Below are 531,683 nucleotides of genomic sequence, written 5' to 3' on the forward strand. Positions count from 1 at the left end.
TGGGCTGCTGTACCTGTACATGCCATCCAAGCTCTGTTTGACTCAATTCCCAGGCGTATCAAGTCCGTTATTACGGCCAGAGGTGGTTGTTCTGGGTGCTGATTTCTCAGGATCTTTGCACCCAAATTGCGTGAAAATGTAATCACATGTCAGTTCTAGTATAATATATTTATCCAATGAATACCTGTTTATCAGCTGCATTTCTTCTTGGTGTAACAATTTTAATAGCCAGAAGTGTATCATGGTCTTCGGTGTGCTTTTTGGTCCTGTTATAGTAATATTTTGTTTCTTTGCGTTACCAAATGTCCCCTCCTACAAATATGTGTACATTCAGACGTCTCTCGTGTTAAGAAATACATTTTCGCATGGGGATGGCTTACACTACTGTTTTGAGGATGAGCTATCTATATTCTGAGAACATTTTCGTGCGTGACTTGTTCAAAATTTTTCCAATAAAACCGTCAAGCATCTTGCCCTGTCGAAGTTGTGCAGCGTATTCAATAAATTCCAAGGTTTCACACTTCGACGCTTTCTTCATTTGACTTCAGTAATTGCAATGCCTTTAAAGAAAGAAATACTTCTGCTTTGTGCTGACGCAGGTAATCACGTTTGTTCTCGTGATCCTCACTGATACAAACAAAAAATGGTGATAAGTCGGTTAAGGTCGCTTGCCGTAGAGACACAAATGGGAAGAGCTGTAATCATACAGATGCTTACAAAAAGCTCTCAGTCCTGTCCTTCTGTAAAACTGCGAAAAGGAAAGTAACAGTCGTAACACATAATATTTCAGAAGGATGTGACTGGTGATCACCTACAAAAAAAGACAAACCAGGAGCCCCTCTAATGTATTTCCTCCCTAAAAATTTGAAAACGGGTTCGGGTACAAGCAAAACTTTGAACTAGTCTCTACGCGAGTCTTACTGTTTTTGAAGCAGAGGGTAGGTTATTATAATTATCAGGCAATCTGCAACTCCGTTTTCCGCGTATAAACGGAATTAAAGAAAAAATATGGCGCACTGAAAACGTATCTCAAGTCATCATAAAGCTGATGCGCACATTGCTTACTCATCCGATCACGGGATGTTGGATGTATGCCGTACCGTTATTTTTCGTCACTGTTTCCCAGTGCCTGGAATGGTTAATCCTTGCAATACTAAAGAACGTTTACTAACGAGTATAACCAAGAGCGGGATAATTTGTGTGCACCCTCTATAAATTTAAAAGAAACAAAATTTGTTAATAGTTGTTAATTTATATTAAGAACATGCTTGTTAAAGCGGTACTGATGTGCGGATAAGGTACAGAACGTGAAATATCTTTCAGCACACTCTCAGCAATACCAATGCATTTTCTATAACGTGTACTACCAAGGAGGAAGCGGAGGGAGGGAACTTTATGACCACCACAGAAAATTTTGATACAAATTTCGTTAGCAGGTCTAATTGTTGTTGAATTTTAGTCACAACATAGTGTTTAAAGACATATTGATGTGTACGTAGGGTCCTCAATCTGAAAACATTGAATCTGACATTCATTGATGTAAGACACGCCTACTACTAAGACTTACATTTTGGGTTAAGTTTAACTGAAAATTTAAAGCATTTGTAGGACTCATTCATTAGAAACAAAAAAAATTTTTTTTCAAAATTTTGAAATATAAAGTAACTGACTAGGTAATAATGTTTTCAGAAGGTGAGCATAAATTATTTTTTCTTTTTCCGTAGCTGTGAAGTAATGGTGTGCACAGCGCAATGACAGATTACATCACAATGTATTCCTTACCCTGCTCAGTCATCCTTCCCATTACCGTGAATTACCCCTGCCCACGTGCTTTCAGGATGGAGTAAAGTTATGCATCGAATGTCGCCAACTTCTTTGTAAGGTGATCTTTAGTACAGTAACAGTAAATAGGCTGAGATATCGGTTGTATCTACTTGATTCCACCCAACGAGGATACACTTAAAAATTCGGAGAAAACGGTTGCATACATAGTCCTAAGTACAAGATTTCTTGTAGAGCAGATGGGGGTCAATTCTCGCGAGGGGTAAAATCCTGCACCTGGGGGATAAACCTGCTGCCTGGTGATCAGCAGCTGATCACCAGGCGGCAGGTCTATCTTGTAACTTATTGTTCCACGAAAGTTCGCTCGAGAGGTGAAAAGATAATGAAGTTTGTTTTTTACTACTTAAATGTAACTGTTGTTATGTTTTACTTGAACATTGTGTAATGTAGGGCTTGAAAAGAACAATCAACGTATTATTCATTAGCACTACTGCATTTAAATCTGACTTTCGCTTAATTGTTCCAATTGGCCACCCAGATTCTATAACGTCGGATTTGTCGGAAAAAGGAGAAATGGGGCAAATACCCGCGGGTGTATCTGGGTAAATCGCCACAGCAACAACAATCGGCGTCGTGGTAATGTGTACGATGTTCGACTACAAACCAGAGGGTCCGTGTTCAAATCTCCCTCGTGGGCCCCTACCTCACCCCCACACCACTTTTTTTCACATAGCTATGAACTGTCTGTCCATTCAGTGATATGTTTATTCTCTTTTTGTATTGTTGGCAGTTGTCGTTATGTAGATTGGTTATAGAATATGAGTCCTATGTTAAGAATGTATTACCATTTCAAGTAAACGTGATGTATAGTGAGAGTAGTACAAGTTTATATGCCAACCGGCTCTAAGATGACGAAGAAATTGATGAGATGTATGATGAGATAAAAGAAATTATTCAGATAGTGAAGGGAGACGAAAATTTAATAGTCATGGGTGACTGGAATTCAAGAATAGGAAAAGGGAAAGAAGGAAACATAGTAGGTGAATATGGATTGGGGCTAAGAAATGAAAGAGGAAGCCGACTGGTAGAATTTTGCGCAGAGCATAACTTAATCATAGCTAACACTTGGTTTAACAATCATGAAAGAAGGTTGTATACATGGAAGAACCCTGGAGATACTAAAAGGTACCAGATAGATTATATAATGGTAAGACAGAGATTTAGGAAACAGGTTTTAAATTGTAAGACATTTCCAGGGGCAGATGTGGACTCTGACCACAATCTATTGGTTATGAACTGTAGATTAAAACTGAAGAAACTGCAAAAACGTGGGAATTTAAGGAGATGGGACCTGGATAAACTAAAAGAACCAGAGGTTGTACGGAGTTTCAGGGAGAGCATAAGGAAACAATTGACAGGAATGGGGGAAAGGAATACAGTAGAAGGAGAATGGGTAGCTTTGAGGGATGAAATAGTGAAGGCAGAAGAGGATCAAGTAGGTAAAACGACGAGGGCTAGTAGAAACTCTTGGGTAACAGAAGAAATATTGAATTTAATTGATGAAAGGAGAAAATGTAAAAATGCAGTAAATGGAGCAGGCAAAAAGGAATACAAACGTCTCACAAACGAGTTCGACAGGAAGTGCAAAATTGCTAAGCAGGGATGGCTAGAGGGCAAATGTAAGAATGTAGAGGCTTATCTCACTAGGGGTAAGATAGATACTGCCTACAGGAAAATTAAGGAGACCTTTGGAGAAAGGAGAACCACTTGCATGAATATCAAGAGCTTTCATGGAAACCCAGGTCTAAGCAAAGAAGCGAAAGCAGAAAGGTGGAAGGAGTATATAGAGGGTCTATACAAGGGTGGTGTACTTGAGGACAATATTATGGAAATGGAAGAGGATGTAGATGAAGATGAAATGGGAGATATCATACTGCGTGAAGAGTTTGACAGAGCACTGAAAGACCTGAGTCGAAACAAGGCCCCAGGAGTAGACAACATTCCATTAGAACTACTGACAGCCTTGGGAGAGCCAGTCCTGACAAAACTCTACCATTTGGTGAGCAAGATGTATGAGACAGGCGAAATACCCTCAGACTTCAAGAAGAATATAATAATTCCAATCCCAAAGAAAGCAGGTGTTGACATATGTGAAAATTACCGAACTATCAGTTTAATAAGTCACAGCTGCAAAATACTTACGCGAATTCTTTACAGACGAATGGAAAAACTGGTAGAAGCCAACCTCGGGGAAGATCAGTTTCAGTTCCATAGAAATGTTGGAACACGTGAGGCAATACTGACCCTACGACATATTTTAGAAGAAAACTTAAGGAAAGACAAACCTATGTTTCTAGCATTTGTAGACTTAGAGAAAGCTTTTGACAATGTCGACTGGAATACTCTCTTTCAAATTCTGAAGGTGGCAGGTGTAAAATACATGGAGCGAAAGGCTGTTTACAATTTGTACAGAAAGCAGATGGGTGTTATAAGAGTCGAGGGACATCAATGGGAAGCAGTGGTTGGGAAAGGAGTGAGATAAGGTTTTAGCCTCTCTGTGATGCTATTCAATCTGTATATTGAGCAAGCAATAAAGCAAACAAAAGAAAAGTTCAGAGTAGGTATTAAAATCCATGGAGAAGAAATAAAAATGTTGAGGTTCGCTGATGACATTGTAATTCTCTCAGAGACAGCAAAGGACTTGGAAGAGCAGTTGAACGGAATGGACAGTGTCTTGAAAGGAGGCTATAAGATGAACATCAACAAAAGCAAAACGAGGATAATGGAATGTAGTCAAATTACGTCAGGTGATGCTGCGGGAATTTGATTAGGAAATGAGACACTTAAAGTAGTAAAGGAGTTATGCTATTTGGGGAGCAAAATAACTGATGATGGCCGAAGTAGAGAGGATATAAAATGTAGACTGGCAATGGGAAGAAAAGCGTTTCTGAAGGAGAAAAATTTGTTAACATCGAGTATAGATTTAAATGTCAGGAAGTCGTTTCTGAAAGTATTTGTACGGAGTGTAGCCATGTATGGAAGTGAAACGTGGACGATAAATAGTTTAGACAAGAAGAGAATAGAAGCTTTCAAAATGTGGTGCTGCAGAAGCATGTTGAAGATTAGATGGATAGATCACATAACCAATCAGGAGGTCTTGAATAGAATTGGGGAGAAGAGGAGCTTGTGGCACAACTTGACTAGAAGAAGGGATCGGTTGGTAGGACATGTTCTGAGACATCGAGGGATCACCAATTTAGTATTGGAGGGCAGCGTGGAGGGTAAAAATCAGAGAGGGAGACCAAGAGATGAATACACTAAGCAGATTCAGAAGGATGTAGGCTGCAGTAGGTACTGGGAGGTGAAGAAGCTTGCACAGGATAGAGTAGCATGGAGAGCTGCATCAAACCAGTCTCAGGACTGAAGACCACAACAACAACAACAACAACAACATAGTGAGAGCAGGTGAGATGCCGCATAGACCTATCACAGACATGAAAACAACAAATGAATGGATGTGGATTATGTTACAACAAAGGAATCCAAGAGTCAAAAATTCAAAAACACTAAAAACGTATGTTTTTTCGTTATAGCACAAGGGAAACTGTGTGACTGAAATTGTTGTGTTCATTTATTGCAGCTTATGTACCAAACTATTATATTGTTACAATTTCTTTAGGAGTTATCATTTTGACATTCATAGGAACATCTAAATCGGGAAGGGAGGCATACCTCACTCACTCAGCAGGCATACAAGTTAGATGCGTCGATAAGAGATTCCTATCATATGACACACGTACCATCACTAACGTCGTTTATAACACATCAGATGCGTTTTCCGGTGAAGGATTCCATTGACGTGTTGCCTTGTCATCACGTGTTTGCGGTTCCCATTCGAGGGCTAGTTCCTTTTGGGTGCTAATAGAGTAGTTGCGGGGAATCAGCTATCTTTACAGCTACCTTCCTTACACCATGACACCGACACAAATTTGACCTGCACGTCAGTGACTGGACAGACAGTTCATAATTTTATAAAATAAAATAAAATAAAACGGCACGAGGGAGATCTGAACATGGATCACTCGCTCTGCAGTCCAACACTGTGACTACATAACTACAAACTATGCCTCTTCCAGTTTGCTCAATGTTGCACATCTTGAGCTTGGACTGTTCACTGTTCCTATTTTGCTTCTTTTTTCACAGTTTATTCACACCTTATTCGGGACCTTTGCCTTTCTTTCAGGAGTGCTAGTTCTGCATGGTTCGCAGAAGAGCTTCTGCAAAGTTTGGAAGGTAGGAGACAGGATACTGGCAGAAGTAAAGCTGTGAGTACCGGGCGTGAGTCGTGCTTCAGTAGCTCAGATGGTAGAGCACTTGCCCGCGAAAGGCAAAGGTCCCGAGTTCGAGTCTCGGTCGGGCACACAGTTTTAATCTGCCAGGAAGTTTCATATCAGCGCACACTCCGCTGCAGAGTGAAAATCTCATTCTGGAAACATCCCCCAGGCTGTGGCTAAGCCATGTCCCCGCAATATCCTTTCTTTCAGGAGTGCTAGTTCTGCATGGTTCGCAGAAGAGCTTCTGTAAAGTTTGGAAGGTAGGAGACAGGATACTGGCAGAAGTAAAGCTGTGAGTACCGGGCGTGAGTCGTGCTTCGGTAGCTCAGATGGTAGAGCACTTGCCCGCGAGAGGCAAAGGTCCCGAGTTCGAGTCTCGGTCGGGCACACAGTTTTAATCTGCCAGGAAGTTTCATATCAGCGCACACTCCGCTGCAGAGTGAAAATCTCATTCTGGAAACATCCCCCAGGCTGTGGCTAAGCCATGTCCCCGCAATATCCTTTCTTTCAGGAGTGCTAGTTCTGCATGGTTCGCAGAAGAGCTTCTGTAAAGTTTGGAAGGTAGGAGACAGGATACTGGCAGAAGTAAAGCTGTGAGTACCGGGCGTGAGTCGTGCTTCGGTAGCTCAGATGGTAGAGCACTTGCCCGCGAAAGGCAAAGGTCCCGAGTTCGAGTCTCGGTCGGGCACACAGTTTTAATCTGCCAGGAAGTTTCATATCAGCGCACCCTCCGCTGCAGAGTGAAAATCTCATTCTGGAAACATCCCCCAGGCTGTGGCTAAGCCATGTCCCCGCAATATCCTTTCTTTCAGGAGTGCTAGTTCTGCATGGTTCGCAGAAGAGCTTCTGTAAAGTTTGGAAGGTAGGAGACAGGATACTGGCAGAAGTAAAGCTGTGAGTACCGGGCGTGAGTCGTGCTTCGGTAGCTCAGATGGTAGAGCACTTGCCCGCGAAAGGCAAAGGTCCCGAGTTCGAGGCTCGGTCGGGCACACAGTTTTAATCTGCCAGGAAGTTTCATATTGTTTGCTTGTTCATGCAGGATTGGGCAGCCATGTCATGTAGTTTGAGTCAGGAAATGGGCTGGTTTGTGGTGAGACAAGTATTCACACGGACTGAGCAACAACATCTGGAGCATTATGGAATGGCAGCATGGCAATAATTGTTGTGGATTCCCTTGATGTGGTAACAGAGATAGGTGCACCTATAGTGGAGCACCCAATAACACTCGGCACAGGCTTGGTACCACGCCGTTTTTTCACATGTGTAGCCATTTTGACCGTACAAGTGAGGATAACAGGGGCAGACTTGTCAGAGCAATTGGTACAACCCTCTGATCCCAGGCTCACTAGTGGAAGCCAAAAAATATGTGAGCCACCCTCAGATTAAAATTGATTTGTTTGTTAGGCTCAGCATATATCAAATTTCCAAGGCTCGCATGCAGCAGGTGGGGGATTGATGTCGAATCCACTGTCACTGTTGGTGACGCGTTTCCATATTCTCATCTACAGCTCGCTTGGCTCGGCTCACTTCAAGACTTGTATGACCTTGTGAGGGAGACATACGTGATAGGTAGCAGAGCTGGGTCAGTTTCTGGCATTGCAGACTGGCGCAACTATACTGCGTTCAGGGTGTGTCGGTGGCGTTCTGCAACAGTAACCTGTAATAGGAGCAACGGCAGCTTGTGAACCAACCATGGGTCTTGGCAGCTGCCCGGCTGCACCTGGAAACAGTAGCCACTAAAAAAGTTGTTAGCTGGAAGTGTACTAAGTTGACCTTCAGGCCATTGGAGCTAGCTGATGCTAGTCTGCATGGTGGGTGGTCCTGTAGAATGATGGACAATGATTACTGCACCAGTGGACAGTGGTGATGCTTCTCTGGGCCACACAGTGGCAGCCCACTGTGTGACAGTCGCCGGCTCAATGCCTTTTTCTGGCTCAGCAGCGAGTACTGGTTGCCAACTGATTCTTCATATCAACATATTGAGGCCAGCCACGGTGATGAAATGCTGTGCAAGCTGATTATTGCAATCAATGAGCTTATGGCAGTGGTGCTTTTGCTGGCCAGTGCCACTTCAATGAGTCCCATTTGTGTATACAGCATCGTGTTGGACATATTCATGCATGGAAATGCAAAGAGGGTGACTGTTGCCAGATGGCATTCATTATCATTATACAGGCATGATGCTATAGGGTGCTGTTGGATGCACAACACAGTCACCTCTGGTTTGTGTAGCCAGTAATTTGGATGGCAGCTGTTGGATTTCTGATGCGTTAAGGCCTCTAGGTGTGTCCTATTTTCAAACTTTTCATAACATCTTTCAACAGATTGTTACAAGACTGCGTACTAGTCATGCTGTCCTTACCTACCTTGTTAGAGGGTGTTGATCTGTCCAGCACAATCTTCAGATCTCTCACCCATTTAAACATTGGTAATGGGCTGTTGAGAGTTTAGTCATTCCACCCCTCACCAGCTACACTAATGATGAGTTGGGATTAGAGGCGAAGTAACCTGGAATGACATATCTGTATCTGTCATCCAAGCTCAGTTTCACTCAATTCCAAGCCAGCTTAGAGCCATTGTTGCTGCAAGAGGTGGCAGATTTAGGTATAAATTTCGCATCTTGTATACAGAAAAATCACCTACAAATTTAATAATGTTTTGGTCTTACATTACTGCAAATGCATGGTAAGTAGTTTTTGTCAGACCAGTAAACATGAAAATTTGTGATTTGACACTAATACAGTTGTTTTCAATTTTTTTTACACATTGCCCCTTCACATCCACACTTCTCTCATAAGGATGCTATGGGTGTTTCACCTCAACAGTGTATTTTTCCAGGTAGCTAATTTTCTTTTTATCCATATCAAAAGCATCAATTACAAGGCAGGTAACAAAAAACTTAACAGTTATAAATATGTGTGCCTTGACCATAGACATTAACACATTTAAGCATGGAAACAGATAAAAACATGACAGTAATTAAATCACTTTCACCCATTAAATCACTTTTACACATTACAGTTAGCATACAGTTGTAAGTATTTGTGCATGAGTAGACAGTCATAAATACATTTAAGGGTACACCTACCAACAAATATTCAATTAACTTGTTTTTTGCCCCAAAAATAGGCTACTTCCAAGGCATTAGTTGGCCAGCATTACATCTTCTTCAGTGCAAGATGATGGGCACAAATGGCAGTTGCACAGGTAAGACATTGTCTGCTCCTCCCCACACCCACAGATTGAGGATCCACTAACATATCTCCATTTCTCAAGATTTACTTCACACTGCCAGTTCACAATCTGTTGAGGTACTTTCAAGTACACCATTTCTCATTGTGACCAGGAGGTAGTTCCTCTTTAGGTTTTCTCCAGCCTAGAGGAGTATTCTTTTTCCAATTGCACAGCCTTTGGGTTGTTTGTTGTTGTTGACATAGACTCTTACAAAACTTTTTATGGTCTCCAAACTTGACTGTGTTGGTGAGAGGCCAAACAATGGGTGAACATTAGAGGTCAAAGCTCTATGTCTTTCTGCTTGGACAGCTGCTTCACACCTGATGTCAGGCAGTTTTTCCACAGTTATGCCCTCATGTCACCCCATTCCCATCCCACCTTCCACAAATAGGGTTACTATGGGTGTTGTAACCCCATTGTAATTAAGTCATATGTGTACTAAGTTTGGTTGAAATTTCTTGTGGGATTTCAGAGTTATGCTGGAACACATACACATGACATTTGGTACTGGAAATAAGTTCACATTTAGGCCCAGAATACACATGAGAGTTTCCTAGTTCCAGAGAGTGAATGCTAGCCATAATATAAACAACATCAAGAGTTAGCTCTCCTGCACTATGTGAGAGTTAATGACTTCTTTCTGATAGCCACACCTTCTGAGTTTGAACTTGTATAAACAGAAACATCCACCCGCAGAGAGCAACTCATCACTGCTCTCAAATAAAAATAACTATATCATGAAAGTCAGAACAGATGCAAGTACTCTCATCATAAAACAGTGTCAATATCTAAGAGTACAAAGTTCTCACTTTCTGAATTATATTGTACTTTCTCCCTTCGTCCCTTCCTTCCTAGGTTCTTGTTCTTGTTTCTCATGTAACAATCAACAGACAAAGGACACATGGACCAATACTTGATTTGTCCTTAGTATCTGCTGCACACTACATTACAAGTTTTCAGTTGGATTAAATAAGCAATTTATAATTTTAATTTATAGAAACATACTAACTATATTTTGTTACACACTCACGCACTAGTATATGATCAGTATGGATATGAATTCAAAACAGACAGAAAATCTCCATAGAATTTCCTCAAGTTGTAAGGGTATTTTTGTTCAGAAATGTGTCTGAAATTCTAATATACCAAAAACTATGTGCATGATCGGTACTGAAAACAGTCACAAATTCTCAAAACTGATGGAGCCTGATAAGAACACATAGCATTGTGGCAACACAGTACTAGGTGTCTGTGCCCACTATCTGTCTGCTCTAGCAGCCAATCTCATGCTGTAGCAGATGACACATCAACCGGCAAGAAACTCCATCATGAACTGTGCACATCTGAGGCCAAGAGTTTTTGTTCACAGAATTTTTGGAGTAACTCACCCTGTAAATGTGTTCTGCAATTAACTGTGGTAGTTAACGTTCCAACAAAGGAACTTTTTTGTAATCAAACTGTTTTTGTTACATTTCTCCCATACCTTACCTATTTGTTTAGCCCTCCATGCCTAGCAAACCCACAGTATCCACCTGTTGTGTACAGTGAGGAACATGATTCCCACACTGGCACACCCTGTCGGCCAGTGCCTGCACCCTGGACTTTGTACAGCAGTTGCATGACTGCGTGGTGCAATTGCAGCTGGTGCTGCCACAATGCCATGTCGAGCACAATTCCTTCATGCATAGAGACCTACACAATTGCATGCATGACATGCTCCAGCTGGATGCGAGTCAGCGCTACACCCACAGTACTCAGTCTCGCACCCTGTGCTCCAGTGTGGGGAGAAGGCTTTTTCTGTGAGTCTCCACAGTGCTTCCACCACAGTATGCACTGATTGATTGAAGCTTGCGTATGTGCTCAATTTCACATCCCTTATGTGCCACCAGTCATCAAAACCAGTGTGGCACTAAGTGACAAAAATGGTATCCCGGCCAATGCCGCCAATCCAGCAGCCAGCACTTGGGACCCAAGAGCAGACACTGCCCTGCCATTCACATGAGTATCTGCCCCGGCAGAGCCCCCTATGACACCCGCCACTTCACCCCTGTCACTGGACCTGTTCTCTGGTACCCTGCCTGAGACGTGAGATGCCAGTGTTATGCGTTCAACACCAAGGCACATGTCACCACCCCTACAATGCTGGCAAAATACCTCCACTGCAATGTGTGATTCAGTCTAGCAGCAAGAGGTGGCAGCGGAGGGTGCCTACAGTGCCAGCACATGATTGCCTGCTTTATATCACCTGGGAAGGGTGCACTGTGCACAGCCAGCTGTACGTGACTTGTCTGAGCACCAGCATCCATGCTGTGCCCTCCGGCAGGAACAGCTCCTGCACCACAGCACACCCAACTTCACCCACCGACCATGGTGCATCGCTGCCCTCCACCTGAGCTGGGGGCGCGGCAGTCTGTTACCCATGCACTGAGCTCGTGACATGGTGGCCCAGAGGCTGCTGCCACATCTACCCTCACCAGCATCCCCGGCTCTGCTGACACCACACTACTCCCTGGAGCAGTCCCCCAATCAATGTCAGGGGCAGGCACTGCATCCTACAACCTGCTCTCTCCTTCTTGCAGTGGGGGTACTATGTGGGATGCACTACTATGCTTCTGTGCCTGCCACCTGACCACTCTAGCAGATGATCTTACACTGTAGCAGAAGATGCACCACCCAGCAAAAAACACATGAAGAAGTGTATGCATCATAAAACCAGAGTTTTCTCTGCCATGGAGCTCTTTGCTGCAGCATGAGAGGTTTTTCCCTAAAGAATGCTACAGGAAGTGCCCCATCTCTCAGCACTTCTCAGGTCAACATTGAGCTGTGCACATGATGAGTGCAGCAATTTAATGTTCCTTTGATGTTAATTTTATATTAAAGTTATTTCTTTATTATAAATTAATGTAGTGCTACAAGATAGATGCACAACAAATTAAGACAGCAATGGTGAATCAGTTTTGTGTGTGTAAAGGGAACAGCATAACAGGCTCTTGTGATGCCTATGGAGAACTAGTAGGCTATATTGTTACCATACTACAGGGCAACATTATTCAGCACCTGCTTCATGGTCTCATGTCCTGAGTACTGAATATCTGCTTCAAGGAGCCCATAAAATTATAGTGAATGTGGCATGATCCAACCATATGAAACTTCCTGGCAGATTAAAACTGTGTGCCCGACTGAGACTCGAACTCGGGACCTTTGCCTTTCGCAGGCAAGTGCTCTACCATCTGAGCTACCGAAGCACGACTCACGCCCGGTACTCACAGCTTTACTTCTGTCAGTATCTCGTCTCCTACCTTCCAAACTTTACAGAAGGTCTCTTGCGAACCACATGAGCGCACTCCGCTGCAGAGTGAAAATCTCATTCTGGATGATCCAACCACTTTTTGCGAACCGCTGCAGCACCATGTGTGCGACTGTTAGAGACTGAAATCCCCAACTGTGTTAGAGTAGCTTCACACACAGCACCTCATGTTCATTTAATTGTCTTTTGCATTTTGCTTTGATCACTGTATTAGATTAGATACACTCATGGTATCTCCAAATTAATTTATTTGCATTTGCATATTTCCTTGACCACTGTGTTAGATAAGCACCATTTACCATACTTCAAGAACATAATGATGTTTCTCATGTTGCTTAAAAGACTGTGTAAACTGAGTCCACCACACACAGATGGTGGGCAGCCCCCGTTGTATTCGTAATGCCTTCGTGACTGCTGGGGATTACTGAACTGATTCGGCTGAGAGCTTTTGTTCACAGATATTTTCATAGCAGCTTAAGTTTGTAATATGGTTATGTATTTGGATTACATTGCTCCCATGTTTTAGTCATTCATTTTACCCTCCACACCTAGCAAACTCACAGTACCCAGCTGTCATGCTCAGTACATCACCACATATAAGATTTTGTATTCACATGCTTAGGTTACGCCAACTCCAACACAACAATCACCTTCCAACATAACCTAGACTTTGGACCATGCTACAGATCAGTCTGTCTCCACAACATACAATCCAAAAATTGATACAGATGCAATCTACCTAGCTACTGTCATTGAAATGAAGATGGTTCCCTCCGGCCCCACCAAGTTCATTCTTGTGACCAAATGTATGTTTCAGCAACACACCATGCAATGGGCTTACATAACTTTTTAGGCGCTATGGGTTCCTTTTGGTTGTTTAATTTTGAAGCAAGACAATCAGTGGCACTTGTTGGTAGTTATTTGTGGTAATTTCAGTTTGCTCAGCTTATTGAGTGAGCAGCTAGTCCTTAATTTGTTTATCTATATGCATAAGTTAGGTTGTGATAGCACTGAATTAAAAATGGAACTATTTGTGCATGATTAATTTTTATCATCTTAAAACTGTGCTAAATTTATACACATGTTTGGAATTTTTGCAGCAGACGTTGGTGACCCTTCAGATATGAGATAAATCTTTTGGTAATGGAACTTGGCTCGAAAAATTGGTAACAGCTGCTACTGGAGATATCAAGCTTCAAGTTAGTCTGGCTGAAGAGGATCTCCATTGCAAATAACAACAAAATGAGTGTAATGTTGAGATCAACTTGGCAGTGGTTTATAATGAACCTGCAAAAGAATAATTGGATTCAGTAGGTCTGAGGCTATTGGATACTGGAGCTTACAAACATGGAGCAAAAACTCTGCATATTGAATCCTGTGAACAACTGTGAGGTAGTCAGAATCAGTGTTTAATACTGTAACCAATATGAGGAAAGGCTGTACAAGAAAGATCTTCAACAAAGTGCTAGTCATGCAGTTAAGTCTTTCGAAGAAAGCACTCCCCCCCCAACAAAAATAATGGGAGCAGAAAGTACAAAGAAAAGAATGGCACGCATATGTTTTCTGATAAATGACCACACTGCTACCATTGTTCTAGATGAAAATGAGGCAGTGATTTCAGGTTGGTAGTCCTGAGTTTACCTTGCTAGACTTTTAAAGTGTGAGAAGAAATGCACACAATCAGGCCTACATGGAATCCTGTTTCAATATAATTCCCATCAAAGAACTCTTGAATGCTGTAAGAAAAGATTGCCTAATAGATAGGTGTACAACTTTATGGTAAAACCTTTAAATGACACAGACAGCAGAGAGTGATATTTAATTGATCATTCCAATTACATTCATTCAATAAGAATTTATAGAACTTGCTCATGTGTGCCTTACTATATCCAAATTTGACTTACGTCAGGTGCTATGTTGCTGATCTTCATCCCTGACAAGACATACTATTTTCAGCATGGATTAACTGAACACAGATGCATGGATTTGTGATTACAAGTATTGGGAGCATCATAAGTAGAGGATATGATTTATTCTTACAAATTATATTAACTTTGTGCAAAACAAGGGAAACTGTGTGCAATAAAAAGAAACTATTTCTCTTGGTATATTAGTGCATAACTGCTCTTTTACCTTTACTTGATTCCCTATGCCAGGACAAGTTTCATCAAAATCGATCAACACAGTGACAATGGGGAAGGGGTCACTACAGACATGTTATTGCACTCACTGGCAGGTAAAACCAGCAGACATACTGTGCATCCTCAATAGAAACACATGGTTAAATATTTGCATAGTGGACAGAATAAGTGCAGAAGTATATGGAATCAAAAAGTCCTACTTCAATGAACAAATCTGTCAGTATAGTTACTTGCAGCATCAGTATTGTTCCTTTTGTGTCAGCCTTCATATGAGGAATTTCCTGACGGAATGTGAAAATGTATGTAGTAAATTGCTTGTCCATTGTCATTAAGGTAAATAACTTTGATAAAATTTATCATATAGTGTAAGGAGGCAGTTAAAATAACAAAACCTATCACTGTAAACTATTTTTGCATTGCCCTCAGCTGTGATAAGCTTCTTGGAAGAAATAAGTTTCCTGTGACAGCTATCATTTATTTTTATTTTGCATATTATTACAGTTTGGCTATATAGTAGCAATTCTCAAGTAATTAGAGTACAGACTACAAAGAAGTCATATTATGTAAGTGCAAGTGAAACAGTCTTTACTTGTGCTTAAACAGTATTTAAGTAACAGAGCTTTTACTTGTACTTACACAGTGTTTACTTTTTGTTACTTTATTGTATATCAGGCCAACCATTGTCTGCCCAAGAAAATGACCTGTAACCCAAAATGTGTATAGTTAACAGGTTAAACATTGTAAGTGCCCTTTTTATTCTGTTTTCATTCTGGTGAGTACAAGCAAAGGTTGCTCCATAATTTGTATTCTGTTTCCCTAATATGTATGTGGTTCGTTGAGAATGTCAACACAACCAAAAGCACAAAAAATAAAAATAAAATGGGAACAAGTAACAGCTGATGCAGGAAACTTACTTCTTTCAAGGAATCAGTACCTCAAAGAGTTTGTGGCGTAACATATCACTCTGGCACAATGATGTATAGCCCTACTTCTGCCTAAATGATGAATTATGGTCACAATTGTTAAGCTGTATAATAGTTTTGTGATTGTTATCTGTTCTGCTTGTACCATGTTTATGGGTTGATGCCACATATTTACTAGATAGGACAGTGATCACGCTGTTACCACAAGTTGCAGTATCTGCAAGGGCTTTGTATCACCTCCATGCGTTGGCATTCTGGTTTGGAGTAGCGCAATGGGCCATCAAGTAAAACGTGCACTGTGATAAATTACACAGTTGTTATCATCTCTGAGGTGGCTAAGATGCCTCAGAGTTATTCGTACAAAAATAATAATTTTGACTACTTTCTTACCTTGTCAAGAATGAACTGAATGTTTTTATATTCATTTCTGAAATAATAATTAATATTTTAATTTCAAGGGCATGATTAATTTGTGGCTTGTATCCCATAGTTAATTATGTCAGCTGGGCTAAATATTTTGATCAGATTGAAAGTGTATTTCAACCAAAACTGTAATTTAGGTACGAGCCTTTTTGGTGTTTGTGAGCTAAATATCATGGATAAATCATCACAGCGGTCCTAATTTAAAACTGTTAATCCAATGCACTACCTGTTAGTTAGTGTATTTTGAAATGTAAAGCTCAATTACTATTCTGCGAGCTTGATTTCTCACTTCCGACTGTTTTATATTCCTGAGATAACACAACATCAAACTGACTCAACTACTGGCTATACTTTATGACACCTATTGATGACCTTTCAGAGCTAACTGAAACTTATTTTGCACCTGGAGCAGATAAAATTCTCTGATAATTTCCACCTTAATGGTACAGCTTGTTATGGTGTGAACTGAATTTTTCTTCACCTCTACTTTCTCTGCCACTGCGGAAAAGATCCTTAATAGTTTCTATTGAAAATCAGTAAAATTTGAGAAAGAAGAGATTATATAAAATGTTGAGTTCCAGGCAGGTGTAATGAAAAGACTGTTACGCATTAAGCTTTTGGACAAAATCTTTATAGAAAAGAAAGGAAAACCCACACACATTCACACAAGCAGGCTCCTGCCTGACTGCTATCTGTGACACTCTTGCTAGACTACACCTGATGCGTTGAACAAAAGCAGCAATTCGGAGTGGGGAAGGGAAGGAGGAGGGCCAGCAGATCACATGTGGGGGGAGAGAAGAGTGCTGTCTGTGGTGGAGCATGCAGGAAATAGAAGGCAGCAGGACAAGGCTGCCAGGGGACAAGCCTGCCAGGGGCAGTGTTGGGAGGCTATAGTAGTGGTGGGGGAATGGGAACCAGAGGAGGAATGGAGGAGAGGGGAAAAAAGACTGGTGGGTGTATTGACAGAGACTGAGCACAATGAGGGTGATGGGATATAAACTGGAAGGAGGTTATAGGACAGACGGGACAGAAACTGCTGGGTGTGTGTTTTGTGGACAGTAAGTTATTGTAGATCCAGGATAATTTTTGTAAAGGAGAATGCATTGTAAGGATAACCCCAATCTGCATAGTTCTGAAAAGATGTTGAAGGAGGGGAAGATCCAGATGGCCTGGGTTGTGAAGTAGCCATTAAATTCAAATATCTTATTTTCAGCTGCATGTTGTGCCACCTGGACTTTCTATTGTTAGATTACATAGAGTGAAATATAAGAAGAAATTGATATTTTAACCAAAGATTTATTGAAGATTATCACTGTTAACATTAGCAACCAAAACAACACTCGAAAGTTGCAATGAAATAAGAGTAATTACATCCAAGACAGATAAAGAGATTTGACAAGAAGTAATCTGTCAATAAGTAATAACCAAATTAATCAACAGAAGTTATGCCTACGAAGAATTCAATAGGACTATGAGTCAGGAGATCAGTGGCCATGAGTATGTGGAAGTAGGTACGATGGCTTAAATGAATATGCTAAGATTCCACATGTAGAGATAAGCACTTTAATGACCAGCTTGATATCGCTATACATAAATACACAGTCACTCCAATTCAAAAGTTCACAACGAACTAAAGGTCCGTGCAGTTCACAACGAACTAAATGTCTGCGTGCTATCCGTCGCAAACCTCAAGGCATCATGGACACTGCACACAAGCGAAGATCCAGGAGTCGGGGTTACCAGTGTGGAAGTAGGTACGATGGCTTCAATGAATACACTAAGGTTCCACATGTAAAGGTAAGCACTTTGATGATCAGCATTATATCAATGTACATAAATAAACAGTCACTCCAATTCAAAAGTTCGTAACAAACTGAAGGTCTACGCGCTATCTGTAACAAACCTCAAAGATGGCAGTCCAAAGATAGGTCACTAGACCAATCGCATGCCGCCACATGTACAAACAGCTGCTATTGATTTCATCAGGCCCAGAGCTTTGCTAAAGCAATTTAAGTATGTCTAAGACATCTGCTCATCACACAATGGCAGTTCTGGTTCACTGAGTGCAGCAGTTCAGTTCCATATTAATTATATGATGCTGCAAGATAGGAAAAAATTCTGGTCAGCTGATTTGAAGTGAAATTATCGTGTTTTTTTTTTTTTTTTTTTTTTTTTTTTTTTTTTTTTTTTTTTTTTTTTTTTTGGGGGGGGGGGGGGGTTGTTGGTAGCTACAGTGCATTTTGTAGTCAGAAGATTTTTTTAAAATGGAATTATCCGCCCACTGTCACAGTCACTTGCAGGAAAGATATACTGTTTCAACTTTATGCCTGTATTGATTAGACGTATGACGTAGCATTTAGAAGATATATTCAGAACCTTTACTAAATGATTATTTGTGATCTATACTAAGTTAGATGCAAGTAACACTGAATTAGAAGAACAGTTAGATGCTCAAGGTATCAAGATTTGAAAAAGCTCTTGCAAAAACTAACACTCAGGCAATTGTTGAATTACATAATGAATTAAAGATCACTAGTACTGATTTAAAGGAGAAAATAATAAGCAAGGCTGAAACTGGGACGAGCACATTATGGACTCTCGGATGGAAAAATTAGGCCTACTACAGTGCTGTAAATTGTTTTATTATTATTATTAGAGTGGGTGGACACAAAGCATTAACAGCCTGAAGTCGTCCAAATTCTGCCAGTTCAGAAGTAATGAGTGCAGCAATGAAGTGATTCACCAATAGTAAGTATAGTGCACACATCTGAACTTGTTCCATTTTAAATAATGTTGCAGTGTACAGGTCAAGCAAATCCTGTAGTAGAGAGGAGTAATGCATGGGAAACATGTTTTGTAACAAGTGCCTATCCTCACTGTAGATAGTTAGCTTTGTTTCCTGAGAAGGAGTTGTGGGTAGTACTTGTGATGCACCACAGATTCCTTCGTCATTCATACACACACACACACACACACACACACACACACACACACACACACACACACACAAACTAAATGTTATTCATCTTTCATCATATCAAACATAAAAGTGTTCCGAGAAAAGTCTTTCATTCTACGGTTTAGTTAGGAGATAAAGTTCGGTATAATACGGGGAGCGGGGAGCAACAGATGGCAGAGGGGTGAGAGAGTGGAGGAACTAGTTAATGTCTGATTGCACTCAGGGCTAATGGTCTAGTATGTGACACTGGAACAGTGGAGCCTCATATAGAGAAGGTTGTAGACTTCACAAACCCAATATCTGTTCACAAATGGTTACTGGATGGAAGTCAGGTACAAATAAAGCCAATAATAGTGGGTCATGTTTTGAGGATTAAAGTATATATTAATTTAGATTTTGGAAGTGAAGTGTCTTTAATATCACAAGAATTACTTAAAATTTTGTATTTGTGGGAGTCCACAGTTACTACATGCTTAATAAATGTAAGCATGAGCCATAGTAGGCTGTAACATGATTTTTATTTAATCGTGTGATTAGCTAATTTTGACTATTTGTCATTGTCAAGCACTCATAAAACCAACATGGAAAAGCACTACAGTGTCTGCATGCATTGCACATACTAACACTTTACACGCCTCTCATTAAGATAAAACATAACAACAAAACAATGTTTTATCTTAATGTGAGGTGTGGAAAGTGTTAAGTTATATATGCGATGCATGCAGACAATGTAGTGCTTTTCCATGTTGGTTTTATAAGTGCTTGACAATGACAAGTAGTTGAAATCAGCTAATCGCATGATTAAATAAAAATCACATCACAGCCTGCTACGGACCATGTTTACATTTATGAAACAAGAATTACTATTGATTATGAGAAAAAAAATATGTGTGCAATTTATTACCCATAACTGGTGTATATGTGGTGAGTATAACAGGCTGTAAGGGTAAACAAATAAAGGAAGAAATGAGGGTACCTGTCACCATTACATTTTATCAAACTTTGTTGGAGGTATCTGATTTAAATTTAGATGAAATATTGTGATTGGACTGGTTATTGGATAAAGTATCATACGATTTTAAAGGGAACCAAGTTATCTTGGAAGGAAAGAGTAATACCTAGAGCATATCTTTTAAAAATAATTGAGTAAATTTTATAACAACAATTGGTAAAATATGTACACCTTGTAGCTATGATAAATGTTGAATAGAGCAACACAACCAAGCAGGATAAGAAAAACACTGCCAGAAAAAGAACGCAACACCCACAAGGATAACATCATTTTACTGACAACAACCGTGACAGATAGTTCATCATCGTAAGCGCATACAGTAACAAATTCCACCCATACGAAACACATATGCCACAGTGAAGAGTGTTGCTCTATTGCAACAACATTTATCATAGCTACAAGGTGTACATATTTTACCAATTGTTGTTATAAAATTTACTCAATTACTTATAAAAGATATGCTCTAGGTATTACTCTTTCCTTCTGAGATAGCTTGGTTGCTTTTAAAATTCAATGATGCTTTATTATCCAATAACAAGTACAATCATAGTATTACCTCTAAATTTAAATTAGATACGTCCAACAATGTTTGATAAAATGTAATGGTGACAGGTAGCCTCATTTCTTCCTTTATTTGCTTACCCTTACAGCCTGTTATACCCATCACATCCCCCTCTTGTGGCAATATGGAAGTGTATTCTCACATGCAAATGATCATAAATGTACTGAATGGTATTTGTGATAGGCTGTCCCAAGCATCTTGGATGTGTTGCAGTTTGGCAATGATTCTTACAGGTCCTGGAAAATGAGTACAGACCCACTTCATCATGTGCCATAAGTGTTTTTTTGACGAGAGATCTGGTGATTTTGGTGGTCCGGGTAGCTGGTCTTCAAGACAAAGAGCACCTCGCATTGCATCAGTCATATACAAGTGTGCATTGCCATGCTGAAAAAGCACAACACCTTCTTGTTAAAGAAATGGCAGTAGCATGGGGATAACAGCCTGTGCAGTGTCGCAGGCACTGGTAACTTTACCCTGCAGGAACTCATACAACAGCGAGTTTTAACTGATGGCCCCTCACACCATGAAGCCTGCAATGGGACTTTGTGCCATTGATGAAAGTACTATGGAACAAGCAGCTCACTTGGTCGATGCCATGTATGCATATGTCCATCATTTGCATACAAACAGAACCTACTTTCATCACTGAAGAAACAGAGTGCCATTCCATTCTCCAGTCAACTATTTCACAATATCAGATAAGCTGGGCTCGGTGGTGCCGTAGTGTCAGTGGGTGGACTGGTCAAAGGCACCTGTGATCTTAATCAAGCAAATGGTTTCCAGTAGTCCCTGCTGACATGGCAGGTGCTGTACGTGCCCAGATTTAATCCCTCGATGATGGTCGATTGGGCTCAGCTGATCGCAAATGTGTCAATCTTGATTTGTGTCTGTACTATATAGACACCCAGAGCCTAGTCTACAAGTGTTGGAATGTTCTATAGACCAGTGTTGAAAGCAATGACACATCACCATTACATTGGGCCCAACATGAGCAGCAAACCAATGGTAGGTCCATCCAGTTTCTCTGAGGCCCACAGTGTGATCTCATTCAAATGAATGAAATTGTTCAATGTGAGTCTGTACTCATTGATAGGGCATGATTGTACACTAGGATGAATGCTGCAAACACTTTTCATGTCTAAACTCAACAGAGTTACCACTCGCACAGTCAAAACAGAGGGTGCACAGACAGGCCTTCTGAGTGCACTCTGATCAACAATGACTGTGACCAATGAATCACTAACACTACTACATTCCCCCCACACGCAGTATGCACCTTCCGTGGTGCCACTAAACACAGTCCTTGGGAGTGTTGCATTTTTCCTGGCATGTGCATACTAATCCATTATTAGTGGTTAAAAATCCCACAGGAGGCGTTTGGTTAGTTTTAGATATACAACCTATATGTATTGAAACTGAACGGGACAGGCCTGTAGTTACAGAAGATTTATTATCGAAATCTGAGGAAGCAGAATTCTTTAGTTCAGTAGATCTAAAAGTTCAATACTGGCAAGTACCAACACAAGAAGAGTCTAGGCCTTACACACCATTTCTATTCAAAAGTAAATCATAACCAGTTTAAGAATAGTGATGGCCTTTTATACAAGCACTGGACAAATTTTTGGGCAAAGATTTAATACAAGAACTGCTCATGCATGCAGAGGACTTACTACTAGTTTTAAGACTTGGGAATACCATTGTATACTGTTGCCTTGAACTTTAAGAAAGGTACAAGAAAAAGGAGAAACAATCAAGTCATCCACATCACATTTTGGGAGACAAGAACTAAAATTTATGTGTCATACCATACAGATAAAGCAGATTCTACCTAACTCAGAGAGAATAAGAGCTATAAAAGAGTGTCCTGAACCATGAAATATAAAACAATTATGTTCATTCTTAGGGGTGGCTGTGTTTTATAGGCAATTCAAAAAGGGCAAGTGATGAACGACCCAAAATTGTCAACTTTGTTGGAACAACAAGCTAATTGGATGTGGGATGGCGGTAGTTCTGACGCATTTAATATTAAACACGTATTATAAGATGGAAAGTTTTTGTCACCCTAAATTGAATCCGGTCTTCCAGTTAGCCACACATGCATTGGAATAGAGCCTGGGTTGCGAACTTTTACAAGGAGATTGGGATCCTGAGAAGGGAGAACACTGGACTATAGCTTTCGCTAGCAGAAGTATGAGTAAACATGAGTTAAATTACTCACCTACTGGAAATGAACTGCTATCTACATCTACATGACTACTCAGAGTTAAGTGACTGTTAGTGGATTCTTCAAACCACCTTCAGAGTATTTGTCTATTATTCCATCTACCTGTTGTTTGGGGTTTAATTTTCAGACTCTAATACTAGGCTCAGTCGCCAACCTTTGGCATTCTTAATGGAGAGTAGACTATTACACAGTCAATTAATAAGGTGGGTTCTGTTCTTACTAGAATCTAAATTGGAAATAAATTACATTAAAGGTTCATTTGACCTAGTGCTTGATGCACTTTCTCAGTTGGCTTTAGGTATCAGTAGTGAGAGTAGAACAGAAGATTATTGAGTAGTCTTTAGAGAGTATATTAGTTATACTAACAATGGGGTATGAGTATTGGTGGGGAAGAAAAAAAAAAGCTTAAAGTCTGATGAGCAATTTTGTCAGACTGGCACATCCTGGTACCAAGGAAAATTGTTCAAAAATGATAAGGACAAGTGGTTATTACATAAAGTCATTTTATTTTGGTGAATAAATGACAGATCAAACCAGTGGGAGGTCTTCTTTCTTTGGGTACCAATAGTGGATCTAACCTGGTTACGGACGTTTTGTACATGAAAAGTGCATTAGACATATCAGAATCATTAAAAGCTACTGACTGAGTTATACTTTTACCTACATGTAAAGGGGGAGTATTTTATATATTTGTTGGAATCAAATGCTAGTTGAAGTATGTTGGGTTATATCCTGTAAAATTAGCAAAACATGTCCACTATAATTAATGGTTTAAGGGATTTTTTGTAGGTGTGGACAAAACCTAAGAGGTTGCTTACTGATAGTGGCCTACAATTTATAAGTAATAGCGTTAACAAACAGCATAATGAGCGCATTATTGCGGCCAAGATAGACATGAAACCCATGCCTACTACAGTAGTACAAGTTTATATGCCAACTAGCTCTGCAGATGATAAAGAAATTGATGAAATGTATGATGAGATAAAAGAAATTATTCAGGTAGTGAAGGGAGATGAAAATTTAATAGTCATGGGTGACTGGAATTCAAAAGTAGGAAAAGGAAGAGAAGGAAACGTAGTAGGTGAATATGGATTGGGGCTAAGAAATGAAAGAGGAAGCCGACTGGTAGAATTTTGCACAGAGCGTAACTTAATCATAGCTAACACTTGGTTCAAGAATCATGAAAGAAGGTTGTGTGCATGGAAGAACCCTGGAGATACTAAAAGGATTCAGACAGATTATATAATGGTAAGACAGAGATTTAGGAACCAGATTTTAAATTGTAAGACACTTCCAGGTGCAGATGTGGACTCTGGCCACAATCTATTGGTTATGAAATGTAGATTAAAACTGAAGAAACTGCAAAAAGGTGGGAATTTAAGGAGATGGGACCTGGATAAACTGAAAGAACCAGAGGTTGTACAGAGTTTCAGGGAGAGCATAAGGAACAATAGACAGGAATGGGGGAAAGAAATACAGTAGAAGAAGAATGGGTAACTTTGAGGGATGAAATAGTGAAGGCAGAAGAGGATCAAGTAGGTAAAAAGACGAGGGATAGTAGAAATCCTTGGGTAACAGAAGAGATACTGAATTTAATTGATGAAAGGAGAAAATACAAAAATGCGGCAAGTGAAGCAGGCAAAAAGGAATACAAACCTCTCAAAAATGAGATCGACAGTAAGTGCAAAATGGCTAAGCAAGGATGGCTAGAGAACAAATGTAAGGATGTAGAGGCTTATCTCATGAGGGGTAAGATAGATACTGCCTACAGGAAAATTAAAGAGACCTTTGGAGAAAGAAGAACCACTTGCATGAATATCAAGAGCTCAGACGGAAACCCAGTTCTAAGCAAAGAAGCGAAAGCAGAAAGGTGGAAGGAGTATATAGAGGGTCTATACAGGGGCGATGTTCTTGAGGACAATATTATGGAAATGGAAGAGGAGGTAGATGAAGATGAAATGGGAGATATGATACTGCGTGAAGAGTTTGACAGAGCACTGAAAGACCTAACTCGAAACAAGGCCCCAGGAGTAGACAACATTCCATTAGAACTACTGACAGCCTTGGGAGAGCCAGTCCTGACAAAACTCTACCATCTGGTGAGCAAAATGTATGAGACAGGCGAAATTCCCTCGGATTTCAAGAAGAATATAATAATTCCAATCCCAAAGAAAGCAGGTGTTGAGAGATGTGAAAATTACCGAACTATCAGTTTAATAAGTCACAGTTGCAAAGTACTAACACGAATTCTTTACAGACGAATGGAAAAACTGGTAGAAGCCGACCTCGGGGAAGATCAGTTAAGATTCTGTAGAAATGTTGGAACACGTGAGGCAATACTGACCCTATGACTTATCTTAGAAGAAAGATTAAGGAAAGGCAAACCTACGTTTCTAGCATTTGTAGACTTAGAGAAAGCTTTTGACAATGTTGACTGGAACACTCTCTTTCAAATTCTAAAGGTGGCAGGGGTAAAATACAGGGAGCGAAAGGCTATTTACAATTTGTACAGAAAGCAGATGGCTGTTATAAGAGTCGAGGGACATCAATGGGAAGCAGTGGTTGGGAAAGGAGTGAGACAGGGTTGTAGCCTCTCCGCGATGCTATTCAATCTGTATATTGAGCAAGCAGTAAAGAAAAGAAAAGAAAAGTTCGGAGTAGGTATTAAAATCCATGGAGAAGAAATAAAAACTTTGCGGTTCGCCAATGACATTGTAATTCTGTCGGAGACAGCAAAGGACTTGGAAGAGCAGTTGAATGGAATGGACAGTGTCTTGAAAGGAGGGTATAAGACGAACATCAACAAAAGCAAGACGAGGATAATGGAATGTAGTCGAATTAAGTCAGGTGATGTTGAGGGAATTAGATTAGGTTTTGCTACTTGAAGTGATTGTGACAAACATTACAATTTACTCATAGGTTCTTCTAACTTACAGAGTGTTTAACATCATCCTTAAAATGAAGTTCACCAGTGTGCAGCTGTGAGAGTACTTTTGTCTGTATTTTCGTGTAAAGGTTTTTGTTATTTAAGACAAATATAACACAGTTCAGAGTTAATTCACAATTTCTTGTAACATATTGTGAATTATGGTAATGCTGTTTTTAATGTTTGCCATCAACAGCTTTGACATTTTGGAAATTATGAATGAGCCATTTTCTGCAGAGTTAGTCATTGATTTTACTGACTTACCTATGACTTTGCTTAGCTATATAAAAAACTTTTATTTTGTTTTATACTTAATAGGACATGTACTGAGTGATTTGACACAATTACTTAAAAATCTTTAATAATAATTTTGAACTGAAATACTTAGGTGATAGAGGAGTTAACATCATAGTAATGTAATTAGTTGTATGCTACAAACTTATAGATCGTTGATGTGGATGGCATACATTTTCCTCATCTCCTTCACAAACTACTAATGGCTGAATTGAATCAGAATAAAAACAGTAGGTGATACTACTTCAGATGCAGATAAAATGTGCTTTACTTACATTTTTTGCCACCTAAGACATATCACACTTCTTATTTCGTGACTTGTTCTAGATATTGAAAATGAGGTTTTCCGCAATTGATAGTATGCTGAGAAGAATGTAATGTTTTGTATAGACAATGCTCTGAACACTGATAGCAACCAAGATATTCAAAAAGTATGTTTTTTAATGGAACATTATACTTTTCATAACTGAATCCAAAATCTCTTGGAAAGACAACTGCGGTAATGCAGCACTTGTTATTACTGACATTGAAACCTTTCATAGAAGAATCCCAGAACTGTACTAAAATGGAAAGCAATGTGGCCAGAGTCAGATATTTCTGCGTAAACACTGCCAAGCAGAATTCTCATGCCAGGCTCCATTGTTACGTCCAGCAAGACAGGACTACACTACTAATAATAAAACCTAACCTTATTTCCTATAACATGGATACATGTGGAACTTTGGCATATGATAGCTTCTGGTAATCAGATGTATGTATGTATGTATGTATGTATGCATGTATGTTTCCAGATATTTGTGGAAACAACTAGAGATACATCAGGAAGTTTCCCATTTAAGTTCTTCCCTTTTACTCTTTAAAGCCTTCATAACGATAAACAGTTCTATTAAGAGAGAAAAAGAAACTTAGTTATTAATGGAAAAAAACTTAATTTTAATCATTTTTAGTAGTATGTAGAGATACAGTTGTCTAACAGCAGGTGTGTTACCTTTAAGATGCATCCAGGCATCCCCAAACAAAGACAGGTAAAGTATTTTCTTTTCTTTTTTTCCAAATGTAGAAAAATTAAGTTACTTTTTTCCCTTAGTAGTTAAATTTATTTTTCCTTCATAATGATAAACAGTCCTATTAAGAGAGAAAAAGAAACTTAAGTTATTAATGGAAAAAAGAAATTTAATTTTAATAATTAAGTTGCCTGTGTCTGTATATGTGCAGATGGATGTGTGTTGTGCGAGTGTATACTTTTGCCCCTAAGGTAAGCCTTTCCACTCCCGGGATTGGAACGACTCCTTACCCTCTCCCTTAAAACCCACATCCTTTCGTCTTTCAGTCTCCTTCCCTCTTTCCTGATGAAGCAACCATGGGTTGCGAAAGCTTGAATATTTGTGTGTATGTTTTTTATTTTATAGTGTCTATCAACACACCAGCACTTTCTCATTTGGTAAGTTAAAGCATCTTTCTTTTTTATATATATTTTCCCACATGGAATGTTTCTCTCTATTATGTATATATAAGTACAATATAACTTCTGCACAATTTCAGTGCAGTAATGTGTTCATTGTAAATGTGTGTGTGTGTGTGTGTGTGTGTGTGTGTGTGTGTGTGTGTGTGTGTGTGTGTGTGTGTGTGTGTGTGTGTGTGTGTGTGTGTGTGTGTGTGTAAGTACAATCTAACTTCTGCACCATTTCAATGCAGTAATGTTTTCTTGGTAAATAAGTATTATAGTAGTTGTATTACACGCTTATTACCTTATAAATTAATAAAAAAAACTTTTTTATTTTAAATTCAGTGCATTAGTATTTGTAAAATGACTCTTTCATATAGTGTTCATTAAAAAATGATGATCATTCCACTTGGGACCTGTGGAATGGTACATCAGCTTATTTGTTTTAGTTGTAAATATTTGTCATGTATTATTTTTTTCCTGACATGTTCCACATCCTGGAGGACCTCCTCACTATGGATCAAATGGAATGAAAGTAAATCTAATCTAATAAAGTTCCAGATGCATAAAAAGCTGAGGTAGAACTAGCATGTGCATGACTTAAAAAAAGGCAGTTCTTCATGACTTGCTTTGATCTCAAGACAGGATTCCTACTTACTTTCTCTCAGTTCTGTCCTGCAGCATAATTTTTTGGGACCATGCAGCTAACGTCTAAGAAATATTTATTCTACAAAAGTATACAATAAGAATATTGTGTAAATCTGATAACCAAACACCTTGCAGAATCCTGAAGGGGATACATATAGTCCCCAATAGTATTTTGGGTTAATGACAAAAGCAAATTTAGCAGGAATAGTGGAGTTTCATATACAGAGTGGACCCCTAACCAGGAATCAGATTGCTGCAAAAGTTTATTATAGGTTGCAATTAGACATTCAACAGGATTTTAAAAAATTCCTAGAAATTCAAGGTCAAAGTAAAAGAATGCTTTGCTGGCCACCTATGTCTACAATTCTCCACAACATTTGGATTCAGGACTGTAAATTCTGCATAACTATCTGCTTAGCTAAGTAGTAATATGTTTGCCTACCATGCAGCAGACCCAGTTTTGATTCCCGGCAAGGTTGGAAATTTTCTCTGCTCTTTGACTGGGTGTCGTGTTGTCCTCATTGGGATTTCATCATTACCGACATGCAAGACACTCAATGTGGCATTGCCTGAAATAAGACTTGCAACTTGGAGGCAGAGCTTCCCTGGTTGGGGCCTCCTGGCCATCAACACTACATGATCATTTCATTTCTGCATAATTCTAATGTCCGTATTAAACTGATATTGACTTTGCCCGTATACCAGCAGCTGATAGTGGTTTGTTTACAGATATGCAAATAGTTTGTTTGAAGTACTAGACAAAAATGGCTGCTGAATAGAGTAAAAGAAGGAGTAGTGGTTTTCCTGAAAGCAGCTATTTTCACTTAATATATGACACATACAACAACAATATGGAAAGGATAAACTGCTGCTCACAATACAGAGGAGAGGGCACTAATTGTCCCTGTATTCAAGAAAGCAAGTAGGAAGGATTGCAGAAGCTACTGGGGAGTCACACTGATACCACACTGTGCCAGGGTATATGAAAAGATCCTGGACAGCAGAATCTGAACAAGGCAAAGAGAGAAACAGTATGGCTTCACATCTGAGAGGTCAACTGTTGACCTCATATTTGTAGTGAGACAGTTTCAGGATCACCACTATCAATCTGGGGAAGACCACATGATTGCCTTTCTTGATGTAGAAAAGGCATTTGATAATGTCTGTAGAAGAAAGGTCTGGGAAGCCCTAGAAAAGAAGAGTGTCGAAAAAGAGACAATAAACAGAGTGGAGGAGATGTACTGCAGAAGTCTGAGCTGTGTGGAAGAGGGAAATGAAAGGACGGATTGGTTCCAGCAAACAAATGGTGTGACAAAGGGCAATGCATTGTTACATCTCCTCTTCATTGTGGCCTTGAATGAGATATTGACTAAGGTGGCAGAAAAAACTGGAGAACACAAAATTAAAGCAATGGTGTTTGCTGGCGAGTACCAAAAGTAATCCACTAAACATCAGTTACCCAGCGAGTCACACAAATCTAAAGGCTGTAAATCCAACTAAATATTTAGGGATTACAATTGCAAATAACTTAAGTTGGAATGATCATGCAGGTAATGTTGTGAGTAGAGCAAACCAAAGACTACAGTTTATCGGCAGAACACTGAGATAATGCCACAGGTCTACTAAAGAGACTGCCTACACTATGCTTATACACCCTCTTCTGGAATACTGTTGCACAGTGTGGGATCTACATTAGATAGGATCGATGGAGGACACTGAAAAAGCTCAGAGTAGGGTAGCTCGTTTTGTACTATTGCAAAACAGGAGAGAAAGCACCATGGATATGACTGAATTGCGGTGGCACTCATTTTCATTGTGGCAGGATCTTCTCATGAAATTTCAGTCACCAATTTCCTCCTCAGAGGGTGAAAATATTTTGTTCACGTCCACCTACATAGGGAGAAACGACCAGCAAATACAATAAGAGAATGAAAGATTAAAGAGCTTGTTTTTCCGCATGCTGCTCAAGAGTGAAACAGTAGAGAAGTAACTTGAAGGTGGTTTCATGGACCCTCTGCTAGGCACTTAATTGTAATTGCAAAGTAATCATGTAGATCTAAGTATAGATGTAGATGATCTGGGGAAAACAGGGAGGAGGAGACTCAGGAACAGCTGGACACTTTTAAAGAAACTGTGAGAGAGTGTGGGAGAAAATTTAATGCAAACAAATGTGAGATCCTGATTACAACTAGAAATAAACATGGACTAACTAGTGGAATAAAGATTGGAGGTGAACAACTGAAGATAGTGGAAAGTCTTAAGTACTCTGAAAGCATGACAGATAAAATGGAAGAAATGAGACAGAGATCAGTGAACATGACAGACAGTCAGAAGCATTCCTGAAAAACTAACTAGGAGCCTGGTTTGAAACAAAGACATGCTATACAGAAGTTACTACATCCCAATATTGACCTATGCATACGAGACAGGGCACTGAAGAAAAAAGTGTATGCAGATTACAGGGATGTGAAATGGAGTTCCTCAGAAGTAGGATAGAAGCAACAAGTTGAGAAAGGATGAGTGGTGGAAGGATAAGGGAAACAGTGAAAGAGGAACCCTTGCAAAGCAGGACGGAAACTTCAAGGCTAAGATGATACGGACACTTAGAAAATGGAAAACACGGGGATTCCCAAGAAGATACACAAAATGAAGATGCAAAGGAAATGACCAAGAGGAAAACCAAAGTATAAATGGCTGAAAGGTGTGGTTCACTGTGTTGAAAAAAAGAGGCAAGGCCTGGACCAGAGTAAATGCACAAAGACAGGAAGAAAGCAGGCTTATGTTCATAATGACTCAGCCTGGGGCTGGCAACTGTTCATGATGATGATAAATGCGGGTGCTGAGTTGTAGACAGGTACAATGAAAAAGAATGCTAAAATATTTGAGGTTTTTGGCAGAGTCCTTCTGGAGTACAAAAAGGCATGTATGTGTTAGAAGTAATTCCACATGTAAAAAGTATCTAGAATTAATTCCCACAGTTGTCAGTGTAGATTTAGTGAGCAATGACTACTTCTGTCTGTTCATTTATAACCTGACTAATTTTACAGCCCCGTAGGCTCTCATTCAAGATGTGATTTTTTTCAGTATGATATGTGAGTGAATTAGAACAGGTGTAGATTTGAGAAAAATATTTGGGAATAATATGGTGTAGATCTATTTCATGCAATATTGTTCATTTTTTATCACAGTACTCACCATTAGAAAGTTTATGCTAAATAAAACTGCTTAATTGAGGAGGAAAATTAGGTAACAAACAAGGACTAACCTAGCTTAAATCTGAGACAAGAAAAATGATCATGTAGAAATGCATATGTACATAATCTATATTCCTTATATTATCTGCTTTCAATAAATTTGAAGACAGAGCAATTGTTTTAAATAATACAATCATACAAAACACTCACAAATTATTAAGGTTAAAATAAATCAAATAATGAGTATAAAAATGTTCAGAGTAGGAGAATTTATGCTCCTATAATCTTGGGATAGTCCATAAAAGTCATCACTTTTCATTTGATGACTGCAGCCACAATAAAAAGGCATTAAAGTCTTATCAACTTTGCACCCAAAGCAAGTCAATATCAAATTAAAGTCGTGCAGCTGAACAAAATATGTAGCATCAGATGCAAGCTGGTCCCATTGTCCAGGTTTCTCAGGAATGTCAGATTCAGATCTTTATTTGTAGCATTATGAGGTGTCACCATAACTGGTACCTAATCACATTATGTTTTTGCAGGACTGGCTGCTATTTCTCCTTCTTCTGGACTGACAACTTCCAGCAACTTCTGCACACCAATTGCAAAATTTTCTGCAAAAGAAAGAAAGTAACATTTTTAAAATGTGATACAGAAATAAGAGGCAAGTAACCAAATTTACTATTGTCTCACATGTTGAAACCAGTATTGTTGTCAACACTATCCTGTATCACCTTCTCGGGAAGATAAAATTAATTTTCATTCCTTTTTTTAAAATGTACTCATAATATTTACGGTGACTAAATGAATTCAGTCTTTGCAGTAAAAATCACTGAACGCCTGGCAAATTTCGTAAATGTACTGACTATCATTAATATGTCGTAGCAGCTCTAGCATGGAATTTATAGAAATGAAAATAATATGGTAGATGGAAACTGACTCCGTCACAACAAAATATCACTCTGCAAAGCTACCTGAGAAAATATATTTTGAACCAGTGGAACCAAGAACTGTTGTGTGCACTCTGTGCAAGGAATACCTTGTTTAATACACTCATCCAGGCAGGATTATTTTTTTCTGATGATCCACCTGCTTCACAGTATCCTATATTTCTATGGATGTTTTACTGCCTCACAGTAATTATGAGATTCACCTGATTATGCTTCAATAGCTTGATTACTATGTAATGAATAGCAGTGATAGAAACATGTGGATAAGTTAACTAAAAAGCTCAGTTCTTTACATGTAGGAATCTTTCTCACTATGTAGACCTAGAGATGGGATTGCTACCTTACACTGCATATTTTCACTTATACCTCCCCTTGTATTTTCCAGGGCAATGTAGTGTGGGCCAAAAAAGTATTTGTTCTAGAGAAACATCTAGTAAGAATATCACAAAAAGCCAATAACAGAACATTTAACTGATGCTTCTTCAGAGATCTAGTGATTCTTAGCAGTTGGTGTAAGAATTAAGGCGAACTGTGAAATTAACAGCCATAATACTAGAGGAAAATAAATTTCTATATAGACTTTGCATACCTGTGTAGACCTCAGAACGGAATTTTATATAGTTTAACAGAATGCTGGCAGATGTTGGGCAGATTATAAATCCCCAGATGTTAAAAATAAATAAATAAATAAATAAAAAGAAAAGAAAATAAATAAAAAAATCCTGATCAGCCACTCCTCACAATGAGTTGGAGATGTAAACTGCAGTTAAAGTCCTAATGTTCATATTAAACGGTTTCTAACTATACTGATATCTAGACAAGTGATGCCATTCTCTTAAACCATTAAAGTTACATACCTGTGAAGGAAACTTTTGGCAGAATGTAATTTTTAGTAGTAAAGGAGACCACTCACTGAATAGCGGAGGCATTGAGAGGCACATACACAACATCTCTGCTATTCAGTGAGTGGTCTCCTTTACTCCTAAATATTTACTTAATTATGTAAATGATGTGTATGAAGTAGTAGGTAAAAGCAGCAGATGAGTAGTGGAGGAGGAGCATCAAAAGTTTTTTTTTTTTTTTTTTTTTTTTTTCAATGTAGCTACTTTTCTATATAATTACCAATACCTATATTTAACAATGTGAATAGACTAGCACTAGTTCTAACTCACTGTTACTGTACTAGCATACTTAACGTAAGTAGCCTGAAATGGCAGCTACCGTCTGTTAATATTTAACTTATAACTTTCATATTCCTGAAGGCTCTTGCCGATGAAGGGATTTACAGAATAGTGTGTGTGAATGAAAATAACCAAATTAAATTCGATAAAACTGGCATTCATTAACATTGGTATATATTTATGAGATTTAGAAAATTATTTATAGTCTTCTGTACTTTCTATGTCACTGATCAATTATTTTCACCTACTTCAGCAATCCACTTGCAAATAAGACGAAACCTTCAAACCAATAGTTGAGTAAATTGATACATAAAATGTGGCTGAATGGCTTATTATAACTTTGGACTTACCTGTTACAACAGACATAACAACCAAACATGAATTTTAATAATTTTTGGTCGGAAAAATAATTGAAGCATGCATAGTAATGGCGAGAAATATCTCACTATCCACTTACCACTCATAGTGTTTATGATCTTTGGTTTCCTTTCCCATGCTACAAATATGTAGTACACAGGTATGCCAGAAAGTGAGATTCCCAAACCTATAACTGAATTAAAAGTATGTAATTAATTAAATGTGGCACAAAAATCAACACTTAAAATATGGACAAATGATCAAATGAGTTTCTGGGATTTGGACCTCATTTCTCTTAGTTTTGTGTATTGGGTATGAGTGCCAATTTTATGGTGTACAAAAGAGTTATGAGAGGGTATGTCACTTATTAGGGCATGACTGAAGGTCTAATAAAATGTTCCAATTTGCTGGTTTTCATTGTACACGGTAGTCAAGCTGCCAATATGCCTTATGTTTAAGTAAAACATTTACAAATGACAAGTTTCCTCCTCTCTCTCCATTTCAGCTGTAAACTTGATATTAGAATGAAGACTAACAGGCTCATTGCAGAAATTTAATCAGTGGCTCAGAAGAGAGTGATTTTAAATGTGTTGATAGTATACCTACAATTATATTCTACAAGGACCACCTGAAGAATGTAGTCTCAAAGAAGGGCTATTGTAAATGAGACGCTACTGTATTGTCCTACAAGAACAAAACCAAATACATGTTTAACCGTCACATAATTATCCGTCTATTGCATTTGTTCATTTTTAATGCATTGCACACAGTGAAATAGGCATGTTTCTGAACTGCCAAAGTAGTCAACCTATTATCCAGGCACCAAACTGAAAAGCCAGTCTCAGTCTCTGCGAATTATAACATTCTTTATGTGTGTGTGTGTGTGTGTGTGTGTGTATGAGAGAGAGAGAGAGAGAGAGAGAGAGAGAGAGAGAGAGAGAGAGAGAGAGAGAGAGAACCTGTTATTTTGGTTAGACTACATTTACATTGTCATAGAACTGTGTAGCACACTGACGTCACATTAAAATACTGTGATTTGGCCAAGTAAGCAGTTGGCAAGCATTACCTTGAAATCAAGCATTTAATTATGGTTGAAGAGACAAAAATATTGTCCTATACATCAAACTACTGGAATCCTATCACCTAAAAAGCCACTGAATTCAACTAGTGCAACAAAAATTTTAACTAGGACAGCAGATATACTCTTACTGGTGCATGGATTGTTTTGATGCTGAGAAAGATATTGTGTTTTTGTTTTGCAATAACAAAGGTTATTTATTATTATTATTATTATTATTTGTTGAATACAATGAAACAAAGTAAATGACATGTAGTTCCTATGAGTCACTGATATTGTGAAATATGCATGACTACAATGACAACAACTTAAATTATTAGATTTGGTAGCATGCTGTTAATATGTATGTTTGTCCTGCCAATGGTCACTTAAAACTTGACTTAGACACAAGTATGTACAATATTAACATGGTTTGTGTGCTGTCACAGAATACACCACTTTTTTAATAAAAAGAACTGAATTTCACAACTTCGGCTGTTTTCTACATAAAACCTGAATTATGGTAATGGAAAACACTCATAGGTAAAGCTAAAGTCAGTCACTTGGCAGGATGTTACCACAGTCTGCCAAAGTAGAACTTAACAGTGGTAAAACTTCACTTTACTCATATCCCAAGCAGGTCCTGTTGTAACACAAGTATTCCAACAAATAAATGGTGTAATGCACAGTTCTCATTAACACTTCAGTTGACTGTGGAGAAGAAAACATTAGCTTTTAAACAGAAATGAGAGAAGCCTCTAGCCACTTAGCTTTAAATCAGCAAGGCATGTTGGCTTGTGTGCCACTCGAAGATGCTCTCTCCTCACTACCAGACTTAGGTGTGAAGAGGCATATCGATAGTATGGCAGCATCCAACAATATATCTGGTGGGATACAAAAGGTGTGGATTGCATCATGTATGACACAAATATCCATACCAGAGGTGCAACCATATAAGAGAGGTATGTATGGAGGACACACTAAAATCTGGCTCCTGTGGAAGGGTAGCACCATTTTCAATAATTGCAGAGGCAACAGCCCAAATGAAAAATTGATGGGGCTATATATTAGCCAACATGGCCTTGTTATGTTGGCACTGTGAACAGCTCAAAGCTAGGAGAAATGTAAGCCAATAATTTCTTGATGACATGTAGTTCTACTGTATGGCTTAATACTCATACTATTATCTTGGATAAAATATTCCAAATTTCAAATAATCCCCAATTTGGATCTCCATGTGGGGACAACTCAGGAAGCTGTAGTCATCAGAAGAAATAAAACAGAGTGAAATGTGGATTCCTTTATTGAGTAGGCGGATTAGAGAATTTAAAAAGAGAGGCTGAGAGGTTGAAATCAGATATACAATAAGGTGACACAAACTCATGGGATACCTCCTAATACTGTACCAGACCTCCTTTTGCTGGGTGCAGTGCAGCAACTCAATGTGACATGAACTCAACAAATCACTGGACATCCCCTGCAGAAATATTAGCCACACACAAACATTTTCAGTCAGTGATTGGTTCATTTGAACCAGAGGACCCAGTCCACTGCATGTTAACACAGCCTGCACCTTTATGGAGTCACCACCAGCTTACACAGTGCCTTGTTGATAACTTGGTCCCTTGGCTTTGTGGGGTATCCACTACACACAAATCCTACCATCAGCTCTTACCAGCTGCAATCAGGACTCATATGACTTGGCCACACTTTTCCAGTAATCTAGAGACCAACCGATATGGTCATGAGCCAAGGAGAGGTGCTGTAGGTGATGTCATGCTGTTAGCAAAAGCACTTATGTTGGTCTGCAGCTGCCATAGCCCATTAACAAAGGATTTTGCCACACTCTCCTAATGGATACATTCATCATATATTCCACATTGATTTCTGTACTTATTTCAAACAGTGTTGATTGTCTGTTAGTACTGACAACTCTCTGAAAATGCCACTGCTCTTGGATGTTGAGTGAAGGCCATTGGGCACTGAGATATTTGTGGTGAGAGGCAATGACTGAAATTTGGTATTATTGGCACATTCTTGACATGGGTCTCAGAATATTGAATTCCCCAACAATTTCTGACACGGAATTCCCCATGCATCTAGCTCCAATTACCATTCCAGATTCAAAGTCTGTTCATTCCCATTGTGCAGCCATAATCACATTAGACACCTTTTGACATGGATCATCTGAGTACAAATGACAGGTCTGCCAATGCACTGCCCTTTTACTCCTTGTGTACATGATACTACCCCCATCTGTATAAGTGCCTATTGCTATTCCATGACTTTTGTCACCTCAGTATAGTTGGAAGTAGTGAAGTTTGGCTTCAGGAAGATAGGACTGCTGATCAGATTAATATAAGATTATCAACACAAAATCAGATAGGAGTAATGCAGGAGTAGTTCTGATATTGAATAAATTAATATGAATCCAGGTAAGCTACTATGAACAGCATAGTAAATACATTATCATAGACATTATAGTTTCAAAGCCAAAATGTACCACACTAGTGCAAATTTATATGCTTGCTAGCTCTGTAGAGACTGAAATAATATGTTATGAGATAAAAGAAATAATTCAGATATTTGAAGGAGATGAAAATTTAATTGTGAGAGGGGACTGGAATTTGGTCATAGGAAAAAGAAAAAAAAGAGAAAAGTAGTAGAACATGGACTGGGCGAAAGGAATGAATGGGGAAGCTGCCTGCTGCAGGTCCACACAGTGCATAATTTGAACACTGCTAGCACTTTATTTAAGAATCATGAAATACGTTTGTGTATATATTTTATTATAAATCCAATCACAGACAACAAAATATTTTTATCAATCAGGTTATTAATTTCAGTCAGCAACATCCGTCTTCAGACCTGAGTAACTGCAGTATGCTACACAATTCATGCCATTGCATATTTGTATACATGAAAGAGATCTGGAGACACCAGAACATTTGGCATAGAAGACAGAGATTTTGAAATTACATTTCAAACTGCAAAACATATCCAGGTGCAAATGTGAACTCTGACTATGATTTATTGGTTATGAACTGCAGATCAAAACTGAAGAAATAGCAAAAGGGGAGGGAACTAAGACGGGATCTGGGTATGTGGGAGAACCAGATGTTGTTGACAGTTTGGATGATTGTATGTGATTATTTCTTGTGGGGGTTTGTAAGAGACTTTGTTTATGTGGCTCAATTACCAACAGCAATGAATGAACTGAGACTTCACCACATAACAGCAGTTGTGTCACTCAAGACATGCTTGCTGCAGTGTGGGAACAATTTGAATACTGTATCGACATATGCTGTGCATCTCATGAGGAGCATATTGAACACATATGAAAAGGAATGAAAAAAAAAAAACTTTTTGAGTTTTCTGTTCATCAAAACACAAAATTTGTTGTATATGTTTACTAGTTTCAGAAATATAGACACACTAAATTGGATGATTCTTTTTGATACACTCTGTATATCTTCTCCCTGAAGATGTGTGTGATGATGGCTGAAGGTTATCAGCCAAGGTACTGAACAAAGAAATAATGTTATCCCAGATACATGCTCAAAAGATGATGGAATATTCCATCCATCTTGAAAACTTTAGAAAACACTTTCAATCACCGAGCGAGGTGGCGCAGTGGTTAGACACTGGACTCGCATTCGGAAGGACAACAGTTCAATCCCGTGTCCGGCCATCCTGATTTAGGTTTTCCGTGATTTCCCTAAATCACTCCAGGCAAATGCCGGGATGGTTCCTCTGAAAGGGCATGGCCGACTTCCTTCTCCATCCTTCCCTATTCCGATGAGACCGATGACCACGCTGTCTGCTCTCCTTCCCCAAACCAACCAACCAACACTTTCAGTCAGGTTAACTGGTTGTAGATTTTAAACCTGCTCCTCCTGAATATGCCAACTTATTTTATCTTATACTGTACATGAATGGTTACATAAGACAGTAAATGTAGAATACTACAGAATGAATATTTTATTGTGCAGCAGAAAGTGTGGTATTATGAAACACCTTCACAGATTAAAAGAGTGATGGTTAGGAGTTCAGTTCAAACATTGGCTTCTCCATAGGCAATGGCCTTATTTGTTGAACATATAATTTGATCAATAAACATGGTCATAAATCACATCTGCAGAGTTGAGGTAAAAATATGGACCATGAAACACAGGAGTCCAGATTCAAGTCCCAATCCAGCACACAGTTTTAATCTACCAGGAGCTTCATAACAGCTCACATTCTGCTGCAGAGTAAAAGATTCCTTGTGGAAACAAATATTATTTTATAGTTAAGCTAGTTATTCAGTTGTGCTGGTCCAGCAAAATATGCAGGATAGCTTGTGTGAAGTTTGGAAATCACGAGCAGTGATATGACTGCTTTTACTGTGTATGCACATTACTGAGGATAACCAATAGACAATAACACAAAACTGCTTCCTGTTAACAATAACTATCACCTACATCACTATAATATTCTGAATAGGTCTAAATTTATGACATTATAGCTCACTTCAGAGTCTTATTCACAACAGCTTATTCAGGTATATAGGACACACAAAATGCAAAAACTCAGTGGCCTCGATGTTGACGTTTCTTTTATTATAAGCTATGATAAAAAAAATTGTCCTCATAATATTGATTCCAGTCAGTGGTGACCATTGTCAGATCTGCAGAAAAAGTGGGAGGGGGAACAAATACAAATAATGGACAATACACATATTGTAAACAGCAAATTATGGCATAATGAAAAGTAATACTTTCATACATGTATGTGAGCTTAACAAAATTATGAAACATATTTGTTTAAAACATATCCTGATAACAAATTCAGAGTGGTGTATTCAAAGAATAGCAACAAGATCAGCTAGGCACTGTTGAACACAGCTAAAAATAGGGTGCAAACTAGGGCACAGTGCAGGCAGAATTGTCATGTGAAATGCACTACTCTTCACAACAAACTGGAGTACAGATGCCACAAAAAATATGCTTGTGTTGAATTGGACAGATGTCACTACTGCACAAACATTTGACCGATTATTTTATCACTGTTCTCCCATTCCCTCTCCCAGATACCCACCTGTTGTCCTCTCAGCTGGCTGTGTTCCTTCCTGTTATGGCCAATGCCTTGTCGATTTTTCCCCATCTTCAGCCAACAGGCTGCAAACCTTGTATTTAACAGGGATACAATGCATGTTCAGAACGTAAGTGTACTAGATTTTTATACTTTTAGAAAAAGTTTATTTGAAAAAAATACAGGATATTGTTGTTACGCTTGTTGACTGTTTTTCCACATACTTGCCATCCCATTCAGTGCATGTGGTGAGCCGTCTCACAAGCTTCTTTATACCCTCCTCAAAGAAGTTTCTCGACAGCTGCTTCCCCGATTGCAGAACCTTTTTCTGCAGCTGCTTATTGGTTGAAAATTTAATAGCGCTCAGGGAGGTGAAAAGGTTGATAATTTGAAAACGTCGAGTCAGGAGAGAATATGGTGAGCGATTCAAAACATTTGAGTTCTAAAGTGTCTTGGTGGCTAAGGCTGTGTGAGGTCGGGTGTTGTCACAAAACAAACACACTACTTTCGACAGCACTCCTCTCCTTTTGCTTTGAGTGCACCTTTTGAGCTGTTTTAAGGCTCTTTCAATACTGTTGTGCTTTGATGAACTCCCCTGAGGCAGAAATTCCACCAAAAGGATGTCTTTTCGCTCCAAAACACTGAGGACTTTTTTTTTTTTTTTTGCCCGAAATTGTGGTTTTGAATTTATTGGCAGATGGGGAATTGGGGAACTGGTGTGATGACATGTCATGATTGTGTCTTTGTCCCAGGCGTGTAATGAGCCAACTATGTTTCATCTCAAGTCACAATAGAGCTCAGAAAATCCTAACATTCTAGTTCAAGTTGCTACAGAAAGATGTGGGCATTATTGGTCCGACTTTTCTTGTACACAGGCTCTGTTATCCCAGAGCTTCTGTGAGTGTCTCATATAAGGGAATTCAGGCGAGTTGTGGAAACAGCAGAAATTTTATCCACTGTCTATCGGTGGTCTTCACGGCCAGTTTCCTCTATTTTTTTTGCACCTACTCATCAGTCAAGTTTGGGCCTTCCACTCTTCAGTTCGTCAGGAACACACTTTCCCCCTCGACTGAACTCCCTACATCACTTAAACACACTTGTTGTGTTTGTAATACTTTCGTCATTTTGATTGTCGGAAAAATTTCGATAGATGTTATTCGTTCCGCGAGTAGGAAGCAGATCACAACATGTGGCTCACACTTGGTGGGATTTCTTACCAACATCTTTCACGCATCTCGAAATTACACTGTGAGTTTATGTACTAACGCGATCCTGCAATGCTCGCTCAAGTCAGTGGGTGCCCCTCTACCGCTCAGTGTTACCAACCCTCCACAAAAAAACAAAACAAAAAAAGTACAACCTGTAATCGTCACAGTACACCTACTTTCTGAACATGCCTCGTATCTACAGGGTAGATTCCCAACACCACATCGACAGTATCACAAGAACTCCACCTTGTCTTTTACTTACCGCAGTGACGTTGGTTGGGTGGCTTTAATTTGTGAGCTCTTATACTTGCCACGAAGCAAACTATGGATTCAAAAAGTGAGCCATGGTGTATTCTCTTAGAGGCCAGGGGTTGGTTGGTTGCTTTGGGGGAGGGGACCAAACACTAGGTCATAGTTCCCATCGGCTTAGGGAAGGATGGAGAAGGCAGTTGGCCGTGCCCTTTCACAGGAACCATCCCGGCATTTACCTGAAGCGATTTAGGGAAATCACGGAAAACCTAAATCAGGACGGAAGGCAGTCTGTAATCTGCTGAGGTGCAGAGGAGAGCTTACGCGTATTCGTAGTCTCGACGACGATCGGCACGAAGACGAGGAAGCAGCAACACAGCAGGAAGAGCAGGGGCAGTGCCAGGCTGACCCGGATGGGCCGCGCCAGCTGCGGCTGGGAGCGCCGCAGGTACAACAGGGCCGCGATGCATGCCGCCACCGACAGCCACAGCACCAGGCTGAAGAAGTTGATCAGCACGAACACGTCGCTCGTCGTCAGCATCATCAATGATGTCAGGCACTGCAAACAGTGAGTCATCTCGTCAGAACATTGTTTCCACACGACCGACAGTTTTTGTCTACAAAAGTTACAGGAGCGTCTATTCAAAGAAACGGAAGATCAGGATTTGAGCTCCCGTCAATGACGTAATTGCAGATGGAACACAAGATGGGACCGTGGAAATTTGGAGAAGACATTAAAAAGATGTCCTGAAAATCACCGACAGGTTCCTTATACCAAAACAAGGAAACGTGTCTAGTAAACATGGGCTCTGAAACGCCTATCTTAAGAGCTATGAGTACTTATTCATCTTTGATACTATGATTAGATTAGATTAGATTAGATTAATACTAGTTCCATGGATCATGAATACGATATTTCGTAATGATGTGGAACGAGTCGAATTTTCCAATACATGACATAATTAGGTTAATTTAACAACATACTTAAGTTAATATAACAACTTTATTTTTTGTGTTTTTTTGTTTTTCTTTATTTTATATTTTTATTTTTTTTATTTTTTTTTATATTTTTTTTTTCTTAATTTATATCTAAAAATTCCTCTATGGAGTAGAAGGAGTTGTCATTCAGAAATTCTTTTAATTTCTTCTTAAATACTTGTTGGTTATCTGTCAGACTTTTGATACTATTTGGTAAGTGACCAAAGACTTTAGTGCCAGTATAATTCACCCCTTTCTGTGCCAAAGTTAGATTTAATCTTGAATAGTGAAGATCGTCCTTTCTCCTAGTATTGTAGTTATGCACACTGCTATTACTTTTGAATTGGGTTTGGTTGTTAATAACAAATTTCATAAGAGAGTATATATACTGAGAAGCTACTGTGAATATCCCTAGATCCTTAAATAAATGTCTGCAGGATGATCTTGGGTGGACTCCAGCTATTATTCTGATTACACGCTTTTGTGCAATAAATACTTTATTCCTCAGTGATGAATTACCCCAACATATGATGCCATATGAAAGCAATGAGTGAAAATAGGCGTAGTAAGCTGATTTACTAAGATGTTTATCACCAAAATTTGCAATGACCCTTATTGCATAAGTAGCTGAACTCAAACGTTTCAGCAGATCATCAATGTGTTTCTTCCAATTTAATCTCTCATCAAACGACATACCTAAAAATTTGGAATATTCTACCTTAGCTATATGCTTCTGATTAAGGTCTATATTTATTAATGGCGTCATACCATTCACTGTACGGGACTGTATGTACTGTGTCTTATCAAAATTCAGTGAGAGTCCGTTTACAAGGAACCACTTAGTAATTTTCTGAAAGACAGTATTGACAATTTCATCAGTTAATTCTTGTTTCTCAGGTGTGATTACTATACTTGTATCATCAGCAAAGAGAACTAACTTTGCCTCTTCATGAATATAGAATGGTAAGTCATTAATATATAATAAGAACAACAAAGGACCCAAGACTGACCCTTGTGGAACCCCATTCTTGATAGTTCCCCAGTTTGAGGAATGTGCTGATCTTTGTATGTTATGAGAACTACTTATTTCAACTTTCTGCACTCTTCCAGTTAGGTACGAATTAAACCATTTGTGCACTGTCCCACTCATGCCACAATACTTGAGCTTGTCTAGCAGAATTGCATGATTTACACAATCAAAAGCCTTTGAGAGATCACAAGAAATCCCAATGGGTGGTGTTCGGTTATTCAGATCATTCAAAATTTGACTGGTGAAAGCATATATAGCATTTTCTGTTGAAAAACCTTTCTGGAAACCAAATTGACATTTTGTTAGTACTTCATTTTTACAGATATGTGAAGCTACTCTTGAATACATTACTTTCTCAAAAATTTTGGATAAAGCTGTTAGAAGGGAGATTGGACGGTAATTGTTGACATCAGATCTATCCCCCTTTTTATGCAAAGGTATAACAATAGCATATTTCAGTCTATCAGGGAAAATGCCCTGGTCCAGAGAGCTATTACACAGGTGGCTGAGAATCTTACTTATCTGTTGAGAACAAGCTTTTAGTATTTTGCTGGAAATGCCATCAATTCCATGTGAGTTTTTGCTTTTAAGCAAGTTTATTATTTTCCTAATTTCAGAGGGAGAAGTGGGTGAGATTTCAATTGTATCAAATTGCATAGGTATGGCCTCTTCCATTAACAGCCTAGCATCTTCTAATGGACATCTGGATCCTACTATATCCACAATATTTAGAAAATGATTATTAAAAATATTTTCAACTTCTGACTTTTTGTTCGTAAAGTTTTCATTCAATTTGATGGTAATACTGTCTTCCTCTGCTCTTGGTTGACCTGTTTCTCTTTTAATAATATTCCAAATTGTTTTAATTTTATTATCAGAGTTGCTGATTTCAGACATGATACACATACTCCTGGATTTTTTAATAAATTTTCTTAATATAACACAGTAGTTTTTATAATTTTTGATAGTTTCTGGGTCACTACTCTTTCTTGCTGTCAGATACATTTCCCTTTTCCGGTTACAAGATATTTTTATACCCTTAGTAAGCCATGGTTTGTTACAAGGTTTCTTACGAGTATATTTAACTATTTTCTTGGGGAAGCAGTTTTCAAATGCATTTACAAAAATGTCATGAAATAAATTATATTTTAAATTGGCATCAGGTTCACGGTACACCTCATCCCAGTCTAACTGCTGTAGGCTTTCCCTGAAATTTGCAATTGTTAAATCGTTGACTGAACGTACTACTTTGGAGGACTGTTTAGTAATGCTGAATGGAGCTATGTCATATATTGTAACTAGCTGTGCACCATGATCAGAAAGACCATTCTCAACAGGCTGAGCATTTATCTGGTTAAACTTATCTTGGTCTATAAAGAAGTTATCTATCAGTGAGCTGCTATCCTTATCACCCGAGTAGGAAAATCAATAACGGGTGTCAAATTGAAAGAACCGAGTAATACTTCAAGGTCATTTTTCCTATTACCCTCTTTCAGAGAATCTACATTGAAGTCCCCACAAATAATAATTTGCTTCCCCCTGTCTGACAGATAGCACAACAAGGAGTCCAAATTTTTCAGAAATAGATGCAAATTTCCTGATGGGGACCTTTATACAGTTACAATTATAAATGTGCCTTTATTTAATTTAAGCTCACAGGCACATGCTTCTATATGTTTCTCTACACAAAACTTTTTTGTTTCTATACTTTTTGCACAATGATAACTTTTGACATATATGGCAACTCCTCCTTTCTCCATATTTTCTCTCATTACATGTGCAGAGAGCTTATAACCACTTACACTTACCTTATCCATAACAAATCTCTTCTGCTGCAAGGACTTCGCTTTCCATATTTTGGGACGAGGTAGTATGGACCAATTTGGGACAAGGTAGTATGGACCAAACCAAGGAAAAAATGTCTAGTAAACATGGGGTATAAAATGTATACTTTAAGAGCTATGAGTATTTGTTCATTTTCGTTAGTGTGAAACACATCTCTTCTGCCAAATAAGTGCTCATAACCCGTTCGCTCATGACGAGAGTTTCTGCTGCTTATCTTCGTGTTTGTCAAACCCCACATTGGCAGCAAGGCCACCGGCACTCTCCCCCGTTGAGAACCTTTGGTGTTAGGGACAGGTCCCTCCAACCAGGTCGAGATTTTGATGTTCTAAAGTGCCAATTGGACAGATTTTGGCACGATACTGCTCAGGAGGACATCAACAACCCTGTCAATCAATGCTTCGACGAATAACTGCTTGCATATGGGCCAGACGTGGACCAACGCGTTACTGACTCACTCAATTCGTGAAGCTCTTTCTCTTGAGTAAATCGTCTATTTTATCTGAAACTGTAATCTTTTGTTTTTCTGCACATGTCCATCACATTTACGATTGCCGTCCCATTCGTGTAATTGCTTCGTCGAGGGTCCTCTTTTTTGTTTCTTTCTTTTGTTGTTTTCTTCCCTTAGAGTGTATAACGTCATGGAGGCCTTGAAGACGAACACGCCAGAAAAAAAAACATAGATATGGGAACCAGATGTGATCGTACTGTGTACTCAGTGGCAACCCATACCATCATTACCAGGTGATGTGCCAGTGTGGCAATGACGGATGGAATCTGACGATGTTCGTTTTCCTTGGAGCCTCCATACACGAATATTTCCATCGTCATACTCTTCGTACAATTGGGAAACGTCTGCCGGCCGGGGTGGCCGAGCGGTTCTAGGCGTAACAGTCTGGAACCGCGCGACCGCTACCGTCGCAGGTTCGAATCCTGCATCGGGCATGGATGTGTGTGATGTCCTTAGGTTAGTTACGTTTAAGTAGTGCTAAGTTCTAGGGGTCTGATGACCTCATATGTTGAGTCCCATAGTGCTCGGAGCCATTTGGACCATTTTTTGGGAAACGTCTGACAAGGCGACGTGGTGTCTTTCCTGTGTCAAGCGTTGTCTATGGGCGCAACATACAATCGAGGCAAATTGGTAATATATATAGCGAGGCGAATAATTTACAAAGGTTTTGAAACTTCAAGAAAATACTCTTGTGTGGTGTAAACTGAAAAGTCCCCCTCCGCGGTTGGAAAGCGCAGCCCCGTTTTTCTCCCACCAAAAGTCAATTTCTTCCATTTTTTAATTTTTTGCACGAAATGGTTCGTTTTTAAAACTGTAATTACAGAAAAGTTTCTCGTAACATTCGACACAAAAAGGATCTTGTGCATATTATAAGCCGTAGAAATAGTTTTAGAGACATAAGAGTTGGTATAAGATGCTCTTAATGCACAATTTTTGCAGCTTTTATTGCTTAGTCAGCTTGTAAATGAAAGGAGTAATTGAGTATATGGAAGTATACTTTCGACTTGATGATATATGTTGTTTGTCCAGTGTTGTTGAAATCAGGATTAGGCGCTGGACAATGAAAACGGCAGGTTCCCATTCCTATTAATTCACTATTCTGCTACCACTGTCGCTGCCGTTTTGTCCCTACACGTGTACAGTGTAACTGACTTTATGTCGTGAACTTGTTAAATTTGCGTGGGACAGTTCAGTCTGTTGTGTTCTGTAGTGTTCCTTATTACCCACATTTCTTTCCTGTGGTCTGAGAGAAGAGTAATGCTAGACCCAACCACCTGTTTTATTAGCCGTAAATCTATTTCGGAACGAGAGACATCAAAAGTGACAGATGGTTTGGGAACTTCTGATACATATGAGCAATAGACGGAGGATCAGGTTAATACTCTTCTACAGAACTCTGGAATGATTGAAGTGCATTAGGTATGATGACGTGAATATATTAAGCAACTTAATGGAATGAAACTAACAGCCAGAAAGCTGCACAAGTAGATGATAGAAGTTTAAGATCGTCTTCGTCTTATTCATCCAATTTCAATGATCCAGCTGCGTCTTCTGAGGCCATTACGAAATAAGGGGGAAAATTCATCCTCTCTTACACAAATACAGGAAAGAGACCTAGCCATGAGACCTTAAATAATATCAGATTTCAATGTTTTAATGTGCAGTACTTGCCGCGTCAGGCAAGCAATGCCGTCATTCTCCCTCGTATGCCACCTACTATTGACGCAGCATGCCTTCACCCGTACCGAGTTTATGGGGAACAAACTGGAGCACAGAAACTGAGAAACTGGGGTTAGAGGGAAACAAACTGATCCCTCTCTTCAGCTCACATGAAACGGCTACCAGCTCCAGACACTGTATTACTGCTGATTTTATGTGGCTGCATTCACGGTTGTGAAATTAAAATCAAGTATGTGAAGGATGGCTTAAGGTGCACAACAATGCGTAAAAGCTGTCGAGGACAAAGCTGCACTAACGTCACTCGCAGTAATTTGACAGAAGTTTTGTAGGTTGGTTTTCTGTAAATAATAATGTACAACAGATTTGTTCAACAGATATTGTCGCATTTTAGTCGTGTAGTTGCTACAGACGAATGTTGAAAATTAGGTGGACTGATAAGGAATGAGAGGTTCTGTGCAGAATTGGAGGGTAAGGAATATGTGGAAAACACTGATAAGGAGAAGGGACAGGATGACAGGATATCTTAAGACATGAGTGAATGACTTCCCTGGTATTAGAGGGAGCTGTAGAGGGCGAAAACTGTGGAGGAAGACGGAGGTTGGACTACATCCAGCAAATAATTTGAGGAGGTAGGTTGCAAGTGCTACTCTGAAATGAAGGGGTTGGCGCAGGAGATGAATTCGTGGCGAACCGCATCAAATGAGTCGGAAGACTGACGGGAAAAAAAGGTGCTATGCATATGATAAATGCATTATAAGGACAATAACTAGTAATCTTTGATCAATTCTGCAATAGTTCTTAATTCTCATGACAAATTATTTTGATTCCAATATAAATATTAAAGTGCATAATAGTGAATAAAAACGCGTATAGCAGAATTGTTCTGAATCAATAAATGTCCGTTTTGAAAGGAATTTCACTGTCTTTTTTTACCTTCAGAGTTTAGCACTAACGTTTATGTGCTACATTTATGTTTCTATATGCATAAAAAAGGCAATTAGTTGTGGAGAAACAAAAGAAAGATTTAAAAAATCGAAGTTGGTACGCCAATCTCATGAGGCAAATGGATTTTTAATCCTCCAGATACAATGTCTCGAAAACTGGTTATCTTACTCAGACATACAAATGATCGTCTTTGAGTAGAATTTCACTAGAAACATTTTTTTGTCATAACAGATGTTTTAGAAAAAATAAAGGTTCTTTCAAAAATTGAAAACAGATAAAAAAATTTAATTAAGGGATGGTGAAGGGAATGCTCACCCACTAGAGGAGGGAACTTCTCTGTTTCTTACTATTACATACCCCACGAGTGTCTTTCCGAAGTTTCAAAACTATGCATTATTTCTCCCATTTTTCCTAATTTATCTGGAGTATTAGTAGCTGGCGCGGCACAACTGCCGTCGCGTCAAGGAAGCCGCAACAATGGTTGCCGTGCAGACAGTCCGTGGTGGTACAGACGCCGTCGCACTGGACGCGTGGACACTTCTATGGCTTCTATAGCCCATTTCCTGTCTCAAGATACGTGACGTGGCTGTACGATACTGCACCGCCGAGCGAAAAATGTGCCTGTCTTCTCGGGTTCTAGGCGTGAATGATCATTTGGATCCTAAATGATGTTGAGGGTGGCTATCCTGGACCATCGATTTCATATTCGAACGACACTTGTGGCATTTCTACCAGCGCTGGGAATAATATCGCGGAACCCCAACACGCCGCCACTCAGCGGCTGACTTAATTCCGACACGTGCTGTTAGAGGCGTTTATCATTCTCACAAGAGGCGTAAAGCAAAGTTCTCAGAAACAATTCAACATTCGAACGCGATTTCGGAATGTAGGCGGTGTTACCCTTACCTACTTTGCGTGGTTGCGCTGAGGTGCTATTCATTTGCACATATATACTTCGGGATATGTCCAATGGATATCTAGGTAAGATACAGTGCATTGTTGAATCAGTTAGGGTGTGAACGGTGTGATCGTGTTCCACAAAATTTGGGGCACGCAGTCGCATAAATTTCACTTCTGCTGATATTTCGGCTGTACATCGTCCAACCATCTATGGAGTGAGCCGGGTAACTGACGCTTCTGCACTTGCTCTGTCCTTTTAAACCCGAGGACAGCGCCACTGCGCATGCCGCCACGCAAAGACAGCAGCACTTCTGGGTTCCGCTAAAGATGGTTTGGTGCTTCGGAAGCCTGTGGTTTACAAGATCCTCTGTGAGTGCGGCCGTTCATACATCGTACAGACGACACGTACAGTCCTTGAGAGATCCACAGTGAACCGCAGGTATACCCGGCTCTTATAACCATTATAAATCGGCGGTGGCAGAGCACTGTATTGACACTGGGACACTATGGTGTACGATAACGACGAAATTTTGGCCTCGACTTCATCTTTTTGGGACTCAGTAGTGAAAGAAGCAGTTGAAATTCGGCTGGCGACGAATTTATTTAACAGAGATGGCGGCTTCATCTTGGACAAATCATGGAATCCAGCACGTTCTGTAATAAACTCACAAAAATGTCGCAACGGTGCAGTTCGCAGTGACACATCTGTATCACCGTGTGGATCGACTGCGCAACCACAGACCTACTTTCATGCATATATTGTACCTCTTTGCCTCCGATCAACATCTCTGGAGCCTTGTGTATCCTCGGGTTTAAAAGAACGGAGGAAGTCCTGGAGCGTGAGTCTCTGGCTCTCTCTACAGGTGGCTGGACGGTATACAGCCGAAATATCGGCAGAAGAAGCGAAATTTTATGAAACAAATCATTGCACCGCAAAAATATGAATATGCACGATATGGTCGTGTGTACGAGATCACACGTGAGCATATCAATACTAACAATATAACTATAAATCCGTTGTGTCTGTCTTATTTAGGTTTGAACACACGAATCTCCAAAACTTGTGCTTTCACTGGTAACTTGGGCGTACTACCTTGGGGCAAAGGATAGGCTTTATTTCATCAAAATCGGAAGAGGGAAAAGAAATGATATCGTAAGTAAAGATTTTATCAAAAATCTTCTGCTCACTTTAGTTCTTCTGCTCACTTTAGTAGAGACAGGTCATCGGAGAGTCATGGGGTTACGTCTCTCGGCGGACACTTTTTTTTTCCTTTTCAATTTTTACTTTACTTAAGCTGCAAGTACAGCGAAATAATGTTCAACATATCGTATTTATTAACATTTTCGTGAAAGGCATGTAAAGGAAAGGCAAATGAAAATTGGGGCTTGTAAACAAATTCCAAGGAATGGATTGTAATTAAGGTGTCCACGAGAACTTCGTATATAAAATTAAACACTTTTATTATTTTGCAGCTGATGATTTACACATGCTGGGATGATATACATCGTAAAAACGGGAGAAGCAGTAATTTTATCGACATCTTGCACACGTTATAAACGCCGCATTTTTAAAATTACGTCATTGTTATAAGTTTCTGTAGAAAAATAAACCTGGCTTATATCCATAAAAAGTTCTCTCCCATCGCACAGTTGCGCAGCAAACTAGCGTAATGCATCATTACGCCAAAGATTGGCAAGGAAAGCTGATGGTTTTATCAGCACAGGAAGGCTATCGTTTGCATGCACCTGCAGGGCGTGTTCGAAAATGAAAATAATGATGGCGTGTGACGAGGGCCTCCCGTCGGGTAGACCGCTCGCCTGGTGCAAGTCTTTCGATTTGACGCCACTTCGGTGACTTGCGAGTCGATGGGGATGAAATGATGATGATTAGGACAACACAACACCCAGTCCGTGAGCGGAGAAAATCTCCGACCCAACCGGGAATCGAACCCGGGCCCTTAGGATTGACAGTCTGTCGCGCTGACCACCCCCCTTTTTTTTATCGTCGTCACGTGACACGTGACATCCACTCAAGTTCGTTTTGTTGATCCTTCCAACCAGTTTTTTTATTACAGAGGCCAACCAGCTCTCTGGCCGAACACGCTGAGCTACTGTGCCGGCTACCATTCAGCTACCGGGGGCGGACGAAAATGAAAATACAACTAAGGCAATATAAGTCCTGTACGCTTTAAGTATAGTCCCTTTTTGGAATGTTATACGCAGAGTCCTCGGAAATTCATTTGCTATCCTACATTTTCTTTTGCCTTTCCTTTTCATGTATTTTAAGAAAATATTAATAAATACTATATACTGAGCATTATTTCGCTTCACTTACAGCGAAAGTAATGTAAATGGTTGATGTCTCGTCCGATCAGCGCCAAAAACGCTATTTTTTTCTAAACGCTCGTCCATCTGGCTCTCCTACTCCTGTTACTTTCATTTCTGGCCAAGCCCTGGATATGTCATAAATTTGGACGAAATTGGTGGTGACGAGTTGTCGCGTCCCTTTGTCACCTACTTGCACCTATTCGAGGTATGGAGCACCTATTAACTAGTCATGATCCGTATTCCAAACATGTATATCGAGTGGGATGTAGGAACACACTAATCTGTGAACGCGGGGAGGAAGTTCGGCTGATCTTCTGATTTTCAGTTGCCCTCGTTTCCGGGTAGAGAGAGGAAGCAATTATTAGACTGTGATCTACAAACAGTTGTAAATAACTAAAACTTATGGACTACACACCGAATATCTACAAAGCATCTACTCGAGTTTCATTCTGTAAGACTATGTAGAGGCTCTGAACATCAAAATAATGTCAACAGATCGGAATAGTAGGCATGAATACGACTGAGAGGAACTATAAAAAATAAAAATGAAGGAAAGGGCAATTGCCAGACACACGTGTATGCGTAGACTCGAGGATTGTCGGAGGCACGCGTCTACCGGTGGGGCAATCTACAACAGTGTAGCAACAATAGGCCTAGGTGTATACATACTTGCGCTTAGCCGACATACCTCCAGTTCTTCCGACGCTGCCAGTGACACATCTAGTAATATAAACTGGAGGCTGTTCACTTGAAACGTAGATTAAATGGTTCTATTTAGTTTTTATTTGATATGTTTCTAATATCCTGTTTTATTTTTACATTAATATTAACAATAGTTCTATTAACATAATTTATAACTAGACAGCCATACAAATTATAAAAGTAGATGTACGTACGTACGTATGTATGTTTGTATGTTCCACATCTCATTCTAAACAACTGGACAGGTCTCAACCAAAATTGGGATATGTGTTATTTACTGTCAGGAATGAATCACTGTGGGGTGAGAATCACCCACCTATCAAAGGAGTGGGGTGGAGGTGAAAAAGCAATGTAGCCCAAAACGCGAGAATATCTATACATTAGTTATCCAGTATTTGAGAATAAAACCAGTTAGGGACTTGCAACAAACTTTACACATAATTTCAAACCTTTAAAAAACTTTATCTCGCTGACGACACCCACACAAAAAAGGGAAAATTTTTTCGCTTACTAAATATTCGTTGTTCATGCAGTGCAACTGCCACATGAGACATGGCGTTTTAATTTATTACTTCTTCACTACTAACTGTATTCGTGACAAATTTTGCAGATAGCACACACATATACTACTGAATGTACCAGAAAAATTATATCACTGTACGACATTTAGTACAGGAGGTACGACGTTGTAAACACCAATTGTGTGAAAAACTACCGCACATGCAGGACGTTCGAATTAATTACTTCGTTGCAACTAACTCTATTCGCAACACTTTTCCAGATAGAATCCACATTTGCCGCTGAATGTAGCCAGAAAAATATATCATTCTACGACACATGGTTCAGGAGATATGATGTCAAATATTGAGATGCGTGAAAAAATTGCCACATCATGCACGACGTTTTAATTTATTACTTCCTTACTAATCGTACTAACTCGATTCACACCTTTCGCAGACAGCGCTGGATTTACCTGCAAAATTACACTGATGCGCCAAAGAAGCCGGTATAGGCAAGCGTGTTCAATTACAGTAAGCACCCTGTCTGAGCGCCTGCATCCATTCATGTCCATTGTGCAGTCCGACGGACTTGGGCAGTTCCAGCAGGACAATGCTACACCCCACACGTCCGTAATTGCTAGTGTGGCTCCAGGAACACTCTTGTGAGTTTAAACACTTCCGCTGGGTGCCAAACTCCCCAGACATGGACGTTATTGAGCATATCTGGGATAACTTGCAACGTGCTGTTCAGAAGAGATCTCCACCTATCGTAGTCTTACGGATTTATGGACAGCCCTGCAGGATTCATTGTACAGAAGACACGACAGAATAAACATTAAGCTGCATGAAATAACAGCTACGTGGTTTGGACTCGGTGGAAGTAGTGCTGGAGGGAACTGACGTCATGAATCATGCAGGGCTGTCCATAAATCCCTAAGAATACGAGAGGTGGAGATCTCTTCTGAACAGCACGTTGCAAAGCATCCCAGATATTACCCAATAACGTCTGGGGAGTTTGGTACCCACTCGGCCACAGCTACAGGGTTGAAAATGGCTAGAAGTGCAGGTGAAATATGTGTACAAATACGCATTGAATGTGTTAAATATGTGTAAATATACACTCCTGGAAATGGAAAAAAGAACACATTGACACCGGTGTGTCAGATCCACCATACTTGCTCCGGACACTGCGAGAGGGCTGTACAAGCAATGATCACACGCACGGCACAGCGGACACACCAGGAACCGCGGTGTTGGCCGTCGAATGGCGCTAGCTGCGCAGCATTTGTGCACCGCCGCCGTCAGTGTCAGCCAGTTTGCCGTGGCATACGGAGCTCCATCGCAGTCTTTAACACTGGTAGCATGCCGCGACAGCGTGGACGTGAACCGTATGTGCAGTTGACGGACTTTGAGCGAGGGCGTATAGTGGGCATGCGGGAGGCCGGGTGGACGTACCGCCGAATTGCTCAACACGTGGGGCGTGAGGTCTCCACAGTACATCGATGTTGTCGCCAGTGGTCGGCGGAAGGTGCACGTGCCCGTCGACCTGGGACCGGACCGCAGCGACGCACGGATGCACGCCAAGACCGTAGGATCCTACGCAGTGCCGTAGGGGACCGCACCGCCACTTCCCAGCAAATTAGGGACACTGTTGCTCCTGGGGTATCGGCGAGGACCATTCGCAACCGTCTCCATGAAGCTGGGCTACGGTCCCGCACACCGTTAGGCCGTCTTCCGCTCACGCCCCAACATCGTGCAGCCCGCCTCCAGTGGTGTCGCGACAGGCGTGAATGGAGGGACGAATGGAGACGTGTCGTCTTCAGCGATGAGAGTCGCTTCTGCCTTGGTGCCAATGATGGTCGTATGCGTGTTTGGTGCGGTGCAGGTGAGCGCCACAATCAGGACTGCATACGACCGAGGCACACAGGGCCAACACCCGGCATCATGGTGTGGGGAGCGATCTCATACACTGGCCGTACACCACTGGTGATCGTCGAGGGGACACTGAATAGTGCACGGTACACCCAAACCGTCATCGAACCCATCGTTCTACCATTCCGAGACCGGCAAGGGAACTTGCTGTTCCAACAGGACAATGCACGTCCGCATGTATCCCGTGCCACCCAACGTGCTCTAGAAGGTGTAAGTCAACTACACTGGCCAGCAAGATCTCCGGATCTGTCCCCCATTGAGCATGTTTGGGACTGGATGAAGCGTCGTCTCACGCGGTCTGCACGTCCAGCACGAACGCTGGTCCAACTGAGGCGCCAGGTGGAAATGGCATGGCAAGCCGTTCCACAGGACTACATCCAGCATCTCTACAACCGTCTCCATGGGAGAATAGCAGCCTGCATTGCTGCGAAAGGTGGATATACACTGTACTAGTGCCGACATTGTGCATGCTCTGTTGCCTGTGTCTATGTGCCTGTGGTTCTGTCAGTGTGATCATGTGATGTATCTGACCCCCAGGAATGTGTCAATAAAGTTTCCCCTTCCTGGGACAATGAATTCACGGTGTTCTTATTTCAATTTCCAGGAGTGTATAACATGTGCGTATGCAAGTAAAGCCACAGTTGAAACACTCATACTAAACCCCTGGAACGATTTCAGTCAAATTCGGCCTATATATTAATTACAATCTGGCAAGAAATACTGTAGGGATAAGAACTACCAGCCCTCCTATTGGGGTGAGTGTGGTAACGAGAAGAGAGAAGGGAGGAGGAGGAGATGGACAGACAGCAAGGGGAAAGGAGGAGATAGGCATGCAGAAGAGAAGGACAGAGATAGAGGAGGGGGGATGGACGGAGGGGAGAGGAGGAGATGGACAGAAAACAAATGGACAGAGACAGGGGAGGGAAGAGACGAGCAGAGAGATGGGGGAAGAGGAGGTGAAAAGACAGAGGGAAGGAGGAAATGGACAGAGAAATGGAAGAGGATGACAGGGAGAGAGGGGGGGGGGGGAGAAAAGGAGATGGACATAGAAAGGGGAGAGAAGGAGATGGACACAGATAGAAAAGGTGTCGAGACGAACAGGGAGAGAAGAAGAAGATGGACAGAGAGAGGGGCAGGAGAAGATGTCCATAGAGTGGGGGTTGGAGTTGGTAGACAGAGAGAAGGGGTGGTGGAGATGGACAGAGAGGGGGGAGGAGGACTAACTAAGAAGTTTGGAATAAATTCATACCAGGGCAACGCCGGGTACTAAGCCAGTGTAATATAAAGCATTGTATGTCATGAGTATCGAACACGCATGACCTGTTTATAGTTTCACAGTACTCACGGTGAAGAGGAGCGCTGGCACGGGCGTGCAGGTGCGCAAGTGGATGAATGCGAAGGCGACGGGCAGGTGTCCCTCGGCTGCGCCTGCGCGGAACAGCCGTCCCGACGTGAACAGGATGCCGTTGACGCCGCCGAACGTCGACAGCGCCACGAACACCGGCACCGTCCAGCGCGCCGCGCCGAACATGCGGTTGCCGAACGACTGAGGACACAGCCGAGAGTGTGGTCACCGTATCGAGCGGAAGGTATCGATACTTTACTCACGAACAGTATCGTAAGACAGATATCGTACTTATAAAAGTATCCAAATAAGTATTATCGACAGCTTGAGGTATCGACACTAATCTTTTATAAAAAATATTAAATACTTTTACTAGCACCTATCATTACGGCTCTCCACCAAAGCAATTGGGGACTGTGGGCGAACAACTCGCATCCCTTAAACCACATTGTTAAAGAAACTTCAAGAAGAAAAATGACTTTTTAACACCAACTGACAAAAAACGTGAAGCATCCGGAAGACATGGGCGGTTGTCTCAATGTAGCTTCGTAAACGCGCACATCGTCGGGGGATATGCGTGTAATGAGAGTAGCAATTCTCTGTGGCAGGTAGAACTGCCGGCAGAGTACATTAGTGTTCTTCATGTTTACTGTTGTTACGAGGGCTGGTAGTGTTTATAATGGGTGTGAACAGCGTCAGATATTGAATGATCACTGTGAAGGACATGCAGATCCGTACTCGTGTGAGACAGTGTTACCTGGGCCTAGCAGAGTTCGAAAAGGATCACACTGTGGGTCTACCTTTGAACGGCTGGTCGAATCGTGCAATATCCATATTTGTGGGGCATTCGAATGCGACAGTGGCCCGATGCTGGACTGCTTGGGAATGTGAGAGCAGGCATACTCGCCGCCAAGGTCCCGGTCGACGGTGTCTGAACACCACAAGGGAGGATCGCGGTCTTGTGCATCCGAGAACAAGTACTGGACTCCCAGCAACACTTTGCGTCATCCTGCACCAGCAGCTGCTGGACTAAGCTGTTACCATCCCATGCGTAGGCTGCCGTTAACACCGCAACACAAGCGGCTGTGTTTGTAATGGTGCCATCACCGAGAAGAATGGATTGCTGCTGAATGTCTTCGCATTGGGTTCAACAATGAATCGCGATTCTGCACTAAAGGCCTGGCCAGACAGAATCCGGCCTTCCGCTGAGACGGACGGCGCAGCGGGAGGCCGGGCCAGTCAGCGGCCAGAGACGCCACACAGGCAACGGCCGTCCGGCCGGCCGCAGCGACTCTTCATGGGTCAGCTGTTACAGTGGGGAAAGGGCCGAACCCCATTATTAAGCTTGCATGCGTAGCGCGATTGTCTTGGCGTTAGACGATTTGGAAGCTTCACGCGGGACACGTTATCTTTGTGCGAGGAAATGAGTGGCTCGCACAAGCGATACGAAATGGCACCAAGAAGAAGAGATGTTGGGTGCACGACATTAACAGCAAGAGAGAAAGCTTAGGAGAATACCATCGTCTGTGTATTGATCTAGAGTCTGACGAAGATAGGTTCTTCAAATATTTTCGTATGTCGCGAGAATGCTTCGAGGAACTGCATCGCCTGATAAAAAGGTAGCACCAAGAAGTGCACAACGAACTGGAGAAATCCAATTGATACAAGGCACACACTAGCCATTTGTTTGAGATAAGTTTTACCATTTGTGGCCTCTTTGTGCTTCAAACAGAAGTCATATAATTTATTCCATCTCAGTTTTGCTGTATCATATGAAAGATTCGGTGGAAGAAAGTGCTATCCCACAACGTAGTTACGAGTGGAGTGATAAATTTATCTGCACAGTTTACGAATACAGCAAACGATAGTAACATCTAGTTCCGTATGTCCCGCTTGAGGGAACTTTCTACTTAATAGATTGTTTGTTTCATTGTATTCATAACATAGCCATTGAATTTAAATAAACATATCTTTGGTCGTTAACTTATCTATTCGTTCTATCGGGATAATTTATTTTAATCTTTTCCAGATACTTGACTACTGGCGACAGTCACCAAACCATAGCTTTTTCTTTTCGGTTACGACGTTCAACAGTCTCAGAAATTGTGAAACAAGTGTGCCAGGCAATATGGACTGTTCTACAACCCAAGTATTTACCTACTCCTACAACAGAGATGTGGAAGAAACCTGAAGAAGGATTTCTAGGACTTTGGGGGTTTCCGAACTGCCTTGGAAGCATAGACGGAAAGCATATCAGGTTAAAATGCCCGAAGGATAGTGGATCCCAGTTCTTCTGTTACAAACAATTCTTTTCGCTGGTTCTCCTGGCAATCGTTGATCCATACTACCCACAGCAGGTGACATTGGAAATTATGGATGTCACTGTGACAACGCTATTTTTGAGAATTCAGCTTTCTATCAAGAGTATATCGAGGGCAAAAGTATCGTACCTCCAAATCAGGATCGCGTGTATCATACAAAAAGTTGTATTGTCTCACCTCCTCTATAAGTATTTCTGTGTCCATGATGCGTGCACTACGAGCTGCAAGAACAAAAACCGCCTCACGCCGCTGCTTCCAGTGTGACCACAGAGCAGTTGAGTGCGCCAACCGAGGCAAGCAGCCGCTCCGGCTTGCGGCGAATCTGTGATCTGTGACAACCCGGCGGCGGCCGGTGCGGCAGGCCGCATGCCGGTGCGTCAGAGCCGCACTCTGTGTGACGGTCGCCGTACAATAACGAGCGATTCAACAGTGCGGCCTGCCGGCTGCGGTTCAAGGCCACAGGCCGGACGGCCAGGCCGCATTCTGTCTGGCCAAGCCTTAACCTGGATGACCGTGACCGGTCAGTATGGCGGCAACCGAGGGAGAGGTCCCATTCCTCTAATGCATTGGAGAGGAACAGCGGTTTTACTCCTGGCGTCATAGTGTGGAGGGTCATCGAGTATGATTTCAGATCATGGCCAGTATTGATTGAGGGAACGTGGCCAGTATTGATTGAGGGAACGGCACAACGGCACGCCACGGACATACTATGGCCTCAAGTATTACCTCTCGGCTATTGTATCTTGGTGCCATTTTCAACAGGACAATGTTCGTCCTCACATGGCACGTGCGTCGAAGAACTGTCTTCGTAGTGCTGCTGCTCCCATGGTCAGTAAGACCCTCAGATATGTCCCAGATAGAACATGTGTGGGTCCATCTCGGACCTCAACTCCGCCCTGGTACCACTATCCAGGATATTAAGGACCAGTTGCAAGAGTTGTGGGTCAACTTGCCTCAGGAGACTATAAAACAGCTTTATGAAATCCTCCCCAACTGAATCAGTGCATACATCCATGCCAGAGGGTGTGCAACGTATTGTAATAACTAAACTACCGTGACATATCCTCTCAGCCCATTAACTTTCATTTAGTTTCCTCGTCGCCTTCTGTGTGCTTCACTCTTTTTGTGAGACAGTGTATAATAGATAGACGATCAATTTTAACAAGTTTCGAATAGAATAACACAAGCATTAAGTCAAGTAAAGTTTTTATTTTCATTTTAAAAAATCTGTACTTGAAATTATGTAACATAATCAGAAGAAACAACTGAATAGTACCCAAAAGTAAATAAATGAAATGTAACATAAAAGTACTCATTTATTCAACGATGTTTTATCTAGTCGTTTCGATGATAATTTGATAGGTGGCTCTGACAATATATCTTTGGAAATAAACGCTTTTAGGGAACTGATGTCACTGGAATTGTCATGCACTCGTTGGCTAGTTTATTCAGCTGAGGGAATATAAAGTTTCGTGTCTTCCCATTGCTCTATAGCATTAGCCCACAGTGGCGACACAAGTGTTGGCAAATGAAGTCTAATTTCACATTTTTGACCAACCAGAGTAGGTTCGAAAGGGGCGAGTGCTCCAGGTTTCCTATTTTGTTTGCTGTGGGGTAATATGTCTTATGATGACTCGAAAAGACATGCATCGATTCAAGGGAAGAGTCGCTGTATGGTTCGCTGCTACTGCTACCAGAGGTAGCAGAAGGTTCTCGATAAACGCCTTGTACATACTGCCGTAGCACAAGGTCTGGAATCCAGGAAGTGTATATTTATTAATCTTTTGTCGAAGAAGCAGAATAATGCAGCCAAATTGATGACCTTAAGTTTGTTAAAATCTGCGCTCTATTTTCGTGTTTACCTTCTCTTTTACTACCTCTATTACACTGCTGTCATCAAGCTTACTTAAATAATTTATCTGTGCTTTCAAGCAGTTGACCACTGGTATACTTTTGCTTATAGTCATATATTGCTCACCCGATAGCTCTTTGATGACAAGTGGTTCTACATATTAACACTCAGTTATTCTACACTTCTACTGCTTTGTTTTAAACATAAAAAAACCTGGTTTCCGTATGGGTCAGTCCAGTGTACCTCTGAAGCATGTAATAAATAGAATTCCAATGAGTATTTTCATCTAAAATCAACTTAAGGGATGTAAAAGTTTGTTTTGTCCCGGTAACGTCGATGCTGCAGTAACTTTCTGAATGACACTTGACTCGAAATATTTAACATTATTCTTACCTTGTTGACCAATAAATAAAAATCTTTGGTTGTTATTGCCAGTTCAGCAATAAGATTTACTGAGTGCGCAGAACAAAATAAGTACTTGTAATTTTGTTACACCTGCTTCCATATTGGTACCAACACTAATCATGCGACCAAAATTTTAGGTACACTCTTTGACATAAAACTTGACCGGCGGCCGGCCACTTCAGAGGCTAAGTCCGCGCCGATCGCGACATGGGACAAAAAAACTGGCCAACTCGCTAATTCTCTAAGTCCGGTTATCTGCACAATCTGGCAACACTGTAGACTGCGGCACTTCCTGGAGGAAAACTTGTCCCATGATAGAGAAACGCTAGGCTGATTACGCCTGTGGTCTAGCGGTAGCGTGCGTTGTTTCTGTTCATAATGTCAGTGGACCGAGAGCAGGTGGTATAAAATATTTTTATAGCCTCTTCTGTCTGAATGCTGAAGACGTGAATGTAATGGTAGCGCAGATTCAATCTATTTCGCTTTGTGACACACCGATATCAAAATTTTATCCAGTAACGATTTTGCGGCAGATTTCCTGCAGACTGTCCTCCTCTGGACGCCGTATGCGGCAAAGCTCCGGGATCCACTTGCTGGCTACTGGCAGCGGCCGTGGCGACAGCAGCGGCGCTGCACTCCCCCGTTCTTTATCGAAAGCGCCTGCTACCGCTCATCGCTTTTGATGATTTAAAACGCTTTATTATTAAATGTTGCTCCACAGAAAATTTCTACAATTTCCATTCACGCTCAAAAGCAACGGAGACAGACGCCCTGATTAGTAGGCGGGTATTATATTACATTAATCGGCAAGAGCTGAGTATGGCCCGAAATTAATTTTATAGACTGGGACGAAATTAAACCACCTCACTACATTCGATGAATTTATAAATGCTTCATATCTCGTTTCTTTTCCTTTCAAACTCAATTATTTGTGCAACTTTTGGTCAATGTTTGGATGTTTTCGTCAAGCCAGAGTGAGCGTCTGTGGTGTAAAGTGTATTACAGTTCTTGTTTCATTCCTTATGGTAAGTCTATGCGATAAACTGTGTGAATACCTTGCAATGCATGCTCTGTAGCAGTGCAGGAACACTGCACATTTGGAGTTCCATGTATGGGTTCATGAAGTATTTATTGTTGATCGGAAGTGATAGTTAAGGTCATCAGATTTAAACCAGAAAAATTTGTCGTTTTGAAGGTTTCAGAGAACGGAAAGGAATTGCTAACGCCGGTGTTAGAAAACGTCTACAGTTAAATGCTATTGCAAAAATTTAGAAGAAGGGAACTACATTAATGAACATGTGCACTTCATAAACAACCTTCTGACATGTTAGACCTATATGACGAACAAAGCTCAAATTTATATCGTTGACAGTCGGTTTGAATCTTTTCAGGGTCTATTTTACAGTGAAGCACCTTGGAATTCGCAAAGCAGAAATCCATGATATTAACTTAATTTACTAAGTCGAAATCGGACGAAGATTGATGTTTAAAGGCATTCTTCAGATTTCGCATAAGAAATTTTTACTAGCAGTTTGCAACTCCATTAATTAAAATGGAAAATAAAGGGTTGTACTCAGCGGCTTCTACCGTGATTCGAACTGCTATGTCTTATAGTACAAGCACTGCAACGCACAAGGGAACCTCTGAGCTAACGACACACTGGCAGCCAGAGGCGGAATATAGTCACTGCGATGTTGCCTGAGCCTCAAAACGCAACCTTAAACACACGAACAGAGGAGGTGGAGATTACTGTTTTAACGTCCCGTCGACAACGATGTCATTAGAGACGGAGCACAAGCTCGGATTAGGGAAGGATGGGGAAGGAAATCGGCCGTGCCCTTCCTAAGGAACCATCCCGGCATTTGCCTGAAGCGATTTAGGGAAATCATTGAAAACCTAAATCAGGATGGCCGGGCGCGGGATTGCACCGTCGTCCTCCCGAATGCACACACAAACAGGTGTTACTTATGTGAAGAACGCCATTCTTGGAGTCCAGAAATTAAATATACTTTCTAATTGTGTCATCTTGCAGTGGATTATATCGTACGAGTCTTCGATGTGGAAAACGAATGTCAAGTGAATTTAGCGAGGTAACGCCGACCTACACCCGGAAGTAGATGCACTATCAGAGTGTTGACAAATACTTGCTACGACGCTGCCATTTCTAGGCTCTCTGACGAGGCAGCTCTTCAGCGAAATGCTTGCCGTGATTCTCCGATACGGTTCTTCAGAGTGGAGACGCGCGCGCACGTTTGGTTTTTATGCGGCGTTCTCCCCTGATGGTTTCTGACGTCGCCTTCTGGGCTATGTATACATATGAGACATTCAATTATCATTAATCCAGAATGATACAAGTTTCAGCTTCCGGCGTGGAAGAAGGCTGTTGACGCCGACATTATATCATTTCAACGTAGGGAAAGCAAAACGGATCATTCAATGTTTCTCATTCAACATAAAGCATGTGAGATAATTTTCCGTAACGTTCATAATCATCTAAAAATACAAACGAAGTAAAAATACACCGGAAGCTTATTCGAATTGAATATAACGCTTTGCACCTCGATGTCGAATTTGTCCACTTGCAATCTTTTGCAGCATACACATAGAATGTCATGATTACCACGAGAATGAAGAAATATGTTGGTAAGGATGGAAGCAAGAAGAGACAAATATTCTATTCCTCATGGCATTCATTTCATTTGACACGTAAGAAGAGGTAAAGCGGGAATTTACTTTCGTTAACACGAAAGATATGCCGCACATATTGATAACGAGGAAGTCTGCGTCTTCATACGTTTCCTCCTTGAAATCTGTATGCTCTATTATATACTAAGTAGCCCGATCATTGTTTCAGTAATGTTACCCTCTTGTTTGACCCCGTAACGATGAACAGATTCCAAATGCATGTCTCCCTTCCTGGGTTGTTTTTTGTGTTTTATTGCTTGGAATTCCTGAAGCAGACCACTGTGCCTTCCCCCCTCGTGGGTTAGGTCTCAAAACTAAACCGCTTTGTATCCAATGGCATAATTTATTCAGACAGCATCAGCATAAGACTATCAAACAAAGCCTTCCATTTACAGTTGCAGCACTCTGACCAGCACTGACCAAAGTGTAATCCACGGTCATGGTCCTAAATTACCAGCTGTCTGCTACTGTGGCAAAGTCCGTACTACACTGTCGATTCCGCAGCACCATTTTATCTGGTAACACTGTGTAGTTGCACAGTTGTGCTACCAGGTCTGTCCTCACACTGTCAACTTTATGTATCTCTCTTCTCCTGTAGCGTAGATCACGAGGAGCCGAAGTAAATGAGTGTATTCTGCATGACGTAACATTCAGTATTCCCTTCTTTCATAGCCACTCTTCATGTGCATCGATACCAAATAGGAATGCGAAAACTCTTGCGAGTGAGAGAATGACAATAACAATCGTAACAAGAACAAGCAAATAATGAATGATGTTTATTCCAACGCAGAACGAGAATGGCTTTAAATATAAAAATCTGTATCTATATCTATTGATCTTTGAGTTGGCACAATGCAAATATATTCTTAGCATTTAGTTACTGAATTTAGTTCTGGATGTTTGCAGAGAAAAGGAAAAGTCGGTACTTCTCGCTAGTGTAATATAATGTGAACCAGCAACTACCCTTTCCTTAGAACACGACTCAAGCAGGTCGTCAAGTAGGTAGCAAGGCACTGCTGCATTCTGTTCCCTGACATTGCTCTGATGACGGTTAATGCAGATAGTTCCGATTATGAAATACAAAACGTATTGCAGGTTAGTTCCTAGGATAGTAACATTAAATTTGCGTTGTAGACGGCACATGAACGTGACGACTATCCATATTACTCATCAATATAAAAAGACAATATTTAGGGAATTTAGCAGGATTACTCAAAATGAATTCTGAAATTGGGTGACTGACTGCACAGGTGCTAAACGTCGTCAAGAGTATACGATGTCCTAATCGCATTAGGAATATGAAGATCGTCTTCGACAGCTCTCAACTTTCACATTGCTATCTCCACCCTACTCCAGACAGCCCTCGGTGGAGTTGTACTACGTTGCCGATGTTATGGAAGGCCTTCAAACCGACAACAGACCACATATTGAAAAATACAAGCGAATTCTCTTGCAGCGTAAGCTTATTGTAACTAAACTAAAAATTATTGGAGAGGAACATTGTCCTATTCAAAAAAAGTAAAATGTTACACACTGTTGACGTCAAACGGACATTATCTATGTCCTGTCTTGTGTCCTACTCATCTATAATATCAAGTGTACTATGAAAATGATTATATATAATGGATGATAGGGTAATGCATTGATACCAGATGGTGGGGGCCGGCCGGTGTGGCCGTGCGGTTCTAGGCGCTTCAGTCTGGAACCGCGTGACCGCTACGGTCGCAGGTTCGAATCCTGCCTCGGGCATGGATGTGAGTGATGTCCTTAGGTTAGTTTGGTTTAAGTAGTTCTAAGTTCTAGGGGACTGATGACCTTAGAAGTTAAGTCCCATAGTGCTCAGAGCCATTTGAACCATTTGAACTATTTAACACAAAATGACATTAAAAATTAAAGTTATTCACGAGCAGCTAGTTGAGAATATGTATGAACATTAAATGACACGACGAACTGAAATAATATGACGAAGAGTTCAGCGCTCACTGGGAATAGAGCCCCACACATATCGTTGTTGACTACACACAAAGAGACGTCAGCTACCGAATTTTTCTCCACCAGCTGCTCAGAATAGCATCTTGAACTTACAGTCATCTCGCAAATAGTTCTGTGTCTCACTGGGAGTTAAAAACGTCAGATATCGTTAGTGTTGACAACGAATGAAAATACATTAAAAATCAAAGTTATTATCCACCAGCAGATAGGTGTTCTCATGATAGAGCTTGATAATACATAATTAAATCTTTAGTGCCGGGCCAGGATTCGATCCCATTCACGCGTAATATGTGAAGGTGTTGAGGAATCTGCAGTTTTGAACAAACAACAAATTGTAGCCGAGCTGTATTGCCACGAAGGGATCAAATTCCGCGTTAAGGGCGGTCTGAGTTGCATTCCCAGTTTAGAACCAATTTTATCGACATACAGAAGCTCAAATAAAAGATGGAATAAGTGTCCTGTGACCATACATAGCGTTTGTGTCGTCACTTGAAATAAATAACTAGTATAAGAAAGGTTACTGGTGATAGAGTTTCTACATGTCGCCACTCCAGACTTTATTGTGGTTCAACCTACCGCCTACTTGGTAAAGAAGGAATATCATCTTTAATGTGAATTTTCAGACCACGCAGCCATTATATCTCCTCACTTGGTGTAGCCAGGAGAGAATGGAATCTGTCTCTCCCTATCTAAAATCATTGACGGAAGTGGGAATCGAACCCAGACCATAGGTATAACAACCTACCATCCGTCCAACAGACCACGAAATCCTCTTCTCTGCGAGTCATTTTTCTATCGTAACGCAGTTGCGCCACACTGGATGAGAATTCTGACACACAGGCTCCCTGTAGTAATTTGCAGCATGCTTAATAAATTCATTTACTTGTTTGACCGAAACACCATGAACTAGCTGCCTCGGGTACCCAGTGCATACATTCGACTATTTTGTAATCACAGAAATAAAATCACGTAACTGCCACCTACACACAACTGCCAACAGTGTAGGATGCAGAAGTTTAAATAGGAAGTGTTCCTTTCCACTTGAGCTATTCTATTGCGCTATCTGTTACTAGAAAACGTCGTTCAGTCCAAAAGAAAAGCTGTAACTGTTTGTCTCTCAGAAGTCAAGACCTGGCCATATGCATAATCTCACAGTGCTGTGGAATCCAAAAGTTCTGGAGGAATAGTTACCGAGCTCTGGAGCTGCTGTAGCTACGTGTCAGCTTGTAGCATAGATAAGATGTCGCGAGTTCGAATACATTCAGTGCTACATTTTTTAAAACGCAATTCTGCTCTCTGCTGAAGGTATCAATCTAATGGAACTTTGAACATAATTCCCTTCACTTCTCAACCCAAAGTAGTCGCATGTGGAAAAAGGGCTAACTACTGTGACATTTTGTTCTATTCAGGTTTAATAGACAGCAGGCAGCAGATGCATCTCGAAGATGTGCAGGGAGAGCGCATCGTGCCATAATATGTCAGAAAAGTATTTTCTATATTAGCCGTCGTGTGGTAGTGATATTTTATTCTTCTTCAAACTTTGTTTGACAGCTTTAACTCAGAACAAGTTTTCTACATGCATGTAATCAATAAACTGCATGTGCATTGTCAGACTGTCATAGGTAACATCTGAGAATTCGCATATATCGTTGATGATTAATTTCTCTCTCATGTTTACTATTGTTTTAACAACACTAAAGGAAACCTTACGAAAATTGTGCACTGTATTATAAGAAATGAAATAAAACTAACCATGGTAACCTTACGACGAAAGTATCTGTAAACAAGCATGCCTCTATCGACACGAATTAGTAAAATACTACTCACTTAGATTTTGATTGGGTCTGTGTTTAATTGGTATGCTGTGTCATACTCAAGAGGTATACAAATGTGGCATTTCATAAATATAGTTACGTGTTCCTAGAAACCCAAAATTCGCGTGGTTAGACACTGGACTCGCATTCGGGTGGACGACGGTTCAATCCCGCGTCCGGCCATCCTGATTTAGGTTTTCCGTGATTTCCCTAAATCGCTCCAGGCAAATGCCGGGATGGTTCCTTTCAAAGGGCACGGCCGACTTCCTTCCCCGTCCTTCCCCAATCCGATGAGACCGATGACCTCGCTGTCTTGTCTCCTTCCCCAAACCAACCAACCAACCCAAAATTCGCTTGTCAGCAGCGGAAAGAGGCCTTACCTGTTGTGCAGCATTGTAAGTTTTTCAACATTGCAGTATGAGCTGAAAGCATTTTCTTGCGATTTCCTTATTGATGTTTGATCTGACTGCTTGTAGCTCTTTCACAGAAGGGATAAAAACGTTACAGTCAGTGAGACTGGAACTGCGAACCGTAACAGACGCTTTTTCACAGCTCAGCACGTTACCACAGAGCTATCATTTTATTCAAACCGCTGCTGGAACACGACCGTAGTCTTCAGGTAAAACGCGAGACCAGCTAATATGACGTCTGGCGACCGAAAGCACATATCGACAAAATATTTATCGCCCCTTTCCTCTCGGTCCTGAAGCTATGTGTGTAATTCAAGCGAATCTACAATATCATATTAGCTGGTCTCGCGTTTTACCTCAAGACTACGGTCGTAGTCAAGAGTAATGTACTAAGACTGGAGTCAAGACTTCCTCTGGGAAGTGCCGCAGTCTACATGTTGCTAGATCGAGCATATTGCCAGACATAGAATTCTGAGAGGAGCACGACTGTATTGTCCACCTTACGTGAACGACTCGGCGGTCAATTTTTTGGTCTGAGACTGTATCTACAACACATATTGCACGCTGAAGACCCAGAAGAATTAAAAAAAAGTAGTTTATGAGAGCAACGTTAACCATAGCGTTCGAAGTATTCATAGTATTGTATACGTGTGTGTAAACGCCTTCCAATGACCACTCAAGAAAGACAAGGATACACAGTCTAGCTCCAATATTATAAATATGCCTCAGTTTGTGGATGAACTCAGACTTAGGTTGATAATAATTGTGAAAATTTAGCAGCACTGTACCCATTGGTGTTAAACTCGTTTTCAACCAATGATTCCCACAGCTACAAGGATACTACTTGTGATACCTCTTAGACAAAATACTTAAGCAGTGTTATCAGACGAAAAGATCAACCTGACACAAACTGTGGGAAGTTTGTTTTACAACCTTCGTACCTGGATATTCAGCTTTTTCCTATTTGAGATATCTGTGATTGTTGCTGCTTAAGACGATTTAAGCAGAAACTAAATTCCCTCAGCTTCGACAATGTTTAAAGAAATCGTCTTATTGGCACTAAATCGTGGTTTGTGAATTGTTTACCGGCCGTACTCTGCCGTATTTTGCCGGTTGGAAGGCAAAAGCTTACTGACAAATTTCACACAGAAATTACTGTTACAGTGTACTTATGGAGCCAAATGAGTGACTTGCGTATTTTCCGGTGAGAAAGAGCACTGGCAAACAGTCTTCACTACATTAGGTTATTTAAACTGGTGTCACTCTGAGCTAGAATTTATGGTCAGCGACTAAGTGTAAGGTCAACGTTTCGGATGCGAGTTTTGCGACTGTGAAATACTTTCCTACATTATAGAAGCGAATATTAAATTTGAACTAATATTGCGAAAATTTTGTACTTGGGCAGCTTAGAATGAAAATACTTCTGTTTATTTCAAAGGGAAACAATAGATTTTCTAAAACACTGTCTGTCATACACAACTTGAAACAGGTCATGTCGACCAAATCATGTGGAAGAACTAACAGCAACGTATATCGGAAGACAGTAAGATCTCTTGCCTTTTGGTTTGTCAGTACTCGATAGCCATTTCTAGGCGAAAGTAAGTGAAGAAAGGCAGTGCGTTTTTGTTACCAAGTAACGTCTTCGTCAATTACTTTAGTTTTAAAGTAATCTACGAGTAATTGCTGGTGTTTGATATTAACATGAAAAGGATTCCGTAGACAGGGAAAGAACCTGTTCATGAGAAACTACATCTATAGTGACCAAAAGGCATTAAATGATGTTCAAGCACTTGTGTTACAGCAGCAGTATGAATAAAATGATATTAATAATAACATTAATAATCGAATTATCCGGCAACTTCACACTTCACAGTGGATTTTCTCGAACTAAGAAATTTGCTGAATTTGTGAAAAATCAAAATGGCTTCACATCCAGCCGATGATGCCTAGAAGAGTCTTTACATCCTGATGACATGAGAATAGCATAATCTCTGCGTCAGAAGCTTGCTTCTACTCGACCATTTAATAGACTCGCATTTTTTCCACCGTGACTAATTTTGTAAGCTAAGCACATCATCCGTTACAGCACACTCTTGGGGCTGGGTAATGTGGCCACAATGGTATGGTGGAACGAGCTATCACAGGTGCAATGCGTGGGTTCAGGCATTTACTTTTAGAGGCACAAACAGATTTACTTTACCTCTGGTAACCTCAAGAGAAAGACGTTATAATCCAGAATCCGCATTAAACATCACGTTCCTTCATTACCAACTGGGCAGAGCCGGTTTACGTTGGGAAATGACACAGCGGAAGTCATGGTAAACAGAAATACAGTCGCCAGTAAGCTTACTTACATTAGAAAATTTTATTTTATTTGATGAACCGATAGCCATTTAAAGGGACAGGGCTCTTATTTTACCTGTACTTGATTGAACTAGAGACGTTTAAAAATTTGGTGCTGGACTGTGATTCGAATTCGTATCTCCTCTTTCGAGGATCTGAATCTCTCGGAACAGTATAGTTCAGTCATTTCGTTCCTTTTCCCAAGACTGCAATCTTCTCTAGGTCTCCTCCAAAGGTAAGTATGTGGGTCTGAAACCTGATCCAGTACAAAAATATTCATAATTTCATTTCTAGCTTTATCAAGTTCACAACCACCTGCTAGTGAAAATTAACGCGCAATTTCAATGTCTGTTCATGTGTTTCCAACAATGGCAACAGGTGTCGTTATTTCTGGTCAAACACGCACACATCTTACTGTTCATGAGTAAGCAACTGAAACTTAAGCTATATTCGTGGATGCACGGTAGGTGTGCAGTTCGATTGTCGCTTAGGCACAAAAGTTTGTATCCTTATTTTAGATTCAGACACCTAGCGGCTCGTAAGAAAAACCGATACGTAACATTTGATTTTTCTTAGTTAACAATCGGATTACGTGTTGGGTTCGTATCTCCGTCACAGAACTTCACATCATGCACTTCATCTTTAAATGCATGCACACTTTGTTACTTCAGAATGGAGGTATATCAGACATCTTTCGTGGTTCGATAACAGGGACGAAAGGGTCTTGATAGGAGTCACGGTTTATTACAAAAACTGTCGTCTTTTATTTTCAAGTTTAGATTTGATTACTGGTATTGGCCAAAATTTCGGTAATTCATGACTCTTCATGGCTAATCATCAATATGATGTGATTAGATTAGATTAGATTACATTAGATTAACTCTTGTTCCATAGATCATGAATACGACATTTCGTAATGATATGGAACGTGTCATTTTAATGAAAGATTTCTTTAAATACCTTGATTCAATTTCTTTACAACAATTTTTTACACTCTCTCTCATTGCTTTTTATCTCTCTCTCTCTCTCTCTCTCTCTCTCACAAACATACATACACACACACACACACACACACACACACACACACACACACACACACACACATTCTTTTTTATTTTTATTTGTATGTTGTGCTCGACTATCGGCGAGGCACGAAAACGCCTGTGAATGACTTTCTTAGTTTTGAGTACACTTACGAAAGACATATAAAAACAACCATGAGAGTTACTGATTTATGATGCTCAGTTTGCAGTCAGTTCTGAGTATTATTAGTAACTACGCTCCAGTCCCTAAACCTAGTTACAGAAAGCGAATCAGACGCATTACGTATTCCAGGCCGTAGCAGCCGTGACTTGGAGACACCAGCTATGGTCACTTCCCAGACCGCTGTAGGATCACATCGGTTCGTCTTCTTCCTGCTGGTACTGTAACTGAGATTTGGCAACAAGGCAACGTATGTTTGGCAACTCTGTGATCGACGAGTTACTTCCTGGTGTGCACGGAATTAAGCCTCAAAGTTCACTTGATTTTACCTGTCATTTCCATTGAATAATCCGAGTTATTATCGCTTGCAGGGTAACAAAAGATTGAAAATTTACGGTTTCCAGCCCAGGAAAGTCGTTGCAGGTGGAAACCGCAACTAATCTCGACATTCAAATAGCGGTTTACGAGTTCTAGTTACTATTGCCGTCGTAATAGGAAGCTAAGACCCATACCTCCTCGCCAGCTCGGTGGTAACGTGCTGAGCTGTGAAAAAGCGTCTGTTACGGTTCGCAGTTCCAGTCTCACTGACTGTAACGTTTTTATCCCTTCTGTGAAAGAGCTACAAGCAGTCAGATCAAACATCAATAAGGAAATCGCAAGAAAATGCTTTCAGCTCATAGTGCAATGTTGAAAAACTTACAATGCTGCACAACAGGTAAGGCCTCTTTCCGCTGCTGACAAGCGAATTTTGGGTTTCTAGGAATACGTAACTATATTTATGAAATGCCACATTTGCATACCTCTTGAGTATGACACAGCATACCAATTAAACACAGACCCAATCAAAATCTAAGTGAGTAGTATTTTACTAATTCGTGTCGATAGAGGCATGCTTGTTTACAGATACTTTCGTCGTAAGGTTACCATGGTTAGTTTTATTTCATTTCTTATAATACAGTGCACAATTTTCGTAAGGTTTCCTTTAGTGTTGTTAAAACAATAGTAAACATGAGAGAGAAATTAATCATCAACGATATATGCGAATTCTCAGATGTTACCTATGACAGTCTGACAATGCACATGCAGTTTATTGATTACATGCATGTAGAAAACTTGTTCTGAGTTAAAGCTGTCAAACAAAGTTTGAAGAAGAATAAAATATCACTACCACACGACGGCTAATATAGAAAATACTTTTCTGACATATTATGGCACGATGCGCTCTCCCTGCACATCTTCGAGATGCATCTGCTGCCTGCTGTCTATTAAACCTGAATAGAACAAAATGTCACAGTAGTTAGCCCTTTTTCCACATGCGACTACTTTGGGTTGAGAAGTGAAGGGAATTATGTTCAAAGTTCCATTAGATTGATACCTTCAGCAGAGAGCAGAATTGCGTTTTAAAAAATGTAGCACTGAATGTATTCGAACTCGCGACATCTTATCTATGCTACAAGCTGACACGTAGCTACAGCAGCTCCAGAGCTCGGTAACTATTCCTCCAGAACTTTTGGATTCCACAGCACTGTGAGATTATGCATATGGCCAGGTCTTGACTTCTGAGAGACAAACAGTTACAGCTTTTCTTTTGGACTGAACGACGTTTTCTAGTAACAGATAGCGCAATAGAATAGCTCAAGTGGAAAGGAACACTTCCTATTTAAACTTCTGCATCCTACACTGTTGGCAGTTGTGTGTAGGTGGCAGTTACGTGATTTTATTTCTGTGATTACAAAATAGTCGAATGTATGCACTGGGTAGCCGAGGCAGCTAGTTCATGGTGATTCGGTCAACCAAGTAAATGAATTTATTGAGCATGCTGCAAATTACTACAGGGAGCCTGTGTGTCAGAATTCTCATCCAGTGTGGCGCAACTGCGTTACGATAGAAAAATGACTCGGAGAGAAGAGGATTTCGTGGTCTGTTGGACGGATGGTAGGTTGTTATACCTATGGTCTGGGTTCGATTCCCACTTCCGTCAATGATTTTAGATAGGGAGAGACAGATTCCATTCTCTCCTGGCTACACCAAGTGAGGAGATATAATGGCTGCGTGGTCTGAAAATTCACATTAAAGATGATATTCCTTCTTTACCAAGTAGGCGGTAGGTTGAACCACAATAAAGTCTGGAGTGGCGACATGTAGAAACTCTATCACCAGTAACCTTTCTTATACTAGTTATTTATTTCAAGTGACGACACAGACGCTATGTATGGTCACAGGACACTTATTCCATCTTTTATTTGAGCTTCTGTATGTCGATAAAATTGGTTCTAAACTGGGAATGCAACTCAGACCGCCCTTAACGCGGAATTTGATCCCTTCGTGGCAATACAGCTCGGCTACAATTTGTTGTTTGTTCAAAACTGCAGATTCCTCAACACCTTCACATATTACGCGTGAATGGGATCGAATCCTGGCCCGGCACTAAAGATTTAATTATGTATTATCAAGCTCTATCATGAGAACACCTATCTGCTGGTGGATAATAACTTTGATTTTTAATGTATTTTCATTCGTTGTCAACACTAACGATATCTGACGTTTTTAACTCCCAGTGAGACACAGAACTATTTGCGAGATGACTGTAAGTTCAAGATGCTATTCTGAGCAGCTGGTGGAGAAATATTCGGTAGCTGACGTCTCTTTGTGTGTAGTCAACAACGATATGTGTGGGGCTCCATTCCCAGTGAGCGCTGAACTCTTCGTCATATTATTTCAGTTCGTCGTGTCATTTAATGTTCATACATATTCTCAACTAGCTGCTCGTGAATAACTTTAATTTTTAATGTCATTTTGTGTTAAATAGTTCAAATGGTTCAAATGGCTCTGAGCACTATGGGACTTAACTTCTAAGGTCATCAGTCCCCTAGAACTTAGAACTACTTAAACCAAACTAACCTAAGGACATCACTCACATCCATGCCCGAGGCAGGATTCGAACCTGCGACCGTAGCGGTCACGCGGTTCCAGACTGAAGCGCCTAGAACCGCACGGCCACACCGGCCGGCCCCCACCATCTGGTATCAATGCATTACCCTATCATCCATTATATATAATCATTTTCATAGTACACTTGATATTATAGATGAGTAGGACACAAGACAGGACATAGATAATGTCCGTTTGACGTCAACAGTGTGTAACATTTTACTTTTTTTGAATAGGACAATGTTCCTCTCCAATAATTTTTAGTTTAGTTACAATAAGCTTACGCTGCAAGAGAATTCGCTTGTATTTTTCAATATGTGGTCTGTTGTCGGTTTGAAGGCCTTCCATAACATCGGCAACGTAGTACAACTCCACCGAGGGCTGTCTGGAGTAGGGTGGAGATAGCAATGTGAAAGTTGAGAGCTGTCGAAGACGATCTTCATATTCCTAATGCGATTAGGACATCGTATACTCTTGACGACGTTTAGCACCTGTGCAGTCAGTCACCCAATTTCAGAATTCATTTTGAGTAATCCTGCTAAATTCCCTAAATATTGTCTTTTTATATTGATGAGTAATATGGATAGTCGTCACGTTCATGTGCCGTCTACAACGCAAATTTAATGTTACTATCCTAGGAACTAACCTGCAATACGTTTTGTATTTCATAATCGGAACTATCTGCATTAACCGTCATCAGAGCAATGTCAGGGAACAGAATGCAGCAGTGCCTTGCTACCTACTTGACGACCTGCTTGAGTCGTGTTCTAAGGAAAGGGTAGTTGCTGGTTCACATTATATTACACTAGCGAGAAGTACCGACTTTTCCTTTTCTCTGCAAACATCCAGAACTAAATTCAGTAACTAAATGCTAAGAATATATTTGCATTGTGCCAACTCAAAGATCAATAGATATAGATACAGATTTTTATATTTAAAGCCATTCTCGTTCTGCGTTGGAATAAACATCATTCATTATTTGCTTGTTCTTGTTACGATTGTTATTGTCATTCTCTCACTCGCAAGAGTTTTCGCATTCCTATTTGGTATCGATGCACATGAAGAGTGGCTATGAAAGAAGGGAATACTGAATGTTACGTCATGCAGAATACACTCATTTACTTCGGCTCCTCGTGATCTACGCTACAGGAGAAGAGAGATACATAAAGTTGACAGTGTGAGGACAGACCTGGTAGCACAACTGTGCAACTACACAGTGTTACCAGATAAAATGGTGCTGCGGAATCGACAGTGTAGTACGGACTTTGCCACAGTAGCAGACAGCTGGTAATTTAGGACCATGACCGTGGATTACACTTTGGTCAGTGCTGGTCAGAGTGCTGCAACTGTAAATGGAAGGCTTTGTTTGATAGTCTTATGCTGATGCTGTCTGAATAAATTATGCCATTGGATACAAAGCGGTTTAGTTTTGAGACCTAACCCACGAGGGGGGAAGGCACAGTGGTCTGCTTCAGGAATTCCAAGCAATAAAACACAAAAAACAACCCAGGAAGGGAGACATGCATTTGGAATCTGTTCATCGTTACGGGGTCAAACAAGAGGGTAACATTACTGAAACAATGATCGGGCTACTTAGTATATAATAGAGCATACAGATTTCAAGGAGGAAACGTATGAAGACGCAGACTTCCTCGTTATCAATATGTGCGGCATATCTTTCGTGTTAACGAAAGTAAATTCCCGCTTTACCTCTTCTTACGTGTCAAATGAAATGAATGCCATGAGGAATAGAATATTTGTCTCTTCTTGCTTCCATCCTTACCAACATATTTCTTCATTCTCGTGGTAATCATGACATTCTATGTGTATGCTGCAAAAGATTGCAAGTGGACAAATTCGACATCGAGGTGCAAAGCGTTATATTCAATTCGAATAAGCTTCCGGTGTATTTTTACTTCGTTTGTATTTTTAGATGATTATGAACGTTACGGAAAATTATCTCACATGCTTTATGTTGAATGAGAAACATTGAATGATCCGTTTTGCTTTCCCTACGTTGAAATGATATAATGTCGGCGTCAACAGCCTTCTTCCACGCCGGAAGCTGAAACTTGTATCATTCTGGATTAATGATAACTGAATGTCTCATATGTATACATAGCCCAGAAGGCGACGTCAGAAACCATCAGGGGAGAACGCCGCATAAAAACCAAACGTGCGCGCGCGTCTCCACTCTGAAGAACCGTATCGGAGAATCACGGCAAGCATTTCGCTGAAGAGCTGCCTCGTCAGAGAGCCTAGAAATGGCAGCGTCGTAGCAAGTATTTGTCAACACTCTGATAGTGCATCTACTTCCGGGTGTAGGTCGGCGTTACCTCGCTAAATTCACTTGACATTCGTTTTCCACATCGAAGACTCGTACGATATAATCCACTGCAAGATGACACAATTAGAAAGTATATTTAATTTCTGGACTCCAAGAATGGCGTTCTTCACATAAGTAACACCTGTTTGTGTGTGCATTCGGGAGGACGACGGTGCAATCCCGCGCCCGGCCATCCTGATTTAGGTTTTCAATGATTTCCCTAAATCGCTTCAGGCAAATGCCGGGATGGTTCCTTAGGAAGGGCACGGCCGATTTCCTTCCCCATCCTTCCCTAATCCGAGCTTGTGCTCCGTCTCTAATGACATCGTTGTCGACGGGACGTTAAAACAGTAATCTCCACCTCCTCTGTTCGTGTGTTTAAGGTTGCGTTTTGAGGCTCAGGCAACATCGCAGTGACTATATTCCGCCTCTGGCTGCCAGTGTGTCGTTAGCTCAGAGGTTCCCTTGTGCGTTGCAGTGCTTGTACTATAAGACATAGCAGTTCGAATCACGGTAGAAGCCGCTGAGTACAACCTTTTATTTTCCATTTTAATTAATGGAGTTGCAAACTGCTAGTAAAAATTTCTTATGCGAAATCTGAAGAATGCCTTTAAACATCAATCTTCGTCCGATTTCGACTTAGTAAATTAAGTTAATATCATGGATTTCTGCTTTGCGAATTCCAAGGTGCTTCACTGTAAAATAGACCCTGAAAAGATTCAAACCGACTGTCAACGATATAAATTTGAGCTTTGTTCGTCATATAGGTCTAACATGTCAGAAGGTTGTTTATGAAGTGCACATGTTCATTAATGTAGTTCCCTTCTTCTAAATTTTTGCAATAGCATTTAACTGTAGACGTTTTCTAACACCGGCGTTAGCAATTCCTTTCCGTTCTCTGAAACCTTCAAAACGACAAATTTTTCTGGTTTAAATCTGATGACCTTAACTATCACTTCCGATCAACAATAAATACTTCATGAACCCATACATGGAACTCCAAATGTGCAGTGTTCCTGCACTGCTACAGAGCATGCATTGCAAGGTATTCACACAGTTTATCGCATAGACTTACCATAAGGAATGAAACAAGAACTGTAATACACTTTACACCACAGACGCTCACTCTGGCTTGACGAAAACATCCAAACATTGACCAAAAGTTGCACAAATAATTAAGTTTGAAAGGAAAAGAAACGAGGTATGAAGCATTTATAAATTCATCGAATGTAGTGAGGTGGTTTAATTTCGTCCCAGTCTATAAAATTAATTTCGGGCCATACTCAGCTCTTGCCGATTAATGTAATATAATACCCGCCTACTAATCAGGGCGTCTGTCTCCGTTGCTTTTGAGCGTGAATGGAAATTGTAGAAATTTTCTGTGGAGCAACATTTAATAATAAAGCGTTTTAAATCATCAAAAGCGATGAGCGGTAGCAGGCGCTTTCGATAAAGAACGGGGGAGTGCAGCGCCGCTGCTGTCGCCACGGCCGCTGCCAGTAGCCAGCAAATGGATCCCGGAGCTTTGCCGCATACGGCGTCCAGAGGAGGACAGTCTGCAGGAAATCTGCCGCAAAATCGTTACTGGATAAAATTTTGATATCGGTGTGTCACAAAGCGAAATAGATTGAATCTGCGCTACCATTACATTCACGTCTTCAGCATTCAGACAGAAGAGGCTATAAAAATATTTTATACCACCTGCTCTCGGTCCACTGACATTATGAACAGAAACAACGCACGCTACCGCTAGACCACAGGCGTAATCAGCCTAGAGTTTCTCTATCATGGGACAAGTTTTCCTCCAGGAAGTGCCGCAGTCTACAGTGTTGCCAGATTGTGCAGATAGCCGGACTTAGAGAATTAGCGAGTTGGCCAGTTTTTTTGTCCCATGTCGTGATCGGCGCGGACTTAGCCTCTGAAGCGGCCGGCCGCCGGTCAAGTTTTATGTCAAAGAGTGTACATAATAAAAATGTAACGAAAGGAACTTTTAGTACGGTACCTGCTGAAAGTATTGACATGAATAAAAGTATAAACTAAAAAATATTGTCTGGAAAGTAAAGGTATCGAAAAGAAAGCTTTCGATATCAACAGATATCCATATATATTCTGTGTTGCTAGCCGAAAGAGAGTAAACCAGCTGCCGAAACTGGCAGCTGTTATATACAACTCGTTAGGGCTACATTGTGGAACCACGGCAAAAGCTTCTTAGGAAAGTGGCATCAAAAGTTCTCAGCCTCGCCCATAGATTGCAGAGCTGGATGCGTGATTTTTTTCCCACAGAGGTTGGTAGAACTTCCAACAAACTGAGTGTGTAATTGCAAGTCATTCCATACAGTATTTGGCTGCAGTGGAGTGGAAATGGAAAACGTCCTAAGTGCCAGGTCTGGCGTCTGTCAGGAAAATGAAAACAAAAACGATATATCATTGTTTGTATGTAACTAATTGGTTTCCAGAAAATCGAGAAAGTATTCTTTTACCGTAGACGTATGCTGCTCATCGCACCACTGCAAAAAACAATGAGGCAAATCAGAAAATAAATACTTTATTAAGAACTTTCTAAGCGCCATAAGAGTAAAATGAGTGATTCTATGGGCCAAAAAAGAAATTTTGGTTCTTGCAAAGAAGAAAACAGCAGCCAGCCACTGTTAATAATGCTATTTATTTAAATAAATAAACCGTTACCGATTTAAAACCAACAGCTTCTTCTTCAGACGGTGTTCATCTTTCTGTTATATTTGTCGTTGCTTACATTAGGTATTGGCTGTTTAGTTCCGACAACAAATCTAACAACAACAAATACAATGTAAACGTGAACAGTCGTTTTATGATGAATCTGTCGAATCGAAACTGAAACGGCGCGATTTGTGTAAATAAACAGCATAATACTGGCTGTGTTGCTACTTTCCTCTCTGCAAAAACCAGCTTGTATTTTGTACACAGCTACGGTCTCAAAAATGTTAGTTTTCTGCAAAAAAAGCAGAAAGAACGGTTATGTTCCAAGTGTCATTAATACTGAGGTGCTACGTTTTAAGTGCCCTGGGGTGCTACGTTTTATTTCCTCCCCCCATGAACCATGGACCTTGCCGTTGGTGGGGAGGCTTGCGTGCTTCAGCGATACAGATGGCTTTACCGTAGGTGCAACCACAACGGAGGGGTATCTGTTGAGAGGCCAGACAAACGTGTGGTTCCTGAAGAGGGGCAGCAGCCTTTTCAGTAGTTGCAGAGGCAACAATCTGGATGATTGACTGATCTGGCCTTGTAACACTAACCAAAACGGCCTTGCTGTGCTGGTACTGCGAACGGCTGAAAGCGAGGGGAAACTACGGCCGTAATTTTTCCCGAGGGCATGCAGCTTTACTGTATGGTTAAATGATGATGGCGTCCTCTTGGGTAAAATATTCCGGAGGTAAAATAGTCCCCCATTCGGATCTCCGGGCGGGGACTACTCAAGAGGACGTCGTTATCAGAAGAAAGAAAACTGGCGTTCTACAGATCGGAGGGTGGAATGTCAGATCCCTTAGTCGGGCAGGTAGGTTAGAAAATTTAAAAAGGGAAATGGATAAGTTAAAGTTAGATATAGTGGGAATTAGTGAAGTTCGGTGGCAGGAGGAACAAGACTTTCGGTCAGGTGAATACAGGGTTATAAATACAAAATCAAATAGGGGTAATGCAGGAGTAGGTTTAATAATGAATAAAAAAATAGGAGTGCGGGTAAGCTACTACAAACAGCATAGTGAACGCATTATTGTGGCCAAAATAGACACGAAGCCCACGCCTACTACAGTAGTACAAGTTTATATGCCAACTAGCTCTGCAGATGATGAAGAAATTGATGAAATGTATGATGAGATAAAAGAAATTATTCAGGTAGTGAAGGGAGACGAAAATTTAATAGTCATGGGTGACTGGAATTCGAGAGTAGGAAAAGGGAGAGAAGGAAACATTGTGGGTGAATGTGGATTGGGGGAGAGAGATGAAAGAGGGAGCCGTCTGGTAGAATTTTGCACAGAGCATAACTTAATCACAGCTAACACTTGGTTTAAGAATCATGATAGAAGGTTGTATACATGGAAGAATCCTGGAGATACTAGAAGGTATCAGATAGATTACATAACGGTAAGACAGAGATTTAGGAAACAGGTTTTAAATTGTAAGACATTTCCAGGGGCAGATGTGGACTCTGACCACAATCTATTGGTTATGGACTGTAGATTACAACTGAATAAACTGCAAAAAGGTGGGAATTGAAGGAGATGGGACCTGGATAAACTGAGTAAACCAGAGGTTGTACAGAGTTTCAGGGAGAGGATAAGGGAACAATTGACAAAATGGGGGAAAGAAATACAGTAGAAGAAGAATGGATAGCTCTGAGGAATGAAGTAGTGAAGGCAGCAGAGGATCAAGTAGGTAAAAAGACGAGGGCTAGTAGAAATCCATGGGTAACAGAAGAGATATTGAATTTAATTGATGAAAGGAGAAAATGTAAAAATGCAGTAAATGAAGCAGGCAAAAAGGAATACAAACGTCTCAAAAACGAGTTCGACAGGAAGAGCAAAATTGCTAAGTAGGGATGGCTAGAGGACAAATAAAAGGATGTAGAGGCGTACATCACTAGGGGTAAGATAGATACTGCCTACAGAAAAAATTAAAGAGACCTTTGGAGAAAAGAGAGCCACTTGTATGAGTATCAAGAGCTCAGATGGAAACCCAGTTCTAAGCAAAGAAGGGAAAGCAGAAAGATGGAAGGAGTATATAGAGGGTCTATACAAGGGCGATGTACATGAGGACAATATTATGGAAATGGAAGAGGATGTAGATGAAGATGAAATGGGAGATAGGATACTGCGTGAAGAGTTTGACAGAGCACTGAAAGACCTAAGTCGAAACAAGGCCTCGGGAGTAGGCCACATTCCATTGGAACTACTGACGGCCTTGGGAGAGCCAGTCCTGACAAAATTCTACCATCTGGTGAGCAAGTTGTATAAGACAGGCGAAATACCCTCAGACTTCAAGAAGAATATAATAATTCCAATCCCAAAGAAACCAGGTGTTGAGAGATGTGAAAATTACCGAACTATCAGTTTAATAAGTCACAGCTGCAAAATACTAACGCGAATTCTTACAGACGAATGGAAAAACTGGTAGAAGCCGTCCTCGGGGAAGATCAGTTTGGATTCCGCAGAAATGTTGGAACACGTGAGGCAATACTCGCCCTACGACTTATCTTAGAAAATAGATTAAGGAAAGGCGAACCTACTTTTCTAGCATTTGTAGACTTATAGAAAGCTTTTGACAATGTTGACTGGAATACTCTCTTTCATATTTTAAAGGTGGCAGGGGTAAAACACAGGGAGCTAAAGGCTATTTACAATTTGTACAGAAACTAGATGGCAGTTATAAGAGTCGAGGGGCATGAAAGGGAAGCAGCGGTTGGGAAGGGAGTGAGACAGGGTTGTAGCCTGTCCCCGATGCTATTCAATCTGTATGTTGAGCAAGCAGTAAAGCAAACAATAGAAAAATTCGGAGTAGGTATTAAAATCCACGGAGAAGAAATAAAAACGTTGAGGTTCGCCGATGACATTGTAATTCTGTCAGAGACAGCAAAGGACTTGGAAGAGCATTTGATCGGAATGGACAGTGTCTTGAAAGGAGGGTATAAGATGAACATCAACAAAAGCAAGACGAAGACAATGGAATGTAGTCGAATTAAATCGGGTGATGCTGAGGGAATTAGATTAGGAAATGAGACACTTAAAGTAGTAAAGGAGTTTTGCTAGTTGGGGAGCAAAATAACTGATGATGGTCGAAGTAGAGAGGATATAAAATGTAGACTGGCAATGGCAAGGAAAGCGTTTCTGAAGAAGAGAAATTTGTTAATATCGAGTATAGATTTAAGTGTCAGGAAGTCGTTTCTGAAAGTATTTGTATGGAGTGTAGCCATGTATGGAAGTGAAACATGGACGATAAATAGGTTGGACAAGAAGAGAATAGAAGCTTTCGAAATGTGGTGCTACAGAAGAATGCTGAAGATTAGATGGGTAGATCACATAACTAATGAGGAGGTATTGAATAGAATTGGGGAGGAGTTTGCGGCACAACTTGACAAGAAGAAGGGACCGGTTGGTAGGACATGTTCTGAGGCATCAAGGGATCACAAATTTAGCATTGGAGGGCAGCGTGGAGGGTAAAAATCGTAGAGGGAGACCAAGAGATGAATACACTAAGCATATTCAGAAGGATGTAGGTTGCAGTAAGTACTGGGAAATGAAGAAGCTTGCACAGGATAGAGTAGCATGGAGAGCTGCATCAAACCAGTCTCAGGACTGAAGACAACAACAACGTTTTATTTATGTTGGTAACGAAATAAAGCACTGAGTTTTTAACTAGTACAGCCTTGGAGCTCCAGAGGGAAGCACAGCTTTCCAGAAAGACTATGCGTCATGTACTAATGCACGTTTTGCATGGTTTTTAACACCTGCATCAAGCCTAGAAACATGGAACAGAGTACAAGAATATAACAGCACTGAAGACGTGGTTCTCTTTTTTTTTTTTTTTTTTGTCACATAGAACGCTTTCCATTTTCGCTGTTCAACTGGCTGAAAAAGACGTGGTACGTGAATCCACGGAAGTGGAAAAAATCGAATAACTTGACACAGCTTTTCTTATTTTTGTTATTTTAAGAAAGTTTGATGCCAATAACGAAATTCATTCGAGGGGTATAGTGTGTAAGTATGGTGACCACTCCCCTTCGGTTTCCACCGTGAAGACATGGGTTACCTCAGAAGCATCCACGATGGTGCACATGCAGGACATCCGAAACGTTGAAATACACCACAAATGCACAGGAAAGTCCACGATATTATCTTGGTAGATTAGCAATTTAAGTTGTGTAAAATTGCTTCATCTGTAAGGGTTTTTGAATAACGTGTCATCTACACTTTGCATTAAGAATTTGCACGTGAGAAATCTTTGTGCAAGATGGAGGGCGCTCCTACTACTATCACAAATGAATTCACACACAGATTTCCATTAAGGGTTTTGTGTGTGTTCGTAAAAATAAAAGTTATTTTCTGCGTCAGTAAGTGACAATGTACGAAACAAGGATTCACCACTGCCCACCAGAATCAAAACAACAATTGAAACAATGAAGAGAGAGCCCCAAAGAGGGCGAAGACGATGACATCCGCGGTGTTTCTGGGTGTGAAATTAATTCATGTTATTTGAGTATCTTCAAAATGATGAAACGATAGCGTATTCTAACTTTCTACGAGGTTTGACTGAAAAGTAATACCTCCACCTTTGTAACTCTTCAACAGTTGGCAGCACTGGTATGCGGCAGGTACTGGCTTGTTCCATAGCCTCTTCTCTACAGCTCCAGTCAGCGGGAAGCCTTAGCATTGAACGGTTGTGTTGTTACTGTGTAAAGTATGGAACACTGAGCAGACGGTCGGTCAGTGCAAGTTAAGCAATGTGCAGTCATTGAATTCTTGACAGCAGAAGGTGTCACCCCAAAGGAGATTCATCAGAGAATGAAAGCAGTTTATGGTGATTGTGTTGATATGAGTACTGTGCGTCGTTGGGCGAGTAAGCTTGAAGATGTTCAGGCGGAAATTCTGACCTGCGTGACAAAGAGTTGGACGATCTGTGACAGCAACCACCGAGTTTCACAAGCAAAATGTTGACAGATTGATTCAGGACGATCGTCGTAATCACTCAGAGAGAAACAGCAAGCACAATCGGCATGTCGCAAAGAACGTGTGGGTCACATTATTGCTTTGCTCGGCTATCGGAAAATTTGTGCACGGCGGGTACTCTGGATTCTGACTCCTGAAATGAAAGCACACAGATCTGAAATTTGCCAGTAACTCCTACCGCGTTACGAGAATGAAGGTGATGCCTTTCTCCATTCAATTGTGACAGGACACGAAACGTGGGTACACCGTTACGACCCGGAGACGAAACGTCAGTCTATGGAATATCGACATAAAGACTCCCCCAGAAAATGAAATTCAAGAAGCAGCCCTCAGCTGGAAAAACATGGCCACAGTGTTCTGGGACGCAGATGGTGTTATCCATGTTGATTGCCTTGATCGTGGAACAACAATAAATTCAGAGCGCATTATCACAACGCTGCGAACTCTGAAACGACGGCTGACAAGGGTCCGAAAGGAAAAGGGAAATGTTTTCCTACAGCATGACAATGCCAAACCACACACTTCACGTGCCACCATAGCAGAACTTCAGAGACTGAATATCACCACCGTATGGCATCCTCCGTACAGTCCAGATTTAGCACCGTCTGACTTCCATCTGTTCCCTATAATGAAAGATGATCTGCGCGGACATCATTATGCTTCTGATGAAGACGTTGAGAGAACTGTGAGACTGTGGTTAGGGAAACAGAACGTCGACTTCTTCGGTGACGGCTTCTGAAAACTTGCTCATCGTTGGCAGAAATGTATCCAATTGGCTGGTGATTATGTGGATAAGTGAAAATTGGTAATTAAAGATCACTTTCTAAGGATTATTTCTGCGTTTGATTTATTAAAATATTCCCACCCAAAACCAATTAACGAATTCATTCAACCCTCGTAACAGATCTACATGTAAAAATTAGAGAAATAGAGACGTGGGTTTCAGAAGTAAAAATCATGTTTCATCGAGGCATGTACTTGCCCATTAAAGAGTCTTGGCAATGGGAAAACAAAGATATCTTCGGTTTGAAGTGTTGGAATATATACATCAGATTTTGATCCATCGGGCTCACAAGGTCTTCCTCTTTCAGCGTTTTCCGTTCGACTAAGAAACGATTACAACTGTGCACGAGAATTTTACAGCACTTCCCGAGGAACACTACAGAAGTGGAATAACTTCACTGCAGTACACACTTTCTGGTTACACTCAATTTTTAAAACTTTAGACATATTAAGGATTCCATTTATTCGTGTAACTATCCACGTACACATATTGGTCAAAGTAATGACTGCAGTCGGCCAACCAAGTATAAGTCTATCGTAAGGCAATCAGCAGTTTTCAAGAGTTTTCTTGGAAATGTCTTATTTCTAACGGATTTCCAGTGATCAAAACTGCAAATTTTCGTACCGATATAAAATATTTTAAGCTACATCAAAAGCATTAACATTGCGTCTTTTGAACTGATGCCAATTAAGAGTGCATGAATCATGGTGGTAAAAGACCAGGCACAACAGAAGAAATAATGCAAATGATCGACTAAGTCGGCCGGGGTGGCCGAGCGGTTCTAGGCGCTACAGTCTGGAACCGCGCGACCGCTACGGTCGCAGGTTCGAATCCTACCTCGGGCATGGATGTGTGTGATGTCCTTAGGTTAGTTAGGTTTAAGTAGTTCTAAGTTCTAGGGGACTGATGACCTTGAAGTTAAGTCCCATAGTGCTCAGAGCCATTTGAAACACAGATTGGATAATTTTAGACTTCGTAATCGGAAAAGAAGGGCAGATAACAGCGGGAAGCAACACAACTACAGCTGTATTTTAAAGAACTACATGTATCACAAGTAATGTAATGTGATTACGTAGTCTTCTCTTAGCTATTACGTTATAATCATACAGAGAATATATGCAGTTGAAATAAAACCACAGCATAGTAGTATCACCAGTAAGTAACTGACGGTGCTTGGCCTTTGCAGTGAACTTTTGCGATCTTTTTCCCATTTTTCAAACATTCAGCAAGCTGTACGAAAGAGACCAGCAATCACAAACTGTCACTATTAAGCTCTAAAAGCGCAAGTTTCATTACGGAACAGCTGTGATGGATCCGAACACTGTTTGTCACGCCCTAGCATTCCAATAGGCAACCGATAAAGCTGTGTTCTCCTACAGGTTGCATACCACGCAGGCAAAAGTGAACGCTTCAACCGTAATGAGCAAGACTGCTTTAATCCTGTTGGTTTTCTGCAGAATCTGTCAGCGTCAATTTATACTTTCTTTCCGATTTAAGGACGTGACAACAAATTATTTTTACTTTTGACGTCCTGTACGGTATGCATCGCAGTAACATGGATAACACACACGTTACCTGTAAAGTATTAAACCCGAGAACTATAAAAATAGATTTCATAACGTTGTGGGTTTTATATTTTCTACACAAAAATGGACAGAAAACAAAGTACACTACTATCATTACCAACGTAGGAGATTTTCGACATTTTAGGAGAACATAATGAAATCCTGATGTTCTTTTCAGTGAGATGAACGAACTGGGAAAATGTTGCAGCCTCCAACGTGGCTATCTATAACCAGCAAAGCACGCTGAAGTCTAACCAAAACATTTTCGAAGTAATCTTTCGATGAGCCTATTGGACTTCGTAATGTGTCAAAAGAATATTTCGCCGTGTGCGAGTGAGGTTAGTTGTTGGGTAGGCAGTAGCAGAGGAGCGTTTGCGGGCGTATTGTCATTGCTGCCGCACTTAAAACTGTTTCGCAATTTCTTACACAAAATCTGAGTTGATATAGTATGACTCTGGTCTGTTCTCGTGAAGGAGAAAGATGTATTTCGCAAACTATACTTTATTGGCCACTTTATGTATTATAGTTCAATGCATCAGCGCAATTGCAACTGCAGTTCCATTTTCACTGTCTGGAGAATATTTGTTGCAATAGACCTCTGGTTAGAGTTATTTTGAATTAAGTATTTAATTCTTAAATATTAATCTAATCTCATATCAACGTTTTATGTTTCATTTTTACACATAGACGAGTGGGATGGTGTCAGTGTGTAAGAACATTTCGAATTGGAAGATTTCGTCCACACATGGTGCACCCTTTCCTTCAGCATGACAATGCTAGAACACACACGAGCGCTGCTACATCCGCAGCAATCCGAAACCTTGTGCTCACTACCATACATCACCCTCCACAGAATCCCTGCTTGGTCCCATCTGATTTTCATATGCTTCCAGAACTTAAACAACACTTTCGAGGACTTCATTTAATAGTGATCAATTCCTCGAAAGTGTTGTTTAAGTTTTGGAAGCAGATGAAAATCAGAAGTGACCAAGTCGAGATTCTATGGAAGATTTTCTTTGTTTGTATTGCACTTTTTGTAAATAAACTACACGGATCCCACTTCTTTTCCCTAGCATTTATCCCGTATAGTATGGCGATCGCTTTTCGGGATTTGGAAATTCTATTTCTAGTATTTAGCTTTGTGGGCGGATGACCTTCCCTACCACAGTCGTTCAAGTACCTTAAGGGAGCGAAGCCGTGTCCTTCATTTGTGAATCTCGTAAACATTGTTCTGTGTGATATGGTCATTTTAACTGTTTGTATATCGTATTCTCTGAGGCGGAATGTGAGGACGAGCCCAGCGTTAGCCTAAACAAGCGTGGGAAACCGTCTAAAAACAACACTCGGGCCGGCAGGTGTACCAGACAACGGGCGAACATGGTTTGGCTCATCTCCCCGTCTCGGAAGCTAGCGCGCTGCACTTTGCGATATACACTGATAAGCCAAAACATTACGAGCACTCCTACCGTGACGTTGAATGCCGCCTGGTGGCGTTGCGGACACCTGTCACTTTAACAGAAGTACGTAAGCGGAGCAGACACGGACGGGGGTCACTATAGCGAAGATATGGGCTGCAAATGGGGAAATCCGTCGAGATAAGCGACTTCGACAGAAGGTAGATTATTATTACGCAGAACCTGTGAACGGATATCTCGAAAATAGCGAAGCTGGTCGAATGTTCACGTGCTACTGTCGTGAGCATCTACAGAAAGAGGCAGGAGGACAGTAAAACTACCACTAAGCGCTAAATGGTTGGATGTCCACGATTCTCCACAGAATGTGGGGTTTGGAGACTTGTCTGCCCTGTAAAGTAGGATAGATGGTGATCTGTGGCATCTCTGCCGAAAGGGCACAACGCTGGTGCATGCACAAGTGTTGCGGCGCATACAGTTCAGCCGGCCGGTGTGGCCGAGCGGTTCCCGGCGCTTCAGTATGGAACCGCGCGACCGCTACGGTCGCAGGTTCGAACCCTGCCTCGGACATTGATGTGTTTGATGTCTTTAGGTTAGTCAGGTTTAAGTAGTTCTAAGTTCTAGGAGACTGATGACCTCAGATGATAAGTCCCGTAGTGCTCAGAGCCATTTAAACCATTTGAACCACACAGTTCATCGTACGTTGTTGAACATGGAGCTACGCAGCAGACTACCCCTACTTAGTTCAGTGTTGACCCAAGGACATCGTCAACTACGATTGTAGTGGGCACGGGACCATTGGGACTACGTTGTCGATCAATGGGTACTTGTCGGCTCTTCTGGTGTATCACATTTTTACTACAGATCGCTGATCGTCTCCACAAAAACCGCCATCGATGTGATCGGCGGCTCTAAACGTGCAGCGTGCCACGGACGCTGGCTGGTTGGAGCAGTTATGCTGTAGGAGACATTCTTCTGCACTTGCGAGGGACCTATGATAGAAATTGAAGCCACGCCGACAGCTGCGAACCACTTGCGTCCATTCATGCTTGATATCTTCCCTGATGGTGATGTCATCATAACTGTCCCTCTCTCGGAGCCAGAACCGTGCTACTGTGGTTTGAGGAGCGTTATAACGAAATCACGTTCTGTGGTACTACGTATTGATCCATGTGAAACGCCCTCATTAGTACGTGGCTGCAACACAGCCGCTGGCATCCAGTCAATCGCAGATATGGTGAATACTGTCCTAGGTTACGTTATTCCATGCCTGCTCGACCAGGTCACATAGTGCTGTAAGAGTCGTTATTGACATGTAGCTTCTGGTCCAATCATATCCTACACGTGCTCAGTTGGGGACAAGTCCAGAGACCATGTAGCCAGCGAAGTTGCTGCACGTCTTGCAGAACCCGTTGGGTTCACGGGCTGTATGTGTGCTGTTGGAATAACCTTCCTATTGCAAGAACTGCAAAAGAACCTGTCTAACATCAGTCTGCACGTACCGAGCGCTACCTAGAGGGGACTCGAGAAACACCAAATGCGAACGAGGGTTGCAGCTTATCGCACCCCACACAGTAAGGCATGGGGTGGAGCCAGGGTGTCTCGTACGAAAGCACTCTACGACAGCGCTTACCAGGAAGGTTTCGCACGCGCAAACGACCATCCAGGCACAATCTGCTTTTATCGCTGAAGACCACGGCGCGCCATTCCATCTTCAAACTGATCCTCTGACGACACCAGTCGAGGGTGCGCGTCGATGATGTGGTGTGAGTGGAAGACGGACTAGAACTGTGCGTGTCCATCGTCGCACTGCTAATAACCGGTTCGCAACAGTTCGTCTTGACACGTCTGGGCACACGAGCTCTCTTATTTCTGTTGTTGTAGCTGTACGATCCGCCAAAGCTGCCCTTACATTACGACGATCCTGGTAGGCGTCTGTGCTCTGTGGACGTACAGAATCTCGTCTACGGGTGTGAAAATGTTCACGTGACCAGTGATACCAGCAACGTTGCTCAACTGACGCAGCACGTCTAACTTGTGTGGCATGTCTCCGAAAGAACCATCCCTGCACTCGGAAGGCCACAATATAATCCATTTCAAAGTCGCTCAGTTGGCTGTAGGAAGCACGAATGCGTCTCCGTGGTTTGGTTGCCTGCGTGCTTCACACGCGTGCACCACACCTAAACCATTATCAGTATATCTACTATGGAAATGATCGTTTGGCGTCATTGGCCGGGAGGCCCCTTACGGGACAGGTCCGGCCGGCTTGGTGCAGGTCTCATTACATTCGACGCCACATTGAGCGACCTGCGCGCCGGATAGGGATGAAATGATGAGCAACACAACACAACACCCAGTCCCTGGGCGGAGAAAATCCCTGACCCAGCCGGAAATCGAACCCGGGCCCCTTAGGACGGCAGTCCGTCACGCTGACCATTCAGCCATCGGGGCGAATACTACATCTACTATGCCCCAGGTGGAATACACCGTCATCGTATCAAAATCGATAAGGTCTTTCCATATGTACAATTTTTTTCTAGTAGTGTAGAAAACATCCACTTTAACAATTTTAAACAGCCGCATGTGGTAAACTGGTTTTCATTTTCCAAAATTTTGCTGCAGCTATGAACACATTCGCAAGCTCTCGAACTGGGAACTCACCACGGCGACGGCGGCTGAGGACAGCATCTCTTCCGGCGACACGACGGCAAAGTAGGCCAGGTTGGCCAGCACGTACGTCAGCGTCACTATGGGCATCGCTATCCAGATGGCGCGCGGCAGGTTCCTGCAACAACAATAATATCAGCGCTGCGTCGTCAGCTTATTACACGATGTGTGCGCATATATTTAAACGTATTTTGTAACTTTTATTCCAGTACACAATGCATTTCAGGCCTCTGGGGCTCATCTCCAGGTGCTTGATCAAATTTACGTTTCTACTAGCTCTGTTAAAGAGTACATAGGTATATTACAAGGTGGCACATTGTGACTACAATTTTTACGAAACTATCATAAAACCGAAAAATAACTTACTGTTTCCAGTAGATGTTATATAGTTTTTAAGCACCGTATGAGCGGACATATTCATACACATACACATGCTTTCCTCTCACATCACATATTATGTAAACAAAATTCAAACAAGTCAGAGAATATCCAAACTTAAAGCTGTTACATTTCCACATAAACACAGGGGTTGCTATTTCAAATATCATTGAAAGATGTTACTTTATCATTCATACATAGATGTCATTTACAAAACAAAAATTATTTATGCAGATATCAGATGTGACCTTATGTTATGAAATGGTTATAGCTATTAGATACTTGTTTGTTTAGGGGAAAACGGCTTTTGAAAATGCTGAAAAGACTGTGGCTGCTTAGCTCAGTTTATTTAATATGTCCGCAGAAAAAAATTCTCTGTGTAGAATGTAGTTAGGCTGCTGTGGATATCAGTGTGTGTCTGTTCAGGTAAACATATTTGGTAACTGAGGATTTATCAAAGGGGTTGAGCCCAAGAACACCAGTGTGCTCTTTGTAGCGTGTGTTTGCCTATATGGAAAGCAGGGCAACTATTACACAGTAGTTCATTTATTCCATTTGTTCTATTATTAGGATGTTTATGTTCATTTTACTGAGCAAGTGGTGTCCACGTTTGTTGTTTGTCCACAAAGATATTTTTATATTGGTATTTCTTATTAAGTTAGCAATGTTTTGCGATGCTGGACTTAAATAGTGAATGGTTCTGAAGATTTATGTTGCGTCAGTTGTTTTTTTTTTTTAGTGCTTCTGTTACTGATATTGGCCTGCGTGTTGTCAGACAGTCTATCAGCCGATTTTACTGACTACTCAGTGTTCATTGCAGTTGCTTTGAAGGTATCTACGAGGGCGAGCTGAAAAGTAACGCCTCCGAATACTTTATGTGAAAATTTTTAGAGCTTTTTAAATAAAACAAACTTTATTAACATTCTGCATCTTTATTCTCCGTGTCTACATATTTATTTCTCAACATAGTCACCCTAGTGACAAACACATTTCTCCCATCGAGAAACCAGTCTACTAATATCGCCACTTAGAATGTTTGACTTTGATGGAGCCACAACCTCAAGTCGTCGCAGGTGTTCGTTAAGTTATGGAAACTGATGAAAATCGGATGAGAGCAAGTCGGTACTGTGTGGAGGATGACTGATGACAGTGAACCCATGATTGTTGCAGATGTCTCAGTGCTCGTATGTGGTCTGGCATTATCATGATAAAGGACGTGGTTTCCGATATGTGGCCGATCTATTCGAATACGAAACTCGATTACAGTATGTTCCGGTGTATCGATAAGCGCCGGCACGAAGATGAAGAACGCAAGAGCAGAGAGAGCTTCAGACAACGCCACCCTACAGCACGCTGACCCATGACGTCACTACGACAGGAGCGGCCTCTATCCGAAGAGAATATAAGCGCTGCTCCTTTGGCAGCCTCGGCCGGACAGAAGACCGGCACTAGCAAAGGGACAGTAGAAGGCGGACACTAATAGACCAGGACAGAAGAGACGTGAATTGTGATCCATATCATTTACTTGAATGGATATTGTATTAAGTGAAGGACACTGGTTGTTTACATGTCGCCAATCGCTTGTGACACGTTCTTGTAAACCACAGTTACGTATTGTCAATCTACTTTATTGTAATAAAAACCATTAATGTGAGCCGGCTGGGGTGGCCGAGCGGTTCTAGGCGCTACAGTCTGGAACCGCGCGACCGCTACGATCGCAGGTTCGAATCCTGCCTCGGGCATGGGTGTGTGTGATGTCCTTAGGTTAGTTAGGTTTAAGTAGTTCTACGTTCTAGGGGACTGATGACCTCAGAAGTTAAGTCCCATAGTGCTCAGAGCCATTTGAACCATTAATGTGATTTGCTTGAACTGTTGTACAGCTATCCGAGAAAGCAGCATCGTTTAGACAGCCTATAAGAGACGATTGGGCAGGACCCCACACAGTACTCTATTTCTCATCACCGACATACTTACTTTATACATCAGTGCGTTACACGCTACAATTCGGAGACCTCTAGCGGCAGACGACTACAAATATGTAGACATGAAGAATAAGCGTGTCAATGTTAACAAGATTTGTTTTTTTTTTTTTTTTTAAAAAAACTTTATAACAGTTTTCACATAAATTAATTTTCAGCAGGCCATCGTATTTCTTGTCCTGGTGCTTTTTGTCTTAAAGGTAATGTGTGTGCCCTGTCAACATGGATCTAAATGCATGTATAATTTTGTGTGTTTGGATGGTGTGATGATTTTGTGTTGTTATATCATAGTGGGTTGATTTAGTGCAGGTTTCCTCCTTCTCCCAGAGCGGATTTTCCTCCGTCCCCCCCCCCCCCCCCCCTGAGACCCCTCACCCCATACTTGCCTCTCTCCTTCCCACATCCCACCCTACCTGGCCCTCTTCCGCGCGCCCCCCGCTCCCCTCCCCCATCTCTTCCCCTCCCTCCCTTCTTCAGGTCTCTCTCATCTCCTAGCGCCTGGCAGATCCTCTGTACTGATCATCATCAGTGTGCCACATCAGTGTTGTGTTTAGTGCTGTTTCTCGTGTGCGTCAAGAGGTGTGATTTTAATTGTGTACTGCCTTGAGGTTCGCCATCAGTGTTACGTTATGTGCTATGCCATCCGTCGCTACCTTTATGCTCCTGTCGTACTGTGCCTTGTGTTCTTTTAACCGTCGCAGTGTGTGGCTTTTTGTGTGTGCTACTTTTAAACAGTTTTTTATCTCCATTTTACAGTCACCCCGTTTTTTGTCTATTGCCTTCCATGATGTTCCCCCTTCTTTATATCTATGTTCACCTTATTCTCTCCTTTGCTGTTTTTAAATGTCTTCTATTGTTTTGTTCTATGCCTTTCGGCTGAAGAGCAGCGCCTATGCTGCTGCCAGCCCGCCCCGATGGGGACTTGAAATACAATAAAGAAAAAAAAAATAGTGCAGGTGTAAAAGTTTTGTTCCTGTTGTTCGTCAACTATTGTAAGGTCTAATAAATTTATGGTCGGTTTTGTTTCACGTACTGTTGTGAAATTTACGCTACTGCGGAATGAACTGAATAATGCAGGATTTTCATCAAATTAATTTTTTGTGTCATCATAAAGAAGCAGAGTGCCATCAACACATCTCCTGTGATAAACAATTTTTTTAGAAAGTTTATTTTTCCCTTCTCATCAGATAGGAGAAATTTTACATTGGTTAAGAATTTTCTTTACTTTTTTTCTTGAATTTAAGAGGCTGGATCATGGTTGAGTTCAACGATGTTGTTTTCTGATGAAAAGTTAAGAGGTCTAGCAAAGTAATCCTTTTTGTAAAGGACAACAGTGGAGCTTCGTTTATCAACCTTAACAACAGCATCATGTTCACTGAGTATATGTTTCAACTTTTTTAAAACTTTGTTTTCATCTATGATTGTATTGCAGCGTTGTTATACCTTTTGTATAATTTCGTTAACAGACAATCTGTTCAGTATGGACCAGGCTGACCATAACTGCAGCTTTCTCAGTGTTTACTATTCAGTTTTTAAGTTATGATGATTAAACCTTGTCTGATGTCGTGCGTTAGACCTTCGTTTCATTAAGGTTTGTTCTATGTTTGTAAAAGTAATGTTGGTTTCGTTTTTAGCTGTTTCCTAATAGTCACATTATTATGGGCACAGTAGTACATCTTTTGAAGGGATTCAAGTTTTTTTTGTATGTTCCTCAACTATACCAGGTCTAAATTTTGTAGAGAAGACTGTAGCATATCCGTCAACGTAATACATTTCTAATGGGCGCTGCATGTCGGTTAACTCAGTATGTAGGTAGTAAGGTAAATATTAAGTAGTTCTTTCTTTCTGTGCTGTAGCTTCAGTTCTGTATATAACTAGACCTCCTCAAATTTATTTCATGTCTTCTCAAATTTTCTTCTAGCTATTTTGGCTGTTTTTGAATGATATTTTTTCGTGATGTGAACATAATCTGGGATTATACCATGTGTACACAAATTCTTCGTTAAATCTGGTGTTGCAGGTTAGTTTAGTTGGGTTAAGTTTAGTATTTTTAGGTGAGTGCACTATATTCTGTGCCTAGCTTGGCAAATATAACTTAATTTTGTCCGCTTCTGTAAGTATTGCTTGCGAGACTGTATTACGAAAAGTATTACAATGGATTAATTTCATATCCGTATCTCGAACTATGGATGAAATGAAAGACATGAAACTTTCAGATGTTTATCCTGTACACAGGTAGGTCGCCGGCGTACTTGAGAAAGTAGCTTTACAACTAAAAAGGCGTTTTGACAAAATGATTGTCGGTAACAGCTCTTACTTCTTTGTGTCGTATTGTTACTTGGTTGAACTACAGTCTTGTGCTGTTATAAACTGTCAAATCCAGTAGTAACATTGTTTAATTTCGAGAAAAATTTCACCGTTTGCAACTGTGTATTCATATTTTAACTACTTCCTACCTCATAATTTACAGTCTGGTTAAGGCTCATCACCTTCGACACGCACCCAAAAAGGCAAACCTTTGAAAATCGAAGACAATCTCGAAATGTTGCACAAAATTGGAAAAGTGTAAAAGACTGGATATTATCAAAGAAATGGAAATCTGAGCAATATAAACAAGATGTGATATTCTTAATGAAATAACTGAATTCAAAATCTCAAATTTTTCTGTAGCCTTGAATCAGTTCTTATGCAGTAGGTTCAAAAAGTAGTGCCTGCGTGAAACAAATGATAACCAAATAGTCAGTATCGTGAATATCGTTGTAAAGAAACAATAGTCAATATTCATCTGCACACAATGCAAAGCCGCCCTCTTGTATCAATTTTATACTATTTACGGCTATAGAAAAACGTGTTGTAGAGCGAAGTAAGTCCATGTCAGTTTGGAAAAAGCAGTGCAGTACTGTAATATTACACAACAGCCCCGACAGTGTACCAACGATGCGTATGAAGCTTTTGGATGCCAAAATAATAAGTGAACACCTGACATATTAAAAGTGTATCATACGCTTATCGCACCATTAACAACTGATGCAAAACTATTCGCAGCCCACACAGGCTACGGTGTCAGTCACAACAAACCACGAGGTACGGCTCCAAGCTAGCAGAAGACCCCACTGGACATCGATTTCTGGCCACACACCGCCTATCTGCTCCCTCCAATTACCACAACAGCCAGCATCAGGTCAGTGTACGAAACAGTGGTCGATGTTAATTTAAATTAAAACATTTATATGTATGCGTTAACGCCTTATAGTGAGCAAAATATGCTTGAAACGCGATGCAATATGTTGGATTAAACATAAAATTAAAGTGTGACTCGTAGCGGAAAAATACAAATAATTATCGTTAGTTTTATATTTTGTTCCTTCCTTCGGGGGAAGTAGTCGCAGATAAATGAAGGTAACAGTAACATTGACGGATAGCGTTTCACATTAATCGATATTTTTTCATTAGCGGTGTTTTAGTATGACAAGTCACGAACATCCTTGCATCAAGTTCCCGCCGGAGGAAGACGGTCCGTATGCGCCCCCGGGAAGGGAGCCTTGAGCCGAAGAGCAAACAACGGAGCGCCGGCAGGGGTCCTCTTCCACGAACTGAGGGCGAGCTGCCACCAGAGATTCCGATCACGCGTCCCCCTTTAAGGAAGCCGACTCCGACGCCAGGTGGCCACTCTGCACTGTACAATGTCTCCGAGATGTACTCGTGTGGAGATAGGGGTCAAGGACGCCCATAATCGGGGACAAGCGCGGTCCCCTCCCCGGCCCTCAGGGAAAGGAAAATATATGATGTTATGAGGTGTTTTTCTTTCAAGAAAATGATTTAGAAGTCGGAATTACGCAGGTTCTTAACAGGTCGGAACCGGGACTTTTTTATGACTACTTACAAGTCGCCAAGCGTCTTCCGAGGTATTAAAAGTACAGTGCTCCCTCGATAGGGAGTCATTAAAACAAAACGTTGTTACAGACTTCCACACCAAAGGAAGGTCGTAGACTAAAAAGAGGCATCCCAATATAAAGGTACTGTGTTGTTTTACGCGAGATGGTTTGCACGTCTGCTAGCAGTGAATACAACTCTTTTAAAAGACTGCATCCTTTCACGGGGCTCTTGTGGACTAGGAAAAAGTAAAACGCAGTTGCAAGCAAACCACAGTTACGTAGCAGCTACACATTACTGGAAGCTCTCTTTGTAGCCCAAAACCTGTGCATTCCGTCTCTCGCAAAACTGCCTTGTTTCCTCTGCCCATCCCAAGCTTCTATTCATCATGGTAGCCTTTGCTGTCGATAACTGATCTTTACCTTGTCAGGACAAACTTGTCTCCTCGATTTATCTACATCTACGTCAAAGCTGACGTACACCGGTGGTCTTGCAGTAGCGTCTTTGATTCATTATCAAAATGTCTTCGGTCCCGGGTTCGAATCCCGCCGCTGCTTAAACTTTGATTCATAATCAGCATTGGCGGCCAAAGAGTTCTAGCATAAGAAGTCACCCTCATTCTGCCAACGGCCTTCTCAAAAAGGGCGGAACAGCGGACAGACGTTCAGGGCACTCTCTTGTCGCAGGGGTAGGAAACTGCCCCTGAAGGCGGAACAATCAACGAAGATCAACGGCATGACTATGCAGAAGGCAATGGAAACCAGTGCATTAAAGATACATAACGTGTATCCACAGGACAAGTGGTCTGTAATCAAAGAAGTGTCATGATGATCTCTCCTTTGGCAAAAGATTCCGGAATATTCGCCCACTCGGATATCTGGGACGGGACTGTCAGGGGCGGGGAAAGGGGGGGGGGGGGTGACCACGAGAAAAAGACTGAATAGAAATAATAGCCTTCTACGAGTCGGGGCGTGGAATGTCAGAAGCTTGAACGTGGTAGGGAAACTAGAAAATCTGAAAAGGGAAATGCAAACGCTCAATCTAGATACAGTAAGGGTCAGTGACGTGAAATTGAAAGAAGACAAGGATTTCTGGTCGGATGAGTATAGGGTAATAGCAAGAGCAGCAGAAAATGTTATAACAGGAATGGGATTCATTATGAATAGGAAGGCAGCCCAGAGTGTGTGTTACTCGAACAGTTTAGTAATACGGTTGTTCTGATCAGAATCGACAGCAAACGAAAATTTATAACGATAGTACAGGTATAAATGCCGACGTCGCAAGCTGAAGATGAAGAGATAGAGAAAATATATGAGGATATTGAAAAGGTAATACAGTATGTAAAAGGAGATGAATAGTCATGGGGGACTGGAACGCAGTTGTAGGGGAAGGACTAGAAGAAAAGGTTACAGGAGAATATGGGCTTGGGGCAGTGAATGAGAGAGGAGAAAGATTAATTGAGTTCTGTAATAAATTTCAGTTAGTGACAGCTAATGCTCTGTTCAAGAATCACAAGAGGAGGAGACATACTTGAAAAAGGCCGGGTGATAAGGGAAGATTTCAGTTAGATTACATCATGTTCAGGTACAGGTTCCGCAATCAGACACTGAATTGTAAGGTGTACTCAGAAGCAGATATAGACTGAGATCACAGTTTAGTAATGATTAAGAGTACGCTGATGTTCAAGAGACTAGTCGGGAAGAATCATACGCAAAGGAATAGGATACGGAAGTACTAAAAAATACTGAGGAATGAAGACATTCGCTTGGAGTTCTCCAAGGCTATAGATACAGCAATAAGGAATAGCTCAGTAGACAGTTCAGTTGAAGAGGAAGGGATATCCCTAAAATGGGCTATCACAGAAGTTGGAAAGAAACACATAGATACAAGGAAGGTAACTGCGAAGAAACCATGGGTAACATAAGAAATACTTCAGTTGATCGATGAAAGAAGGAAGTACAAAAATTTTCAGGGAAATTCAGGAGTACAGAAATACAAGTCGCTGAGGAGTGAAATAAATAGGAAGTGCAGGGAAGCTAAGACGAAATAGCTGCATCAAAAATGTGAAGAAATTGAAAATGAAATGATTGTCAAAACGACTGACTCAGCATATAGGAAAGTCTAAATGACCTTCGGTGAAAATAAAAGCAAGGGTGGTAACATTAGTGTATAACGGGAATTCCACTGTTAAATGCAGAGGAGAGAGTAGATAGGTGGAAAGAGTAGATTAAAGGCCTCTAAGAGGGGGAAGATTTGTCTGATGTGATAGAAGAACAAACAGCAGTCGATTTCGAAGAGATAGGGGATCCAGTTTAAGAATCAGACTTTAAGAGAGCTTTTAAGGATCAAATAAGGCATAAGGGATAGATAACATTCCATCAGAATTTCTAAAATCGTTGGGGGAAGTGACAACGAATCGACTATTCACGTTGGTGTGTAGAATGTACGAGTCTGGCGACATTGCATCTGACTTTCGGAAAAACATCATTCACACAATTCCGAGGACGGCAAGAGCTGACAAGTGCGAGAATTATCGCACAATCAGCTTAATAACTCATGCACCCAAGTTGCTGACAAGAGTAAATTACAGAAGAATGGAAAAGAAAATTGAAGATGTGGCAGATGACGATCAGTTTGGCTTTAGGAAAGGCAATTCTGACGTTGCGGTTAATAATGGAAGCAAGACTGAAGAAAAATCAAGACATGTTCATAGGATTTGTCGACCTGGAAAAAGCGTTCGACAATGTAAAATGGTGCAAGATCTTCGAAATTCTGATAAAAATAGGCGTAAGCTATAGGGAGAGACAGGTGGTATACAATATGTACAACAGCCAAGAGGGAATAATAAGACTGGACGACCAAGAAACAAGTGCTCGTATTAAAAAGAGTGTAAGACAAGGATGTAGTCTTTCGCCCCTAGTGTTCAATCTGTACATCGAGGAAGCAGTGATGGAAATGAAAGAAAGGTTGAGGAATGGAATTAAAATTCAAGGTGAAAAGATATCAATGATACGATTCGCTGATGACATTGCTATCCTGAGTGAAAGTCAAGAAGAATTACATGATCTGCTGAATGGAATGAACAGTCTAATGAGTACAGAGTATGGATTGAGAGTAAATCGAAGGTAATGAGAAGTAGTAGAAATGAGAACAGTGAGAAACTTGTCAGTATCGATGTTCACGAAGTAGATGAAGTTCATGAGTTATGCTACCTAGGCAGTAAAATAACCAGTGACGGACGGGGCAAGGAAGACATCAAAAGCAGACTAGCAATGGCAAAAGAAGAAATTTCTGAGAATGTACGTCTGGAGTACAGCATTGTATAATAGTGAAACATGGACTGTGGGAAAACCGGAAGAGAAGAGAATCGAAGCATTTGATATGTGGTGCTACAGACGAATGTTGAAAATTAGGTGGACTGATAAGGAAAGGAATGAGGAGGTTCTGTGCAGAATCGGAGAGGAGAAGAATATACGGAAGACACTGACAAGGAGAAGGGACAGGATGATAGGACATCTGTTAAAACATGACGGAATGACTTCCGTGGTATTAGAGGAAGCTGTAGAAGGCAAAAACTGTAGAGGAAGACAGAGTTGGAATACATCCAGCAAATAATAGAAGACGTGGGTTGCAAGTGCTACTCTGAGATGAAGAGGTTGGCACAGGAGAGGAATTCGTGGGGGGCCGCATCAAACCAGTCAGAAGACTGATGACAAAAAAAGGTCTAAACTTCTCAAGTCACTTTATGGTGTGTAGCGGAGGGTACTTTATGAACCGCTGACACTTCCCACTCGTTTTTTCCTGTTCCAGTCGCGAATAGTCTACGGGAAGGCCTCCTTCGGGTGTGGACTACAGTCCCTGAGGATTTTTTCAATGAATTAGTCTAGAATCTACCTTTTCTATGATTAGTTTTATGTGGTCGTTCAGCTTTACGCTTTCGGACGCATACTCTCCCATATTTAATGGCTGAACCTGCTTTCAGTGATTGTTCGGAAGTCGTGTACTCCTTTAATAAAGGGGATTTCCGACTATTTATGCGCAGTATGTTACACCTGTTTATGTTATCAGTCCCTGCACCAAAAATCAGTACATTGCAGAACTTCTTGCATTTCGCTACAATTTTCTAGAGTTGGGTTGCAGCTTCTCTGTATACAACATCAACCGCGAGCAGCCTACGTTATCTTCCCTGTTTAAGACAGTTTCTCACCTCGATGAAGCATTTATCGGAAACTTTAAGTCTGCTGTCAAGAATATCAAAAATATATTTTGTCAGCCTCAACGGAAACCACGAAAGTGAACTTTCCACTGAAAGGAACATTAGGGGGTATAAAATAATAGGATCACACAAAGACCGGAATCAGTGTGTTGCGGGTAGCAGTTACAAATAGATAAAAATATTGGAAACTACGGAGTTCGCATCAAACCGGCCGAAAAAACGGTTGAATGAAAAATAAAAAAAATAAAATAAAAAGCTTCGCATTGGCCACAGCACGGAACGCTTTCACTTGAAGCGCTCTCGCAAGTGCGCACCTGTTTCGTGTACGTTTTATGTTACTCAGCTCTCTGGATTTCAGACCAATGTTATGAACGTTTTATCTTCATCCATCCGTAGCACTGCTTCAACAAATTACATACGCTTCCCTTCGTTAGAGCGGTTTAGAGCGTGAAGAAATCTGTATGGTTTCATGAACAGGCACCTTCTGAAAACACACCAAACAGTGTACCGGAGGTTGTAAAGGGTACGCCTGGCTTGACGATTAGACTTCTATGGGTTCCACTGAAAGCCTCCCGGTTCCTCCCAACGCTTTTCTCGGAAATTCGCGGCCGTCCGACATTGCTTCGCAAAATACCATCCGCTTCGCTTCGTTATTATTACGGTGTAGTGCCTGAAGAAGTCTATGTAGTTTCGTAAATAGTCATCTTCTCAGAACACAGCAGGCACAGGACGCCTACAGGGTGCTCCCATCACTTTTCTTGGAAAGTAGCGGTAGTCTAGCACATATTCCCCGACACGAACACCTCCTCCCTGAAACTGTCGAATGCTCTTGGGAGCAGGCGTGTTCGCTTTATGCTGCCTTCGAAAATCGAGCTCTACCTCGACAATAGAGATGGTTTTCGAAAATTCGAGAACGCAGAAAGCATCTGGCTTTCACAACAATAAGAGTTAAACGACGTTGTGTTGGCACGCAACAGTTGTGGAAAGAACTGCAGTAGTGGTCGTCTGGAGAGATAACTTGCAGTATGTGTCACCCTGAAGAGTAGTAGATCACGAAATAGTATCAGTATGATACATGTTATCCGCTGGGTACTGTCTAGTACGTTTTCGTAATAGGTTACAGCTTCATGAAATCAGTTCATTATTTATGAATATCACGACAATTACTGGTTTCAAGAATATAATGCCTGTTTTGGTAAAAAAAACTTGCGTTAGTTGCAGAATGTTGTTCTCTAGGAGTAGCTGTCGCATTTGGACCAAGATTCCAATTGGGAACCTCTGCCTTTTACGGAGAAGTGCTCTACCAACTGAGCTGAGCTACCCAAGCACGACTGACCGCCCTCACAATTTTACTTTCGCCAGTGCCTCATCGCCTACTTTCCAAACTCCACAGAAGATCTCCTGCGAAGCTTGCGGGACTAGATCAGTTGGTAGAGCACTTCATTACACACATCCATGCCCGAGGCAGGATTCTGAAGCGCCTAGAACCGCTCGGCCACAACGGCCGGCGGCACATCGCTCACTCTTCCGTCAAGATAGTACGGAGTTGCTTCCTGGGATGATGTGTCGTTCTGAAATTGATGAGTATTGTAAAAGAATCACGGCGAGTGGTTTAACGCCGTAATTAACGCTGAGACGGCTAACGCACTCTTGCGGTCTTGCCCGAAGGTAGTCGACTGGAATTCTGGTAAAAGAGGAAATACTATTACTTATATCTGGCTTGCAGAAAGGAGATGAGGAGAGGGGGCACACGAGAAGAAAATGGGGATTAGTGTTTAACATTCCATCAACGCGCAGACTGGGTATGATAGGGAAGGAAAATGGTCGTTTTCTTTTGAAGAAATCGTCCTACATTCGTCTTAAGCGATTTAGGGAAATAATGTAAAACCTAAATCTGGGTGGGCGAACGAGGATTTGAACCATCGTCCTTCCGAATGCGAGTCCAGAGTCTTAGAACTGCCCCACCTAGCTCAGTAGGGGGGGGGGAGAAGGGGGGGAGGAGGAGGAGGAGGAGGAGGAGGAGGAGGAGAAGAGGGAGTCTGATCTTTTCAATCCACTACACATTATAACTTTAAGCTGACAAAGAACGATAAGTGTGACGTGATCCACATGAGTTCCAAAAGAAATCCGTTGGAATTCGATTACTCGATAAACAGTACAATTCTCAAGGCTGTCAATTCAACTAAGTACCTGGGTGTAAAAATTACAAACAACTTCAGTTGGAAAGACCACATAGATAATATTGTGGGGAAGGCGAGCCAAAGGTTGCGTTTCATTGGCAGGACACTTAGAAAATGCAACAAGTCCACTAAAGAGACAGCTTACACTACATTCGTTCGTCCTCTGTTAAAATATTGCTGCGCGGTGTGGGATCCTTACCAGGTGGGATTGACGGAGGACATCGAAAGGGTGCAAAAAACGGCAGCTCGTTTTGTATTATCGCATAATAGGAGAGAGAATGTGGCAGATGTGATACGCGAGTTGGGATGGAAGTCATTAAAGCAAAGACGTTTCTCGTCGTGGCGAGATCTATTTACGAAATTTCAGTCACCAACTTTCTCTTCCGAATGCGAAAATACACTCCTGGAAATGGAAAAAAGAACACATTGACACCGGTGTGTCAGACCCACCATACTTGCTCCGGACACTGCGAGAGGGCTGTACAAGCAATGATCACACGCACGGCACAGCGGACACACCAGGAACCGCGGTGTTGGCCGTCGAATGGCGTTAGCTGCGCAGCATTTGTGCACTGCCGCCGTCAGTGTCAGCCAGTTTGCCGTGGCATACGGAGCTCCATCGCAGTCTTTAACACTGGTAGCATGCCGCGACAGCGTGGACGTGACCGTATGTGCAGTTGACGGACTTTGAGCGAGGGTGTATAGTGGGCATGCGGGAGGCCGGGTGGACGTACCGCTGAATTGCTCAACACGTGGGGCGTGAGGTCTCCACAGTACATCGATGTTGTCGCCAGTGATCGGCGGAAGGTGCACGTGCCCGTCGACCTGGGACCGGACCGCAGCGACGCACGGATGCACGCCAAGACCGTAGGATCCTACGCAGTGCCGTAGGGGACCGCACCGCCACTTCCCAGCAAATTAGGGACACTGTTGCTCCTGGGGTATCGGCGAGGACCATTCGCAACCGTCTCCATGAAGCTGGGCTACGGTCCCGCACACCGTTAGGCCGTCTTCCGCTCACGCCCCAACATCGTGCAGCCCGCCTCCAGTGGTGTCGCGACAGGCGTGAATGGAGGGACGAATGGAGACGTGTCGTCTTCAGCGATGAGAGTCGCTTCTGCCTTGGTGCCAATGATGGTCATATGCGTGTTTGGCGCCGTGCAGGTGAGCGCCACAATCAGGACTGCATACGACCGAAGCACACAGGGCCAACACCCGGCATCATGGTGTGGGGAGCGATCTCCTACACTGGCCGTACACCACTGGTGATCGTCGAGGGGACACTGAATAGTGCACGGTACATCCAAACCGTCATCGAACCCATCGTTCTACCATTCCTAGACCGGCAAGGGAACTTGCTGTTCCAACAGGACAATGCACGTCCGCATGTATCCCGTGCCACCCAACGTGCTCTAGAAGGTGTAAGTCAACTACCCTGGCTAGCAAGATCTCCGGATCTGTCCCCCATTGAGCATGTTTGGGACTGGATGAAGCGTCGTCTCACGCGGTCTGCACGTCCAGCACGAACGCTGGTCCAACTGAGGCGCCAGGTGGAAATGGCATGGCAAGCCGTTCCACAGGACTACATCCAGCATCTCTACGATCGTCTCCACGGGAGAATAGCAGCCTGCATTGCTGCGAAAGGTGGATATACACTGTACTAGTGCCGACATTGTGCATGCTCTGTTGCCTGTGTCTATGTGCCTGTGGTTCTGTCAGTGTGATCATGTGATGTATCTGACCCCAGGAATGTGTCAATAAAGTTTCCCCTTCCTGGGACAATGAATTCACGGTGTTCTTATTTCAATTTCCAGGAGTGTATTTTGTCGAGCCCAACCTACATAGGTAGGAATGATCATCAAAATAAAATAAGAGAAATCAGAGCTCGAACAGAAAGGTTTAGGTGTTCGTTTCTCACGCACGCTGTTCGGGAGTGGAATGATAGGGAGATAGTATGATTGTGGTTCGATGAACCCTCTGCCAAGCACTTAAATGCGAATTGCAGAGTAATCATGTAGATGTAGAAGAAGCAGTCAACAACACAGCGACTTACGAACGAAAGAAGACTTTGGCAATGCCTTTGTCTTCATATTCACCGATAAACATTGATCACAGCGACAGTGCTGTAAAAAACGGGAGGGGACCAATAATCATCTCCGCACAGCGACTGCATGTCTAATCGATACTTGCGCATAGCTTCATAAATGAAAGACGCTGTTTTACTTTCACGAAACTAAACTAATAGATTTCTGTTCTCGTTGCAGTCGATGTGACTTTACCCACCCGTATCCACAGAAGAAAGATGGACAGCTTCCTTCGCAGTGGAGGGGAACTATCCAATCTCTTCTCATGAGCATTAAAACCGCGAACAGAAAATTTGTGCCAGCACCAAGACCTTGATTTCCTGAATTTACGAGAAGAGTCGACTAACCATGACGCTATCCAAGTACGCCTCTTGCCCCGGCCCAAATACCGTACTCAACGTCACTCGATGTGACCCTCTTGAAAACAGACAATACTGTAAAATTGTGGTACAGTTTAATTTTCTGAATCTTTTTATGAACGAGAATGTACAAAACGCAACGTTTAATGTATTAGCGATCGATATTCTTCTAGTTATTCTTTCATCTTTTTTTCGTATATTTTTCATTTACAGGCTCCTATATGGAGTGTTTCGGAAATCATATTTATCGCTTGAATACTTTTCTTGAATACTTTCAGCGATCTGGAACTCTTAACTGATTTTACTATCGGAAGAGGGAAAAAAGGAACCAAAGAACAGACGCACGATTCGTCATTGGCTTGTTCTGTCAATGCGAGTGACACAGAAGTCCTGATCAAAATCTAGTGAATGCTCTACAAGAAAGACGCTGTGCGTATCAGCGAGATTTACTTTCAAAATTCAGAGTTCTTACGTTTCACAATGAAACGAAAACCGCATTACTTTCTCCTACATACGTGCCATGCAATGACCACGGCATTAAATTTAGAGAAAATTCGGAATCCGGCTGGTGGTATCGAAATTCATTTTTTCCCGCACAACGTCCGCAAATGTGAAAGGAAAGGAGGAAAAGATTTTAGCACACTACCCCATGAGTCCAAAAAGTTTCGAGAGTGGACTGATTAAAAAAAAACACACACACACAGAGAGAGAGAGAGAGAGAGAGAGAGAGAGAGAGAGAGAGAGAAGTTAAGATGGTGGTTTCAGTGCTTCACATGACCGCATCCTGGATTTCAATCAAGTGGCGGCGGGCGTCCACGCATTGTTATTTTTGTTCATGAATCAATGTATGCGAGATAAACTTTGCATACACTTTGCTCTTCTTCAAAACGTTTCAGAGAATATCTTGAACACTCAATTTAGAGATGTTGCTCCATTGCGATTTGTGACACAATAGCGTTGACACACTAGGTCGCACGTCCCCCCTACTTACCTCTGCCTGCTCACAATTGACTGGCTTAATGCGCATCTGTTGTTTACAGTTGTTAGTTCAGCTGCCACCGTAGTTGATATGCCATGAATAAAATCAGTCTCGGAACTTTATAGACGGACGATGTATGTGCGGTGCGTAGCGAAGCATAAAGATACAAGTAGAAGAATTTCATATAAATGCGAGAGATTTTTTTCTGCGTTGGTAATCCTAACATCAATGTTATTTATTATATTCATAGGCTAAGTATGGCTAAACACGATGCCGTAACCAGAATCAGGTCCAAATTCGAAAGCCGGCCCGACAATGAAGTACATACCGAAATGCCACACTATTTGATGCGGTTTAAAAGTAGTAAATCTTTCTTTGTTTCAGGTATGATTTGTCTGTTGGGTGCAGAAGGCCCTAAAGTTGCTGCCTAATTTTTGTCGATGCTTGGTGCATTTTCGTTCTTTCACTGTTGCCCACCCAATAGAAAATGGCGTCGTTTCGGGAGACAGCACAAACTGTGCTTTCGTACGCAGGGTTTTAATTCATTGTTGTGATGCAAAGGCACTTTCGTTCTGTTTACAAGATAGTGACTCCAGGCGCTACGAGGATAAAAGAGTGATATAGGCAGTTTCTGGACATTGGTAGCATTCTGAAGCGGCATGTAGGGTGGTCGGCGTGTTGTGAGAGTACGAGATTTTCCAGATATTTTGTATCCAAAATTTGTAAATAAATAATTTCGTTGAGTGGAAGTGAAATCTCATAGTAATTTTAAATCTAAATGAACATGCGTATTTGTCATCCGCAATAAACATTCAGAATAAGTTTCAATTATTATGTGATGATGATGAGGTCCCATACTCCGAGGAGCGTAGGGGACGATGCGGGAGAGGTCCTAGCGGAGGTGGTTTGCCATTGCCTTCTTCCGACCGTAATGGGGATGAATAATGATGATGATGATGATGACAACGACACAACAAGACCTGCACCGCCGTGCTAGGCAAGGTCCTAGCGGAGGTGGTTTGCCATTGCCTCCTTCCGACCGTAATGGGGATGAATGACGATGATGATGATGACAACGACACAACAAAACCCAGTCATCTCGAGTCAGGGAAAAATCCCTGACCCGCTGGAAATCGAACCCGGAACCCCGGCGAGGGAAGCGAGAACGCTACCGCAAGGCCACGAACTGCGGACTAATTGTTGTGTAAGAAGATTTATTAGGTGACAAGTCGTGTTTTGTATATATTTTTATTTTTTTTATTTTTTTACACGAGGTATTCTGCCTGGTCTCCGTGCCGTTCTAAGAGAGTTGAAATCTTGACTGGCAAAATAGTCAAAGACGGCAAAGAGCCTTCTGCGCCAGCCACGCTGTCAAGGGATACCAATGACCAGGAGTTTATATTAATAATAGACATATATGTATGTATTTAAAAAAGCTTGTTATTCGTTACCCAGATGGACTCCTGTAACAAGATACTTATCACCTAAAATGTGTTGTAATTTAAAATATAAACGAACTCTCGTAGTGACTCTATATCTGCCAAGAATTCCAAAGAAGTCCATGCAAATCAATGCGTCAGACTTCACAAGAAGTCTGTATTCATACAGGAAGCAGATTTAGCAGGCCATAAAGCCCGACGACAAGTAACGGCGATGCGGATGTGCTTGTGAAACGCTTAACCGAATCGACTCCAATTCTGCTTTTTTGTCAAATGTTATGTTTTATGATGAAGCCACATTCCAGATCTCTGCAACTGTGAATAAACATAATGGTCGCATTTGGTGGTCACAGAACCCACACAGCATCAAGGAAGCGGTGCGAGCCCGAAAGTGAGCGTTTAGTGTGGCCACATGAGTGACAAGTTAGTTTGACTTCTCTTCTACGCTGAGGAGACCTTCGTAGACATGTCAGAGATTTTGGTTTCAACAACACAGTTCTCCACCTCACTGGTCGTTGGATGTTCGGGCCACTCTGAATTGAAAATTTCCAGGACACTGGATTGGATGAGATGGCCCTTTGAATTGGTCTCCATGTTCTCCTCACATCTCCCAATTGAATTTTTTTCTCTAGGGCCCCGTGAAAGACAAGACGTTCGCCACTACAGCGCCGGACATTCAAGAAGTCCGTACGCGGATTGTGAAGTCATCGGCACCATCCCTCCGGATTTGTTGCAGCGGACCTGGATGGAAGCTGAATACAAATTATACTGAAGTGACATAAGTCATGAGGTACCTCCTAATATCGTGTCGGACCTCCTTTTACCCGGCACAGTGCAGCAACTCAACGTGGCATGGACTCAACAACTTGTTGTAAGTCCCCTGCAGAAATACTGAACCATGCTGCCTCTATAGCCGTCCATAATAACGAAAGTGTTGCCGGTGCAAGATATTTTGCATGAAGTGATCTCTCGATTATGTCCCATAGTTGATGAGATTCATGTCGGGCTATCTGGGTGGCCAAATCATTCGCTCGAATTCTCCAGAACGTTCTTCAAACCGATCGCGAACAATTGTAGTCCGGTGACACGCCGCATTGCCATCCACAAAAATTCCATTGTTCAATGGCTACACATAGTCTCCAAATAGCCGGACATTACTATTCCCAGTCAATGATCGGTTCAATTGAACCAGAGGACACGATTCAATCCATGTAAACACCGCCCACACCTTTATGGAGCCACCACCATCTTGCACAGTGTCTTAGTGACAACTTGGATCCACCGCTTTGTGGGATCTGCGCCACACTCATCAGCTCTTACCAACTGAAATCGGAACTCATCTGAGCAGGCCACGGATTTCCAGTCGTCTAGGGTCCAACCGATATGGTCATAAGTCCAGGAGAGGCACTGCTGGCGATGTCGTGCTGTTAGCAAAGACACTCGCACTGGTCACCCGCTGCCATAGCTCGTTAAAGCCAAATTTCGCCTCGTTGTCGTAACCGATACGTTCGTCGTACGTCACACATGCAAACGCCGCTGCTCTCAGTCGTTAAGTGAAGGCCCATCAGCCACTGCGTTGTCTATGGTGAGAGGAAATGCCTCAGATTTGGTATTCTCGGCACACTCTCGACACTTTTCATCTGGGAATATTGAATTCCCTAACGATTTTCTAAATGGAATGTCCTATGCGTCTAGCTCCAACTACCATTCGGCGATCAAGCCCGATAGTTCCTATCGTGCGGCTATAATCATGTCGGAAACATTTTTACATGAATCACCTTAGTACAAATAACACATGAAAATACTTCCACGTGAGTCCCTGGTGTGCCGCGAGAAATGTCTACACTGAGGTGACAAAGGTCATGGGGTATCATGAGATAGCGACATGCACATATGTAGAAAGTTGTAGCATCGCGTACACAAGGCTCGACAGTGCATTGGCGGATTTGTCATCTGTGCTCAGGTGATTCATGTGAAAAGATATCCGACGTGATTATGACCGCATGTGCTGTGGACAATTGTTAACGTAGTTTCTTCGGCGTTTTCAGTCAGTCTTAGAGCTGCAAATAAACGCAGTGCGCTCCAGTGGACACTCCCTGGTTGACTGCGTGTATCTGCAGCCTTAAGACTGAAAACGTCAAAGAAGTGACCATTAACAACTGTCCACTGCAGTGGTCATGTGCACCACAGGGTCAGAAGCACAATGAGGGAACCACACTCCAACCACGAAAAACACTCCCATATCGTAACAGCACCTTCTATATACATCACTGTAGGCGCTACACATGATAGCAAGTGGCATTCTCCAGGCAGGTGTGATTCACCATTAGAAGCCCTCGTTTCCAGTCATCCAATGTGCAGTGGTGTCGGTAATTGCACCACGTTCAGCGTCGGTTAGCACTGACTACACAAATGTGTTGCTTTATGAGGAGCTGCTCGACCGCTGTGTCCTGTTCTTTAGTCTATGAACAGTCACTGTGCTAACTGGATTGCTGGCAGCAGTTTGGAACTCGTGAGAATTCCTTCTGTTTATTTCACGCTTATTTTTCTTTTTATAACCACCCTCCGGAATGTTGGACGGTCCCTGTCCATCAATGCAAGACGTCTGCCTGGTCTTGTGTCAGTTCTCGACCCACTCTGCTGTTACTGTTTCTCTTCTAACAACGGAATACTCCCCACTTCCCTTATACTGGAGGGTGTTGTGTCTCACCATTGGAGGCAACAGGAGCTGGAGGGCTGACACAGTTTCTCATTTGCGCCACGGGCGGCGCTTTGAAGTTCACTATCAGTCACAAGCGCGGAACAATCAGCAATCTCTGCACCGCTGCCAATGCGATGGACTTCTGTGTTGTGATAAGCGGCCGCCACAGGCAGCAACGTGGTTCACGTTCGGTGTTGGGTACGAAAGTTCTAGTATGGTGTTCCGGGGCTGCAGTTAGTAGTGGAGATTAGCCTGCGAGACTTAGTCTACAAGTGGAATCGCCTATAGCCTTCGCATATGGACAACTGTTTGTTACATTGATTGACAGTGTGGAGCCCGGGACGGAAATAATCTTGTTGACATTTTATGCAGTCATGCAGGGCTTGAAAGTCTACTACTTAGTTGTTTCTGTCCGCAAGTACATCCAACGAGTTAGTGTACAACTTTAGTTAAGTATTATAGTGCAATAAAGTGCATACATGTGTCACAAATTTGCTTGCACTCTCACAGTTTCTCCATCCACCTTAGAGTACCTAGACCTACGAGGGGCGTTTGAAAAGTCCGTGCAAAAATAAAAACTACTTACGTGTTTGGGGTAAACCTTTTTTATTTTTCGACGTAGTCTCCTTTTAGACTTATATACTTCGTCCAACGCTGTTCTAATTTGTTGTCCCTTCCGAATAATAGGAATTGTACAAGTCTACAAAATAGCTATTAGTTGCTACAGTCACATCCTCGTTTTAATAAAACCTTTGTCCCGCCAGCTGTTTCTTCAAATTGGGGAACAAATAGTAGTCCGAAGGAGCCAACCAAGTATGGAGAATAGGAGGAATGTGGAACGAGTTGGAATCTTATTTACAATAATTTTGCGACTACAACTGTTGAGGTGTGTGCTGGTGCATTGTCGTGATGGAAAATGACTTTTTTGCGATCCAACCGCCGGCGTTTTTCTTGCAGCTCGGTTTTCAAACGGTCCAATAACGATGAATAATATGCACCTGTAATAGTTTTAGCCTTTTCCAGATATTCGATGAGGATTATCCCTTGCGAATCCCAAAAGACAGTCGCCATAACCTTTTCAGCTGAAGGAATGGTCTTCACCTGTTTTAGTGCAGATTCTCCCTTGGTAACCCATTGTTTAGATTTTCTTTTGTCTCAGCAGTATAGTAATGTATCCATGTTTCATCCACAGTGACGAAACGACGCTTAAAGTCCTGCGGATTCTTCCTGAACTGCTGCAAATCATCCTTGCAACACTTCACACGATTCCATTTTTGGTCAAGCGTGAGCAATCGCGGAACCCATCTTGCGGATAACTTTCTCATGTGCAAATGTTTATGCAAAATATTATGTACCCGTTCTTTCGAGATGCCCACAGCAGTATCAATCTCACGCAACTTAACTCTTCTGTCATTCAACACCATATCATGGATTTTATCAATGATTTCTGGAGTCGTAACCTCCACAGGGCGTCCAGAACGTTCAGCACACTTGTGCCCACATGGCCACTCCAAAAATTTTGAAACCACTTATAAACTATTCTAATCGAAAGTGCGGAGTCACCGTAATGTTTATCAAGCTTCTCTTTAGTCTCCCGAGGCGTTTTGCCTTTCATAAAGTAATGTTTAATCACCACACGAAATTCTTTATCGTCAGTTTTTTTTTGACAATCACTCGATTTCCTTGATTCACACGAATGCCAGACACAAAGAAATAGGACCAATATGGCTGACACTTGGTGTGCGTTCTTTCCAAAGATGCTACTAGAAGATTAGATTAGATTAGTTTTTCGTTCCATAGATCCGTGTTGAGGAGATCCTCGTGGATGTGGAACATGTCACCTTTCCTTTTTTTTTATTAAAAAAAAAAAAAAAAAAAAAAAAGATGCTGAAATAACAATACTAATAGTATGAATATATACAACACATCATTTGTTTCTATTAAAAAATTCGTCAATGGAGAAGAAGGAGTTGGCCACTAGTAAGTCTTTCAGGCTCCTTTTAAACTGATCTTTATTTGTAGCTAAATTTTTTATGTTTGCTGGCAAATTATTGAAGATGAGTGTTCCTGAGTAGTGGACCCCTTCTTGAACTAAAGTAAGTGCTTTGAAGTCCTTGTGCAGATCATTTTTGTTCCTGGTAATGTATGTATGAACTGAGCTGCTTGTTGGAAAGAGAGATATATTATTTAGGACAAATTTCATTAAGGAGTAAATATACTGAGAGGCAGTAGTTAGTATACCCAGTTCCTAGAAGAGGTTTCTGCAAGACGTCCGTGAATTTACTCCACAAATAATACGTATTACACGCTTTTGGACTCTGAAAACTAACTAAACATGACGTCGATACGCGCCGGTGGAGCGATCTCTCGGACTTTGCACGGACTTTTCAAACGGCCCACATAATACGACGTGTGTGAGCCGTTCTAGCCATACACATCAGAGGGTCCACCTATCGTGACATCTAGTGAACGCCCGTCTCGATAGGTGAGTGGTGCCGGCACGGTAGTTCAGCGTGCTCGGTGATCGAACGGATCAACGAAGAACCTGATCGGGTGTCATCGGACATCCGCCCCGAGCAAATTCAACGACGGAATGTCATGAAAAGGGGCCCTGGTTCGCTTCCAGGCTGGGTTGGAGACTTCCTCCTCGCAGGGACTGGGTGTTGTGTTGTCTTCATCCCCAGCGACACGCAAGTCGCCGAAGTGGCGTCAATTCAAAAAACTAGCACCAGGCGACAGATCTACCCACCTGGAGGCCTTTGCCACACGACATTTCGTTTCATGTAATGATCAATTCCGCATTACACAGAGATGAGCGGGTAGTTTTGATCAGATAGTGTACTAGAAAATAAAAAAGAAATATTAAATGTATAACTTTAAATTTTTCGAGGTGACAACTTCGCTGAACCAGGACGAACGTAGTTCTGTTCGGAGACAAACGACAGAATTTCGTCGCACGAATAGCCACGCCCGTCACGAGAGGAACTGGTTTGCTTCGGACGTGTCTGATAGCGGCGGGGCACCCGAGCGGAGCAGACTGCGGGCGGTGCCGTGTCCCGGCCAGACGTTCGGCTGCGGCACAAAGGCCGGCGCACGCCTCTCCTCTCTCCTGCCGCAAGGGCTACCCCACTCCACGTGCTCGGGGTCACCATCATTCCCTCCAGATCCCAATTGCTATGAAAATTCCTCTGTGTTTGTAACCGCGTCAGGTCCTCAGCGAAACAATGTTTCGATCACACGAACAACAAGGACAGACTTTATTCGTAAATGATTTGATCGAAACTGTGAATTTTTGACAAGTACCCGGTGAGCCACCATTAGAACCAGTAGCTTACGAAAGTGACGCAAGTCGCTATCTAACGTACATAGTGCTCACTTTCTACTTCTCTACGCACACTCTCTCTATTAGGCTGGTGCATAAGGCCGGCCGGTGTGACCGAGCGGTTCTAGGCGCTTCAGTCTGGAACCGCGCGACCGCTACGGTCGCAGGTTCGAATCCTGCCTCGGGCATGGATGTGTGTGATGTCATTAGGTTAGTTAGATTTAAGTAGTTCTGATTTCTAGGGGACTGATGACCTCAGATGTTAAGTCCCATATTGCTCAGAGCCATTTTATAACCCGCGAAGCCGCGCGGGATTAGCCGAGCGGTCTAGGGCGCTGCAGTCACGGACTGTGCGGCTGGTCCCGGCGGAGGTTCGAGTCCTCCCTCGGGCATGGGTGTGTGTGTTTGTCCTTAGGATAATTTAGGTTAAGTAGTGTGTAAGCTTGGGGACTGATGACCTTAGCAGTTAAGTCCCATAAGATTACACACACATTTTTATAACCCGCAAAGCACGCTGAAGTCCAATCAAAACATTTTCGAAGTAACCTTTCGATGAGCCTATTGGACTTCGTAATGTGTCAAAAGAATATTTCGTAGTGTGCGAGTCAGGATAGTTGTCGGGTACGCAGTAGCAGAGGAGCGTTTGCGGACGTACTGTCATTGCTTCCGCACTTTAAAACGGTTTCGCAATTTCTTACACAGAAGATGAGTTGATGTAGTATGACTCTGGTCTGTTCTCGTGAAGGAGAAAGATGTATTTCGCAGCTGTATTGTATCGACCACTTTATGTATTATAGTTCAGTGCATCAGTGCAATTACAACTGCAATTCCATTTTCATTGTCTGGAGAATATTTTTTGTAATAAACCTCTGGTTAGAGTTATTTTCAATTAAGTATTTAACTCTCAGATGTTAAGTCCCATAGTGCTCAGAGCCATTTGAACCATTTTTTTTTTAGTGCATTAGTTTGTACCGTTTTTGCTTTGCTTGCAGGAATTCCGCTTGCTATGATTTTATTTATCGATTGTAATTTTTTATTTGTAGTTCACTGTTGTTATTTGAGTTTACGTATTGTCATTTTGAAATAGTGAGCGGAGCTGTGGACGCTAGAAAATGGAGTGCCAAGTCGCGGAATCGGAACGTTTCCGACATATTCTTCTGTTTGAGTTCAATAGAGGGGTGACTGCAGCAGAAGCAGCCAGAAACATTTGCGCCATGTATGGCGACAATGCCACTGGACAGAGTACGGCAACAAAATGGTTTTCTCGTTTTAAGGAGGATTGTTTTGACATTAGTGATTCTCCACGTTCAGGAAGAGCTTCGGGGCTTGATGAAGATCGTTTGAACTAATCCACAATGATCCACGTCAGTTTACAACAGAACTGGCAGATGTGATGAACTGTGATCATTCCACCATCCTGCGACATTTGCTTGCAATGGGGAAGGTTCAGAAATCGAGTGTCTCGGTACTGCATGCTCTAAGCCAAAACCACAAAAATCAGCGGGTCGCCATTTGTGCTTCTCTTCTTGCTCGTCTATTGGCTCGTGAACAACACCGAGCATTGCTATCGTGTATCGTTACTGCTGACGAGAAATGGTGTCTTTCTGCTCACATAGGGAAAAGAAAGAAAGGAATGGTTGAGCCCAAACAAAGCAGCAATCTCGCATGCAAAGACCTGCGCGCATCCACAAAATATAATGCCATGCATCTGGCGAAACAGCGAAGGTGTGGTGTCTTTCCCGAGGTGTAATCATCACTGCGGACATTTATTGTCAACAACTGAAATGCCTTATAGACGCAGTCCAGGAACAACGCCCAGGAAGACTGCGTGAAGTGATGCCACTGGACGACAATGCCCGCCCGTATTCTACTAGTCTGGAGGGGAAAAAAAAAACCACCGTACAGGAGTTCGGCTGGGAAATGATTCCGCACCCACCTCATTCACCTGATCTTGCACCCTCAGATCTTCACCTTTTCCACTCTCGATCGAACAGTCTTCAAGGTACTTCTTTTCCGGACGAAAATATACTCGGAACATAGCTCGACGAATTCTTCGCCTCAAAACAACTTGATTTCTACAGGCGCGGACTCGAAAAGTTACACCAGCGTTGGCAGACTGATGCAAATAGTAAACGAAACTGTATTATTGATGACTGAAGTCTCTGTTAAGCGTTTCTGTTGCGTTTATTAAACTGATGAAAACACTACGAACTTATGCACTAACTCCATGCTTCTGTAGGTGAGAGTCAACAAAATATTGCCGCAAGAAAGCTGGCATTTGGTTTGATGATTGCCATTCTAACTCGCTTATCACATCAGTGACTCTCTGTTCTCTGGTCCCAGGTAATGGAAAATGAGATCTTAACGAGTAGTACCTATTTTCTTTTTATGAAGTGTAAAACTTAACATTTCCGGATATTTGAAGTAAATTAACAATGTCTGCACCACTTTGAAATCTTATCGAGATCTGGCTGAATACTTCTGCTGCTTTTTCTCAGGCAGTACTTCATTATATATAACTGCATCATTTGCATGAAGTCTGAGGTTACTATTAATATTGTGTTTAGGTCATCACTATAGAGGGTAGGTTTGATTCCATGTTCGCCAAACCAAGAGATGTTCTCGAGAACATATGTCTGGAGCTAACTACTGTTGTAACTCGTTTAGCATTACCTAGGGTGCACGTGCGGAGTTCTTCCACGGACACAGGCTGGACCTTATTCTTCAAAAGACACCTTGAAAATGTATCCCACGAAATAATTTCACGCAATAATCTTTCAGAGGCTTTGCACCACTAAGCAGAACTCTACGTTCGAATGTGGTTAACCAGCAAGCATGTAAAGGAGGTGGGCACCCAGTTCTATGAGTTCTATGAAGACTGTAACTGGATGTATAAAGGCTATTCCACTATGGTGACATCTAACACTTAGCCTAACAGTCCCACCTTCCCGAGGAGACGGGAGGCTTTGCGCTGAAGAAATGCACAAAAGTAATGAACAGTCGTCCTCCACTTTCCATCCACAAAGACGCCCCAGTGTTGGAAACAACTCGAAGTCGCACTGGAAACACTTATTTAAGAGTGGCCCAAGAACTGGTAGCTACTACTTCATCAGCGATACTAAATGGCATGAGAGCTTGAGTGGTAGAGCCTCCCCCAAAAACAATGACCTTATCAATCCAGTAGAGAACGTAACGGCTTTGAACTTCCATGACAGGTATGGAAAAGCTTAAGCAGACTCCGAAAGGGGCATGGAATAGATGCGCGCCACCTCCACAAGTGGGGAAAGCTACCCAGCCCCAGCTGTGACTGCGATGCTCGAAATCAAACTGTCGAACATATCGCCCAGGTCTGTAAAATAATACCTTATCAGAGAGCCTGGTTGACTTCTTCAACATCACACCGTCTTGCCTCGAATGGGTCGTCAATCTGGACGTCAGAAAATGAAGATAAAAATTCCGCCTTTTATCTGCTGTTATGTTTTGTTTATTGTCTTATTGTATTCAATATTTCATCTATTTTTTATCATATTTTATTCTGTATCCTTCATCGAAGTATTTTGTGGTACGCATAGTGTCCAGGCTAGAGATATACACAAACAAATTCATATAACGAAAGAACTCGACATTTTATGTTGTTAGATAACTACACAACCAATGGAGACACTCTCCAAGATGTGATCGTCAACTGCGCTGAGTCGCATGGTGCATGAGCGCCAGTGAAATTTTGGAAACTTTTGGTAAGTTCCTGTGGAACCAAACTGCTGAGGTCAACGGTCCGTAGGCTGACACACTACTTGATCTAACTTAAACTAACTTACGCTAAGAACAACACACAGAGGGAGGACTCGAACGGCTGACGGGAGGAGCCGCGCGAATCGTAAAAGGCGCTCCAGACTGCGCGGCTATCCCGCGTGGATAGCGCCAATAACAGAGCACACCTTCTTCGTTATGTTTTGCGAACTATGCAGTTCCACATATGCCTCTCCACACCATTTGCCAGGAGGATAACGCTATCATCCCATTTCTCCAAGAGACGGTTCCCGAGCATTGGATCGGAAGGGGGCTCCCGTTGCATGACCCTCTCGGATTCCCGATATGACTCCGTTGGACTGCAGTGCATGGTGGCTTATCAAGGAAATTGTTTACAGGACAAAGGTTAGAGATCTGACAGATTTGAGACAACGGATCTACGCCGCAGTAGAGACCCTAACAGCTGTCATGCTCATGAACGTGAGGCAGGAAGTGGAGTACCGTTTCCATATCTGTCGAGCTACGTAGAGTGACAACATTGCACTGCAAAAGAATGCTTAAAAATGTTTGACCTCATGTGTGCAATGTTGGGCAAATTAATTTATAACCCTTGATAGTTACTGAAATAAAAACAAATGCTTTTCTATACCTCTAGTGCGGGTACCCTGTATTTTATCACTGATCGTATAACAAATGTAAACCACGTAGATAGTGCCATACGTTAAATGAATGTCGCGTATTGTATCTTGGCAACCCTGACCTAATGGACGTTGTGTACATCAATGAATAGTAGAGCGTCAGGCAAATAGTATGTCACTGACCGGTGGTCTGTGCAGATGCGAACTGCGGCGGTGGAAGCCTTTATAGGATTGTATTATGACGGAGGCTCGACGGGCAGTACAGTAATGACCGACATTCCGTTGTACCCAACACCCACAATATTCTCAGGTATGTTTGAGACGGTGGAGGGCCACTGACAGTTTTTTGAACTGGAAGTGACGAGGACGGGGTAGAAGTGTTCGAAGTGTGAGAATCTGAACACAGTCCCAGGCGTTCAGCCCGGCGAAATGCACAAACATTACAATTGACGTGACGTTCACTGGCCCACTTGCTGGATTGTTTGAAGTTTCATATGCACAGCCTGCAGGTGGTTCAAGAGTCTAGAGACACTGATACGCAAAAAGGAAGACTGCACCTACATTCTTGCAATGATAAAACGTGACCCACTGTTACACCAACGACTGTTGAAGTGCGATGAAGTGCCGTGTGAAGTGGCCGCGCGGCTGGAGGCGCCATGTCACTGATTGCGCGGCCCCTCCCGTCGGAGGTTCGAGTCCTCCCTCGGGCATGGGTGTGTCTGTTGTTCTTAGCATAAGTTAGTTTAAGTAGTGTGTAAGTCTAGAGACCGATGACCTAAGCACTTTGGTCCCTTAGGAATACACACTCATTTGAAGTCATTTGAACATCTGTCCGATGAAGTTAAAGTTTTCATGACTGGGTAAGTTAGTCAGAAGAACTTCCGGTTCTGGTCTCAGGAAAATACACGACGTTTACGTGAGTCCAGAAGCTGTGTTATAGTGTACAGATGGCATGTGTAGGACTACTGATCTCTATTACTTTGAGGATGACGCCCGACGTGTCGCAACAGTGAAAGCTGCAGTGAAATGTTACAGTATTTCCCCACTCCGCAATTGCAAAAAATGGTTCAAATGGCTCTGAGCACTATGGGACTTAACATCTATGGTCATCAGTCCCCTAGAACTTAGAACTACTTAAACCTAACTAACCTAAGGACATCACACAACACCCAGTCATCACGAGGCAGAGAAAATCCCTGACCCCGCCGGGAATCGAACCCGGGAACCCGGGCGCGGGAAGCGAGGACGCTACCGCACGACCACGAGCTGCGGACTCGCAATTGCAGTCAAGAGCGTTGTTGAATAACATTTGTTTTCAGCAGGATGGTGGAATGGCTCGCTCAGCACGCCGAAATATGACTGTACTCCAACAAACGTTTCCAAACCGTATGACATAACGCTGTGGTGATGTGACATGTCCACCCCGTTACACAGGTTTAACGACTCCGGAATACCTCCTCTGGGGCTAGGTAAAGGAAAGGGTTTCTGCCAACCGTTTTCAGACAACTTCATACTTAAGACTGCCCGAGGCAGGATTCGAACCTACGACCGTAGCAGTAGCGAGGTTCCAGACTGAAGCGCCTAGAACTTCTCGGCCACAGCTGCCGGCACAAAATATGTTAAGGGGTCTTAGGAAGCCTTCCCGCGACGCCTTCAGCATTGCATCCAGGCATACGGGGGATATTTGATGGAAATTGTTTTCAAGGTGCAGTGAGTTATGTGCTACAAGTGTAGTAACTGCTAATTTATTAAATAGTATTTCGTAAAAAAAGCACTCCGTCTTCATGCCACGAGTGGCCTACCGGGACCATCCGACCGCCGTGTCATACTCGGTGGAGGATGCGGATAGGAGGGGCGTGGGGTCAGCACACCGTTCTCCCGGTCGTTATTACGGTTTTCTTGAACGAAGCCGCTACTATTCGGTCGAGTAGCTCCTCAATTGGCATCACGAGGCTGAGTGCACCCCGAAAAATGGCAACAGCGTATGGCGGCCTGGATGGTCACCCATCCAAGTATCGACCACGCCCGACAGCGCTTAACTTCGGTGATCTCACTGGAACCGGTGTATCCACTGCGGCAAGGCCGTTGCCAATCGTATTTCGTAACTATATTAAATTATTACTTGCATTCACCATGTTTCTGTTATCATTTGAAGTTGGTAGATTACGCGCCACCCTGCGCAATATGAACAGCAACGGTCTCAACACACTTCCCTGGGGCACATCTGAGGCTACTTCCACATCTGTCGACGACTGTACATCGTGTGTAACACACTGCGTCCTCTCTACCAAGAAACCTTCAATCCAGTCCTAAACTCCGCTCGATCCTCTTTCGAACGTACTTCCGATAATGGGCGTGCGTGTGGGAAGCGTGTGGTATTGTCCACAGCACTGCCAGCTAGATAGAGTCTGTAGACGTTGAGTTCACGGCCATCACACGCCCCATCCAGCGACCCCTCGGCCTCATGAGAGGAGCAAGTGTTTGTCCAATTACCGCAGCACCGCGCCGCGACAAAAGCTGACTTAATGGGGACGCCTGTCTGGGGTTGTGGCTCCACTGCCGCACTCCGCCGCCTGTTGCGCACACGGCCCGCCCGACGTTCTGCCTGCCTAGTCCTAGTGTCAACAACCACTGATTGTGAGGGCAGCGGCTGTGTCTTTTACGACAAGAAGCATTCTTTAGTACCAGTCAAAGCTCACTGTGGTCCTTACAAGGTGGAAACACAGCAAGGGAACGATTGTTGTTGTGTCTTCAGTCCGAAGGCTGGCTTGATGCAGCTCTCCATGCTACTCTATCCTGTGCAGGCATCTTCGTCTCTGAACAACTACTGAAACATACAACCGAACATGCTTATTGTATTCGTCTCTTGGCCCCTCTCTTTAATTTTACCCCCCCCCCCCTGCCCCCCCCCCCCCCCCCCCCACACACACACATGCACACGCACGTCTTTCCAAAAGTAATGTCCAGGGCTAGGCGCAAATTGAGACGCGTATAGCACATGTGACGTGACACGACACAACAGCGCGACACGCACGTGCCGCACGAGTCGCGCGGTTCCAGCGCATATTGCGACGCCTACACCACACTTCGCACGCTCCGACTGGCGACGCTCTGCGCTGGCAGAACCGAAGCGCGCGCAACCTCTTATCTTCCTCAAACTATTCACTGAAAATATATGATTTTTGCCTTACTTGTAGCGTTATATGTCAGCTTCGTGGCGAAGTGCCCATCATCTCGCTAACGACGATTCTTATTGTGATGTACACATTTTAGTAAGACACTACGCAAAAGTCAAAAAGTTTGCAACAAAAATTAGGGGTCGCTATGATATTTCGTTTGGTGCTTATTACACCATATGTTGTTGCGTATGCAATTTAGCTAACATGTTGAATTTTTGTTTAGACTTGGGAGGAGGTCTCTATCTGCCTCCGACCTCGAGAAAATGGATCCCATGTAGTGCGCTCACTTCCGATCTCACGCCCGCGAGAATGAAATGGTTCAAATGGCTCTGAGCACTATGGGACTTAACATCGGAGGTCATCAGTCCCCTAGTCTTAGAACTACTTAAACCTAACTAACCTAAGGACATCACACACATCCATGTCCGAGGCAGGATTCGAACCTGCGACCGTAGCAGCAGCGCGGTTCCGAACTGAAGCGCCTAGAACCGCTTGGCCACAACGGCTGGCCGAGAATGAAATACTCGCAATCTCTCTCATATCTCCTAAACCGCTCTAGACAGCGAAACGAAAGTTTGGCGAATGATAGCACACAAGGAGGAGAGTGTTTTGCCAATTCTTAAACACACGGAACTTTCTTATCTATGGCGATATACATATTAGTACTTTTACTTCCCTTTTTATTTATTTCACTCCAGTGACTGTAATTTTTTAAGAGTTATCGATAGCTAGCGAAACAAGAGCTTACTAGTATGAAAATAAACATGAAATTTCTTCTTTTATGTTACTGCAAACCGACACTATGAGGTATTTCGTAAGCTATTGAGCTCTGTGTTTGCCAATTACTTGTTTAATGAGTCACTCCGTTTCGAAGTTCTGTCTCACTAGCTGCTGTGAAATGAGTTTGGGAAAGTACACTGTGACAAAGGAAGTACAATCACACCAGTCACCAAGAGAAATGTGGCCGTTACTCACAAACGGTGATGCTTTTTCGAATGAGAAAAGTTTAACAACTCACACAAAAATAGATTGCCAATTCTGTTGGAATTTTGGTGGAATCCCCGTAATCCATCGTATTTTCAACACTGAGCGACTGGAATGGAAACTTACCAAAGGATTTTATTCCTTCTCTTGATCTGACCAGTATTAAAATAATGACGAGCGTACCTTCAGACGGAATGATAGGCACATACAAGATACTGGTTACTCACCTACGGCTTGCCAAACTGACAATGTGTGATCGCCAATAAAATAGCTGTTACTGAGAAAAATAAACAATTGATCAGTCGCACAACACAATGGTCAGTGTATTGTCAGCAGCGGAGGATAATGGGCACGACAGAAATGCACAAGCTAGCCATGTGTGTCTTGTGAGTTGGAAATCGAAAAACATTGTCATGAAAGTAGATCTGCTTTCGTCAGCAGTACATTTCAACAAATTAAATATATCTAATCATAACACTCTTTTAAGATATTCCTACTTTCTTAATAAAACCGACCATTTTCTACATTTGTGTAGTCTGTTGTATAATTAGTTTATTAATGCTGATAATGTGCATGCAACAATTGAAATCCTTTTTCTCATCACGGAGAACCAATTAAAACATTGCTATTTGTGAGTGCTTTTCGAGTGTTTCTAACTTGCAGTGGAAATGTGATGTTCACATGCATGTAGTACAGTGTGTCGTATTACATTATTACATCCATAACCATGTAATCAAAGTGAGACTTCTATACATCAGATATAGGTCATTTTTTACAAGGAGCACAAAGGGATCACACCTGTGGGGATTATCCCTTTCTAAATTTTTGTAACAGATCGTACAGTTACGCCAGTATACTAGGCAGCGAGAAGATAACCGTGTTTTACTTTCCTGCCTTGCTTCTTAATCACACGATTTTATAATATTCCTTGCTTCCTTATTCACTACCCTCTGTCCCTTTTTGCGATCGCGGAGGCATATGATACAATTCCAGCGGCCAATGGCTCATCAGTTACTGAAGTACGCATTTTTCTTGACAGAAGATAAACAAAACAAAACAAAACTATACAGATATAAATAACAGAAAAGTATAATGTACTAACGAAGAAAGCTGGAGCGTTTAAAAGGCGAAAAACGAAACACTACCCAAAGACAATAAAATTTAGTACACAGTAACACGTGAGGCAATACTAGCCCTACGACTTATCTTAGAAGCTAGATTAAGGAAAGGCAAACCTACGTTTCTAGCATTTGTAGACTTCGAGAAAGCGTTTGACAATGTTGACTGGAATACTCTCTTTCAAATTCTGAAGGTGGCAGGGGTAAAATACAGGGAGCGAAAGGCTATTTACAATTTGTGCAGAAACCAGATGGCAGTTATAAGAGTAGAGGGGCATGAAAGGGAAGCGGTGGTCGGGAAGGGAGTGAGACAGGGTTGTAGTCTATCCCCGATGTTATTCAATCTGTATATTGAGCAAGCAGTGAAGGAAACAAAAGAAAAATTCGGAGTAGGTATTAAAATCCACGGAGAAGAAATAAAAACTTTGAGGTTCGCCGATGACACTGTAATTCTGTCAGAGACAGCAAAGCACTTGGAAGAGCAGTTGAACGGAATGGACAATGTCTTGAAAGGAGGGTATAAGATGAACAAAACAAAAGCAAAACGAGGATAATGGAGTGTAGTCGAATTAAGTCGGGTGATGCTGAGCGAATGAGACACTTAAAGTAGTAAAGGAGTTTTGCTATTTGGTGAGCAAAATAACTGATGATGGTCGAAGTAGAGAGGATATAAAATGTAGACTGGCAATGGCAAGGAAAGCGTTTCTGAAGAAGAGAAATTTGTTAACATCAAGTATAGATTTAAGTGTCAGGAAGTCGTTTCTGAAAGTATTTGTATGGAGCGTAGCCATGTATGGAAGTGAAACATGGACGATAACTAGTTTGGGCAATAGGAGAATAGAAGCTTTCGAAATGTGGTGCTACAGTCAGAATGGTGAAGATCAGATGGGTAGATCATATAACTAATGAAGAGGTATTGAATAGGCTTGGGGAGAAGAGACGTTTGTGGCACAACTTGACTAGAAGAAAGGATCGGTTGGCAGGACATGTCCTGAGGCATCAAGGGATCACCAATTTAGTATTGGAGGGCAGTGTGGAGGGTAAAAATCGTAGAGGGAGACCAAGAGATGAATACACTAAACAGATTCAGAAGGGTGTAGGCTGCAGTAGGTACTGGGAGATGAAGAAGCTTGCACAGGATAGAGTAGCATGGAGAGCTGCATCAAACCAGTCTCAGGACTGAAGACCACAACAACAACAACAAGGCACCATTTATCGTATGGGCAATACTACCACTGCACTAGTCCGATGTGAGCATATGGCCAGGCTACTTTTCAGCTCCCCGTCTCAAATTTCCCACGGTGCTAGCGAGGCAAGAGCGACGCGCAGCGCGAGAAACTGTGCCTCAACCATAACGCCGCGCGACCTGGCGCAGGCGCGTGTCGCGTCCCAGTCGCGTCGCGTCGCAATTTGCGCGGTCCCATTTGAACCCGTGATGTTACAAAAACGCGCGCTGCGCTGCGTCGCGCCACACGCACTATACGCGTCTCAATTTGCGCCTAGCCTCACAATGCGTCCCTTCAGCCATTTCCTTCTTATAGTTAAATTTCTTTTCTCCCCAATTCTGTTCACTAATTCCTCATTAGTTACGCGATCTACCCATCTAATCTTTTGCATTCTTCTATAAGGCGCGTGAGAATAATGTTATGGAGAACACTGCGAGCGGTAGGGCAACGCTGTGGCGTTCTGATTGTTTAGACCGGTGTGTTCATATCTGCCAGAGGCTCAGACCGACTTCCAGCTCCATACAGCCATCCTGTGATCTTTCGAGAGTGCCATCAGTGAAATTGTGTTTTTCTGACTTGTTACGAAAATGGAACAGCGGAATTTAGAGCAACGTTGTGCCATCAATTTTTGAGTTAAACTTGGAGAATCCGCGAGTGTGACCACTGAAAAGTTCAAACAGGCCTATAGGGAATATTCCTTATCAAGAGCACAAGTTTTTCGCTGGCACAAATCATTTTTGTAAGACCGAGAACACGATTAAGACGAACCTCGTGCAGAGAGACCTTCAACTTCTTGAGCAGGTGGATGCTCTGATGAGATCAGACTGACGTTTAACAATAATGATGATGGGTGACCCGTTAATCGCTTTCAAATTTTTACCGAAGTTTTGCACATGCGAAAGGTTTGTGCCAAAATAGTGCCGAAAAACCTCACAATTGAGTTGGAGGACAATCGAAGAAACGTGTGCATCGATCTTCTTGAGAGGACTGTCAATGACCACGACTGGCTCAGTCGCCTGAACACAGGTGATGAATCCTGGATTTTTGACTACGCTCCTGAGACAAAGCGGCAAAATGAATAGTGGGCACACTGAGACATCTCCTCGACCGAAAAAAACTTGAATGAGCATATAAAAATTCGAAACGATGCTGATTTGCTTTCTTGACAGTAGCGATATTGTGCATTAAGATTTTGTTCTTCCAGGACAAGATGTCAACCAAATGCTTTACTAAGATATCCCTGAAAGGAACTGGGAAAGGGTGAATCGAGCGAGACCGGACATTGCAGACAAGTGGATGTTGCAGCAAGACAACGCCCCATGTCACACGGTCACTTCCATCACGGAAATTTTGACCTCAAAAGGCGTTTCTGTTGTCCCGCAGCCCCCCTGTTCACATGATCTGAGTGCTTGTGATTTTTTCTTTTCCCACAGTTGAAAAATATCTTAAAAGTACGTCATTTTGGGACTCTGGAGAACATTCAAAAAAATGTTAAGGCCCTACAAGTCGAAGCCTTTCAGTGCTGCTACCAAGTCCGTCGGTGTATAGCTGCCGAAGGAAGCTACTTTGAAGGGGCCAAAATTGTTGTTTGGAAAAAATAAAAACTTTGGTAAACAAAAAATCAGTCTCATTACTTTCGTCTCGCACTTCGTATAGCATCACATTTCAGAGGCTTCTGTTTAAACTACTTATCGTCGACGTTTCACTTCCGCACAAGGCTACCCTCCAAAGAAATGCCTTCAGAAAAGACTTCCTAACACTTACTGTTATATACGATGTTAACAAATTTATATTTTTCGGGGACACTTTTCTTGTCATTGCCTCTCTGCATTTTATCACCACTCTACTTTGGCCCTAGGCAGTTTGACTGCCAAAATAGCAAAACTCATCTACTACTTTTAGTGTCTCATTAACTGTCTATTCCGTTATCGTTGTCTTGCTTTCTTGATGTTTCTCTTATATCCTTCTTTCAAGACACCGTCCATTTCTTTCAACTGTTTATTTAACTCCTTTGCTGTCTCTAATAGAATTACATTTGCCGGCCGCGGTGGTCTCGCGGTTCTGGGCGCTCAGTCCGGAACCGCGCGACTGCTACGGTCGCAGGTTCGAATCCTGCCTCGGGCATGGATGTGTGTAATGTCCTTAGGTTAGTTAGGTTTAAGTAGTTCTAAGTTCTAGGGGACTGATGACCACAGATGTTAAGTCCCATAGTGCTCAGAGCCATTTTTTAATTACATTGTCATTGGCAAACGTCAGTGTTTTTATTTTTTCTGCATGAACTTTTTCCTTCTGCAAATTTTTCTATGGTTTCCATTACTGCTTGCTCAGTGTACAGACTGAATAACATCGGCGATAGGCTACAACACTGTCTCATTCCGTTCTCAACCAGTGCTTCCCTTTCTGGCCCCTCGACTCTTATGACAGCCGTCTCATTTCTGTACAAGTTGTAAGTAACTCTTCGTTCCCTGTATTATACCCCTGGTACCATTAGAGTGGTCATCGCGGCTGGCTACCATGCTGAGGACCCGGGTTCGATTCCTGGCATTGCCAAGGGTTTTTCGTTGGTGAGAAGACTGGTACGGGTGCACTCAGTCTCGTGATGCCAATTGAGGAGATAGCTGACCAAGCAGTACCGGCTCCAGGTCACCAAAACTGACAACGGCCGAGAGAGTGGTGCGCTAACCTCATGCCCCTCTATCCATTGACGCCACTCGCAGAGGACGATACGGCGGTCAGTCGGTCCCCATGAACCGGCCCATATCTTTAACTATCTTTTCAGACAAGTCGTAAGACAAGTGTTGCCTCGCGTGCTCCAACATTTCTCGGGAGATAGGAGCTATGAAAAATCCGGATTTCGTACTAAAGGGACGTAGTCACTTGCTTTACGTTTATAGATGTCCAGTGAATGGGGGGGGGGGATGATAGAAGGGGAGGGGAGTTAACGGGATGAGGCTGGAACGGCATCTGGCCATCTTACATTAACCATGCCGACCCTGTGCCGACGCGGGACAAAGTCACAATAAAAAGAAGAAAGACATTAGAAGGTCAGAACAAACATTAAATGATTTAGACAAGTTGTCTGTATAGTGCGAAAAAAATAATGAAACCTGTGAGATCATTCACACGCATACTAGAAGGAATCGGTTAAATTTTAATTACGTGATAAATCACATAAATCTGAAGCCTATCAATTCAACTAAATACTTAGATATTGTAATTACGAACAACTGAAATTGGAACGATTGCATAGAAAATGTTGTGGAGGAAAACAAACCAAAGACTGTATTTAACTGAGAGAGAGAAGAAAGAGCCAACAGCTGTACTAAAGAGACTGCCTACACTACGCTTTTCCGTCCTTTTCTGGAGTACTTGTAACCTCCCCACAAAATTTATAATAAAATAAATAATATGAATATGATGACTCTAATTTTAGTGTAACCTCAGAACAAAATTGGTTGCCATTTATAATCTCCGTACAGAAATGCATTCACATTTAATGTACCCGCAAAATTCTGTTCTCATTTAAAGTAAGCTCGAAACAGAAAAATTCTTAAAACTCGTAATAAAAAATAAATTCAGTAACCTGGCAAATTTTGGACGACAGCAGTGCTGCGTCACGGCCCTGTAGGATCATTCTGAATAAAAAAAGCAAAAAAAATTCTTACGTCAATAAATTCGCCAAAAATCTGCTCTTACAATAAAATTTTTCCGGCACAGCTCTGTGCAATGCTGGCCGATAGATTTGTCATTTATGAAAAGAAGCAACTGATTTTTCTTTTGCAACAATCGGAATGATCATGGATTGGAGAAATTAGTAAATTCTTTAAATTGAAATGAATGCTTGTTAGAAATTATTTTATATGACAAAGATTATTATTAGGACATTTTTAAAAGATTTACATGGGAGTTCACATAACATTACTAGATATGCGCGAGGCTGCTTTTTACCCTATACAATAATACTCAGGCTCCGGCACCGCTGCACCGCGACCGGGCCAGCCAACACGATACACTATACCAGACCAGAGCAGACTCCAGACAAGCGCCGACTAGCCACTCGCAACAACTTACTGCTACAGCTACACAGTTCCTACTCAGTCAACACTGCTCTCTGGTCAGCGACTCTCTTATACCTTGCATATCGCAGGCAGCGCATGAGCAATACATCGAAATTACATCTGCTCGGACCTCTTACATACTGTTGCGCCAAATGGGCTTCGTACCAGATAGGATTGACGGAGGAGATCGAAAAAAGTTCAAAGAAGGACAGCTAGTTTTCTACTATCGCGAAATAGGTGAGACTGTGTCACAGATATGATGCGCGTGATTAGGTGGCAATCAATAAAAAAAAAGGCGTTTTTCGTTGGTGTAAGCTCTCTTCACGAAATTTCAGACAGCAAGTTTTTTCTCCGAATGTGAAAATATTTTGTTGACGTCCACCTAAATACGACAAATGGTGCTCGCAATACTCGGAAAATAAGAGAAATTAGAGCTCACACGGAAAAACTCAAGTTTCCGTTTCTCCTGCTCGCCGTTTTGGAATGGAACGGTAGAGAAAGTCTGAACGTGGTGCGATGAACCATCTTCCAGGCAGTTAAGTGTGAGTTGCAGAGTAATCGTGTCTAGATTTCGTGTGTGACAGCGCTCCATTCGTAAGAATACAGAATGGTACGCTGCTACTGTCTCTCCACGTTGTTTCTCGGGTGTAGACGCGACGGTACTGTCATGCTGACTAGGTCTTCAAGTTCATTTTGGTAGGTAACGAATCTATCTTCCGCGACGATATGATGTTGCACCTCAGATGCGGCTGTGAATGTAACCATGTCATGGCCTGCATGTGCAGAAACTAAACGTACGCCGGCACCGTTGCTAGATAATACACTTTGCTAACTTTGGCACCCGTTACTCAGAGTGTAATGTGTATAAATGCATTAACGTCTATACAAATCACTTGATTTTTCTGAGATTTTATTTGCTAACCTTGACGTCTAATTTTGTGCCACTATACGCTGTAAAATTTTGGCGGACACGGTATTTTGTGAAGCTGCTCACAATATGGCAATACGATGTCTAATGACACATCTGCCCATATCCCCATCTTCGTCTCCGCCATTGCCTTGCCTCATTAAATACACGGGTTCTCGTCAGACCACTCACGTGAAACCATGTTGGGCCTGGCTAACACTTGGATGGTTGACCACTGGCTAAGCACTGTGCTGTTGGTTGGATTCACTTTACCTCACGGCAAAGGGGAGGAAGAGTCGTGGCATAGAGTTCCTATCACCAAAACTTCCGTCAATGCTTTTCATTAAATTCAAAACCTCTCCGCTATGTCCCATGAAGTGAGGGCATGTGACACTATTGATGGTGACCCGTCCGTCGGATGGGGACTTCGACCTCGGCGGCTCCGTTGTTTCTAACAATTCGCTAAGAAAAGGTACCGTTGTGTGTGAAGGACAGAAAGAAAACCTTTCCAATTAGGCGGCTGACACTACCCTTAAGGGTATTCCAGCCAGGAATGCCACACGACCTTACTTCCTACCATCGTCTCCCTCTTTCCGTCACCAACAAAACATCAACTTACTTTAACTGTAGTATTTGGCAAGCGTTACAGTTTCCGTCGGTAATCTCTCTCCTAAATTTAAGAACGCTAATCCAAGCAGTCGCTTCTGTACGAGAAACAATCTTCCGCCGTTACTATCCACATCTGCAGTGCGAGATCATAACGCTCACATCTCTGAAGTGGAACGTGACTACACAGTCACGTGATCAACTAAGTTCCTTGTGTCTTCGTCAAGTAACATTTAATGAAGCGGTGTCGAGTTACAAAGGTCAAATGAGCAATATTTTCTTTTGAGTGGGTGTAGAGCACAGATAGAAGAAAATAATATACAGACAACACTCGCTCTACTTACTCAGCCATGTACTGTACAAGTGAGATCGTATTATCAAAAATAAAAGTGACCGATACTTTATTTTATATGTAATTCTGTACCAAAATCTATTGCTCCGTCGGTCTTAGAGGCTTCAGTTGCCAGAATATGTCTTCAGGTAGTGCGTCTCCTGACAAGGTATCGATTGGACAGCGCGCAACTTGGGTGGTAATGTTTTATTGTTTCCGGCAAACTTTTGACGTGGCCGCAATTTGATTACTAGCAAGTCGATTGGCACAGACGTGACATATATCATACTGAAAACGTGGATTCACTGCAGGTCGATTCTATTTCACAGTAGCACAGAACTCGAACTGACAAACTTCGGAGCTTAAGCACGAAATATACACTCAGATGATACACGTCACGGGATAGCGATATGCACAAATACAAATGGCGGTTATGTCACGTACACAAGCTACAAAAGGGAAATGCATTTCCGGAGTTGTCATTTGTACTCAGTTGATACATGTGATAAGATTTTCTGCGTTATTATGGCCCCACGACGGGAATTAACAAACTATGAACACAGAATTGAAGTTAGAGCTAGACGCAGTGGACATTTCATTTGAGTAATCGTTAGGTAATTCAATACTCCGAGCTCCGTAGTATCAAGAGAGTGCTGAGAATACCACATTTCAGGCATTAACTCTCACCACTGACAACGCAGTGGCCGATGGCCTTCAGTTAATGACCGATAGCAGCGGTGTTTACGTAGAATTGTCAGAGCAAACAGACGAACAACACTGCGTGAAACAACCGCAGAAATAAATGTGGGACATACGACTAACGTATCCTATACGACAGTGCGGCGAAATTTGGTGTTGATGGGATGTGGCAGCAGACAACCGAAGCGAGTGCCTTTGCTAACAGCGTGACATCGCCTGCAGCGCCTTTCCTGGGCTCGTGACCCTAGGTGACTGGAAATACGCGGCCTGAACGGATGAGTCCCGATTTCAGTTGGTAAGAGCTGCTGGTAGGGTTCGAGCGTAGCACAGGAGCCACAAAGCCATGGACCCAAGTTGTAACGAAGGATCTGTGCAAGCTGATGGTGGCTCCATAATGGTGTGGGCTGTGTTTACGTGGAATGGACTGGGGTCCTCTGGTAACAGTGAATCGATCATTGCCTGGAAATGTTTATGTTCGTCTACTTGGAGACTATTTGCAGCCATTCAACGATGGAATTTTTATGGATTAGAAGGCACCATGTCAATTGTTCGCGATCGGTTTGAAGAACATTCTGGAGAATTCAAGTGAATAATTTGGCCACCCATATCGAACATTTATGGGACATAATCGAGAGGTCAGTTCGTGAACAAACCCCTACACCGGCAACACTTTCGTAATTATACACGGCTACAGAGGCAGCATGGCTCAGTATCTTCGCAAAGGACTTCCAACGACTTTGCTGAGTCCGTGCTACGCAGAGCTGCTGCACTATGCTGGGCAAGAGGACGTCCGGCACGATATTAGGAGGTATCCCATGATATCCCATGACTTTTATCCCCTCAGTTTATAGCATTTGTGAACTTGAAGAAAGCTTTTAACAATGTTGACTGAAATACACTCTTTGAAATTCTGAAGATGGCAGGGGTATAATACAGGGAGCAGAAGGTTCAGAAATCAGACGGCAGTTATGAGTCGAGTGGCCTGAAAGCGAATCGGCGATTAGAACGCAGTGAGACCGGGTTTAAGCCCATCCCCGATGTTATTCGATCTGTACACTGTCCAGGCTGTAAAGGAAACCACAGAAAAATTTGGAAAAGGAATTACAACTCAGGGGGAAGAAATAAAAACTTCGAGATTTAGCGATGACATTGTAATTCTGTCAGAGATAGCAATGGACTTGGAAGAGCAGCTGAACGGAGTGGACAGTGTCTTGAAAGGAAACAAGGGTAATGGAAGTAGTCAAATAAGGAGATGCTGAGGGAATTAGATTAGGTAACGAGAAAATCAAAGTAGAGGTGTTTTTCTCTTTGGGCAGTAAAATAACTGATGATGGCCGAAGTATAGAGGGTATAAAATGGAGAATGAAAATGGAAAGAAATACGTTTCTGAAGAAGTGAAATTTGTTAACACTGAATATATAAGGTACAGTCAAATGAAAACGAGACAGATGAGAAAATACAAGTAAACTGTTTATTATTTCAAAAGTAATCTCCATAACTGTTACTACATTTTTTTCGCTATAAGACAAGACGGTCAATGCCTCCAAGGAAAAATGTTCGCGGTTTTCTACGGAATCATGATTATACCTCTTCGTCCGAAGACATATTCTACACTCACGCTCATACATTAAGTATAATGCTGATACATGACGAAACAACGCTCTGGAGGGCGGTTTGCGGGTTTAAATCACCTCGGGGTATGACCATGCGGTGCATTGGACCTGGGGTCGTCGCACGGGGGCGCTGCCAGCAGTCCACATACGCAGAGGTGTGTTGGTGCATGTCAGAGTACAGTGCAGCTAGTAAGTGTGCAGACGTATTCAGACGTGCTAATGGTGACTGTGTGTGGAAAATGGCTCAAAGAACACATATTGATGACGTTATGATGGGTAGAATACTAGGGCGACTGGAAGTTGGTCAAAAACAGCAGGTCGTAACACGGGCCCTCTGTGGGCCACAAAATGTGATCTCAAGATTATGGCAACGATTCCAGCAGACAGGGAACGTGTCCAGAAGCTACAGTACGGGACGTCTACAGTGTACAACACCACAAGTAGACCGATTCTCAACATCAGTGTCCGCAGACAGCCACTGACTACTGCACGTAGCCTTGTTCGGGACCTTACCGCGGCCACTGGAACAGTTGTCTCCAGACCCACAGTCTACAGTCAACTGAAAAGACATGGTTTATTCGCCCGGAGACCTGCAAGGTGCATTCCACTGGCCCCTGGTCGCAGGAGTCCCCTTAAATCCTGGTGTCAAGAACACAGTACATAGTCATTGGAACAGTGGTCCCGCGTTACGTTCACGGACGAGTCCAGGTGTAGTCTGAACAGTGATTCTCGCCGGGTTTTCATCTGGCGTGAACCAGGAACCAGATACCAACCCCATAATGTCCTTGAAAGGGACTTGTATGGAGGTCGTGGTTTGATAGTGTGGGGTGGGATTATGATTCGACAGAGGAACTATAACAGGTCAGGTGTATCGGGACGTCATTTTGCACCAATATGTCCGCCTTTTCAGGGCTGCAGTGGGTACCATCTTCCTCCTGATGGATGATAACGCACGGCCCTACCGAGCTGCCATCGTGGAGGAGTACCTTGAAACAGAAGATATCAGGTGAATGGAGTGGCCTGCCTGTTCTCCAGACCTAAACCCCATCGAACACATTTGGGATGCTCTCGGTCGACGTATTGCTGTACGTCTCCACACCCCTAGGACACTTCAGGAGCTCCGACAGGCACTGGTGCAAGAATGGGAGGCTATACCCCAGCAGCTGCTCGACCACCTGATCCAGAGTATGCCAACCCGTTGTGCGGCCTGTGTACGTGTGCATGGTGATCATATCCCATATTGATGTCGGGGTACATGCGCAGGAAACAGTGGCGTTTTGTAGTACATGTGCTTCGGGACGGTTTACTCAACTTATCATCAATACCGTGGGCTTACAGATCTGTGTCGTGTGTGTTTCCTATGTGCCTATGCTATTAGCGCCAGTTTTGTGTAATGCCACGTTGTGTGGCACCACATTCTGCAAGTATCCTGAATTTATGAGCATGAGTGTACATCAGTCACGATCTCTCCCAACGCAATATTTTTGGAGCCACGAAGAAAGATATTCTTGGCTGTCGATTTGCTTAGGACGAAGAGATGGATGTCTGGATACAATCATGGTTGCTTAGGCAACCTCAGACATATTTCCATGAGAGCACTTAGCGTTCTGTCTCACAGTGGGACAAATGTATTAACAGTTGCGGCGATTACTTTTGAAATAATAAGTGTTCGCTTACTTTTCTTTCATCCGTTTCACTTTCATTTGACTGCCCCTTACAGATATAACAGTTAGGAGCCTTTTTCTGAAGGTATTTGCCTTGTATGGAAGTGAAACTTGGGCAATAAGCAGTTCACACAAGAAGACAATAGAAGCCTTTGAAACGTGATGCTACAGAAGGACGATGATGATTAGATGGGTAGATTATGTATTTCTTGTAATTTGTGAGGAGGTGATGAACAGAATTGAGGAGAAAAGAAATTTTTGATATATTTTGACTAAAAGAAGGGATCGGTTGCTAGGACATCAAAGGATCACCAATTTAGTACTAGAGGGAAGTGTGGGGCTTAAAAATCGTAGAGGGAGACCAAGACGTGAATAGAGCTAGCGGATTCAGAAGGTCGCAGGTTGGAGTAGTTATTTTGAATTGAAGACGCTTGCGGGGCATAGATTAGCATGGACAGGTGCTCCAAACCAGTCTACGGCGTGGAGACCACAACAACAAAGTAACCGAGTAGTAGTTGAACCTTCTCATATTTATGGGCAATCCGTAACATTTGAGAGCTAACTACAAGTCCTTGAACCGATCGTCGATTTTCTTCCACAAGTCTTCCTGCAATTCGCTACAGTCTTCTTAGGGGGATTCGACAGCTGTTTTCGTTGTTGCCTCTGCCGTCAGAAAGAGGGAACTTGCTTGATCCTCTTTGGACCGATTTTAAATAGCAGAGGAGGTAAGATTAACAGATTAATCTTACCAGTTAACATGGTAAATCTGTATGGTGCGAAAAGTGGCAGTTGACTCCAAATAATGAAAAGTGTGAAGTCATCCAAAGTAGTACTAGAAAGAAATCCGCTAAGTTTTGGTCACACGATAAATCACACAAATCTAAAGGCTGTAAATTCAGCTAAATACTCAGGTATTACAGTTACGACTAAGTTAAACTGGGACGACCACACAGATAATGTTGTGGGGAAAGTAAACCAAAGACTGCGATTTATTGACAGAACACTCAGAAATTGCAACAGGTCTGTTGAAGAGACTGCTTACACCACGCTTGTCCGCCCTTTTCTGGAGTACTGCTGTGCACTGTGGGATCCACATCGTATGGCACTGATTGATATAGCATAGCCTCCGGTAAAAAAAGAGTATAAATAAATTATTGACACTCAACAATGGAAGCGTGATCTGCGCTCTCAGAATAGCAATTTGTATTATGATCTTTGTCCTTTTTTAGAAGAAGAATGAGTGTATTTTTTTGTTTCATCGTATTATCTATTCTGATGTTCCAGCTGACGGACGCTTATTGCTCACGGTCTGTAAACGATACAATTATCTGTAGTAATAATACCATTTTTTTCAATATATATGAAATGATTTATGAGAATATGTGTTTTTGTCAGTAGCGAGCACCTATCCTGCATACGATTCAGTTACGTAATAATTAAATGTTGCCCTGGCCATTTTGTGTAATCTCATTATTGTGGCGACGCCATTGATGATAAAAATCATATAAATTCTTTTAACGGTCACTTTATGCTAAAAGTATTAAAAAGAATATTTTCAATAAACTAGAAACGGCGCCTTGTAGTATTTTCCAGTTCATATTAGGCCAGAGGTACAGTTTTTTTTATTAATAGTAATATCTATAATTGCATATGCTGCCATTGCACAGAGGCAGCTATCCTGGAGCATCAAGCCCCACAGAAAAAATAATTAAGCTTAGTGTTTAATGGATTACCGCGTAATATTAAAGAGAGATTTTTAATCCATCTTGAGTAAGGCGGATGTCTTCACGTTGGGATACGTATGATATTTCTGGCGATAGAGCCCTGAGAAAAATTAACCGTGGCTTTTAACAAACATTTCATACAATAGGAATAACGGCACAGTTATCGTTGTACGAAGCAGTATTCAATTTAAATTCATTTTAAAAATTACGCGGTACGGAGCCCATCGAAAATGTTCAAAGAAAGCAGCTAGTTTTGTACTGTCGTGAAATAGGGGAAAGAGTGCCACATGAATTGGGGCGGCAGTCATTAAAACAAAAGCGTTTTTCGGTATGGCAGGATCTTCTCTAGAAACTTCAGTCACCAACTTCCTTCTCCGGTTGCGAAAATATTCTGTTGGCACCCGCCTACATAGGGAGAAATGATTATAATGATAAAATCAAAAACATCAGAGCTCGCAAAGAAAGATTGAAGTGTTGTTTTGAAGGGCGGGCAACCACAGCCAAACTTTGACATTTTTCCAAAGAAAATTCCGCACTGGCTGCAACAATGATTTTTATTAAATCTGCAGCCGGTTTCGCACCACTTATCGGTGCATCCTCAGGCTATCTGTACAGAAAATAATATAATAAGAGCTCATATAAACTATTCGATCCCCTAATTCTGAGGTATAAACTGAACTTTTAAACAACCAGTTTTTTGAATGAGACAAGAAAGTACTGACATACGCTATTTATAACATGGTAACGTAGAACATTGCCCTGTAGCCACTTCCCACCATTCACGTCCAATATACCGTCATCTGGTGAAAGCGGTAGTTAAAATTTTAAAAACTTTTTAAAATTTTAAAAAACTGGTTGTTTAAAAGTTCAGTTTATACCTCAGAATTGGGGGATCGAATAGTTTATATGAGCTCTTATTATATAATTTTTTGTACAGATTGCCTGAGGAGGCACCGATAAGTGGTGCGAAACCGGTTGCAGATTTAATAAAAATCAATGATGCAGCCAGTGCGGAATTTTCTTTGGAAAAAAGATTTAAGTCGTCGGTTTCCACACGCGCCGTTCTATAGTGGAACGGTAGAGAAATAGCTTGAAGGTGGTTCGATGAACACTCTCCACAGGCACTTAATTGTGTACTGCAGAGTAATACGTAGATGCAGATACTACAATGACAAATACATATTTCTCATCCGAATCCGAAACTGACTTACTGTTGGCTCATAATAAGTAAACAGCTTCGCAAAAACCGGCATTACATATGGCTACAATAAACAAAAAGTGCGAACCACATCTTACACTCAGAAAAATAACACACAATGATTTGTTCCTTGAAAAGCAATAGTTTTATTTGTTCCTAGTTTACAAAAGGTAGGAAAAAGACAGGTAATTTTCTACCTCCTACTTAATATCACAGGTTATGTTTGGAATTCACACGATTATTTAACAGTTATACACATTGCAGCAGGGTCAGTATTGAATAGTGATTGAGGATCGAAGAATAGCTATGTACGCTGGGCAGTTGAGACAAGTGTCAGGAAAAATTCTGACTAGACTTTAGGATAAGCTTTGCCTAAAGCTTGCACAGGTAGAATTGTGAGGGAACGGGAACTATTACCTGGCAATCATGTAACCCTCTGAAGATTCGGACACAGTGGCCAGAGCCAAGGGAGCACTCTCTGGAACAGAGTACGAGCATGCTGAAGCGTTAGGAACATACTGTGATCACATGAAATCACGTCCGGAGAGCGAACGTGCCCCAAGAATGAGCTAACTCAGCTTGAATGAACTCAAAGAATGAGAGAAATGAGCCGAAATCAAATTCGTCCTTTTGACAGCGCGGTTCTGGAGGCGTGAAGGGGGAAAAAAAAAGCTCGAGGCGTGACACGAGTAGCTCTCCCCTTCACCGTGTCCCGATGCCAACACAACTGGCGAGTAGCAGGATGTGGGACACTTGTATCGTTCTATAAGGGCAGCGGAGGTGTATCTGCTTTCTAAAGTTGGTGGAAATAAATAAGACACTGAGCGGCCTCGGGCGCCTCACGCTGTTTGTTTTCAAAGGAAATATGCTAGGACCCCCCCCCCCCCCCCCCACACAAGGGTTGTTGTGGGGTGTTCTTGCTCGCCCCAAGAAGAAAAGGCCTTTGAAATGAATCCCGCTTCTTTAGATAAACTCTTAAACACTTGAAAGTGAGATGACAAATGTTTATAAACCTGTAAGATGATTCGCCGTTCCTCTGGGGCCGCGGAATTAACCTATAATTTCTAATTATCACTTAACCAAAATTTAGACAATATTTAAATTTTCCATTCATAGTATGTTCTTCACATTTCTCTGAGAAATGAACCTTCACATTCTGCTGTTCCTGACTTTTTACAACCAACTGCATCATCTACAAAAAGTCTCAGGCAGTTTCCGACATGTCGACCACTGATATACGAGGGTTATTCGTTTACTGAGGACTGATCGATTGCGAAATGGAAACCACAGTGGAAATCCGATGCATTTATGTTGGGCAGTCTCTCTTAGAGTGCCTGTTGATCGCTTCACGTCGTTCTTTTCAGTTCTGCTCAATGAGTACATAAAGACGCCTAGAAAGTAGTGACTCCCGCCAAGTTACTGCTGAGAAATTTCTCCTGATTCACGCAGCCCGCATAACGCTACTGTCATGCATTTCCTTCTTAATGACAATTTTCGGTCGCTTCCACAGCAGGGGCTATGAAGACGCTACTGCTGCGTTTTTGATGAGAAGTACTGACCCGGACTTGGCCCCCTCTACGAGAAATAGTGGGAAGGTATAGCTAACTTTTGCAAATAAAACATAATTTATTTTCATTATAATTTCCACTTCGTGAGCAATCGAAACTTGATAATCGAATCACCCTCGTATACATCTTTTTTTCTTCTCAATTTAATGGCTATCGAGAAGTGCCCATACAACCATTTCAACAGTGGAATGTCAGTTAAGACGATACGAACGTAAGGACAACACAACACCCAATCCCTAAGCAGAGAAAGTCTCCTATCCGGTCGGGAATCGAACCTGGGCCCCTTCAGTCGGCAATCCGTCGCGCTGACATCCTAATATATTGTAAACAGTAACAGCAATATCACTTTTCCTTCACCGTCTAGAGACTAGTGTTAGTCAGATTTTGATCTGATACGATTTAATCCGCTAGCGAAAACTAAGTTTATTGTGCGGTTCCTCTCCGTTTCGAAATTGTAAATAGCCTTTCGCTCCCTTTAATTCCTACTTCGAACTTTTCTTTTGTTTCCTTTACTGTTTGCTCAATATACAGATTGAATAACATCGGGGATAGGCTATAACCCTGTCTCACTCCCTTCCCAACCACTGCTTCCCTTTCATGCCCCTCGACTCTTTGCAATCTGGTTTCTGTACAAATTGTAAATAGCCTTTCGCTCCCTGTATTTTACCCATGCCACCTTCAGAATTTGAAAGAGAGTATTCCGGTCAACATTGTCAAAAGCTTTCTCTAAGTCTACAAATGCTAGAAACGTAGGTTTGCCTTTCCTTAATCTTTCTTCTAAGATAAGTCGTAGGGTCAGTATTGCCTCACGTGTTCCAACATTTCTACGGAATCCAAATGATCTTCCCCGAGGTCGGCTTCTATCAGTTTTTCCATTGGTCTGTAAAGAATTCGTGTTAGTATTTTGCAGCCGTGGCTTCTTAAGCCGATAGTTCGGTAATTTTCACATCTGTCAACCCCTGCTTTCTTTGGGATTAATATATTCTTCTTAAAGTCTCAGGGTATTTCGACTGTCTCATACATCTTGCTCACCAGATGGCAGAGTATTGACAGGACTGGCTCTCCCAAGGCAATCAGTAGTTCTAATAGAATATTGTCTGCTCCCGGGGCCTTGTTTCGACTTAGGTCTCTGTCAAACTCTTCACGCAGTATTGTATCTCCCATTTCATCTTCATCTACATCCTCTTCCATTTCCATAATATTGTCCTCAAGAATATCGCCCATGTATAGACCCACTATGTATTCGTTCCACCTTTCTGCTTTCCCTTCTTTGCTTAGAACTGGGTTTCCATCTGAGCTCTTGATATTTATACAAGTGGTTCTCTTTTCTCCAAAGGTCTCTTTCATTTTCCTGTAGGCAGCATCTATCTTACCCCTAGCGATATACGCCTCTACATCATTACATTTGTCCTCTAGCCATGCCTGCTTAGCCATTTTGCACTTACTGTCGATCTCATTTTTGAGACGTTTGTATTCCTTTTTGCCTGATTCATTTACTGCATTTTTGTATTTTCTCCTTTCATCAATTAAATTCAGTATCTCTTTTGTTACTCAAGGATTTCTATTAGCCCTCATCTTTTTACCTTCTTGATCCTCTGCTGCCTTCACTATTTCATCTCTCAAAGTTACCCATTCTTCTTCTACTGCATTTCTTTTCCCCATTCTTGTCAATTGTTCCCTAAAGCTCTCCCTGAAAGTCTCTACAACCTCTGGTTCTGTCAGTTTATCCAGGTCCCATCTCCTTAAATTCCCACCTTTTTGCAGTTTCTTCAGTTTTAATCTACAGTTCAGAACCAATAGATTGTGATCAGAGTCCACATCTGCCCCTGGAAATGTCTTACAATTTACAACCTGGTTCCTAAATGTCTGTCTTACCATTACATAGTCTATCTGAAACCTGTCAGTATCTCCAGGCTTCTTCATGTATACAACCTTCTTTTATGTTTCTTGAACCAAGTGTTAGCTATGATTAAGTAATGCTCTGTGCAAAATTCTACTTGGCGGCTTCCTCTTTCATTTCTTACCCCCATTCCATATTCACCTACTACGTTTCCTTCTCCTTCTTTTTCTACTAACGAATTCCAGTCACCCATGATATTAAATTTTCGTCTCCCTTCACTATCTGAATAATTTATCTCATCATACATTTCATCAATCACTTCGTAATCTACGGAGCTAGTCGGCATATAAACTTGTGTACTGCTGTGGTAGGCGTGGGATTCGTATCTACCTTGGCCACAATAATGCGTTCACTATGCTGTTTGTATTAGCTTACCCGCATTCCTATTTTTTATTCATTATTAAACGTACTCCTGCATTACCCCTGTTTAATTTGGTGTTTATAACCCTGTATTCACCTGACCAGAAGTCATGTTCCTCCTGCCACCGAACTTCACTAATTCCAACTATATCTAACTTTAACCTATCCATTTCCCTTTTTAAATTTTCTAACCTACCTGCCCGATTAAGGGATCTGACATTCCACGCTCCGATCCGTAGAACGCCAGTTTTCTTTCTCCTGATAACAACGTCCTCCTGAGTAGTCCCCGCCCGGAGATCCGAATGGGGGACTATTTTACCTCCGGAATATTTTACCCAAGAGGACACCATCATCCTTTGACCAAACAGTAAAGCTGCATTCCCTCGGAAAGAATTACGGCTGTAGTTTCCCCTTGCTTTCAGCCGTTCGCAGTACCAGCACAGTAAGGCCATTTTGGTTAGTGTTACAAGGCCAGATCAGTCAATCATCAGGACTGTTGCCCCTGCAACTACTGAAAAGGCTGCTGCCCCTCTTCAAGAACCACACGTTTGTCTGGCCTCTCAACAGATACCCCTTCGTTGTGGTTGCACCTACGGTACGGCTATCTGTATCGTTGAGGCACGCAAGCCTCCCAACAGCGGCAAGGTCCATGGTTCATGGAGGGGAGTTGATAAATAAAGAAATTTTTTATATAAAAAAAGTCAGCCTGTACCCTTGAAGAGTAATAGGAGACTTTTTACACAGTCTTTGTTACAAACAGTCTCTTCAGAAATTAGTGACCCAAATATTCTGTAAAATCATATTATTGTGGGGGGTCCACGGCCTAGTTGCGTTTAGAGAATGAGAATATGTGCAAGTAGGCTGTAATCTGTTTATTATTTATGAAATTGAGGAATTTCAACTGTGTGTCATTTTCAAGCCCATATTTTAAGCTTCACGCCTCAGCGGCTAATTGAACCATGTTTTCATTCTCAAATACTTTGTGTTTTGCATTCAATGCTTCGCTTCCGTTGATTAAATGTGGTGCAGATTCCAGTCAGATCTTACTGACACGGTTCTCTTTCTTCGTGTGCGGTGAATGAGTAGAGATAACTTAAGATTAATATGAGTAGTAATGGGACTACGTGAAGCCCATACTTATACATAAAAGTTATTACAACCGACACGAGAGTGTCAACAACAGCAGCTCCGCTTTCGTTCCAGCAGAAAGCTTGGCGCCAATGAGGCGGTAACAGGATGAGACGGACGGAGCCACTTCCTCTGAACAATGCACTGCGAATCTGAGACGCAGCGGTTGCTCGCTCGATTTGTGCCACTTGCCTTAGCCAGAGTGAGGAACGCCGAGTAACGAAAAGAAAAGCGCCGAGAGTAAGAAGAGGCGGAAAGAGAAGTGGAAGACGGAGAGAAGCTCCTTTCAGGACTGATTAAAGAGGCGGGGTGGCGGTAACAGAGGAAGGCTCTCAGTCTTCAGCGCGGCCCACCCCGCAGAGCAAACAGAGGCGCTCGCCCATCAATAAAACATGCCGCGCCGAGCTCCCATTACGCCTCGGCGCCAACTGTTGTCCCACCCCGAGGGCCTCCGTTACGTCACGCGCACCAACAAGTGTCCTGGAGGCAAAAGGGCAGCTGACCGCGAGATGTGCTGGCGTGCTCACACGCTGGGCTCTGCCCACTTTAGTAGCTGTCCACGGTACTTTGACCATCCATCCTCCTCAAAAGTTCAGGGTACATTCTACAATACATCGTAAAGTTATCATATCGGCCTGGTTGCTAAGTTATTTAGCAGAAGGACTTTCTCGGGGCACTGTCGTAACAATTCTCAGCGGAACAATATACATCGAGAAACTAAAGATAAACACAATGAAGCCAACTGCGACCCGCCGAAGGAGATATGCTGTTCAATGTTACTGCGTAACTTATGAAAAGCATATACTGTATGAGCAAACCATAATGTGTACTAATAACTTGATAAGCGTTCGGTATGGAATGTATATACATTATCTAGTCAAAAGTATCCGAACGTCCCCAAAAACATACGTTTTTCATATAAAGTGCATTGTGCTGCCACCTACTGCCGGGTACTCCATATCAGCGACCTCAGTAGTCGTTAGACATCGTGAGAGAGCAGAATGGGGCGCTCCGCGGAACTCACGGACTTCGAACGTGGTCAAGTGATTGCGTGTCACTTGTGTCATATGTCTGAACCGCGAAATTTCTACACTCCTAAACATCCCTAGGTCCACTGTTTCCGATGTAATAATGAAGTGGAAACGTGAAGGGACACGTGCAGCACAAAAGCGTACAGGCCGATCTCGTCTGTTGACTGACAGAGACCGCCGACAGTTGAAGAGGGTCGTAATGTGTAGCAGGCAGGCATCTATCCAGGCCATCACACAGTAATTCCACACTGCAAGTACTATGACAGTTGGGCGGGAGGTGAGAAACCTTGGGTTTCATGGTCGAGCGGCTGCTCATAAGCCACACATCACACCGGCAAATGCCAAACGACGCCTCGCTTGGTGTAAGGACCGTAAGGACTGGACGATTGACAATTGAACAGTGGAAAAACGTTGTGTGGAGTGACGAATCACGGTACATAATGTGGCGATCTGATGGCAGCGTGTGGGTATGGTGAATGCCCGGTGAACGTCATCTGCCAGCGTGTGTAGTGCCAACAGTAAAATTCGGAGTCGGTGGTGTTATGTGTGGTCGTGTTTTTCATGGAGGGGGTTTGCACCCTTTGTCACAGTACAGGCCTACATTGCTTCCCCCTGCTGAAGAGCAATTCGGGGATGGCGACTGCGTCGTTCAACACGATCGAGCACCTGTTCATAATGCACGGCCTGTGGCGGAGTGGTTGCACGACAGTAACATCCCTGTAATGGAGGGCCAGCACAGAATCCTGACGTCAGTCCTATAGAACACCTTTGGGATATTTTGGAACGCTGACTTCGTGCCAGGCCTCACCGACCTACATCGGTCGGTACCTGTCTTCAGTGCAGCACTCCGTGAAGAATGGGCTGCCATTCCCCAAGAAACATTCCAGCACCTGATTGAACGTATGCCTGCGAGAGTGGAAGCAGTCGTCAAGGCTAAGGGTTGGCCAACACCATAGTGAATTCCTGCATTGCCGATGGAGGGCGCCACGAACTTTTAAGTTATTTTCAGCCAGGTGTCCGGATACTTCTGATCACATAGTTTACTTGTATTTCAGATAATACCTCAAACATAAGGGAATGACATCTCGTGACAGAAATTTAGGGTAAGACTGTTGTAATAGATGAAGCTATACGAGGAATTACATCTTATCCCAAACCGTTCTGCATTCAAGAAGAGATTAAAGCTTTATCTTTTGTCATTGGCATAGCTTCCCTGTCGGCACATACCAACTGATTTCCTTGTGCCCAGCTGGGCCACACGTTACAGTTTCTATTTGTTTCTCACCCCCTTCCATATCTGTTTCCTTGCTTCCATCTAATCTGGCAAACTTACCGTATTATAACTCGCTTTTCCTCCGATCAGTCAACTTCTTCTCGACATTGATTCCGTCTGTACCGTTGCCGTACGTTTCTGTTCGATGTCACTACTCACACCCGACAGGAACGTAATAAGAAAATTGCTTAACGTTAACAAGTGACATTCGTTGGTTCCAGATATTCATTATACAGATATTGTCATTACAACAACAATAATAATAATAATTAGTATTATATCCCTTAAACGCTTCCCGAGTGTCTAGGACAGCTTGAGACCAATCGGTGAAGAACTTTCAGAGATATACGATTTTGAACAAACGAACATCTACATTTTTATTTTTATACATTACTTTGAAATTTGCGTTGCATGCGAATACGCGCGTGTTTTATATATCTGCTGGAGTGACGTACAGTGTATAAATATAGACATTGTCAGTAGAAATCTGATGTTCGTTTCTTAAAAATTTTAATTCTCCGAAATTTCTTCTCGGATTTTCTCTGAAATTTTGACTCAACGTTGCGTTCGAATACGGGTGTGTTTCTGTAACTAAATGACACACACATTAGAAAAGTACTGCATCGCCTCGGTTCCGAGAGTTCCGGAACCTGTACAGAAAATTGGAATAGAGATCAACACAAACATCATTTCTACCCTTTTTATTGCTCATGAAAACCACACATTGCATGTTGTACCATCATGCAGCGAGACCTTCAGAGGCGGTGGTTCAGACTGCTGTACACACAGATACGTCTAATACCCAGCAGTACGTCCTCTTGCATTGATGCATACCTGCATTCGTCGTGGCATACTATGCACAAGGCACTGTTGGCCCAAATAGTTCAAATGGCTCTGAGCACTATGAGACTTAACATCTGAGGTCATCAGTCCCCTAGAACTTAGAACTACTTAAACCTAACTAATCTAAGGACATCACATACATCCATAATCGAGGCAGGATTCGAACCTGCGACCGTAGCAGTTGCGCGGCACTGTTGGTCCAGATTGTCCTACTCCTCAACTGCGATTCGGCGTAGATCCCTCACAGTGGTTTGTGGGTCACGTCGTCCATAAACAGCCATTTTCAATCTATCTCTGGCATGTTCGATAGGATTCATGTCTGGAGAACATGCTGGCCATTCTAGTCGAGCGATGTCGTTATTCTGAAGGAAGTCATTCACAAGATGTGCACGATGGGGGCGTGAATTGTCGTCCATGAAGACGAATGCCTCGCCAATATGCTGCCGTTATGGTTCCACTATCGGTCGGAGGATGGCATTCACGTATCGTAAAGCCGTTACGTCGCCTTCCATGACCACCAGTGGCGCACGTCGGCCCCGCATAATGCCACCCCAAAACAGCAGTGAACCTCCACCATGATGGACTCGCTGGACAGTGTGTCTAAGGCGTTCAGCCCGACCGGGTTGCCTCCAAACACGTCTCCGACGATTGTCTGGTTGAAGGCCTATGCGACACTCATCGGTGAAGAGAGTGTGATGCCAATCCTGAGCGGTCCATTTGGCATGTTGTTGGGCCCATCTGTACCGCGCTGCATGGTGTCGAGGTTGCAAAGAGTGGACCTCGCCATGGACGTCGGGAGTGAAGTTGTGCATCATGCAGCCTTTTGCGCACAGTTTGAGTCGTACCACGACGTCCTATGGCTGCACGAATAGCGTTATTCAACATGGTGGCGCTGTTGTCAGGGTTCCTCCGAGCCATAATCCGCAGGTAGCTGTCATCCACTGCAGTAGAACCCCTTGGGCGGCCTGAGCGAGGCATGTCATCGACAGTTCATGTCTGTATCTCCTACATGACCAAACAACATCGTTTTAGTTCACTCCGGACGCCTGGACACTTCGCTTGTTGACGGCCCTTCCTGTCACAAAGTAACAATGCGGACGCGGTCGAACCGTGGTATTGACCGTCTACGCATGATTGAACTACAGACAACACGAGCCATGTACCTGCTTCCTGGTGGAATGACTGGAACTGATCGGCTGTCGGACCCCTCCGTCTAATAGGCGCTGCTCATGCATGGTTGTTTACATCTTTGGGCCGGTTTAGTGACATCTCTGAACAGTCAGATCAAAAGAAAAAGAAAAGAAAACATCTGAGGTCATCAGTCCCCTAGACTTCGAACTATTTAAATCTAACTAACCTAAGGACATCACACACATCCATGCCCGAGGCAGGATATGAACCTGCGACCGTAACAGCAGCGCAGTTCCGGACTGAAGCGCCTAGAACCTCTCGGCCAAGCGGCCGGCCTGAACAGTCAAAGGGACTGTGTCTGTGATACAATATCCACAGTCAATGTCTATCTTCAGGAATTCAGGGGAAATGGGGTGATGAAAAACTTTTTTTTTATGTGTGTATATAGTGTGTCCACGTTTCGTTAGGACTGTGTCTATGAAAAATAAAAGTCATGGAATATGTACACAAAATCAGTGTGTTTATTCGAAACCGTCTCCCCGTGAATCCAAATACAGCTGCAACCGTTTTAAAAGTGGTTTGAAAGAGTCACTGTAATCCCTTTTGAGGGTTGCAATTAGTAGTGCAGTACAATTTTCTAGGATGTCGTTAGCTGCATCATATCGGTGCCCTTTTATTGCCAGCTTCAATTTGGAGAACAACCAGAAGTCGGCTGGAGCCAAATCCGGTGAATACAGTGGATGATCCAGCACTGTGATCCATTTGCTAACCAAAAACTCGAATACAGTCTTCGCTTTGTGGGCTGGTGTGTCGTCATAGAGGAGTAACCAGGAAGCTGCCTCTCGATATTCGGCTCAAATTCGACGGATTCTCGCCCACAAACGTTGGAGGTGCCTCACTGCACCACTGCCTTTTTCCGATGTGTGTCAGACATCTACTGTTACATTCGCGGCCAGGGTGCCTGGTGCAGCTTTGATTTTCTACACAACAGTTTTTTAAACTTCAAGGATCACAATGCCGTAAGTCGCCACGAGAGAGTGTTACAGTTTGGAATTTCACACAAGCAATGCTAACGAAACTGGGACACATTTTGTATATACTTATTTACCATATGGCGCTTCAGTAAGTATACAGAAGCCACTTGCGTATCCGAAAGCAACGTTGGATCAAAATTTTAAAGGAATTGGTGAAGAACTTTCGGAGATATAAGATTTTGAAGAAATATACAAGGCAAATCAACTAAAACTTGCTCCGCAAATATTTCGTAAATGGGAGGTGCTACTGATGTGCAGAATTGATTGGTAGTCAGGAGCTTGTATCGTTAGCCAATAAACAGATTGTAATAATTTGAACAGTTCTCGGGTATCCGACCGGGTAGCGTCGGAATTTCTCCACAATATTTCGGCAGGCGTCCACGTTGCCATCTTCAGGTGGTTCCTGGCGAATGCTGTGCTGTTCCTCTCGGCGCCGAGAGGAATAGTACAGCATTCGTCCGGAACCACCTAAGATGACGACGTGTACGTCTGCCGAAATATTGTGGAGAAATTACGACGCTACCCGGACGGATATCCGAGAACTTTTCAAATTGGAAATACGCCGGGAAAACTTCAGATCGCATAGATTGTAATAATGTTTAAAAAGCGTATTTTGTGCAAGTATATACTTTTTTAAATGGAACAACGCCTATTGATGTTGACAAGCTAAAAGCAGATTAAATTAGAATGTCAGTGGTGTTTGTCACAGGATTCTAGTGCAACTCGTTTACCAGATATCGAATAGCTCCCCCACTGCAACTTGTACAACACCTATGGTAGTAGACACTAAAGAACAACACAAGTGCGCACACTAGTTATGTGGATTCTGACCAGCAACGAGACAATTGACCATTACTGGTTGTGTTCAAAATGACCACCAGCAGCGGCAGTACACACTTCCAGTCTGGTATGGAACGACTGCTCCATACTTGGTAGAATTCCAGAGGAGATGCCCGAGCAGGCTGCAGTAATGCATCGTTGCATAGCATTGGGTGCAGTTGGCGTGTTCTAATAGACAATGTCTCTCAGCTTCCCCACAGAAAAAAGTCCACAAGCGTCAAATCCGGGGAACGGGCCAACCAAAGTACAGGATCTCTGCGTCCAATACAACTATTTGCAAACAATTCGTGAAGACATACTGTAGTACTTCGTGCACTATGCGGTGGACAGCCATCACGTTCGTACCACAGGTTCCTATTAGTCTGCAGAAGAACGTCTTCTAGCATCCGTGGAAGATGGTCTGTTTGGAGGCTGTGATATTTTATGCGCGTTTAGTGTTCCGTCTGTGAAAAACGGGTTTGTGAGTTGATGGTTCAATGTTCCACGTACACGTTTACACTCCATGGAAGCTGTCGTTACAGCTGGCGAAGCCAAAGGGGATTGTCAATAGACCAATAGTGCATGTTCCGGCGGTTTACCGGCCATGATTGGTAAATTTGGCTTCATCACTAAACAGGGTGGACTGTACATCTGGAGTACCCTGTCTTAATGCCTATGTACAGAACTTAACAGGATTCTTATAATCGTTTCCATGTAGCTCTTGATGGATAGGGATGGAATCTACGTCGATGGAGGATGCGTAGAATACTTACCTGACTCATGCCACTTAATCGCGCGGGAGCTAACATTCGGGATCAACTGCACCAGCAGCAAGAGCATTAATTTCCACTTCTTCTGTCGTCACTTGCTTCCTTCTGTCACGCTGTCTGATTGTTACACTACCACTTTCACATAACTGATTCAAGAGACTGATAAATACACTACTGGCCATTAAAATTGCTACACCACGAAGATGACGTGCTACAGACGCGAAATTTAACCGACAGGAAGAAGATGCTGTGATATGCAAATTATTAGCTTTTCAGAGCATTCACACACCTACAACGTGCTGACATGAGGAAAGTTTCCAACCGATTTCTCATACACAAACAGCAGTTGACCGGCGTCGCCTGGTGAAACGTTGTTGTGATGCCTCGTGTTAGGAGCAGAAATGCGTACCATCACGTTTCCGACTTTGATAAAGGTCGGATTGTAGCCTATCGCGATTGCGGTTTATCGTATCGCGACATTGCTGCTCGCCGTTGATCGAGATCCAATGACTGTTAGCAGAATATGGAATCGGTGGGTTCAGGAGGGTAATACGGATCGCCGTGCTGGATCCCTACGGCCTCATTTCACTAGCAGTCGAGATAACAGCCATCTTATCCGCACGGCTGTAATGGATCGTGCAGCAGCGTCTCGATTACTGAGTCAACAGATGGGGACGTTTGCAAGACAACAACCATCTGTACGAACAGTTCGACGACGTTTGCAGCACCATGGACTATCAGCTCGCAGACCATGGCTGCGGTTACCCTTGACGCTGCATCACAGACAGGAGCGCCTGCGATGGTGTACTCAACTACGAACCTGGGTGCACGAATGGCAAAACGTCATTTTTTCGGATGAATCCAGGTTCTGTTTACAGCATCATGATGGTCGCATCCGTGTTTGGCGACATCGCGGTGAACGCACATTGGAAGCGTGGATTCATCGCCCGGCGTGATGGTGTGGGGTGCCATTGGTTACACGTCTCGGTCACCTCTTGTTCGCACTGACGGCGCTTTGAACAGTGGACGTTACATTTCAGATGTGTTACGATCCGTGGCTCTACCCTTCATTCGATCCCTGCGAAACCCTACATTTCAGCAGAATAATGCACGACCGCATGTTTCAGGTCCTGTACGGGCCTTTCTGGATACAGAAAATGTTCGACTGCTGCCCTGGCCAGCACATTCTCCAGATCACTCACCAATTGTAGACGTCTGGTCAATGGTGGACGAGCAACTGGGTCGTCACAATACGCCAGTCACTACTCTTGATGAGCTGTGGTATCGTGTTGAAGCTGCATGGGGAGCTGTACCTGTACACACCATCCAAGCTCTGTTTGACTCAATGCCCAGGCGTATCAAGGCCATTATCACGGCCAGAGGTGGTTGTTCTGGGTACTGATTTCTCAGGATCTATGCACCCAAATTGCGTGAAAATGTAATCACATGTCAGTTCTAGTATAATATATTTGTATAATGAATACCCGTGTATCATCTGCATTTCTTCTTGATGTAGCAATTTTAATGGCCACTAGTGTAATTGCCGACAGGTTTGACGTCTATTGGGACATATTGCCGCATACACCATACAAGACCGAACTGCATCCTTCCTACACTCTTCATACACATAGAGTAGAAACATATCTGGAGTGAGCATTCCGATGCGCAGAAGAGATTTTTTTCTGAACATACATAGCCACCATGATCACGTGATTTCATAGGTTTGCCCGCAAAGCACCTTGAATGTTTAGAATGTCATTACATAGCTAGTACAAACAGATTCTCTTCGTAGGTTCCGCGGATATGCTATAGACACTTCGTAAACACCATAATAATTGCATTTGATACGTGGAATAAACCGGACTCTTATCTTTGAAGGTAAAAATGAAGAGACATTTTTGCTTGTTTGCGACAAGTGTCACAGCCAGAATGCACTCATTTTTTGATATCTGGAACAGCTGACACTATCTTTGGATTTTGTATGGAACTTTATTGTATTGCCGAGCCTGTTGTGGTAAATTTTTGCTGAGATAGCATTGCAAAACTGCTTATCAGCAAGCCAGTGCCTTTGATAGTCCCAAAAAGTACGGTACTGACTTTGACGCACATTAGCGATTACACCACCTGCTACTTCGTCCTTTTTTCTTCAGTTTTCGTACATTTGTTTTCCTCTTTCCTGTAGGCTAGAGCACAATTTTGCTTAGTGGTAACTCTTGGACGTATTTACTTTGTGCCATTTAACATACACACTCTCACTACTTTACAGACTAAGTAAAACTGAAACAAAAACAAAAAGAATTCCGATAGCTGGTTAAGTATACTACGAAGCCAAATGTATCCTAATTATTAAAAATATATATGACACATTTCAATCTACTCTCGACACTCCTCCCACCTCCCACAACACACTGAAAATTGTATGAACTTACAATACAGTTGCCTCCGTAACACTTATTTTAGCTCCTCAATGCCATCTGTTTATGTGTAGTCCTTGTAACAGTATGAAGGGAAGTGGACAATGACACTCAAAGGAGTCTGATGGCATCTTATGCTAATATTATGTGTCTGTCAAACAAATAGTAAAGACAATAACTTGAAGGTAATTCCAAAAAGGCAGCTGAATTTTTTCTTTAATTACAGTGTGCGTGTGTGTGGGTATGTGTGTCTCATTTTTATTCCCCATAATTATGGTTCTCATTCAGTCTCTTGAGTTCTTACTGACTTATTTGCAAAGCAGAATACACAACCGGCGATGCCAGTGTTGTGATAAAAAGAAATAAAGGAAGTGTTCTGTACCAGATCTGTGCAGAATACGTATTAAAGATAAATGCTGAAATTTCTCTCAGTACAGAGTATCATATTTTCCAGCTTTCATACACAGGGTTCTACGATTTAAAAAAATCATAACTATTATGTTATTTGAAATATGTGCGTGAGCAACATACTGTTGGAAAGAGCAAACGCTCGGGTTTTACATGCTACATCAAAAAGAATCATCCGATTTTAAAAAAATCATGTTATTTGAAATAAGGTGTATGGTCCATTTTTCTTTGCCGAGAACACTGTTACTGGAAGCACATATCTCGATATTCTTGAGAGCATTCGTTTCCTTCAGTTGGAGACTGATTCGAACGACTTCATTCACCAGCAGGATAGGGCACCGCCACACTGGCATCTGGAAGTGCGGGAATTTTTAAATCAAAGGATTACTGGATACTGGATCGATTGCACTGGACCAAATGGCCTCCAAGGTCACTGGACCTGAGTGTATGTGATCATTTCTTGAGGAAGTTATAAAAGACTGTTTATGTGCCTCCGTTATCAACAACAATGAATAAACAGCGAAATCTCATAACAGCAGCTGACCGCATTGACATACGCCGTGCATCTCAATGGGGATATATTGAACCCCTATGAGAAGGTATGAAAAAAACGGTTTGAGCTTCCCGTTAATCAGAAACCAAAATTCACTGTGTATGTTTATTAGTTTCAGAAATATAGACGTGCCAATCGCATAATTCTTTTTGAACATCCTGTACTTCCAAGATCTTCATTTCACTTTGCTATTAGTATATATTTAACTTCCTGTTTATTTTCAACTCTCTCTCTCTCTGTGCATATATATACAGTTTTTCTTCTCTATTCTGCAAAACGTCGTATCCAACCAAGAGTGGAATATTTCACGAACATTCTGATTTTGAGTAAAACACGAAATTTTTTCTTCATGTTACATACTACTCTAACAAAATGGCCATACATCACGTATGTGCGAGCTACCGGAAATATGTAAAACAGGAAAAAAGTCTAAATTTTACCAGTCTTTTTTAGAGATTCACCACCGTCAAAAAAAGGTCTTCTTTGGACTGGGGGTTTCTTGCCATTAATGTGTACGGATGACTGCTGCAGATGAGCAAAGGCTTTGTTAAACAATCGAACACATTTTGAACACATAATAGATTTAAAACATTTATTCAAAATGAAACCAAAATAGCACAGTGCGGTATCGCTAAGTTAAAGTACTTTACAACACCAACTGTTTCTCCTTTCGTGTGTTTCTCTTTGTATCTGTAGCAAGTGCGGTAATTCTCCATTGCTGTTACCAATAAACAAATGGTGAAAACGCATCAAATACGCGTAATATTATATGTTTCGAACGCAGGGTACAAACAAACAGCGTCGTCCTGAAATCAGGTGACACTCGCCGTTTAACGTTGACAACATGCGCAGAACGCATTGATCTGTCCCACACTGACTAACAAGTCGCAGTGCTCTCAAGGAACACACAAACATAACATCAACCTAGAAACTACGCAAGTTGAATGGCACAAACAAGTGTCGGTGTGGAAACTTTTCAAAATACGATATCTCGTAAACGACTCGCACTAGAATCCTGTAAAAAACACCTCTGGCATTCTAATTTACCCTACTTTCAGTTTGGTAGTGTCAACAGGCACTGTTCCCTTTAAAAGAATGGACGTTTGGACAAAAAAGACACCTTCTAAATATTGTTAAAATTTGTTTATTGGCTAACAGTACGAGCCCTTGATTACCAATCCATTATATGACAAACGCACCATCAATAACACTTCCCGTTACGCCTGCTTGTATACCATATAAATTGTAATGTTTAGTCACCGACGAAGATGATTTTCAAGACAAGAACAGAGGGGTCGAATTGATGTTATCACTGAAATTGTAAACCCGTTTTAGAAAATATTATATCTTTACAACACTGAATGTATTTCCGTGATTACTACACTACTACGTAATAAAAAGAGCGGATTTATCCTCTGGATCCCCAGAACTGTGGTGCGGCAATGAAACAGAGACAGAACTGTCCGTGCCCTGAGTAGCTTCGTAGCACCAGCCGACTTCTTTCTCCCCCACCTCTCCAGAAACCTGCGTCTTCGAACTGAATCTGCAGTGGTAAGAGAAAGGAGAAAAAAAGAAACAGAAGACGAAAAATAACTGTAGCTGTCAACTTATTGCGTTCCAAGTTCCTTTAACTGTCGAAGTTTTGGCGTTGTTCAATGGAATATCGACAACCGATAAAACAAAACACCACAGGCAAAAAGGCACACTTGATATCGGTCACGAATGTTTCAGAAGATGCACTAGCCAAGTTATACAAGGATGGACGTGGCTGGTAGAATCGGATTGAGGGTGGAAATGCCCTATCATTAATAGAAATGGTTTGGACAAACAGTGAAAGCTAACTCGAGATCGCTCGGAAATGATTTCACTCCTGCCCCTGGATATGACTCTAGCACCTTAAACGCTGTGCCATTTCGCGAGGGAATTTTACTTAACAGGACTTACCAGTGGACTGTGCAACAGACCACCGGGATTCAAGGCTTTCTGTCGTCAATACGTTTTACTGAATAGAGTGTACATTTCGGTAGGCACGACCAGCATTCTGGGTTGCAGCAAATCGTCACGAAATGGTAGAATAGTTGCATCAGAAATGATTAAGCTTCAGTGTTTGGCCAGCTGGGTATCCTTGCTACATCGGGTGGTACACCTACCAATCTGTTATGCATATCAGGGAAAGAAGTACTAAGTAATTCAGTAACAGTTCTGTACATAATCATGGAACAAGAGCCAGTCTGGAGATACATTTAACGAGGAAAAAGAAACAAACAACCCCAAACAGCATAAAGGATGACAAAGATTATCAAAATAAATGTTTAAAAAGGAAGTGTAAACATGCTTATCATGGAGGAACGCTCTTTCAGTTTTTTCAGACAGACAGAAGGGAGGAGTGAAGATTTAGATACGGCGTAATTGCATGTTTACGGCCTTGAAGTTAGTTTTCCGACCAGACTGGAGTCAGTGAAAGATGATCATGGGCCAGGAGTCACCAGTGTGTGTGTGTGTGTGTGTGTGTGTGTGTGTGTGTGTGTGTGTGTGTTGGTGCAAACTGCGTGGTCAGAAGAACATGCACCGTACGGTTGCTTGCGGAGTATCGAGCATTGAACAAAGGGACCAGCTAAATGTGGCAGTGCAGTTGACCTCATATTCGGCGGGATGGAGATTGCACTGCCCGGTCATCCTGATTTAGGTTTTGTGTGATTTTTCCAGATCATTTCTGGCAAATTACGGATGGTTCCTTCAGCAAAGCCCGACCGACTACCTGTCCTATCCTCGCAAAAATATGTTGTATGTGTGTAATTATTTTGAGCTACCCATTTTACGTTGTCAAATCCTGTATCACTGGGAGATGAGCCTTGGATGAATAATGAAATAAACACATAAATAGCCTATTCATCGGACATGTTAAGAGTTACCGTAGTTTAACTTGCGACTATTATACAATTAAATTATTGCGTCCATAACACTGCTCCACGTCGCAAAACAATAAGAATCTACTTGGTATAATACTTTATTAAATTGCTTCATGCCTGGTTCATCATCAGAATATCAGAAACAGTTTTGATACAAAGTACCAGTCTCTTAGGTTGTGGGACGATTTCACTGTTAATGTTTCTTCCCATTATTTTGTAAACACTTTTGAGGAAAATTTACTTTTGTAGTGGGTTCATGTCAAAATAAAAAAAATCACTCCGTTGATGTTTTTCAGTTTGTTTATAATACCCAGCAGCAGTTACCAGCCTCCTCTATTACCTAACATAAGCTCTTCTTCGTTATGTAATAATATTAGACCAGGATAGGCACTGCCCGTACCACTGGGATGTGGAGCCCACTGTATGAGTGCAGCAGCAATGCGATACCAATACCTCAGGAGACCTATAAAAAGGACGGACTTCCCAATATTCGCAGTATGGCAAATGGTATACTCGTTCATTTAGTCTCACCGAATTTGTAGCAATTTTCATTACCGAAAACAAATAAAATCGCAGTTTGCAAGGAATTTGTTGGCGCAGCCCTTCTTGCTCTCCTGAAGTTTGGGTTATGTGCATGATCTTTTCATTTTTCTATTTATTCTGCTTTTGTCATTCTGAGAGTATTGCAAATTCCTGATTTATGAGCTATTGGTAGACTGTATTGGAGTCGACTGCAGTGAAGCTGGTTATAGATTGGTGGCTCAGAGATACGGTGCCAGGACGCAGATCCAAAAGACTCGGGTTAGATCACCAGTCAGATATAGTATATTATCTGTCACTTTTCACCTCAGGCATGTTTGTTAAAGTGAAAAATGTCGAGTTGCACCGTGGTTCAGAATCCCCCTCTAACTGCCTGGATCAGTCAGTTCTGAGGTCAGTGGAAAACAATGTCATACCACCCCCAATAGGACAATGCCTAGTGTAGCGCTGTCGTGTTCAACCTTCAGCTTGATGACAGCATTCCCTATTGGATTCGGCGCCCTAATAGCTACTTTTCTACGGTTGTTACTAGCAGATACATAGAAACTTTCAAGCAGAACTCAAGATGTTGAGTTATTGTATTTGATCTCCGTTTCAATGCTTTTCCTGTCCTGGCCATTAAAATTGCTACACCACGAAAGATGACGTGCTACAGACGCGAAATTTAACCGAAAGGAAGAAGATGCTGTGATATGCAAATGATTAGCTTTTTAGAGCATTCACACAAGGTTGGCGCCCGGTGGCGACACCTACAACGTGCTGATATGAAGAACGTTTCCAACCGATTTCTCATACACAAACAGCAGTTGACCGGCGTTGCCTGGTGAAACGTTGTTGTGATGCCTCCTGTAAGCAGGAGAAATGCGTACCATCACGTTTCCGGCTTTGATAAAGGTCGGATTGTAGCCTATCGCGATCGCGGTTTATCGTATCGCGACATTGCTGCTCGCGTTGGTCGACATCCAATGACTGTTAGCAGACTATGGAATCGGTGGGTTCAGGAGGGTAATACGGAACGCCATGCTGGATCCTAGGGCACCCTCTCTCCCTTCTCTCCTCCCTCTCTACACAGGCTTCCCCTACCCCGCCTACCTTCTTTCCTCCCCCTCCCCTCTCCTCTGCCACTGGCATCTACACCCTCCCCCTCTCCCTCCTACCCCCACATTTTCCCCTTTGGCATGTCCCCGGATTTGTATATGAACAGTGAATATTCGTGCGCTGGAGATCGTCGCCAGTGTTTGTGTGTACCTTCGTATTAGTGCTTAAGTGTCTCACCGTTTGTGGTCCATCGTTCACGTGTGTCATTTCTGTCTTCTCTGTTTCGTGTACCAGTGCTGCACGTTTGTGTTATTCGGACACTGCGCCTGTGAACGGCCACATGTATTTTAATACGTCAGTCTAGCGTTTTTTTTTCACCGTGTTTGTTTTGTTTCTTCTATGCCTCTTTATGTACTGTTTGTACTACCTGTGGCCGAAGAGCGGCGTAGTTTCGCCGCTGCCGGCCTACCTTTCCTGTAAAGGTTTGAAAATGACAATAAACAAACAAAAAAAAGACATCAGTCGGCGTGGACAGTTTCCCTGGTGAATTTGTTCCGCAGGGGACGTGGAATGGTCAGTCCACGCTCGGAGCCACTGAGCTCACCTGACAGAGACATCCTGCTGTCGCTGCTTCTCTGTTGAGAACACAGTATTCCCTGTTACCTTTTATACTAGCGTTTCCACCTCTCGGGACATCTGGTGGATGATTCCGCATTACACCAGGAGTCCGGATACCAGTTGACACGATATTTTGCATCAGGTTTATTTAGGATTTTATGACGATGGACCATGCCCAATCGCGTCAATAAAGTTTCTATGACAAGTGGATTTTTATTATTTAGCGGCGTCAGTTAAAAAAAACTACCTTGTTGTACTCCTACAATGTTTGTCACGCTAAACAACGTTCGAGGCTTCACTAAAGATGACAATGCTGGCTTTGATGTCACTTGCGTTTTCTAGCATTATTATGTGAGTAATATACGATGTCTGTTTAGAGGAAAAATACTTCTCCGATAAGATCACGAACTCTTACTAGGCCAAAAATGCAAATCGCAATTTAAACCGGTGCCATCCTTCGCACTTTTATTCGCTAGTCCTCGAGCAGATCGTAGGTGAAAACGATTACCAGTTGTTCTTTTATATCGAGTCATTCAGACGTAAAGATATGTCTTGATGGAGAGAGAAAAAAAAAAAGTAATGCGATTAATACGGAAAAAATTTCAAAGGTGAGGGTTACTAAAAAGAGGCTAATTTGTTATTTCCAAAATAGACTGCTAGCAACATATACTATTAATTTATCTGAGCTCTGATATTCCATAACGATTAATATCTGTCAATAGCTGTGTTGTCCCTTTTCTACAAATAAATCGTTATCATCAGAAACATTATCATTATTGGCAATTAAGATTCATAATTTTATCAGTAAATATTTATTTGTCTAATGAAACTTGCATTCCTCCCGATGTATATAATGTCGAAACGACTTTCGGGGTTGCAGCAGAGTGACGTCTTCGACGACCACCGACATTTCGACAGGTGAACACTTCGTCATTATCAAGGCTCAGAGAGTTATACACGAGGAAATTTAAACCCTCGGAATGTGCCGCTGCGCCGACCAACAGTCATAGAACGGCTTAAGAGTTATCTTATTTTCCGTAAGGCTGGTGTCTATCGTATCCCATGCAGTTGTGGCGTGGTCACATGGAACACCGGTGAGTTGAGCATAAGAGTCACACGCGTTCACAACACCCCGAGCAAACCTGCTATTGCAGGACATTGCGTGGGTATCAGTCGTTCAGTGGAGTATAATAACATAGAAATTTCGGCATGCATTTCCCTTTACTAAGATTGTGTTATTAAGGAATCAGCCGAGATTAAATTACCGAGTGATTTTATAAGAACATAGTGAATGTCCCTTGCTCACCTGTTGGTAATAAACATCAATTGTTATATAACTTCTGACGTTGGCCATCTTTGGTTCTCCGGTGACACTAGGTGTGTCTTATTTTTTGGCGTAAGCCGTGTAATGGGTATTGATCGGCGTAGCCCCTCCTACCGAGAGTTTAAATCTCCTTGTACGCTCACTCTCTCGTTACATTTGTGCCTTGAAACTGACGGGTATTCACCTGTCGAAATATCGACTACTGTCGGAAACGGCACCCGGTTGTATTCCCGTAAGAAGTGTGAATATTAGTCTTGAGTTTCTCGATATTCATGACCTTCTAATTTAAGTACTTACGCTTTGATTCATGGAGAAATGAGACAATGGAGTTTCAACATACAGAGTCTATCAAAAAGAATCATCCGATTTGGCACGTCTGTATTTCTGAAACTAGTAAACATATAGAATGAATTTTGTTTTTTAATGAACGGGAATCTCAAAACTTTTTTTTTTTTTTCATACCTTTTCATATACCCCCTTGAGATGCACGGCATGTGCCAATGCAGTATTCAAATTGCTCCCATACTGCAGCGAGCGTGTCTTGAGTTACAGCTTCCACAGCTACTGTTATGCAATGTCTCAATTCATTCAGTGACGGTAACGGAGGCACATAAACATAGTCATTTACAAACCCCCACACAGAATAATCACATATAGTCAGGTCTGGTGGCCTTGGAAGTCAGTAATATAAGGCTGAATCATTTGGTCCAGTGCGACCGATCCATCGTTCAGTAATCCATTGATTTACAAATTACTGCACTTCTAGATGCCAGTGTGGCTGTGTTCCATCCTGTTGGTAAATGAAGCCGTTCGAATCAGTCACCAACTGTGGGAAAAGAAAGTTCTCAGGCATATCGAGATATGTGCTTCCTGTAACAGTGCTCTCGGCAAAGAAGCGTGGTCCACACCTATTCCCGTGAAACTGCACAAAACACATTAACTTTTGGAGAGTCCGTCTCATGTTGTACAACTTCATGTGGTTGTTCCGAACCCAATATTCTCACATTATGACGGTTCTCCTTTCCATTTAAAAGGAATGTTGCCTCGTCACTAAACACGAAGCGTGGAAGAAAACTGTCATCCTCCATCTTGACAAGAACGAAATTACAGAACTCCACACGTTGTTGTTTGTCGCCTTCACGAAGAGCTTTCGGCAGCCGAATTTTGTATGGTTTCATGTGTAAACGTCGACTCAACACACGCCAGACGTACATCGGGGGCATGTTGAGCTGCCGAACTGCAGGGCGATCGGCTTTCTGCGGACTCCTTATGAAACTATGGTGGATGCGTTCGACGTCTGTGTCAGACACTCGGGGACGGTCCGGCGATTTGCCTTTACACAAGCAACATCTTTCTCGGTTTTATGCCATCGTCTAGTGTTCTGTGCTGTAGGAAGATTCCCACCATACCCAGTACGAAAGTCACGCTGAACAGTTATTACTGACTCGCACTGCGCAAAACGTAGAACACAAAACGCTTTCAATTGTCCCAACACCATTTTTACTAGAACTGAAGTGTGCACACACTGCAGCTACCTGGCGAGAAACTTGTAAAACTCTTGTAAAGTTTGCTCTTTCCAACAGTACGTTGTTCACGTACGTATGTCAAATAACATAATACGAGGGCTGTCCAGAAAGTAAGTTACGATTGATCGCGAAATGGAAACGACTATGAAAATTCGATAAAACTTTGCAAAGATGTGTTGGGCAGTGTCTAGTATGACTCTAGGTAGAATTATGTCGCTCTTTTAATTCCTGAGTTCTTAGTGAGCGCGTAAAGATGTTATAGAAAATAGTGTCTCCCGTCAAGTACGAGGGCCTGGTGAGAATTTTCCCCTCAAGCTATGCAACCAACATTACATAACTGTCGTGCGGTTTCTTCTTCAAGACAATTCTCAGCCTCATTCTGCAGGGGCAATGAAGATGTTCCTGCATCGTTTCAATTGGAAATGTTTGGTTACCCACAATACAGCCCGTAATTGTCTCCCACTGAGTTTCATCTCTGCTCAAACGAACCGCTGGCTATGAAGACAACATTCTGGCACAGACAACGAGCTTTAGGCCAGCGTAGAGAATTGGCGGAAAGCACTGGCGGCTGCCTTCTATGATGAGGATATTGGAAAGTTGGTACAACGCTACGACGAATGTCTGAGTCAGAACGGCGACTACGTAGAGACGTAGCTGAAAGGTGTAGCTAACTGTTACAAGTGAAACATTTCTGATTTTCACTGTGATTTTCATTTCGCGATCAATCGTAACTTACTTTCTGGACAGCCCTCGTAGTTATGTTTTTCTAAATCGGATGATTATGTTTGATACACCCTGTATTTTGTCGTATGTCATGAACTGCCGTTCCACGAAATACTCGGAGGGCGCCATCGGAGGCGTCGAGTGTAAGCTCCCGCTTCGCGAAACCCACAGGCGACACGACACCCCATCCGCCGCGGAATATCTGGTTACGCACTGTGGGCGGGCGTCGCGTTACCAAGTCCTGTGGCTTGTCGAGCAAGCACGCGATATGCCAAAAAGAAGAGCCCAGTCCAGCGAAACTGAGACAAAGTTGTATGCCTCCTGTCCGATGTATCCTGTTTTGTGCTCACGGCTCACGGCTCACGTTTGCTTCCGCGTGAGGACGCGGACCTGCGAGAACATGTGCAGGGTTTTAAAAATGTCGATCGTCGTCGTTAAGAGTAGATTAAGAGAATTAGGAGTGACCAAGTGTGCGTGTAGTTGATGCAGGGGGAATCCAGAAGCACTTTTAGTCCTTTGGCTAGCAAAATGCGGCAGGTTTAGGGAGAAAGAGAACGGAACATAAGATCACCGGACCAATATTAACCACATCTCAAGGGCACACTATTAATAGGCACACACGCGACACACACCGGTGACGTGTCACGGCAGTGAAATGGCTCCGTATTGTGGCAGTCGGTCGTAACGAATCGCCACAGTACAATGGGTCGACGTCGAAGCATGACAGAGTGGCAGGAAGGAACGGTGATTGAAGGTATCTTATTTGTTGATGTGGACTCTCCAGTGTGTCTACAAGGAATGATGTACCACTGGAAGTCATGTAACTCGGCATAAGAGCAGCAGAATTGCTGCTCCAGGTCCATCCTAACCGATTCACAAGCGGACACTGTCCGAGGAACTGTCTGCAATGGCCATCTGTAGTTGGGTCACTGCTCGCAGCGGCACGTAAAGCTGCAAGTCTTGGACGGGCCAAACGAAGACACTGGACAGCAGATGACTGGAGGTGTGCAGTGTTTTTCGATAAGTCGCCATATTCCCTCTTTTCAAATGATGCAAGCCGTCGAGAACATCAATGGCTACTGAATCGTTTAATACATTGAAGTGTTCCGTTCAGGCTAGAGGTGTTTCCGTGGTGTTTAGGGGGTGTCTTCGTACCGTGAGATGGGCCCACTCATTCAGATTACTATGATAATGAACGAGGGTGCTAATTTCGGTGACCGTGTGCTGACCCTTCTTACACATCATCATGATGAGTGTCGTGTGGATAGTTCCGCCTTCCAGGTTCTGTTCACAGGGCTGCGTAGGCACGTTCCTGGTTTGACGAACACTCAGGCATCCTATCACATCTCGGACCGCTGTGGAAACGTCTGAGACTGTTTAGAACAGCGGCCGAAACGTAGCAGTCGACATTCCTGTAATTTTGTAGCTCTACAGAATGTGAATCATCAGTGACTTCTGCATGTGGCGTATCTGAAGATACTTGCGGACTCAGTACTTCGTCGAACTGAGGTCGTTACAAGGCTGGAGGCGTTGTTACTTGGTATTATCGTGAGATTTACTTGAGGGGGTGATTATATTTTTGTGCAGTGGGCGTACACTGCATTCGTAGACTTGGAGACGACTTTCGACAATTTAGAATGCATAAAAACGTTTTTCATTCTTAGTCTGTTTCGTATCAACTGCAATGGTAGAAGGGTAATTCATTCTCTTTATGTGACGTAGATGGAGTAATTATCACGGAGTGGTGGAAGAAGGTAAAATCAGAAAACGTGTACGCAAGTTGTAAACGCGGACAAGAAAACAATCCCGGATTTTCCTGGACCTCTTGGTTAAAAATACACCTTTTCCAATGTGAAAATACGTTATACCCCGGGTGAAAGTACATTTTTCCGTGTTAGTGACAGTATAGTTTCCATAGGAGCCGTAAAACGTATCAATAATTGAATGGTAAACATTTTATATACTGGCGTAGAACTTCTCGGCACTTTAGGAAATGAAACCCAGCAAAAAGCAGCACATTTTGAAAAGATTTTTGATGCGCTACAACATGTACATTGCGTGTTTCCGATTACGAAAGTATAAATACGGATTCCACCAAATACATCACTTAGCTTCCGAAGCACTGAAATCGGGATTGCGCTGCGCGATGCGCTTTTGTCTGCCAATCAGAACTCATGTCACATGATATCAACAGCCAATTATAGCAGATATTCAGAGCATAGGACACGTGATGTAGTCAGTAAATAGAAACATCACTGTTAATGGTTTAAATCATTTTACATACAATATAGCTACAAGAAAGGGTAAGCTCTACATATAATTTTGCTCGCAAATATATTTTACCGTTTTTTCCGAGGATTTGGTTAGGCACGATCTTAGGAGCACAGCTAAAACTGCAGTAGCTATTTCTGACAAGCACGATTAAGGGCTGTATACACGCACCAACCTACCAACTGACAAGTTGGGCGCGTGTAGCCGTTCTGACCGACCAGCCGACGAACTTTCCTTGTCGGGCGGGTAGGACCACCCGACATCTGACCGTCCCCCACAATTCTACCCAACAAATTGTGCCGTGTGTAGCACTGCCGTGCAAACCGGCCGACAACAGTTCGTCTTATGTTCTACTAATATACACGACAGTGTGTGAGACGGACGAAACTTTAATGACATAGTTTCTGGAGAAATTTAAAGACTGCAGATGTTTGTGGACACGTTGCGCGAGGATTATAGCAATGTAGGTGCAAGAAATGATGCACTTTTTTCATGTTTTTAACGAATCGATAATGGTTTCGCGGAGCACGGAGAGAGAATAAAAGTCCATCGACCTTCCGTATTTCTGTTCTTATATTTTACTTCCGATATTTATCCAAAACGATTTCTAAAACCTGAGATATCGACATTCAGTAGACGTTAATCCATAAAGTATACTTGCTTCATTGTTATGGGTTAAAAATGTCCAGTCTATATCCAAGCCCTCTGGTATTAAGAGCAAAGTGTGGAATTTCTTTTACGCTTCTCATAGTTACTATACGTTTCATTTCTTATGTATCTGTTGTATTTATTAGATGACGAGTTTTTTCTTCGAATTTGAAATCAGTTTAAAACAGATCATCTTTTATGCTATATAAATAAATAAATTAAGTAATAACATTTACAGGAAAGTCCTTTGTTTTATTTACTTCACTTTACCCTGATGCATCTCCTCAGTCAACTACAAACGACGTTGCAGTTTTTAGGAATCATTTTAGTTAATAATTGTGGGGATACAATAGCACTGACGTTGATGTCATCTCAACTTCTGCTTCTGTCTAGAAATTGTAATGTAGCAGCATCTCCTCACATTCTATAGCTTATCTCATGACTGCATTATTTTTCATTAAGAAAGATTTTATGGTGTTCAGCAGCTCCGAAATGTATGATTCATCCATTCTTAGATAATTACGAAAATCATCGGCTCCCAACTACTTATGTACAGAACATGCGCAAATTTCTTTCCTGGCATTACCCACTTCCTTGTCCACAGTTTTCTCTTGAAAATTTGAAATTTGTGGTAAGGTCTTATGGGACCAAACTGCTGAGGTCATCGGTCCCTAAACTTACGCACTACTTCTTGTTGTTGTTGTGGTCTTCAGTCCTAAGACTGGTTTGATGCAGCTCTACATGCTACTCTATCCTGTGCAAGCTTCTTCATCTCCCAGTACCTATAGCAGCCTACATCTTTCTGAATCTGCTTAGTGTATTCATCTCTTGGTCTCCCTCTACGATTTTTACCCTCCACGCTGCCCTCCAATACTAAATTGGCGATCCCTTGATGCCTCAGAACATGTCCTACCAACCGATCCCTTCTTCTAGTCAAGTTGTGACACAAACTTCTCTTCTCCCCAATCCTATTCAATACCTCCTCATTAGTTATGTGATCTACCCATCTAATCTTCAGCATTCTTCTGTAGCACCACATTTCGAAAGCTTCTATTCTCTTCTTGTCTAAACTATTTATCATCCATCTTTCACTTCCATACATGGCTACACTCCATACAAATACTTTCAGAAACGACTTCCTGACACTTAAGTCTATACTCGATGCTAACAAATTTCTCTTCTTCAGAAACGCTTTCCTTGCCATTGCCAGTCTACATTTTATATCCTCTCTACTTCGACCATCATCAGTTATTTTGCTCCCCAAATAGCAAAACTCATTTACTGCTTTACGTGTCTCATTTCCTTAATCAACTTAAACTAACTTACGCTAAGAACAACACACATACCCATGCCCGAGGGAGGACTCGAATCTCCGACGGAGGGAGCCGCGCGGACCGTGACAATGCGCCTAGACCGAGCGGTTTTCTCTTGCTTTTTTTCGGTTTTGTTAGCTCTAAAATAGCCAAGGCAAACCCCCGTTTTTGCTTCTGTGTAAATCTAAGTGGAGTTTCGTGGAACATGAGCTCTGTGAACCTATGATAAACAAATCACAACAACAGGGAGACGCTGAAATCACTGAGTACAGCTGGTCGGGACATGTGTAGGTTGCCACGAAATTGGTCGGTCGGTCGGACGGCCGAAAAAACTGTTGCGTGTACCTTTATAAATTTCAATGCTGTGCACCTAACATTTCGTTGGTTATCTGGCTGAATACATCTTCTGTCGAGCATTTCGACTTTCCCATAGAAAAGCCAATTACGCGTGAACTTGCTCAAGTATTCCCCTCGCACTTGTTTTTTAAAGCCTAATTATACTTTTTGCCATCGTTATTGTATAATTTTAGTTAACGAACGATCTAAAATAAGAATGAAAAACTAACCTTGAAGCTTGGTGCGAGTGTTACCCTTCAAGATACATCAAGCACGAATGTAACAGCAGAATTTTAAATAATGGTTTAAATAACTGGTCTTCTGGACCTGAAAGTTTACTAGGTAGCTGGTCCCAAAGCGTTAAATTTCGAATGCGAGTCAAACGCTCGGAAATTTAAGATATTCATCCCACGTTCTCTCACGTAACGTAATTTATCTTGCGTAAAAGGAAATTTACTTTGAAAATAACGCTTCTCAAACCACCATTTGCAATATTTTCCCACAATCTGTTAGATATGTAAGTAGTTGTGCTCATCGAAAGCAGTCTGGTGGACAAATTTTGCTGTTGGCAGACACTTGTGTGTACATTGTGTTTAGTGTAGTAAGCGGCGCATTTTCTTTGCAACTGAAATTTTATTTTGGCGTTATTACTTCGTTTATGTATTATTGTTGCAGTATTATTCTGCAGTAACGTGCTAAGATAAAATTCTTGGGTAGAGTATCAATTCTTACCCATAAAAATTAAAAACATCTAACCTGAAACTAAAACAACAAAAAATACCTGGGTTTTCCCAGATTTCCCGGTTGTCCCGGGGCGTACACATCGTCCGTTCTTTATTATCACCATTGATATCTACTTTATTTATCGAAGAAGCTAGGAGGGAAGTTCGTAACTATCTCTGTGTAGGAGTCGTTTGTCACAGTCACTGATGACATACCGGTGGTCGCTCAAACTGAACAGGAATTGAGTCGGATACTTTGGGAAATAGTATGTGTGCCAGCTGATGGCTATAAACCGTACATTACAAAAATGGATGTGTGTATGTATGTTCCACATCCGCTCCTAAACTACTGGACAGATTTCAACCAACTTATTTACTGTCTGGAAAGAGCCATTGTAGGGGTAGAGGGAAGAGCCAGCTGCTTCTCAAAGGGATGGGGGGTAGTTGTGAGAAGCTCACGAAGTGCAAATTGCCACAGTATATTAATGAAGTATTTTGAGAATGAGGGCACTAAGTGACTTGCAACTAAATTTCCACGTAATTTAAAACCTTTACGAGTCTTTTTCTTGCTCATACCTCCCATAAATTGATGAAAGGAAAGAAATTATCAGTTACTTTCGCTGTTCATGCAGTCAAATTCATGACCTTTTACTTTTTACTTCTTTACTAATAACTCTGTTCACAACAAAATTTGCAGACGAGTTCACATGTACCTGCAAAATTATATCATTGTACGATACATAGTTTAGGAGATACGACGCCATAAGCACTGAGATTCGTGAAAAACTGACGCATCACGTTTTAATTAATTGTTTCTTTACTACCAACTCTATTCACAAAGTATTTCACAGATACTGTCCATATATAACACTGGGTGCATCTGCAAAAGTATATCTTTATGCGACACATAGTTAAGGAAATATGCCTTCATAAACATTGGGGTGTGTGAAAACGAAATTGCAGGGCAATATTCACTTGAGATACGGGTAAAATATGTGTGAAACATGTTAAATATATGTGAAATAAATGTGACATGTGCGTATGGGGGCAAAGCCACTGGTAAAAAGCTCCTCTAAACTGCAGGATCGATTTCACCCAGATTTGATATGCAGATTACTATCTGAAAAGAACCGCTGTGGGGTAATAACTACCAGCCTGCTAATAGGAAGGGAGTGATAACGTGGAGAGAGAAGGCGGGGGTGGGGGTGTGGCATGATGAAAGTGACACACAGAGAGGAGGAAGGATGCGATGGACAGAGATATGGGGGAGAAGGGGATGATTTGAGGGGAGGGGGGATTGGTCACAGGAAAGGAAGTGCAGGAATGGCTAGAGGACAAATGTAAGGATTTAGAAGCTTATTTCACTAGGGAAACGATAAAACTGCCTACTGGAAAATTAAAGGGACCTTGGAGGAAAGAGAAACAGGCGTCTAAATACCAAGAAATAAGATTGAAAACCAGTCCTAAGCAAAGAAAGGAAAGCTGAAAGGTGGAAGGAGTATATTGAGGGTCTATACAAAAGTGACGAACTTGAAGGCAACATTAGATAAATGGAAGAGGATGTAGATGAATATGAGATGGGAGATATGATACTGAAAAAAGAATTTGACACAGCATTGAAAGGCGTAAGTCCAAACACGGCCCCGGCGGTAGATGACATTCCGTTAGAACTACTGATAGCCTTGGGAGAACCAGCCATGACAAAACTCTTCCGTCTGGCTCGCAAGACGTACGAGAAAGGCGAAATACCTTCAGACTTATAAAAAAAAATGTAATATGTGCAATTCCAAAGAAAGCCGGTGTTGACGGGTGAGAATATTACCGAACTACCAGTTTAGTATGTCATGGTTGCAAAACACTAGTAGGAGTGCTTTACAGAAGAATGTAAAAACTGGTACAAGCCGACATCGGGGAAGATCAATTTGAGTTCCGGAGAAATGTTGGATCATGCGAGACAGTTCTGGCCTTACGACGTAGTACGCACATAAACAAGAAACTGAGGTAAGCAGCAGATGGACATGCCGTATGGTTAAATGTTGCACTTGTTCAAGAGATAGTGACGATATACATGAATTGTGTTGTCTCCTAATCTGAGTAGATACAGAAGGAAGATGGAAGAAAGACACAGCAGCAGATAGGTTTCTATGAACAGTCGCTAACATCGCAAATATAAAGCAGGAAAAGATTTACGAAAAGCTATATTTGCGGTACAAGTCTGTACCAGTATGAAAAGCAGACAGTGTGGAAAAGAGAACTGAAACCATTAGGAACTTCTGAAGTTCGATGTCACAGGAGACAGCTGAAAATCCGATCAACTTATCGATTAAGGAATCGAGACGTCCTGCAGCCATTCGATGAAAAAACTGCATATTACAATGTACAAGAAGTTTTTTGTGGGAAAACGTGAGGTAGGTAATGTTGGTGAAAAATAGAAGAAAAGTTCCTATAATGGTATATCCGAAAACCAATACTTGATGAGATGAGGGTCAATCTGTCCTCTCATTCCCATGTGTCTGTTACGTAGAAATAGACTCTTTGGTAGTACTGCGTGTGATTACCACGTATCACGATACATCCTTCATCCCTTCTTCACAGTGAACCGCGCACTGATTCAAATACACTTGGCTCCATTCGCATTGCGCCACAAGCATTGCTCAACAGCAATGGTCCTGTAACAGCTGCACACTGTCGATGGGTTGGGCATATACCAATGCCTCTAAATAGCTCCACAGCCGGAAATCTTAACGCATTCAGATCATGTTCACGGACAGGTTATGCTACCGGACCTCCTCGGCCATCCCATCGTCCATGAAACATCATATTGAAGCACTGCCGCAAGATCCGTAGAAAATGTGATGGTGCCCCGTCGTTCACAAGAAATGGGACAGTAAATTACCACAATATGCAGTGTGGGCAGATGCTAATGCACGAGTAATAACGGAGGTGAAGCACAAGGATAGCTTCAGTATCAATGTATGGGGAGGAATTATCGGTGGCAGATTTAAAAGGCCATACACTTTACCAAACACATTAAAAGGTGCTGTGTACAGCAGATTTCTGTGTGATGAATCACTGCTTCTAGAGAACGTTACGCTTACAGAAAGACAACGAATGTGGCTTCTACACGACGGGACTAACCAATTTTCTACGGATCGTACGACACTACCTCACCACAACGTTTCACGGGAGCCTGCGTTGTCCCTGGTGCGAGGTAATACCTGAAATTTGATATTCTCGGCATACTCTTGACACCGTGGGTCTCGGAATACTGAATTCCATAACGATTTCCGAAATGGAATGTCAGATGTGCCTATCCCTAACTAACATTCCGCGTTCAAAGTCTGTTAACTCCCGTCATGCGGCCATAATAAAGTCGGAAACCTTTTCACATGAATCACCTGAGTACAAATGACAACTCCGCCAATGCACTGTCCTTTTATACCTTGTGGACGCGATACTACCGCCATCCGTATATGTGCACATCGCTATCTCCTGACTTTTGTCACGTCGGTGTATAACATTGCATCATGTTTCAACGGTTGTCCATGTGGCAAGTTGTCGACGGGAAACATATTCTGCATGTTGTGTGAGCTTATGCACAAGGTATTCCTTTTGCAGTACAACACGACGGTACAGGGAACTCATCTGTACGACATTCATCTTTATCTACAAGATTACTCTGCGATTCATTCTTTAAAGTGTCTGGCAGAGTGTTTATAGAAACGATTTCAAACTATTTCTGTACCGTTCCACTTGTAGAATAGCATATGGGAAAAACGAACACCTACAGCTTTCCGTGCGTTCCATGATTTCTCTAATTTTATTCCTCTCCATGCAGACGGTAGTCAACAAAATGTTTCAGCGTCAGGAAGAAAATTTTAGTGATTTTAATTACGTCGAAAAATTTCGGTACAACGAAGAACGCCTTTGTTTTAAAGACCGCCACCCTAACTTGCTTATCATATCCGTGACGCTCTCTCTCCTATTTCCTAATAATACAAAACAAGCTACCTTTCTTTGAATTTTTTCGATGTCCTCCGTAAATCCTATCTGGTAAAGATCCCCTACCGCGCAGCAGTACTTCAAAGAGGGGGGACAAGCGTAGTATAAGCGGTCTCTTCACTAGATTCCTTACACTTTACAAGTGTTGTGTCAATAAAACGCAGTCTTTGTTTCGTATTCGCCATACAATTATAGAATGGTTCCAATTACATTTCTGTAATGGTTCCGGTTTAATTTGTTGCAAATTGTAATCCTTACGTATTTGCTTCAACTTCTGTGATTTATCGTACAATCGTAATTTAAAGTTTTTTTCCTTTAGTGCTTTTATTGTCCAGGGTCAATTGCCACCTTTCGCACCCTCTACATATCTTATCTAAACCATTCTGTAATTCATTTTGATCTAATGATGACTTTATTATATAGTAGACGACAGCATCACCTGCAAAAACAATCTAAGAGGGTTACTCAGATTGTCTCCTAAATAATTAATACAGCTTTAGTACAGAAGATGGCCTACAACGATACATGGTGGTGACCGAGATAAATCTTCTGTTTCACTAGATGGCTTCCTGTCAACTACTATTAACCATGACCTCTCTGACAGAACATCACGAATCCAATCGCCCAGTTGAAAGAATATTTCACAGGTAAGCCGTGCTAAGAAGCCAGCTTTGAAAAAGTATGTCAAAACGCTTTAGGAAGTCCAGAAACGTGGAATCAACTTGCGATCCCTGTTGACAGTACTCATTACCATCGTATGAATAAAAAGCTTGTAGTGTTTCGTAAGAACGGTATTTTCTGATTCCCCGCTGGTTGTGTATCAAAAGATCGTATTATTCTAGGTATTTCATAATGTTTGAATAATGTATATAATACAAAATCCTGTCGCTGTCATTGATAAGGGTCTATAATATAACAGGTTGCTCCTATATCCTTTCTTGTGCGACCAGATCTTTGGCACATTGTAGGGCACCCGCAGCCAGCCAAAGGTGTACTAGGAGTTAAATGTCCTCCATAGCTTATTTCTCTGCTAGTGAGAATGATCCGGGAGGGAGCAACTATGTCTGCAGCTCGTGGTCGTGCGGTAGCGTTCTCTCTTCCCGCGCCCGGGTTTGATTCCCGGCGGGGTCAGGGATTTTCTCTGCCTCGTGATGACTGGGTGTTGTGTGCTGTCCTTAGGTTAGTTAGGTTTAAGTAGTTCTAAATTCTAGGGGACTGATGACCATAGATGTTAAGTCCCATAGTGCTCAGAGCCATTTGAACCAGCCATTTTTGGAGCAACTATTGCACTGTTGAGTGAACCAGTTCGATCACGAACTGTAGCCCTGCCCCTGGATCTGTGTGGCCTTATCTACCACCAGAAAGGCGCTTGTATAGAGTCGTTGCTGTGTCCTCTATATCACATGTCTCTCTGCAGATCCACTACGAGAATTTTCTTTGTATCCTCGGCTCTCCGTGAGTAGGATTACCGCCACAATTATGTAAAGCGTAGCTTGGCTAATGGGTTGTCTTTCCAATGGTAAGATCTGCACAACAGAGGGTTAGTGCCTCATTCATGGATGATTCGTTTAGGCTGGAGAGTGATTCGGTCTGCTCATCTGGCGCTCCCCTGGGATGTACATGAATGCATGGTGTCTGTAAATTGAAGGTGGAGGGGGATTAAAGGAAAGGGAAGGGAATAACGATGTCATTTGCATCGGGACTTTACACGAAATCAAAGACGACGTCTACATCTACCATCTACATGACTACTCTGCAATTCACATTTAAGTGCTTGGCAGAGGGTTCATCGAACCACAATCATACTATCTCTCTACCATACCACTCCCGAACAGCGCGCGGGAAAAACGAACACCTAAACCTTTCTGTTCGAGCTCTGATTTTTCTTATTTTATTTTGATGATCATTCCTACCTATGTAGGTTGGGCTCTACAAACTATTTTCGCATTCGGAAGAGAAAGTTGGCGACTGAAATTTCGTAAATAGATCTCGCCGCGACGAAAAACGTCTTTGCTTTAATGACTTCCATCCCAATTCGCGTATCATATCTGCCACACTCTCTCCCCTATTACGTGATAATACAAAACTCTCTCCCCTATTACGTGATAATACAAAACGAGCTGCCCTTTTTTGCACCCTTTCGATGTCCTCCGTCAATCCCACCTGGTAAGGACCACACACCGCGCAGCAATATTCTAACAGAGGACAAACGAGTGTAGTGTAAGCTGTCTCTTTAGTGGACTTGTTGCATCTTCTAAGTGTCCTGCCAATGAAACGCAACCTTTGGCTCGCCTTCCCCACAATATTATCTATGTGGTCTTTCCAACTGAAGTTGTTCGTAATTTTAACACCCAGGTACTTAGTTGAATTGACAGCCTTGAGAATTGTACTATTTGTCGAGTAATCGAATTCTAACGGATTTCTTTTGGAACTCATGTGGATCACCTCAGACATTTCGTTATTTAGCGTCAACTGCCACCTGCCACACCATACAGCAATCTTTTCTAAATCGCTTTGCAACTGATACTGGTCTTCGGATGACCTTACTAGACGGTAAATTACAGCATCATCTGCGAACAACCTAAGAGAACTGCTCAGATTGTCACCCAGGTCATTTATATACACTCCTGGAAATGGAAAAAAGAACACATTGACACCGGTGTGTCAGACCCACCATACTTGCTCCAGACACTGCGAGAGGGCTGTACAAGCAATGATCACACGCACGGCACAGCGGACACACCAGGAACCGCGGTGTTGGCCGTCGAATGGCGCTAGCTGCGCAGCATTTGTGCACCGCCGCCGTCAGTGTCAGCCAGTTTGCCGTGGCATACGGAGCTCCATCGCAGTCTTTAACACTGGTAGCATGCCGCGACAGTGTGGACGTGAACCGTATGTGCAGTTGACGGACTTTGAGCGAGGGCGTATAGTGGGCATGCGGGAGGCCGGGTGGACGTACCGCCGAATTGCTCAACACGTGGGGCGTGAGGTCTCCACAGTACATCGATGTTGTCGCCAGTGGTCGGCGGAAGGTGCACGTGCCCGTCGACCTGGGACCGGACCGAAGCGACGCACGGATGCACGCCAAGACCGTAGGATCCTACGCAGTGCCGTAGGGGACCGCACCGCCACTTCCCAGCAAATTAGGGACACTGTTGCTCCTGGGGTATCGGCGAGGACCATTCGCAACCGTCTCCATGAAGCTGGGCTACGGTCCCGCACACCGTTAGGCCGTCTTCCGCTCACGCCCCAACATCGTGCAGCCCGCCTCCAGTGGTGTCGCGACAGGCGTGAATGGAGGGACGAATGCAGACGTGTCGTCTTCAGCGATGAGAGTCGCTTGTGCCTTGGTGCCAATGATGGTCGTATGCGTGTTTGGCGCCGTGCAGGTGAGCGCCACAATCAGGACTGCATACGACCGAGGCACACAGGCCCAACACCCGGGATCATGGTGTGGGGAGCGATCTCCTACACTGTCCGTACACCACTGGTGATTGTCGAGGGGACACTGAATAGTGCACGGTACATCCAAACCGTCATCGAACCCATCGTTCTACCATTCCTAAACCGGCAAGGGAACTTGCTGTTCCAACAGGACAATGCACGTCCGCATGTATCCCGTGCCACCCAACGTGCTCTAGAAGGTGTAAGTCAACTACCCTGGCCAGCAAGATCTCCGGATCTGTCCCCCATTGAGCATGTTTGGGACTGGATGAAGCGGCGTCTCACGCGGTCTGCACGTCCAGCACGAACGCTGGTCCAACTGAGGCGCCAGGTGGAAATGGCATGGCAAGCCCTTCCACAGGACTACATCCAGCATCTCTACGATCGTCTCCATGGGAGAATAGCAGCCTGCATTGCTGCGAAAGGTGGATATACACTGTACTAGTGCCGACATTGTGCATGCTCTGTTGCCTGTGTCTATGTGCCTGTGGTTCTGTCAGTGTGTTCATGTGATATATCTGACCCCAGGAATGTGTCAATAAAGTTTCCCCTTCCTGGGACAATGAATTCACGGTGTTCTTATTTCAATTTCCAGGAGTGTCGATCAGGAACAGCAGAGGTCCCAGGACGCTTCCCTGGGGAACACCTGATATCACTTCAGTTCAGTTTACGACGTCAGAAAATGTGTGCCATACCGGGTCTCGAATTCGGGATCTGCTGCTTATTAGGCATTTGCATTAACCACTTAGGCACCCAGACACAGGTATATCGCAAGTGCACTGACTATAGCACTGCCCCGCACTCCCAACCAGCGTTACCTATCCGCAGTCCCTGTCCATGTTCTCTATGCTCGCCACTGTGAGATTCCCGCAGGAGGTCAGACGCAAATGTGCATCCGCACTGAAGAAGGTGGATTTGTTGCCCATCATGGCGAATCAGTTATACGAGTGCGTGGTGTCTTTTCTGTCGGACATGTCCTGGGCCATCTAGCTGCCCAGCCCTGCTGTCGCTGTCCACTACAACGTGCGGGCCCACATGTCTGCAGTCCATCAGCCAGGGCGCATAGCAGTCAGCTACGACGGAGGCCGTGTTTGACTCTGCTTGCTCTGGTGGGCTTCACGCCACCTCTACGGAAGAAGGCCAGCAGTCACGGCTGCCTTCCTTCTTTGTCGCCAGTAGTCGCCACTGTTTTGTATCTGTGTTGTCAGTTCTCTTCTGCTGTGCTGACTGCAGCATGACACAACCACCCGCCATAGCTATGCGCCGCTCTCCTGGCGGCCATCTGCTGACACCAGCACACTTCAGCGATCATGGCCCACCACGCCAAGAGAGGTCTCTGACAGCCGTCCACCTCCGATTCTGTCCTGTGACTATTATGAATAAAAGAACCCGCCAGGGTAGCTGAGAGCGCTAATGCGCTGCTTTGTGGATTTTGGTAGGCTCACTGGCCCCGGATCGAATCCGCTCGGCGAATTAACGACGAGGGTCGGTATGCCAGTCAGCCTGGATGTGGTTTTTAGGCGGTTTTCCATATGCCAATAGGTGAAAAACGGGTTGGTCCCCACGTTCCGCCTCTGTTACACGACTCGCAGACTTTCGCACTATTTCATGGTTTACACTAGATGCAAAACAGCTGGGGTGCACTAATTCCATCCTGGGGCGTTCGGGGTGGCGGCAGGAAGGCATCCGGCCACTCTGTAACACTAACGCCGCCATATCCATGGTAACAAGGCCGACCCCGCGTCGAAGCAAGACAAAAGCAAGAAGAAAAAAAATGACCACTATGAATAAAAGACCTTCTCAACCAAGTATGTTATCCTGACGGACCACCGTTCGGCTCCTGCCCCTGCCACCATTGCAGACGACGCCCCAGCATCGGGAACTGCACTTCATTCTGACCTGCCAGTAGCCTGCTTCACACTTCACCGTGGGGGTCACGATCCATCCTTCATCAAGGGTACTGCGACGACTGTGGTGTGCAGAGATGGCAGCCAGCAATAATACGCGAACATATTTCGTTGTGTACTCGGTGAATGACAACACCTAGAACACGACCAACATTCTATTGGATCTTCAATTCGACATAAAATGCATAGGACATTCTAGGATAAAGAACTGGAGTCCTAACACTGTTACCTTGAACCATTACTGACCGCCGGAAAGGCGTTGACCAACTTTGAGAAGCGTTACTCCAAACCTTACTAAACTCCTTGATTCACGATACAGGAGGCCATTGTATATCGTCTATTGCCATGCGACGATATGACATTCTGTGAAGACATTCTGTATGCTATCGACAGCCGACAACAGGTGTTTCGACCAATCTGGTAACCGTAACAGTAACTGCTACCAGAGCACATCACTGCCGAGCCTCACGCTGTGTCGTGGACCATAACAATTCCATAAATGTACATACACGAGAATAGTACAATCAATGTTTGAAACATATTCTCGATTACAAAGATTTTTTGCTTACAACAGTTTATAAAATGGAAATGTAGTTGGTAAATCAGAAAACCTATTCCAGAGAAAAGATAATATGTTTCTTCTAGGACGAACTCTCAAAAACGACAATTTTGTATTTCCAGAAACGTTTCCATCTTTAGCATGCGTTTATTGTGTGAGTTCTTGGAGGGAGGCGGGGCGAATACAGCCAACTGTTTGACCCTCAAAGGTTAACTGTGCAATCTTTGACATCGGTTACAGGATTCCGGACAGTTATTTTCACTGTGTCACTCTGTGCTTAGTCGACTGATTCCCGATATTGCCGTTTGGTTTATCACTCGAAGTACATTTGAATATATTTACATACTTTATTGAGAGCGAGATGGGCAATGCATTGCGAAACGATGATTCGAAATAGAGACTATCAGTATCCAAACCCTCCATCGACATCCGACTTTACGTTTCACGTGTTTTCGCTGAGTTGCGCGACGTATTTTGTGTACGTTAAATACAACTTTTTTCTTCTACCCTGGCAACTTTGCTACCCACTAAATGAAATACTGTATTCCTTTTCATGCTCTATAAATTCCAAACTCGTCTTTTAGACGAGCTCTTCACTCACTTAACGGTCGATGGCTATTTCTGGAGGAAACAACATTATCGCCAGATAGTCACAATACCCATGAACAGTGATCTGTCCATTACCAACATAAACTGCTGGTATAACACACTACATACAAGGAAATTATAAATAACTGAAGCCATTTCACAGATTTACTGTAGTTCCGCTGCAAAGTGAAAATTTCATTCTGGAAACCTGCCCAGGCTGTGGCTAAGCCATGTCTGCGCAATATCCTTTCTTCCAGAAGTGCTAGCCTTGCAAGTTTCGCAGAAGAGGTTCTGTGAAGTTGGGAAGGTAGGAGGCGAGGTACTGGCAGAAGTACAGCTGTGAGGACGGGGCGTGAGTCGTGCTTGGGTAGCTCAGCCGGTAGAGCAAAAATGGTTCAAATGGCTCTGAGCACTATGGGACTCAACTTCTGAGGTCATTAGTCCCCTAGAACTTAGAACTAGTTATACCTAACTAACCTAAGGACATCACACACAACCATGCCCGAAGCAGGATTCGAACCTGCGACCGTAGCGGTCTCGCAGTTCCAGACTGCAGCGCCTAGAACCGCACGGCCACTTCGGCCGGCCCGGTAGAGCACTTGCCCGCGAAAGGCAAAGGTCCCGAGTTTGAGTCTCGGCCCAGCACACAGTTTTAATCTTCCAGGAAGTTTCATATCGACGTACACTCCACTGCAGGGTGAAAATTTCATTCTTTAGCTATATTGTTTGACATACTGTCACACGGCTTTGCACACACATTGAAAAAGTCAAAAAGGTTTCTTTTTAACACATTACAAGCGCTCCATGTGTGTACCCTACTAATTCTGCAGGTATCATGTCGAAAATTATGTTCTTCCCGCGTCTGACGCAGCATAGCCCTGTCCGTTTGCTCAAAAGCGCTGCTGCTGCGATTTCACATTTCTCGTAGATTTTTTGGTACAAGAGGCGTAAACCCACACAAAAGAAATCCGGGTTAGGTCAGTACAGCACGGACACCATGACATGAATTGCATATTATCAACCCCACCACAACCGATGAATCGGTTTCTCAATTTCCTGTTTAAGAATTCACGAACATAATGATGGAAGTGGAGTGGAGCACCGCACTGGTGGCAGGTGGCAGATGAAATCCGCAATGTCGGTCTCTAGTTGCAGCATGAGCAAATTTTCCGGCATGTCCTGTAACACTCCTTGGCAGAAGAAATGGGACCATACATTTTAAACTATGGGAGTGAACAGAACACAATAACTTTAAGCGAATCTCAAATGTGTGAGAATTCTCTGTCCCCCACATTCGCACACCGTGCCTGTTCGCTGTCCCGTTGACAAAAAAATGTTCCTTCATCACTGAAGATGACTTTCTCATAAAATCCATCCTTTTCCATAAGCTGTTGCAAGGGTGCCGAAAATTCAGAGTATCTGACTTAGCTTGTAGTAATTGCATTTGGTAAGGCTTCGGCTTCAGTCGTTTCCTTAAGATCTTCCAAACGGTCAAGTGTGTTATGTTCAGCCCTCTGTTTGCTCTGTTCGTCGACTTCTGTTGGGTACGTGCAGTCACCCTTCCTTCTCTCACTGCAGATCGACTCGTTGATATCCCCTTCAGAGGCATCCTGAAGCTTTAAACCGCGCATAGCATTTCCAAATGGAGTTGGCAGTTGGTGGATCTTTGCTGAAGCGTCGTTGCTCTCTTACAGCAGACTGATGTGAATGTATTTCACGTACAACATACCCTTTCTAGGCGCGTGTCACCACCTTGGCTAACTGGTCACTGCTGTGCTCTTGTGGCAGAAACCTGAAGTACGGCTGTAGCTTTTGTGTTTTTCCATATGAGTGCTAAGTTTTGTGATAATCAATTAATGTAGCTACACTGAATTCATGAAATCGCTTCGATCAATTATAGGTAGTAACTTTTTATATCCTTCTTGGACGATGAATGCGTTTCCGATCTCCCGCGCCTTCGTTTCGTTTCTGTATGGTTGTGGAAATCCGAGAACTAGGGAGAACTGATTGACAGTTTTGACATGTTCAGTGTATCACGTAGGATTGTCTACGCTATTTCTGGACTAATGTCAGTCCTTCTGGCAATTTTGTGTCTGGATATGCATCCACAAGACAACACCAAAATTTATATTTCCTTGTAGATTGTTGTTTCCTACGTCTATAAACATACGTCGGAGGGCACTTTACGGTGAATGCAAACTTTGTACCAGTATTAGTCACATACCGACCCATTCCATTTGTATAAATGTCTATATGCTCCGGAATGCACCTAAGATCTGGCTTTATTCCGCCGGCCGTTGTGGCCGAGTGGTTCTAGGCGCTTCAGCCTGGAACCGCACTGCTGCAACGGTCGCATGTTCGAATCCTGCCTCGGGCATGGATGTGTGTGATGTCCTTAGGTTAGTTAGGTTTAAGCAGTTCTAAGTCTAGGGGACTGATGACCTCAGATGTTAAGTCCCATAGTGCTCAGTTTCAGAGCAGGGTATGTATTAAAGATGCACTGCTTTCATAGCCTATGGGAAAGTGTAAAAGGACTTATTGGGAAAATTGTTTGAGAAGCCTTAGAAAGACGACATAGTTTTCGCGAAATTGAGAGAACCTATATTTGAGGAAGACTATGTGATCATTCCGCTGCCACCATCATATATGTCAATAAGTATCATGAGCCCCCCCATGAACCATGGACCTTGCCGTTGGTGGGGAGGCTTGCGTGCCTCAGCGATACAGATAGCCGTACCGTAGGTGCAACCACAACGGAGGGGTATCTGTTGAGAGGCCAGACAAACGTGTGGTTCCTGAAGAGGGGCAGCAGCCTTTTCAGTAGTTGCAAGGGCAACAGTCTGGATGATTGACTGATCTGGCCTTGTAACAATAACCAAAACGGCCTTGCTGTGCTGGTACTGCGAACGGCTGAAAGCAAGGGGAAACTACAGCCGTAATTTTTCCCGAGGGCATGCAGCTTTACTGTATGATTACATGATGATGGCGTCCTCTTGGGTAAAATATTCCGGAGGTAAAATAGTCCCCCATTCGGATCTCCGGGCGGGGACTACTCAAGAGGATGTCGTTATCAGGAGAAAGAAAACTGGCGTTCTACGGATCGGAGCGTGGAATGTCAGATCCCTTAATCGGGCAGGTAGGTTAGAAAATTTAAAAAGGGAAATGGATAGGTTGAAATTAGATATAGTGGGAATTAGTGAAGTTCGGTGGCAGGAGGAACAAGACTTCTGGTCAGGTGACTACAGGGTTATAAACACAAAATCAAATAGGGGTAATGCAGGAGTAGGTTTAATAATGAATAGGAAAATAGGAATGCGGGTAAGCTACTACAAACAGCATAGTGAACGCATTATTGTGGCCAAGATAGATACGAAGCCCACGCCTACTACAGTAGTACAAGTTTATATGCCAACTAGCTCTGCAGATGACGAAGAAATTGAAGAAATGTATGATGAAATAAAAGAAATTATTCAGATTGTGAAGGGAGACGAAAATTTAATAGTCATGGGTGACTGGAATTCGAGTGTAGGAAAAGGGAGAGAAGGAAACATAGTAGGTGAATATGGATTGGGGGACAGAAATGAAAGAGGAAGACGCCTGGTCGAATTTTGCACAGAGCATAACCTCATCATAGCTAACACTTGGTTTAAGAATCATGAAAGAAGGTTGTATACGTGGAAGAACCCTGGAGATACTAAAAGGTATCAGATAGATTATATAATGGTAAGACAGAGATTTAGGAACCAGGTTTTAAATTGTAAGACATTTCCAGGGGCAGATGTGGACTCTGACCACAATCTATTGGTTATGACCTGTAGATTAAAACTGAAGAAACTGCAAAAAGGTGGGAATTTAAGGAGATGGGACCTGGATAAACTAAAAGAACCAGAGGTTGTACAGAGATTCAGGGAGAGCATAAGGGAGCAATTGACAGGAATGGGGGAAATAAATACAGTAGAAGGAGAATGGGTAGCTTTGAGGGATGAAGTAGTGAAGGCAGCAGAGGATCAAGTAGGTAAAAAGACGAGGGCTAGTAGAAACCCTTGGGTAACAGAAGAAATATTGAATTTAATTGATGAAAGGAGAAAATATAAAAATGCAGTAAGTGAAACAGGCAAAAAGGAATACAAACGTCTCAAAAATGAGATCGACAGGAAGTGCAAAATGGCTAAGCAGGGATGGCTAGAGGACAAATGTAAGGATGTAGAGGCCTATCTCACTAGGGGTAAGATAGATACCGCCTACAGGAAAATTAAAGAGACCTTTGGAGATAAGAGAACAACTTGTATGAATATCAAGAGCTCAGATGGAAGCCCAGTTCTAAGCAAAGAAGGGAAAGCAGAAAGGTGGAAGGAGTATATAGAGGGTCTATACAAGGGCGATGTACTTGAGGACAATATTATGGAAATGGAAGAGGATGTAGATGAAGATGCAATGGGAGATATGATACTGCGTGAAGAGTTTGACAGAGCACTGAAAGACCTGAGTCGAAACAAGGCCCCCGGAGTAGACAATATTCCATTGGAACTACTGACAGCCGTGGGAGAGCCAGTCCTGACAAAACTCTACCATCTGGTGAGCAAGATGTATGAAACAGGCGAAATACCCTCAGACTTCAAGAAGAATATAATAATTCCAATCCCAAAGAAAGCAGGTGTTGACAGATGTGAAAATTACCGAACTATCAGCTTAATAAGTCACAGCTGCAAAATACTAACACGAATTATTTACAGACGAATGGAAAAACTAGTAGAAGCCAACCTCGGGGAAGATCAGTTTGGATTCCGTAGAAACACTGGAACACGTGAGGCAATACTGACCTTACGACTTATCTTAGAAGAAAGATTAAGGAAAGGCAAACCTACGTTTCTAGCATTTGTAGACTTAGAGAAAGCTTTTGACAGTGTTGACTGGAATACTCTCTTTCAAATTCTGAAGGTGGCAGGGGTAAAATACAGGGAGCGAAAGGCTATTTACAATTTGTACAGAAACCAGATGGCAGTTATAAGAGTCGAGGGACATGAAAGGGAAGCAGTGGTTGGGAAGGGAGTAAGACAGGGGTGTAGCCTCTCCCCGATGTTGTTCAATCTGTATATTGAGCAAGCAGTAAAGGAAACAAAAGAAAAATTCGGAGTAGGTATTAAAATTCATGGAGAAGAAATAAAAACTTTGAGGTTCGCCGATGACATTGTAATTCTGTCAGAGACAGCAAAGGACTTGCAAGAGCAGTTGAATGGAATGGACAGTGTCTTGAAAGGAGGATATAAGATGAACATCAACAAAAGCAAAACAAGGGTAATGGAATGTAGTCTAATTAAGTCGGGTGATGCTGAGGGAATTAGATTAGGAAATGAGGCACTTAAAGTAGTAAAGGAGTTTTGCTATTTGGGGAGCAAAATAACTGATGATGGTCGAAGTAGAGAGGATATAAAATGTAGGCTGGCAATGGCAAGGAAAGCGTTTCTGAAGAAGAGAAATTTGTTAACATCCAGTATTGATTTAAGTGTCAGGAAGTCATTTCTGAAAGTATTCGTATGGAGTGTAGCCATGTATGGAAGTGAAACATGGACGATAAATAGTTTGGACAAGAAGAGAATAGAAGCTTTTGAAATGTGGTGCTACAGAAGAATGCTGAAGATTAGATGGGTAGATCACATAACTAATGAGGAAGTATTGAATAGGATCGGGGAGAAGAGATGTTTGTGGCACAACTTGACCAGAAGAAGGGATCGGTTGGTAGGACATGTTCTGAGGCATCAAGGGATCACCAATTTAGTATTGGAGGGCAGCGTGGAGGGTAAAAATCGTAGAGGGAGACCAAGAGATGAATACACTAAGCAGATTCAGAAGGATGTAGGTTGCAGTAGGTACTGGGAGATGAAAAAGCTTGCACAGGATAGAGTAGCATGGAGAGCTGCATCAAACCAGTCTCAGGACTGAAGACCACAACAACAACAACAAGTATCATGAAAACAGAAATTAAGGCGCGCATAGAAGCATATACACTGAAGTGCCAAAGAAACTGGTATAGGCACTCATATTCAAACACAGAGATATGTAAACAAGCAGAAGAGAGGGCTGCGGTCGGCACAGCTCTATAAGACAACTGTGTCTGGCGTAGTTGGTACTGCTGCTACAATACCAGGAAATCACGATTTAAGTGAGTTTGAACTTGGTGTTATAGTCGGCGCACGAGCGATTGGACACAGCATCTCCGAGGTAGTGATGAAGTGCGGATTTTCGGTACGACCATTTCACAAGTGTATCGTGAATATCAGGAATCCGGCAAAACATCAAATCTCCGACATGCCTGCAGCCTGAAAAGCAGCCTGCAAGAACGGGACCAATGACGACTGAAGAGAATAGTTCAGCGTGACAGGACAGAAGTGCAACCCTTCCGGAAATCGTTCCAGATTTCAATACTGGGCCATTAACAAGTGTCAGTGTGCGAACCATTCAACGAAACATAATCGATATGGGCTTTCGGAGCCGAGAGCCCACTCGTGTACCCTTGACGACTGCACGATACAAAGCTTTATGCCTCGCCTGGGCCCGTCAACGCCGACATTGGACTGTTGATGACAGTAAACATGTTGCCTGATCGGAAGAGTCTCGTTTCACATTGTATCGAGCGGATAGACATGTACGGGTATGAAGACAACTTCATGAATCCATAGACCTTACCTGTCAGCAGGGGAATGTTCAGGCTGGTGGAGGCTCTGTAATGGTGGGATGCATTTGAAGAGATATTGGACCCCTGATACTTCTAGATACGACTCTGACAGGTGACACGTACGTAAGCTGCCTGTGTGGTCACCTGCATCCGTTCATGTCCGTTGTGCATTCCGACAGACTTGGGTAATTCCAGCAGGACAATGCGTCACCCCGCACGTCCAGAATTGCTACAGAGGTGCTCCAGGCACATTCTTCTGAGTTTAAGCACTTCCGCTGGCCACCAAACTCTCCAGACTGAATATTACTGAGCATATCTGGGATGCCTTGCAACTTGCTGTTCAGCAAATGTTGCACCCCCTCATACTCTTGCGGATTTATGGACAGTTCTGCAGGATTCATGGTATCAATTCGCTCCAGCACTACTTCAGACATTAGTCGAGTCCATGCCATGTCGTGTTGCGACACTTCTGCGTGCTCTTGGGGGTCCTACACGATATTAGGCAGGTGTACCAGTTTCTTTGGCTCTTCAGTGTGGGACTGATGACCTAGAAGTTTGGTACCTTCCTCCCCCCCCCTCCCCTCTTTAAACCAACCAACCAATCAGTGTATATAGCCATTTTTTTCTCTCTCAGTGCGTGACTCGAATGGGATAGAAAGTTGCTATAATGGAACCAAGTACCATCCATCATTCACTGTAAAGAGGTATGTGGATTTTATGTCTAGATCTGAATGTGCTGCAGAATGGTTTGCATTACCGTATAATATGTAATCCCTTAAAAGCAGTACTAACCATCTACAAAATACACTTACAATCAATAGTAATGCTCATGTATTAGCAACCTTCCGGTTTCTAGGGACGAGCTGTATCACTAGGCCACCAGGCCCGACGTAGTGCTGGTTGAAAACTTATGCTGACACCAGCGAAATTTTAAAATACGATTGAACTGTGCGCCGCGGAGATAGACCGGGAGCGGTGGTGGAGGGCTGTTTCTATCTGCAAATCATATTGTATATATATTGAAGTTAGCACAGATTTCGAGTGAGAATTAGTTTATGAAAGTGTTACAGGTGATCGAACTTGGTAATCGGGTGCTTTTGTAGAACCCCTGCATCAGGGGTATTAGTGGCAAAGATTTCACAGAAAATTTAAAAGTTAGTCATAAAGAGGTGTACATAGTCTGCAACCAGGGTACGATACTCCTTGGCCATCATGGTGCCTTGCACGATCTCCATGGACTCATGGGTGCCTACGTGAATGTTGCTCAGAGCATTATGGAGGCGCCACCAGCTTCTCTTCGTCCCTAAGTAGAGGTGTCAAAGTGCTGTTCACCCTCTCTGCCACTGCGCCAACGTCCAGTGCCGATGGTCACGAGCCCATTTCAGTCGTAGTTGCCAATGTTGTTAACAATGACACATTCATGGGTCGTCGGCTGCGGAGGCCCATCGTTAAGAGTATTCGGTGCAACGTGTGTTCAGACACACTTGTACTCAGCCCAGCATTAAAGTCTGAGGTTAGTTCCGCAGCAGTTAGCTGCCTGTGCTGTTTTACCAGCCTGCCCAGCCTACGTCGTCCGACATCTGTAATGACGGGTGGCCGCGCAACCCCACAACGTCTGAACGTTTCCCCTTACGATACCTTGGTTTCGTCACGTGTTGAAGACATTCACCACAGCACTCCTCGTACACCTTGCGAGTCGTGCAGTTTCCGAAATGCTCGTGCCTAGTCTTTGAACCAAAACATTCTCTCCTCAGTCAAACTCAGATACATTGTGCGCCTTCCCTATTCTACAGAGAGACAGGACGCTCACTGATACTACATGCGCCGTTTGTGTGTCTCATTAGCAGTCACTCCCCGCCAGGTGACGTTGCTATCGTTTGGACGGGTTTATATCGATTGTAGGTCGGTGGTAATAAAGTTGTAGTTGATCACTGTAAATATTTTAAAGTGAAGTCTCACAACCTTTTTCTGTCTGTATGTGAAGGCTCATCTAATGCACTATTGTTGAGATAGTGATACGGTTTTAGCTAATAGATGACTGATTCACAAGAATGATTTGTGTATTTAATTAATTACCGCTGAGGCAGGCAAGTCGTCCTGTCGTAGATAATCAGTGCTCACTGTTGTATAACGGGGAAATTTCAACCTACTTGCCATAGTCCCGGAGACTGAAGAGATTAAGGCAGATAGTAGGGCAGAGACTCTTGTGGAATTGTTGTAACTGTCTTATCAAAAAATTAACTTGAGGAATTAATCAAAAACCGATGCGTTAGGGCCGGCCGAAGAGGCCGAGCGGTTCTAGGCGCTACATTCTGGAACCGCGCGACCGCTACGGTCGCAGGTTCGAATCCTGCCTCGGGCATGGATGTGGGTGATGTCCTTAGGTTAGTTAGGTTTAATTAGTCCTAAGTTCTAGGGGACTGATGACATCAGCAGTTAAGTCCATTAGTGCTCAGAGCCATTTGAACCATTTTTGATGCGTTAGGGCAACGCCTTAGATCAGAGTCGGCCACAGTGTGCCAAACTGCACACAAGCACAGTGTGCTGCACGCATGCCAGCCAAGGCTCGGCCTGTCTCAGCTTTGTTCGGCCCTTCTCAGAAGTACTCGGTACAGCGCGACATTTCATTTAGCATTGCGGCGCTGAAATTTTCGGTCGTCACAACATTCTTCAGTTCGGCAGATTCGTGATATCAGCACTTCCTTTCGCCATTTGTTCGTGATCTAAAGGAAGCTGACAGGTCCAATGGCTGTTTGCACAAAAGGAGGCAGTCTGATGATTCATAGTCACCAACCTTTAAGAATGAATGGGGATGGTAAAAGAGAAGGACGAGAATTCTCAAAATCTGTTTTCAGTCACAAATCGACATCTACCGCAAATTTGCTACGGAACAACATTACAACAACATGCAGAAAGTATTTAAAGATTTAGTTGATGATGAAAGAGCAAAAAATTAAAAGGAGCTGCAGATGGGATTCATTGTTCTGTAAATTAAAAAGGGCTTTGTGCTAAATTTGAAGGCATGCTGCGTATGATGACACCGGCGGTGCGAGTAGTAAATTTTCTGAAGTCGTATGCATTATTAAATCATTACTTGCAACAGTTTTGATGGAACTGACTGACACTATGGAGATACATCACTGCAAGTACGTCGGTCACGTCATGGGGGATACCTAGAACGATTTTTCGATTTATAATCCACTATTGTCGAATTTATGAAGGAAGAAGGAAGGCAGTAACGAAAATCAGAACATCCGGAGTGGATTACAGAGCTCGTATTTCGAGTAGACTTGACTGCACATTGCCCACAGTAAGAGATTTTTCAAGGTGAGAAACGACTTGATTTTGGTATGATGCAGATGAATTTTAAAAAGAAAACCGCATTGTAGACAGAACGAAAAAAAAACCTGTGGTTTCAAGAACACATTGTGGCCTTGAAAGAATTATAAGGACAGTTTTCTAAACGTTTGAGGACACTGCCACTCTATCTGTTTTCGAGACCGTTTGCTGTTTCAGCTGAAAAGGCCCCTGTGCATGTATAGCTAGAACTGATAGATCGCCGCGCAGTTAGAGGCACCATGTCATGTATTTTGCGGCCCCTCCCGCCGGTGGTCCGAGTCTCCCTTGGGCATGGGTGTGTGTGTTGCTCTTAGCATAATATAGTTTCAGTAGTGCGTAAGTCTAGGTGCCGATGATCTCAGCAGTTTGGTCTCTTAGGAATTCATACACACACACAAAGATCTGCAGTGTAACCTGACAATGTAAGACAAATTCTGTTCCTTTAAAACTGTGTGTGTGTGTGTGTGTGTGTGTGTGTGTGTGTGTGTTTGTGTTTGGAGCTTAGGGAGCTCAATGGCAAGGGTATAAGCACCCTACGTTAAAATTGTCCATGAGGTTTACACGGTTTTCCTCAGGTAGAGTTTCCACTTCTCCTTCTCAGGAAGAGTTTACATGTCTCCCTAAGTAGATTGCAAAGGTAATGAAATATTTAGATGAGCACGAAAGGCGTTTTTGAATCGTGAAACTAAATAAGTACAATTATGTGGCAATGTTAGTGTGAAAATATGTGAGATTGTCTGTCTGTACGTATGCTGACAGTTCGTACCAGAGCCAGTCGGACAATAGTCTTCCACCTGGGGGCCATGATGTATGAGAACCGCGAAATACCCTCAGACTTCATGAGGAATATAACAGTTCCCTTTTTCGAAGAAGGCGGGTGTTGACAGGTGTGAAAATTACCGAACTATCACTTTAATAAGCCACGGCTGCAAAATACTGACATGAATTCTTAACAGAAGAACTGGTAGAAGCCGACTTGGGGAAGATCAGTTTGGATTCTGGAGAAAGGTTGGAACACATGAGGTAATACTGACCCTACGACTTCTCACAGAAGATAGGTTTGTAGACTTAGAGAAAGCTTTTGACAATGTTGACTGGAATACTGTTTCAAACTGTAAAGGTGACAGGGGTAAAATACAGGGAGCGTAAGGCTATTTACGACTTTTACAGAAAGCAGAGGGCAGTTATAAGAGTCGAGAGGCATGACAAGGAAGCAGTGGCTGACAACCGAGTGAGACACGGTAGTAGCCTGTCGCCGACGTTATTCAATCTGTATATTGAGCAAGCAATAAAGGAAACATTTGAGTAGGAATTAAAGTTCAGGGAGAAGAAATAAGAACTTTGAGGTTTGCCGATGACATTGTAATTCTTTCAAAGACAGCAAAGAACTTGGACGAGCAGTTAAACGGAATGGACAATGTCTTGAAAGGAACATCAGCAAAATCAAAACGGGGATAATGCAATGTTGTCGAATTAAATCGGGTGATGCTGCGGAAATTAGATTAGGAAACGAGACACTTAAAGTAGTGGATGAGTTTTGCTATTTGGGGAGCAAAATAACCGATGATGGTCGAAGTAAAGAGGATTAAACATGTAGACTGGCAATGACAAGGAAAGAGTTTCTAAAGAAGATAAATTTGTTAACACCGAGTATAGATTTACGTGTCAGGTAGTCTTTTCACAAAGTATTTGAATGGAGTTTAACAACGTCTGGAAATGGAATGTGGACGATAAACAGTTTAGTCAAAAGAGAATAGAAGCTTTTGAAATGTGGCGCTACAGAGGAATGCTGAAGAGTAGATCACGTAATTAGTGAGGCTGTATTGAATAGAATTAGGGAAAAATGAAAACTGTGACACAACCTGACTGGAAGAAGGGATCCATTGGTAGGACACAATCTGAGACATCAAGGGATGACCAATTAAGTACTGGATGGAAGTATGGGGGAGGGGGGGGGGGGCGGGTAAAAATCGTAAAGGGAGGCCAAGAGATGTATACAGTAAGCAGATTCAGAAGGATGTAGATTGCAGTAGTTGTTACTCGGAGATGAAAAGGCTTGCATATGATAGAATAGCATTGAGAGCTGCATCAGATCAGTCTTCGGACTGAAGACAACAAGAACAAGGCCCTTACAACATCAGTGACAATAGGTGTCAACAGGCAAGTAAAGAAAGCTAGAGAGATATTCCTGTTTGGTAAATGTGGCAGGAAGTAAATTTCAGATTACGTGAGCAATCAAAATCGAACATTCCATATTCATTTGTTAACAGAACATACCGAATATAAACAAGCTGTGCAGCCATATTCATACAACCACAAGTCTAGCAACGTCATTCGCGGTGTGGTCATCGGCACATCCAAACACAATAGCTCCGTTTTGCCATTATCGTGTCTGCATGCTAACACAACTTACAGCGCAGATTCTGTAAAACCGACTGCAGATGCATGTAGGGGATGATGGGTCACATGATCGTTGCTACCAGTTCTACACCTCCTAGAGCGCTCGAAATTACACTACTGGCCATTAAAATTGCTACACCATGAAGATGACGTGCTACAAACGCGAAATTTAACCGACAGGAAGGAGATTCTGTGATATGCAAATGATTTGCTTTTCAGAGCATTCACACAACGTTGGCGACGGTGGCGGCACCTACAACGTGCTGACATGAGGGAAGTTTCCAACCGATTTATCATACACAAACAGCAGTTGACCGGCGTTGCCTGGTGAAACGTTGTTGTGATGTCTCGTGTGACGAGAAGAAATGCATACCATCACGTTTCCGACTTTGATAAAGGTCGGATTGTAGCCGATTGCGGTTTATCGTTTCGCGACATTGCTGCTCGCATTGGTCGAGATCGAATGACTGTTAGCAGAACATGGAATCGGTGGTTTCAGGAGGGTAATACGGAACCCCGTGCTGGATCCCAACGGCCTCGTATCACTAGCAGTCGAGATGACAGGCATCTTATCCGCATGGCTGCAACGGATCGTGCAACCACGTCTCGATCCCTGAGTCAACAGATGGGGACGTTCGCAAGACAACAACCATCTGCACGAACAGTTCGACGACGTTTGCAGCAGCATGGACTATCAGCTCGGCGACCATGGCTGCGGTTACCCTTGACGCTGCATCACAGACAGGAGCGCCTGCGATGGTGTACTCAACAACGAACCTGGGTGCACGAATGGCAAAACGTGATTTTTTCGGATGAATCCAGGTTCTGTTTACAGCATCATGATGGTCGCATCCATGTTTGGCGACATCGCGGTGAACTCACATTCGAAGCGTCTATTCGTCATCGCCATACTGGCGTTGGTTACACGTCTCGGTCACCTCTTGTTCGCACTGACGTCACTTTGAACAGTGGACGTTACATTTCAGATGTGTTACGACCCGTGGCTCTACCCTTCATTCGATCCCTGCCAAACTCTACATTTCAGCAGGATAATGCACGACTGCATGTTGCAGGTCCTATACGGGCCTTTCTGGATACAGAAAATATTCGATTCCTGCCCTGCCCGGCACATTCTCCAGATATCTCAACAATTGAAAACGTCTGGTCAAGGGTGGCCGAGCAACCAGCTCGTCACAATACGCCAGTCACTACTCTTGATGAACTGTGGTATCGTCTTGAAGCCGCATGGGCAGCTGTACCTGTACACGCCATCCAAGCTCTGTTTGACTCAATGCCCAGGCGTATCAAGGCCGTTATTATGGCCAGAGGTGGTTATTCTGGGTACTGATTTCTCAGGATCTATGCACCCAAAATGTGTGAAAATGTAATCACATGTCAGTTCTAGTATAATATATTTGTCCAATGAATATCCGTTTATCATCTGCATTTCTTCTTGGTGTAGCAATTTCAATGGCCAGTAGTGTACTCGTGTGCTCTTTTAAGGCGGTAACCATTATTTTGCCGAAAGAGCTTAATAAATGAATGTCTTTTCTAGGACTGAACGTTCTCCTGGTGCGAGGGCGGCTCGTGTCTCTCTTTCGGCTATAGGCGGCGGTTTAGCCAGGGCGGTGCGCTCGCAGCTCGGCGCAGTGATGCGATTAAGGCGGCACGGGACGGCGCGGACCCCGTAATCGAGTTCCCGTCCCAGTCGCGACGGAAGGTCTGAGACTGAATCACGGGCGCTCCCCTTATCAGCCGTGCGCGCGTCAGCAACGGAGTTGGAGGGACGCAGCTTTCCCACAAGTCAGCAGCGGCTCCTTCTCAAGTTGGTGGGTCTCAAGTGGTACAAGTCACTAGGTTTCTAGGAAGTGACGACTGCTGTAATACCGAGGGGAGCTGATCCATTCTACGTAGTCCTTCCCGATGGGTAAAGGGGTCGATACAGAAAGGAAGTTTCTCTTGGACTGTAGAAAAAAAAGGTAAAGTATATTAGTCTTCAGACATTCATTGGTGAAGATTGTTGAGCTATTTATCGGATGAGACACGTTTCAGACCGTGAGAATAACGTTTGTATTACTGCATCATAGAAGCCTGAAGCTTTTGTGTGGCAAGCATATGTGTGGCATTTTGTCATTGTAAATATGTTGATCAACCACGACTTTCTCCTGAGGATTCTCCCAATGAATCTCAAGTCTGACAGCTGACTTTCCTGTGATTAGTTTTATCTGATCATACCACTTTAAATCACTCCAGATATTTAATAGGTATGAGTGCTTCTAGTGCTTGTTAGGCTATCATGCAATCACATAACAAAGGGGATGCCCACCTGTTTGTGCAAAATACATTACATTCTTTTACGTTGAGGGTCACTGCACCAACCATCGATACTCTGCAGTTCTTCTTGCCTTTCACTACAATTTTACAGCATTGCGACTTCTCAGCAGACAACTGCATCATCTACCAAGTCTTTTGGAGATCTGCACGTATCTACTAAGTGATAATGTGAGTGAGCAAAAACATTACACTGGGAATAAAAGTTTTCAATAAAATTCTCCGTCTTGATCACCATAAATTGGAGAGTGGAGGTTTGATCTCTGAGGTGACTTAGGAAATGGCTGTCAACTATGCGAAGGTCGAATAGTAACACTGCCTCCTTCGCAAATGGGATGGCGGTGGTGTTGGTGTCTGGAAGTGAGTGCCGGAGCGCCAGTAAGACATCCCTAGTTAAATGAGTCTTTTATTCGTGTTGGGTCCAGAGGTGTCGTTGCCACTGGAGCAGAGACCACTCCAGGACGATTTAGTGAGTTACAGAGCTCAGCGAGCCATAGTCAGCTGGTATGCCTAGGAAGCAGCGTGCATAAGCAGCATCACCTGCTGAAGTCAGCAGTCGGCAGGAGTGCCGTAGCTGTCAGAGACCGTGCACCAATGAATGACAGCCATGTCCATGCTGATGGCCCACCTCGGGCTGCATAATACAGCACAGGGTAGGACGGTACTCAAACCACAGCCTCCAGCATGACTGACTTCGAAAGGGTGTGATTGTCCTCAGTGACCAGAAGTGTTGATGGAAGCCTCCAGGAACAGACACACAGCAACAGAGATATCGAAGCATCCCCACCCAGGTCCCAACAGTATTGCCGCAGCACAGGCGATTGCCTGCTGCTAATGGAGATGAAGTCGTTGGTGGATGACTGGCTACTTCATCTGGCTCTAGCAGCTGGTGCGGAAGGCAGTGGTTGGCATAACGTATATTCTACTGTTTCTCATGTAAAGAGAACACTGGCGAGCTTCTGAGAGTGAGAGTCTGATTTCGGTTGAGAGTCTGCTGGCCAGTATTTCTCCAACATCAGTGTCACACCACAGAAGAGACACATGCTTTAGCAGCCGAGTGTTGCCATTGGGTGGTGATGATTCCATTCGTTCTGCTCTGCTTGTTTAGTCAGCTCTTGTAGGACCCTAGAGGAGCTGTGCTATTGCTCAAATTGGTTCAAATGGCTCTGAGCACTATGGGACTCAACTGCTGTGGTCATTAGTCCCCTAGAACTTAGAACTACTTCAACCTAACTAACCTAAGGACATCACACACATCCATGCCCGAGGCAGGATTCGAACCTGCGACCGTAGCAGTCCCACGGTTCCGGACTGCGCGCCTAGAACCGCGAGACCACCGCGGCCGGCTGCTATTGCTCAACTTCACCCTTCAGAGGTAGCTTTTTGCACTTCTTCAGCTTCCTGCAAGAATACTCCTGCATTCTGAATATGTCTTTGTACATCACAGTGTGTGGTCGCTACAATATCGTCATCTCTCTCCCTATGACGTAGGTTTGCTGCATTGGCCTCAGAAAGTTCAATGCTCCTAACTAGAACATGGTGCAACAGTGTGCTTTTATTTATTTATTTATTTTTAAAGACACCTTAATACGTTTTGGCCACAGATATCATTCGTATCTGTTAGATAAAAGAAACAAATCTCTGTTCCCAAGCAGTAATCCCGACTTGCGTGGTCTGCTGTTATAGTTAACTGGATTTGGCGTGTTAATTTGAAGGAGTGGCCAGATGCCCTTCCTGTCGCCACCCCATACCCATCTGGGACAGAATGTGTGTACCCCAACTGTCTACGTCTAGTGTAATCCATGGAATAGTGTGAATGTGTTTCAAATGTCTGTGAGTCGTGTAAATGAGGTGTAACATAAGGACCAGCCCGGTATTCACCTAGTGGGATGTGGAAAACCTCCTAAAAACCATATCCAGGCCGGCCGGCACACTGGCCCTCGTTAGTCCACTGGGCGGATACGATCTGGGGCTGGCGCACCTGCCCGAGTCTAGGAAGCAGCATGTTAGTGCTCTCGGCTACCCTGGTGGGTAGATAAAAAGAACAAATGATAAGTAATATTCTCTACAAGAATTACACTAATACGTTTATAGAATCAAACACAGACATATCACGTTTAAAATCTCTAAACTCTGTGTCTTATCATTTCAAATGTACACTTGTACCATAGGATAGTCCTGTTTAGTGAGGCAGCCTAACTTAAATAATAATCTGTGACCGTTAGGTGACGTTAAATACAACTGAACTTGTCACTTTAGTAAAAGATCTATAAAAAATAATAAAATGGACAATTGTGTTGATAAAAATAATTTAACATATGGTTTAAAATTATAGAAGACAATGCTTAACGTAACTTTTGTCTCTACTGTCAATGCGAGATGCCTTTAATAGGTTCCACAACGAAACATTGTCTCGAAATTTGGTAGAAAATCCGAAAAAATTCTGATCGTATGTAAAGTACACAAGCGGCAAGACGAAGTCAATACCTTCGCTGCGCAGTGCCGATGGTACTGTTACCGACGACTGTGCCGCTAAAGCGGAGTTATTGAACCCAGCTTTCAAAAATTCCTTCACCAGGGAAGATGAATGGAATATTCCAGAATCTGAAACACGAACAGCTGCTAGCATGAGTTTCTTAGAAGAAGATACCTTAGGGGTTGCGAAGCAACTCAAATCGCTTGATACGGGCAAGTCTTCAGGTCCAGATTGTATACCGATTAGGTTCCTTTCAGATTACGCTGATACAATAGCTCCCTACTTAGCACTCATATACAACCGCTCGCTCACCGATAGATCTGTACCTACAGATTGGAAAATTGCGCAGGTCGCACCAGTGTTTAAGAAGGGTAGTAGGAGTAATCAATCTAACTACAGACCTATATCATTGACGTCGGTTTGCAGTAGGGTTTTGGAGCATATACTGTATTCAAACATTATGAATCACCTCGAAGGGAACGATCTATTGATACGTAATCAGCATGGTTTCAGAAAACATCGTTCTTGTGCAACGCAGCTAGCTCTTTATTTGCACGAAGTAATGGCCGCTATCGACAGGAGATCTCAAGTTGATTCCGTATTTCTAGATTTCCGGAAAGCTTTTGACACCGTTCCTCACAAACGACTTCTAATCAAGCTGCGGGCCTATGGGGTATCGTCTCAGTTGTGCGACTGGATTCGTGATTTCCTGTCAGGAAGGTCGCAGTTCGTAGTAATAGACGGCAAATCATCGAGTAAAACTGAAGTGATATCAGGTGTTCCCCAGGGAAGCGTCCTGGGACCTCTGCTGTTCCTGATCTATATAAATGACCTGGGTGACAATCTGAGCAGTTCTCTTAGGTTGTTCGCAGATGATGCTGTAATTTACCGTCTAGTAAGGTCATCCGAAGACCAGTATCAGTTGCAAAGCGATTTAGAAAAGATTGCTGTATGGTGTGGCAGGTGGCAGTTGACGCTAAATAACGAAAAGTGTGAGGTGATCCACATGAGTTCCAAAAGAAATCCGTTGGAATTCGATTACTCGATAAATACTACAATTCTCAAGGCTGTCAATTCAACGAAGTACCTGGGTGTTAAAATTACGAACAACTTCAGTTGGGAAGACCACATAGATCATATTGTGGGGAAGGCGAGCCAAAGGTTGCGTTTCATTGGCAGGACACTTAGAAGATGCAACAAGTCCACTAAAGAGACAGCTTACACTACACTCGTTCGTCCTCTGTTAGAATATTGCTGCGCGGTGTGGGATCCTTACCAGGTGGGATTGACGGAGGACATCGAAAGGGTGCAAAAAAGGGCAGCTCGTTTTGTATTATCACGTAATAGGGGAGAGAGTGTGGCAGATATGATACGCGAATTGGGATGGAAGTCATTACAGCAAAGACGTTTTTCGTCGCGGCGAGATCTACACTCCTGGAAATTGAAATAGGAACACCGTGAATTCATTGTCCCAGGAAGGGGAAACTTTATTGACACATTCCTGGGGTCAGATACATCACATGATCACACTGACAGAACCACAGGCACATAGACACAGGCAACAGAGCATGCACAATGTCGGCACTAGTACAGCGTATATCCACCTTTCGCAGCAATGCAGGCTGCTATTCTCCCATGGAAACGATCGTAGAGATGCTGGATGTAGTCCTGTGGAACGGCTTGCCATGCCATTTCCACCTGGCGCCTCAGTTGGACCAGCGTTCGTGCTGGACGTGCAGACCGCGTGAGACGACGCTTCATCCAGTCCCAAACATGCTCAATGGGGGACAGATCCGGAGATCTTGCTGGCCAGGGTAGTTGACTTACACCTTCTAGAGCACGTTGGGTGGCACGGGATACATGCGGACGTGCATTGTCCTGTTGGAACAGCAAGTTCCCTTGCCGGTCTAGGAATGGTAGAACGATGGGTTCGATGACGGTTTGGATGTACCGTGCACTATTCAGTGTCCCCTCGACGATCACCAGTGGTGTACGGCCAGTGTAGGAGATCGCTCCCCACACCATGATGCCGGGTGTTGGCCCTGTGTGCCTCGGTCGTATGCAGTCCTGATTGTGGCGCTCACCTGCACGGCGCCAAACACGCATACGACCATCATTGGCACCAAGGCAGAAGCGACTCTCATCGCTGAAGACGACACGTCTCCATTCGTCCCTCCATTCACGCCTGTCGCGACACCACTGGAAGCGGGCTGCACGATGTTGGGGCGTGAGCGGAAGACGGCCTAACGGTGTGCGGGACCGCAGCCCAGCTTCATGGAGACGGTTGCGAATGGTCCTCGCCGATACCCCAGGAGCAACAGTCTCCCTAATTTGCTGGGAAGTGGCGGTGCGGTCCCCTACGGCACTGCGTAGGATCCTACGGTCTTTGCGTGCATCCGTGCGTCGCTGCGGTCCTGTCCCAGGTCGACGGGCACGTGCACCTTCCGCCGACCACTGGCGACAACATCGATGTACTGTGGAGACCTCACATCCCACGTGTTGAGCAAGTCGGCGGTACGTCCACCCGGCCTCCCGCATGCCCACTATACGCCCTCGCTCAAAGTCCGTCAACTGCACATACGGTTCACGTCCACGCTGTCGTGGTATGCTACCAGTGTTAAAGACTGCGATGGAGCTCCGTATGCCACGGCAAACAGGCTGACACCGACGGCGGCGGTGCACAAATGCTGCGCGGCTAGCGCCATTCGACGGCCAACACCGCGGTTCCTGGTGTGTCCGCTGTGCCGTGCGTGTGATCATTGCTTGTACAGCCCTCTCGCAGTGTCCGGAGCAAGTATGGTGGGTCTGACACACCGGTGTCAATGTGTTCTTTTTTCCATTTCCAGGAGTGTATTTACGAAACTTCAGTCACCAACTTTCTCTTCCGAATGCGAAAATATTTTGTTGAGCCCAACCTACATAGTTAGGAATGATCATCAAAATAAAATAAGAGAAATCAGAGCTCGAACAGAAAGGTTTAAGTGTTCGTTTTTCCCGCGCGCTGTTCGGGAGTGCTATGGTAGAGAGATAGTATGATTGTGGTTCGACGAACCCTCTGCCAAGCACTTAAATGTGAATTGCAGAGTAGTCATGTAGATGTAGATATGTAAAACTTTATTGCAACCTCTTCCTCATTTTGTAAAAATGAGGATATAAAACATAATGACTTTATTACTCATATAAATAGTGTTTTGGGATTTTATTCTAAAGATGTATTATTTTAATTCTTGTAAAACCATTACTTCTCATTTTCGTGGGTTATCTAAGAGATTTTGATGATGGCTGTGGCCGAAACGCGCTAAGATATATATCGATCAAGACGGAAGATTTGATTGATTATTGATAATGTCATTTATAGACAATAAAACTTTTGTTAAATCACTACCAACAATTACTCTATACTAATTTTGATGTGCTCACTCCGGATTTCTAGAAGCTGTAGTTCTCTTGCAAAGCAACATATCAGGTTTCCCCCACACTGGTAATGTTTCAGATGACAATGCCACTAATCACCTTCCCAAATACACTTTTATCTTACAACAGCAGCTTGTTGCACTTTCGAAAATCGGCCAGAACTTCATTCCATATCTAACAGGTTTTGATGGGATGTACTGTAGAAATCGACAGCGACCTCGAAACGTGACCAACTGTTCATCCACGGTCATGCACCATCCTGGAATGTAGGCACGCGTAAGAGTAACTTCCTGTATCTCAAAAATGTCTCTGATTGGCTCCAATTTGTCACTTGACCTATGTTCACGTCGGGCTGCTGCACTGTCAAAGCGATGCACCCTCACAATAGCAGGGAAGCGGTTGCGAGACATAATTTCATTGAATAGTGGACGGCCATTCTCAGCACTCTAAAGCTGCCTGATATCTTCATTACTTGACTTATAAATTCCATTCAGGATCAGAACACCAATAAACTTTTTCACTTCATGCGAATCTATATCCAGCCTGTCCTCGTAAACGATTCGACCTTCCTTTTCGTCCACATACACACTTTGTCAATGAGGGGTACACGAAAGGACAACATAAAACAAGATTTCCAGAATGAGATTTTCACTCTGCAGTGGAGTGTGCGCTGATATGAAACTTCCTGGCGGATTAAAACTGTGTGCCCGACCGAGACTCGAACTCGGGACCTTTGCCTTTCGCGGGCAAAGGTCCCGAGTTCGAGTCTCGGTCGGGCACACAGTTTTAATCCGCCAGGAAGTTTCATATCAGCGCACACTTCGCTGCAGAGTGAAAATCTCATTCTGGAAACATCCCCCAGGCTGTGGCTAAGCCATGTCTCCGCAATATCCTTTCTTTCAGGAGTGCTAGTTCTGCAAGGTTCGCAGGAGAGCTTCTGTAAAGTTTAGAAGGTAGGAGACGAGATACTGGCAGAAGTAAAGCTGAGAGACCGGGCGTGAGTCGTGTTTCGGTAGCTCAGATGGTAGAGCACTTCCCCGCAAAAGGCAAAGGTCCCGAGTTCGAGTCTCGGTCGGGCACACAGTTTTAATCTTCCAGGAAGTTTCATATCAGCGCACACTCCGCTGCAGAGTGAAAAATCTCATTCTGGAAACATCCCCCAGGCTGTGGCTAAGCAATGTCTCCGCAATATCCTTTCTTTCAGGAGTGCTAGTTCTGCACTCGGTATTTGTCTGGTGTCGGTTGTGACAGCTTTCTTTCATTTTTACTAATAACTGGGTAAAAAAACGGCATATCGATTCGCCACAGCGGTAGTGCTAAAATTTTTGGTTTTTTAATAAAACTTTTTTTTAAAACGAGAAATTTTTGTTCCTATGGGGTGCACTCAGCCTCGTGATGCCAATTGAGGAGCTACTCGACCGAATAGTAGCGACTTCGGTCAAGAATACCATCATAACGGCCGGGAGAGCATTGTGCTGACCCCACGCCCCTCTTATCCGCATCCTCCACCGGGAATGACACGGTGGTCGGATGGTCCCGGTAGGCCACTCGTGGCCTGAAGACGGAGTGCTTTTTTGTTCCTAACATTTCCACTGCTGAAGTATTGGGTTATTATATCAATTGGGAAAAGCGATCAGCACTATTTTAATTATCACGTCTACAGTTATAAATTAGCAACAAACACGACATAAGAACCGACACAGCATTGCAGAAACTCTAATGTACCTATTGCCGCGTGGCGTGGTCTGTTAGACGGTATGCGTGTAGTTGGAGTGAACAACACTTGCTCCCACCAGGTCTCACTGTCGTCCACTGACATCAATAGCATTGCAGAATGTTGCCATCCCTAGTTCGGAAGTATTTTACGAAGTGCGGTAGCAATGAAATACAATGCTCCACTTGCTGTAAAACATTAAAAACGGGAGAAGGCATAACAAGCTTACGACATCATATAAGGAGAAGACATCCACAACGTTCCCTGGAAGCGAAGGTAAATTCGACTTATATACCTATAATTTCATTGACGTGCTACAAACTTGGTATAGTAACTGACCTTTCATTTTGTGGTTGCTTCAGTGTGAATAATTGACACCATCCAAAAGTGACGATGCGGGGAAGTCATCAACTTGTGAACTTTTGCTCTTTCCATCGCCGTGCCCTCTGCTTCAACTTTGCCATGTTTCTTGGAGACAATGAGATTTATGCCACAGCCTCAATCCCATATCGATCGTTATCTCCTACTCTTTCACCTTCATTAGAATTTTTCAGTCTTTGTTCGAAGTGGAAGTAATAGCAATAAAAAACCGAAAATTATTTCAGAAACCGATTATTTTGAGCGGTTTTAACAGTCAGGTTAAACTGGAGACGAAAAGAACCAGTGTAACCGAAAACCGGGTGTTTTAGAGATAACCGCCATCCAAAGTCCGACTTCAGAGAGTGCCTACCTTGATCACTGCATGAGTCGACTACACAGCATCGTACAGGTCTCCAATGCGACCTACAGGTATTTCAGACCTCCACAAAAACTGGCGTGTTGTACAACGTGTCAATGAAGTCTTCGGTGTGTTAGCAATACTATCAGACTCCATCACATCAACTTCCGTTAGCAACACCTGACATCTCCGGTAAAAGTTTTCAGTTGTGCGTCAAGTGAATTACTACAGTATTGCAACATTGGACAGCAAGTAAGGACTACATAACAAGTCAAGTACAAGTTCTCTTCACACTATCCACTGTTGCATCTTCTGCCTAGACTCCCTAAGCCGTCATCGGTTCTGGGAGGCATGTGCTCTGTGCACCTCTCCCGCAAATGTTAAAAGCAGCTTTAGAAACAGATGGTATTACATTTTCATGAAGCATGTTCCCAGTTCTTCTTTCTCGTGAAACTGGGTGGAATAGTTTCAATGGGTGGTAAATCCGCTGAATGTGATAATCAGGGTAACAGTTGAACTCCCTGAGCATCGAGGTAGATAAGGGAATCAGAGGCTACAAGCAAGTCTTGCTATATCTTATTGAAACATACACTACTTGCCATTAAAATTTTTACACCAAGAAGAAATGCAGATGATAAACGGGTATTCATTGGACAAATATATTATACTAGAACTGACATGTGATTACCTTTTCACGCAATTTGGTTGCATAGATCCTGAGAAATAGGTACCCAGAACAACCACCTCTGGCCGTAATAACGGCCTTTATACTACTGGGCATTAAATCAAACAGAGCTTGGATGGCGTGTACGGGTACAGCTGCCCATGCAGCTTCAACAAGATACCACAGTTCATCAAGAGTAGTGACTGGCGTATTGTGACGAGTCAGTTGCTCGGCCACCATTACCAGACGTTTTCAGTTGTTGAGAGATCTGGAGAATGTGCTGGCCAAGGCAGCAGTCGAACATTTTCTGTATCCAGTAAGGCCCGTACGGGACCTGCAACATGCGGTCGTGCATTATCCTGCTGAAATGTAGTGTTTCGCAGGGATGGAATGAAGGGTATAGGCACGGGTCGCAACACATTTGAAATGTAACGTCCACTGTTCAAAGTGCCGTCAATGAGAACAAGAGGTGACCGAGGCGTGTAACCAATGGCACCCCATACCATCACACCGGGTGATACGCCAGTATGGTGATGACGAATACACGCTTCCAATGTGCGTTCACCGCGATGTCGCCAAACACGGATGCGACCATCATGATGCCGTAAACAGAACCTTGATTCATCCGGAGACATGAGGTTTTGCCATTCGTGCACCCAGGTTCGTCGTGGAGTACACCATCGCAGGCGCTCCTGTCTGTGATGCAGCATCAAGGGTAACCGCAGCCATGGTCGCCGAGCTGATAGTCCATGCTGCTGCAAACGTCGTCGAACTGTTCGTGCAGATGGTTGTTGTCTTGCAAACGTCCCCATCTGTTGATTGAGGGATCGAGACGTGGCTGCACGATCCGTTACAGCCATTGGGATAACATGCCTCTCATCTCGACTGCTAGTTATACGAGGCAGTTGTGATCCAGCACGGCGTTCCGTATTACCCTCCTGAACCCACCGATTCCATGTTCTGCTAACAGTCAACGAGAGCAGCAATGTCGCGATACGATGAACCGCAATCGCGATAGGCTACAATCCGACCTTTATCAAAGTCGGAAACGCGATGGTACGCATTTCTCCTCCTTACACGAGGCATCACAACAACGTTTCACCAGGCAACGCCAGTCAACTGCTGCTTGTGTATGAGAAATCGGTTGGAAACTTTCCTCGTGTCAGCAGGTTGTAGGTGTCGCCACCGGCGCCAACGTCGTGTGAATGCTCTGAAAAGCTAATCATTTGCATATCGCAGCATCTTCTTCCTGTCGGTTAAATTTCACGTCTGTAGCATATCATCTTCGTGGTGTAGCAATTTTAATGGCCAGTAGTGTAATTTTACGGAGACCTCAAAGAAGGTGCACATTGACAAGCCTTAACACGTCGGAAGTGTAACGGTCGCTGTTCAAATCACTGGTTATGCGAACCAGGGGTGATCGAGGAGTTCAGTTTCAGGAACTTTATTTGCATATTGCGGCTAAAAACAGACGGATAGTCTCACAACAGTCTGAGGGAACTGTCGGTGTGACGGGAGTACTCACTTGTAGGGGTCCTGCAGCTCCTCGGTGACGAAGTTGAGGAAGTTCCAGCCGCCGAAGGCGAAGAGCCCCGAGTACAGGGCCAGCACCAGGCTGCCCATGCTGTAGTCGCCCGCCATGGGGTTGTCGAAGTACTCAGTGTGGCCTGCGAACACAACAACAAACGGCTCGCTTAAGTACTGATTCCTCACGTGCCTCCCAGTGACACAAAGGACTGTATGCGTTCATAAATATACGGAGTCCACGTTATACGCCTACTGAAAATCAGACTTCGGCTAGCGATCGGCATATGTGGTACTCACTGATGTAACGTAATTTTGAGACAGTCTTTGACTAGTGACTATTGTTAAGGGATGACAGTTATAAGCAATCTCGTGCCGTGACTGCTTAAAGCGCTCCTATATTGGAGGTACTAAGGGTAGCTTACACTTTGCTTCCATGAGAACTGAATTCAGTGTCTGTCAATGACAACATTCTAATTGTCCTGCTCTCGACAGCGGTTGGTACAATAGGGCAGTTTACGTTCGCATGCAGGGAGCCTACCTTTTGGCATGCTCTGCTCTGAATATTTGGACTCAGGATGGCCGAGAAGATCCTGTACCCCCTAGTATCGAATGCTAATGATTTGATTCGTTTTAGCAGAGGTACTTACTTGTGTGTTAAGTGTCCAGTATATCAGTAAGTTTCCCCATCACGCTGTAAAAACATTTCGATACGCCTCCATGTCCTTCTTGACATATTTATGAGCATGTCCAGTGCTATAGTGCGAAATGCGTCCTCAACAGCATTGCGTAGTTCTTCGTTTGTAGCACAACGACGTGCGCTTTAATGCCTCCGCACAACGTGCTGTCAAGCGTGGTGAGGTCAGGTCTCCTTGGTGTCCACTTCAAGGGAGCTGGTGTTGCTGATGAATCACGACCTGTCCATCGTCCTCCAAAGTGTTCATTGAGGAGTTCCCGCAATGCAAGAGCGTAGTGAGGAGGAGCTCCGTCTTGTTGCAACCACATGCGTTCTGTGAGGCCTCTTTCCTCAAGAAGAGGTATTAACCATGTTTGTAACACGTGTAAATAATCTGCGCCATTCGCAATTCCTTCAAAAAAGTACGGTCCAAGAAAATACGGTGATGTCATCGCTGCCTATATCATTACGTGAGGATTCTCTTTGGCTCAAACGACAATATTTCTAGCGCGTGATCTGTAATAAATGGCACGTTCATCTGAAAACATGACATTAGACGGTTCACTGTATTTGGAAATTAAGTTAACATAGCACGGCATGCTAAAACTCGTTCATTTCCGTCTGTATCCGATAACTCATTTACGAACGTCGGTCTAAAAGGTCTGATCTTAAGGTCTTTTTCATTCGATCTAGCATTGTTGTCGTCAATACGCCGAGTTCCAAAGTACGTTTACGTGTCGGCTTGATGGGAGATTTTTAAATCGAAGCAGAAACTCCAGACATGGTTCTTCTCGTGTCTTCTTCCTACCACTCCGCGGCCTGTCTTTAACACTGCCGAAATCAAAAGCACTTCTTTTCCAATACAGAGTTGTTGCCTTTCACGGTGGAGCCTTAGTAAATCTTTCCTGGACTGCTCCCGTAATGTGTCTCAGTGCCCGTCCCGTGTGCTCACACTCACTTATCACTAAGCGCTCCCCATTAGTGTAACTATGACTGGTCACATCTGTCATGGCTACAGACTGCGGTTGCCAAAACATGTAAACATGAATTCCAACAAATGATAAGAAGTAACATAGCTACCAACCTATTCAATAGCATTTGATACTAAACAAGAGTCACAGGCCTACGGGGACTTCCCGCCCATCCTGTATAAATTCTGCCTAACTCTAAGACTTGTTTCAGATACGTCCGGATTTTGTCAACATATAGACATATCAACAGTGGTCCGTTTAAAGTTAAAAGGCTTTTTGAAGTATTAGGTAATAACAGCAGCTGAGCAGTACAGAAAAAGGAGGAGTGTCTTTTTCAAAGTACCTGTTTTTCCCCTTACGTACGTATATCAAGTAATATAGAAGTAATTACCATTAATTATCAGTTCGAGTAGATTAGCCCAGTCATAATTTGTTGTTAGTATAGCCTAGAGACATAGCCAGGAATGTTTGCTTCTGCCCATTATAATGTATAGCATGACTCGGTCCATATTCCTTCATGATGGGATTGACAGAACATGATACGCGAATGAATCAATAGAACATGAAACGTTGCTATGTTGTATAGTTCTCGCCACCTACCGTACGGCATCTGTTTCACACTTCCGCAATCTGTTCTTTTCCTCAAATAAAAAGAACGTAGGACTTTGGTAGGTGGATGGATACGCTACAGTACGAAAGGGGTTAACCATTATACAGAACACATTTTTAATTCTGTTTCGCCTACTGTGCTGGTGAGAGATTAACCTCCTTGATCAATACACTACCTTTCTCAAATTACTGTACTGTAGCAGCAAAACACCAATCGAGACTCTTAGCCTGACACTGCATATACACTTCGTGATCCAATATATCAGGTCACCTCTAAGTAATGCGGAATTGACTACTAGATGTCACGCGAGCCGTACCGCCTGTATAACACGAGGCGGAAGGTATTATGTTGTTAGTGGAGAAGCGGTAACAGCAGACTTGGTCAGTCAGCAGAGTTCAGTGACTTCAAACATGGACTTGACATCCATCAGAGACATTTATGTCCTCCTAAAGCTGCTCAAGTCTACTGTTGGTGATGTGACTGTGAAGTGGAAATGCGAATGAATAACCACAGCCAAGCCTAGGCTGATCCGTTCCTCCCAGGTTCTATAAAGCCCTCCAAACCCTCGAACACCATACACTCCGCCTCGCCTTCTGCATCCGCCTTCTGTCCCCCACGCGCATCCTCTACGACCTCATCCCCTTCCCCCACCTTCTCCTTTTCCCTGAACACATATCCGTATCCTGTAATATTGTCCGCCGCCTCGATCCCCCTCACCCCCTGGTGTCTTCCTTCCTCTCTACCCACAGCCTGTTGCCGCGCCTTTACCATTGTGTCCCAGCCTCTCTCCATCTCCACACCCTCCACCTCCTTTCCCAATACAACTTCCAGCATCTACCCCTCCCGGATGATGAGCTTCGCCCTGACGTTTACTCTTCCTACCAACTGTAACCCCACCTTCCTCCTGTCTCCTCCTTAGGGCTCCCTCTCCTCCCCCTCCCTTCTCCCAAGCAGCTTTCCTCTCCTACGCCCCCTCACCCCTCTCCTGTGCTTCCTCCTGCCTTGTCTTCCCTCTTCATCTCCCGCCCCACCTGTCTCCTGCCTCTTGGTTCACACCCTGTCACCCCTACTCTTTTCATCCCGCCTCCTCCCCTGCTGCACCTTGTTCTCCCCTCCTTTTACATCCTCTCAGACCTCTCCCTCGGCAGGTCCCTCCTGACAGTTTTATTCTTCATTGTGTGTGCTTCATCTCTCCAAGTGGTTTTAAAGTGTCTTGTTCTGGAGTGTTTTTAACACTGTGGCCAACTTTTAACCTGTGTGTGCGACTTCAATGTCTTTTTTGTGCTCTACAAATCGCCAACTGTGTTTTTTCACTTTATGTCGACTTTTTTAATTGTCCCCCCACAAACGTCTCCATGTCAGTCTATTTTTACCTCCATTATCTCCACTTACTGCGTTTTTATGCCCCCCCCCCCCCCCATTTTTATCGCCTTTCTATGTATCATTTTCTTCTTGTATTAGCTGTCACGTCACTCGGCCGAAGAGCGGCGGATTGTGCCGCTGACAGCCCTCCCCTGCCCCATATGGGGCAATGGAATGAAATCACATTCAAGAAAGAAAGAAAAAGAAACTAGTAGTCATGTAGGCTACTGACAGACAGTGACTTAGAGCACTGCAGAGGGTGGTTGTAAAAATCGCGTGAAATCAGCAGAAGGAATCACTCACGATTTCCAACGTGCTACAGGAAGCACAGCTAATACAGTGACTTTGCGTAGGGGTTTATAAAGAATGGGGAATAATACTGTCGTAGAGGAGCTCCCCATAAGCTACTCCTTTCAGCAGTCACTGCTAAGCGACACTTGCATTAGTGTGAAGAGCAAAGCCTCTGGACAATGGATGGCGAAACGAGTGATTTGGATTGACACATCATGCTCTAAACTGTGCACTGTTTTGGAACGGATTGAGTCTGAACAATGGAGAACGTTACCTGTCACTATGGGTAGTGCCAACAGTGAAGTATACAGGAGGTAGTGTTATGGGATACAGGTGTCTCTAGTGGTTAGGGAGTGGAGCCATTATCGCTCTTAAGAAAACTGTAAACGCACAAGGATATGAACACAGTTTACAACACTGTGTACAGCACACAGTAGTGGAACAGTTCAGAGATGGTGATTGTATCAGCATGACAATATGCCATGTCATATAACATCTTTGTGCACAATACATTCTTGAAATCGACTGACCTGCCCCGAGTCCCGAATTGGAACCAATGGATCAGCTTTGGAATGAGTTAGAACTTCGACTCCGCTCTACGCTCCATACTGATGTCTGCTACTAAGTATCAGGAGACTTTTGACCAGATAGTGTAGTTCCACAGTAACGAGAGCAGTACTATTTCGATTTGCGGCGAAGTAGTTAGCATATTCGTCAATTGCCGACTTTTGGGCTTCCTGATGACTGTTGAGAGGTATATCGATTAAAGAGGGATAAATATCATGAGGACTATCTCTTGTATTCTAATTTCAAGAGAGGCTAGAAGGTATTTTCGACTTCAGTTTTTTCGTTTGCTTCGAAGCGCATCCATCCAGTATTCATAAAATGGTATTAATGTTGTCTAGGTCTTAAGAAGAAATTATTGCTATAATACTGTATCCAACGTACTGTTGCATGTCTTCCTTTTATAAGACAGTAAAACCGGTAAAATTTTCGAAGTCCCAGAGCAAAGATATCTCGCTATATTACGGCAATGTCGACACCAGGTGGCCGCAATGAAAACATTTCGCCACTGAGACTGGGTCAGGGCAAAACACAACATCGGCGTTTCTGGTGAACCGGGCAGGAGACTTCAGCAGAATGTAGTGGGCCAGAGCAGCTAAACAGGTCACGTCATCTTCGTTATGTGACGAAAGAAAGGCTAAGACGAATGCACCCCAAACGGTACCAACAGGTTTTACGAATCAGTTCTATACTATAACGAACTGGTTAAGCATGCACGGCAGAAGGGGAACAGCTGATACCTTCGTAACAGCAAGCCTTTTACAGTCATGACGAATGACTTTGGGTAAACATTAGCTACATAAGCAAATGTCCATAAATAAAAATACCCCAGCAGCTTAGCTCGTGAGGCAGTCGATCTGACGGATCGATGGCGTACATGAGGTTCGCACTCGATCCCTTGATTGCAACGAAGTGACGTTTGGCACAAGTCTGTTGTCGATTTCCTGCACGCTACGGACAACAGCCGCTCCTTGGATAGATGACTACCTCGCCATAATCACCAGTCGCAGAATTCAACATCACACCCTGTGTCGCAGATGGGAGGACCTGGAGGTCTTTCCTTCAAAAAAATCAAATGGCTCGAAGCACTATGGGACTTATCTGAGGTCATCAGTCCCCTAGATTTACAACTACTTAAACCTAACCTAAAGACATCACACAAATCCATGCCCGAGGCAGGATTCGAACCTGCGACCGCAGCAGCAGCGCGGTTCCAGACTGAAGCTCCTAGAACCGCTCGTCCACAGCGACAGGCGTCTTTCCTCTCCCCCCCCTCCCCCCGCCCCTCCCCCCCCCCCCCCCCCCCCAGGATCAGGACACTAGCGTTCCTGACATTCCGGCGGACTGAATAGGGCCTGCCTGGACGGCAGGCCAATATCGTCGAACTTCATGGCTACACGGCAACCGTCATCGCGGTATGGCGTATGATGAAGAAGGATGGTGAGCGGGCGGGGGTAGCGCACCTCCCAAGTCGCCGCGGCGTCACTCACTGCCGCGGCGTCGTGGCTCGTGGTACAGCCCGTACTGGGGCCACCGTAAGCGGCGAACTGCCAGTGCAGCGGCCGGCTGGAACGGAGTGTGCGGTAATCTGTTGCCTTGAGTGGGCTGAAGGCAGCTTACGACGCGACTCCTCAGCGACCATTGACAGACGATGTTAACAACGAGTCAGGGCGCTATCTGTATTATTATGGAAATAAATAATAATTCTGAATCTTCTTTCACTATATCTACAGGCGACCACTGGTCACGACCATCCTTCCGAGGAAACGAACTCTACTTACGCCCTCCCAATAGCTGCCTCTTGCAGTATAACAGAAAAAATATTAGAATGGTGCGATACAATTACGCGACATTCTCAAGAAGAGTCTTTACACGGATTTGGGAATCCACGAAGAAACGCTGTGTGTGTGTCTCATACAAGCTGACACGATCCTATTTGCTGGATTTGTGTACTTTATTATATATGTATATTTTATTACAGTTCGATTTACCGTTCGTCTCAGCCCAGAACTACTGGCGGCATAAACTGTAGCATTGATGTCTAAAAAACTAGAGTTCTTTGCATCTCTGCGTGATCTCGACACGTAATGCTGTGCCACGTACAGGGGATAGGCAAAAGAATGAGAACACCGGTACTTACATGGGAATCGTTTATTAATAAGGGGTTGGACCCCCATTTGCCCGTAATACAGCTGCGATTCTTCTTGGTAAACTGTCATATAATCATTGTACAGTCTCCAGTGGAATGTTATGTCACTCTTCCATCAGAACCTCTTTTAACTCCTGTAGTGCCGAGGTAGGCGAAAATCTGCTCCGGAATCTGCGCTGCAATATCGCCAACAGGGATTCGATAGTGTTCAAGTGCAGGGACTGTGCTGGCCAAGGAAGATACTGCAGTTCAGTTGCAAGCTCCTCATACTACGATTGTACTGTCCTGGCTGTATGAATGGGTGCATTATCGTCCTGAAATATGGCATCATAGTTGGGGAACAACATATGAATCATGGGGTGCACCTGATCACCTAATATGTTCACATAATCGTTGGCTGCAACACGGCCTTTGAGAGTAATGATGGGACCAGCAGAATACCATGATATGCCTGTACACACCATCAGGCTTCCATGCTTAACCGTTGGAATCAAGCAATGAGGATTGTAGGCTTCTTTTGGCGTTCTCCAGGCGTAAACCCGCCCTGATGTTGGAAAAAATGTAAACATTGACTCGCCGGACATATAACGTGTTTCCACTGATCACCCGTCCAGAATTTATGGTTCAAATGGCTCTGAGTACTACGGGACTTAACATGTGAGGTCATCAGTCCCCTAGAACTTAGAACTACTTAAACCTAACTAACCTAAGAACATCACACACATCCATGCCCGAGGCAGGATTCGAACCTGCGACCGTAGCAGAAGCGCGGTTCCAGACTGAAGCGCCTAGAACCGCTCGTCCACAACGGCCGGCCAGGATTTATGATCCTGACACCATGTTTTACGCTTTTTTGCGTTGGCTGTCGTCACTAATGGTTTCGATATAGCAGCTCGTACATGAATATTCGCTTTATGGAGTTCTCAGCGGACAATCTCGATAGATACGGGGTCTCGAAGATGGCGTTGTTTTGACACAATACGTGTTAGCGTACGACTATCTCTGTCATTTAGTTTTGAATATCGCCCACTATTACGTTTATACGATGATATAGTTCAATGTTTTGCGTAGGTTGTCATGACTGTTGAAACAATAGGTCTTGAAACATTGCCGGCCGGGGTTGCCGAGAGGTTCTAGGCGCTACAGTCTGGAACCGTGCGACCGCTACGGTCGCAGGTTCGAATCCTGCCTCGGCCATGGATGTATGTGATGTCCTTAGGTTAGTTAGGTTTAAGTAGTTCTAAGTTCTAGGGGGCTGATGGCCTCAGCAGTTAAGTCCCATAGTGCTCAGAGCCATTTTCTTGAAACATTCAATAAGCTGGCTGTCTTGGTTAATTGGGCCTCCACAATCTGCCCTCTTTGGATCTCTGTTAGGTCTTTCATTGCACGTGGACCTCAATCTCTGAATACAAATACGAAGTGTGCACTACTCGTAAACAACCTACACGGATCCATAGTTCGTACTGAACACGCACAGTCCAGCGCGACACGTGTCCTACCTACGTTGTTGACCGTCAAACACTACCATCCCATTACTACCAATGTTCACATTATGTTGTCTATCCCTGTATATCAAAATGAAGCAAGTAAGGGAAATGTAGCTACTCATAATTTTTCGAAGTTAATTCGTTGACTGGAAAATCCTTGACATCAGCTCATGCTTATCATAATTGATCGCCTTAACCACTTTGGCTATCCGTGTCCCGCTTCACGGACCTACCCAATCTTCCAAATGTGTTATAAGGATGTAGACAGCGTGACGTACGGAAGCTTGGGTCAGTCCTGGGAGCGTAGATATATAGCCGAAGTGATTAAAACTAAGCCGGGCGTTGTCACCGAGCGGTTCTAGGCGCTTTAGTCCGGAACAGCGCTGCTGCTACGGTCGCAGGTTCGAATCCTGCCTCGAGCATTGATGTGTGTGATGTCCTTAGGTTAGGTTTAAGTAGTTCTGAATCGAAGGGACTGATGACCTCAGATATTAAGTCCCACAGTGCTTAGAGCCATTTGAACCGTTTGATTAAAACGACAGCTCGCAATAAGCGAGAAATCCAAGTTCGAGTCCCTGTCCAGCATTAATTTTCAGGTGTCATTTTTGGGTAGTGGATCCATACCTTATCCTGCTGATGTCATGTGTGACGTAAGTAAGATGGTGTGCCAAGTGACACAAACGAAAGCCATATGAATCCACACCCGTTTCAACGATGGAAGGAGTGTCATTGGAGGAGAATTGATGCATGCACAGTGCGCCGAACAAGGGAGAGTAGCAGCAGACCAGCGTGCCCGAGGTTATTCGAGTACACATCACGATGGCAGGCGGATGTGTACTGACAATGTAGTCGGCAACGGAATGCGTGCCATTGTCTGGTATGAAAGGGCATGTGGAACTAGTTTGTCCGTCATCCGTGAACGCCTACAGACCGTGTATGGTGAAGAGGTCACGGCTCATCAAATTGTTGGTCCCTGGTGTTGCGTGTTCACAAAAGGAAGGAAGAGTGTGGAGGATGAAGCTCAAAGAGGCTGTTCTTCCACATCCACGAATGAATGCTGAGGTGGAGCAGGTTTTTGCAACAATTCCTTGAATCGTAGGACACCGAATTTTACCAGAATGGTTTCTTCAAACTGCTTGCACGCCACGAAAAATGTCTCAGTGTTAGTGACGACTATGTTGATCAACAGGGCAAGATGTATAGTTCACGACGCCTTGTTGTATGATTCTGGCAACAAAGTTTCCGTGTGAAAAACAAGAAAATTACTTTCGGAACGTCTCTCAAGTTCCATGCCTAGGCAGGCACACGACTATAACAACAGTAGTCTCGACTCTCTTCTGTCAATTCTTCATGCTGCTGGAATCCAACCAATGTTGCGAACGTTATGTATTGAATTCAATGGACTACGATATATAAGGGCGAAGACAGTGTGACAAAGGGAAGGTTGGGGTGGTCTGGTGAGCGTGCACATACAGCCGAAGTCGTTAAATAGGTGACCGCTCGCGGTAGGCGGGAAATCCGGGTTCGAGTATCGATCCGGCACAAATTTTCATGTGACACTATTGGATACTAGATCTATGCCTAATACAGCTGATGTCAAGGAATTCTCAGTCAGCACATTTAATTTCATATTTCCTAAAGCTACGAATTGTCAACTGTTCTTTCAGACATGCAGGGAGGTACACCGATCAGCCAGAACTTTATGACCACTACCTGTTAGGCACGGATAACAGCGTCGACGCGTCTTGGTATTGAAGTAATGAGGCCTTGGTAGGTCGCAGAGGGAGGTGGGACCACATCTGCACACTTAAGTCACCTAATTCCCGTATATTCCGGGAACGGGTGCGATGAGCTCTGACGCCACGTTCAATCATATCCCTGGTGTGTCCGATAGGATTCAGATCTGGCGAGATGGGGCGTCCAACACATCAATTGGAACTCGCCTCGAACCACTCCATCACACTCCTGGTCTTGCGACAGAGCGTATTATCTTGTTGAAAATCGACACTGCCGTCGGGAACTACGACCGTCATGAAGGGTGAACGTGGTCTGCAACCAGTGTACGATACTGGCTCTTAGCACTATGGGACTTAACATCTGAGGTCATCAGTCCCATAGAACTTAGAACTACTTAAGCCTAACTAACCTAAGGACATCACACACATCCATTCCCGAGGCAGGATTCAAACCTGCAACCGTAGCAGTCGCGCGGTTCCGGACTGAAGCGCCTAGAACCGATCGGCCACCGCGGCTGGCTAGTGTACGATACTCCTTGGCCGTCATGGTGCCTTGCACCATCTCTTCTGCACTCCTGGATGCCCACGTAAATGTTCCCCAGAGCATAATGGAGCCACCGCCTGCTTGTCTCCATTCCTAAGTACAGGTGTCAAAGAGCTGTTCCTCCGGAAGACGACGGATTCGCGCCCTCCCATCGGCATGATGAAGAAGGTACCAAGATTTATGAGACCATGCAAAGCTCTGTCACTGCGCCAACGTCCAGTGTCTATGCCCATATGCCCACTTCAGTCGTAGTTGCCGATGTCGTGGTGTTATCATTGGCACTTGCATGGGTCGCCGGCTGCGGAGGTCCATCCTTAGGAGTGTTCGGTGCAGTGTGTGTTGACACATACTGGTACTGTGCCCAGTATGGAAGTCTGATATTAGTGCCCCCCACAGTTCGCCGTCTGTCCTGTTTTACAAGTCTGCTCAGCCGACGACGTCCGACATCTGTAATGACGGATGGTCGCCCAACCCCACGTCAGGACGTGGTTTCACCTCGGTTTCGCCATGTGTTGAAAAAACTCACCACAGCTGTCCTCGAACACCCGACAAGTCTTGCAGTTTCCGAAATGCTCGTGTCGAGCCTCCGGATCATAACAATACGTCCTCGGTCAAACTCAGATTGCGCTTCTTCGCCGTTCTACACACGGACAGGACAGTAACTAATACTACAAGCAATTTTCGTGTGTCTGAATAGCAGTCATTCCTCGCCAGGTGACGCTGCTATCGCCTGAACGGGTTTATAGCGATAGATCGGTGGTCATAATGTTCTGGCTGATCAGTGTACAGCACTCATAATTTTGTTTACTTTTTGGTAGTGTCCCAACAGCGTACATCTTTATCGTATTTTTTGCAATCAGTTGTATGATTTGACTTGATAGTGTTATTCTAATTCATGAGGTGTCTATAATTTACAAAACAAAAACCATTTCACAGTCAGAAGTGTATCATTACATTATTAATTGATATCAAAACTTGACCCTTAAATGATGCGGCTGATTCCATATCATTCTGTGCAAATTCTCAGAACAAAACCTCTTACACACTGAAGAGCCAAAGACACTGATACACCTGCCTAATATCATTAGGGTCCCAGCGAGCACGCAGAGGTACCGCAACACTAGATGGCATGGACTCGAATAATGTCTGAAGTAGTCCTGGAAGAAACTGACACCCTGAATCCTGCAGGGCTGTCCATAAATCCGTAAGAGTACAGAGCCTCCACCAGTTTGAACAGTCCTCTGCCGACACGCAGGGTCCATGGATTCATGAGGTTGTCTCCATATCCGTACACGTCCATCCGCTCGATACAATCTGAAACGAGACTCGTCCGACCAGGCAACTTGTTTCCAGTCTCAACAGTCCAATGTCGGTGTTGACAGGCCCAGGCGAGGCGTAAAGCTTTGTGTCGTGCAGTTATCAAGGGTTCACGAGTGGGCCTTCGGCTCCGAAAGCCAATATTGAGAATGTTTCGTCGAATGGTTCACATGCTGACACTTGTTCATGGCCCAACACGGAAATATGCAGCTATTTGCGGAAGGGTTGTACTCCTGTCGACTTCAACAATTCTCTTCAGCCGTCGTTGGTCTCGTTCTTGCAAGATCTTTTTCTGGCCGTAGTGATGTCGGAGATTTGACGTTTTACCGGTTCCCTGATATTCACGGTACACTCGTGAAATGTTCGTTCGGAAAAATCCCCACTTCATCGCTACCTCGGAGATGCTGTGTCCCGTCGCTCGTGCGCCGACTATCACACCATATTGAAACTCACTTACATCTTGGTAACCTGCCATTGTAGCAACAGTAGCCAATCTAACAACTGTGCCAGACTCTTGGTGTCATATATAGGCGTTGCCGACCGCAGCGCCGTATTCTATCTGTTTGCACATCTCTGTATTTGAATATGCATGCTGACACCAGTTTCTTTGGCGCTTCAGTGTAAATCCATTTGTCAAAAAAATAAAATGACAATTCTTTTTAGAAATTCCATGATATATTATTACCTTGCATACAAGGCGGATTTGACAGTCCAAATAAGTGAAGGAGAATATTTCTTATTAAATCACATTAGACACGATGATTCTGGATTGGACGTGATCTCTGCTCCACAAAATCAATACTATGCTCTTGGTTTTAGAAATCTCAGCATCGTACACAATATACATTCTCTACCTAGCAATACAAAGTCATCAGGTAAAATACATAGTGTGGAAATGAAATTTGTCAGAAGAACAAAATTCTACTCAAGAACATACCACGTAACGAAACAGAGCGACAAGAAGTAGAAGTAGAGTCAGTTCAAAGGAGAAAAATCAAATATCGCAGCTATGGTACGAGCACACATAAAGGACGATCAGCACATGACATCCCGTACTAGCCTTAGATTATAAACTGAGAGGCAGATGATATGCTGGAAGACCTAAAAAGAGAAGGACAAACAGTTTGTGAAAGGAACAAATTCAGTGCCTAATACATGAAGTGTACAAGATGAAGATTTCGCATACTTTTTCGATTTTTTGAGCATTTATAAAGTAACCCTACAAGTTGGGATTAAATGCTATACTTAAACACGTACAAGGTAAAGCAGAGCTACACAATCATTTACTGTCAACAAATAATTGCTAAAGAAAAATCTAAGGACATGTGTAATTTTAACGAAGCTTTTTCATCAGGGTGTCGCACAATTAAAACTTAAAAATGTAAAGAACTCTATGTAACGTAATAATATATTGTACTATAGCAGAAAAGCAAACGTTTTAATTCCTCTTTCAAATTTTTTTATTGAGCACGATGGGAAAATACTACTAATTCAAAGGAAAGTTAACGAAAGAATCTGACATCTTAAAAGGTGTCTGAAACAGTTGGAACATTACGTCAAGACTTTTACTGAGAAACTTTTTTCCTCGGCGACAATTCAGACAGTGTGTATTATACAAATACATGCAGTTCTGTTGCAACACAGCAACGTTTCAGATGTGCGGGTGCAAAATAGTTTGTATCACACATAGTCGTTGATGCAAGGCTCTGCAAACTGTGGTAATCGGCTATATCGAAAGGCTCTGGTTTCCGGAATATTATAACGACACTAGTTGACGTCGAGAGTCAGCCACAGTTCTCCAGTTGTAAGTTCTCTTTATATAAGATGGCTGCGAGACCTGGACTGTTCAATATAAAATGTCCAATCAAAAACACCTTCAGCCGTCTATACACACAATTTTATTTTACTTTTGCTACCTGTTTCGACGTTACACTACGCCACGTTTGCACCGACATGTAGGAAGAATGCCATCTTCTGTGCACTCGAATTAGGCGCCAACATGTTTCGATCGCACACGGCGGTACAGTTAAAAATAGCTCCTTTCTCCTTTGAATGCGAATGCAATATTCCGAGTTCTGAAATAATAATCGATTGTTAGCATTCTTCTGGCAGCATTTCAGTTTATTTCATCAGGGAAGTTAACATTTCTCTTTGCGGTCTCTGAAACGACTTTCTCGACAGAAGAAAGGATTGAAATTGTGGAATCATATGTGAAAACAGGCTCGATTAAGGAAACTCGGGTAATTTTCTGGGTCAAGTATCCGAATACAGGACTACCAGTAAAGAGAACAATACAGAGTCTGTATAAAAACTGGCGCACGTAAGGATCTGTGCAAAATGTAAAACAACAAAGAATTCCTTCAGTTCGCACACCGTAATTTATTGCAGACATTCGCCAAGGAATTATTCAGGGCTCAGAGAAGTCTACACATAAACTGACCCAATAAGCGCGTGTTAGTGTGAGGAGTTGCTGGCGGATACTGAAAAGTCTTAATTTGAAGCCATATCATGTGATGGTTGTGCAGCAGTTACGGGAAGATGACAGGAACGTGTAGATTGCGTGGCTTTTGAATAACATCAACGATGGTTTGTTAGACCAATTCCATTACATCATGAGTGATGAAGCATGGTTTGATCTTTCCGGTCATGTGAATTAACAGAACACGAGGTACTGGTCAACGGAGAATATTGTGTGTCAGCAACCACTCAGAGATGAAAAAATCGGCGTTTGGAGCGGTTAACGGGAACGCACGTCACTGGAACGATGTTTTTAGACAGTACTCTCAATACGGTTGCAAATGTGGAAATTTTTGATACATTTTGTGCTCAACTCACTGAATACGAAAGATAATACTGCTTCTTCCAGCAAGATGGAGCAACGTACCAAACGTCTAAGGTATTCCTGGAACAAGTCAATGATGTCTTCACTGAGGAACGAACTGGCAGAAAACATTTATGGCCACCACGTTCGCCGGATCTAACAACACGTCATTATTTCCTGTGGGGACCTGTAGAGCGAGTGTCTGTGAAACAAATTCACACGCAGTACAGGAACAGAAAGACAACATCAGTTGTGAAGTCGCCGCCATCGATATCCGAACTTTATGTCGAATGTATCTGAATATGCTTAGAAATGCACAGCTGTCTAATGATGTTGCAGGGATCCTTTCAACATCTTCTAGAAATGCATTTTTCATAGTAAATGAACAGTACGTCCATTTTAACTCTTCGTTTCTGCAATTCCACTGCATTTCCTTTATGTGGGCTAGTTTAATCTGCACCACTCTGCACAAGAGGTGGGGTTCTTCCTACACATCGGTGACGGGACCTGAAGATGGCATAGTATAAAGCCGAAACTGGTAGACAAAATAAAATTGGAAATACAGACAGCTGAAGGTGTTTTTGATTTGACGTTTTAAGTCACCTTTTCATTCAGTTCATGGCTTCTGACATTGTGTTCAGGTGACTCGCCAGTGAAACTTAATCTTTTATGGTTTCCAGATCAAGTAGCTCGGACAACCAGTTACGTTGTAAAAGGGCTGTAACCATCGTCTCAGTTACCATGCTGGTGACAACATCGAGAAACGTTGACAGTGAGAAAACTAACATAATAAATAATCGAAAGAAATCATCTGCAAAGTTTATGATAAATGTTGGCTTGACATGTTGAATTAATACATAGAGGAAAGTACCCAAAAGTGGACCCCCATTTCGTTTTAATTTTCTTTAAAGTATTTAAAACCTGGCATTTACGCTTTATGAGCATTCTATATATATTTCATTTAGTTGTCAACTTGTTTACATGAAACTTTTAACAGTTGAAAATAATTTTCTTACTCTAAAAAAATTACAAAAAAGGCTTACATTTTTTCCTTTTGGAAAATTGGTGCCTAATTCGGACCCCCTTTTAAAATATTTTAAATAGCAATGAAAATGACTCACAGAGATGTCACAGTGAAATAAACACAATTAAGGTTAGAAGTATTGCTTTAATGAAAACAAAGACGTATTTTGAAGCAGAAAAAATTACAAAATGAAATAAAAATCGAACAATTTATGAATACATTGCCTTTAGCGGCGGAAGTCACAAATGTAATGTCTTTTTCAACCCCTGAACACTCTGTATGTGCTGACAAGCTACACATCAGGCACGTGACCAAGAACTCTCCTTATGTGTCCTCTGAGAACTTCCCGGAACAGAAGATGCACTCGGCATCTTCATCATTTTGGGAAGGCGTAACTCCTGGAATGACTTCTAATTCAGATGTTCCACTAGAGGTGCTGGCATGTTCATCTTCATTGCTGTATTTATCGTCTTCTTTCTTGAAATGAAGTAGCTTTTTTACTGGTGCTTTTCCTTTTCCTGAAGACCTGACTGATACGGAACCGTGACCATGACCACGTCTGCCCTTTTGTCCTTGACCATATCTCTGTTGCTTTATATCTTCTTTTTCTTCTTTAGCTTTCTGAGTTTCAACCAGTTGTGTTTTGTAGGGCGAGGAAGTGATCACAGTAGAACTACAACCTTTTCGTCCCCTAGTAGAGGTCCGCTTTTTGATATGCGGGACTGGAAATATGTCGAATGGACTTTTTTCGTAGACGAGCTAAATTTTGGTGACACACCACATGGTGGTGGAGTCAACCACTGATCTGCCAAAGATGTTGATGTCTTGTTTGGATTGAATGGCTCTGGCTAAGCTGCTGAAGATGACGATGACTTGCTTAGATCGAATGGTTCTGCCTGGTTTGCCAAACAAATTGATGGATTGTCTGATATCAACAGCTGTCTCTTAGCGGTTTCATAAAAAGAGGTTGTTTGCTTCGTCAATGTATTCTGCATATGCGAAAAGCGTCTTGTTCAAGTGGTATATCCCTGTAACTTTAAAACCATTGATAGCAATTCGAGTTGTTTGACATTTGACATAAGATCTGCAAATAGCTCCATGATGTCATAAGCACAGAGAGCCCATTGATTTTGTCTCAGCCACTGCCTGACTTTTTCGCTGTAGTAGAATTTCAAAGCACTCAGAAACGTCCTATTCAACAGCTGCAATTTATGCGAGCTATGAGGAGGCAATGACACTATGGTAACATGATTTACTCTCGCCGGATCAATGAAGTCAATGTTCTGTGTATGGCTAAAGTGCCCATCCAAGATCAGCAGCACAGGCTTTTCCTTTGTAGGATTGGTGTTTTCAATGAAATGTTGGAACCATTGAGTGAGTAGATTGGTTTGGATCCAACCAGAAGGATGCACTGCAAATATTGTGCCTGTCAGTGCCCCTTTCTTCAATTTGTCACTCATATTTTTGTGCGGAAAAATTACTAGAGGAGGTACAAATGAACCAGCAGCATTCATACAGCAGACTGTAATTATAAGAGCTCTTCTTTCTGCTGATGTTAAACCAGCTATTTGTTTTTTCCCCTTCAGGCCGATTACTTTCGCAACTTTGGATTGTACGACACAGTGATTCCGCTTTCGTCCACATTATAGATTTTGTCTGGGGTGAACTTTCCTTTATCGTCAATGTCCCCTAGAGCAGAGGTTCCCAAACTGGGGGGCGCGCCCCCCTGGGGGGGGGGGGGGCAATGATGTTGCAAGGGGGGCGCGGGTGGAGTTAGTGGTATAAACCTAATATTTCTTTTTAATTTCGATATTTTAATAAAAATGAATATAGATTATGGTGCTAAATGCAATCGTTTGGCGTCCCACTTCCCGCAATCCTATCTCAATAAGCTATCCTAGAACATACAGTTTTTGAAGATCACGTTTAGAATGTCACACACAGAAACTCTCAAAATTACGAAGGCGATATGCGTTAATTCTAATATATCAGATTTGTAAACAACTTACTTCTGACAACTGCAAAACAGAAAAGTCAGGTATTAATTATTCCGTACATTTGTACACATGAATTGAACGTAATCATGTCATAACTTTTAGCCGTAGTAGGCTGTGTTCATCAGAGTAATAATCACTTATACTGCGTAACTGCAAAAATGCCGTTTTATTACCCTTTCAACCGGCGAATCCCCATGTGATGCGATTACAGTGACTTTAATAGACTGTATACGCTTCAAATGAACTGGCGGGTTCGTAATTTGGACGTCAGGGTTATGCCCTTTGTCGCCAGAAAAATGTGCAAAACGTGAATGCGAAACTAGTACAAGTGTTCGTTCTGAGCAGAGTACTTCATACAGAAGTACGCTGGCTCTCAAAAGGAAATATGCTAGGAAGATTATTTTAACTTCGAGACGAAGTGATGCAGTTTTTGGAAAATAACAAACAAACTGAATTGTATGTGGAATTTAGAAAGCCAGGTGTTCGTTTTGCATTGGCTTATCTGTCAGATATTTTCGAATCTTTAAACACATTGAATTTGAAATTACAAGGTGGAGAGTCAAACATAATTTTTCATCGGGATACCATCAAAGCGTTTACTGATAAGTTGCAACTATGGAAACGTAAAATTTTAGCCTGCAATTATTCCTGCTTTACCAGATTGTTTGAAATCCTGGAAGAAGCCCGATTTCAAAACGATTTTAAGGATACTGATACTAAGAGTAAAATATCAAACCATTTGCAGCACCTCACTGATGAATTCGAACGATACTTCCCTAACAGTTGTGATGATAAAATTTATTATAGGTTAGCGACGGATCCATTTCACGTTGATGTGGATGCGTTGCCAGACAGACTACAAGAGGAAGTCTTAGAAATTGAAAATGATTCTGCAGCGAAGTATGACTTTGAGAAGATGGATAAGCCTTTATTTTGGGTGAAATATCTCACGGTGTATCCCAGCACAGCAGAACAAGTACTGAAACTGTATTTACCATTTTCAAGCACTTATTTGTGCGAAAGAGCATTTTCAGCGGTAGTGGCCATAAAAAATAAGCTTAGAAGCAAACTCTGTATTGCCAATGATTTACGTTGCGCAGTGTCTACTATTCAGCCAAGAATTCAAAATCTTGTAAAAAATATGCAAGCTCATCCTTCACATTGATTTATTTGTTTGTTTCTTGCCATATGTGTGTGGAAATAATATTTTATAATAAATACGTCACATTATAACAGAACTTGTTATTTTCCTGCTAACTATCCTTACATGTAGGTAATACTGTAAAATCATAAAAAAACTATTTCGAAGAAACAATATAAAATAAACATAGTGAATCTGATTTAAATATAAATACTGCGTGTGATCCTTATGGATTCTGATGTTACGTATGGTATGTTATTTCAACTAATAATAGTATTTGTTCTGGATGAAGACACAGCGAAAGTTTATCCTAGATATGGCAAGCGAAGAGTAGTCCTAAAATCGTATACGGGTGAAGAAATGGTGTGCAGCAAGGGAATGTAATCAAGGTAATGAAGTTGTTTTATTCATATTTTTTAAAGTTCTGTGTAGTCTGCACGATTATTGGGTAAAACTAATTTTTTTATTTTTTGTCTGGTTCTGGGAACTGGGCCTTTGTCGCCGTTCGGTAACTGTCGTCGTTGACATAAATGCCAACCTATGCGCAATGACAATGGGGAGCGCTATAGGCGTACAAATCAGTGATGTTCGTTAACACCGTGACTGAGTGACTATTTTTTATAATGAGTGAAAGTAATAAGCTACACTCAACTTAAAATAATAGCCCTTATCCACTAATCTGCAAAGGTCGCAAATATTCTTCCTTGTTTACCAAGGACTTTCTTTACTTTCGGAGTGGCTTATAATCACAAGACTGGACTGATGACGTAATAACTGCGACTCGATACATTAACAGCCCACCATGTTACATGACGTCACCATCACAAATTTTTCAATAGTTTCTTGATAATTAATAAAAATCTCTATATCTTTTTTGGGGGGGGGGGGCGGGGGGGGGGGGCACGGAAGTTTTCTTTACGGCAGAAGGGGGGCGTGACAAACAAAAGTTTGGGAACCTCTGCTCTAGAGGTTTGTAGAACATCTGCGTATTTTCTTTGGTGAAACCAAAGGCCCTGCTGTAAGATGTACCAGTAGGTTTCCTTTCTTATAATTTAGCATGATGATGTTTTAAAAAAAGTCTAACCCACTATCTTCCAGCGATGTCATCATTAAAAGGATGTTCAAGGCCATTGTTTTCTGCCAACTGAACAGCCATTCTCCTCAGGTCACTATGAGTACGCCCGAAAAACGAAGCCTTCATTGCAAGACAACAATTGACAAGCTCATCTTCAGGGGTACTGCCTAAAACGGTACGTCTTCCCCTTTTAACATTCGCTGCTTCCTCTGGAGTGCCATATTTCATGTTAGATAATCTCATTAGCGTAGTTTTCGGGACATTACACTGCTTACTTGCTTTTTTCCAGCCCATCTTTTTACTTCTAATAGCATCTATACCTTCTTTCATTTTGGTGGGACTCCACCCCTTCTGCTTCGTTTTCATCATTTGATTCCCTTGGATTATGGAATAGAAAAAAAAAATACACTAAAAAAATAAGGGGTCCGATTTGGGAACCAGAAGGGGGTCCTATTTGAGGCACCCATACGATCATATTTAGAATTAAAATAACTTATTAGATAAATGTCAAAATAACGTAACTTGGATATAAACATGATCGCCAATCCTTACCATTAAAGAATGTGTATAGATATTATTACCCACCTTCCAGTATCCTAACGAAAAGTAGCAATATGTAGTACTGACTCAAAACTTTGATTTCACGAAAAACACGTGTTGTTATCTGAGCAAGCGGCAGCTCGAGCGGATGAGGCGAGCGCTCTACTACATAGTGGCACAAGCCTAAACTAATGTTTAGAGAGATTTTAACCTGAGTTCAGCACAACGCAGAGTCTGGAGCCCAGGGAGTCTGCTTTGGGGCCGGGGTTCGGATTAAGATACTTTCCTCTACGTGTTCCGTGCGGCAGCAGACAACCACTAATTACACAATCAGCCTGAATTAAGATCTCAGCCAACCATGCAAAGCTTTTTACTGACGTGAGTTTTACAGGGGACCGAGTAAACGCCTTTGGAATGATTCACTACTGTCAGCGCTTCTACTTAACTAACAAGCAGCAGCACCACTGTGGAGTATACGACTACCAATGAAATGCGTGCCTGAGGACAAGGCCATCACTATGCACTGAAATGTACACAGTAAGAAGTACTGTCTAGCTTTATTGCCTTTTGTAGATGTTTCCTCCGTCTTCTTTGCACTTCAAGCCTTGCAATAGTAACATAATCAGGAGGCTAGATCTCAACTAAGAAATAGAGTTATGTCCATCTGAACCTTGATGACACGAAGAAGAGCTACAAACTTCTACAGTTTAAGGAAACAGTCATGTTTTTGGGCTGTTGTATGTGTTTCTAATCTTACCTGGTTTCCATGCGTTATGGGTTTGATACCACTCCTCTAAAAGCTTTAAGTATTTAGAACAGTATTAGTTTTACACTGAGGGGACAAAAGTCATGGGATACCTCTTAATACCGTGTCGGGTCACTTTTCGCCCGGCGTAATGTAGCAACTCGACGTGGTATGGACTAAAGAAGTCGTTGGAAGTCCCCTGCATAAATACTGAGCCATGCTGCCTCTTAAGCGTCCATAACTGCAGAAGTGTTACGGGTGCAGAATTTTGTGCACGAACCGACATCTCGATCAAGTCCCGTAAATGTTCGACTTAATTCAAGTCGGGCGATAAATTAGTCAAATCAATCGCTCGAATTGTCCAGAATGTTCATCAAACCAATCGCGAGCGACTGTGACCCAGTGACATTGCGCATTGTCATCCATAAAAACTGCATTGTTGTTTGGAAACATGAAATCCATGAATAGCTGCAAATAGTCTTCAAGTAGTCCAACATAACCATTCCCAGTCAATGATCGGTTCAGTTGGACAAGAGAATCCAGTCCATTCCATACAAACACAGCCTAAACCATTACGAAGCCACCACCAGTTTGCACAGTGCCTTGGTGACAACGTGGGTCCCGCACCACACTCGAACCCCACCATCAGCAGTTACCAATTGAAATCGGGACTCATCTGACTAGTCCACGATTTTCTAGCCGTGCAGGGTCGAACCGATATGGTCAAGAGTCCAGGAGAGGCGCTACAGGCGATGTCGTGCCTTTAGCGAAGGCACTCGCGTCGGTCGTCTGCTGTCGTAGCTCATTAACGCCAAATTTCGCAGCACTGTCCAATGAATACGTTTGTCGAACGTCCTACGTTCATTTCTGAGGTTATTTCACGCAGCGTTGCTTGTTTGTTAGCACTGACACTCTACGCAAACGGCGCTGCTCTCGCTGTCTTGTCCATAGCGAGACGTAATGCCTGATATTCGCTATTCTGGGCACACTCTTGACACTGCAGAAATATTCGATTCCCTAACGATATCCGGAATGGAAGGCTCTGTGGGTCTAGCCCAACTAATTCCGCGTCCAAAGTCTGCTAATTCCCGTCGTACGGCCATAATCATGTGGGAAACCTTTTAGATGGATCACCTGAGTGCAAATGGCAGCTCTGCCAATGCACTGCCCTTTTACACTGTGTGTACGCGATGCTACCGGCAAGTGTATATGTGCACATCATTATCCCACTACTTTTGTCACCTTAGTGTAGTTAGTGGTTAGTAAGCCAATCTGCTCCTATTTTACAGACTCTATGTATGTTCCCTGCGTGAATATGAAACACGTGGCTTATTGGACCATCACGTCATCATATTTAATAACACTTGGTGCGCCATTAAAGAGTTACACCTGCTACAGTTACCTTCCGGCCCACGACTATTCCCAGCCTTTGTGCTAAGGCTGTGAGCAAATGAGTTTATTGCCGGCTACAGAAAGTTTTAACAGTTACATACTGACAGGTACTGGGCAGTTAGATGTTTCCTGATGCGGATAGTTACACCATTAGGCGTAATTTAGTTCAGCAAGCCGCTTGCATGGACATTGCGTCCGCAGCGACTGTTTCTTATCACAGGGAAAGATGTTACAGTATCCTAGACGGCGAATTACATATGCATTCACGAGTAACTGAATCAGAGTTAGCCTTTGTAGTGGAGAGGGGGAAGAAGAGGGGAGGGGAGGGGAGAAGAAGAAAGCTCTTGTCGAATGGAGTAGTTGACACAGTACCACAGAGCAGATTGTTAACGGAGGTTCGAGCGTACGAAATAAGTTCTCAGACAAGCAAATGGCTGAAATATTTCTTAAGAAATACCACTCGGAGTACATCTGGAGACAGTGTGGGCTCGTTGGACACAGAGGTTTGATTAGGAGTGCCTCATGAAAGAGTGATAGGACCGCTCTTGTTGTCTAGGAACATACACGATCAGACTGATTCCGCGAACAGCAGTCTGCGATAGTTCGGCAATAACGCAGAATAGTACCGAAAAGTGTCCTTGTTCAATGACTGTACGAGGATATCGGATAAATAGTAAAATTTCTATTTGGTGTGATGAATGGCAGCTTGCTCCAAATGTGTAAAAATATGGCTTACATAGAAATGATATGCAACTACACACATCAAAACAGTTTTGCATCACCCCGGTTCCGAGGGTTCCGGAATCTGTAAACAAAATTGGCATAGAGACCAACATAAACATCATTTCTGACCATTTTATTGCTCACGGAAACCACACATTGCATGTTGTACCATCATACAGTGAGATCTTCAGAGGTGGTGGTCCAGATTACTGTACACGCCAGTACCCCTAATAGCCAGTAGCACGTCCTCTTGCATTGATGCATGCCTGTATTCGTCGTAGCATACTATCCACAAGTTCATCAAGGCACTGTTGGTCCAGATTGTCCCACTCCTTAACGGCGATTCGGTGTAGATCCCTCAGAGTGGTTGGTGGGCCGGCCGCGGTGGTCTAGCGGTTCTAGGCGCTCAGTCCGGAGCCGCGCGACTGCTACGGTCGCAGGTTCGAATCCTGCCTCGGGCATGGATGTGTGTGATGTCCTTAGGTTAGTTAGGTTTAAGTAGTTCTAAGTTCTAGGGGACTGATGACCACAGATGTTAAGTCCCATAGTGCTCAGAGCCATTTTTTTTGGTTGGTGGGTCACTTCATCAACAAATAGCCCTTTTCAATCTATACCATGCATGTTCGATAGGGTTTACGTCTGGAGAACATGCTGGCCACTCTAGTCGAGCGACGTCGTTATCCTGAAGGAAGTCATTCACAAGATGTGCACGATGGGGACGCGAGTTGTCGTCCATGAAGACGAATGCCTCGCCAATATGTTGCCGATATGGTTGCACTATCGGCCGGAGAATCGCATTCACGTATCGTTACGGCGTCTTCCATGACCTCCAGCGGCGTACGTTGGCCCCATATAATGCCGCCCCAAAGCAGCAGGGAACCTCCACCTTGCTGCACTCGCTGAATAGTGTGTCAGGCGTTCAGCCTGACCGCGTTGCCTTCAAACACGTCTCCGACGATTGTCTGGTTGAAGGAATATGCGGCACTCATCGGTGAAGTGAAATGATACCAATCCTGAGCGGTCTATTCGGCATGTTGTTGGGCCCATCTATACCGCGCTGCGTGGTGTCGTGGTTGCAAAGATGGAGCTCGCCATGGACGTCGAGAGTGAAGTTGCGCATCATGCAGCCTATTGCGCACAGTTTGAGTCGTAATACTACGTCCTGTGGCTGCACGAAAAGCATTATGCAACATGGTGGCGTTGCTGTCAGGGTTCCTGCGAGCCATAATCCGTAGGTAGCGGTCGTCCACTGCAGTAGTAGCCCTTAGGCGGCCTGAACGATGCACGTCTTCGACAGTTCCTGTCTCTCTGTATCTCCTCCATGTCCGAACAACATCGCTTTGGTTCACTCCGAGACGCCTGGACACTTCCCTTGTTGAGAGACCTTACTGGCACAAAGTAACAATGCGGAAGCGATTCAACTGCGATACTGACCCTCTAGGCATTGTTGAACTACAGACACCAAGGGCCGTGTACCTCCTTCCTGATGGAATGACTGGAACTGATCGGCTGTCGGACCCCCTCCGTCTAATAGGCGTTACTCATGCATGGTTGTTTACATCTTTGGGCGGGTTTAGTGACATCTCTGAACAGTGAAAGGGACTTTGTCTGTGATACAATATCCACAGTCAAAGTCTATCTTCATGAGTTCTGGAAAACGGAGTGACGCAAAACTTTTTTTGATGTATGTAGTTGCTTTTATAATTTGATTCAGTTTATTGTACCGTTAACGAGTTTCCGACCCACTGCAGGCTCATTATTAGATGGAGATGTTACAGGCATACTGAACCATGTGAAGCTAGACTTCAGGGTCATTCTGACTGCACTGCTTCTTATTATCCACGAGTAATTCATTCCGGCAATGTAAAATTTAGGTAACCCCGCTCCACACACACACACACACACACACACACACAGAGAGAGAGAGAGAGAGAGAGAAGCGGAATTATGTAATGGGCGTACGTCGTCACTTCCAAACTGTTTTCACGAGCTTTGTTTCCAAAACGAAAATTTTCACCTAGGAAATTCAGCACGCTGGAATCTGCACGCCGTGCGGAACAATTCATTCGTCGTGTGAATTGACAGCAAGTACGTTAATGCCTGTCGCACTGTGACAAACGGCTGGAGTGCCGCACAGGCGAGGGAACAACAAAAGCGCTGATTGGAAAGGGTGGCAGGATAATCTTCCCTCACGCTGACTCGGCCCCTGTCTCATTCCAAGCTGTTTATTGCTCTTTTGTTCCAGAAAACACAGTGATATCGTGTGGGAATTAACGCCACAGTTTTCCGTAAATGGTTTTCTAGTTTGCTGCTACGAAATATCCCTCCTCCCCCTCCCGAATTTGACGATGGCAACGGAAAATGAGCCACCACTCTGTCTCGTTAGACAAAGCTCCGTCAGCGCAGTGGAGGAAGGCGGATATTTTTTTCTAGGGACAGAGAAGTAATCCGTCGTAGGAAACGAAATGTAGTATGAATAAGCCGGAGTAGTGTAAAAGTGAATGATGAACAGAATAACAATTTAAACCGTCGGAGGTGGCGTATTAATTTCACCTTTAAAAATGTTTAAAGCGGCTATGGATCCAGACACAAGAAAAACAGCCACATGAGCCTCTGGTGTGTTCGACTTCGCACATCTTCCATGTGCACCCTGAACCATTCGCATGCTTGTGGGATATAGAAACCGTTCTATATGTGACGTTTTCATTCTTTCTTTCCCTGTTGTCTCTGTCGATGTGGTGATTCTCTAGGGACTGTGTTGATAGGCTATAAAAATGGTCGTCAAACTTTATTGCCCAAGAGCCAGTACTGAAATTGTAGGGTAGCACCTTGTGCCGCATATGTACCGATACTATTATTAATCGGTAACGTACATAAATTAGTATTTTATGAACCCCACTATAGAGCAGCTACAGTAAAGACGATACGTTGCCTGACAGCCAACTGATCGTTAAAAGCTAGCTCCATTCGGAACATTTCATATCAACTGTTCTCTGTTTCAGATTGCTGCCATCCTCAGCGACCCCAAAGCTGTGACTCAGTAGGTGCCTGACGAAGTGTTGTTGCTTTGTCTATGTGAGCAAGTGACTAATTGATTAATAACAGTAACCGCATTATGCAATAGGAGACATGATCACAAATGTTTACTACACGTTTTGAATGTCATCTTTCTTCTTCTTGTTGCCTAATTTAATTTCGTATTCCTTTCCACGAATATGAACCGAATTTGGAGGTTACCATCTGTGTAATGCACATTCATGAATGCAAGTTATTTCCGTTTCAAAATTTACAAAACGGCAGCTCATCGTTACGAGTCGTGCACGCCCGTGAGTTGTCAGTACTGGACGACAAACAATAAAACATACTCCCTCGCACATCCTGTAACTCCGCAGTGACCGTCGCACCTACCACTCTACCCTTGCGCTAAGCGGTCAACTTTACTTAACTCATGGCCGAGTACACCAACGTCAAATAAAATTAAGCACTTCTTAAAATATTACTGCCTCTGTATTTTTGTTTGTTAATAAGCAGGAAAGCTACACTCGTAAGAAGCTCTTAACGTTAATTGACGTTTTTGGCCTCGGCTTTTAGTTGCTACAAGCATGTTATTATAAAATAGGCTGAGAATCGTGGACTGACGGAATACCTAACTTGGGTTCCAAACGGTCAGCGAGCCGCAGATTGAAGACCCCTGGGCTAGAAATTCGTCGAAGCTTTCTGACAACGGCACTGGATGCATTTCGTTCGTTCTTTTTTTACTAATACCTTTCGTCCGCTGCGGTTAGGACGAAAATGATAGGCTTGGGAGTTCCTTGACTGCTGTAATTTCTTCTTCACGTATCGCTGTCCATTGCAACTTCCTGCCGTGTACGTAATTACACGGTATGTGGATGACCGCAGGCTTTGTATAATTTGTTTCCTGACATGATGATTTGAAAGCGCTAATGGTCACGCTGTTTCCCTTTCCCAGCGTCCTAGTATCTGTATCCAGAGCAAGTTTTTTTCTTACCTCTTCCGCGGCTGGTGCGAACTACATCGTAAATACTGCAAGCTGTACGACGTTATGCCTTCCTTATCTTTGCTTCTACCCTCTCCGGAATTATTCATTTTTTGCGAAGGAGAACCGGGCAGTCGCTGGCACAAAGAGAGTGGTTCCATGAGCAATTTATGCATACTTCTGGAACCCAAACGTTCTCCACGTCTCTCACGAGCAACCGATGCCTTGTTACCACATATCGCTTGTCGTAAACATGCCATGCGGTTATGGCCGCCTTTCTGCCATTTGAAATAACACTGACGCGCCAAACAAACTGGTATAGGCATACGTGTCAAATACAGAAATGTGTGAACAGGCAGAATACGGCGCTGCTGTCGGCAGTGCCTATAAAAGACATCAAGTGTCTGACGCAGTTGTTAGATCTGTAGTCTGCTACGACGGCAGATTATCAAGATTTAAGTGAGTCTCAACGTAGTGCTATAGTCGGCGCACGAGCGATGTTTCAAAAATGGCTCTGAGCACTATGGGACTTAACATCATCAGTCCCCTAGACTTAGAACTACTTAAATGTAACTAACCTAAGGACATCACACACATCCATGCCCGACGCAGGATTAGAACCTACGACCGTAGCAGTAGTGCGGGTCCGGACTGAAGCGCCTAGAACCGCTCGGCCACAACGGTCGGCTGCGAGCGATGGGACACAGTACCTCTGAGGTAGCGACGAAGTGGGGATTTTCCGTACGACCATTCCCTTGGTGTACCGTGAATACCTTGAATCCGGTAAAACATCAAATCTCCGACATCGCTGCGGCTGGAAAAAGAACGGGATCAAAGACGACTAAAGAAAATCGCTCAACGTGACAGAAGTGCGGCCTTTCCGCAAATTCCTGTAGATGGGCCATCATCAACAAGTGTCAGCGTGGGAACCATTCAATGAAACATGAACGATATGGCCTTTAGAAGCCTACGGCCCACTCGTGTACCCTTGATGACTCTACGACACAAAGCTTTACGCATCTCGTGGGCCCGTCAACATTGGACTGTTGATGACTGGAAACATGTTACCTGGTTGGACGAGTCTCGTTTCAAATTGTATCGAGTGGATGGACGTGTACGGTTATGGAGACAACATCACGAATCCATGGACCCTACATGTCAGAAGCGGTCTGTTCAAGCTGTTGGAAGTTCTGTAATGGTGTGAGACGTGTGCGGTTGGAGTGATATGGAACCCCTGATACGCCTAGATACGACGCTGACAGGTGACACGTATGTGAGCATCCTGTCTGATCACCTACACCCATTCATGTCCATTGTGCATTCCTACGGACTCGGGCAATTCCATGAGGACAATGCGATACCACAAACGTCCAGAATTGCTACAGAGTGGCTCCAGGAACGCTCTTCTGTGTTTAACACTTCCGCTGGCCACCAAACTACCCAGACATGAACATTATTGAACATATCTGGGATACCCTGCAACATGCTGTTCAGAAAAGATCTCAACCCCCTCGTACTCTAACAGTGTTATGGACAGCCCTGTAGGATTCATAGAGTCAGTTCCCTCCAACACTACTTCAGACATTAGGCGAGTCCATGCCACGTCGTGTTGCGGCACCTCTGCGTGCTCGCGGGGGGCCTAACGATATTAGGCAGGTGTACCAATTTCTTTGGCTCTTCAGTGCATATATCGGTCGAAGAAAGAAGGAAAGCACTTTGTAGGCAAATGATGCCAACCTGCATACAGCGGTGAGGAAATGTCTTCTTAAACCTTAACAGAAAGACTGTCGTATCCTCGAATTCTCCGTTGGCTGCTTTATAATACTACGGTAGTGGCAAACTCTCTCATTTAGCCATTTGTTCCTGCTCGTTCGCTGCCACAAGGCCATGGGTTCCTTTCACATACATCTTGCAAAATGACCACGACGAGAAAATTCGAGAAATTAGAGCCAATGCAGAGGCTTATCGACAATCATTCTTCCCATATGCCGTTTGCGAGTGAAACATGGAAAGGCGAATCAATAAATGATCTGCCACTCATCGACAGACGGCTTACGGAGTACTGGTGTAGACGTAAATGTAGGACACCATTATTGTAGTTTAGGGTGTTCTACAATCTCACACAATCGGTTCTTCCCGCGGTTTCACATTCTTAAGAATGTTGTTTGTCGGAGCGAATATGACCGTTCGATTCCATGAGGAGTGCCCTGTTCTGTAATCGTTTACAAGTTTTGGGATTCCCCGCCAATCTTCTGATCCTTTGTGTAAGTAGTAGGTTAGCAAACGCCGTTGTACCGCATCAAAAACATATTGAAATATATGTCGTCCTACATTTGTCTGTTGGTTACCATACCTTAAGAAGTTTATTCACTAACTTTTTATTTCACTGAATGTGGGCATCATCGACCTTGCCACATCGCTGGATGCTATAATTAACACCGAGAGAGGGGACGCAGTGGGTAGCACACTGGACTCGCATTCTGGAGAACGACGGTTCAAACCCGCGACTGGCCATCCAGAGTTAGGTTTTTCGTGATCTCCCTAGATCTCTCCAGGCAATGGCCGGCATCGTTCCTTTCAAAGCGGACGGCCGGTTTCGTTCCCAATACTTGACACAATCCGATCTTGTGCTCCATCTCTAATGATCTCGATGTCGGCGGGACGTTAAACCTAGTCTTCCTTCCTTTCTTTCTATAAGAGACAAAGGAAGCTGGAATCATCTCAGAGATCCATATCGTCTGAGCAAACATATAGCAATAATAGAGCGGATCGCGCCGCAAGGCGTTGCTTTCTAAGAAGTGTTTAATTTTAACATCAGTTCCCCACTTCAGCAAGTGTCACACCTTCAGTTATGGTAAATTTTTTTTCGTAATTCGTTGTGCCTTCTTAAAACAGATAAGATCCTCTCGGCCTGAAAACGCATGACGTTCCATCATGCCTCTCGGTCTTAATGGGGAATCATTATAAGAAGCGATGATAGCGTGTGGCGTACCTCGAAGTTGTGTGACACGGCCGCTGATGTTCACTATGTACAGGAACGAGCTGATGATAATCTCCGTAACCGTACGGGGCTGCTCACGGACGATGCAGTTGTCTAAAAGGAGGTGACGTGGTCAGAAACTTGTAACGAAATCCAGAGACTCTTGCAGATGTTCTGTACTTGCTGGAAGATTGGCAGCTGAACAATCGTGTAAACAGCCTAAAATGTACTGCTCAGGCTAACTAAGCGACAGGTGACAGATCTCTGGAACAAACATCTGGAAGAGCCATTTTAGATGGAACCACAGTATAAGTCTGGCGGATAAGTCAGATGCCAGACTCAGATGTACTGGAACAGTGCTAAGAAAGTGTGACTTCAAGCAAAGACGTCGCTTCTAAAACCCTCCATTCACCAATTCTGAAGCACTGTTAGTCGACCTGGGACCCATCCCACATAGAATTAACGGAACAGAGAGAAAACATTCGAAGAACACCATCACGATCTGTAACAGGTTTGTTTTAAGTAGCGTGAGAGTGCTACAGAAATGGTGAAGAACCTACAACGGGAGCCATTTCAACGAAGGTGTTATACAAAGCGGCGAGCCGTCCTCACACTGAACGTGCTTCTCACAGTTAAGGACGCCAAACGAGGTTAACTTTGTAGTTGGTGAAGAAACGAGCTGCTGCATCACACAAAAAGCGTTCCTCGTCATGTACGTGCAACTGATATGCTCTCCCGCTGCAGTTGTCGTCTGTATATGGTTCGCAGATCACAGTTTGTTTACTAAAATGGAGTGGCATAAAATTCCTACGTTAGCTTTCTCCTACGTAAACTTTCTCGCTTGTGCATATACTAGCAACAATGTTGTGTCTGTAGCATACACAAATAAAAACTTTGCTATTAACAAGCATGTTATATGGCAAAAAGGAAAGTCAGTAAGAACATCAGCTTATAGAAGTTCCATTACAAGTAGTGCGACACAAATTTACAATAGTCTTCCTCATAAGAAAAACTAGTTTCGTCATATTTTAGTAAATGATAATACCATTCATTAAGTAACAGAATATTTAGAGCACGTGAAATGCAAGTCTTGAAGCAAGAAAGTGCACAATACTCTCCTGCAATGTAACCCAAAATTTAGGGCGTCTTTCGACGAACAGGTAAATACTCAATTACAATCGAGACAGGCAGTGACATATAAAGTATTCTCGCAATTCGTCGTCCACGTTTCCTAGCACGTTCACAACATCGAACGAATTCACTTGTGAGATAGAGAGAACCCTTATATTTATAAAAAATTCAGTATTAGAGAATTTACGTCTGTTAAATTAATAAGAAAACTCCAGAGACCTTTAGAAAAGGAGTGAATACGAATACATCTGCATACAGCAGGACGCGAACCACCTATACTTGACTTCGTAAGTCCACCCACTATCCACTGCTCCTACGCTAAACTTGTGGAGCAGACGAGTATATCCTTTACGTTACCTGCTCCTGAAGCTTTAATCGCTGGTATATAATTAACTGACGTTTAACTGTAACAAATTCTACCAACAACAACGCGTTTTTTTAAAATATATCTTCTATATGCCGCTGTTTTGGAACGCTGAAGACCTAAGTTATAATACGTTAACAACCAAATACGAAAGTTCTTTAAAGACAAATACGACGTTTCACGTCATTTTATTCCAACAAATCTTACCAGTAATGTCGCGTTTTCCAGAGATCCTAGGATAAATACAGGGTGATTAAAAAAAACTGATATCAGTTGCTTATTAAAAACACATTGCGCATGTCACTGGATGGAGGGAGGTTCACAGTTTAATGTTCGCGCAGACACTATACCATAGACTCAACATCAGCAACATGCGTTGCTCGAGAAACACCGAAACTGTAATCCACTTCACTCCACAGACGAATCGACAGCTTCAACAATTCAGCTTCTCACCTCTTGAAGAGTAGCTATCGTAGGTGGGAAAACACTCTTTTATGTATTCCCACAAAAAATTAAAAAAATCGCAAGGTGTGACATCTGGTGACCTGGGAGGTCAAAAGCAATGAAACAGATGTCGGGGTCCAGTTTTTCGAATCCAACATTGTGGTCAGGTCAAAGTGAGGCGGAGCGTCATCATGCATAAAAATTAAATCGTTGGAATCTTTGAGAAGTTGAGGAAACAACCAATCTTTCAGCATGTCCAGGTGTGATATTCCTGTCACAGTTTCTCCCGCAAAAAAGAAGATTCATAAAGTTTGTGAACAGAAGCGGCACAGAACACATTCAGTTTCTATGAGCCTTTCATGTTCGACGACGACCCCCAAAATTGTTATATAATCGCAGTTTATTTTACACAATAGATGAAACGTCGACTCGTCCGAAAAGAAGTGCTTTTCGTAATTACACTTGTACATTATGAAAACATACAGTTAAAGATATACGTCGCATTAGAGATCTCTCGAAAATGCGTCATTTTTGTGGACGGTTTGTTGTGCTATAGTATATAGTCAGGTGATTCATGTAAAAATGGGTCCGACATGCTTATGGCCGCTCGATGGGAATTAACAGACTTTGAACGAGGAATGATAATCGGAGCTACATGCATGAGACATTCCATTACGGAAATCGTTGGGGAATTCAATATTCCGCTATCCACGATGTCAAGAGTGTGCCGAGAACACCACATCTCGGGCGTTACCTCTCACCACGGACAATGCAGTGGCTGATTGTCATCACTTAACGGCCGAGAGCAGCGGCGTTTGCGCAGAGTTGTCAGTACTAACAGACAGGCAACACTGCGTGAAATACCAAAGAAGTCAATGTTGGACGTAAAACGAATTCATCCGTTAGGACAGCCTATGAAATTTGTTATTAATGGGCTATGGATGCAGACGACCGACGCGACTGACTTTGCTAACAGCACGACATCGCCTGCTGCCCCTCTCCTGGGTTCGTGTCCATATCGGTTGGATCCTAGACGACTGGGAAACATGGTTTGGTCATATGAGTCCCGATTTCATTTGGTAAGAGCTGATGGTAGGGTCCGAGTGTGGCGCAGACCCCTCGAAGCCATGGACCCAATTTGTCAACAAGGCGCTGTGCAAGCTGGTGGTGGCTCCATAATGGTGTGAGCCGTGTTTACGTGGAATGGACTGGGTCCTCTAGTCCAGGTGAACCGACCATTGACTGGAAATGGTTATGTTCGGCTAGTTGGAGACCATTTGGGGCCATTTATGTACTTAATTTTTATGGATGACAATGCGCCATGTCACTGAGCCACAACTGTTTGGTTTGAAGAACATTCTTTACAGTTCAGTAGAATGATTTGGACACCCAGATCACCCGACACGAATCCCATCGAAGATTTATGGGACATTATCCTGAACCGGTAACACTTTCCAATTATGGATGACTAGAGAGGCAGTTTGGCTCAATTTCTACGGCGTACTTCCACTCACTTGTTGAGTCCATGCCACATCGAATTGCCTGCACTACGCCGGGGAAAAGGAGCTCTGAAACGATATTAGGAGGCATCCCACGACTTTTGTAACCTCAGTGTATGCTGCCAATCAGAGCTGGTCTCTAGATACAGAACTAAATATTTAGATAAGGAATTGAAGATCCTTCAATAACTCAGCTTATTGCCACATAATAACATTTAATGCGTAAGTATTATGTCAGACATACTTTCCATGGGAAAATAATTACTTTAACCGCCATAACTACATCAAAAATTGTTGGTTGAGCAAACAGTGGGAACACTGAACAACTTTATTTGTTAAAATTTTATGACCTGTGATGCTTTCGGTATGTCAATAACTGTTCGCAATTTGAAAGAAAATGAAACAAGGCTTTTCGAGTTTCACTGAGGTAATTTTGGCGGATGTACATCCTGCGCTGGCTTATTAAATAACGTCTGATCTAAACATCCAGATTTACCAGGGCGTCATATGGAATGTGTGGTATGTACAGGGGGTGAGCAAAAATACTGGAACACAATAAACACAACACATTACCATGGCTAATACGGTGCAGGAAAAAGTTAGCATTTTGAAACAACTTCCAGGCGTCTCGGGCTGGAAAAATACAGGTCCTGTATGGTTTTCAGGGAATCTGACACTATTCTTTCTACAAAACAGAAGCAAGTTTAGGTAACGAAGACTATGTAAAGATTACGAAAGGGATAGAAATCATGCACCCTTCTCTCCAAAAGCTCAATAATACTGAGATCTCGTGACTACGTTGCTTACAAAATCAGTCTTGGGCAATGCGATCTATGTGAACAGGGACCGTGTAGTTTCCGAACTTAACCTCACCGTTGGAGAACAAATGCTGTATCCTGGAATCAGCCCGATCAGCCAAAATGGTCAAACAATCCTTGGCCTTGCAGAATAGCAATGAGACCCGTGGAATACCACGACACGGCTGCCGAAAGAATCACCGGTCCCCTGCCATGTTTCATTCCTGGCACGCAAATTCGGCCGGAAGTTAGAATCAGTGTGGAACAACACTCATTCGTGCAAACGACATTCTTGCAAGGCTCTACAGTGAAGATGTTATCGCTTCGGCACCTAAGTTCTTTTTGTTATGGGCATTTGAATCAGTGATGAGTGATTTTGGAATTTCAGCTCGCCCTGCAATTATCTTCTTATAGAGCTCCCTTCGGCCGGCCGGTGGGGCCGAGCGGTTCTAGGCGCTACGGTCGCAGGTTCGAATCCTGCCTCTGGCATGGATGTGTGTGATGTCCTTAGGTTAGTTAGGTTTAAGTAATTCTAAGTTCTAGGGGACTGTTGACCTCAGATGTTAAGTCCCATAGTGCTCAGAGCCATTTCAACCCATTTTTAGCTCCCTTCGTGTTGTTCTGGTGCTGACAGGCTCCGAGAGTGCGAAGTTCACTTCTCAAGCGACTCTTGCGGCTGTTTTCCTCTTATTTTTCGTCACAATCCTCCTCAATGACCGTCCATCACGATCGCTCAACACACTACTCTGTCGGTGTTGTGACTTAGTGGATGACGTTTTTCCGCTTTGTCTGTAGGCGATGTAAACCATCGATACGGTGACTTTTGAAATACCAAACATCTTCGGCTACCATGGTTACAGAAGCATCTACCATACGAGCACCAACAGTTTGTCCACGATCGAATTCACTTAGCTCCGACATAACGCACTTACAACTACTTAGAACACTGTTCTGACCACTGCTGGGAACTTGCAACATACTGCGGATGTTGCACAGATACCGTTCGTCGTCAAATACAACAGCACAATCTGCTGGCTTGGCTAGCCTCGGCATTCATATTAAAGCATACATTTCTCGCTGAGTTTCCGTATTTTTGTTCGGCCCCTCTATGTGTCGGTAATGTGGGTTTCTACGGTTTAACACATGAGGATGACATGATTCAAAATAGGTTATTCTCTCAAGATGTGGCAGAAAGCTTCGTTTTATCATGACTTATAAACAATAAAGTTTTTAAAAAGGAAAGGAAAGAATTAAACTGTCTGCCAACAACGAGATCATAAAGGCCATCTCGAATATGAGGATAGTCACTTTAATCGATTTATAGAAACCACACAAAATCTAAATCTGGATAGTCGGAAACTCCTCACGAATGCGAGTAGAGCGCTTTCGTCACTGCGGCACTTTGCCTGGTATTTAGTTTGTAAGTTATCGGCACAGACATCAGGGCTGTCGCGTATAAGTAATACCAGCGACGATATATTATTACCACAAATGCTAGTGGAGTGAAACGATACCCACCTCAAGTGCACTTTCGGATCGCTGACACGTTATTGATTTGTCACGTTTTGTTGGGGCTTAGTGAGCGGAGACCGTATCACACGCAGAGTGGGACTGGCAGAGATAAAAAATCATGTCCGGGAGAGGTGGAGGGAGATAGCCGAAACTGGGAACTTATTTCTCGGAAAGTAGGCATTTTACGCAAATTGTGATTACCTTCTATCTTTACAAACATACTGAGTAGGCATTTCTTGCTATGCACAGTGCTGAAGATCTCAGAGAACAACACAACATAGTGCAATATGAAACATGTGGTACGTTATGTTAATTTATAAGGGGCAATCATAAGAAGACAGACGGAGAAAAGTATGTCAACTGTTTATTATTTCAAAAGTAATCCTCATACCCGTTTATAAATTTATCCCACTGTGAGGCAAGACGGTCAAAGTCTTCAGGGGAAAATGTTTGTGGTTGGGTACAGAACCATGCCCGTGACCGAGTGTGCACCTCTTCGCCCGAAGTAAAGCGACGACCACGAATGCCTTTCCTCGGGGTTTCAAAATATGGCAGTCGTATGGGAAGAGATCAAGACTGTATGGAGGATGTGTAAGGGCTACCCAGCGAAACTTCTGTAGCGTAGTCGAAAAAATCTTGGCAACATGTGGGCCCGACCGTCGCGAAAATTTTTCCATGAACGCACTGACCGTCTTATCCCTCAGTGGGGTAGATGTATTAACAGTTATGGCGATTACTTTTGAAATAATAAACGCTTTACTTATATTTTCCCAACTTTCTTGTCTTCGTTTGAGTGCCTCTTGTAGATAAATAACATCTCCTCTTCGTATGCTAGGAACTAAGTTTTCCCAGAAATGTGTGCTGTGTTCTGAAGATGGACCTAGACACCAAACTAGTAATGGATAAACTAATCATTCAGTCGAAGAAGCTATGACAAGTATTTCTTGAGGAAAAATTTTTAGTTTGTTTCCTCTGTAGTGTCAAAATTCTTACTTCTACATTCACAACAGCTTCACAATTATACAGAGTATTTCGAAGTGTTTGCACCAGACGTCTAGCGGTGATAGATCCATGGGGAACAACTTTTTTACAGACAAAATGTTCCCTGGCTCTAGGACGACGAGAATTCATGGAACTGCCATAGTCTACTAACCAGGTGTGCTGCATCTGAATACTACCAATCCGCGTAAATTGATAAGGTGATTTTCGACATGGAAACCTTAACAATGGGTGTCTTTAGAAGCCGAGAAAGATATTGTAGAAGCTCACGTGGAGCAGATGGACTTCTTACAGGGAACACACGTTGCGTACGATCGCCGCAAAGTACCGTCTCCCTCTTGTCTCTCGAGGGCACCAAGTATTGACGTCACCAGGAATCGTCGGCAAGTATGTTGTCTCTAACAAAAGTTGTTTCCCATGACGCGATCTATCACCACTAGACTTTGAAACACTCTGTACATTTCATACGCCACTGTGCAGTGCATAGCAAAGGGCACATCGTTCCAAATTAACGATTTTCTTACCCACTCCCATCGCGTATTGGGCTATTGAAAAAAATGACTGTCTAGAAGCCTCTTATTCTCATGGTCCCTGCGCTACCGTGAGGGTAGCGTAATTGTCGCACACTTTTTCATATATAGCTTCCCTAAATGTGCCCATGAGATATTCTCGAGAACTGCGTCGTCTTCTCTTTCATTTAAGGAGATGAGAGACAATTGTAAGTAGCTAATTAATGTCATTTAGCAAATCTGAAAAAATCATGCACTGCAATCCAAAAGATACGACGTGACATTTCCGGCTACATAAAAAAACTGTTTCTCTTCCCCTCTAGGAACAAGCAACATTCACATGTCAGGTCCTGTGCTCGAATGGAATGTATTAGAACAGACTGGCGCGCGTCAGGGTTCAGCAGAAGGCACCTGTCGAGGACCGTACCTCGGCGTTGATTCAGAAAGGATTGGTAGAAGAATACTATCTTCACTGTCAATGCATATACTGGTGAGCTTTTCCGCGATCATACTACAGGGACGGTATAAAACCGTATCTCGTCAAATTACAGCTAATTATTATCTACACGATTTTCATTCAAACAAACGTGTTATAGTTAGGGATGTCTTAAAAGTCTTGGAAGTATTATATATACTGCCCGCCCAGCTAGCTGCGCGGTCTACCACTGCTTCCCGAGCGGGAAGGCGTATCGAAAAAATGGCTCTGAGCACTATGGGACTTAACATCTGAGGTCATCAGTCCCCTAGAACTTAGAACTACGCAAACCTAACTAACCTAAGGACATCACACACATCCATGCCCGAGGCAGGGTTCGAACCTGCGACCGTAGCGGTCGCGCGGTTCCAGACTAGCGCCCAGAACCGCTCGGCCACTCCGGCCGGCTAAGGCGTGTCGGTCCCCGGCACGAATCAGCCCCGCGAATTAGTGTCGAGGTCTGGCGTGCCGGCCAGCCTGTGGATGGTTTTCAAGGCGGTTTTCCATCTGCCTCGGCGAATGTGGGCTGGTTCTCCTCATTCAGCCTCGGTTTCACTATGTCGGCGATTGCTGCGCAAACACTGTCTCACGTATGCGTGCACCATAATTACTCTACCACGCAAATATTTGGGGTTACACTCGTCAGGGGCCGAATTGCACGATAACACTAGGTGCGATGTGGGGCGGTGGTGGGGTGGGTGGTCTGCTGTGGCCTACTGTGTACCACCGAGAGCTAGGGCGGGACGAAGCCTCTCCGTCGTTTCTAGGTCCCTGGTTCAATACACAATACAATACACACACGTTATGTATTCTAAGTTATTCAGCAACGAAAACAATTTGCACGGAAGGGAGGAAAAATTGTGCTTCCCAAGTCACGAAGCAGGGCATAATACGCAACAGCGCCTTATTGGAGCGAGGTACTTACTCTGTGTTCGGAATTCATCCTCGACGCACTCTCAGTATGAGCCAATGGACAAGGTAGACACTTTAACGCATATACGACGAACTATGATTTTGACAACATTTATCAAAAGATGATTCTGAATCGTATATGGTGGCTATGAGTGTCACTAAACATTTAGTATTAAACGGAACCCTTTTTAAATAACGTGCCACTGCCCATTTCCTATTTCCATCCGGAGACTGCAGATCCGCTGCCTACGGCGGACACGCCAGCAGGATGTGCTTGGTGTGATCGACATGTGGATGTAATTGATTAATTACGCATGCGTTCTCTAGACATGCATGGAGTACGCAAAGCGAGGTTACACAGTGAGGGATCAACACTCTGCTCTCGCATCTAGTAGAAGAGGAAAAAAATTTCTACCCGACCTTACAGATTCTTTTAGTTTTTCTTAATCACTTGATGCTAAAACCGGAACGGTTCCTTTGAGCGTGCTATGTTCGCTTTCCCGTCCCATTCGAGCTGGTACTTTGCCACCAATGCCCTCATCTTCGATGAGTTGCTGGATCATAACATTCTTTTCTTCCTTCATTATTCATTTAAAAACTAATTTCGGCATCTCTGATGTAACTTTGGTAACTCATGCTATGATACTGCAAGGCACAATCTGACAATAGGCCACATTTTGTGCGGAAATGGAAGCAATAACACTGTAGAAAACGCGAAAGAGCACTGTTTCGCCACATATATTTTAAACTCCAAAACGGTTCTGCATATCATATGTACCTCATGACAAACGCTCTGAACTACCTCAAGAATGCATGTGGTCAACATTTTCTTCCATCCGATGTAAGCTTTTCTAAAGTTGGTTTGAATCTGTCATCCTCGTCGGCACTACGTCAAGCGAGTTGAGGCAACATTTACCGCAGTATACTCGCATTTTGAAGGCCGGCAGTTCAAATACTCGTCCGGACGTCCAGACGTAAGATTTCTGTCGTTTTCTTAAATCGCTCAGCACAAGTGCTGGGACTCTTAGGTTCCGTAATGAAGAAGACACACTCTGGGTCATTTGCTGTGTCTCATTATGATATCTGGTTACCCAAATGAAACTCATCAAATGACCCAGACGACGGGATTACTGATTATACACTGAAGAGCCAAAGAAACTGGTACACCTTCCTAATATCGTCTGGTACACCTGCCTAATATCGTGTAGGGACCCCGCGAGCACCCAGAAGTGTCGCAACACGACATGGCATGGGCTCGACTGATGTCTGAACTGGTGCTGGAGATAATTGGCACCATGGATCTTGCAGGGCTGTCCATAAATCCGTTAAAGTACGAGGGGGTGGAGATGTCTTCTGAACAGCATGTTGCAAGGTATCTCAGATATGCTGAATAATGTTTAAATTGCCCCAGTCCGTCGGAATGCACAATGGACATAAATGGATGCTAGTGATCAGACAGGATACTTACGTACGTCTCACTTGTCAGAGTAGTATATAGACGTATCAGGAGTTCCATATCACTCCAACTGCACACGCCCCACCCCATTACAGGGCCTCCACCAGCTTGACAGTCTCCTGTTAACATGCAGGATCCATGGATCTGTGAGGTTGTATCCATGCCCATTCACGTGCATCCTCTCGATACAATTTGAAACGAGACTCGTCCGGCCAGGCAACATGTTTCCAGTCTCAACAGTCCAATGTCGGTGTTGACAAGACCAGGCGAGGCGTAAAGCTTTGTGTCTTCCAGTTATCAAGGGTACACGAGTGGGCCTTCGGCTCCGAAAGTCAATCAATAATGTTTCGTAGAATGGTTCGCACGCTGAACGTTTTGATGGTCCAGCACTGAAATCTGCAGCAATATGCGGAAAGGTTGCACTTCTGTCACGTTGATCGATTTTCTTCAGTCGCCGTTGGTCCCGTTTTTGCAGGATCTTTTTCCGCCTGCAGCGATGCCGGAGATTTGATGTTTTACCGGCTTCCTGATATTCATGGTACACTCGTGAAATGTTCGTACAGGAAAATCCCCACTTCATCGCTACCTCGGAGATGCTGTGTCCCATCGCTCGTGCACCGGCTATAAAACCACATTTAAACTCACTTGAATCCTGATTATCTGCCATTGTAGTAGCAGTAATCGATCTATTTACTACGCCAGACACTTGTTGTCTTATATAGGCGTTGCTGACTGCAGAGCGCGTTCTGCCTGTTTACATACACTCCTGGAAATGGAAAAAAGAACACATTGACACCGGTGTGTCAGACCCACCATACTTGCTCCGGACACTGCGAGAGGGCTGTACAAGCAATGATCACACGCACGGCACAGCGGACACACCAGGAACCGCGGTGTTGGCCGTCGAATGGCGCTAGCCGCGCAGCATTTGTGCACCGCCGCCGTCGGTGTCAGCCTGTTTGCCGTGGCATACGGAGCTCCATCGCAGTCTTTAACACTGGTAGCATACCACGACAGCGTGGACGTGAACCGTATGTGCAGTTGACGGACTTTGAGCGAGGGCGTATAGTGGGCATGCGGGAGGCCGGGTGGACGTACCGCCGACTTGCTCAACACGTGGGATGTGAGGTCTCCACAGTACATCGATGTTGTCGCCAGTGGTCGGCGGAAGGTGCACGTGCCCGTCGACCTGGGACAGGACCGCAGCGACGCACGGATGCACGCAAAGACCGTAGGATCCTACGCAGTGCCGTAGGGGACCGCACCGCCACTTCCCAGCAAATTAGGGAGACTGTTGCTCCTGGGGTATCGGCGAGGACCATTCGCAACCGTCTCCATGAAGCTGGGCTGCGGTCCCGCACACCGTTAGGCCGTCTTCCGCTCACGCCCCAACATCGTGCAGCCCGCTTCCAGTGGTGTCGCGACAGGCGTGAATGGAGGGACGAATGGAGACGTGTCGTCTTCAGCGATGAGAGTCGCTTCTGCCTTGGTGCCAATGATGGTCGTATGCGTGTTTGGCGCCGTGCAGGTGAGCGCCACAATCAGGACTGCATACGACCGAGGCACACAGGGCCAACACCCGGCATCATGGTGTGGGGAGCGATCTCCTACACTGGCCGTACACCACTGGTGATCGTCGAGGGGACACTGAATAGTGCACGGTACATCCAAACCGTCATCGAACCCATCGTTCTACCATTCCTAGACCGGCAAGGGAACTTGCTGTTCCAACAGGACAATGCACGTCCGCATGTATCCCGTGCCACCCAACGTGCTCTAGAAGGTGTAAGTCAACTACCCTGGCCAGCAAGATCTCCGGATCTGTCCCCCATTGAGCATGTTTGGGACTGGATGAAGCGTCGTCTCACGCGGTCTGCACGTCCAGCACGAACGCTGGTCCAACTGAGGCGCCAGGTGGAAATGGCATGGCAAGCCGTTCCACAGGACTACATCCAGCATCTCTACGATCGTCTCCATGGGAGAATAGCAGCCTGCATTGCTGCGAAAGGTGGATATACGCTGTACTAGTGCCGACATTGTGCATGCTCTGTTGCCTGTGTCTATGTGCCTGTGGTTCTGTCAGTGTGATCATGTGATGTATCTGACCCCAGGAATGTGTCAATAAAGTTTCCCCTTCCTGGGACAATGAATTCACGGTGTTCCTATTTCAATTTCCAGGAGTGTATCTGTGTATTTGAAAATGCGCGCCTATACCGGTTTCTTTGGTGCATCAGTGTAGTTACAGTGGGCAAGGTTCACAGAGACGTCACGTCTTCAAATTAGGAAGTACAGGGAGACCTGGGAGAAACGTACGTTTTTAGATTGGCTAGTACACTGCTGTCAGCCAACGGTCTTGGCGCAGTGGTGACATCGGTTCCCGTGAGAGCACCGAAGTTAAGTGTTATCGTGCTTGTGTAGCACTTGGATGTGTTACTGCTCGGGTCTGCTGAGTGGCCGCGCGGGGTAGCCGCGCGGTCTTAGGCGTCTTGTCACGGTTCGCGCGGCTCCCCCCGTCGGAGGTTCGAGTCCTCCCTCCGGCATGTGTGTGTGTGTGTGTGTTTTGTCCTTAGCGTTAGTTAGTTTAAGTTAGATTAAGTAGTGGGTAAGCCTAGGGACTGATGATCTCAGAAGATTGGTCCCATAGTCCTTACCAACATTTCCAATTTTCTGCTGAGGGCTGTTGGCAAGCGGGGGTACACTCAGCCTTTGTGACGCCAATTGAGGAGCTACTTGATTGACGAACAGCAGCACCAATCACGAAAACAGACAACAGCTGGGGGAGCGGTGTGCCGACCACATGCCCTTCTGTACCCGCATCCGGTGTCGCCCAAGGGCTGAGGATGAAACGGCGGCCGGTCAGTTGCGTTGAGCCTTCAATGCCTGTTCTGACGGTGTTTGTTTGTTTTTAATGTCTGCTGCCACTGGTGCGGGAGAGATACTGCACATTTCGGAACTTCAGCCATTTCGGTAACAATAGAACAGTCGACGAAAGAGCATCGCGCGTTCGCGACCAACGATACCTTTATCCTAAATGTTGAGTCTGTCGTAACAACATGGCGGATATTCCGTCCTCATTTTATTTGCAAAGTTGAAATATGACTGGTAGATGCGTTACAGGTTTCAGGACAATAGGCAATAGTCTTAAGGAGAGGCCGCCCGACCCTGATAAGAAAAAGTGAGGACACCCGAAAGCAATGCAATTGTGAGAGTGGCAATCATCAGGAGTCAGTAACAATCCGCACGTCTACAGATGAGCCATGAGTCTGTGAGAAAATTTTGTGATTGGATTCAGAATTCCAGCCGTATAAAATGCTGCTGGTCCATCAGACCGAAGATAAAGGCTTCCGGCAACAAGAAGATTGTGTTGTGCGTATCCAAGTAATCTCTGAAGACGACCAGGATGCAATGAAGTTTATGAGTGATGAGGTGCATTTACACTGAAATGATTAAGTTAACAAATAGAAGATCATATTAAAAAAAATAGTTGCAGATTGAATGTAGAGTGCTAAAAGCTCATATAATTTGAGTTGCTGGAGACTGTGTCGGGTAGACCACCTCTAATAAGTGGCTTAAAATAAAAATCCCCAGGAGAAAATAATTTACCTGTGTAAAAATCGTAACTGGGATACAAGAGTTCCCATCAGATTTGCTAGTAATGTTACGCGCTCCCACTGTCGTACGTAAGTACGCACTCAGCAAAACAAACGATTGATCACAGAACCAAAAAGCTGAATATATTCTGCAAATAACGATACGGGCACTGCGCATCCGTAATGGTAATGACAACTTCCTATCAGTCTTCGTAAAATAATGAAAGATAACTGCAATAGCTTTGGCGTAAACATATGCCGGTCAGCCCAGTTTCTATTGTTACAACACGGCAACACTGTGTTGTGGTCCGTGCCTTTTGGCACGTTGTTCTGGCTGCAAGTACGGTAGTCTTCTGGGTAGTGCATTCCCCGGAATTCGAAACTGGGTCGCGGTTCAGAAGTTTTCGGTCGATTACATGCATCTGTTTCCCCAACAATCATTAGGAACGGATTTTTTCGAAGTATCGCCCTTCTATGATCACTCAGCTACAATCTGAAATTAATATCTTCCTAGACTGTATATGAAAGTAGTATGCTAACACGGATAACATAAAAACTATGTAACTGGACCTTTACAGCATGGAATACAAATTCGAAATGGTAAAGGATGTGCGAAGAATTCGACTGTGCCCCTTTCCAAAGGAACCAAACGACAGGATGACTTACGAGAAACGAAATGGTTTGCATATGACTTTAAAAAATACCGAGTTACAAAAAGTGAGATGTTGACGTTCTTGATTTACATGTTCACTTACGAAAAGGGTAAGTTACAAGCGACATGCTGATGATCTTGGAGGCCAATACACCTAACCAAAACATGACATGTCGAGCGAAAATGTTACTCATCGATATCACAGTTGCATTCGCAACGGGCGTTACTGCACCATCCTGTTAAAAATAAACATTCCCCGTGTAGATCTGGCATATTCTTCGCGTGCACGTAAAAAATAAGACCCGATTATAGCAACAGCAGCTACAGCACGCCGCACAGTCACACATAGGGAGTTTTCATTAACTACGTAAGGCTGTTCTGGGGCTCAAATATGTATGATTCTTCCGTTTATTAACTGACCCGTTACAGTGCGCTGTGGCCTAGGCGACACACCTCGCTGCCGTAAGCCGACATCTATGTCTGACGAGAGGTACGAAATGGCCACGCCCACAACGCGGGGGGGGGGGGGGGAGGGGGGGGGGCGATGGGGAGTGGGACGGGCTAGCCTCTCCCCGTTCTATTTGCGCCTTGCTGCGCCGGCACGACGCCAGCAGCCAGCGCGAGGTAAAGCAGACGCTCCTGCCGCCGCCACCCGCTGCCCACGTGGGTCCGCGCTGGTCGAACGTGCCAGCAGTAGGTTAGGCGAGCAAGTTCTGCCCTGCGATCAGGTCCCTCTAAGAGTTTGAGGCGCTGTTTGAGTTGGAATATCTAGGGAGTGACCGTTCAGAGGCGCAGAACGGAATTTTTGTCGCTAACATACACTAGTTGATCACACGAATTCGGACAACCGTAAGTAATGCACAACTGGCTACTAGATGTCACCAGAGGCGGACCCACCAGTATAAAAGGAGCCGGGGAGTCCTGTGTTGTCACGACCGTGACCTGGTGTCGTTCAAATAAGATTGCCCTAAATGCCGCCTACTACGCCAGTCTGCTTCAGCAAACGGCGCCCAATCCTCCGCCACAACATCACTATTGCAGTCGTCAGGGTCCCATGGCCCCTGATACCAAATACCTAGTTGTCCAGATGGATTAAAAACTGCTCTTCCATCAGCATGCAGAATACGTCCCCATGTAGGGCAGAAGCTGATAAAAGCGTTGTACCCGGCATTCAACAGCAGGGAACTGAACCTAGAAACACAGCTCCGACTGTACCGGATGGTTGTCCACCCTTTCCCTCACCTACGGTTCCACTGCGTGGCCACGATTTGTGCCACCTGGATGCAGACCCTTCAGCGCCTGCAGAATAAGGTACTTCGGTGGAGCCTACATGCCACTTCCCTCACGAGGGTAGTTATCCTCCACGAGGACACAAACATGGTAAATCTGAAGACGCCCATTTGAGAGAAGGCGAGGCGTCTTTGTGACAGCGACACTGTTACTGGCTTACAAAACATTGGAACCACGACTCTCCGGCACTTGCACCGCCACCCTGTTCCTCTTACCATCCTTGAGGAGTCACATTCAGAACATGGCCAATGATAGCCCTGTTACGGCCACTAATGGGTGTCAGTCTTGATACGACCTCTCGATATGTGTCGACCATCATACGACCACCAATATCAGCACAAATGTAGTGTTTACCTATTCCCTGCTTCCTTGAACCTCCACCGGCGGAGGGTAGTAAGAGACCACCGCCACACCTTCAACGTGCACTCCAATGATGTCATTGGGGTGCCATTATTGTAGGATATTAATGACAACCATCAGCCGTAGAATGGAATGATGACAGTGAAAAAATTTGCCGGACCGCGACTCGAACCCGGATTTCCCGTTTATCGCGAGCGGTCGCCTTATCCTCCCGCTATCTGTGCACAACTCAGACCCAGAACCAAACTTCCATATGTCATCAACCACGCGTCCACGACCTGGACTCGTACATCCATTATGTGTACTCCCGTACTTAGCATGGAAATCAGAGTAACACAGGCACTGCAATGTCGTATTCCTCTGCCGATACTGGGCAAGCGACTTTCAAGTACAACGTCTGACTAGTACGGTAACATACATAATCTTAGACACATGGTTGATGACATATGGAAGGTTGGGTCTGGCCGTGGGTTGTGCCCGGATAGCGGAATGGTAGCCGGCACGGTGTGCCCGGATAGGCGGATGGTAGCCGGCACGGTAGCTCAGCGTGTTTGGTCAGAGGGTTAGCCGCTCTCTGTCATAAGAAACTGAGTTAATGGAATGACGAAGATCTTGAACAAGCGTCATGGGACGCCCTCCCCGAACAAATAGAACGAACAATCACGAACAAAATAAGATATTAAAAAAAAGTTGTATGGCGACTGAAATCCGGGTTCGAGACCCGATTCGGCAAAAATTTTCACTGTCGTCATTCCTTTCTGCAGCTGACGGCTGTCATTATTCGCAAGAGCGAATACATTTAGTGTAAAAAACAGACACTTCTCAATGCAACTTATGACGAAGCTTCAAACATTTATTTCAGAAAGTTAAGACAGTGGCTTTACGATTCAGGTGTTCTACGTAGTCTCCACCCCCACTTACGTACAATGCATTCGACAATGTGAAACCGTCAGAAAAGTCCGCCTCATAGGACGATGCGCAAATCGCGCGCCCCACTGGCTTCAACGTTTATTACGTCGTCAAAGTATTGATCCTTCACGTGAATTTCTGGGGTGTGTCGTCTTCTGGTAGGTTGTTATTGATAACACGATTTTCATCACCTGCGATGATATTTTTCCAGGAAAGCAGTGTCCCAGATTTGCATTTCAATCAAGTCGCCGCAGTTCCCATTCGTCGTTGTTTTCGTTCGGGAGTCCAGGTGTGCGGGTCATATTTTACACACACTTTTATCTTCTATACAAAATATTCTGGAGAACGTCTTGAACACTTGATTTACGGATCTTGCACCATTATGATTTGTGACACAACAGCACTGACATTACGTTAGCGCTTCCGCACTTACGGGACGGCTCAAAAAATGGAAATTTTGTTTTTTATTTAATTAAATTCTGTGATTCTTCCTCATTCTAAAATTATATAATTTATTTAGGGCCATATTACCTCTTCATTTTTGCGTATAAATGCCGTTTTAAAGAATATTCAGTGCGTGTTTTTTAAATACCTAGCTGTCACACTGCTGTGAAACACTAAACCTTGGCTAAAATGTCTCGTTTTTTTTTTCTTTTTCTCTAACTTTGACACCGATGTTTCTACAGAAGCTAATACTTGTAATATCTTTGAAGGAAACATCGACTGTACTGTGAGCAGGAACAAACGTTTACACGGCAAAATACAGATTCCAAATGAAAGACCGAGCGAGGTGGCGCAGTGGTTAGCACACTGGACTCGCATTCGGGAGGACGACGGTTTAATCCCGTCTCCGGCCATCCTGATTTAGGTTTTCCGTGATTTCCCTAAATCGCTTCAGGCAAATGCCGGGATGGTTCCTTTGAAAGGGCACGGCCGATTTCCTTCCCCATCCTTCCCTCACCCGAGCTTGCGCTCCGTCTCTAATGACCTCGTTGTCGACGGGACGTTAAACACTAATCTCCTCCTCCTCCAAATGAAAGTTTCAATATTTGCATTTGGGAGCGCTTGCCTAAAATTGTTTCTCTTGAAACCTCATCTTTTCAGACTGGTGTGACGGATGCCATAATATGTTTAAATGATGGAATAACAAGGAAAAGTAGGCATCAAAACTGGGGACAACATGAAGAATAGCCCTCAGCGAGTGGACAGGCAACGTGTTCAAAAATGGTTCAAATGGCTCTGAGCACTATGGGACTCAACTGCTGTGGTCATAAGTCCCCTAGAACTTAGAACTACTTAAACCTAACTAACCTAAGGACAGCACACAACACCCAGCCATCACGAGGCAGAGAAAATCCCTGACCCCGCCGGGAATCGAACCCGGGAACCCGGGCGTGGGAAGCGAGAACGCTACCGCACGACCACGAGATGCGGGCGACAGGCAACGTGTCACTGAAGCTGTAATGTTGCTGAAATCGTGATAAAGGAGGCCATAATAATAAAAGAGAAGAAAGAAAACTACAGAAGATGAAAAGGACACGCGAAATTAACATGGAGCTGGAATGTTTTGACACATTATCATTGACAAGAAAACGACATGCAAATCTTTATTCTCAGTTTCACTTAATTAACATCTTTGCGTAATTAGGTGTCATTATACCATACAATATTAAAGCTACAAAAACAAAATTTTGCATGAATAATAACACAGTGCTTGCCTACACAGTGAACCAGGTTATTCAACATTGTATTAAATATTTTAGGCTGGAGCATGCCCTATGTTTTTAGATTATTAGGATTATTGACTTAAAAAAAAACATTTTTTCAAATAAACGAAATAAGAAATTGGTAAATATTCCTGCTTTATTCTTTTAACAAGATAATAATTAAAAGAAAAAGAAATTGTTCTGACCTTTTAGTTTGAATAGTGTGGAAGTACAGTGTGCCTAAAATAAAAATTAGAGCAGTTCAGTGTGTACGATCAAAATCGATTTTCATTCCCTTATTGAATTCCACAGTACCCAATTTTTGTCATGTAGATGTTACAATAAACTAATTATTTGGTTAAAGTTTCGGTTAAATATCTATTAAATTATTTGTATCATTATATTTTAAAATACGGGGTGTCTCACGAAAGACGCTTGGGAGGGGTCCGCTGGTCGCGAAGCAGGACCGCCGGCCGCCGCCACCGCATGTAGTCGGCTGAGAGTGCGCTTTGGTAATAGCAGCCTGACATCTGAAGGCATTGGCGAACACTCGACGATTTTCGGCTGCCGAAATCTGGGAAATGACTAGCCGAACCGTCTCTCACAACGCTTCGAGCGTGTGGGGATTGGTTGCATACAACTTTTGTTTTAACATTCCCCACAGATAAAAACCACGCGGACTTAGATCTGGAGAAGAAGGAAGCCAGTCAACTACCGCATCATCAAACACATTTCGTATTGCTGTCATAGAAGCATTAGCGATGTGGGATCTTGCACTGTCCTGCATGATATAGCCGTACACCTTTTCATTAGGTGTTGGGTCTTGAAAAAAAGGACGCAGTATATTGTTCACATACCTGTCAGAACGAATTGTTCCGCGGAAAAAGATTGGTCCCATAATTCGTCTTGCACCAGTTCCACACCACTTTCTTGTTTTCACATCGTGCAGACGTTGTTCATGTAATTCATGAGGATTTTCGGAGCTCCGACATCGATTGTTCTGAGAATTTACGTACACTGACAAGTGCAGCCATTCTTCATCAGAAAAAAAAGCATCTCAGGATCAACTTCCCCATCGTGCACAGACTGTAACAGCCAGTTGCAATAACGACGTCGTGCAACATTATCTGAGTTCCTTAGTCGTTGCACTACCGTTATTGTGTATGGTTTCAATTTCAGTTTATGCACAGCTCTGTGAGCAGATGCCCTTGACACACTAGTCTGAAGTGCCAAACGTCACAGACATTTTCTCGGACTTCCTTCCAAGGCCTCCCCTACCTCGTCTAATTTATTTTCGGTAATCTCGTCTAATTTATTTTCGCTAATACACTATGTTCTCTAGGCCTTCGTTTGTGTAACACAGATCCAGTCTCTTGAAATTTCTTCACCAATCTGCGTATCGTCAAATCATTGGGAAAATTTCGTATGAATTCAAGCCGACATTCCACATGCGATACTGTTTTTGCATAGTTCAACGCCGCGCGGGATTAGCCGAGCGATCTGAGGCGCTGCAGTCATGGACTGTGCGGCCGGTCCTCACGGAGGTTCGAGTCCTCCCTCGGGCATGGGTGTGTGTGTTTGTCCTTAGGATAATTTAGGTTAAGTAGTGTGTAAGCTTAAGGACTGATGACCTTAGCAGTTAAGTCCCATAAGATTTCACACACATTTAAACATTTGAACATAGTTCAACACAAGAAACACTTGTTGATTCTTCGTGTATACCAAACCGAATGGAAACGACAGGAAACTTAAAAACACCCGAACACTTAGTCCCGTAGTATAGCAGACAAGCGTACGTTGTGTCTGTCTAAGTCCGGGACAGCAACATACGGGGGAAGGTAAGCTCCAGACTCGGCACACTTGCTTTAACGACGCCTAGCAACAACATTTCAAGCGATTAAAATTGACAAAAAAACTCCAGAAGAAAACACCAGTACACTGAGTCGCGTAGTGTAGGGGGCAAGCGCAAAGTATTGGTGTCCGAGAACTACGCATAGCAACAACCGGCAGACGCAGCGACAACAGCCGGCAAGTGTGCAGCGCGACCCGCGGTCAACTCCCGCGAGTCTTTAGTGAGACGCTCTGTACCAGCACAAATACAGGTCATGAAGTCTAGGTCCCCTTAACACTGCCTGCTCATCTGTTGTTTACAGGTGTTAGCGCAATATACATTGAAGCCCCAAAGAAACTAGTATAGGCATCCGTATTCAAATAAAGAGATGTGTAAACAGGCAGATTACGCTCTGTGGTCAGCAACGCCTATATAAAACAAGTGTCGGCGCATTTGTTAGATTGGTTAATGCGGCAGGTTTTCAAGATTTAAGTGACTTTGAACGTGGTGTTATAGTCGGCGCACGAGCGATGGGACACTGCATCTCCGAGGTAGCGATGAAGTGGTGATTTTCCCCTATGACCATATCGCGAGTGTACCGTGAATACCAGGAATTCGGTAAAAAATCAAATCTCCAACATCACTGCGGCCTGAAAAAGATTCTGCAAGAACGGGTCCCGATCCGACTGAAGCCAATCGTTCAACGTGACAGAAGTGCAACCACCCCGCAAATTGCTGCAGATATTAACGCTGGGCCATCAACAAGTCTCAGCGAGCGAACCATTCAACGACACATCATCGATAGGAGCTTTCGGGGCCGAAGGCCCACTCCTGCACCCTTGACGACCGCACGACACAAAGCCTGGGCCCGTCAACACCGATGTTGGACTGTTGATGACTGGAAATATGTTGCCTGTCCGGACGGGTCTCGTTTCAAATTGTATCGAGCGGATGGACGTGTACGAGTATGGAGAGAACCTCATGAATCCATGGACCCTGTATGTCAGCAGGGAACTGTTCAAACTGGTGGAGTCTCTGTAATGGTGGGGGGCGTGTGCAGTAGGAGTTATATGGGACCCCTGATACGTCTAGATACGGTTCTGACAGGTTAAACATACGTAAGCGTCCTGTCTGATCACCTGCGTCCATTCATGTCCATTGTGCATTCGGATGGACTTGGGCAATCCCAGCAGGACAATGCTACACCTCAAACTTCCAGAATTGCTACAGAGTGGCTCCAGGAACGCTCTTCTGAGTTTAAACACTTACGCTGGCCACCAGATTCCCCAGATATAAACATTATTGAGTATATCTGAGATACCGTGCAACGTGCTGTTCAGAAGTGATCTCCAACCCCTCGAACTCATACGGATTTGTGGACAGCCCTGCAGGTTTCATGGTGTGAGTTCCTTCCAGCACTACTTCAGACATTACTCGAGTCCATGCCACGTCGTGTTGCTGCACTTCTGGGTGCTCGCTTGGGCTATACACGATATTAGGCAGGTGTACCAGTTTCTTAGTTCTTCAATGTAAATTAAAATTTCGTTAAATGCAACCTAAGCTGACATGGAGAAGAAATAGCTAGAATCGGCGTAAGTTGGGAAGAAAATTTAATTTTTAGTGTGTGGTTTACATCAAAATAATTCGATGCTTGAAATCTGCAAATAATGTTTTTTATATAAAACCAGAAATCCAGTCAACCTCATAACATCCCTATTGAAGATGCTATCACAACAAAAAGGGATCCTGATCAAAGAGAGCATGAGATTTCCGAACTGTGGCGTAAGCTCTTCGAACAGCTCGTGTTCAAGCACAGCCCTTTCTCCCGCGCAGGAATGCCCTGGGTGGATCTAGTAAGCAAGTACAATGATGAATAAGACAAACGCACCGCACTGTTAAAGGTCAGTTGTGCGTATATTAGCAATCCCGATTACGCGCTGACTCACAATAAGTTGACCGAAACGTCCTCACTCCCAGGCGCAATTAAGCTGTGGTCGACTAACTGTGAGTAAATTTTCCCCCGGTACGGATGTTCACAATATGATTCAGCGACATGTGTCATGAGTCTGGTTTGCTTTAATATCAGTGCCCTGTCATTAGTGGCAATCTAGACAGCGCACGATATTGTCCAGACCCCAGGAAATCCCGTCAACCTCGCGAATGCGCCGTGGGTGGGCGCAAGTGACTCACTTTTGTCCGACTGAGTAATAAGGGTGATACAACAACTAACCACCTGTGATTAAAAAGAAACAGAAATGTAACGAAGATGATTATTATTTTGAGTTGAAGGATGGAAATTTCACAAGTGCCTTGCTACGTACCGAGTAGCAATCGAAATATTAAGAACCTGAAGATTATCTCACGATCGAAACCGATTATAAATTTTAAAAAATGTCAACAGCTTTTGGCGCCTGAAATACGACGTGCGTTTAGTAAGTAATGCAACACTTTTTTTCTAGCCCATTTTCGGTTAAAAAATGCAGAATTTGTCGTGGGACATCATGGAATATCCTCGCTTCAGCCCATATGGTTTCATGAAGCTCCAATAGGTGGTAGTACTATATGTAGCCTTCAAAATGGCATCTGTGACGGAGGTGCGTTCCAAGCAGAGAGCTGTCATTGGGTTTCTTCTGACGGAAAGCCAGAGCACAGCAGATATTCATAGACGCTTGCAGAATGTCTACGGGGACCTGGCAGTCAAGAAAAGCACGGTGCGACGTTGGACGAGGCGTCTGCCATCATCGCAACAAGGTCGCACAAACCTGTCCGATCACCGGCATGTCGGTCGGAAGCACACAGCTGTGACTCCTGCAGAGTTGGACGTGAGGGCACTCTTATTCGAGGTGATCGATGCATCACAATCATACACCTCGCTGCTCAACTGGCCATCTCTATTGGTAGTCCTGACACGCTCGTCCACCAGTTGGAGTACTCAAAGGCATGTTTCACAAGCTGCGACATGGTCGCGAATTGAACAGTGATCCGAAAATGTAGAATAAATTTCTATTATTCCACGTCTATGATCACAGACTTGTAGGTCCGCAGACTACCGGTTTCGATCAACAATGACCATCTTCAGATAAATTTTTAGACATATCTTCATAAGGAAATGTCTTTATAAAACAGGTCTGAAGATGGTCATTGCTGACCGAAACCGGTAGTGTGAGGACCTACAAGTTTGCGACCATAGACGTGAAATAAAAGAAATTCATTCAAAGGTATGTGGCCGCTAGGTCACTCGACGCCTAACAGAACACCATAAAGGGCAACGGAGGACCTCTGTGCGGAATTTCTTGCGCGTCACGACACTGATCGTGGCAATTTTTTGTCGAACATCGTCACACGCCATGAATTTTGGTTCGATCACTTCGAACCGGAAACGAAACGACAATTCACAGAGTGATGCCATATGACGTCTCCTCCGAGAAACAGTTCAAAGCCACACCTTCAGCCGGTAAGCCATGGCGACGGTCTCCAGGGACTCTGATGTGGTTATTCTGTTTAATGTCTCCCCTCATGGTGTAACGATCAACTCTAAAGTGTACTGTGATATCCTCAGGAAACTGAAGAAACGATTTCAGCGCGTTCGTCGCCACAAAAATGCAAACAAACTTCTGCTTCTCGATGAAAAATGGTTCAAATGGCTCTGTGCGCCATGGGACTTAAATTCTAAGGTCATCAGTCCCCTAGAACTTAGAACCATTTAAACCTAACTAACCTAAGGACATCACACACATCCATGCCCGAGGCAGGATTCGAACCTGCGACCGTAGTGGTCGCGCGGTTCCAGACTGTAGCGCCTAGAAGCGCTCGGCCACCACGGCCAGCCTCAATGAAAACGCAAGGGCTCACACAAGTCTGTGCATCCGAGAGGAGCTCACAGAACTTCACTGGACTGTTCTTCGTCATCCACCCCACAGCCCGTATCTCGCACTTTCCATCTGTTTGGCCCAATGAAAGATGAGCACCGCAGGATGTTATTGATGCATGAAGACGTTGGCTCCGGCGTCGACCAGTAGAGTTGTAACATGAAGGTATACAGGTCCTGCCAGTAAGTTGGCGTAATGTCGTCGCATTGAAAGGAGATTACGTTAAAAAATAGGAATTTGTAGCGAAAACAGTACATCCACCATTAAATTCACTCTCTTGGGTTCACCGCGTTCGTCCACCTTCGTGAATTTCAATTTTGTTCGGTGGTTATTTATGCGTGAATTAATAAAAGCCACGCACGTCAGTACACAAAAACCAAACAAGCGTCTTCAAAAGATAGGAAAACCAACAATTGGATCCAGAATCAGAATGGAATGGAAGACGTGATTACGACTGTAATGAATATGAAATATGGGTGGGAGTGCATGTAGCCTGGCGAATGGATAATATGTGGGTCAACAGCGGATTTACTGGTTTCCAGGACTTACGAATGCACGACGATCCAATCATGAGACTACAGGACACCAATAAACATGTAGGATCAACGTTGATACGTATCGCCTAAGACAGTGATTCACGCAACATTAAAGGTCTTCAGCCTGCAGTGAATGTAAAATGACTGATAATAATGATGAATGTTCCTGGACTCTTAGAGCAAAGTAGGGAACGTCGAAAAAAATAACCACAGCTTTGGAACGTTCTACTGTGGACCGACGGCCATGAAGAGGCAGTCATTCAGCTACGAGTTTGCGGCATTTATCCTGAACATCAAAAGCTTAGAAAACTTAAAAGGTGTATACAAATGTTTCGCTGATATTTACTGAGTAAATCATCACAACAATAGTAACGTAAACATATAAATTACAATACAACTTCAGCTTTTATAACACTTCAGTGTCGCAGATACACGTACTATTACGTTATAGTTATTTGTCTTCAATTAGGACCAGGGTATAATGGGAGTAGTATTCCTCATGAATAGAAACGTACGACACAGAGTGAGTTACCGTGAATAGTTCAGTGATAGTATTATTCTCACAAGGATCGGCAGCGAACCAATGCCAACAACAGCTCTGGTACACAAGCCGATGTCACAAGCAGAAGACGTAGAAACGGATAAGTATATTAAAAAAACTGAAACGGATATGTAAAGGGAGGTGAAAATTAAATAATAATGAGGATTTGGAACGCTCTAGTACGAGAAGACAGAGTTACTGGAGAATATGGGCTCGGTAGTATGAGTGGGAGATGAGAAAGATTTACTGAGTTCTGCAGTTTCAGTTAGCAAAAGCAAATATACTATTCAAAAAAATCACAAAACAGTGCAGGTGGAGAAGAATGGACATCCTTCGAAAGCGTAATAGTTGGGCACAGAAATCTCGCACCAAGGAAAGGAACTGCAAAGAAAATAATAATAATAATAATAATAATTCTAAATAACAGAAGAAAGTCTTCCGTTGATTGATGAAAGAAAGAAGTACAAAAATGTTCCAGACCATACTGGAATGAAGTAATTAGGAAGTGCAAAGAAGCTAAAGCGGGACACCTGCAGTAAAAATACGAAAAATCGAAAAACAAATGGTGGTTGGAAGGACGCATTCAACATGCAGGAAAAGGCAAATCAACCTTCGATTAAATTAAAAGCAAAGGCATCGACATCAACAGATCAACAGGTATTCCAGTGTTAAATGCAGAGGAGAGAGTGGATAGGATAGATCAATGACGACCTGTTTGAGAAGAACAAACTGCCTAATGACATGACAGAAGAAGAAACGGCAGTCCATTTCAAAGACATAGGGAATACAGTATTAAGAGTCAGAGTGTGACACAGTTACGGAAGACTTGACATCAATTAAGACACAAAGCATAGATAATATTCCTCTGCAATTCCTACATTTATTTGGGGGGGGGGGGGGGAGAGGGGCAAACAAGTGACTATTCAAATTGATGAGTAGAAACTACGATACTTAGGGAAGAACATCATCCACACAGTCCAAAAGATATACAGGGAAGATAAGTGCGAGAACTATCGCACAATCAGCTTAACAGCTCATGTATCCAAGTTGCTGACAAGAGTAATATACAAAGAACGGGAATGAAAAATGAAGAGATGTTAGATATCAGAGAGGCAGCCCTAACTTTATGATTGATATTGGAAGTTAGCCTATAGAAAACTCTATACACTTTCTTGAGATTTGTCGACTTACAAAATGCGTTCGACAATGTAAAAGCTGCAAGGGATGGCCGTGCTGTCTGAGGCGTCTTGTCACGGCCCACGCGGCTCCCCCCGTCGGAGGTTCGAGTCCTCCCTTGGGCATCGATGTGTGAGTTGTCCTTAGCGTAAGCTAGTTTAAGTTAGATTAAGTAGTGTGTAAGCTTAGGGGCCGATGACCTCAGCAGTTTCGTCCCATAAGACCTTACCACAAATTCCAAAATTTTACAATGCAAAATGGTGCAAGACGTTCGAAAATCTTATAAAAATAGGTTCAAGCTATATTGGAAGACGATTAATATACAACATGTATCTGAACCAAGGGGGAAGATCAAGAACGAAGTGGTCGAGTTTAATTAACTGAAGCAGTCTTTCGCCTCTACTATTCCATCCGTAAGTCGAAAAAGTACTGCCGGAAGTAAAATAAAGGTTGAGAGTTGGATTAAAATTCGGGGCGAATTAACACCAATGACAAGATTTACTGATGATCCAGTGAAAGTGGGAAAGGATCGTAGGACGTGTTCGGCGGAATTAACTGTCTAGTGACCACAGAATATGGATTCAAAGTAAACCAAAGAAAGACGAAATTAATGAAGAATAACAGAAAAGGGATGAGCGATTGACTTAACATCAAAATTGAAGATCACGAAGTAGATGAAGTGAAGGAATTCTGGTATCTTGGTAGTAAAATAAAACTCGACGGATGAAGACAGGAAGATACAACAAGCAGGCTAACTCAGACAGAGATTGCACTCCTGGCCAAAAGAAGTCCACTGCTACTTAACATCGGCCTTAATTTGAGGAACAAATTTCTGAGGGTGCACGTCTGCATGCTAATTGTATGAAAATGACCTATGGGCTATGGGGAAAGTGGAAAAGAAGAGAATCGAAGCGTTTGAGATTTGTTACTGTAGAAGAATGTTGAATTAAAAGGAAGGTCAGCGTTGGCCGTAATATTGATGGTTTATTGATAGCAAAATCGATTTTCCATCACATAGTCATCATCTTCAGTGTCTATGAGTTTAATTTGTACACCACAACACTGAAGATGATCACTATGTGATTGAACTATCAATAAACCATCAATGTTACGGCCAACGCTGACCTTTCTTTAAATTTAACATATATGGTCGTTCTGCACACAGCTCTCCATGGAGTCGCCATTCAATAGAGTGTTGAATATTAGGTAGATAAGAAATGGGGTGGCTCTCCGGAGAACCCTAGAGGAACGGAGTATGAACTCCTTGATAACAAAGGGACGTGTAGTGAAAGGTGGCTACACTGAGCCACTGCGCCAGAGATTGCGCCAAAGAGTATTATTAAGCCGCCTCCACGGTGCCTGTTAAGAACTCGTAGAAGAGTGCTTGGAGAGAGCTCGTGGTAGTCAGTGCCTGTCGAGGTCTTGTGGTAGTCTGTGCTGAGATGTTGTAGCAGAGAGTGTTTGTTGAGATGTGCTATTAGGCAGTGCTTGCTGAGATGTGTGTTTTGTGTGTTTTCCTTTCCTAATCCTACCCACCTATCTCGTAAATATTATTTTATTTGTTTGTAGTGGCTTGCACTGACACTCATAAATATTATAGGTTTACTGACATTTGAGTATTTGTAATAGTTAATATGACAGTTATCTGACATCATTTGTGTGTCTGTTATGATTTGTATGTTTAGTGTAAAAGCATTTGTATGTGCATTCAAACTATTGTTCATGCCTGAACTGTCTGATTAGTGATGGTAAATATTATGAACTGTTACCTGCACTTTTCAACATAATCTGTGACACTTAGGAATGATTAATTTCTGCTGATGAACTGTGTGATCAGTGATAGTGAATATTATGGACTGTTACTTGTACTTTTTCTACATGATTGGTGTCACTAGAACATGTTTAATTTGTGCTTATATACTCTGATGAACAGTGTGATCGGTGATAGTGAATATCATGGACTGCTCTCTGGACCTGCTCATCATTGCTAGGTGTAACTGATGGACTACTTGTATGGAAATGAAGTCACTTGTTGCTGTCTGCACCTACTCAACATTGCTGGGTGCCACTGATGGACTGCTTCTACTGAACTTATGTGACTTGTTGCTGTGTGTACCTCTTCAACTTTACTGGGTGCCACAGATGGAACTGCTTCTACTGAAATGATGTCACTTGTTGGTGTCTGCACCTACTCAATATTGCTGGGTGCCACTGTTAGAACTGTTTCTACTGAAATGATGTTACTTCTTGCTGTCTGCACCTACTCAACATTGCTGGGTGCCACTGTTAGAACTGTTTATACTGAAATGATGTTACTTCTTGCTGTCTGCACCTACTCAACATTGCTGGGTGCCACTGTTAGAACTGTTTCTACTGAAATGATGTTACTTCTTACTGTCTGCACCTACTCAACATTGCTGGGTGTCACTAATGGAACTGCTTCTACTGAAATGAAGTCACTTGTTGCTGTCTGCACCTACTCAGCATTGCTGGGTGCCACTAATGGAACTGCTTCTAATGAAATGATGTCACTTGTTGGTGTCTGCACCTGCTCAACATTACTGGGTGCCACAGATGGAACTGCTTCTACTGAAATGATGTCACTTGTTGGTGTCTGCACCTGCTCAACATTGATGGGTGCAACTGATGGACTGCTTCTACTGAAATGATGTCACTTGTTGGTGTCTGCACCTGCTCAACATTGCTGGGTGCAACTGATGGACTGCTTCTGCTGAAACGATGTCACTTGTTGGTGTTTGCACCTGTTGACCATTGCTGGGCTGGAATTATCAACTATTTTTTTTAATAATTAAAAGTATTTTATGTGAACATTTGTATAAACTGAATTTTTGTGTATTGTGTAAACTATTATGTAAAGCCACATGTATGAAAAAATTTGTATTGCCTACTGTATTTTATATATTAGGTTATTGAAAGGTCAGTGCAAAGCCAAAATTTTAACTAATTATGTGATATTTAGGTATTAATATTATCTTTTATTTTTGTCTGTATTTTTTCTGGACGAATTTGGTGGTATTTTCACCACCAGTGCTGGCAAAAATACCATCAAATTCTGGCCTGTGGAGGAGGGGCATATGAAAGGTGGCTACACTGAGCCACTGCGCCAGAGATTGCGCCAAAGAGTATTATTAAGCCGCCTCCACGGTGCCTGTTAAGAACTCGTAGAAGAGTGCTTGGAGAGAGCTCGTGGTAGTCAGTGCCTGTCGAGGTCTCGTGGTAGTCTGTGCTGAGATGTTGTAGCAGAGAGTGTTTGTTGAGATGTGCTATTAGGCAGTGCTTGCTGAGATGTGATATTGGAGAGTTCTGGTTGAGATATAATGTAAGGATTAGAGTGATTTTCATCAATATAAATGAGGTAACTAACTAGGTTTGTTTTTAATTTCAGTATCCTAAATAATGCGTCATTACAGGTTCAGTCAACAAAGCATCTGGCGTGTGTTCTTGTATTAGAGTGTAATTCTGCTTTCCTTACGCAATTATCGTATTTCTAATTTTCTTTTATCACGTCAGTATAATTGGTATTTAAAAATTCTTGTCTTGTTGAAGAAGAACCGTGCCAGATGTGTACGTTGAGTCACACTCCCACACACAGAACAATTACATTTGTGCTTGGGTTTTGTAGGTTTTATAGTTGCTGGGGACTTAATTAATTAATTGTGTTAACGAGAAATTTCATTTCATTCTTGTTGTTGTTCTTTGCAGTCAGATAGCGTAATAATACTAGTCAGAGCCAACCGATTACGAGACACAGCGTAATCGGACTTACAGCTACGAAAAATTTAAAAAGTATTTTCAATCATATTTAATTAAGCCCCCATGCAGTAGCTTATTTACGAATAATTATTGTTTTTAAACTGTATGAATAAAAGGGATGCAAGATGGCCATGTGGAATTAATAAAGGACCGCTGTTGGAGGATACTACGGAGTTCAATATTCTCAACTTAATAGCGCCAGATCAGATTTCGGTTTTCCTCTTCTTATTGTTGACTTAGACAAATGTCGTAATCAAAAGCAAATTTGTCCTCGGCTCTCTGTGACTGAAGTAGGCAATCTCATACACCTCCACCATTCGTCTCCCACCACGCACACATCACAGCCGGTTCTACTATTGACGGCCACTCATTTGTAGTAGTTCAGTAATGCGCATGTCAACAGCACGAAACGTGCGCGGCTGACTGCGTCATCGTTCAGGACGCAGAAGGAACAGCGTCGCAATGCTAGAGAAAATGGCAGCCTTAATTCCCATCATCTGATGAATGGACGTTTTGTCTTTAGAAAAACAGACGACAATGAATTAATTATGTATAAGTGCCGTGCCACTGGCACTGTGCCATCTAAATATCTCAATACAGGTAACAGCAAGTTGGAGGAAAACAACCGAACATGTAGTTAGCTCCTTAGATATCTAGAGTGTATCTATGTGGCCTTCTCGGATCTGAAAGTAGTTGAGCATTCGCACTATCACGAAAACTAAATATTTATGAATTAGTAAAAAAAAATGAAAAGTCTTGTACCCACGCCATTGTCAAAATACGAGGCTGTTTTGTATTTTGTTCTGAAGAGGACTCCTTACATGCCATGGAAAACGGCCTGAGCACCCACAAACACAACTCCGCCTATTTGCTTGTGGTTGATTCCATCCCAACTCTCCTATGGGTCTGCATGTGGGTTTCAGTAATGATCTTTACGGAGGTTCTACTTATCTCCAAAGCTTTAATAATTAGCGAGCAGGTAGACAAGGATCATAACGACATGGTCTGGAGAAAATCAGGTCGATATTCTGAGCAGGGCTGTTCGAATCCCATACAATATCGTTGGGATGAACGAAAACGATGAATGAGTGCAAAACGAAGCAACTACACATGAATCATTACATGAAATGGTAATAAATTGTATCCCCAAGGATTAAATACTTTAGCTGAACACTATTAACTAAATGACTGGGGCCAGCAGTGGGTGTGTAGTGGCTCCCGACAGCATTCTACAAATCGAGAAATAAGAAAACTTTTCTCCTACTACTTTGACATTCACTGCAGTATAAGTGCACGGCGACAAAAATGAAGTACACCAACAAAGAAGTACCTGGAAGGTAGTTTGTGGCAGCATGTTAAAAAACTATGTGTTGGAAAATATATGTAGATATTATGAAAATCTTTCCAGATGAAGTTACAGGTTGCTCAAATCTGTGTCACGATATCCGAGACTAGGAAGGACGGAAGAGTGGACGCAAAATTGGAACCGGAAGACAAAGCTGCTAAGAACATGAAGAGCATTTTACTGAAGACGCAGAATTCAAGAAAGGGAAGGAAAGTGGACTAGCACGATACTTGTAGAAAAACATATCGATATGGAAGTAATCTTTACTGCAAAATTGTTATCACTTTTGAACAGAAACAATAACACAACTAAACTGTTCCCCAGGCACAATGAGTTTACATTTTATTACTGTAATATTTAATGTCTAGTGTTTTCAGTGATATGGGTTCTTTTCCTGCGAAGTATGTGGTTCAGCTACATGACTACCTCTGGACACTCCCACATTTCTTTTTAACACCTATCGACCGAGTGTCCCAAAAGGTACTTTATAACTTCGATTTCATTTCACTCAAATTGTAATTAACCTAGAGGAAAAAACAGGTTTACTGATCCGCCAACTCAAAAAGTTTTTATGTAAGGTAATGAATAATTGTTTTAGTTCGATTGAGCCCGCAGCTTAGTAACGCTATAATACGACATTTTGAAAAGAAAAGGTCCAGACGAGCTGCAATAAGTATAAAATTCTTTGCCACAGCTGTTTCGGCATTATTGCCATTCTCAAGTGACATGTGGATACAACACTGGTGAGCTGAGCTACGCATATGGTGGTTGTCCATGTGAATAATTATACACTGGGATTATACTTTCGTACTTGCGTCCAGTTTGATCTGGCGTCCATATTGCATCTACAGTGAACTGTCGTTGCCTAGTTCGTAGTGATTACGTGAAATGTAGTAATTACTGGAATGTGTCAAATGAAAACCTTAAATTTGTAATAAAAAATCGAAATTTCGCGCCGTTATCCTGTATGTTGGTAAGCGTGCTACAAACAGCGTGCAGAATGGCCTGTAGGTGGCAGCATAGTGCAGATGCACACATACCGTCGCAGTAACAGTACAAAGATGGCCGCCCCACTTGTGACTTGCACCAGCGTTCTGTTATTCGGTTTCTGCGTAGTGAAGGTGTGAAACCCATTGAAGTTCATCGACGAATGAAGGTTCAGTACGGTGATGCATGTTTGTCACAGAAGCAAGTCTACGAATGGAGTAAGAAGTTCGCAAATGGTGTGACTTCAGTGGAAGATGCTCCTCGTCCAGGCAGCAGTTGAGCCATAGTGAAGGAAAACCGCCGAGTGACACTGAATGACACTGCAGCATGTTTGGGTCATTCCACATCAAATCAACAAATGAAACCATCATTTTCAACCTTACCCTCCTGGATTTAAATGAAATTAAGTATGCCTGTAGTACTCATAAATAGTACCACAAATTAATTTTTTCACATTTTTCTGATAAAAAGTTACTGAGTAATGGACTTTCAAAAATTGAAAAAATGACAAATTTTTGACTTGCGGAACAATGTTATTTTCTTTGTAACTCGTGTTCTAATTAAGCTAGAACAATAAAATTTACTTCATTGGAAAGCTCTTTTAAAGAGCTTTTACGTGATACCAAATATCATTAGTTTAATATATATATACACATTGTTTATAAAAACATTGTTGAATTTATCGAATTTTGAAAAACCGTACTTTTAAAATTCTCAAAATAAATATATGTGATAGATACACTTTACATCTACATATTCTGAAAGTTTGAACTTGGGATGACCATGGGATCACTATCAAAAGCAATTTTATGTTTACCACGATTCTCCAAAACCACAGTCACATAGGTGAATTTCTATTATTTTGCTACACATGAATATGTTACAGTGTTAGATTTTGCTACATGGTCCACAAATTGTACTTTTGAAATGAATAACTGCTTATTAAACTTTAGTGCTAACTATTTATTAATAGCTGTAAAACCACAGGGGAAAAAAAGGAAGCTCTCTCTCTCTTTTTAAAGATTATATATAAAATGATTCTTTGGTGTTACTATCTGCAATCTATTCAGTATTTTATCTCTTGTTAATATTGTCAGCAATTTTCACCTATTGTTGAAAGTGACCCACACATTCTTTTGTTGTGAGGCAGCTGTAGTGAAATTATGTGATTACCTCTGAAATGTGTTTTGAATCTAGCTTGAAGGTACTTTTGTACAAACCTCACAAGAGTCTAAGTTTGTATGCCTACAACCAGTTAATGTTTGCATACTATTAACATAATGAAATTTTTTTACAGGAAGTGAAAGAACAGAGAAGTAATCTACATCTACATCTACATTGATACTCCGCAAGCCACCCAACGGTGTGTGGCGGAGGGCACTTTACGTGCCACTGTCATTACCTCCCTTTCCTGTTCCAGTCGCGTATGGTTCGCGGGAAGAACGACTGTCTGAAAGCCTCCGTGCGCGCTCTAATCTCTCTAATTTTACATTCGTGATCTCCTCGGGAGGTATAAGTAGGGGGAAGCAATATATTCGATACCTCATCCAGAAACGCACCCTCTCGAAACCTGGCGAGCAAGCTACACCGCGATGCAGAGCGCCTCTCTTGCAGAGTCTGCCACTTGAGTTTATTAAACATCTCCGTAACGCTATCACGGTTACCAAATAACCCAGTGACGAAACGCGCCGCTCTTCTTTGGATCTTCTCTATCTCCTCCGTCAACCCGACCTGGTACGGATCCCACACTGATGAGCAATACTCAAGTATAGGTCGAACGAGTGTTTTGTAAGCCACCTCCTTTGTTGATGGACTACATTTTCTAAGCACTCTCCCAATGAATCTCAACCTGGTACCCGCCTTACCAACAACTAGTTTTATATGATCATTCCACTTCAAATCGTTCCGTACGCATACTCCCAGATATTTTACAGAAGTAACTGCTACCAGTGTTTGTTCCGCTATCATATAATCATACAATAAAGGATCCTTCTTTCTATGTATTCGCAATACATTACATTTGTCTATGTTAAGGGCCAGTTGCCACTCCCTGCACCAAGTGCCTATCCGCTGCAGATCTTCCTGTATTTCGCTACAATTTTCTAATGCAGCAACTTCTCTGTATACTACAGCATCATCCGCGAAAAGCCGCATGGAACTTCCGACACTATCTACTAAGTCATTTATATATATTGTGAAAAGCAATGGTCCCATAACACTCCCCTGTGGCACGCCAGAGGTTACTTTAACGTCTGTAGACGTCTCTCCATTGATAACAACATGCTGTGTTCTGTTTGCTAAAAACTCTTCAATCCAGCCACACAGCTGGTCTGATATTCCGTAGGCTCTTACTTTGTTTATCAGGCGACAGTGCGGAACTGTATCGAACGCCTTCCGGAAGTCAAGAAAAATAGCATCTACCTGGGAGCCTGTATCTAATATTTTCTGGGTCTCATGAACAAATAAGGCGAGTTGGGTCTCACACGATCGCTGTTTCCGGAATCCATGTTGATTCCTACATAGTAGATTCTGGGTTTCCAGAAATGACATGATACGCGAGCAAAAAACATGTTCTAAAATTCTACAAGAGATCGACGTAAGAGATATAGGTCTATAGTTTTGCGCATCTGCTCGACGACCCTTCTTAAAGACTGGGACTATCTGTGCTCTTTTCCAATCATTTGGAACCCTCCGTTCCTCTAGAGACTTGCGGTACACGGCTGTTAGAAGGGGGGCAAGTTCTTTCGCGTACTCTGTGTAGAATCGAATTGGTATCCCGTCAGGTCCAGTGGACTTTCCTCTATTGAGTGATTCCAGTTGCTTTTCTATTCCTTGGACACTTATTTCGATGTCAGCCATTTTTCCGATTGTGCGGGGATTTAGAGAAGGAACTGCAGTGCGGTCTTCCTCTGTGAAACAGCTTTGGAAAAAGGTGTTTAGTATTTCAGCTTTACGCGTGTCATCCTCTGTTTCAATGCCATCATCATCCCGTAGTGTCTGGATATGCTGTTTCGAGCCACTTACTGATTTAACGTAAGACCAGAACTTCCTAGGATTTTCTGTCAAGTCGGTACATAGAATTTTACTTTCGAATTCAATGAACGCTTCACGCATAGCCCTCCTTACGCTAACTTTGACATCGTTTAGCTTCTGTTTGTCTGAGAGGTTTTGGCTGCGTTTAAACTTGAAGTGGAGCTCTCTTTGCTTTCGCAGTAGTTTCCTAACTTTGTTGTTGTACCACGGTGGGTTTGTCCCGTCCCTCCCAGTTTTACTCGGCACGTACCTGTCTAAAACGCATTTTACGATTGCCTTGAACTTTTTCCATAAACACTCAACATTGTCAGTGTCGGAACAGAAATTTTCGTTTTGATCTGTTAGGTAGTCTGAAATCTGCCTTCTATTACTCTTGCTAAACAGATAAACCTTCCTCCCTTTTTTTATATTCCTATTAACTTCCATATTCAGGGATGCTGCAACGGCCTTATGATCACTGATTCCCTGTTCTGTACATACAGATTCGAAAAGTTCGGGTCTGTTTGTTATCAGTAGGTCCAATATGTTATCTCCACGAGTCGGTTCTCTGTTTAATTGCTCGAGGTAATTTTCGGATAGTGCACTCAGTATAATGTCACTCGATGCTCTGTCCCTACCACCCGTCCTAAACATCTGAGTGTCCCAGTCTATATCTGGTAAATTGAAATCTCCACCTAAGACTATAACATGCTGAGAAAATTTATGTGAAATGTATTCCAAATTTTCTCTCAGTTGTTCTGCCACTAAGAAGTAATATTATGTAATATTCAATATAGAAAACTGGGGCATCCAACTTCAAAAACTTTTTTTAAAAATTAGTTTGTTCACTTGAGAAATATAAAATGCCTAGAATTTCAGCTTTGTGCGGTAATCCATTTAATGAAAAGGGCCACAACAACCACAAGAAAAACTTACGGCCTGTTTCACAATGGATGATAGCAAGAAAACCTTTCTTAACACAAAAAGTGTGTGACAACTGCCATAAAAAAATTGCACGAGTAGAAATTTGTGATACGTCTAGCACAGTAAATGATGATGATCTACTGTATTCTGTGGTGAAACAAGAAAGTGAAAAGGTTTTTTGTGATAGTGACGTACAAGACATTGCAGCAAGTGAGGCCTTAGAAAGGTTGAATGCTTCTTTGCAGTCCGTTGGTGAATCGCCAATTAAGAAGAAACGACTGTTTGAAGCAAAATATCCTAAGGAAAAACTAATTAAATTAACTTCAACAATTCAAACTAAGGTATTATTGCTTCCTTCTGAAAAAGAAGAAGAGGTACATGATCATGCAGAATCTGAGATGATCAGTAAGCTGAAAGACAAATTTCCTACATGTACATCTCGAAGTAAACAGATGGAAATTCTTACCATTTTACCTAAAAGCTGGAGTGTTAAGAAGCTTCAAGATGAATTTAACGTAATAAATTACATGGCTGGAAGAGTAAAAGATTTGGTAAAGGGCAATGGAATTTTGTCTTCACCAAACCCAAAACCTGGCAAAACTCTTGATCAAACAACTGCTGATTTTGTTAGAAACTTTTATTGTTCTGATGAGATAAGCAGGGCAATGCCAGGGAAAAAAGATTTTGTGCTTGTGAGAGATAACGGAAAAAAACTGCAAGTACAAAAACGGCTAGTTTTAAGCAATTTGAAAGAAATTTATGCAAACTTTAAAGACAACCATCCCACGCTCCACATTGATTTTCAAAGTTTGCAGACCTATGTCCCAAAAATTGTGTTTTAGCTGGAAGTAGTGGTACACATTGTGTGTGTGTGTGTGTGTGTGTGTGTGTGTGTGTGTACTACCCATCAAAACTTCAAACTGATGCTGACTGGATGTAACATTCCGCAGCTGACAAAGGATGAAGGTAATCCAATAAAAACTTACAAAGACTGCATTGCAAGAGTTGTATGTAATCCATCATTACCTGATTGTCATTTTGGTGAATGTAAATTCTGCCCTGGCCCAGAAACATTTAAGACATATTTACAAGATTTGTTGAATACTAATGATATTGATAATATAACTTATCAGCAATGGGTTTCCATTGATCACACACCTCTAGAAACAATAATGAAATCATCTGACAACTTTATTGGTTGTTTTTTTGATAAATTAAAATTGCTTACACGACATTCATTTGTTGCTAGTCAACAATCAACCTTCCAAAAGAGATTGAGAAATGAACTTAAAGAAGGTGAGGTCTTACTGATCTGTGACTTTTCTGAGAATTACTCCTTTGTCATCCAGGACGAAGATCAAGGCTATCACTGGACAAACATGCAAGGAACGATTCATCCCATTGTTGCTTATTAAACGGATGGGAACAAACCCGAGCACACAAGTCTTACCGAGCGAGGTGGCGCGGTGGTTAGACACTGGACTCGCATTCGGGAGGACGACGGTTCAATCCCGCGTCCGGCCATCCTGATTTAGGTTTTCCGTGATTTCCCTAAATCGCTCTAGGCAAATGCCGGGATGATTCCTTTCAAAGGGCACGGCCGACTTCCTTCCCCGTCCTTCCCTAATCCGATGAGACCGATGACCTCGCTGTCTGGTCTCCTTCCCAAAACAACCAGCCACACAAGTCTTGTAATCATATCAGAATGCCTAACACATGACACTGTTGCTGTGCATTTGTTCCAATCGTACTTGATGGACTTCCTGACTGTTAAATTCAGTAGAAAACCAAGAAAAATATATTATTTCTCTGATGGAGCAGCAGCTCATTATAAAAATAAGTAGAACTTTATCAACCTGTGCCATCATGAAGAAGATTTCCAAACTGAAGCTGAATGGCATTTTTCAGCCACCTCGCATGGGAAGGGAGCTAGTGATGGAGTTGGTGGAACAGTTAAACGACTTGCAGCTCGAACAAGTCTGCAAAGACCATACAGTGATCAAATAATGACACCAAAACAACTTTAAATGTTTGCCAAGGATAACATACAAGGAATGAACTTCAAGTATGCTACTAAAGAAGATCACAAAAAAGAAGAAATGAAACTTATGGAGAGATTTGAGAAATGCTGCATAAATTGTAGGGACACAAAAACTTCACTCTTGTATTCCTTTTAGCAAGGACAAAATAATAAAAAAAGTGTATTCAAACTCTGATGATAGTAAAATTGAAGTGGTGACAGTTTCTGACGGTGATACAATACTGTTCAAAGACATAAAAGGATATGTTGCTTAAGATTATAATGGACACTGGTGGTTAACCTGTGTACTTGGAAAAAATCAGGAGAAGGATGAAATCACAGTTAGTTTCTTACATCCACATGGACCATCACCATCTTTTACATTTCCGAGTCATCCAGACATTCTTTCCATAAGCAGTAGGGAAGTAGTGGCAATCGTGAACCCTGAAACTGCTACAGGGCGAACATAAAAGTTATGCAGTGCAGAAATGTTGATGTGCACCAGACTGATTAGTTCGAAGTATGAAGAAATGCACTAATAGGACGCCTATTTGTAAATAATAGTAATTACTAACTGAATTTAGGTCTGATCTCAGGTATTCATTTTTCTGTGTTTTTTAAGTTTTCATTTTGTATTGATTAATTACAGAAGAATAAAAGATATATTATTTTGTCAATTATAAGTTATTTTTAATTTCCACATTTTACAACAACATACAGCTGGTGAGAAGTAGGCCTAATATCTAAAATAATTTAGTTTTTAGGAATTTTTAAAGCACCACCCTTAACGTAAAATTGCTTTTGATAGTGATCCTATGCTCATCCCAAGTTGAAACTTTCAGAATATGTAGATGTAAAGTGTATCTTTCACATATATTTTTTTGAGAATTTTAAAAATAGATTTTTTCAAAATTCGATAAATTCAACAATGTTGTTTTTATAAATAATGTGTATCTATATATTAAACTAATGATGTTTGGTATCATACAAAAGCTCTTTAAAAGAGCTTTCCAATGAAGCAAATTTTATTGTTCTACCTCAATTAGAACACGAGTTGTAAAGAAAACAACATTGTTCCGTGAGTCAAAAATTTGTAATCTTTTCAATTTTTGAAGGTCTATTACTCGGTAACTTTTCGTCAGAAAAATGTGAAAAAATTAATTTGTGTCATGATTTATGAGTAGTATATGCATACTTAATTTCAAAAAAATCTGAGAGGGTCAGGTTGTAGCACTTGTTGATTTGACATGGAATTGCCCGTTTACAGATTAGTCATGGGTCAGCACACCACATTGTGCACGATGTGCTCCAGTTTCACAAAAATCTGCAAGATGGGTGCCACGGCAGCTGACTCCTGAAATGAGAGAACGACGTGTTGATGCTTGTGAAGAACTACTTCGGCGCTTTGAACGAGAAGGTGATGGCTTCCTTGCATGAATCGTTACTGGGGACGAAACCTGGGTTCACTTCCACCAACCAGGAACGAAGAGATCGAGCAAGGAATGGCGCCATTCCTCATCACCAAATCCAGAGAAGTTTCGAACAGAACCATCAGCAGGTAAGGCTATGCTGACTCTCTTTTGGGACGAAAAAGGCGTCATTTTGGAGCATTACATGCCTAGAGGGACCACTGTCACCAGTGCATCAGACACAGATGTTCTAAAAAATCATCTGCTGCCTGCAATGAAATCAAAGCGACGTGGATTGCTGTCAGCAGGTGTCCTTTTGCAACATGACAATGCAAGGCCCCACACTGCCCATACAACAGTTGCAACAATCACATACCTGCATTTTGAGTGTCTTCCTAATCCACCATACTCACCAGATCTTGCCCCAAGTGATTTCCATACGGTTGGACCACTTAAAGACGCAGGGGGAGGAAAGAAGTTCCGTTCTGATGAAGAGGTACGCCACACGGTGCATGAGTGGTTGTGCAGACTACCAAAGGAATTTTTTTCTAAAGGAAGTTATGCACTTTGTAAACGCTGGAGGACTTGCACTGAGCGTGAGGGAGATTATTTTGAAAAGTGATACAGCTTTGTACCACTTCTGCACAATAAATAACATTTTAAAAAAATATTTAAGTTTTTCATTTGTCTCACTCTCGTATAAACGTATAGAATAAGTTTGGACACTTATTTGATAATTCGTTTACTTTAAAGTACGATTTTAGATTTATTGGACAGTTCTTTACATGTTTACGAAGTATAGTTATTTAAGTAACGATAATGTTTTACTTTAGATCTGAGTACGTTTTGTTATTTGCAGTGTTCCAGTATGTCAATAAAGTTTTCCAGCTAATATTTATGTTTAAAAACTGTGTGCTCGTTTATTCATAATGAATAAATGTTTTGCCTTTAGAGGTGACATCAGCGACATAAGGAAAAAAAGTTTTCTTTGTTTTTGAAGGGTGGTAGATGCACCAGAAATGAATCGAAGAATGGAGTCTGCACAGGAAAAGACACAAGGCACAGTGTGTGACTTGTTTTACTGGAACGAGGTCAGACAACCAAATTCAGAGAAATTTCAGAATGCGATGCGAGGAACCATAACCCTCTCGGCAATCCATAAGAAAATGGCACATGCAAACAGGGAACACGAATTTGTAGCGCCGTGTAGGGAGGCCAAGGAGAGACCCGCCAGGTTAGCCGAGAGCGCTAACGCGCTGCTTCCTGGACTCGGGTAGGCGCGCTGGCCTCGGATCGAATCCGCCCGGTGGACTAACGACGACGGCTGGTGTGCCGGCCTGCCTTGATGTGGTTTTTAGGCGGTTTTCCACATCCTACTAGGTGAATACCGGGCTGGTCCCCAAGTCCCGCCTCAGTTACACGACTCTCAGACATTTGAAACACATTCACACTATTTCACAATTTATACTCGACGCAGACGGCTGGGGTACACTAATTCTGTCCTGGGGGGTACGGGGTGGCGGTAGGAAGGGCATCTGGCCACCCCTTCAACTTAACATGCAAAATCCGGTAACCATGACTGAACCTGCGTCACCAGGAGACAAGGTGCAGGCGATAGATAGATAGACAGTAGGGAGGCCAAGGAGAAATGACGAATATGCAGGGAGGAATCGACAGTTTTCCAGCGTTCATCACTGAAGTCTGTTCGTAAGGCGTTAAAAGAACTGCGAATCCCTCGAGCGTTGTGCAGGGGGTACTCTGAAAACGTGTTCATCGAATAGATGTTGCGGGTCTCACAAGGAGTGAGCATGTACAACCTGATTAAAGAATCAGAAAGAAACTTTTCGAGTTGGTGTATCAGACAAATTTTACTTTTTTTTTCTCTAAGTTAATTACGAGTCGAGATACATGATATTTAAGTTTTTTAAGTTTCTGTGAAACCCTGTATATGTGTGACTCTTCGAATGTTACTGGAACTACTATTATCGTCACATTCACAACATTTAGACACATTTGCTCTCTACGATGTGATGAGTAGCCAGGAATGACGTGTGGTTACGATTCCACATGAATCTGTATGTCCCCTCTCCCCAGTTCGGTAATTAGGGGTAGATTACAGACACGGAAGTCGCCGGAGTGGCGTCCAACTGAATGACTTGCACCTGGCCACTGAGCCACATGAAATTATTATTATTCAGATGTTCAAATATGTGTCAAATCTTATGGGACTCAACTGCTAAGGTCATCAATCCCTAAGCTGACACACTACTTAACCTAAATTGTCCTAAGGTGAAACACACACGCCCATGCCCGAAGGAGGACTCGAACCTCCGCCGGGACCAGCCGCACAGTCCACGACTGCAGCGCCTTAGACCGCTCGGCTAGTCCCGCGTGGCTATTATTATTATTATTATTATTATTATTATTATTATTATTATTATTATTATTATTATTATTATTATTATTATCAGCTCTTCCTTCGCCTTTGTCATGGTAGGCGTCTTGTCAGTAACAAGGGAGTGATTGAGAGATTATCATTCCCCTGGCCAAGAGAATGATGCCGAACTTTTCCACTGAATAACATTTCACGAGAATGCTTCGGACATTGTTTAGTGTGAGACAATAAACAACAGTAAAAACTGATAAAATATTAACTCTGTAACTTGAGAAATGAAAATAAAGTCTCAGCTCGCAACGAACGATGCCACAAGATAGTAAGTTGTCTGAATCACTGTGCAAGCGGCAGGTGACGGTGCAGTGGCAGTGAAGGTTTGGCAACAAAAGGTAGTTGCTTCACCTACAACTCTCGCAACAGGCACTTAAGTGTGAACTGCAGGGTAGTTATGTAGAAGTAGATTGGCTGAAAGCGTCTGTGCCGCATATGTGCGTGTCACCCCACAATTTCCCTAGTATCTCGTAGGTACCTAATTCGGAAGCTGTGACCATTTAAGCTGAAAAAAAAATGGAGAAAACAGAAATGTCACTTCTATATTACCAAACAGCTAACCTGGGGCACGCACCCACTTGCAGGTTACCTGTTTAAAGGCTTCCTGGAGCAACAAAAATTTATTTTCAATATTTCAGATAGTTATTGACACAATTTAAAATGCTGTCATAATCCACTCATTAAGAGTTATAATCTTACGTTGATGGTTTAACTTAGTAAGTCACGTATTGCAGATACACTCCTGGAAATGGAAAAAAGAACACATTGACACCGGTATGTCAGACCCACCATACTTGCTCCGGACACTGCGAGAGGGCTGTACAAGCAATGATCACACGCACGGCACAGCGGACACACCAGAAACCGCGGTGTTGGCCGTCGAATGGCGCTAGCTGCGCAGCATTTGTGCACCGCCGCCGTCAGTGTCAGCCAGTTTGCCGTGGCATACGGAGCTCCATCGCAGTCTTTAACACTGGTAGCATGCCGCGACAGCGTGGACGTGAACCGTATGTGCAGCTGACGGACTTTGAGCGAGGGCGTATAGTGGGCATGCGGGAGGCCGGGTGGACGTACCGCCGAATTGCTCAACACGTGGGGCGTGAGGTCTCCACAGTACATCGATGTTGTCGCCAGTGGTCGGCGGAAGGTGCACGTGCCCGTCGACCTGGGACCGGACCGCAGCGACGCACGGATGCACGCCAAGACCGTAGGATCCTACGCAGTGCCGTAGGGGACCGCACCGCCACTTCCCAGCAAATTAGGGACACTGTTGCTCCTGGGGTATCGGCGAGGACCATTCGCAACCGTCTCCATGAAGCTGGGCTACGGTCCCGCACACCGTTAGGCCGTCTTCCGCTCACGCCCCAACATCGTGCAGCCCGCCTCCAGTGGTGTCGCGACAGGCGTGAATGGAGGGACGAATGGAGACGTGTCGTCTTCAGCGATGAGAGTCGCTTCTGCCTTGGTGCCAATGATGGTCGTATGCGTGTTTGGCGCCGTGCAGGTGAGCGCCACAATCAGGACTGCATACGACCGAGGCACACAGGGCCAACACCCGGCATCATGGTGTGGGGAGCGATCTCCTACACTGGCCATACACCACTGGTGATCGTCGAGGGGACACTGAATAGTGCACGGTACATCCAAACCGTCATCGAACCCATCGTTCTACCATTCCTAGACCGGCAAGGGAACTTGCTGTTCCAACAGGACAATGCACGTCCGCATGTATCCCGTGCCACCCAACGTGCTCTAGAAGGTGTAAGTCAACTACCCTGGCCAGCAAGATCTCCGGATCTGTCCCCCATTGAGCATGTTTGGGACTGGATGAAGCGTCGTCTCACGCGGTCTGCACGTCCAGCACGAACGCTGGTCCAACTGAGGCGCCAGGCGGAAATGGCATGGCAAGCCGTTCCACAGGACTACATCCAGCATCTCTACGATCGTCTCCATGGGAGAATAGCAGCCTGCATTGCTGCGAAAGGTGGATATACACTGTACTAGTGCCGACATTGTGCATGCTCTGTTGCCTGTGTCTATGTGCCTGTGGTTCTGTCAGTGTGATCATGTGATGTATCTGACCCCAGGAATGTGTCAATAAAGTTTCCCCTTCCTGGGACAATGAATTCACGGTGTTCTTATTTCAATTTCCAGGAGTGTAGAAACTGTGTGTTTGTCTTGAAGCAGTGTAGCCCGCGGCGTGAAAATTACCCATACAATATTCATCCAGTATTTTAGAATGAGGGCACTTAGCGACTTCCGATTAACTTTACACATAATTTCAAACCTTAATGAAACTTTCTCTCGCTCCCCCCCCCCCCTCCCCCACTCACGCACAAAGCGACGAAAGAAAAAACCTTTATCGGTTACTACATTTTCAAAGTTTATGGAGTATGACGTTTTGATTTACTACTTCTTTACTACTAACACTATTAGCAACACATTTTGCAGACAGTATCGAAACATAGCACTGAATGTACCTGCAAAACTATATCACTGGCACACAGTTCGTGAAATCCGTTTTATACATGGGAGTGGGACTCATTAAAGGATCTGAGGTATGGGTTTACTGGTAGCGCACTTGGGCAGCGGGCATGAGACAGACACTCACCTGAGCCGATGTGGACGATGCCCGCGACGATGATGGCGGCCAGCGCCGCCAGCTTGGCCACGGTGAAGATGTCCTGGATGCGCATCGCCCAGCGCACGCTCATGCAGTTCACCGCCGTCAGCAGACCTGCCCGAACACCAAACACGTTTCTTTCAGTCGTTTATTCACCCAGGTTCCACGGGAACAATTCGATCTAAGGTAATCTATTAAAAGGGGCGTTTGAGAAGTCCGTACAAATTCCGAGAGATGGCACCCCTGGCGCATATCGAGGTCATGTTTAGTTAGTAGCATCTTTGGAAAGAACGCACACCGAATTTCAGCCAAAATGATCTATTTCTATGTGTTTGGCATTCGTGTCAACCAAGGAAGTCGAGTGACTGTCAAAAAATGGACGAAGAAGAATTTCGTGTGGTGGTTAAGAATTACTTTATGAAAGGTAAAACGCCTCAGGAGACTAAAGAGAAGCTTGATAAACATCAAGGCGACTCTGCACCTTCGATTAGAACAGTTTATAAGTGGTTTCAAAATTTTCGGAGTGGTCATATGGGCACAAGTGATGCTGAACGTTCTGGACGCCCTGTGGAGGTTACGACTCCAGAAATCATTGATAAAATCCATGATATGGTGATGGATGACAGAAGAGTTAAGGTGCGTGAGATTGCTAGTACTGTGGGCATCTCGAATGAACGGGTACATAAAACTTCCTGGCAGATTAATGCTCTGTGCCCGACCGAGACTCGAACTCGGGACCTTTGCCTTTCGCGGGCAAGTGGTCTACCATCTGAGCTACCGAAGCACGATTCACGCCCGGTCCTCACAGCTTTACTTCTGCCAGTATCTCGTCTCCTACCCTCCAAACTTTACAGAAGCTCTCCTGCGAACCTTGCAGAACTAGCGCTCCTGAAAGAAAGGATACTGCGGAGACATGGCTTAGACACAGCCTGGGGGATGTTTCCAGAATGAGATTTTCACTCTGCAGCGGAGTGTGTGCTGATATGAAACTTCCTGGCAGATTAAAACTGTGTTTATGATGACTGTCTTTTGGGATTCGCAAGGGATAATCCTGATCGACTATCTGGAAAAGGGTAAAACTATTACAGGTGCATATAAGTCATCGTTATTGGACCGTTTGAAAACCGAGCTGCAAGAAAAACACCGGCAGTTAGACCGCAAGAAAGTCCTTTTCTATCATGCCAATGCACCGGCACACAGTTTTAATCTGCCAGGAAGTTTCATATCAGCGCACACTCCGCTGCAGTGTGAAAATCTCATTCTGGATACATAATATTTAGCATAAACTTTTGGACATGAGAAAGCTATCCGCAAGATGGGTTCCGCGACTGCTCACGCTTGACCAAAAACGGAATCGTGTGAAGTGTTGCAAGGATGGTTTGCAGCTGTTCAGGAAGAATCTGCAGGATTCTAAGCGTCGTTTCGTCACTGTGGATGAAACATGGATACATTACTATATTCCTGAGACCAATCAACAATCTAAACGATGCGATACCAAGGGAGAATCTGCACCAAAAAAGGCGAAGACGATTCCTTCGGCCGGAAAGTTTATGACGACTGTCTTTTGGTATTCGCAAGGGATAATCCTGATCGACAATCTGGAAAAAGGTAAAACTATTACAGGTGCATATAAGTCATCGTTATTCGACAGTTTGAAAACCGAGCTGCAAGAAAAACACCGGCAGTTAGACCGCAAGAAAGTCCTTTTCCATCATGACAATGCACCAGCACACACCTCAGCAGTTTTGGTCGCAAAATTCATGAAAATTGGATTCCAACTAGAAAACATCACCCCTGTTCTCCAGACTTGGCTCCCACGGACTACTATTTGTTCCTCAATTTGAAGAAATGGCTGGCGGGACAAAGATTTTACTCAAATGAGGCGGTGATTGCAGCAACTAATAGCTATTTTGCAGACTTGGACAGTTCCTATTATTCGGAAGGGATCAACAAATTAGAACAGCGTTGGACGAGGTGTATAAGTCTAAAAGGAGACTACGTCGAAAAATAAAAAAGAGGTTTACCCCAAACACGTAAGTAGGTTTTACTTTTGCACAGACTTTTCCAACCCCCCTCGTAGGAAACGCGTCACTATATTAACAATCGCGGATACTATAGAAAAACAAAAAATATGAACATGAAATTTACTATCAGTTGAATCACTCAAGTTGAAAGTGGGTGACAAAGGGTACTTTTTATTGTGTCACATTTTGGGATTTCTTAACGCAAGAATGGCGCCTCTGATTGAGCTGTTATTGACCAACATTATGTTCACTATGTCAATGGGACAACAAGTTAGGAAGCCAAGAAATATTCGTAGTTTCTGCTGTGAAATGCGGTTCTCGATGTTGACTGAAGAGATTAATGAGACGAACTTATTTCAAAAGGTCGTTAAAAAGTACCTGTCAAGCAGTACATTCTATACAGTGAGGATTACTTAGACAACGCAAAGTATGAGTTTGGTAAAATTGTACCAAAAGTAAATAATAATAATAAATAGTAAACTAAATAGTATATTAAGTCCCCTCCCCCTCCCCTGCAATTTCTATCTTCACGTCCGGACTAATCTCAGGAACTGCTGTAGGGAGTTTGCTACGGTTTTCACAATAGCTGGGAGTCACGAATGATAGCGGTCGAGTGTAAGCTCGTTCTGCGCGTTTACGTCACACATTCTCAAACAACCAATGAGAGTTCAGTAGTATTCTCAACGTTCTGGTCTGAACATAATGGCCACTGCAAGCAACTGTTGCGAGTTGTCACGGCTGATGGTGGTGGTAAGCGACAAATTCAGAATAAGCAAGCGAGAGACATACTTTGTAGTACGCACACTTTCTTCAAGAAAGACGTGTATGCTCTTACCACGACCGTCGCTTGTAACCGGCAACAATGCAATCCCCGTCCGTCTTGAGCTGCGCGATCCGCCATCGTTCGTGGCTTGGTTTCTAGTAGACACACTGATACCCGAGGAAGGTTTCTGTACTTCACTACATTTAACAAAGAAGTCGACCTACTGTAGATACTTAGTGCTACCCGTGTGGAGCCAGTGTCGGGGGGGGGGGGGGGGGGGGGCGGCGGTCGCAAATTGCCCAGATGCGATTAACACCCACGCTCAGTGGGTTGCGTACAAACTCAGTTATGTATATGGATAGTTCATCCATCCCGTGTATCGACAATATCGACGATTTTGTCAGTTATCGACATTGATACTGGCACGAAATCGGTCCTGCGAAAGTTTGAAGTCGGATAACAAATGATGAAATATTTGTTTTCCTGCAATATAATTACAAATTAACAATATTCGTAATTTTTTCCTTTACTTGTACTGTGAAACCTTGCTTCTTCTCAAATTTCAAAACCATAGGTCAAGGCGAAGTACCCTACAGGTTTTAAAAGGTCAGCTTGCGAGCATCAGTGCGACATCAATTGTTGTATCTTTTGATTGCAATGACCTAGACTCGTACATTTATTACATCACCAAGGGGCTACACGAGGGTCACTCCAAAAGAAATGCGCACTATTTTTTTTAATCCATCTTTTATTCTACATGGTTAAAAGTTTTACGTGTGTAGATACATCCTTTAGGAACAATATTTTCATTTCTCCACATAATTTCCATCCCTCTCAACTGCCTTACGCCATCTTGGAACCAGCCCCTGTATACCCGCACCGTAAAATTCAGGACCAACCTCTTGGAGCCACTATTTGGCAGCGTGCACAAGGAAGTCATCATCTTCAAACCTTGTTCAACGAAGAGAGTCTTTCAGTTTCCCAAAGAGATGATAGTCACATGGAGCCAGATCAGGACTGTAAGGCGGGCCTTTAAGTGTTGTCCATCCGAGTTTTGTGATCGCTTCCATGGTTTTTTGACCGACATGTGGCCGTGCACTGTCGTGCAACAGCAAAACATCCTGCATTTGCCGATGTTGTCGAACACGACTCAGTCGAGCTTGAAGTTTCTTCAGTGTTGTCACATATGCATCAGAACTTATGGTGGTTCCACTTGGCATGATGTCTACAAGGCAATGTCCTTCGGAATCGAAAAACACCGTAGCCATAACTTTTCCAGCAGAAGGTGTGGTTTTGAATTTTTTTCTTGAGTGAATTTGTGTCATGACATTCCACTGATTGCCTCTTCGTGCTGTTCCAAAAGTTCGGTGCATACCGTTTTTATTGTTTCTTTGTGAGTCACTGTCAACATCCTGGGAGCCCACCTGGCACGAACCTTTTTTAACGCCAACACTTTCAGTATTCTGCAAACACTTCCTTCCCCTATCCCAACGTAGCGTGACAATTCGTTCACTGTGATGCGTCTGTCAGCAGTCACCAATTCATTAACTCTCTGCACATTGTCTGGAGTGTGTGCAGTACGAGGCCTGCCGCTGCGAGGACAATCCTCAATATTGCCGTGACCGCTATCATCACGTAACCTGCTTGCCCACCGACTAACTGTACTGCGATAGACAGCAGCATCTCCATACATCTTTTTCAACCTCTTGTGATTGTTTCCCACTGTCTCGATTTCGCAGCACATGAATTCTATGACAGCACGTTGCTTTTGACGAACGTCAAGTGTAGCAGCCATCTTGAAGACATGCTATGACGTCGCCACTCACGGGAACAGGTTGAACTAATTTTGAGAACAAGCGGTTGGGATGAATCCACGCACTGTAAAACTTTCACACATGCAGAATGAAAACTGTATTTTTACAAAAATAGTGTGCATTTCTTTTGGAGTGACCCTCGTATAGTCCGCTGCATAAATTTCTACTCGATACCTCTACACACTCAGGCAGACAGACAACAAAGTAATTCTATTAGGGTTCTGTTTTTACCGATATCCATTAAGGTAGGGAACGTACGGAACCCTAAACATGTACCTGTCATTTCACACTCATTATGGAGGGATGCTGGCTCAATTCCTCTCGCAAACGAATGGGAAGTGTGAGTGTACAAAATTTAAACCAAACGTCGAAACTAATGTCCTCAGGTCAGCTGATAGTGTGTGTAGTGTTAACATTACGAAATAATGTTTGTACTGTATGTACTGGTCGGGTTTGAGAAATGAACATTGCAGCATAGCTTTTAACTCATTAAATAACTCATTTATAAATAGGTACTGTACATTAGGCATAAATCAAATGAGATTTTGCTGTTTTAAATAGAGTGGCCTTGCATCCGGGAAGATGCACGTTCCAATCTCCTTACAGACAACCCGATTTTGGTTTTCGTAGTCTCCCGAAGGACGCTCGGGTGAGGTCCGCGGATCGCTCGGTGTGTTTGTCGGTCGTTGCACCTGAGTCTGCCGGTTGTCCCTATGCGTAGTTCTCGGACACCAATACTTTACGCGTGTCGCCTACAATGTGCGACTGAGTGTATTGGTCTTTTTAGTTTTTTTGTAACGTTTAATCGCTTCAAATATTGGTGTTAGACATCATTATTGCAAATGCGCCGAGTTCGGGGCTTTCCATACCCGGTTATCGGACAGAAACATAGTGCGCATGTCTTCTATACTGTGCGACTGAGTGTTCGGGTGTTTTGAGTTTTCTGTTGAGTTCCTATTCGGTATGGTATATACGACGGATCAAAGAGCGTTTCTTGTGCTGAACTATGCAAAAACGGAATCATATGTGGAATGTCAGCTTGAAATGATACAAAAATTTGCCGTTGTGCATGTTCCCAAAGTTTCGGCGATACGCAGATTACTGAAGAGATTTTGAGAGACTAGATCTGTGTTACACAAAGGAAGGCCTAGAGAACCTAGTGGTTTAACCGAACATAAATTGGACCTGACAGAGGAGGCCTTGGAAAGTAGTCCGAGAAAATCTCTGTGACATTCGGAAAAACTGGTGTGTCAAGGGCATCTGCATACAAAACAACGGTAGCGTATCAATTGAGGAACTCAGATACTGTGGCTCAAGCAAGGCTCCGTTTGTCAGGGTACGTATATTCTCAGAACAATCGACGTTGGAGCTCCGAAAATCCTCATGAATTACATCAACAATCTCTGCATTAAGGGGAAACAGGAATATGGTGTGCAATTAGTGCAACAAAACAGTACGTTCTGACAGGTGTGTGAACAATGTGAGTTAATGAGCATTGTGCTCTCATTTAAATATATGGCCGAAAGAGTCAGCCTAGAGGAATTGTGAAACTAACCCTGTCGTCGAGGACCGTGTGCCACAAAGGGCGCAGATTCACCACGAGGTGGGGAAACTCACAGGCGTCTATTGTCTATTGAGGCCTAAGCGCTGTAGTGTGCGGGTGAGACAGACGAGAACCTGTGTCATAGGGAAACCCAGTAGAATCCGTTTGTGGCCGAGGAGACGTAGCAGTGTTAAATATGGCGGACCTAAGATCGGCTGTAAAGGGAAACATTTATGGAAACTATTTAATACTGTAGTAATGCAGGGAATGAAGCCACAGTAATTTTAATCTGCCATCCTTCATAAATTTTCATGGTGATCCCAATAAAACGTGAATATTGATCATATCTATAATAGTTTAGGACTTACTGTCAAAGTGAAATGAACAAGTTTTGTAACAAAGACCTGAATGCTAAAATCTGAACGCTTCGGTCGATCTTAACGATCGACATTTCATATAGAAGCGCATCATTAAAAGGACAAATGTTGTAAATATCAACTCTGTAACTTTATTTGTTTAAAAGATATAGTAAATTTAAATTATCATTATTTTCAGTTAAGCATCACATCATCATTTCCTCCACACAAGCCAGCCGCTGTGACCGAGCGGTTCTAGGCACTTCAGTATGGAACCGCGCAGCTGCTACGGTCGCAGGTTCGAATCCTGCCTCGGGCATGGATGTGTGTGATGCCCTTAGGTTAGTTAGGTTTGAATAGTTCTAAGTCTAGGGGACCGATGACCTCAGATGTTAAGACCCATAATGCCTATAGCCATTTGAATCATTTGAACCTCCACACAAAACACATTGAACAATGGCGGCAAAACACCTTATTGAATCATTAGGTAATAGAATATTTGTTGTAAAGTTTAGTGCATAATAGTTACTTTTATCCTTTATTTATTTATCAGAAAGCATATTGGGGCAAGGCTACTGGTCGTGACATTCAAAGTTAAGAAGGAAATTGTAATGGTTTTATATAAGAGTATTTAACGTTTATTATGTAATGGACATTATCGTTACTTTATTTAGGATGTGTAAGTGGTCAAGCTTTGATTATTTAAATATGTTAAAATATAAAATAATGCAGAATAGGCTGTAGCCAATCAGATGGACGGCTTCAGAAAAGGGAACTGCCCAAGTCAGTTGAGCTATATTCTGCGCGCGCTTTTCGCGTAGATAACTTGTGTTTCGCGATGAGATTGTGAATGATCGAACTGTGTCAAATGGATATATGCTCGAGTGTAACAGTAACTCTAAATACGACCACTTTCGCTATTAGTTTGCTTTCTGAATAAACATTATTCCATCCAAATGGCAACTGTGTGGCCTGCATCATTTATGGGTCGATAATTTAGTTCCCGATATTATTATTACTGTTATTATATGTTAAGTTAACTTTGTAGTTCGCAAACTTGCCATCAGCCAGACAATTTAACCAAAGGGTCACAAGTGTCTAATTTAGGGCGTGTAATGCGACACGTACTGTTCAACCCCTAGACGAGTTTGAGCCACGACATTCCGACGAAGAGAAACCGCATGTGAGCCCGAACAACTTTGGGATGTTAGCTCGCAACAGTATGCTGCAATACAAAGTGTTTTTAATGACAGGATGGTTGACTGGCCTCCTCGTTCTCCAGATCTAAATCCGAGTGATTCCTATCTTTGGGGAACGTTAAAAGACAAGGTGTATGCAACTAATCCCCACACGATCGAAGAGTTGGAAGACAGGGTTCGGCTCCTCTTTTCCCAGATTTCGGCAGCCGAAATTAGTCGAGTGTTAGGTAATAAGTTCAGGAGGTGTTAGGCTGCTCTTACCACAGAGGGGCATCATTTTGGACACTTACCGTAAATAAAGGTAAGCTTAAATTAATCAGATGGCAACGTTCTTTATGCTTAACTCACGGAACGCTTGTGCTCAACTGACTACCGGCGTATCAGAGTCCGAGAGTCGGGCGCGGCGGCGGCGGGCGGATGCGTTGGCGGCAGCCGGTGAGCGTGCCGCGCGAACAGCGGACCCCTCCCGGGCGTCTTTCGTGAGACGGCGCGATTCCTACTGTAAGGACATGGCTAGCTACCTGTCTCATGCTCGTCAAACTAGGCCTGTACGTCCGTAACGCCAGTATACATGATTTTTTTTCTTAAGCTGTAATACCGTGATAGTCCGCAGCTCGTGGTCTCGCGGTAGCGTTCTCGCTTCCCGAGCACGGGGTCCCGAGTTCGATTGCCGCCGGGTCATGGATTTTCACCTGCCTCGAGATGACTGGGTGTTGTTGTGTCGTCTTCATCATCATTGATCCCCATTATGGTCGGAGGAAGGCAATGGCAAACCACCTCCATTAGGACCTTGCCTAGTACGACGGTGCGGGTCTCCCACATCGTTCGCCTACGTTCTTTCAAGGAGTATGGAACTTCATCATCATCATACCATGATATGTCAAATATGCAGGTAAACGTTATCCACGTCTGAATATAATCGTCATCATCGCCGGCCGGTGTGGTCGTGCGGTTCTAGGCGCTTCAGTTTGCAACCGCTACGGTTGCAGGTTCGAATCTTGCCTCGGGCATGGATGTGTGTGATGTCCTTAGGTTAGTTAGGTTTAAGTAGTTCTAAGTTCTAGGGGACTGATGACCACAGATGTTAAATCCCATAGTGCTCAGAGCCATTTGAACCATTTCATCATCATCACTACTAGTCCTACTACTACTACAACAACTACTAACACTATGACTGTTTGAGACTTCCTGGCAGATTAAAACTGCCTGCTGGACCGAGGCTCGAACTCGGGACCTTTGCCTTTCGCGGGCAAGTGCTCTACCAACTGAGCTACCCAAGCACGACTCGCGCCCCGTCCTCACGGCTTCTGTAAGGTTTGAAAGGAGGAGGCGAGGTACTGGCGGAAGTAAAGCTGTGAGGACGGGGCGTGAGTCGTGCTTGGGTAGCTCAGTTGGTAGAACACTTGCCCGTAATGGTAAAGGTCCCGAGTTCGAGTCTCAGTCCGGCACACAGTTTTAATCTGCCAGGAAGTTTCATATCAGTGCACACTCCACTGCAGAGTGAAAATCTCATTCTGGAAACTATTACTGTTTATTAACAGGTACTCGCGGAATTTCTGGTCTTTCTTAGAGCTATTACAAGATCTTTGAACATTTCTGTTACTGTTACTCTTTCACCAATCAAACAAACGTAAGACCCGGAGAGAATTTTCACTGTGGAGCAGAGTCTACGCTGATTTCAAACTTCCTGGTTGTTTAAAACAGTGTGTTGGACAGTGACTCGTGCCTTGTACCTTTGCTTTTTTCGGGTAAGTGCTCTACCACGGCAGGAGGTAATGGCGGAAGTAGAGTTGTGGCGACGAGTCACGTGTTGTCAACAGTCTGGCTTGAAGCCTCATCGCGTGCAGAGTGGCCCACTGTGCTCTGCACTGCAGGAAGAAACCCAAAGTCGTCAGTGTTTGGCTAAAGCACTGCTGTCTATTGTCTATTGTGGCCTAAGCGCTGTAGTGTGCGAGTGACACAGACGAGAACCTGTGTGATAGGGAAATCCAGTAGAATCCGTTTGTAGCCCAGGAGACGTACCAGTGTTAAATATGGCGGACCTAAGATCGGCTGTAAAGGGAAACATTTATATTTGTTGAAATGGTTCAAATGGCTCTGAGCACTATGTGACTTAACTTCTGAGGTCATCAGTCCCCTAGAACTTAGAACTACTTAAACCTAACTAACCTAAGGACATCACACACATCCATGCCCGAGGCAGGATTCGAACCTGCGACCGTAGCGGTCGCGCGGTTCCAGACAGTAGCGCCTAGAACCGCTCGGCCACCCCGGCCGGCGCGTCTGTTTTCTCTCACCTTATTGTCCACTTCCTGCACCAAACTCTCATTAACGACCGAAGGACACCCACTCTGTTGTTCATCATGCGCATTTGTGCGGCAGTCTTTAAACGTTCTCACCCACTTTCTTACCATTCGATCACTCAATGTTTTCTCCGTAAACTGCACAGATCTCACGATGAATATCGATCGCTTTTAGGCCCTTAGAACTTAGAAATCTTATAAAAGCCCGTACTTCACAGTCGGCTGGACTCAAGATTATCGGAGGCATCTTAAACACTCAGTACACACCGTAAACAAGGAAGAATCAGACTGTAATGGCGTCAGTGCGTAGATTAAGGTACAGGCTTTCATGTAAAAATAAAATTATTGAGGTATCTTAGCACGACTTTTTTTTAATTTCAAAACGGTACTTACTTAAAAAACACGCCTCGTAGTTGAAAAGTTTAGAAATTTAAAGACGAAGATACTGGTGTGCACCTTTCGCATTTCGCTACTGTGAAACGTAAATATTTACGAATTTGCAGTCATGTAACTGAAGAGAGAGAAGGCACTATGAAATTTACGCATGCTAACGGAAGTACAAGTGAGCTTCAGATAAAATAATCTCGCCTAGGGTTGCGCACCGTAAGATATTCTGACTCCCCTTTGAAATCCTTTGTGATCATGCAAGTAAAGTTTCAAGAGAATCTGGACGAATAATGGGATACTGTATCCCCCTTGCCTATTCTCAGTGGAGTTAGGCAAGTTAGCCGGCCGGGGTGGCCGAGTGGTTCTAGGCGCTACTGTCTGGAACGGCGCGACTGCTACGGTCGCAGTTTAGAATCCTGCCTCGGGCATGGATGTGTGTGACGTCCTTAGGTTAGTTAGGTTTAAGTAGTTCTAAGTTCTAAGGGACTGATGACCTCAGATGTTAAGTCCCATAGCGCTCAGAGCCATTTGAACCATGTAGGCAAGTTAATTTATTATTCCGTCATTCATAAATGTATCTGGTTACAGTGCTCTATTTATCTACGGCGGACAGCCTAGGGCATGTGCGATCTGCAACTCCATTAATCATGTGCGTGCTGAGTGCTCGCGGCGCGGCGGTGCGTGGCCCAGGCAACGCCCAAGAGGCGGTCGAGTGCACCGCCTGCACTGTTAACATGCCGCTGACGCATGCGGCCGTGGCCGGCGGTGCCGTGCAACTCCCGCCACTCACGGCGAACAATATCCCGGAACGAAAAGCGAGCCTGTCTTACACACTGAAAGCAGAAATGTACGCTTACTTGACCTACAGAGAACACTGAAAACTGTACAATTTTAACGAAATCCATACCAGGTGTCATCAATAAAGTGGAAACCAGTAGTTGAACGAACCTCTGGCCTTAGGGTCCGGCACGGTAGCTCAGCGTATAGGGTCAGATGACCTTTGCAATAAAAATAAATAAATAAAAAACTGAGGGAATGGATCGACGATGAACCTGAACGGGTGTCATGGGACGTCCACCCCGAACAAATACAACAAACATAACGAACAACATAAGATTTAAAAAAATGTAGCGACTTTGACTAGTGTTCAAAATGTCCTGCGTCCCGGGTACGAACCTAGTTACTGTTTCATTTTTGAACAAAAAATATCAGCAACAGAACAATAAGCCACTCTCGTTCTGCCAACGACCTTGTCAAAGGGAGCGGTGGAACTAACAGAGTTTCAAGGCACTTTCTTGCCTTTCGGGTGAGAAGTGCCCTTAAAGACGGAAGAATCAGCAATAATCAGTTGTCTTGAGCATGCAGAAGGCAATGGAAACCACCGCATTAAAGACACATAAGGAGTTTCTATATGACATGGTATCTCTAATTGAAAAAGTCTTATGATGACCTCTCCAGTGGAAAAGATTCCGTATTAGCTTCCCATTCGGATCTCCGTGAGGGGTCTGTAATATTAGAGGTGAACATCAGAAAAAGATGGAATAACCAACGGATGGGTAACATTCTACGAGTCGGAGAATGGAATCTCAGAAGTTTGAACGTGCTAGGGAAGCAAGAAAATCTGAAAAAGAATTGGAAAGGTCAGTGAAGTGAAGTGGAAAGAAGAAAAGGATCACTGGTTAGATGAATAAAGGGTAATGTCAACAGCAGCAGAAACTGGAGTATATCGGGAATCGGATTCGTTATGAAAAGGCAAATAGGACAGAGAGGTAATTACTGCGAACAGTTCAGTGATAGTGTAGTTCTTACCAGAGTTAATACGAATCCAACATCGACAACAATAGTTAGGTATAAACGCCGACGTCTCAAGCAGAATGTGAAGAAGAAACAGTATGTGAGGATACTGAATGTGTAATTCAGTATGTAAAGTGAGATCAAAATCTAATAGTCACGGGAAATTGGAATACAGTTGCAGGGAAACGAAGTATACGGGTTTAGTAGTAGGAATAAGAGAGGAGAAAGACTAATTGATTTCTGCAATAAATGTCAGCTAATAATAGTGAATTCTCGTTTAAAGAATCATAAGAGGAGGAGGTATGCTTGCAAAAGGCACGGAGAGATGGGAAGATTCCAGTTGGATTACATCACGGTAATCATGTACTGGAATGTAAGGCACACTCAGGAGCAGATATAGACTCAGATCACAATTTAGTAAAGATGAAGAGTAGGCTGCAGTTTAAGAGGCTCGTCGGAAGAACCATTACGTAAAGAAGTGGGACACGGAAGTATCCAAGACATACACTTTAAGTTGTCTGAAGCCATAGCTATTGCGATCATGAACAGCTCAGAAGGCGGTTCAGTCGAAGGGCGGTGGACGTCTTTAAAATAAGCAATCACTGGTGTTGGACAGATAAAACATCGCTACAAGAAAAGTAACTGCGAAGAGACATTGCGGAACAGAAGAAATACTTCAGTTGATAGATGAGACAAGGAAGTATGTAAACATTCAGCGGAAGACATAAAAAAAGCAATATAAATAATCTTGGGATGAAATAAACAGTAAGTGCGGGGTAGCCACGGCGAAATGGCTGCAAGAAAAATGTGAAGAAATCGAAAATGAAATTATCGTCGGAACGGCTGACTCAGCATACAGAGAAGTCAAAACAAATTTTGGTGATATTAAAAGCAACATTAAGAACGGATAAGTGAAAAGAGTGCAAGGAAGGGCTCTATGAGGCGCAGGACTTGTCTTGTGTCTTGACAGATGAAGAAATTAGAATCGATATAGTACAGATAAGGGATCAAATATTAGAGTTGGAAGTCTTGAGATCAAATAAGGTAAAAGAGAAAGATAAAATTCGATCGGAATTTCTAAAACCATTGCAGGAAGTGCCAAACGGCTATCAAGTTGGTGTAAAGACCCTATGGGACTTGCAACACACCATCTGATTTGCGGGGGCAGGAAAGTGCAAGAACTATCGTACAATCAGCTTAACAGCACATGCATTCAAGTTGCTAACAAGAATAATCCTCGTATAAAGATGAATGGAAAAGAAAACTGAGAATCTAGCTTTATGGAGGATAAGGGCCGTTTTGACGTTGTGCTTAACTATGGAAGCAAGACTGAAGAAAAATCAAGACAGGATTTGTCGAACTAGAAAACGCTTTCTACAATGTAAGTTGGCGCAAGTTTTCGAAACTCTGAGAAAAATTGGAGCAAGCTACAGGAAATGTCGGGTGTACAATATGCACAAGAATCAGGAGGGAGCAGTAAGACTGGAGATCAAGAACGAAATGCTCGGAATACAGAGGACCTTGTGAGGCAAGGCTGCTAATTCCTATATCCTCAAAACCGGCAATTAGTCTGATTGCAAAAGTTGCTGAACCTGCTTGCTTTAGGAGACCCATAATACGAATTTTCCAATTAAGGCTCTCCTCCATATGTACACTCAAAAACTTAGTATGCCCTACCCTGTCTACTGATTAATGAAGAAACTATACTCAATGCAGTAGAAAATTTGATGTACTGTGTTTTTTCGAAGTCCAGAGCAAGCCCATTCGCACAAAACCAATCAATAACTTTCCAAAGACATTATTTGTATCGTTTTCTATTGGAGTTTCTTTTCCTGGATTAATAATGATGCTTGTATCATCAGCAAACAGTGTCAGTTTAGCTTCTTGTTTCAGATAAGAAGGGAGGTCATTCACATACATCAAACCGAGCGAGGTGGCGCAGTGGTTAGCACACTGGACTCGCATTCGGGAGGACGACGGTTCAATCCCGTCTCCGGCCATCCTGATTTAGGTTTTCCGTGATTTCCCTAAATCGATTCAGGCAAATGCCGGGATGGTTCCTTTGAAAGGGCACGGCCGATTTCCTTCCCAATCCTTCCCTAACCCGAGCTTGCGCTCCGTCTCTAATGACCTCGTTGTCGACGGGACGTTAAACACTAACCACCACCACCATCACATACATCAAGTAGAGAAGGGGACCCATGATCGAACCCTGTGGAACACCTAATGTAATTTCACCCCAGCTAGATGAAATGGGAAACTTCCTTGAATCATTTAAACCACTTGAAGAAACTTTTTGCTTACTGTTCTGTAGATATGACTTAAACCACTCATGAAGTATTTACATTTATATCACAGAATTGTAATTTTTGTAACGTAATTGTGCACAGAATTGTATGGCAGTGAATCATGAAATGTCGAAAGCCGGAACAAAAGAGAATCGAAGTGTTTAAGATGTAGTGCTGCAAAATAATGTTGAAAATTAGGTGGATTTATAAAATAAGGAATGAAGATGTTCTTCACACAATCGGCGAGGGAAGGAATATCTGGATAACACTGACAATAAGAATGGACAGGATGATAGAACATGTGAAGATATCGGGGAATAACTTCCATGCTACTACAGGGAGCTGTAGAATGTAAAAACTGCAGACGAAGGCAGAGACTGAAATAATCCAACAAATAAGTGAATGGCTCGTACAGCAGCTAAACTGAGGCGCACAAAACGAGAGACAAATCACGGTAAATCAAGTTGAAGGACAAAGATTAAACTCACGATATTTCAGAAGGAAAAAAGACATCGTCCATTAGTTCAACATCAGTCAGGACAATGAAGACAACCGAAGAAAACCCTCTCTGGGCTCAAGTAAAGGAACAAACGTTGTGGAAGCCCCAGTAGCCAACGGTCTCACTGCAAGATGGTAATCTGAAGAAAGAAGCGATGGTAAAACGTTAGGTACACTGGACTGAGTCACTGAAATGGAAGTCGGCAACCTACGACTAACTTCAAATGTTGATTAACACTGGAAATGATGACACCATTAATGTAATCAATATTGAGTCATTGAAGTAAACAGAGGAAATCAATGATATAGCTTTATTACAGGAGAAAATAATCCCGGTTCTTTAGCTAGCAGGGTTTAACCCTACAAAACTAAAAGGAGATGAAATGTTACATTGCTACAAAATGATCACAAAGTTTACTACTACACATCTTATTCAGAGGAAGTCATATTTATAGGTCACGCATTAGTTAATTGCGATTATCAGATCTCCAGTGGTATGCTGCATATCAAATTAATTACAAAATGTACTGTTTTATACTCTACAGCAATCGTAATTGTCATGAGAGTTTATTAATACAGGGTTAACGATGACATGACAGTGCTCACTGAAGGTTTTTAATGAAATTTCATTGAATAATATTTTTTCGAGACGATGCCTTAATGTTCCAGGGAATTAAATATAATGTACACAGCGTAATCACTTAACGGCTAAAATGGTGCAGATTCCCAGTTGCAGGTTGCCTATCTAACGTCTTCCAGGGGCAACAAAAATTTGATTTTTTAATATTTGATACACTTATTCCGATGTGATTTGTCATTAAGTGGTATAATCTTACGTTAAAAGTTTGACACGATAAGTCAAGCATTAAAGTTAGAAACTGTGCATAAGTCTTGAGGTAGTGTTAAGTCACGGCGTGCAAATTATACAAAATACGTTCATCTGTAATTTGAAAACGAGAGGACTTAGCAACTTCCAACAAACTTTACCTTGCCTAACCTCTTTCTCACTGGCAACTCCCAAACACTAATAAAAGGACCTGTTTATCGCTTACTAAATTTGCGTAGTTCATGCAGTAAAACTTCAGCATCGGGGATGACGCGTTAATTTATTTATTCTTTACCACTAAGTTTGTTGGAAAATGTGTTGCGAACAATTATATCACTGAATGTGCCTTGCAAAATTATATCACTGGGGGACACACAGTTTCGCAAATGTGACGCTGTACATAAGGAAGCTGGATTCTTTAAGAATAAGGGTGTGTGTGTGTGTGTGTGTGTGTGTGTGAACATGAAAACTATTTATAGTAGAACCCGCAAATGAAAATGAGAGCATTGGGGAACGGTCAGGACTTTATGGAGAATATATAAGGGCTTCCCAGCGAAATCTCTGCAGTGAAGTCGAAACAACCATGGCGACATGTGGACCTGCGCTCCATACAGTTCCCGTCTCTCCCCATACGATTTCCCTGTTTTTGCAACCCTGAAGAAAGACGTTCGAGGTCGTCGATTTACTTCGGACGAGGCGGTACACGCCCGCGTACAGTACTGGTTCTGTAGGCACCCGCAAACATTTTTCCATGAAAGCACTGACCGTTTTGTCAGAGAGGGGTATAACTGTATTAACAGTTATGGCAAACTGTTTTTGAAATAATAAACAGTTTACGGTTCCCCATCTGCCTCGTTTTTATTTGACAGCCCCCTGATACATATTGTTAAGGCTGTACCATCAGTTACGAGTTTCATAGCTTATATATTTGCATCTACATTCTGCAAGACAGACTACGATGTGGATGTGTGGCGGAGGGTACTTCCGGTGCCGCTATTCTTTTCCCCTTTCATGTTCCTTCACGAATGATGCGTGGGATGAATGGTTGCTGGTAAACCTCCGTGTTAGCTCTGACTTCTCTGATTCACTCTTTTCGACATTTCGCGGGACGTATGTAGGGCTCTTTACGGGAATTTCTATAGCGAACTTCGCTGTAATGTGCATCACCTGCCTTATAGCGCCTGTTAATGAAGTTTGTTGAGCATCTTCAACACACCACCACGCCGGCTAAACGATCCCGTGACGAACTCGCCGTTCTTCGTCACATATTTTCTGTCTCCTCTATTAATTCAACCTGGTAAGGGTCCCAGACAAATATTTAAGAATCTATCGAACACGTGCTTTGTTAATCACTTTTTTCGTGGGTGAATTACATTTCCGTAAGATTCTTCCGATTATTGCAGCCTGCATCTGTTTTTTTTTTTCTCTATTTGTTATTCTGGTCATTCCATATTAAATCGCCCAGAACGGTTACTCGTAGGTACTTTACGGCAGCTACTGTCCCGAGTGATTAGTCGCCAGTAGTGCAATGAAACGGTAGTGGTTTCCTCGGCCTCCTTACGAGCAAGATGCTACATTTCTTTACCTTCAGGGTTAACAGCACCAGTCACCTTTCTGCACGTGTTCTTGTAATTCGCTACACTCTTTTGGCATTTGCTGCCTTCTTATAGGTAACTGCATCGTCTGTGGACAACCTCGTGGACCATTTAACGCTACCCGCTAGATGATTAATACAAACTGTAAACAGCTTCAGCCCCGTAACGCTCTCTTGGAGTACTCATGAAATTACCTTTACATCTGTGTAGTTTTTTCCGTTATGAGCGAAGTGCAGGGACATCCTGATACCAACCACAAATTCGACCAGATACTCGGTAACAATTTAGATAAAGTGCTGACAATCATCGGCCGTGCCTGAGGAACGGCTAAAAGAAAGTAAGCTAACGTAAGGATAACATGTTATCAATACTCCAATATATTATAAAAACTGATTAATCCTAAGGAAGAAATCTAAATTAAAGAATAAATTATGGAAAATACCTTAAAGGGAAGACAGTGCCGAAGAGCCTCTAAAAATTTAGAGCCATAAAATACGGTTTTGTGGTAGGCATAGAAAGCGATAGCATCGCAATAGGCAAAGGTCTACTCCTGATTTGAAAAAGACAGATTCCTGCTGCTCGTAGATAGGGCACAGCTTACGTGGAAGCTTCTGAAAGAGAGAGAGAGAGGGAGAGAGAGAAAGGATAGCTAACGAACAGCAGTGGGAAATACATAACAATGACGCACAACGGAGTGCCATCGCTTCTACGTAGCCCATACTCAAAGCGACGCCTCCATGGTGTTTCATCAACTACCTCAGAGTAAGATGACACTCCTAAGAGATGATGTGCACCTAACCAGCACAGTTATTCCGAGTCAAGTTTTAAACGCCTATCTAAATACACTCCTGGAAATGGAAAAAAGAACACATTGACACCGGTGTGTCAGACCCACCATACTTGCTCCGGACACTGCGAGAGGGCTGTACAAGCAATGATCACACGCACGGCACAGCGGACACACCAGGAACCGCGGTGTTGGCCGTCGAATGGCGCTAGCTGCGCAGCATTTGTGCACCGCCGCCGTCAGTGTCAGCCAGTTTGCCGTGGCATACGGAGCTCCATCGCAGTCTTTAACACTGGTAGCATGCCGCGACAGCGTGGACGTGAACTGTATGTGCAGTTGACGGACTTTGAGCGAGGGCGTATAGTGGGCATGCGGGAGGCCGGGTGGACGTACCGCCGAATTGCTCAACACGTGGGGCGTGAGGTCTCCACAGTACATCGATGTTGTCGCCAGTGGTCGGCGGAAGGTGCACGTGCCCGTCGACCTGGGACCGGACCGCAGCGACGCACGGATGCACGCCAAGACCGTAGGATCCTACGCAGTGCCGTAGGGGACCGCACCGCCACTTCCCAGCAAATTAGGGACACTGTTGCTCCTGGGGTATCGGCGAGGACCATTCGCAACCGTCTCCATGAAGCTGGGCTACGGTCCCGCACACCGTTAGGCCGTCTTCCGCTCACGCCCCAACATCGTGCAGCCCGCCTCCAGTGGTGTCGCGACAGGCGTGAATGGAGGGACGAATGGAGACGTGTCGTCTTCAGCGATGAGAGTCGCTTCTGCCTTGGTGCCAATGATGGTCGTATGCGTGTTTGGCGCCGTGCAGGTGAGCGCCACAATCAGGACTGCATACGACCGAGGCACACAGGGCCAACACCCGGCATCATGGTGTGGGGAGCGATCTCCTACACTGGCCGTACACCACTGGTGATCGTCGAGGGGACACTGAATAGTGCACGGTACATCAAAACCGTCATCGAACCCATCGTTCTACCATTCCTAGACCGGCAAGGGAACTTGCTGTTCCAACAGGACAATGCACGTCCGCATGTATCCCGTGCCACCCAACGTGCTCTAGAAGGTGTAAGTCAACTACCCTGGCCAGCAAGATCTCCGGATCTGTCCCCCATTGAGCATGTTCGGGACTGGATGAAGCGTCGTCTCACGCGGTCTGCACGTCCAGCACGAACGCTGGTCCAACTGAGGCGCCAGGTGGAAATGGCATGGCAAGCCGTTCCACAGGACTACATCCAGCATCTCTACGATCGTCTCCATGGGAGAATAGCAGCCTGCATTGCTGCGAAAGGTGGATATACACTGTACTAGTGCCGACATTGTGCATGCTCTGTCGCCTGTGTCTATGTGCCTGTGGTTCTGTCAGTGTGATCATGTGATGTATCTGACCCCAGGAATGTGTCAATAAAGTTTCCCCTTCCTGGGACAATGAATTCACGGTGTTCTTATTTCAATTTCCAGGAGTGTAATATCAGATTAATGCTACGTTACATGGAACAAATATTTCTATAAATCACATATAAAACAAAACAGAATATCAGATATGTAAATGGCTCGATGACCTTTAAAGTAATACAACCCAATGAGTGACACAACTGATCATCAGATACATCGGTACCGGCAGAAGTGCCCCAGGGAAGTGTGCTAGGTCTGATCTTGTTCTATATCTGCTATATAGAGAGAGCACAATGCATGTGTGAATGTCTAGGATCTTCTCCCAAATCCCTTCATCGATTTCAACAAAATTTGGACCATCAACACTAGGCCTCGCGATTATAGCATTACGGGGTTTATAGCTTCGTAGACCCACGTCAGGGCAAGAAATGTTTTCCGGGCGCCGACATGTAGCCTGCCCTCCATGACGGGTGCTTTGTGGGAGTAGTATTGGCCTGTTTACTGACCTGTATTGCAGAGGTTACAGGTGATGATGAACATAGCTGGGAAGAGGTTGAGATGGATAGAGGAAGGGATGGACAGAGTGAGGGAGGAGGGTATGGACAGAGGGAGGGACGAGGGGAGATGCATGAGAAAAGTGGAAGGTGTAGAAGGGTCATGGACAGGTGAAAAGGAAAGAGGGTGTGGCGCAGATGGAGGAGAATATGGTGAAAGGAAAGGAGAGGAAGATATGGTCAGATAGAGGGGATGGAGGAAATGGACAAAGGGAGAGGGATGAAGGAGCTGAAGAGACAGAGAGTGAGGAGGACGCGATAGAGAGAGGTGGGAGGATGAGATGGGCTGACAAAAGGACGAAGAGGTGGACACAGAGAGGGGGAGGAAGAGGAGATGTGTTCGATATATGTGTCGAACATACACACGGGCAAATGTATGTACAGGGTGTTTCTTCTAATAGTTGTCAGGTGCATTTTCTCAGATGTTCTGGCAGATATTTGCAGTTTCGTTTTTGAAATGTGTATTTGGAGCCACTCCCAAGAAAAAAGTGCTCATCATGCCTTTCATGCAATACCTAGTGCAGATTGAAAGCATTGGATTGTTTCCAATTAGGAAATAAATGATTTTTAAAAAGAAAGTTTACATGCCTGTTCGAAAGAACGTTTCCATACAAGTTTCTTCGATTTGCTTTGCCGAATAGCATCTATAATTTCGGCTATCACTCCTCCCTACTTTTCAGTAACTTTTAATTATCCTGTGGGTGTAGAGAGTATCACAGTTGATTCGGCAGTCTGAAGAACTGATTCTGCTGCAGTTCGGATACACTTGCAGCGCTCTGCGGTCTGAGCTTGTTTTTGGTTCCATCGTACAAAACACCGCATCTATGATATGGAGCATTCATGTTTACACTACCTTCCAGATTCATTAAACACGATTCTAGACCAGCCGTCGATACCACGAATATCCAGCACCGGCCTTCCACGCTAGCTGATACTTCGCATGTGCTGCTACTAAATAATCGGCGTCCGTGGAGAAGGTCGTTTAGAAATTTGCACAAACAGGATGTCGTTGGCAAGTGTGATGACGTATAATTTCTGATCGCCAAGTTGTGCATCACTGCCCTGCGTTACATCCTGAACGTCTCAGTAGTGCTGAATGGAGAGAGGGCAGAGTGACAGAGTTGACCGTCAGCCAGAAGGGGGCTACTGTAAGCGTAGCTTCTATCGCGCTTATAAAGACGGCGAAAGTCAGTTCTAGCCTTCGTTCTTTCTCTTGTCACACTCAGTACCAAAACCACTACTCGTTACATGTGTTCGTGACAGTCACGAACACTAAAAAAATAGGCTTTAGATACTGGGTGGTTACAATGAAAGTGTAGCTACTCACAGATGTCCAGTGTGGGCTGTAATTATCGTGTGGAAGCAAAACTTGGTAGGGATTCTAATGCGTTAATGTGGAATCGATTTACGCTAGTAAAAGTTCCAATTTTGGCCACCAGCTGAAAATCTGACGCTGTGAATGAAAGAAAGACGTATAGAAATGTTTCTATATGTAACGGATTACGAACTGGGATTGGGCTCGAAAGGTCAAGCAAGTGAAGAAGGCGTAATGTTGATTTTATTATTAACCTCAGCTTTCACAGTATTTGTCCAATATTATAACCACAGTAGGCCTACAGCGTCAAATTTGCACCTGGTGGCCAAAATTGGAACTATTTTTTTCCAGTGTAAATTGGTTCCACATTAACGCATTAGTACATCTATCAAGTTTCGCTGCCATATTATAATTACAGCCCACACTGGACCTCCATGAGTTGCTGCACTTTAATTATGGCCACCCCATATAACGTAATTGCCAACGGCCTTGCCGCAGTGGTAGCACCGGTTCCCGTCAGATCACCAAAGCGCTGTCAAACTGGGCTAGCACTTGGATGGGTGTCCATCCGGTCTGCCGAGCGCTGTTGGCATGCGGGGTGCACTCGGCCCTTGTGAAGCAAACTGAGGAGCTACTTGATTGAGAAGTAGCGGCTCCGGTCTCAGAAACTGACATACGTCTGGGAGAGCAGTGTGTTGACCACATGCCCCTCTATATTCGCATCCAGTGACGCCTGTGGGCTGAGGATGACACGGTGGCCAGTCGGTACCTTTGGGCCTTCATGGCCTGCGCAGAAGGAGTTTAGTTTAGATAACGTTATTCAAGGGCCGGCGACAGCATGCCAAACTTCACGCGTGCACCCTGTGCGGACCACGGGCGGTCCAAGGCCCGGCCTGTCATTCAGCTTTGCTTGGTCCTTCTCAAAAGTACACACAGGACAGCGTGACGTTTCATTTGGCATTGTGGTGCGGCGTCCTTCCGCCGGTAAAGCCGCCTGAGTTCGGCAGAATCGTACAGTCAGCACTGTTTAAGCTTCGTTATTTGTTCATGGGCTGGAGGACGTTCACAGGTCTATTGGCTATTTGCACAAAAGGAGGAAGTCAAGCGATCTATCTTTCCAATCCTTTAAAATCAATGGGAATCACAGCAGAGGGGGATGAGAATTTCATTTCGCGTAAGCGACAGGTTCTACATTTTTGCTATGAAACGTCATTACAATAACATGAAGATAGAATTTAAAGACAGTTGACAATGAAAGAGCAAAAAATTAAATTACAACGATCGACAGACTGGATTCATTGTTCTGTACTATCAAAAAGCACTTTGTACTAAATCTGTAGACCAGGAGCACGTAAAGGAACTGGCGGTACGAATAGTACAATTTCCGAAGTCGTACGCATTATTCCATTTTCAATTGCAACAGTTTTCATTGGAACTCGACGAGCAGTATGGATACTTCATATATTACTGACAAGAATGTTGGTTACGTCAAGGGGCATGCCTGGAACAATTTATCGATTTAAAACATGCTAGCCGGCCGTTGTGGCCGTGCGGTTCTACGCGCTTCAGTGTGGAACCGCGTGGCCGCTACGGTCGCAGGTTCGAATCCTGCCTTGGGCATGGATGTGTGTGATGTCCTTAGGTTAGTTAGGTTTAAGTAGTTCTAAGTTCTAGGGGACTGATGACCTCAGATGTTAAGTCCCATAGTGCTCAGAGCCATTTGAACCATTTAAAACACGCTAGCGTTGAATTTATGAAGGACAAAGGATGATGATGATGTTTGGTTCGTGGGGCGCTTAACTGGCCGGTTATCAGCGCCCTTACAAATTCGCAACCTTTGCTCAGTCCAGTCTCACCGCTTTCATGAATGATGATGGAATAATGAGGACAACTCAAACACCCAGTCATCTCGAGGCAGGTGAAAATCCCCGACCCCGACGGGAATCGAACCCGAGATCCCGTGCTCGGGAAGCGAGAACGCGACCGCGAGACCACGAGCTACGGACGAAGGACAAAGGAGTGCATGAACGAAAATTAGGGCATCCAGATTGGAGTGTAGGCTTCGCATTGTACGTCGACTTGACTGCACACTGCCCACAGTAAGAAAATCGCTTTGTAGAATGGACTCATTCTGACAAAGACAGTCCAGTTCCTTAAGCTCACTGACGTTAAAGAAAACGCGAGGTTTTAAGAATTCATTCTGGCAAAATCTTGTACATGGCTGCACGTTCAGAGACCATGAATAGTTACAATTGAAAGAAAATCAGCCCTCGGTCACTATTTTTAACGAATTAACCAGGTTTCGTCACTGCTAGGAGTGTCTTCCTCAGAATTTAAAACAAAGAATGGTGTATATTCTATAACATGGTCACAGAATTATGACTAAAAATGTATGATAGAGTATTAAGTACGGAATCGTCGTGAAAGACTGGCAGTATTTATAAAATAATAAATATGCCAAAAGGGCAATATCTTTGTGACTAATGCCCTTTTGGCATATTTATTATTTTATAAATGACATATAAGTACTGCCAGTCTTTCGCGATGATTCCGTACTTAATACTCTATCATACATTTTTAGTCATAATTCTGTGACCATGTTATGGAATATAGACCATTCTTTGTTTTAAATTCTGAGGAAGACACTCCTAGCAGCGTCGAAACCAGGTTAATTTGTTAAAAACAGTGACCGAGGGCTGATTTTCTTTCAATTGTATTCATTCTGGCCTTGAAAGGATTACAAGGATAGTTTTATAAAGTTTTGTAGACATTGTCAATCTCACATCTGTTTCCGAGACTTTTTGCTATTTCAGTTGAAAGCTCTGCTGTGCATGTGCAGACGTAACTAACTGGCCTCACAATTAATTCCACTTTTGATGACATCTTTTTACGTTAACTGTCCAGGACGTCTACATTGCTTTCCTGAAGTAGAGTTCCCAAATCTCAGTAATGATGATCCAAAGCACAATATTTCCTCCGTCGTATTTGTAAGAAAAACCTTTTTCTGATTATGAAACTAAATAAGTTAGGATTTACTGTCAACGAATATTAGCGTTTGACAAGAAGCCAGGTGTAATTAAAAACTAAGAACACCACATACAAGTGAAATCTCATGAAACTACTTTTTGTAAAAAGACCGATTCAAATCCGTGATCTAGGAGAGAGGCTGTGATTAAAGAAATATGGTATATGTTAGATTAGAGATAATCGAGCCTTCATTCTCCCCGTACTGCAGTCCACTTCTTTTTTCGATTATGAAACTAAATAAGTCACGATTGCATGGCAACTCGAGCGTGAAACTCTGTGAGATTCGTTTGTGTCTGTCTATAAGCCGACAGTTCGAACCAGATAAAAACTATATAATGCTTGTTAGCGCGCCAAAAATAATTAAATAATACTGAAAATCTGTTTTGTTTGTGATCCATGTTGGTGAGAAATGCGAAATATGAAACCAAGTAGTATCAAGTGCGACTGTATTTCCATTTAAATGCGGCACGTTCGCAGTTTTCCCCTCTTCGCGCACAGATAGTGTGGCGTGGTGGTGGGGTGAACGTGAAGCGAGGCTGAGCGCTTTCGCACTCGCGCCCTTGTACGGACCGTGAGCCGAAATTTTGGTCGCCCCTCGTCTATTCCGTGCGAGCCCCTCCTTATCTGCACAACTACTGCAACCTTCATCCACTTGAACCAGCTTACCGTAGGCAAGTCTAGGTCTCTCGCTGTAATTTTACTCCAAACAACATCCCCCATTACCAAATCGACGATTTCTTTATGCCATAGGATATATCCTAGCAACTGATCTCTTCTTTTCGTCAATTTTATTCATAAATTTCTTTTTTCTCATTTTGATTCTGAGCCTCTTCATTTGTTACTCGATCTACCCGTCTAATCTTCAACATTCTTTCACAGCACCACACTTCAAACGCTTCTATTCTCGTCTCGTATAAATTTTTATCGTCCATGATTCTCTGTCATACAATGCTATTCTCCAGACAAATACTTTCAGAAAATCGCTCCTAAAAATTAAATTTACATTGGATTCTAACACTGCCAGTCTGAATTTCATATTTCTCCACTTTGGCCTCCGTCAGTTATTCTGCTGCCCAAATAGCAAACTCTCCTTATATAATTTCCTCAGCACTGTCCGATTTACTTCTATTGCCCTTATTTCACCTTTGTTGTTGTTGTTGTTGTTGTCGTTGTTCATCTTAAAACGTCTTTTCAAAACATTACATATTCTGTTAAAATGATATTCCAAGTCCTTTGTTGTTACCGTAACTTGTTGCTCATGACACTACCCATTCCTTTTATTGGTTCACCCCGGTATTTTGCATCTCTAACAGAATTACAACGACATCGGTAAACCTCAAAGTTTTTATTTCTTGTTGATGAAATAAATGTCTTCTCCGAATGTCTCTTTGGTTTCCTTAACTACTTGTTCAACTTTAACTCTGTCTCACTCGTGTCAACGACCGCTGCAGTTTCAAATCCTTCAGCTCTTATAACGACAGTGTGTTTTCTGTACCTTTAGAAGACAAATTTTGCACCTTGTGTTTGCTTTCTGCAGATCAAGAAGTGATGTAAATGTACGTTTGCCTTTTTTCAATCTAACATAAGCTCTAGCTTGAGAATGTTTCACGTGTTCCTACATTTCTACGCCACCTAAAATAATGTTCCTTGAGGGCGGCTTCTATCAATCTTTTTATTTTTCTGTAAGAGTTAGCATTCTGAAACGATGACTAATCGGACTAATAGTTCGGTAAACTCACACCTGCCAGTATGAATGGTTTGGTTTTGGGATTATTACATTTTTATTGAGTTCTCAGGGTATTTTGCCTGTGTCATATATGCTATGTACCAGATGGAACAGTTTTCTCTGGGTTGGTTCTACTATCGATTTTAAAAATCTGTGGAAATGTCTTCCATTCCGGGGGCATTGTTTCGACTGTTGTCTTCCAGTAATAGATCATCTCGCAGTATCACACTTCCCATATTCTTTCCTCAATGACTATCACTTACAAAGATCTTTTATATATTCCTTGCACACTTCACCTTTCCGTTCTTTGCTTAGTACTGGTTTCCCAATTGCTCTTTCGATATTCATACAGAGGCTTCCCGTTTTTCCAAATGTTTCTTTCAATTTTCTATGCAATGTATGTATTTTTCCCCCTAGTCGTGCATGTTTCTACGGTCTTGCATATTCCTCTCACCATTCCTGCTTTGTTATTTTGCACTTTCTGACACTGTAATTAGTTATATGTCTATAATTCCCTTTTGTCTACTTCATCTGATGTATTTTTACATTTTATGTAACGCTATACAAATTGTAATTGTATCGAACTAAGTCCCTCGGTCTGGGCTATAAGCCTAGCAACTAGAACTTCATGCAGGGAAATGCTTAGCTGTACACTTAACGAAACGTAAATACATAGCAGTGCTCACTGCACGCTTTAAGTAAGAAAAGAAACAAGATTAAGGTGCAGCGTCCCATTGGCGACTTGGTCATTAGCTTAGCTACTCTATTGTGCTCCAAAGGTGGACCAAGACACTATTAAGGAGGTGGCCATAATGTTTTGGCTCATCAGCCTATGGTAAATTCTTTCCATGCAAAACCTGTGGAGAAACTGGAAGAGAGCGAGCAATATTAATAAAAGGAGCTATTCGTTATAACTATGCCAGAAATCAAAGTAACCTACGGTGCAGGACGACCAATTGGTCGATATTTTCGAGATGGAGCCGTCGTTACTGCTGTGAATTGCTATTCAAGAAGAAAGGGCCGAAATAAACGTCATAGTTCCTTTTGTTTACTTTTATATTTCCTGGGTAAAGGCCGAAATGATTAATTCAATAAGACAGAGAATGATTTCCACCATCGTTATAGCCCATCCGACCTATGGTTTGGCCTCGCTGGGTGGCCGGACGGTTTAGGGCGCCTTGCCACGGTTCGTGCGGCTTCCCCCGTCGGAGGTTCGAGTCCTCCCTCGGGCATGGGTGTGTGTGTTGTCCTTAGCGCAAGTTGGTTTAAGTTAGATTAAGTAGTGTGTAAGCTTAGGGACCGATAAATTCAGCAGTTTGGTCCCATAAGACCTTACCACAAGTTTCCAAATTACCTATTGCTTTGCACCTAATAATATTGATGGCTCCGGTACACAAGCTGCAGCTCCCTTCTCCTTGCCCTTTTTTTTTTTTTATTTGCAGCTGATGGATGACAGAACATGGCATTTTGACGCTGAGGCACATCTGCAAGCCGGCGGCAATGGCTGTGTATCCGCTCGCATCTAGGCCGCCAGCGGCTACTTAAAAAGTCAGGGTCGAGGCAAGGCAGCGACTCGCCAGCTGCCACAGGCAACGGGCTAGGCACCGCGCAGCAAAGTACCCTCCGTACCTAATCCTTAATACGGACAGAGGGGGATTAAATACTAGGCGTATGCTTGTCCATTCAAATACTGGTTAAGGCATCTATCGAACTATCAAACTGAGATTACTACTCTGCCTTTTTCACTGTATAGTATCCACTGAATAACCGCTGCGCCATTTTGCGACCCCCTGCAGCGAAATAGTGAACGACCTGATTCCTACTTTCGGGAAGTTTGCTGAACAACAACATCCGTGTTGATGCCGCTAACTTTCGGCTGGTGGCGCTTCACTACTCCATTCCACCACCGCTCAGAGAGGTCGGTCAGGCTTGTAAGCAGTGAGTAAACCGCGCGTGGCCGGTCAGAGTGGCCGTGCGGTTCTAGGCGATCCAGTCCGGAGCCGCGCTGCTGCTACGGTCGCAGGTTCGAATCCTGCCTCGGGCATGGGTGTGTGTGATGTCCTTAGGTTAGTTAGATTTAAGTAGTTCTAAGTTCTAGGGGACTGATGACCACAGCAGTTGAGTCCCATAGTGCTCAGAGCCACGCGTGAGTGACGGAAGCTGATATAACGAAAAGTGAGAAGGGCAAGAAACTGCTGGTGATAGATGGTTATAAATTCTGTTTCCGTAAGTGTCTCGTCGATGGCCTGGATGGATACAAGTACACGAGGAGGACATACGTTTTGTGGAATTTAAAGAATTAAATTGTATTGTCGGTTCGCAGTTACATCATAATGATGAAAAGGATGACTCTGGCATATTAAGCCACCAGAGTCAAAAAAACTGTTGAAAAGAAAGCAATACTGAAAAAAAGTATGAAGAAAATTTCTGTGAGCGCCCCTCCAAACTTATACGCCTCGAGTTAACTAATGGTGATACTGACTCTCACATCTCAAAATTCGGTTAGAATAAAGAAAATATTAATGCCATTCGATTACGCAAACTTCTGAAGTTGCCCAATAACTTACAAGAATTAAGTGAAACGCTGGCGAGAAATGTTTTCCGCACAAACAGGGGAGAATTTTTTTAATTTCTAAACGACTCTGGAAAGAATATATTGGGTTTCTCAAACCAAAAGAACCTGAATTTTCTGAAAGAGTCGAGAAATTTATTTATAAATGAGACCTTAAAGAGCTGACCTAAGTTGTTCAACTAAATATTTGTAATTCATGGTAACTGCAAAAAAAAAAAAAAAAAAAAAAAAAACATCCGGGCTTTACAGACGTTGGCCGCCCGCTGTGGCCAAGCGGTTATAGGCGCTTCAGTCCGGAACCGCGCAGGTGCTACGGTTGCAAGTTCGAATCCTGCCTCGGGCATGGATGTGTGTGATGTCCTTATGTTAGGTTTAAGTGCTTCTAAGTCTAGGGGACTGATGACCTCAGATGCTAAGTTCCATAGTGCTTAGAGCCATTTGAACCATTTACAGACGTTGACTTAGAGACGATAATTCACAAGGTAGTTGCTTAAGTCTGGCCCTAAATGAATACAAAAGACTGCAGATTTAATCTCGCGCAGACATGGTAGAAAGGGATTCAGTCATTGGAATTATCAAATGATTTTAAATCAAAAGAATCTGTAATCGGAACACTTGAGAAAACTTTGGACTGCCTCACCTGACAACTGACCAAACTCAAGAATGCTTCGTCCGAAACCTAATGTCTCGCAAACCTGTCAATTAAAATCTATATGATTTTTTTTTATTTATGTCACACCTACATGGGGGGCGGGGAAGGAGGAGGAAGCGCAGGTTAATCGTTTTCTGTTACTCTGCCTCTCTGGTATTCTTGTTCTTATTGACGTAATTCGATATTTCGGTGCATCACTGCTGCATCGTCAGCAAGTGGTATTGCCGTTATGACGAATTCGGATAATCTTTATTCCTGTTTCACAAGCTAGGTATTATGTCGCACGGCAAATCGCCGGATTTTCGACAGCAAACGGCATTAGAGAGAGGTTTTCACAGGCCACAGCCATTGGCAGGAACACAGCAACTGACGTCCGTTGACCGAGGCCTGCCGCCAGACTGCGACGTCTGCCTGTAGTTACGTGAGTAAAAACATTACACTTCTTCAAGCAGTACTGATGATGAGAATGACGCATAGCTACACACGCGTACTGTTGACCAAGATTAAAACGCACCATAATAAATGAACTGAACAGTTTCGGAAGAGAGAAACATATCAAAGACACCATTCGGACACAACGTTCGCTAATGGAAGGATGATTGGCAGTTCAATATACAGTTATGATATTTTTGGCTTTTATGGATCTAACGATGTGTTTGTTTCTTTGAAATGGATAACCTAGAAGAAGGCAATGCAAACCGCTGCATTAAAGACAAGTAATGTGTATGTACTAAACGTGTTACCTTCAATTGAAATAGCATCATCATGATCTCTCCATTGGCAAAAGATTTCGGATTTTGCCCCTATTCGTATCACCGATAGGGGACTGACAAGGCGGAGGGGACCGTGACAAAATGATTGAATCACCAACGAGTGACATGCGTTGCTGTATTCCTGTCTTTTCCTCAACATTTTTGTACTTCCTTCTTTAGTCGATCATTTGCATTATTTCTTCTGTTACTGAAAGTGCCTCGGCATTCAACTTCTGTGACTGCCCTTTTGAGCGATGTCCATTTCTCTTTACCTGAACTTATCTACCATGATATTCGTTATTGCAGTATCTACAGCCTTAGAAACTCAAGCGTTCCTGATCATCGCTCAGTACTCCAGCAAGCCATTACATATTGTGATCTGCTCCTGGGTACGCCTCACAAGCCAATATCTGGTAAGGAATCTCTGTCTGACCATAATTCAACCTAGTTGGAATACTCCTGCTTCTCTAGGCCTTTCCCAAGTACACATCCTCATTTTGCTATTTTTGAACAGCGTATTCACCGTTACAAGCTGAAATTTATTACAGAACTCAGTCATTCTCTCTCAACCGAGCCCATATTCTTCCCCTACTTTAGCGTTCCAATCACGCATGATTGTTAAATTTTCGACTTCATTTACATACTGAATTACACGGTTAACAGTTACACTACTGGCCATTAAAATTGTTACACCACGAAGATGACTTGCTACAGACGCGAAATTTAACCGACAGGAAGACGATGCTGTGATATTCAAATGATTAGCTTCTCAGAGCGTTCACACAAGGTTGGCACCAATGGCGACACCTACAACGTGCTGATATGAGGAAAGTTTCTAACCGATTTCTCATACAGAAACAGCAGTTGACCGGCGTTGCCTGGTGAAACGTTGTTGTAATGCCTCGTGTAAGGAGGAGAAATGCGAGATCCAATGACTGTTAACAGAATACGGAATCGGTGGGTTCAGGAGGGTAATACGGAACGCCGTGCTGGATCCCAACGGCCTCGTATCACTAGCAGTCGAGATGACAGGCATCTTATCCGCATGGCTGTAACGGATCGTGCATTCACGTCTCGATCCCTTGACGCTGCATCACAGACAGGAGCGCCTGCGATGGTGTACTCAACGACGAACCTGGGTGCACGAACGGCAAAATGTCATTTTTTTCGAATGAATCCAGGTTCTGTTTACAGGATCATGATGGTGTGATGGTATGGGGTGCCAATGGTTACACGTCTCGGTCACCTCTTGTTCGCATTGGCGGCACTTTGACCAGTGGACGTTACATTTCAGATGTGTTACGACCCGTGGCTCTACCCTTCATTCGATCCCTGCGAAACCCTACATTTCAGCAGGATAATGCACGGCCGCATGTTGCAGGTCATGTACAGGTCTTTCTGGATACAGAAAATGTTCGACTGCTGCCCTGCCCAGCACATTCTCCAGATCCCTCACCAACTGAAAACGTCTGGTCAATGGTGGCCGAGCAACTGGCTCGCCACAACACGCCAGTCACTACTCTTGATGAATTGTGGTATCGTGTTGAAGCTGCATGGGCAGCTGTACCTGTACACGCCATCCAAGCGCTGTTTGACTCAATACCCAGGCGTATCAAGGCCGTTATTACGGCCGGATGTGGTTGTTCTGGGTACTGATTTCTCAGGATCTATGCACCCAAACTGCATGAAAATGTAATCACATGTCAGTTATAGTATAATATATTTGTCCAATGAATACCCGTTTATCATCTGCATTTCTTCTTGGTGTAGCAATTTTAATGGCCAGTAGTGTTCTTTATGTCAAAGATAAAAACATTCTGAAATTTTTAAAATTAATAAAGCACCTCTTAAAGTGAACACCTTCTCCAAACTGTGATTACTATGACATCTTACATTTTACTGAAGTGTGGAAAATAGAAATAAAAATTTGTTCTGAGATTTTTTATGTTACCTGTTTGTTTCTGTTATCCACATTGATACCGGCAAGGTATCGGTCCCAGCAATTCCAAGTCTTTCCATAATATTTTAATTGCAACTGAATAACAAGTGACAAAAATATTTTTTCTTGTTATACAATTACAAATTGACAATTTTCAGATATTTTCTTTTATTTGTAATGTGAAACCTGGCTTCTTGCCAAATTTCATGATTGTAGGTCAACGGGAAGTCTCTACAGGTTTTAGTGGGTGAGTTTGCGAGTATCGAAATATGTACATAAATAGCCACATATTTTGATTACATTGACTTAACAGCTTACGTTTACTCCAAGACCCAAGGACCTCTAGACCTTCAAATGTGACATAAATTTCAATTTGATACGTTTAACTGTTCCTGAGCATAAGGTACGCTAAGACACGGATAGACAGACAATTCGGGTAACATATGACAAAAAATATTTTTTTCATGTGATATAATTACAAGGTAACATTTTTTAAATTTTTTGCTTTACTTTTACTGTGAAAGCTTATCGCTTGCCAAATTTCTTGATTCTACGTCAATGGGAAATACCCTGTATGCTTGGATGAGTGAATTTGAGAGTATTAAAATATGTGACATATAAATGGCTGTATCTTTTCATTGCATTGACTTAGTAGCTTAAATTTTTTACACCGGCAAGGGAGCGCAGACCTTAGTATGTGGCATAAATTTCAACTTGACATTTGCACCTATTCCTGAGGAAAAGAGTTTTTTAACAGTTGGACATACAGACGGTCAACAAAGTGATCCGTTTTTACCGACTAGGGTACGGAACCATAAAAATGAAGGGGAGGAAAATTCTACATGGATTAAATGTCTTTATACGCTGATCAGATTTTGTAAAAGGTACCTGTAATGAAATTTAAGTTGTTTGATTGTTTAGTTTGATTACATTTTTGAATATCTTAACTTTGAATGATGCAATGTTAAATATTGTTACATTCGAGGAACGCAGTATTACAAATGAAAAGGTAGAAATGATTCAAGCCTGGGCCTCACTGTCTCGTAAAATGAGATTTCATTGCATGATAACCGAGTATAACTAGATGCATCTACTGCTGAAGTGGTTTGTTGATTTTTCAACAGATGGTGTAGTAATGTAAGTAGATGGGGTTGTAGAAAAATATCCGCTACCAGTCACAATAAAAGGATGTTTATTCATCACACGACCGGTTTCGGGCTTGCGCCCATCTTCAGGTGTTTATACATTCAAGTACATGTTTGTACCGTTGGAGATCACTTGTATCTGTGTAGTCACTAGCAAATAATTTTTTGTATTTATACAGTGATCTCCAACGGTACAAACATGTACTTGAATGTATAAACACCTGAAGATGGGCGTAAGCCCGAAAGCGGTCGTGTGGCGAATAAACAACCTTTTATTGTGACTGGTAGCGGATATTTTTCTACAACCCCATAAAGGAACAGTCACGGAGTTCGACAGCATCCACTATGGATAAAATTCATTTAATGTAAGTAGATTTTAAATCATTAAAACTAATTAACTTGATTTACAGATTTTTCCTAATCTTTATTTTCCTCTCCTGTAAAATTTACTTCTTGTGGCTCAGCTTGAATCATTCTTGGCTTAGCTTGAATCATTCTGACTTCTACAAATGTTTCCTGAGAAACAAAAGGTTTTTTTTCCATTGGTTACCTTACAAATGGTAAAACTTAAACTGGTGAATAATGCGCAATTCCTGTGGGTCAGCTGCTTGAGAAGCTACGAGACAAGAGGCGTGGCTTGCAAAAAAGAAGAAGCAATGCTAGTCTCTGCAGAAGCTCCTTGACACTAGGTAAACGGGCGGATTTGACTGGCCGAACATCCAAACCATCCCATATAATTTCTACTCATTCACACATCTAAGAAAATGTGTAGGCGGAAACGTTACAGATCCAATGGAGACATTATCGCAGCCATGATAAGTGTTTTGCAGATCATTGAGAATCGTTTTTGAGAGACGCCACCTACTCACAGAAAAACCAATATCACACTGTTACTTTCCTTCTGGCGTCTGCACTCATCTTACCGCGTCACGCAATTGCCTTTGAGCTTTGGAGACGGAGGTCATCAGTAGATGACCCTACTTACAGATCCACTTAAGCAGTAGTCCTTGACGTAACGCTGCACCTTACTGCAGTTAATTTTTCAATTGACCTGCAGTGCTCATTGCTCGGCCTGTTGAACAGGAGTCTTGTGCAGTTAACAAGGCTGCCGGCAACTTGTGCCATACTTGAATTCCTGTTTCACTGTGTCGCGTAGGCACACTTTGCGCAATGCCTTTACGATAACTGATAAAGGGACGCTAATCTCACCAATAAAACTTCTTTAGAGCCATTTCCCGAACTGGAACACACTGCAATGACAGACTGCAGTTAAAATATCTATTAAAGAAACGACACATCACACAGTTTCCAAAAGAACTTTATTCTTTCACCATCGAAGAAAACGTAGATTGGGGGACAATCAATTTGACTTTTACCGCTTCGAAACTGCCATTGCAGTGGCACACAATAAAATTAGAAGAAAGACTGAACAACAGACGATCGTCAGTTTGACCTAACATGAGATAATTCGCTCAGTCCGGAGCCGCGCGACCGCTACGGTCGCAGGTTCGAATCCTGCCTCGGGCATGGATGTGTGTCATGTCCTTAGGTTAGTTAGGTTTAAGTAGTTCTAAGTTCTAGGGGACTGATGACCACAGATGTTAAGTCCCATAGTGCTCAGAGCCATTTGAACCATTTTTGAGATAATTCTGGCTTTGCGCTTAGCAACAGAGGGAAGAAATAACAAACATCAGTTGTTTCCGTTCGTGAAAAGGACGAACATTTTCAAATATACAGGAGCTTAAAATAGTCTGGACAGCGAGGAAGAATGCAATGAAGTACAGATCCATACGAACGACGTACATCTACAAAAGTCAAATTACCGAAAACGGAAAATAGTGAATAAGACGTATCTTACGGTGATGCAGTAACAGATATTCACTGACATTATCGATACAGTTTAACTTGTGTATTGAAGACGTCACGACAAATGTAGAAGGAAAAGTCGTAACAATCCTGAGTAAAACTAAACATGGAAATGGGTATGACCTTTCACATGAAGGTGAGCAGAACCATAGAGGAACAATGAAATGAAATGACCTACTTAATGCAAAATTTGCATCGATCATTACAAAAATTGTAGAAGTAAACGAAGTAGTAAAAAAAAACAACAACAATTTTTCAAGATTAAGCACTGTGAAAAGTGCAGAAAAATAAGTGAAAACATTATCACAACCATGTAAACTAATTGTCATAACAAGGCGCATGTGCAGATGTGTATCTATGCATAGGCCCATAGTTTGCACTCAACAAGGGATTGTGTCTGTTCTACTCAAAGTTGGAAGACTTGCAACCTGTGTAAACAATGTATTCGCGTGTATGCGTGTACGGTGAGGATTGTTCAGAATGAACTGTAAAGCAATTCCACGGCAGACAAGCAGGAGAGCAGAATTACAAGAAATTACAATAGCGCAATTGCGCAATGGTTAGTGATGCATTACGAGGGACGCTAAAAACTCCGAGGAAAATAGTCAAGATAGATATTTTGTTCCGAAAGAGCTGTAGGATCTTAGTGACTAATTAAACAAAGATGACAAAAATGGTTCAAATGGCTCTGAGCACTATGGGACTTAACATCTAAGGTCATCAGTCCCCTAGAACTTAGAACTACTTAAACCTAACTAACCTAAGGACATCACACACATCCATGCCCGAGGCAGGATTCGAACCTGCGACCGTAGCAGTCCCACGGCTCCGGACTGCAGCGCCTAGAACCGCACGGCCACCGCGGCCGGCTCTTAGATGTTTTTCCTTAGAATTTCTGTCGTAATATGAAGTTATTGTATGGCGTTATTGGTCTCCGGTTGTTTGACTACCTGGTTTAAGTCTTTCTATTTGTCGCCTCATCTCGTGTGATGAAGATAAGGTGAAAGGATAAGGACAACACTAAGCCCCGAGCGAAGGAAATCTCCGACGCAGGCAGGAACCGATCTCGGGAGCATGCGATCTAGAAGCAGAGGCGCAACCCACTAGACGAAGAGCGACAGAGGTTTCTGTCGTGAACGTCAGCGTTAAGCATCGTACTTGCCATCGTTCAAATGGTTCAAATGGCTCTGAGCACTATGGGACTCAACTGCTGAGGTCATTAGTCCCCTAGAACTTAGAACTAGTTAAACCTATCTAACCTAAGGACATCACAAACATCCATGCCCGAGGCAGGATTCGAACCTGCGACCGTAGCGGTCTTGCGGTTCCAGACTGCAGCGCCTTTAACCGCACGGCCACTTCGGCCGGCTTGCCCTCGTTTGTATGCTGTAAGCTGATTCATTGCGACTTGTATATTTTGCTTGACCTAGTACTCTAACGGTCCTGTTTAGCCGACATGTAAACGCTCTTAACCTGCCTGCCCTGGTTTGTTTTCCGTGTTCCTCTCCGACTTGTACGAATTACGTCACAGTGAGGAAGCCCTAGAACAGTATTTCTACTGACGGAATGTTTCTCAGACAGCAGTTCTTACTCTTGTGGATAATGCATTGACTTTCGACCGTGCTCCGTACAAGCAACAACTGGACTCGTTCAGACAAAAACATTCAGTCTGCACCAGCAACCTGTCTAGTGTTCAGATTCAAGGAGGAGGAGATTAGTGTTCAACGTCCTGTCCCGTCGACAACGAGGTCATTAGAGACGGAGCGCAAGCTCGGGTGAGGGAAGGATGGGGAAGGAAATCGGCCGTGCCCTTTCAAAGGAACCATCCCGGCATTTGTCTGAAGCGATTTAGGGAAATCACGGAAAACCTAAATCAGGATGGCTGGAGACGGGATTGAACCGTCGTCAGATTCAAGATCGCCAGCGAATGTCGAGTTCCTGTCATAAAATCAGTTGGACACTAGAAATATAAATAGATTTTACCAGAATGATATTTTTACTCTGCAGCGGAGTGTGCGCTGATATGAAACTTCCTGGCAGATTAAAACTGCCGGACCGAGACTCGAACTCGGAACCTTTGCCTTTTTTTTAAGAGTTATATTCGTACTAGTAGGACAGCAATCCGGCTACATAAAATACTTTTTTGTGTTGTGCGAGCCGGTCGCTGTGGCGGAGCGGTTCTAGGCGCTTCAGTCCGGAACAGCGTGGCCGCTACGGTCGCAGGTTCGAATCCTGCCTCGGGCATGGATGTGTGTGATGTCCTTAAGTTAGTTAGGTTTAAGTAGTTTTAAGTTCTAGGGGACTGACGACCATAGATGTTAAGTCCCATAGTGCTCAGAGCCATTTGACATTTTCACAGGGTCGCGTGGATACTTCCACAACTTTAAATGTGATGCCTGTAGTTTTGCCTTATATTCAGGAATTTCTCGATACCACTAAGTCACACTGACGATGACGTGGTTGAAGAGAAGTTTGCATCTAATGAACTAGACGGTATTTCATCTTACAGTCAAAATATACGAAATATGTCTTCCTATGGAAAGCTTTTTCGAAGCATTTGTCACTTCACAGCTTATATCACAGAAGCTATCTTCATATATAACAGAAGTTGGCATTACTAACATACAGTCTAATACAAAAAAAAAAAAAGAACAGACCCGTCACGTCTTCGGCCTGGAGCTTCACTGATTGGAGTATAATTGTCTTCAGTGATGAGCCCACTTCGAAATGAGCCCCGATGACCAGTCAATACGTGTCTGGTTTAGCGCCCTCCACCGTAAATCATCATCATCAACATCGTCGTCGTCGTCGTCGTTGTCGTCAATACGTGTCTGGAGGTGCCTCGGACAGCGGTGTGATACCAACCTGCCGGTCGCCCGCCGCGTGACTCGACAGCCAGGAGTGATGGTCTGCGCTGCCATTTCTTTTCATAGAAGGATCCCCCTTGTTGTCATCCGCGGCACCCTTACAGCACAGAGGTACGTCGACGATATTTTATGCCCTGTTTTGTTGCCCTTCACGGCAAACCATCCTCGGCTTACATTTCAGCAAGATAGCAACGGCCCACATAAGCCGATAGTTTCTACAGCTTGTCTTCGTGCTTGCCAAACCCTACCTTGGCCAGGAAGGTCATCATATCTCTCCCCAACTGAGAATCTTTGAAGTATTATGGGCATGGCCCTCCGACCACCTCGGGGTTTGACTATCTAACTCGCCAATTGGACAGAATTTGGCACGATATCCCCCAGGAGGACATTCACAATTCTGCCCATCAATGCCAAGCCGAAAACTGCTTCCGCAGGGCCAGAGGTGGACCAACGCGTTATTGACTTGCTCAATTTCCGAAGCTCTTTCTCTTGAACAAATCATCCAATTTTTCTAAAATATTAATCATCTGTACAACGACAACGTGCTTCAAAATGCTGCGAATTTGTAATAATTTATTTGTCTGTACATGTACCTCACATCCACCGATTATTTTTTTTTTTTTTTTTTTGCTTAGAGTTTATGTACGAGGAACTATTGTACGAATCTGTTAATAGCATCTTGTCAACTGAAAGTATATCACAATACAGTTCTCATGAAAGCACTTCTAAAAGCGACGAAACACGACCAGTTTATTACAAGAATTCTTAAGAAAAGGACAGCGAAATCTTGCCACAACGCTACTGATCAAGTAACAATACCACACTGTCAGAATTAGACGATCTGACAGTGTTGCCAACTGTTTATACATAGCCCGATAATTAGTGAAAGAAGTGCAACTATAGAGAATGGCTTCGAAAACTAAGGCTAATATACGATTTTAACGTCAGTTTCGAAATCAGTAAGATCAAATTAACAATGTTTAGTTACTTCCATTTCAACAGCATTTTGCATGTTGAACAGTGTAATCGCCATGGAGCTTTTATTTGGTCCAGCCATATTCCAATTTATTTTTATTCCTTCTAATACGAGAGTTAGCCACCACCTTTGCGTTACTTTCGTTCGTAATACACCCAATTCTTTCATTTGATGATAATTTACTCTTTACAAGCAATTTTCTGAGGTTAGGAAACGTAATGACAGTTGCCAAAATATATGGATATATTTTGGAAAGAGAGAGTCTTCATAGTCCATTTAGTGCAGTGGCAGATGTGTGAGAACAAGCACTGCCTAGGTGTACGTTAACTTTTTTGCGTGTTAATCTTGGTTTTCCCGCTTCATATCGTGGAGCAAATGGTTATGGTGCTTACTAAAAACTGGTCACTATGTTGGTTGAATTTTTACAATAGTGATGATGAAAGCTTCTATGTCTATATAAACGGTCAACATCAGTTTTTCGACATTGGCGCTGCATTCCCGTGCACTTCCACCTTCACCAACCAAGTACTTAGACTGCGGCTACGGTATTTTGTAATGACGCGTTCACGTTTCATCAATTGTCACAGAAGGTCGTCTTACGTCTTCAGATGATACCTCTGCTTATAAAAAAATGATTTTGAAATGTCATCACTAGAACGTATTTCGCGCAGATTCGAGAAACATAGAATGTGTCGTGCCCTAAGTTTCTCTAAAGAGCAAAACTTCACTCATGATAGTGCGTATTACACGCGCAAAGTTGACACTCGGCGCGGTGGATGATGTGAGCGACCGTAAATGTATTTCCCATTTACAGTCGCTGCCATCAGCCACCGCACCGAGTGTCAACTTTATTTGCGCGAACAATAAACGTTCATATGAAATGACTGCCATTGCAACAATGTCACGAATTTAAATGTAGTTGTTTTCTTTCGCGATACCACGCAATTTTCGTACATTTTTTCTTGAATAACTCCATCGGACTCTAGAAAGCGTAAAATCTGCGGTGTTCGATCGAACATGTTAATTGTGACCAGTATTGAAGAATCTACAACTTCCATCAGATTTCTTCATGATAGCGGGAAATTCGAAACCGAAAGAAGAGTTGGACAAGGATCTTCCGTATCAACAAAACTACAATCAGAAGCTCAGAGAACCTGAAATTGGGGAAACGAAGAACGAGTACGTGTTAACCGAACTTATCTGGACCATATTCGTTTTTCAAATGTCACGTTTCAATAACTTGGTCTGAAAATCAGTTACAATAAGTTACGGTTTATAGTTAGTTATTTCCTTTTTCTACCGAATGATTTTATGGTATATTTCGTAATATGTCTCCCATTAGCACCTCATAGCTGCACTTACTCTTCCTCTCTGACTTGGGTCACGTAGATGTCACTTCGCCGTCTATAGGAAATTGTTTTCAATATGTGTAAGCTACGTTCTGTTCTCTATTAGATGAGCGCATTGTCCGCTCATTTGTGGAAAGGTAATGCGAACTTTTATTAACGTTGCAATACTTGGTAAAAGCTGAACTTTAGGAAGATCTGTGTGGGTTCCGGAGAAATGTAGGAACACGCGAGGCAATACTGACCTTACGACCTATCTTAGAAGATCAACTGAAGAAAGGCAAACCTACGATTATAGTATCTGTAGACTTGTAGGAAGCTTTTGACAATGTTGACTGCCATACATTCTTGGAGATTCTGCGGTTAGCATGGGTAAAATACAGGGAAGGGAAGGTTTTTTTACAGCTTGTACGGCTGCCAGCCGCTGTTACAAGAGTGAGAGGACACGAAGGACGTAGTACTTGGAAAGAAAGTCAGATAGCAGCAGTAAACGAAATCACAGTGAAAACTGGAAAGGGCATCAAAGTTCGGGCAGAATAAATAAAAACTTCAATGTTTGCCGATAACATCGCAACTCTCTCAGGGCGCCGCGAAAAGCATCTACGAAAAAGAAGGATTTGTTAACATCGAATATAAATTTAAGTGTTTGGAAGACTTTTCTGAAGACATTTGTATGGAGTATAGGTTTGCTCGGAACAAAAACGTGGACAATAAGCACTTCAGAGCAAAACAGAAGCTTTTGAAATGTGGAGCTAGCGAATAATGTTGAAGATTAGAGGGGCAAATCGAATAAGTAATAAAGAGATAACAGAACAGAACTAGGGAAAAAAATCTATGGCTCAATTTTAATAAAACAAGAACCAGTTGTTGGACACATCTTGAGGCCCCAAGGAATTGTCAATTCGTTAACGGAGGTGAGTGTCGGGGGTGGGGTGATGAAGGTAAGAAGGTAAAAGCTGTAGAGGGAGACCTAGACCTGAATACAAAGTAAGCCAGTTCCAGTGGATGTAGACTGCAATAGGTATGCAGAGATGAAGTGGCTTGCACAGGATATACTAACGTGGAGAGGTGCATCAAACCAGTCTTCGGACTGAAGACGACAACAACAACAATTTCTGTTATTTTTCTTTTAATTTTTTAATTAAAATATCCGAAAATTTCTCTGCTGAAGCATGTTATCTATAAATAGCATCCATGTGATCTAGACGGGAAACATTTACTGAGGCGCAATAAGGTTGTAGACTCATATTTGGAATTCGTTTCCCTTCAGAACATCCTGGCCCCGCTTGAAACGTATTACTTGGTCCTTCTCCGTCTATGTGCGCCGATGGAAAAAATGTTTAGCGTAGAGTAATAAAATTTTGGGAATACATGTGTCTAGATAACATATTTAAGAGATTAACTAGCATGATCAGAGGTTAATGTAACCGCGAAATAAGCCATTGCAAGTGTGAAATGCTAGCACGTTAACAACAGTTATAATAGCCAGAAAGTTGAATACAATTACGTAAACGTGCATGCACTGTATTGTAAAGTGCCGGATGTCAGTTTGTGGGATAGAGTTCCATGACTGTCGCACTTGCTCTTCATTACGGGGGCGGTTCATGCTGTTTGTGGATGACGCTGTAGTTTTCGTCCGGTGATGTCCTACATGTGCTCGATTGGAGACAGATCTCGTGACCCTGGAGGCCAAGGCAACATGTAGAACTTGTTGGTGTACAACAGAGGCATTTGGGAGAGCGTTATCCTGCTGGGTAACACCCCCTGGAATATTGTTCATGAATGGCATCGCCAGACTGATTCATGAATGGCATCGCCAGACTGACGTACAAATTTGCGTTCATTGTGCTCGGAATAACCACGAGAGTGTTCCTGCTGTTATATGAAATCGCAACTCAAGACCATGACTCCAGGTGTAGGTCCAGTGTGTGCAGCACGCAGACAGACTGGTTCACGGCCCACAACTGGGTTGGGTTGCTTGGGGGGAAGAGACCAAACAGCGAGGTCATCGGTCTCATCGGATTAGGGAAGGACGGGGAAGGAAGTCGGCCGTGCCCTTTCAAAGGAACCATCCCGGCATTTGCCTGGTGAAATCACGGAAAACCTAAATCACGATGGTTCACCATCGTCCTCCCGAATGCGAGTCCAGTGTGTCCTACAATTGGTCTCCTTCTAATCAAAATACGGCCATCATTGGCACCGAGACTGAACCAGCTGTCACCAGAAAGCACAACAGACTTCCGCCCTGCCCTCCAATGAGCTCTCGTTTGATGCCACTGAACCCGCAAATGGCGATAATTTGGGGTCAGTGGAATGCACGCTATCTGGCTCGGTGCTGTTCTTGAAGTAACCTGTTTGCAACAGTTCGTTGTGTCGCTGTGTTGCCAACTGCTGTTCAAATTGCTGCTGCAGATGCGGTGTGACGCGCCGGAGCCATACTCCGAACACCATTGTCTTCCCTCTCGGTAGTGCCATGTAGCCTTCCGCAACCCGGTCTTCTTGCGACCGTAAACCACCGCTGCCACCATCATATACAGTGACTATATTCCTGCCAAGTCTTTCTGCAACATCGCAGAAGGAACATCCAGCTTCTCTTAGCCCTATTACACGACCTCGTTCAAACTCGGTTAAGTGTTGATAATACAGTCTTTGTCGACTTAAGGGGACCACACCCTGCCTATCTAACCCACGTTAATTTAGGCAAGTATTTGACCCATTTCGGAAAAAAACTATTTGATGCAGGCCTTAGTATTTATACTGTATGTTACATGATGCTAATAGAGTCAACTATACTAATATATACTTTATCCATTTTATAGTTTTTAAGAAATACTTTATTAAATTTATTAACAGAAAATATTAAGTTTTTTCTCCAGAAAACATTTTTTTGTAAACTTCCTAATGGGGGAATATTAATGAATGTAGTACCAGAGGTGGCTTTTTATGTTATGCAGAGTCTCTGAAAATTTCATTCTATTTTGCTAATAATCGCCTCTCCGTATGGCTTAAAGTTCACCACACTGTTGTATGCCTTACTGTCACCATCGCCCAAATGTTTGGTGTCCATACGCCTCTTGTTTCTACGGAGCGATGAAATATTTGTTGTACTCCATGAACTTCCATACCACCACTTGTTCCTACAAAATTAGCCACACAGTCGTGTTCTTTATGTTCACTGACATTACAACATTTGCAATATTTAGACATTATCTCCACATCTAACACTTTACCGGAGTCTACACTCGTGGCCGTCACTACTCCATTCAGAGAAGTATGTCTTCTTTTCTGCCAACTTCCATCAAATGCAACTGCAATATCCGAACATCCATCATTTTCTTCCACTGCTTCCCTAGCAGCCAGTTTCATGCTTTCCTCACTGAACTCACATACAGTTTTCTCTAATATTGCAGTCAGTTTTTCAAATTTATTTGGTGGTTGATTTAAGTTCATCACTGAACAAAATGTTCTCCCTGCAGCCATGCCCTTGCCAATGGATCGTAAGGCATAAACTAATATAGTATTGATTTCATAAGGGCAACTTGCATCTGGTTTTGAAGAACTCATAAATGAAATCACAGCTGAGCATTTAGTGCAAATTAAATCCGTAAAAATTTAGAAATTACATCTGATAATATTCTCAAATTTATAATAATGTTCCAGCACCCCTTGACACAGTAAATTCGTTGTAACTCTCTTGAAATGGTGAGAGATTCTTTGATGATGCACTTGTTGAAGAATTACAATTAGAAACATCGTTTCCAGGTGACATAACCTCTTGTACAGAAAACTTTCTAAACTTGTTTCCTCTAAATTGTAGTTTCTTGAAAATGCCTTTACATTTCGTCCAAAACACACGTAAACAAGCTCTGAAAACTTAAGTATAACAACTACTCGCAATCACACTTGAACAAAACTAACCGCATGTTTGAAAGCGTGTTGTTGACAAATAGCGGAAACAAAAGAATACCGATCGTTGCATTCCAAGGATAGCCAACACACTCGGGAATAAAAAAAAATCCCTAACGTGCAATGTAGGGGTTATAAAGATCTAAACTATATGCACAAAAGTGGGTGACAGAAATGTGGGCGTGGCACATGAACACACGTGGTAAGAAAATGCTCTTTAAATGCTAGAAAAAAAAAATTTTTCAGCAAAATCCTTTTCAGAGTAGCTTACTTAAATAAAACCTTTATCTATCGAAATATGATGAAAACTGAAAATCGATTTTTTTCGACCTGAACCACGGTGTGGTCCCCTTAAAGGCATTGTTCACAAACATCAACTCACCACGTCCAGTCTCAAAGGTAACTGAAGTTCCCGTCTGTTACATATTGTATTTAAAGCAAACCTGCTTTGCATCCTCATAGTAGCACTACTAGCGACACTTTTGTGCGACTGGCGCGAAATATGAATAGACAGATGTAGAAACACGCCTACCAACTTTCGTATATGTCGCATAGCTCCTTCTTGGTCTTGCGACTTTTTGCCGTCGGTGCATTGTGACCGAACATTTGGTATTGAAGCACGGTAACGAGTGTAGTGTGCAGGACTTATCTTCGAATGAATGACGCACTGTGTAATGAATTCTTGGGGTGGCTGAGTGTTTAATGCCATCCAACATTAATGCTGAAGCCATATAAAGCTCATAGTTTATTTTACTTATTGAGCTCTTCACATAAACTGCCTCCCATTCATGGGTTTTTTTCACTTACCTCTGTACACATGATATCCTTGAAGGTCACAACCGATTTACTGTACTAGCAACACACTGTGCAACGCCATCACGACTGGATACTCTCCCAGGAATTTTGCGTCTAAAAGCAATGTAGCATCATGATTGGTCGTAGTGTCCAGCTTTACAAAGCTTTCTATATCTACCCAGTCATTGGTTTAAACGACGCCACAACTGTAGAAGTTTGGAATTTTTCCCCCAATTCATAATAAAGACGAAATTTGATGAAAGACAAGTCTTCAGTTATTTCTGACATTTTAGTCGACTTATCTTCACCAGAGACAGTTTCGCACATAGGAGGTTATTGCTGTTGCCTGACCCACACGAACTATTGACGACGTATTTTAGAAGAAGTATGAGTTACTGCGCTCTCGCGAAAAAGTTATAGTAATGGAAGTCATATCTAAGCAAGTGTAATATACAACAGTGCTCTAGCTCATCAGTGGTTGCCTTATAAGAATCATTTCATGACCACAATGTTCAGGTCTTTTACAGTGACTTCTAATGCAAGTTTATTTAAGATTTCATTTCTGCAGTAGACAACATTCCACAGTCGGACACAGCTGAGTTCACTGAGGAGCTAACACAAACAGAATGGTAGCAACTTTCTCCGTCCATGGCTGGACGCCGTTGGATAGCCAAACCCGATCCTAGGCACTTCCAACTTCCACGTGATACTCGCTTAATAGCACCAGCCATGGGTACATGATAACTTAGGCATGTAACGGAAGCTAAGAGATGCTGAGTTGGAATTTTGACATTAACAGACGTAGAAGGTACGGGGTGTGGATTACAAAATATGGGCCACTATTCTCTACAATAACATCTACATAATTACTCCGGAACCTGTTGTACAGTGCGTGACGGGAGTCCCTTGTACCACTCCTAGTGATTTCCTTCCCTGTTACATTCGCAAACGAAGCGAGGGGGAAATGATCGTGTGTATGCCACTGTATGAGCCCTAATCTTTCTTATTTTGGCTTTGCGGTAGTTACTCGAGAAGTGTGTTAGAGACAGCAGAAACTTTATGCAGCGTTTCGCATATGCTGGTTCTCAACACTTCCTGAACAGTGTTTCTTGAAAACAGCGTTTTCTTCCCGATGATGATGATGACTATTACGTGTTTGAAGAGACTGAACATCTATCGGCATCAGTCTCTTATTCAACTCCCACGACAGCATCCTATTTGTCTGCATCTTGAATAAGATATCCTTACAGACGTAGCACCAGCAAGGAATGTGGATGGAGGGGGAAGCAAAACGCCTTACCAGATTTGGTGAAATCATGGAAAAATCAAGTATTGGTGATCGAATGGGAATTTGAATCGCAGTCCTGAGAATACTAGTAAAGTGACTTACCACTCCGCCACCTCGCGCTGTACAGAAACGAAAGAATCTCCAATACGCCACAAGCAAATGATCCTAAGATTCCGCCCGTACCTAAAAAGATCTGACCATCAGCGCGCCACCACAATATTGGAATGTTTTGCACATAATTTTGAGGATATTTATATACATTCAAGAGATTCGATTGTCAGGTCGACATTAATTCGGGACTCGTCAGAGAATTCAACACGTCAGATCGGTGAGCCCTCATCTACAGTGTTCATTTGCCCAGTGCTTTTAGGGATTTGCGCTATCATACTCTTAATGACACAAACACGCACACGCACGCCACACACACACACACACACACACACACACACAGACCCCACGAACCTGCTTCACATCTTCTCCCTTCGTGAGAGCAGGTTCTATGGATTGACATCCTGTGTCCTACTGTTGTTGGCAACTCATAGTGTAGCTGCCTTCTGCAGCCATTCTGGCAGTAAGACGTGCCAATCTTCCATGGTTGTGTCTGCTCCTGGACGAACTTTGCCCTGTTGGTCTTCGTATGTCCCCCCTTGTTTTGTAGATTTTCTGTAGTCTCGAAATCACATTCTAAGACATTTCAATGGTATTCGCAACTTCAGGCTGTGTTTGGTTAGCTTCTATCCTACCAATGACTCATACAGCACAGATTTCGGTAAATGACATTGGTAAAACCTGACACTCTGCCTCTAAAGCTACAATACATAAGCAATGTTACCCACAAACAGTTTAACGGAAACTCCTCTAATAGTGAGTCCTTAATGTTTCCCTGCAATGCTTTCGGCCATCTTGCATTGATACTAAGCGATTGTCTTACAAGCATTCACGAACACGACATTCGTGTCGAGATTACATAATCATAAACCGTTGTATAAATGCGAGACAGAGTACATGTAGTACCCGTTGTTAGTCACTCTCCGTTCTAGTTCACTGTGCATGTAGACCAACGAAACTCCTCCGTGCGCCTCTGCAAGCACATTAATCCCCCTTATCTTATCCACATGATCCTTATAGGCAGTATACAATGGAGACATGGGAATAGCCGGCCGAAGTGGCCGTGCGGTTAAAGGCGCTGCAGTCTGGAACCGCAAGACCGCTACGGTCGCAGGTTCGAATCCTGCCTCGGGCATGGATGTTTGTGTTGTCCTTAGGTTAGTTAGGTTTAACTAGTTCTAAGTTCTAGGGGACTAATGACCTCAGAAGTTGAGTCCCATAGTGCTCAGAGCCATTTGAACCATGGGAATAGCTGCACAATCTTCCTCGCGTACTGCCACTCCAAATTTCTCAATTCAAAACTTGGCCAGAACTTCCCCAGTACGCCCCATATTGTTGTGAATAAAAGGAAGAGAAACTTTCCCAGCCAACGGTTGTTGTGGTTGCATGTTTTCGGACACTTTTCTTCTGGAATGGAGTGCTCGATCTATCTCACTATTCTTAAAAGCTGGTCGCAAGCGATTTAGTTCCTCTTGCAAATAAACTGGCTCACAGATTTTATTAGTCCTGTCCACAAATGTTTTAATAACACCTCTCTTCCGTCTGGGATGCTGTTTCCGCTATATACCTTATGACCTAAGGTCCGATCTGCCCATACCATTACCACAGTATCCAAAATATTGAAACAATCTTTCGGCTCACCAGAACGACAAGTGAACGTTTAAGATCGGCGAAATACTCACGACACCCTTTTGCAACCCCTACAGAGATTAATTCCGCCCGAACAGGCCACGAATGCCCTACGATAGCAACCGGCTTTGAGGAGCATGAAATTACGTGCAGTTGTGGTAATGTTTATACTGGAACAACGAAAAGAAGTGTTAACACCCGCCTAACCGAAAACAAAAGGAACTGCCATCTCGGACACACCGACAAATCGACTGTAGCGGAACATGTTTATGAAGATGGTGATCATAAAATAAAATTTGGTGAGACAAACGTGCTAGCTAATACATCGCATTATTATGCAGGTATGTACAGAGAAGCCACATACATTTATAAACACCACAATAATTTTAACAGAAAAGTAGAAGGCTTAATGTTAGATAAGATATGGCGCTCGATTTTGTACCACGGATGTGACAATCGATAACTTGTCAGTCAGAGATAATTTGACTGTCGACAGCACGTGACGAGTTGTGGCGCCCTCTATGCGCTCTATATAAACGGGATGTCCAGGGCGCAGCAGCCAGTCGTTGGCTCACCTCGGAAGATGTTGCCCGCAGTTGGCAACGAAACGTCAGCAAGAAGAGTTTTTCCTGTTCGGCCACGGCCTCTTAGCCCGGAAGTTTTAATTAATGAAGATACCGGCCGTGAAAGCCTACCCTTTATGATTAGACGTATATATAAGTAACGAACAAAGTTAAAAGAAAGGCAGTCATGCTAATTGATGACTCCTGCTTGCTAAACAACAGCTGCATAGTACATTTTTTATTTTGCTTCTGGGCAAAAAGTTATATACACTCCTGGAAATTGAAACAAGAACACCGTGAATTCATTGTCCCAGGAAGGGGAAACTTTATTGACACATTCCTGGGGTCAGATACATCACATGATCACACTGACAGAACCACAAGCACATAGACACAGGCAACAGAGCATGCACAATGTCGGCACTAGTACAGTGTATATCCACCTTTCGCAGCAATGCAGGCTGCTATTCTCCCATGGAGACGATCGTAGAGATGCTGGATGTAGTCCTGCGGAACGGCTTGCCATGCCATTTCCACCTGGCGCCTCAGTTGGACCAGCGTTCGTGCTGGACGTGCAGACCGCGTGAGACGACGCTTCATCCAGTCCCAAACATGCTCAATGGGGGACAGATCCGGAGATCTTGCTGGCCAGGGTAGTTGACTTACACCTTCTAGAGCACGTTGGGTGGCACGGGATACATGCGGACGTGCATTGTCCTGTTGGAACAGCAAGTTCCCTTGCCGGTCTAGGAATGGTAGAACGATGGGTTCGATGACGGTTTGGATGTACCGTGCACTATTCAGTGTCCCCTCGACGATCACCAGTGGTGTACGGCCAGTGTAGGAGATCGCTCCCCACACCATGATGCCGGGTGTTGGCCCTGTGTGCCTCGGTCGTATGCAGTCCTGATTGTGGCGCTCACCTGCACGGCGCCAAACACGCATACGACCATCATTGGCACCAAGGCAGAAGCGACTCTCATCGCTGAAGACGACACGTCTCCATTCGTCCCTCCATTCACGCCTGTCGCGACACCACTGGAGGCGGGCTGCACGATGTTGGGGCGTGAGCGGAAGACGGCCTAACGGTGTGCGGGACCGTAGCCCAGCTTCATGGAGACGGTTGCGAATGGTCCTCGCCCATACCCCAGGAGCAACAGTGTCCCTAATTTGCTGGGAAGTGGCGGTGCGGTCCCCTACGGCACTGCGTAGGATCCTACGGTCTTGGCGTGCATCCGTGCGTCGCTGCGGTCCGGTCCCAGGTCGACGGGCACGTGCACCTTCCGCCGACCACTGTCGACAACATCGATGTACTGTGGAGACCTCACGCCCCACGTGTTGAGCAATTCGGCGGTACGTCCACCCGGCCTCCCGCATGCCCACTATACGCCCTCGCTCAAAGTCCGTCAACTGCACATACGGTTCACGTCCACGCTGTCGCGGCATGCTACCAGTGTTAAAGACTTCGATGGAGCTCCGTATGCCACGGCAAACTGGCTGACACTGACGGCGGCGGTGCACAAATGCTGCGCAGCTAGCGCCATTCGACGGCCAACACCGCGGTTCCTGGTGTGTCCGCTGTGCCGTGCGTGTGATCATTGCTTGTACAGCCCTCTCGCAGTGTCCGGAGCAAGTATGGTGGGTCTGACACACCGGTGTCAATGTGTTCTTTTTTCCATTTCCAGGAGTGTAGGATGGGAGAGGTGTCATGGCAAATGGGACACACTGTATAGTTAACTTTTATTAGCGGATCTCATGCGTGTTGTTACTGAGTATGTACGTTTTTGGTTTTTATGTGTCCTTATGTTGCTGGCAAACTTCCATTCATTCCTCGACTTAGCTACTAAGTCTGAGAGCAGTTCTTGTAACACTTCCTGCGTTTACATGCACTCGCAAACTCGGATTTCGCAAAATGATTTACCAATACCACTTTTAGATGGTCATGTAAACACTCCAAAATCTATTCTGGACATCCGTTTCTAGCTGCCGGTTTTCCACTTCCACAATCAATTTTCGCTCTCATGTAAACGCACAACCGTTTTCGAAACGTGCTTGGGCTACCAGATTACGTCTTGTTTTCAAAATATTCGACCAATATGGACAGAGTGGTTAATTGTGCAGTGAAGGAGTAGCAGAAATATTAGACTGGGCATGAAGCTGTCTACCTCTGCCATAAGAGATATTGCGATTGTGCTCTCTAAACAAGAAACTGGAACAGCAGTTTTCGAGACACCATATTTAACAGTGCTAGCAAATCCGCTTCAAAGCTTAACATGTAAACATGACAGCGAAGAACGGTTTCCAAAATTCGGTTTTCGTGTTTCGGAAGACGTGATGTATGTAAACGTAGTGACTGCTAAATGGATAGCTTGTTATAAGCAGCGTTATAATAAGTGCTCTCAATTTTATATCATGGTCGCAGGCCTCCAGCCCACTAGTTAAGTTAGCCCTAAGTTGCTCATTTGTTGTTCATCCTTAGTATGTTTTGTTGAGTTCTCTGGATAGTCTTCCCAAGTCCCTTCTGTCATCTGGGTTCCTGTATTTGTGCCAATATTTCCTTGTTGCGTTCTTCAAGTATCTGAGATGCTTTAGTTCATGTCGTCTCACTACGATGCTGAACGTTTCAATTATAATAACTACAGATTTGTCAGTGTTGGTCTTTTACATAAGTACCATATATATGTCTATGAGATTTTCTTTGAAATTAAATACTATTTCAAATTTATTCATTCTCTGGCCGAAAATCACTTAGGAAAGTTAAACTGGCTGTCGAGCTAACGATATTTAGCTTACAGGTGGTCCCTAACAGTTCTTAGATGTTTAAAAAAAGTCATATTTCAGAACAGCCATGATCTGCTGACGAAATATAACTTAATGAACTACTTTCTATCATTTGATCATCTTCAGGTATGGACAGGACACATGAGATACATTTATCATTTAGCCACCGATGCAACGATATATGGTGAATATGCTTACATGTGTTATATTAAGTGCAATAAAGGATATTAATCAAGTTGTATTTCATCAGCAGCTCTTAACGGTTATGAAATATACCCTTTTTTTTCAAATTTAACGCTTCGACGACTACCAGACACTTCGTATCGTCGATTCCCTCCAGAGTTTCACTTTGAACAACGAATGGAATTTTGTGGGGTTCCTGTGATATTGCCACTGGCTGAGAAACCCATTACTGTTGCTGAATCGAATGTTAGAAGTTATGGAGCTCTGGCAGGAATTCAAAGTTTTACGTGCGTTAACTTTTCTTTCAGTTGGCGTTGTACGGCCGATAACATTAAAGACTGAGACCATAAAGCACTCAGTAGATGAGGTAGGGAGTGATTCTTACACAAGTCATCAGCCGAGAACCCATACAGCATTGTTCCTACAGCACTACAGAAAAATTTATTTTTTCGCTGCTTGCTGTCGTCGACTCGGAATACTAATTGTACGCTGCGCAGTAACGCAAAAACACACAATTGCCACGAGCAAGCCGTAAACCAGTCAGTGCTACCAAACAAAGGTGACTACACAATGGTGACGCTTATTTACAGGAGTCTTTCACATCTTTATTTTACTAGAGAGGCGATTCAACCCTTAAGACATGAGACTCGTTTCATCGTAAAATATTTACGATTATTACTGTTGTTTTCAAATTACGACCAACTGTAAGTAGCGAAATTCGTACGGAAGTCTAACAAGTGGACAAAACAATACACCCACGATAGTACAGATCCATTTAAGAATTTTGTTGTCGGATGTGTCTACAACTGATTGACATTGTCCTTACTCCTTGTAATATGTTGTCTATGGAACCACCAACATACCTCTGATACGTTTGGTTGCATTGGTTTAACTACTAATTTCTACCGGAGGGTCTAGCGCGTAGAGTTTCGTAGACAATTCTGTTCGGGTTGATAATGCATAAGCCCACGTTTTACTGGTCAGGATATTTTTCCTTAGGCGCAAACCCAGAAGAATTTTACAAAAATTCATCTTTGTGCTTCGTGTCAGTGAAAATTCTTAATTAAGAAACTGATGTATAATGTATCTATAAAACATTTTGATCACTTACCAAAAGACATAAAGTACATGTTGAAACACGTATGTAACGCAGCAGCGATGGCGAGGCATTGTAGCATCTGTGACCAGAGAGTATGCGCTTGACCGCGCGAGTGTTGCGAGCGGTTCTCAGTCAGTAGTAGTCTTTGCGAGTTAGTTGTCGCTATGCAGAGTAGCAGTCAGTCAGTCGTTGCGAGTCTGTAGCTCTGTCTAGTTGAGAGCAGTACTCAGTCTGTAGTCGTCATGCAGAGCGGTCGGTCAGTAGTAGCAGCCCAGTGCGGTTGTGTGATGTAGGCGGTCGGCAACAATGGTCAAGATGAGGAATAAGGTATACTGTTAATTAATATAATCATTAGATAATGAAAAATTTTATTTATTGTAATTATTCTCCAACAAGTCTCCCAATAATAATTTTTTATTTCAAAAGCATTTTCTCAAAAGTTTAATTTTTTTTTGAACTAAAGATCTCGTTGCACTTCCCATTTCATTCCACTTCTTTTTGAAGAAAAATTTCACTAGAATTACAAAAAAAAAAAGGAGAATATTATTATTTGCAATGTAGTTCCTCCAAGTGGTGCGCAACAACAAGAGCAGATATGTGACATCCATTTATTCTGAGGTAAGACTTTAATTCTGATTGTTTTTACACAGGGCCAAAAACCGATATTTCGGTTTAATTGAATTTTCTTGTCACTGAATGGACTTTAATTTTTTGAAGGATTTATAATTGAGTCAGATTGCGAATTTCACATTTGTTGCCATTGTCAGTACATTTGATTGTAGGCAGGTTACGCATAGAGCCATGTCCATCAGCATTTCTAATTAGTATCGTTATTTTCTTTTAAAATTTTTGTGGGGAGGTTACACTTGGCACCCATTTCTATTAAGTATTGCTATATTTTCTTAAAAAAAAAAAATTGCGGTGGGGAGGTTACACTTGGCGACACCCAGTCCAGGATCGTATTTCGTTGAGAGTCTTTTGAGCGACAGTCAGATATCTGCTCTTATTTGCTTAGATAATTAGGATTTGGCGCAACGCTTTTAATAATATTGTGACTTTCTTTCTACAGGTCAACGGCAATTTGCTGCTTTGTTGTATTTGTGTGTTGCTTTTGCATTGTGCTTATTTGCTTTGTGAAAAATTTTGACTACTGTAAAAATGCCGCGAAAGACTGTGAATAGTGTATCGCGAAGTATTGTGAATGAAATTACCGACTTAAACAACGTGACCGATAGTAATTGTGATACGCAACGTAATGATGACAATCCTGCGTTCACTAACAATCAGTGCATTCCAACCACTAATGATGACTTTCACCTTAATGATGAACAAACGAACTCAATTGTCTCGTCTGTTAACTTGACGACAATTGATGACGCAGAATGCTCTATGGTAATGAGCGCTGTAGAGCTTAACACACCCGATTTGGAAAATTCAAGTAATGTACAGTCAAATCTGTCTAATGAAAATGAACAGATCACACAAAGTAGGACAGATGTATTTAATTCCGAAACAATGACTGATAGTATACATTTGACTGACAAACCTTTTTGTAAATTTCAGAATGACCAAATGGTTACAGAAAGTGAAACAATTCCAGATCCACTATTGAACAGTACAGATAATAGAAATGGTAATTTTGGCTCGGATCCAATTATGGCAATACTGATACAACTTAGGGAAGATAATAAACAACAGAGTGAAAATTTCAAACAACTTAGGGAAGATAATAAACAACAGAGTGAAAATTTCAAACAACTTAGGGAAGATAATAAACAACAGAGTGAAAATTTCAAACAACTTAGGGAAGATAACAGACAGCTTAGTGAACAAATTAGAGACGTTGCCGCGCAGTGCCATGACACTAAGGAACAATTGCGCGTGGAAATTGAGGCTTGTTCTCAAAAAAATAGCGAAGAAATTAAGTCTGTTGCGCAAGAATTAAGAGAAATGCAAACAGCCGCAACAGAAACACTCAGAGACGAAATTAGCAGAGTCGCTAAACAATGCTCTGAAAAAGCTGCACAATTACGGGACGAGTTTAAAGCAATGACGGTAGAACTTTCGCGCACTATGGACGCAAAGATAGACGCGAAATTCGAACAGCAGAACACTCAGATTAACGAGCGCTTTAGTCAGCACATACAGAAGAGTGATACGCGTTTCCGCAGATTTATTCAAGATCAAGACAAAGTAAAACGACAAGTCATGGAAACAATCACTGCACAGAGACAAGAGGACAAACGTAAAATATTCGCGAAAGCGAAGACGTATGTAGACAATAATATTACTACAGTGTCCGACAAAATTAATACCATAGAACAATTGAACGCGGAATTACGGGATGAAATTTCTGATCTTAAAGCAAAAACGGATACACACACAGTAAATATTCAAACAGTGACAGATAGATTCGAACAACTAGATCTAACACAGGATTGCGATGTCATCAAAGCTGATGTTAAAAAACTGAGCGAAACTACGCGCAAGTTGCAAAAACAGATTAATGCGTCTGATTCTAAAACCGATGATCAGGTTAAAATACTGACTGAAAAATGTGATGAATTGGCCAGTCGTATTGATGTTATCGAAAATACTAATGACAATAAATCAGACGATACTGCACCGGTTTCTTTTATCCAAACACCTGAATTTCAAAATTTACAGCTGACAATTAATGAAATCGATTCATCTAACAACACGTTACGTCGGAAGTTATCAAATTTACAACAAGAAGTAACAGAAATGAAAAACACTTCTGTTAATAATACACAACAGACGCCACTTTATGAACATGTGTCAGACTCACGCAGCGTGTATAATGTGAGCAATTTACAGCAACTACGCGACTTAAAATCTGAAAAGCTATGCAACTTGAAATCCGAAATGACACAGACAAACAGATTCACACACAAACCCGAACGTGTTTTCAAATTCAATGACGAGAACGTAGATTACGGGCAAATTTTATCCGCCAGAAAATGTAAAGAAATTAATAATGACAGCGTACAGGTACACGCTTTGCACTGTATACGACAATTTATCTTTGTACATTCTCCGCTATTACCTGTAATGCAGAAGCTAGCTTTGAACCAGAGGCGACAATTTGCTATTGTATTTTCATCAGCATTACGTATTATGCGGAAACTTGAATTAACATGGATACAACTATTTACTTTTGGAATTTTACCGCTATTGCTTGCAACACAAAAGCTAAAATTTATTTGCAGTGCGTAAATGACCTCAGGGGATTCATTACGCTTTAATGAATATGTGCCGTAGCGAGCATAGGGCCCCGAGCTGTAGTAGTGCTGTTTCATCTTTAGTTTTCTGCACTGCTGCCTTTTCTTCTACTATCCTTTATATCTATCCAAACTGCTCTTTAACTATTGCTCTACCTAGTATTAAGAAACGTATGTAATGAAAACCGGATACGACAAATCTTTTACCGAATGTGACAATTTTCAGTAGGCACTCCAGTACCGCCGTAATTTTAATTGCAGATAAAATCGTAATCATCAGTATGTATAAAATTTTGAGCAGTCGGAACCATATTTTTGTAACAATAGATGTTTTTCACCACAATAGCATGAAAGTCAACCGCTTAGCATACCTAACCAACAATGCAGTCTACAAGGTCAACCAAACTTTAATGTTTCGCCGCGTGCACGTATAGTCCCAGCTCTAACAAATAGTAACGCACGGCAGCAAAGAAATAACCACGTACAGACAACACTCTATTTCAACTCGTATCGCAATGCGCCGTATAGAAATTACTATTGACAGACGTAAAAATGATGAGCACAATTTTCAGCGTACATTTAATAACAGTCGATCTTATCAGCAGCAACAACATCAGCAACAACAAATAATCATGAATGAAACAGACAATAGGTGTCATCCATAGCGTAACACGTCAGTAAGAAATAACAGAACAGTTCATATAGTGGATATGCCACAGCATCCTCCCATAAATAACAGGACGAACGATAGAATTTAACCAGATACAGCACAGATTGCATACTACAGTAACGCAAACATTACTTTTGACACGCAGAATTTTGCTCACGAGAATGTTATTTGAAGCATGCTTTGTTGAATGCTCCACTATTATCGCACCCAGATCTTACTAGAAATTTTTCCATTGCTACCGACAGTTCCAACACCGCCTTAGGCGTACACATTTTCCAGGAAATAGAAGAAGATGGTTCTACAGTAATTAAAAACATCGCATTTGCAAGTCGCATTTTGTCACCTGCTGAACGAAATTATTCCGTCACAGAACTTGAAACATTATGTGTTGTATGGGCTTTCACGAGATTTAGGCACTTTCTTTACGGCAGACATACCACCGTCTACACAGACCATAGAGCGATACAATTTTTACTTTCAGCTAAATTCACTCACGACAGGTTAAGCAGATGGAAACTATATTTACAGGAATTTAATTTTACAATAGTTCACATTCCCGGTACGCAAAATGTTATAGCAGACGCACTATCGCGTTCTCTCAGTAACAATCAGCAAGACGTAGCAACCAACTTCTGCAAAGCAAATTTCAGTGTCATGTACATTCAGCAGGTTGCATTTGAAAATTTTATTTCATCGTCATTACAGGACATAGCACAAGAACAAAATAAGGACAATGTGTGGAAAGAAATTAAACACCTTTGGCAAGATAGGAAAAATGTTACGATTAGGAACCACTACACTGTACGCAATGACATTCTGTTTCGCCGCTCTCATCCTGACAGCAACATTTGGTTATTATGCATTCCTGACGAACTGGTTAACAAACTAATTTGGTACACTCATTTAAGTTACGCACATTACGGAGCACGAAAATGTTTTCTTATACTGAGACAGAACTGTTATTTTACCAACATGGAAAAACGTATACGACGAGTTTTAGCGTCTTGTAAAATTTGCCAGAAAGCTAAATCAGACACCACTTCACATATTCCTCCTTTATATCCCATTATACCTGTGAAATTAAGACACATGGCCGCAGTAGATATTTTTGGTCCGATTCCGAGAACTAACAGAGGTTTTTGCTACATTTTTGTCGCTGTTGAGCTCACTTCAAAATTTGTTACTTTCACTCCGTTACGCAAAGCTACTGCTAAAACTGTTTCAAAAGCATTTGTAAAACATTTTCTATTTCATGTAGGGCATGTAATGAAAGTAATTTCTGATAATGGATCTCAATTTCGTAGTAGTGTATGGACACGCATGTTACGAGCTAGAAACATTTCTCCGATCTATATATCCAAGTACCACGCTTCTTCGAACCCTTGTGAAAGATTAATGAAGGAAATTGGTAAGCTGTGCAGAATATACTGCCACAAAAGACATATTGATTGGGATACACACATACTCTCATTCCAAGATGTAATTAATTCCATTCCAAATGAATCCACTATGCTATCTCCGACTGTTATACTGAAAAACGTTGAACCACCGAACAAAATTAAAGAATTAATAGAATTCCCCAAAAATCGTCGCCTACGACACCACGAAATAATTGACATTGCGCTGAACAACATCAAACGTGCCGCAGAGCGCCGGAGAAGACAGCAAAAACAGGTTTGTACACGCCGCGACTTTCACGTTGGACAGAAGATATTAGTACGTACACACTATTTATCCAGCAAATTAAAAGGTAAGTGCAGTAAATTTGAACTTCTATACGCAGGTCCGTATCGGATTCGCAGTATCCCTCACCCCAATGTTGTACACGTCGAAACTTTGAGAACCAGAAAATCAAAAGGCAATCACCATATCTCAAACATTAAACCGTTTATTGAGTGAAACCACTGTATGATTCAACACACTATGATGCCATTTACTAATGCAATTAATTCACCTGACTAATTATTGATGATTATCGTATTTTTTTCTTGGCAAGTGCCCGGCAAGGTAAGGTTAGCAGGTCGCTTTTCTTGTCGTCACACATCAGACCATGCATATTTTTCCAGATGAATTTACACATTTACGACTATTTCTGCAATTATATTTATGTGACTACTTATTGATGATTATCGTATTTTTTTTTCTTGGCAAGTGCCCGGCAAGGTAAGGTTAGCAGGTCGCTTTTCTTGTCGTTACACATCAGACCGTGCACATTTTCCATTTTTTTTGTGTATATGACTGTACTCCAGTTTTGTTTGTATGCACTATGAAATAGTTAAGATATAACACACACCAGTCGACTTTGACATTTTTTTTTGCCTTATGACATCTCAACATCGTGACTGTTTCACATTTTTTTTTGCTACTGCATTGTATTATTCTGTGTACATTTTTTCGCATCCGAACACTGTCAATGTCTTGGACATATTACGTTTTCTGTCATGTTATGCTGTATGGTTAATTGTGTCACCATAAACCAGTCATTATTTAGTGGGTATAGGATTTAAATGCAAGACATTAATCTTTGTTCATCAATTTCAGAAAGGAATGATGATTCTAAGAAATAAATTTAACATAAATGGGAATTTCACCTACGGAATAAACGAAAGGAGATGCAATAACTTTATGAGGAAGAGTAAAGGGATCAGGATTAACAAGCATTAACAAGACTATACTATACTCATCACAGAATAGCAGTCTTAACTAATTTTTTCTTTCAGAATACAAGGTGATTGATGCAGGCTGTCAGAGAGAACTACACATCTTAGTTTTAGTGATGAAATATGCTAGAGATAAGGAATAGTTAGGTAATGAGTAATGAAGTGATTTTTTGCAGATGATAGTGAATACTGATGAATAATGATGAAGGAAATGGTATTATGAATAATGAAGTTTTTCTTTACAGGTGATGATAATGGTGAAGTTATGATGATATGGATAATGAAGTTTTTTTTTCTTTATGCCACGTAGTTATTTAAGTATTTGTTGCGGTTTGCTTTGACAGCAGGTGTTACATTGCATAGTAGGATGACGGAAAGTTTTGGAAAGGACAGCTATGGAACACATTTTATACACATTTCACTACTTGTTAATTCGAAGTTCACTACTTTTCAGCATAGTGTGCGTTTCTTCTTTCAGGTCAATAATCCGTTTTTGTATTTTTTCCAGGAGAAGTTTTTCATGACACTTACTAAACCTGTTACTTATTATACCTGTTCTAGTACTTGCATTTTTATATTTTTTACCCATTTGTGTTTATCATTTATAAATGTGATCACATGTACTGCCTTGTTACATGATCTTGCTACAGCTGACTCATGACGAATGACGTTACTTATCCTCATTTGCAGCAATAGGTCAAAAGCAAAAAGTATTATGCCTCAGCAATTAATTATCGATCCCAACGCAATGCATTGCTACCAAAAAAATGTATTACCAGTCCCACATAATGTCACTAGTTTATGATGATTCTGAATAATACTGATCAACTCTGAATAGCATGTCACTCGAGTAATGACCTCTTAATGAGACTATATTCAAAATAATGCTTTGTCACTAGCTAATAACTGCCACTGTTTATTGTAATGCTTGTGATTACTAATGATTTGACTGTAATTAACTGATTTTTAATAATGACTTTGTAATGATCTGAATAATACTGAATGATGAACTATGTTTTATTCTATTCAATACTTGATGGCCACTGAGTGCCAATAATTAATGTCAATCAACGAAATTGTTATTAATTATGCCATTAATTAACTCTTGTTTTCAATGTTCATACTTTGTAATTGGAAATAAATGTGATTGTTTAATAATGCTTTGTAATTAGAAGAAGGCTAATGATTCTTAATAGATTGGAATGACAAATGATTAATTAACTGTAATTAGGAAAAGGTTAATGATTCTTAATTATACTCTGTAACTGAAAAGAATGCGATTATTTCATAATATTTTGTAACTAGGAAAAGAAGATTACTGATTCTATGTAAAACAATTAATGAACATTTTTCTGTAATACTACATACTTGGTACAGAAATGTTCAATAACTGGGCTATGAATGCCACGAACTATCAATGAAGACTGTAATTGTCAATATTATGTGACTTGATGTCCTTCACCTCATAAGCTGACTACCCTGAATTACTGCAATGTCCATTTGTCCTGTTTATCCCAGTGATCATGGAGCACTATATTTGGTTTTGCACTAATTCTACGTTGGTGTGCCTTGTAAGAGTGTGGTGTTGACACGACATGCTGTCCACCACCATGAGCGATGAAGACATTATTATGGTCCCACTGTTTGGTGTACCTAATGTACTGCCAAAATGAAAACATGGAACATTACTATGACAGTTCAGTGTCTTGGCTACACTGATAAAATCTGATGGGAAAAGAACTTCAAGTTGTGTCACTTGGTGTTGTACTACTGTGGAAAGATATGGACTTTCAGAGCAGCTGTGTGCAATCTAAAGTGCTACAACCATGATGCAATCCTTCCCTTTCCTATCCTGATTCTTGTCACATAAAGAAAAAATTTTTTTTGGTAACATCATTTATGTTCATAGGTTATACATTTTTCGATTCGCTAAACTCCAGTGTGAGTACACTTATGTCACTGGTCGACATGATGTTTGCCATTATGTTTATTTGTTGTGAAAATACTAAAGACATTTTTCAGTGCATGTGCACTTTGGACATGAATTTTTTTTTGCCATTATGTTTATTTGTTGTGAAAATGCTAAAGACATTTTTCAGTGCATGTACACTTGTCAACATAATATTTTGCCAGTCTGTTTATTTGTTCCGAATATGCTAAAGAATTTTTTCAGTGCCTGTGCACTTTGTTATCTGTCAAAAAGTTTGTATATACTTTTCTGATTTGCTACTATGTTTTGTACTCACATTTTGTCTTTGTCTGATATATTTTGTACTTAGTGCGTGTGCACAACATTTACTTTATGTACTACATCTAATTATTCTTGCCAGTCTGTTTATTTGTTCTGCATATGCTAAAGAATTTTTTCAGTGCCTGTGCACTTTATCTGTCAAAAAGTTTGTATATACTTTTTTCTGATTTGCTACTGTGTTTAGTATTCACATTTTGTCCTTGTCTGATATATTTTGTACTTAGTGCGAGTGCACAACATTTAAATATTCTGTAAGTTGTAGGATTTTGTTAATTAAAGAAAAATTTTGCCGCGCTTGGCAAGTCCAAATGACTCACCATCGCTGCCAAATTTTTGCCCCCCGAGTGGAGGGTTATGAAACACGTATGTAACGCAGCAGCGATGGCGAGGCATTGTAGCATCTGTGACCAGAGAGTATGCGCTTGACCGCGCGAGTGTTGCGAGCGGTTCTCAGTCAGTAGTAGTCTTTGCGAGTTAGTTGTCGCTATGCAGGGTAGCAGTCAGTCAGTCGTTGCGAGTCTGTAGCTCTGTCTAGTTGAGAGCAGTACTCAGTCTGTAGTCGTCATGCAGAGCGGTCGGTCAGTAGTAGCAGCCCAGTGCGGTTGTGTGATGTAGGCGGTCGGCAACAATGGTCAAGATGAGGAATAAGGTATACTGTTAATTAATATAATCATTAGATAATGAAAAATTTTATTTATTGTAATTATTCTCCAACAAGTCTCCCAATAATAATTTTTTATTTCAAAAGCATTTTCTCAAAAGTTTAATTTTTTTTGAACTAAAGATCTCGTTGCACTTCCCATTTCATTCCACTTCTTTTTGAAGAAAAATTTCACTAGAATTACAAAAAAAAAAAGGAGAATATTATTATTTGCAATGTAGTTCCTCCAAGTGGTGCGCAACAACAAGAGCAGATATGTGACATCCATTTATTCTGAGGTAAGACTTTAATTCTGATTGTTTTTACACAGGGCCAAAAACCGATATTTCGGTTTAATTGAATTTTCTTGTCACTGAATGGACTTTAATTTTTTGAAGGATTTATAATTGAGTCAGATTGCGAATTTCACATTTGTTGCCATTGTCAGTACATTTGATTGTAGGCAGGTTACGCATAGAGCCATGTCCATCAGCATTTCTAATTAGTATCGTTATTTTCTTTTAAAATTTTTGTGGGGAGGTTACACTTGGCACCCATTTCTATTAAGTATTGCTATATTTTCTTAAAAAAAAAAAATTGCGGTGGGGAGGTTACAATGTCAAATAGCAAAGAAAAATATGGAAGTACGTTTCTTCTGGCCTTTCCGTCTACATAGAAACTCGTAGCTTTTATAGCGCAAAGGGAGGGCATATCGCGAGATGTACCCGTTGACACGACTGGAAATTTATATGAAATAGAGAATGGGAAAGAAAGGGAAGGGCTAGGTGGGAATTTGTGACTTCCAGACGCACAGGTTATCGTGGTAATGCAGTGTCGAAAGTTGAAAATTTGTGCCAGACCGGGACTCGAACCTGGATTTACCGCTTCTCATGAGCGGCTGCCTTAACCGCTTTTTTCCGATTTTGATCGCAATTGTTCTCGGCCTTTGGTCTGGGTGGATGTTGCATGACATATGTTGAAGTTAATGGCTGAATATTTCACTCAGTTTTTTTTATTATTATTACAGGGCAACCAGCCCTCTGACCAAACACGTTGAGCTACCGGCATCGAACGCTGCAGTGCAGCGTCTCTCGTCGAACGATATTAGTACTTCCACATGAGGCAAATGTCAAGAAGCCGTCGTGGTCTTATAGATATGTTTATATTTGAGTGGCTAGTACGTGCTGTCAAAGGATCGATAATATTCAGACTCATCTACGTTGGATGTCATGGAGAACTTGATCAAACTTGCGACATTTCACGTCGTATATGTTTCAGTGGTGTCTCTTCTGCCGGACATGTCCTTCTGGAAATGTCGAAAGCTGGCGCACGTCTCCATGACATCCAACATAGACGAGTGTAATTATTATCGAGCCATTGACAGCATGTACTAATCACATAGCACTTTTGTGAAACGAATAATTACTGCATGCTACGTGAATGATTGGACATAGCTTTTACACAGCTTTATCGTCAGATCAAATTATCCAGTGTTAGGCGATCATTCCGCTAAAGTAATTGCAGTTCACTTTTTGGTGACATTATTCTGTGCCCTGTAATTTACAACTATTCTAGAGGCAAGTGCTTAAAAAGCTTACTTTGAAAATACAATCATTTTTAAATGTTGGTACCTTTTGGGAAAACGACTGTACCTAGCATGTGTTTTGGATATGTTTATCTCCGGTTGCAGAGGCTGAGGAAGGAGGTGGCATTATGCTGGGAACCAGGGCGTAAGGGAATTCAGGTAAATGAATTGCTCGATGTGGCAACCTAGAAGGCATGTACTCTGACTCTCGACTCGTTGTGCTATCTCTCTGCATCGTACGTACTCGCTGCTGAGATACAGTGTTAGGCGGCGATGGGAAGAAAGAGTGGTTAGAAGACACGAACGGAGAGTTGCAGTTACCTGCTCCTTTCAATGTGTAGTTCTTGTGTTTTACAGAGTTCAGTACACTGCAACTTTAAAGGAAAACATTTATTCTCTGGCAAGAGCGCAGAGAATAGTCTACTAACTAAGATGTGTCTATTTTAGCTGGCACTGGGAAGAACGTGGTACAACTTTCAAGATTTTGTGCGTTGTCTGTCTTGTTCCTTAATATATTAGCGAGAAAGTTTTTATGTGTTGCCAGGATGGGTGGCTTATCTTGGTTTCTTGCAAGTGATCATTTTCCTGAATTTTTTAATTGTAGCCCTATAGTTCAGCTAGAATTTTAATTACACATTTTAACATTAACATAGTTCCGAATTTTACGTTTGCCTTCACTGGTTATTGGAGGGTAGGTGAATCTGAGTGAAATTGGAGAAAGATTTTAATTTCAAATGATACTCTTTCTTTAGCAATTTTTTAGATTTGTGTCTTTTATACACTTTCGTCCTGAACTAATTTCGCAAGCGCGCTAATAACATCGCTGTTCAGTGCAGTACATCCATACACACACACACACACACACACACACACACACACACACACACCTTATTAGAACGGGACAGTCATCCAACAATTTTTCAGTGAGTAAATTCCATCCCTGAAATGCTCTTCACTTCAATGTTCTGCGAAATATCCGACCTCCAAAACAACTTCTTTGAACTTTAAACGTTTATTCTACATCACTGTGCTCTCGGTTTCTCACTCCCAAAGCACCTTTGTGATCAGGTACATTATCCTGATGGAAGCTATGATTTTTTTAGCTTCTGTCGGGTTAACACAACGGTTCACGAGTGTACTGTTCTGGCTGATGATTCTTATTGTAAACAGTACTATATTCTTTTTTCAGATAAGCCCACAGTCTGAGAATTTTATCGTCAAACGACCAGTACCGTGTTATGCGCTCTCGTGACTGGTACATTTAGCCATCGCAAGAGCGTTACAAATCTCATAGAAAGTTTGAAGTGGGACACACTTGCAGATAGACGACGCGCTAAACAGAAGGGGCTGCTCATTAAATTCCGAAATCCAATCTTCACCGAGGATGCAGACCATATACGAGGTGCATTCAAGTTCTAAGGCCTCCGATTTTTTTTCTCCGGACTGGAAAGAGATAGAAACATGCGCGTTCACTGTCAATACGTCCCAGAGATGGCAGCTCTGTACGGCAGATGGAATTTTACCGCCAGTGGCGAGAATGAGAACTGTTTTAAATACTTAAAATGGCGACGTTTTCCTTACTTGAACAGCGTGCAATCATTCGTTTTCTGAATTTGCATGGGGTGAAATTAATTGAAATTCATCGACAGTTGAAGGAGACATGTGGCGATGGAGTTATGCATGTGTCGAAAGTGCATTCGTGGGTGCAACATTTTAATGAAGGCAGAACATCGTGTGACAACAAACTGAAACAACCTCGGGCTCGCACGAGCCGGTCTGACGACATGATCGAGAAAGTGGAGAGAATTGTTTTGGGGGATCGCCGAATGACTGTTGAACAGATCGCCTCCAGAGTTGGGTTCTGTGCACACAATCCTGCATGACGACCTGAAAATGCGAAAAGTGTCATCCAGGTGGGTGCTGGGAATGCTGACGGACGACCACACGGCTGCCCGTGTGGCATGTTGCCAAGCAATGTTGACGCGCAACGACAGCACGAATGGGACTTTCTTTTCGTTGGTTGTGACAATGGATGAGATGTGGATGCCATTATTCAATTCAGAAACAAAGCGCCAGTCAGCTCAATGGAAGCACACAGATTCACCACCACCAAAAAAATTTCGGGTAACCGCCAGTGCTGAAAAAATGATGGTGTCCATGTTCTGGGACAGCGAGGGCATAACCCTTACCCATTGCGTTCCAAAGGGCACTACGGTAACAGGTGCACCCTACGGAAATGTTTTGAAGAACAAATTCCTTCCTGCACTGCAACAAAAACGTCCGGGAAGGACTGCGCGTGTGCTGTTTCACCAAGACAATGCACCTGCACATCGAGCTAACGTTACACAACAGTTTCTTCGTGATAACAACTTTGAAGTGATTCCTCATGCTCACTACTCACCTGACCTGGCTCCTAGTGACTTTTGGCTTTTTCCAACAATGAAAGACACTCTCCGTGGCCGCACATTCACCAGCCGTGCTGCTATTGCCTCAGCGATTTTCCAGTGGTCAAAACAGACTCTTAAAGAAGCCTTCGCCGCTGCCATGGAATCATGGCGACAGCGTTGTCAAAAATGTGTACGTCTGCAGGGCGATTACGTCGAGAAGTAACGCCAGTTTCATCGATTTCGGGTGAGTAGTTAATTAGAAAAAAAATCGCAGGCCTTACAACTTGAATGCACTTCGTATTACTACCATCAACTTTCAAATTGTGTAATGATCATCATTCTAAGATAAGGGAAATAAGAGCTGGTACTGAGGCGTTCAGACAGTCGTTTTTCCCTCATGCGATCCGCGAGTCGTACAGAGGTGGGGAAATATGACTGTCGCGAATTGTGCCCTCCGCCACACACCGCTTGGTGGCTAGCGGAATATATAAGTAGATGTAGATGTTTCCTTCTGTCGTTACAGTTCATGAGCGTACAGTTCATGAGCGTACTGTACACAAGCACTGTGTAACATGTTTGACTTCTGCTGCCTATTTCTTAAATGCTAAAAAAATGGTTCAAATGGCTCTGAGCACTATGGGACTTAACATCTGAGGTCATCAGTCCCCTAGAACTTAGAATTACTTAAACCTCACTAACCTAAGGACATCACACACATCCATGCCCGAGGCAGGATTCGAACCTGAGACCGTAGCGGTCGCGCGGTTCCAGACTGACGCGCCTAGAACCGCTCAGCCACATGTTAAAAATAAGGAATTAAGGACTTTCTAAAACTCCATCAACTTTGGAAGAATTTATGCTGGAGATAAGCTTTCTAAAAGACGAATTCGATGACAGCACAATAATCCCATTTCAAGGAAACAGTCATAACACTACTGCTTCAATCGTCGAGTAAACAACAGTATTTTCCAGATAGTTGTACTTTATTGTCGTATGACCTGTACCAATATAATAAACAAAACTGGATTTACTTCACCAACACCTCTGTAAGCCGAGAAATGTTCGGAGCGAAATAAGTATCGGAAAAAAACTTTAAAAAACTGAAGTACACACAGTCTTCGGACTTAATATTCGTAAAATATACGTACATATTTTGTTTGTTTACATATCAGCTGGTCCAGAATTACATTGCGATAAAGTCAGTGGTATTTTGAAGCACCTATCTTTCTCGAAAACGCATATCGAGAAGATGGTAGCGAGAGCAGAGCATTTATCCCGACTTGTTAACACTAGGGACGGCACGCCATACTTGTGAGATTGGCGGAGTTGCCTTGGGCCGAAATACATGTGGTGCTTCACTGCTTTGCACAAAACGTCGTTCACCAATATCAGATTTTATTACTCCTTATCAACATAATTTCCGAAATGTAGCCAACCGTCTCCTCTCGGCAGGCGTGAAAGATTACGAAAGTGGACAGCATCTGGAAAGGTACTACTATTACCACTGGAAAACTCCAACGAGCAATTGTGTTATAGACGCCAATTATCATAAATATGCAGTTTACAATAACGGCCTTCGTCAAAACAAATCTAATGTCGGGCAAGATATTCACATGATTATCCCAAAGATTTGCTGGATATCTTACTGGTGCAGGTGAAAGCTTGGTTCCGTCTGCCTAAATTTTTCAACACTGAACACAGTATTTATTGACAACCAAATACGGTCGAATGGATTACAAATATGAGACTGGCTCACGACTTTTTTTAATTAAGGAACGCAATTACGCTTCAGTGAACTCTGGAAATTCAACAGAAATGGAAGTAACATGGGATGTGTGCGTTAGTAATTTTAACAGGGCCGTTAATGTTGTGTGTGTACAGCACATTAATGAGTAACAGAGATCTCAGATTTTTCACCAAAGATAGTGTTTTATACAGAGTAGTATAATCGCTGGATGATCGCAAAAGACCCATGGAACGACAGTATTTATCTTGATGGCAACCCTTTAATTGTGTATAAGTTAATACGTACAAAAATAAGGGGCTCGACAATAGCCGAGCACAGGATTAGTATTAGTTTCTAGAACCTGTGGCGCTTTGTAAATACTCTATGAAGTTGTACAAAGCCATGAAATCAGTAACAGCAGAAGCGAATGGAAGCACACATTCGAGTAGAGCATGTGTAAAGAAACTGAGACACTAGTGCGACATATTGCAGGCAACCAGGTACTTCAGAATTTGGAGTCCTCTTCTAGACTTGTTGGCAAATGAAAAAATTCAGAGACGCGCGGGTATTAGAGTTGTAACAAGTCGATAGAGCACCTGTAGCTAAGTGTAACAGTTGTTTAAATAGTAATCTTAGGAGAAGGGACAACGGTATTCTCGCTCGACTTTGTACCAACGATGTGACAATCGATTACCTGTTAATCAGAGATAATTACACTGTCGACAGTGCGTGACGAGTGGCGCGCCCTGTATGTACTCTATATAAATGGTATCTGCACAGGCTAGCAGCCAGGCAATCATTGTAGGTCGTACCACTCGCTCCTTCCGGCTCCTTGATTTCTTACTTACCATCTGCACCTGTCCTGTTCGCCTCAACCCCACCCTCACCTTTGACCGTCACCTCACCTGGATCCCTTATCCCCGCTCTAGCCAATCCAAAGTCCACAACACCTCCAACACCTCAAACTCCGATCCGCCGGACATGGGGGTTGCACCCCTCTACCATCCTCCACACCTACAAATCCTTAATCTGTCCCATCCTCTGTTATGCCAGTCCTGCCTGGATATCTGCCCCCCCCCCAAATTCTATAAGTCCCTCCCAATCCTCAAGTGCTATGCTCTCCGCCTCACCTTCCGTATACGCCTCCCATTCCCCACACGGATCCTCTACGACCTGATTCCTTTCCCCCATCTGCCGCCTTGATCCCCCTCATCCCCTGGTTGCTCCTCTCCTCTCCAACCCCCGCCCTCTGACGTGCCTTCACTGTTGTATCCCCCCTATCCTCCATCTCTACACCCTTCATCTCCTTTCCCAAGGTGGTTTCCGTCAACTCCCCCTCCTGGATGATGCCCTCTCTCCCTCCATTTATCCCTCCTAGCAACTCTGATCCTTACCTCTCCCTCCTTTCCTCTGTCCTTTCCCCAGACTCCCTCTCCCCCCTGCTGTCCAGTTTTTCCCTGCCTACCCTCTCTCTGCCTCCCTTCTCTCCACTGAGTCCTTCCTGCTCTCCCCTCCATTGCCTTTCCCACTCCTTCTCACGTCCGCCCAGCCCGCTCCTCCCCTTTTCTATGTCCCCTCCCTCCATCAGCTCCCCAAATTTTTTCTTTTGCTCTCCTCCCCCTTTTCCCCCTCACAGGTCCGGTCTGCCCCCCCCCCCCTCCATCTGCCGCCAAGTCACCTGTATAGTGCTGTTATAAGTGAGTGTTCAGTGTTGTGCATCCACTGTTGCAAACAGCTGCCATCCTGTCGTTAGTCGTGGTTTTTTTTATCTCGTGCAAACAGAAACCAGACTGTCGCCATGTTTTTTAATTGTGCCTGTCTACTTCTTGTGTGTCTTTATCCGCATAGTCACTGCAGTGTTTTTCTATTTTAAATTCCACAACTTACCGCCATTTTACAGTTTTTTACAATGTCACCGATTTATCGCCTGTTTTTCTTGTTTATTTCTTTTCTTATTATGTTTTTTAACTTTTCTGTAGGCTGTAGAGCAGCATATTACGCTGCTGCCAGCCCGCCCCTACTCCCTCTGGGGAGCGGGGGGAATTCAAATAAAAAATAAATAAAAAAAGGGGGGCAGCAGCCGGTTGTTGACTCGCCTCAGAAGACGTTGCCTGCAATTGGCAACGAAACGTCACGAAGGATTTCCATTGTTCGACCACGGCCTCTTAGCCCGGAAGCTTTAATTAATGAACAGTACATATTTTTTAAAATACACACTATAGTTATGATCGATAATCCGTTTCGCTTCCTCAAGACCTGTTTATAACTGCATCACAGAGCATCGGTCACATAAACATGAAGTTATTAAAAGTGAGCAGTGTTTCACATGGATGGTTTTCTATTCTATAAGTCTGTGTAGATTCATGGAGGGAAGGTTATTTTCATCCAGGAACGTCATAATGTATGAGTTTAGAATAATACCGAAGTTTCCCGAGCGTTCACCTGAACATAGACAAGACAACCAAGAAGAACATAAAGCTGAATGGCCGTTTCTTTCCAATCTGAAGCTAATGTTTCGCCGCTGTGGCAAATTTCTTTTCTAGAACATCGCCAGTGTGATGGGATGGAGGAATAGAAACATGAAGTTAGGTGACCGGAATAGCGTTATAAGTGCTAGCCGCGAAATGCATATAAGCGTTGCCCAAATTTAACTTCATAACCGTCTAAAGTGTAAGATGAAAGAAAATAGAAACATGTTAATATTGTGACATGTGGTGAATTTCTGTTTTCGTCTTTTTGAGTAAAATACGTTTTGTAATTAAAATCGCAACAAAAACGTTTGGTCAGAAACTTTTGCTAAAAAGGCCTAACGGAAACGAGCTCTGTATATCTTCTGCTGTGAAACAAACGAAATATTAATTGAACTATTCTAGACATTTGGTGGCGTCTTTTCTAGTCTGGTTGTTCTAGAGTAACCACAAGTTTATATGAACCCCCTCCCCCCTATCTACCTCTGCGTTTTGCCCTCTCCCATCGCCCCTTCCACATTTTATAAAAATACATTGCATATTTTACCGTCTGTAGTACGGTTCTTGCATGTGCTCCCCTTCATTATTGTGTTGGTTGGTTGGTTGGTTGGTTTGGGGAAGTAGACCAGACAGCGTGGTCATCGGTCTCATCGGATTAGGGAAGGATGTGGAAAGAAGTCGGCCGTGCCCTTTCAGAGGAACCATCCCGGCATTTGCCTGGACTGATTTAGGGAAATCACGGAAAACCTAAATCAGGATGGCCGGACGCGGGATTGAACCGTCGTCCTTCCGAATGCGAGTCCAGTGTCTAACCACTGCGCCACCTCGCTCGGTTATTGTGTTCCATTCCCGATATAATGAGGAGTAAAATTTTTGGTTTCAGTAGACGCTATTGTCTGTAGTACCTATTGATTGCTGCTGGTCGGATAGTAACGTTTCAGCGTTTGTTGTGCCTTTAGGCCGAATATGTTGTATGACACGTACGGCAGATTACGAAGCTCGGTTTACTGGTTGATTATGTGGTCTTCACCACTAAATTATTTTTAAAAAAATGTTTGGGTTCTTTTTTGTTAGCATTTTTATCTGTAAGATTAAAAATGGTTCAAATGGCTCTGAGCACTGTGGGACTTAACTTCTGAGGTCATCAGTCCCATAGAACTTAGAACTACTTAAACCTAACTAACCTAAGGACATCACACACATCCATGCCCGAGGCAGGATTCGAACCTGCGACCGTAGCGGTCTCGCGGTTTCAGACTGTAGCGTCTAGAACCGCTCGGCCACTCCGACCGGTTCTTACTTAATTGATTATAAAAATGGAAAATAATCGTTCATCGTAGTTCTTATTTGATTGATTATAAAAATGGCAAATAGTCGTTTCCGATCCAATTCCAATAAGTTTGTTTTACTATTACTGATAATATATCATTTAAATCCTTGCCACGTTTGCTCACTTGACCACCATTCCGTGTTCCTTCACCTTAACGCTCCCCCCCCCCCCCCCCGCCCCCCACCCCACGCCGTTTCCCAGCCATTCATCCTCCTCCCATAATTTCGTTTACGCCTTCTGTAGTTGTAGTCAACCCAAACAAATTGTACTCATCTCGTCTCTCATGCGACGCCCCGTGTCGATGGAAAGCGTAGATTTGTTTCCCGTTTCAAACAAGATTATTTTTAAAGCGGAATTTTACGTGCCCATTCGACAGGGCGCTCCCAGAATAGTCTAGTACGATATTCGTTTTATCTGTATGTATTAACAGTGACGGTAAAACACGACGAATAAGCAATACTCCAGCAGTGACAGCACTGTCCTCTCTAACGCCAACCATACAGTGTTACTAACTCACTCCTGGACTGCTGTTTATTCTTCGTGTTTCACTGTCCTCGTTGGGACATATATACTGAAGCGACAAAGACAGCGGTATAGGCATGCGTATTCAAATACAGAGATAAAACAGGTGGAATACGGTACTGCCGTCGGCAACGCCTATGTAAGACAAGTGTTGTTGGATCGGTTACCGCTGCTACAATGTCAGGTTATCAAGATTTAAGTGAGTTTCAAAGTGGTGTTACAGTCGGCGCACGAGCGATGGGACACAGCATCTCCGAGGTAGCGATGAAGTGGGGATTTTCCCGTACGACCAATTCACGGGTGTACCGTGAACATCAGGAGACGGTAAAACATCAAATCTTCGACATCGCTGCGGTCGGAAAAAGATTCTGCCAGAATGGGACCAACGACGACAGAGGAGAATCGTTCAACGTGACATAAGTGCAACCCTTCCGCAAATTGCTACAGATTTCAATGTTGGGCCATTAACAAGTGTCAGCGTGCGAACATTTCAATGAAACATCATCGATATTGGCTTTCGGAGCCGAAAGCCCACTCGTGTACACTTGATAACTGCACGACACAAAGCTTTACGCCTCGCCTGGGCCCGTCAACACCGACATTGCAGTGTTGATGGCTGGAAACTAGTTGCCTGATTGGACGAGTTCGTTGAAAATTGTATCAAGCGGATGGACGTGTACGGGTATGGAGAGAATTACCCATGCACCATGCATATCAGTAAGGGACTGTTCAAGCTGGAGGCTCTGTAATGATATAGGGCGTGTGCAGTTGGAGTGATGTGGGATCCTAATAAGTGTAGATACGATTCTGACAGGTGACATGCATGCAAGCATCCTGTCTGATCACCCGCATCCATTCATGTCCATTGTGCATTCCGACGGGCTTGGGCAATTTCAGCTGGACAACGCGACACCCCACACGTCCAGAATTGCTACAGAATGACTACAGGAACATTCGTCTGAGTTTAAGCACTTCCGCTGGCAACCAAACTCCCTAGCCATGAATATTATTGAGCATATACACCCCACACGTTCAGAATTGCTATAGAGTGACACCTTTGAGAAGAGATCTCCACCCCCTCGTACGCTCACGGATTTACGGACAGCCCTGCAGGATTCATGATGTCACGTCCCTCCAGCACTACTTTAGACATAAGTCGAGTCATGCCGCGTCGTGTTGCGGTACTTCTGCGTGCTAACGGAGGGTCCTACAAGATGTTAAAAATGTTAAACTGTTTGTGAAATCTTATGGAACTTAACTGCTAACGTCAGCAGTCCCTAAATTATCCAAAGGACGAACACACACACACCCATGCCCGAGGGAGGACTCAAACCTCCGCTGGGACCAGCCGCACAGTCTATGACCGCAGCGCCTGACACCGCTCGGCTAATCACGCGCGGCTATACGATGTTAGGCATGTGTACCAGTTTCTTCGGCTCTTCACTGTAGATAAAACGAATATCGGACTGGATTATTCTGGGAGCGCTCTGTCAAACGGGCATGTAACATATCAACTTAAAAATCATTTTTCTGTAACAGAAATTTCCGTCGACACGCGTCGCATGAAAGACGTGACTAGCAGTAACTGTTTGGGCTGACAACAGTTACACAATGTGAAAATGGAATTTCAAATATCTACTGAAACACCAGAGGAAATGCGCGTCACGGCTAGTATGAGGGCCACCCGATATACTGTACACAACAGTATGTACTGTAGAGATAGGTTTGTGACACAACTAAATAGAAATACACTTCCGTAGGAATCGTAAAGACAAAAGTGCGCACAGAGGCGTTTGAGCAATGATTCTACGTAACTGAACTCCACGCGCGATCCGTAGGGGAAGAAACCCTGATGAACGTTACCGCGTTAAGTATCCTCTGCCACGCACTTCATAATGTTCGGCAGACTACGTATGTAGATGTAAAAGTAGAAGGAAACGGTACAGGATGCACAGAGCAAGTTTATCAGTACAGCGCGGCAACAAGCAACAGACCGCACTGGCGGGGCTCAGGTATTTGCGATGCTGCAGCAAGTTACACACACTTACGTAACGCGGAGTGAGCAGTTCGTTTACCCTTGCGGCGGCGCCGCGGGAAGCCAGAGAAAGCGAAAGCTGTTCCGCCCGCGGTCGGCCGACCGTGGCGAGAAGCACGGGGCGGTCACGACTTGCGAGTTTGCGCGCGTCGCGCGGGTGACACACCGCGACCCTGGCGCGGCGATAAGAGGTCAATGAGGCCGGACGCTGCCCACCAGCCCGTAACCTGCCTCCACCGCCGCTGGACCGCCATTAATCGTCGCCCGTCAGCGCCCACTGGCCGGCGCAACATCCGCCACGCAACGGCAAGTGGACAACCGTCTCCGCTGTACCGATGGATGGACGAACCTGAGTGGCACAGTGGTGAAGTCGTGCTCACAAAGGACGTGTTTCTCTTTGCGAAGCACGCCAGACGTGGTGTCCGTCGTGGTTCGTGGATGCTCTGAAATGACCAGCTACATCTCGCATAAGGTGCTCCTCATCGTGATTTGCGACAACAGCGCTCTTTAGTGGCAGCTGCCTACATCTGGCACATGACCCATGTGCGGCTCGCGTTCATGCCGTTTATTCCTTGTCATCTTGTCTTTGCGGTACTACCGTCTCGTTTCTTATTCGATTTACTGGCGTCACTAAGTTGTTGGCTTGTCTGCCCGAGGGTGGCAGCAGCAGCGCTTATCGATAAGAGCACTATCATATCTTTGGAGCGACCGCTAGTACTTCCGGGACGTCGTGTGTCGAGAGTTCAGTCGGGATGGAGCAGCAGTGGGGTCCGGACAGCCATGACTCGCGATCGTTGCCGGCACACATGACCTGAGTGGGGACGACCTTGGTTGCTCGTTCGGTTGGTCATCTCATCGGATGACGTGTATTTGGTCGCCTACCGCTTCTGGGTTCTCTGTGTGCGTCGACTTGTGATTTGTCCTTGTTGTTCCTCAGTGACTGGTTTTAGTAGCATTCGACTTGTTTGTGGAAGCGTTTCCGTGGAACCGTGTTTAGCTTGCGGTTTTGACTGACCAGTTATTGCAAAACTATCTGCATGTTGAATGCAGTCGGTCACTTGGGGCAGAGCAGCGAGAAAGTCTCCGTGGGGCGTGGTCAGGTTGGGACCACTGGGTGCGTGCATGCGCGGTCGGATTGAGAGGCGCTAGCTGCGAGAGCTACAAAGTTCGTTGCCCACCGACCCTGGACACTGAAGTTCAGTGATCAGTTAACCTGTTATGAAATCTCAACTGCTGTGACATCTCTTCGTTCATTGCCGGTTGTTCCTTCCTGGGCCATTCCAACTATCAGCAAGGTATGGTTTTATAATTTATGTAAAAAACAGCTACCAGCCACATGTATGGTTTAAAAAGGTTTATTATCTTCAGACCATGACCGGTTTCGGATTTTTCATTACAAATCCATCTTCAGATGGCAGGTTACAAGCATTCTTAGTTGGACTTAGTTTTGTTTATGTTATTCGCTTGCTGCACTGGGAAAGAAAAGAAATATTTTTGTTGTCATATCGGTAATGGTATTTTTACGAAAGATTTACTTCTTTTACAAAATCTAATTGCTCATGAGATGGTTTTTATAAACATTAGTAAACTTGCAGGTTAGTGTACTTACGAACTGTGTAGTTCTGCCTGACGAAATATTCGTGCGTTTATGTTTTCGAACGCAAGCTTAATACACTTTTCAATATGCACTATGTGAGTGCTATTCCAGTCAATGGACGTAACTTTCAACCTCATCATCTTAGTTTCACACGCAGCACACACGAATAACGTTTACAAAACGTGGCCCAGCTTCACATTACAAACGAAAACAATATTTGCAAAGAGCTTACAGTCATAACGAAGTTAACTTACAGATGCAGTATAGTCGATATGGGTACAGTAAAATATCTCTTTGCTGTTGTATGAAATTAATCTAAAACGGAATAAATAAAATTACATACAAATAAGATTACAAACATTATATGTAGTACAGAAATACTGTGTGTTACTAATTATTTGTTACAATAGTAGGAGATAAATTCTAATATATGACATAATATGCAACGCACATGTTTTCATTATGCAATTTTTCAATGACATATAAACAATTTTTGGGGCCTGTATACTGAATGTTTTTGATGGAATATTGGGCTTAAGTTATTTTAGAAAAGTAAAAGCTTCTTCAAAGTTATTTAAGAAGGGGGTGTTAACTGACTCTGTCTGTTCATTCAAAATGAGATCAGGGAACCTGTTTTTATATGTATGAATCTCAATCTCCTCTAGGAGATTCAATGTGAAACCTTTGTCTTTGAGGTGTAATATCTGCAGGCTGTTTTCTATATTCTCAACTGTATGATTGTTTTCTGCAAGATGGGTGGCAAAAGCAGATTTGCTTAGGTTTTTCAGACGTAGGGCATCAAGGTGTTCCTTGAATCTTGTTTCAAAAGCTCTACCTGTTTGGACTATGTAGAATTTAGGACAGTTGTTACACTTAAGTTTATAAATTCCAGATCTTTTATGGAGTATGCTATTGTGTGGGAGTGAGTGTATGACTCTTTGTTGGAGTTTGTTATTGGTAGAGAAACTAATTTTGACATTCTTCTTCTTGAATAAGTTGGAAATTTTATATGAAAGTGGGCCTATAAATGGTAGGGCTACATACTTTTGAAACAAGATTCAAGGAACACCTTGATGCCCTACGTCTGAAAAACCTAAGCAAATCTGCTTTTGCCACCCATCTTGCAGAAAACAATCATACAGTTGAGAATATAGAAAACAGCCTGCAGATATTACACCTCAAAGACAAAGGTTTCACATTGAATCTCCTAGAGGAGATTGAGATTCATACATATAAAAACAGGTTCCCTGATCTCATTTTGAATGAACAGACAGAGTCAGTTAACACCCCCTTCTTAAATAACTTTGAAGAAGCTTTTACTTTTCTAAAATAACTTAAGCCCAATATTCCATCAAAAACATTCAGTATACAGGCCCCAAAAATTGTTTATATGTCATTGAAAAATTGCATAATGAAAACATGTGCGTTGCATATTATGTCATATATTAGAATTTATCTCCTACTATTGTAACAAATAATTAGTAACACACAGTATTTCTGTACTACATATAATGTTTGTAATCTTATTTGTATGTAATTTTATTTATTCCGTTTTAGATTAATTTCATACAACAGCAAAGAGATATTTTACTGTACCCATATCGACTATACTGCATCTGTAAGTTAACTTCGTTATGACTGTAAGCTCTTTGCAAATATTGTTTTCGTTTGTAATGTGAAGCTGGGCCACGTTTTGTAAACGTTATTCGTGTGTGCTGCGTGTGAAACTAAGATGATGAGGTTGAAAGTTACGTCCATTGACTGGAATAGCACTCACATAGTGCATATTGAAAAGTGTATTAAGCTTGCGTTCGAAAACATAAACGCACGAATATTTCGTCAGGCAGAACTACACAGTTCGTAAGTACACTAACCTACAAGTTTACTAATGTTTATAAAAACCATCTCATGAGCAATTAGATTTTGTAAAAGAAGTAAATCTTTCGTAAAAATACCATTACCGATATGACAACAAAAATATTTCTTTTCTTTACCAGTGCAGCAAGCGAATAACATAAACAAAACTAGGTCCAACTAAGAATGCTTGTAACCTGCCATCTGAAGATGGATTTGTAATGAAAAATCCGAAACCGGTCATGGTCTGAAGATAATAAACCTTTTTAAACCATACATGTGGCTGGTAGCTGTTTTTTATATAAATTATAAACCTTAAGTACAACAGCCACGTTTCTTAACATGTCGACTTTCGACAAAATAGCGTTAAGGTATGGTGTGTTGGGAGTCGGTGAAATTTTGCTGCTGTCTTTCTGGATGGTCTTTAACTATTAAGTTTGTTGCTACTTATCAGTGAAGTGCACCAACTGTATTTTCTGCCTTGTGGCCGTTAACGCTCCAGTTACCTACCCTGGTCGTTAGCGTAGTTTTCCGGCAGTGTGTTTTTCCTCGTCATGTTGATGCTCTCCAGCATGGCGTGTAGTTCGACAGCCTTTCAGTAGTTGTCATATTTTTCTCTTAAAGTGGATGTTGTGCCTTGGCTGTTTTTAGACGCCAGTTTTGAAGACTTAGTGCTGTAGGTATCTTCGTCCTTGGCTGATACTTTCCGTTGTCGTGGTCGGGCGGAAGGGAATTGATTAGGTTGTTGGTAGGTCCTTCAGCCGTCCCTGGGTCGGGTTGCCATTCGATTATTTACCCTCACTCTTGGCTGCCTGTCTCACCTCGTCTTACGTTAGAGCTACCTCCTCAGGCCGACCCTTGGAACGCTTGTGAGCACCACTATTCTGTTGGTTTTAGATTGTGATTTTCATTTTAGTCTGATGTACTGTGTGAGGCCTTCGGCCGTCTATTAATTTAGTTTGTTTTAATTTTAAGATAAGGCCTTCAGCCGACTTAAATTAAAATTTGAAGACTGATTTGTTTAAAAACTAAATTTCGAAAGTTTGTTCTACCTGAAATTCTTGTTATCCAGGCCCTAAGCCCATCGTTTTTCAATGTCTTGTGTGTGGTCTTCAGCCGAGTATTTACATGAAATATTTTTTAAATAAGGCCTTCAGCCGCGCGTATTTTTTAAAGCAATTTTTTGTAACTTGTGTTTAGTCCTTCAGCAGTTCTTGTTTTGGGTGTGGTTTTGGGCATTCGGCCCAGGAGGTATCTCAAGTTTCCTTAACTAGGCCTTCAGCCATATTGTCTTATTTTTAACCTAATAAGGCAATGTGTAATTAAGTGGTTCTTAGGTAAATAAAAGTTTGTGAGTTTTTGCAATTGACAGTAACTGATTGCGCCCCCCTCCACGTAGCCTGATCTGCTCTGTCCTGTAAAACCAGATTTCAGCTCATTAATCACACAGTCTATTTACGAAAATGGACGCATGTAAAACAGCTGTGTTAACTCTGTTAAGGCATCCTCACAAGGGACGTATTTCTCAGCACGAAGTACACCAGACGTGGTGTTCGTCGTGGTTGCTGCAGACTCTGAAACGATTTGCTGCATCTCACGGAACGAGTTCCTCAACGCGATTTGCGATCTCAGCGCTGTCTTCGGTATGTGGCGCGTAAATCGGACAGTTTCTTTAAGATAATGGAGAGCGTGAAATAGCTCCTTTACGTCTTTTAGCGACTATCGAAGAAATGCGGAGGAAACAGTGGAGAAGATTCTGGGTTAGTCGATGGCCTGAACACCGAATAGTGCTGTACAACGACCTGGCATACATATTAGTAAAAGTTCTTCTTTAAACCAATTGAACCTTCATCCTACTTTTGTTTTAAATTGAGTATAGTTAAAGTATAGAGTCTAATGTCAGTTTTCATACAGGTAATGTCAACATACTCGATGTTGCCTTGACTACCAATACCACGAAATAGTTAACTTCACATAGATTTCAATATAGAGAGTCGTGTCGTAATTTCGCATCAATGGAAGAGGAGATTTTATCACTATCATTGAAAAATAAGTTTACTGACAAGATACAAACATAAGGCAATCCGTAAAATCAAGAGACAGGTATATACATTTTACATAAAGTTTCATAGCAGCAAAAACATTACTTTTTGACACAGACTGGCAGTTAGGTTAAGATTTCTGGCTACTGGAGCAACACTCTGACCGTTGGCCTTTGTAAAATGAATTGCAGCATATACATATTTATGATAGATAAAACGCCGAGTGCAGATAATATTGCTACTAAAGTAATAAGAAAGACCCAGAATCCGTTAGGGAGTTAGTTGCATAGATCACTCGAGCGATTCTTTTATCGAAATGTTGTGGAACGAGTCAATTTACAGGACATGTATACTGGCTACCACTTTTTAAGTAGAAATTCGTCAATGGAATAGAAGGTCTTGTCCACGAGAAATAATTTTAAATCAGATTTAAAACTTACTTCTGTACCTGTCAAAAATTTTATGTTATTGGGCAAATGATCAAAAATATTTATTGCTGTATATGGAACTCATCTCTGAGCCACTAACCGCTGTAACAATGGACAATAAAGGTCATTTTCCTCTTTAGTGTTTTATTTATAATCAACACTGTTCTCAAATTGTGATTGATTATTTGTGACGGATTTCACTAGCGAAAATATGTATTGTGACGGCCCATTTAAAATGCCTAACCCGTTGAAGAGATGCCTACATGACGTCCGTGGGTTAACATTACATATTATTCTTACTGTGCGCTTTTGTGCAATCAATATTTCATTTCTAAGTGATGATTTACACCAGGAAATTACTCTGTGCTACATTACCGAGTGGAAATAAGCTTAACACGTCAGGAAGTTGGTACGTTTGTTTCCGAGATTAACAATTATACGAAGAGTAAAAGTAGCTGAACTTAATTGTTTGACAAGCTCATAACATGGTTCTTCCAGTTTGAGTTTTCATCAGTATGTGCACCCAAAAAGTTGGAAGAGTCTACCCTACTTACTGTCTCCTGTTCATGTGCTACATCAATTGTTGGTATGACTATTTGTTGTATAGAACTCAGTGTAGTGTGGTTTTTCAAACTTTAGTGAAGATCCATTTTCAGAGTATCACTTAATAATTCTTTGGGAAATATCATTTACCAACTCTACTGTTGCTTTCTGTCTAAAACGATTTGTTACAACAATAATATCTTATGAAAAATGTACCAATTTTGCTTGTTGAATATTAAGTGAAAAGTCGTTCACCTATATAAAAAATAGCAGTAGACCCCAAATTGAGGCCTGTAGGACTGCCTTTGTGATTTTTTTTAACCCAGTCATCAAAATTTTCTATCTTTACGACATTGTCGGAATTATTCAGCACATTCTTATACATTATGTTTGTCAAGTATGTCACGTTGTCATGTTTTAGGAAACAAAAGGTGTAAAAATATTTGGGAGGAGGTGGACGCAAACCTGCCACCTTTATCTTTACAGCCACGTCTTCAACATTGCAGGCAGCTCTCGGTACGTGGTATACAATGTCTAAAGAATGTATCTACAAATCTCCTAAGTTGTGCTTGCTACGTTAATCGATGTCGCTTTATCTTCCTCCCCATGAGGCAAAAATATGACGCGACAGATTTTTCATTTCGCACCTCGCAATTTAGCAGAACGTGGAATTCCACACTGTGACGTCACCAGCTCTACGTCCACGTGCGTTTTCACGTCGCATGGACCCAGACCTACATGACAGTTGGCCTGCGGTGGTCTCTAACGACGTCACAACCGGAGAGCTACTCAGACACAACGGTGCTACACTAGACTGTGTACTGTTTATTCCGTAGACTCATAGTTAGGAGATACTCAAGGATAGAAGCGTAATAAAACAAGAATAAAGAATACAAAATAAAAGAGACGTGTCAATGTCCCTCCTACACATCCCAAGTGAAATGGTCATTGTGAATGTGGCAACCCAGATAACATTACGTGATCTCTGACTGATATATCAAAAACATCTCTGAAGTGCTATTATGGAAATCTGACAAATTCTGACAAATTCCCAACTAATGCTGCTATGACCACCTCACTGGACTTTCAAAACCTTCCCAGAAACATATCTTTAGGCGTGGGGATGATGAAAGTCAAAGGGTGCCGAATCTTGTAAACAGGGTGAATCTTCCAGGGTCAACAAAAATCTGATTTTCAAATTTCGCGTAATTACTGACAGAATTTAAAAATCTAAGATGCTGACACAATCTACTCATAAAGAGGTACAATATTACGTTAAAAGCTTGACACGCTGTGTGTTTGTCATGCGGCAGCGTTAACTAACGGCGCACAACTTCCCTAACTATATTAATCCAGTATTTGAAACTTATCTTAGCGACTTCCAATAAAATTCACATATAATTTTAACCCTTTACGAAACTGTTTCTCTCTGAAAAACCCCACAGCATGACGAAAGGAAAAGAGTTTATAGCTTACCCCATTTTCGTTGTTCATGCAGTCACCCTACTGCAACAGCAAGACGTTCTAATTCGTTATTTCTTTACTATTAGCTAAACATTTAAATTCGTCGAAACTAGCCTTCGGAAAAAATGGAGCACAGTAAAATTTCAACATCAGGCATAGTGTTTTAATTTAACATGTCTTTTCTACTAACTCTATACGCAGCACACTTTGCAGACTATATCTACGCATATAATTGAATGTTACGTGGGTGTTCGATTCTTTATAAAGAATAGCTCTTTATTGGTAGTTCAACCCTCGCAGAATCAACGTATTGTCCGTGATGTGTATTACCAGGGGGGCGAGGGGGGAGGGGGGGGGGGACAATATTCTCACCGTAAAAAACTTCAAAAAGCAAAATTTGTTACTAGTTGTTGACTTATATTAAGAATAGACTTTTTAATGAGATGCTGATGCGTACGTAGGATCCAAAATTTGGAAATATCTTTCAGCACACTCTTAGAAATACCCACGCACTAACACGTACTACCAGGGGAGAGAGGTGTGGTACTTTGTGACCATAACAAATCTTTTTTAAATACCAATTTCAGTAATTATTATTGACCTATAGTCGCAACACAGATTTTCAAGAGATATTGATGTGTAAGTAGAGACCTCAACCTAAAAATATTGAATATGACATTCATTGTGAGAAGTAGTATAGTCTACTACTGAGACTTTAGTTTGTGTTAGGTTGAACCGAAAGATTTAAAACATTTATGGAATCTGGCAAAAGAGTTCATTAACAATTATTAACTTCTTCAAAATTCAAAAATATAAATTACCTGACTAGATTACAATATTTTTAAAAGTTGGGCACGAAGTACCCCCCCCCCCCCCCCAACTCCAACAACAGCCATTCTTATAACACCTTTGTTGAATTGTTTTGATGACAAGTTCAATCGATATATTCTAAAATGCTACCCTCTTTTCACCATTACATGAAGTGGACACCTGTATCTTCAATACATTCTGGAAAGCGATATTTGTAATATGGGATGATTGGTGTCATTCAGGAACATACACTACGTAAATTACACGTAACTGTATGTTTGTCTATTACAAGACCATATTCATTATGATTCCTGTTTTACAATGAATTTACGCCTAATTTCTCAATTGAAAAGGACATCACGCCACTAAATTCGAAACCCGTTATGGCGACTTTTATTTCTTATTTTTTATTTTTGTTTCCTACCTCAGTTATGGCTAATTGTCGTACTTACGCAATAATCATCATTATAGAATCTTTGTGTCGTCTAGGAGATCCCTAGCCCTAGTGGCAAAATGAAGATTTTGTTGCGAAGATTCTGGAACATTGTAGTACATCCGTTACGGAAACAACGTACAAGATTCCAGTGCACCTCGTTCTAGTGCAATGTTTCAGTATGTGCAGTTCTTACCGACTGGGTCTGGCGAAAGACGTTGAAGGAATTCTAAGCCCGCTGCTATAACAGGTCGGTATAATGCATACGTCTAAGACAGATTTTCAGGGAATTAAAATCGGTATCTACAGAACAAAGTTGACGCACCCGTGAAATTCTGATGAGTGAATTTTGAGAACCGGTATTCGAAGGAAGGATTTCGGTTTAATGTTTCGTCGACGATAACTGGGAAAGGACTGGTAAGGTAATAAACCATGTTCCTTTCTAAAGGGTCATTTCGGCATTCGCCTTCGGCAGCTTTGGGAATCACGGAAAACTTAAATCTGAATGGCCGGCCGGTCAGTGATACAATATGTAGACCTCAAAACTTCTACTGCCTCACTTTGCTGTTATGTGAATAAGACAATTGAGATAAGGGTGCGTACAGAGTCACATAGTCATTTTGCCCCACTCCGTGTGGTGAACTGAATAGGACAGGAAGTGGCCAAATGTGGTGCGAAGTACCCGCCGCCGACCACAGTACCGCTCAGACCGATTACTATTTTCCCATTCCGCCTAAAAACTGAGCAACTCCACATACACTATATGATCAAAGGTAGCCTTTATGACGGCTTGAACTCTGCTGAGAACACTTTCAATGAAGTGTTCGAATGTCTGTGGAGGAATGGCAGCCCATGCTTGCTCAGCAGTGGAAACCAGAGAAACAGTGACGTTGGACTTTGATATGTAGAGCAAGATCGACGTTCTAACTCATCCCACGTTCCATTGGCTTCAGATCGGGATCCTGGGTAGGACAGTCCATTTCAGGAACGTTATTATGCACAAATCATTGCCTCACAGATGCAGCTTTATGACAGAGTGCATTGTGATGCTGATACATCAATCATCGTCTCTGAAGTGTTCCTTTACTGTACGCAGTACACAACGCTTTAAAACGTATTCATATCCTTCCGCATTTAGCGTCTTCTTAATTGCAATAACGGGACCACTCTCTAACCATCAAACCACCCCTTTTGCTGTAACATCACTTTCTCTGTACTTCACTGTTGGCACTACATGTGAAGACAGGTAACGTTCTCCAGATATTCGGAAAATCCAAACCGTCCAATCGGATTGACACAGGGTATAGTGTGATTCATAACTTCAAATCATTGACTTCCAGTCATCCACTGTCCTGTGGCATTGCTCTTTACACCACCTCAAGCGTCGCTTCAGTATAGAAATGCGTGGCTTACGAGGAGCTGCTCGAGCACTGTAACTCCACTATTTTTAACTCCCTAGGCACAATCACAGTTCTAGCTGGACTGCTGGAAGCACTTTGGAACTATGAGTAATTCCTCCCACTAATGTCATGCGGCTTCTTACACCAACTCTTCGCAATGCTCTACAGTCCATGTCTGTCAGTACAGGGGGTCTGTCTGGCCTTCGTTTGATTGTGGTTGTTCCTGCGCGTTTCCACTTCACAAACACATTACCAACTGTCGAATTGGATGGCTTTAGAAGGGTTGAAATGTCCCTGATGGATTTCTTGCTTAAGTAACATCCAGTGATTAGTCCGCACTCGAAGTCACTGACCTCAACTAATCGTTACTGCTTCTCTACTGGCAACACAATACTCCCTGCCTCCTTTTTGTCCGGCTCACCTCTCGTAACATGCAGTGATCAATTCTGCGTTTCATATAGGTATTTTAGAGGAAGGAGGAGAAGGGATTTAGTGTTTAAAGTCCCGTCGACAACGAGGTCATTAGACACTGAGCACAAGCTCGGATTATGAAAGGATGCAGAAGGAAATCGGCCGTGCTCTTTCAAGCAAACAATCCCGGTATTTCCCTGAAGTGATTTAGGGAAATCACAGAAATCCTAAATCAGGAAGACCGAACGCGGGTTTGAACCGTCGTCCTCCCGAATGCGACTCCAGTGTGCTAACCACTGCACCACTCGCTCGGTGGATGTTCAGATACTTTCGCTCATATAATGCACGTTACATTCTCACCCCACTATCCTCTAGCACATTCGCTTTCACCTGTCGCAGAACTCTATTAGCATCCGCAGCGTAATTGGCGCCATCAGTTTTACCGCTGCCAGACGCGGCAGAATTTAAATAAACAGTATCAGCCTGTATGGTCTATTAATACTATCACCTGTTTGTCGTCAGTCGACCAGAACATCGTATCACCTGGCACCCCGTTCCTAGTATATGCGAGGACAGTTTAATAAGTAATGCAACACATTTTTTTTCTGAAACAGGGGTTGTTTTATTCAGCATTTAAATACACCAGGTTATTCCCCAATCTTTTAGCTACACGACACTATTTTTCGACGTAATCTCCATTCAATGCTACGGCCTTACGCCACCTTGAAATGAGGGCCTGTATGCCTGCACGGTACCATTCCACTGGTCGATGTCGGAGCCAACGTCGTACTGCATCAATAACTTCTTCATCATCCGCGTAGTGCCTCCCACGGATTGCGTCCTTCATTGGGCCAAACATATGGAAATCCGACGGTGCGAGATCGGGGCTGTAGGGTGCATGAGGAAGAACAGTCCACTGAAGTTTTGTGAGCTCCTCTCGGGTGCGAAGACTTGTGTGAGGTCTTGCGTTGTCATGAAGAAGGAGAAGTTCGTTCAGATTTTTGTGCCTACGAACACGCTGAAGTCGTTTCTTCAATTTCTGAAGAGTAGCACAATACACTTCAGAGTTGATCGTTTGACCATGGGGAAGGACATCGAACAGAATAACCCCTTCAGCGTCCCAGAAGACTGTAACCATGACTTTACCGGCTGAGGGTATGGCTTTAAACTTTTTCTTGGTAGGGGAGTGGGTGTGGCGCCACTCAATTGATTGCCGTTTTGTTTCAGGTTCGAAGTGATGAACCCATGTTTCATCGCCTGTAACAATCTTTGACAAGAAATTGTCACCCTCAGCCACATGACGAGCAAACAATTCCGCACAGATGGTTCTCCTTTGCTCTTTATGGTGTTCGGTTAGACAACGAGGGACCCAGCGGGAACAAACCTTTGAATATCCCAACTGGTGAACAATTGTGACAGCACTACCAACAGAGATGTCAAGTTGAGCACTGAGTTGTTTGATGGTGATCCGTCGATCATCTCGAACGAGTGTGTTCGCACGCTCCGCCATTGCAGGAGTCACAGCTGTGCACGGCCGGCCCGCACGCGGGAGATCAGACAGTCTTGCTTGACCTTGCGGCGATGATGACACACGCTTTGCCCAACGACTCACCGTGCTTTTGTCCACTGCCAGATCACCGTAGACATTCTGCAAGCGCCTATGAATATCTGAGATGCCCTGGTTTTCCGTCAAAAGAAACTCGATCACTGCCCGTTGTTTGCAACACACATCCGTTACAGACGCCATTTTAACAGCTCCGTACAGCGCTGCCACCTGTCGGAAGTCAATGAAACTATAGGAGACGAAGCGGGAATGTTTGAAAATATTCCACAAGAAATTTCCGGTTTTTTCAACCAAAAATGGCCGAGAAAAAAAGTGTAGCATTACTTATTGAACTGCCGTCGTAGCTTTTAAAACCAGGAATCAGGCAATTCCAAACTGTTGATAACCGCAGTAGCAAACAAACAGTATTTTTTAAGTACATCGTTGTTGCTGTCGACGAGCAGTGTCCCTAACAAGACACAAAAATACAAGCTTCTTGCCACTGAAATGTGACAAAACCACGGAAGAATTTTACAGTCCGATATTTGATGAGGAAGATAATCGGCAATAAATTCTGGTGGTGTTACGCACAGCACTTAGACATAATCTGCTGGGGTACTGGCGACGTGTTCGCAAACAAAGGAAAAAACCGCTTGTTCCGAATGACTTTATCGTGCTGTTTTCAAGTGCTTTATACACATTTGCTTCGATATAAGTGTACCTGGAAGAGCTCTTTCATTATGCCTACACCTCCCCATATCTACACTAATGCAAATATGTGGAAAGCACTTGAAAATGGCATTGATGACTCAAATGGACTACAGTTCAGCAACCAAAAATCCGAGGAATCACACAGTCGCCGACTCTCGGCTATGAATAGTAATAAATGAAGTGACGACTACATTGCCATGGAAAGAACAGAAGTGAGATAGGCTAGTTCCATCGATGTCGAGATCATTCGAAACAACTCGAGGCCGCTGGGTGCAACACGATGTATGGCGTCAGAACACGAAACGTATCTAACATTATTTTATTCTGTGACAGTACTGAGGCTTCTGCTAAAAATAATCTAATCTTATTTAAGCATTTGCCATCAGACTAGACTACGATGTCTGCAGTTTTTCAAGACATACTGGGGGTGGCACCTCTCAAGACCCCACATTCATTGAACTTCGAAGCCTCGTACGTAACTTCAACGGATGCACGGAAGGCAGAAGACAGTTGTACCATCCAAAAACGCTATTGACATGTAAAAGGAGAACTGTTATCTACGTTCTATTTACTCAAACACGGTCCAGTCACATTAATGTAGTTCAAATGGCTCTGAGCACTATGGGACTTAACATCTGAGGTCATCAGTCCCCTATACTTAGAACTACTTAAACCTAACTAACCTAAGGACATCACACACATCCATGCCCGAGGCAGGATTGCAACCTGCGACCGTTGCAGCAGCGCGGTTCCGGACTGAATGAATGAATGGCGTGTGACGAGGGCCTCCCGCCGGGTAGACCGCTCGCCTGGTGCAAGTCTTTCGATTTGACGCCACTTCGGCGACTTGCGCGTCGATGGGGATGAAATGATGGTGATTAGGACAACACCCAGTCCTTGAGCGGAGAAAATCTCCGACCCAACCAGGGATCGAACTCGGGCCCTTAGGATTGACAGTCTGTCGCGCTGACCATGCAGCTACTGGGGGCGGACCGAAGCGCCTAGAACAAAAATGATTCAAATGGCTCTGAGCACTATGGGACTTAACATCTGAGGTCATCAGTCCCCTAGAACTTAGAGCTATTTAATCCTAACTAACCTAAGGACATCACACACATCCATGCCTGAGGCAGGATTCGAACCTGCGATCGTAACAGTCCCGCGGTTCCGGACTGCAGCGCCTAGAATCGCACGGCCACTGAGGCCGGCTGAAGCACCTAGAACCGCTCGGCCACAGCGGCCGACTACATTAATGTGACCACCGCCTATGTTCAACGACAACGTGCAATTAGCACTCGCAGATGGCAGGTGGCAGCACTAGCAGTAGAGGCTGTGTAAATCGTGTCGGGGGGACGCGGCCGTTGTCGTAATGAGGAAATGCAGCGATTTATCTGACGTCCGAAGGGGCTTCATCATTGGCTTTTGGACCAAGGGTGGAAGCGTTTCCGAAACGGCTAGGTTAGTAAACGGTTCGCGTGCCGCCGAGGTTAAAGTATACAGTGCATGGCTACCCAAAACCGGCATCGGGGCAACTGTGGTGCAGCACGCGCCTCACATGACAGGGGTGAACGACAGCTGCGAAGATGTACACGGGAGAATAGACGTGCAGCTGCTGAGTAACTGATCGCTCAAATGAACCAAGTGGACTGCCAACAACATCTCCTCGACAACCGCTCAGAGAACTGTGCTGCGTATAGGCCTATGCAGAAGGCGCCTGATTCATGTACCCATGCTGACTGCTGCTCATCGGCGACGAAGGCTGGAATTTGCACACCATTACCGCAACTGATCGTTTTCTGTGTGGCGACAGGAGGCCGCTTCAGACAAATGAAATTTTATACTCCATCAGACAGAAGGCCGTTGGCGTGTACGGTATGAAGCATCTGAAAGCAAACACAAAAGGGAGCGTTATGGTCTGGGGAATGTTTTCGTGGCGTTCCCTGAGTGGTATAGTTATTCTGGGAGGCGCAATGGATCAGCACAAGTATGGATCTGTCCTTGGGGACCATGTCCACCGCTAAATGCAGTTTGTTTTTCCTCGGCACTATGGCACCTACCAGCAGGACAATACAACGTGTTACACAACTCGCATTGTACATGTGTGGTTCAACGAGCATCGGGGTGAGTTCGTCGTGACCACCATACTCCTCATAATCTGTGGGATCATCCCGATCGGGCTGTTCGTGTCTTGGATCCTCGTCTGAGAAGTGTAGCGCATCTGATCACGGCACTGGAGTCTGCATGGCTCCACATTCCTGCCGGTACCTTCCAGATCCTCACAGAGTCCGTGCTGTAAAAGGTGGCCATTCATGCTTTTGGCAGGTGATCACATTAATATGACTGGACAGAGTATATGTGCGTCCTGCGAAATACTACTTCCTGTTAGCCTACGAAACGCTTGCACTCTCTCATACAGAACGAAGTTGGAACAGGTGCACCTGTGCCGTTATCTTAACATAGTAACAACATATCTTCGGAAATTACTGGTAGAGTACACAGTGGAGCCTAGTTTTATCATTTTATAAGAATATTTCTTTGGAATAAGATAGCTCCCTTAAAATTATATACGCATATTATAAATTAAAGTCCCACGTCACGTTTGTCTCTGTGTACGGAAGGCCAATTTCAGGAACTACGAGGATTGACTGGAAAGTAATGCCTCCACCTTCGTAACTCTTGAACAGTTGGCAGCATGGGTATGTGGCAGCTACTCGCTTGTTCCGTAGCCTCTTCTCTACAGCTCCGGTTTGCGGGAAGCCTTAGCATTGAACGGTTGTGTTGTTACTGTGTGAAATATGGAACCCTGCGCAGACGGTCGGTCAATGCGATTTAAGCAACGTGCAGTCATTGAATTCTTGACAGTAGAAGTTGTCACACCAAAGGAGATTCATCAGAGAATGAAAGCAGTTTATGCTGATTGTGTTGTTGTGAGTATTGTGCGATGGTGGGCGAGTACGTTTAAAGATGTTGAGGCAGGAACATCTGACCTGCGTGACAAAGAGTTGGACGTCCTATGACAGCAACCACAGAGTTTCACAAGCAAAGTGATGACAGATTGATTCAGGACGATCGTTGTAACACTCAGAAGTTGCAAGCGTAATCGGCGTTTGAGAAGAACGCGTGGATCATATTATTGCTTTGCTTGGCTATCGAAAGATCTGTGCACCACAGCACAACTTCAGATACTGAATCTCACTACTGGACGGCATCCTCCATACAGTCCAGATTCAGCACCGTCTGACTTCCATCTGTTCCCGATAATGAAAGACGATCTGCGGGGACATCATTATGGTTCTGATGAAGACGTTGAGAGAACTGTGAGACTGTGGTTGCGGAAACAGAGTGTCGGCTTCTTCCATGACGGCTTCAGAAAACTTGTTCATCGTTGGCAGAAATGTATTCAATTGGCTGGTTATTATGTGGAAAAGTGAATATTGGTAATTAAAGATCACCTTCTAAGTATTATTTCTGCGTTTGATTTATTAAAATATTCCCATCCAAACCCAATTATCGAAGGTGAGGGCATTACTTTTCATTCAACCCTCGTACTGTTAAGATTTTCATATGGTTTTCGCTGCCTAAAAGACTGATTCACGATGAAGGTTTTTGTATTCAAGTGATTCAGCTGTCCATATCTACGGGTTTTATGCAACCCACAACGCCTTTAGATACCATGAGCAAGATTTTCATTGTCTTTCCCTCGCCACACAGAAACTGTTAGTCCTACAGAAAAAAATGAACAGGACTTTTTGTAGGAAATTCAACTTAGCTAAGTTCTGTACTGGAATATTTTCGCAAGAGGCCGTAATTTCCAAATTATACAAGAAAAACGTACAAAAGTGAACTTCAAACGCGTTTTTCTTGCATAACTTGAAAGACGTGGCCTCTAGCGAATATGTAACCCAGTATAAAATTTTAAATACACAAAAGATACTACAAAAAGGTCCTGTCCATTTTCTCTTTAGAATAGTTTGCGCGTAGCGAGCGAGACAATATGAAAATCTCACGCATCGTTTTTTAAGGCGTTGTGGGTTGCATAAAACCCATAGGTAGAGCAGCTGACTCAACTCGTATAATCTGTACATATTTCTTGAAAGTTTGGTGAACTATAATGAAATAACGTCCCCTCTGCATTTTTTGTATGCATGTGAACGCTAATTGCAGGATCTGCTTTCGGGATTTTGATACGATTTTCACTAACAGATAGACTGATTCATGAGGAAGGTTTGCGTATATAATTTACTACCGCTAAACCAGGCAAGTACTCAGACTGCAGATATTTAGTGCTGCTCATGTGAAGTCGGGCGAGTCGCTGTTGATTAACACTTCACAGGAGCTCCTTAAGTCAGTTACACACACAGTTTAGCAATCTCCGACCAAACTATCATAAGTACAGTATTGGCAAATTACAAGCAGTGGACTTGAAAGTCTTAAAAAATGTGACTCACAAAACAGATAGTGACAAACTACAAAACGATGAGAAAAGCCACCTTGTCTAAATAAAATAAAATATTTAACGAGATCCGAGTTGAAATGGTTACGTCATCTCAAAACAATGGACGCACAAAGAACAGCTGCTAGAACATTTTTTGAGGAAAAAATCTCAAAGTGACGGAGAGGAGAGCTAAGGAAGAGACAGCTAGATCAGATCAGAAACGATTTGACTGGACGAGATCAGAATTTGCTGCAGATGATGGACGAAGACACCTGCTTGCACAGAAGTACGTGGATACATCTCATTCGACGTGCCCGGAAAATTGGACCTGGTTCACTACTACCCGATCCAACGGCGGGCGGGGTCTATGTAATGATTGTTCATATGCATCTGAGCTTGCTGTTAGTAAAACTATTCTCGATCTACACAGCGTCGTTGACTACACCCTCTTCCTTCTCCTCCTCTGCGACAGCTATACACACAGGACTACACAATATTCAATCTTCGACCGTATATACTAGCTATTTTGAGTTTTCCATGCACTCTTTTTGAGATATTTAGCGCTTTTTTCTGTGACAATTCAGACTTGTTTTGACGTACTAATGTCCACTGTTAGTGAGGTCTGGAGTGGATCCCATACATATGAACGGAGTTATAATATAACTCCTACAAAAGTTTTTGTAAGAGTCTATGAATTAGACAAATCAAAGTTTCACACTGCCCTATCCACAAATCGAAGCCTGTGATCTGCTTTACTTACAATTTGAGCGTATGTGAGTCTTTCATTTCCCATATCCTCACACCATGTTACTTCCAAATTTTATACCACTATACTTTAAGTGTGATCATTGTCTTTATCAAAGATTACAACACTTTAAAATTTCGTTAGCTGCTCAATATTACACTACTCTACATAAGTGCTAGTTTCTAGCCTCCGCCCCGCCCCAGAATGATCTTTCTCCTAGATAACCGTAATGTAAGTAACATCATCCCCTAAGTTAGTAGGTTGTGCGGTAGCGTTCTCGCTTCCCACGCCCGGGTTCGATTCCCGGCGGGGTCAGGGATTTTCTCTGCCTCGTGATGACTGGGTGTTGTGTGCTGTCCTTAGGTTAGTTAGGTTTAAGTAGTTCTAAGTTCTAGGGGACTGATGACCATAGATGTTAAGTCCCATAGCGCTCAGAGCTATTTGAGCCTAAGTTAGTACTTATTAGCATGTGACATAAACATGCAGTGACCAAATCACATTCCTCGGGGACACCACGTGAAGCGTGCCGAAACCTTCAACCCCGCTCCATGTCCAACTAAATATTCCGTACGAATGGCGATTGTGTTCGAAAATGGTTCAAATGGTTCTAAGCACTATGGGACTTAACATCTGAGGTCATCAGTCCCCTAGACTTAGAACTACTTAAACCTAATTAACCTAAGGACATCACACACATCCATGGCCGAGGCAGGATTCCAACCTGCGACCGTAGCAGCAGCGCCGTTCCGGACTGCAGCGCCTAGAACCGCTCGGTCACAACGACGGGCGCGACGGTGTTCAGTGCCGCCACATAGTTGTAACAGCGAGACGCAAATATTTCTCTAACCGGAGAATACTGCCACAAAAGTAACAGACTGAGGTATTAACGAACCATAGCCTCATTACGTGAACGAAAAACGCTGCAAAGTGCTTTCTTGACCAGTTAAAACTATGTGTTGAAGTCTGACTGCTGCAATGTATCACTCTAATAGCATTTCTATTCTCCATACCCAGGAGCAAAAACTCTGACTAGATGCAATATGGAGGAAGGCACCACTCTGCAATCTGCTAGCTGGCTCCCGAGTGAATCAATATTCTAAAACCATGCAAGTTCATAAATGAAGCACGTGTCTTTAACAAGTGGCTAGTTAAGTGGTGAGGGCTGAGAGACCGATATGAAAGTTCGATTTCCGTCGGTTACACAAATTGAATCTGTCACGAAATTCCCTTCGACATTCTCCATCATTTGTTTTGAATCTTATTCGAAGTCTATCTCGTTGAAGATCACTTTGCATTCTTCAGATATAATGCTAAGGTAGTGACAATTCATCGAAGTTTCATCGTTTCGAAACCATCTACATTGAACATGGATGGTCAATAAGAGGAGTGTTGTTAGACGCTTCTGTTTCCTTCTAGGATTAGAACTGTTTCTAGGAAAGTTATGTGCATCAATAAATGATTTGTGTATTAGGAACTTGTGGTGTCACCGCCAGACACCACACTTGCTAGGTGGTAGTTTTAAATCGGCCGCGGTCCATTAGTACATGTCGGACCCGCGTGTCGCCACTGTGTGATCGCAGACCGAGCGCCACCACAAGGCAGGTCTCGAGATACGGACTAGCACTCGCCCCAGTTGTACGGACGACGTAGCTAGCGATGCACACTGACGAAGCCTCACTCATTTGCAGAGCAGATAGATAGAATAGCCTTCAGCTAAGTCAATGGCTACGACCTAGCAAGGCGCCATTAGTAACATTGCATGTATCTATGGAGTCTCACTTATATCGTCAATAGCGATGTACCAAGGATGGATTAAAGTTAAGTATTCCAGAAGCTACGCACTTTTCTTTATAGCATTCATTACGTATCCTGTTACAGACCTACCTCTTGGCTGCGTGAACTAAACGCGTGCCTTTCGGCTACTTCCGTGGCGTGGCTGTCTTGCTACGCCACAACAGAACTACCATTTTCACTATTACTAATGGACTCATGGAATGATGTCTCCTAGCGCCAACGTTGTTTGTTCTGTATCGAGCTTTGTGAGACACCATCCATTGCTTTACTAGATATCATCTGTAAACAACGCAGGAGTAGAACTAAAATTCAAAGTTGTCGGAGGGCTATTTAATGAATCCAGACTACACTCTAAATGGTTCACAAGTCTCACTCAGGTAACTGAACAGCAGTATGCTAACGACAATGCTCCAGCTCAAACAAGCGCAGAGCTGCAACTGTCTCTAAGGTCGTGTCCTACGTGAGCGACACAAGCGAGCGACAGCGCGCGACAGCTACAGGCGACAAAACACAACTGCAGGTGTAGTTATGGAAGTGTCGTAAGTGAGCAACATTTGTGTCGCTGCCTGTCTTCCGCTGCAACTGGCGACGTTTGAATTCAAACGTGTTTGAATCTTTTTGCTGCAGCATGCGCGACAGAGAGCGACAGCCACGTGTCTTCTCGGCAAAGCAGTGGAGCGCACGCGACGGCAGCTATGAAATACTTATCATCCGATTTTATGAAAACTATTTGGTGAAAAAAATTGATTCTTCCGCAACTTGTAGCTTGATATCTTTAAACAATAAAGGTCTGAATTTATTTTCGTTATTTGTCAGAGTTACTGTGCTGCACGAAATTGAGTACATGGCTGCACGAAATTTTTAAGAATTTGCAGAGGTAAAAATCACATTGCGTAGACTTTCCGTACAGTTCATTTAAGGCCATACATTATTGCGTATGAAACGTAACCAATATATCTAAATTGTATTTAAAGTTGAGACCGGAATGATATCTCTTTTCATTCTTGAGATATCCACGGACGGGTAGCTCGCGGCGCGTCCGAACCTTTCCTTCGCTTCGGGAATCAAGTGGTCGTAAAAATCGTGGTATCTCATAAACGGTTCAAGATGTCGAAAGGACGATTTTTGGAAAATGACTGCACGCAGAAAGGACTATCTTATCGTATGATTAACACTCTATAAGTTTTTGTAAATGCGTGAGCAGGGCGAAAACAAGGCTCCCTATAAATTACACCATGAGGTTTTGTCCGAATTATATAGCCAAACAAAGGGAGAGAAGCAGGTAAACGGGTATCAAAGTGACACCAAGCTGAGGTCTAGTTTTGCATGAAAATATTTAACTGCTTGAAAGTAATCAGGGTAATTCACGAAAACTTAATTAATGAGTTGAGGAAAAATTGAAATATTTCACGAAAAGCTGCTGCCAAGCTATGTAAATGAAGTGTCAAAAGTTTCATCTGTTCAAGGCTTAACTATTTTGCACATAAAAAGATACATTGGTGCAGTATTCAAATGTCAAAAAGGCTTCCTTCGAATCAAATACGTTAGGAAGGCAAATGAGGAGTAAGAAAGATCATGCTTTCTGAATAAAACTCGAAAATGAGAAATTAAAGAAATCAGTCAAATATTTTATGAAATGATTTGTGTAAAAGAAATAAGTAGATCAGAGAAACGTTCTACGTGCCTTTGAATGATGCTCGAAATCATGAACAGAAAATGAGGTGCACCAAACATTTCCCTAATATTTTTTATTTCATACTTTTAGACAAATCATTACACAAAACGTTTGAATTTCTTTTCAAAAATTTTGTATGCTTTAATTTTACTGACTACTTAGATTAATTGAAACGCTAGGCCTTAACACTGACTGCTGATGAATTACGTTCGCAGCATCAAATATCTGTAAAATTTCATGGTTCATTGTAACTTATTAGGAGTTCAATGTGTGTGAATACACTGGGATAGGTGTGTATACACTTAAAGATCAAGTTCTTTGGCAAGACCTTAAAAGTTTACTGAACGATGCAGTGTAAACAGTAAACATAAAACTTAGTATTCAGAATTGTAACTGAGTCAGTTAAAATATAAGAAGACACGGAATTTGTACCCAGCGCGCAATCACCGTCTGTAACGCTACCGCTAGACGTTATCTCCTGAACGCATTCAGTAAACTTACATATGGATTTAGGGTAGTTCGTCTTGTAGTCAGTCAATCTTCCGCATTTATCGGCTATTAAAATTTCTTGATCATGTAAAAAACATTCGTATTTAATTTATTGATGAGATAGTCGAATGCTCCTCTGCTCATTCACGTGTATTCGAAGAATTTGTATGGTGATCTTCGTAGTTGATGATATTTATGAAATTCTCCATCGAGATTCCTCTCTTTTTGTAAATTTCATGCACCGCATTCCTTTTCGATTTATTTTCTTAAGTAAACCTAATTTTGTAGCCTTACTCTCCAGCTACAGTAGTCTACAGTTTAGGGGCGCCGTTTTATAGAAACAGCTGTTTGGCTCGAAGCAGCCATCTTGTAGCGCGACATGGTCGCTCGCACGCTGGACACCCGAACTTTCCGCCCGACGTTGCTGCTTGTGGCTGGTGTGTCGCGTATCCAGAAATCGCTCGCTTCTGTCGCTCACGTAGGACACGGCCTAAGTTGTTTCGGTACTGTATACAAATGGTTTGGCCTGACCATCAACATACGAAAAACAAAAGTATGAGCGCAGTCATCTCCTGAAACTGCCTTTCCAGATTTCAATATCTCTGTTTCCAGCACACCTTTGGAACTAGTAGGTCACTTCCTCTATCTAGGAAATATATTATCAACTAACTGCTCATCGGAAAAGGACGTGGAGAACAGAATGCACGCTGCCCATTTTGCTTTTGGACGTCTCCTACTTCGGGTCTTCCTGAATAAAGATCTGACACTATGCACCAAACTGATGGATATTGAGCAGTTGTTTCTACCCTCCTCTACTACTGCGAAATCTGGACACTTTATTGCCCTGATCTTAAGCAACCAGAACACTTCAACCAACAAAAACTTAGATAAACTATGAACATGAAATGGCATGACTTCGTATCAAAGTCTACCGTTCTTGAGAAAGCAAGGATGTACAGTACAGAAGCCACCGTTACTGGTCACCAACTCAGATGGAGGGCATGTCCAGCGGATGAGAACAGATTTCCTCGACAAATTTTGTATAGCGAAGTGAGCACAGGTAGAAGGCCCCGTGGTGCTCCTCTGACGCGCTATAAGGACCAATTCAGGATGAACCTAAAGAATCTAAACATTGAACCAAGTAACTGGTGCGCCGCAGAAGAAGCTCGTAAACATTGGCGCAGAATTACTTCAGCTGCTGTCTTACATTTTGCGCAGGAACGTCGGAAGCAGGAAAATGAAAAAATTCAGAGATGCAAACTTTGCCACGCCCGGTCATGTTCTCCATCCTCTGTTTTGTATAATGTATATGGCCGCATGTTTCATGCCAGGCTTCGTCTGCTAAGCCATCAAAGGCATCTCCGTACCTGAACTGCAGTGCAATAATGGAAATGCAGGAGAAAAAGGAAAAATCGGACATGAGTATCAGCCGTCGACGACGACAACTACTACCATTGAGTTCTCCGTCGTGGACTAAAGTGATTGTGGAAATGTGTGTGTTTGAAGTGTTCACTACCACATCGTGGTCACCAAACATGTCTCTTTCACACAATATGTTTCTCATGAAAAAACTCAAGATTGTGCTCTAATGTTCTAGAGCTTTTACGAATAATCTGACGTGTTGATGATGGTTTAGAATTGTCTAGAATATTCTCGAATGTTCTAGAACACAAACTGGAAACGGTACATCACGCATTTATCCGAATCCGGTAAAATCGCGTTACCCGGTGAGCTGTGTAACGCAGTACAGAGAGAGGAACAATTCATCGGAGTAGTGTATCCGCTTAGGGCTAGCACGCATGGGTGATTTTTGTCACCGTCACAAAAAAGTTTCCCGCAAGTCATGAAAGTGGAGTGTACTCACGAAGGACGATAGTCATCACACTTCTTTTTAAATCCAACCGTCGTTTGTCGATTGGATTTTGAAGAGACGGACATTAGTTGCAAACTCATGAGAGGTAAAAGAAAACATGGTAAAAAAGAAGGCTGGGTACACCCACTTTCGAGAGATCAGGCTAATAAGTGGAAAGTTTTACAGTGTTTTATAAACTTCGACAGCATCCAAAGAATTTTTTTCATTATTTTCGAATGAGAATTGAAAGTTTTGACGAACAGCTTCGCATTTTACCTGTAGTAACATAGAAAAATACGAACATGAGAGTGTCTCTCCCAGGTGAAGAAAGACCCGCCGTAACTTTTATGACAAATAAATGGAAATAAGTAATTTCATTTCTTTTTAATAAAAATTGGCAGTAGATTTACAAATTAGCAGTGTGTAAGTGGTGACAGTGGTGCTGAGGCATACGTCCGCCCATTACATTACTGCTCACATCTTCTAGTAAACTTGTAAGTTAGGTATAATATAATTATTATAATCATATCAATCTACTGTTTTGTAATAAAATCATAAATCCTATTCAGGATTTTCCGCGCTGATATTGGAGACCCGGCAAATGTCGTATACTTTGGAGTCTTCATTTGTGTCAGCAGCAAATTGTGAAGTAATAGGCCTGAAAACTATTTGATATAGATGAGGCGGCTGTGAAGTCTTCAGGAGATGTTGAATGGAAATAACATACCGGGTTTTTAGGACTCGGCTGCTGGTAGGGAGATATGATATTTTGGTTTGATCTAGGAATACTGAAGACTTATAGTTGGTATACACATAGGAGAATAATTTCGTTATATGCTTAATCTGTGACCAAACTGGTTTTGCCCATACGGATCCGGCTGTTCAGAGAGATATGAGGAGTACATCATTCTGTCATTTTGCTTGAATGTCCTGATTTGTAGTTTTATTTTCCTCTAGGACTGTTTTTAAAATTTTCCTTCTTTTAGTCCTTATATTTATTTTTCGCTAAATCTCAATCAATTTAATTTCGTCATCCCTTTTTTTTAAATTTAAAATGATCATAAATATTTCCTCGTAGGGTATTTTATTCGTATTTTTCTGTCGGGTACGTTGCCTTCGCTATGTTATTATCTTCATCGGTATCTCCATTATAATTTTAGCAATCACCTTTCTGCAAAGAAGCTGCATTTGCTGTGGAATGTCGTGTCTCCAAGCTTGGAAGGAGAAATTTAAAAGAAAAAGATATATATACTTCCTTCGCTTCTCACTGGCCTCATCCAGTATGGTATATTTTCGTTCACATAACTCTCCTGAGAAACAAGCTCTTACATATTTTATCTCTTTTGCGCCAGTTTACCTGAAAAGAAATATTACACTTACTCAATCCATTGGCTTCTTTGGCGATCCCGCGCCGCTCTCATTATCTGCCTTCAGTTCTTCCTGTTTTGCCCAACATCCTTCCACCCAGTGATATCCAACACTCTGCAATCTGCGGTCACCTCATCTAACCATCTGCTCTTTGGCCATCCAGGGGATCTTGAGTCTTCCTTCTTCTTGTTACACATATGACGGACTATTCTGCCGGAGTCCATTCTGGCAACATAGCCTGCACATTGCAGAAGTCTCGCTGTGTCGATGTTCGTTACAGAGAGCTGACTGGTTGGCTTAAGTCGTTCTTTATTGGCTCTCCAAATCCCTCTGAACGTTGCCCCAAAGAATTTTCTGTTCACTTTATTTTCTAGGACTGAAAGTTCGTGTACTTCTATTTTGCTCACGCTCCATACAATGGTACTGGCCTGATGACTACGTTGTAGAGTTACAGCTTGGTTACCGTCGTCAAGAGTTTGGAAGATAGAAATTTTTTCACAGAAAATAAACTGTGTTTGCTTTCCACAGTCTAGTTTGGTATTCGGCTTGTCTTCTATTGCAGGCATTTACATATACACCATATTATTTAAAGTTCGGGGTGTTCTTGAAAGTGTAGGTATCACTTGAAAGTTATCACGTTTTTCTGTAGTCATATTTTTGCTTAGAACTATTTTTGAAGTGGTTTCATTTAGTTCCTTGAGCAGCGTTTCAATTACACCACTATTTCCTATTACAACTGTCATCTGCATAGCTAGCATATTTGGTTTTTTTATCTCTGATGTTTTCATTTGTTATTTGTTTGCTTTCTCTACTTTTTCCACGACAGTGTTGAAGGTAAGTGGAGATGCAGTATCACCTTGCTTCAGTCCAGTTTTGTTCTCAAGACAGATTCCGTCGTATTCTGCCATGATTTGCCATAGCTTTTCTGTGTAACGAATTGTAGGCTTCCTGAAAATCTTTGAACAGGTAATCGATGTTCGTTTTTTTTCCCACATACTTTTCACTGAGAGTCCTGATGCAGAATAATATACTGTCTATTGTTGACCTGTTTTTCCGAAAATTATTCCGCTAGACATCGGTTATGTCCTCGCTCGTACAACAGCTGAATCTCTTGTAAATGGCCCAGCAAATCAACTATCACAACCTGTACCGAGGACATAACAGAGGTCCAGTAGAATAATTTTCGTAAAAACAGGTCAACAATAGACAGCATATTCTGCATCAAGACTCAGTGAAAAAGTATGGGAAGTTTGAAAAGATAAAAATTGAAAACCCACCAAGCTGTTGGAACTACCGGAATACGAATGAAATTGCTAAAATATGGTGATCATAAATGTTACGAGAAATTGTTTCATCTTATTCTTTAAATATGTCGAGATGAAAGAATATCTTATGAATGGAAGGACTAAATCGTGTTCACTATACACAAGGAGGAGATAAACGAAACTATAGGTACTACAGTGAAACTTCCCCACTAGTCACACCACACGATCTACTGTCACCTATTGAACCATTGACGTTTCACTAGTATGCAGCACTTTCTTTCATTCAGTGCATCGAACCTGATTACTGCTTCAACTAACTCGTTTGAAGAGAAAAGCATGCTTTTCAGTTTGTACAACGCTGTTAACCATGGTGTAATGTCCGTGGTTCTGTATGTATCCTCCAGCATAGCAGCATTTTTACCGATGGAGTTTTCTAACTAGTCTACCAGTCTTTGCACGTGCCCAAGTTTTCACAGACCCATTGCATAACACGTACCGATTTGTAAGTCCATTTTTCGTTTGCCGTGTCGTCGTAGAGGGTTGTTCCATAAATTATTCCCAGGCGCATGTGAGAGATTCGTAACAATTTGTTTTTGTGAGATATGGTTGTTGTCCCTAAGCTCAGCCCCCAACCTCAGCGTCCTGGTTTGAATTTATAAATATCAACTAAAATAGGTAGATAATTAAGTAGTCATACCTACGTTATTTTTGTACATATGTGTTTGTAAGTGATGATTACTTTTCTGCCTAACTTGATCTCAGCAAAGAGTTTCTTGTACCTCGCGACCGGGGCCAGCTTCTACAGGCGGTAACTTGAATTTTTGTTAGGTGGTATCACAGTACGAGAAACTACGGGGCTATTACAAATGATTGAAGCGATTTCATAAATTCACTGTAGCTCCATTCATTGACATATGGTCACGACACACTACAGATACGTAGAAAAACTCATAAAAGTTTTGTTCGGCTGAAGCCGCACTTCAGGTTTCTGCCGCCAGAGCGCTCGAGAGCGCAGTGAGACAAAATGGCGACAGGAGCCGAGAAAGTGTATGTCGTGCTTGAAATGCACTCACATCAGTCAGTCATAACAGTGCAACGACACTTCAGGACGAAGTTCAACAAAGATCCACCAACTGATAACTCCATTCGGCGATGGTATGCGCAGTTTAAAGCTTCTGGATGCCTCTGTAAGGGGAAATCAACGGGTCGGCCTGCAGTGAGTGAAGAAACGGTTGAACGCGTACGGGCAAGTTTCACGCGTAGCCCGCGGAAGTCGACGAATAAAGCAAGCAGGGAGCTAAACGTACCACAGCCGACGGTCTGGAAAATCTTACGGAAAAGGCTAAAGCAGAAGCCTTATCGTTTACAATTGCTACAAGCCCTGACACCCGATGACGAAGTCAAACGCTTTGAATTTTCGGCGCGGTTGCAACAGCTCATGGAAGAGGATGCGTTCAGTGCGAAACTTGTTTTCAGTGATGAAGCAACATTTTTTCTTAATGGTGAAGTGAACAGACGCAATGTGCGAATCTGGGCGGTAGAGAATCCTCCCGCATTCGTGCAGCAAATTCGCAATTCACCAAAAGTTAACGTGTTTTGTGCAATCTCACAGTTTAAAGTTTACGGCCCCTTTTTCTTCTGCGATAAAAACGTTACAGGACACGTGTATCTGGACATGCTGGAAAATTGGCTCATGCCACAACTGGAGACCGACAGCGCCGACTTCATCTTTCAACAGGATGGTGCTCCACCGCACTTCCATCATGATGTTCGGCATTTCTTAAACAGGAGATTGGAAAACCGATGGATCGGTCGTGTTGGAGATCATGGTCAGCAATTCATGTCATGGCCCCCACGCTCTCCCGACTTAACCCCATGCGATTTCTTTCTGTGGGGTTATGTGAAAGATTCATTGTTTAAACCTCCTCTACCAAAAAACGTGCCAGAACTGCGAGCTCGCATCAACGATGCTTTCGAACTCATTGATGGGGACATGCTGTGCCGAGTGTGGGAGGAACTTGATTATCGGCTTGATGTCTGCCGAATCACTAAAGGGGCACATATCGAACATTTGTGAATGCCTAAAAAAACTTTTTGAGTTTTTGTATGTGTGTGCAAAGCATTGTGAAAATATCTCAAATAATAAAGTTATTGTAGAGCTGTGAAATCGCTTCAATCATTTGTAATATGCCTATGTTACTGAACTCTGTAATTTGCACCCACTCTTCATGCTAGAGAAGAGTGCAGACTGCCTGATTGTCGCTAACCAGTATTATCAACAGACCTATTTTCCTAATATACTGAGAGCGATTGACGGCAAACAAAATGTTTAAATTATAGAAACCGTTGTTCCTAGTTCTTATGGCATGGGTAGATGGAAATCACAAATTCGTATGTGTACGAGTAGACGTCGGTGGGAATGGAGCAACAAAGAACTCCCGTATATCTGAAAATTCAAACATGGGTAAAATGTTGCAACAAAAGGAAATAAATATATCAAACGATTGCACTTTGCGTAGTGACGAAAATGGAAAAGGGACGTCATTTTGACTTCTGGTAGCAGATGAGGCATTTGGCTTGCCGAGGCACGTTTTACCACCGAATTGCAAGAAAATCACTGACTACTGTACCACATCGTACAAATTAACGTATGAGTCCTCAAGATGGAGTTTTCGCTCAAGATAGTTTACAACTATAGGCACGCTGTATCACTGTGTGTACTTTCGGTATGCTTTACAATAAATGGCGAGTTTTGAACAGGTTTCTTGACGTAAGTCCCGATTTTGATGACATTATAGTAAAATCATCCTGCATTCTACATAATTTTTAATGTTGTAAAAAGGGATTCTATTGGTTGATACTGCTTATGAATTTCCGCAGCATTTCACCAAATCCGACTACTGAACTATATTAGCAGCAAACATACGCAGTTATTTTGCATCTTACATTACTTCGTCGCAAGGGTAGGCAATAAAATCGCAAGGGAGATGTGCAGTTGACTGTACCTACCCAACTCAATTGCATATTGTTATACATAATTATGTACCTGCCATTGAAATAACTGTAATTTTTTTAAAAATTAAAGTGTAAAACTTACTGGTTCCATCTTTTGTTATGACGACAAGTAGTGCAAACCACCTGGATATATTATTCAATTGATTTCTCCCCGTCTTTAAATTTTCATATTTATGTCCTAATAATCCTTCAAATTATTATGGAAAGGTGCAAGTCTTCTTTCCACTTCTACAAGAATGTCATTATTGATATCGTTTCCGTGCAAAGTCACGCTATGCGAAGACACTGATGGCACGTATGCGTGTATCTGTGTCGATGGTCGGAAAGCAATTAAGGAGTGGAGAATGCACAGAGAGTGACATTTTTGTCACCGGTGCTCGCGCAGCTACCAAAACCTAGCGGCGCAATGACAGCGTATGTTCGCCATTCGGCAGACCTAAGTGTCACCCGGCTGTCATGTCGCGAGATGCGAGCGTTTACGTATATATCTACAGACTGAACAGGAGTGAATACACTGTCACGGCGACAAAAATCACTCGTGAGCGCTAGGCCTTATAGAGAAAAACTACGTAAACCAAGAATGGTTGCGTGAGAGAATAATTTTGTCAACTGAAAATGACGAAGTTTAACAAATAAATCAGTGAGGGCAGAATATGACGAACCAAGTTGAAAGCGTCAACTTCCCAAGAGAATTCCAAAACTCGCTCGTTGTGCCAATGTACCCTCGCAAAGAATCTTCTACACAAGACCACAGAAGCGGAAATCCTAGCTGGAAAAAGCCAAGTCACTTGATATTACGAATTCATTTCAACTGAATTACCAATCAGCATTAAAAGGCTCTAATTTGCAGATTAGATTACAGTATGACTATCAACAATTCAAGTATTGCGGAGTAACACTAAAAGACTCGTATTTCTTGTTCTTAATACACGTAGCGAGTTCTCTTGTTAGACAACTACAAAACTTTTTTTCCACCTGAAAGCAACACATCAAATGCAGGTTCTGTATTGGAGATGCTACAAGCAGACTTATTCTACCTTACCCTCAAAATGAAGAAAACGGCCAAAAGATATTGTTTATACACATTAACTCTGGAAATCTAAGTAGAATTAAATTTAAGTGAATAGAGCAACCGGTACATTTTTCGCAGATAAAACTCATATTTCTTTCGCGAGTTTCTGACATCTCAAACATGCGAGTATGGAAGAGGAAATATGATACGCTGCATATTGAACAAACACCCATCTGTCAAAGTGCCGTTCATAGGTAGTGCTTTGCTATGGTTCTAATAAAAATGTTCTCCACAGCGAGAACCGGCTTGCAGTGGCACGTTTGTGAGCGGCTGCTGCAGCCAATGAGGTGGATTACAGTGGAATGGGGGTGTATTACAATTTAATCGACGAACACATGCGACCCGCCGAGGCATATTTCGATGCGCACGGCTATTATAATAGCAGTGCTAATTTAAAAAAAATTAAGCCACAAACAAATTTAGGTAAAACGTGTCTTTCTCCTTGTTCAGGTAAAATGATTTAATGGGATTTTTTGAAAAAGTTGAAGAAGAGGAGGAAATGGAAACAACCGATGAAACTTTCGAAGAGACGAGCGGCTACAGCGATAGCATAAACTTTTTTTATACCAGAAGGCAAATAGGGTGATAACGATAACGCCTTTCCACCAGGGCCGTACCAGATGGAAAACAGTAACGATGATTTTAACGAGCGAAAACTCCATCTTGAGGACTCATACGTTAATTTGTACGATGTGGTACCTATAGCGGCAGTTCAAATGATCCCTTTGCGGCACGTACTGGAAGGGGGGCGGCGATGGGGAGAGGCAGGGGCGGGGGAGGAAGTGGGGAGGGGAATTTTGGGTAATGGGGCGGAAACGGCATTGTACTGGCAGACTTGACTTTCGCATTTATGAAGTTTCCCGCCATCTCTGCGAAAAAATTCACTGCACACTATGGGGCGCATATTCAATATACTCTCCTCTTCGAGAGCTTTCCACAACCGTTGAAACTTTATTCAGTACCCCTGTGAATAAAAATATTAAGAATACTGTCAACCGTGCAGCAACACATCCCCCCCCCCCCCCTTTTCACCTACTGCCGTTTGTCGAAGATATCCTCCGACATCTGGAATAGTTTACGAATTGATTGTAGCGGAAGACATGCGTTTCGACAGAACAGAAAAGAATGGATTAATCTTTTTAAGCTGTTTCGTTCTTCTTGCTTTATCCGTTACTATAGGTAGTCAGTAGCTCATAAGCTTACTAGTAATTTTTACAATCATTCTTTAACTATTGTTGGCATCTGCAAATGTACTTTTACCTTCTGTAAGCCGGGCCGTAAAAGCATACACCCTGAAAAGAATTTTGGAGCATAATTAAGAGTTACGGTTAAATTTATATCTCTGATTTTGATTCCGAATTGTTACTGGTTCTGTAAACACATCAAATACAGACTGTTGATCATACGAAGAGTCTTCACATTCCATGTTCAAACAGTTTGTTATTTTTTAGTCGAAATTTCACAAGTTTTTAGTAATTCAGATTGTCACGCAGTGTAACTATATTATCTATGCGAAAAAGTTTGCTTATTGCATACTGGACATTACGAAAACTTAAGAAAAAAATGGGCACAGTACTTCAAAAGACCGCATCCACACCAACTGTCCTAGTGACCAATTTGTCGCAACCTCATCATTGCTAGCATCTTACATCATAGTGCAGTAGAGGATTCGTACTTATGTATGTTCTTAACCTTTGTTTTACTATTTGCTTTGCCTTAGCGATTTATTTTCAGGCTTGCACAAGAAATTAATACTTTTGCTTACTGTGTTCTCCTGCGAAGGATACCAAATATGTCAATACGTAATCTTTTTAGATTTTACAGCGAACGGACGAAGAAAATCCTGCACCAGCCATACATACGCTACCCGAAATACTTCTATATGAAAACGTTTCAACAACGAAATAATCGCCGACCATTGTGGCCGAGCGGTTCTAGGCGCTGCAGTCAGGAACCGCGCTGCTAAGCTTAGGTTAGGTTTGACTAGTTCTAAGTCTAGGGGACTGACTCCCATAGTGCTCAGAGCCATTTGAACCAATGAAATAATCAATTACAGCCTCAAAGGAATTCTAGGCGTGATTGATGAACGGAGGGTGTACTCCCGAGTGTTCGGCCGAGTTGTTGTTTTCGTTTTACACACAATATTTGGACTACCTGCCTCGTCGTCTTTTTCAAGAGCTGCGAGATGTACTGGTACGTGTATTCGCTGACAGGACTCCATCTGGTTGGTGTCCAGGCAGCACAAGAGTACAACTAGCAGCATCTGAAGAAGACGACTACGTAGGTCTTCTATGTTGTATGTTAACCGGGGACCTAGAGACGACGGAGAGGCTCCGTCCCCGCCGCAGCCGCGGTGGTCCACAACCCCACGACGACTACCGCTGTCCACCTCACCCCTCCGCCACCCCACACCGAACCCAGGATTATTGTGCGCTTCGGCCCCCGGTGGACCCTCCAGGGAACGTCTCACACCAGACGAGTGTAACCCCTATGTTTGCGTGGTAGAGTAATGGGGTACGTGTACGCGTACGTAGAGAACTTGTTTGAGCAGCAATCGCCGACATAGTGTAACTGAGGCGGAATAAGGGGAACCAACCTGCATTCGCCGAGGCAGATGGAAAACCGCCTAAAAAGCATCCACAGACTGGCCGGCTCACCGGACCTCGACACAAGTCCGCCGGGCGGATTCGTGCCGGGGACCAGGAGCTCCTTCCCGCTCCGGAACTTAGGTCTTAGAAAATGGTTCAAATGGCTCTAAGTACTATGGGACTTAACATTTGAGGTCATCAGTCCCCTAGACTTAGAACTACTTAAACCCAACTAACCTATGGACATCACACACATCCATGCCCGAGGCAGGATTCAAACTTGCGACCGTAGCAGCAGCGCGGTTGCGGACTGAAGCGCCTAGAACCGCTCGGCCACAGCGTCCGGCACTTAGGTCATAGAAATGTTGTTAATAAAATGGAAACAACTGGACTGAATACTCGACTGCTACGGTCGCAGGTTCGAATCCTGCCTCGGGCATGGATGTGTGTGATGTCCTTAGGTTAGTTAGGTTTAAGTAGTTCTAAGTTCTAGGGGACTGATGACCACAGCTGTTAAGTCCCATAGTGCTCAGAGCCATTTTTTGAACTACACTGAGCGAGACGTTATTTGGCTAGAGGTGCGAGATGCATATAATAAAGCAAAAGGACGATATATATTGCCTTCTGATTAACGATTTCTCTTCGTATGTATGTAATCCGAGAGCAAATAAATGATGGTTTTTTCATGTATTAAAATGTCTGCATCGTATTTTCTTTCAGTCACGAGCTGTGTGTGTGTGTGTGTGCAGTACACTAAGTAACATTAGTCCTGAAGCCAGCAGCAACACATAGATATTTCGACAATGTGTGCGTCCTCTGCCACTAAAGAGGATCATTATATACCATAACGCAGGCATGGAGAAACTAAAGTGTTTCATGTATTCGAAGACATTCGATATTACATAGTCTGTATATGATGTGAAGATTCTGAAAGAAAAGTTTAAACAACGATGATATTAAAATTATGAAAATGTTTCGTTTCTCGTAGCCGGTCTTTACAGAAAACCTGTAACGGCAACGGCACGAATTTATAGACTTTCTGACATGTACCGATCATATCCAAAATGGCAGGCCATTTAAAACATCATACAGATTTGCAATTTCCTGACAGATTAAAACTGTGTGCCGGACTGAAACTCGAACTCGGGACCTTGCCTTTCGCTTGCAGATTGTTTCCTTATACTGATACTCCGCCTACTGACACTGACCTGAGGCAAAAGATTTACTTTTATCTTTGACAGCTTCTATTCTACCAGTCAACGTATGAAATCCCTGGTAAATTCATGAAAACGTAAGCAGGACCTATCTTGTTGCAGTTGTTACATTATAAATTCTTTGTTATCTCACAAGTCTTCTTTAAATTTCTTTTGTTAATAATTCCTTGTCGAAGGTGGAGTAATTATTTGGGACAACTATAAACATTTTATATTCACTCAAAAACAGTTGTGGCCAACAATGACGAAGATGATCACTGTTGCATTGATGAATACAGTACAGCAACAATCTAGAATTGAGTTTAAAGATCACTAAGGAAAAAATGTTAGAAAATATACTTTTTCAGAATTCCACAAACAAAATGTGAATGACTTTATTGTAGTGTCACTGAAGTGCGATGAACGCTTAAAGAAGGAAGCTTGAAAGAGGTTTACTGCTCAGATTAATAACTAAATCTTTGGTGGAGAACAGTTTTGGTTCAAATGGCTCTGAGCACTATGGTACTCAACTGCTGTGGTCATCAGTCCCCTAGAACTTAGAACTACTTAAACCTAACTAACCTAAGGACATCACACACATCCATGCCCGAGGCAGGATTCGAACCTGCGACCGTAGCAGTCGCGCGGTTCCGGACTGCGCGCCTAGAACCGCTAGTCCACCGCGGCCGGCCAGAACAGCTTTCTTTAGTCTTCAACGGTATGAAGCAGTTTCAACAGTATGAAGCAGTTGCTATAATTCCCAGTTATATTCTGCAGTCTATGTATTCTACTTTTATGATGTAAGACGACAACATATCCTTATTCTTGTGTGGGGTGTGCCTGATCCACGTCTTGCTCTGCTTCTGTGACAGGTAGCTCGTCTTATTTCTGTACATTGATCCCCTTATACTTATCAATTGCAAATAACGAGGTGAAAAGACGTCCATCGAGTATCACTCAAATCTTGCAGTAATAGCAAATCTTTTCCTTCTGGTCTGAGTCAGCAGGCAGAGGGTGTAAAATCCGTAAATTCATGATCAGTGTAAAGAAACAATTTGCATAATGTTATAACGGTGCTGCCATTCTGGCTATGATCGGTGGATGTCACAAAAAGTCTCCAAATTCGTGCCGTTGCCGATTACAAGTTTTCTGTTAACACGGACTGCGAGAAACAAAGTAAAACATCGCGATTAATAATTTTATAATTACAGTTTTTTAAACCTTGCTTTTAGAGTCACCACATCATATATCGCCTAAGTAATATCGCGTGTTTTTGAATACACAAAACAGTTTAGTTTCTCCACAATTACTTCTGAATTATTAAATATTTAGAACCTGCTTCCGTGGTCGAGGACGAGCAGAGGGGAAATATCCATGTGACGCTGTTGCCATTGGAGTTGCAATATTTACTGCCTGTTATGAGCAACCGTAATTAATTTTGCTTCGGCACAACAAATTTGACTATTTTCAAGTCTAGTTACTTAATGGTGATCCTGTATCTCGTCTTTCGCAAGATGGACGCGTACGTTTCAATTACTCAAACTTTTATCGTTTAGTACTGGGCACAATGACACGATACCAAATCGCCATGTGGAAACACACCATCTGACGAGGTGTTAAGTCTTGTCACGTCACATTGACATCAAGTGTGTATCTACTTTTATTCGTCTAACTAGTACTGTTTGACAGGTACGATTTTAAGCATTGATAAATTAATGCACAAAGCCATATGCGCATTTATTTTTTCCAGTAACGTGTTAATAATAAAAACATGGCGGTTCCTTATAATAACCCTGGGACCGTTTGCAAATGTTCCCCATGGCGTTTGGAACAAGACAGGCGCAAACTTCTAATAAGTTTCAACTGCTTACTTATTACTATGATTATAAACTGCTATATATGCCATAACAAAGGTGCGCTCTCCACTGTTGAAATTTCAGTAGCCCTCCAAAATAAATGAACGCTATACGCGAACAGTTGAAACTCGCGACCCAAAGAAATCATAATGCAATATGTCTCTTTCAGAACACGATTTGTCTAATACTTCCTCACTATTTCTAATGGCAGGATATTAGAGGCGAGTCGCTGATATTTCTTTATTTTTTTATTAAGCAAAATATTTTTTTGGCCCTACAGCATCGGTGTTTACTACGGCAGTGCGCTTACGGTACCAACAACGTCGCACAGTTGGCAGGCTTGCGAAGCGGTATTGACCGCTGGCGGAACGAGGCAGGTGGCGTCGCGGTCGGGCCCACGTGTTACATACGATGCCTACGAGTTGTTAACCCGCCATCTCCGAAGCATGTTCAATGTCATAGTATCTACACTATTTCCCCACGCTTCACGCAGAATGCTACTTCAGTTTTATTTTTTTTCACTTGGCGCAAGCAAAGTGCCTATCATCTGTCATTTTAAGCGAGTTTATCCGGTTTTCAAAATGTTGTACGCAGTGTGTTATCTGTAAATATATCGATTTCATTAGCTGCATAAAATACTTCTCTTTGGTCGAATGATTGTTGCTATACTTAAAAAAAAGGAAAATTTTCATACGAAGTTATTTTTATTCATGAACTGACCAGATTGTTACCATACGTTGTCTGACCTGTTTCTGAAAATCACGCGTTTTCTGACACATTATTGAAAGTAATGTCTCTCCTTGAACTCTTTGTGAAGTGTATTTTTAGCCTTTGTTACACACGAAATTGTGATCTTGAAACAATACTACGTTGGTATACTCAACATCATAGTCCTAACAGTTACAGCACTAAAACACGGTGGTCCAGAGCGTTAAGTCACTTAACTGGTAAAGAGACATTGCTGCTGCAATGTCTACTGCTAGATTCGAATTTCACATTGAAGCAACAAGTGGCAGTACTGGCATGCGTGACAACGATTCTCATCTTCCGTACCTCGCTAACATGCTAATAGTCAACTCATGTAATATTGCCCACTAGTGCATTAATTGTATGGAACTGAACAAACTCACTGTCAATTTAAGCAAAGTTGTCATCAGACCGAAGGTTGGTTTGCTTAAGCGGAGCATGATCCTGTTGGAGGTGGTATGAACTTGCAGTCTTATTGCAAAATTTTGGCGGTCATGTTTTTCTTTTCCGACTAATTTAACTGCAGCATCTTGTTTTAAACTTATTGAACAGCACCCAATTAAGGATCACAAAAAATTTATAGATTACGTTATTAATTTCTGTCCGTATATACCACCTTCGGAATTGAGTACACACAGTTTGCGTACCATAGCAAGTCAGCATATCTAAAAATGCGCCAGTTGTTTGTCTCTTTATTGTAGCTGTACCATTTTACATATGCCGTGCCATTATGATTATCAAACTGTGATCTGTAACTGGAGTAGTCCGCAGCTCGTGGTCGTGCGGTAGCGTTCTCACTTCCCATGCCCGGGTTCGATTCCCGGCGGGGTCAGGGATTTTCTCTGCCTCGTGATGACTGGGTGTTGTGTGATGTCCTTAAGTTAGTTAGGTTTAAGTAGTTCTAAGTTCTAGGGGACTGATGACCATAGATGTTAAGTCCCATAGTGCTCAGAGCCATTTGAACCATTTTTTGTAACTGGAGTAAAAATTCCGCTTCAGGTTTGAAATAGAGTTTGGATGCACGTCTTCTTGAATACGAGTGAAGTGGTTCAGTTTGCGTCATTTTGCTGCTTATTCAATGAATTAATTTACGCACTAGGTTAGCTGCGTATACAGAAGAGTCCCCTCACGGAATTCAGTAAAACAAATGTTTCGAATGACTGGCTTTTATCTTCATGGGAGATGGTAACCATGCTGGGCAAAAATTGCGCTAATGTACAACAATATATTTTTAACATAATTTCACAACTGAAGACTCAACAATCGTCGGAAATACGCTGAATATTGTTGCGAAAATATATACACACTGTTGATTTAAGCGCAATGAAAACATACTTACATTTGAAATGTAAATTCTGCAGTGCGACAGGAGATGGATTTATTTTTAATAATAAAAAAAATTGCTAGAACGTTACAGTTTTCGAGCTGTTGCTCGTTAGTACAGTATAGCAGATTTGTCATCTGCCATGCATCGATAGGTTCACTGGCTTAAACATTTAACTGACAGCTAAGGCAATGCAAAAATGAACGTACAGAACTGTGGGCGCGATGCGTTTATAGAAACCAAATGAACAGTCACCTGTCTGAGGAAAATGCAACTATTATAAAAAAAATTATTCACTGTTAAATGAATCTCTCGGGTTCCTTCCGTACCCGTAAAAATGGCATTGCGCTATTTCAAACTTACATGTCGAATGACTTATTTCTGAAACTGTATTTGGTATTAGGGTGAAAGTAAGCAAGTTTACAAAGGGCCACTTTGGCCTTACGGGTAGGAAATGCATGCACGTCAACACAAACTACGGTTAAAGTTACGTACTGGACCTCCTCGCATTTTTCGCAGGTTATGTAGGATATACGTACGTAACACGTATCGGAGTACTCATCGGAGACTTTTCCATTACCTAGTGTGTTTAAATATGGCGCGATCGTAAACATGAGGCTACTGTGCTAAACAATCTCTTACCACAACCTTTATTTAACGTTCACATTCATTTGCTTCGTTAACTCACAACCAAATTATCACGTTTCACTCTAACCTAGACCTCAGGCTACGATACAGATGTCTGTCACCACAACCAAGATTTGAGGGGGAAGGGGTGGGAAGGATGTACTGTACCACACTCTAACCCAAATTGGGAGCGGAGGGCGCGACTGTTGACGGCAGCAGGGTACTCACAAAGGCAGGCAGCAGCCAAGAGACGCACGGCGTCCGACGGCGGCGCGACTTCCGGGAAGAAGGGCGCAGTGGCGTAGTGGGCGAAGGTGAGCGCTACGATGGCCTGCGTGGCGGGCCGCAGCACCAGCAGCTGCACCCACAGGCTGAGGAAGGCGGGCAGCGGCCCGAACGCCTCTCGGATGTAGCCGTAGTCGCCGCCGGCTCGCCGCACGCACGTGCCCAGCTCGGCGTAGCAGAGCGCGCCCAGCGCCGAAAACAGCCCCGACGCCAGCCACACCACTATGGACATGCCGACGGACCGCGTCTCCTTGTACACACCGGCCGGCGACACGAAGATGCCCGAGCCGATGATGGTGCCCACGATGATGGCGACGCCGTTGAAGAGCGTGATTTTGCGCTTGAGCACCACTTTGCCGTCGCCGGCGGCAGCGGCGGTGTCCTCCGACCCCATGGCTGCCACGCTGCGACCTGCTTCTTCGCGCGCGCCTCCGTCCGTGTACGGCCGCGGAGTGGTGGCCGCCTCGCCAGCTGCGAACACGGCGCGCTCCCGCGCATGCGCAGAGCGTCGCTCGCGGCGGCGTCGCGGTCTGCTTTGAGGCAAATAGCTGCTACCGTTGCGTCAGCACCCGCCGCCCCGTCACTACTGTCTGCGGTTCGTATGAATGGGAAAGGGATCACCGCTCAGATGCCGACGGTCACTTACGAGAGGGGCAAAGAAACGGACAGGTGGCTTCGATTTTATCAGTGCATGCGTCTCTCATATTGGGCGTGGCTGGCACACTGATAATGATAGTAACAACGACCACACATTCTTTCACGATTCCTTGGCCTACGAAACCAATTTATACTGCTCGCAAAACGTTTTGGTACACGGGACAAAAACACCAGAATCCATTTTCCTGCATCAGTTATACCGGGTGATCAAAAAGTCAGTATAAATTTGAAAACTCAATAAATCACGGAATAATGTAGATAGGGAGGTACAAAATGACGCACATGCTTGCAATGACATGAGGTTTTATTAGAACCAAAAAAATTACAAAAGTTCAAAAAATGTCCAACAGATGGCGCTTTATCTGATCAGAATAGCAATAATTAGCATAACAAAGTAAGACAAAGCAAAGATGATGTTCTTTACAGGAAATGCTGAATATGTCCACCATCATTCCTCAACAATAGCTGTAGCCGAGGAATAATGTTGCGAACAGCACTGTAAAGCATGTCCGGAATTATGGTGAGGCATTGGCGTCGGATGTTGTCTTTCAGCATCCCTAGAGATGTCGGTCGATCCTGATACACTTGCGTCTTCAGGTAAACCCAAAGCCAATAATCGCACGGACTGAGATCTGGGGACCTGGGAGGCCAAGCATGACGAAAGTGGCGGATGAGCACACGATCATCACCAAACGACGCTCGCACGAGATCTGTCGGACATTTTGTGAATTTTGTTTTTTTGGTTCTAATAAAATCCTATGTCATTCCAAGCATGTGTGTCAATTTTTACCTCTCTATCTACTTTATTCCGTGGTTTAAGAGTTTTCAAATTTATACTGACTTTTTGATCACCCGGTATATTTACATCTACGTTTGTACAGGGTGATTTTGCTAAATGGGGAGAAATCCAGGAAATTATGCCGAGAGGATAAGAACACAAATTTCATACGACGGTTGGCCACAGGGGAGGTACACACAGTTGAACGTGAAGGTAAAAGATAATTAACAATGTAAGTTTTGATGATTCAAAGTATTAATGAGAACATACCAGGTTACCGGAAGTATTCTGTCTCTACCAGGCCAGCACAGAGGAGGGCGGGAATTGGGGGGGGAGGGGGGCGTGGGCAGGGGCCCATGAACTCACCCCCCCGCCCAGAAATGTTGGCGCTTATACTCGATACAATGGAAATTCTGTAGTACCAAAATGCTTTCTTAATATTATTCATTCTCCATTATGACTGAAATTCAAGTGAAAAGAGTTTAGGGTAAAGAAGTTAATGAAACACAGCAGAGGAAGGTTCACGGAACCATATGAGGCTTCAACTCTTGCAAAGCGGAGTAGAAAGTGGACAGTTTCATAACATTACTAAATCTGTATTTGCGCAAAGATTTCCGTGTAGTTGAAAATAGATCACCCAATGACAGGTTTGAGCCAATTAGCTTCGTTTGTCTCCAGTATCACAGTGCCACACTCAGCCATACAAGAAAGAATTGAGCTGCAACACGGCTGCTTTGGGCTGTTCCGAAACAGAACGTAATAGACTCAATATTAGTATCTCTACTCGAAAACCTGTGTAAAGTAAATACATGCCTTCCACGTAGAAAAAAAAAGCGAATGATTTGACTCTACTTTGTAACGTTCTGCTAATTTTATTTTGATTTCTTCGAGCTATTTGCTTTTCTACTGCGTACTGTGTGGGACTGACACTTCAGCAACACAGCCGTAAATTTAAATAAATATGTGTCTAGTAATTTTGCGGAAATTTGAGCTATTAACAAATTTATGGGTCGTTCGAGGCTAATGAAAACAGCAAATCAGTTCCTGTCCTCCTATATGATACATTAAAGGTTTAATCGAATATGAATTTGTATTATAATATAAAAAGTCAGACTAGGTAAAACTAGCTTTTCGATGTACCTGCGCCCGCGCCCCCTCCCCCGAAAAATAATCCTGTGTGCCGGCCCGGTCTGTACTGGTGATTTAGGTCCACATTCAAGAGATCAGTGAGCTGGAGCACCGTCTTGTAGCACTCTTCGTACCTATAAAGGCACGTCCTCTTGCAGGGGATGCAGGTTCACTCGCAGCAATGTGTTGTGGAAGCTTAATTGTACTGACGAGGCGGTCGCCACTAACCTCCATCCACACAGTGAAGGTCAACGGGCGCTGATGTTTCGCTGCCACTATTCTCCGTAACCCACAGGTGGGTGTTACGAAGGTTGACGATGCTGCCCCTCCTTAAAGAAGCCATATCTGTGTATAGGATGGATGACAGTACCGCGGCGCGCTTTGTGTCGAACCAGCGGCAAAACCGTCGCCTCGGAGACCAGTCTGCAGGTAAGAAGGCGTGCAGGCGTTGCAAGTGATTAGAATAGCGGCTGTTGGAGAATGTTCCACATTGTGGTCTGCCTTCCTCTATGCTGCCAAGACCCGTGCCTGGTGCTCAGACTGGGATCATTGCCAAAGATCTTTTATCTTATACCTCCTCCATATGACCTGTTTTGCTCCTTTTATTCTTAGGGATCGTTTCCTGCTGTCTGTCGCCGATGGGCAAAATCATTCTGCGTTCCACAAGCTACCTTAGGATGAGTTCCAAAGGGTACTTCTCGTGTCGTTATTATTTCCTCCTCCACTCGCACGAAATGTTCGTGGGTTCAAATGGCTCTGAGCACTATGGGACTCAACTGCTGAGGTCATTAGTCCCCTAGAACTTAGAACTAGTTAAACCTAACTAACCTAAGGACATCACACACATCCATGCCCGAGGCAGGATTCGAACCTGCGACCGTAGCGGTCTCGCGGTTCCAGACTGCAGCGCCAGAACCGCGCGGCCACTTCGGCCGGCCAAATGATCGTGGGAAGAACGACTATCAATATACCTTTTCCTACGAGCTCTAGTTCCAGGATTTTCTCGTGAGACGAATCTTACACGGTTCTCCTTGCAACGTACTCAGTCGGAATTTCAGCAGGAAACTCCGTGATACACAACACATCTTGTGTAGTTTCTAACATTGAAGTTAGTTGAGTGTTTCCGTAAAGTAGGTTTTCTCCGTGTTAAATGACAGTATACCTTCCCTCGGAGCTATAAAAAGCTATAAAACTTATTAGCTCTTTGAATGGTAAAGGATTTATACACCGCCGTAGAACTTCCAGGCACTTCTGGAAACGAAGCCCACCATAGAAAACGCTTTCTGAAAAGGCCTTTGATGCATGATGATACCATGTACACTGCATATTTTCGGTTTTTTTTATTTTTTATTTATTTATTTTTTTTTTATCAGCCTACTGACTGGTTTGATGCGGCCCGCCACGAATTCCTTTCCTGTGCTAACCTCTTCATCTCAGAGTAGCACTTTCAACCTACGTCCTCAATTATTTCCTTGACGTATTCCAATCTCTGTCTTCCTCTACAGTTTTTGCCCTCTACAGCTCCCTCTAGGACCATGGAAGTCATTCCCTCACGTCTTAGCAGATGTCCTATCATCCTGTCCCTTTTCCTTATCAGTGTTTTCCACATATTCCTTTCCTCTCCGATTCTGCGTAGAACCTCCTCATTCCTTACCTTATCAGTCCACCTAATTTTCAACATTCGTCTATAGCACCACATCTCAAATGCTTCGATTCTCTTCTGTTCCGGTTTTCCCACAGTCCATGTTTCACTACCATACAATGCTGTACTCCAGACGTACATCCTCAGAAATTTCTTCCCCAAAATAAGGCCGGTATTTGATATTAGTAGTCTGCTTTTGATGTCCTCCTTGCTCCGTCCGTCATTGGTTATTTTACTGCCTAGGTAGCAGAATTCCTTAACTTCATTGACTTCGTGACCATCAATCCTGATGTTAAGTTTCTCGCTGTTCTCATTTCTACTACTTCTCATTACCTTCGTCTTTCTCCGATTTACTCTCAAACCATACTGTGTACTCATTAGACTGTTCATTCCGTTCAGCAGATCATTTAATTCTTCTTCACTTTCACTCAGGATAGCAATGTCATCAGCGAATCGTATCATTGATACCCTTTCACCTTGTATTTTAATTCCACTCCTGAACCTTTCTTTTATTTCCATCATTGCTTCCTCGATGTACAGATTGAAGAGTAGGGGCGAAAGGTTACAGCCTTGTCTTACACCCTTCTTAATACGAGCACTTCGTTCTTGATCGTCCACTCTTATTATTCCCTCTTGGTTGTTGTACATATTGTATATGACCCGTCTCTCCCTATAGCTTATCCCTACTTTTTTCAGAATCTCGAACAGCTTGCACCATTTTATATTGTCGAACGCTTTTTCCAGGTCGACAAATCCTATGAACGTGTCTTGATCTTTCTTTAGCGTTGCTTCCATTATTAGCAGTAACGACAGAATTGCCTCTCTCGTCCCTTTACTTTTCCTAAAGCCAAACTGATCGTCACCTAGCGCATTCTCAATTTTCTTTTCCATTCTTCTGTATATTAATCTTGTAAGCAGCTTCGATGCATGAGCTGTTAAGCTGATTGTGCGATAATTCTCGCACTTGTCAGCTCTTGCCGTCTTCGGAATTGTGTGGATGATGCTTTTGCGAAAGTCAGATGGTATGTCGCCAGACACATATATTCTACACAACAACGTGAATAGTCGTTTTGTTGCCACTTCCCCCAATGATTTTAGAAATTCTGATGGAATGTTATCTATCCCTTCTGCCTTATTTGACCGTAAGTCCTCCAAAGCTCTTTTAAATTCCGATTCTAATACTGGATCCCCTATCTCTTCTAAATCGACTCCTGTTTCTTCTTCTATCACATCAGACAAATCTTCACCCTCATAGAGGCTTTCAATGTATTCTTTCCACCTATCTGCTCTCCCTCTGCATTTAACAGTGGAATTCCCGTTGCACTCTTAATGTTACCACCGTTGTTTTTTTTAATGTCACCAAAGGTTGTTTTGACTTTCCTGTATGCTGAGTCTGTCCTTCCGACAATCATATCTTTCTCGATGTCTTCACATTTCTCCTGCAGCCAATTCGTCTTAGCTTCCCTGCACTTCCTATTTATTTCATTCCTCAGCGACTTGTATTTCTGTATTCCTGATTTTCCCGAACATGTTTGTACTCCCTCCTCTCATCAATCAACTGAAGTATTACTTCTGTTACCCATGGTTTCTTCGCAGCTACCTTCTTTGTACCTAAGTTTTCCTTCCCAACTTCTGTGATGGCCTTTTTTTTAGAGATGTCCATTCCTCTTCAACTGTACTGCCTACTGCGCTATTCCTTATTGCTGTATCTATAGCGTTAGAGAACTTCAAACGTATCTCGTCATTCCTTAGTACTTCCGCATCCCACTTCTTTGCGTATTGATTCTTCCTGACTAATGTCTTGAACTTCAGCCTACTCTTCATCACTACTATATTGTGATCTGAGTCTATATCTGCTCCTGGGTACGCCTTACAATCCAGTATCTGATTTCGGAATCTCTGTCTGACCATGATGTAATCTAATTGAAATCTTTCCGTATCTCCCGGCCTTTTCCAAGTATACCTCCTCCTCTTGTGATTCTTGAACAGGGTATTCGCTATTACTAGCTGAAACTTGTTACAGAAATCAATTAGTCTTTCTCCTCTTTCATTCCTTGTCCCAAGCCCATATTCTCCTGTAACCTTTTCTTCTACTCCTTCCCCTACAACTGCATTCCAGTCGCCCATGACTATTAGATTTTCGTCCCCCTTCACATACTGCATTACCCTTTCAATATCCTCATACACTTTCTCTATCTGTTCATCTTCAGCTTGCGACGTCGGCATGTATACCTGAAGTATCGTTGTCGGTGTTGGTCTGCTGTCGATTCTGATTAGAACAACCCGGTCACTGAACTGTTCACAGTAACACACCCTCTGCCCTACCTTCCTATTCATAACGAATCCTACACCTGTTATACCATTTTCTGCTGCTGTTGATATTACCCGATACTCATCTGACCAGAAATCCTTGTCTTCCTTCCACTTCACTTCACTGACTCCTACCATATCTAGATTGAGCCTTTGCGTTTCCCTTTTCAGATTTTCTGGTTTTCCTACGAAATTGTAAATACAAATTTGTATTCCACAAAAATACAGAAGCATGTACACCACATATTTTCGTATTACGAAAGTGTAAATACGAATTCCACCAAATACAGCACGGTAGACCCCCAAGCACTGAAATCGAGATTTCGAAGCGGTTTGTCAGCTAATCGTAGCTCATGTCACGTGATCTCACCAGCCTATAACAGCAAATATTCAGAACATAGGACACGTGATGTAAACAGCCCATAACAACATCACTGTCAAACAGGAAAAGTTAGTGGTTTAAATTAATATACATAAAGTGTAGCTGTAAGAAAAGCTAAACTTTCAAATATAATATTGGTCGTCAACATTTTTCTTCTCTTGCCTTGCGAGGGTGTGGTTAGGCAGGATCCTGAGAGCATAGCTTAAACTGCTGCAGATGAATATTCCTGACAAGCGTGATTACAAATTTCACTGCTGTGGGTCGAACATTTCGTGGGCTACCTGGCTGAATACATGATCCGTCGAGTACTTCAACTTTTCCACAGAAAAGGTAATTACGTGTGAAATTGCTCAAGAACTCACTTCGGACTTTTTTTTTAAGGATGATTATAAATTTTGCCATAGTCATTGCATAATTTGTAATCTATGGAAGAACTATAATAAATATGAAAAACTGACCTTGAAGCTTGGTGTTTTTAGGTCTTTAAGATATAGAAAAAACAAGTGGGTTACTAAGATTTTAAATCGCTGGTATTCTGGGCACGAAATTTTTCTAAATGATGATCCTCAAAGTGTTTTAAATTTTGAATGAGAGTCAACCGCTAAGAACTTCATCGCACATCATCACACATAACATACTTCATTTTGCGTAAAAAGAAATTTACTTTGAAAGTAACCCTTCTCAAACTACCAATGAAATATTTTCCCGCGACCTGTGAGAAGTGTAAACAGTTTTGACCTCACGCTCATCGAAAATGGTTCAAATGGCTCTGAGCACTATGGGACATCTGAGGTCATCAGTCCCCTAGAACTTAGAGAACTATTTAAACCTACCTAACCTAAGGACATCACACACACCCATGCCCGAGGCAGGATTCGAGCCTGCGACCGTAGCGGTCGCGCGGTTCCACGCTGAAGCGCCTAGAACCGCTCGGCCACATTGGTCGGCGCTCATCGAAAGCCGTTTGTTGTTACAAAGTATGCCACAGTCTTCATCCAAAAGCCTTTGACACATTTAATTGTCTACAAACGCCAGTGTGTGCACTGTGTTTTGTCGTTTTAAATGCTGCATTTTCTGAGCCGGCCATGTGGCCGAGCGGCCGAGTCGGCTCGCAGCCGTGCTAGCGTGCGGAGCTGCTCCGCGCGCCGTCCGACGCCCCGCTCTCGGCGGTGTTTACTTCCGCGTCGCGGTGTTTGTGTCTATCGAGTCCAGTACTAACGTACACCATGGCGCACTCGTACCGCCGTGCAACGATCAAAGTAACGTTTCAGGCCGAACATCCACGACCCAGAGCTTTCGAAGTCGAACAGTTCATACGTGAGGATCTACGTTTGAACCCCCAGGACGTAATCGGCATACATTTTTCCATCACTGGAAGTGTTGTCTACATCAAGATGTCGACGGAGGAAATTTGCAGTGACATAATTCACCGTCATGCGACCGGACTGAAACTTAAACACTCTGAAGGACATATGGGTGCTGTGACGGTCGCCCATGCTGGATTCGGTCTCCGGACATTGCGGGTGTTCGAGCTCCCGTTCGAGGTGCCTCAAGATGTGGTCATTGCCGCTTTCCAACCATATGGCACCGTCTTGGGTCACGTCGCGGAGAAGTGGCAAACATTTACGACCTACCCCGTATTAAATGGCGTCCGGCAAATAAAAATTGAGCTGACGAAACATGTCCCATCGTACCTGCTGATTGGCGGTGTGAGGGCCATCGTCATGTACGATGGACAGCCACGAACGTGCGCAGGATGTGGCCAGGAGGGACATGTACGTTCCGAATGCTTACACCGCCGTATAATACAGACGCCGTTACTTGGAGAGACCCAGGCTTCGACGGTCACGTCCTTACCCATCACCTACGCCAAGGTTGCACAGGACCCCGTCGTACCAATCTCGATTGCGCCAGCAGCATCGTCAACGCCACCCGTCGCAGCACAACGCGCCGACGACACAAGCACGGCGTCGCCTCCAGTGCTCGCTTTAGTACCGTCCAGGTTGCAGACCGAAACCGATGTTCCGGTTGGAACCATGGACGTCGGCCTCGGTGTCGTGCCAATGTCTGCCTTTGTCCAGACGGGTTCGGCGTCAGACGACGGGCGACCACATTCTGATTCAGAAGGCCACATCAGAAAACAGCGGTCGCCTCGCAAACACAGGAAACGACGACGAACGCCTTCCGATGACGCCCTTTCACAGACGGCCCCGCGAGATGTCGACCTGATGTCTGACGGTGATCTCCCACATTGCGTCCAGTCACGCGATGTGGCAGCAACAGGAGCCCCTCCTGTGACACCTACTCTCCCAGCCAGGGACGTGTCCTCGCCGTTGTCAACGAATGAAGACGGCGGTCTCCGTGCCACTCATGTTGCGGAATCCACAACACCCGTTCCGGAAGTACGTGACCGTCACATGTCCACGTCGTCAACTTCCTGGGCCGATGACGTTGAAGAAGAAGTGGAACAGATTTCCAGCGTGTCTGCACAGGAGTCCACCTCAGCGACACTGGGGCTGGCGCCCCGCCAGTAATTATCACCACTGCGGGACCACCGGCGGGTCTCCACCTGCCGGCTACTTCTACCGCACGTTCTGCAAATACTGAGGATGGCCGTACACAGCAATATCGTATCGCCACGATGAATCTTGGCACCATTCGTGCCCCCCATAAACTGGCCATGTTCAGAGACACTATTTACTCTGCGGATGTGGATATAGCACTCTTACAAGAGGTGTTTGTGGCTGACTTCCTAGTTCCCTCCGGATACAACGCCCATGTTTCCCCCGCATCCGACACCGGTAGCGGCGTCGCCATCCTTCTACGCGACGGACTCCCTGCAGAGGACGTCATCTACCTCCCCACTGCGCGAGGTATGGCCCTCACACTGTTCGGCGTGCGTATTATTAATATCTACGCTCCGTCCGGCACTGGCCACCGTCATGATCGACAAACTTTTTTTGCCGAAAGCGTCACACCCCTCTTCACCGGTCCGCAGGACGATTTGGTACTCAGTGGGGATTTTAACTCGACACAAGAGCCCGCGGACCAACTCCCCGCGACATTCCCCTTGTGCATCTCTCTCAGTGGTCATCGACCGTCTACGACTTGTTGACAAATGGAAGAAGCTCCACGGAATTCAACCGGGCTATACATTCTACACCTCTCACTCGTCAAGCCGCATAGATCGCATCTACGTTACCCGCTCCCTTGCTGATGGCACACGTCATGCGGAAGTCTGGCCCTTGGCCTTTTCAGACCATGATGCGTACCTCTGTGACGTTACTCCCGCCCGACAGCAAGTGTGGCATAGTCGTGGTCTGTGGAAACTCAATGTCGCTCACCTGACCTCCTCAGACTGTCGCCGTATGGTCGAAGGAGCGTGGACACGCTGCCACCATCGTCGAGACGCCTATGACTCCACCTTATCATGGTGGCTCTCCTGTGCAAAGCCGACCCTCAGGAAGACACTGCTGAGTTATGGGAAGGAATTAAAGGCGTGGCAAACTAATACCCTGCACTTCTACTACACCATTCTACGTGACTGTACGACGATGCCTTTCTCGCCAGCCCGGCAGTCGATGTTCCATCGCACGAAGGCGCAGATCTCCTTGATCATGCGGCGTCACTTGGAAGGCACTGTAGTCCGTTCTCGAGGTTCTAATCGAATCCCTCAAGAACGTCCGTCGATGTACCACCTCCTTCAGGAAAGACAACGACGACGACGAGCTCTGATCCAAGTCCTCACTGATGTGGAAGGGCGCCGGCACGACACCCAACAAAGCATCGGTCGTACTCTCCATGCTCATTTTGCCGGGCTATACGCAGCCGTACCGCATTCTGCAGCACTGATCACAGAAGTCGCTCAGCTTACTACGAACACTCTTCCGGAGGATGCAGTGCATGACCTCCAAGACGACGAAACCACAGATGAAGTGGTAGATCCTATCAAGGCGGGTTCCGACAACAGATCTCCTGGACCTGACGATATACCCATCGAATTTTATAAAAGTTTTCACTATTTGTTGGCTTCCACGTGGACGGCAATCGCACAAGAGCTGATGTCACGGATGACAGTGGTCCCGAGTGCCTTTCTAGAAGGCATTATTATCCCCGTACATAAACTGCGCGGGTTATCGAGGGTCCAGGACTATCGACCAATTACTTTGCTCAACAGCGACATGAAAATATTCACACGGCTACTGGCATCGCGACTCAAGAAGGTCGCACGTTACGTCACATCCTGCGACCAGACTTCCCTAGGAGCCGACAACATCCGTACGGCCCTTTGCCGTTACGGAGACATGATAGCATTAGCGCATTATCAACGTCTCCTTGGACTTTAGCCAGGCTTTCGACCGTGTTGACCACTTCTATTTACGGACAGTTCTTCAGCATATGGGTTTTCCTGGCGGTATTGTCACAGTGGTTATGCGCCTGTTGAGTAGTGCAACCTCTAAAATCACGTACAATGGTCGCCTTACACCGTCCCTGGTCATCGCACGATCTGTACGACAAGGCTGCCCTCTTTCCACGATTTTGTATGCTTTCGCCTTGGAACCCCTGCTCCAGGGCTTGCGCCAACGTTTGGAAGGCATGGCTGTGCAAGGCCACCGTTTTTGTTGTACAGCCTACGCAGACGACATAGTACTATATCTGCGCAGTGAAGATGAAGTACGAGCAGCACTGACATGGGTGGCGACTTGCGGCGAAGCGTCGGGGAGCTGCCTCAACGTGTCAAAATCAAAGGTCCTGCTCATTGGTGAGGGCTTGCCGGAGAGATGCGCTGCCCCCCTTAGTGTCGCCGCCACCATACGGTGTCTTGGACTTGATTTCACAGCAGACCTGCGCCGCTCAGCGACTATCTATGGTAGACGCTTGCTACAGACAATCAGAGCAAATCTCGCAGATCACCGGCTACGAGCTCTCGACGTTATCCAACGCGCGCAATACGTGAACATGTATCATGCTTCCCGTATACTACACGTGGCTCAAGTACTACCAGTCCCAAATCTCCTGGCGCGACGACTGTTGATGGCTTTCGGCTCCTTCGTCAGCTCGGGGATGTTATTCAAGGTGCAGTATGAATCCCTTGCACTGCCACGAGATCGTGGCGGGGTGGGACTCATCCACGTGCCGACTCGTGTCAAGGCACTATACGTCAGCTCCCAACTAAAACTTTGGCATCGTTGCCCGCAGAGCCTTACTAGCCTCCTGCTTCACAACTTTGCACCGGCCTCCTTGTCCGCCCCAGTACTGGTATCGACCATTCCAACTCCCTTTTATTACATCCAACGATTTTTCCTGGAGTTCAGTTATATCTACCGGTCCTTACCACTTACACGTTTGTACCTCACGAAAACAGTCTCCGAATTGTAACAACAGTGCCGCCCGGCCAACCCCATCGAACGTAAGTATCCACAGTACGTGTGGCGACACATATGGAAGGCGATCCATGCGCGTTTTCTTGAATCAGACGTTCAATCAGCATGGTACATCATCGTGAATGGGAAACAAGTTAACCGAGATCGTCTGCACCGCATCCATCTCGCCGATTCATACCTCTGCACCCACTGTGGAGTGGATGACACGGATGTCCACCGGTTCCACTGTGGCACAGCGTTCGACGTCTGGACGCTTGCGCGGCGAATTTTGGCGTTTCTTACTCGCCAGACACCAGCTCAGATCGACGTCCACATGCTTTTGTACCCCGATAAGACTTTCTACCCCTCCGCCAAAACTCACTCTGTGAATTGGATCTGTGGCCACAAGATCCACTATCTTTTTACTTCTGGCGACAAGTCTACGCTAGGATATTGGACTTAACGAACGACACTGCGTCCTGATACGTAACCCACGCTATAAACAATATTTTTCCAATATCATACGGAGCACTTTCGATGACCCACCTAGTAGCTGGAACGTCCAAGCCCTGAGAAGCTGAAAACTGCATAAACCGAACCGAACTGAATAGATCTGCTACCCAGAACCCACGCTTACGCCATGAGAAGACACGTTTGGACGAGCTGACATGCGATAGGCGGAGACACTTCAGGAGCTCCTGTAAGAACTGGTCTTTAACTACAAGTCGCACGACGACTTTAATTAAAAATAAAAAATAAATCTTTTCCTTATTTATTTCTCATAATTTGTTCTTAAAGGAAAAAGAAATTTGATTCTGGCTTTGAGAAACTTTTTTTTTTGTTCCAAAAGATTGATTCTTCGCCAACAAGACGAAGGAGACTCATTTTTGTTTACTGGAAGGAGAAACCAGTTTGTTTTCTTTTGAAAAAAGAACTTTTCCTTATTTATTCCTCATAATTTGTTCTTAAAGGAAAAAGAAATTTGAGTTTGGCTTTGAAAAAAAAAAAACTGTTCCAAAAGATTGCTTCTTCGCCAACAAGACAAAGTAGACTCATTTTTGTTTACTGGAAGGAGAAACCAGTATAATTGGGAAAAAAAGAAAAAAATGGAAACAGTCGTAAAAAAAAAGCGGTTGTAGGCGCTTCAGTCCGGAACCGCGCTGCTGCTACGGTCGCAGGTTCGATTCCTGCCTCGTGTATGGATGTGTGTGATGTGCTTCGGTTGGTTAGGTTTAAGTAGTTCTAAGTTATAGGGAACTGATGACCTCAGATGCTAAGTCCCATAGTGCTCAGAGCCATTTGAACCATTTTTGCTGCATTTTCTCTGCAACTCTAGTTTAAGTTTGATGTTATTCTCTCGTTTAATTTTTATTTCTGCAGTATTATAACGCAGCAGCGGCCTATAGTAAAATTCTTGTTAGAATATCAGTTCTTACCAGTGAAAATTACAAAAATTTGACTGAAACCTAAAAAAAGAAAGATTTTCGGATTCAAAAATATTCCTGGGTTTTTCCCAAATTTTTCTTGTATGAAAAAATTCCCGCATTTTTCCCAGTAGTCTGGGGGCGTATGCACCTTGTAGGGATACACTGAGTCTATTTTCAAGCGTCTGCCAATACATTTTCTTCACCATCTCCGTGCCATTCCCACATAACTGACAAATCTGTGACCATTTGTGTTGCTGTTCTCTGTGTATGTTCAATATGCCCTGTTAGTCCTGTACGGTACGGTACGCATCCCACACACTATTCCAATATGGAGAGTCCAAGCGGTTCGTAAGTAATCCCATTTGTAAACTAATTCCATACCCTTTTAAAGTGTTGCATCCAAGTACTGCATGAGTCGATCGATCCCAACTGTGACTCTTCTTACTGCAGTCATAGGATACTAGGTTTATTCTTTTTGTGAAGTGCACACTGTTACGTTTCTAAACATTTAAAACAACTTGGAAATGTTATTAAGATCCGACGGAATATTTATGCAATTTTTTCAGGCAGTATTCGTTACAGATAATTACACCATCTTCGCATTCGATTTATCCTATGTCTTCTATTAATCCAACCTGACGAAGAACCCGAACACGAGCAAGACTCCAGAATCGGTCGAAAGACTGCTTTGTCAGCCAGTTGCTTCATGCATGAGTTATATTTCCTTAAGATTCGTCCTACGATTGCCACGGTGTCATCTGCTTTTTTGCAGTTAGTTACATGTGATCACTGCACCTTAAGTCACTCCGAACAGTTACTCTTAGGTACTTTATTGTTGGTACTGTTTCCAGCCATTTTTCGCTAATTGTGTAATGGAATATTGATGGACATCTTCGTCTATTTATGCGCAAGACGTTACATTTATTTGCTTTCAGGGTTAACCGCCAGTCCCTGCATTAATCATCTGTGCTCTGCAAATCTTTCTGCATTTCGCAACAGCCTTCTTGCGCTGCAGCTTTCCTAAAGACAACAAGCATCGTCTGTGAACAGCGTTAGGTATCTTCCTGCGTTATCTACTAGACTTAGATCATATATCCAGATGGTAAGCTTCAGCGGTCCTACTTACTCCTTGGCCTATTGTTTACATCTGTTGATTTCACCACGTTAAGTAAAACGCTGCGAAAGTTTTTTGCCCTGCACAGACTTTCCTGAATGATTTAAAACAGTTTCGTGGTCGATATTTAGTGCATTACAGATATCATGGTTCCGAATGCGCCAGTATTGCTCAGCCTCCCTAGACCAATGCATTGCTGAGGAGGCTGAGGCGCCGCCTTTCACGTAAAAATTTCCAAACCGGAAACACCTTAAGCAGTTTTTGCCTCATGTACTGATACTACATCATGTTCACAAACATCACAAATCGTCTATGGAAGCGTGGAGAACCTTCATTTACTTTGTAAACAAATTTTAAAAATGAGTTGATTGTGTTTTATGTTTTTATTTAGATATATAACCTTTTCTTCGCCACACTGAGGCGAGATAGTGTCAAATCTGAGTAAAATTCACGGAGTTGTACGATCACAAAGCTATCTACGCCAAACAGAACAACCTTTTTCTACGAACATTTACACTAGACTCATTTCTTTTCCCTTAATTGCATTTGTACTGACTTGTACATACAAAATACCTCTTCGGCCTAACGACAAAAGGCTATAAGTATCACTTTTTTTTCCTTCTTAAATAAAATTTTGATTCAAAATATTCCCTGTGTTTCTTGCACTAAATTCCTGTACAATTTCACTAACAAAACAAAAAGTTATTGTTTCAACGTGCTCTTTATTCAACAGCTACAAAATGTAATTTCGAAAAATACGTGGCGCACAAGATACTCAGGTTTTTACAACGTGGCCAGTACGTACTAAATGGTTACTTATCGTTCCTTGGTATTAACGTATACCCCACGTCTGTATTTCTTTTTATTTCGCTATGGAATTATATAAAATATTCCCTTTTATTTTGATGTCTAGTGTAATCCAAATTTGTTACATTGTCGGTGAAAAGTTTACTTTCTATCAGACTTACGTGCTCAGTCTGACAGTGATAGGATGTTTTCAGGCAATATTACACATCTTTTTCGACGTAATGTTTTTATATCAATACACTTTTTTTCGACATTTTGTCGACCAATGTGTGGATTTAAACCATTAACTGCAAATATAGAACGTCCCATCTACGTCTGCCATAGTCGTTCCGTTGGACTGAAAACCTATTCCATCGACAAATTGCTTCAAATATGGGGTTGGGTGAAAGTCGCTTACAGCCTGATAGGTCAATGGGGATGGATGTTCCAGCAGTTAGTACTACGCTTCCCACAGTTTTCCACCTGACAAAGCTCCTTCGTGGACAAATGCAGTTGTTGGGATATGATACTTTTTCTTTTGCATACCAGTGCCCTTCTCATATTTTTACATTTAATTGCTTCAGAAATCTCCCTAGTACTATTGCTGCATATTTTGCAGGATTATCATTAAAATCACATATACTTTATGGACTTAAGTCCGTCGACTGTCTCTATTTCGGTATTTATATTTCCAGTATGTATTGCGGAGCGAAAGCTCAATCATTAGGGTTTCAACATTATCTTGAGGCCTTACGTTATGATCTACTCTGTATGGACGGCCGAGAGGCTTTATTCATAAAATATGTATCTTTCACTAAGTGGTAAGTGAAACGATAAAGGATTCGTTAAAAGAATATAATCATATTTCCTTTCCAAAAAACATCGAATATAACATTTCTGTTACAGCAGATTGATTTCATCCTTCGGCTTTGCATGAATGATGATCTACAACGTGTTATAGGGCACTCATAACTAGTAAAAGTGGCCACACAGAACCGGTGGAGCCGTACACTGTAGGTCCTACGCGAATTTTTACTGCAATAACCTTTATTGCTCAATTTTGCTCTCTGTTTCTCTAAGTGTCTAATACGGCTAACATGAATAATCTATGGGCATTTCTGTTCCCACGATAACTGAAATCAAAGGTAATCTCCATGGCAAATAAGATTTTATTAATTGCCGTAAGTTTAGTGACAACAGTGCATCCCAATTTAAGTTATACAATATAGCACTGAAGATTGTCACTCAGTGACAGAAAATCGATTTTGCAATAGTAAAAGATATACGACCAATGCTGTCTCTTTTTTCAAATAAGATTTTAATAACGCTTTCTGGAGCAGTACAGGCTCTTACAGCGTCGTAATGTCTTGAACGTCAAAAACTGCAGTTACGCAAAACTCGTAAATGGTTTCACATTGCGCAGGTGTCTGCGACACTGTTACACTTAGTTTCAATGGTAGAATGGTGCAAGGTATCCAAGAGCAAAATGGATTGCATAATTTTGCATAATCATTTCTGCGACGGACATGGTCGTGCTTGTCAGGCAAGCGACGACCTTAGACTTCCTCGATATCTGTAATCCGACTAGAGATGTGTTTTTTTAAATTACTTTATTGTGTCGAATGCTCCTACAAGTTAGTGCAGTATATTGTTTGAAGTATATAACACTGTTCACTGTAACAGGCTCGTCTGAAAATATAAAACAATCTAACATCGATATGCTTCAAGCATCAATGAAACCCATGTTCTTGGTGCTTCTAATAAGAACCTAGACTTTGCAGCAAATGTTTACTACATTCAGTTGCCTATGACTATCGACTGACTTTACCGACCAGCTATTACTTCGCAGTTATCTTAGCTTCAGTGTTAGAATAGCTCTTCGATTCAGCACAATAAAAACATAAAGTAGCAAAAATGGTGTTATGTAATGAGAGGATTGGTATGTTCTAAAAACGACCAAAATACGCATGCATTTATGCCCTATAATTGTAACAAATATGCAATACATTTCGTAAATGTGCACCGCAATATGGGAAAAATGTACTGAAATTATATGAAGCACGCACTTAAAACTGACGAACCGATATAAAACAAATACTCTAAAAAGACTGAAATGCTGTTTCACTTTGGTGAGGACTGTTAGTCTTGTCTCTACAATAAATGCTTATTCGTTTTCTGCCAAAACAGTTTTCTGTTTTGACAGGGTTTTTCCTGCCTCACATAATGTTAGACGACAGAACTTCAATGCAAAAAATGTTGCTATTCCTCAAAATATTTCTCCCGATTTTTCTCGCAAGCACCGTGCTGACATTATGTATAAAATGAATCCCCACATTCTTTGCAGCCAACTTACTTCTTTTAACAAAAAATGAGTCTCCAGGATCACTACCTCGTTGCTTCTTAACAAACAACAGAATCGTATATTTCGGCAGCTGACGCCAAACTAAGTCCTATTCCCAATAGACCTTTGATTGTTAATGCCAGTGACGAAACTGCCCGGAAAACCGCTATTGTACCGATTTTTCATAACAACATATGGTGTCCTGAAAAATTTGTTTCGGGACGCTCAAAAGTCCGGAATTTCTTTTTCAAATATCTTTATGAAATTCTATACGTTTTTAGAGACTTCGCTCGATCAAGCGGGATACGACACGATAAATTAATACCTTTTAACTTAATCATCTTGAGGCTGAAGCTCTTTTGTGTGTGTTTGCTTTAACAACACATACGTTTTTGGATGGGGTCCACCTAACTTCTGACTTCCACAGTTCCACAGTAAACACAGCCTCAATATTTGATACAATGAAACAACAATTTATCTTGAGCGGTACTGTGGCTATCCAGTATTTGTATTGTTGTAACAGTTACATGCATTGCAACTTAAGAAGAGTAATGAAAACTGTCCGATTCTCGCGCCAGTTACCACTGCCATGTCAGAACAGTGTAGTTTGATGTTACGTCAGACAAGCTGCACCGGTGGCTTCTCATTATTAGTTATATTGTTGCCACTGAGTTGTAAAACGCAATGCCGGAACGTGCCTGCACATTCAGTGACAGTTATTACAAAGAGTGGAATTTTATGGATGGAATTCGATTTGATCATGGAGCAGAGAGTTCGGTACGTAACTGTTTCATTAGTATTAGCCCTGGTCTGGATTGCCAGGCGTTCGGTTTAATACCGAACTGTTCAATATTTCAGACCCGTATTCTGTGTTTGGCACCGCAATAACAATGGTTCGGTATTTTTAGAGCTCCATTCATACAACTAAGTTATTTATTGATTTCCAAAATCAAATCAATAAACGTTTGGTGCGCTGTGGCCAGCCAATCACAAAGTCAAACTTCTACGTTTACAAACTCATCTTCGTCGTAAACCTTTTCTAAACGGAGCAGAAACGCCTAACATAAAAAATTATGATATGGATGATTTCGGTTCCATGCAGTAGTGTCTATGTGAAAAGAGTCTTCAGTCAGGTGAATCATTTATGGTCTGACGCTTGAAACAAATTGAGTGTCGATATTGTAAAAACAGAATTATGCACTAGTTGTAGTTTGAAGTTTGCAACGACTTCGACCAAAAACAATTTTTAAAAATACCAATAATAAATATAACTTTTGAATTTTGCTAAGTGTTTTATTGTGTTCGCCCTCAGCTCAGTAAATCTTCTCGTCAGGCAATGTTCCCTAATTTTGCCAATTTAATGTGTCAATCCCAGCCATAGTTGGCGTTCTGATAGAATTTATCACATAGAGTCAAAGAAACACATTGATTTGGTGCACCGGTCTCTAGCAAAACTCTACAAAATTATTTTGTAAAACCTCACTCAAGTGAAGACACCGAAGTTCGAGAACCCGAGAGCTAACGTAATCCAGCGTTTCTCAACTGCCGCCTCGCGACACACTGTTGTCACGAATACATGTCAGATGTGTCGCGATATTTTTAATGTCCTCTTGAACTTCCGCAGATAAAATATCTAGAAAGAACAAAATTTACCGCCAAATCATTTCCTGTAGTAATAAAATTATAAAATTGTATCTCATAGCCGTTCCATAATGAAAAAATTGGCCAAGTGCGAGTAGAACTCGCGAACTGAGGGTTCCGGGCAAACGTAATTATCTGTTCATCCATCCTGGTAATCGAGAATCTCAACCATTTTTGCCTGTTTTCAATATAGATACTGGCAAGATATCGGTTCAGGGAATTTCAAGACATTATCAAAATCTCTACCGTAGATCCTCAGACTAGCCTAGACACACAAAATACTAGCGAGCACGGAATTTCAGTTTATAAATGTAGATACGGAAGATTTCCAGGCTCAACACCGGATAGGGGCGGTGAGTTTTCCTCATTCCAGTCCCTCCCGGACGGCCCCTGAGCCACTCAGCCTGCCATCAATCGAGTCCAGGGGATCTTTCCCGGCAGTTAAAGGCGGCTGGAACGATGGGCCCGCCTCCTCAACTTCCTAGTGCTGCAAAGAATTTCTGCACTCTATCCACAGTCCGGCCAATATCCCGGTCACGAGCACGCGCCACAGACTTTTCATCATCTGTGCCCTTAAAGCCTGAGCGGACTTACCTATTACAGAGTGAGACTGTTTTCTGCCAAACGACAGGAGTGTTGGTGTGGGGGAAGAGGGAGTTCCAGTTGGAGACATTTGGGAGGGCATTGAGTTCCGGCAACTGCCTTAGCACCGAGAGACGCCTGACGCCTCCCGAAGACCTTGCTCAGAATCGGATGATGAGACGTATTTTTAACGTAGTTCTGGGACAATATGTCCTAGGCAAAAAATATGAGAGTCTAGTGTACCTGTAAGTGTGTTTGATTAAGTGATACAGTATAGAGTATAGCCGGTGGGTTGCTCGATATGTGCAGCATACAGATGATATTGTTGAACACAAGAAATGTGACAGAAGCGGCTTGCGCTGGAGGTCTGTGTGTTTTAAATACTGCCGGCCGTAGTGGTCGAGCGGCTCTAGGCGCTTCAGTCTGGAACCGCGCGACCGCTACGGTCGCAGGTTCGAATCCTATCTCGGGCATGGATGTGTGTGATGTCCTTAGGTTAGTTAGGTTCAAGTAGTTCTAAGTTTTAACGGACTGATGACCTCAGATGTTATGTCCCATAGTGCTCAGAGCCATTTTGTTTTAATTACTGAGAGAAAATATTCGTGTGTGGTTGTTGTTGTTGTTGTTGTGGTCTTCAGTCCTGAGACTGGTTTGATGCAGGTCTCCATGCTACTCTATCCTGTGCAAACTTCTTCATCTCCCAGTACGTACTGCAGCCTACATCCTTCTGAATCTGCTCAGTGTATTCATCTCTTGGTGTCCCTCTACGATTTTTACCCTCCACTCTGCCCTCCAATACTAAATTGATGATTCCTTGATGCCTCAGAACATGTCCTACCAACCGATCCCTTCTTCTAGTCAAGTTGTGCCACAAACTCCTCTTCTCCCCAATTCTATTCAGTACCTCCTCATTAGTTATGTGATCTACCCATCTAATCTTCAGCATTCTTCTGTAGCACCACATTTCGAAAGCTTTTATTCTCTTTTTGTCCAAACTATTTATCGTCCATGTTTCGCTTCCATACATGGCTACACTCCATACAAATAATTTCGGAAACGACTTCCTGACACTTAAATCAATACTCGATGTTAACAAATTTCTCTTCTTCAGAAACGCTTTCCTTGCCATTGCCAGTCTACATTTTATATCCTCTCTACTTCGACCATCATCAGTTATTTTGCTCCCCAAATAGCAAAACTCCTTTACTACTTTAAGTGTCTCATTTCCCAATCTAATTCCCTCAGTATCACCCGACTTAATTCGACTACATTCCATTATCCTCGTTTTAGATTTGTTGATGTTCATCTTATGTCCTCCTTTCGAGATACTGTCCATTCCGTTCAACTGCTCTTTCAAGTCCTTTGCTGTCTCTGACAGAATTACAATGTCATCGGCAAACCTCAAAGTTTTTATTTCTTCTCCATGGATTTTAATACCTACTCCGAATTTTTCTTTTGTTTCTTTTACTGCTTGCTCAATATACAGATTGAACAACATCGGGGAGAGAGGCTACAACCCTTTCTCACTCCTTTCCCAACCACTGCTTCCCTTTCCTTTCATGTCCCTCGACTCTTATAACTGCCATCAGGTTTCTATACAAATTGTAAATAGCCTTTCGCTCCCTTTATTTTACACCTGATGGCTATAGTTAGTTATTCTATGGACTATTCCTACAGCATTCCTCGTCTTATGAGTTGTGCAGTGAACTGTAGCGCAGCTGTTGTGTCATACACACAAACATACATACATACACACACAAAGTGTTCTGGGAATATTTCATCTCGAAGGCAGCTGAAATACGAACCTCAGATGACACCATCAGCAGTTCGTGGAAGGCAGCATTTATTCACGCGCAAGGCCACTTCCGCTTTCAGTGATGGCCAACCTCAGTGAGACCGGAACGTGCGGTAAAAATTTTAGCCAAAAGTAATATAGGATTACCACATTATCAGGAAGTAAAAACTATATCTCTTTTTAGAAAGAAGAAGTCCTGCCTTTAATAGCTGTGTGCGTTTTAACAGACAGATCTCTCATTACCACAGAAAAATTACAAAAATATAGGGTGTTAAAAATAGGATCCCAAATTTTGGGGAGGTGGTAGTATGGACCAAAATAAGATAAAAACGTCCAATGAACAGGGGCTCCAAGATGCATACCTTAAGAGCAATGAACACTTGTTGATCTTCATTACTGTGAACCACATTTCTTATATTACAAAATCTTTGCAATTACGAACGACCTACAGCATGCAGTAAACAAATGTGGACACATTCCTCTGTTACTGTCCATGGATACAACATGCAGTAGACATTTGTTAGTGTTGTTACTGTAAAGCGTATTAACAGTTTTGCGTAAATGCAGTGCTTACACTTTTATGTCTTCTCACAGTCTCTGTAGAATTGTATCAAAGGAGCAAGGAGAGAATGTTGTTTGGTGGCCAGTATCCCCTTCCTATAACACAAACTGCGCACATAGATTAACTGGATTCTTTATTCATAAGAATGGAAAGTTTACTTCATTCAAGATATTCATTGTGGTACAGGCTCTTCTGTATAGTCCACGTTAGCCTCACTACTGGTGAAGTACAATGGCCGCTATGTACTCTCTTAGGGTTGCTATATGCTGCCTGTCTCTGAGTTAGCGGTGGAGCTAACTGCTACTGCGATTCCCGCTGGGCTGCGAAAGATGACACTGGAATGTACTCAGTGCAATGGACTGCGACAGACTCGAACAGACTCGTCCTCCAGTCCACGGCGATGACCTAAATACTGGCGGCCGAGAGGGCGTTGGCAGCGCGTTTCCTGTGAGTCTGCTGTTGGCCTCTATCTATCAAATGGCTCTGAGCACTATGGGACTTAACATCTATGGTCATCAGTCCCCTAGAACTTAGAACTACTTAAATCTAACTAACCTAAGGACATCACACACATCCATGCCCGAGGCAGTATTCGAACCTGCGACCGTAGCGGTCGCGCGGTTCCAGACTGTAGCGCCTAGAACCGCTCGGCCACCCTGGCCAGCCTCTATCTATCATCTTGCAACCTCTTTGCCACATGGTGTGCTGGCGCCAGCTTACGCCAGCACAAAAACATTTTTGCTTTCTTGGTGAGTTTGTTAATTGCTACAACATAGTTTTCCCTTTGTACTGAACAGTATAATTGAAGCCTATTATTTCACACAGCAAATGGAAGACATGATCTGTTATGGTCTAGCAAATGGAAGTAACCGTCAAGCCTATGCATACTGAAAAATATCTGGTGTGCAGGGGATCACCTGCACTATTATTCAGCAGTCTTTGCCAGAAACTAGCAGACACTGGCTCCATAGCTGCAACAACAACATACCAAGGTAGGCCCAGCAGTATTTGTACTGCTGTTGTGGAGTAGCGAGTATTGTAAGGAGTGGGAGATGATCCTGGAACTAGTGTACACATAATTTCAGTAACAATCGCCCTTAGTCATCCCTCCAGTTTTGGCGATCCTGCATGAACAATTGCTGTACCCACATCACATACATCGTCTCCATGACGTTCGGCCACAAGATCGGACTTCCAGAATGTAGATTTGTCAATGAACATCACAAAGATGTAGTGAAGATCCACTTTTCATAACAAACATATAGTTCACGAGAGATCGGATCGTCAGTTTCCATAACTGACATGTGTGGGCTGATGCAAATCCACATGAAGATGAAAAATCATGGCGTTAGCGCCGATTTTCAATTAATGCGTAGGTAGGAGTTATTGGCGATAGGCTAACAGAACCTTAAACACTACCAAAAATTTTGGATTGGTGCAAGACACCTTTAGTTCCTATTAAACAACTTGCCTGTCTGGTAGAGGAGGTACCATGCCAACAATAGCTGAAAATGTAGGTCGTGGATGATGGAGCACCAGCCCATTTTCTCCGAAATGTCCGAGAACATCTCACACAGACATTTAGTTGGCAATGGAATGGTTGGGGAAGTCCAGCACATTGCCCAGCTCGTTCTCTCGATCTTAATCCGATTGATTTTTGCTGTGGGGACACCTGAAGTCTTCGGTGTTTGGAAGCCCCTTTAATTGTGTACAAGCACTACAGGAACTTGTCATTAATGCCTGCCAGCGAATTCTGAACATCTCAGAGTTTTTCAAAGAGGTGTGATTCCCTAAAGTGTCAGAAGCATGCCTTACTATGAATGGACACCAAACTGAGCAGCTAATTTAGCGAAGGCTTGCTAGTGCAGGTTGTATACAATAGCAAATGGGTTTTTATTAGAAGCTCTACTGGGTCTAGGGCCGCCGGCACGGTAGCTCAGCGTGTTCGGTCAGAGAGCCAGTTGGCCTCTATAATAAAAAACTGAGTGGTAGGATCAACCACTGAACATGAACAGGATGTGTTGCGATGTCCGCAACGACCAAACACAACGATCAATAACGAGAAAAAAAAAAGGGGTAGCGTCTTTGATTCATAATCAAAACGTCTTCGGTCCCGGGTTCGATCCCTGCCACTGCCTAAATTTTGATAAATAATCGGCATTGGCGGCCGAACACTTCCGGCATAAGAAGTCAGCCTCATTCTGCCAACGGCCTTGTCAAAGAGGGCGGAGGAGCGGATAGAGGTTCAGGGCACTCTCTTGTCCTAGGGGTGGGAAATTGCCCCTAAAGGCGCAAGAATCAGCAATGATCAACGACATGAGGATGCAGAAGGCAATGGAAACCACTGCATTAAAGACACGTAACGTGTATCCACAGGACATGTGGCCTGTAATTGAAGAAGTGTCATGATGATCTCTCCATTGGCAAAAGATTCCGGAATAGTCCCCCATTCGGATCTCCGGGAGGGGACTGCCAAGGGGGAGGTTACCATGAGAAAAAGATTGAATAATCAACGAAAGGATAACGTTCTACGAGTCGGGGCGTGGATTGTCAGAAGCTTGAACGTGGTAGGGAAACTAGAAAATCTGAAAAGGGAAATGCAAAGGCTCAATCTAGATATAGTAGGGTTCAGTGAAGTGAAGTGGAAGGAAGACAAGGATTTCTGGTCAGATGAGTATCGGGTAATATCAACAGCAGCAGAAAATGGTATAACAGGTGTAGGATTCGTTATGAATAGGAAGGTAGGGCAGAGGGTGTGTTACTGTGAACAGTTCAGTGACCGGGTTGTTCTAATCAGAATCGACAGCAGACCAACACCGACAACGATAGTTCAGGTATACATGTAGAGAAAGTGTATGAGGATATTGAAAGGGTAATGCAGTATGTAAAGGGGGACGAAAATCTAATAGTCATGGGCGACTGGAATGCAGTTGTAGGGGAAGGAGTAGAAGAAAAGGTTACAGGAGAATATGGGCTTGGGACAAGGAATGAAAGAGGAGAAATACTAATTGAGTTCTGTAACAAGTTTCAGCTAGTAATAGCGAATACCCTGTTCAAGAATCACAAGAGGAGGAGGTATACTTGGAAAAGGCCGGCAGATACGGAAAGATTTCAATTAGATCACATCATGGTCAGACAGAGATTCCGAAATCAGATACTGGATTGTAAGGCGTACCCAGGAGCAGATATAGACTCTGATCACAATATAGTAGTGATGAAGAGTAGGCTGAAGTTCAAGACATTAGTCAGGAAGAATCAATACGCAAAGAAGTGGGATACGGAAGCGCTAAGGAATGACGAGATACGTTTGAAGTTCTCTAACGCTATAGATACAGCAATAAGGAATAGCGCAGTAGGCAGTACAGTTGAAGAGGAATGGACATCTCTAAAAAGGGCCATCACAGAAGTTGGGAAGGAAAACATAGGTACAAAGAAGGTAGCTGCGAAGAAACCATGGGTAACAGAAGAAATACTTCAGTTGATTGATGAAAGGAGGAAGTACAAACATGTTCCGGAAAAATCAGGAATACAGAAATAGAAATCGCTGAGGAATGAAATAAATAGGAAGTGCAGGGAAGCTAAGGCGAAATGGCTGCAGGAAAAATATGAAGACATCGAAAAAGATATGATTGTCGGAAGGACAGACTCAGCATACAGGAAAGTCAAAACAACCTTTGGTGACATTAAAAGCAACGGTGGTAACATTAAGAGTGCAACGGGAATTCCACTGTTAAATGCAGAGGAGAGAGCAGATAGGTGGACAGAATACATTGAAAGCCTCTATGAGGGTGAAGATTTGTCTGATGTGATAGAAGAAGAAACAGGAGTCGATTTAGAAGAGATAGGGGATCCAGTATTAGAATCGGAATTTAAAAGAGCTTTGGAGGACTTACGGTCAAATAAGGCAGAAGGGATAGATAACATTCCATCAGAATTTCTAAAATCATTGGGGGAAGTGGTAACAAAACGACTATTCACGTTGGTGTGTAGAATATATGAGTCTGGCGATATACCATCTGACTTTCGGAAAAGCATCATCCACACAATTCCGAAGACGGCAAGAGCTGACAAGTGCGAGAATTATCGCACAATCAGCTTAACAGCTCATGCATCGAAGCTGCTTACAAGAATAATATACAGAAGAGAATCGAAGCATTTGAGATGTGGTGCTATAGACGAATGTTGAAAATTAGGTGGACTGATAAGGTAAGGAATGAGGAGGTTCTACGCAGAATCGGAGAGGAAAGGAATATGTGGATAAGGAGAAGGGACAGGATGATAGGACATCTGCTAAGACATGAGGGGATAACTTCCATGGCACTAGATGGAGCTGTAGAGGGCAAAAACTGTAGAGGAAGGCAGAGATTGGAATACGTCAAGCAAATAATTGAGGACGTAGGTTGAAAGTGCTACTCTGAGATGAAGAGGTTAGCACAGGAAAAGAATTCGTGGCGGGCCGCATCAAACCAGTCAGTAGACTGATGACCAAAAAAAAAACTGGTTCACAGTGAAAGAATAACGTGTTCTCATTTGTTTTGTGCATTCTGTAAGTCGTTTGTAATAGCAAAAAGCTTCCAGTAGAAGGAATGTGCTTCACAGTAGTGAGGATGAAAAAATGTTCATAGCTCTTAAGATATGTATTTTAGAGTCCATATTTGCTGAACATTTTTTATAGTTCTGGTACATTGCATAGAGGGCCGTAGCTGTGGTCTCTAAAATCACCAGGATGGTGCAGAGTGGAGTGCTGTGGTAAGGATTTGCTGAATACGTGGACACGCTATTAAGACATTATTAACAGAATACACAATTATTATTCATGGATACACAGTTGTCTTCTTTCACTGCTGTCAGTAGTCGACGAGCAATAGGGCTCTTGCCACACCGGAATTTGCTGATGCCTGCGTGTCTCTGTCTTGACCGCCACAGTGATGGGGCTGCACACACAGCGGGCAGCTACATCACGGGAGGCTGATGACTGGATACACTGTGCACATTGCCCACGTATCCCAGTGGCCAGCAGCGCAGATAGCGGGATACCAGGGAGCTCTCGTTGATGTCGTAGATGGCGCCCTGGGAATGGCAATCGCAGCTCTGCACGAGGTGGGCGTGGTCATAGTCTCTCAGCGAGTAAACGACCAGCGATGTTCATGTCCCCTCACAGATATGGGTGACAGCGAGGGGCTCCACTGGGATGATGGTAGTTTGGCAGCTCGCCAGATGCATCAGCTGGGCCTCCAGGGACCTGTTGGTAGGAACTACCCAAGTCTGTTCATCAGCAAAAGTGAAGAGAAGACAACAGCAGCCCTTCAGTCCTTCAGGTCGGGCTGGCTATTGCAGCATAGACTGAAGTCATCTATGTAGACCACAGATGGTGCATCATACGTCCCACCTTGGGACTGTTTAGTTGCAAATTGAGAACTGCACTTTTGAAATCAATGTATTTGTGCCCGTCTGTCTATCCCAATGATGTTATTGTGTGGCAAGAATGACCTAATGTGGTCCTGCTTCCTGGACCTGTCATTGCTGTGCACTGTAGTGCATTGTCCCAGCTCTTCTCTTCAGGCTTTCAATTTGGGTATTCCTGCAACGACTGTGTGCTGAAAAACCAATCCTGCATACAACTTACACTTTGTTGCTGCACTGTGTATAGTAGACAGAACGACACTATGCTCCCTTCTCCATGAGGTCACTCTGCTGCATTGGCACTTTGATCCTCCACTCAGGTGATGTGTGGTAATTACCTCAATGATGTGCACATGCCACATCCAACGCTGACTGTTTTTCCTTGTTGGAATTCCAATCCAGATATTGTGTACCACCTTGCCTTGGCTTCAGTTATGGCGCCGTCACCAGCGATGGAAAACATTCAAAAAATTTCGCATCCGGCAGAATATCACTCTACAGTGCAACAATACTACCAACTCACAAAATATAGAATATTTCTTTTAAAATTCTCTCTGTAGTAAATTATATGTATCTCTTACGAGAATTCCAATAGCCATTGTGAATACAAAATTTCAGAGGCTTTTGTGGACACTTATTGACGTTTCGCCGATTGGATTTCGTCTCAGGACCTTCGGCGGACCAGAAACAAATTGTAGACGTTTCGTATTCTACTTCTTTACAACCGGAATTTATTTCACAAGATCAATTGGATGAATACCAGTATCACATTCCTCATTGTTGTAATCTTTAAAGCCATTTTGACCGGAGGATTCCTGAACCTTCTTGCACAAGTTGTTTCATGAGATCCGCTTCGCCACCACGAGTAGCTGGCATTGTGAAAGATACACCATCCACTGCTGACGGCACCATCAGCAATAGAATGTGAATTTTTGACAATGCCAGCCACTTGTGCTGGCGAAACGAATCTCATGAAACTACATGTGCAAGAAGGTTCAGGCATTCTCCGATCGAAATGGCGTTAAATATTACAGCAATGAGGTATGTGAAACTGGTGCTCGTCTGACCAACCTTGAGAAACTAATTTCTGATTGTAAAGACATGGAAGACAAAAACGGTTGGTTAAATAGTGATGCATATGTACAAGGATTTCACCAGCTAAGTGACACGATACATTAAATTAACAAAGGCAATATAGAAGCCCATTATCAGACATGCCGAATATTCAGAACAAATTCGTTTGAACATACTGATGTTTTGAGTTTCTGGAAAATGAGAAGAGTCATTACACAATAACGTGAGCTAAGAACGTGACTATCATTTCCCGAAAGTGAACTGAAAGCAAGTGATAAATTCAAAGTTTGTTCAAACAACGGTCGACGGCCTCATGAGCATGTGCAGAGCTGAAGCTGCATTCGAGTAACGCTTCCTCTCGTTACTGGCTACTTGAAATCGTGGCCAAAGTTACTCAAGGAGCCGGTAACAAGTGGCAAGAAGCAGCTAAGCGTCTTCGCTAGTCATTTGGGCTCAATTCGAAGCGGGACTCATCACTCCTACTCCTATCAATGAGATTCCAGGCAGAAGACGTATCTTGAGACGCCCTGGACAGTGGTGGGATACCAGCCTGACTGGTGCCCTCCATACGATCTGACAACCTGGAACGATGGTCTGTGGTGCCATTTCATTTCATAGCAGGACGCCTTTGGTCGTCGTCCACAACACCCTCACAGCACAGCAGTACGTTAACGATATTCTACACCCCATTTTGTTGCCCTTCACGGAAAGCCATTCTAGGCCTACATTTCAGCAATATAATGTCCGCCCACACACTGCGAGGGTTCCTAGTGCTTTTCTTAGTGCTTACCAAACCTTACCTCGGCCAGAAAAGTCACTGGATCTCTCCCCATTTGAGAAAGTTTGGAACATTACGGGCGGGATCCTCCAACCAGCTCGGGATTTTGATGATCTGTCGAGACAATTGGACAGAATTCGGCATGGTATACCTCAGGAGGAGACCGAACAACTCTATCAGCCAGTGCCAAGCCGAAAAGCTGCTTGCATAAGGCGCAGAGGCGGACCAATGTGTTATTGGCTTGCTGGATTTGTGAAGCTGTTCTGAGTCATTAGACCGAAGTGCTGAACAAAGCCATTGTGTGTTCCTAGGTGCACTATCCTCTAGGTAAAGCACTCTCCCTTACTTTAGTGTGAAACTGACATATAAATATGCACTTCAAATCAACTTATGCTCTTTTAGTGTAGTTTACGAAATTCCGATGGCTTTGGGTAGTCTCTGATGTTTCTTTTATGACAAAATGTAAGCTCGGCTCATACTATACATACGAACACATGTAAATGTTAGTAGTAGCGATACATAGTTCCTGGTACAGCTTTCATTGCTGCCAAATTTATCCAAGATGGTAGATTCGAGAGTCTGGCCGCAGGCGTGGTAATGTCACACTGATGTCAAGGCACGAAATTCAAATTTTGGCAGTAAACAGGGCAGTTGGGGTACCTCCACTAACCTAACCCACTCCACCCCTCCCCCCCCCCCCCACTCATATGATGTCACCCCCCAACCACCACCCTGCCCCTGAAAATGGCAGGAAATGTTGTCTGCTGTAGAGGAAGGTTAGGTTGATGATGATGATGATGATGATGATGATGATGATGATGATGTCCCATACTCCAAGGAGTGTAGGGTACTTTAATTTATTTCTTATGGGAAACTGAATTAATGATCGGTCCTAATTGTACACTATGTGACCAAAAGTATCCAGACACCTGGCTGAAAATGACTTACAAGTTCTTGGCGACCTCCATCAGTAATAGTGGAATTCAAAATGGTGTTGGCCCACCCTCAGCATTGAAGGCAGCTTCCACTCTCGCAGGCATACGTTCAGTCAGGTGCTGGAAGGTTTCTTGGGGAATGGCAGCCCATTCTACACGGAGTGTAGCACTGAGGAGAGGTGTCGATGTCAGTCGGTGAGGTCTGGGATGAAGTCGGCGTTCCAAAACATCCCAAAGGTGTTCTATAGGATTCAGCTCATGACTCTGCACAAAAGAGTCCATTACAGGGATGTTATTGTTGTGTAACCACTCTGCATTTGAACAGGTGCTCGATCATGTTGAAAGACGCAGTCGCCATCCCCGAATTGCTCTTCAACAGTGGGAAGCAATAAGGTGCTTAAAACATCAATGTAGGTCTGTGCTGTGATTGTGCCACGCAAAGCAACAAGGGGTTCAAGGCCCCTTAGATGAAAAACACGACCACACCATAACACCACCGCCTCCGAATTTTACTGTTGGCACCACACACACTGGCAGATGACGTTCACCGGGCATTCGCCATACCAACACCCTGCCATCCGACCGCCATATTGTGTACCGTGATTAGTGACTCCACACAACGTTTTCCACTGTTCAATCGTCTAATGTTTACGCTCCCAACAGCAAGCGAGGCGTCGTTTGGCATTTACCGGCGTGATGTGTGGTTTATGAGAAGCCTCTCGAACATGAAATCCAAATTTTCTCACCTCCCACCTAACTGTCATAGTACTTGCAGTGGATTCTGATGCAGTTTGGAATTCCTGTGTGATGGTCTGGATAGATGTCTGCCTACTACACATTCGACCCTCTTCATCTGTCGGTGGTCTCTGTCAGTCAACAGACGAGGTCGGCCTGTATGCTTTTGTGCTGTACGTGTCCCTTCACGTTTTCAGTTCACTATCACATCGGAAACAGTGGACCTAGGAGTGTGGAAATCTCGCGTACACACGTATGGCACAAGTGACAGCCAATCACCTGACCACGTTTGAAGTCAGTGAGTTCTGCAGAGCTCCCCATTCTGCTCTCCCCATGACGTCTAATGACTACTGAGGTCGCTGATATGGAGAACCTGGCAGTAGTTTGCAGCACAATGCACCAAATACGAAAAACGTCTGTTTTTGGGGTGTCCGGATAGTTTTGATCACATAGTGTACATCTGTATGCTACACAAAGAATGCCTAAAATCGCAATATCGATCAAAATTGACGATATCACACAACTCGTGTTATCGTGCTGGAAAAAAATTCATAGTACCACTCGAAACTAGAAGCAGGTGGACTCAAAATATGCAGTAACTCTACATAGGACGCTCCCTTCACCTTCAAGTCGAAAGAAATCTCTCTGCTCCACTTGTGAATTGTCGTAAAAAAGACTCGGTCTGAAACAATGACTGAAACAAATATAATGACAAAAACACACAATGGCTGTTTCGCGTGGTCAATCCTAGCTTGTGAAAGAAATTATAATCAAAATCTGCAGCGTTCTAAACGATAAAATGTAGATAATACTATTCATGTGTATTACAACTTCGATGGTATTGATTTCCTCATCAAACTTCAGGACATACCCAAATTCGAGTGGCAGAATTTGGGTATTTTGGTTAACATTTTTGGCCTGAAGAACAAGCCAGATGATGATGACGCCAGCGACGATGTAATCACCCACAAAGTCGTCAGATACCTCCATTTATCCGATTCTGCAGGTCAGCGCAAGTTTCATGTTAACACAGTGCTAATCTCAGATGATAACGAAAATCAATACTATGTGTGGGTCAAGGACACGTCCCGACCCCTTTTATCCTGACATGGTAAACACAACAATAAAAATCATATTTGCCACAGGTACCTCAACTATTTTTCTTCAAGTGGGTCGTTAGCAGGGTATGCTACTGATTGCTCTTCAGTGGATGTGGTATGTGTTGAAATGCCAGCAGAGGAAAACAAATTCTCATAGGTTAAGAACAATCACCACCACGAGAAATGTCCCTTTGTAGTGTATGTTGACACGATGTGAAGGGGTTCCTACAGCCACACATACGACCTACACTGAGAAACACATACCATATGCGGTGTTGTACCAGGTATGTAAATTTGATTCCAGTCTGAGCCACCACGGACCATATGTCTGAGATAATCCTGCGATTTGGTTGCTCACTGACCTTGAGAAACTTTCATAGGAAGTTGATTATCTTTACAGCACCAACATTCCCATGATCAAATTGCATGAGAATATTGATTTGTACAAGAATGCAGTTAACTGTCATACTTGTGGGTTGCTGGAAATAGACAGGAAAGTGGAAACTCCTCAAAGGGATCATTGTCATCTTTCGGGGAAACGTCGTGGTGCAGCTCACAATGCATGCAACCTGAAGTATCGATCACTGTGACACATTTCCATTTTCTTCCATGCTTTGAATCGGTATGACGCTCACTTTCTTGTTGAACATTTGGCTAAACTCGGTGTGAAGTAAAATCAGGTTAGTGTACTACCTGAGAGCGTTGAGAAATACATTTCATTTTACAAATGAATGAGGCCTAGAATTATGCTTCGCTTCCTCTGCTGCTACGTTTTATGCAAGCACTGCTCCAGAAGCTTGTTGGAATTCTACCTCCGAAGCATATGCATATCAACCAATCTGCATTTATGAGTGAGGAAAAGTTACAGCTTGTAACAAGGAATGGGGTTTTTCCATACATATATCTGGATAGTAAGAAAACTAGATGAAACAAGACTGCCCTACATAACAGCATTCTCCAGTAACCTCAGGGGGTGATGCCATAACAGATCATAACATGAGCATGCTGTGAATGTCTGGCAGGAATTTAATATCCCAACTTTGGGACATTACACAAAACTGTAAACAGACAAGGACGTATATTTGCTTGCGGACCTTTTCGAGAAATTCCGGGCTGTAAGGATGACCACGTACCAAATCGACCCTGCCTTTTATTACACAACACTGGAGTTGTCTTGGGATGCAATGCTGAACAACATAAACAAAACCGTCAAGCTATTGACCGATGCCGACATACTTCTCTTCTTTGAGGGAGGGGTCCTTGGGCGATACTTTGTATCATCCTTGTTTCTGATATTCTAATGATGGGCCATGCCAGAGAAGCATAAATACAGTTTAAAAACAACTAGATTCTTATTATTTAGCGCTCGTTTAATCGGGTAATGGTCGCAGGTCTCCTCTGCGACCTTTTCTGTCAAGCTGAATTAAAAAAGTGCTGAATCCCTTTTTCCTTTTCCTATCGTGAATGGTACGCGGGAAGGAAGACTTTTGGTACTCCAATATATGAGCCAGAATATCTCTAACTTACCATCGTGGCCATTATAAGAGATATACCGAGCGTTTCAGATAAGGTGATTTTGTCTGTACCTACAGTATATTTGGATAGATGAACGTAAAGTACTCTTTCTGCGGAATTTTGAATGTACTTTATTTAGTAATTTTTCAGAGAGTTACAGCAAAGAGTTACAGTTTCTTTAATGAAACATAATTTTTTCCTATAACATAGCTAATGATTTGAATCAACCGTGTACATATAAATTTCTATCAATTTCATTTATGGAGCTATAAAACGTTCGAAGTTTCAGGGATGGCTGCAACGTAATTCGCTGTTTTCATATGGATTTTCTGGTGACAGAAAGTTAATTTAAACGAATACCCATTTTCTTGAATGCACGACTCAATACACCTTCTAAACGACTTTCGGACTTTGGACTAGGTCTGGAGTTAATGATGTCACGCTTCCTCGATGCGCGGTTTCGAGTAGTGTTCGGTTAGATATCCTGTTGAATTCTTAAATATCTACAACATACCCCGCAAGCCACCTGACGGTGTGCGGCAGAAGGTACTTCTGGTATCACTATCCGATACCGCTTTCCATGTTTCAATCACAAATGGCGCGTGGGAAGAATGACTGTTGGGAAACCTCCGAATTAGCGCCAATTTCTCGAACTTTCTCGTCGTGGTTATTTCGCGGGACGTACCAGTATGTCCATAGGCACACTAAGGCAGATAACCCGCAGATGGGTGACGTGTTCAATGCATTCCGGAGTGACTAGTTATATTATTTATGTGGATGTGAATAACTTATACGGGCAAGCCATGCGAATAAGTTCCTGTTTAGCATTCAAAATAACTCACTGCATGTCTTGAAAGTATCTTATAAGCAGTTTTAGAGGTATACATGAAGTAAATTCCTTGTACTCTTCAGCTGTTCTAGCCACTGGCTCGTCTATGAACCATCCAGCATTTTTTAACTCGTTCAGATCTGAGGGAGAAGCAGAGGCATACATTTTAAGAATGGATGCTATGGCTACATCGTGTGTTTGGTCAATCCTTACCCTGTTAGGTTCATACCGTATCTTATGAAACAGGAACACTAAAGCATTACGTGTAAGCTTCGATCCCACTGTAGCAGTACCATCGATTTTCATAAATGATTCTTCAAGATATATGAAAATCCTGCGTGGGAGGCTTAAAGCGTCTTGGTGTTGGATGACAATCCTAATTTCATCATTGTTGTTTAATGTGATTGAAGCATAAGGTTTATGCGAAAAGTATTCCTGACATATAATACGATTATAATTTCATAAATTGCTTTAGTTACGGCGAACGACGTCATTACGAGGTTTCAGAACTACCGATATAAGAAACTCGTAGTTCGCATGCGGTTCAGTTGTGAAGTGTCATGCTTTACGTTGTGCATGTCTGTTTTATATCTTTCTGACCGCTACCGTGCCTCAAGTCTCGGCCAGTTGGAATCGCCACTGCCGCTTCTCGTCTCCCAGCAAGGTGGTGTCTTTGTTCTCACCAAGAGGTTGGGAGGCGGGTCCACTGCAAGTTGCGACCGGATGGAGACATGTGCTGGTTTCTGCACATTCGAGGTCACTGGTGGTTGTGCTTTAGATGTAGTCGTACAATGATTTCCTCATCACGAGAGTAGACAAGTTGATTATCCTGGTTCACAATACGCAGCTCGAGATACTCCAATATCTGGACTGTTACTGGGAGGTATGCAGCGTTGATAGTGGTGTTAGTAACCTTATATTTAGTTCCAACTGATGGGAAGAATCTATAAATTGTATGAAACCCAGTAGTCGTCCTATTAAACCTTTCTGGTTGAAGTCAGTCGTTGCATTCACTGTCTTTATTTCAGATTTAAGTGTATTGATGTTTGCACTTAACACAATCCCTTTTCCAGACTGTTTTAAAACTAAGTCATCAATATCATATGCAGCAGGTTCTATTTCCACAAGTTCTTTCGACCATTAATTTCCATATGAAGTTTTTTGTTAGCTTCTGTGATATTCGGAATGCTGTTGTAGTCCGCTCTCCGTTGCTTAAATGATTGGTGGGGCGTAATTTGCGCGTAATACAAACGATCGTTCTTTTAAAGTCAAATTATAGAACCTTGCATCTGAACCTCAACTGATAACTGGATGCTTTAAATGCACCTCATTATACATCCTTCTTCGTAAACATTAGGAGGAACATGATGCATAGATGTTCACACAGGTAAATAGTAAAGTCTTGGTAGTGATGAAAATTGTAGAAACCACGTCTTCTGTTTGTGAAATATCTCTGTAACTCTTCTGGTAGTTACACGTCTCCAAATGAGTCGAAATACTAGAAATAATTTGTATTTTTATTAACATATGCCACCCAGTATATTCCAGATCCTCCAGTCACATCTAAATTCACAATTCCACATTCTCCAGATTTCCACATAGTCTTCGGTAATGGCCGACCGGAGTGGCCGTGCGGTTCTAGACGCTACAGTCTGGAACCGAGTGACTGCTACGGTCGCAGGTTCGAATCCTGCCTCGGGCATGGATGTGTGTGATGTCCGTAGGTTAGTTAGGTTTAATTAGTTCAAAGTTCTAGGCGACTGATGACCTCAGAAGTTAAGTCACATAGTGCTCAGAGCCATTTGAACCATCTTCGGTAATGTATCTTGCATAACATACTGCAGGATCTTGGACTGCTCGATTTTTTCCCAAGAAACTTGAGCAGGTCAGTATTTGTAAGCGGCCTAGCCAGTAGGATGGCTAAGGGTTTTTTTTTAATTTATGAAGAGACCTAGTCATTTTTGTATAGTTTCAGGTATAGTCCATTTCTGATGCTGCCACTTCCATGAGGCAGTTATGTCTCATTGCCTCCTCTAGCTGCTCCTGTGAGTTCTGTGTATTCGTGACAGTTCTGGCAATAGCCACTGCACCACCGGCCAGTGAGACTGTGAGGGCAGGAATGAGGAAGGGAATAATTCCACCCGATGCCATGGTACTGTCGGAACCAAAGGTGCTTTTGTTTTATGCTTCATGGCGCTTTTAGCTGCATGCATCGCTGTCAGGATACATTTTTGAGTCACCCTTTCTTCTTATTCATCGTCGCCTTCTTCATCTTCTTCTTCTTCACCTTCTTCATCGCACTATGTGCAGCATTCGTAACTTGGTTGAAACCCAAGCCCAACTTAATTTTACCATGTATGGTTTTATCAACTATAAATGCTGCAATGCGCTGCCCTATACAAGTATCCTTTCTCGCAAATATTGCCTTGAATATATCAGCTAAAATTCTATCTGCAGCACGACGTCCTGGGACGCCTTTATGTTTTGCGTATGCAGTGTCATGTTCCACATACGTCTCGTCAAGCAGGTTAATCCCCTTCACCATGTACCAGGGCCACAGTAATCAACTCCGAATGTGCATTTCGACTGGAATTTTGTCGATAGTACCTCCGTCTCCTACAATGTGTCTCCTATCGTGTATATTATGCTGCTGTGCTGGTTGTGCTCTGTGCACTTCGTTATGCAGCAAACGTCAGCGTCAATCCTGTTGTTTTGTGTTGCAGGAAAACCAAGCCATTTAACTAGTGCTCTATTCCCTCGGTGTCTTATGACGTGCTGTAAATGGAACATGTATGGTTCTGAGGTATTCTGCATTTCCTCTGCGTAAAAGCATCTTGAAATTTCAGCGCTACTGCTCTCCTTTAAGACGTAAGTTCTTTTAGAGACTGAATATCTCACTCGACCAGTTAGGGAAGTATGACTTCTCAAATGCGTCTTGTGTTTTGAGATATGTAGCAAATCATCCACGTTGCATTTCTTTTTACGTGGATCCAGCATTTTAATACTATAGTACACTACATCCAAGAGTCCATTTTCACGAATTTCGATTTGTCTCATTTATATTGTGTTATATTTGGTTCGATTATACTGTGAAATTATTTTTAGGAGGGGGGGGGGGGGAGATAATTTGTCCATTTGTATGAGTGAATAAGATTAAAATACATCCATATTTGACCTTTTATTGTTCTTTTCAGACATTCCATGATACTCGCCTCCAGGTGGATGAATCTTGAGTAGAGGTGTGTTCCATACCGCTGCTCACAGTCTTGAAATACCTATTGTAAAATCCTCCACGGTAATCGGTTTCAAGATTATCCAGACAACGATTTGTCCCTGTCTGCAAGAAACACTCAAACACTCGTGCAAGATCCCTCCCTGTTTTAGCTATAACAGGTAATGCACACATGAATTCAGAGTATGTATCAATGGCGATCAAAATATATTTCAATCCATCATTGGCATATGTATATCTCCTCATATCTACAAAACCTGCATGAAATAAGGCATCGAAACCTTTAATCATAGCATGTCTAAGAGGGTACGATTTCCATGCTGATTTGTTCAGTTTTCGAACTACTGTCTCCATTCTTATTCGATTATACCTCTCTCTCTAAGCTCAGAAATTACTGAAACAACCTTGTTCGAATGAGCAGTATCACTGACAGCAGCTGATGCCATGAGCAGTCATTGACGATCTATTAGCTCATTGGGATCGTAGTACATCTAATGAAGTATGCATACTGCTGGAGTCGATTGATGACTGTTTTATGCTGGATGTCAATACCATCACCAGTGCTATATCAAGCATCTAATACACATCTCATAACAGTTTTGTATTTGACACTGTGTTGGTTTCCTACTTTCTTATGTGCACCAGTCATCTGCAGTATTTCACCATACATCTCCAAATCTTTGGGTGAATAATTCACACTTTTCGAGGCATTTAGGAAAATGAGGTTCATTAGCCCAGCTGTTATCTGAAATTCCCTGTCATATATCCGTATTGTTTTTTCTTTTAAAGTTGTAGGTTGCGTGCCTAACATGTATGGTTTTTCACCACTAACACCAAATATTCTGTCTATCCTATTATCACTATGGCGGTTAATGAAATCAGCAACTTCATCATCAATGTGTAATTTGGATGGGAATTCATCGAAAGATACTGTAATTGGTTTAAAGGTTTCTCTCAGTGTATGCTCTCAATCCAATTGCCCTGGCCTTAGCAGCCGTAACTTCTCTTGAACTGCCTTCCACGCAGTGATGAACTTATCCTTAATCGATATCTTGTTATATACTAAGCGGACGGCTTCATAGGGTGCACCTTAAATACATTTCGCCAAATTCTCTCAACCTCTATGGTAAAGTCATGTACTTTCTTTTCAATTTCATTAACCTTTACAGTTACATCGTTTACATAATTTTCAAGTGGAGTAACCCCAGCCTCTAAGTTGTTGATCAGCCTCAGAAGGGTCTGGGCATATGTCTTTAGGTCCTAAACTTTATGTTCGAGACGCTGAAATTTTTCATCTACATATAGACGAATTCTCTGTCTATGTATATCCATCCACTCAGGTGGAGTGCCTTGCATGTGCGCGAACTTGTCCATGGTGTGGTGTATACTAATGTACCCACCTCTTTCATAGCTGTACACGTAGAAACTCCTGGAAGTTACGCCTATACCTACCGTCATTCGGTTTTTGTGTTTTATGAATAACAAGAAACCCGTACTGTGTCTGATTCCAGTAATCTCTATGCATCTTTACAAATTCATTGAATGACATATCACTTCCTACATGCAGTTAGTAAACGTGCTTCAAATTCAGATTGTCTTATTTGAATGCTATAATGGGGTTTGCCTTATCCCTCACCAACTACTTTGGGATTCTAGAATATGTCTGACTCAAATAAAATATGTCAACACTCATATGATGACTAAAACAGAAATATCATAGAATCTGATCCAGGTCTTCCACAGTAACATCATCAGATATGAAGACAGTGTTTATTTTACTTTTTCTGGTGGAAGAATTTCACTGCTTTGCTGAATGTCATGCATGTTACACAAACGACACCTTGTAGAATCTTTTGCAGCACTTTGTGCTTGGGTTGAAAAGGTGTTTTTGAAAATACACATACATGCTTAAATTGAACTCCATCCTGGTAAGTGACATGAGAACATTTGTTTTGCTCGAATGGATGGATCTACAATTATCGCCCATATTATTGGGGAGAACTATTCCATTCTTCTTCTTCTTCTTCTTCTTCTTCTAGTCTTGCTCCACACAAGGACCAGTCGCTTACAACACAGTTCTGATGCTCCACCCAACCTGGCATGACATCGACTACATCAGGCACTGGCATGCAATAGATTTTTATAAAAAGTTGTAACAACATATGTAGCCACTATAGCACAATCAGCACCTTACCGACTGAGCCACAATGGTTATGTTATAATGAGATGTTTATGAAGTAAGAAAAATAAAACGTTTATGATAATAGATTTTATTTACATTCAGTAATTGTACATAGGACGCAGTACATCAGAAAAATCCACTGTTTCTTTCTTTACACCAATACAGTATTTAGCAAATAATGCTTTATTGTATGTACAGAATTCAGCATTTATTTCCCTCAAACCGATGGGTATTCCTTTAGCTTCTTCTTTTGGCCTCTCATTGATACAGTGTTATAACTAGTCTACATGCACACCACTATATGTATGCAGATAGTTCACAATGTCTTTAACCACTATGTGTATGGAGATAGTTCACAATGTCTTTATATGCACTTTGAACATAAGACAACCGTCTGTTCAGTCTTTCCAACTCAATGGATAGCATCATCCATAAACCAAACAAGTTTGTGATGGTATAGTGTTGTAAATAAATGAGCTAACCACCTGATCTCAGCATGAGTGTAGTGCCATCGCACAGTGATGTTATGGGTAGCATCTGGTTTGCACAGCAAATCTCTAGGGGAGAGTGGGATGGATCATACTTTGTGATCATCTGCTGATTGATGTAGGGTTCTGCATTATACAGTTCATCCGATTCTGACACTGTAAACTTAGGTTTTACACCTCTCAGTGCATTTTCAATCTCTCTAACACAATGAGCCAGTGACTGTCGACTGATGCTCCTACAGCAATATTTAAGCGCTTTGAGGCACTGGCTATTACATTATAACTTGAATTGAATAGCATTAGAGCACTGGTATGAATTGGCAGTTTCTCATCCACCACATCTAGTAGAACCTGTCCATGCAGTAACAATGGAGTGTTCTGGGTTTGTGCATATAGTGGAGACCATACAGACATGCAGGAACCCACTGAACAAAGAAATAGAAGAAACAATAAGCATCCACAGACAAAGACATGGAGTTGAACAAAGAACTGCTACGTGTGGTAATAGTATGTAATGAGTACTTAGTCTTCCATTTTTTCCGCGAGACGGAGGTAGATGAGGATCTTACCTGCTGTTGATGTTTCGTGGCTGCTACTACTACTCCACTGACAGAGACTGGTGGAGCGCAGTATTCATTTTATATCACCCCTGCCGTCACAATCATGTGAACAGATTCCTGCATTCCTATTGCACCATTCCTGCATTCCTATTGCGTCCCACCATTTTTCAGATGGGGAGGAAGGGAGTGCTGTGATCCTATTTGTCCCCTTAGTGGTGGGGGAGCAAATCCCACTTGAAGCACCCTCTGTGGCAGTTTTGTGAACTGGCTCAGTCGATCTGGGATTGCTGATGAAGAACACACACTCGTCTCTTAGACATATTGACGGGGTATTTCAAAAAAGGTGGGAAGTTTTAGCATCAGCAGCCTGAGCTGTGCACGGCTCGTGTCTATCCCATTTATTGTTCGTCATCTTCTATTACGGTACTGCCGCCTCGTTTTCTTATTCCATTTACTGGCGTCACTAACTTCCTGCCTTACTTGCCCGTGAGCGGCAGCAGCAGCGCATATCGATAAGTGCGCTGTCGTACCATCTCTGGAGTGACCGATAGTATTTCCAGGTCGCCGTGTGTCTGGTAGTCAGTTCAGAGACGGACCAGCAGTGCAGTCGAGATGCAGCTGCAGTGAAGTCGGGGGACGGAGCGCCGCTGAGGCACTGACAGGCAGTGTTCGCTGACTGCTGGCGACACACATGAACTGTCCGACGGAGGGAGATTGGAGCGGGATGACCGTTGGTTGGTCATTCGGTTGGTCGTCTCATTGGCCGACTTATATTTGGTCCTTTCACCGTTTCCGGGCCTGGGCAGTCGGTCGGTTGGCGTGGAGCAGCGAAGAATTCTCCGAAGGACGTAGTTTGGCCGTGGCGGCTGGCATTCTCTACGTGATGTCGGAGTGTGTGAGGCTATTCCCATTGCTACGAGGTCCGTGGCTCACCGACCCTGGACGCGAAAGTTCAGTTTTCATTTAATCTACCAGCAAGTCAACACTGTTCACATTGTGTCGTTTGGAGTACGTTGTCGGCTGTTGGGATATTCCCACGAGCAACAGCGTGGTTTTCAAGTTGGAGAATTCTAGCCACCCTCCGGTGGAGTTTCACTGTATTTGGTTATTTGAATTGAAGTGCACCAGCGGAATCTTCTGCCTTGTGGCCGTTAACGTTCCGGTTACCTGCCCTGGCCACTGACATAAATTTCAGGCAACGTTCATTCCTCCTCATGTTGTTGCTGTCCAGCATGGTGTGTAGTTTGACAACTCCATGTATAATTGGTTGTGGGCACCAACATCTTCTATGTTGTTCCTTTGTACTCCCTGTTGTGCCCTGGTCGGGTGAAGTGGAAGTTATCTTGTCGGTGGGTCCGCTGACTGTCGGTCAGTTGGGTTGTTGTCGGATCATGAATGGTTGGCCCTACTGCCTGTCTCACCTAAGCGAGCGTTAGTGTTTGAATTCCAGGCCGACCCTCGAACATCTGAGCGCCCTTGGGTGTACTGCCTTTTTTTATTTGTTCTTATTGTTTACACTTGTATGGCTTGTAGCCGATTTTTTTAAATTAAGGTATTTTGTCCTTAAGGCGTAACATTCTTAAGACCTTCAGTCTAATTTAAAGAACTGTTTCACGTAAGACCTGTGGCATTATAAAGGTTTTAATGTTGTCGAACTTTAAGTGTTGGGCCTTCAGCCGATTTTGACTTTGAGTTGTTTTGCTCTTAAGGCCTTCAGCCTAAATTAAACAACTGTTTTACGTAAGACCTTTGGTATTTTAAAAAAAATAACGTTATGGGATTTTAAGTGTTAGGCCTTCAGCCAATTTGAATTTAACTTGTTTGCTCTTGAAATGTCTGATTCTTTGGGCCTTCATCCTAGCTAAAGAACTGTTTTAAGATAAGGCTTTGCCTTTTAAATTTCTGTTTTGATTGAGTTTTGCCTAATTAAGAACTGTTTTACATAAGGCCTTTTTTTTAAAAAAAAATGTTGTTTAGCCTTAAGTGTTGGGCTATCAGACGATTTTGAATTCAAATTGTTTGCTCTGAAAGTCTCGGATTCTTAGGGTCTCCAGCCTAAATAAAGAACTGTTGTAAGGTAAGACTTGCCTTTTAAATTTCTGATTATGCTTGCGTTTTAAATTATTGGCTTTCAGTTGTTTTTAAATTAAAGTGGCTTTCAGCTGGTAATTAAGTCCCAAAGATGAAAGCTGTGTGTTTAAAAAAAATTTTTTGGGCTCTTGTAATGTTTGGTCAAATAATAAAGTTGTATGTTCGAGTGTAACTGACAGCGCCTTATTTTGACCACTTTCCACATTTTAAGTACCTGTCCTGTCCTGCAGGTTTAGCTGGGCGTTTCACAGCCATCTTCAACGGATCACGATGCATCACTATTATTTGCTGAAAAGTATTCTTCTTGTGCTCATCCATCATCTTTCTTTTCCAACCCTTGAGTAGGGAGTTATGGATGCAATACTCAGCTGGGTGCGTACATGTAGTACACTTGTTAAAATCCTCCCTTTTCATCACCAGCATCTCCTCAACTGAACACATACTGAACAAGGTGACCACGCCAAAGCGAATTAGTGTCTCACCTCTTGTGCTTTGAAAGACGACTGGACATTTCATGAAAGGCTTACAGTTCCAGCCCAAACATCTATCAGCATGAATTGCGAAATGCAGCTTAACTCCATCTGGCTACATCTTCATTATTTGATGAAATATGTTTCATCATTTATTTTCTTATTCTTAGACTCATCCAATATCTCTGCTTTCCAGGTATCGTGCAGGGAGCTATGGACACAGTCCTCAGCTGCGTGGTTACAACTAATATAGTTGCTGAACTCTTCCTAGTCTGACACCAACATCTCCATTGAACACATCGCATATACAATGAAGTAAAGACTTAGACATCTGTTCTATCTGGCAGCTCAATGCAGACTGAAGCTTCCTCACTAGTGGAGGAGGAGAGGGGAAGTTGGGGAGGGGAGGAATGTGGAGGGCCAACAGCGCCCTCTGGTGGTAGTATTATGAGCTAGGACAGTTGGTCTCTGAACCTGAAGCTGAACACACAAAATTTAAAATTCCCACCATTTTTCGAAATTCACGCAATTGCCATAGGGGTGGAGCAGGTGAGTGATGCCATAGGAATGGAGAGAAGGGGTGAGGGTAGTTACGTTTGTGGAGGTACCTCAACTGCCCTATTTCTCACAAAAATTTGAGTTTCCCACCATGACATCAATATGACATTGTCACATCCATAAACGGTTTCTTTCACAAATCTGCCTTCCTCAAAATGCAGTGTTTTTCGATAACAAGACATGCTTCAACACCTGCGTTGTACCTTCTCTGTGTGTCATTTTATCTCTTAATTTGTGCTGTTTTATGTCTTAAATATGCAAAATATCATTCTTTGGTAAATTATAGACTGGAAGCATATAGTATCTCTTCATTGTAATACACATTCCTTAGTTTTTGTGAACAATTTTTATCGCCTTATACATGTTTCTTTTTATCTTTGTTTTGTTGATACACAGTAATAAAAAAACGAAAAAAACTTTAGACCACACATTCTAAGAGTTATATCGGTAATGTTGCTGCTCTGCAATGCTGACTGACTTTATATAGGAATTCCTGAAATTTAAAGAGACAGCAGATTAGTTTCAACTTGAAGCCATGTAGAGCCACTTTCCTGAACTCAAATGTATAAGAACAAGAATTAGGAGTGGCTCAGTGCATAACACGGCACAGGACAGAAAATGTTGACACTGTACTATGTATGGTTAATAGCATAATACATGTTGTGGTTGCTCTCCGCTTCTAGTTCAGGCCTTATACCGACTCATAAAGCAATGAACAGTAAAAAGCCAACAGATACATCTAGAAGACTCATTGTTCGTATCGCCACGGCGCCACGCAACATCGCTGGCGCGGCAGTTACGCTTACTGCTGGTCTGACGAGAGGGCTTGTGTCATGGCAGGAGACCTTAACGAAGCAGTGTGGGAGTGCGAAAGGGGCATTTGTTTCCTGGAGGACGTTCAGCGAGGAAGTCTGAGAGCAGCTGTGGCCGCGTGAAGGCTGCCACTCCCGTGTTGAGGTGACCGGTATGGAGAGGCATCGAGGCTAACAGTCTGGAACCGGCGAGAGGTGTGCGTAACTTACACGGGAGGACACGGCGTGTTGTCACTGGCCTGGAAGGTCGTAGTGCGAGGAAGCAAATGCTGCGTCGTGCTGCAGATTCATGGTGGCTGCTTTCATCTTCTCCATCTGTTCAGATAAATGATGAGCCTCCGTTTCTAACTCTTCTAAAAGGAACTATGGTATGCTGAACTCAAAGGGAGTTCATTGATCGTGTATTAGCGTAATGGTGACTGTTCGCGGAAGTTTATTGTATACCTGATGTACTGAATTGTACTGTTTGAATCTTGGCGTTACCTTGCGGAATTACATTTTAATATCTGTCCTGCTAATGCTACGGGTTTAAACATATGTACTGTGAATACTGAACAAGTAGCCATACGTCCTGACAAGTTCGGGCTTGAGCGTGAGCAGGCCAAGATGACCGCATTTTCTGTCATCATGATCATGCAGTCAGTTGCATGGAGTCACTTGCAAGTTCATGCGCAGTGAACTGTCACATGGTTGCATCTTTTGATACACGTATGATTGCGTTGCCAAGCGACGGTGTGTTTATTTAGACTTGCTTACTTTGTTGTAGAGTACTGAGTTGTTTTCTGGGTGCACCAAGCAAAGCTGGCAAGGGACCTGAATGCACCATTGGATTTTGTACCAGCTGCTGTTCCTGAATATGTTGCATCCTTCATGTGCCACTGGTCAGGCGCTGGTACTGTAAATAACTTCCAATGAAACGGTTTGTTTTGCCAGCTGTTAAAAGTTTTTTTTTTGTGTACGAAATTATTCTAAACTACAATTTTTATGTCAGGCCATATTTTATTGTAATTTCCAGCTCAACAGACTGCTCTAAGATCCTTTACAGTGCCTTGGTTGTATTTAAATTGTCAAGTGTCGTAGAGTTTTGTAAAACCTGGCCAGGTTTAGTTAAAGTAATTTAGGCAACCGGCCGTGCACTACTGTTCTTGAATATTAAGTAGGGTGGCATACCAACCGTTGCTTAAGTAAATTCAATTAATTCGGTAATACGTGACGATCACTTTGTTCGTCGTAAATTTTCATGGCCCTTTTGCCGTATTTAATTTGTTTAATTAAATGAACTATCCTTCACACTGTAAATACCTATGACCGCCACCTGTGTTCAGTTTTCTTAAGTGATTACTTTCTTTTCTTTTTGGGGAAATAATATTTTAAGAGCCTTTGGCTACTGTTCAAAACCCTTTGTTTTATAACTCAGTGAATATGTAAAAACTGTCAGTCGTTGTTTAAATTGTACCTTTATATCTGGGATTTTGTTTATGGTAAATGTTTAAAAGCCAATAGCCTTTGCTCTTTTGAATATTTTATTTACAAAATATCAGTTTACACTGTATGATCCTGTGTTCAAAGTACCATCATGTGTTGTATGTGAAATTGTTGTTAGTAAATAAAATTGTTTAATATTATCTGATGAAACTGGCCCACAGGCTTTCCACACCCGAATCCTTGTATCCTCCCTGTATATGCCATTAAAAATGTAAGTCATTTCAAAGACTGCTTTTTTTCAGTAATCACCTATTTCACAGCAGTGTCTACATACTGAGATCACCCAAGTGCTTTGGATGTAACATAAAAAAAATTAAATGTTCATGCTCAAGCTGCAAGACATAAAATGAATCACAATGTTCATGCAACAGAAATCTTGCTTTTATAAAAATGGCTGTCTTCATCAAGGAATTCAAATACTAAACTTCCCAACACAACTAAAATACAGTCAACACTGTTGCTCTTTGCTAGGACAGTGTACTTCTTCTAACTGCTTTCTAGGTGTGTTTTTTAACTATTAAATATGTGCATGTTAGGATTAGTGATGTAAAACACTAAGAAACCGGTCAAGTGCGAGTAAGACTCGACCTATGAGGTTCCTGTACGTACTTAATTATGTATATAGATAGTTCATCATAGGGTTTTGATGAGTCATTTTGCGAGTATCAAAATAAGTGACATAAAGGCCAGTATGCTTTGACTCCATTGATTTAAATTTTTTACACCGCCAAGGGACCATATATTTCAATTTCATACCTCTAACCATTCGTGAGAGAAAGGGGTCCTAACAGACGGACAGAAGACGGACACCAAAGTGATCCTATAACGGTTTCGTTCTTACCAAATGTGGTAAGGAATCCTAAAAAAAACTTGATTCGGAACTGTAAACAGAATTACATTGAAGGTAACACGTTTGTTTACCAACGTTGCAGTTCCCAGTCTACATTACATTACATTACATAAGAAACTACGTCATTTTGCTAGACCTTTGAGGCATCTACGTATCTACACATGGTATTTTCTTAGTATGTTTAATTCGATAACTGCTGAATGCATTTTAGTTTTGGAACGATGAAATCCAGCATGGCGCAGAAATAAATTTGGGTTTGAAAACCAGCACTACATGTGACCAAACAACGTAGAAGCCATGACATGGGTTTCACTGTGGAAAAATTTCCAGCAGCTAGCAAAATGTCGTTGCTGCTCATGTGCAGTAACGCCTGTTTCCTGGTGCTTTGTAGGTAGCTGTCTGGCAGTTGCTCGAACGAATCGACACCGTGTGTGAGGCGTTATTTTGTAAATAATTTGTCAGTTTCCGGCAAATAACGCGTAAGTACTGCATTGGTCCCTCAGCCGTGACATACAGCACGGTTTTTAAATTAAGTAAACAGCATTTTCGAGTAAAAAACATGTGTATTATGGAATTTTGGTGTTTTCAGTTATTCCTACAGTCTCGGGTCCACATTAACCCTGATAATTGGGAGTTTGTTGTGTATATGTTTAATGTTTTGTTTGGAACGGTTTGCTGGAGTAGGTCAGGATTACACGTGACGTATATACTTTGTGTGTGTCTGCGGTCAGTACAGTGGAAACGCAAGAGGTTTCTTCAACGAAGTACTATCCATAGTGATTTCGGATATCTTCGACACACTGCATGAAAGTGATTCGATTATCAGCGCTGTAACCGAACGACTGAATCAGCGAGATGTAAATGAAGTGAAAAGCGTATATCGATCAACTGAACGCATCCCAACTGGTAGCTGCAGAATAGTTTCTGCATACCTGCATTCTCACACACATTTGTCTGGCGTGCAAACCATTAGGCAGGGTCTGTATCGCTATCGCTGTGTTTGGAGCAGCTTTCAAAATGGAGATAATACCAGGTAGTATTAACTAATGGCGAACTGAATTGATTCCATAATATCATATCATGAATATCAGGGAGAAAGGAAAATTTAACATGTAGCTGTTCACTGTAATGTGTAATATTTGTGATAATTTTTTCGCAATGTGGGGCCACAGTCATGCCTAAGATGGCATACTGTCGTATTTAAAATACACTCCACAGTGTATTTTAAATACGACAGTATGCCATCTTAGGCACTGTATAACATTAAAACACTTGATAATGGCACTTTAAAGCCGAAATCATGATCGTGTAAATGTAACACTGCAAATAAAAAACAGCCTAATGGCGGTACTGACTTTAAAGAAATATAATATTTCTATTTATGTACGGGTATAATGGTATTAACTATGACTGTATTTCAGTAAATCATTTCCATAGACTACTACAATATTTCTGAGGTACAATGCCCTGAGGACTTGTGAAAAAAATTAAGTCGTTTATCGTAAGTGTTGAGAGTAAAATCTTTTTAAACTGACTGCCATAGATCTCGCATCCCAAGCTAATCGAATTAAAAGACTTTTCCCCGCCTAGTGGGCGAGATAAATAGCGATAGGCCGTCGGTATCACAAAGCAATATTCTCCCCAGGATGCAACTTGTAACACATCGTGTTACGAACTCTCCCAAGAACGCAACGTCCCGTGACGAGCACATGGGCGGCTGTGCAAGGCCGGAAATAAAGGATGACTCGACAAGTAACTACATCAGGTGACAGATTTTCGACCTTTTAATGACGAACAAATCGCTGCTGTATTCGTAATTTGCTCCTAAATTTTATTTCGAAAAATCTAAAGATTCAACTGCGAATTAAAGCATTTAAATAATTACGTAACTGAAGGAAACCTTATAATAACAATTCCGTGCATATAGAGGAACCGAAATCTGTAAACAGAATCCGGCTGCCGTCATTTGGAGAGGAATTAATAATGTGTTCAACACGGCTGAGGCCGTTAAAAAGAGACATGTTCAAGCGAAGCGCCGTTCTTATTGGTGCTGAGGCACCCACAAATACAGAGAAGCCCGGCCAGGGCTGCGCCAAATTAGGAAATCTCTGGGGCAGAAAGGAAGCGGCCAGTGCCCAGCAGGCGACGGCTAGCCGCTTGTCCACCTAGCAAGTTGGCACCAGAACTTTTTTTCAGCCACAGGCACTCTAGTCTGAGGTTCTGGCCCGCTAACAAAGTCCCTGATCATCGCCGCGTCGGGGTTTTCTGCAGCATCTTCTCGGAAGGACCACCAGCTGCCCACGCGCACAGTCAAGTAACGATATCCACATTCAGTTGCCTTTACCGTCTACGCGAGAGCAGCAGCGCCAGCCATGAAGTAAGGTTCACCTAAGACTGCCACTCCCTTTTTTGTTGCCGAAACCAAGTTCTCATGGTTCAGTATTCTCTTTCCGAACTGTTGCTATAGGTCAATGCATTTTCTATATGTCGTTCTGCGAATGTTTTCTGTGTCAACGGAGTCTGGTCTCAGTGAAGAGTACTTTGCTCTGTACTGATTTCAGAATAGAATTCCATTTCCCTATATCTTTTATTTATCTTTCCTCAAGATCCATCCAAATCAGTCGCTCCTTGCAAGTAGGGTCATAGTCCACGCCTTCCCCACAGTCTGATCTGGGGAGAATATTAATATCAAATCCCGACGGCCTACCAATATTTGTCTCGCCCGCTAGCTGGGATAAGGTCTTTTCATTCACGCCACCTGAGATACGAAACCTATGGCACTCGCTGAGGAGTGGTAGAGCAGTTCCCGCCTTATACAATGTAGTAACTGAACATTTCGTTTCATGACTTGCAATTTTTTTATTGTGTGAAATTAGTGTTGTGTAGTCCCTAGGACTAGGGGTAGGGAAATTAAGGATCCTGGGTAAAGATATTGATTCCAGTGACTACTTAGATTTTGGATAAAAATCATCAGCTATGGTGGCCGATGACTTCAGGTATTCTCAACAGCCCTGGCAAAGAGGGCGTAGGTGTTAATAGTGGTACAACGCCACCTTTTGATTTTGTGTATTGATCTCCTCCAGAAGGCAGCATAATCAGAAATATTCAACAGCGTGATGATTAAGAAGACCATGGAAACCACTGTAGTATCCACACGAAGTACAACCACAGGGCATGCAGTCTCCTAAAACTGAAGTGTCGAATATCAGAAATCCGAATACTGTAAGGAAGTTAAAGAATTAGAGATATAAAATGATCAAGTTAGACTTGGAAGGAATTAGTGAAGTGAAATGGAAAGAGGACAGTGATTTTTGGCCGGATGATTCTTTAAAGAATCAAACTCCCATGTGTAAAACAGCTTCAAACTTCTGATTACAAATTAGTTAATACGTCAATTTTTTTTACGTTAAGTGTTGTGACTTGGCAAGACAGCCAAGCCACTAGGAGGTGAAGCCGAAAGGCACGCGTTTAAGCTCACGCAGGCTGGCGTGAGGTCTGGAGCAGTTAAAGGATTTGAGTCTAGCAAATAAAGTACGTAGCTGTTGGAATACTTAACTTTAATCCATAATTGGTGAACATCGGTCTGACGGTACATGCATCACAAGATAAATAGCAATTGATAATGGCGCCTTGCTAGGTCGTAGCAAATGACGTAGCTGAAGGCTATGCTAACTATCGTCTCGGCAATTGAGAGCATAATTTGTCAGTGCACCATCGCTAGCAAAGTCGGCTGTACAACTGGGGCGAGTGCTAGGACGTCTCTCTCTAGACCTGCCGTGTGGCGGCGCTCGGTCTGCAATCACTGACAGTGGCGACACGCGGGTCCGACGTATACTACCGGACCGCGGCCGATTTAAAGGCTACCACCGAGCAAGTGTGGTGTCTGGCGGTGACACCACATTAAGTATGTAACAAAAAGTTTGAAATTATATATAGAGTTTATTGGGAGTCGCTAAGAGCTCTCATTATCAAACACTTGATGAGTGTTTTCTGATTACAGAATGTTCATCGTTTTTTTTTTTTTTAATTTAGGTCCAACTAATTACAACTAAATGGAACACAATTGTTTTGCCGTACACGTTTCTCCTTTATTCTTTGCAAGGCATCTTCAGTGCCCTGGAATATGTACATTTTTTGTTTGTAATATTTTGTTTACATTTTTGATGTGTGCGTATAGATCATAAACAGTTGTGGCAATTTGCTTTTCATTGATATAGTTGGGAGTCCCGGTTTCGATTCGCGGCCAGGTTGGGGATTTTCTCCGCCCGTGTTCTGGGTGTTTGTGTTGTCCTCACCATTTCATCATCATTCGTGAAAGTGGGGAAATTGGACTGTGTAAAGATTGGGAACTTGTTCACCGATGTAGTAATAACTTAAAGCCCTACTTACAGGTTTTGTGGATGATGTCCTACGCGTTGTGTTTTTATTCCATTTTTGTCGCTGGTAAATGGTCTAAAAGTATAAATAACTATCAACGTACATTAATATTGTACGTGAGTAAGGACGACAACACTATAAAAGTTGAAGATGTTCTGATCAATTTGAGCTTCGTTTTAAGTAAAAGCTAGTTTTTCGAGCATCTCAGTGTTCGTGATGTTATGTCTTCTGAACCTTGTGTCGTACAGTGATATAGTTTTGCAGGTACATTGAGTGCTACACGTGGACATGTGTTGCAAATACAGTTAGTAGTAAAGAAGAAATAAATTAAAACTTCATGCCTAATGTGGAAGCTTTATTGTACGAAGAGAGAAAATGTAGCAAGCGATAAACTTTTTTCCTTTCAACATTTTCTTTGGGGTGTCAATGAGAAAATGTTTCCCAAAGGTTTGATTTGTTTTCGGAGTTTGTTGCAAGTCACAAAATATTTTCGTTCTCGAATACTGGAGAATATAGTATAAAGGAACTTAATAATTTTTTCTTATTGATTAATGTATAGATAATAATTCGACTCTCATACCAAAGATTAATTTGAAAAGTATTTAACACTGACGGACGAAAGATTTACGCTCTTCGTTTATTAGTTTTAGTAACAGTGACCTTTCGTTTTTCTCATGTCCCGGTGATAAGACGTGCTGTCTAATTTTAAAGTGAAATTGTGTTATATAAAGATAGCAATTTATGAACAATATGATTTTCTCACCTACGATACCATGGATCCCAGCTCCTGAAACTTTGGAAGATTATTATTATTTTAATTTTATATAGAGAATTTAGATGGAGGCGACGATCCTCAAGACGGCTCAGCTCAACAATAGAGGTACGTGAATGTGTTCATCTCTTTCCCTTCGTGGCCGCCAAGGACAATTTTAGTATTTAGGTCATGTTTGCTGCGACATTCAGAACGTGCAATCTTTCTTTTCTTTTGATTACGAAGTCTGATTATTTTCTTTCTTAGATGAATAAATGCATTTTTTCCACAACTCTTTTCACTCAACCATAGTCTTAGGAAGCAGTACAGCGTACAGCAGCCTAGCTTCATTATCAATTACCTAACATTTTAATTTTCTATTTATATGTGAATTTAAGTATAGTGATTTGTTTACTCATGTGTTTTTATTTCATTCTACTTGTTTTTGGTGTGTGTACCATGCGTTGTTCAAATGGCTCTGAGCACAATGGGACTTAACTTCTGAAGTCATCAGTCCCCTAGAATTTAGAACTACTTAAACCTAACGAACCTAAGGACATCACACACATCCATGCCCGAGGCAGGATTCGAACCTGCGACCGTAGCGGTCGCGCGGTTCCAGACTGTAGCGCCTAGAATCGCTCGGCCACTCCGGCCGGCATGCGTTGTCACAATGCTGGGTGACGTAAAGATGAAATTCCCCCCACAATAACTCGCGGTAGTTAATGCACAGATTTTGCCTCATTTGGAGACAATTTCTATAAGTACTTTTGGTACACTCATTTTTTAGTATAGTCGTTGCGATGTATAAGATCATTTGCAGCACGACCCTAAGTTAGGGACTACTGTTGTTCTCGAATACGTATTCCCTTATGCCCTGTGAGATGTAAGATAGTATCGCGAGAACAAACTATAGTACTAGAGGCCCGTCCCGTATTTTCTGAGAACACATTCACCTACCAACTTGTGTAATGAAATATTTTGAGCAGTAGGTACACAGATAAAGTTTTGAAAGGTAATACAGGAGCAAATAACGAACGTGGGCATAAACTACTAAAAACTAGCCAGTGTCTCATGAGCTACAATTTCTTTGAACGGTAAAAAATGAACGGAACAATGTATAGTTACCCAATGACAGTCAGTTATTCAGTGACAGTCATTTATTCAGTGACCTGTGAGTTATACGCATAGAGGCAAATGAGAATAAGATTTGTACCACGAGCCTTTTACTTCGAAATAAATGAAACGTGTTGAATCAAGGAAGCCTGCTACGGTAGAGGTGTTTGTGCACTAGGACAGTGTGCCATTGGCAAGCTAAACAATAAAGTGCAGTACTTACCTTTGTGCAGTGAACGTAGGACGTGCCCTGTGGTCTCTTCTCACAGCCAAGGTATACGACGATTTGAAGCAGATGCAGTAGTTTCGTAAATGCTGCGAACGTTGCACAAAACACTTCATAAAGATATATTGACCGGCATGTGCGGCATTGCTACCCGGCGGTGGGTGCACGGCTACTGAACTCCAGACGGTGCGTAGCATCCTGCCAGACTAATTGTTGTGTCTGCGGTTAGTTGTAACTGACGCATTATTGACTGGCGGCGTGATACAGGAGGACAATTTGAATGGGAAGCAAAATCTACATTCCAACAGATCTTCACCATATTGCAAAGAGATGTAGACACACGATTTCCTGACCACTCAATAAAGTCTTACCACTACAGCTCATGATTTACGTCCCACTTCACGAAATAAAAACGTCACGCATGTTCATTGAACAGCACCTATGTTTATGCATATGTTAGTGTTAAGTTAGACTAAGTACTAATCTCCGTGAATTTTGTTACATATTTATTTTGCCCATAATGAGACATCTATAAAACCCAGTAAGAAGATATACTGGGACATTATAAAATAGATCGTGGTATAAAAAATGGAGGCAGTGGGGAGCATAATAGATCACAAGGAATAATTTGCCACATTTACCCCTCCAGGTACTCTTGCTAACCCTACAACCTGGATCGACACACCAAAATATACGACGTTCATGTGAAACATTTTTATTTTCAGGAAAAATGCAATTGTAGCAGAGCCATGCCGGTTTTGTCGCTATCGATATTTGTTCAGAGATGCTAACCTTTCGGCGCTGGTGAGTCGGTCGCCAGATGGCGCGGCGATGAGTGGATCGACGGGTCAGCGCGAGTGAGTTAGTTGGGATGGTCAGAGAAGGCGCTGCGATTGCCCAAGGGTGGGAGGTAACCCGATCGGTGAAGAGTTGTTTTTGAAAAGGCATTGTACAGGCCACAGTTTTAACGGCTGTGTCTTGAGATGGTCTGCACAGCCAAGCAGTTGGTGGCCGTTAACCGATGATATTTTATTGGGAGATTGTAGTGGCGACCTGCTTCTCTGATGCTGTTGGACGGTTATTTCACTGGACTGATAAGGTGACGTCGTTCTATTCATGTTTTTCACTGGCCTTGCACCTTCTGTTTCCCGTATTGCTAGTGTACCTCATCTGAGACAAACTATTAGCGAGTACTGAGTTATGAAAATCTGTTAGTAATCCATGTGTGATCGACCCTACGCACTTTGTTTTGATGGAAGTCTTGTTGCTTGGTGTTTAGTAGCGTCGGCATTCTGCCTTACCATTCCAGCCATGGGGCGTATTGTGTATAATGTTTCAAAACTGAGTGTTTAGTTTGTTCCAGACAATCTGGTGGATCTTGAATTGTGTGATGTACCAAGGTACGCTAACTCCATGAGACACTTGTGCGGAGGTTTGAATGTCGGCATCCACCAAGGGGTCGATTATCTAAGGATAAAATATCTTTGGTGTTTTTTTTTCTGGGGCATTAGGTGTGGAAGTGAGCTCAATCGGTTACTTAAAATATCTCAACCTTGAGATTCGTTAACTGTTATTTGTAAGCTAAATTTAACAGTCCCAATTTCTTTTAACTCTTGCGATACTGCTGCTATGCCCTTTTATTTCAAGTCATTTTAAGTGATTGATTTTGGTTTTATTTAAATAGCACTGTTTGATACATTTGATTATAGCGTGTTGTTGCTGCGTCAGCACACGCTATTTGTTGGACTATAATTGTGTTATCGTCAATAAAATTCTTCTGGGTTTGAGGCTGCATTGTCATCTGTAGCCGGCCGGCGTGGCCGAGCGGTTCTAGGCGCTTCAGTCTGGAACCGCGCGACCGCTGCAGCCGCAGGTTCGAATCCTGCCTCGGGCATGGATGTGTGTGATGTCCTTAGGTTAGTTAGGTTTAAGTAGTTCTAAGTTCTAGGGGACTGATGACCTCAGGTGTTAAGTCCCATAGTGCTCAGAGCCATTTGAACCATTTGTCATCTGTAAAATTCCGACGTTTGGTAGCAGTTAGCAATACACCCTGAGGATGGCGCCTTCCAACAACCGCCGAATCGGAATTTTACAGATGACAATGCGGCCTCAAACCCAGAAGAATGTTATTGACTGTGACAACGGTCGTGAAGCCTACGTTTACATATAATTGTGTTGTTCTACATCTGTGCCTAGGTGGTGGGTCGGGGCTACACCTTCGGGTTCTCCCTTGTTCTCGAATCTGACGGAACTGAACGTTCCGTTAAGACCCAGTAGCATCCAGTAACGGGCCTGTGAATGTGAATTAACTGTTTGAGGGGGAGGAGCACCCGGGAAGTGAAGTCGGACGCACCTGCTGTACTCCGTGCCCTCGGTCGGCCCGATAAATCGGGTCCGAACGGCACAACCAGGTGTGGCCGTGTTGGCCGTTCCGCAGGACGTTCATGTCCGCACTTGGCGGATGCAGAGAGCTCGGAGATATTTAAGAGAAGTGTCTGATACAGATTATTGACTGTCTAGTTCAGAGTCTGTATGTAAGGTTACTCTTTCTTTTAAATGAATATATTTGGGCAAGGTTTTACAACTCTCTGTAAGTGTACTTAAGATGGCCCTTTGGGCGTGAAGTGTTTTCTATTTTCTACAAAAAGGTATTACCTTTTTCATTTCACAAGTTGTTATACATTTGTTAGTAACTAAAGCAAACTGATGAGTTTTATGTATAAATGTTATGACTGGGAGTTTATTATTACAAATGTTATTTCTTCACTATTTGTTTATACCAAATACAATTATTTACAGTTCATGTGTAAAGTTACACATTCCTTTTAAAACGAATGTATTTGGGCAAGGTTTTAAAACTCTCTGTAAGTGTGCTTCAGATAGCCGTTTGGGCGTGCAGTGTTTTCTGTTTTCTATAAAAAGGTATTACCATTCTCACTTGACAAGTTGTTATACATTTGTTAGTAACTAAAGCAAACTGATGGGCTTTACGTACAAATGTTCTCTGATTGAGAGTTTATTATTATAAATATTATTTCTTCACTATTTGTTAATACAGAATACAGTTAGTCACAGTTCATGTGTAAAGTTACCTTTTTAAGGTATTGTCCCTCTCATTTGAAGAGCTGTTATACGTGTCTGGGTACTGAAAGTCATCTGATGGGCTTCATGTACATATGTTCTCACTTGAAGTTTATGACAATTGTTATTTCTGTTCATTGGCTTCAATAAATATTGTGAGCAATAAAAGGTGAATGCTCCTCCACCCTAAGATGCCGTCTTTCCGCGTAGTCCTTTGGGCGTTTTAAGATACGCCGAGGTAATACCGGTTTCAACAGAATCATAGAAAAAACTTGTGAAATGTAACTTTGTTGTCAACGTGCTACTGCAAATGTTATTTGTACACAGGAACAATGACGCTGCAAACCAATCATAAAGAACTAAACTGTGGACTTGTATCAAATGTAATTTAATATTCATGTATTTGATGTAAAGGACGATGCAGTAACTTTTGTGTGTAGTACGCAAGTTAATGTATATTTTGTGTATCCTAGTGTATATTTTTTGTTTTCATTGCTAAGTGCCAGGGCTGGCATCAGAAATATGTAAGCAAAGTGGTGATGAAAAATCCCTTAAAAGACACGAGCAGTGCAATTTAAATACGTGTGTACAGGAGTAAAAGCACTTCAAGTGTGTAAAGTGGTTGGGCTCATTGCTCGAAATTTGACATTTCTTTGGACAATTCGCCAAAGGCGGCGATATAAAGGAACTTAATAATTTTTTCTTACTGATAAATGTATAGATAATTATTCGACTCCCATACCAAAGGTTCATTCGAAGAGTATTTAACACTGACGGACAAATGAAGATTTACGCTCTTCATTTATTAGTTCTAGTAGAAGTTACCTTTCGTTGTTCTCATGTCCTGGTGATAAGACCTGCTGTGTAATTTTAAAGTGAAATTGTGTTATATAATGAAAGAAATTTATGTACAATGTGATTTTCTCATTTATGATACCATGGATCCTAGCTTCTGTAACTCTGGAAGATTATGATTTTTTAAATTTTGTATGGAAAATTTAGATGGAGGCGACGATCCTCAAGACGGTTCAGCTCAACAACAGAGGTACGTGAATGTGTTCATCTCTTTCCCTTCGTGGCCGCCAAGGACAATTTCAACATCTCGGTCATGTTTGCTGCGACGTACAGAATTTGCACTCTTTTTTTTCATTTAATTACGAAGTCCGATTATTTTCTTTCTTAGATGAATAAATGTATTTTTTCCACAATTATTTTAACCCAGACACGGGGAATTATAGTACTTAGAAGGTACGTGCCTCTATCCCTATCGTAAGTTCGCATACATTTGAGTGTGCACCAACGTAACTATATTTATGACCCATTTCCTTCACAGTATTAATTCTTATTTTGAACCAATCACTCGCGAATGTACGTTCCCTCTTATTTTGTGTAGTCAGTCGGGTGCATTCTTTAATAACGTTACTTTTAATGTTCAGTGAATTAGTTTCCGCAGTTGACCTTTGCCTCTATCGCAACGGCGCTTCACGCGAAATTCATACTAACTCTCATTTCAAAATTACGACACCAGCTGTCTAAGCTTCTAACAATTTAACAGGATGGTTACAATAGTCTGGGTATTTACGCGCAGTGAGTTACACTGCCCCAAGATGTATACACAGTTTCAAACTACACTACTTGTCTTATTGTGTTGAACCTGCCGTATAAGATTATACCTCTCAATGAGAAGATTATATTATTATTATCATCATCATCATCATCTTTTAAGACTGATTATGCCTTTCAGGGTTCAGTCTGGACCATAGTCCCCCTTATAAAATTCCTCCATGGTCCCCTATTCAGTGCTAACATTGATGCCTCTTCTGATGTTAAGCCTATTACTTCAAAATCATTCTTAACCGAATCCAGGTACCTCCTCCTTGGTCTACCCCGACTCCTCCTACCCTCTACTATTGAACCCATGAGTCTCTTGGGTAACCTTGCTTCTCCCATGCGTGTAACATGCACCCACCATCTAAGCATGTTCGCCCTGACTGCTACATCTACAGAGTTCATTCCCAGTTTTACTTTGATTTCCTCATTGTGGACACCCTCCTGCCATTGTTCCCATCTACTATACCTGCAATCATCCTAGCTACTTTCATATCCGTAACCTCAACCTTATTGGTAAGGTAACCTGAATCCACCCAGCTTTTGCTCCCATACAACAAAGTTGGTCGAAACATTGAACGGTGCACAGATAACTTAGTCTTGGTACTGACTTCCTTCTTGCAGAAGAGACTAGATCGTAGCCGAGCGCTCACTGCATTAGCTTTGCTACACCGCGCTCCCAGTTCTTTCACTATGTTGCCATCCTGTGAGAATATGCATGCCAAGTACTTGAAACTGTCCACCTGTTCTAACTTTGTTCCTCCTATTTGGCACTCAATCCGTTTATATCTCTTTCCCACTGACATTACTTTCGTTTTGGAGATGCTAATCTTCATGCCATAGTCCTTACATTTCTGATCTAGCTCTGAAATATTACTTTGCAAACTTTCAATCGAATCTGCCATCACAACTAAGTCATCCGCATATGCGAGACTGCTTATTTTGTGTTCACATATCTTAATCTCACCCAGCCAGTTTATTGTTTTCAACATATGATCCATAAATAATATGAACAACAGTGGAGACAGGTTGCAGCCTTGTCTTACCCCTGAAACTACTCTGAACCATGAACTCAATTTACCGTCAACTCTAACTGCTGCCTGACTTTCTATGTAAATACCTTTAATTGCTTACAAAAGTTTGCCTCCTATTCCATAATCTCGTAGAACAGACAATAGCTTCCTCCTAGTAACTCGGTCATATGCCTTTTCTAGGTCTATAAAGCATAGATACAATTCCCTGTTCCACTCGTAACACTTCTCCATTATTTGTCGTAAGCTAAAGATCTGGTCCTGACAACCTCTAAGAGGCCTAAACCCACACTGATTTTCATCCAATTGGTCCTCAACTAATACTCGCACTTTCCTTTCAACAATACCTGAGAAGATTTTACCCACAGCTCTGATTAAAGAGATACCTCTGTAGTTGTTACAATCTTTTCTGTTTCCATGTTTAAAGATTGGTGTGATTACTGCTTTCGTCCAGTCTGATGGAACCTGTCCTGACTCCCACGCCATTTCAATTATCCTGTGTAGCCATTTAAGACCTGAACATCCAGTGTATTTGATGAGTTCCGACTTACTCTCATCCACCGAAGCCGCTTTATTGCACTGCAGTCTATTGACCATTTTCTCCACTTCCTCAAATGTGATCCTATTTCCATCATCATTCCTATCCCATTGTACATAGAAACCTGAAACATTACTGATCGTATTTTCACCTACATTGAGCAACTCTTCAAAATATTCCCTCCATCTGCCCAAGGCATCAACAGGATTCACCAGCAGTTTTCCTGACCTGTCCAAAATACTTGTCATATCCTTCTTACCTCCCTTTCGAAGACTGCTAATTACACTCCAGAATGGTTTTCCAGCAGCTTGACCCAAAGTCTCCAACCTGTTTCCAAAGTCTTCCCAAGATTTCTTCTTGGATACTGGAATTATCTGTTTGGCTTTGTTTCTTTCTTCAACATAACTTCCTCTGTCTACCTGAGTTCTAGTATGTAGCCATTTTTGGTACGCCATCTTTTTCCTTTTACAGGCTGCCTTGACTGTGTCATTCCACCAAGCTGTTTGCTTCATCTTACCTTTACACACTACTGTTCCAAGACATTCTTTAGCCACTTCTAGTACTGTGTCCCTGTACCTTGTCCATTCCTTTTCCAGTGCCTGTAATTGACTACATTCAACTAATTGGTACCTTTCTGAGATCACTGTTATGTACTTGTGCCTGATTTCCTTATCCTGAAGTATCTCCACTCTTATTCTCCTACATATGGACCTGACCTGCTGCACTTTCGGCCTCACAATACCAATTTCACTGCAGATTAAATAGTGATCAAAGAATCCCCTGAATACACGTGTGTCCCTCACAGCCCTCGTGAATTCCTGATCTGTTATTATATAGTCAATGACAGATCTGGTTCCCCTGCCTTCCCAAGCATACCGGTGAATGTTCTTACAGGGTGTTTCAAAAATGACCGGTATATTTGAAACGGAAATAAAAACTAAACGAGCAGCGATAGAAATACACCGTTTGTTGCAATATGCTTGGGACAACAGTACATTTTCAGGCAGACAAACTTTCGAAATTACAGTGGTTACAATTTTCAACAACAGATGGCGCTGCGGTCTGGGAAACTCAATAGTACGATATTTTCCACATATCCACCATGCGTAGCAATAATATGGCGTAGTCTCTGAATGAAATTACCCGAAACCTTTGACAACGTGTCTGGCGGAATGGCTTCACATGCAGATGAGATGTACTGCTTCAGCTGTTCAATTGTTTCTGGATTCTGGCGGTACACCTGGTCTTTCAAGTGTCCCCACAGAAAGAAGTCACAGGGGTTCATGTCTGGCGAATAGGGAGGCCAATCCACGCCGCCTCCTGTATGTTTCGGATAGCCCAAAGCAATCACACGATCATCGAAATATTCATTCAGGAAATTAAAGACGTCGGCCGTGTGATGTGGCCGGGCACCATCTTGCATAAACCACGAGGTGTTCGCAGTGTCGTCTAAGGCAGTTTGTACCACCACAAATTCACGAAGAATGTCCAGATATCGTGATGCAGTAATCGTTTCGGATCTGAAAAATGGGCCAATGATTCCTTTGGAAGAAATGGCGGCCCAGACCAGTACTTTTTGAGGATGCAGGGACGATGGGACTGCAACATGGGGCTTTTCGGTTCCCCATATGCGCCAGTTCTGTTTATTGACGAAGCCGTCCAGGTAAAAATAAGCTTCGTCAGTAAACCAAATGCTGCCCACATACATATCGCCGTCATCAATCCTGTGCACTATATCGTTAGCGAATGTCTCTCGTGCAGCAATGGTAGCGGCGCTGAGGGGTTGCCGCGTTTGAATTTTGTATGGATAGAGGTGTAAACTCTGGCGCATGAGACGATACGTGGACGTTGGCGTCATTTGGACCGCAGCTGCAACACGGCGAACGGAAACCCGAGGCCGCTGTTGGATCACCTGCTGCACTAGCTGCGCGTTGCCCTCTGTGGTTGCCGTACGCGGTCGCCCTACCTTTCCAGCACGTTCATCTGTCACGTTCCCAGTCCGTTGAAATTTTTCAAACAGAACCTTTATTGTATCGCTTTTCGGTCCTTTGGTTACATTAAACCTCCGTTGAAAACTTCGTCTTGTTGCAACAACACTGTGTTCTAGGCGGTGGAATTCCAACACCAGAAAAATCCTCTGTTCTAAGGAATAAACCATGTTGTCTACAGCACACTTGCACGTTGTGAACAGCACACGCTTACAGCAGAAAGACGACGTACAGAATGGCGCACCCACAGACTGCGTTGTCTTCTATATCTTTCACATCACTTGCAGCGCCATCTGTTGTTGAAAATTGTAACTATTGTAATTTCGAAAGTTTGTCTGCCTGAAAATGTACTGTTGTCCCAAGCATATTGCAACAAACGGTGTATTTCTATCGCTGCTCGTTTAGTTTTTATTGCCGTTTCAAATATACCGGTCATTTTTGAAACACCCTGTATGTTTAAAAAAGGAGTTTGTGATTACTAAGCCCATACTGGCACAGAAATCCAAGAGTATCATTTTAAATTTTTAAAATCAGTCATTATTTATATTTTTATTTATTTACAACAGAAGATATTAAGAAATACATACAGTTTACAATCACACGTTTAAGGATTTTGGCACAAAGCTAATATGTTCAAATTCTTAAAAGTAATAAATCAGGTATACTAAAAGGACATTTAAACTATAAAATTAGAACTGTTAATTGGAACAGATATATTTAATCAGAGTACAAAATCTACTGAACGAAGCTAGTTGGTGGAAGAGAGAGCAGCATTATTAAAATCACTTAATGGTCCTGGGTACTTTCTCGGAGGTCAGTCTCTTGACAATATGCTGAACGGTTTGTTCTTGAGACCCAAACTGCGGGCTGGAGAGTCTCGAATTCTCCACTCGTGCATCATAGCATTGCATCTGGCATTAACAGTTCTTATGCTGTTCGTTTCTGTCCACTCACTTCTCTTCAGACTCGCAGATGGATCTTGAACGCCTTGTTGTTTTATTGTTGCAGCATTCAATCTCTTGCTCCACTCTTCTTTAAGGTCAAACTTCTTGTTGCTTCTTCCATTATGCCACAGTGGAGTGCGTGATATCAAGTGGTTTGGATGAGGGTAATTTAAGACTGTATGAATTGGAAGGTCTTGGGAGTAGTCGGGGTGATGCAGCTTCCTCCATTCCCTATCGGTTGCTTGTTTGCTTCCCAATTCAGGTGGTGGATTGTTACTGATGATGGGCAGCCAAGGGGTCGTGGTGGATTCTAGAGTACCTTTAATAGTTCTCATTGAGTCATTCAGAAGGCTGTCTGTTTTCTTCGTTTGAGCACTGAGTTGCCATACAGGGGCACAGTATTTAGCCACTGGGTATACTAGTGTAAGAGCTGTGGTCCACAGACCGGATTCCTCAGCAACTCAGGTTTATGATGTTATTTCGAGCCTTTAGTTCCTGGCTAGTGTTTCCCAGGTATCTTTTACATGTTAAAGAGCGATCGAGTGTTACACAAAGGTATTCAGACTGGAAACTGTGTCTAATCCTCTGTTGGCAGACGTTCAAATTGAGCTGTAGGTTTGCGATTCTATTATTTAAGTGGAATGCGCAGACTTCTGCCTTGGCTGCATTTGGCTGGAGTATTCTTGCATTGTGATACGTGTTGATACTTTCTAAGTCTGTACACAATATATTTTCTCCTTTCTCGAGTGTACTGGTTTGTATGGCAATGGCAAGGTCACCGGCGTGACAAAACTTTTTGCTAAAAGTGTTCGGCATCTCACTGGTATATAGGTTGAAGAGCAGGGGAGATAGGACGGATTCTTTGGGAAGTCCATTCTTTATGGTAAATGACTTACTCTCTTTTTGTTCAATGCTAACCTTAAAGTAACGGTTGGTTAGTATATTCCCCACAAGTGTCGCAATCTCTTACTTGGGACGTGCCTTTAAGCTTCAGCAGTAGTCCATTTAGCCACGTAGCATCATATACTGCTGACAGATCAACAAAGGTTACCGATGTCTTCAGTTTCTTCTGGAATCCAGTCTCGCTGTAGGATGACAAGGCTAGAACCTGCGCTGGCGTCTGAACCCAGGCTGATACGCTGGAACTGTATTATTTGTTATTCCTTGAATTCTGGTGAGGATTAGTCATTCCAGTAGTTTGAAGCACACGCTCAGCAGTCGGCGGTAACTTGATGGGTCGTGTACTGGTTTTCTGAACTTGAGGACTGCTAGTGTGTGTGCAGTCTTGAACTCAAGTAGAATAGCTGTAGAATCTCTTCAGCCAAGTTCTTTCATGTTCGCCAATACGTTTTCTAAATTCAGGGAATATGCCAATCAATCCTAATGCTTTCCTCATTTTCAGTGTTTTTATAAGGGATCGCCTGCCGTTGTGGCCAAGCGGTTCTAGGCGCTTCAGTCTGGAACCGCGCTGCTGCTACGGTCGCAGGTTCGAATCCTGCCTCGGGCATGGATGTGTGTGATGTCTTTAGGTTAGATAGGTTTAAGTAGTTCTAAGTTCTAGGGGACTGATGACCTGAGATGTCATAGTGCTCAGAGCCATTTGAACCGTTTTATAAGGGATCTGATAAGATGGTGTTATCATGAAGGTAATTACTGACTTCATTCAGTTCATCCTTTACCCTTTCTTCGATGGTTGAGTCTACAGGGACCTTCTCAGATCTTGATATGATGTGCAATGCTAGTTCTGATGGCGTTATCTTCAGTTGCTGATTGCAAACATTGGTTGCAGTGGCAAGTTTCCTTAATAAGGTCCATGCCTCTCTGCTTAAATAAGTGAAATTTAAACTGGAAGTCAAGTCCATCCATTTCCGCTTTCTCGCTTCGTTTAGCTGTTCTAGTATTCTTTTACCAGTATCAGGGTTTTCAGTCTGTTGGTAATCTGCATACGTGTTTCCTGTTGCGTCAACCAACAAGGAATGTAATATTTCCTGAGCTGCACCAATGATGACCCCCACACGTCTCTTGTAGTTTTCTACTTTTGGGCTATCCAACGTAAACTGCTGTCAACTTCCTGAGTATAGTGATCCTAGTTGGCTTTCTTGAAATTCCATCGTGGCTTGTTAGTAAAATTTATGATAGGTACTCAAGCTGTGTATTGATTATTGTAGGGGGGTGCTGGCTTCTCGGGAATATTATTTTCATTTATATGAGGTTCTTAGAGAGTTATGATATCGGTGTTACGATCAAAGTCCAGTTTGCTCAGGTGTCTTTTGATAGACTTTCTACATTTATCTTTAAAACATGGGTACTTGGTCCAAAATTCTTGGTCATCTTTGTCTGGCTCTCAGAAGAGCCTTTCTTGCGGTTCGTTTTCTTGAGCTGTTGTCTTGAACAGCCATGAGATATCTGTGATCCAGTATGGCTGCCGGTGGTGTAGACTTTTCGCCATGCTGCCTTAGCAGTACGTTGCCTGGAGTATCCCATCTTAGAGGTTGTCTATACATTGCACACCACTACTTACATGAAACATTGAAAATCAGATTTTTGTGTTCCAGGAAGCAAAGCAGGTAGGCAAACTACAGCTGGGACTGTGCTCCGTGATAGTCGCTTAGTAATATACACTATCCGAAAAAAACGCAATATCTACACGGACTGTGTTCAGTGGCACCAGTGTATAATTGTGAGTACTGAGGAATTGTAGTATTAATGATTCATTTGTCACAGTCATCGATGATCAGATAGCGCTCAGGAGACCTATCTGTGCACATCAGTTTTGATTCTGCATGCATTAATTGTGCTCAAGTTAGTCGTGAATAATATTTGCGTGATTTATTCTAGGATACAATCATGTCCCACCGACAAATACATACTCCTGTTGAACGGCTTCTGCCATCTGAATCGGGTCGCACTGTGGACCTGCGGGAAGCTTGATGGGTGCCCCGACGGACTGCTGCATTTGTTGAGCACAGCGTATCGATAGTGGGTCGTTACTTTTAACAGTTGTTTGTGGGACATTCCCTCGAATGTAGAACATGTTTTGGTCGCCCGTGTAGTACAGGCACGCTTCAAGATCGACGCACTGTGCGAGCAGCGGTGGTAGATCGAATATAACCCAGGGACGAAATCTGGGCTAATGTTGCATCTGTTGTGTCGTCAGGAACCATGGGAACCGTCTACTTGCAGCAGGACTAAGAACACGTGTGACTTTGGTCAGGCTACCAATGACACCACGACACCGCCAACCCTTGCTACTCTGGTGTCGTGAAAGAGTTGACTGGAAAGTGAAATGGCGCTTTGATACCTTCAAAGAAGAGAATAGATTCTCTCTGTATGTACACGTGTATGGTGTAGGCCTGTCGAGTAACATATTCCAGAGTGTATTCGCTCACGACACGTAGATCCCATACCAAGTTTCATGGAGAGGTGGATCATCAGTTACAATTCGCACTCACATGTTGTGTTTCTACTTTGCACAGGCTGTTATCTCTGTGCTACCGCCATTTCTTCGACGGGAAGGTGATGAGCTGTTTCAGGGGGATAATACTTCCACATACGGCTGTTGTATCGCTACGTTCTCTTCGTGATGTACAGTTGCCCTGCGCAGCAAGATCATCAGATCTCTCGCCAATTGAACATATATGGGGCATGATGTAGCGAGAACTTACTCAGTCTCCATCACCTGTAAGAACCATTACCGCATTACAACAAAGGACGCAAGATGCTTCGAACAGTCTATCGCACGACGCCATTTGGCGTTTTTATAATTGCACGAATAGGGGAATACACGCCTGTGTTGCCGCCATAGGGGGATGCACTTTGTAAAGATGCGGCTGTTTGGGCGCCCTTTACATTGACGTGTGTGTTTCAATTGGTCACCTCACTTGTAAGTAAAATGAACTTGTACTTGAGTGTGCAGTTTTTTTGCCAGCGACAGCACTGATGAATGGAGTAGCAGTTGTTGGCATTGTTACGATGGGGAAGGCAGATAGATGGTGAATAGTCGAATTATTATTCTGAAGATTGACACTAAACTAACAGAAAATACCGTTGTGGAGCTTTACATGTCCACAAGCTGATGATAAAGAAACAGAAAAATATATGAGGAAATAGAGGAACCCATAAAGACATGGCGATGGATAAATAATCCATAGTCCCAGGAGACTAGAATGCTGTAAAACAGTACGGAGTCGAAGGTAAGGATACTGGAGATTATAGACTGGAAAGGGAAAAGAGGGGAGAAGAGAACTTCTAGAGTTCCACCAAAGGAATCAAATGGTTGCAGCGACCACATCTTCCAAATATCACAAGCAAGAAAAGTGTACTGGGAAAAGACCAGGAGACGAAGGAAGATATCAACAGGATTAAATCATGGTTAGACAAAGATTTAGAAATCAATTTCTGGACTGCAAAACACATCCAGGTGCAGATACAGACTTCGGCAATATCATAATAATGAACAGCAGTTTGAAATTTCAGGAGATAAAGAAAAAGGTACATATGTTGAAACAGAAAATTGAAATTTTAAGAGAGAATAAGATGAAGTGGAAACTCTATAACGTAGTGATCATGACCAAAGTTGTAATGTCGACAGTAGCGCAGTGAAAATGAGTGAAATGTAATAGAGAAGGAAATAATTAAGGCAGGACAGGACATTAGAGACGATGAAGCCAGCGATAGTTCATAGTATATATGAACTTTTGTGTGAAAGAAGAATATTTCGAATGAGGTAGGAACGCAGAAGTATGGGTCCCTTGGGAATAAAATTAACAGATACCACCAACAGGCTAAACCGCTATGCATGAAAGAAACATATACACTGAAGAGCCAAAGAAACTGGTACACCTGCCGAATATCATGTAGGACCCCCTCGAGCACACAGAAGTGCCGCAACACGACGTGGCGTGGACTCGACTAATGTCTGAAATAGTGCTGGAGAGAACTGACACCATGAATCATGCAGGGTTGTCCATAATTCCATAAGAGTACGAGGAGGTGGAGATCCGTTCCGAACATGTTGCAAGGCATCCCAGATGTCCTCAATAATATTCATGTCTGGGGAGTTTGCTGGCCAGTGGAAGTGTTTAAACTGAGAAGAGTGTTCCTGCAGACATTCTGTAGCTATTCTGGACCCTCGGGTTGTCGCATTATCCTGCTGGAATCGCCCAAGTCCGTCGGAATACACAATGGACATGAATGGACGCAGGTGATCAGACAGGATGCATACGTACATGTCACCTGCCAGAATCGTATCTAGACGTGTCAGGTATCCCATATCACTCGAACTGCACACGCGCCACACCAATACAGAGCCTCCACCAGCTTGAACAGTCGCCTTCTGACATGCGGGGTCCATGGATTCATGAGGTTGTCTCCATACCCGTACACATCCATCAGCTCGATACAATTCGAAACGAGACTCGTCCGACCAGGTAACATGTTTCCAGTTAACAACAGTGTAATGTCGGTGTTGATGGGCCCTGGCGAGGCGTAAGGCTTTGTGTCGTGCAGTCATCAATTGGGTTGTTTGAGGGAAGAGACCAAACAGCGAGGTCATCGGGTTAGGGAAGGAAGTCGGCCGTGCCCTTTCAAAGTTACCATCCCGGCATTTGCCTGAAGCGATTTAGGGAAATAACGGAAAACCTAAATCAGGATGACCGGACGCGGGACTGAACCGTCGTCCTCCCGAATGCGAGTCCAGTGTGCTAACCACTATGCCACCTCGCTCGGTCTGCAGTCATCAAGGGTACACGGATGGACCTTCGGCTCCGAAAGCCCATATCGATTATGTTTCGTTGAATGGTTCGCACGCTGACACTTGCTGATGGCCCAGCATTGAAATCTGCAATAATTTACGGAATAGTTGTACTTCCGTCACGTTGAACAATTCTCTTCAGTCGTCGTTGGTCCCGTTCTTGCAGGTTCTTTTTCAGGCCGCAGCGACGTCGGAGATTTTATCTTTTACCGGATTCCTGATATTCACGGTACACCCGTGAAATACCATACGGGAAAACCTCACTTCATCGCTACCTCGAAGATGCTGTGTCCCTCTTTGTCCCATCGGTCATGCGCCGACTATAATATCACATTCAAACTGACTTAAATCTTGATAACCTGCCATTGCAGCAGCAGTAACCGATCTAACAACTGCGTCAGACATCATGTTTTATACAGGCGATGCCGACCGCAGCGCCATATTCTGCCTGTTTACATGTCTCTGTAATTGAATATGCATGCCTATACCAGTTTCTTTGCGCTTCAGTGTACAAGCATACAGAGAAGGACATAACTGTGAGAAATCAACGCCGTCAACCGGAAGATTAAAAATAACTCTGGATAAGTAAAATATTAATATGTCAAACTATGAGGTGCAGATGGGAAAAAACCTCTATATAAATAAAATAATTGAAAAAATAACACAGAAAAAAATCTTCTCCACTCCTACATGCCTGTTACATATTAGTTAAGTACATAGCAACATAATTAAATGGAATGTCAAACAAATGACAAACTGCAAAAAAGTACGGTTTTATATCGAAGAAAAACTTTTGGGAAAGTTGGCAACGCTATACAAAACACGCGATACATTTTTAGCCAGGTGGCTATACATAAAAAACAATGGTGGTACTAAATTGCGTTGCGTTTAACATAACAAAACGGCCTAATTCTGCAAGGCAGCGTGGGTTTAGGCAAGAATTAACAGTGTCAAACAAGCAAATAACCCAAAAAAGTGCAAGAAGACGGCGGTTACTGGTGTAAGCGAAAAATCAGGCGTGAAATAGCGTTAAGTAAAAATCAACATCTTGTAACGAACTGTTCTTCGATGTAGAAAGGAAGTCAAATTGTAAATATTTATCATTGAAGACCACTGATGGTGTGGTATTTCAATAAAACGAACCACATTTGGTGGCAAAATGCTCATCTTCTTGAGCTGCAAAGACAGAATTGAAATACGCTCAATAACTGTAAAATAAGTACGGACAATATGAACACACGAATGAAGAAAATATCGCATACGATGATCACGATTTTTAAGAGCCTTAGGCTAGGGACAGCGACGAACTAATAATTTTCAATCCCTACAGAACTCAAGAGGGAGTAATGAAAGTGAAAGGTCAACAAAGAAAATTGGTGTTGAGCATAGTGTAAGCCGACGTTGCAGCTGCGGTGTCCTAGCAGGTATCGAAATCCACGGCCTCTCACCTTGATAGCAACGCCTGAAAACGTAAGGGATTTAAGCTTTTGAACAGAAAAAACAAAAAGATTTACTTTGGGGGTTTCTCTTTGGTCTCCTCAAGAATTCGATTTAGGTTCCAATCAATTTCATGTTTATTGCATTGTTTTATATTTCCATAAAAGAAGACACAGAGGTACTGAAGCAGATCTACTTGACCAAAAGAAGTAAGTTAAGTTTTGCAGCTGGCTGCATTTGAAAAACGTTCTTTATTTCGTCAATATGAATACAAGTAATACTACAAAATTCAGTAAGAACATTATTTTTAGTTACTGTTTGCAAAGTAAGACTGAAGTATTAATTATCGTAGTAGATCTCTCTCTTTGAAAGAACGTCGTGGCTGTGTACTCACAATACCATTTCTAACACACCCGTTGTAGGAATTTATTAGTCCGCCAGCCTTTCTTTCTGGCGAGTCGCCAAGCGGTCGGAAGATATTTCACACTAATTCCTTGCATTCGAGAATAAAGTTGAATTTGTGTTATTCTCTTTAAAGGCAGGTAGAATGTCTAGCATCGCCACCTGGCGAGGAATGAGCGCTAGTCAGACACGCTCACATGCTGTCCCTGTGTACAATGGGGAAGTCGCGCGATCTATCGGAATTTGACTGAGGGCAGTTGTAATGGTTTGGAGGCTCGGCACGAGCATTTCGGAAACTGCACGACTTGTCGGGTGTCCTAGGAGTGCTGTGGTGAGTGTCTTCAACAGTTGGCGAAACCACGTTCAGATATCGTGGGGTTGGGCTGCCACCCCCCACTACAGATGTCGGACGTCGTGGGCTGGGCAGACACGTCAAACAGGACAGGTGGCTAACTGTGGAGGAAATAACATCAGACTTCAATGCTGGCCATAGTACAAGTGTGTCTAAACACACAGTGGACAGAACACTCCTAACGATGGTTCTCCGCAACCCACGATCCATGCATTTGTCAATGTTAACAGCACGACTTCGCCAACTACGACTGAAATGGGCACGTGACCATCAGGACTGGACATTGGAGCAGTGGTTGAGCATTGCATGGTCTGATGCATTCCGATACCTTCTTCATCATGCTGATAGGAGGGCGCGAATCTTCTTCCAGGGGAACAGATCGTTGACACTTGTACTGCAGGACGGAGGCAAACTGGCGGCGGCTCCATTATGCTCTGGGGAACATTCAAGTGGGTACCCATGGGTCCAATGGAACTCATGCATGGTACCGTCGGCCAGGAGTGTGATGGTGTGATTCGACTAACACAGTGGTGAGTTCCAATTGATATGCTGGCCTCCCAACTCACCAGATTTGAACTCAATGGAACACTTCTGGGATGTGAAAGTCGCGTAGAGCTCATCGCCCCCCCCCCCCCCTCTTTTCCCAGGAATTTACTGGAATTAGATGTATTGCCAACACCCTCTAGCGACCTACCGAGGCCTCATCCCTTCCACGCCAGGATGAGCGCCGCTTTTATTCATGCAATAGGCGGACATACCGGCTATTAGCTAGGTGGTCATAATGTCAGTACGCTTAATTTTTGCGGGTTTCGCTCTATGATTTTACAAGAACGTCATCAGAAACTCTGGAATTTACTGTTTAAAATACAGAAATTGGCTGATTACATCTCTGGTGCCGCCACTGTAAGCAACCAACTACTATATTTTAAACCGTTAATTTCAGGCCGGCCGGAGTGGCCGAGCGGTTCTAGGCGCTTCAGTCTGGAACCGCACGACCGCTGTGGTCGCACGTTCGAATCCTGCCTCGGGCATGGATGTGTGTGATGTTCTTAGGTTAGTTAGGTTTAAGTAGTTCTAAGTTCTAGGGAACTGATGATCTCAGATGTTAAGTCCCATAGTGCTTAAAGCCATTTGAACTACACTCCTGGAAATGGAAAAAAGAACACATTGACACCGGTGTGTCAGACCCACCATGCTTGCTCCGGACACTGCGAGAGGGCTGTACAAGCAATGATGACACGCACGGCACAGCGGACACACCAGGAACCGCGGTGTTGGCCGTCGAATGGCGCTAGCTGCGCAGCATTTGTGCACCGCCGCCGTCAGTGTCAGCCAGTTTGCCGTGGCATACGGAGCTCCATCGCAGTCTTTAACACTGGTAGCATGCCGCGACAGCGTGGACGTGAACCGTATGTGCAGTTGACGGACTTTGAGCGAGGGCGTATAGTGGGCATGCGGGAGGCCGGGTGGACGTACCGCCGAATTGCTCAACACGTGGGGCGTGAGGTCTCCACAGTACATCGATGTTGTCGCCAGTGGTCGGTGGAAGGTGCACGTGCCCGTCGACCTGGGACCGGACCGCAGCGACGCACGGATGCACGCCAAGACCGTAGGATCCTACGCAGTGCCTTAGGGGACCGCACCGCCACTTCCCAGCAAATTAGGGACACTGTTGCTCCTGGGGTATCGGCGAGGACCATTCGCAACCGTCTCCATGAAGCTGGGCTACGGTCCCGCACACCGTTAGGCCGTCTTCCGCTCACGCCCCAACATCGTGCAGCCCGCCTCCAGTGGTGTCGCGACAGGCGTGAATGGAGGGACGAATGGAGACGTGTCGTCTTCAGCGATGAGAGTCGCTTCTGCCTTGGTGCCAATGATGGTCGTATGCGTGTTTGGCGCCGTGCAGGTGAGCGCCACAATCAGGACTGCATACGACCGAGGCACACAGGGCCAACACCCGGCATCATGGTGTGGGGAGCGATCTCCTACACTGGTCGTACACCACTGGTGATCGTCGAGGGGACACTGAATAGTGCACGGTACATCCAAACCGTCATCGAACCCATCGTTCTACCATTCCTAGACCGGCAAGGGAACTTGCCGTTCCAACAGGACAATGCACGTCCGCATGTATCCCGTGCCACCCAACGTGCTCTAGAAGGTGTAAGTCAACTACCCTGGCCAGCAAGATCTCCGGATCTGTCCCCCATTGAGCATGTTTGGGACTGGAAGAAGCGTCGTCTCACGCGGTCTGCACGTCCAGCACGAACGCTGGTCCAACTGAGGCGCCAGGTGGAAATGGCATGGCAAGCCGTTCCACAGGACTACATCCAGCATCTCTACGATCGTCTCCATGGGAGAATAGCAGCCTGCATTGCTGCGAAAGGTGGATATACACTGTACTAGTGCCGACATTGTGCATGCTCTGTTGCCTGTGTCTATGTGCCTGTGGTTCTGTCAGTGTGATCATGTGATGTATCTGACCCCAGGAATGTGTCAATAAAGTTTCCCCTTCCTGGGACAATGAATTCACGGTGTTCTTATTTCAATTTCCAGGAGTGTATTTTGTAAATTTCAGTGTTTCTTTTGATGCTCTTGTAAAATTATATAGCGAAACCGGTAAAAACGTACTGGTGGCGAATTGTGGATGTCCTGATATACTCTGCATCAAATAAGTCTTCAGACTGAAGACCACATCAACAACAACCACAACAGGCAGTGACACGGCAACAGCGATTCATGTGCACGGTCCATATACTATGCCGACAGTGTATCGCAGTCGGTCGCGACCGTAAACAAACTAGAACTTAGATTGCTCGAGGGATGAAGAGCGGTGCAGGGGAATAAGCCCCGCCTCCCTCTCGAAGGACTGCCACCCTGCGTCTGTGTTCTGCGCTTCCACGAAAGTAGAATTGACATAACGGTCGTAGGGATCGCTGAGTGCTTTTGTTGTTATGAGAGTCGCATTCGAATCCCTTTATACACCACGATTGATCTCTCCACGTATTTCAAAATACGCTAATAAAAGAAGCAACCCACAACACAAAATAAATTGGAGTACACGAAGCATTTAGTAGCGCCTACAGCACAACTGTTTGCTGCGGTTGGCAGTGGTAGTTCAGGCCCGACCTCTACCGATATCTTACGCTACCATTGTTCAAAACACTCCCCACCAAAAACTACCACGATATAGTGTCCGTATAATACCTACAGGAAAGACGCACTCGGATGCAAACACGTATGTAGCGTGACTGAGCACTGCATAATCAAGTAATCAAAGGCACTGTCATCAATGATAAAAAAAACGTCCCTACGGGGGTGCCCAGACGTTCGGCCCCCGTCACATACTGAATGTAAAAAGTATTACTGTAAAATAAGTAACTAACATAATGAGATTATAAGCAACTATTTGCTCTTTCCACTGTCGCGCGGGTCACCGCCTTCTTGACGACGTTTCGCGACGCTGCGCAGATCGGTGTGCAATCGATGCTTTAGGATTACACAGTTTGCAGACGATGCTGTCCTTTACCGTCTTGTGAAGTCATCAGATGACCAAAGGCGATTGAAAACGATTTCTACGAGATACCTGTGTGTTGCGAAAAGTGACAGCTGACCTAAATAATGACAAGAGTGAAGTCATCCACACTAGCAATGAAACAAACTCTCTAAATTTCGGTTACACGATAGCGGCACAGTTCGATTCCATAGGAATTACGCCAGACAAATTTGGTCGCCGAGACATCGACGTGAGTTCACTATAATGCCTCACAAACCACTGTAGCACGGTTCTGACTGCGAGATACAATTATACTGCTGAAAGATAAAATCGGCGTCGGGGAGGACATCAAGCAGGAAGGGATGCAGGTGGTTCGCAACTGTGAGCGTGTCTTCGATTACTACCACAGGTCCCATGCAAGCGCAGGAGAATGTCTCCCATAGAATAATACTGCTCGCACCAGCCTGTGTCAGTGGCACGCTGCACGTTTCGAGCCACCATTCACTTCGATGACGACGTTTGTGGAGACGACTATCGACATAGTGTACCAAAAACGTGATTCACCCGAAACGCCAATCGTTTCCATTGATCGACTGTCGAATCATGATGGTCCCGTGCCCACTGCAATCATAACTGACGATGTCGTTGGGTCAATATGTGAACACGTAAGAGTGGTTTTCTGCGGAGCTCTATGTTCAACCATGTACGATGTAAGGTGTGCTCCGAAATACTTGTGCGTGCATCAGCACACCCGGCAGAGATGCCACAGATCACCATCTGCCCTACTTTACAGGGCAGGCAGGCCTCCGATCCCCATGTTCTGTGAAGATCCGTGGACGTCCAACCATTTAGCGCCTAGTGGTAGTTTCATCGTCCTTCTACCTCGTTCCGTAGATGCTCACGACAGTACCACGTAAACATTGGAACAGCTTCGCTGTTTTCGAGGTACTCGTTCACAGGCTCTGCGTAATAATAATCTGCCCTTTGTCAAAGTCGGTTATCTCAATGGATCTGCCCATTTGCAGCACATATCTTCGCTAGGATGTTCCCCCGTTCGTGTCTGTTCCGGTTACATACTTTTGTTACAGCGTCCACGAGGCCGCACCGTCAACAGGCGGCATCCAACGTCGCTGTGGGCAGTGTTCATAATCTTTTGGCTTATCAGTGTATATCTCCTGAACTATGTGTCATACAATGATACATAATTTTGCAGGTACTTTCAAAGGTATATTTGGGTACTGTCTGCAAAATGTTGCGAGTAAATAGTAAAGAAGTAATCAGTTAAAACGTCATGGCTGATGATGAAGTTTTACAGCAAGAGCTTCGAAAATGTAATAAATAATAACTTTTATCCGCTTACAGGCGGTGCCAGCGAGAAAAGTTTTCGAAAAGGTTTGAAATTATCTGTAAAATTTGTTGGAAGCCGCTAAGCACTCTCTTTCTCGAACACATTATGAATATAGTCTGGGTAATTTGTCCACCGTTAATTACGCTGTCTTAAAGCACATACACAATTTCTAAAACGACTACCTGACACATCGTTTTAAATAGTGACGTCAGATTATAGCTCTTAACGAGTATATTACGACAGAATTTTAAATTTTTGAAGTCGGTCAGTAATTACGTGAAACTATGAAAACTGATTTTTTGTTGTCTCTGAAAGCCATTTGAAAGGCAACCTTCATGCACTTTGCGCAACGTGCACTGTACTTTAGGTATTTAGTGCACTACTGGCCATTGCTACACCAAGAAGAAACGCAGATGATAAACGGGTATTCATTGGACAAATATATTATACTAGAAATGACATGCGATTACATTTTCACTCAACTTGGGTGCATAGATCCTGAGAAATTAGTACCCAGAACAACCTCCTCTGGCCGTAATAACTGCCTCGATACGCCTGGGCATTGCGTCAAACAGAGCTTGGATGGCGTGTACAGGTACAGCTATTCATGCAGCTTCAACACGATACCACAGTTCATCAAGGGTGGTAACTGGCGTATTGTGACCACCATTGACCAGACGTTTTCAGATGGTGAGAGGTCTGGAGAATATGCTGGTCTGTATCCAGAAATGCCCGTACAGGACCTGCAACATGCTGTCGTGCATTATCCTGCTGAAATGTAGGGTTTCGCAGGTATCGAATTGAGGATAGAGCCACGGGTCGTAACACATCTGAAATGTAACGTACACTGTTCAAAGTGCCGTCAATGCGAACAAAAGGTGACCGAGATGTGTAACCAATGGCACCCCATACCATCACGCCGGGTGATACGCCAGTATGGCGGTGACGAATGCACGCATCCAGTGTGTGTTCACCGCGATGTCACCAAACACGGATGCGACCATCATGATGTTGTGAACAGAACCTGGATTCATCCGAAAAAGTGACGTTTTGCCATTCTGGCACCCAGGTTCGTCGTTGAGTACACCATCGCAGGCGCTCCTGTCTGTGATGCAGCGTCAAGGGTAACTGCAGCCATGGTCTCCGAGCTGATAGTCCATGCTGCTGCAAAAGTCGTCGAACTGTTTGTGCAGATGGTTGTTGTCTTGCAAACGTCCCCATCTGTTGGCTCAGGGATCGAGACGTGGCTGCACGATCCGTTACAGCCACGCTGATAAGATACCTGTCATCTCGACTGCTAGTGATAGAGGCCGTTGGGATCCAGCACGGCGTTCCGTATTACCCTCCTGAACGCACCAATCCCATATTCTGCCAACAGTCATTGGATCTCGACCAACGCGAGCAGCAGTGTCGCGATACGATAAACCGCAATCGCGATAGGCTACAATCCGGCCTTTATCAAAGTCGGAAACGTGATGGTACGCATTTCTCCTCCATACACGAGACATCACAACAACGTTTCACCAGGCAACGCCGGTCAACTGCTGTTTGTGTATGAGAAATCGGTTGGAAACTTTCCTCATGTCAGCACGTTGCAGGTGTCGCTACCGGCGCCAACCTTGTGTGATTGCTCTGAAAAGCTAATCATTCACATATCACAGCATCTTCTTCCTGTCGGTTAGATTTCGCGTCTGTAGCACGTCAGCTCCGTGATGTAGCAATTTTAATGGCCAGTAGTGTAACAAGGACTAAGTAAATGTGTCGTCACCATGAATTTTAAAATGTTTGACTATTTGCGTTGAGTTTTATGTTTATTTTAAATGGCCACGCACTTTAATAATACAAGGCCAGGGGTGCCTACGAGGACAGCGGGCAAGCGCCAGGGACTTGTCCTTCCTGTTCGTCGACGAAGCTGTCGCACCTGCTGAGGCAGTGCCGCCAGCACGGGTCGGCAGTCGGCAGTCAGGAGCGCGCACCGGGACGTGTGCGGATTCGCCTACTGCACTATTTTTACGACGCAGTCGCGCGGCTGACGTAACTTGGAGGCCATCCGCCACACCCCCGGGACGCACCGGCCAGAAATACGCAGACTTGTAATCACTCACCAGCCGCCGCTAATCGCGCGAAGGAGAGAAGTGGCGTGAACACTTTACCTCCGTTTATTCCTCACATTGTGACTGAACAACAGACTATATGCATCGACGTCATACGGATGCGCATACTACCCCATAGTAGTTCCGCAGTCCAAAGAAACATCGCACTTTGCGAGAGACAAAAATGCCCTTTCCGTGCAGCACTTGGGCTTCCAGCGGGCCGGCCGTGGTGGCCGGGCGGTTGTAAGTACTTCAGTCCGGAACCGCGCGATTGCTACGATCGCAGGTTCGAATCCTGCCTCTGGCATGGATGTGTGTGATGTCCTTAAGCTGGTTAGGTTTAAGTAGTTCCAAGTTCTAAATGACCTCAGATGTTAAGTCCTATAGTGCTCAGAGCCATTTGAACCATTGAACCATCTTCCAGCAAGCTGTGCTGATTAATCGGCGCCATTCTTGTGGAGGGGGAGGGATGAGGCGGGGGGACGGGGAGAGGAATGGAAGTTCGTCACTTTCCAACCCCCCCCCCCCCCCCTTTCTCCAAATATAAAATGTTATTCCCATTTTTAACGTATCACAGAGTCCTAGGATCTTATTAATAATAATAATAAGATTCATACATATTACACTGAGGTGACAAAAGTCACGGGTTATCTCCTAACACTGTGTCGGACCTCCTTTGGCCTGGCATAGTGCAGCGGTTCAACGTGGCATGGATTCAATAAATCGTTGGCAGTCCCCTGTCGAAATATTCAGCCTTGCTGCCTCTGTTGCGAAAGTGTTGCCGGTGCAGGAGTTTGTGCACGAACTAACCTCTCGATTAAGTCCCACAAAAGTTCGTTGGGATTCATATCGGGCGATCTGGGTGGCCAAATCATTCGCTCGAATTGTCCAAAACGTTCTTCAAACCAATCGCGAACAATTTTGGCCCGGTGACATAACCCCGTGGCTTGGGAACACGAAGTCCATAAATGGCTGAAAATGGCCTCCAAGTAGCCTAAAATAACCACTTCCAGCCAAAGATCGGTTCAGTTTGACCAGAGCACCTAGTCCACTCCATGTAAACACAGCCTACGCCATTATGGAGCCACCACCAGCTCGCAATGTGCCTTGTTGATAACTTAGGTCCATGGCTTACTGAGGTCTGCGCCACACTCAACCTTACCATCTATTTTACCTGCCCTTTGTTTGTCTCTGGCCGTTGCTGGTATACCAGAGGACACCTGCCCTCAAGAGGGCTCTCAAGCAGCGGTGGACGGGCAAATACAAACGTGCTCGGCTAGCAGTAGGGAAGTGACTTGCTGGCAGCAGTGTGGACAGTTGGTTGTTAAGAGTTTACCAGTGCTCTGTAGGGCCAAACATAGCTGTAAGACGGCGGGATGACCTGTGGAGTGTTATGGGCGCTTTTGTCAGCTACTCGACCGTTGAAGGAAGCAAGCCTACTCGGGGAACTGTTACGTGTCCATATTGTAGACCATATGGCGAGGTCTTTTGCAACAGGAAGTAATGTTGTTCTTAAGTGATGTGTGAGTCACTGCACACTAGTTCCTTTTGCGTCCAGCTGGTATTTATGGCCGTTTTCCCATTCGCTGATTTGAACCAAAGGTATTCGTTTGTATTTTGCAACTAGGCTATGTTTAACCCGTTTTGTGGAAACATTGGGCTTAGTTGGTTCTGCCTATATATTTATATTGCTTTGTCACTGTCTGTTTTCTTGTAACCTCTGAAGCTAAGCGTTTGCCTTGTTTTGGTGTTTTATATTTCAGTTACATATGACTTAATGCAACTGATTTCCTCAAAATTCCACTTAAGTAAATCGAAGCGTCTCGAGGAGGTCTTTAGTGTAAGTGCAGGCTGATGGTCGGCCATTGCGCCGTAAAGCTCTTTCTCTTTATAAGACTGATAGCCTGACTGCCTCTTGTGATGTGTTTAGATGTAAGTTTAAGATCCTTCAAAATACACACATCAAAAGAAGTTTTGCTCACCTCGTTTCCTAGAGTTCCACAACATGTACAGAAAATTGGAATAGAGACCAACATACACACCCTTTCCGCCCTTTTTATTGCTCATGAAAACCATACTTGCATGTTGTACCACCATACAGCGAGACCTGGTGGTCCAGATTGGTGCACACACCGGTACCTCTAATACCCAGTGGCACGTCCTCTTGCGTTGATGCATGCCTGTATTCGTAGTGGCATACTATCCACAAGTTCATCAAGGCACTGTTGGTCCAGATTGTTCCACTCCTCAACGGCAATTCGGCGTAGATCCCTCAGAGTGATTGGTGGGTTACGTCGTCCATAAACAGCTCTTTTCAATCTATCCCAGGCATGTTAGATGGGGTTCATGTCTGGAGAACATGCTGGCCACTCTAGTCAAGCGATGTCTTTATCCTGAAGGAAGTCATTCACAAGATGTGCACGATTGGGGCGCGAATTGTCCATGACGACGAATGCTTCGCCAATACGCTGCCGATATGGTTGCACTATCGGTCGGAGGATGGCATTCACGTATCGCACAGCCGTTACGGCGCCTTCCATTACCGCCAGCGGCATACGTCGGCCCCACATACTGCCACCCCAACACTGCAGGGAACCTCCACCTTGCTGCACTCGCTGGACAGTATGTCTAAGGCGTTCAGTCTGACCGGGTCGCCTCCAAAAACGTCTCTGACGTTTGTCTGGTTGAAGGCATATGCGACACTAATAGGTGAAGAGAACGTGATGCCAATCCTGAGCGATCCATTCAGCATGGTGTTGGGTCCATCTGCACCGCGCTGTATGGTGTCGTGGTTACAAAGATGGACCTCGCCATGGACGTCGGGAGTGAAGTTGCGCATCATACAGTCTATTGCGCACAGTTTGAGTCGTAATACGACGCCATGTGGCTGCACGGAAAGCATTATTCAACATTGTGGCGTTGCTGTCAGGGTCCCTCCGAGACATAATCCTTAGGGAAAGGTCATCCACTGCAGTAGTAGCCCTTGGGCTGCCTGAGCAAGGAATGTCATCGACAGTTCCTATCTCTCTGTATCTCCCCATGTCCGAACAACATCGCTTTGGTTTACTCCGAGACGCCTGGACACTTCCCTTGTTGAGAGCCCTTCCTGGCACAAAGTAACAATGAGGACACGATCGAAGCGCGGTATTGACCGTCTAGGCATGGTTGAACTACAGACAACACGAGCCGTTTACCTCCTTCCTTGTGGAATGACTGAAACTGATCGGCTGTCGGACCCCCTCCGTCTAATAGGCACTGCTCATGCATGGTTGTTTACATTTTTGGGTGGGTTTAGTGACATATCTGAACAGTCAAAGGCACTGTGTCAGTGATACCATATCCACAGTCAACATCTATCGTCAGGAGGTGATGCAAAACTTTTCTTGATGTATGTAGTTACCAGTTACATGTAAATCCTGAAGCGCCTTCACCAAATATAAAGTCTGTATGTTTGCCGGTCGTTAATTCGGTTACCCTGTGCCTGTTGTAAATGTTATAAAAGTTCCTTATAATGAAATTACCGTATGTTCACTTAAGATTGGTCAGTGTTGCCGTAAACTGGTCCTTATGGCCGAGACATCGTGTTTGTTAATGAAAATTGTATTAGTTGAAATAACATCACCATGGTAAATATTAATCTTTGGGGTTAACTCATTTGTGCAGTTGCTGTGTATAGGATCGTACACTTGATCAGCTGATGTTTTTGAATTGCTTGTTAACCAACAATGCTGTATGGCAATTAACAGTTTTATTGCAGCTGCTTAGTACGTGAATTATTTCCATGATCTGATCTAGGCCCACCAACGTGGGGCGACCTTTGTTGTTGTTTTATAAATTATCATCTTACTCTCAAGCAATTCAACGATTATACATAATTATGTATTTTATCACTGTAATAATAATATAATTTTTTCTGATAGTAAATTGCTATCCTAGTATACTTTATTTTGTAGTCTCACTACTTTCCACTCCCCAATCAGCTTCCTACCGCTTCAGTTGTAACAGATCGTGGTTATGATTGAGTGGCAAGGTTTTGACCTGTGTAGTGGTGGGGCAGATAATTGTGTTGTGTACCGCGTGTTTTGATTTTGGTCTTTCAGAATACGAAATGGTTCAAATGGCTCTGAGCACTAAGGGACTTAACATCTGGGGTCATCAGTCCCCTAGAACGTAGAACTACTTAAACGTAACTAACCTAACGATATCACACACATCCATGCCCGAGGCAGGATTCGAACCTGCGACCGTATCAGTCGCGCGGTTCCAGGCTGTAGCGCCTAGAACCGCTCGGCCACCCCGGCCGGCTCAAGTGGTTAATACCCTTCTTTAAAAAAATTCTCTTGCTTGTTTATCAATAAATATTCTGATCTGATTGGGAGTTTTAAGGATCTGAAACACATTTTAGGAAGTCTATAAAATAGTTTTTTTTTCTCTTAAGTGATAAACACCTCCCTTAAGAATTGGGCAATTGTGAGCCTTTTTGAAGCGCTTGATACCTCTGTAGTTACGCTATGTGTTTTTTATTAAATTCTTTAAACCCTGTTATTATGTTTATTAACACTCTGGAAATGATTTCTTGTTAAAAATTTTGGGTCTTGTTTAAAGAAAGTGTGTAAACTAAAGGGTGAAAGATATTTTCCCTGTACCTTGTCTAGCCGTTCCATGTTCCCTTGGCCTTGTTTTTTAAAACTGTTATTGCATTTGATTGGCCACGTCTCTCAGTTCAGAATCTACAAAATAAAGCAGAAGATACCTGGACTCGCAAGATAGATGGTTCAAATGGCTCTGAGCACTATGGGACTTAACATCTGTGGTCATCAGTCCCCTAGAACTTAGAACTACTTAAACCTAACTAACCTAAGGACATCACACTCATCCATGCCCGAGGCAGGATTCGAACCTGCGACCGTAGCAGTCGCGCGGTTCCGGACTGAGCGCCTGGAACCGCGAGACCACCGCGGCCGGCGCAAGATAGAAAGAAGTGAACTAATCAAGCATAAAACCAGATTCATCGATTCCAAAAATGTGGATATAAATGATGAAGAATACCAATTGACATTAACAACTTTAAGTCTCTAGAGATGAAGAAACTATAGACTTAAATATGAGAAATAGTGTTTTATCAAAAAAGATACTGAAAACAGCTAAAGATTTTCAGGAGAAAACAGCAACAAACATAACAAAATTCCATATGACAGAAGGCATTAGGAGAGAAACGAATTGGCAGTAAAAAATAACAGAAGTCAAATGGAATTAACTGAACGAAATAAAAATATTTAGAAACATTTACGAGAAAATGTAGAAAGAATAAACGGAAATTTACATAGGAAACAATCGAAAACAACCAAAGAATGAAAAAAAGGGCAGGCCCTTATACCGGATAGACATCATATTATATCAAGTCAGAATGTCTGATGTCTCCCCTACAACGAAATGCGAGGTCAGACTAAACGCACTCGAATAATTATTCAAAACTCTATACATTGCGCCACCTCAAATGAACTTTCAGACAGCTGACTATCAACAAAAGTGCATTCCGGAAGTGCTATCAGCAGAAATAGGAAAAACTATCTGGTGGGTAGAAGGGGAAAAACCCCCGGGAATTATGTAATAACAGCAGCACAAGGAAAGGTTATTCACAGAATGCTATTCAGAGAAAGTCGTCAACGATGTTTCAGAAAGAAGCAACGAATATCAATCACTACTTTGTATGTGGTTTGTAGACAGTGAGCAAACGTTTGACACTGTCACAATAAAATCCGTGCTGGCAGCACATGAGAACTAATCTATCTACATCAGTTGTTCGGTGAATACACAGGATATTTCAGGCTGAAAACATTTTGGAAGATTGTAGTACAGACCAATTCAAATAAAACTTTTCTTATAACATGAGTCCAACTATTGTTCGCCGCGGGGATATAGCTGCCAGAATGTAGCCAAAACAAATACTCACAGAAGGTGTGAAACGGAGGAAAATGATTAAGTTCAAATTTTATTTCCATAGATTCCATCGCTGACTGCTCTGTAATTTCGTATTCTCCTGAAAACATCTTATGTAGCTCTTCTGAGGTCGCATTGGCGTTCGCATTATTCATAATCCGAACTTTCAGTTCGTTCCTTCTGCTCACTTTTTCTTTGGAGACTTCGCCTTTCAGCCATCACCATAGGCAAAAATCTAAGGAGGTAGGGTCTGGAAACTTTGATGGCCAAGTGACCATTCCTGCTCCTCTATCTTCCGGTGTCATGTAATACACTCTAAGGGGAAAGAAAAAGAACTACGATCCACCACGGAGGGTTTATCCGAATGGGACTGAGATCAGTGAATATGATGTACAGTACAGATAAATGATTACAATTTCAGAAAAATTGGACTATTTATTCAAGAGAAAGCGCTTCACATATTGAGCAAATAAATAACTCATTGGTCCACCTCCGACACTTATGCAAGCAGCTGTTCGGCTTGGCATTGATTGATAGAGTTTTTGGATGTCCTAGAGATATCGTGCCAAATCATATCCAATAGGAGCGTTAGGCCGTCAAACACCAACACTGGTTGGAGGGTCCTGCCATAATGCTCCAAACATTCTCAACAGGGGAGAGATCTGTTGACCTTGTTGTACGAAGTAAGGGTTTGTCAAGCCCAAAGATAAGCAGTAGGAACTCTAGCCGTGTGCTGGCGGGCGTTACGTTCCTGATATACAGGACCAGGACGGCTTAACATGAAGGGCGATCTTCGACGCACGCCTGTGCTATAAGAGTGTCACTAACGACAACCAAAGGGGTCCTGCTATAAAAAGAAATCGCACCACAGACCATCGTTTCTTGTTGTCAGGTCGTATGGCGGGCTACAGTCAGGCTGGTATCCTGCCGCTGTTTCCGGCGTCTTGAGACACCTCTTGGCTGGTCGCCGGGGCTCAGTTCGAAGCGGTAATCATGACTGAAGTCAGTTATATTCCAGTCAATGAGATTGCAGGAAAATGCGTGTCTAGAGACGCCCCGGACAGTGATGATACCAACCTAACAGTCGTACGCCATAAGGCCCGATGACCAGGAGTGATAGACTGGGTGCCATTTCATTTCATAGAAGGACCGCTTGGCTGTCATCCACGGCACCATTACAGCACAGCCGCACGTCGTCAGAATTCTACGCCCCGTTTTGTTGCCCTTCACAGCAAACCATCGTCGGCTTATATTTGATCAAGATAGTGTCTGCCCGCACACGGCAAGAGTTTCTACTGCGTGTCTTCGCGCTTTCCAAACCCTATCTTGGCCAGCAATATCGCCGGATCGCTCCCGAATTATAGAGAACGTTTCGCGCATTTTAGTTCGGGCCTTCCAACCAGCTCGGGATTTTAGAATGAAATTTTCATTCTACAGCGGAGTGTGCGCTGATATGAAACTTCCTGGCAGATTAAAACTGTGTGCCGGACCGAGACTCGAACTCGGGACCTTTGCCTTTCGCGGGCCAGCTGAGCTACCCAAGCACGTCTCACGCCCCGTCCTCACAGCTTTAATTCCGCCAGTACCTCGTCTCCTACCTTGCAAACTTCACAGAAGGTCTCCTGCGAACCTTGCAGAACTAGCACTCCTGGAAGAAAGGATATTGCGCAGACATGGCTTAGCCACAGCCTGGGGGATGTTTCTAGAATGAAATTTTCACTCTACAGCGGAGTGTGCGCTGATATGAAACATCCCCCAGGCTGTGGCTAAGCCATGTCTCCGCAATATGCTTTCTTCCAGGGGTGCTAGTTCTGCAAGGTTCGCAGGAGAGCTTCTGTGAAGCTTGGAAGGTAGGAGACGAGGTACTGGCGGAATTAAAGCTGTGAGGACGGGGCGTGAGTCGTGCTTGGGTAGCTCAGTTGGTAGAGCACTTGCCCGCTAAAGGCAAAGGTCCCGAGTTCGAGTCTCGGTCCGGCACACAGTTTTAATCTGCCAGGAAGTTTCAGCTCGGGATTTTGACTATCTAATGCACCAATTGTCCAGAATTTAGCACGATATCCTTCAGGGTGACATAAAACAACTCAATCAACGCCAAGCCAAACACCTCTTACACAAGAACCAGAGGTGAACCAACACGTTATTGCATTGCTAAATTTGTGAATCCCTTTGTCTTGAATAAATGATACAATTTTTCTGAAATTGTAATCATTTCTTTGTCTGTACATCCACCGATTCAGTCACATTAGGATAATTCCTTCGTGGTGTGCCTCTTTTTCTGTCATAGAGAGTATTTATATGATGTTTCACTTGACGACTGGAATGTACAGGAACTCCGTCTTGTTGGAAGAAGATACCCATAGTTGTAGCCAAAGTAAGATCTTGCAGTAATGCTCTAAGTTCGTTTTCAAGAAAGTCTAAGCAATGTTCGGCATGTTTAAACGATACAGTAGAATCGATCAACAAGTCACAATCAGTTGAGAAACCCAGTTCTGTAAACTCAAGCACAGCTTCACAACTTTAAATTCAAAACAAAATCGACAATGAAAAATAAACCCGTAGCACCTGGAATGCCAACACGTGAAATGAAACGTTATCGCTGTAGCTATCTATATTTCTGTAACCTACAATAATTGGACACATATGATACGGAATGTTTCACTTGAATTAATCTATACTACTACCTTCTAAATATTTATTATTCTTCCCAAACCACCACGAATAGGCTACAGCAAGGCTATGGCTTCCGTTCGATTACATCGAGAGAGTAAAACGTTGATGAGTGTAAAAGGAGTAAAACGGGGGATTCCGTTTGATCAAAACAATTTTCTGTGGGTCTGGAAGAGGGTTTCGGTTAATCAAACTGGTATATAGAGAGATCGCACATAAATGAATTTTATCTGAACCACCTGAGATTTGTAGATAACATTGGGTTATTTACTTTGGATCCAGAAGAAGTATAGAAAAGAATGGGGAAACTGAACGGAGCAAGTATGACAATAGTCGTGAAGATTAATTACAGTAATACCAAAATTATGGTTGGTTGGTTGATTTAGGGTAGTGGACCAAACAGCGAGATCATTGGTCCCATCGGGTTAGGGAAGGATGGGGAAGGAAGTCGGCAGTGCCCTTTCAAAGGAACCATCCCGGCATCTGCCTGAAGCGATTTAGGGTAATCGCGAAAACTTAAACCAGGATGGCTGCACGCAGATTTTAACCGTCGTCCTCCCGAATGCGAGTCAAGTGTGCTAACCACTATGTCACATCGCTCGGTCCAAAATCATGTACAACCAGCATGCTTATAGGAATATAGTAGAAATTAAAGATGAAATTATATTAACTGTTGACGAACGTATCTACAGGCTGCCTCAAAGTGAATATAGGGGTTTTTAGGCTTTGTAGCACTCAGCTTGCAATTATAAATGATACATGAAATGAAAGAACAACTCAAACAATTCCGTTTGTACACCTGCCTACAAAGGGAAGAGTGTGGAACGACCAGGATTCACCGAAGAAAGTATTGAACCAGTGAGAATCCTTCACGTATAGTCCCAAGAAATCAGTCCGGACGGCTAGTCGTGAATTACCAATTCTCGTGACATCTGTGTGGAGACTTTTGGAAATAAAATGTTGGTGCATGACGATTTAGATTTCCTGGATCGTGTCGTCTTCAGCGATGAATCGACATTTCATCTACCAGCTTATCTTACCCGACTTTAAACCCAGCGTTGTCGCAAGCGATCAAGGTTTGGGAACAATCCGCCTGTCAATTCGACGTGTGACGAATGGTTCTCACATCGAACCATTGTAAGAAACATGGTTGGAGTTGCTCTTTCATTTAGTAAGTTGAATGTAATAATTGGTACAAAGCCTTGAAACCATTCTATTCACTTTGAAACCTCCGTACTTAAAACAACTGGAAAAAGAAGCTGATCGACACGTAAGCAGGAGGTTAAAAATGTCTTAGCGTTGATTTGGGAAACTGAATGTTGTATGCAGAAGTGAATTCCCACTGTGCCTTTAACAGAAAGTCAGTAACCAGTAAATACTGAGAAAATCGTGCGTCAAACAATGTTTTTTTTTCTTTTTTTCTTTTTTTACGTGAGTCACTGGCAAGGTACAAGACGCTCTCAGCTTGGGTTTGCGTCTGCTACAGCAATCTGTACAGCCCTTGCCTGTCTAGTGAAGGTATTTCTATACGCATTACTTTGGAGGAACACCTGATTGACCAATCAGGTTTCAGTGCACGAAAGTTTTCAGGAAGCGTGTCCATGTAGATTTCAGGAACAAACGCATCCTGTGTTTTGCATTCTCTGCTTCTGCATGCTGTTCTGGGCTGTCTTTGTTCCAGAGTCTTTGGGACTACACGCATTGCAAGGTCATTGCCTGCACTTACGCTGACGTTAAGAAAAATCTCAGCACCAAGAAACAGTTACGCGATATAAACGAAAATTTGTAGGCGTGTTTCTACATCTGAAAGATGATGCTTATTCAAATTTCGCGCCAGTCGCGTTAAGAGTGAGGCTAGTAGCCTCGCTATCAGGATGCAAATCAGTTTGTTTTAAATACACGCTCTAACAGTTATGAGCTTAAGTTACCTTCGGGATTGCTCGTTAGTCAATAATGCCTTTAAGGCGATAGAGACACCACTGTCTACACCTCGCTGTGTTTAAACGAGGTCGTGTAATAGTGCTACGAGAAGCTGGATGTTCCTTCTGTGATACTGCAGAAAGACTTGGCAGGAATGTAGCCACTGTACATGACTGCTGGCAGCGGTGATCAGTAAAATGTACGGTCTCAAGAAGATCAGGTTCTGGACGGCTACGTGGCAATACCGAGAAAGAGAGGCGCATCTTACCGCATCTGCAGCAGCAATATGAGCAGCAGTTGGCACCACAGTGACACAAAGAACTGTCACAAATCGGTTGCTTCAACGACAGATCCGTGCCAGACGCCATGTAGCGTGCATTCCACTAATTCCAAAATGCCGTCATTTGCGACTTTTGTGGTGCCAAGCGAGAGCTCACTGGAGGGAAGAGTGATCTGTTGTGTTTTTTAATGAAAGCTGCTTCGCCCTCGGTGCCACTACGCCCGTGTGTTGATTAGAAGGAGGCCAGCTGAGGACCTGCAACCAACTTGTCTGCGTGCTAGACACACTGGACCTGATTCTGGAGTTATGATCTAGGGTTTCTTATGACAGTAGGAGCGCTCTCGCGCGGTTATCCTACGCACCTGACGGCAAATTTGTATGTCAGTCAGATTCTACATGTTGTGCTGCCATTCATGAACAGTATTCCAGGAGGTATTTTCCAACAGGACAACGCTCGTCTACTTATCGCTGCTGCAACCCAACATGCTCTACAGAGTGTTTACATGTTGCCTTGCCCTGATCGATCACCAGATCTGTCTTCAATCGAGCATATATGGGACATCATCGGACCACAACTCCAGCGTAATCCACAAGCAGTATTTCCGTCCCTGTATTAACCGATCAAGTAGAAGGGGCATGGAGCTCCCTTCCACACACTGACATCCAGCGCCTGTTCAACACACTGCTTGTACGTTTGAATGCTTGCATTCAACATTCTGGTGGTTATACTAGTTGTTAATGTACTACCATTTCACATCTGCAGTGGCTTATCTTGTGCTTTTTTTAACATGTGATCTTGCAATGTTAATCACTTTAAGTATTTTACATGGACAAATGTATTCTAGAAATTTCATTAGTCTATATTAATTATATTTTTGGTGTTGTGACTTCTTTTCAGTCAGTGTATAAGATGATTTATATGATTGTAAAGTCCCGTTAGAAAAATTATGAATGACTGTGCTGGAAAAAGTCTTACGTTATTTGATTTTCAAACAGCTGAGCAAAACTGATTGTACTCAGACAGTTCTCTCTTTCCTTATTCTGATCATCACTAAACTGACACACAATATTTTTTAGCGCAACGCAATCTGACTTTCAATAATCCCTACAAAAGAATGGCCCTGACTAACAGTAACCTACCTTTCATGAATCACTTACCTCACAAAAATCTTCGTTGCTCTAACTACTGCAATACAGTGAGCGCCAATACGGCCAGCCAAACAAAAGATCCTAACTACTGAAGGCACTAACTACAAATAGGCATAGTTAGCAAATGAAAGATTTTGATAGAGAACAAACAATGTATTTACCTTAATAGTGTTCAGAAGTCATCATATATATATCAATTCATGACACCCATATATATATATATATATATATATATATATATATATATATATATATATATATATATATAAGGTCGTCCGCTTATAGCAACCTCTCAAAACTCTAGCATCTCTCTCTCCACATCCACCACTGTTGGCGGCTCACCTCCAACTGCCCAACGCTACACGCTGTTCACATCCAACTGCCCAACACTACACTAGTGAATATTTCAACAATGAGCCCTAGCAGCCACAGACTGCACACAGCGCAGTCAGTGATTTTCATAGAGAGCGCTACGTGGCGTTACCAACACAAAAACCTTAACAGCCTACTTGCATAGCCCCCATGCTCCCCACAAAAAATTTTACAAATTTTTTGGGTAATCGTCACTACATATCTGCTATTGTTTTATATTATCGCTAATAAACATATCAAATGCACACACTGATTGATACACTGTTGATCAAAAGCAAAAATTGTCCTCACAGTCCATAAAGACAGTCCTGATCATTCATCGCAGTAGTAATTGCATTTTTTTTCCTCAAAGTCTGAGCAGTAAAAGAAAATGCACACATGGATTTCCATGCAGTCTTGAAAGAAGTAGTGTTGTCCTTCCAACGAACATGCAGACAGGTAATGGGCCACAACAGAGCAAACCCACAGCAGAGTCAGTCGAAGAATATTGGTCATCACAGAGCAGATCCACTGTAGTCCTGGTAGAGATTATGGTATTGGTGGGCCACCAAAGGTGCAGACCCACTGTAGTCCTTCTACAGATAAAGGTACTGGTGGGTCACCAAAGGTGCAAGCCCACGGTAGTCCTTGTAAAGCAACCTCTCAAAACTCTGGCATCTCTCTCTCCACATCCACCACTGCTGGCGGCTCACCTCCAACTGCCCAACGCTACGCGCTGTTCACATCCAACTGCCCAACACTACGCTAGAGAATATTCCAACAATGAGTCCAACCAGCCACAGACTGCACACAGTGCAGTCAGTGATTTTCATACAGAGTGCTACGTGGCGTTACCAACATAAAAACCTAAACAGCCTACTACATGATGTTCGTTTCGACGGTCATTTCCATGCTGCAACACATTGGAATTTATGGTGAGATTGTTCCTAGCAAGTGTAGCCTGGCGTAATATTTCGTTGCAGAGTTTTCAGTTCATAGATTTATCATCTTTTCCATCCAAGGTTAGTATCCGTTGTTCAAAGAAACAGAGGCTTTGTTTCATGTTCAAGGACTATGATCGCTATTACACTTATTCACAGGGGAATGCAGCCCATGGCGCATGATAACGTCCTACTTATTTAACATTATTATGGGGATTGCTGATTTAGGTGGTTTCCTTCTTGTTCTGACACCGGAGGTTCGAGTCCACCCTCGGGCATGGGTGTGTGTGTTGTTCTTAGCCTAAGTTAGTTTAAGTAATGTGTAAGTCTAGGGACCGATGATCTCAGCAGTTTGGTCTCTTAGGAATTCACACACATCTGAATATCTTCTTCTGATTTTTGTATTCTGTTTACTTTACTGCACATGCTCGTTGAAGGACGAGAATAATATTGATATTGCAATTCCTTACTGGATTCTTGAATAATAACACGAAATCATTCTAACGTTTTCTTGATTTACTTGCATTCCACAGTCATTTATGAAATTTGTGATGCTTTTATGGTTTTTTCCCTCTTATTCTTATATACTTACTCAAATCGTGCTGTTAGCAAAACTACTAGATACGTTTTTTCTTCAGCAGAATCGTTATCCAAATAAGTTATTATCCGTAATATTTCTCAATTCGCTTACAGCAACTACAAGGTAAGTCAGTGTTACCAAGAACTTCGAGACTTCATGTTGATCCTGAATATGTTTGCCCTACTGTATTTCAGGTTATTTCGTTCAAATGGTTCAAATGGCTCTGAGCACTATGCGACTTAACTTCTGAGGTCATCAGTCGCCTAGAACGTAGAACTAATTAAACCTAACTAACCTAAGGACATCACACACATCCATGCCCGAGGCAGGATTCGAACCTGCGACCGTAGTGGTCGCTCGGTTCCAGACTGTAGCGCCTAGAACCGCACCGGTCGGTGGTTCTTTTGTAAAAGGATGTCAGGGTCTGCGTAGTACGGTATTACATCCTCATAGTACTTGTTCTTTCTGTGAGGAGACACTTACTGATTTTGACAGGAAATTAGAAAGTCTTATTATAGCGTTGCATTCATTTAAAACACGTTTCAAGACCCGCGCCCCCTTATAATCTTCATCGCGCCATCAAAGCTCTCCCTATTTCTGAACACATCAATCAAATTAAGGTCAGATCGCCTTAATATTCATTCCTGGGTCGAATTTTTGCACAAAAAGGGGCAATATTTCTGTGCATTTTAAGTGGAATCGTCCCATTTATGCTCTAAGTTTTCTTGGAAAATAGAAGTAGGTTCCTTTACCTCCCAATATTAATTTACTGAAGTGAGATATGACCGTTAAATGCTCAAAGAGTTAAAAGATTGAGGTTTTTCCAACGAGCAATAGAAAAATCCATGTTGGGTGTGGACACGAATGCACGGAAAAACAAACAAGTTGATGAGAGTAAAGACAGGAGTTGAAGATGCAATAGAGACAGGAATTGAGGATGCCATAGACTGGCGCGAAACTGAAATTGAGCTGGCCGGGCATATGGCGAGTCGAAATGATAGGAGACAGATTAAAGTGATTCCGCGTTGGATTCCCCGTGGTCAGAAAAGACCTAGAGGGTACTCTAGTGGGAGGTAGACTGATGTAAATAAACAACTAAGACAAGACTAAATGTCTTCAGAAGTATTTACATCCAGCAAGTCATAATAAATAGCTGATGATTATGACGGTGAAGAAGAAGAATGTAGAGTTAGAGCACGTGTCGAAAGACTTTGTAACAGAGTGTGTTACCTTAGGAGCTGGAATGGGGCGTATTTCATCATTAAGTGAAATGACACATACACTTTTAATTCACTTTCTTGAAAGCTGCATTTCAAATACACGACGACAACATCGTTGAGGAGCAATGACATGACACCACGGAGCTAATGGACGGCAAAAAGATAAGGCGAAAAAGCTTGCAACAGCCGTATGAAGATATCCATGTAAATCCGAAACCGAGCGATTCTAGGCGCTTCAGTATGGAACCGCGCGACCACTACGGTCGCAGGGTCGAATCCTGCCTCGGGCATGGATGTATGTGATGTCCTTAGGTTAGTTAGGTTTGTGTAGTTCTAAGTTCTTGGGGACTGATGACCTCAGATTTTAAGTCACATAGTGCTCAGAGCCATTTGAACCATTTAAATCTGAAACCGATGTGGTGACTTTTAACTAATTATTTTATGTTTTATTTATGGTTACTTCCTAATGTTTTAGGAACAATATACATAACATACCAAAATATTTCTTTTGTTGGAGGCAGTTTTATTTGCCATTTCCAGTGTTCTGCTGACATCTTCCATTCCTCAGCGTCTTGTGTAATCTTGCTTTATAAAAATTGTACAGCGCAGCAATACTAATCAACAGAGTACTCGTCAACACTGTTGGTCAACGCACAAAAATAGCCTTCATTCTTTCGAAAACAGTCAAATCTTTCATAAAATAAAATTAGTTTTAGCATTTGATTTCGGTATCCAACAAATGCGGCACTCACTTTGCTCAAAACTTACTCGTAGTTTAGTCTTCACTGAAATGTACCGTAGCATTTCTTCTTGTATGCTTTGCGCACTTTTAATCGACGATCACCGAATGCGTTATGTGAACGAGAAAAGCGTAACAAGCATATAAATAAATTTGTATGTTGACAATTATCACTTTGGATCCGTTTGGTTATAACTGAATAAAACGGAGTTTTTTCGTGCCACACGCATACTGCCTTTTTAATTTGCAAGGCATCATCAGCGGTTTGAAACACAAGTGAATCCGATAATACTTCACGATTGTTAAGTACGTGTAGGTTTCGGATGTATGTCCTAGTCTCCGGTATCCTTGGGAATTGCATCAGGACGCAAGAATATCAATGTAAAAGAACCCTTTTTCTGGTTTTTTTGTTTTTATTGGTTTTAATTTCTTTATACACAGCACAAACACAAAACATCATCATATACAACACCATTCGTTTTTGGGTACTATGTGGTAAGAGTACTGAACTGATTTTCTGCATTACCAGCTCGTGAAAGGGCAATGTACAACTGGCTGAGTGAAAAACACTCTGACAGTCAGTCAAACGCCACATATTCTAACCCATTTGAATGTCTAAGGTTTACAAACGAAACCTTGATTGATGACTGAAATCTCTTGCAATGAAGCGATAAATCAGTTGCTGTTGTTGGTAATTATACGTGTATGAGAGCGACGTCTCCAGCTGCTTAAACTATGAAGATGGAAGCTTCAGTGACATTACTTCTCACGGTTGTCATCTGCCAAAGGGTACCATTAGAAAGTTTCGGGAGATTGAGATTGCCTAGCACTGTTACAAGAACGTCAGCCTGAAGCCTCCAACTGTTTGCCGGAAAGCCAGCTGCATTCAGTGGATTTAGAAATTCCTTTGGATGTTGAACTCCATCTTCAGTGGTACCTACAGTATTGATTGACTGGTGTTCCTTATGTTCTTCTATTAATTTTTCCAAAACAATATTGTTTATTTCAGAATCAAAAACACTGCTCTTTCACAAAACCAAAGATATGGATTCTGTAAATATCGTTGACGCTGAGACGAACTTTATAAATTAAATAATCAGCTGTTGGCGTAGTGTAACAACAGTTATACAGCCATGCTCAAGAGGTATTTTTCCATTTCTGACATTCAGTAATGGTAACTAAATACCACCACCTTCAAGGTGTACTCTCAATAAATCGGTCAGGATCATTGATGTACCGGGTATGAGAGATACTTCTGCAGCTGCTGTAGTTTTAATCAGCGAACGGTTAGAATTACCAAGCTTCGGACGATTCAAATTGCGTAGTTCAAATGGCTCTAAGCACTATGGGGCTTAACATCTGAGGTCATCAGTCCCCTAGACTTAGAACTACTTAAACCTAAATAACCTATGGACATCACACACATCCAAGCCCGAGGCAGGATTCGAACTTGCGACCGTTCTAGACTGAAGCACCTAGAACCGCTCGGCCACAATGGCCGGCAGTTACGGAATAATATTCTAAAGGTCATCAGTCCCCTAGACTTAGAACTACTTAAACCTATTGACATCACACACATCCAAGCCCGAGGCAGGATTCGAACTTTCGACCGTTCTAGACTGAAGCGCCTAGAACCGCTCGGCCACAATGGCCGGCAGTTACGGAATAATATTCTAAACAAAGCCGATCAGCCATAAATACCAATTTCGTAATATACAGATTTTCTGTTAAAACCGACTGCGAGGAAGGAAGCAAAACAGCACATACATTTTTTTATTAGTAAAATGTGCGGAGAATGTTTGAAATTCTCTGCTGCGAGAAAGAAAACGAAACCTCACATTTTCACAGCAGAGCATTTTTTTCCCGGAGATTGTTCTAAAAGAACACCAGTACATTCTTGTTTAAATTCATAGCCTGTGTCTGTCCAAGAGTTTGCTGGTACATAGTGTAAAAATTCGAAGTAATTCGGACAAGTACTTTTCGAAATTTTTGCTAACTTTTCCACTTTATACAGGATAGGCAGAAACAGACCGGAAAGCTTGTAAAGTTATTGCAGGGTGGTTAGCGCTGAGAAATAACTATGAAAAAAAAATTTCGATACGTCGCGCCATTTCCATTTAGCACTGAAGTTCAGTACTGAAGTTATCCAAACAGCCCATTTCAGTTACTAGTAAAGAAGTAATGAGTTAAAACGCTATGCCTCGCGCGGCAGTTTTACTGCATGCACAACGAAAATGACTAAGCGATAAACATGTTTACTTTCATCATTTCGTGGGTTGTCAACGAGAAAAAGTTTCATAAAGGTTCGAAATTATGTGTAAATTTTGTGGCAAGTCACTAAGTGCTCAAATTCTCAAGTACGCCTACTATATGAATAAAGTTTAGGTATTCGCGTGTCATGGGCTAACTTTCTTCCTCACCCTGCTCCCCCCCCTTCTTTGATTGATAGGTGGTTCTTATACCCACAGCGATTCATTCCAGGTAGTACGTGATATGTGTACCAATTTTTGTTGACATCGGTCCTGTGATTTACAGCCCATTTCGCGCACTAAATTCAAACGTCCCGCCAGATATAATTAGTTTCATTTTTTCTCATCACTGATGAAGCACACGAGACGGCTCAGCCTTTGGCTCGGGTTGGATCCTTACTACCGTCCCATGTCCAATTGTTGTATCTATCTTGTACAGTTTAGGGAGCCATTTTAAGAATGCGTTTGGCGACACAGCCTCTGGCGGGCTGCTTGAATTTGCGTGCGCAACGGGCTGTTTGGCTAACATCAGTACTAATTAACACATCAACTTTCTTGTACTTTACCTCATAGTCGACCCTATACTTCCTATTTAAATTTAGGAAAATCAGCATATTTTATCTTACAGACTTTTCTTAAAATAATATAATTTTTGATAGGTAGTCATAATTTATTGAAATGATGAGAATTGAAGATAATACTGTTTGAGAAGCTTTTGTTGGTCTGGTATACCCGAAAAAATACAGGCATGTGCAATGCCATTAGACATTTCTCATGTTGTTGTTGTGGTCTTCAGTCCTGAGACTGGTTTGATGCAGTTCTCCATGCTACTCTACCCTGTGCAAGCTTCTTCATCTCCCAGTACCTACTGCAACATACATCCTTCTGTATCTGTTTAGTGTATTCATCCCTTGGTCTCCCTCTACGATTTTTACCCTCCACGCTGCCCTCAAAAACTAAATTGGTGATCCCTTGATGCCTCAGAACATGTCCGATCCCTTCTTATAGTCAAATTGTGCCACGAATTTCTCTTCTCCCCAATTCTATTCAGTACCTCCTCATTAGTTATGTGATCTACCCATCTAATCTTCAGCATTCTTCTGTAGCACCACATTTCGAAAGCTTCTATTCTCTTCTTGTCTAAACTATTTATTGTCCATGTTTCACTTCCATACATGGCTAAACTCCATACAAATATTTTCAGTAACGACTTCCTGACACTTAAATCAATACTCGATGTTAACAAATTTCTCCTCACCAGAAACGCTTTCCTTCCCATTGCCAGTCTACATTTTATATCCTCTCTACTTCGACCATTATCAGTTATTTTGCTCCCCAAATAGTAAAACTCCTTTACTACTTTAAGTGTCTCATTTCCTAATCTAATTCCCGCAGCATCACCCGACTTAGTTCGACTACATTTCATTATCCTCGTTTTGCTTTTGCTAATGTTCATCTTTTACCCTCCTTTCAAGACACTGTCCATTCCGCTCAACTGCTCTTCCAAGTCCTTTGCTGTCTCTGACAGAATTATAATGTCATCGGCGAACCTCAAAGTTTTTATTTTCTCTCTATGGATTTTAATACCTCCCCCGAATTTTTCTTTTGTTTCCTTCATAGTTTGCTCAACATACAGATTGAATAACATCAGGGACAGGCTACAACCCTGTCTCACTCCCTTCCCAACCGCTGTTTCCCTTTCCTGCCCCTCGACTCTTATAACTGCCATCTGATTTCTGTACAAACTGTAAATAGCCTTTCGCTCCCTGTATTTTACCCCTGCCACCTTCAGAATTTGGAAGAGAGTATTCCAGTCAACATTGTCAAAAGCTTTCTCTAAGTTTACAAATGCTAGAAACGTAGGTTTGCCTTTTCTTAATCTAGCTTCCAAGATAAGTCGTAGGGTCAGTATTTCTACGGGATCCAAACTGATCTTCCCCGAGGTCGGCGTCTACCAGTTTTTCCATTCGTCTGTAAAGAATTCGCGTTAGTACTTTGCATCTGTGGCTTATTAAACTGATTGTTCGGTAATTTTCACATCTGTCAGCCCCTGCTTTCTTTGGGACTGGAATTACTATATTCTTCTCGAAGTCAGACGGCATTTCGCCTGTCTCATACATCTTGCTCACCAGATGGAAGAGTTTTGTCAGGACTGGCTCTCCCAAGGCCGTCAGTAGTTGTAATGGAATGTTGTCTACTCCTGGGGCCTTGTTTCGACTCAGGTCTTTCAGTGCTCTGTCAAACTCTTCACGCAGTATCTTATCTCCCATTTCATCTTCATCTACATCCACTTCCATTTCCATAATATTGTCCTCAAGTACATCGCCCTTGCATAGACCGTCTATATACTCCTTCCACCTTTCTGCTTTCCCTTCTTTGCTTAGAACTGGGTTTCCATCAAAGCTCTTAATATTCATGCAGGTGGTTCTCTTTTCTCCAAAGGTCTCTTTAATTTTCCTGTAGGCAGTATCTATCTTACCCCTAGTGAGACAAGCCTCTACATCCTTACATTTGTCCTCTAGCCATCCCTGTTTAGCCATTTTGCACTTCCTGTCGATCTCATTTTTGATACGTTTGTATTCCTTTTTGCCTGCTTCATTTACTGCATTTTCTTATTTTCTCCTTTCATCAATTAAATTCAATATTTCTTCTGTTACCCAAGGGTTTCTACTAGCCCTCGTCTTTTTACCTATTTGATCCTCTGCTGCCTTCACTATTTCATTCCTCAAAGCTACCCATTCTTCTTCTACAGTATTTCTTTCCTCCATTCCTGTCAATTGTTCCCTTATGCTCTTCATGAAAATCTGTACAACCGCTGGTTCTTTCAGTTTATCCAGGTTCCATCTCCTTAAATTCCCACCTTTTTGCAGTTTCTTCAGTTTTAATCTGCAGTTCATAACCAATAGATTGTGGTCAGAGTTCACATCTGCCCCTGGAAATGTCTTACAATTTAAAACCTGGTTCCTAAATCTCTGTTTACCATTATGTAATCTATCTGAAATCTGTCAGTATCTCCAACCTTCTTTTATGATTTCTCATAATCATACTGTTTATGACCTCTTCTTCCTTTGTGGCGGGTATTTTCTTCATGAGACTGCGGGGGGGGGGGGGGGGGGGGGGGGGGGGACACGCACACATAACAAAACCTCAAAACGATTGCTCTTAACTCGCAAAATGTCGAAAGAAATCGAACCACTGGAATAGATCGATCTCTCAACATTCCAATGGTACATAACAAGTCATACCATCTATAAACACAGAGGAAGAAACACTAGGAAGTAGCTATAGCTGCTCAATCCGCCTCACAGCCGGCAGTTTAATACCGGGCTTGGAAGCCTGCGACCGCCGTGAGATGGTTATATAACCAATGGGGTTAACTTGGAAATCGCGCAACGTATCGAATTTTTTTCTTAACAATTATTTCTTATCCCAACCTATCCTGCAACACCCTTACTAGCTTTTCAGACAATTGTAACATGTTATAGGCCTATTTTGGATGTTGTTGTGAACTGTTTTAAGTTATTGTCAAGTACAATTATCAAAAGCGAGTATTTTATGTGATTTCTCCCCCCCCCCCCCCCCCCGCCCCTCAGTCGGGCACGCGCGTGTGTGTGTGTGTGCGTGTGTTTGTGTGAGTGTGTGTGTGTGTGTGTGTGTCCGTGAGGATAACGAAAGTTAAGGATAAATAAAGAAATATAGGTACACATTGTGTAAGCAAAACAGCACTATTCCACGGGAATCTGAAAAGTCTGAATTCGGTAATACTACCTAAACAGATATTGCACAATCGGAGATATAACAAAAATGAATTTTTCACGGACGATATGAGACTGATTCAAGGGGAGAAAAATCTATGAACAGAAAATTCTGCAGAGATTCCATAATCCACTTTACAAGTGTCCTGGAGAAAATAACTGAGAAACATAACTACTTACATCTACATCTACATCTACATCTATACTCCGCGAGCCACCTTACGGTGTGTGGCGGAGGGTACTTATTGTACCACTATCTGATCCCCCCTTCCCTGTTCCATTCACGAATTGTGCGTGGGAAGAACGACTGCTTGTAAGTCTCCGTATTTGCTCTAATTTCTCGGATCTTTTCGTTGTGATCATTACGCGAGATATATGTGGGCGGTAGTAATATGTTGCCCATCTCTTCCCGGAATGTGCTCTCTCGTAATTTCGATAATAAACCTCTCCGTATTGCGTAACGCCTTTCTTGAAGTGTCCGCCACTGGAGCTTGTTCAGCATCTCCGTAACGCTCTCGCGCTGACTAAATGTCCCCATGACGAATCGCGCTGCTTTTCGCTGGATCATATCTATCTCTTCTATTAATCCAACCTGGTAAGGGTCCCATACTGATGAGCAATACTCAAGAATCGGACGAACAAGCGTTTTGTAAGCTGCTTCTTTCGTCGATGAGTCACATTTTCTTAGAATTCTTCCTATGAATCTCAACCTGGCGCCTGCTTTTCCCACTATTTGTTTTATGTGATCATTCCACTTCAGATCGCTCCGGATAGTAACTCCTAAGTATTTTACGGTTGTTACCGCTTCCAATGATTTACCACCTATGGCATAGTCGTACTGGAATGGATTTCTGCCCCTATGTATGCGCATTATATTACATTTATCTACGTTTAGGGAAAGCTGCCAGCTGTCGCACCATGCATTAATCCTCTGCAGGTCCTCCTGGAGTACGTACGAGTCTTCTGATGTTGCTACTTTCTTGTAGACAACCGTGTCATCTGCAAATAGCCTCACGGAGCTACCGATGTTGTCAACTAAGTCATTTATGTATATTGTAAACAATAAAGGTCCTATCACGCTTCCCTGCGGTACTCCCGAAATTACCTCTACATCTGCAGATTTTGAACCGTTAAGAATGACATGTTGTGTTCTTTCTTCTAGGAAATCCTGAATCCAATCACAAACCTGGTCCGATATTCCGTAAGCTCGTATTTTTTTCACTAAACGTAAGTGCGGAACCGTATCAAATGCCTTCCTGAAGTCCAGGAATACGGCATCAATCTGCTCGCCAGTGTCTACGGCACTGTGAATTTCTTGGGCAAATAGGGCGAGCTGAGTTTCACATGATCTCTGTTTGCGGAATCCATGTTGGTTATGATGAAGGAGATTTGTATTATCTAAGAACGTCATAATACGAGAACACAAAACATGTTCCATTATTCTACAACAGATTGACGTAAGCGAAATAGGCCTATAATTATTCGCATCTGATTTACGACCCTTCTTGAAAATGGGAACGACCTGCGCTTTCTTCCAGTCGCTAGGTACTTTACGTTCTTCCAGCGATCTACGATAAATTGCTGATAGAAAGGGGGCAAGTTCTTTAGCATAATCACTGTAGAATCTTAAGGGTATCTCGTCTGGTCCGGATGCTTTTCCGCTACTAAGTGATAGCAGTTGTTTTTCAATTCCGATATCGTTTATTTCAATATTTTCCATTTTGGCGTCCGTGCGACAAAGAGAAGCTTCCACACACACGATTGACCCAGGACTGGACGCAAAGTTACCTGGTGTGGTCCCAAATGGAAAGCAAATAATAGCAATACCAATTTCCAAGTGATGTCATACATCTGAGTATACGCGAATAAATTATTTTTGCAATTCAGGTACACATGAAACGTTATCATAATAATAATAATCGTGATGAGCCATTTGCGTTCCCTGCTGAACGAGACCTTTTCTAGGCTTCTCCTTGGACTGCGGTCTTCAACTAGGCCCACCCCTGTTGCTCCTGCATAATTTCTAACCACTCTCTATTAGACTACTGTCTTTTCGCTCTGTCCTATTGTGAATCAGCAAAGTACTTCCTGGATCTATGTACTACCCATTCGACCACCTATATACACCGTCAGCTCTAACTGATTCCATTATACCCATCATTACTTACCCCATTGCAGTTTTATCCCCGATTCAATTACTTATTTTCTGTATCGCCTGACAGTACCCATCACACGTTTCACAATAACTCGCTTAGTAAATGGTTCAAATGGCTCTGAGCACTATGGGACTTAACATCTATGGTCATCAGTCCCCTAGAACTTAGAACTACTTAAGCCTAACTAACCTAAGGACATCACACAACACCCAGTCATCACGAGGCAGAGAAAATCCCTGACCCCGCCGGGAATCGAACCCGGGAACCGGGGCGCGGGAAGCGAGAACGCTACCGCACGACCACGAGCTGCGGACAGCTCGCTTAGTAAATCTCAGTTTATGAATGCTTTTCACATTAATAGTCCGTCACTGTACCAGACCAGAACTGGCGCTACACCGTGTGACACTAACACAATGTCACATATTTCATTCAACTGTGCATGAGCAATACTGTTATCTACGCCTACATAGTTTTTTATACTGATAAACCAGCTGAGTATCCAGTGTGGCCCAAGTGTGTACTTATTTCTTCTATTTCTTCTTTTATTAGACCATCTCTTCCTTCCCTTCTCCTGACCACCTTCGCCTCTTCTCCTCATTCCCCTCCCCCCCTCCCCCCCCCATACTCTCTGTCCATCTCCTGCACATCCCTCTCTCCACCAACCTCCTCCACCCCTCCCACTCTCTGTCCATCTCCTCCCGCCCTTCTCTCTGTCCATCTGATCCTCCTCCTCCTCTGTTCATCTTGTCCCTCCCCATCTTTCTATCCATTTGTTGCTTCCCTCTCTGTCCATTTCCTCCTCCCCCTCTCGCTGTCCATATCCTCCTCCTCTCACTGTTCATATTCTCCTCCCTCCTATCTCTGTCCATTTCATCCTCTTACCTTTCTCTGTCCATTTCCTCTTTCTGTCTGTGTGCTCCTCCCCCTCTCTGTCTATCTCCCCTTCTCCAAAATTTCTGCCTATCACTTCCTTCCCTTTGTCTCTGTCCATCTCTCCTCTTTTCTTTCTCTGTCCACCTCCTCCTCTCTCCTTTCTTTATCCATCTCCTCCTCTCCCCTCTATCTATTCATCTCCTTCATTTTCTCCATCTATTTCACCTCCCCCTATCTCTATCCATTTCCTCCTCCCCATTATCTGTGTACATCTCCTCCATCCTCCTCTGTGTCTCTCCCCACGCTATCACCGCACCCCAATAGGAGATTGCTAGTTCTTACCTCCACAGTATTTCTTTCCAGATAGTAAGTAATATGTATGCCAACTTTGGTTGAAATCGATCCACCGGCTTAGGCGGAACGTTCTATTTACGGCTTAGTCCACATACGCTTATGTCACGGATATTTCATAAATTTCATATGTATCTGCACACCTACTTCATCTGTATCTCTAGCGAATTTCACTCTGCGATTTCACTTCACGCATCTCAGTGTTTATGACATAATATCTCCTGAGCGATGTGTCGTACAATGATATAATTATGCAAGTATATTTGGCGGAATGCGTGGATACTGCCTGCGAAACGTGTTGCGAATAGAGTTAGTATCAAAGGATTAATACACTGATGCGATAAAAGTCATGGGATACCTTCCAAAAATCGTGTCGGACCACCTTTTGCCCGGCGTAGTGCAGCAACTCGACATGACGCGGATTCAACACGTCATTAGAAGTCCGCCGCAGAAATATTGAAACATGCTGCCTCTATAGCCGTTCATAATTGCGAAAGTATTGCTGGTATAGGATGTTCTGCACAAGCTGACCTCTCGCTTAAGTCCCATAAATGTTCGATGGGATTCATGTCGGGCGATCTGGGTGGTCAAATCTTTCACTCGAATTCTCCAGAATGTTCTTCAAACCGATCACGAACAATTGAGGCCTGGTGACATAACATCGTTGTTTGGGAACATAACCATTTCCAGCCAATGATTGGTTCAGTTGGATCACAGCGCCCAATCCATTCCATGTAAACACATCCCACACCATCATGGAGCCACTACCAGCTTGCACAGTGGCTTGTTGACAGTTTGGGTCCATGGCTTCGTGGGGTCTTCACCACACTCGAGCCCTACCATCAGTTCTTCCGACCAGGTCACGGTTTCCCAGTCGTCTAGTGTCCAGCCGATATGATTACGAGCCCAGGAGAGGAGCTGTAGGCAATGTTGTGCTGTTAGCATAGGCACTCGCATCAGTCGTCTGCTGCCATAGCCCATGAACACCAAATTATTTCGCCGCTCTGTCCTAACGTAAACATTTGCCGTAAGGCCCACATTAATTTCTGCTCTTATTTCACGCAGTGTTGCTTGTCTGTTAGCACTAACAGCTCGATGCAAACGCTGCTGCTCCCGTTTGTTAAGTAAAGGCCATCGGCCAGTGCGTTGTCCGTGGTGAGTCGTAATGCCTGAAATTTTGAATTCTCGATGCACTTTTGGCACTGTGGACCTCGGAATATTGAATGACCTAACGATTTCAGATAAGGAATGTCCCACGCATGTAGTTTCAACTACCATTCCGCGTTCGTGCGGGCATAATCATGTCGGCAACTTTTCAGTGACTCACCTGGATACAAATGATAGCTCCGCCAATGCACTGCCCTTTATACCTTATGTACGCGATACTACAACCATTTGTATATGTGCTTGTAGCTATCCCGTGACGATTGTCATCTCAGTGTAAATATAAATGTCACGCATGATGCAGAAGTTCTTCATGCACTTGTGTTTATAAGGTTTTGTTTCCTGAACTATGTGTCGTACAATGATATTATTTTGCTGGAACATTCAGTGGTATATGTGAATATTGTCTGTGTCTCGAATACAATTACTAGTAAAGAAGCAATGAATTAAAACTCCATGCCTCATTCGGTAGTTTTACTGCATGCATAACGAGAATGACTAAGCGATAAACACGTTTACTTTCATCATTTCGTGGGTGTTGTCAGCGAGAAAAAGTTTCGTAAAGGCTTGAAATTATGTGTAAATTTTCTGTCAAGTCAATAAGTGAATTCTCAAGTAGTATATGAATAAATTTTACGTATTCGCGTGTCATGGGGTAACTTTCTTTCTCACCCTCATCCCCACTCCTTTGATTGGTAGGTGGTTCTTATCCCCATAGCGATTCTTTCCATATAGTAAATGATATGTGTACCAATTTCGGTTGACATCAGTCCAGTGTTTAGGAAATGTGGAATATACGTACATACAAACATACATACACACGTACATTTTTACCAGAATGAAAAATGTTTCTATCATAATACAATAAAGACGGTAGTGTCTTGGGCGGAGTGAGGAATTTAAAAGACGTGAATTAGCTTTTCGACTTAACTGTCAGCTTCAAAGGCATTTAAATAAAAATGTCTTCACATATTCGCACTTTTTTACTTGTTAGTTTTAGTACCCATCTCGTATAATGCAACCTGTCAAGTAAATTAACGAGATACATGATGTCATGCCACATGCCATCGTTTCATTCAACATGGCTTTTGTCAGGTCGTGCAATATGACACAGTTTGTCATTAAAGTTTAGGATGAAGGATTCCCCTCCTCCCCATCCAGAAATCAAAAAAGTGTTATAGCTACCCCCGCCTCCTCCAGGAACAAATCCATCCCCGGAAATTTAATCCTCCAGGAACCTTTTTTTTAGCTATTACATGTGGCTCTTCAGCCATATGGTATTATATATTGTTTACTATGGCTGGTGAATCTCCTGGATTTTGGGCACAGGATAACGACAACAGCCAGTAAATCGAAAGACGCAAATGTGCCAACACATTGCAGCCAAGAGAGTTCACTGAGCTGGGGAAGCGGGTTTAACTCGTAAAAAAGGGTGAATATGTCAAGATGTTTTGGTTTAAAAGCCCTTGAAGCTGCCCAGGACATATTCACCTTTTTTGTGCTATGATAGAAGCATTTTTCATTCTAGTTCCCAATTTTTACTCTACCATAGTTTTGACATTAGACTGCTATAGCTTGGCAGCCAACGTAGATTTTTTGTTGACTACGGCGACGACTAACCAGGTAAAGGTTTTCTATTGTCTTTCGAACCATGTTGGTGATATCGTGGAAATGGACAAAGCTTTTGCAAAACAACAAGACGACCATTAATTACATGTATCTGTCTACCTTCTTACGAAACTGAAACGATTCGCACAAGTTTGAAACATTCATGTGGGGCGCTTAAAAACCACACAAAAGACATTTTTTGCACGTAAGATCTGAATAAAGGTAGATTTTTGAAAGTGAGTTTTAAATCTCATCGTAAGAATGCATTTTTTTACTTATTTGATTCATTTGAAACTGTTTCCGCGCTTTCGCATCATGTAAGAACAAATTTTACGTGTCACAACACTCCTCACTTGAAACAATCGTATCTCGACAACAGATAAAGATTACTGAATAAAAAACTTCGTTATGACCCTGTACCTATCTTCACGCAAAGTTTGAACCGATTCGAAGATGTTTAAAACATAAAAGTGGTGCGTTTCAGAGATCTCCCAGAAAAACGCGTTTCATGCGTGTAAAGTCCAAACGAAGCAAAATACTTTCAAAGTTCTAAAACTTACCTTAGACCAAGGTCCGATACACCGGTGGACAAAATTTGAAGTATAAATCTCGCTCCATTTCGGAGTCAGTTAAGAGCGACTGTTTTTGCACGTAAAATTCGTACGGTGCACGTACAAACGGTGTCATTAGCTGAGCATTAATTTCAGCCCCATTAACATCTTTTGGAAAAGGAATCAATCGATTCCCACAATTTTCCTGGAGGCCGGTTCTGGTTCGTCGTTCAATCTTTGCTTAATATGCTTAACGTAGCTACAGTAAGACAGATGTTCGACGGACTATAGAAATGGCTGCTGGTCCGAGCCAAATCAAACACTTTGTACCCCATGTTCCTAGCTCAAATAGGAACCAAGCACCAAAACTCCAAACTTTGATACTGCGCGCGACCTTTTCATACAGACACTCAAGATTTATTGTTGTAACAGTGCATATTGAGTACATGTAATGATTACATTTACAGATCAATAGTAAAAGCTGTTCTGCGGTACCACACATCGACCCATGCTGAAACAACCATAATAGAAAGCGGTGTAGCCTCCACGGGTGACATTGGAGACGCTGACTCTAGCATCCACTCGATTGTACACATGGCAAATCCAGTCCTGGCCTGCTCGAACTGTTCACGTAGTTCTGTAGTAGTTGTTTATTGACGAGCCATACGAGTCAATTCTCGTCCCATCATATCCCACACGTGTCGACTGGAGACAAGTCCAGAGATCGTGTTGGCCAGGGAAGCTGCTACATGTCTTGCAGTGAACTTCTAGTTTCATGAGCAGTGTGTGGGGGAACACTATCCTGTTGGAACAAGAGATCACCTTCCTGTTGCAAGAACGACAGAAGAACGAGTCTAACAATCTGCACGTTCCGACGCTGGTGGGCGACTCCTCCAGAAACACCACAGGTGAAACAGATTTGTAGTTAATCGTACCCCATGCCAAAAGGCCTGGGGGTATCTTGGATTAATGCACTGTACGAGACAGCGCTCAGCATGCCTACATCGTGAAACGGTACAGTAGTTTCCGCTCTATAAGCAGCAGGTTTCGCTGCTCGCTCGCACCGGGAAATAGAAACAGAGGCGGCTCCACAGCCAATTTTATTACACGACGCGGCCGGCCGCGGGTGCAACAGAACCCATGTGAACGGGTGGAAAGAAATGTCAGGCTTCATAATACGTATTTATATGTGTCGTGTATTATGCATTTCTTGTACGTGAACTTTCCTAATCCTCCGCACACCTTTCCGTAAAGTGTGGCCAAATCTTTGTTGGGAAGTAGTTCTGTAGTATAGTAGTGCCAACCTTACTCCTGGGTAGGGGATCAGAGAGACAGCACAGGCAGGTAAAAGTCAAAGACTTTCCAGTGTCACAAGATTTGGGGTGGAGAGGTTGGTCACGGTCAAGTGGTTCTACCACCCCCTCCACCGGGTCCCAGGAGGACCTCCGGGTGCCCGCCATATTCTAGGGTGTTACAGAAGACGGGTAAGTGAGCAGACGTGCCCTCAGTGCGTCCGTCTCAATGTTCACCCATGAATGAGAGGTATTTGAATATTTGTACTAATTCTTTTATTTCCAGCTTCTGATTGTGAAAGGAAGTGAATGATCTCGTTAATTTAGGAAATTTGACCCCCTGTGTCAATGTATCTGGTCTCCAGTTTGCCCGTTATCCTCCTCACATAGTGGATATCCTACGTAAAATATTGGGAGACTTTGGTGGTATACATTTGGCCAACGCAATTCCGTCTTGCCCGTAGAAATGTGCGTGCGGATTAGTATATAATATACCCGAGCTATAAGTTGTAAAATTGTAATATCTGTAAGTTGGAACAATTGCTGCAATCGCTGTAAAATCGAGTGATAATGTTTACAATAAATACGTAATCAATTGTCATCAATCTTTAACATAACTTAAAAATCACATAGGAGTCCAGTTAAAGGAATTCATTTAAAAATAGAAGATATAGAATGAAGGGACCCACACATCAGCGTGTGAGCCCTCCAGCGCCTTACCTAGTATCGTACAGAAAGGGCACGCTCTCTAGGTAGCGCTCTCAAGCTCCCCTCCCCAGTTATCCGTTGCGCAATTTTCATTCAGGGCTTCACGACATCAACTTTCATCTGGCGTCCCTAGGCAAGGAGGTTAGACGGTAAAGTTTCAATCGTACGGGCAAACGACCGGGCGGGATTTGCTTTAATCCCACTGCTAACAACCGATTGGCAGCTGTTTGTTTTGACACGTCTGGGCTCACAAGCCCTCTTACCCGTGCTGTGATAGCTGTTCGATCTGCCATTGCTGCCCTTACAGTTAGCTGCAGGAAGTTACCTGCTTGCTTCACAAGTTTGCACACCACTGAAGCTTCTGACTGTGAACATTTTCCATTAAAGGGTAGACATAGAGGGCGCTTTGGTAGCCATACCACGACGCTGTCCACATGATGACGTATGCCGTCAGTGGATCAAAATCGACGTTGTCTTTTCCACGTGTACTAATTTTTTTCCGTTATAATATGTATGGATGTAACTGAATTGTGTTGCTTAGTATTTTCTTAAATTTATATTATGGACATTATGCAATTTCATGCTGTAAATCGCTATGATGCTGGTTCATGCATAGAAATCGATAAGCAGAAAGGTTAGGACAGACAGGGAGCCAACAGTGAGCACCTCACGTCAGAGTAAGGCACCATAGGTGCTAAATGATGTAGGGAAGGCCTCGGATAATGAGTGGTTCCGTGTCTTGGAAGATGAAAAAAGCAGCGTAAGTTCTGTAGCGTAACGCAAATATTGAGATGCGCCATGTGTGAGCTGCTTAACTACGCGCAGCATACTGCAAACGATGATGACGAACCATCTCCTCACTTCATCGCCTCCAGAAAATGTACAGAACTACTACAGTATAACGCAAGGATCAATCCTTAATTGTGTTTTTTGGATTCTGTGCGCTGTGTTAACATAAGCATTTTGTAGCTAGTCAGTTATCTAGTGCATTCTGTAACACACTTCTACGTATAATTCCTGCTCGTTTAATTTTGAGTATTAGAGGGATCGGTTACAAAATTACCCTAGCCGTACACTCAAGTTACTAACTTGCTGGTCTACAGTTGTTTTATTTAAGTGATACATTTTAATATTTAAGAGTGTTCAATGTTTCGACAGTTTAGGTATGAGCTCAAGGCTCGATTACATTTCAACAGATGTAATGTCTGACTGCATGAGCGTTCTGTGACGTTTCTCACTTCAAAACATTCATGTCGACGATCACAGGAATTCTCCCGCATTTCCCTTTGTGATGAAATGCTTAAAAAGTGCCTCACAACAGCATCTATCAAGGCTTCTCTTACTGTTTTATCAGTATATTTACGTAGAACATCTTGACAGATTTCAGTATTGTTCGTTCATTTTTTAAATAAGAAAGGCTGGAATACACCGCTCAACAGTCAGAGAGATGACCCCTATGACCACTTTGTTCCTTAAAGCCAGTTTGTTCCCAGCAGATTCTGTTTCTAATTATATCCCCCAACTCCGCAACGCCGATTTCTTCCTTTCCGATAAATTTATTTATGCAAAAAGTATCTCTTCAGGCCTTGGCTCCTATAAATATAAATTCTCCCACTAGCATTCAGATGCAGATTTTTTGGGTTGGGAACTCGATTACAGTTTATATTTCAAAGGAGTAAAATCAGCCGCCATCCCCACCTCTCATGATCCATGTATCTTGCCGTCGGTAGGGTGGCTTGCGTGCCTCAGCGATACAGATAGCCTTACCGCAGATGCAATCAAAACGGAGGGGTATCTTCTGAGAGGCCAGACAAAAGTGTCGTTCCTGAAGAGGGGCAACAACCTTTTCAGTAGTTACAGGGGCAACAGTCTGGATGACTGACTGATCTGGCCTCAAAACATCAACCACCCTGCTGTGCTGATACGCCGGTACTGAGAACAGTTAAAAGCAAAGGGAAACTAAAGTCGTAATTTTTCCCGAGGCCATGTAACTCTACTATATGGTTAAATAATGATGGTATCCTCTTGGGTAAAATGTTCCGGAGGGAAAATAGTCCCCCATTCGGATATCCGGGCGGGGACTACTCAGGAGAATTGTGTCATCAGGAGAAACAAAACTGGCGTTCTATGGATCGGAGCGTGGAATGTTAGATCCCTTAATCGGGCAGGTAGGTTAGAAAATTCAAGGGAAATAGATGAGATGAAGTTAGATATAGTGTGAATTAATGAAGTTCAGTGGCAGCAGGAACAAGACTTCTGGTCAGGTGAACACAGGTTCATAAATACAGAATCACAGAGGGATAATGCAGGATTGGGTTCAATAATGAGTAAGGAAATTGGAATGCGGGTAAGGTACCATGAACAACATAGTGAAAGCATTAGTGTAGCCAAGATACGCAAGAAGTCCACACCAAACACAATAGTACTAGTTTATATGGCAGCTAGCACGGTAGACGATGAAGAGATTGAAGAAATGTATGATGAGATAAAAGAGATTATACAAATATTTAAAGGAGAGGATAATTTAATTGTGTTGGGGACTGGAATTCGATAGCAGGAAGAGAAGGAAAAGTAGTGCACGGAGGAAAGGAATGAAAGAGGAAACACCTGGTAGAACTTTGCACAGAACATAATTGAACATCGCTAACATTTGGTTTAAGACTCATGAAAGAAGGCTGTGGACGACACCTGGAGACACCGGAACGTTTCAAATTGATTATTTAATGGCAGGAAAGAGATTTCGGAACCCGATTGTAAATTGTAAGACGTTTCCAGTGGCAGACTTGGACTTTGACGACAATTTATTGGTTATGAACTGTAGATTAAAACTGAAGAACCTGCAAAAAGACAGGAAATTAAAGAGATGGGACGCGGTTAAATTGAAAGAACCAGAGGCTGCTGAGAGTTTCAGAGGGAGCAGTAGACAACGGTTGACTAGAACAGGAGAAAGCAATACTATAGAAGATGAATGGGCAGCTTTGAGAGATGAAACAGCGAAAGCAGCAGAGGATCGAATAGGTAAAAAGACGAGGGCTAGTAGAAATCCTTGAATAACACAGGAGATACTGAATTTATCTTCCCCCCATGAACCATGGACCTTGCCGTTGGTGGGGAGGCTTGCGTGCCTCAGCGATACAGATAGCCGTACCGTAGGTGCAACCACAACGGAGGGGTATCTGTTGAGAGGCCAGACAAACGTGTGGTTCCTGAAGAGGGGCAGCAGCCTTTTCAGTAGTTGCAGGGGCAACAGTCTGGATGATTGACTGATCTGGCCTTGTAACAATAACCAAAACGGCCTTGCTGTCCTGGTACTGCGAACGGCTGAAAGCAAGGGGAAACTACAGCCGTAATGTTTCCCCAGGGCATGCTGCTTTACTGTATGGTTAAATGATGATGGCGTCCTCTTGGGTAAAATATTCCGGAGGTAAAATAGTCCCCCATTCGGATCTCCGGGCGGGGACTACTCAAGAGGACGTCGTTATCAGGAGAAAGAAAACTGGCGTTCTACGGATCGGAGCGTGGAATGTCAGATCCCTTAATCGGGCAGGTAGGTTAGAAAATTTAAAAAGGGAAATGGATAGGTTGAAGTTAGATATAGTGGGAATTAGTGAAGTTCGGTGGCAGGAGGAACAAGACTTCTGGTCAGGTGACTACAGGGTTATAAACACAAAATCAAATAGGGGTAATGCAGGAGTAGGTTTAATAATGAATAGGAAAATAGGAATGCGGGTAAGCTACTACAAACAGCATAGTGAACGCATTATTGTGGCCAAGATAGATACGAAGCCCACGCCTACTACAGTAGTACAAGTTTATATGCCAACTAGCTCTGAAGATGACGAAGAAATTGAAGAAATGTATGATGAAATAAAAGAAATTATTCAGATTGTGAAGGGAGACGAAAATTTAATAGTCATGGGTGACTGGAATTCGAGTGTAGGAAAAGGGAGAGAAGGAAACATAGTAGGTGAATATGGATTGGGGGACAGAAATGAAAGAGGAAGCCGCCTGGTCGAATTTTGCACAGAGCACAACATAACCATAACTAACACTTGGTTTAAGAATCATGAAAGAAGGTTGTATACATGGAAGAACCCTGGAGATACTAAAAGGTATCAGATAGATTATATAATGGTAAGACAGAGATTTAGGAACCAGGTTTTAAATTGTAAGACATTTCCAGGGGCAGATGTGGACTCTGACCACAATCTATTGGTTATGACCTGTAGATTAAAACTGAAGAAACTGCAAAAAGGTGGGAATTTAAGCAGATGGGAACTGGATAAACTAAAAGAACCAGAGGTTGTACAGAGATTCAGGGAGAGCATAAGGGAGCAATTGACAGGAATGGGGGAAATAAATACAGTAGAAGAAGAATGGGTAGCTTTGAGGGATGAAGTAGTGAAGGCAGCAGAGGATCAAGTAGGTAAAAAGACGAGGGCTAGTAGAAATCCTTGGGTAACAGAAGAAATATTGAATTTAATTGATGAAAGGAGAAAATATAAAAATGCAGTAAGTGAAACAGGCAAAAAGGAATACAAACGTCTCAAAAATGAGATCGACAGGAAGTGCAAAATGGCTAAGCAGGGATGGCTAGAGGACAAATGTAAGGATGTAGAGGCCTATCTCACTAGGGGTAAGATAGATACCGCCTACAGGAAAATTAAAGAGACCTTTGGAGATAAGAGAACGACTTGTATGAATATCAAGAGCTCAGATGGAAACCCAGTTCTAAGCAAAGAAGGGAAAGCAGAAAGGTGGAAGGAGTATATAGAGGGTCTATTATGGAAATGGAAGAGGATGTAGATGAAGATGAAATGGGAGATATGATACTGCGTGAAGAGTTTGACAGAGCACTGAAAGACCTGAGTCGAAACAAGGCCCCCGGAGTAGACAATATTCCATTGGAACTACTGACGGCCGTGGGAGAGCCAGTCCTGACAAAACTCTACCATCTGGTGAGCAAGATGTATGAAACAGGCGAAATACCCTCAGACTTCAAGAAGAATATAGTAATTCCAATCCCAAAGAAAGCAGGTGTTGACAGGTGTGAAAATTACCGAACTATCAGCTTAATAAGTCACAGCTGCAAAATACTAACACGAATTTTTTACAGACGAATGGAAAAACTAGTAGAAGCCAACCTCGGGGAAGATCAGTTTGGATTCCGTAGAAACACTGGAACACGTGAGGCAATACTGACCTTACGACTTATCTTAGAAGAAAGATTAAGGAAAGGCAAACCTACGTTTCTAGCATTTGTAGACTTAGAGAAAGCTTTTGACAATGTTGACTGGAATACTCTCTTTCAAACTCTAAAGGTGGCAGGGGTAAAATACAGGGAGCGAAAGGCTATTTACAATTTGTACAGAAACCAGATGGCAGTTATAAGAGTCGAGGGACATGAAAGGGAAGCAGTGGTTGGGAAGGGAGTAAGACAGGGTTGTAGCCTCTCCCCGATGTTGTTCAATCTGTATATTGAGCAAGCAGTAAAGGAAACAAAAGAAAAATTCGGAGTAGGTATTAAAATTCATGGAGAAGAAATAAAAACTTTGAGGTTCGCCGATGACATTGTAATTCTGTCAGAGACAGCAAAGGACTTGGAAGAGCAGTTGAATGGAATGGACAGTGTCTTGAAAGGAGGATATAAGATGAACATCAACAAAAGCAAAACAAGGATAATGGAATGTAGTCTAATTAAGTCGGGTGATGCTGAGGGAAATAGATTAGGAAATGAGGCACTTAAAGTAGTAAAGGAGTTTTGCTATTTGGGGAGCAAAATAGCTGATGATGGTCGAAGTAGAGAGGATATAAAATGTAGGCTGGCAATGGCAAGGAAAGCGTTCCTGAAGAAGAGAAATTTGTTAACATCCAGTATTGATTTAAGTGTCAGGAAGTCATTTCTGAAAGTATTCGTATGGAGTGTAGCCATGTATGGAAGTGAAACATGGACGATAAATCGTTTGGACAAGAAGAGAATAGAAGCTTTCGAAATGTGGTGCTACAGAAGAATGCTGAAGATTAGGTGGGTAGATCACGTAACTAATGAGGAAGTATTGAATAGGATTGGGGAGAAGAGAAGTTTGTGGTACTACTTGACCAGAAGAAGGGATCGGTTGGTAGGACATGTTCTGAGGCATCAAGGGATCACCAATGTAGTATTAGAGGGCAGCGTGGAGGGTAAAAATCGTAGAGGGAGACCAAGAGATGAATACACTAAGCAGATTCAGAAGGATGTAGGTTGCAGTAGGTACTGGGAGATGAAAAAGCTTGCACAGGATAGAGTAGCATGGAGAGCTGCATCAAACCAGTCTCAGGACTGAAGACCACAACAACAAACAACTGAATTTATTTCATGAAAGGAGAAAATATAGAACTGCAGCAGATGCAACAGGCTTAAGGGAATACAAACGTCCAAAATTGAGATTGACAGGAAGTGCAAATGGCTAAGGAGGAATGGCTAGAGGAAAAATGTAAGCATTTGGGAGCATTTCTCACTTGGGCAAAATCAGATACTTCCTACACGAAAATTAAAGAGACTTTCGGTGAAAAGAGAAGCGGCTGTATGAATATCAAGAGCTTAGATGGAAAACCAATACTAAGCAAAGAAGAAAAAGCTAAAAGTTGGAAGGACTATACAAGGTCTACACAAGGAAGATGTATTTGAAGTCATATTATAGAAAGGAAAGAGGACGCAGATAAATATGAGGTGGGAGATATGATTCTGCGAGAAAAGTTTGACAAAGCACTGAAAGACCTGTCGAAACGAGGCCCCTGGAGTAGCATTCCGTCAGAACTACTGATAGACTTGGAAGAGCTAGCAATGACTATTTCTTCCACGGTACTCAAGATATATGAGACAGGCGACATAACCTCAGATGTCAAGAAGAATGTGATAATTCCAATTCCAAACAAAGCTGTTGCTGACAAGTGTGAAAATTACCGATCTGTCAGTTTAATAAGTCATGGCTGCAAAATACAACACAAATTCTCTACAGAATAGTGAAAAAAATTGGTAAAAACAGACCTCGGGGAAGGTCAGTTTGGATTCCGGAGAAATACAGGAACACGCGAGGCACTTATGATCCTACGACTTACCTTATAAAATGGGTTAAGGAAAGGCAAATCTACGTTTATATAATTTGTAGTTTTTGACAGTTTGACTGGAATACTCTCTTTGAAATTCCAGCAGGGTTAAAATACAGGGAGCGAAAGGCTATTTACAACTTGCATAGAAACCAGAGTCGAGGGCAACGAAGGGGAAGCAGTGGTTGAGAAGGGAGTGAGACAGGGTCGTAGCCTATCGCCGATGTTATTCAATCTTTACATTTTAGCAAGCAGTAAAGGAAACCAAAGAAAAATTTGCTGTGGGAATTAAAGTGGAGAGGCAAGAATAAAAATCATTTAGGTTTGCTAATGACAATGTAATTCTGTCAGATACAGGAAAACATTTGGAAGAGTAGTTGAATGGAATTGACATTGTCTTGAAAGGAGGAGATAAGATGAACAACAATAAAAGCAAAAGAATGGTAACGGAACGTGGTCGAATTAAATCAAGTGTTGGTGAGGGAATTGGATTAGAAAATGATACAAAGTAGTAGAAGAGCTTTTCTATGTGGGCAGAAAACCAACTGATGACGGTCGAACTACTGAGGACATAAAATGTGGACTGGCAATGGCAAGAAAAGCGATTCTAAAGAAGAGAATTTTGTTAACATCGAATATAGACTTAAGTGTTAGGAAGTATTTTCATGTAGTGTTGCCAAGTATGGAAGTGAAACTTGGACGATAAATAGTTTAGGCAAGAAGAGAACAGAAGTTTTTGAAATGTGGTGCACACAGAAGAATGCTGAAGAGTAGATGAGTAGATCACGTAACTAATAAGGAGGTACTGAATAGAATTGATAAGACAAGAAATTTCTGGCACAATTTAACTACAAGAAGAGGTCTGTTGGTAGGACACATTCTGAGACATCAAGGGATCATAAATTTAATACTGGAGGGGAGGGTGAGGGGTAAAAATTGTAGAAGGAGACCAAGGGATGAATGCAGTAAGCAGATTCAGAAGGATGTAGCTTGCAGTAGTTATTCGGGGATGAAGAGGCTTGCACAGGATAGAGTACCACGTAAATCTGCATCTTACCAGCCTTTGAACTGAAGACCACAACAAGAAAAGGACTAAAATCGCTACTACCGAGTGTTCATTGATTCTGGATCATCAAGAAGTTAGATATTTTGAACACATAAAGTCATATGGATGGAGAGAATTTCCTCATCGAGTCAACTAATTAATACCAGCAGTTACTGAAGCTCTTCTAGAATTATACTTTAATTTCGCCAGATTGAGACTACGTTAAGCAGGAAACTAAAAGTCTCAACCAGACCAGAAATTTCATCACTGGTCTTGTCTGACCAAAAGAACTATAAAACAGATACTCACCCATTAGGTATCAGAATCTTCTTTCAGATCAGTCTCACTATTAAAAATGCATTTATGTTCCCGTTCAGTATCAATAATTATCGTCCATACCAAGTCTGACAATCCAGAGATAATTACGGGACCATTTTCAAACAACCATAGACATGCGCTTTTTACTCCCTGTGTAGCAATAGTTTTGGCTTTTGCGGTTGACTGTCGCAGCTCATCCTTGTGGCCCGCTTCTTGGCTTCAGGTAATAACAGCCAGCCAAGGATTTTCCGCTTGCCTGTGTCTTTCTCGCGTCTGCTTTGGCGCCAGTTACTCTCTCTTTTAGTTATCTGTAACATCCAGTACATACATACTTAAAAATATTATCACCTAAGAAAATTTATCATTTACTGATGGTCGGTAGTGGACATCATGCGATAAAATTAATTTTGTGTCTATTATTCTTCCCGGTAACATGTTGAAATCGGTACAGTGATTTTGGAGAAGACGTGGAACATACATACATATACTGTGAAATCAAAAGTATCCGGACACCACCAAAGCCACACGTTTTTCAAATTAGGTGCATTGTGCTGACACCTACTGCCAGTTGCTGCATATCAGCGACCTCAGTAGTCATTAAACATCGTGAGACAGCAGAATGGGGCGCTCCGCGGTACTCACGGACTTCGAACGTGGTCAGGTGACTGGGTGTCATTTGTGTCATACGTCTGCACACGAGATTTCCACACTTCTAGGTCCACTGTTTCCGATGTGATAGTGAAGTGGAAACTTGAAGGGACACGTACAGCACAAAAGCGTACAGGCCTACTTCATCTGTTGAGTGACAGAGACCGTTGACAGATGAAGAGGGTTGTAATGTGTAATAGGCAGACATCTATTCAGACCATCACACAGGAATACCAAACTTAATCAGGATCCACTGCAAGTACTATGACAGTTAGGCGGGAGATGAGAAAAGTTGGATTTCGTGATCGAGCGGCTGCTCATAAGCCACACATCACGCCGGTAAATGACAAACGACGTCTCCCTTGGTGTAAGGAGCGTAAACATTGGACTATTGAACAGTGGCAAAGCGTTGTGTGGAGTGACGAATCACGGTACACAATGTGGCGATCCGATGGCAGGATGTGGGTATGGCGAATGTCCGGTGAACGTCATCTGTCAGCGTGTGTAGTGCCAACAGTAAAACTCGGAGGCGGTGGTGTTGCGGTGTGGTCACGTTTTTCATGGAGGGGGCTTGCACCCTTTGTTGTTTTGTGTGGCATTATCACAGCACAGACCTACGTTGATGTTTTAAGCACCTTCTTGCTTCCCACTGTTGAAGAGCAATTCGGGGATGGCGATTGCATCTTTCAACACGATCGAGCACCTGTTCATAGTGCACGGCCTGTGTTGGAGTGGCTACACGACAATAGCATCCCTGTAATGGACTGGTCTGCACAGAGTCCTGACCCTACAGAACACCTTTGGGATGTTTTGGAGCGCCGACTTCGTGCCAGGCCTCACCGACCGACTCCGTGAAGAACAGGCTGCCATTCTCCAAGAAACTCTCCAGCACCTGATTGAACGTATGCTTGCGAGAATGGAAGCTGTCATCAAGGCTAAGGGTTGGGCAAAACCATATTGAATTCCAGCATTGCCGATGGAGGGCGCCACGAACTTTCAAGTCATTTTCAGCCAGGTGTCCAGATACTTTTGATCTCAGATGTAACTGAATTGTGGTGTTTTGAATTTTCTTCAATTTATATTGCATTGTGCAATGTCGTATTGTAAATTGGAATGATGCTGTTCCCTGTATAGAAATCTATAAGCAGAAATGTTAGAATGGACGGGGAGCCAAAGGGTAAATGTATAAGTTTTCCATATTATTCTTTTCGTCCCTTAAGCCCGCGGACAGCGCCACTGCCATGCGGCCACAGATACACAAGCGCCAGAGACCTTGATCGGCAGCAAAGAAGTATACATGAACCGAATCTGCGATGCCACGGATGGGCCACGCTGGGAATTCGATATATCATTATGAGCGGCACTGTGGCGACATTTTTGCAGGTTTACTAAAGAAAGCGCCAGATTCCGTGACTTGTCCAAGCTGAAACCGCTGTCTCTGTTAATCAAATTGTTCTCCAAACGAAATCCACGTGCTTCTTTTCACCGTGTCTCAGAAGGATGGCGTCCACGCTAAAATTTCGACATTTTCGTACAGCATATAGTGAACTGTGCCGATACGGCGCTTTGTTGCCCCTATTTATTGGGTTGTAAGAGCTGTCACGATGTTCCGTGCGTCTTTCATGGACCGTGCGAGTTGTCTGCGCCACGTACGAAAGGCCTTACTCCCAGGGGATCATATAAACTCCAGCACTCCGGAGTGTCAAATCCTTTAGCGGAACCCAGACTGCTGTTGTCTTCTGTGCAGGGTGAAAAATCAGTTCCACTTAGTGCTTCCTGAGCATACGTCCCATTTTTGACGACAAGCTTCCTATATTTTGAAGGAAAGCCATTAATATAATGTTTTCTCTGTCTTCTTCCACGCTTCTTTTGCTTACCTTAGGTTTTCTTCGTAGCGCCTTCAGTATCTTCAGCGGAGAGTAACCATTTGATTCAAAAAAACTCTCTTTAAATGTAGAAGCTCGTGCTGCAGACTGCTCTTGCCAGCAATAATGTGTGAAAAGTGAACCAAGGTTCTGACAACTTTCATCGTCTGACAAGGATGGTGGCATCTATTTGTAAGTAAATATAAATTCGTATGCGTAGTCTCCCAGTGAACTGTGTGTCCCAAGGCGTCATCATCTCTGCGACGAACCAAGCAGTTGAAATTCGTTTGCCGAAGAATTTAATTAATTAGAGACAGCGGTTTCAGCTTGGACAAGACATGAAATCCGGCGCTTTTGTAAAGAAACTTGTCAAGACGTACGCCTCTGTCGGTTGTGTATTTGCGACAGCTTGCGCAGTAACGCGGTCCGCGGTTTTAAAAGGATGGAGCAAGTGCTGTAGCATCAGACTTTCGTCTCAAGGTAAGGTTGGACAGTAAGTGTTCACCGCCGCTATTGACTGACGCTGTGACGTCACTAAGGAACAGCCTCAGCCTCGGAAACGGCGCTGTAAAACGTGGGCCGCTTATTTACGTGATGTATTTGTGTAATGCTTTAATTTCTGCTAAAATAATGAAATGAAAACTACAATTTTGCAGCGTAGTGCTAGAACGTTACTGCTATATTCTTTAACTTGTCGGGCTTTTAAACAGACACCAGTGACTTAAAAAATTCAAGCAATTATCACATCGAAAGGACCGGGTTTTCCCTGGGTGACCTTGAATACACCTCCCCAATTGCCTCAGATGTAACCTGACACCGGAGGTGTAACCTCATACCCCACTTACCTTATCAGTGCCCTTGAGATAAATTTGTTATTTTGGCTAGTACATAACAGGTGGTTATAATTATACTGTCAGTATTCCAAGTATTGCAGTGTGGGCTGTATACATCGCAAGATTCTAAAGCATAGTACATTTGCTCCAAATCAGTGGGCTCGCAGAGTACACTGAAAATCGATAGTTCCACTTTCTACCACCAGGTGAAAATATGGCGCTCTAAATAGTCAGAACGTGATGCGGTTGCAGAAAAAAGGGAGGAACGTTCAAACTCCTAATAGCAGTGTATCCGGCTCGCTTATTAGGATATGGTCACAAGTTACAACGTGTACACTGTGGTCTCTCCACTCAGCAACATGCTGCACGAGTAATAAGGCATGGGCGACAGTTGCTCGCAGCATATCTGGTGTAATCAGGATGATATATCGTCATATCCTATCCTTCAGATCAGGGAAATTCCAGATACCTCCCTGATAGACATTATCTTTCACATATCTCCACAACCAAAAGTCAGATGCATTTAGGTCAGGGGATCCGGAAGGCCACACATCTTGAAATGGACTAGAGATGATACGGTCATTATCAAAGCTTTCTGGAACCAAATCTTTCACCTGTCAAGCAACATTTGGTGTCGCCCTATCTCAGTTGCTTTCTTGCAAATCACATGTTACACAATGAAGTCCTTATAATTTGAATATAACACTAAAAATCTCACAGGACTGTTACATGTCATCTCCTAGAAGAGCAATGGTCCAAGAATGAAAGAGCTTGTGAAACCACAGCCCATAATCATATAAGCTGAATGGAGTGGATGTTTCTGCACAACATGTGACGGACCAAGGCTCTATATGCGATAGATATGTACATTTACGGTACCATATAGAAATAAGATGTGCTCGTCTATCCAGAGAATATTCCCTGGCCACAGGTCATTCATTTCCATGTGTCGAAAAAACGAAGGCCATAGGCACAGTGTAGTAGCCTATCTTGGGGCTTCGTTTGATACACATTCCGAATCTTGTAGAGATACCAGTGTAAAACGCGCCGCCGTATCTCTTGAACTGTTGACCAGAGGAGAGACAGTTCCCATGATACACCTCAAGCACTGGCCGCAGAATTTGAGGCATGTGCTACACATTTGGCTGTAGCTACAGTAGCTACATCAACAACTACCATTGGAATGGGCTGCCTTCCTCTCCCTGCTGCACCACATAATACACCTGTTATTTCAAATTTATTTATTAGATTCTGACATGGGACCTTTTTGCAGCTCTTTCTCTCGGCGACATTCCCGCAATGGATCGCTGCTATAGCTGCTGTTCCGATAAAACAACTTTACCAGTAGAGCATGGTCTTTCCTCTCAACAGCCACTGCGTTTCGTACGGAAAATTTCAACTTTCGTAATCTTTTACACCAAAAGTCAATTCAAAAAGAAATAACATTAATCGCCAAGTGACAAATAGCATACTGATGTCAAAACAGAATATGTTTCACATTCAGAATGCTTGTAGCGCCATATTTTCACCTGGTGGCAGAAAGTGGAACATACCTAAGATGTTTTAGCATCCTGTGATGTATACAGCCCGCACTGCAGCACTCGAAGCGCCGTCAATTTAGTACAACCACCCAGTATATCGCATAAACTTCTGACGTGCATGTTCGTCTGATTTCACAGCACTGGACCTTTTTCTCTGTGTATTGGCTTTAAGATAAGTCTACGCACATGTTCCAGTGGCCAACCTTTCAGTCTGTTCACTAGTTCTTCCACCAGCCACTGCAATGGTTCATTGACGTAGACGAAAAGCATTTCGAATACTTGGTGCTATAAATGAAATTTTAAGGAACTGCTGAAGACGGCATTTTTTTGTGATTTTTTTGCTGTTGTTGGTGGTGATGTAATTTTGAAAAGTAAATGTGTATCTTAGCATTAAACTCATGAGACGAAGTTATTATTTGACAGTCTTTATACAACGAAACCTCTCCTGAAGACCACCCCTTTAAGACGACCCCCTCTCTAAACGACCATATTTTTAAGGAACAGAAATAAACTTCCGTAAGATCAATGCTTCTTTACCCCCTTTCAGATGACCACACATTTTCTCGAACAACGACCATTTTTTAACTAACAATGTCCTCCTCTTAAGACGACCACAAACAATCATAGGTGGGGGATTACAGCACTGCATTGCTGTAAGGTTTCTTGTCGACAATGTGAAACAACAATCTCTAAAATTTCTTTGTCATTTGTATTTCTATTAGCAGTTCTGGTTTCCCCTCTATAGTGAACAGTTATAGCTGCTTCAAATAAAAGAAAACTTGTTGTTCTTTTACTAGATCAGCGAAATTTTATTGTTCTGTTATTAGAGAGAGTGAAAAACAAAAATCTCTGCGTCAGTTGGCGAGTGAGTTTAATTATGAAAAAAGTCAAATACAGAATATAATTGCATATCGCAGCAGGTACAGTACGAAATGGAAAGAAAACGCCAACAAAAATTCATAGAAAAGACGATGGCAATCATTTGAAGATGTTAATAATGCTGTTTTAGCGTGGTTTAATAGAGCACATACCAGAGGATTGTCTGTTAGTGGACCGATGCCATAAGAAAAAGCAATTCAATGCAAGCAACGACTGGTTGGGCCGATTTCATGTTCGACACAGTGTTGTTTTTCCAGCAGTCTGTGGAGAAAGAGCAGAAGTTACTCAAGATGTTATATCCGACTGGAAGTAGACACTTAATGTAATTACAGGTGGCTATTGTGATAGTGGCATTTACAAGATGAAACTGGTCTATTTTCTAAAGCTATCCCAGACAAAACACTAACTGTGAAAGGGGATCAGTGCAAAGTTTGCAAAATGGTGAAACAAAGATTAACGATCGGTCTTTGTGCCAACCTTTGCGCTGAAGAAGAAGAACGACTAGTGATACATACATTAAATTACCGAAAGAAGAATCTGCGTTCCCTATTTGCGAAAATGGACAACGCCATATCCGTGTATGACATCGCTAAGACTGTGACCGTAGATGATACTGTCAGCTGGATTAAAAGTGCATGAAATGAAATGAAAAACGAAACAGTTAGAAATTAATTCTGGTTTTCAATCTTCACAAAATGTGGACGCTGGAGAAGAACAACGTGGCGATGAAACAATGAACAACCTCAGTCAGCTGTGATATGCTGCCAGTACTGAATTGGACATTTCTACAATTAACGAAGAAATTGAATGCTTAAACAGTGGTGATAATTGGGAAGACGTCGTTGCGGAAATGGACCCAGATCCTTTGTATAGTGACAACCAAAACAGTGATAGTGAAGATGACGCAATTCCTGTAGAGGCAAAACCTTTAGACGATACCTTACATACTATTGCTAGACAAAAGTCCCTTGTTCTGAGCTTTCCAATCAGAAACTGATGTACTTACTATCTAAGGTGGAAAAGGAATATGAGAATATGGTTGTAAACAAACGTACGAAAAAGGGTGTGCAGAGGCCAATTTACTCGTGTTTTATTGCGTATTATTATTATTATTATGCGATCTTGTTTTGTATTGCAGCAATTGTTGTCATTAATTGTGTTTAAATGATTACATTCTGCATCACACTTCACCTTGATCACCCTTTAAGAAGACTTCTCTTCCAGACGACCACTTTCTCACAAAAATTCATGTTGTTGACTTAAAAAGGTTTCACTGTACCTCAATTCCCTGTTTTAGAAATCCATTCAATTTGGACGTTCACTTTTCTTTCAAGACTCTGGTAGGAACAAGAGCAGAAATGTTACGGACGTTAACTGGTGGATCATCTTCAGATGCTACGGACTTTTCCTTCCAGTTGGTATGTCAGTCCAGTCAAATATAGTTAAGTATATTTAGTATCAGTTTTAAACAAAACTTCTTTCCACGATTGCTGTTCTTAACTGCGTCAAGCTGAAGTATTCCATCAGCCTAAAGCGACAGTTCCATACCACAAAACGAACTTCCGCATAAGGCAGCAACACGTTTAATGTTAAAAACAGATAAATATTGAGTTCTAAATACTGTAATTTCTTGGAAACTACTGATTGGACATTGAAGAGTGAAACGCTGTTGAAGTAGTCTCTTTTAGAACTAAGATAACTGCAGGAGAAATACGTACGTACAGTTGAAAAAGTCAAGTTGATGCCGAGATCTCTGTAATTAATAAAGCTATGACAAAAGACTATATGTCATTTAGTGAGGACTTGTTTACGATTCATTTGGGTGAAAAAAGAATTATGATATGTTAAACGGTTCAGGAAATCTCTTAGGTGAACAACTTAGCAGAATTACATGCACGGTAATTCCGTGATGATGTTACAAATTTTCAGGGGTGATGGAGAAGAATAAATCTATCAATCTGAGTCTTGAGGCCTTACTACGAAAAAGACCGAGTCGAAAGATATAAGTGAATGTCTACCCGAGTTCCGCTTAGCTTAGCACCGCACTCAAACTAAAGACCCCCAACTTCAGAACCCTGATCATGACGTACAGAAGTCGCATTGAATACTCCCCAATACCCTCAGATAATTTCCCCTGTTGATGGACTATTAACGTCGCACGTAACTTGATGTCATAGAGACTGAAAATTTTAAGTCTACAGTACAACAATCGCGAATCCCACTTGTCTGCCACTTGTCTGCACAAGTTTCACAAACGGCTACATTTACAACAGTTGTTTAAAATGGCGTCCCTCAGCATCAGTGCAGGCTTGGCATCGTCGCAAAAAAAAAAATCTGTCGTACCCGTTCTAATACGCTGGTGTCATCTGAACAGTGTCGCAGGCAACGAGAATTCTTGCCAGGAGTTCCTCTTCAGTCTCGACAGGCATTTCGTAGGCAGGATTTTTTGTATGGCCCCACAAGAAGAAATCAAGTGGGCTGAGATCAGGTGAACGTGCTGCCTCTGCCTATTCACTTTGCAGGGAATGTTTGATCCAAGTGTTCCTCAGTGCAAAGCGACATAGGCTCCATCATGTTGGAACCACATCCGTTGAGAAATAACAAGTGGGATACGAGTATGTTCCAGGAACCTGCTTAGTGTGTCTCTCTTAAACACTGTATACACTTGTGCATTTAAATGGCGTGGAAGAACAAACAGGCCTTTCACCTTATCATTAAGTCTGCCTGTCCACACGTCTGAGGCTGTAGTGTGGTGATTCTCCTCGGCCCGAACATGACTATTGCGATTATTCAGTATTCCGTCTCCGGTGAAACAGGTTTCATCCGTGAAGAGTACATACCCAGGAAAGTGAGAATCGACAGTAAGACCCTGCAAGAACCATTGGTTGAACACAAAACGAAATCCGAAGTGTGTGGGAGTTAAAGATTTCAGCTTTTGTGGATTCTGGAGGTGTAGCTGCATTTCTCGTAATACTCGCCACACAGTACTCTGCGGAACATTCATTTCACGAGCAACTACTCGAGTGCTGAGTGCAGGCGCCTCATCCAGTCGAGCAAGTACTGCATATCCTAAGTCAGGAGTCCGTTTAACTGCCCTCCTCGGTCGTTGTACTGTGGTACAAATTGCACCGTTTCACTTAATAGCTGTAACAGTCTTGGAAGCATTATGTGAACGGGATGACTTGTATGATGGTATTTGAGTATTTGGTCCTGTACGAGCTTTCCTCTTCTGTACAGCTTCCATTTGCTTCCCATGCGTGAAAATCATACCTGCAAGTTCCGTCACAGGGTGAAATTCCATTTGTTTAGCGCTGATCACCGTCAGTACTTCAGCTTGTAAAAGCAAACTGCAGTCTACTACAATAGAGATACTGTACACCAGGACTCCTCGTCTAAGTACACAATACGCCATCTACATTGGATTAATAAGTGCCCCAACGTCTACACTTCAGTGCTCGTCGGTATTGCCTACCCTACAGTCTTAGCAACAACACTACCGGTACATGTAACCCACTGTCAGAGACATCAGAACGATTTCTGCTTATAATTTTCGACTCGATCGCTTTCGGACCACAGTCCCTTACCTCAAACTGCTACATTTACCTTATACGATCATTCCTGAAAGTTTATAAAATCATCATGATATCACCCTGTGTATCTTGTCCCGCTCACGAAATAAAAGCAGCGATAGGTCAATGTGAATCACATGTTCTCACAGGAGACAGAACTGGTCGCAGCTAGAAAGAAAGACCCTATTATTATTTGTCTAGAAACCAATACCTGTTGAGATATGAGATGATTTACTTGTGATGAGTCAATTAGAGGATTCGGTGGTGTAGACCTTCTTACTGTTTCTATTCATTGCACATATCTGAATGGTTGCAGTTTGCAAAACACAGATGTGGTGCTGATACCAAACACGGCAGTGGAACGATCTGTTACATCAGTCAGTAATTTTTTTTTTTTTTTTATCGATGGTGCAACTGTACCTCACCGCAGCGTGTCTTGGGCGATGGACTGAACGGAGGTCATGTAGCACGACCTCCTCTTTGTCCAGACCTGAATCCGTTACCGAGTAAGCTGGAGCAGTGCTTAGCATACTGGACTCGCATTCGGGAGGATGACGGTTCAGATCCGCGTCCGGCCGTCCTGATTTAGGTTTTCGTGATTTCGCAAAATTGCTCCAGCCACATCCCGGGTTGCTTCCTTTCAAAAGGTCACAGACGATTTTCTTCCCCATCCTTTCCCAATCGAAGCTTGTGCTCCGTCTTTAATGACCTTGCTGCCAACGAGACATCAAACCGTAATCTTCCTTCCTTTTCTTCCTGCTGGATTTCTGGCTGTGGGGACATTTAAAGGCATTGGTGTATGCCCAAACCAGCGACAATGTGCAGATATGTAGGAGCTTGTGACCAATGCATGCGCGTGATTCACTGAGAACAAGAGCTGAAGAAAATGTCAGGATGCGTGGTAACCACATGCAGCACTGCCTGCACTGGGTAATCCTATGTGACAGACAGATGGGAATCAGAGGACAGATTGGCTCATATCTCAATACGTACTGGTTTATTGGGATACAGGGGATGGACAAAAAGTGGAAACACCAAAGACATAACACATTACCATTCCTAATACGGTGTAAAAAAAACCGTTGGCATTCAAAACAGCTTGCAGTTGCCTCGGGGTGGATGATTACTGGTTTTCAAGGAAATATTATACCATTTTTCCTGAAAAATAGTGGCAAGTTTATGAAACGTCCCCTTAAAAAAATTGTACATGACTGTTTAAACTGACACACAATATTTTTTAGGCCAACGCAATCTGACTTTCAATAATCCCTACAAGAGAATGGCCCTGACTAAATTAACCTATAAGTTTCACAAATCACTTACCTCACAAAAATCTTCGTTACTAGAACTACTGCAATACAGCGAACGCCACTATTGTCAGCTAAATAAAAGATTCAAACTACTGAAGGCACTAACTACTGATAGGCATAGTTAGCAAATGAAAGATTTTGATAGAGAACAAACAATGTATTTACCTTAATAGTGTTCAAAAGTCATAATATATATATCCGTTCATGATATCCAATATTACAAATTTGCTCTTTCTGATGGACACGCGTCCAGATCGTCCGCTCTCAAAATTCCGCCATCTCTCTCCTCACACCCACCACTGCTGGCGGCTCACCTCCAACTGCGCAACGCTACGCGCTGTTAACAGCCAACTGCCCACCACTACAATAGCGAATATTACAACAATGCCACCCAGCCACAGGCTGCACACAGCACAGCCAGTGATTTTCATATAGAGCGCTACGTGGCGTTACCAATAAAAAAAACCTAAACAGCCTACTTACAAGTTCAGGTAATGGTGATGGAAGTGGATAGCAGCTAAGCATCCTTCTCTGCGAAGCAGGCTGCAGAAACTCAGTAATACTGATTGTGAGATCAGCTGACTGCGGTGGCCAGGAGATATGAGACAACACATCCTCGTGCTCACAAATCCAGTCCTGGAGGATGCGTGATGTGTGAACAGGGGCCCTGTCGTCTTGGAATATAGCCTCACATTGTGGAACAAACATTGTACTGTGGGATGGACCTGACCAGCCAAAATGGTCACATACTTGGCATTAATGCAGCCTTGCAGAGAAACCATGCGGTCCATGGAAGAGTTACTTAGTTAATTAGTTGCTTGCGTGTTCCATTGATCAATCGCACGGTACGGTAGCCGTTCTGATGTGGAACGTGTCAAGTGCACAAGAAATGCACATATGAATATACAGACTTAAGGATTAATATTTATATTTTTACTCCATTACCTTAAATGGCACAAAATGCATATACTATATTTATAGATTTAATTATTCCTATTCAAGAATTCATCAATGGTATAGAAGGACTTGTCAAGGACATATGATTTCAATTTATTTTTGAAGCTATTACTGCTGTCTGTCAGACATTTTATTTCATCTGGTGATTTGTCGAAAATTTTTATAGCAGCATATATTACCGCTTTCTGCGCAAAGGTAGGCTGAGTAAAGGATAGTGTAAGTTTTTCTTTTTCTGGTATTATAATCATGAATGTCACTGTTGTTTTTAAACTGGTCCATGTCGTTGAGAACAAATTTCATTAGTGAGTAAATGTACTGTGAGGCTGTTGTAATAATTCCCAATCTTTTAAAAAGATGCCTACAAGATGTGCGACTATGAACCCTACACATTATTCAAAAATGGCTCTGAGCACTATGGGACTCAACTACTGAGGACATTAGTCCCCTAGAACTTAGAACTAGTTAAACCTAACTAACCTAAGGACATCACAAACATCCATGCCCGAGGCAGGATTCGAACCTGCGACCGTAGCGGTCTTGCGGTTCCAGACTGCAGCGCCTTTAACCGCACGGCCACTTCGGCCGGCTCCACACATTATTCAAACCACTTTCTTTTGAGCAGTGTATGTCTGCCCAAATCATCACTGAATCACCGCCATGATTCACTTTTGGGACGTAAACTCGGCCAGAAGTTAGAAACTGTGTGAAACAAGACTCATCCGAGCAAATGACCTTGTCCCATTGATCCATAGTCTAGGTGTATGGCTTCGGTACCGCATCTTCCTGTTAGGAGCATTTCCGTCCATTGGTGTTTTGGAATTGCAGCTCGTCTTGCAAATTCCCCGCTTGTGGATCTCCCTTGTTTTAGTGCTAACAGGTACGAGATGGGGTGATTGCGGTTGTAGCGTCCATACTCCTGAGAAGCAAAATTAAAGGCCGGCTTGGAGCTAGAGAGGCACCACAGAAAATTTAAATTTCCAGTGTCTATACTTTTACAAATAAATTCATAAAACCTTTGTCAGCATGACCAGCAGGATTCACAATCATAGCAGTGGAAGTTCAAAATCACAACAAAATAATTTTTTTTACATGTGAAATTTTACTAGTGGCTGCATTTGTTGCTATAGGTACATTTTTCTTCATAAGTAAGAGAGATTCTTCGATGAATTTTGCACAGCACACAAACCATACTTACAGGTGTACCAGACTCTAGAATTTATTTAATTTATGAAAAAATGAATGAGCTGTTACATTTTAAACTTCATGTTTAGAAAAAACTCAAATTTTATAGACAATTACCTCAATTTTTACCACAGTTTTTAATAGATGTGGAAAATTCTAGAGCTTTGCATTAAGGAGTTTGTGTTTAGTAAGCATACCATGTTTGAAAGTTATAGCATATTTATTTTGGAAGTCACATGTAACTAAGTACAGAAATTTGTGTTTCGCGGAAATTGGCGTTAAAGTTGCTGCTTGTATTTGGCATTCTTTTAGAACTGTCCAGCACCATAAGCAGGTTCTTTTTCATTTTCTAAATCAGTTTTCTTCCTTTTCATATTCCTATGACGCACTCTTCTTGATTTTATCACCTCCAAAAATGATTTCTCTGCTTTCACTACACGCTCTCTGTCTATCGCATACAAATCTTTGATGCAGTTCACTCCGGGCTTAACTCCCATTTTCCCTAAAACATATTTTCTGCTTTGCACACCATCATTAAAACATGAAACGATGTCATAAACACCAACAGCAAGTGCATTTCTTCCCACAAGAATTGTTTTTGGCAATCTTTCTCATACCCATTAGTTAAAACTTTCATTTGGGATTTGGGTACCGCCAAGAAGACATTTCTTCGGTGAGTTTTCATTTGCAAGGTCCCTGAATATAGGTTTGATGGGTTCCATTACAGCAGTTGCTACAGAATTCCTGTGATGATATTCTTCATAACCAGCTACTGGCCTTTGGTAGCCATGCCATGATTCACTTTCTTTTCGGCACAAGTTGTGGATAGGTTTATTGGCTGTAGATATTTTGTGGAAGTATAAAGCCCAAACTGCTTCCTTCATATTTGTCAAGTTCCATGTGTTTCTTCTTATTGCCAAGCTGTAATATGTCTGTAGCTTGTCACTTTCTACATCCGTCGCCCTCTCCCTTCTTTCCCTTCCCATCAGATAATTTTTTTCCTGACGAATGTTGTCTCAGCCTTCCAAGTCTAGTGACAAGTATTTTCTGTACATGTCCCACACATTCTAGCTTCTGCACAATAGACTCAGCTCCATATGTAGCACATTTTTGAACCTCAATGAAAACTTTACAATCACCATCACCAAGGTACTTCACATATCACAGGCCACAAGCATGATCCGTAATCCCTTTCACACAACTATGACAAAATTTGCTCAACACTTCAATATCTAGTATTTCGCCAGTGTCAATAGACGTTGTTGTAACAACACCATTCAATGAAGTGCGTCCTATTTTTTGCCAGGTACCATCAAAAGCGGCCACTGTGTCCCTGTCACCATCATTTCCGATAATAGATTCTTCTGTAACACTTTTTATTGATGATTCTACAACTTCTTTTACAGCTCCAAGCAGTAAGCCATATCATCTCTCAAATTTCGCTGGAGGAGGTGGAAGATTCGTCACAGCACAATGTGTTCTTGCTGCCTTTTGTTCCCTACCAATACAGCGCATGCCATATGCTACCTTCAAATTCGCGTCATAACCTTTGTTTACGATTTTAAATGTCAGGCAAGACGCACCAACGTTGCATATCACAGATAAGATCGTAGCAAGGCCTTTCCTGGCACTCTCATCTTCTACCACAGGAAGACATTTCACACCAAAGCAATGCTTGCACGTACCATTGTCCAACATTAACTGTGACAGTATGTTAACATCAACAATAATATTACACTAACATTCATATACAAAGACTACATTTTTATTAGCACCAAAAACAAGTTTCCTTCTTGAAGCACTAGGCGGTGGTTTGCTTACCGGCCCTGAGAGGTTGCAGTCTTGATCTACTGGTGTAACGTTTGTTGTATCACTCTTTACTGTGTATCTGTTGCCCCGGTGACGTTTTTTACGGTTGAAGCAACGAGTTCTACGTATCTTGTGCGATAATATGCCACAAACGAACACAAAACAACACAGCCAAATGAAAATCGTTTCGAAATTCACAACACCACACTGCAAGCCTTTCAAACAGAGAGCAAACACAAACAGCGATCACAACAATTAACGTCGATAGCAGCAGAGATAGAATCGGTATCAATAGTCCTTTGTTTCACGTGTGACAATCCCTGGCGAAAATGTAAGCATTCGAATTCTACATAGCGAAATACACTTACGTATGACGGAAGAATGCTGTGCAAAGGGCTGTGGCGCTGCATCTTGGCACACTTAAGACCAAATAACGTGCCTTACAATTTCTCAAATATATATATCAAACTATAGAGGAAGATGTGGGCTACAAAAAAAGGATGTTTTTGAAAAATCGAATTCTTTTAAATTTTTGACGTCCTACCCCCCTTAATGTCCCCATGATCGGAAAATGGAGTGACGCTCCCTATGCAATCATAAGAATATATTTTAAGATAACATCTTATTAAGTCTACATTTAACAGGGGTACGCTCACCTTAAATAGTTAATAGTCATGCATGAAATACCCAAGTCAACCACCGCATAACACCACATTTCAGTTAAGATAGGATCTACATATTAAACGAAAATGTACGCTTATAAAATATTCTATTTATTTCCCTGCCGGCCGGAGTGGCCGAGCGGTTCTAGGCGCTACAGTCTGGAATCGCGCGCCCGCTACGGTCGCAGCATCGAATCCTGCCTCGGGCATGGATGTGTATGATGTCCTTAGGTTAGTTAGGTTTAAGTAGTTCTAAGTTCTAGGGGACTGATGACCTCAGAAGTTAAGTCCCATAGTGCTTAGAGCCATTTGAACCATTTATTTCCCTAAACGAGCTTTCAAGTGCGAAAACTTCATCAAGATAACAGTGAATGCAAAGGTAGAGAACAGTTATGTTTAAATCCGATGTTGGTATCAATTTTAGGATTGCGTAATGAATATTGCCAATGGTTAAGTGAAGAGTATATCAGGAAGTGCTAATGAATGTGAACTCAGAAGAACAAATGCCGTTCACAGATGCAAAGTGCAACCTGCAAATCAAACAGCTAAGTGCGGTCATCAATTACTGAAACGAATAACTCCGTAAAGTCAGCAAATACCGCCCCCCACCCCGTCAGCTATTCCATGGAAAAGCATTGGTGGCCGAATCTCACCATACAAACTTACGGTACTCGATTGCATGCGCGCCGGCTGTCAGTCGCAGTTAACAGCTTACTGGCGCCACCTTCGTGTGTGCGGCTCACGAGGCTGCAGAAAGACCGTCGTTCGTGGAGGCAGAAGGCAGAGATTAAAACAGAAATCCTATCTTCTCTCTCAAGTTTTGGAAAAGCTCCAAGCCATTCACTGATGGGAATGGTACCGAGTGCCATCCAACCTTTGGCCAAGTTTTTCCGAGATTGTCATCAACGCCCCAGTGAAATTTCAAGATTCTTACAGACTGCCAGCGAGAGTGATACTTTTTATTTATTTTTTTCGGGGGGGGGGGGGGGGGGGGGGGGAGTCATGCGCAGAGGCTAACTGTATTTCTAGACGCTGTATCTTGTGGTTCCCAAGGAATACTTTCAACCGCCTCTTTCGTTAAGTGAAGGAGAGAGTCCTCCAAGTAGGCATCGCGTCTTTGCGCAAGCGCTTTCAAGCCACACGGCGCATTGCCTCCTGGCGCGATAGCATGGCCAGCTCCGAGTCAGAGGAAGGTTGAGGAAGGAGGTTGCATTGGCCCTGAGGACCACTTGAAGCTATACGTTTGTGGCGATGGGGAAGGTCTCTCTCTCTCTCCTAGGCTGTTGGGCCGAATAAACGAAAAAATATGACTTCTTACAGACCGAAGTGAACAGTTAGTTCAAATGGCTCTGAGCACTATGGGACTGAACTGCTGTGGTCATAAGTCCCCTAGAACTTAGAACTACTTAAAGCTAACTAACTTAAGGACTGCACACACATCCATGCCCGAGGCAGGATTCGAACCTGCGACCGTAGCGGTCGTGCGGTTCCAGACTGTAGCGCCTTTAACCGCTCGGCCACTCTGGCCGGCGAACAGTTAGTTTAATTTCTTGCTTGGCCATAGACAATATGTGGAATTACTTACGCATTTTGCGGGTAGTAGTACAAATTAGGCCAACTGCCTTGCAGCAATGGTAATAAAATATGACTTCTTACAGACCGAAGTGAACAGTTAGTTCAATTTCTTGCTTGGCCATAGACAATATGTGGAATTACTTACGCATTTTGCGGGTAGTAGTACAAATTAGGCCAACTGCCTTGCAGCAGTGGTAACACCGGTGCCCGTCAGATCACCGAAGTTAAGAGCTGTCGGCTTGGCTAGCATTTGAATGGGTCGCCGTCTGGGTCTGCCGGTGCTTTTGGCAATCCGGGTGCACTCAGCCCTTGTGCAGCCAACTGAGGAGCTACTTGACTGAGGAGTAGTGGCACCGGTCACGAAAACTGACAACGGCCGGGACAGCAGTAAAATGAGCGTATGGCGTTAGTGGCCGGGAGTTCCCAGGCGGGAGGTTCGGCCGCCAAGTGCAGGTCTTACTGAGTGCGACGCCACATTGGGCGACTTACGCGTCGACAATAGGTGGTGGTGGTGTGTTGGGGCTTATGGGCGCTCAACATCGAGGGTCGAAAATGAGAATGAAATGATGATGAGGACAGCACAACACCCAGTCCTTGAGGGGAGTAAATCTCCCACCCCAACTGGGAATCGAACCCGAGCTCTCGTGCGTGGCATTCCAACGCGCTGACCTTTCAGATATTGGGGCGGACGGGACAGCAGTGTGTTGACCACAAGCCCCTCCGTATCCGCATCCGGTGATGCCTAAGGGCTGAGGATGACACGGCGGCCGGTAGGTACCGTTGGGACTTCAAGGCCTGTTCGGACCGATTTTTTTAATACAAATTACGCAAAGAACTTCTCAGTTACCCATTCATTATGTTAATAGACCTGTGGAATACTATTAGAGCGTAAAAATAAAATATGTAGTGTGGCGCTACATTAACAATTACACCACCTAATACAGGGTTCGTGAGTGCGACATTCAGTTCTACAGTGACTCTTATTTTTCGTCACAATCTTCTTCAATGACCGTCTGTCATGATCACTTAACAAACACTTTCGTCCGCGTAGTGACTCGGCGGACGATGTTTTCCGTTTTCCCTGCATGTGATATAAATCTTCGATACGGTGCCTCTTGAAACACCAAACACTTTGGCTACCTTGGTTAAGGAAACATCGACCATACGAGCACCAACAGCTTGTCCCTATTTGGATTCACTTAGATCCAATATAATGCACTCACAGCTACGTTTAACACTGTTCTGACTACGGCTGAGACTTGTAATGTACTGTGGACCTTGCACAGATGTCCTTCGTGGTACATTGGCGCAACCTACAGGCTGGGGTAGCACCTGCATTTTTTGCTCAAGCATGCATTTGTAGCAGTGTTTCCAAATTTTTGTCCAGTCCATGCATATTTACAAGTAGTTTTGTTCCAGGTTTGACCAATACTGTTTCATGTAGGAACATGTGAAACATCCTATATATAATATTTATGTGCAGGGTGAGACAGAATACCAACGAACTTTCAGATATGGTACTATGGACCAAAACAAGGAAAAATCTCACTGAACGTGGTCTCGAAAGTGCATATGGTTCAAATGGCTCTAAGCACTATGGGACTTAACGTCTGTGGTCATCAGTCCCCTAGAACTTAGAACTACTTAAACCTAACTAACCTAAGGACATCACACACATCCATGCCCGAGGCAGGATTCGAACCTGCGACCGTAGCGATCACGCGGTTCCCGACTGAAGCGCCTAGAACCGCACGGCCACACCGGCCGGCGAAAGTGCATACCTTAAGAGTCATGAGCACTTGTTCATCTTCTCTACCGTGAGAAACATATTTCTTTACAACAACATCTCCATGAGTACTTTGCAATTCACAATTTAGTGCCAGGCAACGGACTCATTGAATCACCTTCAAGCTACGGTATTTCTCTACTGTTTCAGTCACGAACAGCGCGCGGGGAGAACGAACACTCAAATATTTCAGTGCGAACTCTGATTATTTTGTTACGATGATCATTTCTCCCTATATAGATGGACGTCAAAAAACATTTTCTCATTCGGAGGAGGAAGTCAGTGATTTAAATTTCATGAAAAGATTTCGCCGCAATGAAAATCGTCTTTGTTTTAATGATGGGATCCGCAACTTGCCTGTCATAAGTGTGAAGCTTTCGCCCTACTTCGGAATAATGCAAAACGAGCTGCCCTTTTTTGAACTTTTTCGATGTCCTCCATCAATCCTACCTGGTAAGAATCTCAAACCGCTCCGCAGTACTCTAGAAAAGAACGGACAAACGTAGTGTAAACAGTCTCTGTTGCGGATTTGTTGCATCTCCTAAGAGTTTGCTAATAAAGTGCTGTATCTGGTTCGCTTTCCCCACAACCCTACCTTTGTGATCGATACACTTAAGTTATCGGTAACTGTAATCCCTAAGTATTTAGCTGAATTCCCAGCGTTTAGATTTGTGTGATTCATCGTGTAACCGAAATTTAGCGGATTCCTTTCAATACTCATGTGGATGACTTCACATTCCTCATAATTTAGAATCGACTGCCAATATTCGCACCACCCAGATATCTTGTCCACATCGTCTTGTAATTGATTTGATCTTCTGAGGACTTTAAGAGACAGTACATGACAGCATCATCTGCAAATAGTATAAGATGGCTGCTCAGATTGCCTTATAAATTATTTTTAGAGACTAGAAACAGCAGAGGCCCATAACACTTCATTGAGGAATGCCAGATATCACTCGCTGACTTTCCGTAAATTACTACGAACTGCGATCTTTCTGACAGGAAATGATGAATCTGGTCGCACAACTGTGATGATATTCCGTAAGCACGGAAATTGATTGGAACTCGCTTGTGAGGAACAATGTCAAAAGCCATCTGGAAATATAGAAATATGGAATCAATTTGAGATCCCTTGTCGATCCCTCCTTTGTGTCTAACAGCTCCTCCCCAATATGTTTGTCCACCTTTTCCTCCCATACCTCTGGCTCCATTTCCTGTACCCCGACTATCTCCTCCTCCCATCTCTGTCCATCTCCTCCTTCCCACCCTTTCTGTCCATCTCCTCCCTCTCTCTCTGTCCATGTATTACTTCCCCTTTCTCTGTGCATCTTCTCCTACCCTTCTCTCTGTCCATCTCCTCCTCTCCCCTCTCTCTGTTCATCTCCTCCTCTTCACTTTCTCTGTACATTTCTCCCCTCCCCCCCTCTCTCTCTCCCCATACTCCTCCTCCACATCTATCCACTCCTTCTGCCTCTCTATCTGTCTATCTCCTTTTCGCCCTTCTCTCTCCATCACCATCTTATCATTCCTAGCCCAACAGGATGTTGGCGGTTCTCAGACCCACAGTATTTCTTTCCAGACAGGAAGTAACAAGTGTACCAAGTTGGTTTGAAATCGATCCTAAACTTTACGATGACCTTTTGACCTGTGACTTTGCCCAGGTTCGCACGTATATTTTATCCAGCTTCAATATACACTACTGGCCATTAAAACTGCTACACCACGAAGATGACGTGCTACAGACGCGAAATAAAAACCGACAGGAAGAAGATGCTGTGATATGCAAATGATTAGCTTTTCAGAGCATCCACACAAGGTTGGCAACGGGGCGACACATACAACGTTCTGACATGAGGAAAGTTTCCAACCGATTTCTCATACACAAACAGCAGCTGACCGGCGTGGCCTGGTGAAACGTTGTTGTGATGCCTCGTGGAAGGAGGAGAAATGCGTACCATCCCGTTTCCGACTTTGATAAAGGTCCGATTGTAGCCTCTCGCGATTGCGGTTTATCGTATCACGACATTGGTGCTCGTGTTGGTCGCGATCCAATGACTGTTAGCAGAATATGGAATCGTTGGGTTCAGGAGGGTAATACGAAACGCCGTGCTGAATCCCAACGGCCTCGTATCACTAGCAGTCGAGATGACAGCCATCTTATCCGCATGGTTGTAACGAATCGTGCAGCCACGTCTCGATCCCTGAGTCAACAGATGGGGAAGTTTGCAAGACAACAACCATCTGCACGAACAGTTCGACGACTTTTGCGGCAGCTCGGAGACCATGGTTGCAGTTACCCTTCACGCTGCATCACAGACAGGAGCGCCTGCGATCGTGTACTCAATGACGAACCTGGGTGCACGAATGGGAAAACGTCACGTTTTCGGATGAATCCAGGTTCTGTTTACAGCATCATGATGGTCGTATCCATGTTTGGCGACATCGCGGTGAACGCACATTGGAAGCGTGTATTCGTCATCGCCATACTGGGGTATCACCCGGCGTGATGGTATGGGGTGCCATTGGTTACACGTCTCGGTAACCTCTTGCTCGCACTGACTGCACTTTGAACAGTGGACGTTACATTTCAGATGTGTTACGACCCGTGGCTCTACCCTTCATTCGATCCCTGCGAAACCCTACATTTCAGCTGGATAATGCACGACCGCATGTTGCAGCTCCTGTACGGGCCTTTCTGGATACAGAAAATGTTCGGCTGCTGCCCTGGCCAGCACATTCTCCAGGTCTCTCACCGATTGAAAACGTCTAGTCAATGGTGTCCGAGCAACTGGCTCGTCACAGTACGCCAGTCACTACTCTTGATGAACTGTGGTATCGTGTTGAAGCTTCATGGGCAGCTGTACCCGTACACGCCATCCAACCTCTGTTTGACTCAATGCCCAGGCGTATCAAGGCAGTTATTACGGCCAGAGGTGGTTGTTCTGGGTACTGATTTCTCAGGATCTATGCACCCAAATTGGGTGAAAATGTAATCACATGTCAGTTCTAGTGTAATATATTTGTCCAATGAATACCCGTTTATCATCTGCATTTGTTCCTGGTGTAGCAATTTTAATGGCCAGTAGTTTATTTCGCACTTATATGCAGACATATTTCACCGGTATCTCTAGCGAATTTCGCCCTGCTAGTTTCTTTTTCATGCAGCTCAACCTCTAAGGCGCCTGAACTGTGTGTCGTACAACAATATAATTTTGCAGATACATGCAGTGATGTATGTAGATACTGTAGGCGAAATGTGTTGCTATTAGAGTCAGTAGTAAGGAAGAACTAAATTGTAACGTTATGCTAGATGCGGAAGCTTTACTGCATGAACAGCGAAAATATTTGAAATTATTTGTAAAGTTCGTTGCAAGTCACTAATTGCTTTCATCCTCAAATATTGGATGAATACAGTCTGACTATTTGCCCGTCGTAAGCTGCGCTTCTTTGTGACCCCATTTGGCAGGTAGACGGTCCTTACCACCACAGTGGTTCTTGCCAGATGGTAAATGATATATGTACCATGTTTGGCTGAAATATATCCAGTGGTTTAGGAGAAGAAACATGCAGAGATACATCCATTCCAGTTATATTGTTGTTATATATGGTCAAGTTATCAAAACGATGATTTCGTGAGTAATGGTACGCACAGGGGCATGTAATTTTGTTGTGCAGTTTAATGCACTTAAGTCTTCTAACAGCGAGGTAAACAAATACATTGAAACAACTGTGTGTCCAAAAATGTTCAAATGCGTGCGAAAACTTATGGGACTTAACTGCTAAGGTCATCAGTCCCTAAGATTACACACTACTTAACCTAAATTATCCTAAGGACAAACACACACACCAACGCCCGAAGGAGGACTCGAACCTCCGAGGGACCAGCCACACAGTCCATGACTGCGGCGCCAACTGCCTGTGTGTGTTTCTTTTCTTTTTTTTTTTTTTTAACTGAAGGCATAATTAACTTTTAGTGGCATTTGAGAGTGCCTGAGAAAACAAGTACAGTTATGCAACTCCAGTTAATGTTGGAAATGAAACTTTTACAAAAATATCCGAGAAATGTGATAAAGAAAGGCGGCCGATGGGACCGTCGCGCCAGCAAGAACATCAGCCTACGCTAGTAACTCTCCGCGTCCGAACAGCCGTTGTCATCCTCAGCCCACCGGCGTCACGGGAGGCGGATATTGAGGGGCACACTGCTCTCCCGACCGCTGTCAGTTTTCGTGACAGGAGCCGCT

The 531,683-nt window shown here is 42.9% G+C and overlaps 1 protein-coding gene and 1 non-coding gene across 2 annotated transcripts; both read right to left on the reverse strand.

Moving 5' to 3' along the window:
- Nucleotides 1-31,533: 31,533 nt before the first annotated feature.
- Nucleotides 31,534-392,175, reverse strand: LOC124595221 (large neutral amino acids transporter small subunit 1). The gene is made up of 8 exons (XM_047133865.1): nt 391,679-392,175; nt 277,969-278,094; nt 202,742-202,883; nt 90,577-90,700; nt 56,176-56,376; nt 41,807-42,041; nt 33,996-34,088; nt 31,534-32,021 (listed from the first exon to the last, which is right to left on the reverse strand). Exons 1-8 carry the CDS (start codon nt 392,127-392,129, stop codon nt 31,936-31,938), a joined length of 1,458 nt encoding a protein of 485 aa, XP_046989821.1. The 5' UTR covers nt 392,130-392,175; the 3' UTR covers nt 31,534-31,935.
- Nucleotides 286,886-286,960, reverse strand: Trnas-cga. Its single transcript has one exon. It is a non-coding gene; the product is annotated as a tRNA-Ser (tRNA).
- Nucleotides 392,176-531,683: the final 139,508 nt, after the last annotated feature.

Source organism: Schistocerca americana, chromosome 2, assembly GCF_021461395.2.
Source record: "Schistocerca americana isolate TAMUIC-IGC-003095 chromosome 2, iqSchAmer2.1, whole genome shotgun sequence".
Lineage (NCBI taxonomy): Eukaryota > Metazoa > Arthropoda > Insecta > Orthoptera > Acrididae > Schistocerca > Schistocerca americana.

What these genes read in the sequence shown, in the direction of transcription:
- LOC124595221 (XM_047133865.1), bottom strand. Translation starts at nt 392,129, where the DNA reads ATGGGGTCGGAGGACACCGCCGCTGCCGCCGGCGACGGCAAAGTGGTG. An exon ending in CTTGGCTGCTGCCTGCCTTT is followed by an intron (nt 278,095 to 391,678) that starts GTGAGTACCCTG and finishes GTGTTCGGGCAG; the next exon opens with GTCTGCTGACGGCGGTGAAC. An exon ending in GAGCTGCAGGACCCCTACAA is followed by an intron (nt 90,701 to 202,741) that starts GTGAGTACTCCC and finishes TTGTTGTTGCAG; the next exon opens with GAACCTGCCGCGCGCCATCT.